Below are 532,368 nucleotides of genomic sequence, written 5' to 3'. Positions count from 1 at the left end.
GCACCCTTCTGCTTTATCCTCACTCTTTAAGAAAGTAAACTGCGTGTGCTCTGTTTTGTTTAAGGTCCAGCTGAACATGGTGCATCTTCAGAAGTTCATGGCCAAGTATTTTATCCCTCATTCTGCCAGGGTTGCAGTAAGCCTGTTTGATAAACAATATAATTCCCAAATAAAATACCTTTCTCAAGATGTTCATCATGTGAAGAAGGAAAAAATATTAAGGAAGAGTAGCCAAAAAATTCCAGCAGTTCCAGTTTCAATATGGTATCAGAAATATTTTGAAATATTCAAAAGTGATTTGTTAAATTTGCCTTCCCATTTATGCCAATTGTTCTTCTGTTTACTCTTACTCACTTAATTACACTAAGCAGTTTTTCTAATTGCATGCCTTTTTGCATTGTTGAGCATTAGTTTGCTTCAGCCAGTGAGGGTAGAACTTACCACATACTCTATAACTGTAGGGGTTTACTATTTCTTCTGAAGTTGTCTAGGTGAACTCACTTTGCAATTGTGCTGTCTTGCCCATACAGGAGCTCAAACCAGTGCAGTGTTATGCAGCCTCATGTCTCCTACAAGTTCTACTTGTCTTGCCAAGATAAAATTGTTCATTCACAGATTGCACAGGACAGGTTCGTTAAATTTATATCTCCTTATTACAGCTTTAAATTTTAAATCTACAGGCTGCTGTAAGTGGAATGCCTCTTGCTGGCATGGGATGCATGCTAACACTGTTTAGCATTGACCATTCCCAGTATCACACACCAATGGACAAAGGTTAAAGACACAAGAGCAGTTTAATTGTTTTGTCTCAGTGTCTGTGGCACTACTCAGACACAAAGGATGTTAGTACTGACAGCAGAGTTTTCTCATGCCTGAGTTGTTCTTACTAGGATTATGTAATCACTTACTGGCTGCTGGAAAAGAAAACCTTGGATTGAAGTTTGTATTTTAAGTGCCAGGATACTTGTTTGTACTCTTCAATGTAATTTTTGACTGTTTGCAAATCTTGCTTTTGCAATCTCACTTCTAATTAAAGTTGGACTGTCTTCTATCTTGATCTATCCACTTTTTGTAGCAAAAGCAAAACCTAACATTGTTAACATAACAGATTTTCATAAAATTTTAAATAATTAAAAACTTTCTAAAATGGTTAATCAAAAGTAAAATTTTGGAGAAACAAAAGAGAAGTATCTTAGAAGTTGCACATTTGGAAAGAATATTTATAGTTAGTTTTTATGTGCTTTTGCACGTCCTTTGACATAGTAATTGAAGTGGAGAGGACTAAAAGTAACATTGTTTTTGTGACTCAGAAGTCCTTGGTCACGTAGTAATTACTATGCTCATTAGAAATTGCACTGTAATGGAATTTTAGACTACCTTAAGGTTTCAAATAATTTTTTTCTAATTTACTATGGATTATATCTTGCTGATAAACTATGGCTTTCTCAGAAGGATGGCAAAGGCCTAGCACTCTTTTAGCTTTGTAGTAGCAAGGAGAAATAATTTTGCTTCATACCCTTTCCTCGGGGGGAAGGGTGGATACAGCAGTTGTCTGCTGTCACAGCCCAGGAATACAGTTATGGGGTAAAGATGGAGCTTTCTGCCTGCTCAACTGTGCTGTTTGAGGTATGGTCATCTTTAAATGCCTGTCTTGTTCCTAGGTCCTGAGAGATCACACAGGACTGTTGGAAGATGTTCGTGTTCCTCACCTAGTCCTTGAAAAAGTAGATTCAAATGTATTGAATTTAAAGCTTTGGCATGACTTAGAGAATTCAAGGATTTATGAAGAACTTTGCCATTTAATTTTGCTCACTTATTTCCTGAGTATTTTGTTATATTGAATTAGGGATCTTTTTCCCTCAAAGTATTGTTGTCATAGACTGCATATATGCAGGGCTCATGTGTATACACCACAATACCATAATGCAATGTCCTGAGTTCTGACTTTTGTCCCAGTCAGCAGAAAGGTTCACAAAAACACAGGTGGTGTTTCTAGGTGACATACACAAGGAACCCAAAAAGGGTCCCGGAAGTTAAGCCCCAGCATCTTTCCCAGCAGGAATAACTTTCAGTTTATACAAAGTCTAAGGTTAAGTCCTTCTACAAAACCTGTATTACAGTTCCAGGAGCTAACAATGGAAGGAATGAAAAGGAATGTGGGGAGAGAATATTTTCAAATATTACACGTGTTTCTTTCTACAAAGCTTATTTCTTCTTCACCACAACTGGCAAATACCCTCCTGACCTCTATAACCCTACCTAAATAAGGGGATTACAAATGTTTAGTTTTGCCTCGTTTCACATGACAAAGTTTGCTGTACGCAGAGTATGTGTGTCAAAACCACACTCTTGTCCAAAGAGTCACAGAAATCAACCTCTCTTCTCATCTGTTCTGTTGCTGAATTATGAATCAATAGTAATTTCAGATTTATCCTAAATGAATAAGTAAGTTCAAAGATCTGAGCTAAATTCTTACTCCAACATTAATCTAAAAAATAATGATTACTGATAATGCAAGAGCTGAAGGAGAATTTGACCATACACCTTTAAAAACCAAGTTATCAAAACAAGCTGTAGAATTAGGTTACCACTTGCTAATTCTCTCTGTTCTCTCATCATCCTTCCATCCTGTGTGGTAACTCAGCTTTAACCAGAGAGAACATGCTGAAGAAAGACTGAAACCTAGCTTTCCTCCTAATTGGCAAGGTTTGAGTTATGAGGCTGCCAGATGAGAGGTATGAAAAACCTGGCATAAAAATATGAAGTCCTCCTTTACCTTCAAGGCAAGAATCTGGTTTTAATCCTTGAAGTCTAGAGCAGAAAGGGCCTTAGTGTGTAGCTCTGAGGCAGGTGTCTGAGACACAGAGAGGGCAGGGTCACAGCTACACTGTGTGCACCACTTGGCAGCTGGCTGGCTCCTACCTGCGTCCTGTTCTGCTTGCCTGGGCACTCTCACTCTCTGTGGCAGTCCCTGTGCTGCCTGGACAGGCCACGAGGGATTCTTCAGTGGCACCCACCACTCTCATCTGTGCAGGCAAGGACACCACATGCCCAGCAGCTGAGAAGCTCTGACTCTCCAAATTCATTCTTCAACAGTGGGACTAAGTGGTGCATGTAGAGAAAGCAATCTGAACGTTGGCTTCAGTCAGAGAATCTAGGCAAACATTTTTGACACTGGGGTACTGAGAAGTGTAGTGTTAATTATTAAGTATGTTATAGCTCCCTGAATTTTTCTTATGGTCTTCTCTTGAAATATTCAGTGAGCAGCATAAATTTTTAATCAAGAAATTCTGATTTTATGTTCATCTCAAGCCAGAGTATTATAGTATTATATATTATATTTCAAGGAGTCAGAGAGAGGGAATTGAAGCACTCCTTCAAAAATCACCTATCTTCCAAAAGACAGAAGGTCTCCTTTATGTTCCTATGACATGACATTTCATGTGATGATCATGGGAGTAGATAAGATTTAGCAAAATATATTTTCAGGCTCATAATTTTACCCAGCTTGGCTATCTAGATGGAGAAGTGCTGCCATGATTCCCATCTATGATTAATCATCCTGTCCACATTACGTGCTCATTTGGTCTACCAAAGGAATAAATCATGCTGTTCTCTATGTGGCCCAGTAAGTTTCACCAAGACCATCTCAATGATCCTTAGGTTTGCTTTATTTTATTTAGATATAGTGGTCTCAAGTTCCATGGGGAAAATATCCATCCCTTTCCAAAAAGTACAAATTTTAATGAATCAGTGTATGTTTACTGAAACTAAAAAAATGGAAAGGCCATTCTTTATTAAGAAATATTCAGAAGTACTGACCAGAAGGTATTATTCAGAAAATTTAATTAAAACAAGACTATTTTATATCAGGTAATACCTTTGATTATTGCTAAAAAACCTCTTTCACACATTTTTATCATTTTCCACAGTATTGCTGGGACTCAGGCGCACACTGCTTTGTGAAACAAACATTACAAAGGATGGATGGTAATTAAACCCTGATTTCTGTATTTATGTATTTAATTATTTAGAAAAGTTCAAATACATAACCTAAAGAGGCCTACTGTAAGGTAACTACAGAATTTGTCTGCATAGACTGATATTCTGTAAGTGTCAAAGAGTATGAATATCCATTTTGAATTTGAAAATACTCTGAATTTGGTCTGATTATAATTTCCTAATTATATTTTGCGTGCTAAGAAGTGGTAATTGAAGTTTCTTATTTCTATATTGCAGCTACAGATTTTTATGATGGTCTAAGTTATTTCTGAATACTTGGAAAAGAGGGACAAGGAAACAGCCACACTTCCATTTACCATCAGTGCAGTAATTAAAGTTAAAAGCATCTAAGTAAAACTGAAGAAGAGAGAAGAGGAAGAGAATTTTACTCAGAAACAAGAATTCAAGAAAAATTTGAAGAAAGCACAGTCATCTTCTGGACCCATTTATTAGATATGCAACGTCTACTAAGCTCAAATTCTTCATCAAGAGGTCCTTAAATCTGTTGAAGGAGTGCCTAAAATATTGGATATGGCAATATGGAGAGTACAGAGAACCCAGGGAAAACAATCTTCTTCATCTGTATACACCAGTGGCTCTTCTAGGCATCTACTCTCAAAGAGGGAATGGATAACAATCAAATCTGTAGAAAAGTGGCAATAAGTAAAACTGATGGTAGTTATCTAAATGGAGGGAAGACTTCAGTTTTATTTATTTCATTGCATTCTTAGATAGTAGATGTTTCCCTCATTATTTCCTCGATACTAACTTGTCTGAGAAGGTTACTGAAATCAATACAGAAAGGAGTAATCTTTGTGTGATGTTAAACTAAGATCCTCAGGAAAGGTTATATTTTTTTAAAAGTTTCTAATTGCAGTTGTGTTTTGAAATAAAGTTATTCTGAGATAGCTTTTTTTTCTTGCATGAAGACAGTATGCCAATGTTTTTACGCATTTAGAGGTGCTGGGTGTGAAAAGCAGAGTACTCATGGCATGTGAATCTTCTACCCCCATTAAGCAAGTAGTACCTCTAAATTCTTATTGAAGGAATAAGATCATTCATTGTAACTGATTTCAGTGGTAGATATCCATGGAATAGGCCAGATTCTCTGTTCTAGGCAAAACAGGATTATTTAACCATGAATATAAATAGGATTTAAGCTGCGTTAAGCTTTTTAAAATTTTCAGAATACCACAGTTCACTGCAATGGTATGGCTGTTTTTTAAATACAGAGTAGCTCCTCATTTTCATCAAATCTCACACATAAACTTATTCTGGATTTGGAAACTGTGTATTGAAGCTAATTTTTTTTAAAACATTCATTGACATTCACGTAAAATTTGAAATAACTTCTAAAATTTTGCATCAGTTTTTAATTCACTGACCATGAACACTCACCTAAGTCACTCAAATATCTGAAGCAGAAAAGAAGGGGAGGAAGAGAAGAGGAAGACTTTCTTTTTTTTGACTTTGTGAAAAAGTCTGCTTGAAGGTTTCTTAAATTTGGTACACCAGCTTGAGAAAATAAACATTTTCTGGACTTCAAAATATCCAGTTCTCACTAAGCTCATATAGGAAAGTGTTTATGCCTCACATTTATTTTCTTAAAGCACAAGTGTATTGTTATACTTTCATTAATGGAAGTGGTTTTAAACTCTCCAAGAACAACACATTTGAGACTTATGAACTTTGTTACTGTGTGTCAGCATTTATGTATTAGCCAAGTTGCCAGCACACTAAGATAACTAACAAAAGTCCTCTTACAGCATTTTAAAGTTAATAGTCTCAGCACTGCTTCAGTTTCAACAGGGCAGCAAAACTTCCTTGATCAGCCCTCTCCAATTGAACCAGTAGTTTCTAAGATCATAGACATTTATTGGGGATCAGCCCATTGAATCTAGCAGATTTGAAAGCAAACTTCTCTGAAGAACAAAGGCACTCATACATCTGTTTCTACATCAGGGGCACCAGATTTATAAAATTAACTTCTTCCTTTTCTCTGAGGTATTGAAACTATACTAATTTTCTAAAAAGCTGCTGACATTTGCAATCCTGCTGGAGGCAGCTTTTAAAAAAATTATCTCTTGGTAGTCCATGTTCAAGATAGGATCTTGATATTGATCAAGAGGTCTACAGAAAGATCTATTTGAAATCAAAACTTGGGACTGATTCCTGTTTCAAGAGTCTGAGACATACTTACTGGAAAAGGACCCAACCTCTTTGTTTTCTGATTAGCACTATACCGAGAAAACATGAAGGTGCCTTGACCTGCCAACACAACATTTATTTTGAAGTTGATTTCATAAGTCTAAGTGACAAGGAAAGGCATGGGGGAATATATTAGGCTTTTTTTCCACTCATCAGGAACAAGAGAGAAAGTCTGAAAAACACATATTTCCTATCAGCTGAAGTCTGATTGGTAAATCATACACCTCCCTCAGTCCTAGATGCCAACGAAAAAGTTAATCTTATGGGAATCAATACACTTTCCTAGTGCCTTGTTTTAAGAAGCCTGTTATCCTCAGGGACACAGTACATTATCTTTGCAGACCCTGTTCTCCTGATTCCTCTTCCTATGTGATTGTCAAATCTGGACAATCACCAGATACCAGATAAAATAAAACTTAGGGTAAAATACATAACTGATTTGAAACAGTGAAATGTGCAGTCTATTTACACACTCTCAATCCTAGCTAGCATTAGGCATAGTTCCCAGAATAAATGAATTTTTTCACAAAAAAAGTCTTAAAACCTAATGTTTCCGATATCTGTCATCCCCTTATTTCCTTCACGTCAATAATACATGAGAGACTGGGATGTTAATGGCAATGACTCAAAACAATTGGCCATTTGCAAAAGCAGCAGAGTGCTCTGCTGACCTTGGGCAAAGCAACCACCCGCATGCAGAAGGGATGCACATCCCCCACGGAGGCTACAACCTGGGGTTTGAGCCAGTTAAAGGAAGAGGCCAATAACAAGCAGATCTTGCAAGCTGAGATAGTGCTTTTTATCATGCCAAGGTTCTCTCTTAGGTACTTGGCTCAGATGTGAAAACTCCCCTCTGGGGAAATACCGGGACATTCACACAGAGGCCATAATTCACTCAACTACGATGATGAGAGGCAGCTGTAATGTCTTAGAAGGGGTCATAAACCATCAAAGACCAACAAAGTGCCCCATGATCCACAGTGTTACATCATACAGTGTAAAACTCCTTGGCCCAAGAAGAGGTACCTGGGCACTTCCACCAAACCCAAGAGTATGTTAACCCATTGACCTTTGTGTTTTGTGGGCTTCCCCTATCCCCAATGGATCAGGACTGTCACCATCACTCATCAAAATTGCAACCAAGTCTTGCTGCTGGACCCACAGATGGTAGCTACATACCTTTTTACTCTTATCCTTTCTTTCTTTTCCTTTATAAATTTTCTTAAGTGCTATTTTTATGCTTTTATATTATTATAGATAGTAACCAAAATGGTTACATAGTGCTTTCCATTGCAACCAAATTGTTCTAAAATAAACCCTACAGATATATATTTATAAAAATTGGTCACGCAGTGTTGTTTCACTGTAATACACCCCAAGGGATCTATTATCAAATACCTGGTTTACTCTCCCTTTCTGGGGCAGGTTGTAACAAAGATTGTATATGCTTGTGCTCCCAAACAGAGCTACAGAATTCACTACTTCCAGAATAAGACTGTTGAACAGATACCAAGCAGACTTTAGCTTTTCTTCCAGGTCAGTACTTTAGGTCTTTTCCCTGGTTCTTCAGTTTATCATACTGACTTAAATCCCATCCCACCATCTCTGTGCAATGCTCTGAGGTTTCTGGCATTTCCTGTCCCATTTCCAAGCCTTCTTGACTAGACCTGCTAGAAGCCAAACATAAATGTTATCTCTATCCCAAACATTCCCCCTTCCTATATGACTTCTGAGGCTACATTTCTCAGATTCCTATTTCTAAAAATAAAATCCTGAACAGTCCCACAAAAGAATGGGCAATGCCCAGTCTTAGAGACCTACAATGTTGTGAAACTGTGATATCCTGTGTGATGCTAAGAAAAAAATAAACCAAAACAAACAAACCAACCAAACAAAACCCCCCTAAGCCCCATCACAGTAAAGTCAATAAATAAATTTATAAATTTTGTGCTCTTTTTTGTTCAATGACACAGCAACACAAAACTATGTGCATGGAGAGTGTGCAGATATGGAAGGCACTTAAGGCTTTGTCCTTCCTGGATTCAAGAGAAGTATTTTCTTCGCTGAATCCAAGGTAGCCAGCATGACGCACTTACCCAGCACCTGCATGTTAGGGTTCATGTATCACACGGGCCATGCCAGCCAGATTTTAAAGATGCAATCAGAGGGACGGGTTTATATCATAACATTCATTCCAGTACAGGCCATTATATCCCCTTTCCTTCCTTGCCTTTTTGACAAGGTCAGAAATTTCCTCTGTTGGGAACAGAAAAATCCCTTTGCTATCCTTTGACTTTCTCTGTTTTTAGTTACTTTTGCTCGTAACATTTTGTTATTTACTTTCAAAAGTACGTAGCCATCAACAAGAACAATTATCCTCACAGGAAAAACACACAGGAACACAGCTTTTTTTGTCTCTGAGTTTTGACATTCTGGTGGTTAGGTGATTGCTGTTTTCCTATCTGTTTCTTGAGATGAACATCAAAGATGTACCCTCACTACTTGGATACCATTTTCTTCAAATAAGCAAGTAAGAAGCAAGTGAAAATAAACTCTTTCTCTTTACAAAGTAACAAATGATAGGCAAAGAGTCAGTTAAGGAGCATGTTATTACACATAAGTTTATTTTCCAAAGCATAATTGTAGTACAACCTGCATGACAGACACTTCCTTGATTTACTTTTTGCATCTAAGAAAAGGCCTCTGTGGAGGAAAAGTAGCACTTTGATGTTATAAAGCTTGATGTTTTAAACAGTTATATAATAGAGTTTCTGTGTTTCACACACTGTCTGTTGGTTTGTAACTTGAGGAAATCCCGAGGTACTAAGACTAAACTGGCTCTTTATGAAAAGAACCCTCTACAGGCAGCCTGCAGCCACAGCTGCCTTTCCAGCTGTGCACATCCCACTGCCTCTTCCAAAGCTCTCTCCTCATGACTCCACAGCTCCCCCTTCTCCCCAGTCTCATCCCTGCTTGTTGTCCTTCACCATGGTGTGCACAAAATTCAGCCAGAACAGTCCCAGCACTTCCTGAGATTTATAGTGTTTGGTGTCAAAGGAAAAGAGGATATTAGTCTTACCTAAGTCAAAAGAGGCATCCCACAACATTTTTTATTTGGCTTCACTCCTTTATTTAGCCTTGCACAGGTTTCTATGTGTCTTTTGGGATGCAGTTAGTGCCTTTTTAAAGACAGTCCCTTATTTAAAACAAATTAATATTTTTTCTTCCTTGTATGAACTAAATAGTGCAGTGTTAGCTAACTGCAGTTGTGTTATTAAGGTAATAAAATTACCCCACTGCTATCAGCACAACATGATAAGGTATAATGCAATGCTCAAAGCAACATTCAATGGAGCTGAGAAATATCTAGCAGAAAATTATTCGTTCCATTTTTTCCAGTACATTAATTTTAATTATGGTCAATACAAGATTATTTTTATTGCAAACCAACCTGCTATCTTTACCATCTTTTGTAAATCAGTTCTCAGAAAAATTTTAATAAATAAGTCTTTAAATGTTAGATTTTTCATCTATTGTTTAGTTGATTACTTCGTGTCTTTTTGATTTTGTTCCACAGGAAAGGCATAAAATTTGGTATCTCAAAGGCTTAGAGTAACAAGGATATTAACACTTTCAACATGACCAGTATAATCCTAGAACCATTTAAAGTACTTACAATTTGATGACCACCTGAACATGCTGGGTGTGTGTTTCAAATATATGTTTTCAAATATAAGTTTTCAAATATATGCGTTTGAGATGGGGGAAGGATATAGAAAAGTGTCTTTTAGTTGAACTTGGGCATAAATTCATGGCAAAGAATGTAATCAAAGTTACAGAAGTACTGACAGATGAGAATTAAGAGTCACAGAATCACAGAATCACAGAATCACAGAATCACAGAATCAACTAGGCTGGAAAAGAACTTTGAGACCATCAAGTCCAGCCTATGACCTGACACCACCTTGTCAACTAGACCATGGCCCTAAGTGCCACATCCAGTCTTTTCTTAAAGTCCTGTGTGTAAACCAAACACTGATTTTAGTCTGCATGGTAATAATTCGTTAATTCCAGAAATCACAGAAGATGCAATCTAACCCAAAGTACAACAGTTCTAGAGATAATATTTAATTTGAAGTATATGGGGGATGGCAGAGGATGTCCTCAGAAGAGACCCTGACATCTGTTTTGTTATAAAGTTTGTTTTATAATAAAGATATATAGCGTAAGTTCTATACATATACAAAATACTAGTATTAATAACTTACAGAATCTACTCATTTGTCTTTATAGAGTCAGTATGTGTGGATGACAGGTCTGAACATACTTTTGTATAACACTTGCTCCTTCTGGTCATTTATGAAATCACAGTATTTACAGTTAGCCTGTAAACCTGCTTCTTCCTTTTAGGATTTCAGAAAGTACCCACATTCTCTCTGCATCTACATAAGCTGTAGATGTTTTCATAAAGGAATTTATAAAGGAACAAGCTCATAAGTGCTGCCTAAAACAGAAGAATTCACCTCCATTAAGCCTGTTTCAAAGCACACTGAAGGTAATGGAAAAATACCGACTGACTGGAGCAGATTTTATGTCAGTGACATTTTTGGTAATGGCTACTGTGCATTTCTCGTACACTAGGCTGAGGGGTGTTCACACTGAAGTTGACTGTGTGCCCAAAGGCTGACATAGCTGTCAGCAGGATTTACAGTGCACTTTCATCCCCACAATGAGCACGCAAAAGTAAAAAGGTTGAAAAGATTTTGCCTGTATCTCTAACTGCTGAGGCATGAGAACACCACTTCAGCCAACCCTTGATACAAAAACCACACTCTGCTTCCTCTGAAGTTTAAGACCTTTGCAAAGTGTGTCAGAGGAGATGGAGATCAGCCTGAATAGCAAACATCTCTGCAGGGCAGTCTTGGGCCCCTTTGGGCTCTGAAAGGATTTAAGTGTGTAACAGGGGGACAAGTTGATGCTAATCTGGGGCCAGCATGAAGAGTTGTCTCTGCTCAGGTGCTGTACTTCTTCCACATGTACCTATAAACTGCTGCAATGGGCAATGGTGCAGAGACACAGCAAAATGTCAGTGACACTGCACTCCTGCTGGGCTCTGCTGGATGCTGCCATGCACCAAGCCAACACTGCAGTGCAAGCAGAACTGCTCTCTGGAGAGCCTCTCAATCTCCATGTTGTAAAGCAGCATTACCAGCATCTTCCTATCAAGCCATTGCACTGTACTGGTAAGCCTGGGAGGGTAATGGGGGCTCCCACCTGCACAGCTGGCTAACAGCACTGCAGCTGCCTTCCACAACAGCTACAGCTGAGTGTCACACCCCTGTAGGAATTTGGAAGTAAGATATCTGTCCTGTCAGTAGCAGTAATGCTCTTAAAGCTGCTTTCTTGCATGGATGTGCCATTGGAAGAAAAGAAAACACTATACTTCTTCACAGTGTTCTTAACAGGAATAGTTGGGTTTTTCTTACTTATATATATCACATATGGTAAAGGTATTTAGCATAAGCAAGGCAGGTAAACAAAACAAGCCAGCATTTCCAAGAAACTCTCAGTTTATATTCTTAGGATATTTCTTATGGTATATTTGAGAGTAAAGAGGATTATCCATGCATAGATTTACTGTAGGCACTTTTGTTTCCTTAATAACCTTTGCACCCCTGGGTCTCCAGCAACATGCACTCTCCTCACTGCAGAGCAGCCCTGTGTTTTTTTCCTGACTCTTCTAAGTGAAAGAGTAAAGTTGCCTAAGCCAGGAAATGAGTGTCTGTAACGTGTCCATGCATCTCACGCTCCACTGCAGACTAGCACAAGGGACTACCTCCATCTTGTGGGTCATAACGAAGACACCCACATTTTTAAAGACACCCACATTCTTAAAGATGAGGTGTCATGCACAGAGGTTAAAGACAAGTTCATTCCTCTTTTTCTCAGGAGCACTAGAAGTGCCTTCACATGTGTTATAAGAGATCAAATTTACTTGCAAGAGTTTGTCTGAAATTGACTCTTCCCTCATGCTTTTGGGGTAATTAATTTACCTGCTGTCTGCCTCCTTTTCCCCATCTGTAAAAAGACCAAATCAATAATACTCCTTTGAAGGACTTCCAAGTGTGTCACTTGATTATACTGTCACTCCTATCCCTATGGGGAAGACCAGCTAAAACTTTATCATTATCCATGTTTATTATAGATACAAAGCTATTATGTCAACCAACAAGAGATCAAGATCCTAACAACCTCTGGATTTTAATTTGTCCCAAGCCTTTCATTTGCCATGCACAGAGAAAGCACATTTCGCTGGGCTGGGTTTGCCTGGCATTCAGGAAATGAGTAATTTACAGGCAGACTGGGGACTTTATCCTTTCCAAACTGAAATTTGGGGAACTTCAAATTTCAAACAATGTCTGGAGATACAATGCATTTGACAGGAAGCTCTCTTGAACAAAAAATATGCCCTTTTTTATTGTCAACATCTTACACCATTTTTATTTTCAAGTGCTGCATCTGGGAAATCCTGGAGAAATGCCAACCTCCACAACAGCGCACACAGAGCCAGAAGATCCTTACATGAGGGATTCTTACTAGTGTCCCTAGCTTTCCACAGTGGTGTATAGCTCACTGTCTTTGGAAAAGGCAAAATGATCCAATATGCAACTTTCTACGCTAAATCACTTCCTGGATGCATTTACCACACAGCTTACCCACAGTTTAAGTCTAGAGATTTGTATCCAAATATGGCTCTGGATACACCTCCAAAGCCCTCAGCAATGCAGACTATGACTAAAAAGTGCTTCCCCCCTGTTGCATTCAACACCCACACGCACTGCTTAGAAAAGGAATTGAAACTACCTGACTGCGTGGAGCTTTCAGCACTCCATTCCTAGTAATTAGAATCAAGAGCAAAGCAGATGTGTCTATTGAAGGAAGAGGGAATGTCTGAGGGTTTATTTTGGCACAGTCTGCTGATCACCAGCTCCTGGGTGCAGAGGACAGGCAGTTTCCAAAATAAGCTCATGTTGGCACTCATCTGTAGTTACCAGAAACTTCATGGGCTGTGCCATTTCTTTTATCTCCAGATAATTGAGGGGCTGGTTAGGGAAAAGAATTAGTGAATTGGAAGTGTTGGTAAGTAATTTTTAACAATAGAGAGGGAATTAGACATGAATTTAAGTAGAAATAGATAATAATATTGATTTCCATGCTATTTCAGAAACTGGGACCTAAGGGAAAGAGGTCAAATACTCACTAATATACCAGACGAAGTGCATTTAGAGTCTTTCTGCTCCATGCTGGTATTTACAATTATATATAAGTTATTTTCCCCTCAATGCTCTATTTGTTAATCCTCAATAATGTAATTGGGAGCTGTTTTATAAGCAGAGGTATTGTGGTTTGGAGATCTCTACATTTAAGAGTTTGGTGTATATATGTAAGCTGTAAAAACATCCATCCAGCACCTGCATATTCTGAAATAGTCTGTCTTTGAACAGTCTAATATGGACATTTTGACTCCTGAAAATGAATTACCACATGCAATGCTGTGTAATTTTCTGCTAAAGGATGAAATAAGAAAATGTTCTACAACAGACTATCTTTCCAACTCCACTGAAGCTCTCAACAAGAGCTGGAGAAAGAATTACACTCTTGAAAATCTAAAGGAAATTAATGGTCTGTGTCCCTAGATACAATGTAGTACAACAACATTTCGCTTAGGATATGCCAGCTGTCCTCTCAAGACTCAGTGGTTCAAAATATTCTGAAATAAATATAACTAGTAATATATTATTGTTGTTATTTCAAAATATTTTGATGCAGAGAAAAGCAAGAAGCTGTCTTTTAGTTCGACTAACTGTAAATGAAGCAGATTTAGGTGGCTGGGGACTCTTTGGTAGTGGCAGCTGTGGATCCCACTTGCTTTCATGAGGTTTGTATGTAAGAAATCTCCTATCAGAGTCCTTTTGCTTTCCTTTCAGTGGTTCAAGTCTAGGATCTGAAAATATTAAGCAAACAGTATTTATAAGCAATAGGAAAAACTGTCTGGATTCTAGGATTTGAAAAGCTATGCTTATTGTTAATCTGCTAGGATCCAGAAAAAGGAGCCCTCAGAAATATATAGTAAACATTTTAAGAAAAAATATTCTGTCCATGGCCTTGCTGTGGATGAAGCCTTGCCTTTGCCTTTGTGTGTACAAAGAAAGTAGTGTTTTAAGCTGTATGGTATGTATGTGTGTGTACTTTAATTTATGTGTAGTTAATTATTTTCAAAGAGGCTCTCCTTATAAGAGGGGAAGCTATAGCAACACTAGAGAGCAGGCACCCCATTATGGACCATCCACCACAGTAGGAATGAAGATATGGACTGTTGTATCCACAGTGGGTACAGCAGACATTGGACTTGAATCAGTTGCCTGGCAATAACCCCCCGATTACAAGGCTGAAATTGCAGTCTTATCAGAAAAATCAACATTAACAAGCAGTTTTCAGCTAGTAATCCTGCTTGTATCAGGTGTCCTTAAATCTAAGTTTCTTTGCATGAGTAAACTAGTGTATTTCCTGTGATCTGAGTCTGTTATTTAGAGCCTGGAAGTGGACTTTCTCTGATATTGAAACTCAGGTGAAAAACTACTGTTTACTCTTCAAGTTTCACCTAAAGCCACTTAAGACAGGTTTGAGGGTTCTGCGCTCTTATTCCCACTCCCTACTGTTGAAGTAATGTTACCAAATTCTCTAACACAATAAATGTGCCTGTTGTGAAGGACTCACCTCTGTTTAAATGCTGTGGCTTTAACTTCAGATTGAAAAGATCTCTGGGGTAACTTGTCACAAAATTTGGTAAATTAGCTTCATAGTGCAGTTGTAAAGGAAAATATATTTTAACATCAGAAAAGTCACCATGCCTAGAACAAAGAACATTGAAGTTAGCTGTAGAGTAAACTTTACAGGCTGTTTTTAGGTAAGGTAAAAATACACCTGTAAAATTTCTGTTTAGAAAAATGCAAGATTTAGGAGATTTAATTAATTGTTAATTAATGGCTGTTGAGCTGACAAGAGTTACAGTTTTTCATTACCCTAAAGTTCTTTATTTACACAACTCCTATCACCAGAACTGCAATCTCAAATGAGTGCAGTGGTCTCCTGTTACAATACAGGAAAGGAATAATAACAGAAACAGAACACCCTTCTAGAAAAAGGAGCTGTGATACTAAAATCACATGGGATGCAGTTCCTTGGAATATGTATTGCAGAATCATAGAATCTGCTGAGATGGCTATTTGCATTATTTTTCAAGTCTTTCCAGTGAATTTAATTAATTATTAACATACCTTGCAGTCATCTGCATTACAACGATCTTAAGATCTCTCTGTTGCTGAAGAACTCTTGAGAGGCCTAACAGGAAAGCTGAAAGATGATGGTAATTTAACATCAATGACATATCATCTCTTTGATATGTATTCTCCTTGTCTGGAAGCAAAAGTGATTTTGAATTCAAAGTGGATAGGATTTGAAATAGCTGGTAATATTTTCTGCAAGTTGCAAAAGGAATTTGTCAGTTTGGCTGTGGGTAGTTCTGCTCTTCAGGAAACTACACTTTGCAGAGTCAGGTAAGTGTAGGACAGGATATGACACCAGCACATTGGTCTTGAAATCTTTCTGAGACAAGGCTGACTCTTAAAAGGATGACTACATTGCTAGTTATGCAGATTTGACTGACAATATCCCCTGATCTTTACAGGTTGAAATGGGTATCTTAATGGTTTCTTGTGAGATACAAGATGGAAAATCCACAACGGTCATGTTCTGAAGGTATCAGTATCATCTGCATGAATAGGAAGATATGTTTCTTTGATTAATTGAACAAGATAAAATGAAAATGTAGGGTTTAGACAACATAATGAATGCCCTGTGAAATCAGGGAGGGAAAAGAAATGGTATGTGAAGACACATGTTGAAAACTTGATTGTATTGAATATTTATCTGTGAATTAATGGGTGTGATGCACATCAGAACTGCACAGGAGAGAATCACACACGCAGGAGAAAACACAGTAAACTGGTAATTTACATACTTTATGTTGCCTTTCTCTTCTTATTAGCCTTTCCAATTCTTTTCTGATTGAGTTCTGGTTTCCATTTAATGAAGCATGTCCCATTGGCCTGAATGGTGAGAAAGTCTAAGTGAACATAGACATTGCCCTTTTTTGTTTGTTTAGGATCAAGTCTATACTTAAGAATTTTGGACCAATGCTGCAAGTCCTTAGGCATATTTTTGATGTAGAGAACTTCCACTGAGATTGATCATTTCCTTTTAAACTCCAGACAATAAGTCATTAAGGATTCCCCCCAGGGAACATTTTTGTGGAGGGGAAAACAAAGTGTAAAATTCCTTGTAGAGGCAGTTCTTAGTTCTTGTGAATTTGGATTATTGTTCAGTCTACAGCCTGCTAGAGTTAAGTAGCCTGAAGTTTCAGTGAGCTGAAAAGTTAATGGTATGTCAAAGCAATTAAACAATATGGGCTGTTTACCTCCAGACCTCATAGTGGAGTTCACCACTACTTCTGGAGTCCCAAAAAGAACCTCAAATGTTTTATTGTTACCAGGAACTTATATTGGAAACTTTTGGTTGCAACTTGCTTTTTTTGCTTTTTTCTTGTTTCTTTCCAGAAATGCTGACTTACAGATACTTGTTTCACTCAGGTAGAATTTTACCAAAGAAAACCTTTAGTCCTGAGATTAGAGCACTGACTGGTGACATTAAAATTCTCAAAATCTCCTGGTTTGTAACAAAAGCCTGAAATGTGATTTCAGACTCTCAGCTAAATAACTTGGTCATGTAGTTATCAGACTTTCTGGAACTAGTTTCTGGATCCAGTCAAGTTATTAAAGCATTCCTGATATGGAACTTGGGGAAAGTTCTGAAACCTTGAGAACATTTCCTGACATATGGAAGCTATAAATTATCCTGCTAGAGTCAGGACATTTGAAGTGGTGATGTTAGAAAGCATAACATTGGGGTTGTGGGAAAAACATTATGTTTTTTTCCCTTCTGCTGGTTTTGCAAATTTACATTACTGGTCAAGACTTGAGGAGAAAAAAAAAAAAGACATGATTACTCAAAAAGAAAAGTTTTGTTGGGTTTTAAGAGAAATTAGCATTTATTTACTATTACAAAATCTTGATCATCTTTTTTTTCAATTGCATTTGATTTTATCATATCTCCTTTCCAGAGTGTTTGTTACACTTTGTTCTTTGATTGCGAGATTTCAATGAGTTAGCAATTCGACAAGGTTTGGTCCATTTCCCTGCACTTCTTGTCATCCCATTCCATTTCGTTGTTTTCACTTAGTTTCAAATTTTTTTTTTAAAGACATTTAATTTCTTCAATTTCTTCTCTTATCTCTTCACTTCATTTGATTTCAAGATTTCAATGAGTATAATTTTGGTAATTTTTGGTCCTTTTCACTGCACCTCATTTCATCCCAAGACATTTGGTTGCAGCCACTGCTTTTCCAAATTTTCTTTTTTTTTTTTCCAGTTGCATTTGATTTTATCATATCTCCTTTCCAGAGTGTTTGTTCGACTTCCTGCTCTTATTTCAAGATTTTATTTCCTTTCATAAATGGAAATTCTCCACAGACACAACCCTAACCCCTAACCTTAACCCTAAAATGGCATTGTTAGGGGTGGTGCTGAGGGTGGGGTTAGGAGTGGCACTGGAGGCACTGTGAGGGGGGGTCTGTGCTGTGGAGGGTGGTGTGAGTGGAGGGGAGAGTCTGAGAATGAGGGGTGGCAGTGGGAGGAGGTTGGTACCCATGACCACTGACCCTTGAGCCTTGATCCTTGACCCTTCACCCCAATCTTTGACCTCTTGACCTTTGACCTCCCAATCTTTGATGCCATAATCTTAGACCTCCCGACCCTTCTGACCCATGACCCCATGACCTTTGACCCCTAGGCCCTTGGCCTTTGCCCTCATGACCTTTGACCACATGACCTTTGGCCCCTTGGCCCCCCCAGCCTTCGACCCTTGGTTCCTGACTCTTGAAACCTGACCCCAGGTCTGGATTCCAGGCTCAGGACCTCGGACCATTTGATTTTATCATATCTCCTTTCCAGAGTGCTTTTTACACTTTGTTCTCTGATTTCAAGATTTCATTTCCTTTCATGAAATGAAGAATTGGGAAAAAAATTGAAAAAATTGAAAAAAAAGAAGAACATTTGGAAAAGGAGTGACTATAACCAAATGGTGTGGGATGAAATGACATGCAGTGAAAAGGACTGAAACTTGCCAAAATTATACTCATTGAAATCTTGAAATCAGGAAGCGAGGTGAAGGGACAGAAGAAATTGATGAAATGAAATGCCATGAAAAAAAAGAAAATTTCAAATTGAAGTGAAAACAATGAAATGGGATGACATGAGATGGAATGACATTTATTGATAAAGAAAGATATATGTTCCTACTGAATGGGTATAGAACAGTGTACAGAGAAGGAAAACGAGAGATGGAGAGAGAAGCAGAAGACAAGGACAACTTTGCTGCTGCACCTCGGGGTGCCCCATAGGTGTCTGTCCGGCACATGGACCGTGTGTGCTGCGAGCAGCTGTGAGCCTGTGCGGCTCTTGCGACCAGCTGGGCGCTATTTCCAAGTGGTGGCGAGCCAGGATATGGTGTTGGCCAGAATGGGCTGGCTGCTGAGGGCATGGCAGGAGACACGGCGGTGGGGGTGGGCTGGGTGCAGGCGGCGTCTGTCCCGTTGGGGAAATAGCGGAGCACTGGGTTGTCACGGGGACGAGCTACCTCTGGGAAGCACTGAAGCAGGGCAGGACAGGTGCAGACAGGACAGACAACTAGGGAAGAAGCAGCACCACAGCGAGAAAAAGGCAGGAAGGAGGCAGAGCTAACCCTCCAAGCGAACCCCTGCTTCCTCCAAGAAAACCGGGAAATGGCAGCCCTAGGAGTGTGGTGCAGGTAACAGCTTTTATGTGCTAAGGCTCCTCCCAAAGCCCAATTTACTTGGCATTTTTTCTGGGGAAACAGGTGATCTACCCCACCTGCAAGGGGAAGTCACTTAAAGCTCAGTCATGGAAGCTTTCTCTCCCTTTTGGCTTCTAGACAAAGTCCCCCCAGGACTGGGCTCCTTTCCATCTCAAGTACAGTGCCTAAAGTAAGTTTTCACCTCATATATAACATAAGTTGAGGCATAAATAAAAATCAGGTTAGTCCCTTCGTACATGGGTGGTGCCAAGGAGCAAGATGTGGAAGGAGCAATGTTTGGCCAGTGCCATGCTCCCCTTGGCATGCCTTTTGTAGTTGCACTGTCCATGGAGCTCTGGGCTTTGTGGTTTTCTCAACCCCAACCCTAAGCTCAACCCTAAACCTAAGCAGAGCAGTAAAATCAGCATTTTCCTAGGCTGAGGTGCCCAGCGCGTGGATGGTGCCAAGGAGCAAGGTGTGCAGGAGCAATACTGGGCCAGTGCTGTGCCCCCCCGGCATGCCTTTTGTAGTTGCACAGTCCCTGGAGATCTGGGCTTTGTGGTTCCATACTGAGGCAAGTCCGTTTTCTTTTCTAGAAGAGGAGAGAGCAGCCTGGACCTAAGCCTGGAAAGCTCTTACATGCCTGTGGCCTCAGAGCTCCTTTTTGGCTTCAGTTCCCCTTTTCCCTTTCCTTGTGGCTTCTGAGGAAGGTTGGATGACTTATAGAGCCAGTAGCTAAGATCAGGAAGTTGCTTCAGCCATAAATCGATATTGGCTTTGGATTGCTGCACTGCAGTTTGTTGTGAGAAAGGCCCGTCAAGGCTTGCAGAAAATTTTCTTTGAGTTTCAAATAAAAATTTTCTCTCTTCTTGGTGGAGGATGAGCATAATGGCCTGATGATTAATTTTTTCTTCTCAAATATTGCAATCCCTGGCAAAAAGAAAAAGAAAAAACTCAACACACACACACACATACAACAGAACATTTATTACTGATTGCTACTTTCAGTCTGGCTATGCCGGTCTGCACAACCCAGCACGTTCACTGAAGATAAAGGTGTGGTTGTAGTTTAATATTATGTTGTACCTGTGCTTAGATGAAGAAGTACTGCTTCTTGGTTCTGTCTTTCACTTCTGCAAAATTACCTGCCGAAGCAAACTCCTGACCCTAGGGAAAGCCCATCTGAATCCAAAAGCTTGGATGTTAAGAATTTACACATTCATACCAGCCTGTAGGAACAGGAGCTCTGAATTTATTTTGCCTGAAATACTCATCACTATGTAACAACACAAATACACTCTTTTTTCATCTTTTAATTCTTGTCTCATTAAACAATACATCCCTGACAGGAGACTAAACCTGTGCACGTGCAGGGGAGCACAGCACAGCAGGGGTTTGGGGTTATAGTGGGGCACAACTGGGTGCACACTAGTCTCACTTTGCACAAGTAGAAGTGACAAAATGAACCTCAAAAGAGGGAAGTGTTGAAGCTCTGCTCTCCATCCTTCCTGATGCATTTTCATCTTTTTCTACATTCCTGGGCACACCCAGGACATAACATTAATTAGAGCTACCCCCTTACTATCCTAATATGTGCCCAGGTGTTCCATCCTGCCATGGGCTATCTCATCAGCCAGTGCCACGAGCTTCCTCTCTTTGCCCAGAGGTAGAGGAAGGCCCTTTCCTACACCCAAGAATGCCCCTGGGCAGGATGAAAGACAACTGGAGCAGCATTAACACTCTAAATAGGCAGTAAAGAATTTAGCTCTGTGCACGAACTAGACACAGATACTACCTTATCCATGTTTTCTGTTTTATCTCCGTGATCTAAAAGCCACTCCCAGACTGTTACCTTTCTTACACAAGAGCCCCTTTTATGCCCTGAAAATCTGGAAGAAAGACATGGATCAGAGGGGTATTGCAGCAGGCCAAAACATAATACAAACCATATTTTCTTACTCTAATACTCAATGCTCAGGAAACCTGAAGGAAAGCTCTAACATTACAACTTTCTCTTCTTTTTACTTGTTCATTCTGAGAATAGAATGGGTTTTTTTTCTAAAAGAAGGTCATGGTCCATTGAAGGTTAAGGGCATGTGGAAATATGTCCTTACCAATAAAGCTGTGTTTCTGAACAAGGATTTGAGAGGGCAGCTTACTGGAGATAAATCAAGTACCCACAAATTACTTCTGGAAGGTCACATTTCTGTGCTCTTTTTTTAAGGTGATTTTGGTTCCCAGGCCATGCTCAGATGTGCCGTGCTGCCAAGACAGGTTCCTTCCAGCTTGGGACCACATGGCTGGAACACTTCCAGCTGCAGCAGATCCCTGCTGCAGGACAGCCTTTGGGAAGGGGCCAAAACTCAGTTTCTACATCACAGATTATACTCAGGCTATCCAAACACTGAAGCAACCTGGCCTGGTTCCTGCTTAGGAGGAGGTGAGTAGGCTTAGGTAGGCACTTTGCTTCTGTGTTCTAAGGTGGCCCAGGCTTCCCATCGAGTGTGTATGTGGGCAGTCTACAGGAAAACCAGCTGTCCCACCATAGCCAGCTGCTGTGTTTACCTCATGACTTAATAAACTGTGGAGAAAAAATGACAGTTTATAATTTATACATGCAAGGCAGCCTTTTCTTGTTTTTCAACTAAACTGGGATACTGGCAGACTGACCAGGCCAGCTTTAGGTCCAGGTAAAACAGTTACATGCCAAGGTCAGCAGGACGAATAGCACAAGTGCTTCTGTTCTTCTAGTCTGTGCCAAAATTACAGCATCTGAGACTTTGCATTGTTGCTGTTGCCATCATGAGAAGACGATGTATGCACCTGCCCCTCCACAGGTGTCAGGAGCAGAAATGTTCAGCTCTGCAGAGCTGTGTGTCCTTCTCTGCCCCTTTTCCTCTCCCTTGTACTCCTCCGTCTCCATGGCAATGTTAGTACCACAGTCTGGAGGCAGCAAAATTCAGAATTTGCCTGTGTTGCCAAAAAGACTCAAAACTGCCTAACACTTTGCAGGGACTATGTTAAAAGGATAACTTTTTTCCATTTTGTACACAGGGTAACACACCACTAACTTGTTAGTTGCATGAATTCCCATTTCCTCCTTACCTCTCAATCCTCTACCTATTTTCTCCAGCCTTAGTTTCCTTCCTAAAATCAAGGTATTGCACCCAGAGGTTCTAAAGCCATGCAATTCTTTGACTGTCCATTAATTTCACCAGAGAAAAAATTCTGCGTACTTTCACACACTCCACCTCTGCCAGCTTTGTTACCATTGATTTTGATGCTTATGTTTGTATCTTAGAAACTGAAACTCACTGATCCAAAGTACCTACAGATCCATATGCACAGTGGTGAATACAGACCCCAGAGAGATGCAGAGAACAGAAAAGATAGACTCACCACTCTTCAAAGACAGGGACTTCCAGACAAATTTCATCTGCTGAATTTCATCAACCACAGAAGGCTTCCCTTTCCTCTCTTCTAGGGGAAGGTAAGTGAAGCAATGAACTTGCAGCATGCCCTTACTCAGGGAATTTTTTATTCTTCCATTGTACAAAGGAGCTGGAATATACAGTCTACCCATCTGTGTTGCTAAGAAACAGGGCACTGTTGCCCTGGGACTTGATTCAGAATTCAAAAACGAGAAGAATGTCTCAGTAGACTGCATAAATGCAGCTTGAAACCTAGCAACAAGGCCACAAGTTCAATATGCTTTTCTTATATGCTAGAAAACAAGGGTATTAGAAGGAAAATATATGGCTGAGGGAAAGAAAACAGTAATTTGAAAACAAAACAGTGGTGTTGTATCGCCAGTTATCCTAAGGGATGGAACTATGTTTTACTAAACATACTTTTATGACCTCTAAGAGCTGATGACGTCCTGTGTTTTGAGCAGATTCATATTTACTAAAACAACTGAATACAAAGCAGCATCAGTATTAACCCCAGTATTTCCTAAAGATTCATCTTGTTCAGTGTAAGTCACAGCACAAGAGTCAGGATAGCAGAATTAATTTCCATTTGTATTTCAGTTTTCAAGCATTCTGCCAACAGAACAGTTTAACAGTTGCTACACATGCCTTGAAATAGTCACTTGAAATGGCCTGGATTGTATAATTGGGTGTGATTACTTAGCCACATACACACAGACTGCTTTCTCTATTTGCTTATGTGCAAGTGAAGTATAAATTATAAATCAAAAACACATTATACACACTTTCACCTTAACAAATGGTCATTATGTGCTGTTGGACATTACATTGGTTCAACCAGCTATTTCATTGTAAAACCTGTTCTCTCTGGTTGCAGAATGCCACTGCATCACTGAAACTCTGGCCAGCACTCCAGCAGGGAAGGCCAAATTTGAACTGAGTTATGGTTCTCAGCTGATTAAACAGAGCCCACTTGGGGTTTTTTCCTTTTTGATGTCCCATCATGAAATTATAAAGAGATATTCTTCAGATGATATGACAGTGTACATAATGGATTTAATTGGAGATGAAGAAGGAATCAAAATTCAGCAGTACAAATCACCTACAGCCTATCACATTTCTTCCGTTGTTTTTCTTCTTAAAAAATATACTACTTCAAAACCAAAGAAAAGAACAAAAGTTTTCATCCTTAAATGTTTTGAAGTATACAGCACTTCCATGCAGGTCCTTCTACATTTATATTTTTACAGTTTTTCAGAGTCAGGACCAAAAGAGTATCTGAGAAAATACATTTTTGTTTGGTTGGTTTTGAATAACATTCAAAATCCTTTGAGAGGGTGCACATTTTTCGGTGTCTTTAAGGAAATTCATATTTTTCAGGCTTTTAGCTGATAAGGAATTTTCAGGTCATAGTTGAGCTTTGTGATAGGACTTGGTATCAGCTCAAGTGAGAAGGATTTCACAGGGATCTTGAAGTAAATAGTAAGATACAACTGAATGGTCTTTTGCAAGTTTATGCTGCTCAGATACCTACAGTTTAATTGAAGAAAAAATAACATCAAACAAAATTCCTTAAGAATTTGAAGATTTGTATTCCTTAAATCACTTAAGAAATAAAGTAATTTCTCATTGCCAACAGATGGCAGCATGTTACTTACTTTGCAAAATAAAAGCGTTTTAAAACCCAGGATAGCCAAAGAGTAAGCCTTTTTGCTCTACCAAGCAAGAGGGCTTGACATTTTCCTACACAAAACCACCTCATCTTTTCAGCTAAATATAAGCTGTTTGTAGACTTAGAAAAGATTAAGGAGACCTTAAGACTTCAAGCTGGAAAAAGCAGTAAAGCTAGTCAGGATCCTAGTCTGAACTGCAGAATCGTCTTAGGGACAAACAAGCACAGATGGAGTATCATACCAGATTTAACCTTGAAAACTGGAGCTGTAGCCAACAGTACCTATACTTTTTTACCTTGAGAGAAGGTATTTCAGGGGGAAAAAAAAGAGATAAAAAATCCAGAAAGAAAGAGAGAAAAGAAAGTAAAATCTTCCCATTCATTATTTCTAAACGGTGAAAGAAAAAGGGATTAAATATATTTTGTCCAATAACATTATCAGTCAAACCAACACTCTAAGAAAAAACACATCCCTTGACATGACCATTAGCATGACCTTTGGAGCATGTTGTGTTCTTTGATTTTTTAGGGCTTTTTCACTTTAGTTGTTCTATGCTGTGTTGATTCCAAAGAATCAACAACAACAAACAGAGAAAGAAATAAAGAAAAAAGGAAATTTACTTTTGATTTTGAAAACAGCTAATTCTTATCACCACTTTCCAGCCTGTGTTAGAAATAGAATCTTTCTTCAGGCTTTCAGCTTTTTGGGGTAGTGACCTACTTTTTTCCTGTATTTCTGTGTCAGCTAAGACAAAAAGATTCAGGGTCCTTGTTTGGGATATATCCTAGCAATGCTCAAAAAATCAGAAAAAAAGGTGTTTGTAGTTCTGATTAAGTCCCTGCACTCATGCAGAATCGGAGTATGTCCACTGAAGTCATTGTAAAGGCAATGTGAATCAGAATTAATTATTGAAAACCACTGCTAGAGCAACAGGAAGAAAGATTACATTATAGCAGTTTGCATTCTGTGTAAAATGCTGATCAGTATGTGATAACAGGGTAATATTTCATTGTTCCTTAAGTAGGATATACAGTGTTGTTTGAAAGTAAATGAGGGCTTAGTGTTTCCTTGCTATAACTCATTTAAGTAAGGGACAAGCCTACAGATTTCATAAATCCACTTCTTAATTCTCAAATCTTATTAGAGACTGAGTAGAATGAATCCTGGTTTACACTAAAATAATTGTTTCATTTCCCTCACTCTGAGTAGTTGTTCATCAAACCAGGCAATGAAACTCTGAAATATCCCAGCTAACTCCAGGATCAATGCCTACAGGCCCAGGCCAAGGTGACACATCCATTGTGTCTAATTAGTCTTCATATTCAGTGTCATGCAAACACAGCTCTTTTGCATTTCAGTGATGGAGTTGAGAAATGCAAGCCATCTCAGAGCTATTTTAGGCTTTTCTGTGCTGCTCCTTATCATCATTCCTTTCACAAAGATGAAGGAAAAACAGAACAGTCTCAAAGTCTTGGCAGGGCAAATTCCTATTTCTTGAAAGTGTAATAAACATGAAAAACAGCCAGGATATCTAGAATAACAAACCAACAATAACAAAACCCAAAACCTTAAACACTTGTCAGTGTAGTAGCAACACTTGTCAAATTTGAGTCCTTATAAATTTCTCCTTTTATCTGGGTATGCCTTCAAACATCTTCATTATAGTTTATCTTAAGATATTGTATGACACAAAGATAAAAAGTCTCATCAGGTCTGACTGTAACAATTACCACAAAGTTATTTTTAATGGAAAATTTAGAAAGAGACTCATTAAAAATAAAATCATAAGAAAAATTATTTTGTTTTTCTAATCCATTCTGATAGCAGTCTTTCATTCTGCTGTTTCCAAATGACACGGAACTGAGAAAATAAACACACAATAAGTCAGCAGTAGAAATAATAGCAAAATATTCTCTTATGATTTGTAATGTCCTTCTACAGCTCAATTTAAACTATACAGCAATTTCCTCCCCCTCACACTTCTCCTCTCCAGTAAGAACCACAAATTTAAATGTGTGTATATGTGTATAAAATCAGCTTGTATATATTTGGTATTTCTACACCTTAAAATAATTATCACCTGTACATATTTAGTGTTCCTACACCTTAAAACAATTATCACCCCATAACCTCAGTCTAAGCCAAGTTACAGCCTTAGCCTTTTCACCAAGTTCTAAATCCTTCACGAACAGGATTTAATTTAAAATTGCTGACAAAACCAAAACAGGGAATCTACATTGCTATGGATTTGAGTCATTGCACTAGTTGCTGCTGAAATGTTCTCTTTTCTGAGTTGGAGTCAGTGGGATTGGATTCTCTCAATTTTGAATTAGTAAAAAGCTAGACCCTATAACAGATAGGCACAATGATTCAGAATATATAGATTATATTTATTTGATTAAATAATTTGACAGATGAGAATGGTGCATCCACAGCTACTCTGGGCTGCCTGCTCAAGTGCCTCACATTCATGCACGACAAATAGTTTAATGAGCTTAAGCACAACATATGAACTACATATAAAATATAATAGATGTTCTGAAAACCTGCTAGTCTATGAGGGTTTTATTTCAGTCAAAATTACAGAGTCATTCCCACCCACTGAAATAAGTAGGGGAGGGTTGGGAAATATCTGTAAACACCCAGGAAAACAAGGGTTTAACATCTCTTTACAGACTTTGTCTTCTTTAAACCTCGCAGAAGTGTATATCTGTATCAGATATTTATGACTCAGACCAACTTCCACAAATTAGGAGCAATTTGTAACAAAATAATAATCTCAACGAAATATATCCAAGAATGATATTTCTTTTTAAAATAAGAAAGAGAACACTAGAAAAAAAATGGTTAATCCCATTTCTTGATTTAGGTGCCCCTACAGCCCACTGGATTGTTGCAAATTGAAACCTGGGAATCCAACTGTCCCTGCTCCGTATGCTCTGTCTTAGTCTTGTGAATCACTTCTACAGCCAGGCACCTAACCTGAGGGTGTTAGAGCAGTATGCAATATAGTTCCTAGAATATTCTGTTGGATACATCCTGGTGATTCTTCACACACCACTATCTTTAACAGGCAGTACACTGGGCAGAGGAGAGAGTGGGTTGCAAGAAAAGCAAGAGGGAGTGGCCGAGTCCCAGAGAGCATCATAGGCATAGACGTGTGGTATGGGAGGAGGAACTGAGAACAGCCTTTGTTAGCACTACCTCCAGACTTGCAGACAGTAAGCAAGAGAACACCTGCTGGTTCTGTCCACTGTGAATGAGTAGGGACCTAATAAATGTTCTATGCAAATTGTCTTTGAAAGACAGTTTCGATCATTAATTTGTTGTCATTTGCTAAATACAAATGAAAATAATTTTCTGCAAGATGGTTTTACTGGTAGGAAACTAATTTCTTAAACAGCAGTCAAAATTTTCTTTTACTAGAATTCAATAATTTCTTAATAAAGATAATTAATTATATAAGTCCTTTCCTCTTACAAATTAATTTTCCAGTAATCCCCATATTTCTCTAACAGATGAAAATAATTATATTGGCTCTGCTGAATAACTTTAAGCCATTAAAGTCCTTTAGCTAGGCAGAGTTTTATGACACAGCCAAATGAACACTGTCTTTGTAATGAAGATCTGCAATCCTGAATGCTCTCTAGTATAAACATGAAATTCTACCATTAGAGGTAAGATATTATTTCAAACAGCCAGGACTCTTTCAGGTAAATAGACTAATCATTTTTCAACACACTAAATTGTAAACCACACAGTAAGGATTTAAAAGTTCTGGATTCACAAGAGTCTTTGTTCAGTGTTTCAGAAGCCAAATCAAGTATAATTTGCATTACTAAAAAAGTGTTAAAAATATACACTGCTTCCAAAGGCTGAATATAAACTCAGATTGTGTATATGCACAGCTCTAAATCAGATTCATTTATAAACAGAAATCATTAATTCAACCTATTACGATAATATGTCACATTGCAGGACCTGCTATGTATTCACATCAAGGTGGATGGAGTTTGTTTTCATTTTTCAATAGGTTTAGCCTCCAAATATAAATGGAAAACAATAATGAGCCAGACTGATGTGAGCAGATCATTGCATAAAAAAGCCAGGCTTTTATTTATTTAGCAATAAAATAAATTTCAAAAGAAAATACTCATCTAACAACACCCAGATGTTACTTTTGTTCTCTTAAAATAGCTCTCTGCCAGGCTTTTCTTGTTGTGAAAAGTGTTGAAAGCACCATCTCACTTATGAACTCTGTATTAGAGTTCCCTTGTGACAGAACCATGAAAACACATAGTCTTTACCACCCTTTGCTGAAATGCCAACTTTAACATATTTTTCTATTGATTATTTAAAGTTTTATTTCTCCTTCTGTCTCTGTTTTAGTCCCTTGGTTTTTGTCTTCTTTTACTTTATTCTCTCCCCCCACAGGGGTGGTAGGACCGTGTAGCATCTGTTGGTGGCTCTGCAGAGGTTGGGCACCTTTTTTCTTGACTAAGCTGAATGTTGAGATATTAGATGTACAGCATTTTTTAGTGAACCACTCCAGAATTCATGTCTTTATGGGCCTTTATACAGGGACTGGTGCAGATGCAGGAAGGGAAAGCAAGAAGCTGTTCTTCATAACACATTTGTACTTTGTCCTATCAAATGCAGGTTTTTTCAGAGAAAACACCAGATTCTACGAATCTCCCAAGTGAACGTTTTCCTTGTCTGAAACTGTTCAATTTCAATATTTCCTTGTATCATCTCAAAGATGTTGATGTCACGTGGAACTCATACACACTTCTTTGTACACAAAACTGCATCTGCTACAGCTTCACCTTGTATCCTCCTGACTTTCCTCTATCAAATGTCTCACTCATTAGCTGCATGGTTCTCACTGAAAGGAGTGACCACTTGTTAGAGTGATTTGCAATTCGATTATAACAGCAACACAGTCAAAAAATTTTGTTATTATCTACTATTTTATCTTACTGGTCATTCAGCAATTAGCCACTAATTTGAGAATGTCAACCCCATTGCTTGGTGAAATGCAACCATGTACTTAAGAGATTCTCTGAATAAATATGAGTTTAATTACACAGATAAGGGCCTTAATGAGTTGAGATGCTTGTCCTAAAACATGAACCTGTGTGATACATGATTAAAACCTGCCAGTGCCCAGTACTGGCACTGCTGTGCCAAATCTGATAACAGCGTTCTATGCCTGGTATCTCTGTGTGTGCTCTGGTTCCAAATGCAACTCCTGTAATGCAAGTGCAACAACATACACTAGAGTTTGACTTTAGTTGTCTTGGCAAAAAGGTAGTGAAAAATTTGGAAGGAAGAGCTATCCATTGAGCATCTTTATTTCTATGACTTTATGAACCCTATCTATATAAAAATAAAACAGGGCAGCATCTTTGGCACTCACAATACTGCATATTTATAGTCAAAAAATAAAGTTAAAATTTTCCCTTCAAACCAAATGATGATACACGCTCAGGCTAATAGAGATCAAATAAAAATCAAGAGTCTATTGTAACAAGAAACTTTAGATCTTGTATGGTTGGCTGACAAACTCCCTTTAGTAAGGACTGATGCAGAGGATTAGGCAGTAAAAGCCAAGGCAGTGAAGCAAAATTCAGTGGAAGCTTACAAGTGAAACCACAGGAGAGTAACCCCTAAATCCAGATTGGGAAGCATCATCTGGCAGGCAAGGCTTATCTGGGTGTGTATCCCTCACTAGACACAATTTGAGCTGCTGTTCTTTAAGCAAGAGATCAACTGCAAAGATCCCTCACTTTAAAAGGCAAGCAATTCATGTTCTGGGAGCTTCAAATTATGTCCCCCAGCTAGAGATGTTCTGGAATATTTCCCCAGTGCTGCATCTTGAAAAAATAGGTTGTACTAATGAATGCTAGCAATGAATGTTAGTAATGAATGAAACTACTAGCAATGAGGGAAGTTACTACATATCAGTAAACATCTGAAAATTCATAATAGGCTTTATGCAGAGCTTCTGTAACAGCAATTGGTATGGCAGAAAACCAAAAGCTTCTCTGAGTTCAAATTGCTTTGAATCAGGACAGGTGAATGTACAGATGAATAAGATATTAACAGAGCTTTGAAAACAGCAGGACACTTCCATCTTGAAATGGAATGGAAACAAAATCACTTTCATAAAGTAAAAGAGAAAATAGAAGTTAGCAAAGGTGGAAGTGCTCTTTTATGTGCGTCTGTGCTGACGTCTCTTCACCTGGATGAACTACTCTTCATCTGCACAGTATGCCTGCAGAGAGACCTGGCTAAAAAGAGCTGTGAGTATAGCCATGTAGCTAAGTGTTGTTGCTGGAATGAATATTAATACCTGAAAACCTCATTTTTATTGTTAGTTCACTTTCCCAAGAATAATGGTGTTTAGCTTCTGGGAGGAAAAATGCATTGCATAATCAAGTGGAATTGACACAGAAGTAGAGATACCAGAAAGCTCGAAATCAGCAGTATGTATTGAAGACAGTGCACAGGCAGGTCATGTATCACAGGTCTGATGGATGCAGAAAGGCCCAGATTTCTTCTGGATTATAAATCTGGAGAGCATAGATATAATATAAACATTCATAAGAAGTATTCTGCCTAAATTGTCTGCTATGATGAGGTCATGGTGGAAAAATTCCAACACCACAGAAAAGCCAGGATAAAGTTAAAGGAAAACCTTTTTTGTCTCCTAATCCCACTCATAATGACAATCATAACTTATAATGACAATAAATTAATTTTCTGACATGACTGATGTTGACTTAATTTAAGGATGTTGAGATAGATAAATTATATTTCCACCTCAGAAAATTCCTTTTACTGTTTGTTCAGTGTAGTATTCCGAGAATCTATTTCAGACTGACAGAGACTTTGATCTGAATGGTATCACTCTGCCTCCAGCTGCCACCGAGGGTTACTGCTGGCCTTACAGGGAACAACAGAGATGTTTTTCCTGATCTGTAAATACTGAAAAACGAACTAGAGATGGACTGAGTTTCTAAATCAGCTGTTACCATTACAAAAGAGACACAAGAAAAGCCTTGTAGTGACTTCTTATTTCAGTATGTTTTTTGACAGTAAAACACCTGCTTTCTGCCCAGTTTCCAGGTTTAGTGTCTAGGAGTCAGAACATAATTCTGACCTCTAACAAAACTGAAAAAAGTCAACAGATTCAAATAAGTTATACTTCCATTTGGGGTAGGGGTATTCTCTCACTTCTCCACCCCATGTATGTTGCAGGATGCCCAGGTCTGGAGACATATTTTATTGATATGATGTGATATGCGAAGAGGATTGTAACACTGTGGTTAAGCCTCTGGAAAGGTCAGAACCTTTAGCTTGCTTAATTAATCTCATTCACACCTGGCTCTGTGCCAGCTTCAGCTCAAGACAAGTGCAGTTGCAGATAGGATGCTGCCTTACACGTACAAAGCAGAAGCAGCATCCACCAAAGAACTTGTTGTGCATCCTCGCCATGTGGAAGGGAGGAAAGAAGGGCAGAGCTGAAGCCATAGTTCCTAATTTTTAGAGAAGTGCTGCAAAGGAAGGCAGCAGAAGAGCCCTTTGTTACTTCTCCTAGTGAAGCACAACCACCAAGAAATCATCCTTCCTGGAAGAACCAGGAATAAGAGATTAAAAAACTAATGGGCTGCCTCCATCACTCAGCAAAGGTCATTGTCCTGGAAGATGGAATTGTGGGTCCTCCTATGGAGGCCATATATGTGTCTCCATATCACTCATTGTAGTAATGTTTCCTGTGCCTATTACTCAGCCTCACTAGAGGCACAACTTCCCTTGTGCTCCTCCTGTCATATCTGCCCCAACCAGGCATGAAAGTGCAGTAAAAAGAACATGGGCTGGGTCTGAAGACTGAAAGGTCTTTATAGATTTGTGCTCAAGCAAAATCAGTTTATTCCCAGTCCAAGGCTTCAGAATTTGTTTAACATCTAAGTAAAATATGCTTCCCACATGATTACTCAGTGATAGGAATCAAACAGGATAGTCTTCCAGATCCCACAAACAGCTGTCTCGACACAGCTGGATAGACAACAGCTTCTCAAGCCAACCTATTATGAAATTATGGTTTACTATGTCAGGAATTAATAGGCTTACTCAAAAAAAAGAGCACAACTTGTTTCCTATCACACAGGTCTTGCAGCTTCCTTTCTATTGGCTAATAAATCCAGAATTTCACACAATGTATTTCAGTTGAATACTCTTAAGGACAAGTTGCAGGCATAGAGATGGTAGGGTTATGTTTTTCAGTTCTGCAGCAAAACACAAGTCCTGAAAGATATATCTGGAAATCACAATACAATCTTTATATTCCTTTAAAACACACTGCAGGCTTTACATTATGTATATTGTGTAATTTTGAAATAAATCGACTATCCATTCCTTTCCTTTCAAAGTTAGAAAGTTTTCTTGTATCATGATCACTGGAATAGTCAAATCTTCCCTATGTCAAAGACCTTAAAATCAATTAATTTTGTTAAAAGATTTATGACAGGTCACTGGTTCATGACTGAATTCAGTTCACAGCTGAGTAATTCCTGTTCTTGCCTATCTGTGTATACAGCTGAAATCCACATAACTAAGCCCTGTGAACATCAGAAAAAGCTTTTTACTGCTCCATGGCAAAGGGCACTTCAAAAATTAGTCCTCAGTAACCAACAGCAATGCCTGGTCTGACGTCAAACACCTGTTAAATGTGAACTTAATTTGTGACAAGGATGATGTATCTGAGATTTGCTTTTTCAACTTCCTGAGGCCACTTTTTGACTTGTTAGCAAAGTTACAGACATATAGTATGCCAGGAAAGATACAGTTCAGTACATAAACCAGCAATATTTAGTTTTGAAGAAAAGCATTTGTGATTTACTGATAGTCTTTGATATATCCCTAATTCTAGTCTAATTATGGAGTGTAACAATATAGTTTGCTTTTTCTAATGACTGTTTTTCCAACTTCATTTACAAAATTTAACCATCCATGTATTTTAATGCAAGGAAAAGCCATTCTGATTTGACATCTTACATAAATAGGTTTCAAGAACCTTATTTTTTTCTTGCTACCTATTCAAGCTAAAGGTTAATAAAATTATTTTATATTGCTTGTAATTTTCTGTTAGAGAATTTTTGGGTTTGCTATATGGTGAGCTGTCTTAAGAAGTATCCTCCTTTACAAATGGAGTAAATAAAATACGTATCTGTTTAAAACAACATCTTATCACAAGTCTGAGACAAGAATGGGAATGCTAAATTTCACTTCCAAATTGAAAGCAGCTGTTTGCTTTCATGAGGAAACATTGTAGTGGGAGCACAGGTTGACTTAATAGCACAAATAATTTAGATTGAGCAGAACATCACACTAATGCCACTAAAGGGTTTCCAGAACCTGACTCATTGATTTTCAGTTGTCTCTCATATTTCAACACATGGACATTTCCAATGTCTCAGTAAGACATCTACTACCAAATGTCATTGAGATTAAAACCTGCACTTTTTCACCAAAGCTCATCTTAAGCAAAGTCTGGATCCCTGTTAGCATAAAACTGCAACAGCAGCCCTGTGGGGTTGCTCATTCACTTTGGTGTTTCCACCTGTAGCGTCTGACTGTCTTACATCTTATTGTAATCAGGCACCCCAAAGTCAGGGTGTAGCTGCCTACATTTTATTTAAAGGCATTTGAGACACAGAATGTCTTGGTCAGGTAATGTAAGAGGAAGCATACATTTAGGTGAGGTCCAAAGTTTCCAGGAAAATTACAGATATATGCAGAAAATCTTGTTTCTAGCAGGACTAATAAATTGCATAAGAAAAAAATGGGATGAGTTTAAACTGACACTGTCCTTGGTATATCCTCCTAGTTTTGTCAGTCTTAACATTGGGTGCAGATGTCTTTCAAATCTCTCACTGATGGTGCTCAGATGGGTTTCTTTGACAAATTTCTAGAATTCATTTTTTGAACTATTTAAAAGTCTGGTAGGCCAAATATTGTTTTAATTATGCAGCTTGGAAAAAATACTTTTTTCTTTTTTTCTTTTAACTGGAAACTTGGTTATTTGACCAAAGGCCCTCTAGTCCTTGTTTTCTGAGAATTTTTTTGCTATTTGTTTTCTTCATCCCACACAAGTTTGATAAATCCTTACCATGTTCCTCACCTGAGTCACTTCATCTCCAAGCAGTAGAGTCCCAGCTTCACAGGGGCTGTTCCCTGATAGGAAGCTACTCCTTACCCTTCACTGTATATGAATGCACACAGACTTCATCACCCTTCACTGTACATGAATGCACACCGACTCTGAAACATGTGGGCACCCATGGGCTTGTGCACACTCATAGCAAGGTCTTCTCCTCCTTTCCCAATAAAGCCAATATCCTGTTTGCTGCTTTTTGACTGCAAGTGAGCTTTAAAACTGTGTTTTCCGAGAACCATCTACAGTAACGTGTTCTCTTTTCTGAGTTGCAATAACTAAGAACTTTTTGGGTACAGTTAAGATTGTTGCCTTGTCCCATGTTCATTCCTTGCATGTATCAAAGCAAAATTTCATCTGCCAGTTTACCACCCCACCCAAACATTCCCTATACTTCCTGATGGCCCATTGTTGGAGTGAAAGCTTCTCTGGACCCAGGCCCAGAGGAAAGCCAAAGCACATGGGTTGAATTAAAACCTTTGAACAAGTTGAGATATATGAAGCCACACCAAAGTGAAATAGAAATACAGATTTTTAACTTTTTGTAGAAGTATATGCTAAGTGCCTTAAACATTAAAAAGCTGCAGCAGAGACCTTAAAACACAGTTCTTACTGCAGCAGTTACCTTTTCACAGAATTTCTTTACTTTAGACAAAACATAGATAGAACTCTACTGTTCAAGTTTTTTAGATAGAGTGTTCACATAAACAGTAAGAGCTGATAGAAACTGCATACACAAATCTGTGTAATACCTATGTAACTTGTATAAGACTTATGACTGTTAGAATTACACCAGGATAGGTTAATAAAAGGAAAACTAGAATCATGTGTTAATCTTACTGGTCAATTAACAAATATAATCCACACTTCTGGAAGAAAAAAATATTAGAAGAAACTAGAATTAGAAGAAGCAGCTGTCTTCTGCCTGCTGTTTGCCTGCTGCTGCTGTTGCTGTTTGCCTTTATCATGTAACCCCCTTTGAACTCTGCCTTCAAGAAAGCTATGAGACTATGAAATAAAGAACTTAGCAGAGAACAGCAGCCTCCTCTGCTCTTTTACCCTGGTCTGAGAAGGAAGGGTATCCCATCAAAAGCTCAACAGTCCATTTCATTTTGACTACCCTGAATTATCTGGATCATCAGCAAATTTTCATGTTCCTATTCTCCTTTTTTTTCCTAGCTCATGCTTATATTGAAAGTTGTGCAGACTTCTGTGTTTCTTACTGATAACCTCTGCCTCTTAAAACTACTAATTCCTGCCCAGTGTTTTTTCAGCCATTTAAAACAATTTTTATCGTACAGAAACTCAGTTCCTTCAGAACATCTGGAGCTATGACCAGAGCACCAATCACAAGAACCCTGTGCTCAGCTTCAATTGCCACATACTCCTAGGTGCTCAAGCATCTTCAAACAGCAATAACGCCACAAATTTAGGTCAGCATTTTTCCAGCCCTTTTGGAAATGATCAGTTGGAGATCCAAATCAAGGTCCACAACACAGAACCAATTTGCCCAGGATATTAGTAGGCTTTAGCTGCCAGGTGTTCTTGCATGTGTCTAATAATATTTTATGACATGGTTCCCTTTGAAATTCAGTAGCACCTTTCACTTTCCTTTGAATGAAGGTATTCTTGCACTTTTTATTTGATGAATATGTAGATTATATGTATGCCATGGGACAAAAAAGTAGTGCAAAGCCCAGGGCAAGGGCCAGGTGCTTTCAAGTGAGTGCTCCCATAAGTATCAGCTGTAAACACAGGCTTGCACCTAATCCCTAGAACAGTAAGGTTTTTCAAGCAAAGTCTTGTTTTCAGTGTTTCTCAGTGTCTCTAAGCTCAGTGCATGTCTCCTATGCAGAAGACTCTACATGTGTTTTTTGCTTTTAGCTGTCAGGCACAGTGCCACAGCCAGCACTGGAACAGCATTCAGCAGCACTCCAGGGTTACCTCCCTGTTACTCTGTTGATTTCCAGCAGTTTAGCCTATACCTTCTACCTGTATTCCATTAAGAAGGGGAAACTTTTTTGATGGAAGCAGAAATATTTCTGCTCTCCCGCTGGCATCACAGTAAATGAAACATGAAACCAACACTGAAGTGATGAGGAATAGAGATTGTCAGTGCTTCAAGGGGCTGTTTTATATTAAATGTTACAAAAAATATTTTAAGAAATCCAATTTCCATTTCAAATGTTTACATTTTGCATTGGATGAGCCTGATTCAGTAGAACAAACACTGTTTGTCTAACAGGATGTAGACTCTTGCAAAGTGTTCTGGTAAAAAAAGCCCATTATTTGAGAACCATGGGGTCCATCTACTTTGTTAATCCCTCATTCTTTCATCTTCAACCAAAGACAATGACTCTGTCCCAGGAAACACTACTCGTTCAATGAGTCTTTTCTTTGGGAAAGAGGTTATACAAAAGGAAAAAAAACACCTTAATCCAAACCAAACATTCTTTCTCTATCAAGTTCCTTCCTGCCATCAGCGTCAATGTCTGTTTTCACTAAATAAAGATTAGATATTACTTATATAGGGTAAATGCAGAACTGCAGAAACGTTTTCAATAAAGCCAGTGTATTTGGCATCTCAGAAAAGAAACTTATTCTGCATCCTATTTCAGAATTACAACTGAATATTACAACTCTTCCAACTAAATGGGTGGAGTTGGGGAGCCAAGATGTGCTATATACCTGAGGCACCATCAAAACTTTTCAACTTGTAGATAATATACACATTTAATGGATCAGCTTTTCTTACATATGAGAAAAATGACAAATATGGCAGAAGCTCTAGAGAATTCAGTGATCACTACCAAAACAAAAAAGAATGAAAGATTAGGTGCTGTGAGTCCAGGAGGAAACCAGTATGTCTCTTTTACCTTCTGTCTTGGTTTCAGGACACCTACCAAGGTTTTGGATCCCAGTGAGAGGAAATGAGCTCCATGAGGTAGCTCACTGCTCTTAAAGATAGTGCATAAATGCTATTATAGCTTCTCTGTGATTACAGTTTGTGATGTCATGATGCATTTCAGAAACTGCATATTAGCATATATCAGGTAAATATATTGCATATTAATTAAATATAGGTAAATACTTTCTTTTGGAAAAGAAAGGTGGACAATTACAGTTACAGAAATCCAACCATAAAGGAATTTATTCTAGCTTAAAGTGTTCCTGACTCAGACATATAATTATTGTGTGACAAGCCAGAATCAGCTGCTATTCTGGAGTCAGAAAATTGCACAGATCAGCATTACTCTGATGCACTGCCTTGCTGGGGTTTCTTTGCCATGTCTCTAGCCACCATCCTTACTGCAGTATGCACAGGCCCCTCGTCCCTTACCTTTTTTTTCAGCAAAATACAACAGCCCCTCCCTTCCCTGCAGTGACAGCCTGGCTGCCCATTTCCTCTTCATCTACAGAGGTCAGTTGGCTCTGAAGCCTGGCTGTCCTGCAGCATGCAGGGACAGAGCTGTGGCTGCCTCTCAGCTGCTCTGCCATCAGCTGTGGCCGATGGCAGCACGTTCCCTTGCCAGCCATTCCTGCCTACGTTATCTGCTGAGAGTGGTAAGGGAGAGAAAATGCTCAGCAGCACATATGAGGCCCATCTGCCATGTACCCTATAGATATATTCTAAAGGTATGTGTAAAATCTGCAAACTATGCATACAAACAAGAAGACTTCCTGCTAGGCAGTTCTCCATAGCTCCACAATCCCTGTGTTTTTTGGGTTTTGATTGTATTTTTTTTCCTGTCTCTTTGCATTACAAAACCTGTAAAAGTGTGAGGACTTCAGAAACAGACTAAAGTGCCAAGAAAACTTTGAAAGCAATTTCTCAGTGGTTACTGCAAAGTTGAAGAGTCTTCCTCATTATATTTCTTGTTTATACAGTAAATGAAATATGGTATCTTAGGTTTTATTTTCCATACACGAACAGAAGTGTTACCATAGTCTAAACTCTAGAATAGGACCTTTGAATTAACATCACTTGGAAAAATGGAAAGCTTATCAATAAGTTTCTTTTTATAAGGAGTGCCAATATAATGTTAATATGTATTTCTTTGTTTTCACATACCGTCCCATACCTGTTTTGAATTAATGTTATATTTTCTGATTCTTTGTAGAGAGGAAGAAAATGTGGAAAGCATTGCACATATCCAGCAATACAGAACCATGCTCCAACACTTTTACTTAGATTTGTTAAGATCTTATTTTGGAAGAACGTACATTAAAATTTAGTAGCAATTGGTTTTCATGTCTGGCCAATCACACACAAGCATCATCTACAATTACTGTTATAAAGAAGCATGTGCAAAAGCATGGAAGAAAATGGACAATAAAAAATACCCTGGGAAAAATTATAAAGTAAGAAATGAAATTTCTCTGTTTATTAAAGAATGAAGCATAGGCCTTTCACAACATTACTGTCCTTAAGAATGACAGAATTATAGAATCATGGAATGGTTTGGGTTGGAAGGGACTGTGAAGATTCCAATCCCCCTGCCATGGGCACGGGCACTTTCCATTAGACCAGGTTGTTCAAGGTTTTCAAACCATGTGAGACAGAATCCAACTGGATTGCATGTGCCATACACATGATAAATACCCCTTCCCCACCAGCTACATACTGTGCACACCTGCTATAAGACCAACAAAAGAAACAACAACCTCCAAGTTCACCAGGCAGGCACCAACCACTCTTATGGCACAGAGCTATTCTTCATTCCCAACCCAAATGATGTTTTACTGTTTTTCAATCCTTCAATACCACAAAGACAGTCACCATCGTGCATAATCCAGTGCACCCCACTAATTGTAGGTCTGTGCCAATGCCAGACCTACCATCCATCCAGAACTTTTCTGGTTTTTTACCTATGAAATGTTCACCTCAGCTAATTAAGGACTTCATCTGTCTTTTAGTGGGGATCCATAAAGAAAATTTTGCAGAACACAAAAACCTAGGAATTTTTAAAAGCAATCAGTCCTGGCACTCACTCTGGTCCCTACTGCAGTCTGTAATAAAACTTACTTGAATGTTAATGTGCCCAAATTTCTTTTGTCACAATTTGAGAGACATAAAAGAAGACAGCAGGAGGGTCTGAAGTGATCCAGTGTTTCAGAAAACTGAAAAGTCACACAGAGTGGAAGAGACAAGAGGTACTGGAACTGATGTTCTCCTTAAATATGACCCTGTCACTGCATGCAACTAAGAATAACTACAAATAGCAACTTCTCCCATTAATTTTAGAAAAGCCTTGCCTTGTTTTTACTTCTGCAAGAAACTGCCTAGTCAACAAAAGAGATTGTGACAGAAATCTCATGCTTAAAGAGATAATAGATGAGATATTTAACATGCACAGCACTTGGGATCCAGTTAAATGAGGAATGTAGGCTGCAAATGCTCAAGGGGATCTATTAGCAGCAATGTCCTGCAGTGAGAGTACCCAGCAAGGTAACAAAATCATTTGTAATAAGGGTATTCCTCAGAAAAAATAAATCATTAATGTGTTCCTGCTGTGCTAGGAGTATTCATGACTTATGGAGAGACAGCAGTGGTAACTGGGCTAGAGGAGTAAAACAAGGCATCCTTTTTACAAGATTGATGGTGTTATTTTATACCAACCAGGTATAGGGGGGAGTAAAACCAATATGTCTAATGACAGCTCACTAGAGGGGTTATTTATGCTGTGCCAAAAGATTTCAGGTGCTGAATTTAAACAGCCACCCACCAAGGAAGCGTGGAGAAAGAGCAATAAGACTTGAGACTTAGTTCAGTTTCCAGAGTAAAAAGGTGTTCATTGATTTTATATAAACAGTGAGATTTGATGGGTGTTTGATCTTTGAGTTTCTCTTAATCAGTGTCCGATCCTACTGTAAAGATTAGAGTTCATCAGAGGCTTGGCACATGACCCAGAAAACTCAAAATTTTGGAATTCTTCTACCTCAGTCACTACTCCACTGTACATGGCCAAGGGTAGGAATTCGGTTCTAGATTCAAAAAATGACACAATTTCAGATGCTTTTTCATAATTTTCAGAAATCTTTCTGGGTATGGGAGTCAAGTCCCTTGAAAATGAATGAGAGAATTCTTCTCAACATTAGTGAACATTTAATCAGAACATAAAAGGAAAGAAACTAACTGCATACGTCAGCTTTTTCTCAAGTTATACTCTTTTGACAGTAAGAGTCTGTGTAATCTGTGACTGATTTTCTTCTAACATACTCAATTTTTCATAGGCATACTGTGGGATGATGCCCTTTGATAACAGAGAGTTAATGGATTTCCTGGCACTTACAGACTTTTGAACATTCTGACTATCTCCTTTGCAGAGAATTACTTCAACTTGTTAAAGTTTATTGAGTGTTTTTTGTGTCCTCTGCAGGAAAGTTTTAGATAAGGCATTGTTGTTTTTTGTTTCTGATAGCTTAACTTGGGATTTGCCTTGATGCTGAACAGAGCATTCAGGGGAAAGCTAGAAATCTTCTGGACTTTGGAAGATTCAATCTTACTTCTTAAGCAAGAGAAGGAAAAAACCTTGGTACTCATAATTTTTACTTCCTTAATGATATATGCAGCTACAAAGAGCTTCATTTTTAAATTCGGGGAAAACAAACAAAAAATTGACAGCATCTCTCACTAGTGTCCTTTGAAAATGGTCCTGGAAGGTAAGAAAAAATATTTTTGATTTATTCCAGAAGCTCAGAATGTACATGAAAAGGAAATATATCCCATGATGGTCTATTACAAGCAACTACCAAACCCCAGGAAATTGAATGTACTACTTTATGCTTTTCAACATGGGCTTTAGGAATTTAGAAAGAGTGACTCTTTCATGAAAACATGAAAATTTCTCTTTTCCAGTTCCTCTTGAGATTTGGGTTTCCTTTTTGCCAATGCATTAGTGTTGTGTTTTTCCTATTCCATTCATTCATTCATTCATTCATTCAGTCATTCATTCTGTCATTCTGCCATTCAATATCAAACTATAATATCAAACTAAATTAGCATCTTTTTAAAAAGTTATAAACAGAATGAAAAGACAGACATTTTCAGCATACTCATTAACTAATTCAGAAAGTCCATTTTATTCCTCTCTCTGGTTTTGCTTCCTGGAGTACAGTAGGTTACCTATTGTCTTTACCCCTCAACCACTACATATGGAAAAGGGAAAATACTGAGTAAAAAGATTGATTAATTTTTTTTCTTTTTTGCAGCACCACAACAGTATAATATTATTTCTAAATCTTCCTGTTGCAAAGATGATCCAAAATATCCAATGTAGATTTCTGGTCTCCATTGATTTCTCCTAAGAACACCCCCAGTTATTTCACATTTCTAAGAGTTACTTGTGTGTAAGTTTTTCAGCCCTTGAAACCACAGCTCTGGTATATTGATTTTGATGGTCATGTGATCATTTTGAAAAGTTGCTTTGGAGCTTCTGTTCTATTTTCCTTCATATCTACCTTCTAATTATTAGTGGTATAACAACCCAGGGTCCAGCTATGAGGTCCTCCATACAGGAGAGACATGGGCACACTGGAGCAAGTCCAGTGAAGGGCTATGGAGATGATTAAGGGGCTGGAGCATCCATTGAGGAGAGGCTGAGAGCTGGGACTGTTTAGCCTGGAGAAGGAGCTCAGGCAGACCTTACCAGTGTGTAGAAGATTTGTTCTTCATGCAGCTTCAGTGTTTCTTGCATCAGGGCTCCAGGGCTGCTTGTGGCAGTTAAAAAGTTTAGTGGAGTTCTGCAGTTTCTAAAACAGTATCCCATCAACACTTTCTTCTATTTTTTGACTGCTCTGTTCAGTCACTCTTCCAATCTGAGAAGTCCAAGACTCTGTGGCAGGATAGTCACATTGAAATGTTTAATATACTTATTTAGTCACAAACAAAGCAAACTCTCTCTCCATGAGACAGTACGCTAAGGAATGCCTGTGCCTCTAATGTTCTGCAAATCCCACAATAAGAGATAGAGATAAATGTAATTGGACCTTATAGACTGGGGAAAAAAAGGAAAAGCAAGCAAGCAAGTAAGCTATATGATTCTTATTGTATTACAGGAACCTGTGATCAGATGAAAGCCCATAGGCTAAGTGCATTCTTTTGTATGACTCTTTTCGCAAACCATTGTTTATAGCTGTATTTGGCATCATGTTTCAATCATATTTTTAATCATATTTCAGTTTTTCTGTAATATGAATGCATGTTCAGGGACTTAAATGGGAGTTCTGTTCAGAAGCAATTGCAGAACTAAGTCCTTAATAATAAAGTTGGAATTATATACAGAGATGAGACTGAATTCTGCACTGTGTACTGTGCAAGGCATAAACCAGACAGCAAAATAATTGGTATTTCAGAACCTATCCAAGTTATCTGCTATTCATTTTTCATCTGCTTTTGGTTTAATTTCTTAATACTTCTGATAGGAAAGCTGTCTGATAATATGCTGAAGAAGTAACTAATGACCTATATTGGAACAGTTGTAAAGGAAATTACAGTTCTACATGAAAGATTCTGCAACAAACATTGTTTATGAAAGTTTTTAAATGGCATCATGGGTACTACTGCAGAAACAAGAACAAGAAGAAAAGTGCAGAATGCTATGAACTAGAAAAGAGGACTGAAAACATCTGTGGAAACAAGTACCATCTCTACAAATAATATTTTTAATGTCATTTTCCAATTCTTTTAGCGTACAGCACTATATCCTCGAGGCAGTGCAGAAGAGTGAGAATGAATATATCCTCAGCACGCCAGCTGTTGCTCTGAAGATAGATAGGCTATTTCATGTCAGGCAATATTTAGGTTTATAAGAAACCTCCGCACATGATTTTGGAATAGGTGACTCAATGGGATTCCACTGCCAGGAGCAGCAAAGTCAAATGTACTATCTCAGATTACAATTACCAACTCATTGCACAAGCAGAAATTAAATTTACAATCGAGAACATCAGGATGCAGAGGCAATAATCCCACCCCATGAAGCCACCCTGCTGGTTTTTCTTAAGCAAACATAAATGGGTAGATATTCATTAAACTGTTTGGAAAGTGGTAACCTGGCAGCTCCACTGCCCACACTGATTTGGGTGGGCAGGCACCTCGGTGAGAAATCTGATTAGTAGGAGATAGCACGAAACCCTCAATGAAATGTTTTGTGTAAAGAGACAGCCCTGCTGTGCAATATTGTTTTATCTCAGCCAGGCCCTGCTGGGATAACAGATAAAGCAGGAGTAGTTATAGCTATAAAAATCTACCATATGACTGCAATGCAGCAAAAGGATTAAACTTCTTTTAGTGACAGCACTCAACGTTAATTGTATCAACATCACCAGAAGGGGAAATTCTGCTGAACAGAGAAAGGAGCCATAATTTTTACAGTTTTCAGTGCTGCTACCAAATATACAACCCAACTCTGCCATAACCCAAGTTCTTGCCCATTTTCACCTTTTGTATCTGAGAAAATATTTGTTGCACATCCAAATGGTTATCTGATTGGTATAAGTATGACAAAATTCAGACTGTGAAGGAGTATAAACTTTTGAATACACACACTAGCATGCTGATGTAAAATTACGTCTTGTGTAGTTTCCTCTGCATTGCACTTTTTTCTTAAGATAGTGTATATTATGGTGCAAATTTTAACAATTTTAACTCATTTTGTCAAGTACTTTGGCTCAGTCTCTTTGAACAAAGTCACTTGTTCTCCTGCATTGTCAAATCTTTGGGCTTTTGACACTCATTAAAAAAATTTTTTGAAGAAAACAATACAGAAATGCCTTTGTGAAAAGCTATTTTAAAAGCTCTGAGTGTCCCTTCTGCTACTGCTCACGTGTCACTAACAAAGACAAAGGAATAACCAAGAAAGACAGTGCGTTAAGCTCCTATGACAAATTTTGCCAGTTGACACTCAGCATCTGGGAATATGAGTAACTTGGTGGGCTCTGCCTGAGTTTCCTTCCTCCTTTAATTGACAATGTAGTCTGACATTTACTCTCAAATTAGATCCAGACTAGACAGGGGCAATTTTATAGTCATTGCTTTTTTAGGTGAACTCGGAGTGAACCTAAGCTTGAGTGAACACTATTATTGAAATCCAAACTTCTGCATCAAGGCAAAAACTACAGCAGTCAGAAAATACTCTTAGACATGTCCATACTTCAGTAGAGACAAGAGGAAATTTGTCCTTCATTGAAATGCTGGGACTTCGGTTGCCTCAGGTTGCTCGAGAAAAACTGCTGAGAAAATCCTTGCTGCCTATGTTCTTGTTCTTGTTCTTACTGGTTTTGGAAATGGTTACAGGGATGATTAGCTTCACCACCTTCCCAAGAGTCAAGATGAGGCTGATCAGCCTACAGTGTCTGGATCCTCCTTTTTGTACTTCCTGGAGACAGGGAAGACATTTGATTTCCTCCCAACCTCAGGAACCTCCCCTGAGGGCCATTACATTTCAAAGACAATTGACACATTGGCCAGCTCCCTCAGCACATCTGGCTGCTCTCCACACAGTCCCAAAAAATTATGTCCAGTTTGTTTAGATGTTCCCTAACCTAATCTTCCTTTTACCAAAGAGAGTTCATTTTGAATGATTCAACTGGCTTTACTTGTTAGATTTTGAAAATTCAGCACCTTCAGTACTTTCTTCATTTCTTTCTGGACCTTACAGTAGCTTAAGTAAGCATTATCAGTTGTTGCAAAGCAATCTCACTAATGTTCTACAAAAATTTTCAGGTTTCTACAAAAATATTCAAAATTCCAAACACTACAGTTGCATTGCTACTGGAATAAAAGCATTAAACTTGTTCATCCAGAGTCCTTTTCTTTCAGCTGTGATTTCACATTGGATGTATTCTCTGTACAGTAAATACTGTGACCACTTTTCCAGTCTGTGGAAATTTATCTAAGTAAAAATAAAATGTATTTAACAAGATATTTCCAGTCTAATAGAGCACAATAGTGACTTAAAATTGTGAAAAACGTTGCTACCTGTAAATGCAATAATCAAGCATCATGCATGAGACCTCGTGTCTCGTTCCATGGAAAAATTCACATCTTTCAATGAACACAAGGAATTGTTTATGGTTTACGGTGAGCTTAATGTAAAAGTGTAAGTTCATTTTAGTTTTAACAATGTGTATAAATTCGATTTTTTTTAAATCTTGAAGAATAGCTATGACTGTCTAGGCAGACCTTGATGAAAGAAAATGAGGTACTAGAATATATCTGCAAAGTGCTTGTATTTAAATAAGCCGATTATAAATCTGTAGGTAAGTTTTACAGGTTTTCACTAATATATGTGCATAGAATATATTATTCTACCTTCTCATGAAGTTTTTGTAACTGTAGTCCACGGGCTCTAGAGGGGTCAAGGGATTGATTAACAGATATCATTGAAACTGTGTAGAAAAACATTTCTCAGCTGCTTGGGAGCAGCACGTTTTGTCAGCAGTTCAACACAAAGACGTGCTTTCTGACCTTGGCTGTGTGTCCACCTTGCACTCTGCAGCACAAGCATTTGGCACTGTGGCTGTGAGTGGAGATGTCCCACACTGCAGCTCTGCAGGACTGGGGGAGCTGCATGCGTGTGTGCATGCTCGTTGTTATTCCAGCGCTAGCTGAAGGCAGTTTTCAGTAAAAACTGTTCCATAAAAGCTTACTGAATAAACATTCAAGAAATCTTAGATGAGATGGCTGTAAGCCGCTGAGACTCATTTGTACTAGAAAATAAAAACATCTGTTTATTTCTTTAAAAGCTCTGCTATCACAGGTTTCTCAAGCACACACTCCAGAAAAACATAACAAAATAATAGAAACCAAACAAACCTGGATATCTTCCATTTCTCATAGCAGTACTTTAATGAAATAAAAGCTACATTTTTGTTATTGGTAAGATAGCATTCTCCTTTTAAAATGTTTTCCTCTTGTGTATATTTTTCTGTAAAAAACGTAAGAGATAAGAGAACCTTTCAGTCAGAAAGCTAAGTTGTCTCTAGAAGTATTTGCAAACAAAATATCATGAGGACAATTGTGTCATGTTTTCTCAAGTACACAGAGTGCTTTAGGGCAGAATTCTACAAAAATATAAGAAAAACCATTTTGATTACGAACATTCCAATTCATGTAAAGCATGGCATGAAATATTTCTTTCTCCCTTCTATACACTGTCTCCTGGAGAATCCCCAGGCTCTTTAAGAGCTACCACAAACCTGGAAGAGTATCAACAGTTTTCACACACACCTCCCCCAGTTTTTAGATTATTTCACTGTAAACAGTTATGGAGTAAATATTACCATCATGTGAAAAATGGGATATTTTAAAGAATCTTGCGGACTAAAAATCACATTAAATAAAAATTTCTTGCATGAAATATGTGAGAAATTGTTTTTAAATCTTGTGACTCAGCTTAAAGACAAGTTTTTCAGGCAAGACTTCTTTTATTATATGTATAGGAATCACTAATTTTGTGTGACTTTCTAAACTAGATCTAAATGACAGCAATGTCTGAACATGGAGGTTACCCCATACAGTGATTTCCTTTTCCTAGAAAGAAAAATAATAATTACTCTAATTGGAAGTGACTTTAATAAAATTCTGAATACTTGATAGATGTGAAAATTATTCCTTAGACATTATAGTATTTTTTTACTTAGATGTCAGTATTTAACTAGTTGAAAACCTTATTCTCAAAAAAATAAAATCACATTCTTTGACAGCTTTTCACATATCTCAAAAGTTCCTTCTAAATAGGACTAAGTAGAAATGAAGGAAGCATGAAGAATGCTGTGAAGATTTGGAGCACAAGTAACTTCTTGTGAAGGATGCAATTTATAAAACAAATTTAATGATGATCTTTAGACAGTAATGATGGCTTTGAAACTGGCTTGTTTTCTTAACCAACTCAAATGTAGAATGTTGCTTCAGGGTACGTGTTTTCCCTACCATCTCTTTTTTTGGCCATGAGAGTACAAACTAAAGGGCAGTGTACTTCCAGGGCTGATGAAAAACAGTGTGCTGATGGAGGATTGCAATACAGGGCTCAAAAAATGGGCAAACTGCTTACTGAATGAAGCAATGTGTTACTTCACAGCTTATCTTGCCATTCAGCTCTTATTACTCAAAAGCAAGTGCATCTCATAGTCACTGCTTGCTATTATTACAGTGTCAGCAGCAACTGAATTGACTGGGGAGAAAATTTTGTTCAGCCTCTTGTGCCCTTGTAAACAGGTTATATATATTGTAGTGATCTTTGCCTCTTCATTTTATGGGGTCCTTTAAAAAGAAAACTGTTCTTCTGCTGTGCCATTCAATGACATGATAGGCTTAATTTGAATTTTGCAGCAAATATAACCTTAGAAATATCTGTGGGCAAGTCAAGTCCTTCATCTGTTTTATGAGTCTAAGAATATCTTTTACCTATATATATATATAAGGCAAAAACACACAAACGCATAGATGTAAGAAAAGGCAAAATTGTACAAAATACATCTTCACCTATCTTATACATGCCAAAAAAAAAAAAAAAGGCTTAGGAGTGAAACTGGAAATAGCTGAAGGGCTAGAAACAACTAGAAAGTTTTCTGTAGCCTCTACTCAGCCAAACCTCTCTGGTTTTGAATTCTGTGGTAAAATAAAATATCTTTATGGAAACCTGATTTGTACCTTTGTTTGTAGATAGCTGTATACTTCTCTGTCTATGAAATCTTGTGGTTTTATTCCCGATCTCAGCTTTGAATATACATATTTCAATTCCACTCGGTCATCTTAAACATGCATCTGTAGTCACATTCATTAGTAATGAATGCTTACACTCATGCATATTTCAGTTTGAAAATGAGCTCTATTAATTGTTGCTGCATGTGATTCATGAGGAGATGCATAATACGCCGTGTCTCCTTTGTTAGAACTGTTATTGCCTTTCATATCCAGAAATGTGTGGAAGGGGAAAAGTCAGACCACAGGACATCACTGCATGCTCCTTATCTGGCGTGGGTGGGATGGCAGTAGGCTTAGAAATTTATTGGTCATAAATCCAGATAACATATTCTGAGGGAATGATATAAAAGTCCAGTGACATAAAATTCCAGTGAGGTAGAGATAACTATGCTGTACTCATTCTGAGGCTTTCCAAAATATCAGCATGGACAGGTCTGTAATTATGCTGTAATTAGGTCCCCAACTGTGCCTGTTTTCAACTCCTTCCATTTCCTAACAGGAAGTCTGTGGATGCATGGAACAAGAAAAATCAGGTCCAAATTAGAGCAGGTTGGCAAACCTATCTAACAAAACAATTTTCCCTGATGAAAAATACCTTAATTCCTGTGAAATTTCAGTGAAGCAATAATCTGGGTTTTTGTCAGGTAGGATGCTTAGGAGACCAGGTCTCCTAAGTCTGTCATTGCCAACAGCTTCATCATAACTTATTCTGAGGCTAAGAATCCCAAACAATGAAACAGTGAAGCTAGAAGTACACACTCTTTTAGCTAAGTGTAGGGGGTTGACTCCAGATGGCAGATAAGCCCTTCCCTAGTAGGATGGGGGAGAGAATCAGAAGAACAGAAGTAAGAAAATTTGAGACTAAAGATAGATGAATAGGAGAAGGGGGAAGAGAGGGGAAAAAAGCAAGTGATGCAAAAGCTACTTTGGAAAAACTCCCACCAAGTTTTCTTGCTGAACATGACATAATACGGACCCTCTGGCCAGCTGGGGAGAGCTGTCCCAGCTGTGTTCCCCCACAATCTTTTGCCCATCCTCAGCCTACTGGCCTTTGGTGGCATAGCTGGAGAGAGAGCCTTGACGCTGTGCAAGTGCTGTTCAGCAACAGCCAAAACACTGATGTGCCAACAACGTTGTTTTGGCCATGAATCTAAAACACAGCTCCGTATGGGCTGCTATGAGGAAAATTAACTCCACCCCAATGAGCCCCTGTACAATAAGATTTTTAGTAAGTGTTTGGCCTTGAATTCCACAAAACCAATGCCATTTCAATTATAACTGTTTTCTAAGGAAGACAGAGTGTTCTTGCTAACATCCTAAATCCCTAAGAAATTACTAGGATGTTACATAAAAACAGTTTTGCTAATCTGCCCAGTTTTCACAAGGAAGTGGTGATTGCTTGAAAACAGTGATGGCTTCATATTTGCAAACGACTTTTCCCTTAGTCATAACTTCTCCTTCTTGTGCATGTTTGCCAAAGAAGCGAGAAGTTAGGAAAACATTCCTATATTCACAGCTTTTAGATCGAGATGTTGTATGCTATTTGCTATTTTCTGCCTGCCTGTATTTCCATATCCCTTTTTTCCATATTGTCGTGGTTTGACACTGGCCCAATGCCAGGCACCCATGAAAGCCACTGACTCACCCTCCCCTGCTACAGATGGGCAGAGGAGAGCAAAATTTAAACAAAGGGTCAATGAGTTGAGATAAAGATCAGGAGAAAAACACTCCAAGGGCAAAACAGGTTCAACTTAGAAGTACAAAATGAGCTTATTACTAACAAAAATCAGAGGAGGATAATAAGAAGTAAAATAAGCCCTTAAATACACCTTTTCTTTCCCCAGCCCCTCCCTCCTTACCACTGACAGTGCAGGGGACAGGGTGTGGAGGTTTTTGTCAGTTCATCACTGGACATCTTCCGCTGCTCCAGGAGAGGAGTGTTCCCCTGTGAGGCCGTGGGTCCCTCCCACAGGAGACAGTTCTCCCTGAACTTTCCCGGCGTGGGCCCACTCTCAGGAGCAGCAGCCGCACCGCCCCTGCTGCAGCGTGAGCCCCTCCCACGGGCACACGGCCCTCCCGAACTGCTGCGCCGGGGCTCTCTCTGCTGCGGGGTGCAGCCCTCCAAGGACAGGCTGCTCCAGCCTGGAAGCGGGGCCCTCTCTCTCCACCGGGTCTCCCCGTGGAACACGGCCTCCTCCAGGCATCCACCCACCCCAGCATGGGCACGTCCCCCACAGGCTGTGGGTGGATCTCTGCATCCCCCTGGACCCATGGGCTGCAGGGGGACAGCTGCTTCACCATGGTCTGCACCACGGCCTGCAGAGGAATCTCGGCTCCAGCACTGGAGCACCTCCTGCCCCTCCTTCTCCCCTGACCTGGGTGTCACCATGTTGTTGTCCCTCATATGTTCTCACCTCCTCCTCTTCTCTGGCTAGAAAAAAACTGCACCCCATTTTGTTTTGATCTTCTTCTTAAATATGTCATCACAGAAACATTACCACCATCTCTAACTGGCCCAACTTTGGTCAGGGGCACATCCATCCTCAGAGCCATCAGAGATCAACTCTGCTGGACGTGGTGGAAGCTTCTAGCAGCTTCTTACAGAAGCCCCCCTGCTACCAAAAACCAGGCCGTGCAAACCAACACACATATTCAATGTGTACCTGCATAACTTGGTAGTGTAGAAAGGGAAGGAATGCAGCATAAGTCATTTCTGCAAAAGTTAGCACGAGGCTTTTGTATCATTAGATACGGATGGTTTAATAAGACTTAAATGATGCACTGCTTTTTACTGGCTTTCACACGGTAGCAACTGTGGGACAGACTCTTACAATTATGAGTTTCTAGCTAAATGTAAATACCTAGCTCTTCATTGGAAGTCAAACAGCTTCTGGGGACTTTAGCATCTTATTTTTGCACATCTTAAACATCTGGTACCAGGTGGCTTTCAGATTTGGGATGTTAAGATTACTGTTTTCTTATTTTAAAGCAAAATTAATCCCACTTGAAATCTGATGAAAGCAGTGGTGGCTATCTAATTTGTAGTTAATTCTGCTGTAGGGTCAGTCCTTAAAGGTTCTTTTACTTTCCTGAATTAAGGGCTATTGCACTATGTATCTACTATGTACTAGTAACATCTTCTATAAGAAAAAAAATTGATGGTTTGTGTTATTAAAGACTATTTTTTTAGAGAAATGAAGTTCACAAATGTGTCACAAATGTGTCACAAATACAGCCTTCAGATAAAAAGTTCTGTGTCAGCAACAGACGCATTGCCAGGTGAGCAGCCAGTGACATGGGAAGAACTGGTGGGTGGTAAAGTTAGTTTGCTGCCTCACACACCAGCTTGGCTTTTAATTCTCTTTATAATTATATATGAGAACACATTAAACAAGCAATCAGGCTCAGGGGAACTCCTCTTATTTATTATCCAAATATAGTACATTGACATTAAATAACTATCATGAAGAAGTAAGTCATTGTCTCCCACAGGAGAGCTGTTCTTTTATCTTGTCTCAGAGATTGATCATTTCAGAGCCCACAGACAGATCTCATCTTCTTTTCCGTGTTTTTTCATTTACATATGCTAATGGCTACTCTGTAGATGGTACCACTTTCCTAAAGCCATTCTTACAGAAAATTAAATTTCTCAGAATTGATTGATGACACAGAAAAAAATGTAACTTTATTAGAAAGTATAATTACTAGTATGTGACAGAAAAATATAGAACAAGAAGTAGACTTAAACAAGTGTTATCACAAAAATAAGCAATATAATACCTTAATTTTGATCCCTCAGATCCCGTACCTGATGAACAAAACAGCTATTCTACTACTATAAAGATTATCAGAGTTGTCCTCAAGGAAATAAAATTACTCCTTAATTCTTGTAAGTGGAAACAAAACTATCTACTTCAAGTTTTATAAGAATATTTTAAGCTTTCTAGTGTACTAGTCATAGACACCAATACAGTTTATGTTGTTGAATGAGAAGGAAAGAAACATATTATGCAGAAATGCCTCTTTACTACAGTGTAATTTAATGTCATGTTTATTTTCTGTGGAAAATGCTGGGCATTAGGGTTTAAATTTCTCATATACACATCAAAGAGGAAAGAAAGAAGAAAATAGTGTCTGTGTGTACAGCTGAATCTTTTACTGAAACTTGTATGGCACATACTTGAATTTCCAGAATCCAAAGAACATGTTGGCATGGAGAAGATGAAGTGGCACTACACTTCTTCCATCTGTGATGATTTGCTGTCTACAGTTCTTATGTTCAAAGCTCTCAAGTTGCCCAGCTCTACAGTTGAGTAGAGGTCAATAACAGATTCAGCAATGTTTCCCTCTTGACTTTGCCAAGTGCCAGCTCAGTGACAAACCACAATCATATTTTATTTATGTTCAAAAGCTGAGGTTGCATTTAGAAGCAAGATATCACATTACAAGAGTACAAAAGATGGGGAAAAGAATGTTCTTAGGAACAACTGGATAGCATAGTTTAGGAAGTCTGCAGTGGCTAGAAGGAAAAGAGGACAGATTTTAACTTGTCTGGGGCTTCTACCAATCTAATATTACACCTATAAGTAAATGGCATAAACATATTTGAGTTAATCAGTCCTGAAACAGAATTTCCCAGACAAAGTACTTAACCAGGCTGGTTTTCATGTTCCAAAGGAACATGTCAGTAGGTTTTCGTCTTAGAATAATAGAATCGTAGAATGACCTGGGTTGGAAGTGAACTTACAGATCATCTAGTTCTACCCCCCATGGCATGTACAAGGAGATGAAGATCACACTGTTTCTATGGTACTTCAGCTGTTCTAAGACTGGACAACACTTTCCAGAGCTATCCATGTAACCTTTTTTGTGATTCTTAAAGGTTAGACAAAGAAAAAAAAAACCCAGCAGTTTTCTTATTGAAGATTTTAAAAATCTTTTGAGAGAATTCGTAATATCAGGTCATGAATGCAAAAAATGACCCCATATATATTAAAATTTATTGTCTGTAGTGTGACTTACATGGAACACAAAACTGTATGATATCATGCAGTAAAAATTATGCATAGTTGCTTTAGGCAGGTTTACAGTTAAACCATAGGACAAAACAATGAACCTATTATATCCACCAATATCATTAGGTATGTTTTATATGTGAAAGGTGCATGTGTATGCATTTACACAGACACACACAAGTATATTCCGTATATGAATTTATAAATATATACACACATGTGTTAAGTTATGATGAACTGCTTCACACCAGAATTGAATGGAGGCACAGGGAAGTAGAGATGGAATTTAAGATGAGAAAAAAAAAGGAAAAGGAATTTTTGGTGGGTTTGTTTTCTAATTTGTAAACTAAATCCTAGTTAATGGTTTGCAATATTAAAAATTGCTCAGAGCTTTACTAGGCAGAACGGAATACACAGAACCAGTGGGTAGTTTATAGAGCTGGACAGAAAACAAAATGTTTTAAAATTTCCACAGAATGGAGGGAAATGTTATAAGGAATATTTGGCAATTCCTTTCCCTGCTTGCTTTTTTCCCCCCCAGCAAGCTTATCCTTGTCATTACCATGTCTACATATGTAAGTGCACGAGTACACACATACACACTAAGGAGATTAGATCACTCAAACAAGATGATAAATCCCAGATGCAACCCATGGACGTTCTCCATTTATACATAAAAGACAACCCCTTGGGGAATCTAGCCACTCTTCAATTGCAAAACATTTAATGGTGCAGAGAGGATGTGGATCTTGATCCTGCAAACACTTAAACATGTGCTGCAGTGTAAGCTGTTAAATAGTTTGAAGAAGTCAAGTGCGTAAAGCTAAGTACATAATTTAGTTGCAAATTGAAGGTTTTAAAACACAGCAGAATATATTGCTTTTAAAACGTCTAATATTTTTTTCTTAGCAATACCACACAAAGCAGGAAGAGGTAATCATATCTTGAAAGCCTTTTAGTAGAATTCTTGTAAAACCAAAGATTACAGTCAGAAGGGGCAACTGTCATAACCTTTATGTTCACAGATGCCGAAAAGATGCTGGTGGTCTAGGGATTATCTTCAAATACACAATGCTAAGACTCCAGTTGAACAGCAGGATGTCTGTTCTTAGCATTGCAGCAAGTCTGGAAACAAGGAGGTCAGAACATCATAAAGAGTCACAGATCTGTAGAAGGGGAATTCCTAGTTTTGCAAATCAGCAAATGTAAAAGCTCTAGATTGTCTGTGTCATCAAAGAGGAAATATGTGAGTAAGGTCTGACTGATTAGATTGCCTGTGCAGAGACAGCTTAAAGACTGAATGTTTTAACTTCATTAAACATACTGTTAATGGATTCTGAAGTTTAAAATGACCCTCCATCCTCAAACTACAGATGAGCTGGCTTCTACATATGCAGCAGTATTCTGAAAAGAGAAGCCAAGGAGGTTATTAAGGACTGCATGGGAAAAATATGCTACAGAGGATGTTTGCTTAAAAATATGTTCTTAGTTCTAAGACCGTCACTCTATACAAGGTAAATAGCAATCTTTTAGCCTCCCCTACATTATATTTCTTCTTGACTGACAGTCCCTTTTTCTGTGAACAAGTAGAGAAAAATGAACGCATTTTAAACCCTGTTCCTTTGTAATATATGTAAGCATAGACCAGTCTAAATACAGTTGAATGAAAGGAAATAGTTCATTGCATTAGTTGCTTTTACTTCTAAACATCTTCATTTCTGAGAGATAATCACGTTAGCCTAGTAACTAAACAAATCACATTTGCTTTATGACAGTTAAAGAACAGCACTGACCAGGATAATTGTTCTTTTCATTGGAATGCAGAGGGCATCAGCTTGGAATAGTCCTGGTGGGACACGGTAGATGTGTTTGAGATACATTTGATCTATCAAACTGTACGTGAAGCTTTAAACTGTGATATTTTACATTTTCACAAGGGACTTGTAAGCATTAATTTCCATTACATTTCAGGGCAGGTTCCAAAACAAATTTTTAACAGGTGTTTGAGGGCTGTTGAAGATATGGGAACTTTTATTATCCAGTGCTTTCAATTACCTTGTTTTTCATCTTTACATTTGCAGACTGTATTTTAAATTCATGATTGTGGATTCTGTGAAAGTATTATATGCAATGGAAAGCTAAGAACATACAAGCAGGACTGAAAGAACACCCACTTAATGCAAATTCTTTTCCTAATTACTGGAACTGCATAAAAATCAGATAAATCCTGCAGCCAAATTTTATCAGCACAAAGTCATGTAATTCCGTGAGGCCCACCAGTGTAACAGAGACTATTACAACAACCAGCATTTTCTATTATTTTCAGCCTTTCTCCCCCAGCTTGCAATCAGACATTGATGTAGTTTAACAGTATCATTTGGCTTTGATTTTTACAGGTTTTTTTCTGATATCTTTTATGTTGATTTCATGTGACAGTTTCAGCAATGATGTGCTGAAAGTACTCTCCAAGCCCCTGGGTGGTCTCTGAGCCATACAAAGAAGGAGTTGAAAATTGAACAGTATTATAGAACAATAGGCCTAACAGGAGATTATTATTAATAAGGCGCATTTATTTAATATTAGGTTTTTATACCTCAGGCCTACAAAGATGAAGACTTAGAATACCAATAGCAGTAGGATGCTACAGTGACACTAATTCTGTCACTCCTTAAAGCACTGCAGCTCCAAGCTCTTCCAGATGATTAATTTCACTTAACTTTAAATTGAGGTATGGCAGGAAATAGGTCTGTTTTTCAGCAGCACTAGCCTTTCCACTGCTGACAGAAAAGACATAGGAGTTTATGGTTTTGTTCTAGTCACCTATCAAAACCTTCAGGTATTTGTCAAAGTCACATTTCCTCAATCAGAAAGAGCACAAGCTGCTGACGTCTTCTGAGTACTATCAAGTTTGAAGACATGTTGTATGATACTATGTATATGACACCTTGACATTAGTAATTATGCAACACCTATGAACTCAGGTTAAAAATATTATCTTTTTTACAGCAAGGGAGATAAGTTGCTCCAACAGGTGGGAGCGAATCTTTGCTTAAGGAACGCAAAGAAGGAGTTCATTTTTAACTCACCTTTGTTGGGACCATAGATGTAACCGTAGCAGCTGTGAAGCCAGACAGGTATGATACAGAAAGGGTGCGCTTTTGACTGGAAAAAAACTCCAAGAAGTTATGTTATAATTGTAGGGTTTAGGAAAGGACTAAGGCAAAGACAAATGTCTACACATAGTCTTTGTAGGAGAGACAGTTTGGGGGAAGCAGATTCACTACAGCCTTGTGCTAACTGGAGAAATGAAGTAGCTGGTTTGTTGGGTTTTTTAAGTAGTAGTAATCGCTCAGTCTAGATTTTATTGATGAAGTTGTTTTATTCATTCTTGCCCTGTGTAGTCATTGGAACAAAACTTGTATCATAAAAAAAGAAGCCATAAGGATTTATTTGTTCCCCCACTGACCATCTGGCTTTCATTCTCAATCTACTTATGATCTATTGCTAAAATGACAAAACTGAGGTGATTAACAGTATCAAATGTCAGAATACAGAAGTTTTTTTTTTATCCTTACTCAAAGCTCTGTCTCCATAAGCCATTTAATTGTCTCATACAGTTCATATCAAAATTCCTAACCATAGAGGAAGAAAGGTAGTGAAATAGAATCTTCATGTTACAGTAACATTGAGAGAGTTACCAGAGAGATATTAAATTAAAAAAATTACATAGCATTTACCATAATTATTTATACTTCCAATACAATGAGTATTAATATTTTAAGCTAATATGATTTTTTTTTTTGCTGTATCTCTCACCATAGCTTTCCTTTCACAACATTTCTGTTCCTTCCTATTGGTGGCTTAAAAACCTGAGGTATAGATTCACAAGCCAGCTATGGTTCCCCATGTAAATCTGGCAATAGTTAGGTAGCTGTTTACCTTCTAATTTTATGCAACCCTTTTTTTGCATTTCTACCCTTTACTAAAGATTATGAACATAACAAAAATCAAACCATGTATTGGTCAGTACCGGTGCCTGAGAGGGACCAATATCATTCTGCTTAGAGAAAACAGAACTCACAAGTGAAATAATTCCTTGTCCTGTTATTACTTTTGTCCAATCTGGTGCTTTGGTTTTCCTGAGCCAGACACTGTAGCTGAGTTTAACACTTCTTCATGTTTAACACTTCTTCATTTCTTCATTTCTTCAGATTAATAGCCCTCAAAACAGTTCATTGTAATTAATTTAACACAAGGCTTTTAAATCTGGTATACTACTGAATTAATATTTTAGTGGATTTTCAGATTTTTTGATTTTTTAGAAATCAAATTAGCAACACTACTTCACATGAATTTGTAAAACAGTTTTTGAACAGTTTGTTCACTTCTTCAAAACAAGGTCTATGCTTTGTTCCCGTCTGAATAGTCTTCTGTCAGATCAAGTCATGCTCTGTTTTTTTAAGCATAATAAAAACCAATGGTGTTAACCTAAAAATTGAGATGACCAAACCACCAGAGAGGGAAGTTAACAGGGCACCGGACAGAGATTGTCCTTCCAGTTTCTTCAAACTACAGATGATAAAAATCATTTTCATAATTTGCTGTGCCAAGAAGATTCTATCTGCAGTGAGATATCTTACTCCTATCCAAGAAAAAGATTTCATTTTATCTGGGGAACAGACAGGAAACATATTTTCCATTAGAATGAGGCAGGGGAATATGTTTTCCTCAAAATACTTGTTTAAAGCCTCAGCAAAGCCTAATGGGAGGGGGAAAAAATCACATCTGCTTCTTTCTGTGAGGACACTTCTGTTTTTTCTTACTGTACAAAGATACACATGAAAATAGGCATGCTGAGTGAAACCCTCAGCAAAAACCAGTGGAACCTCATGCAATAAAGCTAACTGATAATCTGTGCTTCTGCTCCTTTAGAGGGCATCTGTTCTTGCCATCCTATATTAAGTCAATAAATATACTGTTATTCTCTACAATGCAGGGAAAGGCTTACAGAAAGTCCCATCCTAACTCAGTGCAATGGTAAAAGCTGAGGAACCCTCTGCATGTGCTTGCTTCTTTTTATGATCCTCAGTTGTGAACTCCCTCCCTGAGAGACCACAGAGGCCTTTTCACAAAACAAAGGCAAAGAATGTGCTTTTCCTGGTTTCGGGATTGCATCTTTTTCCTACCAGGCCAGCCACAGGTTATTTATTTATATATTCACCATTATCAAATAGCCATGGAATGTGGGTAGGATGTGCCCCTTATCAGGGGTGCCATGTCTGTATTTGGACACAGACAGAGGTGGCTGCTCAGTGACCTTACTGACTCATTACTTGGTAAGCTGTTCCCACATGCAATGTAAAAGCTAGGAGGAGAAATTATAGGCCAAGAAAGAAAGAACACAGCTTTTAGCACTAGGATATGGGGTTTGGGAGATTTTTAATCCCCCTTCTTCTTGTGGGATTTTACTAGAACACATTTTAGTGTCTACATGATCAGAGCCTTTGATACCTGTCACAGTGCAGATACTTCAACACGATGTATCAGACAATGAGGCCCGTGGAAAAGAAATATGTATGGACAGATTCTTGATAGATGTTTCAGAGATGTTTATTTCTCCAGCCGCATGGCCAGGACTCTGCCAAGGAACTGAGGCAATCACGGGACCCGAGGGTCCTTGCCCACGCAGGGGAACACAAAACAACCAATGGCTGACCAGGGCCAGGGAAACCCCGTGCCTCCCCCCAGGGCCCCTCTCCCAGGATCCCATGGCAGGGGGGAGGGCCCCAACATTTCACCCATTTATTTTTAACAAAAGAGATTTAAAGTTAACATTGAAAACAACTGGATAAACATAACAAGAACAGTTTCAAAATAAAACAAGCCACCCTCTTGAGTCTTTAAATGTCCAAACAGATTCTCTGGAACATCTTAAGGCTGACAGAAGGGAGACAGGACTCTCTGGGCATGCTTTGTGGGGAAACTGAGGCAGGAGAGGGTTTAATTTCTTCCCTCCCCCTTTTCATCCCCCCCTCGGCATCAGAGAGGAGTTGTAGGGAAAGGGAATTGTATAGGGAAGCCATGGGGTGAAAAACAGATTTGGAATACACTGGGGGTAATAGGATATAGGGTAAAAGGGAAAGGTAGGATTAGGAAAGGGAGACTATAGGGGGGGCTTATAATGGAGATATTGTCTAACATGACTACAATTTTTAGCATATATACTGCCTTTTACAGGAACACCATCAGGCCCAGTGACCTCTGCTGCTTGTAACCCTTTTCTACCTTGCACAATTTTGAATTCCACCACCTCTCCATCTCCCAAGCTTGGGATGCATTTTTCAGGGTTATTCTTTTTAATAGCAGTTCTATGAACAAATATGTCTTGCTGGTTGTCCCATCTTGTTATAAAACCATAATTTTGTTTAACATTATACCATTTTACTATTCCTAAAATGTTAGCTACGGTGATTTTTTCCTTTTTCCGAGTGGCTGCTGTTTTCTGTCTCGCTGCGTTCTTGCTTTCTCTTTCGCTTTTGCTCAGTCCCGTGTTGGAATTGTCAGGGCTGCTCGTGCCTGCATGCTCTTCCCAGGGTCACATTTGGGGCCGCATGGGCCGGGCCGCGCTGCTCAGCTCTCTGTGCTCCGCCGCCTCTGCTCTCAGCTGCGCTGCCGCTGCCTGGGGCCGTGCCCACGTCTCGGCTGGGCCCCCAAGTGACGACCCCCCCGTGCCCTGCTCCAGCGCGCGTTTCGGCTGGGTATGGCTCCACTCTGCCGCTACTGCCGCCAGCCGCCGCCCGCGCGCCGCCCCTCTCGGTTGGGCGTTCACAGGGCTCGCTCCACCACGTGCTGCGCGGGGCCGGGCGGGCACTGCCGGGTCCCGCCGCTCCCGCCGCGCCTTGCTCCGCCACCGACACTGCGGCTCGCTTGGCTCCGCCTGCGTGCAGGAACTGCCTCGCTGCTGCTCGCAGAGCGCTCGGTGCACGTGGCCTGGGTCAGTCCACGGATTCTGAGGCACACTTCCCTTCACCAAGACATAGCTGACATTGTTCAACAGTCTCGGTAATTAAATAATATTCACGAAAATATTCTTCCATCGGCATATATTTTGACTCAAAAATTAACTGTGTCCAAACGGTCTTCCAAAAGTCTTTGGTAAGAATTAAATCCCAAGAAACATAGAAAAAGTTCTTAAACAACCATGAAAGGAAATGTTTCAGTTCCTTTTGAGCTTGAATTAAGCTAAAATTTACGAATCGTTGTTCAAGAATCTTTTCAAGTTCAAGATAAATGTCCATATGCGGCTCTGAGAGCCAAGAGTCTTCCCACAGTTCCTCCATAGTTTAGACATGGAACAGCAAAACAAAAACAAGAAGAGAAATCCAGTTTCCAGAGTTTACTCACAAATCAGTCACTGTCCTTAGGGATCGGGGATTGTTCCGCTCGCATTACCACCATTTGTTACAGTGCAGATACTTCCACACGATGTATCAGACAACGAGGCCCGTGAAAAAGAAATATGTATGGACAGATTCTTGATAGATGTTTCAGAGATGTTTATTTCTCCAGCCGCATGGCCGGAGCTCTGCCCAGGAACAGCTCAATCACGGGACCGGAGGGTCCTTGCCCGCGCAGGGGAACACAAAACAACCAATGGGGAATGAGGCTGAGCAGGGGCAGGGAAATCCCGTGTCTCCCCCCAGGGCCCCTCTCCCAGAACTACATGGCAGGGGGAGGGCCCCAACAGATACCAACAAAGGTAATCTGAGAATTTGAGAAAAATATTCTATTATTTGTTTATCATCTGCATAAGATATATATTTTAAGGATACTTTTTCTCATCTGCATGTTAGAAGAGCATATAACTTAGTCAAGATTTTACCCAGTAATGTTAATTTTTATTTCACAAATATCAAAAATAGTAGTGCAAATACAAATAGGTGAAAGCCAGTAAGACTGAATATGAAGTACACCATTTCGTATAAGATCAATGTTTTGCACCTTACTCAAGCAGCATTTACTCTATATAGGGTAAAGAATGAATTCTATGGTGTCCTACTTTTTAAAAATTGCTACTAAAGTGAGCTGTACACTCACTTTATCTTGCATGGAAAACAGAAAGAGAAGAAATAGTAATTGAGAATTGTATCATACTTAGCTTATCAATGTAATTACATGTCAGTGCTACATTTCATTATGCGTAAAATAAAGATAATTCCATTAATATTCCACTAGCCAAGGGACTTCCCAGACTTCAAAATATTCTGGCACATTCTGAGTAAATACAGCTGATAGACCATGAATTAAGAGTATAAAAATACTTGAGGAAAAAAAAAAAAGAGTAAGTGGTTGATCCAAAGACGATTGAAGTTAATGGAAAGCCTAACACTGATTTTATTTGACTCTTAATAACTCCTGGAGACAGATTTCCTATGATTTACATTAACTCTTATACTGCTTATCAAAGCCAAATTACATTAGATTTTTAAACTGAAGTCCTTTACTGCATAAGTCAAATACAGTGTACAAAAGAGGTCAAATATAAAAGAGAATTAGGGCTAAAACCTACTAAAGATGTCATTACTTCTGAAAGTTAAACAGACTGTCAATGCTGAGTACATTTACATGGCAGTTTAAAAAATACCCTCTACAAATTTTAAAAGCATTTTGGAAAACAACTGTCACTCAAAAGCCCCTCAGTTTTCTGAAAAAGCCGCCAGCAGAATAAACATGAGTAAAGTTAACCTCTTGTGATGCTGTAGTTTTAGTCACAGAATGACTGAAATGAATAAATGCACATGACCATTACTGCTTATCTGTTTCTACTTATATGGTGTCAAAGATAGGGAAGGGGGATATCCCAAATATCTCATTCTGAACTGGGACTGGCAATGTGTCTTAGTGTGTCTTCCTATGTTTTAGTGATGTTTCAGGACATTAGTTTCAGAGCTGTTAAACCATGTTTTTAAATCAAATGAACCTTAGCTAAGTTAAAAGTCACACAACCTACAATTTGAAGGGAAGATTGGAATTTGACTTTAAGGGCAAAATTGATTAGACAAAGAATGTTAACAATTTATTGCTTTGGAAAGGACGAGTTCACTTACCATCCACCTATATGAACTGGCACAAACAAAAAGAAATTATTTTTACACACAGAAAGAACTAAAAACATTAAGGGGCAAAAAGCAAGAGAACTCATCCCTCTCTTATACTTTTGGATCTGCCTAGGGCTGCAGGCTATCTCTCAGCCATCTGCTCCTTACAGGAGGGGTGTTATCTGCTGAAGGAAACTCTTTTGAAACATTCAGCACTTGGCAATACTGCAATAACCCTTTGAAGCTTTACAGGGAAATTTCTCCCAGCTTCCAAGTTCTGCTCACAGCTTTATTTGGAGTTATCATCCATGCTCTATCTCTGCACAGATAACAAATACAGCAACATAGATTTAAAGGGTTTATTCAGATTTACCTCGCCTTACAGTACAGACAGGCTTAATGGTACAGCATAAAGGATTCATTTAAGAAAGACTTCCATTTGTACTCTTAGCTACACAGTTGGAAAGAAAAGGCTTATAATTAATCAGATATAGTGGGCGATTTTAGCTTAAGCTTAATCAGAGTCTTCTCTGTTTACCTGAGTTTACAAAACATGGCTAAGAACTTGTAAGTGTCAGAGCTGGGGATTCATTGTTCAGGACAGCATCCACCTACCCAGCTGCCTTCAGCGCTCAAACTCTGCTTCCCCTCTCTTGTGCCCTACCATTCACACTAATTACTTGTTATTCCAAGGAGCCTACCACAAGTACTGCCTTTCTTGTAGGTGATACCTTTATTTACCTTCGAGTTGAGGGTTTGGATACAACTAGCAAAAACATTTGTGGCATTGTCTAGAGGCAGCTACTTTTAAAATTCAGGGGTGATTTTTCATTTCCAGTTTACACCCAAGCAGCTACACACATATTTGGTGTACATTTGGTACACATTTTGGCAAACGCTGCTGATTGTTCTTCTTAACTTAGTTACCTAAAATAGTCTTTAATCAACCTGCTATACACTTGCCTGATGCTCACTCTGGGCTGTTCCCCCAAATGCAATGTGAGACAATGATAATGCTAAATAATGTATAAGACATATATTTTGTATACATTAAGTGGATGATCAAGGTGCACTGCTGAAAACATCCCACTGGCATGTTAGCAATAGAAGTGTCAAATGACAAAGTTGCTATGTTGGCTGTGTTTATAAAAAAATTCCCTTTTTTCCCCTTTGACCATTTTTTCTGGGATTTGTGTTACCCATGCACACATACCAGAGCTGCACAGTCATGAACTTATGCAGATAACTATTAAACCAGAACAATCTAGTTGCAAATCCAAGAACTTAGCATCAGCAGAGTTACCTTCTTTGTTATCTGAATTTTTAAACTCTATTTTCAGCATTGCCCAAGTTGTGTTCCTTGTCATCCAACACGTCTTTTTTCTTCAACTAATCACTATGCTCTTCCCTCCCTTATGAGACAGTCCTGACTCAGCAAAAGTACTTCTGCTCAGGCTTGTTCAAAAATTGAATTTAATTTATTCATAGACAGAACTTTGGAATCCACCTTAAAATAAATACATATTTAAAAGCTTTACTGAACAGGCTGATATTACTAAACTCTTAAATTAGCTTTGGAATAATTTTCAAAACCAACCTTAAATCTCTCTTTATTTGTTGTTAATCATAAAATCCACTACGGGAAATGCTGCCTTGTGCTGCAGTGTCTAAATGCTCCCTAGCATTGATATCATCCCTCCCTGTGCCATGTTTTCAGTTGAATATTAAGTAATGACTTGGACTACATAACCATGATAGTATCTTAAATTCTTCATTCTGTGGTCTTGGTTTTCCTCCCAAGCATCCTGCTATTTAGTAATATACGCATACAAAATTGCAGCCTGACTTCACATTCCTTTGTAAATGAAAGAGATTCTCAGTAGTGCAACACAATTTTACATAGCCTGTGATTTATTTAATTAAACCTATGGAAATTACTGACACAAACTATCTGAAATTTAACCTGTTGGAAAGTCCTATTCTCCTATTATAAGCGTGAGACTGCCCTAGAATTACTTTCGTTTTCCATAAATTCGCTGTCACTGACACAACTCTGTCACCATGAGTGCCGAGTAGTACTTTTGGCAAGTTGTCAGCTCTTTTAAGCACAATATGCTCTTTCTCTGTTGTCACTGTGAGAGGCCACAAGGCTGATAGTAGCAGAGGGAGCTGGCAGAGGAAAACCAGTCTAGAAAAGATGAAAGATTCCTGTACTCCCGCAGCCATTACTGCCACCTCTTTCAATCCCCTGAATGATCCATGACAAAAGGTGTTAATCCTCCTGTAAATACACTCCATCATGACTAGCAGGGGTCAAAGAAGTAGCTCAGTGTTTAAATTTTGTCAAAGCTTCTCACATCTCTCTTTCTAGGTCTTGACTTCGTAACTTGTTTTGTAAAATACCTCTTTCTTTCCTCTTGTCTTCTGTATAAATATGTGGCATGGGAAAAATGAAAAATAAAACCCAAACTAATTTCAGACATATGCAGCTTTTCAGGATAAAAGTTTGTCTTATCTGCTGACAAATAAACCAGAGAGATGAGTAAACAATTAAGAAAACTCATTATTAAAATTTCCTCAAATCCTTGAGACAAAATTATCAGCCTTGGAGAACTGAGAGGAATCCAAGACACCAGATTCAACTTCAGGCTGTGACAGTGATTCTCTTTAAAAACTCACTATCATCATAGAGCTGAACTGCTCCTTGCCATGAAGAAGCTCAGGGTATGTGAGCAAAAGAGGACTGAGGTTACGCCCACAATGCTGCTGTGCCTCTTCCTTAAGTCCCTGATAGCTCCTCCTGCAGGGAAAGCTGCTCTGCAAAGAGCCACCCAGGTCAGCACCCCATGGAAGCAGTCCTCGCTGACCATTGCAGCCTGGCAGATGTTCAGTGGATGACAGTAAACTGTGTTTTAGTGTCGTCAACTTTTATGTTTTAGATTTAGGCCTACATATGCTACAGAGCATGTGAAACATTTCTGTGTACTGCTGTACTGCTCGGTGTGTGCCAAGTGGTTCAATGACTGAACAACCTCAGGCCTACAATGGGAAATACCACCAAATCTTAAATGCTGAGATTTGTACTGCTTTTTGTTCTCTGACAGACATCTGTGAAGAGGAACATCTCTCAGCAAGTCTTAAAACATGGGCTCTTGGAACTGTCAAATATTTGCTAAACTCAGTCTGCATTAATGGTAGTGAAGGTTACATATAGTAAAGGTTAAAGACATGTAAAATACTCTTGGTGATCTATTGAAGGGCCAATTTGAAACTGGCTCTTCTTCAGCGTTTATTGTGCATCAGAAAATAAATACAATTCTGGGTTGGAGGGCAATAGGACACTGCTCACGATGCCAACCTGCTCTGGGTCTCTTTGGACCTGTTTGGGATATGGAAAAGCATCCTCACGGATCCCCCGACAAGAACCAACGACTGTTTCTTTCCTTTCCTTGCAGAGAACCCCCACGAGGGAGCCCCGGGCGGGGGATGCCACAGCGGCCCGGGCACAAGCCCCCGGCCGTGGCGGCCCCAGAGCCGGGACGGGGCACGGACACCCCCTCGGCGACCCTGGCGGGGCCGGGCCGGGTGGGGCAGGGGGGCGGGCCGAGGCCCCCGGGGGAGGGGCTGCGCGGGGGAGCGGGGTGGGCGCACGGAGCGGCCGCAGGCGCCGGGAGCCGCGGCCGGGCCGGGAGCGAGTGCGGCGGGGAGCGCGGGGAGCGGAGCGGAGCGGCGGGGCCATGCCGGGGGCCGTCCCCCCAGCCCCGCGCCTCTGGCTCTGCGCCGCCGTGCTGGGCTGGCTGGCGGCGGCCGGGGCCCGCCGGCGAGGTAAGGGACACCGGGCACACACACCGGGCACGGGACACCGGGCACACACACCGGGCACGGGACACCGGGCACAGGCACCGGGCACAGGCAGGTGAACGAGCGGGACGGGCGAGGGCGGATGGGCGGCTGCTGCGGGGCAGGGTGGCAGCGCCGGCGCTCCCCGTGCCCGCGCATCGCCTGTCGCCGAGGGCAGGGGCTGCGTGTCCCAGGTTTCCCTGGAAGAGGCTGAACTTCGTAAGTTCAGTCAACGTAGGAACTGTCCTTGTCACAGTGCACTTGCGGGGAAAACCTGCCGAGGGGAACTCCAAGACCGGGGGTGCTGGGTCTCCCACCCTTTCTTCCTGGCGCTTTTCGCCTGTTGTTGGAGCACAGGCAGTGCCTTGGCGCATCCTTACTTGGGACCTCTGTAAAACCTGTGTCTGTATAGTTCAAATTTCGGATAGAAAAACCACATCAAGAGTAGATACGATAACATACTGCAATGAGACTATTAGAAAACATTCTGTAAACACATATTTTACTCTTTCATAAAGTCTATGTGATTATTTACTACCTTTGCAAAGCACCCCATAGGGTGTGAACAGGAGTGGTTGAAAAGGCTGAAAGTGGTTTTAACGCCCAGTCTAATGAGGTTATTGTATAAAGATGTATTAATTTGTGGTTCGATTTTCTTCATTGGTCCATGAGTAGAAGTCACCATTTTCCTGCTCCATGGGATTGCAATACTGTCATTGCTACAACATTTTTGCTCATGTTCTTTTATAGGTCTCATCAGAAAATACGGTATTTTTTAGGTAGCTACACTAATTTTTATATTCTTCTTTTACTCTAAAAAGTTGTTCCAGGATAGCTTCTTCCAAAAAGTGAACTTTTTTCTATTTTATTATTTTGGAAGAGTTTAGATCCACAAATACTTTTGTTAAATCCAGTCACAGTTCTAGTTTCTACCTTGGCATGTTGGTATGCTGCATCCTTTGCAGTCAGTAGATGCAAGAAAAAGCACATTCACAGAGTGGGCGCTTACTAAAGACTCTGTTAGTTTATCAATGGTCATTTGCCAGATCCCAGCCTTTGGGCAGCAGGAGATACAAGCTTTTTGTGCCTGAGGAACTGGATTGCCACTTCTGCCACTCTGCCCTTGCTTGTCTGTAGTCTGCTGTGATTCCTTTTCCTGTTTCTACTCCAGATTGTACCCAGCAGTCCTCAGTTCCTGACTGCTCCATCCTGTTGGAAACATTCTGGACAGGTGAAAAATCACTGACCCCTCTTTGCACATGGATGGAATAGAGATGTGAACAGGAAGTTGAAAAGCCCTTCCTTTGTGGAACTCATTTTCCACCCGACTGCCTCAGAGATAGTCATCAGGAGCCGCTTAATATCTCCTTGGGGTAAATGAGCTCCTGTGTTGATTTCAGAAACTTCTGACTTTTGGTTAAGGTGTTCAGAGGACCTATTATGTGACCCAGTTTACAGCAACCATGGTAGAAACCTCGAAGTGTGTGCAGAGATTTTGTCTGTATCTCCAAAAACGCTCATCCTCTAGCACAAAGCTATCCATGTGTTTAAGATGTTGCAGCTTAGAGTCACATTTCTCAGTATCCATCAGGACCAAGGAAGTCTGGGATGGATCAAAGCAAAGCTCACTGCACTGGTCCTGAAAACAGTCAAGAAAAAGCAAATATGGAATCAAATTCTTCCTGGTATGCAGAGACACAAGTCAAAGAACCATGTGCAGTATATATAGGGTGTTTGTGGAAAGAAGCACAGAGTATGATAAGTAAATTCACATTCTAGGGAAACAGCTGCATATTTTCCCACAATTGACTGCTTTTTTCAGCAGGCAGTGTGTTGTATCTGTACCTCCAAAAAGAATGGGAGAGTTACAACTTTCTAGAAACAAGTCTCTCCTAATAACCTATTGATAACCTATTGCATGTATCTCTTCTAGCTTAAGTGAAAATACAGGTACACAATCTACAGAGGAGATTGAATATTTCTCTTATTTCTCAAGTATTCATTTGTGTATTTTATAATTAGAATTTCATTATTCTATCACAAATATTTGAAATGAAAGTTACTAAATCACTAATACATTTAAACGTCCATAAAAAAATTTAAAATAATAATCCCATATATATGGAAAGGTTTCCATTAGGAATAATCATAAGTAAATGCTAAATTTTGTTAAAACATACATGAGTGTTCTGTTTTGTGTCAGAACGTGTTAGAATATTTTGTGATTGTGGATGAAGTCAAGTCACCAGTAGCGCACATATCTTCCCCTAATTTAATGTTGCTCACATCCTGGACAGAGCTGGTAGGTAAGCCTGCCCTGTAGGTAACCTTCCTTAGCATTTTCAAGCTATCAGAACCTGTTTTCAGCTCCTTATAATTTTGTCAGACTTGAATCATTGGGAAGCCTGCAAGAAAGATGGAGAAACACTATTTACAAGGGCATGTAGTGACAGGGCAAGAGGTGGTAATTTCAAACTGAAAGAGAGTAGGTTCAGATTAGATGTTAGAAGAATATTCTTTACTGTGAGGGTGGTGAGGCACTGGAACTGGTTGCCCAGAGAAGCCATAGCTGCCCCATCCATGGAAATGTTCAAGGTCAGCTTAAATGGAGCTCTGAGCAACCGAGTCTATGAAAGGTGTCCCTGTTTGTGTCAGAGAAGTTGGAGCTATATGATCTTTAAAGTCCCTTCCAGCCCAAACTGGTCCATGATTCTATAAAATTGCTGGGTGTTAGACACAGGCAAAGCTTTTTTGGAGCATTTCAGCAAAGTCAGTATTCATCATCCTGAGAATAATATTTGAAAGAATGCTTATATCAAAATCTATTTTTATTTAAGGCATCTTGAATAAGGAAATCATTATTTCAGTGGAAAATGTAGCCAACTCCCTCTTAAATGCTTCTGGTTGGAGCAGATCTGTTCTGCAGGGGTAATGTTTTTGCAGAGAACATGACATTAATTTTTTGCGTGTCTGTCCATAAATATGATAATTTTATTTGTTTCTGCTGTTGCTGAAGTTAGACAGCACTTCAGTTACAGTCTGGTGTGTAAAAACGTTGTTTTTATATGGAAGAGGGCTTGGCCACCACAACATTTTTATTTGTGTTATTGATGATGACAGTTATTTTCAGTTGTTTTGCAGAACAAAAAAGAAAAAAAAATCAACCAGTGTTACACAACAAAAGATTTCTAAACAATAACTATAGAAATATTAGCATACTTCTAGAAAGGAGAAAAGAATACACTGGATTCATAAAGAGCTCGATGGCATTTTAAAGTGATATGCATAATAATAAGAAACTTATAATTTGATCTTTAGTAGGATTTATAACCCTATTACAAGTGACTACAGTCAGCTGTTTTAAAGATCTATCAAACGATGATCTAATTAAATTGTGGAAGAAAAGAAAATAAAGACTTGTCATGTCTAGCTTGATTTATTAATGGAGAAGGTAACAGATATTAATTGTTTCAGGAGTGATTCAGTTACAGGAAAGAAAACTAATGAGGGTGCTGTATGAAAGGGATAATTCCAGTAAAAAACAGAGGACAGGAAGAAACTTTCATCATGGTTCGTAAACTGCTTGTGCTGTAGATTGCTTGGAAAACATTTCAATAACACACATGACTGACTTGTGATTCTTCAAGAGCTTTTCTCTAAATTCCAGTGAAGGGTAAGTTCCCTGTAAGGTCAAATTGTATGGACATGAATAGCCTACAGGCTACTACAAGAAACTCAGAAACACAGTGGTGGCACAGTCAATCACACTGACTTCCAGCTGCCCTTAGAGGATAGAAGATAAAGCTATTGTTACCTGCCTGGGTAGCCTAAAGCCATATCAGATTAAATCTTCAGTCTTTGAAAGACTGTAGGATTCTCATACTGTGCTGAAAGAGATAAAGTCTATTCTTTCACTAGGACATATTCTCCATTTAAAGGTGGGGAATTACCTGATTTTGAAACTGTTTTATAACTGTGGTTATCTAGAATGACATGAAAAATGTGGAAGATAGTAAATTATTGCATGACTTGAGCCAAGATGTTTCTAATCAGTGACACAATTATACCATGCCAAATATGTGACAAATACAGACAAACCTGGGACCGAAAACTGGAGATCAGAGCTTTCATATTCAAAATGTAGCATTAGACAGCTTTGCTTACAGCTGCATCTTTAAAGTCAATAGTAGCATAATGAAGGCAAGAATTAAGATTCACTGTATCATTCAGTATAACCCAAAATTTTATTCACCGTGAGCATCAGTTGCTGTCCATTTTTAGAAGCAAGGTAAATAGATAGGTATACTTTTAATGTCACTTATTTATAAACATTCCTTTACTGTATTTTTCCCTACTTTCACTTCTCAAGCACATTCCTGAACAACAATGGCTATTCAGTATTCTGCATGTAAATATGCCATTAGCCAGAACTTTTGTTGTCACTGTCTTTGACAGAAGTCAACTCAGCTGCCTGATCAGACTCAGAAATTCTGTCATTCTGCTTTATTTCTGAATGAGTTTGCATTAAAAAAAAAAAATTGTGATAAAGACTTCTTCATATTCTGATCCTTCATTTTACCTATCAATTTTGAGAGAATTTTCGATGCCACAAGGTCACTTAAATGTCAAAAAATATGTTTGGCAGTTGTATTTAGTACGTATTTAGTATGTCATTCATGCAAATTGACTTAAAATCTTTAACCAAGCATCTACCCATTTTCATACACACTTTTGCTATGTTCTGCATGTATACATGCAAACTGCATGCAGCTATCCAACTCTCATCCATATGAGGGAATTAATTTCATGCAGAGGAGTTCTGTAAAGTAATAGTCTATTCTATCCAAAGACCTTTGGATAATCCTTACTCCTCTTAAGGTAAGATTTTTATATTCTTATATATCTGACACCTCATTTGTGTTCAGGTTTCGAAAACCCAAGTCCAGGTAGAAAGAATAAACATATTCCTTCCCACTGGTTTTGCATCCAGGGTAAGTGCCTATGTGGTTAGTATTGCATTTACTGTCCACTAAAAGAAGGAAAGTTATGACATAATGAATTCTATTTAATTTCTGAGTGCTAACATCCACAGTTGTTGTTATTAAGACTTCAATATATTCTTTCATAAAATTAGTTTCACATGATATTGCATATCCTTATTTTCACTTAAAAATGCTTAACATCTTTTCTAAAATACTTGTTAGGCATTTCATCTTGATACTCGAAATGCTCTTGCTCCACAGTTCTTGAGTGCTCTCCTGGTGGACATCAGATCCTGCAGAGCCCTTACCGAAGTGTGGATTTTGATTCATCCCACCTCCAGCAATCATCTATTCAGGATTTAATCTGTGACCATTCCCTAACACCAGGATGGTATCGCTTCATGGTTTTTGATAAGCCTGCTGAGATGCCAACCAAGTGCGTGGAGGTAATGTTACAAATCATTTGATTCTGAGAAACAGATATTTTGGTGAAGAATTTTTCAGTAGGGTAGGTATAAAAAAAGAGTATGGTTAAGGGGACTGATGTGGAACAATACAAAGTACCTATCTTCTCTAAAAACTTGATTATATTAAAATGTGTTAGCTGGAAAATTAAGTCTTAAGCATTGAAAATTTTACACTGAATGGGCAGTAGCAGAGGATGATAAATCCCTTTCAGAGGACTCAAAAACTGTAATTTCTACTCAGTGCTAAAGAAATTTTCTCAGTGGCAGCATAGCAGGGCTATCATGCTGTAAAGCTGGAACTGTGTGATGGCCAGTGTTTTAGGAAGGCCATGTGAGAGCAGTGTAAAGACTTGCAGCCACATGAATCCAGTAACTGTGGAGCTTTTAAAGTCATCATGTCACAGAAGAGATTACTCCTAAAATAGCTTGAACTAACAGAGCTGACTGAAGATTAGTTTCCTTGCCATCTGAAAGCCTCCAAAGACTCAATAATTGCTTGAAATATTTAATGCTTCAGATGTGTAATTCTTTACTTTGGAGCTTATTTGGAGCTTTATTTTGGAGCTCTGTTATATTCTAAGGAGATTCATCTTTTTAGTTTCCCCTTTTTAAAACACTTCCTTCCTTAAAAAGCCTGAAAATGTCGTTAGAATATTTTACTCTTGATTTTTCTAATGAATTGAAATTTCCTTGTCACAGTCTCTTAAAAAATAAACTAGAATCCCATCAATTAACTGCTTTTAAATTAATACAAACCAGTTTAAACATACAAATGCATCAGCTGCCCATGTCTCTAAGAAGAAATCCAGGTTAGCTGAGCCTTCAGTTGATGGCAAAGGGCAGATAAAAGGTGTCAGCTTTAACACCTTTAGTTGATACTCAGGGTGCTTATGCTCTACACTGTGTTTGCTGTGCTCTGATAGCATCCACACAGTCACTTACTGTAGGTTAATGGTGCAAAGTAGCTCACTAAGCCATAACACAACTGTGAGCTTTTTTGAGCAAAACGCTCAGGTGTGGCTTCCAGTTAAGTTCTTCAGGCATTAAATTGTAGCCTGTCTTTAGAAACAAACACAAATTCACTAGGCTCAAAAAAGGTCTTAGGTCTCTTTTGTGTGCATTTGTATTCAACCTTGAGGAGGAAAGTCAGCAATCCCTCTGTTATACTGTCTGAACTTTGCTAAAAGCTAATGGGAGAAATTAATTACCTATGTACCTCTCATTAAAGCACAGCAACAGTTTGATGTAGCATTAACCATTTCCTGATGTTTTTCTCTGGTGCTGAAGATGAATCACTGTGGGACTCAAGCCCCTGTCTGGTTGTCTCTGAGGGACTCAGAATCCATGCCTCAGCCTGGTGAGATCAAACAGTTAACAGCTTGTGCTACATGGCAGTTTTTCTCCAGCACTTCAAAAGACTGCTGTCTTTTCCGAATCCCTGTCAGGGTGAGGAACTGTGGAGATTTCTTTGTTTACTTACTGCAGCCCACCCAAGGATGCATGGGGTACTGTGCAGAAGGTAAGAAAATGCATGCTCTAACTCAGCTAAGTGGTGTGTTTCTGATCTATATCTGTCTGATATTTGGTGGAGTGGAAATGTCAGGAAATAGTTTTGCTAAAATTTCTTGCAATCCTGAATTTCAATATGGATACTATAGAAGAAATGATCTGAAATGATGAGGTGGGTTCACTTCACCCCTCTTTAACTTACATGTAACATCTCACTAATTTTCAAAGCCCAGAAACTCAAGAATTGAAATTTTCCATATAATGAGGTGGGGTTATATGACACATCTGGAAGTCAAAATTCAGTGTAGTTCATTGCACTCAAACTCTCGAAATATTCATTACTTAAGATGCATAGAATTATGTATCAGAGTAAATTTTGTCTCAAGAACTTGAGCAAGCTGTGTTTATATCAGTTATTATTTAGCATTGTTAGGAATATTTTTGTTGTAACTCTTATCATCTTTCTGGAGAGTATACATGTTGTTGCTAGAAGAAAATTCAACACACAAATGCTCTACTGATACACATTTTATTAGTACTATGAGAAAGAACAGGAGACCTTTTGCAACGTCTCCCACTGTCTTGGGTGCTTGTGCTGCAGAAGTGTGTGGGTGTTCACAGCTCAAAACTTCAGTATTTCATTATTCATGACAGATTTTTCAGATAAGGAACCCATGGTTAAATCCTTACAGTTATAAATACAGTGAAACTGTGACAAATTAGTGTAGTAGGAAATTCTTGTTAGCTCGTATAACACACCATTGTGAAAATACTAGCAATATTTTCATGCATCATATGCTGTATTGCTTGGAGTCATATTCTCTATTACTGACTGCTTTCAAAAGCTTAACAGCAAATCTGTCAGTGGGCTTTCTGGTGCCGTGTTGGCACCTTTAGATCCAATTGTTAAGACATTCTCCAAGGGTTCAGGAAGCATGTGCCTGAAACAATGAAGAACTCCTGCAAAATAGGACTTGCAATTTACTTTGGATCCTGGTACATGATGAGGAAAGAAGATATGAAACCACAGCTAGACAGCGAACTAGCAAATTTTTACTGCCTCAAAGCAAAGCAGGCAAAAAGCATAACTTGTTTGCCTCTGCTGAATGCTGTAAATCTGAAACACATTTTGAGTTTAAATCCATGCATTTAAGATGTTGTTGTCATGTAAAGTACATTGTACTGTTGTACTGCTTTTTGTATCTAGGTTACCATGTGTACTGTGTTTTCTCTTTAACATTTGATAGCTGTAAACAACTGAGGCAAATTTTCAGTCTGTCCTCTACATGCTATGGAATTCAAACGTTACACCACTGAAGTGTGGAACAGAAAAATCTGTTCTTCATTCTTTTTGGTGAATGGGATTTCCAGTGTTGCTGCTGCCCTTTCGATGTTGTTTGAGTAAAGTGGCTAACTGGCATTCTCATGTTAAAGCCAAGTTCCACTTATTTTTCTATAGCATTCAAAATACAAAACAATAGCAGTGCACAAGCACTTTTCCTTAGGTCTCTGTAGGAAAGGTGATTCTTTTCAAAGCAGGTCTGCACTGAACTTCACTGTCCAGGGTTACAGTTGAAGTGTTCAGATGTGAGTAAGGGGAGGCAAAATATATATTTAAGAGAATAGTATCATTCCTTTTTATTCACTAACAATATGTATAAGTATTGGCTGAGCACATCAGCAGTAAAAGTTGTAGAGGTGTTAGAATGTTCTGTGCCCTTCACCCTGGATGATTTCCAGCACAAGGCTTTGTGCTCACTGCTGTCATAGCTGTACATGGTTCAGATTACAAGACTGCTTCTATTTTGCAAGTTTGCACTTCAATTAGTGTTTTGTGACATTTGGTCTATAATCTAAGAGCACTGGTGTATGTACTTGGTATGTGTGTGAATATACAATGTCAAAACAATCTGTAGTTGTTTCAGATGCAAGGCCACAGACCTGTGATCCTGAGGGAATGGGAATTGAAGGCATCTGCAGCAGTGAGTATTTTGTTTTGATTTTCAAGGTTTTCTGTGCATCTGTGACCCAATCATGTCACTATTTAGTCATATTCTGTCTTGAATAAAAATACGTTCATGTTATCAAGGGTATTGCTTGGTTTGCTGCAAAGTGAGCAGTTGGGAGGTAATTTCAGACAAACTTGGATTACAAAAGTTCTTTCTCAGAATATTTTGAATATCAAAATATCAAGAAGTACTTGTAATTATGCTGAATGACAGATTACTTCGATTCTTCAGGAGTAAAATATAAGAGGAATCTACAAATCATATTGCTGCTTGTTCTGCTCCTTTCTAAATAGCCTTTTTCTTTTTAATTTTTCTTTTTCTTTTCCCCACTGTCTTCATAAATAGTGAAATTATTCTTCTGTAAGACACATTGCTTTGCTTGTTGTTCTCTCCTGCCTGGTAAAATAATGAAGTATATTTTATTATCTTGAGTTTTTTTGGATTGACTTTTTTTCCCCTCTTTAGCACCTTCCTACTGGCTAGAATATAATCAAAAGCTCATAAAGAGTTTTTCTCCATGTAATAATTAATAGAAGAAAGATACACATTTTTCTTTGATTCTCTTAAGAAATTATGTAGTATTTCCACAAATGTAAAAGGTAATATTATTAGTGTATTATTTGGCAAAAGATATGTCAATGTCATTGTATCCAATACTGATTTTGTGCAGAATAAAAAGCACAGACCACACTTCTGTTTGACTAGGTAACCTGGCTCCTACATCATCTCCATCTGTGTCACCACCACTTCCATCTGTTCCTGAAGTTGTAGCAGAGATGATCAAAGGCAGCATCTACTTAAGGTGTACCTTTGACATTCCTATTGCAAACGGCTCTATTGGATTCATTGTAACTTGGTCAAGACTTTCTCCTGAAGGTATCAAGGAAGAACTTACACATGAAACAGCAGTTCATACCTTCTCACTTCTAGAACTAGATGGGATAAACATCAGACTTGGAGACAGAGTAGGTTAAAACATTAATGTGATTTCTTTGTGTATTTGCAAATATGGCTCAGTAGACACTGACAGTTTTTAGAGAGAGGTCCAGCACCTTGCTGCATAATTTTTCTTGGCAGAAGCCTACTGCCTCTACTTTACACCAACTGCCCATATGAATGTGTAAATACCACAGAACTATAACTACCACTGCCTTTAAGGTTTTGATACTGTTTGTCTCAATACAGTGCAGCGTGCCTCCAGGAGGTAAATTTTTATTAGAACACTGTAAATTAAGAGGATTTTTGGATGCAACTGCATCTCAGTGAGAGGCTATAAGAGCCAGAGGTTATGAAAAGCTGTGTTGTTGATTCATTAGATAGATATTTTTTCTCTGAATGAGCTGCTGCTTACTGGTTTTGTGTCTAGGATTTATATGTTTTAATCTCTGCCATCAAAAGCAGTGTGATGCCCTACCTTCCATTGTACCAGAATGAGGGCTTAGGCTCTCATGGTAACTTTGAGAAGCCTAAGCACTGGAAAATCTCTAAACCTTTTACTTATATATACCAAAATACAGGTTAATTTTTCCTGGAGAAAATAAAACAAAAAAACCCGTGATTGGTGTGCATATGTATGTTCATGCCAAAGCCAGGCTGCTTTGATGGTTTATGGACAGCAATAGCAATTGTTAATCCTCAAAAATCCTTTGGGGACTTCGCAAAGACTTGCCTGACAGTGTTGGCTTGGTGACAGTCAAAAGGAAAGGCACAATCATAAGCTACCTCCTGCTGCTATGAATCTCTTCTTTTTTTCAGGATCAGAAATACTGCATGTGTGGTCAACACATCTCAAAATGGATACAGCAAAATAAAAACAAACCCCAAAATGAACACAAAACCAAAGCAAAACCATAGTGTCCAGTAGCATGGAACTGGTTCAATGGAGGGAAACCACACTGAATTCCTCATCTTGAAAAAAATTATCCAGGTCCATAAAAGCAGGAAAAACATAATCTAAGATCTAATGGTCACTAAACAAAATTAAAGGGCAAAAACTGAAATGGAAAAGAATGTAGTAAATAACATATAAGCAAGTGTAAAATACATTTTCACAGATATCATTGGTTGCAGAAATGCTCCAGAAAAGATTTTTTAGGTATCTATTAAATATGATTTCTATGCAGCCATTAGTTGAACAAGTCTCTGCACCGCTGTTAGAATATGCCAGGAGAAGGTCCTAGCATGCTCAGTCTGTGTCTGTTCTTTTCTTTAGCTGTACTTACCACTGGCAACTGGTACCTTCTGGTGCAACCAGAAGATAGGCCAATGAATTCATCGAACCAGCCCATGGTGGTAGGGTTTTGTCTTCATGTGACCACTTCATACCAAAAATGTATTCTGTTATTCTGGTTTTACCCTACAGGTCTACTGTAGCAGTTCTGCTTTTTTCATGGAGAAGCCAGATATACAAAGCTCTTCAGTTGAGAGCAAGGAATTTTTTGCTGGGATTAAGGTAACTTTGTAAAAACATAACATAGTAGTAATCTTTGAGTGTTGCTACAGCAATCAGTCATCTGACTAGAAGGCACTTAAAATGTATTAACTGTGAATTAATAGAGCGTGTTGTCCGCTGAGGTGGACTTAAATTTGTCCAAAAGCAAGAGAGTCGCAGTGGTTTGTGTGCTCCCCATGTACTCAAGGTGCAGGAAGGCTGAATTGGCACCTTGCACACACAGTGTGGGCCTTGGTTTCCAGCAGCTGGAGCCGACTGGCACTGTGCTCATAAAGTTTGAGGTCACAGCCCTGAGCCAGCCTGGTCTGGGCTTAAATACGGGTAGCTGGGAGGTGGGCTGTGCTGTGCTGCTTGGTCAGAGGCCGAGTGATAGTTCCTACTGTGGATAGAGCTATAGAGAGCCATTTGCTGGCCAAGAATGGCCCAGTCTCAGAAAGATGTACTGCATGTCATTACATATTGGGTATAGTCCTGAAGACTTAGCCTGAGCTTGTTTCTATGGGATTGGGGCTCAGATTTCTCTCACGGAAGTGCAGTTCTGCAGTGTACCCTGCAAAGAGGCAATGGGTTATCTTTGTTTTCCTGTGAGTCTGCATTCAGGATTCCACCCAGCCTACCAAGCTCAGCTGTAGGTCCCTATTACTGATCTCTAACTGAGTTTTTGGTTATATGTTTTTGGTGATCTGTATTGTAAGCTTGCAGAGAGGAATCCCAGGAGAAATATGGTGCTTCCAAATTCTTTTGGAATTGCTGCCTGCAGGTAGCTTCCCACTTCCTTTCCCCCCCCCCCCACCCAGACAGTACACAAAACTGTTTGTGTCTTGGCTTCCAGGAGTTACTAACTTTTGTGGTGTTAATGTGGTTTGCTAACTCCTTACCTTTCCAGCTAACTTTTACTCTTGCTTTTTCCTTATCCTTTCCCCTTTACCCATCTCTTCAAGACTCTGGTTGCTGTGTCTGCCTCTTCTCAATGTACTGCTGCTCCTCAGCCTGTGTTAATAAGCACTCCTAACTGATTAGGAAGCAGTGCTGCAGTTTACTCACAGAGATTGCGTTTTAAGTACATTTTCTTCTGTGCTAGATACATGCAGAAACATATGACATATCAGAAGATGGGAAGGAATACAGACTGACAATAGAAAGTAGCATTCCTATTCCTTGTCCTGAATTTAGCCAGCTAGAAAGTGACTGCAAAATCTCACTGACATTAAATAGTGTTGATGAAGGTGAGTATTACCCTGATTTTGTTATATTTTGCATATTTAATGGAGTTTTATAAATACTATGCTGGTTTCCTTCTTCAAAGAAGCTGTGACACTGTAAAATACTTCCTAAAATATTACAAAAAGGATTCACAGTCTGTATGGTGCTGCTGAAAATATGAAAGAATTACTTGCTGAAGTTTGTAGGTGTTGTTTTGGTAGGCATTGATATTGGAGCCACATTCTTTAACTTGAATAGACAGAATACTGTAATACTTGTAAAGTTTATAATTCAGTTAATTTTGTTTACCTGTTGCACTGCAAGTATGATCTATGCAGTCACAAAGTCTTCATATTTTACTGTTATAGCCATTTTCTGTAATATTTTTTCAAGCACAAATCCTGTGAACCAGGAGGAGCCTTGCCTATGTAGACAACCATTTTTTTTCACATTAGCAAGCCTATCATGATTCCTATTTGTCTATCAAACTGGGAAATGCAAAAAAATTTTATTGGGTGTGTATATGAAGAGGTAGAGAGGAGGTTTTTTACATGACCAAACCAAACCCAAGAAAAATGAGTAATTATTTTAATTTATGAAAGTGTATGTAAAGAAGTTAGTATCTATATTAACAGTAATGTGCAGCATGTGACTTATTTAGAAGAAGAACTCACTAATGATGTATTTTCTTTAAAACAGGTAAAGAGCAGTTAGGTCTAAACTTGGCTCTTTCTTCTTGTCATGTGGATCTTCTCCAGAAATCTTGCAATAATGGAATCTGTAGTCAAGCTGTAATTTATTTCACTGCTGTGACAGACTTCATGCAGGATGGAGACAGGATTACCAGAATTGCAGTTGAACCTATATCCAGTGAGAATTTCCTGTGGAATGGCTATGTTCCAGAAAGCATGCAGGTTAAAAATCTTCACGTTAAGCTCTGTAAACTGGCCAGAAGTGTGGCTGGTGTTAATGAAGCTTTTATTTCAGTTGTGACTTGCTGATTCACACCAAGAGTTCTAAATGGTTGATTTTAGTTGCTTTATTTTTTCTTGAAATTCTGTCTTTTAATTTGAATTTTTTTTTTTACATTTTAATATTGAAGTAATTACTCAGATTGATTATAAGTATAATATATTTAGTATAAAGTAAACTACTATAATAAGATAAATAATGTGCCTAAGTCCATTTATTTCCTGATCTGACATGTTTTACAATTTGTTTCTTTGTTTTGAAGATTACAGTTAGGGACCTACCCACTGCCTACTGCTACTCATTTACTGACCCTCATATAATTACATTTGATGGAAGGTAATTACTGGCTTACTGCTCTTAAGTGTGTTGGGATTTTTTGTGGGTGGGTTTTGGGGTGTGTGTTTTATTTCTTTAATTATTTCTATATTTATTCTACATCTGTGCTGGTGATACAAAGCTGTAGTTTTCTGCAATTATACTGAGTTTTACTTTTTTTTTTTGTGACAATAAGGATAAATGTGCTTTAGTTGGTAAAAGCTTGCCAGACATGATGAGGTTTGTAATATTTGCATTTCTAAAGGCAAGTTTTGCGGTTGTGGCAAGAGAATGAAGCAAATGGACAAGAGGAGTGGTAGTCTGTTGTGCAGTCTGTTGACTATGAAAGATAAAAATGTTTGTATATTAAATATGAACCATGATAAAATGATTGATTAGACAAAACTTTTCATGCGGAGGTGTTTCCAAACAAAAGCATAGTTTCCTTATTTCTGTGTGTCAGTATCTGAATCCTTGTAAGGATGAATTGTTGGAAGCTGTCTGCTGTCTGTGTAGTATTTTGCTGTGTTTATTAGTGGCATTGAAAGTCACTTACATACTGCTGTCACTTGCATGTCACTGGCCAAAAAGGATTTTGAAGTGAAAACAGCTTTCTTGGCCACAGCTGTTTTTGGTGTGCTTCTTTCTTTCAAGATGTTTCCAGTTCACAAAAGACGTCTGAACAAACACAAGCTCCACACCTGAGAGTTTTACATTCTTTGTTCAGCAGGAGCACATTTCTTCAAGTGGCTGGGTGAGAAGAGGAGGATATGTTGCCTCCAAATAAGGATGTTCAGCCCACACATGATAACAGAAGGGGAAATAAAAGTTGTGATGGGTTCTGTGATAGAAGTTTGACTACTGCTACTAATAAAGTCAGTGGGGTTATCCTGATCTTGCAGTTTCTCCTTCAGTGGAAATTTTAGGGATGTCTTCACTGGGCATAGTAACCATGAATGCATTGTGATCAAGCTTTCTCATGAAACAGTGTTTCACTGAAGTGATCTGTCTGGAAGCATGATGCTGCAGGGAAAGAACTTTCTTTTTAAGGATAAATTATTTCATTTTACAAACAGAGGAAACAAATTATGTACTGAATTATGGACAGTCCAATGCAGTCCCAGTAGTGCAGCCATCTGCAATTTGCCTGCTGGCCCATTATATACAAAGCAAATTGCCAGTCTACAATCAACTGTCAAATGCCATTTGTAGCCAAGAGGCTATTAAACTTACAGCAAAAGTTTGGGGGTTTTCTTTCTCTTTTTTCTTTTTTTTTTTTTTTTTTTTCTTGCTGCTGAATCATTAAATTGGCTATTTTAACCTTGCTTCAGGGGACAGATGGCTAACCCTAAGGAAAAAAAGCAAGTTGCTATTTATGGTTTTCATCTTAAATGATCATTGGGAATAAGCACTCCCCATCTCCATCTTAATAAAGCAGACCTTTTTAAAAGGATGTGACTTTCTAAATCATTTTGTCAAGGGTACTTGTGCAGTTTTCAGCAGCTGCCCCCACATGCACACTGCTATGCATCTTATTGCTCTTGCTGCAGCAGTGTACTGTTGTAGAAGCACAAAGGTTGAGAAGTACCCTCCATATGCACTGTTAAAAAAAATCGAGGAATGGCAGTATCTTCATGCTTTTATTTCTATTCACTGCCATTGTCTACATATATTCTACTCATGATCCTTCTTTTCTGCTGTAAAAATAAGGTGGGGGTTTTTTTTGGTGGTTTTGTTTTGTTTTGTTTTTTGATTTAACGCTGCTCAGAGGAAGATATGATGGTGTTTACTCAGGATAAAGCTGTGTTTTGCTCTGTGGGCTGTACTGCTTCTTCTGACTTGGCAGAATGAGTTTCCCTATCAATGTTTTCACCAAATGTTAGAAATCTGTTTGAAAATAAAGTTGTTGAGCTGTAGTGGTACAGTTATTTCATAACCAAAGTGATATCATGTGCTATTCTTTTGATTCCAGCGTCTATGACAATTTTAAAACAGGAACATTTGTTCTCTACAAGAGTACATCTCGAGATTTTGAAGTTCATGTTCGCCAGTGGGACTGTGGAAGTCTCCACTACCCAGCATCCTGCAACTGTGGCTTTGTTGCTAAGGAAGGAAGTGATATAATTGCATTTGACATGTGCAGTGGTCAGCTCCATGAATCACAGCCACACTTATCTGTAATAAATAGAGACACAACAGGAAGCAATGTCAGAATCACTGAGTCCTATCAAGGAAGAAAAGTAACAGTAAGTGGTAAATAATTGCTTACAGAACAGGTGAAATAAAAAACTCACGTTTCTCATGAGGCTATCTTCAATCTCTTTTTAGGTTTTGTTTTCTTCTGGAGCTTTCGTTCGTGCTGACGTGAGTGAATGGGGAATGAGCATAACGCTTAGGGCACCCAGTTCAGATTACAAACATACAGTGGGACTATGTGGCACCTTTGATGGAAATGCAGAGAATGACTATCACACTGCCAGTGGCATGGAAATCCCAAACCATGCTAATGTTCCTTTTTCTTTTATTAAGGAATGGAGGTAACAAAATGCTTCTGTTGATCAATCAAATGTCATCATTTTTGCTTCTACCTTTCCTTCACAGTCTTAAAAACTTGTCAAAATAATAAAAAAAATCTCCTTAAGTTTTTAAGTTGATGTTATAATGTCATCATTGCATTCCATAATTAATTTAAGAGAAAATTGAAACTGAATTGCCAAATAAGTGTTCAAGTACTATGATGTAAGATTGTTTTGATTAGGTTTGGAACAAAGTATCGGGGTGTACAGAAAACATCCACTCATCTCAATTCTTTCATTAGTTACTCTTGAGGTTTTGTGTTATAGCTGTGTGCTGCAGATTTATGCTGTCTTTACAGCATACATAATGTTATATATATAACGTTATATATAGTTATATATATATATAACATGTTATATATATAACATTATGTTATGTATGTATGAAACAACAAAGAACAAAAAACGTTAATACTTTAGTAACATAAAGAAAATAGTTCAGATGATACAGTTTCATCTTTTTCTTTCCTCGCTAGAATTTTACCAGGAGAGAGCTTGTTTGACAAGACACCTGCTTCTTTAACATCCTCTAGAAAAATTGTCTTCTGTGACTGTGCACTTGAAGATGCCAGATTATATCAACCAGTGAACAAACTGGAGGTGGTTACTCAGTCAGAACTTCCTCTGCCTTGTAAAGAAAGTGAAAATGGTAGATTTCTTTCTTTGATACCAGGACTGGATGTCACTGATGAATATCTTGGTCCTGCTGATCTTGTCAGAGGCTTAAAGAAACGTTCATCTACACATGAAATGGATTCATCTACACTTCTGCAGAGGCAGAATAATCAAACCAAACTTCACAAAACATCACTAATAAACTCGCGTCTCTCTGCCATCTCAGTGGGAAATACTGGTACAGAAAGAGAAGGAAGTTCAAGCTTAGACATTAGGAGAAATTCACACCATTACAGCAGTCATATTCACAAAAGTCAATCTGCTACAAGTAGAGGGAAGCGCCAAAATTATTATGAATACCATCCGGTATTCCTCTTCCAAAGTCTCAGCCAAACAGATTTAGAGGGATATAGTTATTTTTTCCCAGAGGACCATGCTACTGACACAGACCAAAAATTCCTTCCTTCTTGGCCCACACCTTCAGGCCTCACTGAATCTAGTGCTTTGTTCCTGTGCCAGCAGGCAGTAGCTAATTCTAGCATAGGAAGATCTTGTGGTGCCCTCCTTGGCCGGCGAACAGGAGATGCCATCGATATGTGTGTTAAAGATTTGCTGCTGAAAGATGACCTCGGTTGGGCAGAAGCTTCCTTAGCTCTGTTGGAGAATGAATGTGAGAAAAGAATTTTAGAAGAAATAAATTACAACCCACAGGAACTTGAAGAGTCGGTTGAGAGCCTACTTACTGCTTTAAAGTGTCCCAGTCTCTGCAGTGGTAATGGGGAATGTACAGAATGGGGCTGTGCATGTTTTCAAGGCTACAGCTCATATGACTGCAGAATACTGTCTGGTAAGTGGAGGGAAAATGAGATTTGCTTCAATAATGCTCTTGGTGTTTGTGCCAAGTGCATTTGTTTTGCTGCCTTTCTCTCCTGCTTTTATACATGGACAAGGATTCTCAGTTATTTAGTTCCAGTTTACTACAGCTATAATTATTTTCCATTCAACCTTCTTGTTTTCAAGGACAAGACATGATCTTGGTTTCTAATATGCCAGATTTTAAAAGTCAGTTTGCAATGCAGAGTATAGCCCCAAGAGACTAGCAATGTTTCCACTTGCTGTCTTCTTCAGGGAAAATATTCCACATCCATCCCTCCCCTGGATTTTTACAGTTTATGTGATCCTGTCTGTTAACTCTAAGTGGGATGTTTTTGTCTTTGGTCATGTTAAATCTCTGTAAGCTAACTGTTAGATGGGATGGGAGCAGAAATGATGGTGAAGAAAAAAGAGGTATAGCAAATAGTGCTGGGCAGTTTTTTTTCATTTTCAGTAGGTAAGATATTCACTAAAAATTCAGTTAAACAATAATGCTGGAAAAATATGAACAGTACTACAAAAGTCAAAACTCTTCCAAAATAAAACCTGTTCTATTTTGGTTTGCAATGGTGGTCTTGTTTTAGTGACTTATTTAAAAGCAAATAGAGAAAGAGGGAATAGAATAATAAGAAATATTTGACTTCAAGAGGAATAAAATAAGCTGGTTTTACTTCATAAAAACTGGTTTTGAGTGTTCTGATCTGTCACTTTATTTCCTGAAATAACTTCCATCTGAGATTTTTAGTTTGTAATAAAAAAAATCCCTGTATAAATTATTGCATAACTGTTTCCTTTCCAGTTCTATTTATAAGGCCTTAGTTTAATTTCAATTTTAATCTGGAAATGTGATGTAAAGAACCATAGTTGAGAAAGCAAAACATGCATTCACAAGTGTTTGCTATCAGCTGAATTTCCTCTGCTTCATAATACTGAGGTTGTAAGAGAAGACAGAAGCTTAGCTTTAAATTTAAGATTCAGTTTAACAATGTAAAATCTTTCTGTTTATGCTTCCCTTCAGCTGGGTCCAGATTTTGTTGTTTACATAGTTTTCATGGTTGGATAGAAAAATAAACATATTGCATAATGTGAATGCATATGAATGAGTTCTCATGGTAGCATTTATTGTCTAATCTCTGCTTCCAAGACCAGGCTCCAGAAATTACAGAGCTGGAGAATGCTGGGCTGTGCGATATTCAGCAGTATGACTGCACATCAGTGAGAGCTTTTGGACATGGCTTCAGGGACTCATTGAACCTGAAATGTGAAATCATCAAATTGCAAGTAGGTCTCCCTGAATAGTGACAATTACATTTTAAACTTCCTAGAGAACAAGGGACAAAGTGTCAAACATATTATTCATTGATGTGCCTACAACCCAATGCTTTAGTGGAAGCTAAAAGCAAAGGCACTCAGCACTTTGCAGCAAACACTCAAAACTTTGCAAGATTGCCATTTCCTCCATGATAAGAGAAATACAAAACATAATGGGAATGTTCAGCAGCTGGGAGGGAGATAACAGAATACAGCAGTTATCCCTCAGAAAAGGGCAAGGGCAGCCTTATTAGTAACAACCAGTACATCACCATATTTTTAAGTGTTTATGGAGAGGAATTGAAGTACCACTTCTTTGAAAAAGGACAGCAAGGTTAAAGCCATTACTAGATTTCTATCTCAAATCTAATGGTTGAAATAGCCTTTTATAAACATAATAAATCTATTAGGAAAAGATAAAGGTGTTTTTGATATGTTGTCCATTCCCCTGAGGTAGAATGCCATGGATATTTAATGATATGGGTCAGGTTTGAACAGGAAATTAAAAAATGTCTCACTGTAAACTTAAGGGGAATTTGTGTACAGAGACTGTTGTTGTTCGTTCTTAAAAAAATTTTTCAAGGCAAATATATAAGCAATTTACAAGATGTTTGAATAGGAAATGGCCAGGAACCTATGATTATAGGGATACAGAATTTAAATGTAAAGGATGAGAGTATGTTTAATCTCTGCAAAACAAAACTACAGTTTTACTTCCTTCTGTTTTACATTGAACTTCAATTTCTGTGAACCTTATGAGCTGGAATGCTTACAGATCTGAAGGCCTTTTAATTGATTTTTGCAAGGGTAAACTGTTTCTGTAAAAATTATCTGCATTTGCCTCCAGCTAGTAACAAAACCTTTCTGAAGAATTAGACTGTATCACATTTCAACAGTTACAGTACTAAATGCACTCAAAATTACATATTTAGAAACATTTACCTTTTATACTTACCCTTGCTGTGAATTCCTTAACTGAGTATAGGGTGAAAGAAAAAAATGTTTGATAGGAACAGAAGTAGCACATGCATCTATTTAGAAAAGTGTTTATTTTTTTGTCTGAAAAAAAAACAGGCAAGGCCTATACAGCAGATGACTCTCCATGCGAGGGTTGGGATTGAATAAATGTCTTGATTGACTCCAGTAACTAAAAAAATATGCCAGCTCAGTAAAAACTAGTCAAGCTCAAAATTCTTTTTACTTGCTCTTCTCTTGGTTCTTAGTCTGCCTGAATTCTTACTTCCATCTCATTTTATTTTTTTTCCATATGCTTATCCCTACTTCCACATCAATGCTTCAGTCAAATGGTATTATCACCCTTATTCTGTTACCTTGAACTCTCAAGATGGACCCTTGGATGCCTTGTCCTCACTGCAGTTTAGAAGAAAAGTCTGCAGGTCGATGGCATCTTGTACTATTGAACAAGCTGTTGGCTTGTACAGGGGCTAAATGGCTAACTGCCAGCATTGCCCCAGCACCCAGAATGATTCCTGAGCCCTGCCAAAACCCTCATCTGTTCCTTTGACTAAAGCCTGTCCTTGTGTGGGAGCAGAGATAGAGGGGAATGGAGGCACTTTCACGTCAGATCAGTGGTGTTTGAGGACTACCCACTGCTTCACCCGCCTATTACTTTCCAGCTGGAAGGACTGTTTGTCCTTGGCAATGCAGTGCCAAAGGGCTGTGCAGGAAAGACTTCTCTGCCTGTTCTTCCACAGTAGCTGGCTTAGGTAAAAATCTGCATGTGCAAATACTGTCATTTAATATTTGCCACTGAATTCTAATCCAGACACATTAGACTTGTTCAAATGCTGTGCAATACACATGGAGTTCTTCTCTGATAAAAATGTTTTCGTGACGTATTTCAATGAAAAAACAATCTTCTGTCTTAACATTCAGTATAGTGATAGACAATGGATTCCTGGAGAACCTCTAACTATGCCAGCTGCCTTCCAAAATGCCAGGACTGTCGACTGCCAGTTACCAAATGATGGCCAGCAGTCTGATGTCATGGATGTGGTTGATGATAAACCCATTGCCAGATGGCAAATAAAGGTACTCTCAGAAATTTCAAATATTCACTTACAAATATTCCTATTAAGGTGAAGACACATCATGTAGATATTATCCTTTATTTAATGGTACTAAAGGGAGAAGTCACCTTGCTTAACTTGGGAGTCTCAGTTTTGTCACCTAAGCTTAAGCATTGAGTGTCATTTGGCTGTGTTCTCCTGCAAGGAGACTGGTAGATACAGCCTTGGTCCTGCAGAGACACACATTCTTCAAGAGTAGAAGGTAAAGGCCAGGTAGTTACCTTAGAGTATTTCAAATGACCTTGGATCCATCTTTGGTAGAATTGAGCTCAGCCACATGTACATCCCTGTGTGAGCAGATACCTGAGCTCTCCTACAGATGGAGTCAATAAGGTCAATAGAGCCCACAAACAACTCAATTTACCTTAAAGCAGACACTTACATGTGGTTGGTCAAAATCTGCCTAGAGTCATTGGCAGGTTTGGTTAGATTTCTGATGACTGTTGTGAGATTTTAAACCTGCATGTGGGTGTCTATTAATGAGTGGAAGCTCATGCTGGCAGAACATGCAAGTGATATACTGATACCTGTATCAGTTAATCCATTTTTACTGTTCACCTTGCAGATTTCTAATGATGGATTTGTTTATAGTAACTCTAAAACAATGGTATTATATGATGGAGCCTGTCAGACATGTGATCCACAAGAATCTGGGTTATGTACATTAAAGGTATGTGTTTCACTACTCTCTATTATGAAAATATGCATTTTTTCAGGCAGAAAAAGAATCTAGAAAAATTAGCAGACCATACTCTGTTCTTGTTTCCAAGAGAGATTTTCAATGCACAGAAAGAGGAGCTGGGATGAAGCAATTTTAAATGTAAAAAATCAAACCAAAAGCACTTCATATAATTATCAGATAAAACCAAACTTGCTGTCAGTTGTTTAGATTGAAAAACAAGCTTAGCTGTTTAATAGAAGTGCTGAATGATTAGATTTTATTTGATACTTACAAATTCATAACCAGTTTGATAACCAAAAACATTAATGAATCACATTTTCATTTCTCTAAAAGGAGAAAACATGCAACATAGATGGACTCTGTTATGGTGAAGGAGACACAAATCCAACCAGCCCTTGCTTACTGTGCAGACCTGACTTATCAAAGCTAACATGGTCAGTTGTTGAAAGTAAGTTCTAAATAGTTCTTTTTTAATACCAAGAAGTTGAAAGTCTGCAAAGTTTTTAAGCTTATGGCAGTAGTGATGTTTTAAGTTTAACTAGGCCAGTGTTTCACTTTGAGCTTGTCATTTGATCTCGGTTTTCATCTGACATTTCTTAGTTTCTGAAAATTATATTTTTGTTTCCAGACCATTATGTAAAAGTCAGGCTTTTAAAAATTTTCTTTCCTTGACTCTCCTGCAGTAGCCATTACAAATAACTAATGAAAATTAACAACTTTCAGTCTAATTAGCACTTTGCAATCTTGATATTTAGTACAGCTACACCCACGTATATTTGTCTTCAACAGAAAGGTATAACAGGTATTTTTCAACAAATTACTCTGATAACACACAAGTGGAGATCACAAAGTGAATTAAAGGACATGTCATATTTATTAGTCATTTAATATCTGTGCATCATTTACATTGATGGCATAGATATGTGGCCTAATTACTTGAAAGTATATCCGAGGTTGTTGTACTGCAGTTCGGTTAGAAACTGCATTATGAAGGGAAAACCTAAGTCTAAATTTTTCATTTTCCTTCTCTGTAGTACTGAGTTCTAACTTAGATGTTGTAGCTCTTTTGGTTCAGATTTTAGTCTTTGGATATACATATCACATTGGCCCCTTCATCAAATGGAATGTTTCTTGGAGCTTTCATATTGGCCATCCAGCCTGTCCTGCCAGCTCAGGTCTATAACATCGCAAGTACAATCATTCCATCCACATCTTCTTGAATGAAAGACTCATGAAATAGACTCTGCCTTGATTAGGAAAGGTCCTGCCTGAATGGGACTTCTGGTGCCTGTCTTGGTGAATCTTGTCCCAGTTGAACTTGTACTGAAAGCCAAGATATATATATCTATTCTAAAAGGATGAGACACGAATGGAAGGAATGAAACGCAACTCATCCAGCAGACAGGGAGTCAAGGGATTTCCATGTTACAGCCATGTTGGGACTGGAACTCAATACTGACAAAGTCAGAAGTGAGAGAAAAATGCAAACCAGAGGCAATGCTCTGAAACTAAGGAGCACAACCTCTTCTGCAAGGAGGATGATAGAAATAGGATAGAGTTTAGCAGCTGAGACACTGGTTATGCCTTCTCTCTTCATGGTTTTTGCCGCAGTGACTGGATTCCTGATTGGAGCAGGCACTCGCTAGTATTGAAAATATCAAGTGTTTTTCCTGTGCCATTTGAATGACATTAGAATTTAAGAGAAATAAGTACATGGGATTTCTTTAGTAGAAAGATATGTTCCTTTTAATTTCTATAAGTATATTGGGACTTTTGCTTAGAAGAGGAAAATATCTCTTTTGTTACAGGTAACCAGCCTCCAGTGCTTGAAACTTCTCAGGGTATGCTACAGACATTTTATGGAGAAGATTTTGTATATCAGTTTTTGGCTTCAGATCCAGAGGGCTCTGCTATTCATTTCACATTGGATTCTGGTCCAGAAGGTGCCAGTCTTTCTGCATCAGGTCTCCTTTTGTGGAAAGCTGTGACAATGAATGTCCATAAATTAACATTTTCTTTGACAGATGACTGCAATGCAACAACTAAGGTAGAAATAGAGGTAATGAATATTACAGTAAAATGACACCTACTAATAAGATATTTAAAATATCTATTTATAGAACTCATTGCTAGTTCATTTAAAAAAAGAAAACTGTCTTATTGGGCGTGTCTTGTAGGTCAGTGTAAAATCATGTGATTGCCTAAATAATGGCTCATGTGTGACAAACATTAATTTCCCACCTGGAAGTGGAAGATATCTTTGTGTGTGTGTGGCTGGATTTGAAGGTGATCTCTGTCAAGTGAATACTGATGACTGTAAACTTAACCAGTGTGGTATTGGCAGATGTGTGGATGGAGTAAACAGCTATTACTGTGAATGTCCACATGAACTTCAAGGTAAATTGCTACTTTTTTTACATGTGTTTATCATGTTTAGTGATAAATAGGAGTTTTTAATTTCATGTCTACAATTTTCTTTTTCAATTTTTCATTATAAATAGCTTATTGTTATATTATGAAGAACTTTTATGGTCTTGTGCTACAGATATATGATATACTTCAAGGTATTTCTTGCATGACTGTAATGGTTGTTTATTTTAGTTCATTATGAAAGCTAATTTCCATTGTTTTCCTCTGCAAAGGTAAATTCAGCAACATGGAAAAACACAGGAGATTCCTCCTGCAGATAATCATGTAGTTCCCACAGCCCATCTTCTCCATATTCTACAATAAGCAAAATACTTGATATAAGATAAAAAATGTGAATAGCAAACCTAATCAGCTGTTCTTATTAGATGGACTGAAATGCCTGGTTGCACTTTTTTTTAATTTCAGCACTTGCCTACATTGTACTTTTATAAACAGAGTCTAGTGCCACAATATTATAAAAAAAATTAAATCTGTATTTCAATACAGGTAAAAATTGTCAAGAGGATGTAGATGAATGTGCATCCAGTCCTTGCTTCCCTGGAGTATTCTGCTTCAATACTTTTGGTTCTTACTATTGTGGTCCATGCCCAAATAATCTGCAAGGAGATGGGAAGTCATGTCATGGTAAAATTATTTGATTTTCAGAAGAATGGTATTGTCTTATTGTCATTCAGATAAAGTATCTTTGATTGTGCTTCATGTTTCTAACAGTAACTTGGAACTCTTCTCAGTAGTCAGCAAAGCAGGGCTGTGTCTCTCCTGATGGCTGGGTCAACACAGCTGTGAAACACTTTTTCCAGTGTAGAAAAAAACATATAAAAAGCACACCCTCGTTCTTTTACCAAAGTAGAATACAGTGGAATATTTTTGGCATTTTTTTCTTCATTATTTTCATAATATGATAAATTATTAATAAAATATTGAAAAAATATATTAGATTGATTAATATAGAACTATTTACCCAAGTCAAGGCAGTTGCCAAAATTGTATTTACATGCAATTACTGAATAACTTGTATCTTTAAAATACTCTGTTAAAAAACTTCTAAGAAACATTTTTAAACTTTATCTGCCTTCTGAATTTTGAGTTGTTTTTATGTCGTAAAACTTTAACTCTGTTTGTAATTTATTTAAATTTAAACAAATGTAGCTACTTCTGTGCACTACTAATGTGCCTTCACATCTTTTCAGAAAGCTTTGATGACACTGATGTTGGAAGGAAGGATTCCACAGGAGAAATTGGAGGGAATAAAGGTGATTCTTTTCATGAAGAAAATGGAATTTCTGATTCACATACTGATAAGAATATAACTGGCAAATAAAGGTTCTAGTCAGTTTTATGCTATTCACTTTATTTTTCAGTTTGGCACAATTTATTAATTACTGGGGCTGTATTCTGATCTGAAAAATGAGACTGAAATGTCAATATCAACAAATCCCTTGGGTCAGTCAAGTCATTTTATTAACAGTGTGATGTATGACACTCTTACAGTTGCCTTTTGTTTTAGTGACTAACCACTGACAAAAAATAGGTAACATGGGGATAGGGACATCTGTTATATGAGATAAGGAAAAGTTTATGGCATTATGCTGAATGCCATTTTCCTACTTTAACTCAAAGCAAAGGTGAAGGATATGGCAAGTGAATGTCTTTATTCCAAAACTCTGTAAATGCTGTTACTGGCATTTCCTGGTCTGTGCCTGCTGGGGGTTTCTTTGTGTTTTTTCCCTTCATCTCTGAATTGTTGTTGGGGTAGAAGGAAGACTCTCTCACTACACTACCGGTGCTGGCTAATTCTTCATCAGCTGCAAAATGGTTTGCTTTTCAGCAGTGGGAGACCACACTTTACTGCAATTCAGTAAAGTTTAACCTTTTGTAAACCATTTTCTAGTTATAAATGGATTAAGGTTTCATTCCTCCACTGCCCCATAATGCTAAAACCACATATACAGTATTCTACCAGTCTGGGATTACAGTGCTGTACTTCTTTCCACAAACCACACACTTTCCCTGGGCAGAATACGAAGAACTTATCATTCATCTTGCACTCTTTTGAATGAGGAGACTGAGTCAGTCTCTGATCTTTATTAAACAGTTGAAACATCCCACTACTAAAACCCAAGTAAAAACTTTGAGAAAGTTGATTACAAATTTTGAAGAATAAAACATGGTAATACTTTTGCTACAAGTCTGTGGCTCATTCACCTAGAATGCCTGTGGTGCATCAGTGTGTCTAAGCATCTAAATACATGTGATTTTATCTCTGCTTCTAGTGCTGAGACACACTGATGAACTATATGCAATATTTTTGCTTCAAATTCTTTCAGTTACCTAGTTGAAAGCAATATATGGAGCTGATAATCTGCTGACAGTAAATCTGTTTATTGACCTAATATGGGAAAATCTCTGCTGTCTGCCTCATACAAATTGTGCTTTCTCCTTATCTTCCAGCCAAGAAAAGGCCATGGTGAGGGCAGGAATGGTTATAATCAGAATACCTTGATCTTCTCTAATTCTCTCAGTTAGGTTCTACTGCATGCTTACATTCTGATGTAGCACAAAGAGAGACTTCCTGAAGCACAGAATGAATGGGCTGTATGTTTATCTGTTCAGAAAACATTCCCCACCCTCAAAAGGAAAAAAAGTCTGATGGTATTCACATACTTCTTCCCCATTTCTTTCTAACATGTTGTAGGTTTTCAACCATCATCCTTTGAGAAGGTTTTAAGAATGTCAAGTTATATTCCCAGTTCTACAGATGTCCCAAAGAGATTTATTTCTACAGAAATGGTCAGTAGCAGCATGCCACCAGCCTCCAGAGTAAAAACAATCACTGGCTGGAAGACACCTGATTCTCAGAGAACTGCTTCTGTACAACCTGTGGTTACTGGAAACATTGCTCATGCTCTGAGCACCATCAGTGGTCACCTTTCTGACACGGAAAACAGTTCTTCGGTACATGCTGTGAAGGCTGCCTCTTCAAGGAGCCATGCTGCATCACCTGAGAAGGAAACAAGAACACAAATAAAGGCCTTCAGCTATTTTGAGACCAACAGGAAGACTTCCCCTAGCAGCAGAGCAAGTATAAGCAAAGGATATTCTTTGCCAAACAAAGCCTTCAAAGGTGGAAATGCTCAGAGAGTTCTGCACCTATTAGCTAAACATAAAGCTAGTCATTTACCTTTTGCCCTTGTTGAAGTCACTGTTCCACCAAAAATGTTTCCTGAAGAATCGAGTGAAGCAGTGATTCCTAAAGCAGTGACCTGTTCTGATTTACCCTGTTTTCCTGGTGTGCCCTGTGAGCCAAGTCAAGATGGAAGTGTCAAGTGTGGTCGTTGTCCTTATGGTTATTATGGAGATGGCTTCACTTGCAGAGGTATTACAAATAATTGTGCTTAAATGCTTTGAAGAAAAGAATCTCGAGATGTCTTTATCACTTGAAAGTATATTGTTACTGTATAATCAGTGGAAAGTGTGGTATATTGAATTTTCTCATTTGCATTCTTAATATTGGCATAGCCTACAGGCTTTTAGTTGTATTGATGCACTTAAAAATACTTTTCTGATGTATCTTAGACTCCTCATTTATGGGCAGGGACACAATGGATTCTCTGTAATTGGTTCACTATGTTAGGCAAGACACATTGTGCTGAAATGCTACTTTCATTTTCCTTATTCCTTTCTTTGTCTTCTTCATTGCCTTTCAGCAAGATGTAGACAACCTTGTGGCAAAAATATGGAGTGTGTGGCACCCAATATTTGTAAATGCAAGCCTGGTTATGCTGGTTATAACTGTCAGGCTGGTGAGTATGGCATGTTAATTTTGCCTTTGGTAACTCATATGCACAAATTAATAACTTGCAGAGTGCTGTTGATTTTTTTGCCAGCTCTATGCAGACCTGATTGCAAAAACCATGGGAAGTGCATTAAGCCCAACGTCTGTGAGTGTTTACCAGGATACAGTGGCTCCACTTGTGAGGAAGGTAAATAAAGTAGTTTTTGCTTTTAAATCCATAACTACCCAAAGGATGCTGCGAACAACTCCCATGACTGTTCTTTCTGCCAGCAAAAAGGTGTGTTCATTTTACTGTCACTGCAACAGGACTCTTGAGTTACATGTTGGTATATGTCCTGCTTTTCTTGATATACACTGTAAATGTTGCTTATGATTGGATATTCCTAAATTTAGCCTTCACAGTAAGTAGAGCAGTTCACCAGTGAATGTAGTTGCCTCTAAGCTAAACACTCCTGAAGAATGGGAAGCACTGTCTGGAAATTGTGTCAGCTTTCTTTTCTTCAGGGTGACCACCACAGTTGGGACTCCGTACTATTGACAAAAGGCATACTTACTTACTCTTGTCAAAAGGCATTGCATGTATCTCCTTACTTTATTTCCATTTTTTTGCTCACTGTCAGATATTAACATTTGCTTTTTTATAAAGCATAACCAGCCCATGCGTCTTTCTAGAGGTGATTTCTTGAACAACATAATTCTATATCTGCAGCACATTGTAAACCACCGTGTCAAAATGGAGGGACATGCTTGGCCAGAAATCTCTGCACCTGCCCATATGGTTTTGTGGGACCAAGATGTGATACAAGTAAGCAAAAGAGCATAAGAGAAAAATAAATGGCATTTTTCCTGTTCTTCGGGAGCAAGAAAGCAGATTTTTTTATCCCCTTGGTCTTGTGCTAGCAAATGACATAATACCTGTGCCTCTTTGAAGGTTCCCATACTTGAGCTTTTTGAACATCATGTAACTGCACATCACTTTGAAAACATCATGCATTATAAAAGGTGCAAATAATTTAATTTTATGATTCATGGGCATGGAAAATTGAGTAAATTTTGTATGTAATAATATCTTTAGAAAAACACACAGATATTTCATATGTCCTGATGGCTTTTTAACTTTTATTAGCTCAGATTGATTAGATGCTTGGGTACATTCAGAAGTGTTGTCAGTGAATGGTGTGTCAGAAAGACTGGATACAGGAAAATTGAATTCAGAACACACATTACGGTGTCTTTTTCCTTTTACCTGGCCTGAAAATTGAAAAATTTGCTGTGATCATAGCTGAAAGATTGGAATTTCTTTGTCTCACATAAATTCTTTTACATATCAAATCATACATTCTGCAATTTGGCAACTCCAGATTTTGGGTAGATTTTATACAGATAATTTTTATGCTTCAGAGAATCCAAATTTATACATGCTGTTTATGTATTGTTCACCTGAAGGTACCATTGCGTTATTAACCCTGAATTCAGAAAGTCCTTTGTTTGTCTCCTCCTCAAATCCCAGGACTTTTTTTTCAGGTTTTCTTGTTCTAGTTTCAATTTTGACAGAAAAAAAGCTGCTCTTTGTGAAGCAGTACTAAAGAGAATGAGATGTCTTCCTGAAGAAGTGATTCATGGTTTTCCCCAGCTGTGATATTTTAATGTCTTTGCTTGTCAGTCTCGTGTTACTGTGTGCGTGCAGCTGCTCTTGCATCATGTAACACAGTCCATTTGTCTCTTAGTATTGCATTTCCCATTTGGTTTAGAGGGGTTTTTTTCTAAATTTCTATATTTTTAACATTATATATAACCAGACCATGGATAATTGCATGGGAAAACATTTTACTTACCTTTGTCGTCTGGTGCTAGCTATTACGGGTTTGAGACTAGATTACTCTGTTTAGCAATTCCTCTTCTACTAGTGGAATTGTATGTTACTTCCAGTGTTAATTTTTGGGAAGGAACTGGAAAACAAATCAAGAATACTTTGTAATCTCTTTCTTGTCCTCCCACCCCCTGTCTCCTCCCCTGCCTTCTCCGATGGTTTTCCCCAACTTCTCGGATGGTAGTGGTTTGCAGCAGGCACTGTGAAAATGGTGGTGAATGTCTCACCCCAGACGTCTGCCAGTGTAAACCTGGGTGGTACGGACCCACCTGCAGTACAGGTAACACCCCTGCAACTTCCATGTTCCTGGAAAAGCATCCATAGGACCTCCCATAGCTTGAAATTTGGAACTGCATGGCTCAGGTGGCAGCAATGGGCAGCTGCTCTCTGCTGCAGGGCCCCCACACTCCCTTGTGTCTCTGCATGTTACTTCTGCTGCCAGCAGCACCTCTGGGAAGTCTTATACTGATGCCTTAATTTGGTGTAAAGATTCTATGGGAATGATGTTACCTGCAGTTATCTTAGGTGTTTAATTCCTGTTCTTGAAACAGACATATATATTTTATGGACTTTATTTGGATGTTGTGCTTCCCACTCTTCCTGACCCTATTTCTGCAGCAATGTGTAATCCTGTGTGTCTCAATGGTGGTTCCTGTACTAAGCCAGATGTTTGCCTGTGTCCACATGGATTCTTTGGTGCCCACTGTCAGAATGGTAATATTTTCTTTTTTTCTTCTCCCCACTCCTTAATTGCTATTATGAGGAAATCTGTGAGAAAAAAATTATGACACAAAATTAACAATCAAGTCATGTACCTGAGAAGTGGTGCAAAACAAAAATTACATGGATGGCTAATTCAACAACTGTCCAAGGAGAATGAAGACTCAAAATTAGTCTTGTATTCCACTCAGCATTTATGCAGCTTTCAACCAGTTTCATTGTATGTAATGTGTAGTCTGGTTGCTTGTGTACACATACAGTTGCCAACCTTGACTCCTTTTTATCTGATTTTGTCTTTACTATTGATGTTTGCACCAAAACACAGTAATATGATTTTTACAAGGCAGGCCTGATAGTGCTGAATTGTCCATACAAACTGTCAGAATCTTAGTGTTGCACTCTTGTTTCCCAAAAGTATATCACTAAGTCAAAGTCCAAACTACAGCCTTTTCCTCCTGTTTGTGTCTTTTAGCTGTGTGCAGCCCTCCGTGTAAGAATGGTGGTCACTGCATGAGAAATAATGTCTGTACTTGTCCTGATGGGTACACAGGCAGAAGATGTGAAAAAAGTAAGCCAGCGTTAAAATCTTCTGTGACCCAAAAATACCCAATAAATTATTCTGTAATCAGTTAAATGTATTAAACAGCAGATGTTTTTGATTTTAAGGTGTGTGTGAGCCAATGTGTATGAACGGAGGAAGATGTGTAGGCCCAAACATTTGCTCTTGTCCTTCAGGATGGAGAGGAAAAAGATGTAACTCTCGTAAGTACCTCGTAGTTACCAGGAGAACCATACCTTAAAAGTAGTATGTGACTCAGGACAACTCTGTCCATGCAAGTTATACAAAGTTAGTGCCAAAGAACTTAAGAATATATACACATCTATACACATTGAAAAAATAGTGATCTATAACTTGGCAGCAAAATTTAGAATGGAGAACTAATACCATGCAGTTCTTAGGCTAAATCATGAGACCTAAATTAAATTCTGTTAATTTCTTGTTAATTCTGTTAAATTCTTGTATAGCAAATGTTATTTGTTTCTTTCTGGATTCTTGTGTAAATAAAAGCATCTGCATTTCTGCAAAGAGATGAGTCAAAAAAGTGAAAGAAATTCAATTTGTGCTGTAGGACATAAAACCAGATATAATAGAAAAAGAAGTTCGTGAAATATTGGAAAACTGTGGAAACAGTTGGAGGTGATGGGAATAAAATACGCAATGGGTACAAGCTCTTTGGGACAGGTAGAAATAGTACTGTGATGGTTGCACATCTGTGGGTCACATTGTATCTTAATAAAGATATTGATGGTGCATAAATAAATTGTGTCAGCATGGATAAAAGCACAGTCTGCATGAAAATCAGCATGATGGTGGAAATCCCATAGCTAAAGTGTTAGTGTCTGTCATAGTACCCACCCGAGGCTTGAGAATTGATGTGGGCAATGAGCTCTCTAATGGCATGGAGGAAAAATAAATTCTCCTGTATTACTTTCTGTAATTATTGGAAAGGGTTTTTTTTTAAAAAAAAAAATATTACCAGTATTTACAGGGGTGAGATATTCTTGGACACTGTGGAAGAGAGATTTGATTATCAAATAGTCAGCTATGAATGAATGAAAATAATTGTGGGTTAGATCATGGCTTAATAAGCAGGGACAAATGTGCAGGCAAATGGGTCATAGAAAATAACTTTGGATCAAATATTCTTGTGTTGATTCATCGGGTATTCAGTTGCATGACAGACAAAAGATCTCTCACCAAGGTGTATGCTTTAGAAAGGTAAATTTGGAAAAGATAAAGCTCATTAATGCTGCTGTCTTAATTCAGTATTTCAGGCTTTTGTAGCAATCTGTGATGCAGCAGAACCTCTGACTGTGGGTTTTGGTTGTAGAGATTTTTTTTTTCTAGTTGCCTTTCTTCTTTAATATCCTGTTGGCCCTAGATATTTGAGTGAATATGATGTGGCTCTTGAGTATGAACAGCACAATCTCTCGTGGGCATCCTGAAATCTGAATAAAAACTCAATGTAACTACTTGGGATATAACCATATTTTGTGATGATGTTTGTGCAGCAATCTGTCTTCAGGAATGTGAGAACGGTGGGGAGTGTATTGGGCCGAGTACCTGTCATTGTCCTCCACAGTGGGAAGGAATTCAGTGTCAAACACGTAAGAATGATGTGACCTGTAACCTCTTGCTTCAGCACAGTTCAGAATGCTTCAGCCACGTGCAGTGCAGAGAAGTCCTATACCTTGGATGTAGTTTAGCCACATCTGTGTCAAAGGCAGGATAAAGAGTAAAGATAGCTCTGCCCCTTCTGAAGCCCTCCAGGATCTGATGGCACTCTGGACCCTGGCAGTATGTGTTGGCTTGCTCCGGTGTTGTATGCTGCTGAGAGGCCGTTGCAATAGCTTGAAATAGCAAGGTGTGCTAAAAAACACCTTACTCGTGTTCTTTGCTCAGTCTCATTCATGCCCTCAGTGTGTTCTCATGTTAAATCTGCATCAAAGCAAAAGGGGGATGGGATAGACATAAGAACACTGTTGGCTTCACATGGCCTTTAAGTGTCCTTATGCTGGGGGGTGTTACCCTGTGAAAATGCCTTCCAAGGTCTTGGTTCCTACAAGCAAACAGAATAAGTATATAGTGATGGCACCCACTTTTCCTTCACCAAGGAGTTATTAATTTGTTCATTAATAAAGCCTCATATGTACCTCTCTTGTTTTAGCTGTGTGCACCCAGAAGTGTCTGTTTGGAGGCAAGTGTGTATTGCCCAACGTGTGCTCATGTCGTCCAGGTTATACTGGAGTCCTCTGTGGGAAGAAAATTCAGGTACGTGTAGAGTTAAGACACCAGAGATCTGGGAGCTAATTAACTAGTCCACCCTTGTCCAGTGAAGCAGCATGATATACATCAAATGTGTATTTTGTCTGATTTCTTCCTTTCATTCTGCAGCAAGGGAAAATTAATGGAATTCCTAAGAGCTATTCCAGTAATTTTTAGGTTCTAATACTTACAGAATTTTTCTCAGCACTAATGTAAACTTCCTTTGTTTCAAATTCAGCTGATTATCTCTTGCCATGCAGTAGGAATTGATAACTATCCTCTTGACAATAACCACTATTTTCTTTTCCAGCATGCGGCCCCATTTTAGGGAAGAGTGTCCTACTGCTGACTTTTGCAGCTTGCACCAAGTCAAGCCCTGATCTTTTCCCAATTAACTACACTACCAGTCAGTTCATCCCTGTTTTATACAAGTATGACTTATCCCTAAGTGTAACTTGAGAATAAGTTTACTTTTCTGTTTCAGAGGAAATGATGGCCATTTCTCTGTTTTGTCATGCAATTTTCTGTTGGATTCCCTTGCTTGAGTGCTGATGCTCACTCACTGTTAATTAAACATTTTGTTGCAACTAACTTTTTTGTGATGTCTGAAGTAAAAGCATTTTGCTCTTCTTAAATCATCTGTGGTGTTTCTATTCTTTTAATTTCAGTGTATTTAGACACATTTCTGGTGCCAGCAGAATTGAGAGGTGTGGTAGATATGTTTCAGAAATTGAAACAAGGAAGTGCTCATACAGATTTTGAAAATATGAAACTACAAATCCTATATCAATGACTGTAATGTTTGCTATATTGATTTCCAAAATGTTACCCAAAGGGAGAAATAATTTTGATGTAAATGTTTTCATAAATATGTCCTGCATAGAGTTAGTGTATTTTTAGTCTAGAAAATATATATTGTTGGTCAGTCTGACAGTGTCCTGTCATACATTGATCACAATGGCACATTTTCTTAATGAAACAGAAAAACAATATACACAAGTTTAACTTAATGTTGTGATTCTGCATATCAGGCCAGCAGAGATTCATTAAAATTGTTTCATAAACTTTATCATAAAAATGGGTTGCATCATTAAAGTCTGGTTTTAATACTTTTTTCTCTCTCCAAGGTACAAAGACGTCATGGTTGAAGAAGTGTGGCAACTCAGTTGCAGTGCTGCATGGATGTATGAGACTTCAAAATAGCAAAAGGGTTGAAGGCAATTACAGAGTTCATTTAAATGAAAGGAATATTCAGAAGCCTTATTTTAAAAGATTCATATTAGTCACAAATGTTGTCAAGCTTCAAAACAACAATCTTGTAGTCATTAAAACATATGTGTATTTCTATAGTTTTTTGCTACCTCATGTACAAACCCCACAGCTTCTGATGTCTTCGTTGAATTCCCAGATCTGATGACTGAGCCCAAAATTCTGCAGTTTGTTGATGTAGTCAACTGGACTATGAAATTTCTTTTGAGGGAACAAGACTGTAGCAGCTGCTGAGTGACTCAAGCAAGTAGGTAGCACAAGGAAGGTAGCACTTCAGCGCTTGTGAATGGTACCTTCTGTTTATAAACACTGTTTACATACATGCTATTTGGCTGCAGACAGAAGAAAAAGCAGAACTGGTTTTTCTTCTTTGTTTTGTATTTACATCAGTCTTGTTCTAATGACAAGCCAATAGCAAGGAAGGAGGGGAAACTTGAACTGAGGCTGGGCTACTAACAATGAAGGCAAGGCCTCCTTCTTGTTAACAGTCAGCCAGATGCAGAATGACTGATTTATCTATGACAAGCCTTTGCAGCCAGAAGCCAGATTCCAACTTTTCTGTCTTGACTTCATTACTTACAGTCACAAATTTGAATAGCCAGCCTCTGAATTATTCCTGCGTCTATAAGACTTTTATGCCCCTGAGATGGCAGTCAGTAATACGAGGAAATTTTGTTCCCAAGCCTCTTAGGGAAATTTAACAATGCATTCAGTAATGCTGAATCTTAAAATAGGAACTAATAAGAGGAGAAATTTGTTGTACATCATGCCATCCATACTCATCACATCAGAAAGTATTTGTAAAGACTTAACAGACGACTTTTTTCCATTACCTATTGCTCCAATGAACTGTTAGCACCTACCAGCTGCCAGATAGTTTTTTACAAAATAAAATTCCAGTTTTTCTGAAGTTTCCTACAGAGGACTGCTATATTGTCCTAGAGCTGTGAAAAACATTTCAGTTCCTGCCATAACAAAGTGAGCTCTGGTAACAGACACAAACATCCCTTTAGCTAAGACACTGAAGTTTACTGCTTTGGTTTTTTCAACCAAAAATAAACATCATGACTTTCTGTTCTCCTGAGCAACATTCCATTTATATACCCTAATTCTGAACAGGAAGAAAATAGAGGTAATTTTGCCATTTACTGCAGTTCTGGGATGCTGATTACCAAATCATAGCTGTTAGCAGCTCTGTGCCTAGATTTCTCCTCACCTTTTGATAGTCTTCTTAAGTCATCTTGCAAAGTAAGCTGGCATTTTGAGAGCTTGGCATCATTCCAGAATGATACCTGATGGATTTCCAAGTGCCTGACTGGTGTATTTTAAAAATGTCCAATTTCCCACTTGCATTTTAAATTTTAGTGTTTTCATAGTTTCTTGCAATCAAGCATCCACATGGCTGATAGCCTGATGATCTGGGAACTGTTATATTATTTAAAACCTACTCCTCTTGAGCCATTTCCTTTCTCACATCTCACAAAGATGTCGATGAACAAAACCCGACTAGCTCTTGGAACTGCTGCCTCAGGATGATGCTTTGGACCCACAAGTGTCTGAAAAAGTTTTTAAAGTACAAACACACCCGTATCACATAATCTCATAGTGTAATCACTGCTGTTCCATGTGTCAGTTATAGGGGTGCTGTGTGAAAAAGAAAGACAACATCTGCCTGGAGCACTGCTAATAGTACTTTGGTTAATGAGTTTGTGCAATCCTTCATTCACAAAACTTAATCAATACATACATGTGCATTTCTAGGATTTCAGGCACAATAAAGTTTTTAATCATAACTGTTAGTATTTGCCATTTATTTTCAATTGTTTTAAAGGGAGAAATTATTTCTTTTATATTTTCCAAATGCAAGCTGTGTGAACAAAAGCACGTCCAGAGTTTTGCTACAGTAGCTAAAAATGCTCAGTGCTAAGCTGTGCTATTTCTGCTGTTTTCCGGCAAGCACATAGTGCAGAAAAATTATTAGTACATGCAAAATGCCAGACAGCTACTTCAAAACAGCCCAGTAATTATGTGATTAGTTGAAACTACTTTGTTACTACATTGTTCATCATACACAGGAAACAAGATTCACTGTAATTAGAAAGCACATGCCAACAATACAGTAAAATTGCTCAGTGTAACAAGATGCAGAATCATATAGAGGGCTTGTGTACAGAGGTTAACAGAACTGCTTGAATTGCAACCTGAAACTAGGCTCAAAAGAGTTAGGGGATTTGAGAGTGGGGAGAAGGGTTTAAGTTGACACAGTTCCACTCTGAAGGAATGAAGGGCAACTTGTATCAAATAGAAGATTTTGCAGTGATTACCACATTATGCAGTACACTGGCATCTTCACTGAATTTTCTTGCAAGATTTCTTTACACACTAAAGAGTGCTGGAAGGTACCTGATGCCTTGGGTTTTAACTTTTATATTTTTCAAATCCTGTACTGCCTAGTGTGTAACTCTGAAGTTCCATGTAGCCTGTTAACTACTGTTCTCTCATGCTGGTTAGACATAACAAACCCTCTCTAGGTTTGTACTTCAAGGACACCTTGATTGTCCCAGGCCCCAGAATGTGTAAACTAAAAGCCTTTGAGAGGACGGGCAAACTTGGGGTAATGACATCATTGCCTGAAATTATAATTGGAGAATTAACCCTGACATGCAAATGGACCAAACTTATAAAAGTGTGAAGAACCTGTGACCTGGCATCCATCTTGGGTGGAGCTCCTCGTGGGCTTTGCACTCCCAAGGTGTACCTTTGAAGGCCCTTCAAATAAATACCTACTTTTATTCTGTTATTTTGTCTAGCCTCTGTTTTCAGGTAGCCACTTCAAGGCATCATACCTATGTACATCATCCATTTATTACCTGGTTGTACTGCAGTTGCTCTGCAAGCCAGCAGAAATTCTCCCAAGTGCATGTTGATTTTTGCCCCTGATCTTGAAAAGGTCTTTAAAATGCACTACAATTAATGTTTTCTGAAGGAAGGGCTTGTATCACAGAAGATACCACAGATAGTCATGTTGACTATGATTTTAAAATAAAACCACAAGTGGGCCCTATGTGAAAGGCTCTTTCTTTTTACAAAAGTTAATTATATATTTTCATAGCTAAGAAGAGAAAGCAAGTTGACATTTACCAAAAAAGCAAACTCATGAAGAAGAATCAGCACAAACCCTAAAGTAAATAAGTGTAAAAACAGAAGCTACTTGACAAATTGTCTACCCCCACTCCATTATTTGTCCAAATGGAAAAACCCAAAGTTTAAATTCTCAAAACATAACATCAAGGTGCATATATATAAATCCAAATGTAGAGGTTAGAAAGTTTTACTAATAACTAAAGATGTTTATGCAGTTTCTGTCATATAAAGGTGTCACATGCTGGTATCTGGTCATTTTCCCCAACTTCTGCCCACAGCTCAGTTTAGCCAGCAAATGATATTTTACAGCTAAACCAAGTAAATCCATTCTTGCCAGAAGCACTTAGCGCAGAAGAAAAAACATAAACAAAAATGTGCATGTAAGTAAACTAAAAAGAAGAAACACCTCACCTTTCCGTGCACACTCTAAAAGACAGAGTATCAGAAATGCAATCACTACAATACTGCTAAATTTTTTTCAGTTGTTAAGTGAAAACCAGAGTATCTGCGTAAGGTGTTGCAGTTAGCTCTAATGAATAAGGGAGCTAGTGTGTTCTGTATTGCTTCTCTTGACCTTTGAGCTGTATGTATGACATCTCCCCACAGGAAGACCTATCTCCAGAAATTACATGCTGTAGCTAGTATGTTCGATCGTCCAGCGAGCAGGAAACAAACAAAAGGCAAGAATTACTGGCAGCTCTTTTAGTAAATGCATGTTGAACTGTAAAAATAATAATCTGGGGACACAGACTGTCATTAATAATAAATTCTAAGATTTCTCTAACTAACTAGAAAAATCACTTTTAAACTCACTTAAAGTTTAATTGAATCATAAGAAGAAATATTTCTTAAAAGCAAAACCAAAAAAAAATCCCACAGAAAACCCTCTAGCCAGTAGATGGTGCTATGTTCAAATAGTATTTCTAAAATATACCATTGCATTCTGTGTGGCATCAAATTACTGCTTACTTCAATCATTTCTAAACAGAAAACTAAATTAGCATTTGTTTTGGCCTGTTCAGAAACACCAGTTACAGCCTCTCAATGATTGCTCCTGGTCTCTTGCTCCTGACAATGCCAGTATCTCTTCCACTTTCTAGTCACTATTACTGCCACTTTTGTCTTTATTAGGAGAAGTCAGTCTTTTTGGGAATAATACTGAGATATTATGCCTCTTTGTATTTACATAGTACTGATTATTTATTCTAAATTTTGGGTCTGGTGCAAGTAATTTTTGTCCCATTCATTCCCCTACAAGCAGTATGTCACCTAATGTATTCAGCCTAGCTCCTGAATTTCTAAATTATGGCATGATGTAGTGGACTGTGACACAGAATTTCATCATCATCATCATCATTATAAAATTATTCAGAACCATTGATGAAATCGTCTTGGTCCACACATGAGAATCATATTTTTCACCAGCAAGTGTGAAATAGCCAGTGTATCACAGCAAAAGCAGCACAAAAAACGTGCATTCCTCTTGTGTTGTGCCCTGTCCCTGCAAGAAATTCTTCACAACATCTCTGCAGCAGGTTTCCTCTGAACAAAAGGCAACAGCCTCCAAAGAAAGCACAGGAGAAAGCTCAACTGCACCACACAGCAATTGCTTGTAACAGGAAACAGGAGTCTCAGGAACTAAACCACTGCCTTTCAATTGCTCTCTGCATGCTTGGGTTCTCTCTTGTAGAAAAAATTGGTAACTAAGAAGACCCCATTACCTTTGCCTCTTTGCTCAGTGGCTTGTAATCCTGGGAGAAACAGGTCCATATAAATTACTGCCCATGAGAGCTACATTTTCTGGTAGTTAAACACAGTTAAAATGTTGTTCCGACAAATGGACTAAAGTAATGCATAGTAAAATTCTCCCACCAAAAAAAAAAATTATTCCAGTTTCATCTAGAAGACAATGAAAATCAATGTCTCAAGAAAATAAATATTGATCTGAGCATCATTCAGAAAGTTGACTGATTCGACTAGCATGTTTTGGCAAAACCTTCCTCAACAGTAGCATTCAGGAAACAGCAGAAATGAGACAAGGAACAGTGAACATAGGAGACTCAGTCCAATCTGCAGCCCATTCAAAAGGCTGCAAAACCTAAATGAAGCCAAATGGGAACATTTCCAGAAGGCAAGCACAAACATCCCCCACACATGTGATTTGTGACAGGCACAGCTTTTCCTCCCTGCTAGTCTGTAGCCTGCCATTATACTGCTGCTGTAACAACACAGTCTTGAATAGCATAGAATTATCAATGTCTCCAGAAGAAAAGTATATTTTCCTGCCTCACTGGGATAAGGAAAAGAAATAATTGGAAGTTGAGAGATGATCAGATAATATGACTGTAGAAGTAGTCAAGATAAGGACTCTTAGAGTATCAGCATGGATTAAGCTTTTAGAAAGTAACAGCAGAATTGTCTGAACAAGTATGGGGGCGGGGGGAGGGTCGGTTGTTGGGGTTTTTATTTAAATACTGTTTAGCTGATTGAGATCCAGATCAGACTGGGGGGAGGGACAGGAAGCAGACATAAAGTGATAACCACGATTTAAATAAGAAGCTTTGCAGTTTGGTAATGTTCCAGAGACTTGCAAACTCTGCAAGTTTCCTCTTGCAACTGTTTAATCTCATTGAAAGCAAATTATACTTGAACTAACATTCACTTCTGATGATCTGAATTGAGGGATTTTTGTTTCATGTGCTTTTAAAAAATGTAATTATAACACAATAAGTCTAGTCAAAGGGGAGAAAAATCAAAAAGAAGAGCAGAGATCTGTTCTGAAGTACTCGATTAGAAGAAAAATTTTATTTCAAGGTCAGCTGTACTGACCAAGGCATAATACTTCTGCTTATGAAGAAAAAATGAGGAAAAAACTTGTCATACACTGCACACAGTTGGATATTTATAATAACTTCCCTACAATCAGCAATACTTTCATATAGAAAAGCATTTACTTAATATAGTGAGGACAAAAAGCTGTCTGAAATCAAGTTATCGTGTTTATTTTAAGGTCCCCCCACTGCGGCAGACTTCCTCTCTGTATGGTTACATGAAAAAAAATGCAGCTTATCTTGGCTGAAGTTGCTTCATTCCTTCCTTTTCTTTGTACACTGTGGCCCAGAGTACGGCACTCGACATCTACACACGTTTGGAGCGATGCATTTCCCTCCATGTTGGCAGGGCAGTTTACACACAGCTGAAATGAGACACCAGATACACAGTATGTCTTGAGCACAACACAGGATCATTTTTCTCTTTGTCTCACTGTGGTAGCAGAATTGCTCCCTGGTGACTGCACTGGGACATTATAAATAAAAGCATAATGGAAGAACTGAAAAGCAATGCCTCTCAATTTATGGCATCGTGGCCTTCACTGGAATACAGGCACAGTACATCTAGTCTTATTCATGCTCAATTTCCCTTTTAAAATACTATAATTTCTGTTCTTTAAGGCATCGGCATTTTTTGAGACAGTTGCCCCCATAAAAGTGAGAGAACAATAAAAATTCCTGCTGAAACTTATTCAAGCCAGTTCTTGGATCCACACCCATGAGGAAACAGTCACTACATCCTATCAGTGTCTCACACACTGCCCTCCTCTTCCCCCACAAGAACAGAGGAAGGCTGAGTGGGCACAGCTTCAGCTGTCCCCTGCTACACACCAGTTCAGCTGACAAGCCAGGGGCTGCAATTTGTTTATGAGCATGTACACCAAAAGAAGTTGAACTTGATGCAGATCTAGTTAGTTTGGGAACAGTAATTATTTTGACATTAAGAACCTGAACACTTCCACCATTACTGCAGCTGCAGGGAATGGAGCTAGCATTCTGTAAGTTCTCTGCAACTCCCACACTTGGCTTTTAATATCACCTTGTATCTCAATACTCTGATGAATACAAAGAGAAGCATTCTGATGGTCAATGGGAACATCAAAAGGTTACTTGCTAATGTTTGCTTGACCATATATATTGTAGAACTAGCACTAGCTGATTAAATTCCCACGGCCATGCCAAAATATCAGATGCAGAGGACTTAATCCAGAGACCGTGCCCCCTACAATATCCAGTTCAAAACCAATGTTTGCACGAGGTTTTTTTCAGTCTCCCAGAGAGCAAACAAAAAACCTTTTCCTTTTGTAGTGTCAGGACTATTGCCTTTAGCATCAGGGCAGTGCTGTTACAAGCGTACAAGGCCTGAGAAGTGTAGATTAAAGACTTTATAATCGCCTGCCTTTGTGAATCAAAGTTTGTGAAAACAGAAGCAGTTGTTCAGCAAGAGTGTCAGTACTAATCCTGATTACAGGCAGCTTTCAGAATTCTAAGAACACCTGGAGTTGATTCTTCAACTTATCCTCAAAGTGAGAAGTGAGTTTCAATTTTACATGTCTGTAAAATTTAATGAAGCTTCTAACTCACACCAGTAGCAATAGTATTTCTGTCATTTTCAGTTCTTTGTACTGGGGTCTCAGTTTACAGACAATATTTCAGAAATACCAATAAGACATACCTAGTAATTAATTTGGTGACAACCAAAATCTGAAGCTCTTTCAAAGTGGAAAAGTTCTGTGTTTCTGACCAAACTGAACAGCCATCTACTCCTTATGCATGCTTGTAAGAGCCCCAGTACATGGAAGCAGCTCTCAGTTACTATTCAAAGATACTTTCCCTGGAAGCTTTGTTAGGCACTGAAGATTTGAACACTTTGATTGGTAAATCAAACAAGCAGAGGAAAGGATAAATGAAAAATGTCAGAAGTCATTTACCTAAGTGACATGCTCTACCGACCCATCCAGCTGGACAGCTACAAATCCCAGGAGCCACACAAGCTCCATTATTCCGACAACCTTGAGGACAAATTGCTACAAGAAAAAGAATGGGTAAGTCAGCAGGATTTATAAAACTGATGTAAAAGAATCCTGACAGAATGAAAGATTCAGGATGATACAAGTCAAAATGGCAAAACACACTTTCCTCTAGGCCAGATATTCAACTTCTTTAACTCCAAAAGCATTTCCAGGACCATGGAAATGGAAAAAAAAAAATATAGGTACTGTATTATGAACCTTGGTTTAAATGTGAACATTGTACACCTTAATGCAAAATAATTTCACATTATTTTATCTGTGTATGTACCCATAATGTAGGTCACTCATTTCTGTAGTAATGCAATTTCCATTCTTATTAGTCCCTTAATACTTTTAAAATGTTTTTGTTGCTGCAGTTTTAGTATTAATATAAATATTTGCATGAATGTTGACACACACCTTCCTGACATCTTGATCCTGTCCAGCCAGAAGCACAAAGGCACTTCACCACTCCATTGACAGAGATGCATTCCCCACCATTCTGACAGCCTCCTTCACAGCTTACTGTGGAAGACAGCATACAGCATACATTTCAGAAGCAGCATAGGACCTCAAATAATTGTCTTTAAACAGCTCATCTGGCATCAACTACTTGTTTTATCATATCTGCAAAGACTAAAATTTCAACAGTTCAGAGCAAGGCACTGTTCTACTTCTCACCAGTAACACCACTGTTCATCAGCTACACTGCAGGAACTACTAACATGCATATTTGTATCAAGCTTTCCAAATCACAGCTGGTAAGCCAGTATCACGTGGTTAAGGATTCATGTATTTTCTTACCTGACAGGACCTTCATGTAACAAGAGGAAGAAGAGATGGGGATATTCCTTTGACAAATGAAACTATCACTACAGTCAAGTTAAGCAGTGCCTTCCCAAAGGCCAAATACTTAAGTTAGCCTCCTCATTTCAGAATTGTTCTACACAACAAAGCCCGGAAGGCCTCATTAATGAAGCATTATTTATGCCAGACATACGATTGGTATCAACTGTGGAGAGAACGATCTTCGAAAGCGGCACAATTACTGTTCCGTACAACCAAATGCTTCCTTCCACAAGTATGAAAGTATATTATACACCACCTTCACTGTACTGAAGAGAAACAGCCATCCTTCATTATAAAAATGGACAGTTTGGATGTCTGCTTGATAATTTGCAGAAAAAATGTCGAAATATCTTGTTCAACCACAAGTATTGAGCACAACTTCAGCTAACAGATTTTTTGCACAAATACTGAACATGCAAGGACATGAAAGACAAATCCACCACAGCTGGAAAAGCTCTTCAAAGCTTGTTTGCATATTACTTTGTCACACAATGTAGGTTAATGTATTTAATATTGATTGTATTTGATCAATCACGGTGACAGAGAGAAGTGCATGAAGACTGGATGAAAGCAAATATTACTCCAGTCTTCTAGAAGGGCAAGGAGGACCCAGGGAACTACAGGCTGGTCTGCCTCACCTCAATCCCTGGTGAGGCAGTACAAGAACTGATCCTGGAAACCATTTCCAGCCACATTAAGGATGAGAAAATCACCATCAGGTCTTCACAGTGAGAGTGACCAAATGGTGGTACAGATTGCCCTGGAAATTGTGGAATCTCTGTCTTTGGAGATATTCAAAAGCCATAAAGACATGGCACTCAGCAGCTGGCTCTAGGTAGCCCTGCTTGAGCAGGGAGCTTGGAAATTATGACCTCCAGAGGTCCCTTCCAACCTCGCCCAGTCTGTGATTCTGTGAGATTCTATAATAGCACATTGCCTCACAACACAAGTTTGTACATGCACAACATAACTGTTTTCTTGGATTGCCTTTTCCAATCCATGCCTATATTCAATAGGCTTCACAAAACCATAAAAATGGTCTTTGCTACTCCTTTTCTGTCATCTCCCATTATGTCTGAACAATATGTTGCTGTTTGAACAATATGTTGCCACACGTATCTTCAGTGACTTGCCCTCAATGTTACCATCTTGCAGATGCTACATAAAAGTTTCAACCACCTAATGAAGAAATATGTATCTATACAACCATCCCAAGAAATTATTTAGACAGAATCTGTTATAGAGCTAAATAGAATAGAATATTTACGTAGCACATGAACAGGGTATTTTCCAAGGGAAAAAACTCTCACAACACATTTCAGTACATGTACTCCATCCCATCCTCCTGCAAGCATGCACATCCTCTAGGCCATGCATGTCTTGACAGTAAGGTCAGAGATTTACAGAATTAAGGTCATTATTTCAAAATGCATCAGATCCAGGACTTTAAGGAGTCCCAAATTAATTTAGTCTGTTTTCAAACTCCTTGTCTTTCCAAGCTACTGCTCGCTTGGGTCTTACCTTTATGACAGTATCTACCCCCATAGCCAGGTGGACATCTGCATTTTCCAGGTCGGAGGCACTCTCCACCATTTTTGCATTTTGGATAACATGTAGCTGTAAGACAGACAACAAAGAAAGGTTGGATAAATATTGGTGAATCTTACTAAACTTACTATTCAAATATATAAGAAATTTGCACATTATTATATTTTCATCAGTCTGTCTTCTTATTTTCTAAGATATACCTGCCACATCATCTTACGTTGCTGATAAGGTGAAATGATTTCCCTGCACAGGGAGTACTCCACCATACTAAGCTTTTAAGCACTCCAAACTAAGGAATGTTTTGAGCCTGGACAGAACAGGCAGAAGAAAGAGCCATATTAAAAAGGAGCACAGCTGGACTGCCAAAAAAGCTTTTTGATAACCAAAATGGAGAAATGACAGGTAAGAAAATAGGTGATAAATAGAAATGATTTAATAAAAAGATGTTACAACTTGAGAGGCATCTTGTGATTCTTGAGATGACACATCAGACTTTTTACTCTTTACTGGATTCCTATGTTCCTCTTCAGAAAAACTACATGCTCTATTCCTTATATCTCTTCTCTAAAACGTCTCCAGAAATAACTCAGGGTTTCTTTCTCCCCCACGCTCTTTTTTTTTTTCCTTTATTTGCTTCAGCTGGCTTTTCAGAGACCTTTCTGAAATGTACAGTGTTTGTTTAGCAAGCATCCAAGATAAATGTAACTTTTCTCATAACTGTAATTATCTGTTGGGAGCAAAGCATCTATGATCATCACAAATCCTGCAACTTTTTCATTGCTGACAGCTTGGACAGGCTCGATAAGGTACAAATAAAAATCTCAATTTTGCAAAATTCTGGATAAATCCAGTCAGATTGCAAATAAATTGCCTATAACATAGACTGAATCAGCCCTGCTGTCTGAGAAAGCATTTGTTTATTCACACACAGATTTTAGAACCCATCTCTTTCTGGGAGCCTCATCTGAGTTAGCTGCTGGTGTGAGATGGGTTCTCTACTAATCCTTTGACTGGATGGGTGAAAACTATGAAACAGAGGGAAGAAAAGGGAAAATATGAACGATGGGTAACACCACCCTGATTTTGTCCCCATATACTTATAGCACTCTCAAGCAACCCAGCTGAAGAATAGAGGACTTTTCACATTAGTACATGCAGAATGAGTATTAGCAGGCAAATAAAGGATGGAGACATGTATGAAAAAACCAGCCAGTGCTCAGCTCTCCCTAACTTTTACCAGGTGCTCTCAGTTCTTTGGAAGTGCCATACAAGAGCTCCTGATTTAAGAAAAATTCTGTTTCTGTGTCATTTCATAGAGTTTTCAGTTCGGTTTTCTTGACAGAACAAGGGATGAAGCTTCATTTACCCAATGTTTTTTCTACGTTGATGGCCTTATGAGCACAAGGATTCAGTGGTTTCCCCTAACAATTCCAGACAGTTCACCTCTCTAGCTCAAGAACCGATCTGCCTCTCCAGCAATATTTTACCTCTCCCTTAAACCCCAAAATGTCTAGGAACCAACAGTTGTTTGGAACAGTTCATATAGCATAGTTTTTAATCTTCACTGCACAGCACATTAGCTATACATCATTTGTTACCACCCGCTAGCCTCAGCCTTTAAATGAAACAACACTCCATGAATAACTACACTGCTGAATGAAATTTTCAGCAACTCATCTCAGAGTTAAAAAAAATAAATTGCAATTTAAATGAAAGACATTGAAAATTAGAACAAATATTGCACAATTATATCACCTCTTCACATAGGACAACGTGCAAAGCAAAGGAACTCCTGACACTGAGTGATTTTTTAGCAATTAATAGCCACAAGCTCTACAGTTAAACTTTTAAAAAAGGGATTTAGAAATTTAACGTGTTACATTGAACAGGGTTTAAACTAAAACTCTTCTTCCCAATGTTCGCTTTTGCATATTAGGTGGCATTTTCAAAAATACTTTTGTCTCTCTGTGGACACTAACAGGAACAGACTCCATCCTAGCTTTATGCCTCCTACCGTGGAAAGGGGATGTACAAATGACTCCGTGCGTCAGGTAACATCCAGGAAGTAAACTACAGTACTTTTACAAGCACAACATATTCTAAATAAAAAGAAACCCAGAAAATAATCTACTTTCTACACACTTTTTGGAGATTTTTGTTAGTGACTAGTCCTGACTAATTGCACCTAGAAATACTAGTCAAATGCTACTGAGGCTTAGAATGCTATAAAGACTCTAAAAGCATTCAAGAACCATCTGGATGCAATCCTGTGCATTGCGTTCTAGGATGACCCTGCTTGGGCAGGGATGTTGGACGAGATGACCCACTGTGGTCCCTTCCAACCTGACTGATTCTGTGATTCCTTACATACTTCCAGGGGAGTATTTAAGCATGCACAGTTAAAGCAATAGGAGGAATAGAACACCGAAGCCTGTCTAGTGAGTAGCTTCTAACTCAACATCCAAGGGGGAAAAAGCTCTCTACGGACCCACAGCCGTTTCTGACAGCGGGGTCTGCTTACCAACGTGAGGTCTTCACGCCGGCTCTTGGCTGGGCTCCATTAGTTTGCTATCCCTGCCTCACCTTACCAAAGGATGCGTTAACTCTCTTTTTCCACCTCTCCGTCTTTAGGTCCTCCCCGGCACCTCACTACCCTCCTCTCACACCAGATCCAAGCCCCAGCTCCTCAGACCTTCCCGGAGGGATTAGTCGCCGGAGGGCTGGCCCGATAGCGAGCGAAGGCAGCGCTTGTGCCCATGCCTGCCGCCCCCGGAGGCGCCCCGGAGCCGGCGCACCCCGCCCGCTGTTACCGTGCTGGCAGCGCTCGCCCTCGTAGCCCTTGGAGCAGAGGCAGGAGCCGTCGCCGAGGCAGAGCCCGCCGTGCCGGCAGCGCGGGCTGCAGGCGGCGGCCGGGCCGGGGCCCAGCGCGCACAGCCACAGCCACAGCAGCAGCCACAGCAGCAGCCCCGTCCCGCCGCCGTCCCGCCGCGACATGGCCCGGCAGGGCAGCCCCGGGCAGCTCGTCCCGCGGCGCTCCTGCCTCCTCTCCGCTTCCTCCCCTCTCAGCCCCGCTCCTTCACCTCCCCTCGCTTTTACCCTCTCAGTCCGTGCCCACTCCTCCTCCTCCTCCTCCTCCTCCACCTCCTCAGCGCCGGCCCCCCCGCCCCGCCGCCCCCCGTGCCGTGTCACGGCGCTGGGAGCTCCCCCGAGCGCCCGTGAGCCCAGCGGGTCACCGTGAGCGGGCAGGGCCGGGGTGCGGAGAACGGGAGGCTCAGGTGACCTTATCGCCCTCTACAACTGCCTGAAAAGAGGTTGGAGCGGGGTGGGGGGTCGACCTCTTCTCCCAGGCAACCAGCGACAGGACAGGGCAAGAGGACATACTCTCAAGCTGCATCAGGGGAGGTTTAGGTTGGACATTAGGAGGAATTTCTTCACAGAAAGGGTTTCTAGACGTTGGAATGGGCTGCCCAGGGTGATGGTGGAGTCATCATCCCTGGGAGTGTTTAAGGAAAGACTAGACATGTGACTTAGTGGTGGTTCAGTCATAGATTGGACTCAATCTTCTCAGAGGTCTTTTCCAACCTGACTCATCCTGTGATTTTATCTGCAGGTGCAGAGGCCTCTGCTGGCAGCGGACCATCCATCCACCAGGCAGTCACACGACATGTCGGATAAGGAGCCCACCTTAGCACCTGCCTGCTGGCATGCCCGACGGCTGCTGGCCCTGCCACTAGTTCCAGGACAGCACAGCTCTGAACTCCTGCCCCCTTTGAGACCTTACAGACTCTGATTTCTATACACTTCCATCTTCAAGGGTGCCATACGTGAATATGGTGACACAATATTCAAAGGATGATTTCAGAGAGGACTGACGTACTGAACTCACTGCCACCTTACAGAGGAGAGGAGTATGGGTCTCATAGAATGATAGACTGGCTTCATTTGTAAGGGATCTCAAAAATCATCTAGTTCCAACACCCCTGCCATGAACAGGGACACTTTCCACTTCAAAGTCTCATCCAGCCTGGCCTTGAACACTTCGAGGGATGTGACATCCACAGCTTCTCTGGACAATTTGTTCTAGTGCCTCATCACCCTCACAATAAACAATTTATTCTTTATATATGATCCAAATTTATTCTTTTTCTGTTTGAGGACATTCCCCCATATCCTGTCCATGCCCTTGTCAAAATTTCCTCCCCAGCTCTCCTGTGGGCCCTTTAGGTACTGGAAGGTGCTCTAAGTTCTTCCCAGAATATTCTCTTTTCCAGGATGAGCGGCTCTAGCTCTCAGCCTGGCTTCATAGAAGAGGTATCCCAGCCCTCTGAGCATGTTGATTGACCTCCTCTGGACTTGCTACTTGCCATGCTGTCTCTGGGAATGGCTTGAGTATAATTCTGTGACAAAATAGCAATATATTTTAATTTGATCGTGAAAATGTATTCCTTTGCAAAGAACACAAACGATCAGAAAATATTTTTCTCTCATTATTTTCAATATTTCACAAGCATTTCCTATCATTTCAAAAGTTTCCCAGAAAAAGCACACACTTTCAACACCAAGACTCAGCTCAACAAAGCATTTTTGGATGAGTTGGAATGATCAGCAATGAAAAAGAGAGATTTTAACCACCTACACAGTGTCTACAGAAAAGCAAAATAAATCTCATGCCTTTTAAAAAATTAAGGGAAAACCAAGTCTTGTCTTCAACTGTGAGAGCTGACTTAGAATTACTTTTGCAAGTAGCATAAAAGAGTTTAATTTGTTTTCTAGGTGAAGCAGGAGTATGATTTGGTAACTGCTTTCACTTTGTCTGGAAATTAAAATTTGTGTGATTGCCTCACAATTGACAGATTAAAAGTCAGAGGAATGTCTTTTGTAAAACCAGTTTTAATCCCTTTTCACACCTACAGAGCGTGGAACATACAGTTCATAGCAGTAGAATACAAGGCAAATCTGTTGCTAACAGCATGAGGTACTGTCTGGCTTCTTACAAAGGTTAAGGCCCATATAAAATTATCTTTGCAAGACTGCATTTAGACTTTCAAGTAGCAAACTACCATTAAATGAGTAACCTAGAAGTTCCACGCTGAGTAATTGCCCAAAACATGCACAATTCCCTCTTGCTTGTGCCTAGGCAACCAAAGCAACTTTTAGAGGATACATACATACAACTACATTTGTCCTGCACAAACCTACATAGCAAATATTATTTCATGGAGTAATGATGAAGCAAAACCCCCCAGTGATCTAATTACTTATGCACAAGTTGCTATAGTGTGCTAATTGGCTATCGAGAATAAGAACATCCAAACCCCATTCCTATTGCAGTTCCAGTTGTGGTGGGGAGAACAGGGCCTCCTGTTTGCACATACAGTATTCCTTCTTGCAAGGACAGGAGTAATAGGATTGTGCAGTGATACCACTTTTAGTAAAACTACTTGCCAGAAATATATTGTGGAATAAATCCTTCCCAAAAGGAATAGCTTTCTTTATGCCATCCCCACAGGAGCAAAATGAGAAAAGAACTAAAGAAGCTGATTCTGGGCTGTGTTGTTCTCTGGGTATATCATAATTTTGCACTTCTTTGACTTCCGCCAGTAATTTTGTTCATATTGATTTCTTCACAGAAATATTTTTTTCCATTACTGTCTTTCCTCCATAAGACAGTTTAATGTGGAAGTGTGCCTTTCTGATATTAATGCCTAGCAACAACACCTTCCTACAGAATTCTTTTCAGGTTTTAAGAGCTGTTCTTCATTATTCATGATTTTTAAAGCACTATTTATTTTCAGTTCCATCTCCCATCTTCCCTATTCCAAAAGATGACTTTTTGTGTCTCAGGTTAATTAAGACCCCCTTTTTCTATTTCTCTCCCAGTTTCCTTTGAGGATCTTAAAATAATTAATACCAAAGAAAATAATCATATTTTGAAATATGGCAAGTGCCCCTTCAGAGGAGATAATTAAATGCAAAGACTATATTAAATAAGCTTGCCCAGGTGTTTCATTGAATGAAGTAAATTTGTTTAAACATTATCTTCTGTAGGAAGGATTAGGCTGCTCCACCATTTTTGTGCTTCTAAATTCATCTCAGGGCTTATAAAATTTGCTGAGTGCATGTCTGCATTTACAAGGGATTGAGTCATGTTAACAGAGGTTCTCACTGAAAACAGAAATGCTTCCAGGCATCCAACATGCTTTAGCCTTAGAAGCACAATCTGATTTAAAAAAAAAAGACAGCAGATAATGAAGTTTTTAAGCAGAGAGTTAGACAAAGAGAATTTAGATTCATTCATTCTTGTCTTAATGGTCATATTTGATACTTCTTTTCAAAATCAAACCAAAACAAGGCAGTTTTATCCATAGGACATTCACAGGCTCATTTTTGTGTCAACATCCTCCTGAAATACTGCATCATAGCAATATGTAATGGCCTCTTGAGGGACACTGCTGTCCAGCCCAAAGAAGAAGACAGGGAAGAAATGAAGTCTCCATTACAATCAGAGTTAAGGTACTCTGTGGAGTGGTGTATTATGGGAATAAGGATGCTCACCTGGAGTCTGAGATTCTGCTCCATGTAAGGCAAAGCAGGTACAAAACAAGGGTCCCCAACAACCCTATGGGAAGACACCACCTCTGGCCAGCTTAGAGCATGCCCATGTGTTTCTCACCTATTTCAGAGGCTTTTATTTCATTACAGTGTGACAAATATTCAGGATGTACAAGCTCAGATCTTCAGAAGCTGTGGCAGTTTATGAGTCAGCCAGCTGTAATACAGCACAACATATTCTCAGTAGTAGTTGCAAGGAAACAATAAGCCTAGAAATTGGGATACAAAATCTTATAGGGTGCTTGTGGTGATACACAACCAACTAGTAAAATGTCAGTATCTCAATAATCAACTAGATTTGCTGGGATGAGAGGTAATGTTAGGAGGTGTATTCCACAGCTGACCTCTTTACTAGTCCTGTGCAGTATGTGCAGTTCAGGCTCTGGCACAATCATCCCTGCACTGTTACAGCTGCACTGGGTGTGGTACCCAAGTACATCTAAAAAATGCATCATCCAGAGCTGATGCTTTGTTTATCAGTGTAGCATCACAGGTAGCAACCACATTTATAAGTTCTTTTCAGCATAATTTGGTCTCTGTTCTACCACGTGTAGATGAGCCATCAGGTAATGGTACAGTTAAGTAGCATTGATCACAGCTGTATCTCAACTCAAGCCCACATCAGATAATAGGGACTTATGACCAACATCAGTCTTCTTTGTTGACAGCTTGAATAGTGATCTGTCTTCCAGTGCAATTGGGCTTCAGTGGGATTTGAATGAAACTCACTCTTGTTCTGCTAAAATGTTGCTGTTGTACTGGGGACAGCGAGAATAATGACATAAATCAGGTCCAGGAAGAATGGAATTATTTAATAAATTACAAACTCATTTATATAACTTGGTTCACTTGAATGGCATAAGGTTATTGGTCCTCTGACCATCCACCTCCCAGGATGATTGGTTAAGACCCTACAACATCCATTTCAAAATAGTTCTCTAATGTACCATAACAGTACTGCATAACAAGCTTGCAGGTGCAGATAAAGTCTTGGTTTACAAAAACCTCTTCACTGTTTTCATCTAGCCTGCGTGAGAAAGCAAAATTTTCACATGATGCTGGCAGAAAGCTGGAAAATTTCACTGCTTCTAGCTTTTCAGCATCCACACTTAAAGAAGGAAGATGATATATGGGTTTATTTTCAAACATGTCCATGTGTGAATTAGGTGAACAGAAATATTATACATGTACAGGCTATGTACAAACATTCATCCACTACTTCCAGGTACATCTCTTCTTGGTGTCCAAAATTAAGGGCATCTGTGGATTGCACGTACATATTGTCTCCATTACTGCACCTAGCCCTGGTTCCATAATACGAAACCCTATTTTAATTTATATGAAATGAATACATTAATCCAAAGGATGCCAGCCTTGTATGCAACTTCAAAACCATTATTCTAATAAGTAATTTTCTTCACATAATAGCAAACTCTCAATACATGATCTTTAGTCAACAAGACTGATGTGCACTGAAGTTCCTGTTCACAGATTTATCTTGCTTACTAGATAGAAACATGAAAATGGTATATATGAGATATTTCAGAATTAACACTTTAATCATTGCAATTAGTTATAAATCTCTCAGATTGCCACCTTATGTGGGTATTTGCAATTAGAGTGCAGAATAAATCTCTGCCTAGGGACTCTAGGTAACCAAAAGTAATGCAAGATTACTGTCAAAAGACCAGCCAGGCTCACTAGGAACAGTTTAACTCTGTTTGAAGCTTTGTTCTATGCAAGTCAAGGTCACCGAGTCACTACTCCCTCTTTTGAATTTTGGATTTAAATTTCCTGATGGGAAAATAAACAGTGTTTCTTTTGTCCATTAAAAGACTACTGCGAAAAAAGGTCAAGGCTTGTCTTGCTGCTTGGTAAACAGCTCAGTTTTCAGCAGTAACCTTAATTTGTTGTTGGATCTTGTTCTATCTTTTAGGATAGTTTGGTGATGTCTAAGCTAAGAAACCTTCAATTTCTACAGAGCCAGTAGACCAGTGACCCTTTATCTGATTTCACAAGCATAAAGCATTACTTCAAAACTGTAATTTTATAAATCAAGGCCCTAACATTCCACTGCAGATATTTGCTTAGTCGCTGCAACCAGGAGAGATCAAATTTCTGCACAAATATAACAGAATATAACAATTTAACTTGAAAGCTGAGGCCAGTCTCAACTAAGGGAATTTCTGCTCATGCTATAGGTGTTGAGACCAGCCCCATTCTATAGATGCCCCATCTGAAAGATGCTGCACAGATACCCGTCAGTGGAACCCAAACGTATGATTAATATACAAAAATGACTCTTAAGAACCAAAGTCCAGATAAAGCAAGACTGCAAACACTTAACTATCACATCCAGCTTCTTTTAGAGCCAACCAGAAAACACTTTGTTTTTGTCAGCACTATAGTATCAGACCCTATATTCTGGCAAATAATGGGCATAATACTGCATGGTTATCTTGAATTTGTGTTTGGCCTGGAGTTTAGAGGACTCAGTAGCTCACAATACCATCAAAGTCAAACTGAAATAGTCCTCTCTCATCTGGTTTTATTTCTGCTCTGCATGAAGTTGGCTTGCAAGAAAATGAAAATAATTTGATTTTCTCATCACTCCTGGGCTCTCAGCCATGTCCCTCAGAAATAAATATGGGGGTTTTTTTTGGTCACAGAATCTTATATTTTTCCCTCAGAGAAATTTGGCATAATATTCAATGAAAAGAATAATTGAATAGCACTTAGTGTAGCTATTGAGTAGTTACAGTAGTATCAGATACCACACTGCTGCACACAGTACAAATACCAGGAGCCTAATGTTCTGTAAATTGGTTGAAGTGGAAAGTCCATATTCACAATTCATCCTGATTAACTTGAGGAAAAAAACCAAGAGGCTAAATACTAAGATAGGGGTTTTTTAATATTTAGTAGTGAATTTTACAGGATTCAGCTTTCTATCAATCAACTTCCTGCATTATCAAGCACTATCTATGATTTGGTATTTATTTAGTTGCCATTGTATCATAATCCCCATACACACTTATGCTGCTGTAAGCCAAAGCAACACTACTGAAGCTGTCCCAGAGTAAAATTAGTGTGAGTGGAAGCATTCAGAGAATCATCCTTAAGACATAGAGATATCACTTTGTCTGCCACAGAAACATTGCCAGCTTTAGGGTGAATGTGGCTACTGTTCAGCAGTGCACAGCAACATTATCCAGCAATGTGAAACAGGAAATGAATAAAAAAAGGACCACATATAATTGATATTTAAATATGGTAGGATGTAATTACTCATGCTGGAATTCATTCAAAGCATCAGCACTCTGAATGCTCCCTTATTTAAAAAAAAAAAAAGGAAAAACTACAATTAGTTCTTTACTGTCCACCAACAGAGAAGACTTAGGTCTGGCAGCTGATTGTTAAAAAATTGGTTCAATACATATTTCTATGTTTTTCCTGTCTTATGTTTGTTAAGATATATTGCTTCAAATCTACATCTGAAAAAAGAAAGTGGTATCTCAATTAAACAATACTTAGAAGTTTAGAAGCCCTTTACAAGTTTAAAATTCATTGTAAATGTTTCAAGCTTGTATACATTTTCACAGCACTTCTGAGGGAAAATTAAACAGCATAACCACTTTACACAAGCCAAGATAACAAAAAGTTTTTTGGCAACTCATATTTAGAGGTAATAGCAAAGCTGAAGTATACATGGTATTGTTTGGTCCACATTTGAAACAAGACAGCATGACTAATGTAAATGTGTCTTCATGTGATCTGGGCTTGTCTGGCCAGGAAATGAATATGTGAAAAGAAGGAGGTCAGATAGTAGGTTATTTCTAAAGAGCTCTGTCACTCATCTAAAGAACACTGGGGAGCATCATCTTTCCTTGCTGCCTGTCAAGGGAGCACACCTCTAACTTGAACAGAGCTGGAATCTGAGCCCCAGAAACTTTAAAAGTGAGATTTCCTAAACATAAATACTTAATGACTAGAGAGCAAACAGGTTGATATTGAATTAAAATTCATGTTACCCAACAAACAAAAAAGGGAAAATGAACATTAATATCAATAAAAATGTATCAGATCTACTCTGACTCATGTATGTGTGGCTAACAGGTGGAGGAAATTAATATATCCAGAAAATTTTAACATTTGTAGAAAAAACCCTGATCTTTGTCATTGTCTCTCTTTAAATACCCCATTACATAGGTGATCTCCAGTCACTCAGCTCAGCTCTCTCTGCCATTTATACACCACTCTGCTCCATTTAAACTCAACCCCTTGATGGACACTAACTCTGATGGACACTTTTGTCTGCACTGATTGAATTTTAAAACTTGTGACAAAGATTTAAGAGTGTAATCCTAGAAAACTCAAGCAGATTAAAAAAAAATAGAAATAGTAATATAAAAAAATGTTAGGTTTAAGAAGTTTATTTTTGTGTGTGTGTATCTTTTGAGCTCCTGAAAGGGTGCATAACGATGTTCTTAATTTCACTTTTTATAAATGCAAAATAGCAACTTTTTACATACATACACACCTGGGAATACATGTTAATGAAAACAGAGCCTAAGGTGGCCTGCCATTCTAGCACAGTCCAAGTCCAAAAATCCTGTAATTCATACTTCTAAGACATAAGATTCTCCATTCACTAGTTTAGACATCCCATCTACAAGCACTAGCAGTGCCATCCCTTGCATTACCTAAGGTGATTTTGTCGTTTTACATTTTTTTAAACCAATTTCTTAGGCTGTATCTCTTCTGGGAAGCTTCCTTCTCCTTGTTACAAAATTACAATTGCAACTTATATGTGAATCGCCAGTGTGGAGAGAGGACAATTCTCCTTTTATCACCTGATCATTTCACAATTCTTATTTTATTCATGATTATTCTTAAGTGGTTTAAATCCAGCATCAACATAGCTGGCAGATACCAGCTAAAATCTGGGGTTCTGGTCCCCACAACTGGTAATTCAATGTAAATAAAAGAGATATCTTTCTGCACCTAATTGCCAGCCACTGGGAGACTTAAAATTCAGAGGTCCTTGGATGAAATGCACCCCATGGACACAAAATGATCACATACCTCTGTGCTGATCCCCTCCAGAGCTGTATAATGGATGTTGTACCACATATATAAAACTTAGATGATGAACAGAAGAGTGCAGAGCTGTAGCAAACACAGCTCTGGCTTGAAACACAGTAGAAGAAAGCTCAGCAAAAATGTTTCTGACAACCCAAAACCCTGACTGTACAAATTTTGCTGAGTACACTTGATGAAGATGAGACTAATAAAAGCCCAGCTGCTTAGCACTTTTGACTTTCAGCACTCATGCTTATATGCAAGATGATTTTGGTTCCAAATTGCATGTTGCTGGCTGGAGATTAATAGGTAAACTGAACATATGCTCTCTGTCTTGTTTTAGGAGGAAAGAATAACCAAAGCTTAAAAAGTGATGAAAAAGTCCAGTCCTGCATTAGTTAGCCTCTTCTGTGCCTTAAACAAGACAACCAGACAATACTAAACAGAGCTTCCCCTTTTTCAATTTTTTTTTTACATACTGTCATGAAGGGTCTTAGCAATTTTTCTAAGTCAAAACAGAATAAAACAGCATAAATACAATTTAGTTAATACTGTTAGATTATGATATCTCCATCCTCTCTCTAAAATGATGCCCAGTGGCAGCAGTTTTCATTTCTAAAAATAATTTCGTACCCATATTTTTATTTTGCCACAATGAAAACTAGTGACAAACATGTCACCAATAGTATTTGCCAGCAAAGTCAGTCAAAAGGACATATCTGCATAAAAAATTGTGCTAACAGTCTCATACATATTTGCCAATTTTTGGAGACATTCTGTTCTGTCTTAAGACCCTGGATTGGTGACTACAGAGGCTGACAAAAATACTACAATAAAGGATGTCAAATGCTGCTCTGTGAATTTATTTTAAGGGCTTGTTAAGGTGGATTGCAGAATTAACATAGGTTACAGGACCCTGTTTTAAGACAAATCATTGTTAGAGGGTGCTTGACTTAATTTTTACAGGACTGATATTTTCATGCTTTATGCTGTATGAGCTTATGGGCTAAAATAAACCACATGGCTGATGAAGGAAAGCCAAAACTTGTTTTTTGCTGTCGAGTAGAATTTCTAAAGTTGGTCACTTGCTTTGAGAAATGTGGTGTCCTGCTGCCCTGGCACCTTAGATTAAGATGGCCCTGCATGTGCAAGTCAATATATATTTGCAAGGAAGAAAAGGACAAAACAGCCATGCTCTTTTCTATAAATCATAAATCCTCAATTTCCCTTTCTTTTTAATGGCACTCAGAGGAGCATGTGGGCTGCAGATCACAAATGAGGGGCCATCACTTCCCTCCCCAGCCAGCTCAACAGTGGCATTCAAGTGTTCCAGATGCAATTCAAACTGCCCTTCACACTTAGTAATCAATATCACTAATGCTTGACTCACCGTTAGAAGTGGTTTTTACACTGCCAAAAGAAGATAAGGCTAATGGGAATCTGCACCATCCCAATGGCTCCAAAGACACCGGGTCCCTGCACCCCTTCTTAGCCCTCTGAGTCATCCAGTACCAGCACCCTACACAAACAAAAACTCTCAGTACATAAAATCAACCTGTTGAGAAAATTGTGTTGTTCCTCAGAAAGAAATCAAAGTATATGAAAGACATTGCAAAAGCTCCATTTACTTAAACCTGCCTGGAATTACCTTAGTGAAAATTTAGAGAAGCCAAATAACCCTAAAAAGGAAATGTTTCTCATCATAAAGAAATACCCCACCAGTGGCTCCCTGCCAGCCCAGTCTGTGAGAAGGAAAGGACACCAGCTCCTCTAAAGCAGCACAATCAAAACCAGGTAGCAGTCATTCTGCCTACTCAAAAACCACTCAATTGGAGTCTCCCTGGTGCAAAACCAGTGTTGTGGCCCAGGTTCTGGCCAACAGCAGGCCAATGCTACTATTCCTAGGTGTACTTGTGGATACTGTTTTTGTGAGTTACTGCCATTGTTGCAATGAGGCTAATCACAGAAATAAAATAAGCAGTATAAAGCCAAAGCCAAGCATGACTGATTTTAAAGTGGTACGAAACAAGGGAAGTTGCAAAAATTAAAATTGTAAAAGCATGTGTTATATTTCTGTTTCATAATAAGAATAAAAATAATAGTCTGGAAAAAGAAAGTTTTATTTCCTATTTTCAGTGCTAAGAACACCTACATGGAATAATTCCATATTCATAGCTGTTTCTCCTCTAAGCTATTATCCATAAGCAGACATGGAAGTCAACACACAATACAGTCTAGTGCCGTGAACGGAGTTATTATGAGACTGTAAGAATTTTTGTCTTCTTTGTAATCCTCACATTAGCTACTGGCCATTATGGATTTGTAATAGAAGGAGATGACCCAGCAATCTGCACAGCCCATATAGTGCATCCCATTGTCTCACTGGGACTTGGTGAGCTGCTCACAGTTTATGGATACAGCAGAGCTAAAGTGGAGTGTAAATACCTTAATGTCTTCTTTGCTTATGTCATTCCTGAGCATTAGCTCTCCATCTGTAGAATATTGTCTGAGCTGCTACAGATATGTCTATTCAAATGTGTCTTAATATTCAGCTGACTGTGCCTTTTTGACATGTCCCATCAAATAGCCAATAATGATGTATTTTTTGGCAGTCCTAAAACTGCTTCCTATGTCTCTCAATTACTTGCCCCCAGCAAAATGGCTGCAGTTATTAGCTTGTGCTTCACTGTGTCATTTGTGTTATTCTAGTTCGATGTGAAGTATGACTTCCTGCCACTTATTTGCTGATGGCAACTAGCTGCCTTTCCTTCCCCCTCGAGGTTTTGTTTCCCCTCCAAAACATACTAGATATTTTGCTGGCCAGAAGCATAATTATTCTTCCTTGTCAGTAACTTCCTCAGTTTCTGTTCTATTTAAGTTATGTTCACATCCAGCATATAGGTACTATACCTACTTAGTAACAAATAAACTTAATTATACTGGAGTGAAATTAAGAAGTATTTTTAAGCTACCAAATCCAAACAGGATACTGTCTGATATGGTCAAAAAAAGACAGCCATAGAAAAATTACTTGGAACTTATGATTATGATTTTTTTTGTTGTTGTTGATCACCTTAGATTGTAGTCTTTGATTCCAAAATACAATTCCATATGCACAGTAATGATACAAACTGCCTTGTCAGAGGTTTTTAGTTTGGTTTTGTGAAGAAGAATGAGTGTTTAATTTATTCTGCTTAGAATCAGCCAAAAATAAAGCCCACTGAAAATCAATCCTGTCTGTATTATTTCCATTTTCCAGAAGAAAATAACAATTTTGTAGATTTTTTAAATTCAATCTCCATTAAACAGTGATTACAGAAAAAGTCTTTTGTCTATTTGTGGGTATCACACATAGCTGTCCTGGAGTTTCTGATGAAACTGGTGGGGGGTGGAAACTGGTGGGGTAAACTCTTAACAAGGAACTGAAAACAAATAAAATCCAAACTGTGAAAAAACCCCCCAAGAAACAAACAGCTGAAGTCAGGATAAAAGGCAGTAAAAGCATGGAGGCAACAGAAGCATGTCTATCCCACATAATCCCATGTTCTGGCCTACTTAATTACTCCTTTTACTGTTTTCTGTACATTGTATTTCCAGACTGTGCAATTTGATGATTGTTTGTTGACTGTACATATCACAAGTGGTACTTCAGCATTCTAATATTTCCTGATCTGTTTAAAGGACAAAGTGTGCCCAGGCCTCTCAGTGTTCAGCTTTGACTCGCCTCCTGAGTAGTCATCCTTCCCCTCCATACTCTACTTGGCAAAGCAGCAGCTCTAATCCTTCAAACCACAAATGGGTCTGACATGATGAATTTGGGATGTGAACCAAGTCTGTAGCTGAACAGCAAGAACAGATGTGAAACCAGCACAAAGATCATGCTAAACCTGTAGGTTTGCATTAAACAGTGCCAGGGACCATGACTGGGAAAATGGCAAATTCTGTGTTGCAGGACACGGTTCCCACCCTCAGGCTGGTCCCTGGCCATATGAGCCAGTGTTCTCACAGGCCACTCCCGAGGACATTTACAGGGATGAACTCCTTGAGGACCATTCCCAGCAGTGTGTGTGCCCCACCATGTTGTTTTATAGCCTAAGACTGTTTACATGGGCAGGGTACATCTTGCCTGTTGGTCTCTTCATCAGTAAACAAACCTTCATACTTTTAATACACTAATCCAGGTGTAGCTTTACAGCCCTATCATCCCCCAGTGTGCCATAGGGGTATCTACCCCAGATTCACTATTATCCAATATGTCACCATGTTAAGACTTGGACACAGGAAAACACACAATTGTGATTGATCTCTGACCAAAAAAACCTTTTAGTTCAGTGGAACAGCAGCCAGCAGTTTAATTTTGCGCCATATGCTATTATATTTTTATATACTGGGTTAGATATGTAAAGTGCTCACTCCATTTTATGTTCTTGCAAGGAAGAATTGCTCAGCATTCATTTGATATTTCATACAATGTCAAATTTAAAATATTTAGGATGAGAAATGTGAGAGAAAGTGATATAAACAGATTAATAGAGGACTGTTTAGACCAATTTGTATTGTGCATCATCTAAATGGAGATTTGTTTATTTATTATTTATACAATTGTTTATTTTTTTATTTTACAATATTCTTCTCACGCCTATTTTTTTTGTAGCAATAATTCAGCCTCTGTCTGAGCTACATTTCAGACTCGATAGTAGTAAAAATGTTCAGAGTAGGTTTTCTTTATTACTAGGACTACTTTTAGAGAGACGCCACAGCTTGGCATGATCTGGGAAGAAGACATTCACAAGAAAGCTTGTTGAAGAATGAGAGACCTGTCATTTAGAGAGGTAATAGAGGCAGGAGGAAAGCACCATTGGATGGTCTATCACAGCTTTTTATACTCACAGTAACGTATTCATTCCACTTATGATTTGCTCCTAAAATCAGGCTTACAGTCTGCAGCCTAACATAAAAGCAACACAGAAACAATTGCAAGCTTTACAAAACAACACAAATTACTTTTCACAACATTAATCAATTGGCCTACATTTTACTGGGGAAAAGTCATCAGCGTAGATAATAATCATTAAAAAAAGAAAACAAATCTGTTTCTCCATCAGGTTCAATATTGCTAAACAGCAAAGAAATGAGAAAACAAAACCAAACATTGTGAAAACTGTTTATAACCAAGATAGCTGGATAAAACAAGCAATTTGAATACATTCTGGAAGCAGCAAATGTCCCTCTAAATTGTCTGCATCTGATGGTTCACATGTATATGTGATTCACATAAAAATCAATATAAAGCTCTAACTATACTTTCTATTGCTCAGCAACTCAAAGAACCTCAGCATGTCTCACAGAAGAAAAAGAGAGGCTGATACTTTTACCTTGACACCTGCAATTTAACATAAACTGTAAAAAAAATTGGACATATTTTAAAATGTTTTTTACTTGTTCCAACAACATCTGAAAAGAAATTGTTGTAGGCTTTGGTTTGAGTTCAGTCCTGCAAAGTGCTAAGAAAGAAATCCTGGTGTCACCTCTGACACAGCTTAAAAAAATCATCATGAAAAAGAATCCTCACAACCACCACACTTACCTTACTTGTTCTAGCATAAGACTATATAGCTCCTCTGAAGTAAATGCAGCAAAAATTTGCTTCATTTTTAGCACAAGTGACAAGCACACACTGTAGAAATAAATTCACCCTCCTTATCTGGGGGGAGAGGGGGGTTGGCCCTACTTACCCCCAGACCTTCAAGCATTTCCCTGTAATGGTGCCAAAGGAGTGGTTTTTGGTAAGTGCTTTTGAACAAGCTCCTCTGAATGAAGCCTGCAGAAGCTAATTGCAGGCCATATTAAATTAAAAGAATCAGATGGTAAAATGGGGAGAGGTTAAATAACTTTAAAGCTACAATGGCAAATTTGCCTATTTCATAACAAAGTTTCTATCTATAATGGTCCAAGGGATAGAAAAATCTGGTTTTCTCTTGGCAAATTATTTCAGCTGTCCTAGGCAAATCCCACGCTTAATTAAACAGGTGATATAAATGTAGCCTTTAAAGTCAGGGTATCTGCCTGCAAGGATCATCCTGTTTCTAAAAGATATACTGTTAATTAAACAAAACTCTTAGGGCTCATCATTAAATAAAGCAAGAAGTAGAAGCTCCCTGAGATAGCTCTGTTGCAAATATCTTTCAAAACAGTGAGGTTTCAGACAAAAAATGTACCATTTTAGTACACAGTACCAATGGCAAGAGGGACAGGTAATAGGAAGGGAGCTGAGCACTGCCCCTGACTGATGAGTAAAGCACTTCCCTGCTGTCTAGGAGGCCAGCAGAAATTGAGATGGTAACTTTGGGAATCAGCAACGCTGGTGAAATGGCTACAGCTTCTCACCTGTGGAGCTGAGGGCTCTTGTATCCCAGCACATAACAGCACTAAGGCAATTGGCAAAGTGCAGTCCACAACATGCATCTTGTCCTTATCAATGCTCTTGAGCACAAAACAATGGAAGGGCCACGCAAACATGAAAGTGAGGTTAGGAAATGAGTTTCCCAGTTTTAACTGCAAAAGAACAGGATTTATATTGCCCACACTAGCGCTTTACTGCCCCTGCAGCTTTGATGAGGCTTTCACTTGTTTAAGTGTGAAGGTCTCACTGTGAGGTGAGGGAAACCTGCTGGGGGAGCTGGAGTTGCTGTGGGGAGAAGGCAGAATTGGTGAGAAACACCTTAAGCTCCTTCCAAGAGCTCTTTGGCAGAGTGGGAGGATGTTTTTCAGAGGGCTTATCAGCATCACAGCCCAGAGGTCTGCACCTTAACCTAACCCACATAAGCAGCTGTCTTAGTCTGAGGTGACTCAGCTATCTTGGAAGATGTGCAAGAAAATCCTACATATGCAAGGTGGTGAAACAGTGGGATTTTTTGTGTCTGGTTGAACTTAAATAAATGAATAATGTTTTTGTTTGTGTTGCATGGTTTGTCTGATGTAGTTTATGGCTATCAGCAGCTCGTGACATTGCAGAAACAGTAACTCTGTAGCAGGGTCCAAGTGACAGAGGTGGCAGTTAGCAGTGCATTTCAGAAACCTAGTTATGCTCTACTCAGGGCTGCTCACTGCTTCAGCCCCTAGCACAGCACTGACTGGAAAAGCAAGGCTATGCCCTAAGCCCACCTTAGCCCACATTGCCTTCAATCTCACACACACATTCCAAGGAATCTAGTTAGTGCTTCTCCTCTTAGTACAGAAATTACGAGGGGATCTAATTAACCTGCTCCTGGTGGATTCCAAACAGGCCCAGCAGCCGTGACTTGCACAGTCAAGAAGAAGACAGGAGGTATCTTACATGTTTGAGGGAAACTTTATCTGAAGAAGCTGGTACTTCTGAATTCAAACATAAAACATGATGCCATGAAAAATGTCCATGTCCTACATTACTTGTTAGATTTTCCATCACTCTGTGAATGCAGGAAACACTGTCAGCCCATTAAAACCTTTGTGGCTCAGTAATGAAAGTCTTTTGTGAAGGAAAAAGAAAGAAAAGCCTAGAAGAGCTAAGCCTAGGAGCTAGTCCTTACTCTTCTTGTCAGTCACTGTATCTCAGTGAACTTTATAATTCATGATAGTCCTTTTTGGTTTTCTTACTCCACAGCATAGGGGGACTATCCATTGAGACTGTGATTCCTTCTTGGGCTTTACAAAGAGTCAATGGTTGGCCAAGAAGAGACAAAGGATGTTTGTGAATCTGTTGAACTGAGGGGCTATTACATTTTTAGCTAAACTTGAGAGGAGGAAAACGTCATCTAGAGACAAAAGGAGCATACTCAATCCATATGTCAAAGCCTAATAAATCCTGTCTTTAATTTTGGGATAGTGAATGGATCAATTAAATAGAAGTTCCATTCCTGAATGAACCCTTGTAGTTTTTATCCATTTGTAGCATAAAAGCATTTTACTGAGTGGTAACCAGGGGCTCAGAAACAAAGGACTCTTGAGCCCACTTTCATTTCCTTTTCCCAAAGAGCTCAAGTCTGAAATAGTCTTCAGATTAAACCAGAAATTAGGACTCCACACTTAAGCAAAGATAAATGAAGCCTCTCCACAACAGTGGCACTTCTGGCTAAATGATAAAATTTGTAGTCAAAAGCTTTTCATTTGGAGCATTTCATGAGAGTATATCTAAGAGGTAAGAGCACTTCAGAAGGTGAGGAACATTTTTTCCTCCCTTTCACAAGAAATAATTCTTCTATAGAACATAGAAAGTAGCAAGGGACATAATTTTCCTTCTCACTCTGGGGAAGGTGATAGGCTCTCCTCAGAGCCAGGAAAACAGGTGAAGCCAAACGCTGACATCGTGCCTGCAGCGCCGATTCACCTGTACAGAGTTACAGCAGAAACTGAGCAGTCACAAAGGTGCAGATGAGCATGCCAGGACCAGCATGGCTTCACCTTTGCATGGCCAGGATGGAAGAGCCAGCTTCATCCAGTGTGACACTGCCCAGAGGTGGTATCTGTTTAATGGCAACAGCAGAGGAGAAGAAAGGAAAAGCAGAGGGCATCACGACAAGGGTCTTTTGAGACACCTGGTGCCATGAGCCATGAGCCAGGTGTGCTCTGCCCCAGCTGCTGCCCTGACTCAGTGGGTGTGCACAGCAGGTCAGGGAGCCACACTTTTCTGAAATGAACCAGGAATGCAGCAATCTCCAAAGAAATATGTCATTAAGGACAGCAACCATGCTCCTGGCACCATTGCAGTTACTTCCTGCTCTCCACAATTGATAACACATATCAAAGGCAGAGATGTCAATTCCTGCCAGTGTTTGACCCTCCAACTTCCACCCTCCTTGCACAGATTCATACCAGCTACCTCCTCCTCATCTCAGAGTTACAGTTGGTTCAGCATGTGAATATTTCCTCACTGCAGTGACAAACCGGAAAAGTTAGATTTTATTTTGTTTGTGTGACTATCTGCTTGCCTGTGTGATGTCATTAACAACACCTAGGATCTGTAGCTCCAAATAAATCACCAAGAGAATAAAAAGTTTCAGCACATCCCTTAAGAGATAGGCTGATCAGGACATTGGAGAAGAAAAATTAGTTGTAACTTGCATTTACACAGGGATCTTCCTAAGTGTCCAGGCTCCAGAAAAGGCGAGTTCATTTTTGCCCCACCTTTTTCAGATGTGGGAAGACTACAACATCAAGAGAGCAAATAACTACACTGAGTTCAGTCTTCAGTCAGCTGTGGAGCAGGACACAGGTGCTGGGACTTATTTATACCATCCTCTGCCACCAACACACAGTGACTCAGCAGTTAAGCCAGTTCAAGAAACCAGCTCCAAATCCAGTTCATCAAAGTCACACTGGCTGATGGAAGATGCCTGTGTGTCTCATGAATAAGCTTGTTCATTCATACTCCCTTCATGACCATGTCCCTCACCTGCAGGGCATGGTGCAGAGAGATTGTCAGGTTTCTCACATTCACCTGGCACTCAGTTATTTGACTCCTGCATCACACAGAATCCCGTTTATGTAAGGAGCTTTTCAAGGCATCTCCAAATCAAAATCACGTGAATCAAATCCATGGATGAAGTAGCTAACAAGTGCAATCATAATGGAACAGGGACTATAAGCTTTCAGCTTGGTTTTAGAGAAAAAAAAACCGCATACACACAGTCCATCTGCCTGACTGCAGCTTTGAACCCACTAAACACCACCAACCAAACACAGAAGTGAAGACAACAGAGATATCAGGCCTTTGCAATTGCTGCAAAAACAGATACTCATGTAAAAAAGAGATGTCAAAAGTAGGAATTGTAGGAAAATTCCCCTTTTTTGGACCACTGAAGACTCCACATACAAATGGTCCAATTGCAAAATATCTAATCTAAAGGATTTACTGATTTATCTGACAGAGTAATTACTGTTAAAAAAATGGAAAAGAGAAAGTTCCTGACAGTGTAATAAAAGTTTTAAGGGAAGGCAAATTAGGGGTGCCTAGATTTCCAGACACAGAATCCCTCTAAGAAATGAATCCCAAATTGGTCAGTGCCATAAATAATCCCCTAAGAGCCTATGCTTCTGAGATTGTGGGCTCGATTATTTTTGCCATGAGAGTTAGAAGAGATTAAGCAGATAGGAGCAGAGCATGCAGATTAAGGAAAAAGTGGTTTGCTCAGCAGATGTCTTGTCAAAACCACATCCTTTAATCTGAAGTACAAACACACTAAGGCCAGCATTGCAATGATCTGTTTTATCCATTAGAGCATGGAGTATTCTGGGGCACAGCAGCAGGGACTATGAAGGAAGTACAGTCATTAGGGTGCAGAGGAACTATATGGTAAATGTCTTTCTGTGAAAAAATAAATGTTCTTGTCTAGGTAGTTTGCCATCAGGAGAAACTGGGGAGCTGGGCACAGCCCTCCCCTGTTGTTAACACTCAAGCAGGGTTGTGGTGCCCTGAAGATGCACCAGGGATGGACTCATCTCTCTGCTAGACTTTTTTCAGGGAAAGAATGCTCTGTGCAGAGCCCGTGAGCCAAGCAGCAGGCTGGGAACAGGACCAGTGGTGCAGCTCCAACAGAAACCATGCCAGTGCCTGGGAAGGTGGAGACAGAACAAACTCATCTCTCTCCAGAGAGCACTGACAAATGCAGAAGATTAACTTGGGCATTGAGCTCAACTCCATGGTTGAAACTTGGGAGTCCGAAGAAATCTGTAGCCCGAGAGACTGAAGATGAGGCTAAGAAAGCGGAAATCTTAAGTTCTGTCAATGTGGTCACTCACATGACATGTAAACTTGTCTACATGAGAAAATCTCCTTTCATTTTTGTCAACTGTAATACACTGCTTTAAAGTGTTTGTTCACACAAAATTAAAAATGGCAATTTTTTTTTGGTCTAAGTGTTGGATAGATTCAACCAGCCCTTCCACAGTTCAGAGGAGACTTTGTGCAAGCAGAAGCTGTACAGTCAGGAACCAGAGACTATAGACAGTGTTTTGCAATGTTAGTTCACAGTTCAGTCACGGAGTTGAAAGCATATCTGCAAGAAAAGTGACTTTTTTAGCAAGAGACCTGGGATAAAAAGCCCATTGACAACTCTAGGATTTGGTTCAGGCTGGCTGCAGTCCCTACATTGCATCAAGACAGCCCAAGGAGGGATGGAACTTACATTTCTCTGCAAACTCTTAGCCTAAGAAATACCTTTGTTTCTTCCTCCTAATGTAATTAAATTCTGTTTAGGATTTGTCAGAATTTGCTTGAATTTATGATGGGACACTAACTAACCCAAGCACATGCTGTTTAACAATACAGAAGACTGTGGGAACCGTATCTGCAGTATGAGCCCCCACAGAGCTTTCATTTTTCATTTCTGAAAATGAAGATACATGGCAAAGATTATCTTATTTACAGTATTTTATCCATCACATATTACATTATATAAACCTAGTTCACCTGTGACTTTAAAAAATAACCCCATTTATGATGGTTGCCCTTTATTTTTAAATCTGTTCAGTTTTCTGAACATTAGTTTGGTGGAAATCTTAATAGAGTTTGATTAAATATTAACAGTGTATTACCCTTACATGTGTTTTTTCCAGCTAAATGTACAATGACCCAAAGGTGCAAGAGTGTGAGTGTGCATATATGAGGGAGTAAACATGTGCACAAAGTCATTGCCTTGAATGCAGGCATGGAATTAATATTAAATAAACAAATAACTTCTGTCTATGGACATGAAATCCCCACAGTGATGGGGTCTGTCAAGCAGGGTTTGTCACACTGGGTATGGAGGTCTCCTGAGGAAGGCTCAAGGGACTTTGCTGCAGGACACACACAAAGATGTGTAAGAGAGCACATCTCTCCTGCCACCCCATGTCCATGGAGCACCTGCAGCCACATACAGAGCACCTGCTGGGAAAAGGCAGAAGAGTGTGGAAAGCTGCAGGGGCTCAGGCAGAAGCCATGAAGTGGTGTAAGATGTATCAGAGCATTCTCCTCACGGGTACTGTGTCTGCACCTGAAACTGAAAGGACACTGTGAAACCTCAGCACTGCCACCCTGTCCTTCTGTCCCTGCATTTCCAACGGGAAATGTGACTGACAGGTTCACCAGATGAGCAGCTTGAAGGTATATTGAACAACCACAAAGCTAAGGGCTATTTTCCAGTTGTCCAACAGGACTGTCACATCCAGTGCACAAGCAAATGGAATGGGTCAGAGTGTCCAGACAGTACTTCACATTACATTACAACCTCTGGATATTACTTGGATCCAGCAGCCTCTCCTGTTTAACTCCTCCCCAGATCCAGCTCTCTGCTGCTTCTGAGCAGGAAGCAAATGTTACCATAGCTCTAGAGGTGCCAGCCTTTCCAGGTCAAATTAAAATCCTTGGCAGAGTGATGACTGCCCAAATCAAAAATTTAAATAACCATATTATCTAATCTACAGCATTCATTTTGGCTTTGAAAGAAGAAAGTAGCTTCTTGTCGTATTTAAATTATATTAAAAGTTTCAGTAACATTTTAACATAATGTTTGACCAAAGATCTCAACAAAATTTCATAAACTTCACAAAACTCTTAACAAAAGTTTTTAAAACTTAGATACCTAATAAAAGTTATCTTTAAATATGTAACCAAGTACATGAACAAAATTTTAACGAAAAATAATTTCCTTGTTTCAGGTAAATTGTGCTCCAAAATCTCAGTTCAGTGAGTATTATCCTGACTATACTGGAGCTTACACCTAGTTCATAGCTAGTTTCTAGTGGAACAATGAACAATTTATTCTGCATTGACTGTTTACCTTGGTATTTGCAGAATGTGACACAAAAGGATGTTTCTGACTGAATGCTGTAGGTTTAGCCAGAAGTGGAGAAATAAGTTTTGCTAATAATTTTTTAATGAATATTATTGGCCTCATACTGTTCATGTTTCTTGCTGCAGATTCCACTACAATCTGATGTATAAGTCATGTATTCTGGATATGTGCACAGGCATATGTATTCATGAGAATAAATAGAAACAGACAATATGGTAAAAAATGTGTTAAGTAATCTCCTGCCAGCAAAAAAGTGCAACTATTTTTGCTGGGAATGGAAAAAATTCAATGTAAGGAAATTAATCTTGAGATGGCTTTGTTGGAAAACACCCCAGCACAGAGGGGAAAGGGGAGGTTAGAAACCCGTAAGGAGGAACATCTCTCTTGCGTTCTAATTTTCTTCCTTCAAGTCTGGGAATGTGTTTTGTGGATATCAAGTATTTCATCCACAGAATATATGAAGCTTTTAATGTTTGGTCCTTCCTCCCTCACAGCCCCACTCCAGCTGCCCGCCTGGGCAGCCATTGGAGATCTGCTATCACCTGAGTCACCTTTGTGAACTAGGCACAAAATGTGTACCTAGATAGGACAGTGTAAGGACTGTGAGGCTGTAAGACTCATTTCATACATGGACAGATGGACAGTTTTGTCCTGGATTTCCCAGGAAAACACATGGGTTACTTATATAAATAGTAACTTCACTTTCAATGTATCTCAAATAACAGTTAAACTAGAAACTGTTTTTCCAGCATCATCCACCTGACATGTCCAGGCTTATGGCTTACAGGCACTACTGTGTTTTTGCTTAATATGCTTTCAGATACAGCCTACAAGCCAGAGACTTCCATCATACACGTTATGAATGGATGCTGCACCACTTGAAGGCAGAAATTAGGTCAGAGGAAAGCAGGAAACACTGTTGAATAAACTGTGTCAGGAAAGTATTTGGATAACAACACACTGAGGAGGGGTGATGTATACCAATATACAGAATCTGCCTTTAGCGTGAAATACTGTCATATGAAACCTTCAGTCTGTACATCAATTCAGTTTGAGCCATTAGCCATTTTTCCCCAGTCACCCTGTTCTGGAGGGAACATCTCTCTAGAGACAGCACTGGATGATACAGTCATTATTTATCATCATGACACCCCTCCTGGGACTGTTAACAAATGGCTCCTGAAAATCTGTCAAGACCATCAGTATATTACAAAGATGGCAGAGATAGTCATTATATAATAATTCTTCCACAGAAATGTAGTTTAAACAATGTGATATTAAAGCCTAATAGCCTATTCATCAGCAAAAAAACAGAATAATCCTTAGATTCAATGACCCCATCCATGTTTATGTCTTCTACCATGGGCCTTCAGAGCTTAGTAACTAAAATGTGTGTTTATGTATGTGTATACATACACATAAACACACCTCTTCATGTGCTGGAGGTCAAAATTATAATGCACTTTTATGCACTGAAGAGAAACAAACCTGTGGGTGAAGGCTGTCAGAACAGCAATGGTACTGGTACTACCAATGTCTAGTTCATTGTTTTTAATTTTTTTTCTAGTAGGCGAACCAATCACAGTGATTGGTCTCATATTGAAGTCTTTACCAAATTCAAATGTCTCTATTCCTGATTTAAACAATTTTAGGTCTCCAAAATCCTGGGTTTAGCTATACCTATGAGATTCCATAGAAGCTCCAGTGTTTCTTTGTAACCCAGATCCCCCACCCACAAACCACAACAGGGACTGAAGCTGCCTTTAGGACACTGCTCCTACAGCAAAGTAAAATACATTACCTGCTAACATCCTTATAGTTTGAATTTCCATAGTATATTGTAATCAGCATAATGCTACCTGGAGAACTCCTGATTTTTCTTCTGATTCAAAACAAAATGTATTTTTTTCCATGGATATCAAATTTCAGTCAGCAGTGGCAGTTTAATGCTAAGACTTAGGCATTTGAGTGGTAATTTGCAAACATCTACAGATTATACAGTCTATAAAAAGAAAGATCAAGATATTAAAATTACAAAAGCCACATATGTCTCTGGAAAATTGCTTCAGACTTTGAGTGTTGTACTACATTAATAAAACAGCTCTTCCTCCCTGATTATTTTATTTTTTTACTTTTTAATAGAATTAGCTGTGCAAGGGATAAATCATACTTTAACCCTACCAGGAAAGAGCAGTGTATCTTTCTATCCATTTACTTGGAATTCTACTAACATTATCTTAATTACACTTGACTTCCTGCTGCATTTGAATGACTGCTTTTCTTATATATGGCACATTTAATATTTCATTAGAAGGACACTTAATTTTTCAAAATTACTTAAAATTATTTGTTTTATATCTTTAATTTAATGATCAAGTTGACAAAGGAAATCACCCAGTATATTTGTATCAGGCAATGACAAAAAAAAACCTACTACATAATACTTATTTCTATTAAAAAAAGGAAAAAAATTGGAAATATTCTTTTCCATCTGGGAAAACAACAGCTAAACAATGCTGTAAAGTTGATTTTTGTATTGACTTTAGCATTCCTCCCTCTGATACCTACATACAGATAGTTTTGTTATGCAGGAGCTCATTTTCCTTTTGAGGCTATTTTTTAGTTAGTTCATTGGCAGTGATTCTTTGAACAATTTAATTTCTCCAGGTTCTGCTGCTTCCTGTCACTATCTGCCAAATGGAGAAATACAGAATCTAAATCTATTATATAAGAAGTAATATTCTTGCCCAAGAGCAAAGCACAGAAGCCAGGAGTCCACTGAGATGCATATTCATCTATCTTTGAAATGAATTCATTTTGGAATGTACAACACCCATGCAAATCTCATTAGCTGTCCAGGGGATATTTAAAAACCTATCCACTTTATCAATATATCAAATATAGATTCAGCATTTTAGTGTAAAGTCCCAGCAGAAGTAACACATTTGTTCTTCTTGCCTGGTAATTTCTATTGGGATACACACACACACACACACACACACATATATATATACACACACACATACTGAGGCTTTTGGTGAGTGTGTATATATTACATGTATTACTTAAAATACATATTATACACAGTATAGGAACATTATTTATATATTATATATTACACATTGTATGGTATATTTAATATATATATAATTTATTTTTTAACATTTTGTTTTCCAGTAGGGTTCACCAACGCACTTATTACACGATGTATCGCATCAACCCCAAAGAAGTTAGTTTGCCTTTTAAGAGGATTTTGTTAATAAAGACTTAATGTTTCCATAACTTTGCACATACTTATATATCCAGATCTTTCCTAATTATGACTGTGCTTTGCTACTTACACAAGGGTTCAATATTCCTCATTTTTTATGCTTTTTTTTTCCCAGGGACACTTGATGTTATTCAGTGAAAGTCCTCACAATTCTCAAGCTAAAGTGGAAGCACTACATGACTAGTGGTGATGAGCAGAAATAAAGATCTTCTGTGATTTTTACACCATCATCAATTGTAAAATCAGCTCTAAACTACCCTGATGACATCACCATTTAGCATTTGTGGAATATGAATGCATGTTTTTCAGAGCAGAATTTGTTTACTTGATCTAAAGGATAATCACAGTGGAAAACACAAAGTATTGTTTAACCTTCAAATTGCAGACCTGAAACCATCCTTTTGTGAACAGTCTTATGCTAATGATAAAATTTATTACCATGAGTTTTCAGCATAGAATTCACAAGCATGAGGGGAAAGCTGCAACTGCAATGGATCAGAAGCCCTCATGGGAAAGTGTACACGTGGCACAGGCACATAGGCACGCAGGCTGAATCACCCATCATCTCGTATACCTCTGTAATAAAGTAATTGCTCTTCTTGACACTTGAGATGAGACTTGGGTCAGATTCTGTGTGGCCCCAGCATGTCTCCTGACAGTTCCTTGCAGACTTCTGTGTTTTGCACATCCACCTCTATCCATCAGCTGCTGGAATGGAGCGACCACTCCTGCTGCAAAGCAGCGAAGCTGTTTGCAGGATGCTCTCCCACAGGAACTCAGATCCCAGAAACCTGGGTACATTCCTTTGTAAATCTCTTCAGTAATTAGTTCAAATGGTCAGGCTTGGGAAACAAAACCAACCAAAAACCCCCGCAGTGCTGCACTACAGCAATTCACCAGAGGTCACGGCCACAGTGTCTGGCAACGTGACCACATCTGCTGGAGTCTCACAATAGAAGCTGCCAACCTAGATCCAAACTTTCCTGAAGGTATAAGGGTGAAGAATTGGAGTCTGGATTGCTGGATATAGTTAATCATATGAACATGGACTTTTGGTGTTGAACAATTAGCCAGAAGTAGTAATACATGAGATTCCACCCACTTATATTTCAGTTTCAGTATCACATCATCAGTAGCAGGAAAAGGCTGTCCAGAAGACTTTCCCAAAACAAAACAGGAATGCCAGGAATGTATTTAGTGAAGCTAATTTTAAGTGCATTACATTGTCAGATCAAGGCTCTACTGATTACCCTGAAAGGTAATACTGCTAATACTCATTGAAATAGCTCATGAGACTAAGAAAATAAATAAAATTTAAAAAAAATCTATCCTCATCAACCTAAAATCCAAGACCAGTTTGTCTGTTGCATGGTCACTGCAAATATATTTTGCAACAGCAGAGATGTTTTGCAGTGCCTTAGAGATGTAAAAACTATGGAGGAACATGTGACACACTAACAAACATGATCACTGCATTTATTGTTACACTAAACTTTTACACCCTTCCAGTGAATTGTCCCTCCCTCAAATACGAAGAGATAACTCATTCACCCCAGGCTATTTTTTGGACCAGATATCCATTTTTTACAAAATTAAGTGTCTAAAGAAAATAGATGGTACTCCAGATACACTGGTACATGTAACTGTCAAATATGGTCTTGTTCATACAATAGGAAAATTGTTTTTCATAGTCTGATTTGCATTAATAATAATGATTAAAATCAGATCCTGAAAATATTACATCCTGATCAGTCTCTCTGTAAAGAACAAGTAAGAATATCCACATTTTCACAATAAGGCAGTTTGCTTTTTAAAGGTGACAATTCAAGAGCCTGGGAATGAATTCAGGAATTTCTTAGTTGTGAAGTCTGGGTCCAAGCCATTAAGCAATACGATGTGACTGACTTTAAATAAATTACTAGATACAAAATTCAAGTCTACTATGCGAGTGTGCTAAAAATGAGACAGAGAAATAAGATTTTCTCAGGCATATGTTAGAGACTGAATTTGGGATAGGTTTCTCAATGTACTGTTAACTCACTATCTAACGATGGTCATGTGGTAAAACTCTGAAAGTCTGAGCAGGTACAATTGTATTTTCTTCCCTAGGTAGCAGCAAAAAGTACATTTTGATGTTAAATATTAATTTTATATACTTTAAATAACTGATGAAGACATCTCGCGAAGAACAGGATCAGACATTTATACCAAGAAAGCACATTTGCACAACGAAAAAGAGATTATTTACATATTAGTACTCTCAAACACAGTATGTATTTAAAGCCATCTCTCTGACACGTTAAGGGAAACATGCAGAGTGGTAAGGTCATGGAGTTGTCTCAGGAACAGCATATGTCCCCCTGGGACAGAATCCACAGCTATAGCTTTTAAACACGATCTTCTCTTAACGGTGTTTTCCTAGTCCCGAGGCTGAACAGAGTATCTCACAGAGTACCTCTATGTCTAACATGCATTTATCCAAATCTACTACGTTCATTTTAGTATAATGGTATCAACTGCTGTGCCAGTACTATCCCCTCCCATAGACTTATAGTGACCATGCAGAGGTCTAGATTTAGGAACAGTTCAAACCGGCTGAATTCAGAGGCAGCCAAGGGTCACGGTTTCAGTAGGATATAACGTGTGTTGATTTACAGGGAGTTACAATATTACTCTCTTTTAGAGTAATCTTGAAATTCATAACTGTATAACTAAAACATTTTTCTTGCTAGTAGAAAAGTGTCTACAAAACCTTTTTTTCTGCCTGGGGTCTTTAATTTACTACTTCATTCTCCATGTGCTTGGCCCCTCACCCCCATTCCAGAGCTATGGACTCACCCGCCGCAATTCTGCATCGAGGGGTACTGGGAGAAGCAGCTGATGTCCTTGCAAGGCCACTCTGCCATTTTTGAAAGTCTGTGGAAATCCAGCTACACAGACACAAACAAGGGTTGCTCAAGATCTTTAGATCTTGATTAAATGATCTAGACTAGATTAAATGTCTCAGCATCAACACTATTCTCTCCACTATTCACTTAACACATATTCAGACCTCTTACATTTTAAAATCCGAAATAGACCTCTAAGTGGGAGCATTTCACACATTCAGAATGAAAGTCATATACTGGATTTATTAGATTGAATGTCCATTTCATCTGAACAGTTCAACCAGGACAGCCCTGCTCTTTTCTGGGAGGTTATTTTTGCTTCTGGCTGCACTTAAATACTGGGGTGGGGTGGGCAGTGAAGGGCTGGGAAGCAAAAACACTTTTAACTCTCTTTCCTTCCTCAGAGAACACTTTTCAGTTCCTCAAGCACCCATCTCACTAAGGAGGCTGCTGCCACTGGCACATGCTGCCATCACTAATGGAGGGAAGGCAGCAGCACTCGATCACCTTGGCACATTAGTTCTCTCTATTAAAAAAACTCACAACACATCCCCCCCACAATAAAAAATAGGATGCCTCAGACTGCACTATAAAATATATATCTATATATAGAGAGAGTTATATATATATAGCTATATAACTATATATATAGTTATATATACAAATAAATTGTTATTTAATAGTGGTGAGGGGTTGGTTGGTTGTTAGGGCTTTTAAGGGGGTGTCTTAGAAGCCAGGGGGCTTTCTGATTTTTTAAATCAAGGACCCTACACACACCTTCCCCTGGGTTTAGCTGGTCTCATCAAGGTTACTAAGTAACCTTGAGCCGTATTCAGCTTTTCTACTGTTCTTTTGAGAAGAAAATTGAATCCCTCCCATGTTTGAGAAGCCCAGCTTTCAGTTTAAACAGGATTTTTCAAGTATTAGCATATCAAACAGTGTAGTTGACAGCATGCAACATAAGATTAGCACATTTTATTTTTTCTAAGTCTTAGCTTCCTTCTGTCCTACTATTTAGCATTTTTAGTGAGAGAAAACCAAAAGCAGGCTTGGTAGCCATCTGCAGGAGCAAGACACTGGGTATATTTACACAACAGCCTAATTTGTTTTCAGGACTCAAAGGCTGGCTTTAATCTCCTGCGTCCTCCATGAACACTGCTGGCCCTCTGGAAGGCTACAAGGCAAAAACACTTCAGCCCCGACCCCTGAAAATATTTACCAGTATTGAAGAGCTGGATCCCGGAATGCCACAGAGGATGTTAAAGATGTTAAATAAGCCAGGATCCTCTCCTGATCATAAACTGTTCAGGGGACAGTCAGTCATACAAGGTCCCATAGTATGTTAAAAGGGACGTGGAAATAGCATCTCTGCCCCGTCTCTGAATTGGCAGCAAGCAAAAGTGGTTATAGAAGGTATGAGTTTTAGAATCTACATTCTGCAGCAATATTTTGGGCTTTTAAGCCTTGTTTTCACATTTTGTTGCACATTTGATGAAAAGCTCACAAATTTAGTGTCGGTGTGGAAAGTGAAATAGCTGCATTGATTGTCTCAATGTGTTTAAACACACTGAATGTAAAACTCGGTCACGAGTTTATTGTGGGTATGGATCTCAATGAAGACAGCAACTAACATTCCACGAACATAAATGATCTGAGACAGACTTCATAATTAAGAAATAATACATATTAGTAATATATAAGCCTCCAAAACGCATGAAAAACATAGTAGCTCTTTACCTGATTTTTTAGATATTACCATCTATATAGGTAACCCTTATATCACTCCTCTGATGAGTACCAGAACAAGAGTCTAGTGGCATAATTCTCATGAGAAAAGACAGACTGAGGCAAATTACATTCATTTTTCAAACTCAACTATATTGCTAGGGCTGCTAGAAGCATTACTTCCTAAAAACCTCTCAAGTATGACATACATCATTACTTTCCAGGTATCCATAACTGCAGTCAGTGAAATGTTACATTACGGTGATGCCAAAGCTCCTTAATCAAGTTCTACTTTTCCTGCATTAGGTGATTCACTGGTTCATGAAAAAGCAGCTCCATTATGGAGCAAGGTCAGCTCCACAGTGCCCATGACAGCTCATTAAACTGTGTGGCACCTGCTACCCATCCACAGGAAACACACCTCAGCTCTGAGGCTTAAGAAGGAAGGATTCCTGAAGGAAAACAAAAAGAAAAAAAAAATCACAACAGAAATGTAGCAGGATCTTTACCTCATCTGACATCAAGAGATTTCTAGCAAAATTAAACATGTGATTTGGTATTCCTTAAGTCGCTAGATAGACATCATCTTCACATTGGAAGGCAATTAGTGTCATTCATAATCAGTGTACCCACAGTACTCTCAGGTGAACATATCCCAAAGCCACATCCCAAGTATGCACTCAGTTACACAGTTATACTGAAATCTGTACAAAATTTTGAGAAGTAAAAGGAAAGCAATGTACAGACAGCCAGGGAAACTTCAAAATCTTTCAGAAGTTTCTGTCAATTAGGTCTTTGAAACTAGTCTATTTTAAGATGTCAGACCTTCCAGCAGTTAGATCTCAAAATCGTCTGCTTTGGGTGTTCCATAATAACTTCTGGGTCTTTAAATTTGTCCAAATTCATATTTGATTATCTATTCCCATCTGTCAGTGCATTTATTCATTTTTAATGTTCTTTATACTCTCCAGACAGGCAAAGTGGTGTTTGAAATTTACCTGGTAGAATTTCATCTTTGTAGTCCCCTATCTGCTTTGAATGGGGAAAAAAACAACACAGGAGAGGAATCCAAATCATGTAGTTTGAAGTTTTTGGATCAAATAAAACTGTTCATGACTAAAGATACATTTTTGGCTATCCACCTCCAGATCAGTAGAACAAGACAGAAGCAGATCCTCCCATCTCTTCAAGCTTATATCTAAACAAAGGAAACTAGTGCCTAAAGGTTGCTGTTCTCCCATTTACAGTGTTCCATACAGGGCTTGGACAGCTGTAACAAAGGTTATGACAACTCTGGGATGAAAAAATTACTGTATGAAAAAGAAAATAGCAAGCATGACTGTAATTATTTTCCCACCTAAACTTAGTTAAAAAAAATCAGCCTTTCTAAAGAGATTCACAAGCTGAAACAAAAACCCCACTACACACAAAGACCATATTCATTATCCAAACCAGACAACTGGTGTAGCAGTCATGAACATACAATAGGTTTCTCCAGGACAAACATTAAAAATATCCCACTAAGTTGTTCCAAAACAGCTGTGTAAGTCTACTTGTAACATTTGAATATTATGAATGTTCTTAATATTCCAAAGCTATGTTCTTTGTTGTCCAGTTTTAAAGATTAAGGTTTTTCAGCAATAATGGTTCCTTAAAGTAACTTTGCAGGTAGGTATAACTGGGTCTGTCTGGGATGGAGTTAATTTTCCTCATAGCATCCCACTCATACAGCTCTGTGCTTTGGGTTTGGGGATTAAACAGTGCTGATAACAGACCAGTGTTTTGGCTGTACAGTGCTCTCCCAGCACCAGAGGTTTCCTTTTACATTGCCTCCTCCCCCTTTGTGTCTGCTCAGATCTGCAGGGCCTAGGCTGTGAGTAGTCAAAAAGCTGGGAGGGGACACAGCCAGGACAGATACTCCCAGATGACTAAAGGGCTATTCCATACGGGATCATGCCCAGCAATAAAAGCCCAGGAAAAGAGAAAGGAAGGCTAATCAGGTCTTCCTGTTGTAAACACCTGCCTGATGCTAGGAAATAAATTCCTTATTATGTTTTGCTTGTGTACACAGTTTTCCTTCTTGTATTAAAACGTCTTCATCCTGACAAGAGTTTTCTTGCTTTTGTCCCAATTCTGTCCACCATCCTACTGGGAGGGAAGAGTGTATGAGCAATGGCATGGGGGCTGACCTGGTGGCAGGGGCCAACCCACCACAGCAGCCCGGGTTTGAACTCAGCTACTTCAGTAGCTCAGTCAGACAACACTAATTCATTCACATAGAGTGTTTAGCTTTCAGATACTCAAGTTTATTACAGACTTAACACAATAAAACATAGTATAAAAAAAAGTAGATTGCAAAGTCTTCACATCATGGAATGCCAATAGTTACAAAAATTGAAGTAATATCCTTGAAAATACATGAAAGCTAGTGGGAAGATATGGTGGGATAGAGGGAAAACTTGCAGGAGACAGGGAAGAAGGGGAGAAAAATATTAAGTCAGTTTAAAAAAAAGATATACATGATCCAAGCTTTTTAAATAGAAAATTTAATATCATTCTTTGTGTCAAACAATCCTGTCTAGAAACATATATTCATAATGGAGTTAAGCCCAGATTTTGAATCTCTGAATAACAAAATTCCTTGCGCCCCAGTTAGCTTACATTAACATAGCCCCCGTGTCCTACAAGTCATTCCAAAATACTCTTTGACTCCTCGAGTGTTTATCATGCTTTACTGGATAGATTGTTTGCTACACAGTTACAGGAACATCTTAAGTTACAAAAATAGTTATCACTCATTAGTATTTCTATACATATCTCAAGCTATTATATGCACACTCTGTACAGTAAATTTGCTTCCTTAAAACAAACAAAAGAACTAAATCATAGTCAGTCAGATCCAAAATACTCAGGCACCATAATACACTTACATGTGTGGTACTAAACATCCTGGCCCATGCAAAGCAAAAGCAGTTTCAGTACCCAGGAAACATATGCATCCAAGTTGTAGGACCCTTGTGATGGCTGGTGGAAGAGTATGAGGATCAGGACCTTACTCCCACTGAACAGTCTCCCACCAAACTGCAGGGCTCTCCACACTTAGTGTGCAGATCCCGTGCAGACTGCTGTTCCTGGCCAACAGGCCTGACTACCTGTAGAAAAGCAGATTTACATAGCAAAAGCTGTAGGTAGCAGAACTACCCCAAAATACCCCTCTGGTAATGATCAGAATTCCCGAGCTAAACATAAAATAGGAAGGTGACTTCTAAAATGCAACAAACACTGGGTGTTTGCCATAGCCAAATAATTCTTCTCAACATCTTTTGGCTGGGATCTATTCCTCCTTCCCCAGGCCAAAAGAAAAAAAATTAGACTTTTTGGCATGACCAGGGCCATCACTAACAAATATTTTGCTGGTTGCAAGCAGTCCACTGCTGAAGTATGTTGGTTGTACTTGCATTATTTATCCTTCCCTTTGAGTAGTGGAAAGCCTGGAAGCATTACAAGGGTTGTGGCATTTTGTTAGACCGGCAAGTACAAAATTTAGTTCTTAGAGGTACCATTGCTAGTCTTTCTCATCTCTTAACTCTGCAAGTCCAGTTCAGCTGATGTGAAGCTTCCTGCAGCTGCCCAACTCTGAAACAAGTCACCCATTTCACAAGGTGCTGTCTGGGAACAGACAGATGTCTCACTATAGATTTGGGGGGTGGGAAGGAAAACAAAACCACAACTACCACCCCTCAAAAAAAGGAGGAAATAAAAAAAGGAAACTTTAATTGCTGAATAAAAAATAATGCTATTTCTCTTTGAATATTGTCTAAATAGAGAAATTTCTCTCATACCACTCCAAGCACCATCCTTTCCATCATGAGGACACAACACTTCAGTTAGGTTAAAGACCCTCATGGTTCAATCCAAGCACTTAAGAGTTCAGTGTTTAAATGGTTCCTTTATATAACACATGCTGAAAAGCCCAGGCTGTTTGCAATGTACTACTATGAAAAAATATATTCACTTGCAGAACTTCAAGGACAATTTGAAGCAAAGTCAACTAAAGCATGTACTCAAATCTGCCAGCATCAGGCTGCAAAATATAACTACAAGTTAGTATCAAGGTCATGCACACATCAGAAGTGCATTAAGAACTTCAGAGTTATACCACAGAGGAAAAAGATACTTATGGTTTGTCTTCACAAAAGATTAAGAATTAAGCAACCATCCCCTAAACATTGAGATGAGTAAAGAAATTACGAATGAGCTTTAACAGGGTTTTTCCCACACCAGGAATTCAAGAATGTCAGTCTTTCATCTTTTAGTAAGAGTGCCTCCCTTTAAATCTCTCCAAACAGGTATTTGATGGTTAGATCTTTGATGGTTTGGATCTTGGATGGTTATTCATTCATTCTTTTATTTTTAAAGCAGTGTATTTGAAATGTACAATAATTTTGTTCTCCAATGGCCAAATAGTTAACCTTCTTGTGCATTTAAGTGTTCCATACTTACTTAAAATTTTGAAATTTTACAGTTATTCTAAACAGAATACGTTAAGCTGATTTTTAATAGTGCCATTACAGTGCAGCATCTGGACTATATTTCTTACCATTTTAAGAAATAACAGAGGTTCCATTTTAAAGTGCAACAGGTTTTGGTAAAGGAATTGCTAGAAAGCATTCAAGTGAAAAGAATTCTACCAGAAATAAACACACTACAATACCAGTATAAAGGTATTTGATAGCATTTGAAGACTAGGGGAAGTTACACATGAACTATGGATCACTTCAGAAGACACACAGAAGATAAACCAGGAAAAAGATTGTAATTTTTCAAGCTGACTTTCTAGAGAGAATTGTACTTACTGATTTACAACTGAATTGAAAGGCTTGCCTTTTCTTTTTTAAAATCAGGATAAAATGAATGTGAAAAATGAAAGGTCTCTCACTTGGATCTACACTGATACCTTGTTTACAAAGTTATACAAGTTAATGCTGAGTTCCCTTGCTCCCTTAGCATGTTTCCAAGCTCAGTCACATAAAGCAAGTTAAATATTCACACAGATGTTTACCTTCTTACGTGATATTATATTAAAATTAGTAGATAAATTTAAATACTTGCCTTATTTGGTTAGTAATATGCTGACATTTGTGCAAGGGCATACGAGCACTTGGAACGTAAAGCCTTTTATTCTCCCATTACTGACTTAATTTGAGAATTCAGTAGGATCTTTAACTCACAATTTGTTTCCTAAGATGAGAACACTTCATCATTCAGTAAGTCTATCACAATTTGATGATGTTATAGATATCCTAGATGACAAAAATTGAGTTTTATCTTCCCCCTTCTGACACGTACATGGAAAAAATAATTCCACTCAATTCTTTAATTTAAATCAGCGAATTCCAAGCACTTCATGCAAGGTTAAGAACCACAGATTTAAGTATTAATCTTGCTCAGCATGTCCACCAAAATTTCAGAAGTTAGTTTGCATCTCAACATTGCATAAAGTGTAACTTCCCCCCTGCCATGCTTGTTCAAAAGCAGCATTCACTACTGTCACCAAATAATTCAATCATTCCAGTTATTTTAGATTACCTTTCATCCTTGGAAGAAAAATTTGTTTTAAATCAATGTAACTATCTGCCTACAGCTGTTTTCTTCTTCTTCTATTTCAAAAAAACAAACAACAACCCCCAAACAAAAACAACACTCTAGTGTGTAAATATTTAAGCCTAGAAGAAAAGAGCCTGTGTCACTTGCTGGCAGACTTCAGTTCTGATATGATTTAAACCAGAATTCTCTCCCTACTCTCCATTATCAGCGTATCTTTCTACAACAGGCAACATGAGTTTACCTCTCTGCTTCTAGCCAGCTCCCCACTCTCCTGGTCTTTAGTTATCACCTGTATCTTTTCAGGCTATCAGATGAGATCACACACACATTTCAGCAGCCACAGGACTGAACCTTATCTAAACTCTAGAAAGGTGAGTCAACTATGAACTAGTTTCCCTCAGGACTGCGAGCTGTAATAAAGAATGTTTACTTTTAAGGGCCCAAAATCAAGAACAATATTCAGAATATAACTACAATAAGTCATTTGAATTGACTACTCCAGTTACAGAAGTTCTCTAAAGGCAAAAGATGAAGTCTTCGTCTTATCAACAACTATATGAAACTGACAGATGAGGTTCCAAAAGTTTTCATAGACTGTCAGAGTAAATGCTCATAGCAATTCAAATAGAGAAGGGTGGGGGGTTTATTATGGTTACTTAATGCCTTTTAAATCAGTCTTACATCACCCACATTCTTTTCCCCACCCATCCCCTTAGGTCCAATCTAAGAGAGGCTAGTAAAGAAAAGAGTAATGCAGACATGTATCTTCACTGAAGTACTGGAGCATCAGAGATTGTTAGTGGCAAGTTACTCAGAAGCCTTTTTCCATAGTGTTTATTGCAAAGTCATTTCGTGTAGCTTATTTCCAGGAGATAGGCAGCATAAAACCAGTAATATCTATTTTAAAAAATACATCATTCATTACAATGCAACAGTCTCAATAGTATGTTCTTACAGCTGCATCTTACCTAATTCAGAAACAAAACAATCCTGATCTAGCCAATTAAAAAGTTAACCCTTAGAACAGTCAGCCTTGAGGAGTCAGACAACTTTGGACCCAAAGTTTATACTCATCATGATTCACAGTTACCCCAGAAATTCGCATGTGCAAACTGTGCTACAGGAACTATTTAATGCTATCAGTCAGTAATCTCATAATTACATCAGCACGTACTCCAACAGAAAGAATTGCTTCATCTTCCCTTACGTAACTTTGATGTGACCTTTGAGTGTTCTAGAAGTACAGATAACTACTGCATTTGCTTAATGAGCCTGCCCAAGAAATAAACACAACCCAACATATTAACACTTAAAAGTCGCTTAAATGCATAATATATTAAAACAGTAAAAATCACAAAAATTTACACCAAGCTCTCCAAACCCATGCTCAAAGTTTCCCACCTAGTTCCAACTACACAATCTTGATTTTAATACCTGTTCTAAAAAGTTTACTAAAAAACCGACTGGTAAAGTCTTGTTCATTTTCTAGACTCTTGGTTTTTTTCCTTTGTCAGTAATTGTTGTGGGGGTTGTTTTTTTGTTTAGTTTTAAATCCAGCTTTAAATCTAACAATATATATTCTCCTTATAACATCCCAGAGGTAGCAAGAGGGAATATGAATGAAAAGAGACCAGATTCTAGAAACCGCAAATTCAACTATTGTGTCATCCAAGAGAGCTTTCCTGGCTTTCATAGACTGCATGTCACCTCTAATCATGGATAGCAAATAAAGTGTAGAATCCCAAAATAAAGAACAATTGCCACCGGGTTACTAATAGAAGTTTCACTAATAGACACCTCAAAGTAATCTTGTTATTTAAGTAGTAATACTGCATTTTCAACAGTCAAATATCAAGAACTGAAGGATAAACTTAAAATTTATGAGTATTTTTTTTTTTTAAATTCTCATTAGTGACACATTTCACCTAAACATAGACATACACACAGTTACTCTAAGTTGATGTACCACACTGTAAGGAAAAGTCCCAGTTCTGTTCAAGAATCTGATATTCCCCCTCTCCCTCCCACCACACAACTTGACAGAAGTGCTCACAGTAACAGAAAGCAAACAGAAGGGGAAAACACAACATTTAACAAGTGCACCTATTTACAATTTGCACCTTTCCCTCCTTGCATCTAAAGTGAACAGATCTCCATGTTTGCTATGCTGTACATTACATGTACTCTCCACTCCATGTAGTACCAGTTCTATCCAAAGGATCTCTGCAAGCACCAACAGCAGTCATTCCACATCAAACAACAGGTGCTTTTACTGTGGAGGCTGAAGGACATTTAAATATTCTGACTGGCCCAGTTGGTAGGTCGTGTTTCCTCCACAGTCCACATACTGGTATCTCTCCTGGGATATTTGCTCAGGGTGGCCTAAGTACGAGGTTGTCACTGTCACTCTTAAAAAGACAGAAGAGAAGAGATTTTGAGTTTCCTATTCTAAAAAACACTGGATTTATATTACTAGGGTTATTAAGGAAAAGGTTTTGGAACAAAATATGTTTTAAATAAATTTAAGAACATTACTGATTTACCACTATAGATTTTCTCCATAAAAGACATCTGGTTCCTTTTTCTAAAGATGCTAAAGCTGAGTTTTACTTGTAATATCTACCAATACAAATAATATTCTTGTTTGTGTCAAGAAAGCAAATGACTAAACAAGCTACAAGCCATGCTATATCTAGTCTAAAGACTCCCCCTGATCCCTCACCAACAAAAGACCCCACCATGCTGAAATTTATGCGCTGTCATAAAAAGCAGTCTCTGACTGAGTACTAAAGCCGGTAATTCCTTCAAGATCAAAGATCTCAGCAAGTTTTGAACAGTGGCCAACACACAAAGTCATTTTAAAGTTTTTGAGACATCAGTAGCTCCATGGCTATAGCCCACCCAACTGCAGAGCAGATACAGTAACAATGATTCTGTTTAATCTGTCTTTACACCACCAGAACCGGTCAAAAGACACAGTTCACTTTCTATAACTATAAAGCTACTACACTAGAAAGCAAGTTGACTTCATTTTATCTGTGATGCAAAGACTACAGGTTTAAGTATTTGAGTATTATTTCAATGAGAATTATATGGCTTCTTAAGTTGTTTCCCACACACAGGAAGACTACCATACTTACTGCATCATCACTACTATGTTGTGTACTTTGATAGATGGTAAAGTACAGAAGTCACTGCAAAAAAGAACAATTGTTAGATTTACATCAAACTTTTCCAAGGTAATTATCTAAAAAGCAAGTCTTGTGGCTTCAAATAGAAATTCTGCTGCTCTGTCCACAGAGCTGCTAGCAATGGCAACAATCATTTGCCAGTGACTGAATGCTGGACCTACTTTTATATACATAGTCTTGCTTTCACAGGTTCTGTCTTCACATGGGCTTGCTTTCATGTAATGCTTGCCAACAGAAGTGTCCTGAGAAAGCGATCATTCCGTCTTCCAGAAGCTAACCAAGGTTAACCTGAGCCCCTACATTTAAAGCCTGCCAGTATCACTTTGTCACCTTTTGTTTTGCACTCATCCACTTCTGTATTATGCAAAGTAACCTTTAACTAACATACAGAGATTCAGAAGTCAAGGTTATTGTTCTCTTACAAGATAGATAACCTTTTCAGACTTATATTTTCTGACATACACCTAAATACCATAAAGAGCACCATGTAAGTGCATATTTTTAAACCCTGCTTCCTAAATCAATGATCTTGGTCACAAATTTATCAGCTCTAGAATGAACAGCATGTGATCAGTGCAATAAGATTGCTTGGCAGCTACCTACAATATTTTCATACCCCCTCCCTGCACCAACAAAAATAAGATATAAACAGTGAGTGAACACAGCTCATCCATATTGTAAGAAAATACAGTATTATCATGAGTTCTATGAAGGCTATTTATGAAATTTATTTATTCCTCATGCATCCAAAGAGATTCACAAGATTCAGTGTTTACATAAAGCTAACTTACATACTTTTAAAAGGTGACAGAGATTCAGCATTTTCTGTTGATTTTAAGTTTGTGCCTCTCTTTCCATTTCATACCTATTTCATTTTATTTCAACACTTCAAAGCAATAAGGTTTCAATAATTTCTCCCACTCCAAAGGGGCTGGCATCCATGAGAACTGCACACAGACCTGAAGTCTCAATAGTTAACTCTTTCTGTTCAGTCTGCATTTCAGTGTTAAGAGAACTAAAATTGGGGTTTTTGACCAAGATATAATGAGCTAACAGTCTGTTGGACAAATGAACTTTCAGAAGCTATGAATAAAACCACTCAAAGGGCAGTCTGTAAACACTGCTTACCATCGTATACACAAAGTGTGAAGAAAAGTCTCTAATTTGCATACCACTAAATACAAATTTCCTTCTACTGCAGAGAAACTTGTGCAAAAGTTACTAGAGAACTTGTTAGGGGAACACACCTGCACTTTCACCCCCTAAAGCAGCAGTCCTAAATAGTGCCAAGGCCTAAAATACTGGAATAGAGATTCCATTTAAAGGGTTTATAGCCAGGTACAGCAAGCCACTATATAAAACTAACCAAACAATTGTGGCTTACCATCTTTCAGTACTATTAAACTCGAAGAAAATGCCCCAATGTCTTTTCAAAGAGATTTCTGCTAACTTTCAAAAAAGTTGGTTTTAATGCCATCACAACTTTTAATAAGATCCATGTGATATTTACAGGTGAGTACACTTACTACATGTAGCTCATTTCATCTTGTATGACTGTAGGCACCATATAATCAATCTAAAAAAAAAACAAACCACAATAAAAAAGCAAGGAAAACACAAATAAGTAGATTTACATATGAAGATTAACACATGTTTAACTCTGAAAGTCTAAGCTACTTACCTGTTTCATATCCAGCGGACCAATGTTGGTGATGTTGTTTAACCGTGCCTTGCCAATAACTGTTTTTGAAAACTGAACTTGGGCTGTGATGTTTGCCACCTCAACAGAGTAATAGTTGTTATTCGTTATATTCAGTGTGTTCTGAAAAAACAAACACAAAACAGTAACAGCTATCCATTCTGTGTATCTTGATGAGCAAGCATTTTGAAACCTGTGCATGAGATAGTAATACCTGAAGTTATGCAAGTAAATTTTCCTGTCTGGTAGGATTGCAGAGAGGAGTGGGGTCATGGACCATCACTTTCTAAGTTTGTTTAGTGAATATATTGAGTAACACAAACTTCTGCACAACTTTCCTGGTAACAACCCTCCACTGCAAATACTGCATTTCTTCCAATCCTCAGTTATTCCTTCTAGAAAACTGAGCTATCAAAGGACCTCTTTCACCCATGGCAGCTTTGCTTTATTTAAAATGAAGAACTGTACCAAAAGTCTTTAGGCAATCCCATATCAAGATCATTACGAAGAAATCAAGAACTATGTGGGAACAGCTCCTTTAAGTTTTAAGGTGGATAAGAAGTATTTTTCCTCAACCCCAGTTTTGACACATGCATAATACCAGGGCAGCAGCAAACAGCATTCCTATATACACATACTACATTTCAGACACATTTCAAAAGTAACACTAAGAAGTCCAAAGTTACTGTTCCCTTGAAAACAGAAGGCCCAGTGTCAGCCTGCAATTACACCTCTATTAGCTATAGCTACAAGAACCAGACACAGCAGGTCCAGTTACATTTTTCAAACTGGTCACCAATTCTATTTAAGGTATCAACTAAGCTTTTCAGCCATTCCACAGTTTGTATGTACATTAAACTCTCAAAGCAGTATCTCCTGTTGCATTTATGCATTGCAAACACCCAGTCAGACTTACTGTAATATTTAGGTAGATTATCCGTCTATCCTGTTCATAAGTGACATATACTGACTTCACACCAATGTACTCAACGTCAATCGAGCGAGGAAACAAGAAAAATACAGCCAGCCCCGAAAGTAGTAAACACACAGTTACAGAAGCAGTCACATAGAGCTTTCTGGAGGAAAAAAAAGAGCACATTTCAGAGTCAAAAGCACATTAAACAACAGTGACATACTATTTTCTTTTAAGTGATAAGGAGCAGAACTAGTCAATACAACTTATTCAGTCTATTTCTAGCTTCCATTAGCTTCTAAAACGGGAAAAAAACTATGCTGCACTTCACAGCTATGTCTTAAACAGCTGTTACTCTTGTATATACATCAGAAATCATATTTCAAATCATGTGGTTATCTCAACATTTGTAACTTGCAGAGGAAAATGGAAGAGGTAAATACTTATGTGCTTTGAAACAAACTCACTTCCTCTTAACGTTTATTTATAGCACAACTTCTGCCATTTTGTGGAAGTCTCACAAAACACACCCAGAACACAAAATAAAGCTCTCATGACAGAAAATCCCGACTTCCAGGGAAAGTGTCAGGACTTAGCTAAAGAGCAGGAAATTCACAATTAAGCTAACACAAAAGGGTGTGTTTGTGCGGGTGTGGCTGTGTGTGTGCACAGGAGGGTGGGGCGGGGGTAGGGGTGTGAGAGATAATAAAAAAAACCTCCAAAAATAAAAGGATCTACTTCAGCTCCAGTTTAGTCAAAATTAGAACACTACAGTAATATGTTTCAAATTTGTACGACCATTACATCAGATATATTATCCAGAATAGTATTACGTGAAGCTATTGTATTTCTTTTTCCTGGCACTCATTTCTGTTTATTACAAAAACATCAAAACATTAAGAAAAAAACAAAGTAAAAACCAAAACAAGTCAGAACAAGAAGCCCTGAGCATTGTAGTGAAACCCCCAAGTAGATCCTAGAAAAAAAATTAAATATGCTGCATCAGAAATTATTGATTTTTCTAGCTGCAAATATCAGAATGTTTACAAACCAATTTCAGGTGACTTGCTTTTTGTAGTGGCTCAAAGACATTACCGATTAACTTAAACAGTGAAGATATATCTGCTTAGATCAATTAGGATGCTACAGAGATTGAGAAATACATCATTACTGTAAACATGTACATGAATAGGTCATACAGTATTACTTAGCTTTGTACTTAGCTAAGATGTACTGTGATGGAAGTATGCACACCTGTTAATAAGTAACTCTCCAAGAGTTAGAGGTTAAGGCTGGTATTACCCACACGCCCTGTTTTTCCAGTACTGAAAGCATTCCAGTGATCATCTTATTGCTATCTCCTTTGAATTGCTGAATTTTGACTTGAAGAGAATAATTAACTGTAGATTCAGGTATCACAAATAGCTATTGACTTACGTTCTTCTTGGCCTCAGTCTCTGATCACTGTATGGAATTAGTGCTACCAGCTGATTTTCCTGCCCTGGAAACAAAAACATCCTTTCAGAATTTAAACAAAGAATAAGTGTTGTTGAAGCTCTTTTACACAAAGAGTACCTGTTATAACTTAGTGGCACCAAAGAATAAACACTAAAGATAAACATTTAAATTCCAGATAAGGACCCAGGCTGAATGCTACTGTAGCTGATGTCACCTTCTGAAATAGAGCACAGCTTACGCAACATCCAGATGAGAAAACACCAAGTCCGCAAAGACCAAAACAGCAATAAATTCTGCCTCTGTGCTGCACACGACTGAAGGCAGCATTGCCTCTGGCACCTCTTCCTGGAGAAAAAGAGACATAGAACAGCTCTAAGCTCTCTATGCCAGACCACAAGAACTCATGGGACAAAACATTCAGAAGCTTGGGCAGTAAGAACTGATCCAGAAGGCATTCCGCATGTACTCTCCTGAAAAGCAGACGTCAGTCTGGTTAAAAAAACCCCGACAAACAACAAGCCCAAATTGAAACAACCAAAGCTACTATGTATCAATATAGGTGGTATTGGCAACACAAGTTATACACTGCAGTCTGGAAATCAGAAGTATATAAAAACATATTTATCACAGTGCTGCTGAGCTGCAGCACCCTGGAAGTCAAAATTAGTATCTACTGGAATTTCCCCATACAAGTTACATCACTAGGCAGTATTTTTAAAGGCAGATATCTTAACAGCAGAAATAAAGAACACATGCACAGATGAGTTGTTGAAAATACATGTACTACATCTGCCTGTAGAGCTTTTGCTATTGGTTGTAAAACTGTATGAGAACAAAGGCCTCAAGGCCAAGTCAGATCTGCAATTTTTAAGCCAAATGCAGAATTTGATCAAATCATCACTTAGCTAATCAAGCACTTGGCAATGATTCCATGCTGAATCACTAAGCTAAGCAAAACATGCTAACCAAGCATATAGTAGCATGTAAAACATTAACCTTCTAAAAAGCCTCTACCAATTTAAAACACATTTTCATCTCTACTTCAATGAAGCACCTTCAACCTTTGAAGAAAAAAGCATAGTCCTGCTTTCATACTACATCATGCTAAAAAACTAAAGCTGTCCAAGTAACTAAACATAATTTCAGGGATTTATTATAGTTTAGCCATCATATCACATATTAATTATAGTCTTACTAGTCATGCAGTCATTCTTGATTTTTCCCCTCTCCCCTCAAATGACCTCCAAATGTGACTTTTTTCTTCTCTAAAATACTAAGGAATAATTAGAAAGACAATCCTCTGAGTTCTAATAACTCATTTAAAGTTCTAACTTTAACCATATCATTTCATTAGAATGTATTGACAATGTGCATGTTTTAATAGTTACTGCAAACTATTTTAGTTAATAAAATAATTAACTTACATTTATTTAAGTATTACATTTAAGGATTCTACAGTGAAAAAAAGAAGCTTTTGAACATAGAAATCCTGCTATATCTCCATTTGAGTAAAACATGCTATTGATATTAACAAGTGTTCCAAGTTAACAGAAGAAACTTCTTTACCCTTTTTGGCTAAGGTAATTTTTAGTTTCATTGCTTTTCCAGATGCCAAATTTGCTGAATTTAGAGCTATCCAAGAATACATTGTAGCAGAAAGTTTAACAGCCAAACCACGAATCTCCTGTGGTATTTGCAACCACTGAAATATTCTGTGCTCCCTGATCTTTCTACAAAGATGAGACACAAGGGTTTGTGAACTGTATCATAACCTAATCTCACTGAAGCACATGCAGAAAGACAATACGGCACAGAGATCACTCAAGTTTCCTGAGCTGCTGGTCAAAATCAGTTCCGAGAGCTTTCACACCCAATAATCTATTTTGGATAAGAGGTCTGGCAAAAGCGGACCTGAACATGAAATCATCTCATCAGTCCTTCCCCGGTCAAAGGGAAAATCTCACAGCTGAAGCAAAAGGCTGTGGCTTGGCCCACTGCATTTGTCACTCTCTTCTTCTGCCCAGTTTCAGATATCCTGCAGTCTCCTTTCACAGGTCTCTTCATAAATATTCAGATAGCCTATCATTTAGGACAGAAGTGTAACAAAGCAGCATGTTTTACCAAAAGGTAAAGCAAAGGATGAGGGCAAAGCAAACAAAACCGCTAGGTATGAAGACTAATGCTGTGCAGCCTACTCCTTCCCAAGGCAGCCAAAGAACCTATGTATTTTCAACCCCAAGCTGGAATTATCCACCTAGCAAGCACCAGTGGGACAAAGGGAGGATAAAGGAAGACAAGGGGCATTGACAGCAGAAAGGGCAAGAAAGTTCACTATAAATGACCAGGGAACAAGTGTCGCAAGCCAGGTCTACTTTTCTGTCTCTGTATTTGCAGCCATTTTTGCAGTAATATACTGATTAAAATAGCTTAAAACAGGTAACTTTTAAAAAATGCAATAAAACGTCATGAAACAAAAGGTTTTCTCATTCAACTTGCAAGAGCTATGGTTATGTGTGGATTCAAAGCTGAGAAGCAAGAAACAGTTGCTTTACACAGACAAGAGGAGATCCAACCTGTAACAGCCAAGGTGTAACAGCCAACCCAATTCGTTACACTTATCTAGAGTAACAAAATGCTTAGTGCTAACAAAAAAAAGGTCAAAGAGATGAAAAAACTTCATCTTGACTTGAAAAGCTGTTTGTCATGAATTATTACAACTTCACGTGGTCACGATGTAAATTAATTGGTTAAAAAATGAAACAAAAGGAATAAAAAAGAAAATTTACCTCGTGGAATTCTTCCTGTTCCCTGGCAGGTTGGGCAGGTCACACTGTCTCTTCCTGTAAATTCCACATAAGGAAACTGGGATACATCTCCACATCTGCTGTCTTCATTGTGCACTTCTGAGTGAACTAAACCGTTCCTCACGTTATCAGACACTGAGCTTCCATCATAGCCATCTTCCTTGCAGGTATGCATTGGCAGGTGAGAAAGTGATTTTCCCATGTCTAAAAACAAGGTCAGAAGGAAGTTTTCAGGGACAATGGGTCAAACATGACTTGCATTTATTCCTCTGCAACAGGTAACTGTTAGTCTATGGCCATAGCCTGACAAGACTCAGTTCTCCTTTGTTCAGATCCCTTAAGACCTGCAAAGCACTAAGGCTCTGTCAAGCTGGAGTCAATCCCAAAATGCAAAGAACCTGAATTAACTGGGAGCTTTGTTCAAATTCTCCAATATGCACAGGTTGAAAGGGGATCAATGAGAGGCTTTAAAATTAGAACAGTACAACTGCTGGCAAAAGTTGCAACAGCTTTTCAAAGGATTGTTACTGTACAGGCTTTAACACAACACACTAATCTTTGTATTTAAAAAAAATCAAGACTGGGCCATAGAAAGCAATTTTGCAATTTGGAGTAAATTCTACACAGATGACAGACCCAATTTTAGTAAATTGTTTAGCTCAGACTTGTTTTGAGAACATAGGATTGGTTATTAGTTTCCAAGCTAGAAATATAGATCGCCAGGTGTTTAAACTGATGATTCCCTTTAATTCAAAAGAGGACGAATTCACACGGAAGTAAAAAATGGGAATTACTTAAACATAGTAGCTGCCAATATATAGCATTTATAAAGACTTGTTTAAAAAAAAAAGGATTACTCACAAAAGCATTTTAGTTACCTATGCGTATTTTAATTTTTTCTCATTATTGAAGCTTTTCAGCCACAACACTAAAAATACCTTGAAACACAGAACGCTTGAAACTAAAGTCTGTAAAAAGTACTACAAGCAGAAATCTCCCCAGTTTGCAACATGTGGAAAACAAACTCCAAGTTAAAAAAATAAACCTCTACAGCAATGCCAATTAGTTGTCCATCTTATCCACATAATCCATTTTAGTTACTTAACACACAGAGACAGCAGTCACTCAATTCATCAGTGTTTTGAGGAACTGCATGATTTAAAAAGAATATGATAAACTCCATTGGGGCTTTGTTTCCATTAAGAGTCATTTTTAAAGTGGTAGCTAGCAATTATCATGCTGGTTCACTAAGAGGAAGATTAAAAGAGGAAAATGAGTCAGAATATTTTAAACCAACTACTCAAGACAGAAAAGAAATATCTCAAATACGGTGATGGCAACGCAAACACAACATTAACTCATTATCTTACTAGAAAGGCTAGGTGAATGTGAGAGAAGGAAAGTAAGTCAACAAATGCCAACTAGTCCCAGTTACTGCTCCAGAAAATATGCAGGATTTTTTTTTTCATTTATGTCATTAAACCCTTACAAGCAGGAAAACTATTTACCCTTCTGCTGCTACAGCACTTTTTAAACATTCTAAGTTTGGGAGCTATTCAATAATGGAAACTGTTAAACTGAAAATTAAAACTACTGAGCTATTGAAAAGTAAAAATCCTGAAAAAGCTGCTGACAATGTCGACAATTATTTCACATGGAGTTTTTGTTTACTTTTCTCCTTGCAGCTGACCTACAGCCTTCAAGCTATGGAACTTGAGTATTGCAGCTTAGGCAATAGCTGTCACAATTATAGATCTGGAAGCTTAGGGATCATGCTGTTCTCCTACCACTACACCCAACTTAGCTGCTCTACTGACAGTAGGCTCAGCCTACATCTACATTAACAACTGCATACAGACCAGGCAGCAACTCTGAAAAAGAAACAGTTACTGAGGACCCAAACCCCACACTGTACGTGTTTTTGCATGTTTATTCCATAATAGCTCTTATGTAGACTTATAGCACCCACTGACAACTGAAGTGCACATTCCAGTTTTAACTTTTTCCAAAAGAAAAAGTTCACACAACTCCCTCATCACACTGTGACATGAACCAAAGTGCAGCAGGCAAGGATGACTGGGAAGTCCTTCCAAGAGCACATCCTTTACTTGAATTAAAGTACTAATGCAGGTGCATCCTTGAATGCCAGCTGTACCTGAGCTTCAATAATTAGAATGTAATGGTGCCAGAGACCTGAGAGAAACGTCTCAGTTCATAAAGAAGAAAACAGAGAACCACCTTCAAGCAAAATTTGATCCACCAACATTCCCCCCAGCCATGCCCAAACCTTACTACAGCTGACCACAAATCAAGAACACATTGTGCTTTTATCCAGCACTTATAGGCCGAACAGCAGTAACTCTGAGACTATGACGGCTCCATATGTCACAGTTTCTATACGGTCACCAAAGTCAGAAATCCTACTTGCTGAACAGCTGTGCTTTCATCTAGTCTCCCTTATAACTGATGTTACACTCCATTCCCCTTGGACTTATCTGGAGTTTCTGTGAATTCAGAGTCTGTTAAAACGAGTTTGGTAAATTAAAAATGTGACAGTGGCATCTGTTTAAAACCGCGCCCTTCAGCTTGCTACACACTGCAGCACAATGGTACACAGACAAAACCCAAACAGTGTCACAAGACACACTGAACCACCACATCCTGAGCTACATGCAAGACTAGGGGAAAAAACTTTCTGTTTATAGACTCAGTGAAACTTCATAGAGTCAAACTAAATTGTTATACTTCTCCAGGAAGTTAGGCTGGTGTTCTTGCCCTTTATATGCAAACATATAAACTTGAGATTACTTGAGATTACCTACTTCTTTTTCAATATAGCTAAAGATTCCGAATCGCAACCACCGTCTGCCCCATCAGCTATGCCTTAACCGCGAACATCACAATCTCCAAAGCAGAGGAGGCGGCAGGGTAAGGCAGTGACTGAGCAGCCACAGGCTTGTCCAGCTCGGGTGGGCACGACCAGTGCTGCCTTTCACGACCCCTTTACAGACCCACGTCTCGGACACTGCCTGAGCGGTAAAGCGGGCGCTGCTAAAATAAAGGAGTCAAAAATCCTGGGATTTAGGGATTTTCTCGTCCATCAGTGCCAGCTGCTCTCACAAACATGGCGAAGTTTACAGCCGGCAGGCTTGGACCAAGGCCCGGTGAGCTCGGCTGCTGCTGGGCTGCCCGGGTGGCCCCCGGCCCCCGCTCGGCCTGAGGTGGACTCGGCGCGGGAGCCGTGCCCGGGCAGGGCAGGGCAGGGCAAAGCAAGGCAAGGCAAGGCAAGGCAAGGCAAGGCAAGGCAAGGCAAGGCAAGGCAAGGCAAGGCAAGGCAAGGCAAGGCAAGGCCCCCCCGCCCCGCCGCGGGCCTGCTCAGGCCGAGGCCCAGGGGCGGCCGCGGCGACCCCCGCCCGGCGCGCAGCTCCGCCAGCGCCCACAGCCCCCGCCCGCCGCGGCAGCGCGCTTCCGTCCCCACCTGCGGCGCGGGCTCGGCGGGCCGGGCCGGGCCGGGCACGGCACAGGGGCAGAACCGCAGGCTCCGAGAGCGACGCAGCAGCCGGCGCTGAACACGGATCGGGCGTGTGCGCAGCCGCGGCGCGGAGCCGGGCCCAGCCCACCCGGCCGGCGGCGGGGGCGGAGCCGGCTCCACGCTGTTGTCCTGCCTGCCCGGGCCGTGCCAGCCCCCAGCTGGCCCAAGGCTCGGCAGTGGCACGAAAGCTGCCGTCCGAAGGGATGCGGCGCGATCCCGTATCCGGGAGTGGAATCAAGGATAGGAGAGAGGGGAATAGGAAGGTCGCGCAACCCCGCTTTGCGGCAGAGGGACTAAAGGGGACAGAGCAGGATTCCATCCGGGGTTTCAGCCGTGGTTCAGAATCCAAGTAACAGAGTCATGTAGGTTGGAAAAGACCTTTGAGATCATCGAGTCCAACCTGTGACTGAACCACCATGTCAACTAGACCACTGCACCAAGGGCCACGTCCAGACTTTCCTTAAACACCTCCAGGGACAGTGACCACCACCTCCCAGGGCAGTCTATTCCAATGTCTAATCACCCTTTCCGTGAAGAAATTCGTCCTAATATCCAACCTACTCCCATTCCCCCCACCCGGTGCAGCTTAAGCCCATGTCCCCTTGTCCTATTGCTAGTTCGCCGGGCTGTTCACAGCTATGAGTGCCCTCTCCTTCTGTCCTCAGCTTCGTAGTACCTTGTGAGGCACCATTGCTATTTTCTGTGCCCTTTTTGGTAGTCTGGTGGAAGTTCCTCACCCTATTGTGCTTTGGGAGAAAGGAGATCCTTGTGAGAGCAAAGCGGTGGCAGAGGTGCCAGAGACGAGGTGCAGTGCGTTTTCATAACTCACGTCACATTGTACAATGTCTCTTGTACTGCAGGTGTTTGTCCAGGGCACGGGCGTGAGATATTCTCCCAAGGATTTGCCAGAGCAAGAGGAAGTGCGTTGGAAGTGAATTACTTGTGATGGCTTCTCTTTATGGGTCTGCCTCTTGTTCACAAAAAGCACTACCCACTGTCTTTGTAAATGCAGGAGACGACTCTGTGGGGATGTGGGAGCACCAAAGGGATGAGAACTGTGCAGGGGGAACACAGCTCAGAAGGAAAGCTGGGAGCATGTGTTGATCTGTTGGATGGTAGGAGGGCTCTGCAAAGGGACCTGGACAGGCTGGATAGATGGGCTGAGTCCCGCAAGATGAAGTTTAACAAGTCCAAGTTCTGAGTCCTGCACTTTGGCCACAACAACCCCCTTCAGTGCTACAGGCTGGGGTCAGAGTGGCTGAACAGTGGCCAGGCAGAAAGGGACCTGGGGGTGCTGGCTGACAGCTGACTGAACATGAGCCAGCAGTGTGCCCAGGTGGCCAAGAAGGCAAATGGCATCCTGGCCTGTATCAGGAATAGTGTGGCCAGCAGGACCAGGGAAGACATCCTTCCCCTGTACTTGGCACTGGTGAGGCTGCACCTTGAGTACTCTGTCCAGTTCTGGGCCCCTCAGTTTAGAAAGGACTTTGAGATGCTCAAACACATCCAGAGGATGGCAACAAGGCTGGTGAAGGGCTTGGAACACAAGCCCTGTGAAGAATGGCTGAGGGAGCTGGGGTTGTTTAGCCTGGAAAAAAGGAGGCTCAGGGGAGACTTTATCACTGTACAACTGCCGGAAAGGAGGGTGTAGTGAGGTGGGGGTCGGTCTCTTTTCCCAGGCAACCACTGACAGAAGGAGAGGGGACGGTCTTAAGATGCAGCAGGGGAAGTTTAGGTTAGATGTCCGAAAGAAATTCTTCCCTGAGAGAGTGGTTGGGCAATGGAATCATCTGCCCAGGGAGGGGGTGGAGTCACTGTCCCCGGACGTGTTTAAAAAAAAAAGACTGGACCTGGCACTTACTGCCATGCTTTAGTTGATGAGGAAATGTTACATTAGGTCATAGGTTGGACTTGGTGATCTCAAAGGTCTTTTCCAACCTAGTTCATTCTGTGATTATTTTATTCTGTGAAGAAGCTCTGCCTGGTTTGGGAACCTCGACCTAGCTGCAGGAATGAATCAGGCTGGCTGTAGTTCATGATTCACACCATGTATGGCAGTGCAAGGACAAGCATAGGGTCAGGGTTTGAGGGAAAAAATGAGGAAGAGAGGTCCTTACGACTACTCGGGGTCATCACGAGGCTGGGGCAGGGTGCTCCAGAGGCTGGGAGGAGACAGGCTGCCTCCAGCAGCCACCCAGAGCAGGTGCAGCTCTGAGGCCATCTGCAGTACAGTTGTGCCTGCAGTGTGCACAGCACCTGGTAGTGGGACCAGGATATGATCAACACAGAAAATACCTTTCTCCCAGCCAAGCATGTGCTTAGAGAAAAAAATCTTTCATTTATCTTTAAACTGGCCAATGCCAGCCCACTGATTCTCTTTATCCTTGGAACTTCTTGGTATTTTCTGGGAATTTAAGAAGCCTTGCCTTGCAGTAGTCTCTAGCTTTCATTATCTAGTTCAAGTAATGGTGAGTCCTGCATCGCAGGTGGCTTGACTCTTCTTATCTAGCCAGGCACAGTACTGGAAAAAGCTGTCATGTCCCATGTCCCTCTGCTAGATCTCCACCCGAACTTGTGGCCCATCACTGTTCAAGGTTCCTGACGTATCCATATAAAGCTCTCTGTACAGCCAGATTGACCATGGTATTTTGTGAGATCTTAACTATGAAACTGTATGTGTCAGATACCTTGAACAGGTGTCTGGCATGCTCAGGACCAATATGGAGTTTGTATCTCACTTTAAAGCATCAGCTAATCCCAAATTTGGAAGGCTCAGGTCTAACTAGTAATTTCACTGGCTATTAGCTTTTGGATCTGGCTCAACTTTACACTGATCTAGGGAGCACAAAGCACAGTGTGAAAAATACTCATAGCTTCCAGCTGTACAAACAGAAAGTAAGAACACCAAGTCTTTGCCTTTCACATTGTTTTAAATAATAGTGGCAGCCAGTCACATTGACCTGAACCGTCACACAACAGGGGATGTGCCAGAAAAGGTTGAGCAAAAAGGTTTTTGGAGTAGGTTTGGGAGATCCCACTGAATTCTGGCAACTGAATTCTCTCAATACGAGTTTATTCAAGAGAAATATGACTCGTAAATTACAATTAGCATGGAGATTTTTATCAAATCAGAATTTCGCACCTTAAACTGCACCAGTTTTTATCCAATACTTCCAGTCCTCAAACTAACGTATAAGGCCCCACACAGGCAAGAATTTTACAAGACTGCTGGAGAGAGATTTTTCCCCTGCCGTGATAGAAGCAACAGTTGAAATCAGTAAGGGCTTTAGAGATAGTTCTCCATTTCTGTAGTGAATCTCTAGAGATGTTTCCAGTTAAAGACTTCTCACTACTTGGCAGAGCATTTCCTCCATAGCTTTGGCACAAACAGAATGCTTTGGGGTTTTTATCTCTTTACAGCTGTCATGATGAAAGGGAACATATCTCTGACTATCTGTTTGCCTTGTGCTATTTTCACTTTGAAAGTACATGTTAAAGATAACATTGTAGTAAGAGAAATAGAAACACTGTAAAATCAAGCTCAGCCATAAATCCTCAAGGTCACCTTAAATATAATTTATTTGGTATAAGCTAAAATAACTCAAGGAAAACAGATTAACCAATAATATAAAGGTAAAGACTATACACCAACTGTATAGTCTTGAAAAAAAAAGAAAAATATGTGGTAAGAAGATGTAGAACTTAGAAGCAGTGCTTAAATATGTGATGAGGTACTTAAAATGTTGCTGAAATGAGACACTGAGATTGGGATAATCAAGACACGGTTCCTGTGATTATGAAAGAGTATTTTGCAGTAAAGAGGTACAGAATGCACAACATCCAATATTGCAGGTTCATGAATTGAATGGATTATGTCTATATGAGGATTGCATGCTTAAACAGAGATACAAAAATTAATCAGTTCAGAAATATATGGTAGAGGGGTAGTATGCAATACTAGTGCTAGTAGGAGGGGTATGAAATAGAAAGACTCAGATGGCAGAAGGAGAGAAGCTGAAATCATCACCTTTGGACTGAGTTATGGGACAGCTGCAAGTAATATGAGCTCTTAGTTCTCATAGATCACTAAAGGAGTGCAGTTTGTACTTCCGATAGTACATCAGTAAAGAAATCCAAGCAATGAATCTGCTTTCAAGTTGAGTTTTGTGGCTGGGATATGATAAGTGAGTCAAGGCCTTGAAAGGTCTGGAGTTAGCCATCCATAAAGCAGCTGATTGCACCAGTGTGCAGCCTCCCAGGTCTTGCAAGCAAGAGACTTAGACCCTGGAAGTACCAGTGAAGAATTATATTTACTTCTAATTTTCTCCCAAGATGAATAGCAATCCACTAGCATTGGTTGTCTGAAAAATCTTCAGGCTGCCCACATTTATTTCATCCTTTAGGAATATAAGATGCTAATTCTGTGAATATTGAAGGTAATGAAACCTGGTTTTCTATGGATTTTTCTCTTGGTTGGCTATTATTTACCTGAATTATATTTTCTATTGTGACTGCATGTACCTAACGTCTTCTACTGCAGAGCATTTTGACAGCAACATGCAGGCTGCCATGCTCAGAAGTGGAAATTTTTAGAAATTTGCTGACTGGATAGGAAGTTACTATATGTTGGCTCCTAAATGTTCAGTTCCTTGTGTCTCCTGCCTGGTTATCTATTTCTATGAAATTTCTGTAAACGATATTATCTCTCAAACTCCACTGAAGCTGGGTAATGCTTTCAAGGTTATTGGAACTTGGGACAGACAGAGACAGAGATTGCATAAACCTTGTTTTCATATAGCCTACCAGGCTAAGATTGGATGGCATCCTATCTGAATGCTGAGCTGGGAACAGAACCCATTTTTATCTACAAGCAATCTCCAAGTCCAGAAAAACGAATGAACAAACAAACAACAACAAAACAAACAAAAAAAATAATGTGAAAACTGTAATCCCCATCTCATCTAGAGTATAAAGAATGGGGGATTGTGTCCATTTGTCTATTGCTGGTGATAGAGAAGATACTTATGATTTCCTGTAATTACTTTAGGTTCGTCATTACATCACTGGGAGTTTTGTATAATAAGGAAAGGAGGCTTTGCAGAACTATTACAGTTGTTTGTGTAGATTGGGTTCCTTCTCCAACTTAAGTAGTCCAGGAAATAGTTATGCTGCCATAATGTAAAGATAATGTTTTTTTCAAAATTTCTCACTAGTTCATGAGGACACCCAAAAGAAAATGTTCATTCCCTATACTACAGTTTTCTTATTAAGAAACTTTGGAAAAGAGATACAAGTTAACCAGACAAAAATAAGAAACATAATTTTTAGTGATCTTACCCTTTATTCCTGTTTTCCTGCAAGTCACCCTAGTCCCAGGATGCACTAGACTGATTTATAAGAATTTGCAACAGTGACTTCACTGCAGTATAGCAAAATATGTTAAGTTTCATAATTGAAGTGCAGGTAAAGTCACACTCAAGCCAAAACAAAAAAAAACCCCTCATATTAATGTATATTAAAACTTATATTAATGTATGTTAAAAACAAATTCCACTATCTTATTTTGGGCTTTTGAAAGTTCAGTTTTGAAGCATCTTTTTTTGCCCTCCTAAAGTACTATCTGTACTTGAGAATTGCTGCTGTTAGTGGTATTCTATGGTAAATATTTTAGACACAATGCTTGAATGTAATTTGTCACACTTTCAATGCTCTGTATTTTCTGATGGTGGGGCCTGGGCAATGAGTTATTTTGCGTGAATAAAACATAAGCAGTATTTTATAAGTGATGTGTTTCTGATACACTGCACAGCTAGAGGTAGCTGTTGTTGCAACACTCCATGGTCTTCTGCTATATATACTTTATAGTTGCTCTTTGTTCATCGCATGTGCACAAACCTTAAATTCTGCATTAGTTGACAAATCAATGAGATGATTACATTCTGTAAGAACATGGGTTTTGCCCATTCCTCCACAACTCTGATGCTGTATAGGAACTGTGTTGCACTTGCTGCAATACATGCTTCCTATACCTTCTGAGGAAAATGGTCCTTATTTCTCCTGTTTACTTATTCTCACTCTTCTTTTTGAAAAAAACATTAGCTGAATATTGATGAGGAAAAACTAAAGCTGACAACTATCCACAGATCTAGACAAAGAATAAATCTTTGGATCGACTGGGTGAATGTCCTCATGATTCCACTTTTAATGCTTTTGAATATCTTCTTTCAGAACAAGGTTTTTACAAATTATATGCAGAACCATTTGTCTTTACCTTAGAGGAGTGGCTTTGGGTGGCAGATATGGCCACCTTCAGCCATGCATATGGGCATAGAATAATACTATTGTGAGCAACCCCATTGATCTTAGGCTCATCTAATTTACATGTGATCTATGCTGCAGTTTCTGATGGAGGAAAGTACAAACAAAAATAGTCTCTATTATTTCTAATGCATGGTTTGTCTAGCTATTGAAATTGGCTTTGTGAAGAGTTAAAACTATTACTGTGAAGTTTTTTTAAATTATGTAGCTCCTCAGTGTTGGGGTCTCCTCCCCCCGCCCCGGGAGCCCTGAGGGAGGCACGGGGTTTCCCTGCCCCTGCTCAGCCTCGTTCCCCATGGGTTGGTTTGTGTTCCCCTGCGCGGGCAAAGCAGCTCGGGTCCTGTGACTGGGGCAGAGTCTCTCGGCAGAGCCCGGCCATGCGGCTGGGGAAATAAACATCTCTGAAACATCTAGCAAGAATCCGTCCGTATATATTTGTTTTCCACGGGACTCCTGGTTGGATATAGGCGTGTTGCAGTATCCCCACTGCAACACCTCAGGGGAAGATTTCAACTACCAATGGAATATTTGGCCTTTACGCACTCAAAGTTATTTAACTTTTAAAAAGAATATGTTTTTAACACATATTTGGGGAAAAAATGGTATGTGTATGAGTTACATAAACCTCTGAGATCTAGTTTCATGTGTTTGGAAGGTTGTGTGAGTGATGATGACTGTCTCTCACTTCATTAACACAACGAAATCAGTATGTCATGATGCAACAAATAAAAATGGGTTTGCTATTTTAAAATTTTTTATTTAATTTGATCAGCACCAAGAAAATCCACTTTTACTTAAAAAGCTCCCATACTGTTCTTCTAAAACACCTTGGGAGAAATCTGCTATTGAGTTCTTCATCTTGCATTTAGGGCTCTCCCACCTGGTGTAAGACTCAAGAGTCAATCTGTGCAACCTTCTGCACAGTTTATTTCATTATTTATTTAAAGAGATTGATTATGGCATCAGTCTTACAGGTACATGAAGTACTTTTCTGAGCCACAAAACACAAGAAATGGTACCCGTAACAGATAAGTAAGAGACAACAGAAGGTGCAGCCTTAGGAGCAACAATGTGAACAGATAACATTGAGGAAAATATTTCACATACAGCCTAAAGCCTGTTCCTGGTATTTTAGCTTAAGTGTTCTTTATTGTACGTACTGCAGCAGTAAATATCATATTTATCAGTTGCATATGTCAAGACATCTTTGATAGCTTATTGTAGCAAAATAAAAGACCGTTTGGTCAACGTTTAAAATCACATTGTGTTAGCCTGCCAGCTAACCAACCTGCAAACGCATGTGTATTTTGGGAGTGCTGTTCAAAACATTAAGCAGTGTAAGGGTTTTGTTATTGTGGTCATGTCCAGCCACACTCAGCCTCTTCTGAAAGTTTGCCAGGGGAAGGTGCCAGAAGATGTGAGTTTTTATATTTTGGAAAATAGAGGCCACCAGTTCGCAGAGGTTACTTACATTTCTAGAGGTTTAGCTTTCCATCAATTACAATTTTTACTTATTACTGACTAGACCAGAGTCAGAAACTATGTAAGGGATTTAAAAATTTGTGTCTTAGAAATAGAACACCCTGAATTCCCTTACTTCTTAACAGGGTCTTCCACATAATGGCAATGGTAGTTTTTCATTCTTGCCCACTCAGGTGGTCTTTAGCTTTAATAGTTCATTTAATAAACAAAAGCTCTTTTTTCTCCTATGTCCATCTCTTATAGGTTTGATATTAGAAAACATTTTTATTATAAAAAACTGTGTCATAGTTTGTGAAAGCAAATGAAAATAAATAAATCTGTTTTAAGCAACTGTTCAGCTAAAGGTTACACTTTAAAGTTAATTTTATTTCTTTAGAAAAATATTTTAATAATTTTTAGTTGGGATATTTGCTGTTCAAAAGTGCTTTCAGAGACTGTTCATGTTTCTGTTGTAATATGCTCTGCAGTATTTTAGTGGAATACATATAGAAGAGATGGAACTAGAAATTAATATTTTAACTTATCATTATCATCAACATAATTTGTCATGGAAAAGATGATCATATAATTGCATTGTGATTATCTTAAGAAGTATAATTTGTTATGTCTGATTTTTTGTCTACTTTTGCACTTCTTCAAAATAGGATCCTATTAAAATGTTTTTCATTACTGTCATGAGAACTGCATTGAAATATTTTATTGATAATTTAATCAAGCTATTATTGCATGGTCCCTTATTGCAAAAGTAGTTCAGCCTGTGTGGTGGGTTGACTCTGGCTGGATGCCAGGTACCCTGCACCAAAGCCATTCTATCAGTTCCCTGCACAACTGGACAGGGGAGTGAAAATACAGTGAAAGGTTTGTGAGTTGAGATAAGGCCAGAGAGTTCTCTCACCAGCTATTGTCACAGGCAAAACAGACTGAACTTGGGAATGTTAATTGAATTTATTACTAACAAAATGAGAGCAGGATAGTGAGAAATTAAATTTTAAAAACACCTTCCCCCTACTTCTCCCTCCTTCCCAGTTCTACCTCCTCACAAGCTTTACCTCCTACCCCCCAGCAGTGAAAGGAGACAGAGAACAAGGGTTATGGTCAGTGCTTCACATGTTTTTCCTGCTGTTGCTCAGGGAGAGGGGTCCTTCCCCTGCTCCACCATGGGGTCTCTCCCACAAGAGACAGTCCTCTATGAACTTCTCCAGCATGAATCCATCCCATGTAGGTCACTCTTCCATGGGGTGCAGTCCTCCAGGCACAGCCTGCTCCAGGATGGGTTCCTCACAGGGTCACAAGCCCTACCAGGAGACCTTTTCCAGCATGGGCTCCTCTCTCCACAGGTTGGCAGGCCCCTGCCAGGACCCTGTTCCAGCATGGGTCTCCCATGGGTTCACAGCTGCCTCTCAGGCATCCACCTGCTCTGGCGTGGGGCTCCTCCACAGGCTGTGGGTGGATCTCTGCATCCCTCTGATCCTCCATGGGCTGCAGGGCCACAGCTGCTTCACCGTGGGATGCACCCTGGGCTGCAGGGGAATCCTTCTCTGGTGCCTGGAGCACTACCTGCCCCTCCTTCTCCACTGATCTTGGTGTCTGCAGAGTTGTTCCTCTCACATATTTTCACTCCTCTCTTCCCTGGTGACAACAGATCTGCACAATAACTTTTTTTTCTTCTTATCACAGAAGCATTACTATCACTCATGACAGGCTCGGCCTTGTCCAACAACAGGTTGTCCTGGGGCTGTCTGGCACTGGCTCTGCCAGACATGGAGAAAACTTTTGACAGCTTCTCACAGAAGCCACCCCTGTATCCTCCTCCACTACCAAAACCCTGCCACACTAACCCAATACAGCCTAGATGGACTTTTTACAAAGAGTATGTTCCTACAGTAGTGTCTTTAGTCAGTACACAAGGACAACGTATTCATTCTTGTAATACGCAATATACTTTAATTATTTTTAAAGGAAGCAAGAATTTCATTCCAACAAAGAGCAATGCCATTTCTAAACATAATAATACCATATAAAATTATATGTGTATTTTTTGTTCTGTAATACAGGAGAGAGCTTTATTTGTTGAATGGCATTGTGGAGATTTGAAGAATACAGACTTAAGTTTCTTAAAGATTAAACTAACTTTTTTTCTTTTCTTTTTCAATGAATCATGCTTATTTCAATCTGCACATAGTGCCCACAGATCTCTGATTCTAGATAGATTCATTCATAATTGATTGCTTCTCTGTTGCTATGGCTTTAGATTTCAAAAATTAACCTTTTCATTTTCCTTCCTTTTTTGAGTGGTGGATACTACAAATAATATGCCTTTGTTGCTAAATAGATCAGAGAATTTCCATTTTATCTTGCAGCTGTGAGCCTCACAGAGCTTTGGTTGACCTTATGTTTTGTCTTAGCAAAGGGTCCAGTAACAGGATTATAAACTTGCAGTTAAAGGATTGGTGTCTTGGATAAAGCAACAATCATTAAGAATAAGTAGATCTAACTGTGCACTTCATTTCTAGATGTTTAGTATGTTGTGTGTCCAATAATCTTTTAACAACCAGTTTCCCACAAGTATACGTATCTTAAAGTGTCACCATAACTGGGAAATAATCTAAAATAACCAGAAATCATTTTATGCCAGTTGTGAATGGAAAAACAGCTGTATAACATTTGTATAAGGTCTGAAGAAGTTTTTAGCAGTGGTAAAAATACACCTTTGACTAATTATGAGATAAGTTATTCAATTGATAACTAACTTGTTTTAAATTAAAACCAGAGTTGTAATACAGGTAGCCTGAACATTCAAAGGAAAATATACAACATTTATGGTTGTGCATAAGGCAAACAGCAAAATGGATTACATGAATTAGCCTAAATTAGACCATGAGAAAATAAAACCTACAGATGAACACATTTAAAACCATATAAAATTACTGCTTAGGTTGTTTGGAAAATGGAGGAAAAAATAAATGCTTGAAGGACAGATTTTATGAATTGAGGAGTTCACAGCTTATTTTGGAAGTGTGAAGATTTCACTGATGTAACACAGTCATGAAATCTGTGTTTCTGAGGATGTTTATGTGCAAAGTAGAGTGTTTGGACATTTCTGTGAGCAAGTGTGAAGAGCAAGAAGATTTTATCTCTCAATTTAAATTAAACATGTGGAAAAAGTTGGCTGACGTTTTTCCAGTCTGCTGATTTGATTTTCTTTCATGTAATTTCATGCTCTGTGAGAAGAATAACGTTCTTGAGGGAGGACATGCCACTATGAGGATTGGTGGAATATAAGAATATCAGGTGTGCGAGGATATCTAGATAACAACTAGTCACCTTAAAAACCAAGGACAAGAAGCAAGAGAAGCATTAAACACTGTACAGCAACACTGAGGAAGAGGAGATAGCAAGACAGTGAGAAATACAGGGGTCCTTTGGACACTGACTGATGGCCGCTGAAGGAACCTCAGAAGAATGGCCTTGAAGAAGTTCAACCAGAACTTTGTTGCTGAAAGAACAAAGAAAGCAAGAAACAAGATTTTCGTAGACCTCATGGGGAGGTGCAAGCTTCCAAAGGAACATTTGAAGGGACTTCAAAGGTTCTGTAAAACTTACTAAGGCTTTTTCGGGGAGGTTGTGGGAATGAACAAAATTTAGTATATCACACATGGCCAAAAGCAGGGAAAGGAAGACAGGATGAAGGTCCAGAGAGGAATGAGTGGAAAAAAGGAGAGGAGAATAAAATGGATCGGTCATGAGTGAAACAAGCTGCTGGCCAGTACAGTTCCCTTGCTATGCCTTTGGGCTTGATTACCTCAGTGTAGCTTATCATGCAGTTAAACTATTGTTCCCACGTGGATGTGTCTGATCAACAGTGAGCTTCACAACAGACTATCTGGTGGCTGGGATGAAAGTTCAGGGTGCTTACACATGTATGCTGATGCCACAGGATGAAGGGGACCATCGTTCCAGGGGACAGTGATGGGAGAGATGGGTCAGCTGCCAGAGCGGCCCATTTGTGTGTGTGTGTCTGTGAACAGCACAGCTGCAGTAGCTGGTGAGTTGAGTAAGAAGAGTGAGCTTGGCACTGGAGGGGCTGGCATCTGATAGTTGGTGACTGAAGGGACTGTAGACCTGGAGTGGCTGGCAAAAAGCCTCGTCTGTGCATGCTAGCAAGCATTGAGCCTAGTTAGCTGGCAAGTAAGGCATGATCAGGCCACCAGTTTTGTTCATGTTCACGTTAGTGCTTTTGGTGTAAACCTGTGGGTGTGCAGGGGCCAGTGAAGGCACTGCTCTCTCCTTGGGTTGCTCTGTGCTGCCAGATGTATGTCTGCATATTTGGGCTACCTGGCTAGCCAAAATTCTGGACCTGGGAAAAGCCACAGCAGCATACTCTGCAACAGGGAAAAGCCATGGGGTCTTACAGCCCACCAGATTAGCTTATCTTAACAGCCAGCTCCATGTCCTTATGTCTGCATATCTGCACCATGCCCTTGCTGTGTACAAACATAAGAGCTGCATGTTGGCAGATGCACTTGTCTATATGGAGAAGTCAGTATGTCATTAATTTGAGGCCTTGCTTTTTAGCTCATTCTCAGAGGTGGTGATAATGATTTTATAAACATACATATGTCCCAGAATTTGAAAACTTTTTGGGGATAACTGAAGTTAACATGCAAGTTCAGAAGAGAAGTCTGAAATGTCTGTCTAAAACGTAGGTGTGTTTATAGGAGCCCTATTCATATATCATTGTAGCACATTGATTTAATGTCTTATTTCAAGTCCACCTAGTGGATCTCTGGGAATGACAGAGCTTTTGCCATCAATATGATCAGACTGAAAAGTTGTTTTTCTGTCTTCATTTTTATCCTCAAATGTACACTTTTGACACTTGATTTGTGATGGCTGACACCTCAAAGCTTATATATGGCTGAAGAGTTAAGCAGCACAGGGCCAGACAGAATGAGATAGCTATAATCTCTCAAACATACAATACTCTCTGACATAGAGTGTGAAAATCATCAGGCTGTGAATAGTGTCATATAGAAAAAATACTAAAATTAATAGAAAATTACTTGAGTTTTGACTTAGAGAACTTTACACTTTTAAACTACCTGGTATATATTTTTCATCCCCTTCTCTTTCTTTTCAAGGATATAGTAATAAAAATTTTAGTATTTCAAATCCACTCACATGTCCCGATTGATAGGGAAGGGAAGGGAAGGGAAGGGAAGGGAAGGGAAGGGAAGGGAAGGGAAGGGAAGGGAAGGGAAGGGAAGGGAAGGGAAGGGAAGGGAAGGGAAGGGAAGGGAAGGGAAGGGAAGGGAAGGGAAGGGAAGGGAAGGGAAGGGAAGGGAAGGGAAGGGAAGGGAAGGGAAGGGGAAGGAAGGGAAGGGGAAGGAAGGGAAGGGAACAAGGAAGAAAGAGCCAAAGTCTTTCCCAGCAGGTTTCTGGATTTTTCAGTGCTGTGCTAGAAGAAGGGACAACTAAACTACAAAGATAGACTTTGTTCTCTGTATTTGCTTGGAAAAGGATCATTGAAATGAAGGTAGAATTTACCAGGCTTTTTTACCAGGAAAGGAAAACTGAAGTTGCTACACCTGGAGTTACTATACCAAACTTTTACGTCTGTTTAAAATCAGTTTGCTGTAAAGCTGTATTTTTCCTGATGGGAAGAAACCTATTTTGTATCTCAAAAAATCCGGAAGATGATTTTGAAGATTTGGAAGAGTTTAATCCCACTACTACATGTGATCATATATAGATGATGTTTTTAATTCCTTAGTGTTGGTCAGATTGGAGTTTGGGTGAGAATGGCCTGCCTGCCTCCAAGAAAACAGATGATGGAACAGATTTTGTAGGTAAAATGGCCACTAAAAATGTACTGATGGGTAAGAGGCTTAGAAGAAAAGACAAATACATGATTTCAGGCCTCCATATATGATCAGCTAAGTATGTTTTGAGAATAGTTACACTCACAATTTGGAGAGTGAAACCTGAGTGCATGGGAAACGCTATTTCAATCTCCTTGAACTGGGAAAGTTGCAATAATGCATGATAGCAATTCCCAAACACTGAAAGGATTTTTTGTATCAGAAAGTCAGAAGGCTTTTCAAAGAAGCCAAATTTCATAGAACTGTAGACTCACAATCATAGAATCATAGAATAGTTTATGTTGGAATGGGTTGGAAAGGTCATGTAGTCCAACCGCCCAGCAGTGAGCAGGGACATCTTCAACTCCAACAGGTTGCTCAGAGCCCAGTCCAGCCTGACTTTGAATATTTCCAAGGATGGGGCATCCACCAACTCTCAAGGCAACCTGTGTCAGTTTCTCACCACCCTCATAATAACAAATTTCTTCCTTATATCTAGCCTCAATTTACTCTCATTTAGTTTAAAATCATTACCCCCTGTCCTATTGCAACAGGCCCTACTAAAAATTTGTCCCCATCTTTCTTATAGGCCCGTTTACATATTGAAAGGTCTCCACTGGTGTCTTCTCCAGGCAGAACGACTCCAACTGTCTCAGCCTGTCTTCAGGGGAGAGGTGCTCCATCCCTCTGATCAACTTAGTTGGCCCTCCTCTGAACTTGCTCCACAGGTCCATGTCCCTCCTGTGCTGGGACCCCAGAGCTGGATGCAGCACTGCAGGTGGGGCCTCAGCAGAGCAGAGCAGAGGGGCAGAATCCCCCCCCCTCACCCCACTGGCCATGGTGCTCTGGATGCAGCCCAGGACACGTTTGGCTCTCTGGGCTGTGAGTGCCCATGGCTGGGTCATGTAAACTTTTTATCCACCAGTATCCACAAGTCTTTCTCTGCAGTGCTACTCCCAGTCTCTTCATCCCCAATACTGATACCAGGGGCTGCCCTGACCCATGTGCAGAACTCATTAGGTTCACACAGACCCACTTCTCAGTCTTGTCCAGGTTCCTCTGGATAGCATCCCATCCCATCCCATCCCATCCCATCCCATCCCATCCCGTCCCGTCCCGTCCCGTCCCGTCCCATCCCATCCCATCCCTCAGGCGTGTCAGTCTCACCACTCTGCTGTGTTGTCTGCCACCTTGCTGAGGGTGCTCTCAATCCCTCTGTCTATGCCACTGATGAAGACATTTAACAGTACTAGTCCCAGTACAGGCTCCTGAGGGACACCACTTGTCACCAGTCTCTGTCGGGGCATTAGCCTCACTGCTGGTAATTAGCTGCCTCATGCATCAGGGAAGATGTGCCATTTCTCCCCAAAACAGATCACTAAACAAGTTTCAGTAGAAAGAGACATAAATATACACTGGATGTTTCATTTAAGAATGTTTAAATGGGGAACAAAACCAACCACAGTGTCAGGAAAAGGCTTGTTTCCATTCAGTAGGACAACTATTTTCCATTTCGACCTACCAAAGAGAAGCACTATTGTTTGGCTCACTAGAGTCTAGGTCAGGAAACTGAGGTGTTTTATGATCCCATTGGGATGGTATCAATCTCATTGAAGTTTATAACCCAGCAGTGAAGAATACTAATTTACAATCATGTTTTTAAAACAAAGCACCTACTAAAGTATTTTGCGGAATGTTCACTACTGCAGCTGAGTGCCAGCTGTGCTGACCTGTTCTTAAGTTTAAGTTATTTTGTTGCATTTCTAGGTCTCACTAAGGATTACAAATAAGGGTAAATTCTGAACTCCCGAGTAGTTCAGAGTTGGCTCCAAACACGTGATGTTTGGTGAGCACCAGGCATCACTCAGATCTGCAGCAGATGATGCTCAGGGGGTCTTCATGGCTCTGGACATAAAGTGCGTTATGAAACCTAAGTCTTCTTTTGGATATGGATGATATTCTAAGCACTTTTTTAATTCAGAGTTTAAGTTTGCTTTGAAGATCTCAGGAGAAGCTAAGCAAGCAGAGGGAAGTTGAAATCACAGTCTGAAATTTGTTCTTTAAACTTGGAGATATTCATGCAGAATGCAAATCTGCTTTTCTTTTTGCAATTTTTTTTTGTCTTGTGTAACTTTTAATAATAAAGAGTCTACAGATTTATATCTTTATAACAATCCCTCCTCTTTGCATTCACTAACTCTGCTGTCTGCCTGTACAAGTGCAGGCTGAGCAATAGCAGAATACTTCTGCTGCCTAGGGTTAGGGTGACTTAAACAGAGGGATGTCTGAATATCCCATCAGTGCCATCAGTGATACCAATTAGCACTTGTGAATCCTCTTCCAGCTCAGCATTTTGGTGGCTTATAGTTACTGATACCTCAGATTAAACTTACTGAGTGAATTTATCTTTCTTTTGTTTGTTTCTTCAGGCTTTTAAGGCTAAATAAACAACGTGTTCTTTAACTTTCTAGCCACAAATTATTTAAACTTGATTATGTTTGCTTTTGGTAACAAAAAGCTTCCTTAAAATAAGCTGTGTAACACGTGTAAAGATAAGACTTTTCTTTGCAGTCTGATTATGGCTTTGGACAACACTTTAAAGCCTACTCACAATTGTAAATCAATATATGTCTATTAAATGTACATGTGGCTGTCAGATCAAATTTGTTCTATATTTATTTACTCAGTTCACTTGCTACCAGTTATTTCACCTTTTATCAAGTACAAGCAGCATGAAGCTAACAATGAAGAATGATGCAAATGTAATGATCCTATTGACTGAGTCAAAGATTCGTTGCTTGAGAGAGATTGACTGCACCTACTGAAACAGAAGATACTCAGGTAATGGACTTAGATGAACTAAATAGCAACTGAAGCTCTTACAGAATGGACATCATGGTATTCTCCTCCTGAAAATATCTAGATAATAGTCAATTCTTGTCAGCAGCTGAACAGCAGTTCTGCTTCTGGGAACATTAAGGTTAACCATAATGGCCTCCACAGCTCAGAAAGTTCAGAAATACCACAGAATGAAAACACAAGGTAGTTTCACTTCAAAATACTAAAAATAATTCATAACTATGGTTTTCCTTAGCCTTACAGGAGATACAGCCCCTTCTTTCTTTCCCTTTATCAGTTGCATGGCCAGGCTTCCTGTGGCTTGATTTCAGCCCTACCTGTGATCCTACACTGCAAGTGAACAGTAAATATAGAGAGCTGTCAAGTACAGAACTATTTTCCCTTAGGAACAAATGGGGAATCAATACTGCCTGAACTCATTATCTGCTGGTGCATCTACATTGCTTTTATAAATTGTTATTCCTAATAAGTGACTAACTCAGCATCCATTTGTCTACATTAATGTGATTATTTCAAGATTTTTCTCTATTTCAAACAACCCTCTAGACAATTGCATTGTTACAGGAAGGTACCATCTCTGTGATATTATCTGGCCAAGTTAAATGTGTGATGGGAACTTTGATTCATACACTAAAAATATTCTTTCCACTTATGCTTTTAAGATGTGTGAAGATTTTCCTTGTTCGTTCAATGGCCAGTCCATATGAAATCTCATCTTCCTGATGGAAAAAGAAGTCTAGTCATTTATTTGCATAAAAACTGAATCACTCAACCATCCTCAATGCTCTATTTAAAAAATACATTCAGAATGTAGACTTGTCAGTTTTCCAAGTTTAGGAGGCAACTGCCAGTTCTGGTGCCCCAGACTGACATCCAGCTCACAGCATCGAATTGCTTATGGGCCTCATCCTTCACCTGCCTCTGTGCTAGGACTCCATTTTTGTTTGGTGCACTGTTGTAATTTGAGTAAGAGATGTCTCTATGCAGAGGGAAAGAACAAAATACAAGATCTGGTAGTAATGCTCTTTCTTTAGCACAACCATCACTGATTTGCTAATAGACTGCAATATATGTAATCTAGTTAACTTTCTATAATAACTTTCTATAAAATACAAAAGCAGAGCAGCTGCAGTAGAATATGATGTAGTCTCCTGAGGATCACTTACATGGACTTATATCTGTCCATCTACCTAAAGACATAGTGACAAAATGGTCTTTTTGTTCCTGTGGTTTGCACAGAGCAATGCAATCTGTTCATTGCTATAATGGACATTAATCATTATTCATACATATATGTGGAGTTTTCATTTATTGGTCAATCTGACTTTGATAAGAGGCATCATTATTACAGTCTCCATGAGTTAATGAAGTGGTAAATGCTTCTGTCACATGTCTTGGAAAGGAAAGCCAAAGAATGTGGTGAGATGAAGCATTGAAACTTGAATTGAGCAATTCACTGTTTTGTTTTTTTTAATGTAGCCTTTCTAATAATAAAATTTTTTATATTTTTATACATTTCATTTGGTTGGTTTTTTCTGGTTTTTTGGGGGTTTCTTTTGTAAAAATAAGAATTTACATCATCTGATTTCAAAGCAAAAATATATCCTCCACACTTTAACCACTGAACAGGGACAGTGCACTGGCAGCCTGCTGACATGCAGCCAGATTCAGACTCATCAGAGCTACTCCATTAAGAGTTAGAAGTCCCACACAAATAGGAGAATGTATAATTTAATTTTCTTCTTTTCATTTCGGATGGTTCTGCCAAAGCTCTCAGCCTGTATTCTGACACTGAAATGCTTACACTTGTACTGATCTGCATGAATGTGAGATGTTATTCTGAATACAACAAGGCCAAAACCAGAAAGCCTTTGAGTCAGCGATGCTGTTCATGTGCACAAAACTGTGCCAACATCTGCAAGATCAAGGCTCAGGGGAGCAATTATCACAGATGGTTTTGTGTGGTACATATCTGTCTGTTAGGACCTGGCCTGAGACCAACAACTCATTTTACATTGGTCAGTGAGTAGTGTTTCATATCAGCTGTAGTTTACTCCTGGTCTGAACTGAACTGGAAATGATGAAATGGGATTTGACCTCTTAATGGGCCCATTTCTCTTTCCAAGAATTTGAAATGCTAATACATGATTTTTTTATAGACTTACTTGAAATTCATTTGAAAGTTATGCTCTAGCTACTATTCCTTTTATTATACATTCTCATGAAACATATCGTAAGGATAATTGAGCTAAATTAATATTTGAATATTTTCATGGTTCTACTCTGGCCTGAGTTAGCATGGTTTGGGTTTTAGTTTTTTGGGTTTGGTTGGTTTTTTTTTTTGGTGTGTTTTTTTGTTGGTTTGGGTTTGTTTGTTTGTTTTTTGGTTGGTTGGTTTTTTTATTTATTTGTTTTTTCTTTGATTGGTTTTTTGGTTTTTTTGTGTTTGAGGGTTTTTTGCTTGGTTTTATTCATTCTCACTTTTCTGAAAGAGGTTTTCAGGTTCTCTTATGTCACACAAAACTTCCTCCTTCCTCAGAGGTGGAGTATAACTTATGTTAGGACTACTAGGCCATTTTTTGCATGTGTGTGGCCTTTCCTTCGTGAAGGCCCAGTAAATGACTTTTGGTCTCCAGTTTATTCCTTTGAGAACACGTAATACTTTCAATGTATAATTCAGCTAAATTAGCAAATCTTGTTTTGTTAGAACCCCCTCACTAAATGAGCAGGGAGCCTAATTAGATGTCAGCCCCCTGGGGTACACCAGCACCAGCAGAAGCAGGCTTAGATCTCAGGTGTAAGCCTGGGGGTGATTTATCTCTCCCCTCCCACCCCTTCCCTTACCAGACTTGTTATTTTACCTTTAAATGCTGATGGATTGCCAGCTCCTGAGCTGTGATGGATTCTGTGTGGCAGGGTGGGTGACAGTGAAGCAGCTGTGTGAGAACAAAGGCTGGTTTGTTGGTGCTTGTGTGATTCTATCTGTTGGGGTTCTTTCTTTTAATGGCAGCAATTTAGACATGCAATAATTTGGCAGTTTTCGAGTTATATTAGACTTCTGCACCCAATTTGTGAGAATAGCAAAATGTTGGCATCTCTTTAAAATAAGAGTGTTTATAGCACAACTATCTTAGTTGGTTAAGAGCACATTTCCACTATTCTTCATTGATCCACTAATCTTTTCCCTCTTAGTGCAGGGGAAATAGAGTAACACAATATAGATGACGAGGCAAGTGTGGTGGGGAGAAAAGCATAGTGAAAGCAAGTAGGAAATACATCATAAAATTATCTATTTAAAATACTTTCAGAATGCTTTGTTGTTCAGAAGATTTTCTACAATACTTTCTTGCAAAATGCTGTTTTCTGCATATAATAAGGAATATTTCTCCTGTCTGTAACTTTAAGTACCCACTGCAGTTGGATGGATGAGATACTTCAATGTTGGTATTCTTATTTAAACTAAAATGCAAAACTCCAACAATTCCAAAGACAAAGGAGCCCAAGGGCAAAGTAGTAATTAGCACGTGAAAAAGGTTGCTGGGTGAAAAAAACCCTTTATATATTTGCATGCTAATGTAAATTAGAAATGAATAAATTTCTGGAATAGTTTAAATGATTAAATATTTACAGCTTTGTTCAATATTTGAAATCACACTGCCAAATTTTTAAAAACTACTTGTGCTATCAGCAAGATGACACCGTGAGAATTACTTTTAGTATTTGTTCTTTAGTCTTCTTTATAATTCTTTTCATTTTACTTTATAACTGATCACAGTAAAGATGTGATCATCCTCCTACTCCCTATAAAGGTAAACTACCCTGAGAACAATTTGCATGAATCTATGCCCTGTTGGCATATGGCTTTGCTAACAATATATATACACAGACAATATGAAAGGAACTTCTGGGGGAATTTTTTTTTTTTGTATAATTGAAAAAAATGTCTGAACTTGTAACCATACTATCAGGAAAAAAATTCATTGGTGTAACTACTATTATAGGGGGAAAAGAAGAAAATACAGAGAAAGCAATAGGGAGGTAATAGAAAAATTTGTGAAATAATGGGTTCTTCTGACACTCAACCGTTTTATATAAAAAAAACCAAGTTCCTGTTTTATGGTGGTAAACAAGAAGGAACCACAGAAATTGCCAAGTTACTTTCTAATTCTCAAATATTATACAGGTAAAAGAAAAAAAACCCAAAACACTGAGAGACTTCTTAGGTTCTTCAGCCTTGGATACGTCACAGCTCGATCTCAGAGTCTTATCACAGATTGTCTGTGCAAGGTTGTATAAATAAGCAAAGCTTCATCAGTGAAGTGCATTTTCCTTCCTATTTCTCCCTCATCTGTAACATATGTACTCTTTTTGTGTGTGTGTGTTAGTCTGGGTTGAAATTGGATTTTTGATTCCATATTAAATTTAAAGGCTAAGAGTTTTTGAACAGAATGGAAATCTAGCTTAAAAAGACGAAGAGGAAATGGAAGGGAGGCTGTAAAGGGAAGTTTGACTTTGCCTAGTGTTGGTAAAAGCCCAATCAAACTTCATGTTAGCAGGTGCTTTTATGGTTTGAGGCTTTTTCCACATAAGTGATTTTTATGTATGAAGAAAAAGAAATATTATGAACTTTTAAGACCTAAACTCTGGTCTGAAAGAAAGGTAATCTTAGATCAGATACAGATATAAAAGAAATTAGGAAAAAACATTGTGTCCAACTCAAGCTGGAGAGGGAGTTTTGCTTATTGTTTTTTCAAATCTGTAACCTACCTGAGAAACCAGCTGATGTCTTTTTAAATCTCCACGGAGTGTGAATTTTCTGGGGAATGCCTTCTACAGAGTTGTACCTATCTGTCATTCTGTAGTCCACATGCATGCACAGATGAAGACCGTGAAGTAAATTTAAAAAAATATTTCTGAATGTTTTATAGATATGGAGATGAATTCTTGCATTTCATGTTCAAAGTTTTGTGAACTGAAATCTTCAACAAGTACTTCCTTTCCTCTTGCTCATCTCCACTGTGAAAAACTGGAAACATACTTAACATCTGTGTTTATCCAATACATCAACAGATGCTTTACTAGGAATTACACCTTCTTCAAGAATTGCACCTTCTCCTTAAGCAATTAATCTTGCTGTAGCAGGATCTTTATGTGGTGTTCTGACCAGCAGAAGGCATGGGTTATTTATTATAATTATAATTAGTTATCTAAAGGGCACTGATACTCAGTATGCTTTATGTTCATATTCACCCAGGCATGCATAGAAGAGGAAAAAGTTTCAGGAATAACTGTGATTGTCTAAACCAGTAAGGCTACATGGCTGGAAGGGAAATGACAGATTGCATCTCTTACAACTCAGAGACATAAAGAAGGTTTTGTTATATTATTTATTTTAGGAATTTTTAAACAGGACTGAAGATAATCTCCATTATTAATTACCCTTTAGATTCACTAATCTTACAGGGAAAAAAAGGTTTCTTCTGGTTTTAAGATCTTTTTAGTACTCAAAGCATGGCTATGTAGTAGAACTAAAGCACCATAATGAACCAAAAATACTGTTTAGCCAAATGTTTACTGGCGGGATTTAAGTAAAATAAATTAGTTGAAGTTGATTAATACTCTAGGACATGTTTTGGGATACAATATCTGTGGCAGATTATATACAAGGATGATGTGACTGTCAAACAAATTAAATGAATCATCTCCAGTGTGTGAAGTGACAGAATAATGAAATTTAAATCCAAATAATGACTTCATTTATCTTAATTTAGGGGCTGCACCCTAAATCAGGTGCAGATATGAGATAAAACAGTCTGAAAAATGACACTTGTTCTGTAAACTCTGGAAAATTGTCTGTTGGCCTTTTTTTTGTCTGAAGGATACTTATTTAAATACCAATTATATGTTTGATCAGAACAGAGCTAAACAGTTCTACTAAACCTAGATCTGCATAGTCAGTACATGCTTTTCAGTACATTTTTTTTTTAAAAAGCTTTATGTCAAGTCTAATAGAAGCTATTTAACTTTTTGTCAAAAATGTGATTCCTGTGAGCTACTCTGCAATATTCTTTTTATCAGAGCCAAGCACTTACAAAGAAAGTTTGTAGGGCAAAACCTTCTCAAAACTGATTCAGAGTTAAACTGAAAAGTGTAAGCATTTCTGAGTTTAAAATTTGAGCTAAGAACCTGGGTGGGATTATGACAATTCTTAATAGTTGTTTATGGATGCTTTTATAATTGCAGTCCTGCTGCTTAAATTAACTACAAGAAATTCAGTTAACAAGGTAAATCTGACAAGTGGGTCATACAGAGCCACCTTCTTGATTTTTCTCTCTTTCATTCTTTCATAAATAAATGAAGAAAAGTTCAAGCTGTTTTTGCTCAGATCTGTAAGATCATTTGCAGTACAAGCAATTGCATTTCAAATAGGGTTGGGGGCATTTTTTTTTGCCCTGGGTTTTGAGGCCAGTATTAACATTTCATAGTTTCCTTAATAATGAAAGGCACAACAGGGAAAACTAGTAACTATCTAATGAAAAAGAATATCTAGTGATTGCTATGAATAAACCAACAGATCTTCTAAAGTGTGTAATGGCAAGCTGCAGAGTTAAATGAAAGCGAGTGATGCTCATTAGAGTCTGCTATGACACCTAGTTAGATTCATTAGTGCACAAACAAAGGTTTCAACTGCAGAAGACAGGGATATAGTTTCATCTGCAATGGGTTGTAAGTGAACAAAAGGAAAAGGGAACAGTTGAGAAAGAAAATGGTATTGCAAAAGTGCCACGTGGGAAACTAATTCATTACTGGTTGCTTACCTTAAAAAAAAAAAATTCTCTTTGGGCCACTTATATTATAAATAAGCATCTAAAAATCACAAAATCCAAAACGAAATAATCAAAGCCTCTGAACTGCCCTTCTGATCCCTAACAAGCTCTTTACTTTAAGGTTACCTGTCTCAAACCCATAAACCAACTCTCCATCAAGGGATATTTCTGCTGCTCTGTTTTCCAGCAGGACATCCAGGGTGATTATATTCTGTTTTAAAGGATGATGCCATTTTTTTTTTTTAAATATTCTACCCTCATGTGTGTTAACATTTTAGGTTATTAATAAAAAAGAATATTAATCTGCTAAGTTCTTGGCACTATTTTTACAAGTCAAATACAATGGCCTAGATGATTTCATCACATTTTTGAGCTGCTAGCACAACAGCATTGAATTTAATAATATAGCTGCAATCTCAGCTCCTTACAACAGGAAGGGAGTTCCTGGGAACTCCTTTCAAAGGGACTTCCTACACTGGCACCCACGGAGAGGAGCAGGCTGGGGCACACTCCTTTCCCTGAGCTGGGAGAGGAAGCCAAGAGGCAGTCGCTGCCTCAGGACTTCTCAGTTGGAAGGAGGTAGGAAGCCAGGACCAGGGGAAGTGGACACAAGAGGTGCTGTCCTGGCTTGTGGTTCTGCTGGTGGAGAAATGGTGAAGGGTAGAGGAGCAGAAGCAGTTCAGCACTCTCAGGATTCACTTCCTCAATCCTGTGTTTGTGGCATCCCTCAGCTTCTCCAGAGGGGAGCCTCTACCACAGGGAATAAGAATTGGAGAGAATCCTCTTCCTCAATGGTCTGCTATATGACCACTAGAAACCAACAGTAGTCACTAGGCAGAGATACATGAATTTTTTTCTCAAAAATATGTGTAGGTTAGTAAAAAAGTTAAACTGGTCTCAGTGATAAAAATATCAACAATACAATTTTTTTTTGTGGGGAACTTTGCCCTTCTTATTTCTGGCTAATGTATTTCTTTGCTTTTCCCTGTGCTTATATACAAGAAGATAATGGAATTATATTTCTAGATTTAAGTCCAACTACAGGCCTGTTTTGCAAATGAGCTGCTGTAAATACTGCAGACAAGCATGCAGAGTTATATCACTCCTGTAAATTTGCAGGGCAGTTGTCTGTTCTGGGTTTTGTCAAATGGCAGGAGGCTGCTGTTTGGATCTAGCTGCTGGAGTAAGAACCTGTTTTTCAGGAGAGTGTTTTGGAAAGGGTAATTATGTGGGAAGAGTCATTAAAGTGCACTACTTCATCCTAATTAATAATAACTGAATGAATGTGTCTAATGAGATTGAATTACTGAGCCAAATTTCAGTGTTACAATGTGCAGCAAATCTCAGGCCTTTCTGCTAGAAAGCTTAAAGATTTTCATAGATGTTAACTAAACAAAACTCCAGTGTAGATTTGGCAATGGTGCTAATTTATAGCATAATAAAAACTTGTGTTCTTTCAGTTATTGCTACATCTCTTTACAATTCCTTGTCATCAGTCACAGCAGTTTAAAAATGTTTAGGCTACTTCTGGGGCATCAGGTTTGAAGCGAGGCAAATGATGGGTTCACACTTCCAGGCATCATGTTTTATGACAGTCCATTGAAAAGGAAAGGTCACCAATTGCCCCAAAACAAAGAAGGAATTTTAATTATTGGTCTTAGCAGGCTAAATAATTAAAGTGATCCAAATTATCTGAGTAGTGTCAGGTTAAATCCTGACACCACAAATCAAATCCATGGATGAGCTGTGTAACTTTATGAACTAATCAAGACCTTCATGGATCTTAAATGGGCATTGTCCAGCTTATAGGTTCTGAAAACAAGGCAGTTTGGGCGGGGTTGCCTCTCCAGACAGCTCTCAAACAAGAGAAATCCTATGTTACGAAAGCTGAAGAGTAGAAATTTTCTGGGCTTCAAGACTCTCCTCAATGAACTGTTTGCATAGTTCTGGAAAACTCTCATTCCTTTTCCAATCAACCCAGTACTGCTTTGGCAGCAGGCCCTTGTCTCTACCTCTACATCTTTTCTAGAGTCAGAATTGGCACAAAGGAGCTACAGTGTCTGACTAGGAATCCGAACAGCTAGGAAACAGAAGAAATTAAAAATAATGTTTTATTAACCCAAGTCAACATGCTGATATGCTGACACAAGTGTGGAAAGACAAAAGTATCTTGACAGATGCTTTAGTGTAATCCAAACATGAATATGTCTCAAGCAATGCTGTACTTCCTGGTGGCAGTGAGGAGCTGCTCTGCATATGGATAAAACGGAGGAATTAGAAAGTACCGTGTTAGTGTGGTCAAGAGGTTATGAAAGGGAAGTAGTCACAAGATTTCTTGACTTTGGGGTGACCACGATTCTGAGAGCAATAGGACTGGATTTATTCTTTCCAGCCTCTAGCTCTGTGTTCACTTAGTTCATTTAAATGAGAACTCAAATTCATTTGGAAGAGATGTGGAGTGTGAACTCATCCTTGTGTGCTGCTAACATGGCCTGAGCATAAACAGAATGTCCTTTTGGTTTTGTTCATTACAGTTCATACCGGTTCATGTGTATGTGGTGCCAGAGTAGAGACAAAGTGAATTTATTTTGTTTTGCCTAGCATTTCTCTTTTCATACAGTGGCAAACAGAATCTGTTTCCTTTTAATTTTTGTTTTTTTTTTTTTTTTTTTTTTTTGCTAGCCTTCAGTTCCTCCAGGAGTCATCCCAAAAGCATGTTCTAATGGGACATTATGCTGCATCTCAAGTGTTTAAATGCCTGCTAAATGATGTATTTTGTCACCTGCTGTGGCTAATGTCAGATGAGGTGTAGAGAGAAGAATGTACCTACATCACTGTGTGATGCTGGCCAAAGCAATGGGTGGGACTTCCCATGGCAATTCCTTCACAACCTGCAGCATGGGATTTACTTATCCCATCACTTAACAGAGAGAAATGTTACAACCATAAAATGATCCAACTAAAGAGAAATATGGAGATAACTTAATGCAACACTGTTGCAGAGTGGGTAATGTGAATGAATATATAATTTAATATAGGTAAGTGCAGGAATGAGCTGTTGATTAAATGAAACACCATTACTTCTTGTTACTGGGGATACAAAAAGATGGAAGTTTACTTCTGTGCGACTCAATTATTCTTTTTTCCTTGACTGCACAGTAAACAGCAGTCTAACTAATGGTCCTGACTCATGTAAGGATAAACGAGTGCCACCTTCCTGTCTAGACATGCATGGTATGTAATGACCTACCTTCCAATTAAATGCCTTTGAAAGCTATAGTTAAAGTTAGTTTTCAGTTTATAAAGACCATTCAAGAAAACTAAAACTAGTCTTGAACAGACTATATGCATCCAAGACATCTTTTAGTGTAGCTCAAAAAGAAAAACAAGAAAAAAAATAATTGCTGAATATCTTGACTAAAATTTAATGATGCATCTTTTAGAGATATTAAAGGTATGTGGTAACAAGGATGACATTTTCCATCTTGAAGATTTAAAAATAGACTGTTAGGCATAAATCAAAAAGACTTATTATTTTGCAAAATAGTATGCTGTCTGACTTCAGACCTCAATGATACAAATTGTTATACTTTATGCATTTGAATGGCATCATTTAGTCAGTCACCCTTGGAAAAACACGTTTTTAAGCAATACTGTTAACAGGATTTGACTTGTTTTCATCTTAACTCATTTTAGATGTTGTAACTTATTGATAGGTAGCCCATCTCTCAGAATTGGAAAAAGGTTCAGGGGTCTGGAATGGTTTGGAGATGCAGTTAGATAGAATAGCCCACAGATGGAGATGGTGCTTTCTTTTGATATTATTTGGTAATTATGTATACCTATATAGATGGAAATTTAAACAAGGAGACAGTCTTAACAGTTATCACTAGGTGAGTTTCTTTTAAAAAAGAGTAAAATCTATTGTAATGTGTTTTCCTTTTGAGCTTTATTAAAGCTGTTAATGTGTTATGAAAAGATGAATAGAAAGATGAAGTAGATTGTGCAGATAATACATTCAGGAGATGGGAAATTACATTTAATTTTAATATTCAAAAGAAATAGAAATATCAGGCTTTTTATTTTTTTCAGTCATCTTAGATGTTTGCAATATTTAAGATAAAAATCTTTATTTTTGAAATAAATGATAGGTGAGTCAGTTATTTGGAGGTTAATATTTGTATATCTATTCTTTATAAACATTGCTGAGTTTATTCTTTTTTTATTGAACTTTATATCCTTCATGCCTTATAGCTCTGTCTCATAAAGTCCTCTGTCATCTATTCCCAGATAAATATTACCCTGTGTACCATTACACACTTTTATGATTTTTTTCTGCATGAAACAGTGATTCTTGATGTATTTCTGCTTTCATTTCATGCTATCCAATCCTCTATAATTCAATTACATACTTTAATCACAGTGTTACCGTAGGAGGATAAATTTTCTGTGGTTTATTTAAACCACATTTTAATTTTGCTGTTGTTACTCTCAGGGGTCTAGAAGGCTACAGCTGACACTGGAAGGAAAGGTGATCTAGCATAGGCAAAGTTTCATAGTAATTTTTTTTTTTTTTTTTCTGGTTTACCACGACTGTCTCAGAATAATCTACATTGGCCATTGTAGGAATACCAATGAAAGCAGCACATGGCTACAATGTTTTTAACACAAATTTGACTTGAAAAGGAGGAACCGGCTGTAGGGGAACTGAAGGCACAGTCATAAATGATTTAAATGTTGCCTCACAGCAGGGGGAGGATTCCAAGGAAACCACATAGTACTGACTTTTCCTGACTTCCAGGGATTAAAGTTTCTAAATAGACTGTCTTTTGAGCAGTATATTGCATGATGTAATGCCCATAACATTGCAGATAAGGACAAATTCTCCCCATGTTGTGAGAAACAACTGGGGAGGACTGTTCAGAAAACTGCTATTTTTTTTATTTTCCTGTAGAAAAAGAGAATGTGAATACTTCGAAAAATAATTTAAGGCACATAGTAGCTATGTCCCAACAACTTCATACTTTGACTGGACCACTGTCCTTTGCACTGTAACTAATGTATAGATTTCAATGTTTTAACAAGGGGGTTTTGGACTGGTTCTAGAAAAGAGCCTATCTTCAGGATCTTTTTTCATTTTTTCATTCATTTCACAAGTAAACCTTATTTCTGCTTAAGGCAGCAGAGTGGGATGGAATTATCAGAACCCCAACATGGAAATAACACACAACTGTCTTATGGGAAATTAGAGAAAATTACTACAAACTTTGGGGCACTCAGTGAGATTCTCAAGACTGGTGAATTAGATTTTCATACTTATTAGCTTGGTCATTGAAATGTTATCAAAATGTTTTCTGTTTTTTTCCCTGTAAATTAATGGGTTTTCAAAGTTTTACACCAGCAACAATTTTCCACTTGCAGTTTGTCAGGTAAACTATAGTTTTATGTAACTACAAAATGGTTGAGCTGAATAGCAGCTGGAGGTGAAGTTTAGAAGGCCAGATGGAAGCTGGTGCACTGGCATACCGTCCATTATGTGGTCACCATCAAGATTCCAGGACTTGAGAGAACACTCTTAAAATTCTTTGCAAAAATTAAGTGGTCAAGCCTGGCAATGAAAACAGAGGATGAAGTGACTGAAACTGGTTGCTAGGCTTTTGCTAACAGATGTACATAAATGGAGGGCATAAATAACAGCATCTTTGATACACTAAAGCTACTAATTTCATTATCAGTTCTTAGCAGATGCAGTGCAGGTTACCTTAATGAAAAAGATATTTTATATAAAAAATATCTTTTCTTGTGGCTAAATGGTGACTTTCTAGTGAAAATGACTGCTTGGCACTTTCAACTGTTTATATCCCCCCTAAAGCCTGTTTCTTAAGTACAATAGAATCCCTTTGGTTTTTGTTTTATGCTAGAAACCTAATAGTGCTTTGTTTGCAGATGTTATTTTATTTTTTTTTAAGCAAAAACACACCATTTAGAACTAAATGAAAGTATGTTTTCAAATTATATATTTTAAAAGCAGTTATTTTGAGCAGCATTGTTGAAGGATAGCTATTTGGGGAATTGCTTCAGGCAACTTGCAGTTCTGCAAATTAGAAAATAAAGGCAGAATTAAGCTTCACAATGAAAAGGTAGTTCTAGAAACTCAAAAGATTCCTCAACATGTAATATTATCAGCTAAATTATTTTTTTTAGTCTTTCACAGGTGAATCAAATGTAATCAGAAAATTCATCTCTGTAGAAAACAGAATTAGAATTGATCAGGTTTGTATTATTAAAATGTACTGCTTAAAATTATGGGAAACTCCCATAATTCTGTTTCATGCTAATTAACAGAGCATCTGTCCTCTCACCTGTCTTCACAAACAAAATTTACTTTAAACAACATTTGTTCCAGAGACATACATACTGTGTTTATTATACTTTTAAAATGATGACACGAAATAGATGCTTCCCACTTCTTCGGGGGGGGAAAGTAATAAAATTATTATAATGATAAAGGAATCCAGTCATTACAAAGGCTTAAGAGAACCTAAAGTAGAAAGATTTTTTGAGAGCTCTAGAGTCTCATAGAAGTTCTTCAAGTAGGCTATTTGCAATTAAACCTCTCGATTAGAAAGGCAAAACAGCTGTCTCATACCAGGTTCCATTTTTCTCTCTCTTTTTGTTTGTTTGTTTTGTTTTGGAGAGTTTGTTTGGTTGGTTGGTTTTGGTTTGGTTTGTTTTTTTTGGGGGGGTTGTTATTTTGTTTTTGTTCTTTTTTAAGAGGAGGATTTTGCTGATGTCCATCTCCATCCCACATAATGGTTTCCTTGGCAAGACAAATGCCATCACTAAGATCATCCCTCACTTCCTTCTTCTTCCCCCAGATTGTAAGATGAGCATGATACCATATGGTGAGGAATACCCAAGACAATCCCTTGGGTCAGTTGGGGTCAGCTGTCCCAGCTGTGTCCCCTCCTAGCTTCTTGTACTCTCCCAGACTCCTTGCTGGTGGGGTGAGGAGTAGAAAAGGCTTTGGCTCTGTGTAAGCACTGCTCAGCAACAACTAAAAGACCTCTGAATTACCAACACTTTGCAATACAAGTCCAAAATACAGCCCCATACTAGATATTGTGAAGAAAATTATCTTTACCCCAACCAAAACCAGCATAATTACCTTCCTACTTCTTCTCTGGAAAAGGAGAGAAATTTGAAACCTTAGAGATCAAAGGGAGTCACCTATGAAAAGGACTTCCATTTTGCAAACTGGTTAATCTGGCAAACTGGTTAATTGTATGTGCAAGCAGGTATTCACTAATTAGATGCTCAATTATCCATTTTCCTCAAACAATGGACAACTGTGTGCATAAAATTAAAGGTTTTATGGAGAGCTAACTCTTGGCCTGGTAATGAGATTAAGCAGAGACCATCTTAAAAGACATCATCAACATTTCAAGGCTTCAGAGAAGTCAACGGGGATGAAATTCTCTTATGAATAAGCACCGCGTAGTGTTGCCTAACAATTAAAGTATATATGTGGTAATATTAATATCAGAAAGCAGCAGAACCCAATATAAATGATAATTAGCAGAAATGACAGCTCTGCAAAAAGGAGCGATAGCATCATTAGTGCCACTAGGGGCTTTGTGAAGCACACTCTTGGCTGTGCAGCTATAGAATAGGGAAGGGGGTGGGGAACAACAGCTTTTGGTCAGGCCAGATAGTTCTCTGGAAACTCAAACCATTGCCTAGACAGATTGCAATAATTTTCTAATTTTCAGAAGGGTCTACATATGGCTTTTCAAAGTGTTTTCAGTCAGCCATTTTAAGTGCTTTTTGAAAATTGGACTTAAAGTTGATTCCTGAGCTTTTCTTTTTCCTTCTCTCCATATTGTGTTAGGACCCTAGAGCAACCAACTGATAGCCCTGGAGGCTTTTAAAAATACATTCAACCTAAAATATAATGAACTATACCTTGTGGAATAGAAGATAGGATTACAGAGATCTCATGTAATGTTTCTTTCTTCCTGTCCCTTGAGGATTTTGTCTGCTCTGTGGGGTTGATGTGAGTTTTATCTACTTTCATAAACAACTTCCTAAGTGCTGAGATAAATCTAAGAAGGGAAAAATAAGAAAAAACAACATGTAAAGCTGAATATTGTTGTTACTTTCTAGCCAATGCCATGCTCATAACTTTTAAACCACATCAAAGGTGAATAAAATTGTTATGTTATTTTATTTAGAACATATAATAGCCAATAGTGCTTTCATTAGAAGAAATAATTATGTAATTTTCTGTATACCTCAGAGCCTGTGTACCTTCAGGTGCTGCTGAATGTGTTTATCTGTCCTGTCAGTAGGTGGTGTGCATCCAGTGGAAGAAAAATAAAAGCCCATGTCCTAAGTCCTAGAAGCTCTCAGGTACTGAAACAATTTTCTGCTTTGATTCTGCTTCCTCTCCCTCATCCTTCCTTCTCCTTCCCTCCACTTCCCTCTGTTTTTCCTGTGTGGGGGATTACTACCCAGTTTTGGGAAGATTAGAAGCTGTGGAGAAAGCAAGGCTTGTCCCAAATCCCATCCAGCCTAGAGTCTTGCCACCTTTTGAGTCCACGTTTTAGCTTTATTTTTTTATTGTCTAGAAAACACCAAAACTACAAAAAATCCCAAATTGTAGTTCTAAAGTTTAGAGCCTTACGCTGTGCAACAATTAAGTTTCTCAATGCAGAGTTTATAGCTCAGAAATTAAATTTGTATTACTAGGTTATAAATATCTGTGTGGCTTATTAGCCAATATTTCTGGCTTTCAAATATGGAAAATATATTTACATGAGCTGACTGAAGTGACTAGAACCAAGCCTGGGATGACAGGTGAGAGTATAGCCTGATTTTGGTCTAGAATTGGTGAAGCAAACAAAAGGATCACAGAACATTCTGAGTCAGAAAGGACCTACAAGGATCATTGAGTCCAGCTTTTAAGTGAATGACCCATTTGGGGATTGACCCCACAACCTTGGTGTCATTAACACCATGCTCTGACCAACTGAGCCAATCTCAGGGCATATCAGACATGGCAGCAAAGAAATAATACCCTCATCAAATCAACAGGAAACTAGGCTTTGAACCTCAAGGATGAGACGCTATTATTTACTCATGTTTTATAAATCCCCTTTTTGACACTTTTACTCCATTTTAGATAATGAGACTGATTTCTATTGTAGTGCTTGTGAGCAGAATTTTGTGTAGGATAAGGCAGATGAGTTATTCCTGCCTTTTCTCTTAGCTACACCTATCCTTCCATTACATGCTGTGACCTTATTGCCTCATTTAAAAACAAACCCAACTCTGATCTGAATAAAATCTGAAAATAAAAACAACCCAAAATCAAAAAAAACCACTACCAACCCCCAAATATTTTTATAGTCAGGAAAGAAAAATTCCCTTAGAATTTCTTTTTCTTTCAGAAGACCCAGTAGTATGAATAGACATGCACAGTTATTATTTCCCTCAAGGGATTTTAGAAGACACAAACATAGCTCTGCAACCATTTCTCCTGGGCAGTTTTTATTATGATTTATCTTCTTCTGGTAATGCCTCTGTGATACTAGTTTAAAGCATGACAGCACTCTGCATGACAGTAAAATGTCTTTAAAGACTACTGTACAAAATGTTTTTATATTCTACATAGTCTAAAAAGTGTGCTAAATACTCCATATCCACATTTTCAAAATAATCCTTTATGGATCATTCTGTACCATGACAGTTTATGCTGTATCACTGATCAAGTCAGCTTAGACAATGTGACATATTTTCTGAGGTGTTGAAAAATTTCAAAATTAGTACTTGTGTATGGTATGCAATATTGTAGCCTACTAGAAAATTGTCATCTTTTGTAAAAAAAAAGTAGCATCACAGTAAAATTGATAATAAAGTGCAAGTGGAAAACTCACTGTGGAAAATAATTCCTATTTGACAGATACACCATCTCTTGATTGTGTCCCTTGGAATAATGAGCCATTTTTATGAGCCAAATTCACAGCGAGGTGTGGCCTGCATTTGGCCATTCTTGAAAACCCAACACAGAAGAGGACACATGAAGTTTAAAATTGAAAATTCTGTTTTTTATATTGTAGTGCATTAAAAAATGACCCCTTCTATCAGTCCTGATCAGTTCATATGGCTTAGTGATAGGATGACTTGGTACCTGCTTTTAGTGAATGAAAAGACCCCATAAACGTTTGTTGTCAGACCAGATACAATAAATTTTTTATGTAAAGCATGCTACTTATAAAGCATCTGCATAGGCATCAGGTATTTGCTCCACTTGAAAAAAATCTGTTCAACTTTATGGCTAAAAGTTGAAAGAAATGAAAGCCTACATGATCTTTTCCCACCACATCTACTCCCAGAGGATGATCTTACTTCATATAGCTGTAGTAAGTGGATTCCCTTGAAAGAAAAGTAGTTTATTGGAAGGACTCTATGAGTGATATTATGTTTCTTCTTATTGATAAACTAGTGATTTTTTTCCAGGACACTTAAGGATGCTGTTGGGGATACATTTTTAGCTCTCTACAGGCAAATCTGGGAAAATTTTACCCAGTCTACTGCAATGAGATTGGATTTTTACAGTCCCCAATTTAGCTATGAATTGTGTCCTTTCTGCCTTTGATATGTAGCCCTTTGTAGTAGATTAAAGCATTGTTCATTCTGTCAAAATTTCAGTTATGCTATATGTCTTGAAATAGGATTAGCCACATCTTTCCTACGGGATGATGAGAGTAATGAGCAATTAGTTCACAGTGGGCCAGCTTTTCATGTAAATTTCTTCCTTCTATGTATATTCTGCTTTCGTTAACAGAAACTGACCTTTATTTTTCAAATTGCCAGCTCCCTGGAGTTTCTCTAGTCTCCAAACTATACTGAAAAAAAAAATGAGCAGGGAAAAAAGAATGGTTCAGTAATTTATCCTTTGTCAGTTCAATGCCAGTGTAAACATGAAACTGGCAAAAAAAATCTCTATTTAGTAGTTAACTAATATTAAAAAGGTTCATTATTATTAAATAAAGGTGATATACAGCTGGCATTTTATATGGGCATTAAAAGTGTAATAAAGTTGTGTGATAAAGGTTCTTGTCAGGTTTTATAATGCTAAAGTTGACATGCTTTTGTTTGGTATATATAGAATGTACAGTGAATGATAGAGCTTCAACTCTCCATGTAATAGTTGTGAAATAGAGCAGGAAGTCCAGTGCAGAGTGTGTTCCAGGAGCATGAATCCAGGAGCTGAATGTTCTCCTCACACTTCTTGTACCTTCAGCATAAAGCAAGGGAGAGGTAAGTTAAAATACTGATATTAACTTGGGACAAAACAATCTATTTTCTTCCCCTTGTGGAATATAGATGATCAGAGATATATATCTCTTTGAAAAAATACATTGAAATCTTCAGGAAATTAATAACATTTCTCTAATTGTAGGAGTAGGGTAGACTTTGAGCAGCCCCATCTCATGGCTGACAATTCACATTTCTACGAGTCTCCTGCAGCAGCTTTATGGCAACCTGTCCTGTTCAGAGGAATGTACTCAAAATACATTGCTAGGAGAGACAAGATAATAATAAGATTTCCTTCAAGAGACTAAATGTGCTCATTGGCACAGCAAGCACAGAGGATCACAGATACAAATTGAAGTGGATGCTCCTAACTTTATTTCCTCTTTCAATTTCTTTAAGTGTGAGTGTTGCAATGGTTCTATTAACCTCATTGAAATGAATAAATTCTTCACTGCTTGTTGCATAAAGCTTTTAGCAGCTAGGCTTGCAGGCCTTAGGCAAAATAAATTTACCTTAGAAGGTAAATTCCCATGGGGATTAAAAAAATTAAATATTATCTAGTTCTGTTCTGAAACATTTTCTTCCTAGAGTTACATAAATGTCATTCGCAGCTCCCAGCAGCCCCTTTGTGCCCTCCATTGCTGTTCTGCCCTTTCTCTGGGCAATATGATTTCAGGACCTTCTTTTCCCCCTTTCCTACCAGGTGTCTCCAGTCTTTCCTCCTGTCCCTACACAGCTTTCCATATTTCTTACTCTTGACATCTGGAAATATTTATTGCTCTGATCATCATTGCTGGAGCTAGTGGTAGATATAAAGCATCATGATATCTTTCTTAATGACTCATTCAAACATCAGTTCTCCCAAGGCAAGCCTTTATGGCATGCCAGGACTTTCCTCAATGACCAATTTATATTCCAGTACTTTCAAGTATTCTGTTTTTAGGGAATACACGGAGAAATGGATTTGAACAGAAATGTCCAACATCTGTTTTCATTCAAGTATATTTCTTATAATTTCCTCTAGTGGATCAAATGCACTGCTAGTTAGCAGTCCTAGGAAAAAAAATTCTCCAGCAGAACATATTTTCAAAGATATTAATTTGTTAGGAAAACTAAGAGATGGAAGGTCTCCCAATTTGTGCATTTCAAATATGACAAAAAGATATTTTTCTTTCTGAGGCAAAACCAGAGGCATCCATAAATAGATGGAAAAATAATCATTCTTTCATGTTTCTTCTGTTTTAAGATATGTGGCCAAAATACCAAGGGAATGCCTTTAAACTGCCCTATTGCTTATGCTTGTAAGGAATAGTCTGTGAATAAAAGAAGAAATTGCCAGACATTTGACTTTATGTTGGGGATAATGTTTCACATAGAGGAAGGAAAAATACATTTATTCAGTAATAACTTGTTTTGCTTTTAAAATAAAACTAGAAGACAATGGTTTGGAGAAGAGCAGGCAAGTGCTGAGCTGCGTGTTAGGCATGGACCATGTAAACCTGTCCATGCTTCACCATTGTTTTGCCTTAAATGCTTCCCTGTCACCAGGGGTGAAGTTGCGTGTGTTGTCTGTGTCCACATGGTGCTAGAAAATTAAAGCTTTCTAGACTGAACAGGAATGCCAGTTAGGGTCTGCTGCACTGCTGATTTCTTGGGTAGACTTCTGCCCATTGGAATAACTAATTAATGTCACATAAGGCATAGGATATGTAAAATAGTAACAACTCAGTCACTTTATCACAGCTTTGCTGAACAGAGACAAGAGCTTCCTTATTCCACTCCAATTTGTTGGGTGGTTTCCTCCTTGACTATGAACATGTATTTTCTTTTGTCAAGTCTCTTAGGGATTATTTTTTCCCATTTATTTTTTGCATGATTACAAAACCTTTGAAAGGTTTCAGAAGTTCTTAACAGATTTAAGAAGATATTTCCTTAAAATCTCACAGAACACTTCAGTCAATTTCTTTTCAGTTCTCATCCTTGATTTGCTCTCAAGGGTCTGAAGAAAACAGACAAAACAAATTACAAGCACATCTTGCAAGGCTGATATACTTGTTTGGAGTGTGATGGTGATTCTAACAGAATATTACATTTCAGGTATAGCTGAGTGCTTGTTCCTAGTATGAAATGAGGATCCTTTCAAACAATAATGTCTGTATCCATGAGACACTTAAGATTATTTACCTTATATGTATTCTTTATATGTATATATCTATATGTGCATATGTAGAGAAAGAGAACATAATTTATGTAATGAAAAAATAGAGAATAATTTAAAATACAAATAGCATTAAGGAGCATACTGGTAAACATGTCAAAATGTTTAAGATGAATACAATGGGTAGAAATCCTAGTTTTCTGTTTTGCTGAGATGGAAGACAAACCAGAGCTTGTGTGAACAAAAGGGAGACTTTCAACCTAGGCTACCCTTTTTGCTAGTTGTTTCCTTTCTCAGCCTTTCTCTGTGCTACTGCCCCTGACAGCTTCAATTCGTGGCCTATCTCAGAATAAGCCCCTGTGGCTGTGCACAGGCCACATGCATGAAAATGTTATTGGTTTTCAAATATAGCTAAGAAACTGCATCTCAGGCAAAAGTCATTATGGTCAGAGCAAAAAGCTAATATTCGGTATTAAACATTTCTTTAGGTAAGGCTTGGGAAACTCAGTTTGCTCTGTAGGTGCTGCTGATAAAGTTACCATATGACCAACTTGTGTGGGATAGAAATATTTTGACGTACATCTTTGCCCTTTTAAATACAAATGGAAACTTAAGATGAAGTTTTATTTTGACCATGCTGATTTTTGTAGGATTCGTCATGAGTACCCCATTTAGAAGAGGGATGAGTCATTTGGCTATCCATTTTTAATACTCTGAGAGATAAGGGAAAAAAGAATCGCAAAAATAAGAGTTTTTCTTTATAATATTAAATTTGGTGTGATTTATTAAAAAAGGAATAAGGAAAGAGTAGTGAATTTGTGAACAGTTAGTAATATTTCTGAGAGGTCTGAAGAAAAGAAGGGCTAAAGATGGAGGATGCAATTGCCATCTTCAGCTACTGAGGAAGTGCTTACGGGGAACACAGAACCACACTGTTCTCAAGTGCCCAGAGAAAGGATGAGAGGCAAAAGATCCCAGCTTCAGCAAGGGATCTTATTAGGAAAATCTTAATTTTATTAGTTAAATAATTAATAAACTCTTATTAGGAAAAACGAAAGCTTTCTCTGCAATAAGCAATAGTCAAAACTGAGCAATTTCCCCATAAAAGTTGGAATCTCCATTCTTGGGGATTTTTGAAACTAGGCTGGACAAGGTGCTAAGGAAGCCAATCTAGCTTTGAAGTTGCACTACCTTGAGGAAGGAGTTGAACTAGATAATCTGTCATCAACCTAAATTATATTGTTTAATTATATTGCTGATTGCAGATAGTGATATTTCTAAGTCATAACAATGATGTGGTTCTCTGCTTGAAGTGTTAGCTCTGTCCTTGTGATTTAAAAATCAAACAATTCAAACCTGATTTTCCCCTAGAGTTTGAAGCAAAGTTAGGAAAGACAATACTTGTGTGCAAGACTGTTTCTACATCACATGCTGAAGCATTTTAAAGATGATTCAGGGTAGAGTGCTCAAAAAATCCAAATGCTGATTTTTAAAAAAGGCACTTTTGATATTTTGTACATTGATTTTCCTAGATCTAATAAAAATCACAGTAATTTTTCCTAAAATAAGGGTTTATTAATGGAAATTAAACTGCTAAGCCTGGTGACTATTTCGTTTATATAATATTTATATAATGAGCTAACATTTAAATAATTTATATTTATATAACGAGTTAACATTTGAATATTTTTTAAGTAACTACTATAAACTCAGTGTTTTGAACACTGATCCTACTAATGTGATAGAACAGATGCTATTATTGGATTTATAAAGCAGTTTTCTGTAAAATTCTGAATGTTGCTGTAGATTGATCACATCATTGCAGGACGTGCAATCAAGCTTACAATTACTCAGTCATAGGTATTGGGGCTAAGCTTATATTTAGACAAGCATTTGACATATCAATCAATATGATACCATGAAAGATTTACTGAAGATGATCATACCATAACTCATTTTTGCTATGTGAAAAAAAAATTAAGGGAGATAAATTTAAAAAGTTCTCCTCTCCACTCAGACTATTTAGATTCCACAGAATGTCTGATGTTCTTTTAGGAGCTATGAATAAAAGTTGCATTGATTCACTCCTTTCCTCAAAGTGCATGAAGAGAAATAAAACTTAAATAAAAAATGTTTTGCTGCAGTAGTTACTGCAAATAAAGATAAATCTACTGGAGGTATCAGGATAAGCCTATTAACTTACAACTTTTTCTGCCTATTTCAGGAAAGGCATTAAAGCAGTGATTTGGGTACTTGTTTGCCTGGCTTTGCTTGTTAACCGTGTCCGTAAGGATGAGAAGTGTGAAAAGTCTACTTTCTTTTCCTGGCTTGAAGTTTCTGACATCCAGGAAGGAAAACCAAATACTTCCATTATCTAGAAAGAGAAATGTAGCTGCGATTGAAAAAGTTTTCCATGATATGAAGTGAATATTCATCTTTCTAAGATACACTTCTCTTCAGGAGAATGTATGAGGTTCTGTCATTGGCTGTTTAATAATTCCAGACGTTGATGATTTACGCCAGATCTGGAGAGCTCAGTGTTTGCCTGCCATCTGTCCCAGCTAATCTCCGAATTCCATCTACAAACGTGGATGACTTACAACTTCCCTGATTAATGTCATCTATCATTTTCTTCATAACACAGAGCAATTAATCTCGGCTGGTCCCAGGGGTCCGCCGTAGTAATAGGTTTGTGGGGGATAGAAACAACCCGCAAAAGTCTGTTTGGGAATAACACCCTTTAACACCCTTTCCATCCTTTCCTTCCCCTTCACCCCCGTTTATTCTTCTTTCCTTTATTATTCCTTTTCTGTGTGTGTTTGTGTCTTGTTTCCCCCTTTTCTTGTCTTTTTCTCTTGTTTCGCCCCCTCCTGTCTCTCTTCCCTGTCTCACGCCCGTGACGGGGCACTAGCGCCAGGAGCTCCCTGGCCGTGGGAGCGAGCGCGGTGCCGCCGCCCGCGGGGCTGGGCCCGGGTGCGCAGCTCCTAATCCCGGACCCAAGGGGCGGCGGGCAGGTGCCCGCACGGGCCGGGCGGAGGAGGAGAGAGAGGAGAAGGAGGAGAGGGCGGCCGCAGCTGCATTGCGGATGGAGCCGCTGGTTCCCGGGGAGGGGCGGCCGCGTGATGCCGGGGGGGCGGGTGAAGGCCCGCGGAAGGCGGCGTGGGCGGTGCGGGGCACCGGGAGTGCGGAGCCTCCGCCCCACCGCAGGAGGGAGGGAGGTGCCGCCGCGTCCCGGCGCGGACAGCGGAGCGGCGAGGGGCGGTGAGTGCGGCGGGCGGGCGCTCACGGCAGCCGGGGGTGCGGCGTCCTCCCGCTTCGGGGGAGCGCCTGCCCTCCCCGGGCTCGCCCTCCGCGGGCGGCGGCGGGGCGCGGAGCCGCCGCAGGGAGGTGCGGGGATCGGGCGGGGGGTTGCAGGCGGCCGCGGAGTCGGGCTCTCACCTGCGCCCTCCGCTTCGCCCTCTCCCCGCCGCTGGGCTCAGTCACACCGGGACCTTGCCCGCGCTGCCGCCTCCCCGGCTGCCCCGGCGCGGCTGTGGCCGGCTGGGAGTTGCCGTGTTCTGGCAGCCGGTGCGGGCTGTTCCCGACGTGGAGTTGCGAGGGGGCCGGGCGGGCGGCTGGGAAAATTGTTTGCCGGGGGTTCTTGTAGGTGTCACGCAGAGTTTAGTGCTCTTAGAGCCGCTACTTGGCTGTGGATACACTCTTCGGGGGGAGGCAAAGCAAAAGGGCATGACGTGAAACCGTGGCTATAAAAAGCAAAAAAGCTATCAGAGAGGGTTTGCCGGGCGAGCCTTTGGCCTGGGACTGAAGCTGTCAGAGTGCTTTGTGAAAGCAAATAATTTCAGTTTTAAGGAAAAAAAAATCTCGTTTGTCAGGTTAATTTGTGCGTGTTGCAGGAGCAGGGCTGTAGTTGCGCCCTTTACACACACGCAGAAGTACCGCTCCGTGCCTGGAAGCGCTCGGTGCTGCTACCGACGTGCTTATGCTGCGTTTTGTAACGGGACCAAACACCAAACACCAGCCAAGCTGATGTTGCAAGAGTAGCGAAGAGGCGTCTGAACAGAGACTTGAGGGCATAGGGATAGTCTTATATCTCATACGGTGAGAGGACTTCTGGTGCTCTCTTAAACAACCAAAATGAATGTAAAGAACAAAGTATAATTAAAAAAGAAAATAACTCTTGTAGTAAAGGCTGTTGGCATAAAGTTAAATTCAAGCCATGGGTGTTTTCCTTTTACTAACTCAGCCTAAGTGAAATGTAAATCTGTGTTATTAGGAAACTGAAAAAAAGTAGTTCTGGGTTATGGATGTGGCTTTCTATGTTGTATGAACTATTTCATGTCTAACACTGAGATTGGGAGGCTTATATTCTAAGTGAAATTTCTAATGTGGCTACATTTAACAATTTATAAATCAGCACTAAGTTCAAAGAAGCTGCACTGAAGAAAGTTGGTTTAGCAGAGTCGTGCTTCATTAAAATGTTCACTTTCTAAAAATTGATTAGGTCATCCTTTAGTTTTAATGTGCGTAAGATAACATATTAAAATAATTTGCTGTTTATATATAGGTCACGGGACCTATCCTGTCCTTTTTGGACTCTAGTTCTCTTTTCCAAAGACTCTATTGAAAAAGCCATTTTTTCTAGGAGGTCTCTTTGAGAGCATCTGGAAGACTCTTGGGGACAAATGTTATGAAAGTCACTTGAGAACATCATGCTGTGCTTTGGGAGCAGGTGATTTTCTTAGGTACAAGTTGTCCATGACGTGTTCCTCTTTTGGCTGTACTATTGGCTTTATTTTAGAATGACTCGGTTTCTCTTAAGGCCATTGGTATAATAATAGACAATAATTTAAGATTTCCTTAAAAGAATCCAGATTTATGTAACTGGTTAATTTTGAGACCTGTTCTGACTTGAGATTGGGAAGGACTGTAGAGATGCTTCTTTCTTAATTATCAGTTGTTTCATTGGTTTTATGGCACTTCTCTGGAGTAATGCAAGTTTTCTGCTGCGATGGTACAGGCTGTAATTCATCACTACTTTGCCTCCTTGGAACAGATTAAGTCTTAATATTGTCAGGGGCTTGTCTTTGTAAACTAAGGAATTTAGAGCATCTTTAGCAACTACCACATTATTTCTGATGTTTTATAATTCATTTTCCTGGGTAATACAACATACCAGAAATTCCATCTGTGGTTAGACACTTGGACTCCACATTTGTATTCCCACATTGTGCATTTTATGACAAGGGGGAGTAGTGGGAGGCTGACAAAGTGATAATATTCTGACATAGTACTTCTATAGGCTATATATCACATCAGCGTACCATATATTACAGCAATCATATACAGTGTATCTGTCACAGCTGGCCGTAAGAGTTGGGGGAAGGGAACTAGGATTGCTGCAGTTAGGCCCTCCATCCAAACCCACAAGAGAACAGCAAAGTTTGTGTTTGGATGCTATTGAAACATTAATGTGGACAGTAGAGAAAGGGATAGCTTTAATTACTAGATTGTACTTGATACTAAAATTTTTATTGAATTAATGAATTCAGTTGAAGTAGTAAGATCCCATGCTTTCCATCCTTTGTAATTCCTTAGGTCAATGTGTGTGGGGTGAAATACCTTTTCACTTATGTCTTCCTGACTGCTTTAAATTTTAAAGATGTAAGTCATTGCTTTATCACACTTAATTGATAGTTCATCAATATCCCAAATGTATTCAGAATTTAATCAGGAAAAGAAAGCATTTTAATTTTTGTTTCAACAGCTGTAAAACTATATTAAATTCTTACCCAGAATGGTCTACCTTCTCTGGCTCTGTTTCATTAGACTGACAAGAAAATGTGTAGATAATATAAAAGATATCCTCGATTTTTTTTCTTTAATAATTTGAAAAAAATTCTTGCTTCTTCATTTACTTTCTTCAGTGCTTGAGGCTTTTACCTGACAGAGGTTGAAACCAGGATTAAATGTCTTGTGAAGGAGATGCAGGAAAAGATGAGCTAAAATGCTAATATTCACATGGATCACAGGTTTCAGTCTGCTATGATGGATTGTACTAATGTAAAAGTTACTCTTTCTTTCAGAAGCAAAACTGTTCATGAGCTAAGTATATTCAATATCTTCTTTGAGCTGTTACTTTATCATAAGCATAGACTGCCTGTCAGAACTGTGCTCTCAACTCAAATTACCACATACAACAAAAGTACCCAAATAATACCAGTGGTTCTCACATTTATTTCAATTCACAGACCATGAATAATTTTCCAGTGGAGTCAATTTGCCATTTAAATTTTGGTTTCAGCAGGCCAGTTTTTCTTAATTGTGTGTATTAGACCACTTGGAAATAATTTGCATATTACAAATAGAAAATTATTTTTGTAATATATGAGTATACACTTTAACTTTCATATGGTTGACTAGTGGTGTGTGGATATATAGCAGCTTTCTTGAAATTTATGTATGAAAACCAAGTCTCTCTTTCCACAGTTGTCCTTATCTCCTCTGTTGTATGTTTGGCAAAGATGTTCATATCCAAGTTGTTGAAGTTGAGGTCTTCAAATGATGTTGTAATTAATTCATTTGTCCTCATATTCATATTTGAATATATAACCTACATAAGATTTGTTCTGTAATAGAAACTTTGGGGTGAAATAAAGGAAATATTCACCTGGATGGTCAATGTAAAGTAGTAGCAGTGGAAAAAGCAAAATCTAACCGTATGATGCCTGTGTAGAGAGGGTTCTGAAAGATCTGATAAAAATAATAGTATAAACTCACAGCAATTTATGATAAAATGATATGTTCTGATCACTCATCTTCAAAAAGAAATAACTGAAATTGGGTCAGGTGCTATAAAGGGCTAACGTGATGGTCTGGTCATAAGGAGATAAAGGAGATCCTGATTTGTTTGACCAAGTGAAATGAAAGCTACGTAGGATATGGACTCCATCTGCAAACCCAGGTGAGCATCAACAGAAGGGAAGCAGAGGCTTTTGGTAAAGGACATTGCTGTCATGAGAACAACTGAGTACTACCCTTGAAAAAATTTTCTTGCAGAAGTTTTGAGAACATCCTCCTGTTGGAACACATAGGCTGTGAAACATCCAGTGGCAGTTGAGAGTGGTTGGGAAGTACTGCAGAAGTTTTGAGATGGAGTTTATCTATTTTTCAGAAGGGATTATATGTGCCCAGGAAGTGTTTGCATTTAGTTTCTGTCAAAGCTTTAAATGTCATGCCATGTAACATGCCAGTCCAGCTCCCTTTCAGGCTGTTTATAATGAAGCTTCAGAAACTCTTCATTCTTTTTTGGTACTTGCCAGTGTCCAGCCCCTCTTGAGTGACTTTTCTTCTATGTCAGCTTTAAGCTGCTTGCTGCTCCTTAGCAGGCTAAAGCCGCATTTTGTGCAGCCTGTCTTTCTATTCTTGTTTCTTTTGCCTTTGCTTCAGCAGCCTTCTGGGCTGTCTGAAATAAGACATAAATCTCTACTGCTCTCTCACTCCTCAGCCTGTGCTTAGGTCTAGCTCTTCCTCTGAATGGCCTGACACACTCTTAAAAATTCCTTCTGAAAACTCATTCAAAATATTTTAAAATTAGAGCTGTTTTGTAAAGGAATATGAAAAAAATAGGCAATGTAGGCATTTTTAGACATTATTCTGTCACCCTCACTTACCAAGGGCAGTGAGGAAAGTGTATTAGCTTGTGGAGCTGAAATTCTGCTAAAAATGACAGAATTTTAAAAGAAAAGACAAGTGTAGAAGAGCTTTAGTTTGGAGAATCTTGTTGGCTTTTTCTTCTCTCTTTTTTTGTTGTGCGTAACAGAGCGTGATTTTGCTTTTGTGTGGCATGCCAGCATCGCTGGTGGAACTACTCACATTTCAGATAATAGCACGGGCTTCTATTTAGCTCTCCGTTGCTCCTTAGAGATGTCTTTTGGATGAATCCATTAGCAACCATAGCAGAGTATGTGCTGTACTCTTCCTGCTCCAAGTCAGGATGTCAAAGTTTGGCAAACGCTAATCTGTCTCTTGGAGAGTACTTAGGTAACCTGTATACTTTGGGACTACTTGTTTGTCTGTTTGGGTAGCAAAGGCTTTACTTCTAACATAATTTTATTTAGTGGAAAGATACTTGTCATGGGTTAGTAAGCATAGTCCCGGAAGGGATGTCCTTGCTAAGGGGTGCTTACAGCTTCCTCTGGGACCTGACAGAACCTATCAGATGGCCAGTTTGAATATGGACAATTCTTTGAGCCACTTAAAATTGTGACCGCCTCTGTGATACACACTTAGGAATAGACAAACCCCCTCCCCCCCGCCCCCCAGCTCTCTCTTGTTTCCAGTGCTGGGACAGGTGGCTGCGGGCCCCATGTGGGGGCCAGTGGGCCCGGCCCAGGCCCTGCTTGGGCCAGGCTGGGCCAGGCCACGGCCATCCTGGAGCTGATGGGCCCTGTTCCACCCACGGAACCCCCCCGCCCCCCACAGCCCTGCTGTGGGCAAACAGCCGGCTCCCCCCCTCTCCAGTGCTGCCAAGATTCAGCTAAAGCGGCACTGCTGGCCAACAGAGGTCATGGTGACCAACAGTGATAAGCTTCATTCCAGCTGCAAGGCCGAGGTGAGAATAACCCTTTTAGTGCTGTGAAGAGCTGAAAACCTGAGGGGAGAGAAAGAGGAGATGCTTAAAGCTGAAATTCTGTTGTGAAGCTATGATATATCAGAGTATCCCATTGTAATTTCATGAAGATATGGGGGGTGGAGCATTCAACTTGTCAGCAAAAGCACCTGTGCTGAGATAGGCAGATGCTGACGCAGTTGTAATTTCATGAGAAGTTTGAACAGGGAGAGATGGAAGAGATGAGGACTTTTGCTCCAAATGGGAAAGAAGAAAACCTCAGTTCCTAGAGATGCTCCCAGAGATAGTCCTAAAGATGAAGATGAGGAGGACCCTTTGCTCCCAGGGAAGGAGAAGGGCCTCTGTTCTTAGAGATGAAATGCTCCCAGAGATGAGTGAAGAGAACTTTTGTTTCTGAACGGCTCAACCTTAAAATTCTACCCCAGTAATTTCAAGAGTGGACCCTCGAAAGCAGTTGTGGGAAAAGGTGTAAGTTGGGGGGAAGGGACTCACATGCAAGCAGAGAACCAACCTGGGTGGCTGTCTCGTTGTGATAATGTTTTCATGGCATGGGCAATAGAGACTTCTCTTCCTAAATGGACTGAACAAGGTTATTTTCCTCTTTTAGGTCTGTTAAAAAACTTCTTTATATTCTTTCAAGTTTGGTGCCTGCTTTGCATTTTTCCTAATTCTCATCTCACAGAAGGTAAATAGTAATGAGTATTTTGGACCAAACCACTACAATACTTTACATAAGTAATTTTGAGTAGATTCCAACTGAAGAAAGGTAAGTCTTTCTCTCTTCCATGGCCCAAAACAGACAATAGTGGTGGTAGTAATGTGGAATTGGAAATCCAAAAGTCATCAAACAGTTGAGTTTGAAACAGGGGCATGTTCATCCTGGCCAGAGTGAAAACAGCTGTGCGAGCCGTGTTTAAACCACGGTTAGGAAACTTGGAATGATTTTTTCATTATGTTTATGAAATTATTTGCCTCCTCTCTGGCTTTTTGCATCCTTAGTCTTGATTACTGTCCACTCTTTTGGTTTTATTTTCTATTTAAGTAACTTCTCCCATTTGCTTACTATTCACTTTATTCTGCCTACTCTTATATCCTTCAGTGTCTGCAACCCCAGAGGCAGTGGAAAGTTTAAAGTTGAGTTTGTAAGCAAATGCTGCTGCTGGATGAAAATTCCAAGTGTATAAGGTCTAATAGAATTATATTGAAGTGTCCGTGGGTAAATGACAAATAGTTGGTTTTTAATAAGGCTGTTGGACAGAAATTTCATGGAGTGTTTAGTATTACTTTAGCTTAAACTTTCAGCTAGGTTGTAAAATTATTTAATTTAGTGTAAATTGTCTGAAGGAGAAAATAAACATGTGGCTCTTGCCTCAAATAATTTACTGTATGAGGTCCTTACTATGCAAAGATTAAACTGTGTTATCTATCAGAAATGCAGATAGTTCTATTGAAATTTGTAATGTCCTTGGGAGGCAAAATTACACTTTGTAATAAGAACAAAAAGACATTACATGAATTTACTAATTTTAATTTTAAAAACTATTAATTATATCCTATATTTATTGATCTTTCTTCTTTGTGTTTTTCTAAGCTTGATGGTTTTTTTCGTTTGTTTGTTTGAGGAAAGAGAATAAAAGTGAGGAGAAGCCTACCCCAGATCAGTCAGTAACAATTTTGTTATTATGTTATCCACTGCCTTAAAGTATGTATAGTTTTTATAGTCCTACTTTGAAATTAGCCAATATAATAAAAACGCTAATCAGAAATCTATATTTTAAAAAAAATAGCTTTATAGAAGTATGCTTCTGAGTGCTGTGAATTTTCTTTTAAAAATGTACTGGTCAAAACACTTTGTTTGAAAAGGCTTCTCCTGCTTTGCTTTCAGGGGGACCTAAAGTATAAATGCGTATTTTATATTACCCCCAAGTCATTAAGGGTTCAGTTTTGTCACTGAAGGGAGATGTATTCTCCCACTGACTTTAATATGTGTAAGATTGGATTCCAGTAGCCCAGTAACTATATAATATGGTGATGTTCCTCTGAATAAATAAATACAAAAAAGATTAATCTTAAAATAATTGAGGACAGATCAAGACATTTTGAGAAATCCACTACAGTGACAATGTGATTATGTGAATTATCAGTTGCATGTAAATCCTACTAAGGATGATGGATAGAAATCCCAGATAAAAACAGTTGTAACAATATACCTTTTGTGGTCTCTGAAATTAATTTAATAAATGTTTTGGAGATTGACTAATATACAGATAGTGACCTTTTTGTTTAGGTCAGTGGGAAGTCAAATATATCTTGAAGATTAGTATTGATCAGAGTAAAGCCAAAATCAATCTTGGATTTTGAGGGTCATTACACTTGGAAATAGGATGCAATACTGCAAATGTTGGGTTGTGGAAGGCTTTTACAGTAATCATGGGAAAATAATCTGTTACTTAGGTGCAGTGTCTAAAAAAATGGATACCTGCTGAAAGATTAGTTATTTAAATAAGTAATAAATTCAGCTCCTTGCAGCTTTCCTTAGTTTGAAGGATGATATCCAACAGTCTTGAAGTTGGTATTAAAGTTCTCTTTTGCTTCAGTGCTGGAGGGATTTTGCCCTCCCTGTCTGGAAGTCATAAGCTGGTGTTGAGAAAAAGGTTAACCTATGTTTGTTTAGAAAGTTTGTGGGGGCTTTTTTAAAAGTGGTAATTGTTTTCTGTCTTGACTCGTTTCCTTAGATGTTTTGGTGAAATTTAATTTGTGCAGTTGTAGAAGTGGAAGAGGTAAACTACAATACATTGTATCTTTGGAATATTGCATAGCAAGCATAATCAATTTTACTGAAGGTGAGCTAGTGCTGCTTGCTAAATCAGAAATCTTTGAACGGGACTTTTTATTTTTGTCTTTAATAGATTTGTTTGTTTGTTTTGTCTAGTATAAGGTCTCTCACCTGTGTATCTCATTTAAAAATAACCTGGTAGAAATTTTTAAGATCTTACCCAAGAGTTTTGAAGAGAAGTAAGTCTGTGAAGATCTGACTTGACTGAAATGTCTATCTTGTATTAAGTGAAATGGTGTAAATAGTATTTTGTCCAAGATTCCTCTGTAAAAGATATCTTGATTTCCCCCCTTATTTTCAGAACCTGTTAAAAAAAATGAAGGTTGTTTCGTTTATTTTCTGCACAGAAGCCATCTTCTGATATGGCACTTTCTGCAGAGAGCACTGGATGATGTTCTCCAAAATTAATTGATACAACTGCATTGATATCTGTGATTATACTTTGGGCTGTCACCTAGCCTTATATATTGAAGTCTCAAAACCTGTATTTAAACTGATAAATTATGCATTTATATTTATTAATGGATGTGTATTTCTAATCTTTATGATGTGTTTGAATGCAGATAGAAGTCTATATGTACATGGGCATGCATATCAGATTCAGGGACTGTGTACCATTGTCCTTGAAAATGAAAGCCCGATATAAATGCAAGCTATTGATATTGGAAGTCATCTTCAAAGCTGCTCCATTAAAAGATATTTAACTATTAGTAATGAGCTACATTCCAGATACATTAGTTCATATTCTGAGAGATCAAAGTGCCAAGATTATAGATAGCTGTTCTCAGGCTATAAAAGTCCTTTTACTGGAGCAACTCTTCTTATCAGTGGACTTCTCTGGAATGTCTCATAATAGTTATCCTCAGAGAAAATCTGTAGTGGGTATATTAAGAAACTCAGCTTATTTATACCTGAAATAACACTTTGAAAAGTATTAGCAGTAATTTCTAGAGAGGACTAATATATATCACCTTTTGCTGCAATGACAGTTGCTTTGGATTTAAGGGAGGCTCAGACAGAAAAAGACAAAAAATCACCAAAAATTCCTGATAAGTGTTTTTTAGATTAAAATTGTTTGATAGTCAGAATGAAGCTATTCTTGAAAATGCCTCAGAAAATGGGACTGTTAGTGTATAAATGTTTTGGATGAAATTTGCAAGTTTATTTTCCAATGGGCCTTCCCACGTGGGATAGTATACAGGTCAGTTTTTCTAAGTTGAAAATTTTTGTCCACAACTGCTCCCCATTCCTCTGTTTCAAGTGCTAATTAAAGGCTACAATTGGGTTAAAGAATTATCATTGTTTAGCTTCTCAAAAGAAGGAATAAGTATAGTAATTATATTAGTAAATTTATATATTCTGATTTTTGATATTTCTGTTTTTCTTCAATGAAACTAATGGATAGTGATCAGAAAAAGTAATGATTTTTCTGTTGTGCTCAACCGTTATATTAATACTTGTTTACTCTAGGAATAATTAAATAAAACACAGAAAGTAAAAATCTACCTTGAGCTAACTAGTGAGCCCCAAATGCATGTGAGCTCTTCATATCAATCTTGTCAGAGTATATATAATATATTTTAGATGTGAGACCTTTATGCAGAAAAAAAATACATATTGAAAAGTGATGCAGCCACCTGATTTCATTTACTTAGTTTTGAACAGCCCACTCAAAATGGGTCAGGCTTGCACTATTTGAGCTGACTTTGAGAGAGTTTGGAGGCAGTAGGAAACTTGACCTATATTTTCGAACTGGGACTTTAGAAACTGGGCTGAAGGAAAAGTCTTGTAAACTTCTTTCTATGCATGCAAGTGTTGATGTTTGGACACTGACAATCTCATTCTAAGAATACATATATTAAATGTGTGCCTGAGTTAGAGGCTGCTTTATTTCTTCTTCTGAGAGTTTTAATCACTAAGTGAAGTTCATTATAATTTTATCTGTGTAAGAGCAGAGGAGGCTCAAGTTGCATTTAACCAGTCATGTGTCCATAAAAAAGGTATTATATGTCTGAAAAGTGGTTTCTTCTGATTTTTAATGGTTTGTTGCTTTATTCAATAATGGAATTGAGTACTTCAGAAGTCAAGCATTATTTTTCTTTTAAGAAGATTAAGAATGTTACAGGACTGATAGTGTGCTGCAAAGTGCTACTGCTTTGCTCGGTATCACAAGTCTCCGATAGTGCTTTGCTTGAACTCTGCCTCCAGCTATGTTAATGTGCTACAATCTCTCAGAAAACAGATCACAGTCCAGGTCCTTTGCCTATTATGCTATTACCTATTCATCACAGAAGACACATATTGCCTGACTTTTGAATCTGAAAGATTTATGGAAATTTCAGTCTATTCTTAATTTTAAAAAAAGTGTTAATAGCATTAGCAAAAGCATCACATTGGGGATACTTGCTAGTGATGTAGCTTGGTGTATTGCTTTTTTAACTACTGTCATAACGCCACTTTTCCCAAGTGGAAAGATGGCCACCAGAATACAAAAAAGTTTTAGAAAGGAGGTATTTCCCTTAATTACTGCAGTTTTTCTTTTGCTGATCTAGATTGTTCTCTTAATTTTCCCAGGCCTTTCATAATCCTCTACTAAGTCCCAACAGCTCTTATTTTGCTAAGCTTTCTGCATAAAAGAATGGCCTATAATCCATTTTTCTCATATATAAAACACCTGTAGTGTTCAAAAAGGAGATTGATAACTTGGGATTTTTGATGCTGACTACCCCTAGCATTCTGTTGTAATTCAGTATTTTACATGCTGACTTAGTGAGGCTTTACAAGTTTCCCGTGAGCATGTACAAGGTCCAATTGAAAACTGAGAAAGGTGGGTGTAGAAATCCTCCAGCACGCAGAAAATGATGGCATGATCTGATCATGCCCAAGACATTGCAAAGCTTTCCTTTAGATGCAGTCCTCTTGGACCACTTTTATATTCTCTTTACACCATTTGCAATACGTTAAATCGCAGTATTTCAAGGCAAACCTCTTCTGAGTAACAGATTGTAACAGATGAGTTTTGTGGTTTTGTGTTAGACAAATGTAGTGATTTTCAGACACAGTTTTGCCTGCCCCATGAAAGTTTTTACAGACACTTGGGATTATCACTTTTTTCTTCAGATTTCCAAAAGAAGCTTGTCAAGACATGAAGAAAGTATCCTAACTCTGTCATGATGGCAGCAGATTTGGTGACCTAGCTGCTTAGTGAACTTGCAGATTCATTTGAAGCAAACTTGTTTGGGGAAAAGAGCAAGGATTTTACACAGTTTTGCTACAATCAGCTTTCCAGTTTCAATGTTTTGTATCAGAGTAGAAGTTTTACTTATGGGTAGCAGTGGCATTACATGCCTCCTATCTGAATGCTGCAGGGTCTTTGAGTGTGCCTGAGGCATAACTTGTCATAAAAGTGCTACTGATGAAACAAAAGCTCTTTCCTATTTATTTTTGTCCTAATTGCCAAATGAGAAGTACAGACAATGAAGACTAACAATACTTACTGTAGCAATGTAAAAGTAAAATCAAGCTATTCAACTAAAGTAATTAGAAACTTTTTCTTGCTTAACTTCTGTGATTTTCCTTTTTTTTAAAAGTTTTTTTCTGTGTAATACTGTGGTTAGCCCTACAAGCAGTTTCCTATTGTAATGTCTTTATATGGGCTGAACCACAGCTCAAGCATGGCAGGCAATTGCCATTCAGTGAATGTGGTGTGGGAAGAGTGACTTTGGGTAAAATCACTTTCTGAGGCATTTTAAAAATTAACTTTTGTCATTTTTGTTTGCTTCTTCCTCATGTACAAAGGAGACTTTCTTTTGGAAATAGAAATGGAAATGTATGCTAATAAGTAGAAAATTCCTTCACATACTCCAAAAGAAGGTTACAGTACCAAGAAGAACCGAGATTATGGTTTCAGGCTTCATCAGCCGAAGGATACTGTTTGGAAAAAATTCTGCCTCAGGTCACAGCTAAAACATTTATTTAACTAGTCTCATTATAAAGCTTTATAGACTTCCAAGCAAGATTAATAATTCAAAAGGACATCTGTTAGTAAATAATTTAAATAACCATTTTAAGCTAATAGTCATTAGTTACCTGTGTAATATTTCTGAAGAACAGTTCTCCAAAAGAAAACGATGTGTGCCAAGACTATAAGAAGAGAATAATTTGACAGTCCTCAATATATGAAACATTAATAGTATTTAATGATTTATGCATTACTACCTTCTGTAATTGTCATTTTTAACATTTGACCTCCAGAGTATGTTGTGACAGTGAATTACACAAAATTGTAAAGCTTCTGTAAAATAGCTGTAACTTGCATTTGAAAGTTGTCAATAATTTTATTAAATAGCCTCTAGTTTGTGAGCCTTAATTTGTCTTTCATACCTTTTGATTTTATGGACCTCTGCTCTAGCCACTCAGTGTGCATTTCTCTTTCATGAGGAAAAATACTTTTTTTTAAAACAAAAGTCAGTACAATCTTTGAGCATCCACGTTGTTATGCCCTATGTCTTTTCTAGTTCTTCTGTATCCTTGTAATGGTGTAAAATGATCAGCAACCAGAATTCAAGCTATTTTCATAAAGTCACATTTTGATGATTCATGGTTTGCTGCCTAAATCTTTCCCAATTAAATCTTTTCCCACTCTGTCCCATTGCCAAAACTAATAGATTTTTCTCTGTTTCTGGACATCAAGGAGGCATTTTCAGGTAGCTATCCTTGATGACTCTAAAATGTCAGTCTTATAAGCTGGTATAGAGCCCATATCTGTTTATATATGATTGGGTTTGTGTGTGTGTGTGTATTTTTGTAAGGCATCACGTTATGTTTACAGGCAGTGGATTTCACCTGTTTTCAACTTTCCACACTTGTGGGTGTGAGAGCCTTCTGCAACTTTGATCATTACGAATTATTAGCAGGTATGTTTTTCCTTTATTATCACTTTTTGAACAGCTATCTTTTTTTCACTTACGTGTGGAAGTGTAAATATATCTATTTACAGATAGATTATATATATTATATTTTAGATTTCATATATCCATATTATATATTTATACTTATATGATATGTTGTAAAGGGTGAATATATTTCCTTTATAGATGCAATATATCCGCTCATTCTTGTATAATTTCTATCTTCTATTATGTTATTTCTGCTACTGTTAAACACATATGCAATATATATTCATAATTAGTCTATTTATATTGAATAAAATACCATTTTACACAGAAGTGTGTGGATATGCACATACATGAATTCATATACTCCCATATTTGGTTTTAGCATCAATATAAAAGCACAATCATGTTTAATCTTAGCCTTACTGGTAATTTTCATATGTGCTGCTTAATGCTTACACTGCTAGTTTTCTAAAATTGTCAGAGGCTTCCTAATTTTGTAGCCATTTTTTCTGCTGTTAAAGTTATGTCAGTGTTGCATGAGAGGTCATCGTGGGGCCACCAAAACTGAAACTTACACAGACATGCTTGAAAAAAGCAGCTGGCATCAAAACTAATTTTTAATAATCCCACATCTGCAATCTGGATTTACCTGGAGACAGGAATTTTTTGGGGGGGGCCTGGAATTTAAAAATAATTTATTTTAATGAAATTTAAACTTTGCAAAGCTCTGACTCCGTGGTTATAACTTTTGCTGCAGTGGGATGTAGAAATTGTGGTTTACAAACTATTCACTGTAACTTTGCAAGTTTTTTGAAACATCTGTCTGGTAGAGAAGTTCCACAACTGGAAAATATCAGTGAAGCCCAGTCTGCATAGATCAGTGACATTTCATTGCACCTGTCTCTTGTTGCTCTCTCTCTACAATTGCTATTGTATCTCGTGAAGATTTAGTCAAAGAAATACCAGAAGTGTTCATACGTTCTTGAAGCAGTACCCTGTAGTACAGGAACTGCGTAAGGACAAGCAACATCTGTATGTGTACATTCATCACAGGTGCCAACACTGCTGTGAAAGCTGTGTTCATAAGCAGGGGGGCTTCCTGAAGACACAGGGATGCTCTGTGGGATTTGTGAATCCTCCCCTGGGGGAAAGCTTCTCTGTCTGGCATGCCCTGCCCTTACACAGCAGAGCAACAGGGACTTGCTGGCAACTGTGTGCTGACCATGGGCCTGTGGTGAAGGGGAAGGTTAGACCCAGGTCAGAACTGTTTGTGTGCTACGAAGGGTTATGATTTGAAGTATTTTGTTTGCAAGCTGGCTTGCTGTCTGTATGTAATAGTAATACTGCTTTATGTCATACCTAGAGCCTGTCAGATACTCAGAGGGCTCTATCAATGTTTATATAGTTACTTCTTGGGGCTAGCATGTTTGGATGTGCTTCCACACTGGGAATTTATAAGCGCACTTAAAATATGGCTCTTAGGCTGTGATGGGTAAAGACAATCCTTGTTTGTTGTTTTCCTTGTAGTTGAGTGCAACAAAGAGCCTCTGTTTGTTGAGTAAACTCAGTAAAGAGTTCAGCTGTATCTGAACAACAGTTATAAGGAATATCAGGCTCTCCAAACAACCCAGAAAGGATTATAGTAATTTTTTTCCAGCTGAGAGGCTGTGCTAACAAAATAAATAAAATTGAAGGAAAACAATGATCTCCTTGCCTAAATCGGCCTGGAGAGTTTTTTAAAATGTGTTTTAAATCTGGATGTCACTTTTAAAATCTAATTAGACCTGGAAAGATGTGCGTGAGATTGAGCCAATGTCACTCAGTCAGCCTTGCACTGCAGTGCTTCCAGCAGAATGTTGTTGCAATGAGAAGCAGAATTTGGATGAGTTTCTCTTGCAGTTTTGTTTTTAATTTTATTTATTTTGGGATTTGTTTTGTTTGTTTTTTCTTTTCTTCAGAGAAGTGCTTCTTAAATACTATTTATTTGCTGTGACCTCCTGTGTGACATTGGTTATAATTAATGTTGAATTAGGGTGCATCTGCATTTAATTTTAAAAAGAATGAGCTGGAAAGCATTGCTTTGACTTGTAATTATGCTTTGTTTTCATGCTAAGAAAAGTTGCTTCTTGTTAGGAGAAGAACCAAATATGTGTCTTGAAACGGTCCCATTTAATGGATATGAGTGCTTTTATCTGAATTCCAGTTTAAACAGTGATGGCAAGACTTAGTCTGAAGATTTTTGATAACAGTAGGAATACATACAGGAATTAACTTTTCCTGATTTAATCTTGCCTGTCAGCTATGAAGAGTTGTGCCTCATGGTTTGCTGTCTATTAATTAGCTTTTGTCTGGTAAGCACAGGATGGAAAATTACTGTTGTAGGCAAAATCAAAAGCCTCAGAGGGCTGAGGCTAGTTTCATTACCACTGGCCTCAGAAGGAGCCATGATAAGCCAGAAATGTTGCCGGTCTTCTTCTGCGATGCTATTTTCTCTGTAACGCTTCGTCTGAAGGCAAAATTGCTGGGAAAAGTAGATAAATTCATATGAACTTTAATTTCTCTTGTCCAAGAGTCTGATTTATGTGAGAATACTTTTTGTTTGTTGGTGCTAGAAATAATCAAAATAATTAAGGTGGAGGAAGACTGAGTGTTTATCTGTGAGAGATAGCTAAAAACTAAACCCATGATTAAAATTTAATATTTGTTAAATTATTTTGAGTTGGGTCAGTAAGAAGAGGAAGGATCTAGCATTTATTGCTTTTTTCTTTTTAAGTTGGAAATTGTTTTCCTGTATGGATGGGCATTTTTCTGCAAGGGGTGGTTGTTTTCCTGCATTATATACCACATCTGCTGAAACAGACTTGCTTTTCTGTGTGCTTCTGCTTCTTTTAACCTTACAAGCATGAATACATTACATTGAAGGTATGATGTGACACATCCTTGTGGTCCTTTCTGAATAAGATTAACATCTTTAAGTCAACCAGAAGTTGTACAGAAAGTGCTGTGCACTTGTTAAACTCTGGATGAGACCTGAACTGCTTTCCATTAGAAAAATTGTTCTTGTTACAGGTTTTTCTCTGGCTTTAATACAAAATAGGATTAAAACCTGCTAAACTTTAATCCTCTTGTAAAATTTTGTTACCTCATATGGTTAGCTGACTCCAAGTTAGGTATTCTGTGACAAGTTTGCCAAATTTGTCCATGCCTGGTATCTCACAGAGGCACCACTGGTCCCTCTTTAGCCCCTTGCTGTGAAAAAAGTTTCACTTTCTTGGTTTCTCTAAATCATAATGTCTTAATTTTAGCATTTTTGTTGTCCTGTTGCTTGTGGCACTATGTGAAGTTTCTGGGGCAGCACACGACTTGTGAGCCCTGTGTTGGAAAGCCCTGATCCATTCCAGGTTCATTTCCCTGTTGCAGCAGGACAGAGCTGGGACAAGGACCTTTGCTTCTGCTTCAAGGTGCCAAGCAGTGGCCAGAGCTGCACTTCTATTAAAGCTCAGTCACCTGAGCAGTGCAGGACATCTGTGGCAGCTTTTGCACCAGCTGCTGTTCACAGGCACTTGAGGAGACTCATGACAGCGAGCTGTGTGCTGTGTACCCAAAGGTGCAAAGCAGTGGCCCATGGTCTGGCCATGCTGTCCTCCCTGCAGCTGCCTGAGGTGGGGGGCCAGGGCCCTTCAGGGCTGCCTGTGCCTCTCTGGCTGGCAGAGATCTCGCTGCCATTAATTGGCATCCTGTTTTCCCTCCAGGGCTGTGACTGGCTCCCCCATCTCCTCCATGCCTGCAATCCACAGCACGTCCCTCTGCAGTACCACACTGCCTGTGACTTGTCATGCTGGCCTGCTGGCATGGACCGTGTCCCTCTGGGGGTCCTATCAGCAGTGCTGTCCTCGGGATTGTTTTTCAAGATATGGTTATCAGTTTAATTTGCTTAAAATTTGCCATAAGGAGAAATAGGCTATGAGGTCTTTCTTCCTGGGAGGAATTTCCACCAGGCAAAACCTGTCACAGAGCATTAGCTGCACACTATCACACTGTGCTGCTAAAGAAGAGCAAGTGAAACTAAAATACTTTCTCTCTCTGTTAAAATTCCATTCCATTATTCTGTGTATTACATATGCTATTAGGAAGACCAGGTTCTTTAGGAACCAGGCTGATCTGGTTGGTACTTTAAATCCTGAAATCTCAGGTCTCTGACACCTCTGTCTCTGCTGTAGACAGTTTTGTTGTTGCATAAAATCATGAATTTCAATGGGGAGTAAGAAAAAAATGAACTCTCAGCATATGAAGAACCTTTCCCACAGAGTGGGAAGCCACAGAGTAGATGGATTTAATACACCAGGGTGAACTCACTGACACTGATAAAGACTTCTTCTGAGCCCTTGAAGTCACCTTTAATGATGTGATCAGTTTTAATACTTGGTGGTTATGCAAATTTAGAGACTAAAATAATGCATGTTATAAGCTCTGGAGCCACTGTATCTAATACTTTTGACTAGATTTGGCATAAGATAATGTTTGCCTAGTCAGACTTTCTAGAAGCACTGTTTGTCTTCTAAGTGCTGACAAGAGCTAAGCAGTCCTAGTTTTCTCCTGGAATCTCTTAAATAACTTGTTCTTGAATCAGTTCTGGGGAAAGAACACTACTTCAAAACAGAGAATATGTATTAGTTCTAAAGGGTAAATGTGTGGTTTTGAAACTGTCTCTTCTTGAAGAATTTTCATCTAATATTTAATACTCAATGCAAATTTTATAACTAAAATTTATTTTGCTTGAAAAGGTATCACACCAAAAGAGTAACATAGATATGCAGTTATTGGTATTTTACAGGAGGATCATGAGAGAGTGGATCTGTATGACTTGGAATTTTTTATTGTTTTCTTCTTTTCAAATCCATGATAAAACTGATGTTCTGCACCTTAGGCAGAGCATGTTAAGCTGCTTTCTGATCAAACCCTATCACTGTTTACAGTGAAGCAACTTCATCATTTGCAAATATTATAAATTATTGATAGCAATTACTTTGTGTTCACTTCTGGATTCTGTAAGGATTCACCACCAAAAAATCAAAACCCTGTACAGCAGTACTGTTTAGCAATTCCATGTCTGAAGTTCTGTTTTATATATGTTAATCTCTTTTTCATTAAAAAAATCATATATTATTGAACAAATTGGACAGTCTTAACAGCATTTAAATTATTGGCTGTTGAGATGCTGCCTTTTTTTTATATAATTGCCTGGATTGTTGACCTTTCTGTGACATTTGCATAATCAGTGTCACACTAAGTACAAATCTGTGGGTCATCCTTTTTTGGTTGGCTGGTTTTGTTTCAAAAGTACCATTAGCTTTGTCATTTTACATTGTTTTACTTTGCAACTGTTTGGACATTTCCTTTGTTAAGGCAACACTCAAAGCTTGGGGAGTTCTGTTGGCATTTTTAATACTTCGGGATGCATGCTTTCTGCTTCTGAAGATTTAAAAACATTTTACAAATAATCGTTATTTAATAATTTATTTTTTAATAAATAGAACATAATCACTGTAAAACACTGATACATCATTCTCCTTCCTTTATATGCAGGAGAAATAGCTTTTGAACACTTCTTCCTTTTGTTTCCTAAAAAAACTTTATCAAAAGATAGAAGTTTTTAACTGTGAACTCATGGCTTGGTAACTTAGATGTGCCTTTTATTTAACCGTGAGAGCATCAGCAGACTGTGTGAACTTGTGAAAGGTGGAGCTTTCATGACCAGACTAGCCAGGAGAGTTTAAACCATAGCTTTGAGAATTCCTTTTTGGTTGGGGTTTGTTTGTTTGTTTTTTTTTTTTTTTTTGTCTAATGAAGCTTAATCCAGATAGGTCTGTATGTTTGTTTTGAGCCACAATTCAATTTATCTTTTTTTCAAGTCTAGATATGTTGGTAAATTGGGTTGTGTTCAAAACTGGAATATAGAAAGAGTAATATTGAAGTGTTCTAGGATCTGCTCTGTGAATTCTCATTGAGGTGATTAGAGCAGACACCTCCTGGCCCTGAAATCAACATGACTCCAGAAGGGATTTTGGTTACTAAGAAATGTCACAGCTATACAAATGTTTATTTTGGAAAATAGATTGGTTCCTCTTAGTTACGAGGAGCATTTCTTTGAAACATATAGTTTATTTTAAAAGGTATATTCCAGTCAAGACCCTGTGGATATTTTCATTATATTATCTAAACATTTGGGAACATTTAGGATTATTGGAAATATTTTGGATTATTTTACTACATTATTTTTTATAATGTTTATAAATAAGCATTATAATATTTTACCTTCTTAATTAAATACGTTCCATGATTTCAAGGGCTCTATCATGAACTTCTAAGGAAATTGTTTTATTGCTGGTGTTTCACTACTGTATTAGATATACCTAATCTCTGTCTATCATTCTCGGGTAGTATTTTTTTACCCAGGAAATTTAGCTTTGGTACTACAACTGGGTATTGATACAATTAGTGCAAGCCCAGTCAAATTTTAGGGAAAACTTATTTTTTAATGGTTTTCTTTCCTGAGCTGAATCATAGTAAAGAAGAACTACTGTGAAATAAATCAAATAACTTGATGAAAAATATCACATGTCCCAAAGGATTAGCTCAGTTGGTCAGAGCAGGGTGCTAAAAATGCCATATCATCGTCAAGAGTATTTACTCATCACAAGTAAATCTTATGAAATCTCTTATTTTGGGCAAGTTATATAAACATCTTTGAAAAATGTAATATAAGAAATTGCTAAATATTTAAATATTTAGGCATCACCATCATTTTGAGAAGTATTGTCATTACCTGTAGGATTTTGGGTTGGCATGAAGACATTTATTCCTGTAAATAAAACAGATTTGAGTTGATCATATTGGTCCGTAATGGGTTTTAATTTATGAGGATGCCAGAGTGTATTATATTCTTTTGTCTCTGATCTCACCAGATGATGCTTTCCTCTTCTGGATGTCAGTCTCTTGTCCTCTGGTTTTTGACACACTTTTGTCACTTATCTGTTGTAAATAGTACTCTGCTTATTCTTGCCTGTTGGTAAAAGAGCTGTTTGGACCTGGGTAGCTTGGCTACCTAGCCTAAATTGTACAGCTCCTCATTGGTTTGTGCTGCCAGGACCTCAGAGAACCTAGGGTCTCATCTGTGTGTTGATGTCCCAGGGTCAAGATGCCAGCTGCCACAGATGGAGTGGCCCTTGATGACTAGTTCACCTCTAGGACCACCCAGAAGACAAGCAGCTGGCAAGGATTTAATCATGCAACTGTGGGAGCTTTTACCCTCCTTGTATCTCTGGATTGATATGAAACTGCAGTGTAGGCTTTGCCAGGAATCATTAATGTTCATAACTTTGTCCCACACAACTACCGGACAATTTACATTTTATAAAGTAGTTGCATGTACCAGAGTAAAATTGGACAATCTGTTGCTTCCTTTCCCGGCAGAGCTGGGAAGATAAGCAAAAGGTCACAAATGTTGTCTTGTTCACTACAAAGCCATTAATGGTAGCAAGGGGTAAAGAAGTAAGCAGCTTTGTAAAAAAAGGAAACCTGATGAAACAAAATAAACGCTAAGTTCCAGCAGCCAGAACTTGGTTAAGGAGTATCCAGCACTGTTCATATTCAAGCTTTTTGAGTGGGTATTGGGAGCAGAGATGTTAAAATGTCTGTGGACTATTTTGCTCCAATTTGTGGACAAGCTCCTAACTGCACACTGGAAAATCTTATGTATTTGTAGTAGCTAACCTGTAGTTAACGTGAGCTCAGGAATAAATATATTGCTGCCTTGCATCCCTGCTGAGACTAATTTCTGTGTATTTTTATTGCAAGAGTGCTACTGGGTGAGTAGCTGGAGAGAAAATGTGTTTTCTCACAAAATCATGGGAACACAGTGAGCTGTTCATGCAGCAGTACCTATCAAAATGTTTCACCCCAAACCTGCCAAGTCTGAGATGTGGCACTGTGTATCTTATGGGAAGCTCTTTCAGAGCAGAGAGAGGGGACCCTGGGAGGGTGACCAAGAGAAGGTATTGGGGTCAGTGTGGGTTGGGCTGTGTGGTCCTTGCTGCCTGTGTGGTGCCACTGACAAGACACATGCAGGAGGCAGTTGCTGCAGAAATGACATCTCTCACAGAAGTTGCTTTCAGGTAATTTACTGTTGAGATGCCTCTGGATCCCTGGTGGAACTGCTTGGCAGGGCTTTGTACTTTGAAAACAAAAGCCCTTTTTCTCCAAGGTATAAGTGACAAGTTAGTATTGAGGCAGAGCCTTCAAAATTGTGTTTTGTTCATCAGCTGTCAGAATGTGTGAGGCTTCTTCCCTTAGCAAATGGTAACAAAACAGATGAAAGCCCTTACATGGTGTTTGATAACATCTTTGAAAGTCTCATGGAGCCCTGCTAACAGTTGGTTGTATGTGGGATTGTTTTCCATATAGTCCTTCAACAAAGAAGTTACAAAAATAAATTCTATCAGTTTAGCAGGAAGGAACATGAAAATGAAGGTTGCTAAGAACCTGTGAGCAGTCTGTTATAACAAATGAGTGCCAGGAGATGTGGGCTTGCTTCAGGGTCTTTGCTACCACAGAACATTTTAAGACAAGTATTATTATTTGATCATAAAAGGAGTAAGTTGAAAATTGTATCAGAAATCACAGAGAAGTTGTGGATATTATTTGTGTTTGACTGACTATATGCAAGGGAGAGAAAGTAATGATACATCCTTGTCATTCAAAGGCTTTCTTTTCAGTCTCACTTTCACAGTTGTTTTCATCTCTACCACTGTAAATCATTCATACACTATAAACAATTTAAGCTGTGCATGTTCGTTCCTGAAGTATGAATTGGAGTATAAAATTCACTTTAAATTGATACCAGTAAGATGTTAATGCATACTGGTATCAATTTGTCCTTAGGCCCAAATTCTCAAGTAGTGTCCTAAGTAATTAGCAGTATGAAATGCTACCTTTCTAGTGACTGAAAGACTTCCAATTTTATTTTAACTTAGATTTTACAATTTGATCCTTTAATATGTTAAATCTTTTTCCTTTTGTTGCTTTGAAACAAAGGTGCAACAATCTGGATTGATATGAGGTCTTACATGAATTTTCATAGTTAATGTTGCTGAGTCTTAAGGTTTCCCATGATTGCCAAAAAGTTGAAAGACTGTTGTAACTGAAAGCTTTTTAATAAAACCTAAGGCAAAGCAAAACTGATTTTCTAGTACTTAAAACTCAACAAAATGTCCCATCATCAATTTTGAATTCCCAGGTTGTGACAAGGATATTGAGCCCATTGTTTTCAGACTCACAACTGTAAAATGCACATCACTAACAAGCACACTGCTGTTACTTAAGAAATGACACTGTAGCCTGTTTCTGTACCTTAGCTCTTTTAACTCTTTCCATAAGGGATGCGGAATTTTAATCTTTAGATTTTAAATTTTTCTTAGTAAGTGTCCTCTTACAGGCTGTTTTTTTCCCAAGGGCTTCCAAAGAGGGATTTTCCTAAATCCTTTTCTATCCCTGTCAACAAGTAAACCATGCTATGGTTTCCCTGATGTTCAGAAAGAGGAAAAAAAAATTGTTTAAGTTTTTCTGTATTATGATATTCTGCAACACTTAGTTTCCTACAATATTTGCTCACTCCTGACTGTGACTGGAATTCAGTTAGGGAAGTTTTTAGAGGAAGGGTCTTGTTCTATGAGTTCTCATGTGAAACTGAGGCGTTTTTCTCTGTTGTCACTCAGGAACAAGGTGATTTCACACACCTCATTTATAGCTAAAAATGGGAAGTATAAGTTGCATTTTAGTGTTTGTCAACACTATTTTACAGAAGTTCCAGTTATTGTCTATGCAGAGCTCTTCTTGCTTAATAAATGAATTTAGAAGCTGTCATTCAGCTACCAAAAAAATGGTTAATTTGAATCTTTAAAAATGGACTGCCACAAATAAATTTAATTAGGACATGCTGTCCCAGAAAAAACTCCTGCTTGACTTTGAAGATCTGGAATAAAAGTAGTTATTAGACAACAACCAGCTACAGGAGAGAAGTGGCAGCAGGTTTTTTGGTTGTGAGTTTTGTTCTTTCAAAATTTAAATCACAATGTTTACTATTTTTTTCTCTTGCATGTTGGAATATCAGTTCAAAGTATATCACAGTTCAGCATGAATAAAACTATTTTAAAGTGATGGAAAACGGAGCAGTTGTTGAACGTAGTACTAGCAGCACTGAACTAAAAAGCAGTAATAATATTACATGTTAAGTTTTAAATACTTTGCCCTCTTCCTCATCCTGTTTTAATATTTAATAATATGTAATTGAAGGAAAATTATCATATGGCACAAAAGTTGTCCTGAATAGTGTTTAATCAGAACGTGCTGTCTTCTCTTCTGCCCTACATGTTAGTGTAGGCATAAACTTTTTGACACAATTGAACTATAAATACTGATTTTTATTCATTTTTGTTTCAGAAGACAGATGGATGACACTGTGACTTCTGCTGGGTGTAGCTCACTAGAGTTATTGAAATCCACCACTGTCCATACTGTAGCAGTGAAGTTCTTTTTTACAAAACAAGAATAATTACTGCATTCTCTCTTTTAATGTGTAGTGTCACTGCAAGTACCTGCAGAGATTCTAAGGTTGATGAATGACTTTTAGGAGAAACTCAGTTTGTCACATTTCTGTTGTTGCAACATCTCTGAGTTGCGTGTCTGATTCAAGTCAACATGAATTGGCAAATAACAGCATGAGTTTTGTTCTGTGGTTTTTGGGTTCTGTCTGCTTGTGATTTTTTTTGAATGGACCTCTTGTGTTCTTACATCTTCTCTGAAATTTCAAGTGGAGAAAATCCAGTAGCTAAATAACCTTTTTCTAACTCATCCCATAGACTGAAGACATGGTTTGTATTTGTGATTGTATGTTCAGAAGAAATAGTTGGAAGTGAGCTATAATGGAAAAAAATCAGGAGATGAGTAAATGCAAAAGTGAAGGGAGAATAGAAACAGAAGTACCCTGTCTAGATGCAGCTTATTCAGACTCTCAAATACTTACCAGGAAACCCCAAATGTCAGTTTTGATCTGAAAGTTCAGAGGAGTAGGACTTGTGGGTAAAATCTGTGGAGTGATCCCACTTCCAGTATCTGCAGAGGAGGTGGCAGGCAGATGGGTGGTGGGGCATTGAAGGAGAAATGACATGGTGGCAAGATTTGAAAGGTGTGGAGGACATAATAATCACCTTTGGGGTTTGTGGAGGATGTGTTATTTTCCCAGTGAGTTTCTGACAGTGTAGCACAGTGAAGAGATTTAGGATGTGGCACAGGTTGAACCGAAACTCACATAGCTGTGTCTGGGCCTGAGCTTACATGTTTATTCTATAGGTCTTAACATTTAACACTGGCATAGCAGGTCCAAAATAGATCACCAATAGGAAAAATACATCTTGTTTTTTTCTGCCCTTATGCTGATCACTGTGGTGTTTTCAAAACTCTGAATTTTTAATGGGGAAAAGAGATATAAGTGATAAAATAGGTGTCCCTGAGCCAAGGTTTCACACTCTACATTTTACATCCCAAACTTTTAAGGTAAAGTCTTGCTGTGGTGGGGTAAATCTAAGTTTGGTCCCTTTAGAAGAGAGATAGCATCCTGTCTCTTCCTGTGAGCTGGAGTCAAAGGAAGGCTGGAGATGCTGAGCAGGGCAGGGTGATAAATCTGGAGAGTGGGAATTGCTGCTTCTCCTGCCCGGACAGGGCCATTGTAAGGGACTCTCACTCTCTGAGGAGATGGTCCTGTATTAAAAGCTACATGAGCTGAAGAGAAACTAAATCTTTAGTGGCTTCCTCTTTGCAATGTCTCTTGACTAGGTAAGGCAACAAAGCTTTGATGGGTATTGCTGGTGGTGGAAAAATACCAGAACTCTTCTATGACTTGATAATCTGCTTGTTCCTAAATATAGTTTTCTGCCTTCATGGACTATGTTCAGAGAAGTACTGTAAAACTGAGCTAGTTTTAATCTCCTTCAGCACCCTGTCAAAGATGATTCAAGAGATTGTGTGTCATATACTGGATAGCTTTCCTCAAAAGTGATGCTTCTTTCCAGTGCTAGTGGTCAGTTACTTTATGAATTGAGCTTCTGAAATCAATCACAAAAATCAGAGTAAGCTTCAACGGGCTCTCTCAAACAGCTCTTTTAAGGCATATGTTCCAGGTGTCCATAGGGATAGATTATTTTAACCTCTTAGCACAATAAAACACTTATATTCAGTTAAAACCATCTAATTAGATTCCTACTCATAGTCTCTTTTTCTCCATAAAAAGGTAATAGTATGTCTTGATATTTATTTTATTACAGTCTGGCCTGCTTCATAGAATTGAACTCTAACTTCATTAGAGAGTGCTTAACTTGGGTAGAAGCAAAGCTTAGTTTCTTACTTGTATTAATATGGTAGTAATAATTCACTGAATGTGCCTAATCCTGTGAGGATGAGAGCAAGGTGCAACATGAACTACCTTGTTTCAGCTTAAGATTAAATGTATGTAGCTTTTACACAAAGGTTGTTCCTGTGAATATGTGTAATAGGAAGGCCTGGAGGAAGTTTGAAAAGATAAATTTGCATGTAGTGGAATATTCAAAGACCTCTCCACAGGGTATATAGGCAAGGGCAGATGGTACAGATCAGCTCGTGCTGCCCTTGGTTTCAGTTTTCATAGGTGTGTATTTGTTGTAGCCTGAAAGTCAGTGGAAAGTGAGGGAGCTGTGTAGCACCCTGCCTGAGCCGGGCAGCCAGCAGTGCTCCCTGGGACCACTGCTATCTTTTGTCTCATTCAAAGCTGCCTTTTGTCTCATTCATGTTCCTCATGACTTTAAAATTACTAAGAGCACATTCCACCAACTTGCAACTAGTGTGTCACTCAGTAGAATTTGATTATATTTGGGCTGTACTCGTGAGGTAGCTCTTGGGAAAAATCTTAGATGCCAAGACTTCCTTGGATTTCTTCCATGTGGAATCATAACTGTGACTTAAATCAGTGTTGTATAAGATTTGTTCTGTGATAGATTGATTTCTTAATTGTTACAGTTGCATAAAACAGCTTTTTTTTTTCCCCTCAGTCTGTCCAACTTCCTCATGGCAGACAGGAATTCTGAGCATTTGAAAATCCTGATATAATATCCTTTTTAAAAGGATTGAAGTGTCACATTGAAACTACTATGTAGTTTCTTTACCAGGCTATCAAGCATAAGACTGATGTGTTGCATTGTTTCCTTCCCTAGAAGTGCATCAGGTAACATGGTTATATGCAAGATACATCGAGCCCTAAGTAACAAAAAGGAACTGAATTAGGTAGCTAGCTTTGGTATTTATTCCTTGCTTGATCAAGATGTTGGGAGGATGGTGAAATTGGGTTAAATGCAAGGTATGTATCGAGCCATGTGCAGTACATTAACATAAAACATTTTGTTTTCGTTATCATTAGATGCCTGTTGGATGGCCAGAAGGCTGACTTGGATTCTCGTGGTTAGTAGTCAATAAACTTGTCAATAATCTCACTGAATAGATTAAAATAATGCAGCATTTTGTGGAAAAGGACTGTGTACCTTTGTAATGGTAGGCAATATCTAAAAGAAAAAGTAAATAATTTGAGATTTTAAATGGAAATTATGGCATTGTGTAATTTTTTTGTTACTATTTTAAAAATTATTTTAAATGTGTATGAAGTCTGTCTTCACTAATGATTCCTCATAAAAGAAAAGTAAAATAAAGATACAGCCTGCTCTAGGGTATTTGAAAATTGCCTCAAGTTTTCTAAGTAGCTCAAGGCATTTTGGCATGATAGGTTTAGGGCTGTTACAGTTTCTGTTACAAATTCATGTCACATTTTGTATTACATTTGCTAAAATAGAATTTATTTTTCCTCCTTTTATATATTCTGTGTGAATAGGAGATACCCATCATTTAAGAGATAATAAATGATAATCTGTGAGTAAAATTTATCTTCTGTTACGTCTTAGCTATTTGTGATAATGTTACTTGTGTCATGCTTTGGGGATTCTAGATTACTAGGATGACAAAAGCAAATAGAAATTATAATAATTCATGGGAAATAAAATTTAAAAATATATAAAATCCAAGAAATCTGTCCTGCCATTGAAGCAGATTATTTCATTTGGTGTTCAATTTCATCACAAATCTATTGAAGTCATTTTACAGGCATATCTAAATGAAAGTTGGTTAATAAATTTTGTTGTTGTCTTTGACTAAACCAACTTCAAATAATAGGGTGGGGATTTTCCCGCAGTGATTTTGGGAGCTATTCACATCACTTGCATTTTGTATTTAGTTTAGCTACTATGTTCGAAGCCAAGACCTAACTTGTAATGGAGACACTTTTGGCTTGCACTCTAAAGGAGATTTACTTATGTTATATATGTTAGCTAGGCAGTGTGAATAGCCTTCACAAGCCACACTGTATATCCGATGTTGGGGTGGCTCAGCCTACTCTTGGGCTGAGATCATCAAATGCCAGTAAAACCAGGGCCATCCACTGAGTGGATTTCCCCGCCCAGGACAGTGGGTCGGAAGTCGGACCAGAGGAGATCACGGAGGTCTAGGTCACCTCCCCCTGGGTGGCTCCCAATCCCAAGTTACCGCCCCCTGTTCCAGAACGTTCTCCCTTTCCTCAGTTGTTCATTGGTTCCCTGTTGTGACTCCCGCCTCCCTGTTTTCCCCAGTGGTTCTGGAAAATTGTATCCTCCCCTATCCTTGTACACCATTGGTTGCTTCCCTTTTCCCCGCCTTGCTCCACACGCCCATAAAAGGCTGTGTACGGGCCTCCTCGGGGCCCTTTCTGGTTCCTGGACCCTCTGGCAGATAAACCTGTTGGAACCCACACCAGAGGCCTCTCTCGCCTTCTTTGCCTCCGGGCTGACGCCAGCCTAATCCATCGGCCGCCCGACGTGCTTCCTCTGAGGAGGAGCCAGCGCACGCACCCATCCCACGCCGATTCCACTGAGCCGTCCAGCGAGGACGCTGTGGAGGCCAACGCTGCGTCCCCTCTGCCCGAGGGCACGCCGGGGCTTGTGGTTACAAGCCCACCATTGCGTTGGGGTGGCTCAGCCTACTCTTGGGCTGAGACCATCAATCCATGGTTGTTCAGTCAGCTCCAGAGCACTCAGCAGGGTTACAGGGGTACAGTAGAGATCAGAATTTGTTTAGTATGCTCTATTAGCATTCTGTTAGGATTCTTTCATTGAGAATAGTAGTCTATTATGTTATCCACTCCTTTCATGAAATCACAAGGATGTGTGTAATGAAAATGATAATTATGGCATTTTTTTAATGCGTGGTGAATTGTTTATAAAGTCCTTTGTGTACCCAACAAAAAACTCTCTCACTGGGAGAATTGGTTTGGGTGAGTATGTTAATTCTGAGGCCAGAGTAAGACTGCATGCTCATACTAATCAGTTAATTTTTAAAAGGAATTCCAGTAAAGTAATCTAGGCTGAAGATGTGAGCAATACCAGATACCCACTATAATTGGAGAAAATTGCTAAGGATGAAATTATGTAGGGTAAAATGGGGCAATAAGCTTTCCTAAGCCTTCCCTAGGGAGAGGAAAAGAAGACCTTTGGCCTAAATTTACATTCTGAGAAAGAGAAAATCCATTTAAATTTCTTCCCATTAAATCTAACGTTACGTTTCCAACACCTGGTTGAAGCTCTTCTCTTGGAATTAGCAATTTGTTAAGGACCTGTAAACACTGCGGAGGCACTGGATACGGTAGCATTCTCTCACCCAAAATTAAAGGTACTCATCTGAGTCTTTCAGGCTTCTTTTTACTAATACTTGAACTAAGTGGGTTTAGATGGAAACATCTGGTTTTTATGCTTTACTAGTGTTCCACATGCCTTTTCCTTTATATAGAATTTCTTGTAGAAGATCTTAACATAAGAATGTTAAAAAAAATGTGACTGTTCTGTACATAAGAAAAATATGAAAATGAAAGGTGGGTGTTAAAACTATGCATGCAGAAGCCTGATTCGAATGCATATTGTGTGAGAGATTTGTGCAGTGGCTTCCCTGCTTTCTGAGAGGTAATTACCCTGGCAGTTTATTGTTAGAACACTTAGAATGCATATATGAAGTCATCATTGAGGAACTTTAAAAAAAAGTTTTGTTGAAGGAGAAATTCTTCAGGAATAATTCCTGTGTCAACAAGTCCTGTTTGGTACTAGATTTTTCTCTGCGCACAATGGTTGTGGAATGAAAGCCTCCGTGGGTTTCAGGGATCTTGGCCAACAGTTCCATACAAGAGAACGGAACTGTGTTGCAAGTGGTTTCACAGTGTGTCTTTGTTGTAGATAACAGTAAAACAAGGCCATATTATTGCCTGAAATGGCTGATAGATGTTGAAAGATTCATCAAACTCAGGTCTTAATTCAGATGTGGTTTTGAAGAAATGGAATTTATAGTTCCTGTTTAAGCTCATTAAGTTCTTTTTATGGCTAATAGTGTGTTTTGTTCCAGGTGATGTTTTGTGACAGCCAAAACCATTTTCAAGTTAAGTTTGTTTTGTGGATTTATTCAAAGTATAAAGGGCATCCTCTTTCAGCTTGGTACACTTGTAGATGTTAGGAAACTGAAGAGTTAGAGCTAGAGGAACATTCATCCTTGCTTTCAAATTTACCAATGATTCAAACGTTTTCTTTAGTGATAAGCCTTCTGCCTTTGTCCAGAGGACTTGTATCCATAGTTCTGATTGCAAAGACTAGGGGAAAAATATTTTCTGCCTTTGTGGAAGCATTCTGCACCATGAGATACTACAGTTTAAGAGGTTAGCTAATTGCAGCTGGGATAGTCATTCTTGCTCTTTTCTCTAGTGAATATTCAGTATTGTCTTACAAAACTGGCCAGATCTTCTTGAGCAAGGTCTTATGTGAATGACTCTGGACTTTGATCTCCACTGCTCCAGGGGAATACAACTCTTACCGTAGCTCATAAACACAACCTGGTGTTTTGTGCAGTTGATTCTGAATGTTAATGCCAAGATCTTAATGGATTAGAAGCTTCCAGGGAGCCATTAATGTTTTGTGACAGTAATTTCTTTTGCAGAAGACATTGCCCCTACATTAGGAGATGTTAGGTAGGTGCTTCAGCACATCTAGAGCTTCCATGTTGCCCTTTATTTTACTGTGCATTGTCTTTGCAGTAATTAGTAAAAAGCTATATGGACTTCTGTGAGATGGCTTTCCTCAAAAGGAAACAGCAGAGAGTGAAATAATATGTTGTCCATAGGATGCTCAAAATTGTGTTTCCGTTCCAGGATAGTGATAGTCTTCGAATGGAAGATGAGTTTGGCATGTTCTACATGATACAGAAGGAAATGCTCGTGCAAGTGCCATGAAGCAGTATCAATTATTAAAACTAAGGTATAGCATGAACTGTTCATGCATAAAACTTACTTCAGGGTTTATTAATTTGAAGCAGGTAAATGTTTTCATTATTTCCAGCAGTGTTGTACATAATTAATTGATCTTTTTTTTAACTCTTGCATTTAATCAAGCAGTTCTTTACTGAGACAGTGGTCAAACACTGGCACAGCCTTTGTAGAGAGACCTGGCAGTGTTTATGAGGCATGTGAACAATGCCCTTAATAACATACTTTAACTTGATCAGCCTTGAAGTGGTCTGGCAGTTGGACCAGATTATCGTTGCAGGTCCCTTCCAGCTGAAGTAGTGTATTCTATTCAAACATGAGCTGAGTTGGTTCTGCACTGAAAGTGTAAATTATACCTTCATACTGATATATCTGCCAGACTCCAGAGGGTCTGGAAGTATGCATTCCTTCTGAGGTGTAGCTGAATGCTGTCTGCCTGATAGCACTGGGAAAAGGTGGCCCCTTGGAATGGTGTAACTTTCCTTAGAAAGTGGGCAAACAAAAGATTTTGATTTCAAATAAAACAGAGAGCAAAGATGTTTGAAGAGGATAAAAACAGGGCCCTGAAAAACAAGATACCCTTTGGAGACACTTGGGTCAGTCTTATGTAGCATTGTGAGATGCTTATTTCCAGATAGAGGCTGAACACTTGGCCTATTTAAATAAGCAAAGAAAAGGTAAAAAATTGCATATGAGCGATACATTCAGTTGTTTCTTTGTGTGTACACATCTATATTTACCAGCATTAGTTCCTCTGAGTCTGTAATGACATTTTTGTCTGAAATTCCTGACATTTAGGACATTAGATGGACAAGTAGTTTAGAAGTCCAGGTCCTTCTGCTTTTTCAAAGTTCCTGTGCTCAGTGTTTTCGGCCTGTCCAGAACAATTGCCAATGTGTGGCTAGATTTCTCTTCAGCAAAACAGAAATGACTGTTTATCTCTAGGAATGCTGCAATGAGATGAATGTGTCAGGCATATGACTTGTTGCACTCTGTGGTGGGTGTATGTTGTGTGTCCTAATCGTGCCTCAGAAGGACTTTTCTTATGAGCCCTGGATAACACACAATCTAATTCTACTGAAGAGTTGTTTTGGTTTTTCTTTTTCTTGGTAGTAGTCTATCGTAGTGACATAAAGCAGGATTTTGTCATCATCGACACTTCTAGCTTCATTCAGCTCCAGAAATGAGAAAAGGCCATTTTAGACCTTAAAAAAAAGAAATGTCCTTGCAATGTCTTTCTAATTTTGCTTTTGTCAGTGAAAACATGCACTGCTCTGTTATAATATTGCCTGAGCATTTGAACAGATTATAGGGTGCTGTCACATTTTCCAGTAACTTCAACATTTTTTTCTTCTTTTAATAGAAGAATAGAACCAAATGACCCTTGACCCACAATTTTTGTCACTGTTTTATTTTGCACATCCCACACTAATCAGCTTCCAGGTCTACACCAAATTCTTGTGGTCTTTTGCTGAGCCACACTTTCATATTTTACTTACTTTTGTATAAGAGAATATAACACAATATGAAGTTTTGTGTAAAAAGAGAACTTCTGCAAGCTCAGCTATCATCTGGACTTACATTCAGTTAGATACAAAAATATACACCAAAAACATGGAGAATAATGTGATCATTTGGTAGAATTAAAAATCTTTAGATTCAAATGCTTGTCTATCAATGGGATAATAGATTGATTTTTTTTTCCTAGTATTTTAAATTTAATTCTATTTTTTTAATTGAAGAAATAGTGGATTTATTTTGTATGCCGTTTCCCTTGGGTCTGGCCGAATGAGAGTCTTTAAACAGTTTAAAATGTTTTTGTTATAGTGGTCTCTGCTACTGTCTCCAGTGTTGCTAAGGATTAAGTGCAGCTGCACTTGGAAAAAAAAGTAATATGTTTCCAGCATAATGAAGCACAAACAAAGAATGTTTAAGTGGAGATTAATTTAAAGTTCTTTGATGCCAATAGTTTTTTTTTTCAGCAATAATCAATAAATAAATAGTCAAAAACAAGGCATAGCCATATGCAGATCTTGAAATGAAAAAAAAAATCACAACATGTAGAAAAAAGGATGAAAGGATATGGGAAAAACATAATCAGTTTGTGGTAAAGCAATGTATATGGCTTTGACCACTTAAAAGTTGGGATTATTTTAGAAATTATTTTTGCATAGTAAAGGCTTTGGGTTTTTTTATTATTTTGTTCATGGGAAGGAGGTGAGTTGGGGAAAAAGAATAGGGAATTGTTTCTATTTTTAGAGTATACGTCCATCAGTTAAAAGCATGAAAAATTCTGCAGTGTCTGTAATTTCAAAGTAACATGTGCATTTTCTTTCCTTCAAGAAAATGTAGGAATTTGATGTATATTAAGAGAACTTTTCTGCCCAGCACCACTGTGGACTGGATTTTTGTACTTGATATTTTAGACAAAAATGCACTTAATTGGAACTGTTCATGAGAATACTTACAGATCATAAATTTCTCTCTCTTTGAGTTGTTTGGTTCTTTTTTTATCTCTTCCGTGCTATATCCCTGCCTACTATCTACTGCTGCAGACCAGAGTGTTCCTCCAGCTCCTGCCAGATTTCTGGACATTTAGAGCTCTTGGCCATTCCTATGTTGCTTAAATGTCTTTGTATAACTTGTGTATCTTTACCATTTCCAGTCATAGCCCTTGGTCTTTTGCAGATTTTTTTTTCTTCTTAATGTGGAATTTACATGGGAAGGAGGTTTAAATGAACTTAGTTAACATTGACATTTCTGTGCCTGTTGAGGTCTGCCCATTTTTCCTTCTATCTTCATCTCTATTTATACCTTCTCTCACATATTTTTTTTTAGCCTTGTGTTATTCCCTTTTCTTGTATATTTACTTTGTTATTTCAATTTTAACATTTAAAAATTTTTCCTCTGGATACAAGTATTGTGTACCACTTCTGTAGAAAAGAATAAACCATATAATGATCTTGCATATCTGAAATCAGTCTTTGTCAGCAACAGCAGACAGCTTAAAAATGGGATTTAAACATTTTTTATTCATCAGTGGTTTTAGGCTTAAATTTCCTTTGTATCTGAATGTTCAGATTCATTTGTATTCGTGGTTATCAAGTTTAGCTAGCTAGTTTAAGAACGTTTTTGTCAGTTTACAAGGATATATGTGACTTATCTTTACCAATCTTAAGTCCCATTTCTCTTCAAGTCTCTAGACATCATGATCTTTATCATAAATTCTTTCATTCTTATTTTAGCAGAGTTAGCATGTAAAAAAAAGTTGCTGCAGGCTCATCCTGAAACAGCAATGACATTGGTTTCCCAGAACCTCTGTGCGAAGCCATAGGGATCTGCCCGTAGGGAACCATGTATCTCTCTGCCTTAATCCTTTATTAAGATCAAATGGGGCAAGGATTTCACTCAGTATTAATACTCTTACTTTTTGAACACGAAACACTCCATTGTATCACTATAATAATTTTACAGAGGGTTCCTGACTGATTGCAACCCAGAGGCCATCTCATGCTATGCAATGATTATATGCTTTCTTTAAATCTGCTGTGTACTCTGATCTTATTTCTTTCATCTCTTTCATTTTCAACCATGTGATTTGAAATACTTGAAACACCTGGGCCTGTCTTCACTTATTTTCTCCCTTATTTAAAAATAATTAGGTGAGAAAGACATTAATGTTGTTAATAGCCTGGGAGTTTAAAAAGAATGCTGCACTGGAATGGAAGTTGTTCTTTCCCTTAGCTTTTTACATCAAAAACATTGTTTAGGTAAGTCAGATATTGCTTAGACAGTAATGTTTACAAATTACCAAAAAAAAAACCTTTTCAGTTTTCAACTTTGTAGTTTAGAGTTTGGAAAAGAGAAAGAACTGTAACAGCAAAACATATCAGCTTGAAGACAATAAAAAAGAAACCTTGAGCGAGTGAAAAAAGGACTGATGTAGGCTCTCTTCCTTGTGTTTTGCTTTTTGCCCAAATGTTGTAGGCTTACACTTACCAAGTTAGTCCCAGCACAGTAAGTCTTGTTTGCCTTTCTACAGTAGAGCATATTCCAGAGAGGCACCTCTAGGTGGAACCTCCACACCAGCTCTTTATTGGTGAGCACTGGTGTTGCTTCCTTGAGTCTTGCTTTGTCTGATAGAACGACATGTGGGGACCATCACTAGTATAGATCCTTGGGTACAAGAATGCTTATTTACAAACCTATATAATATATATAATAATGTGATAAAAATAATAGAACTACAAGTTCTTTAACATTAACAGTAGACATTAGCTTTTGAGTTTGGTCAGTGTGAGCTGAAATTTCCTGAGAGCCATGCTTTCTCTGTTCCTGTATATAAAGAAAATAGCTAGAAGAGGCTGTTTGGGAACTTTGTTTTGTCTAACCAATGATAGCATGGTTTGATTGTAGCTTTCTTTTTGGATTATTCTTATTTCCAGAGATTATACCACTAGTATCACATGGTAATAGTCTTCATCTTCCCCAAGTTTCTTAAAAATATTTTTAATGGCTTTCTTGGTTAGATTCCATTTTTGGATTTAGGTTTAAATTCCTGTCCCCATAACTGCAGCCTTCTTAAGTCAGAATGCCTTTGCAAATTCTGTGTGTAAATATTGTTAATTCTTGCAAAATTGATAATGTATTTTAGTATCCTTCGTAAGGAGGGATCTGTTTTTGTTGCCTGCAGTGTTGGTGAGCATCACTGAGTTAGCATAAGCACCAGTTAGAGCTGGAGGAGACAGAGAGGCACTTCAAGGTGTCTTTCATTTATTCTAGATGTCTGCTTCCAGGGTGACTGACCTCATCCATAAGCTGCATTGCCTAGGAGGCAGTCTTAAATATTTACCTTATGTCTATTTTTAAATAGATTTTTTGTATGATAAAAGGTTGATCTGAAGACAGGAGTGTTCAGAGAGTGCAGCCTTCACTTGACAGTTTTAAAATTTAGGGCAGCCCATTGCATGAGTGCTTGGTTTAGATTAGGTTCAAAATTATCCCAGGAAATAGGGAGATATATAGCAAAGAATACAAAGTACTTTCTAAGATGGTGGAATATAAATGTCCTGACAAGAATGTGCAGGTGAGAAAGATTAATGCTGGGGGGGGGGAGGGGGAGAGGGGTGAGTCTTTTCACAGAAGCTTAACATTTAAACCTGATCTGCCAGAGAGCCAGTCATGGATATGAAATCCAAATATCATTTCTGTGCTTGTGTGGATTTGTTTCTTTCTATTGTGGATATCCAAAGCTGTAAAATCTGTAATCAAATTTACTATAGCAGTAAAGTTTGGGTTTTATTCTTTCTTTTTTTTCTTTTTTTTTTTGGTGTCAGAGTAAGGAAGTCATTGTAGTGACTACTGAATTGTGAGTATCAAAATCAGAAATCAAATTAATGCAGGTGGAATGTACTTTCTGGAATCAGTCCTGGACCTTTTCACTGGTCTTATTTGGATTTGCATGGTTAAGGCAAAATATATATCAATTGGTCTGGTTCATGAACTTATACAAGCCTGGGTGTCTGGCATTTTTTGGATATTTTGGTTTTCTTTTTGATCACAATATACCAATATAGACCAATGTTTTCTTTACTATCAGTGTGATTGTAGAAAGCAGTGAGTACTACTCATTTCTTCTGGGTGATTTACAGTACTTACTTTGTCAAGAATGGCATAAATTGAAAACCTTTAGGCAACTCAGTGAGAATTCTCTAATTCTTTATCTCCCTGGAACTGCAGTACAACTTTCTAGAGTCAAGACATCCCCAGCCACCACTGACACCTAATACAATGCAAAAGCTAAAGCTGAGGCCAACAGGTTCACCAAATTATAATGCTACCCACAGTGTCTTGCTTGTTAGTAATTCCCAAATCTGAATATCTATGCATAGTTTGTTTTAGGTAATAAGAATATTAATCTATAAATGAACCTCTGAGTTGCAAATATAACGTGCTGAATAAATATCAATTATTATTCATTAAAATGCAAATGAAGATAGGCACTTCAGAGACAGTTTAGGTAGTCAGATGAAATGAAATAAAAGTCAGGACATCAGTAAGTAGACACTTATCAGAGGTGTATAATATTTTACCATGATTACTGAACCCAGACAATATAATATTTTCCTTCAGCTTCATGTTGCAGCCAACATTGTGTACCAATATTGTACATTGTTGCCAACATCTGCAACCACTTTTGTCTCCAATGACTATTTAAAGTATTCAGGTATTGTAGCTCATACTTAAATTTTATTAGATATATTCTAAAGATAACTCTTTCTGTGGCAGTAAATTTTAGCTGTATGACTTTCACTCACTTTAATGAATTCTGCAGTTAATTCCCTGTGTGCCATGTAAAAAACCCTAATCTCAGTTTACAGAACAGAGAATGGGAATATTTATTTTAGCACTTAATGAGCATATGTTTTCTAGGTTTACATAGGTTTTATACTTTCATGTCAGTACTCAAGAAAACCATTAAGCCCTCTATGCACAGATGTCAATCAAATAAGTTAAGAAAAATGACAGTGAAATTTTATGAATTTCTCTTCTGAATTATATGAAAGGCTCATTACAGTAAGCACTCGTAAGGGTGTTGCTCAATTAAAGATGATTTGCAGATACTGTTTTGTATTTAAAGTGCTATCACAAATTGTGAACAACAAAGTTTGGGACTTTTGTGACATGGACACAACTGTAATGTGTTGTTATTAACTTTTAAACACCCTTTGAGGTTATAAATTTGCAGCAGTCTACCAATGGCTGTATGATAACAGAGATTGCACTTGGTCTGATAACAGCGCTGTTATGGCTTCATTAACCCATATCTGTGTGTATGTATACTCCTGCATAATTAATGCTAAGTATAGCCACATGCCAGCATTTAACCCTTCATTGTCTCATGAGTTAGATCAAGTAACATGAAAATAATTGTATGGAATGCTAATTAGTGATCTGTTGAATCCCTTGAATCTAGACGGAAATAGAATCCAAATATAAATTGAATATTAGTACCCTTTCTACTAATAATCATATCCTAGAGCAAATTTTTTTAGAAACCATTGAGAACATGACCTTTTATATTTCAAAGGTAATCTATTAATTTTTTTAGTGATTTCAAGTGACTGATTTTCGTGGTTTATTGAAGAGCTTGTTGTGGTCTTTTTATGGAATAGTATTGTTAAATTTGATCATATAAGATCCTCTTTTAGGTATTATAAAATAAAGTCTAACAAGAATTAATTGGCTTTTAGTAATTTCTGTTTGCAATATGATAGCACCAAAATGGCAGATTATTTTAATGTCATTAGAATTAATTAACATATATTTGGCAAGTATAAATTATGATCCAAGCCCTTAGTGAATTCCAAATTAGATTCAAATAGCAGTGCTCTGAGTGTATTTTGCAGAGGGCAGTATCCAAGATTTTTTCAGTTTGTGTCAATCCCTGAAGCATAATGTGAAAGAATCATTAGGTAAAATCCCATGGGAATTTTTTTGCTGTTTCCTGAAGCCAGGCATTCAGTGGCATCAAAACCAGATACAAAGTAGACAAGATAGGGATCTGGAATCGTAATGATGCGAGGAAATAAAAATATATGAGAATTAAGTATTTCATAGCATTATTCTGATTAAGTACAGGAAAGGAAGAGGAAAAGGAGAGTTGCAATAAAATGCTCTGTGTAAACACAGCAGGAGTTGGATGATTGCCCTTTTCCTTTATGTATGTTGACCCTTAAAGTAACTGGGATGGTGGTGTTTGTAAATTTTCATACTGGTGTGGCTCACTGTTTGCATCTCTGCCTGCTATAAATGCCTTGAAATAATAAAAAAGATGGCAGATCTCCTTTTCACATGGGGAAATATTTTGCTCATTTTCTTTAAATGAGGCAGAGGGTGTGTTACAGTGTATTGTAAATGATAGAAATTAAATTCTCTGCCTAGTGGGAGGAGTGAAATAATACAACTCTGAAGGCTAGAAATAAAAATCCCCTCCCCATGTGAACAATACAGATCATGGACAAAACCTCATTTCTTCCATTGAGTTTACTTCCAGTAGTTGCTTCAGGACCTTGAAATACTTGTAACATATCTTTCACCTTATATTACCTTTTTACTCATTCATCTAACACCTTCATCCATCTGCCATGCTGTTATTATCTCTCTCTGCTCAGATGAGCTGGTCTCTCTACAAAATAGAATATTTTATAATGGATTTTTTTAAAATTGTGTTATTTTTCATTTTTGATGTCATTTAAAGATGCTTAGGTATGGCAACCAGTAATGTCCCTATTAGGCCTGCTTGGGCCTAAGGAGTCACAGACTATGTTAATAAATCTAAAGAAAATCTTCCAGTGCCAAAGTGTTTATAGCTGTGGTGGGAATTCTGTGATTTAAATCTATTTATTTAATGTAAGTCTCACTGTAAAATTGCTGTTTCTGAGCTTATTATTATTCTGTTCTATGTGTGTCTGTGTTATGATATAAAGTACATTTGCAGATGGGAATATTAAATACAGATATTATATACACACAGTAAATGTCAGAAAAGACACAAAAGAAAGAGAAAAGAGCCAAAGGGGATTTGGACTGCTTACGTGTCTGAGACACAATTTCAAGACAGATCTACATGTGCGAAATTAAGACATGAAGATTTGCTTTTGTCCTTCAGTTTGGGTTTAGTTACATAAATTATTCTTCTGATGAGCCAGTTGGGTCTACTGCATATAACTTAGAGATGAGGTTCCCAAAGGCTTGGAAACTTCTCACATAAGTACTCCCAAGTGGAATGATAAAATCGCCAACTCTGTTACACCCAGAAGAGTAAAAGGAGAAAAGGAGCTGTTGAAAAATTCTCTGTGTGTGGGCAGGCCCACTCTGGACATATTTTACCTTAGAAAATTAGGATTTCTGTTAAGAGGGGTTAGTTAAAATGAATTGCATGAGCTATATGTATTTATACAGTTCAACTCTATGGAAGGTGAAAACACTAGATATAATCTAAGACTATTTAATGGATCTACATAAGAGTTACAGAATGCAACAGTGTGCCATTGATAATATTGCTGGTATAGCAGTTGTTACTGAACAAGGTGCTTTGAAAATAAATATTTTCATAACTGCAGTGTACATGAGTGGAAGAAAAATTGTATGGAAAAGAACTACCTAGCAGTGACCATTTCTTTTGGGAATCAGCAGATATGAATCAAAGAAACATTGAAAAACTATGTTCTGATTGAAAATGAGGTTTATCAAATGATTGAAAAAAAAAGAAAAAGCAAACCAGAATGAGTAAAAGTAGTGGTGAAAATAATTTCACGCTTTATCAGGTGTCAGCAAAATAGTGTAAGGAATTATTTTGTAGTTTACAGGTAATTTCACATAAAATGATCACAAAGTTAGCGAGCACAACTAAAACAAAACTTCTGCTTATAAAAAGCTGTACCTTTTGCCAAGGAATGTGAAAAAATGTATCCTCTTGTGAACAGGAGGTCATCACATCAAGACTACTTTTAAAAAGTTTGTGGAAGGTCCTTGTTTCCTGAGTTTATATACTTTAGTAATTGGAACTATCACAGTATTCAGAAAATTGTCTCTTTTTAAGGTCTTAAAACATTCATATTAACTGATAAACTTCCATGCATTAGAATAGTAAACTGGGATATTCTGGCACTTTAATTTTAATAGTCATATATCTGCTTGCAAGTCAAGAGGATTCTTATTCCTATTTATAAGTTTTGGAGGCTGTTTTAGTGTCATGGTGTTTCATTGTGCGATCTCTTGCAGATTCTTATCATAAATGAAGGGCAAATGATGGCCCTTCACTGGATATGCATTTCTTCTAAAGGCTGTTAGTGGCACCACTCTTTATTAGTGGAAGGCTCAGAACTAGTTTTGTTTTTTTAAAAAGTTAAACTCAATTATGTGGCCACAGGAGGGAGAAATCTACATCAACTGTCTGTTGCATTAAGTCATTGGAGCTGCATTTAAGTCACAGGGAACAAGGAATTGAGCCACAGGAACATGTGTCCTTCTGCTTTTGCAAATGATATATCTCATTTTAAATACTGCTGTCATGTGAGACTTAATAGACCTAATTGGCCTTAGGGATGAACTCTGAAGAATTTCAACTTTGAACTTAGGAAGGGAAAAGAATCTGAACTTTGTCTTGTTGAATTATTTCCCATGTATCAAATAGAAAAAAACATAAAGAGTTACAGCTACTGAATGTGAATTGTATCTTATTTCTCAAATGTAAATCCATTTATTTTGAAATGTCAAGAATAGACAAACCACCCTCTAGCAGAAACTATTTTGTGTGGTATGGGCTTGTCAGCATTTTATTATAATTCCATTCTTTGGGCTATAAAAATTTGCTTTAAGCCAAAAGCTGTATGTCAAATGTTAGCCTCATGATAAACTAGATTTATGAAATTTGGCTGAATTTGGCTTCATTTTGAACAGTTCAGAGGTTCAAGCAAAAAGAAATTTGTTTCTTTTGACCATTCTGCTGTATGCATTACTCGAATTACTGCTTGTGTGTAATTGGCTGTTCTGTGCAGCTTTTGTGAAATTCTTGGGGTGTTTATATGGCTGCCATTTTTATGGATGAAAAATAAACACTAACATATGGGTGAGATACCTCCCAAACTAACTCAGCTCAGTTAGACTTCCTAATTGCTCCAATTGAGCTTGGTCTAAAATTCCCTGAATTAAAGTAAATGTGTGTTATGGTTTAAATCTGGTGGGCCTCTCTGCCCCAGTTGACCACTCACTTACTCACTCCTTCTTCAGTGGGATGGGAGAGAGAATCAGAAGGGTAAAAATGAGAAAACTCATGGGTTGACATAGAGACAGTTTAATAGATAAAGCAAAAGTGTTGTGCAGAAGCAAAGCAAAACAAGGAATGCATTCACCCCTTCCCCTGGGCAGGCAGGTGTTCTGCCATCTCCAGGAGAGCAGGGCTCCATCCCTCTTAACTGTTACCTGGGAAGAAAAACGCCATCTCTCCAAGGCCCCTTCCTCCCTTCATCCTTTTTCTTCCCAGTTTTATATATATGCTGAGCATGACACCATATGGCATGGAACATCCTTTTGTTCGGTTGGGGTCATCTGTCCCAAGTGAGTCCCCTCCCAATTTCTTGTGCTTCTTCCTGCTGCATGAGCAGGAGAAAAGGCCTTGACTCTGAGCAAGCACTGCTCAGCAATAACTGAAACCTTCATGTGTTATGAACACTGTTTTCAGCAGAAATCCAAAACTCAGCCCCATATGAGCTACTGTGAAGAAAATTAACTCTATCCCAGCTCAAACCAGTACATTGTGTTAATTCAAAGAAGACTAAAAGCCCAGGATTGAATTTTTGCATTGATTACTGAGAGAGATTTGCTGCCAAATGAAGGCAACTTAACTCATACTGCCAATGATGTAAAATAAACCACAAAGGATATTTCACTCTTTTTTACAATGGGCTTCTTGCTTCAAGTCCTCAACTAGGCGGTGGCATACTGATATACAGACCAGCATTGCTTTCTGATATTACCAGATAGATCCTTATTTTAAAATTTCCTCGTGAAGAAAAAGTGAAACAGTTTTTGAAATGTGGGATTTCAAATAAAGTGTTCTTATTCACAGTCATGGTGGCCCAAAGGACACAGTTGTCTCCTTTTGCTGCAGTTCTTCTATAGTAATCAATATACAACCATAATATTACAACTTAAATGTGAAGGGAAGCACTTTGTACAATAAGATCTACCTTATGTTAAAACTTCTTTGCCTCAAGTTTTGACTACATATATGTTTCTTGAGCCTGAGTTATCTTTATTGTTTTTTAATAGGACAAGCTAAAATAGGATTGGAAGCTCTCAAATGAGATTAGGTATAAACATAGAATTTTCTCAATGTAAGCAAATATGTGCAGCTAGGAAAAAAGTCATTATTGTGGTCCATCTTCTTATATTCAACTTTGTCTACTCTTCTATGTCCTTAAGATAAAATAGGGAGGTTACATTAGGAATAAGGCTGAGGATTTCACTGAACTCCAAAAAAAAGAGGAATTGGGACATAGAGCGAATGGCTAGCAGTTACTATTTTTTTCTGTTTAGCTGGCATGTTTTTCATAGTTAAGGAAATTTGGAGGTGTGATTGTATAAATGCAGAATTATTCTGCCTGTTGTTGTCAGTATTCTGTTCTTAGTTTACTGGATTACATTTGTATCGCTTGGTTGCTGGGCCAATTAATTTGTAAAAAAGTTGGACTTTTTGATTTTAGTAAGCCTCTGTAAAAATGTAATCTACATTATTTGGGGCTGTAAGGCCTGACAGGTAAAAGATGTTGTATATTTTTTACTTTTAAAAAATAGATTCATACTGAAAATAAAAATGTCTTTCAGTATACTTGGAAAGGAATGGGCAAGACTAAGCCATGATTCAGAGGAATGTCCTTTTAAATTAGAACTTTGAGATGGATGTAAGTAATGTGCTCAGATGGCATAAACAGAAAAAAGAATGGGAGTAGAAAAGGTCCCAAACAAATGCCTGGCAGTATTTTTTCACAGAAACAAAAAATGTGTGGAATGACCTAGACATGATTATGCAATTGACAGTTAAACATTGGGCTACTTAGGGAAATTAGAAAGTATCCAGGGGCATGTGGGCCACAGTAAACTTTGAAATGTAGGGAGCCATTAAAATATGCTTATTTTCAAATGTTCTTGGCTATACAGATATTGATGCTGAATTTACTATTGCTTTTACATGGTTTAGATCATCATGACCTCTCCTTTAGTGAATCCTTAGGGGAACCCATGTGGGTAATTTGTTCAAATTTTGCCTTCTTTTATCTGTTTATTTATAGGTTTCTTCTGAATTCATTGCATGGACGGTTCCCATCCTTATGGTATTGATTTAACATGCTCTGGAATCACGATGGTTGTGAAGTCCCTGGCTGGCAGTGGAGAATTAATATTTGGTGTGGCAGAAAGGTGCGTTTAATTTGTGCTACTCACTACTTTCCATGTGAAGTATTAGCTTGTCTCTTTCCTAAAAACCCTTTGATTCTTCTTACAGAAAATTTGGAATATTTTTTGAATCAATAGCAATTATCTTTGCCTAACTGAGACGTAATTTACAGATAGAGCTGCAATCTGCATGAAGCAGTTCTACAAGCAGAATACTAAAGTGGACATGATTCTTATGTGGATCACAGAGAACTGCAGTTTCTCTAAATAAAATGTAGAGAGTTTAAGGTTTATATTTTTGTTTCAGTTGTAAATATGTCTGAGTAAAGAAAGCTAGGAATGTCTATAGGAAATAATTTGCTATTATATAGGCTAATTTGCTATTGTGCACTTACGTTGTCTTGCAAGTCAAAAATTGATTGTGAAATTGTACAATCCATCATAAGAGAATCTATCTTTGGGTAACATATCTTTGACTTAAAACGTAATTGTAGGTAAAAAAATAATGTTGTTCTTTTCTTTTGCAACTTATTTGTCTGTACAGTTTGACCATAAATCCCACAATGATCAAAGTTGCAAGGATTCATTTCTGACCAAGATGTGAAAGAATCTTTCCTCTTGAATAGCCTAATTTTTAGTCAACTTATGATCATTAGGAACAAAGCCAGGAGTTTTTTGTGGAGTCACTATTTTAACAGTCAATAGGCTGACTAGGATAACAGTTTTGTGTTAATTACATTTCAGTCTGTCCAAACCTATTTAAGTCATTTTTACATAGTGGCTTCTGATTTACTTGCTTTTCTGCTGTGACAGATCTGATCTCACAATAAAGTAAAATCATAAAAAACAAAATGTCTACACATTACTTTCATAATCTGGAAACCACTATATTTTTTCCAAATTATTTTGTTAAGTTCAACAAATTTTGGACAAAATACTATGAAACGTGGAAATCATGGGGCAAAAAATCCCATGGTAGGCAGATATGGCTGGATTGTCTAAAAGTACTAAAAAAGCTTAAATCCTCTCAAACATCATCAACAATCTTTTTATATTAACTATATAAAATATGCAGAGCATATGGTGTAGCTGATGCATTATTGACAGTTAGTTGTTCTAACAGACAGATGTGCTGTCATTCAAAATTTACGCCAGTAAAACCGGTAAAATACTTCAAACATTAAAATATTTTTTTTTTGTCCTACATAAATCATATATCTAGCATGCTATGAGTGCTAGAACATTATGAATATTCTAAAACTTCGCTGGTTGGTTTTGCTTAGTTTTGGGCTTTTTTCTTGTTAGAAATGAGAAATAAAAACTAAACAAAATGTCAGTGATTGCATGCTAGCAATTGAAGATGAAATAAAGCCAGAATGTTCAGGTATTATCATGAGAAAGGGAGGAAGTACTAGTCTTTTTGATTGCTATATTGTAGAAAATAATTGGCTCATTATCATAATTACATTTGTGTTCATGATATCAAGGTCGAACAAAATAATAGTAACAGTAGAGGGATGTCATTTTACTGATTCTGGCAGATATTAATTGAGGTAATAAGAATGTGGTGGTGCTGAAAAGAGACAGGTGAATACCAAACCCAGAGGACCTTTACTGTATTGCATATTCGTTACCATCTGTGTTGGGAATTCCATATTCAGCCACAGACTGGGAAAGGATGAAAAGTTACATTTCCTTGTTTTCCATTTCACTTCTTTAAAACTGCTATTTTCAAGGTAATATTATGATGGAATGTGTATATTTTTAATTTGAACCTAAAAGTTTGGATTTTTATAACAGAGAAACGTTTTCTGTTAGGTGTTTATATTTTGAAGCACTGAACATAATTATTCTGGTTCAAATAATATTTACTTGGTAATTAATGAAAATCATTAATAGTTTCAGCAGTGAGTGTTGGCTGTTTCTCTCTCTTGTCTCTGAGATCTTTTATAATAACAGGAACCATTTACTTTGCCCTTTTAGTGGTAAAAGAAAAAGAAGTAATTTAAAAGATTTATGCCAGTAGAACATGGAGAGTGTTAAATGAGCTTCACATTGGTTCTAAACCCAGTAGATGTTTAACTTAACAGTATTAATGGGTGTTCAAAGGCATTTTGATTAGTTCATGCAGCCAGCTCAGCTTCCTAATAGAGAAGGCATGGTGACAAATGTGTTAAAAGAACTGTATTGATTAAGCAGTGTTGCTCTTTTACACAGTCCCTGGCAATGTAACAGCATATGAAGTATAAAGTCAAAACTTTACCAGCTGAATCAACACAAGAATGTTTTCTTTGGGTTTTATGCAAAACTGTTGTTGTGATAGATACTGCTTCCTAAGTTCTCCAGTATCTCATTTTTCTTTAATTAAATTTGGTGCATGTTAAGTAAACATTCTTGGATGTAAGTTTGAATTGACAGTAAAGTTAGAAAATCAGAGTGTGTCTGAAATTACAAAATCAATGATTGTTTTCTGAGTCCAACTGGCTGATCTGATTTAGCTAAAGCTTTGCAAAACTATAATCTTGATGGACATATGGAGCTGGAAAACATAATCTGATAATTTGTTAAGTGTACATGTGTATTTAATAAAATCTCAGAACGGGAAGAGTTTTTGCTTAATGAGAGAAAGTTCTGGCTCATTACATGATACATCTATCCTCAGCTGATCTCTCACAAAAAAGGGAGCACCACAAGAGAGGTCTCCAGGGTGCACCCAGCTCCCTTGGTTGTCCCACACGGTCCCCAGCAGCCATGTAGGGATGGGCACTGGGCATTTTGGGCTGTTGAAACTAAGGACATAACACTGTGACTAAATGCTCTAGTCTTAGCCCTTAAAAGATGAAGCAGTGTTTGCTGAAGGTCACTTTTTTCCTGAAAATAAATTGCATGTGTTACAGTGATTGTAAAACATGCAGTTTTCCTATGTTATGAAAGTTTTCATTTTTTTTCTTTGTGCTACAGAGCACAATGTCTTCAACACAGAATGATCAGTGGAAGATTTATGAAACTCTTTGAATATGGCTATGCTAAATATTTGGTCTTTGATACTGAGAGGTTTTTGTAATATGTTTTAATCCTGTGGGTGATTTGTAAATGAAAGGAAAATAAATGTTTTTTCACATCACCCAAGAAAAGTGGGAAAGTAACTGAAATAGCTGGATGTTTCTGTTAAAATGTGTGTGTGTCAGTGCTTGGTTAAAATTATGGTACTTAAACAGATTTACATTTTGAACTGTCAAAATGAAAGCATTTGTGTTCCAGCTGGTAATTAACCCCTACCACCTTTTCCCTGGCCTCAGCTCCTCTGGCAGGGTATGTATTCTGGAGGGAGGACCTAATCTGTCTTTTATCCTCTCTAATTGCTCCTGTAATTGGATGTGTATGTCTATACCCACTGCAGTGGTTGTGGCTCCATCTTTCATCTCAGGAAGATGGCATTACTGAATCACATCTGCCACATCTGGCACAAGGATCTCAAGTTTAGAGTGAAAATGGAATTTCACTTAAACTTAGTACGATGTATGGGAAAGGAGAAGAAAGGACATCTAAGGATTTTATTGTTGTATTGGTTTATTTTGGTTTTGCCTTCAGTTTTGTTTTTCTTTATTTTTGTATTTTTTCCCAGTTTCTCTTATTTATTCCCTGGGAGACTGTGGCACTTGGTGTTGCATTTGCACAGATCTGAGTGACATGACTTTTGGCCATAGGCTGCATCAATTCTCACTGCAAATATCTGATTGCCTCTTGACCAGCAGCTAACCCTGCTCTCCAGCTGCTCAGTGAAGAAGGGTATCTCGTATCCACCCATTAATCAGTGTAATCTCTTACTGGCCTTCTCAGTCCTGTGCCTTCACCACCCTCACCCTGCTTTTATTCCTGCTTTCCCCCTGCCTGTCAGGTACTCTGAGACCTGGGAGTCGTCCCAGCTTCCTATGAATCACATTACTTTTCAGTAGCTAGAAGGAAGAAATATATAGTAATCTGCAGATGAGATGCATTTAATGGATGGCCAGGCTGTCAAATGTTTGAAAGTGATGTAGGAGGAATGTTTCTTGCCAGTTTGAGTAAGTATCTGAAAGCTAGGATTTGCAGTAAGTGTACAGGTTCTCAGCTTGTCTGGGCAGCAGCTGTCTGCCTGCAAGAGCTCTGGAAAGAGAAATTAAACCATGGCATGGTTGTGCTTGTAAGAAATGTCAATATTTGCCTGCTGTGTTGCTGACAATTTTTAGTTCTTGTAAAATGTTCCCTAATTAACCACTGGCATGAGACTCTCCATGGGAATTAGATGTTTAATTTTTCAGAAAGAAAGGAAGAAATATTTCTCATCCAGCTGGGAGGAATCGGCAGCTGTGCCCAGAGTCTTGATATTGCTAAATCAGTTCTTTAACTGAAATGGAGAGTCAGATTAAGGCTTGTAAAAGTTGCATGATAATTTATTTTCTTTCTTATTGGTGTGACATGTCTGATACACAGCTCTGCTGATTCTTTGTGCTCTACTTTTATGTGGGTGTGCATAAATATGCTGCTTGAACTGAATCACATTTCCTTTGGCCTTACAATTCTTCATGAGCAATGCAATTAAACACCTCATGAAAAATGGTATACTAGTTGGATTTGTTTTAGGACCGTATTTATAGCTCTTAAACCAGTGTATCTTAGGCCTATCCTGTGTTAACAGAAAAAGCTCACAGAGAAAATGACATTATTAAAGGTATACAGCTGCTGTAATGTGTGTGCTAGTCATATGCTACTCTTACACCCTTTAAGAACTTTTTCCCTGTATACACACCTGCTTTGTGTGAGAGGAAAACGTCTAGGATATTAGGTATGCTCAAATTGTGTCAATATCTGAATTTTGGCATCAGAAGTGGTACAGACCATTAGTCCATGCTGCAATATGCTTCTGGTGCTTCTAATACAGTGTTTTTTCTGCTCATTAATAATAGGTGCCTCAGGTTTGCTCTGAAGTGAAAAATAGAGATGGTTGAAAAAGATCTCAGGTGGAGTAATTTTCACTAAGAGGGAAGTCTGGGGACAGCAGAAAGCCTGATATAGGGTCATTCCTGCAAGATACAAGAAGGTATTGTAGTGAGATTCTCATGGATAACACTTTTATAGAAATAGGATATTTTATAGCAGCTACAAAATTAGGACTTCAAAAATGAAGGACAGGGACAAAATCAAAACTGCTACTTTGCTTCCTTCATCTGTATATACAGGATGTCAGTCTTCTAATGCATGGTAGAAGCATGATCCCCTATTTTCTGGAGAAAAGGGCTTCCATGTGCCTGGAACTAAAGCAGAAACCAGCACTCTGGAATTGGCTTTTCAGGATCAATGGCTCTTAATGAATAAATTGATAATTCTCATTGCTCTATTTATAATATGCATAATGTTTAGAGAACATGTGGATGTAATGAGTAACATAGTTATTAATAGTTATTATATATATTAATTATTACAATGTTATGCAATAATTACTATTGCAATATTTAATGAATTATTGTAAACGATATAGGCTAGCTGAAAAATAAATGGTCTTGAAACTTGGAAGCTGTTTCTAAGAATGTGTGATGACTTGCAGATTTTTTAGTTAATTAAGTAAAGCCTTCATCTTTGTTTACTCAAAAATGTGTCCAGATTAGTAAAGATGTGCAACACATTAGAATAAATTTCTAAAGTATTTTCTATGTAAAAGGTTTAGAACAAGAGGGATTTCTCTTGCATTACATTTGCACACTTTTTATGTTTTGAATAACATTTTCAGATACAAAGTGACTCCTGAGAAATACCATAAAATGAGAAAAGCTTAAGGGCAAGTTGTGCCTCTAGTGAGTGATGATACTTCTATCTGGCAGTTTGGTTGGCTTGAATAATACAGGGTTTATGTGATTTATTATCTTACAGTGCTGAAGTAGTCTACTAATACAAATGTTTCCATTAAAAAAGAAAGTGAACTTGCTAAATGGAAAAGATAATGTTTTATTAATTTTTCTTCTTGGTTTTATATTCTTGTGCCCTGCAGCTCTAGCGCAGCTGCTGTAAGTGGAAATGCAAATACCAACTTGCTTAATGGGGTAATTAAAGGCAGTGGAGGAAAGTTATGTAATGGATACTCACTAAGTGTAAAATATATTCAAGCCATACCATATGATATTTTAAACTGTGGAATTGTCTCCTGAGGTTGGAAAGGCATTGCATATAATTTCTGGAATAGTTCTTTTTCCTGAAATTGGGTGTAAAAAAAGTAAAAGTCCCTTCCTTATTTCAGCAGAATCGAAATTATTTTTGTTCATTTTACTTGAGTAGGGTAATTTGACATTTTTTCCTGTTATTAGCTCAGCTTCCTGATATAGTTAAAAAACAATGTATTGAAATCCTGGCTAGCAGCTGCGTTATTAGGAAGACCACTATGGATAAACAGTTTTCAGGAAAAATTCTTTGTCTTCAGATTATGTTCATCATTGCTCTGTACAGCTTTGTATAACTGAATGTAACTGAGGACAGACTCCAAGGACACAGAGCATTGTGTAGTTTAGCAGGGGAAATAAAAGCTGTTTAACATGTTCAGAAATCTGTGATTAGATAATTGAAGACTTTTGTTCTCAAAACTACCAGGTTTTGAAACAGGGCTTTGTCTTTTTGAAACTACTGTGCAATATTTTGAGACAGCTTCCAGTACACTGAACTTCACAAATCTTTCCAAAGATGTAGTATTTGGGTTACTCGCTAGAATTGTTTCCTTTGGTAGCAAAGGGTAAAAGTCAAGTGTAATTCACAGTGTAACCATAGTGATAAAGATATAAATATATAGAATTCAGTCTACATTTGAAAGGAGATTTTCTACATTTTAAAGAACAAATCATAAACTGTCTCTGCTATTAAAATGAGTGTATATGGAACCACAACATGTTTTGAATGAATTGAATAAAAGTTTGGACAAAATGTATAGTATGGCCTTAAATTGAGCCAAGGGAGGTTTAGATTGGATATTAGGAAAAACATTTTTCATGGAAAGGGTTGTCAAGCATTGGAACAGGCTGACCATGGTAATGGATGAGTCACCATCCCTGAAGGTGTTCAAAAGATGTGCAGTTGGGGCACTTAGGGACATGGTTTAGTGGTGGGCTTGGCAGTGCCAGGTTAACAGTTGGACTCCATGGTCATAAAGATTTCTTCTGCCTAAAGGATTCCCTGATTCTATTATGAAGTGTTAGACTATGGTACTGGAAGCCTTGGAACAGGTGCTCCCACGGCCCAGGAAACTTGGTCTGTTTGCTTTAGGTAGGACCAGTTTGTTTCAGTCCTAAACTAACAATATCAGTATCACCCAGTTTTTCCCCTCCTTCCTGTCCGCAAACCACATTCCTGCCAAAGTTTGTCTTTTCTAATTCCTTACCCAATATTCTAGTCTGAAAATTTGTTTCTACTGCCTACCATCATGTGTGTTTGTGGAGACAGTGTGGGAACATAGGGAAGCTGCTCCAGGTCTGCTGTGCAGTGACCAAAGTGCCAGAAAGGTCCATGCTTGGCTGCTGCAGCGATGCTTCTCGTGCTGGCAGGATTGCACCTGTGCAATGAGTCTCATACAGAAGGTGGAGTGCAACTGGTGTAATGAAATCTTTGACTGGTGCTCTGCAATTACTGCCTCTGCTAGGATTTGCTTGACTTGTGATTCTTAAACCTTAATTAGAATTCTAATTGTTCTTTTTTTGTTTTGAGTAGATCAAGAGGTATATCTCTGGTGCCAGACATTCTCTGCTTGCTAAACTTCAAACTCTTCTATCTTGAAAAATATTACTATAGTAATTTTTAGGGAATTCATTGCCAGACGTTTATTTGTTAAATTGTGGGTGTTGTGGCTTTTTGTTTGTTTGTTTGAACTAGCTTCTTATTCCCCACATCATAAATAGAACCCAGGAAAAACAAACCCAAAATCCTGACTACAAGAATCACCCTAAGGAATATGTTTTATTATAGAATAGCTAGATTAAATTAGTAATAACCAACTAAAATATGGTTTGTCAAAGGAAATTGTTAATATCAAGTACAGGGATTACTCTCATTAACTATATCTTTAGGGCTAGCATTTTAATTGCAAAGCTTTTTATATAAATTACAGAGACATTCCAAAAGAAATAATTTTGGTTTTAGGGAATCTCTAATAATTTTATTTTTTTACTGTAGGAAAAGTAGGATTAGGGTTTTCTCTTGCTCTTGGAGGATGTGGTTGGTGGCAGGGTGTAATCAGTTGTTAGATTTTAGTGCTGATGCATTTCTCACTCTTCTGTTTCATGTGCTTTTCTCACCTATCGGGGGAAATTTAATGTTGCTTTTGTCTGTTCTCTTTCATGAATGCAGAAGATAAGTCTTTATTTAATTTAAAAAAAAAAATCTTTCCACATATTTTTTATTTTGGAAGTATTTTCTACTTACCTAAGCTTATTTATTGATCTGATTCCTCCACGCCAATGGAGTTAGTAGTTGTTACATTGATATTGAAAACTGTGGTTCACATCTCCACTTGATAATTTTGCTAGGTTTGCTTGTTTGCTTATTTTTTTCAGCATTTCTCATCTGGAGTTTGGCTGAGGGCTTCTTCTCGAGTTGAAATAAAGTTGTTTTGAAAATCTGTTATAAAAATATTATTGATGATGTCTGAATTCTCATCTCTTACAAGACTGCAAGGTACAGTCTTTTAGAGTCTGTTAGAGAAGAGTCTAACAGTAGTGATTCACAAAGACACATGTGCTGTTGTTAACCCAGAGTGATGGGCTGCATATACATCTTGTCTGGTACTATTTCAGCTGGACACTCTTAAAATTATGTCACACTGTGATTATATCAAAATTATGTGAGTTTGCATGATTGTCAAAAATCTCATTGGTAGAGATACTTTTGTTTAATGTATAGATATTTAATATGTATTTGTGACCATTTTTCGTCATGCATAGTGTTAGATATTGTAATTGAAATGTTCCAGCAGTGGAGTTTTGTTTTTCTTGTCCTTTTTTATTGTTAATTTTTTACCTTTAGGCCTTTACAGAGCTGAGTTCCTCTTTGACAGTGTGGAGGTAGGGGTTACTGTGTACCTGGAGCTGGCAGTTTCCCTGGCTGCAGCAAGGGACATGGTTCCATTGTGGTCAGTGGACGCTGCTGTTGCCACCACTGTCTACTGAGTACTGGGGACTCTTAGCAACACCTGCTTCTATTCTGGCTGGCTCTTTGTAGCACACTTTTTCTAAGACCCTTATGAATCCTACTGGACAAAAAATTACACGAGATTATTGTCAGTTTGCGTCTATCACATTGAGGGTTTGAGTTTTTAAATTATTTTTGTTTTTGTACTTCATCTCTGAAATCTGCATGCTTCTCCACAGGATTGATTGCTAACAATTTAAACTCTATTGGCCTTCAAATTAACTCAGAATAGTTAAAGGATGCCAGAGCTGAAATATCTCCAATGTTTTTAATGTGTTTCCTCACCATCACAGCTGAACAAAAGAGCCAAGAGGTGTACAGGATAAGAGTTTAATGCTTATAATAGTAATAATAATTTTTAAAAAGTGCTTGATAGGACATATTTTTCCCTTGAAATATATTGACTGACACTTCTTTGTACCTTGTCTTTAATTCTGTATTTTCATAGAATCATAGAATTGCTTGGGTTGGAAGGGACCTTAAAGATCATCCAGTTCCAAACCCTGCCATGGGCAGGGACACCTTTCACTAGACCAAGTTTTTCAGAGCCCCATCCAACCTGGCCTTGAACACGTCCAGGGATGGGGCATCCACAACTTCTCTGGGCAATCTGTTCCAGTGTCATCACCCTCAGAGTAAAAAATCCTTTTCCTAATATCTCATCTAAACCTACTCTCAGTTTTAAACAATTCTCCCTTGTCCTGTCACTTTTTACTCATGTAAATAGTCTTCAATTTCCCTGTAGGCTCTCTTCAGGTACTGGAAGTCTGCAATTAGGTCACCCCAAAGCTTTCTCTTTTCCAGGCTGAACAAACCCAATTCTCTCAGCCATTCCACATAGCAGAGGTGCTCCATCCCTCTAATCAACTTGGTAGCCTCCCCTGGACTTGCTCCAACAGGTCCATGTCCTTCCTGTGCTGGGACCCCAGAGCTGGATGCAGCACTGCAGGTGGGGTCTCAGCAGAGCAGAGCAGAGGGGCAGAATCCCCTCCCTCGCCCTGCTGGACATGGTGCTCTGGATGCAGCCCAGGGCACGTTTGGCTCTCTGGGCTGTGAGTGCACATGGCTGGGTCATGTCCAGCCTCTCATCCACCAGCACAACCAAGTCCTTCTTGGCAGGGCTGCTCTCAACCTGCTCATTTTCCAACCTCTATTGATACTGGGGGTTGCCTCCACCCAGATGCAGCACCTTACATTTGATCTAGTCAAACCTCAATTTTATGTATTTTATACCATATTTTGTATATACCCTCTAAGGTATTTTAAGGTTATCTGATAAAGATGAGTGTAGTAATCAGCCAGGCTTTGATAAGACATGTGAAGAAGTGCCTGGTGGAATTCTAAATAGTATCTATCTATCTATCTATCTATCTATCTATCTATCTATCTATCTATCTATCTATCTATTCTAAATTTAGTATCTATCTAGAAGTGAGAAATAAAAAATCTATAAAGGAATATGCATCAACTGGATTGAAAAATCTGTTATTGGTCACACTGCAAAAAAACCCACAAACCTGGGATCATTGTTGAATTGTGTTGTTTCTGTTGAACAGCCCTGTTTTAGGAAACAATGATATTTTATATTTTACACAATAGCCTGACTTTAATTTTCAGAATCAGTGCCCATTAAACTTGCAGTTGATAACTTGTTTTTTAGAGTGGCAGAATAATCTGGACTGTCTGGTAGTATGGATTTATGCAGCTAAAGCATGGTTTGGTCTAACAAAGTCAAAATGATGCCTCTAGAAACAAGAAGTGCAGGTCTAATTTTCAGAGAGCTCCTGAATTCTTGACTGGGGAAAACAGTTAACTCTAGAGAGGGCTTAGTGAGTCAGAGAAGAAAAAGTAACTCCTCAGGAGCAACCAGTGTGACAAATATTAGCTCAGTCTCCTGCTGTAAAATAGTGCAGGAAAGACTAAAAGTCAGCATTTAGTAGAAAGACTAAAAGACTTGTTTTAATCTGTGAAATCAATACTGTAAGTGTTCTCAGTGATTGATGTTGATAGTTTAAAAGCATGCAGAAGAGCAGGAGAAGATGTAGAAAAATATCACATAAATATTGGTTGAGGAAACTGCAAAAACCCCAGTTTATTTTGTTGATAACAATCTTAAGTATTGCTTGGTATAAGATGCATAAATTCCTTCAGATGGGGAATAAATATTGGGTGCTAAATATATTCTGTTAAAATAAATGCGTTTTTGAAGACTGGAATGGATCACATGTAGTGATATGGAAATGTTTGGGGGAGTTTAAGGTTCAGTAATAACCCAGCAAAGTCTGGTCCAGTAAATCCTAGGAACAGGTGAAACTCTGGGGCAACATACTTTGCAGGTAGTCAGAGATGTGGTGTGAGGAGTAAAAGTACCCCGTTATAGTCCATCTGTGTTGTAGTGGACACAGATAAGCTAGGTTGGGATTCGATAGTTCCAAGGCTGTGTTGAGATTCTGTAATTCCATAATTTTAATTTCATAAATCTCTTCTTTTGGTGAAGAGTTTGATTTTTTGATTATTTAAATAATAATTTAAATTTCAGTTCTTTCAAACTGTTTCGTTTTTAAATAGTCAGTGGGGTTTGTTTTAGGAGGGGAGTGTTGTATAAAAGTTATAGGCCAGTTTTTGGCAGTAAGGAAAGGTCCGTGATTGGCAAAAGTCTTGTGTTATGCACTTTGGTTTTGATCAAATGGGGGAACTTTAGGTATGATAATAATAACTTCAGTTAATATAATGAAAATCATTGCTTTGCTGGGTGCTAATATACACATATGTAGCCCAACCCTAAGCTCTCAAACCTACATTCCAGCCTGGCTTCGGGGCATTTTTGTTTGGCTGTAGCGGTGTTTTTCTGCATTTTATTACTGTCGGCAAGTTGCGGAGGCTGTTCTCTGCCTAGCCAGGTCTCTACAGTTGTGTGTCATACTGGAAGCCTAAGAAAGGTTCGAGATGACCTGAAAACTATTACAGGTTTATTGTCCAAATTTTGTAAGTGTTTCTTAGTCCAAAAGAGTGATTGACTGGAAGGGAAGCTTATGAAAAGCCTGAGAATAGGAAATAGAGTGCCTTATGAATGGAAGTGCTGAAGAACTGTAATTACCATATAAATAGGATTTTTTTATTGCTACAGAAGGAAGGAACATACTCCAAATCTGGGAGCCAGATAACATGGGCCTAATCTAATTTAGGTGTCTGTAGCTGAGTTAGTAACATGGCACCTCTTCTGTATTCAGAGTGTATTTTGATATTTTAGGGTAGGATTCTTCTGACTGGTTTTAGAAATATGCTTCCAGGCAAGATAAATTGTATCTTATTGACTAGGTCTTTATTGACTGTAATGAAATATAGCTGAAATGTAGATAATCACAATAGGCACTGATGAATCCTATTCAAGATATGTATTCAGAACTCCACAGGCAGTGCAATATTGCACATTTCCATCAAAAATGCATGTATTTTCTGAAATAGTTACAAGAAGATTATACCCATTCTTTCCAGCATAGCAGTATGAAAGTTCATGCACTTGATTAATAGAAAAAAAAGAAATCAAATGCATTGTATGGTTGACTGATTTATGCTGAACAACGCACTTTGTCTTTGAACTCTCAGATTGCAGGTCAGACTGGATTGTGTAACTTTTGTTTCAGAACATTCTGTGCAGTAGTGATTGAATAGATATGTGGTAAAAGAGTACTTTCAAACAAAAGCTGAGCAGATATCTCTAGCCATTGTCTATCCTGGATACAATTAATTTAGGCTTGAGAAGTGACCCCAGTCCTAATAAATTGCACTAAGCTTTTAACTGGTATTTTGGAGTGAGGGGAGATAAGTTCTGATGGGTTCTGACCCATCTTCCTCAACTTTCTCCCCTTCAGAAGCAGAGTATTTTACCAAAGCTTCCTTTCTGTATTTGTTCATGTACCTCTCCACACAGATGTTGAGGCTTATTTATATTCTTCAAAGAAATAATTTTACAGGAAGCTCAAGTATTTTTAAGTGACTGCCAGCATACCCAGATTAAACTAGACATTGTTCTTTTCACTTTTGTTAAAGTTGTTTGATAAAATAATTAACTTCTAAAAGCCTTTTGTTGTTTTTCGCTTTTAATATAACTTGGGTATTGAAATTTCATGAGTTTATACTTTTTTATGAGAATATTGAGATCTTTTGTATGAGTTGAAATGTTAATACCATGAATAAGCAATATATGAAAATAATAGAACTTTGGTGACTTAGTGAAAATAAGCAATGGATGTTGGTAGCTGCCAGGAGCACTGGTTTGGCATCAGCTGGCAAGTAGTCTTGTATATCACCTCAAGCTTTTTGTCAACACATTTCAAATTTAAGAGAAATTGTTAAAATGCATTGAGGGAAGACCTACAATGTCCTTTTTGGTTAGTCATGAAACAAGGAAAAGAATATTTCTTCTTTATAATGATATTGAAGTATTGACGGATCTGCGTCTTTTCCAATTTTGTGGAGAATGTAACTGTCAACAAAGTTCAAAATGCAGGACATAAGCAGTTGAAAGAATATTTTTTCATTAAAAGTACAAGACATAACATCAACGGACAGGCTGTGGTAGCTTTAAAATGTCCGTGGTAGGAGGTGAAACAGAAATATTTAGAATTCAAGAATAATAATTTCTGTTGATTTCTACTCTTTTGTTCAACAGAATAAAAGGATGTGAGCCCCAAGTGATCAGGCATGTATTGACCACTTGGATTTCTTCTGTGGTTTTGAACTATTCATTATAATACCTTGAGCTACTTTGATGTGTGAGATGTAATAATTGATTTGACAATTTAGATATGTTTAGTGTTATGTCAGAGTAAAGGAAACCTCTTAAGTGCTGTGTTGTGGTGTGTATCCTCCTCATCTATGGAAACTATTTTGAAAGATAAAGAGCATTGATAGCACTTCTTGTTAAAGAATCAGCTCACGTTTGTACTCAGAACAGTAATGGGGGGTGGGGGTATGTATCCTTCTTGGTAATAAAAAGTGCTCAGATGGTGTAGTTTGATGTGATTTCTTAGTTATTCTGTTCCTGCTTATATACAGTTTCTGTTGGAATTTGCAAGGCCAAGTACTTATTCCAGATTCTACAGGAGTGCTGAGTCCTGAAACTCTGCCATACGTGCTGGTAACATGGATTTGCACAGAATGGGATTTGGCACTATATTCACATGCTGAAATGTTGTGCCATTATCTCCCTCGATATCTCTTGACTGTTTAAGCTCCCTTTACAAATGAAGAGATGTTCAGCCATTAAAAGGAAGGTGTCGTGTTGTGTTCTTTGGCACAAATTTCCATCCTGTCTGTGTAAGGAAGTTTGAAAGAGGTGAAGAGTTTGGCACACAACCAGAGCTGCCAAGGGCTTTGTGCTTCCTAGGACACGACTGCACCTGGCAGCCTTGAGGCATGTGGCTGAGATGGCCAATGTTCAGCCTGCAGGTGTGTTCTTTCCCTGCTGGGGATATTCTGGTTTGCTGGTGCAGTGCTGACCTCAGGTGTTAACCAAGGCATGCTGTCTGGTGGTGTCATATGCCCCATCACCCTCAGATGCTGATGCCCTAAAAGGCATCTCAAGTGCCTTCCTCCCCAGCATCTCCCTCAGTGGCCAGGCAGCCACAGTTTCCACCATGCCACCACCCTTCCTCACAAACCATCAGAAAATTGTGCTTTCAAGCACTGGATTTAGAAACACATGTTCTAAGTTGTTAAATATACATAAGTAAGTTTTTGGTAAATAACTGGAATTGGTAATTAATTGAGTAAAGTAGAATGAAGGCCTAATAGAGGTGGAGCATAAGTTTTTGCAAGGATTAAACTCAAAACTTCTAACTGAAAGATGCAAGGAAGTGTAAACAAACAAAGGAAGATACCTTTCTTGAAATTTTATTGTAAAATCCAAATTAGCATCTTCATGTAAGATCCATAGCATGCTCGAATTTATTCTTGCAAGGTTTTTTTTTTTTTTCCTTTTGGTTTTGTTTTGCTGGTTTTAGAAATAAGGCAGGTACACACTGAAGGACAAGCAAGAGGTGATTTTCAGCTTTTATCGACCTTCATACAGTGGCTGAGAATGCTACTTCCAAGCACACTTTCTAGAAGGACCCCATTTTAGTTAATAGTTATTTCTATTGGTTGTTCAGTGATTACTCTTGGCTTCCACATTTTCAGCTAGCCTCTCTGAGGAGCTTGCCTATAGGAAACATGCATTTATATATAATTTTCAGGGAAATAATCTGGAAAATTAAATAATAAATAAATCTTCTTGCAATACAAGGTGAATTTAAAAATAGCTTTAGAGGTATTTGTTAAACATATTCAGTCTGCAATTAATCTCAGATCTCTCTTGTACAGCTAAATATTTTTTGTTGTAAGGTCTACTATATGAATAGAAATATATGTATTTAATTTAAACATTGAGTTCTCTTATTTTTGCTTCCTTTGGGAATATTTTGTGGCTTCTCTTTGTAGTTCATGATAGCTTCATTCTTTTTCTGTTTTCCTGCCTGAAACAAGATCACGCACACAGTATGATAACTGAATCTCAAGGAGAAGCATGTCCCTGGGTGCTAGTAATGAAATTAAATCTTTTTCATTTTCAGTATATAGTTTGTTTGGACAATAAATTAATTAACAGACTGTGTAATTCTGTAGGACTTCTGTTTTTTGGATAATAAATCCATCTCTGTATTTTTTTATTTGTCTTCTCTGTTACAGTTATTCCTTGACGTGGTGTTCATATATTTATCTTTTTTTCAGTGACAGAATCCTAGAAGTCAGGACCACAAATAGACATTCCATCACTAGCAAGAAATATCTGTATGGAGTTTGATTTCTTTTTAGTGTTTTGTTTGGTTTTTTTTTTCAGTAGCTCTTATAATAAATTTTCAGTTAATATGTTCCTCTTCTGCTTTTTATCTGTAATTTGAAGTGTCAGTCTGTCTTTCAGGATTAGGACATGTGTTCCATTAAATTTCATGCCTCCCTAGCAGTCTTGATAATGAAATGATAGATATTGAAATAACAATGAGAGATAAGTATGAGAACTCTCCAGAAACACGTTGTGCTAACATAATGCCATACTTGAACAGTCTGATATTTTTCTTACACAGTAAACTGAAAAAAAAAAAAAAAAAAGTCTTGGTAGAATGATGGAGTTATATGATTCCATTTTATATGTGCTCTCACATATTAATGAAACTGTTTATAAGTTTTATAGGTAAGACATTATTTAAGTCATAATATTACAACTTAGGAGTTAGTAAGAGTTTCAAACACTCAATAGAGCCATAATTTTGTAGTAATTTAGAGCTTAGAACTCTCACATTTTGCATAACAAACAAAAATTATCTAAAATACCCTAGATACCTTGATTGGGAGATTTAACAACAGTGAATTTGGATTTATTCCAAATTCTATTACTATTCTGAAAACAGGAGAAGCTACTCTTATATGAATTTCTTAAACAGTAACCTATAGTTTCAAATGACTGAAGACCGAAACATTACTAATATCATTTCTCTCTGTGTGGTCAGCATTCTTGAGATGCTTTGTTAGAATAATTAGAAACCGTGGATTTACAAACAGTGTGTCTTTATACAGCTATCCTCAGTAAATGTAAACTGCATAGTAGTGCAAAATCATGGATTCTGAGCAGCAACACTCAGCAACAACTGACTGGTGCAAGACATTTGTCTTTTCTGTGAAGTCCCATTTCTGAGCAACTACCAGCGCTGCTTAGTGTCTTTGTTGATGATCAGCAAGTTTGCTGATGACACTGATCTGTGTGGTTCTGTCAACAGACTGGAGGGAAGGGATGCCATCCAGAAGAACCTTGGCAGGTTTGAGAGGTGGGCCCATGTGAATGTCTTGAATTTCAACATGGTTGGGACAATTTCAAGCACAAATACAGGCTGGGTGTAAAATGGATTGAGAGCAGCCCTGAGGAGAAGGACTTGGACATGTTTGTGGATGAGAAGCTTGACGTGACCACAAAGTATGTGCTAGCAGCTTAGAAAGGCAATCACATCCTGAACTGCATCAAAAGCAGCATGACCAACAGGTTGAGGGAAGTGATTCTGCATCTCTGCTCTGATGAAGCCCCCAAATGGAGCTCAGCTGTATCCATTCATGGAGGCCCCAACATAAGGATGTGGATGTGTTGGAGTGAGTCCAGAGGAGAAACATGAAAATGGTCAGAGGTCTGGAGCGCTTTTCTTATGTGAAGAGGCTGATATTGTTGGGGTTTTTCAGCCTGGAGAAGAGAAGGCTCTGAGGAGACCTTATAGCACCTTTTGGTACCTACTGGAGTAATGCTGTTCCGGTGCTTGTCGCAAGAGCTCTGGCGTGCCCTCGACCAGAGAGAGTCCAGCTGCGTTCTTCTGTGCGTCGCAGAAGCGACTTCGGCGTCAAGAAGGCTGCTGCTGGCTGGGCTAGCTAGCTGGCTTCTTTGCAGAGGGAACACGGCAGGAGCCGATGATATAGGTTCATGTTAGTTCAGAGGTAAAGGAAGAGAGAGGCTGTTCTGGTCTGGCTCCTAACAGGTTTATTGTCAGAAGTCTCGCAACCAGAACATGGCAATGATCTTAGGCTGGGCTCTTGCAGAGCGGCTTTCCCTCGGATTTATAGGGGGTTTGAAGGCCGTGGGGAAAGGGGAAAGCAGCCAGTGAGTTACAAGCCGGGGGAGGGTACAATGTAACAAGAACCACTGCTGGCTCCGGGGGGAAACCGAGAGGCAGGAGTTATAACAGAGAACCAGTGAACAACCGAGGAACCGGGAATTTTCCCGAACCGGGGGAGGCGGCTTGGACCCAGGCACCGCCCAGGGGGTGTGGCATAGGCTTCTGAGCCGCCCCTCGACCCACCCTCTGAGTCTGCCTCTTCGGGAAACTCGATCCAGGGGATGGACTGGGATTGATTGGCATCTTGCTGCCCCAGCCCCGCAGTGGGCTGGGTCATAGCAACACTGGAGGCCTGCAAAAAAGCCAGAGAGGGACCTTTTACAAGGGCAGGTAGTGATAGAACGAGGGGGAACAGTTTTAAATTGAAAAAAATGTAGATTTAGATTAGATATTAGGAAGAAATTGTTTATTGTGATGATGCTGAGGCATTTGAATCAGTTGTCCAGAGAAGTGGTGGATATCCTATCCCTGGAAGTGTTTAAGGCCAGGTTGCATGGGACTTTGAGCACCCTGGTCTAGTGGAAGGTGTCCCTGCCCATAGCAGGGGGATTGGAGCTAGATGATATCCAAGATGACTTCCAATCCAAACCATTCTGTTATTCTATGAACAAGATACAGACAAAAAATAATAAAAGAAAAGATAAGGCTTAAGTCTTTTGAGAATTGTTATTCCTGTAAATATCTGAAGGTAAGTTTACTGTTGGTGCACAAATCTGTGCAATCTCGTCCCACAGCTGTAAACACTACTGGTCTGTAGAATGCAGCAAGGGAGGCTGTCTGGTCTTCAAAGTATTAGCTGAAAATATATGGAAGTCCTTCTCTAGTGTAAGAGTTGTCATTTACTCTGTACTGAGAGTACAACTGATGAATGAGTTCAGCCTTATCAAAGAGATCTCAAAAGAAAGTTTTTGATGTTGGAAATAACCTGTGGGAGTCATTTATGGGTATTGTAAAGATGCAAATCTCTGTTCAACAAGAGGTCACTGAAGAACTTGAGCTAAAAGATAGAACAATGAGTGTTATAGTAGGAAATCTCTGCAGACAGAAAGCACAGCATTTGCACGACGAGGCCAGTGCTTTTTTCTAAAATTAAATAAATGCATAAAAAAAGCAAGCTTTGGACAACCTTTTTTTTTTTTTTTTTTTTTTTTTTTTTTTTTTTTTTTTTTTTTTTTTGCTACAGAAGATGTTAGAAACCTGAACTTCCACAAGACAGTTTGGATAAGCTAGGTGTTGATTTTGCATAGTTTATAGCTGCTGAACATCAATGAGCTACAGGTCCAAAAGTAAATCTTTTGAGAATTATATTTCCAAAAGAAAATATCTGATGTGTGCTTGGACTAATCTTGCCAGTAATTGCCAGAAATATTCTTTTTTGTCCTCCGAGTATATAGTAAAACTCAGCAAATTTTAAAATGCTGTGATGACAAGTAGGAAGTGGTCAACTAAGAGTATCAGCCTCTTTAGTCAAAATATCTAAAAATCAGTAGTATGACATACTTATGAGGTGTTTCACAAAAATAAGTTTATTTCAACCATTGTTTTGGTTATTTTTTCCTCACTGCCTTTTTCTTTTCAGATGATCTATTCTTTTTTGGTAAAAATAAATTCTAGAGTCTTAGCAAACTGAAAACATTGAGATATGATGGTAGATCAGTTCACTGTACTATAACACAGCTTTTCTGTTGCGGATTTATTTGTGCATATTTACTTGAGCTTGCTGGATATTAGAGGCAATATCTAAGCAGTCTACTTAAACGTACCATGTTTGCCTCAATTTGGAGAAAATAGGTCAAATTCTGACCTCTGCTGTGACTTCATTATATTAGAATTCTGTCTTTCTGCTGCTGACAAACTGATGGCAAACTTAGCTTGAAAATATTTAGGGTCCATCATTTTTGCTAATGTTGGGAGAGCAGCTTCAGCTTCAAGCTTATTGTGAAAGGTAAAAACTGTGTTTTGTGCATTTCTCTAGTTGTGTTACATTAAATGAAAAAAGGGGTTTTGCTCTGCTTTACTTTGGAAAACGTATTGTGCATATTAAGTTCTGGTGTTTATCACTCGAGGAGTTGAGTTTTGTCCATTGGGGTCAGATTGCTGCCAGGGTAGTATAACCCTTCATCAATGGTGTAGGTAAGGTAAAAAGACATCCTTAGCTGGAGAATATATGTAAGGTATATATGTAAGTGTTGTGAAGTCCTGCTTTGTAAAGCCAGGAGCAACTTCTCATATATTGAACTCTGTATTAGTGTAATAATGAACGGAAAACAGAAGGTAGAAGCTAGAGCAGTGCAAGAATAGCCCACCCTGCACATCGGTCTGAGTGATCTCGGAGGTCTTGGTTTGGCCAGAGCCAGTCTGCTTATTTGCAAGGGGGCAAACCTTTGTGGCTTCACTATGAAGAAATGTGCTGTCAACTCTAATGAAAACTATTGGTCTCAGAAATTACACGGAATGACTAAATGTTGTTATAAAAACACTGCATGCCAAAGTATGAAAATATTGCTTATTTGTGCTGAAAATAATCATATTCCAGAGGTTTTATACACATCATTATACTTACAAACATTATACTTACTTTTGTGTACTGAAAATAACTGCTTGACAACATATTTTGTAGATAAGTACATAGTAAACCTTGCTTCTCTTTCCCCCATGGTGTATCACAGATGGAGTAAATGGGGCTGTAACTCCCCTGGGTTCTTAAAAATGCACTGCCTTAGTTCAGATGCTGTAGCTGCATCATTGCCTTGCTACTAAAACGGTCGGACTCAGTCTGGCATACTGGATGCAAAGCCCTGCTAGATTAAACTGACAGCTTTGCTTAAAATCTCTTTATGGATTGTTAATCACCAAAACAGAGGCTATTCTGCAAATATTTACTGGACTGCAAGTGTTCTTATGCCTGGATAATCTGGTAGATTTGAAAGGCAATGGTGAGCAGCTATTGTGATTTGGTGAACAGCTATTCTGAATAAAGAACCACATAAAATACCGAAGTAGTAGTTATAACAAGAGTTTTGACTTATCTAATTACATTTTTTGTCTTTCAACGTGGCATGAGTCCCTCCCTGGAGTTCAAGGAAAGATTTCAGGATTTATTCTTAGAATGATCACAGGAGAGGTGATTGAAATGGATAAAAGCTTTGTCCAGAAACACTTTGGATATGTTAAATTTCCTTTTTTATTTATGATGTATGTTGAAACACAGAATACAGTTGGAATTCGTGAAAATCTGTCTGCTTCTATGTCCACCTCCCTTCCTTATTTTTGCCACAAACTAATATGTATGTGGATCTGTGAAATCTGTTTTAAAGATGATTTTTTTCCTCACTTTTCTTTCACAGAGTGTTTTTTCCTTCGCCCCAATTGTGGTTTGATGTTTTGCTACTTACATAAGTTGATGTAATAAAATTTAAGTAACTTTTTAATTCAGTTGAGGAGTTTGTTTCCTGTGATTTGTTTTTAAATATTGGGTCTTACTCTTTCCTTGCCTTATGACAAATATATAGAGGAAATTAATGTTCCAATCTTCTTGGAAAACACATTTAACAGGAAAGGGAGGGCTATATTTAAAGTAGGAAAGTGTTAATTGCAATAGGATTTTGAGGAACATTATTACCATACAGAATTAACCTACTGTATAAACTAAATTATATCAAGAAGGTGTTTAAATAGAAGAAATGAAAATTGTGACATGTAGTAAGATACATGTTTTGTTAATACAGCTCATAGGTTGTATAAATATGTTGTGTTATTTTGGTAGTTTCTGAATCCAAGTGCCGACTGAAATGTCTGGAAACTTTCATCTTCTTTTATAAAGTTTAACATGCACAAAAAAACCCAAAACCAAAACCACTTCTGCTTTTTTATTTTTGAAATTATTAATTCAGCTAAAGCATTTTCTGTGTTCAAAATCCTGCATCACAGCCACATAAGTCCCAGCTGAAAGTAATCTAATGGGCAGAGGTGAGGAAGACAGCAGTCGAGGGATGCTAGAGAGATGAAGGTAGTTCTTGCTTCAACCATGTGGCTAAGTGTTTTTGACACAAAGGGATGTCAAGTGAATTCTTTAACCCATACAAATGGAGTGCCCAACTTAGCTCCTCTGTGCCCTTTTAAACTGTGAAAATTTCTGAATGATTCAATAAATGTTGAAGTATTTTAATTTCCTTAGTTTTCCTTACATATTTATCAGACTTTCACAATGGTTAAGGTAGCAATTTGGAATCAGGCACAAAATAGAAACATATTTTATGAAGGTACTATTAATATAAAACTTTGTGATAGAGCAGTATCTCCTCCTAAGACAAGGTCCAGACTCGCTAACACACTGCATGTTCAGCTGTCATCTGATGGAGAGTGGAAAGCTTCCTGATGCACCATCCATTTCCAGGCCCCCTCCCACAGAGGGGTCTTTTACCACAACCCACAGTCTTGACTGCTGCTGAGACTCTTCAGCTCATTCATTGTCCAACAATTCATGGCAGCACAGCACCCTCAGAACCCTCATTCTTTTGCACTATTTAATGGGCTGGCTAAAACTTACTAAGTTATTTTTGTGGCTCTTCTGTTTTGGATAGCACAAGCGTAGGTCTTGCACTTTTCCTGTGCTGATTTCCTGATTCACAGTCTGTGCCAGCTCCCACTAGTATCAGGACTGGGGCCATTCCAGTAATTGTTTTGGATGGAGAGCATAGGAGGAGTCCTCAATTAAGCTCATTTTCAGCCGATTAACCTTTTATTTGCAGGTCTGTCTTCTAATTGCATTTTGTTTACATGACCTGTAGTTATGGCATCATTGCAATATAACCATGAAATTTACATATTAAAAAATTACTTTGATCTTTACTAAACTCAGAGACAGTGTAATGGAGGCAGACATACTCCTGGAAATTTAAGCTTCTGGATTTCTGTTGCTACCAATCTCTCCTATTTGGGATTTGTAGTTGGAGAGCTATGTTTTTAATAAACTGCCAGTCTGACCAGCTACATGTACTGAATATCTGGAAGCAATTTCTTTCTTTTTTCTTTTTGAACCTTTGTTAATGGACTGTCAGATATAGTTGGGTCAATAGCTAAAGGACTTGTAAATGTTATTTTTGGTATCCTTTAGTGTTGGTTGTTTTATTACCACTGTGAACAGAGTGGAAGAAAGTGAGAAACAGATAAGTCTTGTACCTGTTTTATCTGGGAGGGGTTACACTAAGATGTTTAGTTTACTTCAAAATATGCTTCTTAATGTAGTGAAACTGCATCCTTCCCCTTTTAAATTAAAGGCACATCTGAAATGTGAATTTCACAAAACTCAAGGGGTTTTTTTCAGTGATTTCAAAATTTTAATTTTACAATTTAATTTTTATGAATTGAGTGATTTAAATATATGTTTCTTTTTGGGGTAAAAATTATAGAATTGTATGATAATGATAAGTATTACTTAGGTAGACGTTACACTTCTGGTACTGAAGTTCACATATTTTAATTTGCTCCAGGATGAATTTCTGTTTCTGTTAATATCGTGATTTAGAAATGGTGTTTCCACTGAAACTTCCCAAACCATTTGCAGCTTTTACAGAACTTTACCACTAAGCTGATATCACTATTTGGAAAAACAAAGACAAAAACAAGGTAGCAATGCACTGTGTCAAACGTGATCTTAGACTGCAGTTGTTTCATTTAGCATTTCATCCCTAGAGTGGAAATTTTTTTACATTAGCCCTGTTACTATTATAAGTTGTATCATTCATTAGTCAGCCACTTGTAACATTCTTTTTTCAAGTGACTACAAAAATTAATACCTCTCTATTTTCCTTTTTTTTCTTTTCTGTATGGTGGGTTTGGGTTTTTGTTGCTGTTTTACTATGGTTTAGTGTTAATTGTTTCAAATATAGAACAAAAATTTTCATGGGCAGTTTCAAATGGGTACAAGAGCAGTAGATTGCCCAAACCTGGAGAGTGGGAAAATGAGCAATGGAGGCATGTTTTCATTAGATTAGAAATATTATTCTTTGGAACTCAAGGTGCAAATTATCCTGTGCCATAATGTTCTTTTCAAACACACAAGATAAAATTTGCATATCTAAATTGGATCAGCTTGAATGGGTTTCCCTGCTGTCTCATCCCCTCAGCTACAGTCTTTCTGAAATGGCTGCAGGTGGATCCAAATAGTAATTTTTAAGTCTATTTTTAAGATCATCTCTGAAATAAATATTTTTTCTTTTAGTTTTTTATTGATTTCTTGCAGTGAACATCAGCAAAATTTCTCCTATGACTCATCTGAGTTTAATCTGCATGATGATTAAAGGTTTAAATTTAACTGTGCTTACACTGGCTTTAAGAGTAACAATTTAAACTGGCTCAATAAAATCACAACTGTTTCATATTGTTAAAATAGTAACCTTCCCTTCCCTTCCCTTCCCTTCCCTTCCCTTCCCTTCCCTTCCCTTCCCTTCCCTTCCCTTCCCTTCCCTTCCCTTCCCTTCCCTTCCCTTCCCTTCCCTTCCCTTCCCTTCCCTTCCCTTCCCTTCCCTTCCCTTCCCTTCCCTTCCCTTCCCTTCCCTTCCCTTCCCTTCCCTTCCCTTCCCTTCCCTTCCCTTCCCTTCCCTTCCCTTCCCTTCCCTTCCCTTCCCTTCCCTTCCCTTCCCTTCCCTTCCCTTCCCTTCCCTTCCCTTCCCTTCCCTTCCCTCTTAGAAGTAATGTTTTATGATAAATGTGACAAATGTTGCCATGCAAGGGAGTTCAAGGGAAGACCCTGCAAACAATCTTGTTCTACAACGCTAGGTTTTTCTTCTGTTTTTCAAAGGTAGACTCACTGATACTGTACTGATTCAGATTTTTGTTCTCCCCTTCCATAAACTTCTTTCTCATAACTTTGATAATATTTTATTACATTAATCAGGATGGAAGTGTATAGACTATTTTCATCCCTACCAAAACAATTATATTCTTAATAGATTTTTATCAAGTATGAGGGCAGATCTCATAATGATCTGCAGCATCCTCATGAGGGAAAGTGGAGGGGCAGGCACTGACCTCTTCTCTCCAGTGACAAGTGGCAGGGCCCAAGGGAATAGCAGCATCCTGTGTAAGTGGATGCTTAAGCTGGGTATTAGAAAAAGGTTCTTATCTGAGAGGGTGGGCACTGTAACAGGCTCCCCAGGGAAGTGGTCATAGCACAAAGCCTGGCAGAGCTCAAGAAGCTTTTGGGCGATGCTCTTATGCACGTGGTATAATTTTTGAGCCAGGAGTTGGACTAGATGATTCTTGTTGATCCCTTCCAACTCAGAATATTCTATGATTCTATTATTCTAATTAATTTCATCCAGCTGCTCAATTTATTTTGTGTTTATTTGGTAGTATGACTACTGACATATCAAGGAGAAACAGCAAGATAAATAATTTAACTTCTGTGGAAAACAGGGCTAAAGTTCAAAGACAATATTTTATTTTCTGTAAAATAGTTAGAAAGTTTTAAGGGTAATATTTTTACAGTGTCTCTCTGATGTATGTAAAAAGAAGTGTAGCACAGTATTATTAGGCTATAATGGTTTCTGTACCAAGGAATGGATGACCTAAACCTTATGCCAGTTTGTCTGTGTTTTACTAGTTGCACATGTATTTTAACTGCAAAAGTTGATGTAAGAATAAGGAGTATGCTGTCAAGATGGTCCTTGGGCTCCATTAAATGAACAAATAGAAGCAGAAAATGGTTTGACGTCAACAGTTTCTCAAAAGCCTCTGTCCAAGGTGCTGAGTGTTAGTGTTCATCAGCATTGTGGGATGGTACCCCATGTGCTGAGGGACTGGCTCAGGTGGGTGAGCTGTGCTCTCCTGCCACCATTGTGCTTAATCTTAAGGTTGTATTCTGGGTGGGCTTGGTGTTTAGTGGCTTTTGGTTTAGGTTTGGGTTGGGTTTTGAAGTTTGTGTCTATCTTTGTTGTTGCCGTCTTTACTAAAAACCCAAACTATACTAAACCATGACACTTTTGTTTTCTGTTTTGGTTTTGTTTCTAAATTTCCTATTTTGTCTATGTAGAATGTTAGTGTTATAGAAAAGTCCGATTGGTTTTGGTAGTTTTATGTACAGGTGGCTAAATCTCAACATTATCAACTCTTAGTTTATGTACAGGCCTAGTTCAGGTTGGTGTTTCTGTTTCTTTATGTAGGAGGTGTGATACTCAGTTCTATAAATAGTTCTGATTTATGTATTGTTGAAGTTTGTTTCTCTTGTTCTTGCCAAACGAATTTGAAACTTTATGTGATTAGGCTAGGATTACTGCTGTATCCCATGATGATGATACTCATATATTCGTCAGAGAAAAAACCCACACTAGTGTTTCTGGATGCAACATTAGCATTGCATGGGTTTTTTTTGAAGATCGCAGTAACTGTCTTCTTCCATCTGAGTGATATTCAAGGAGGTGTGATTGGCCTAAAGTCCAATGTCTATGTCTACCTCATGGAGCCTACACTGTTATACTACAGTAAGAGGTTATAATACTACTACTGCAAAAACACCTTGGATACCATTGGTGAGGGGAATAAGGAATAAGAGAGATTCCAGTGGTTGTTCTTTGACTGAAGGATTAGTTCTGTTGCTTTAGGCTTTTAGGAAATACAATAAGGTCAAATCTTATTTCTGTTAAGGGGAACATAACCTTTTGGGGAGAAGATTCTGACTGTGTTTTGATGGGGAGAGGGGCAGCTGAACTCTAGACAAAAGACTGCTGTTATGCACGATTTGTTAGTGGACCAAACAAGGAAGGATGGGCTCTGTGCAGGAAATCTCACTTGTGCAAACACAAACATGCGCATCTGGAAAGTTACCTGACACAGGCCACACTTAGCACTGTGGCAACTTGGCACTGAGCTGAGGAGAGAAGGCAGCGTTCTCTCTAACTGGTCCCAGAGGCAGGCTTTGGGCAGTGGGTTAGTGACATCCTGCACTTCTCCAAGTCTGGGCATTTTGCATCTGCAAGGTAAGTAGTACTTCCCTGCAAACTCTGTGTGTGTGTGTTTGTGTGTGTTAGCCAGTGTCATGGGTTAGCAAGCATAGTCCCAGAAGGGATGTCCTTGCTAAGGGGTGCTTACAGCTTCCTCTGGGACCTGACAGAACCTATCAGATGGCCAGTTTGAATATGGACAATTCTTTAAGCCACTTAAAGTTGTGACTGCCTCTGTGATACACACTTAAGAATAGATGCCCCCCCCCCCAGCTCTCTCTCATTTCCAGTGCTGGGACAGGTGGCTGCAGGCCCCGTGTGGGGGCCAGCGGGCCCGGCCAGGCCCTGCTCGGGCCAGGCTGGGCTGGGGCACGGCCATCCTGGAGCCGATAGACCTGTTCCACCCGCAGAACCCCCCCACAGCCCTGCTATGTGCAGACGGGCGGCTCCCCCTCTCCAGTGCTGCCAAGATTCAGCTGAAACTGCATCACAGAGATCATGTGACCAACAGTGATAAGCTTCATTCCAGCTGAAAGGCCCAGGTGAGATTAACCCTTTTAGTGCTGTGAAGAGCTGAAAACCTGAGGGAAGAGAAAGAGGAGATGCTTAAAGCTGAAATTCTGTTGTAAAGCTATGGTGGTGATGGACTATGATATATCAGAGTATCCTATTGTAATTTCATGAAGGCATGGGGGGTGGAGCATTCAACTTGTCAGCAAAAGCACCTGTGCTGAGATAGGCAGATGCTGACGCAGCTGTAATTTCATGAGAAGTTTGAACAGGGAGAGATGGAAGTGATGAGGACTTTTGCTCCAAATGGAAAAGGAGAAAACCTCAGTTCCTAGAGATGCTCCCAGAGATAGTCCTAAAGATGTAGATGAGGAAGAGCCTTTGCTCCTAGGGAAGGAGAAGGGCCTCTGTTCTTAGAGATGAAGTGCTCCCAGAGATGGGTGAAGAGAACTTTTGTTTCTGAACGGCTCAACCTTAAAATTTTACCCCAAAAATCTTCAAGAGTGGACCCTCAAAAGCAGTTGTGGGAAAAGCTGCAAGTTGGGGAAGGGACTCGCATGCGAGCAGAGAACCAACCTGGGCGGCTGTCTCGTTGTGATAATGTTTTCATAGCATGGACAAGAGAGACTCCTCTTCCTAAATGCAGTGAACAAGGTTATTATGGAAGTGGTAAACAGACTGAACATCTCAAGGGTTGTCTTTTACATTGTCAGTGGGAGACGGGAGAAAGGTGGGGGGAGGAGAAGTGCTCTGAAGATGTGGTATGATTTTTTTTCTTCTTTTAGGTCTGCTAATAAACTTCTTTATATTCTTTCAAGTTTGGTGCCTGCTTTGCATTTCTCCTAATTCTTATCTCACAGAAGGTAAATAGTAATGAGTATTTTGGACCAAACCACTACACTAAATTGGTGTTTCTGCCCGGTTACAAACCCAACCCGCTACAGCCAGACAGCCACGCACCACCCATTAAATCAGCCCACAGTGACATTGGGTTGCACCTTTACTGACTTTCAGGTGTTATTCTGTCACTTGCTGATTCATGGCCTGTACTGATGGTCATAACATTTTAACATAAGGCACATTTCCAGATGTCCCATCATGGATGCCATGTTGTAGTTCTGAGAATAGAGTGAGAAGAACAATATTTTTGAATATTGTAACTGTTCAACTTCATTCATATACCTGCATATGTTAACATAATATGTTCACCAAATTATTGGTGTGGTGTTTGGCTTTCTATGGGAAGTCTTAGGCAATATCCCATCATAATTTAATAGTCTGTATTGAAATTGTAATGAATCCGTAAGTTGTAACGAATTTCCTTGCTGTTGCCTCTCTGGTTAATCCCATGTCTTTTAAATTGCATTTACTGTTTATAATCCAATGTGTTTCAGTAGAGCAAACATAACACTTGTGCTGTGTCATTTCTCATCTCTTAGTTCTTAGTGTTTACCAGCAGATAGAACATGGGTTATTAGTTCATTAGGGAAAATCAGGGTACAGAAAAGTTAATTAATAGTGAAAGAGTTGCTTCTGTGTAAGACAAGAAATACCTTCAAAATTTTCCAATAATCTTTGTTAAAAAGTGGTATGTGTGCTTTGCAAAGAAATAGTTTGTTCTGCCATAGTGAAGCTAATGATTCTCAGCACACACTAGCTATGTCAAATTGCAAAATGAACATCAGAGTTTGTATGTTGTAGGAATTAAAACACCATCAGTTGAGTTAATGAGGAGCGTACAATGAATATGATCTCATTTTTGCAATGCAGTTTAAGTGAAAACCTTTTAAGGAACTGTTGCAAAAATCATAATTTAGGGGGAAAACAGACAATAAAGCAAATGTTTGCTATCTATTTTAATTACTTTCTGCTTAGAGGTATGCATTAGGTTTATTTATTGTTTGATTTCAAATTATGTCTCTTAAATGGTTTAGGAATACAGTGGCTAATGATCCATTCTGAAATCAAATGACTAGAGTCTTCTCTATTCCATTATACAAAGCCAAAGAAACTAATTTTTGATTGTTTCATTGTGATATCATGTGAAGATCACTACTTGAAATTATAGATTAGCATAAGCATGGGAATGTGAAACAGAATGTGACACACAAAAGAGAAAGGGAATTGGTGCAATTTTAATTTTTTTTCAAATGGGAAAAAAAATGAGAGTGGGTTTTTGAATTATGGACTAAACATGTGAATGTAATGAAAATGTCATCCCCTATTAATATTTCAATTATTTCTCTTTCTGTAGAATTTCTTACAAAGACAGCACTATGAAAATCTCTCTGTAATAGATGATCTCTTTGAAACTTTTTAAATGTTTGGTGGAAAGAAGAGGTTCTGTCCTGGCCAAAGATAATAGCAGTTTTCTTCTTGCATACGTGTAAGAGAGATAGGAAGATTTATTTTCCTCCTTTCTGCCAAAGATTCAAGATGTGTGGTTCTTCCCTGTGTCAAAATTATGTATGCACCTAGAGGACTTAGGAGATGAAGTCAGAAGACTCAACTCTTAACAGAAGCAGGGAAAACTTAATGTACTTCACCAGTCCCTTCAGATATGAAAATTAAGTCTTGGGAGCTTAGAGGAAGCCCTGCCAAACTGCCTATCTGCAAATCAAGAATAATTTTTCTCGGAGACCATTGCAGTCAAGTCAATATAGTTAAGTTTTATATTAAAAAAAAAATCTTGGTTCACAAGGTTGGAAATCAAGCATTTTGTTGACTGCCAGTCAACCAGTTACTGATAGAGAGAGGGGATTTGGTGTAGGCATATGCATGTTTAAAGTGTTTGACATAATGGAGTTCTTTCCTGAATCCTGTCAGTATATTACTTTGCTATGGCAACCCTGTAGTTTTACAGGGGATGAATTTATTGAATTCCACCCTCCTTTAGCCTAAGTGAGGTACAATGTGTCCAGCTATTCAGTCAGTTTCAGTATTTAAGATGCATTCAAAGACCATAAGATATTTAACATCCTTTAGATATAAGAATATGTACAATAATCAGATTTGGGCAAACTTCTACATGTGTTATGGTCTTGCTTGTATATCTGTAGGAAGGAGAAAGGACTAAAATGATCTGAGGATTTACGGTTCAGTTATCCTCCAAGGTTTCCAAAGCAGGTTGCTTATAATGGTTTTCTATTAACTTTTGGAGGAAGCAGAATGTATTTTTTGTTTTCTTCATAGTTCTTCATGTGAAAGTCTGAATTATTCAATTTTGTCCTTGATAAAGAAAAATACTAAATAGTAATATAATAAAAATAGCTTTTGTACATATTTAAGGATTGAAAATACCTCTGAGTCAATCTGTCTGATGGAGACATTAATATTTGAGCACATGAAGAAGTGTCTGTAGGCAGTGTATGGAGGTGGACGTGGTGGTGAGAGTATTTTAGCAACATATTGAGAAGATTGCTATTTTCCGTTCACTGTGTGGGATGTCTCAGAAAAGTAACTTTATACTTAGGCACCAATATATCAGCCAGACAACTGAAGTTGTGTGTTGTGTCTGTATTTATATATGGGGGCTAAGAGAATTTAAGCTGACATAAACTGTGTTAGCATCTAGTTAGCATATTAATTTTAATATGTGTATTTAAGTCACTAATATGAAATAATCATTACTTATTTTTTATCATATTGATACATCTAGGAAACAGGTTTTTATGTGAAGATCGACTTTTGCTTTATACATGATATATCTTTTTTTTTTGCACTGGTAAATGATGTCTATCTATTTACCTGAACTTAGTTTGTTGTTTTACCTGAACTCAGCATCATTCAAACATTGCCATTGTGATTTCAAAGTCACGCTTCAAATTTTTAGTGCTCTCCACCCCACTTCATCTCTGTAAATTAAATTTCCTTGTCCCAGGGAAATTATGCTCTACTTATCTAACTGGATGGTAACAACTGAACTGCATGCTGATCCAGAGACAACTGTTTTGCCAGTTTCTGTAATATTTCAGTAATAGTTCAGTCACTGAGAATCTCCTCCACACCATTTCTTCCTTCAGTGGGCAGTATATCAAATGAAGCTGTCTCGTATACTGCAGAGAGTGTAAAGATGCAAATGTCAGTTATTTAGACCAAGGTTAGTTTTGAGTCTCATGGGAAAAACCTGTGGAAGCACCAGAGCTCCCACTAACAGTTAATGAGAAAGCTTTTATCCCATTTTCAGATGTGCAAAGGTAATAGTGATTGGAGAAAACTGGCTATATTGTCTTTTTTGATCATAGGGAAGAACAATGGTGCCATTTTATGAATGTTTTTCCCATCCTGAAAAGTGTCACATCACCTTAAGCTTGGTTTGATCCGCTTTAATGAGGCTCTAGTTTTAATGCTAATGCCGATAATTTAGCAAACGTTTTTCATCAGCACACAGAATGAATTAAATGCATTGTGATGTGTATGTAGAAAATTCAATTATATGTGGTTGTGATATCAGCAATCTTGGTGCACAGGTTTGGCTACTTGCTTTCTTTTTGCCATAGAAATATTGGTGCAATGAAATGGAAGCAAGGATGATGCTCAGCAGAAGAGGAGGAAGAAAAGGCAGAACTTCAGAGAATGGGAGATTTTGTTAACACAGCTCAGCATTTTGCAACTAGTCTGTGTGGTTTGAAATTGTAACTTTTTTTCATTAGTATGCACTTAGAGTTTGTTAACTTTGTGGTCTTCCTTATTCAGATTTGCTTCTTGCATTGTAGTTTGCTCCAGAGTTGACTTCAGTGAGTGACGTATAATTTTTAATAGTAAGATTGATCAGTAGGAACAGATTTGCCTTCCACCTTCCAGTTAAAGCAACTACCATATAATGGAAGTATGACAAATAAAACATACTTGTGAAGTTTTAGATAATATTAGAGAGGGAAGGATTTATTTTGAGATATTATCTTTAGTGCTGTAACTTTAATTATAACCTAAGATTCTGCAAAATATTATTATTAATGATATAATGGGGTTCTATCTTAGGGCTTAGTTAGTTAGCAAATCCCCACTGAACCTTGATTATTAATTCAGAATGCTTTAAATCTCACCTCATCTTACCCTGTGTCTGAATGGTGTGAGATACACTAAGCAGTTTACTGAAGTAATACTTCTCTTGTTTATTGATCTGTTGAAGCCAGCACAAAACACATAGCTGCACTTTTGGCCTGCTAAATTAGGACTCTTAAGAAGTTAACAAATTATTAAAAGCTATTTCCACCTATCTTGTGTTTGTCGCTACTACTGAGTCTGTGCATTTCTGGAAACCACTAAATGTATTAATTAAGTTAAAAAAAGCTGCACCAATGAAACAACAACTCACTAAAGAAATCAACCTTGTTTAATTTTCTTATTAATCTTTATTACTTAACTAATTTGAGAATTGATAACAGAATGTTTGAGTGATTTATGGCCTGAAAAAGAAGACCAGAATTTCCCTCCTTGAAAATCGAAATTGGCTTGTCAGACGTGTAGATGAAGGATGATCAATCAATAGGATTTTAATAAGAAAAACGTTTGAAATTGACTGAAGGTGGCTTTTGTTTATGGTGATTTGGTATGTGCATATTACTAAGCTCTCCCTGGAGAGGATTTTCAAAGACAATGGGCACTGATTTTCTTTGTTTATTTCATTCTCTTTCTGTTCCCCTTGCCAGGGATTTCAGTACTTACCTCTCCATTGTGTCTTTGAAATCTCCCTGCCTGCTTTTCAGGTCCTGTCAATAATTTTACTTATTTGCATTTCCAACTATGAGTTTTAACCACTATTTTTTTCCAATAAGCTTGTTGTCTAGATAAACATTTAGATTCAGCCTAAGTTCATGCTAGACATGGGGGCTAGCTGTTCCCATTGATTTAAGGAACTCAAATTTCAAAAGTACACACATACATTGGAGGAACAGAGTTGAATTGGAAAGACCCATTAAATGCTGTATTTTGGTTACCTCTTGGAAAATCTAGTATAATGGGCTTGGAGTTAAAAACTGGTTCTAAATGGCAGTTATGGTCAACTGGGTTGGTTTGTTTACTCCGCTAGTGAAGTCCCTATTAGGCTTTCTGAAATTGATATAACGAAAGTTAGATTAAAATAGGTCCATTCTGTGTGCAGTCTTATTCACATACCTATACAAACGGTAGAGCCACATCAAATGCATTAAAAGAGTAAACAGTGTATAGCACATCCACACAATCTCTGGTTGTCACTTCTTCCTTGCAGTTTTTTTCTCCAGTTAGGTTTCTTATCCTGATTTCAGCCTGTTTTCTTGGCTCTTCCTATCACTGTTTTCCGAGCATTCTATCCTAGTGACTTAGAAGCCACTTATGTTCCACTTTTGCACACAAATTTTATTTGCCCGCAGCACTCTGTAAGCAAGTGCATACTCGTACCACAGTTACAGAGGAGGTTCTAGTTTGTGCAGACTTCTCTTTGGAGTTTATGATGAGAAGAGCACACTGATCATTCCCAGCACAAGTTCAAGTTTCTTTCCCAAAACAGGGGTTACCAAAAGCTTTTAAGTGAAAAATTCACCATTTTCCTCATGCGTTTTTTTTTTCCATTTTATTAACACAGAAAGGGTCATGGAGTCAGTTTTGATCTTCTCAGTCAGTTCTCATCTTTGGATAGGATCTTCTTCATGTGGTTTGCATTGAAGCCAGTGTAATCTGGACAGAAAGAACAATGTTTATTCACACAGTTTAAAGCCATAAAGTAAAATTAGGCAATTTAATCTGATCTTTTTCAGTTCTTGGACCATTATATTTCACAATGATATTGATCTATTTAGCCCAGTAGCCTTTGGCTACATTATCAAGTCAAAACTAACACTTTTCTTGAAAACAAAAATTGTAAATACACTTTTTTATCATGTATCTTTATCCAAAACTGGGTGCCCTCCTGGATTAATTCATTGATTTCTTACTTGAATTCCTCTAGCTTGATGTCCCAGCAAGCAGTTCTAGATATACTTCCTGGCTATATCTCAGTGTGCTCTCCTTATGAAGAATACTTGTTCACTGTGAGTGTTTCATGCCAAGGATGTTGATTTTGTTACCTACAATTGAAAAACCACCCCATACCAATGAAAGAATGGCTAGGAAAATGTCTAGATATGAAATAGATTAAAAACCAAACACCACCCTTCCTCCCCCAATATAATCAAACAATAAAAAGAAAACCTTAAAAAAAGATAAATCAGTCCAGGAGATGCTATCTTACCTAAATAAAAGCAAAGAATTTATAAAATCATAACTAGATGAAAAGATATTTCTAATCATTCATGTCAGTAGAATCTTCATTAATTTTTCAAAAATAACTTTTTCTTGTAGCAATTTTTTTGTAGTAACCAGGAAACAATGAAGAGTTTAAGTACACATTATTAATATACTCAGTTGCTTTGTACATGTGATGCTTTTCTTCTGTGCAGCTCAAACACATAACTTTGAAAGTTCCTAATTTGTTCTTCAAATCCATGACCTAAAAGAATGAAACAAATTTAAGAGACAGGCATCGTGAAACCTCTAATGTTTGCAAAAACAGTTATTCTGGGGAAACTATGAATAATTGTACAACTTGTGTAAAAGAGGCTGGGGTGGTTTGTTTGTTTGTTTTAAAAATTGCAAGCTTACAAAGCGGATGTGACATAAAAACCCTGTAAGGATAAAATCAAGGCCTCTTACCTGCTATGAAAGAAAAAGAGAAATCCATAATAGCTTATTATGACATGGTCGAGTGGGACACCTAGAGGCCATATATTTAGGATCCCTAATAATAACTTTAGCTGGAAGTTTTGCACAGCACGTCTAATTTTGAAAAACTGACTTTTTTTTTCAGATTTTTCATGTTTAGCATATTTTTGTGGCTTCCCTGACTGGGGTCCCTAGCATAGATATGAAGAAAAAGAAGAGATTGTTTTTGAGTCTGGTAAAGAGTTCTTAGGATTAAGAGAGCCCCGTGCAGCTTATTCCATCCTGAAGTACTCAATATCTAGTAAAGTTCCTGCAGGTCCCATATGAAGAGAATTATTACAATATACTTGTGACTGTAATAAAATATCCTTATGAAAGTCAGGCTCTCACAAAATGCAGAACTAGAATTTTTGGCCCGTGAGTTTGTAAGGGAATGAAGAGAACAAAAGCTTCTTTTAACTGTTATGAGAATTATTTAGGTCATGGATCTTACAAGGAAACAGACATGTAAGGGAACATATTTCACCTTCCTAACTTCTCTAAAAGTTAGGGGTGCAACCGCATCCCTGCATCCCATGAAATGGATATTTCCAAGGGCATCCTACCTCATACGGCAACAGAATAAGATCAGCAGGTTACAAATTTACAAAGCTTCTCAGAAATATTTGGTACTCTATTATCCAGTGGGCATTGGCTGTAATAAACTCATTGTAACCGTAGAGCTAAATGAATAGGAGATAGGTGACTTATTTGTCCTGGCAATATTTGTCATTTTCATACCTAAGAGAAGGGGAAAAGTCTTGGAGATCAATCAAAACTAGCATGGTTCAGATGAAGAGGACTTTGACTTTTCTACACAATAAATAAAACATTTTTCACTCTAGAATTTGGGCTATTCTACTACTCATTCTGTATTTTTTGTGCTAGTCTAGTACTCATGCAGCACACATGGTTTAGTGGGGTACAGTTACAGAGTTTGTAAAACATCTTCTATAGATCTACAAAAATGAACTGAAACTTCCCTAAAGGTTTGGCATAACCAGTCTGAATTGAAGGCAGATGAAAGTGATTCTGAACACAGTTCTTTGTTGTGTATTGCTTACTCTAGCAACAAATGTGCCATATATATATAGTAGTCTCTGCATGCTCTTAGGTCTTACTATATGTAGAAATACAACATCATCAGGGTATGAGATAATATGATCCTGAACCTTTTATTCATGGCATTTCATAAAGAGAAGGGTGCTAGCATGGGACTGCCTGGTAGCAGAGGAATACCTCCAGGTTGATTGTATATATATCTTATTATTTCTCTTTCCGTAAAATAAAAGGTATTTCATGCTTATTTTGTCATCCTCTAACTTTTTAATGCTAGGAAATGTGAGTAATGTCATTACAATGTTTCATGGTTAACTCTATGTCATTTCATAAAGGTCTTTGAGGTTAGTCATACTTTTTGCAGAAAAATGAAAAGGTGCTAAGTTGTCAGTGTTTTGTGTGAGTAGTTTATAGACTTCTTGTAGCTATTGTGCCTCAAATAAAATAATTATGATTATTTAGTTTGGAAAAGATCTTTAGGATCATGGAATTCAGCCACTGACCTGACTCTACCAAGTGCACCACTAAATCATATCCCCAAGTGCCAACTCTACATCTAAATAAATAACTGTATCTGCTGAGGCTCCCATGTTGGTGCTCTAAGGGACAACAATGACATATTAAGTTTGTGATATGGATACTAATGTCAATCATAGTTTATTTCTATGCTTTGTATAGAGGCTTCTTCTCAGAAATACTTAACCATTGCTTTGGGAATGTCTAAGCCATGAACAACTGATAAATTAAGATTGTTAAGTATATTAGAAGTTGGGCTGGAAATAGTGGTTGCATTGTTAACTGGAGGGAAGTCCTGTGTTCACCGCGGCAAATAGGAGAGGGTAATAGGGCTTCAGACACACCACAGTGGAAATGGCTAACAACAGCTTTCCCAGAAAGGCATGCTGATGGCAACTGAAACTTCCAATCAGGATATATTCCCTCTTTTGTTACAGAGGTCTAATTCCTGCAGTTAGGTTGATGAGGTTGGTGTTGGTGTCTGTGTCTTCAGGCACCAGCCTACTTTTTGGCCTGGGGTATCACTGTCCTTTCCCTGTCTTGAGTAAAAGATGAGTGCATGTACTGCATAAGTGACTTAGTGTGTCCCAAAACCAGCTCTTCAGAGATCCTTTTTTTTTTTCCCAGACACAAAAATACTTTTGCATAATAAATATTCCTTCCATTTTGTCTCTGTGACCTATTTCTGAACAGTTTTAATTCATTATATCTTCTGACAAAAAAAAAAAAAAAGTGGAATTATGCTTTTGTAGTTCATTGATTTTGTGGCTGAAAAAATGGTAAAACCATGAAAAGTAGTGTGAAGATATTTTACTTTAATAATCTATATTTTACTGGTTTTGAAGTATGTGGTCCTATAGCTGCATAAATACAAGAAAATATTTGAATGTTTGTGTACGTGTGCTTACCCTCTGTCATGATGCTGCTTTGTTCTGCTGTCAAAAGCCACTTTGATTCATTGTGCCAACTACATGGATGATCTGTTCCCTGATGATGTTTCCAGATGATCTGAGTCACGTACAAAATATTCTCAGAGGCTTTCTTTATACATTCATAAAAAATTCTAGGTAGAATCCATTGTATTTAATAACTCTGAAAAGGGGGCCTTTTCCCCTAGTCTCTCTATAGACTTGACTCTTCCTCTGGTGCATACCTCTGGCTAAAAAGTCAACATTTTTACTCTTAATTTTTCAAAGGAATATATAAGCTACATATGTTTTAAGTATGCAAGTCAATTCAGCTATTGTCATACATTTCCTGAGGTTCTTAAAACTTCTTTAAGCCCTCAGATTCTTAATCCTGTTTTTCATAAATTATGAAGCTGGCATTGTTTTTATTATGTTGAATATTCTTAAGTCCCTCTACACAGCCTGTTAAATGCTATGTGTGTGATTAACTTAACTGCAGATGTAGCTGTAAAATTGATGTAAATCAATGAACTCAGAAAAAATTTTGTTTTAAAAGTGTTCTCTCTAGTTCAAAGCAAAGGCTGAAGGGGAAACTATGCTTTCTAAAGTGAATACAGTATGATGTAGCAGAAGTGAATAAAATGTACCTCCTGAAGTGCTTTTAGCTGAGGGTACAAGTTCTGGATCAGGATGCTATAAATTTGTTAAGATCATGGCTTTCTATGTATCCCTTATCAACCTATAATCTCCTGATTGTTGCCTGTTTTTCAACAGCTGAGGAACAGTAATCCACACTTGCTTATCTCTCTTAATCACAGCCTCATGGTACTATAGCTCCCTGAGCCTTTAATTCCCTCTTAGAGGCGTAACAGAGTGGAAAGTAAACAAAGACGAATTTGCAACCTTCAACATTGCTAATTTGCTCTGATGTCAGAATATTTAAACAGGCAAGGACTTGGGAATTATTTGATCACAACTGATTTTAATCTAATGCATGTGAAAAGGCTGAGTCTGGGAAGGTTGTGCAAAATGACAGGCGTCCCAAGAGAGGTTGACTGAAGGTTTCTTCTTTAAACAACAATAGCTCCATCATTTTTCAACTCTGGGTCCTGTGCTCTTACTGTGTATTTTTTTTTTTTTTTTTCATTTTTAATGTAACTTTCTGAATATGATATTGGTTTCCTTGAAAATTCCTCATTTGCTTCCCAGTTTATAGGTGTCAGAAATCCAATCTTTAGGCTTGTTATAGTGTCTGTTCACTGCATAGTGGGTGGGAGAGATAAAGATCCCTATTTGAAAGGCTTTGTCTCTCTCCACATTTTTGTACCATCTTGACAGCCTAATGTATCCTGCATACTTTCATATGTAAAATGATTGATAACTTGATCTTCAAATTATTTCAAATTACACAGTTGACATTTATGCATGTATATATGTGTACATACTTTCTGGATAAGAAAGGATGTTATCTTGTGTTATATATTACGTGCACACTTCATCTACCACAGAAGTGGTGTGCTTACACATACATACACATTATCATACACACATATTCATCTGTCCTCATAGCAGATAGCTATATGCCATTACCTGAAGCAGATTTGATAAATATATGCAAGACAAGGTAGTGCTGTTTTTTTTTTTTTCCTACATTTTCTTCTATTTCCCTTCATAAGGTCTTAATTGTCTGTTTAATGCATGTGTAATCACTTATTTTTTTGTTGTTTACAAAATGGTTAATGCAGCATACATAGGATTATCGGGACAAATGTCTGATGCTCTCTTAATTGTTATATATTGTTCTGTTTATATCTGTTCTGGTTGAATGACTTGTGTTTCTGAAGCATGTCTGATGATGATTTCTTCTTTTCGTATTAGCATGTATCATTTGGGATATTCCAGGGAGAGATGTGTCTGGGAAGCCAGCCTTTTGCAGTCACTCTCTGCACTGAGATTACAGCACTGGGCTATTTGTGTTTCTCCTCATCCCTGTTTCTCTCTGTCTCTCACTCTCTCCAGCTGGTGTAAATGACTGCTGCTGCCTCCCAGAGCAAGATAACCTGCTCAGTCAGCTGGAGCCCCCTGCGGACAGCTGTCTCGCTTTTAGCTGATGGAAAACTGCTATAAGCGCTGAATGGAAGAGCGTGGAGCAGCGACCATACCAGCACGAGGAGCTGCTGCAGTAGCAGCAGCAAGAGCGAGCGAGGACTCTATTGTTCCCTGGTGTTAAACAGTTTTTTCTTTTCAACTGCCATGCACAGCAGCGGGAGAGAGGTTTCCAGTCCCTTTCTCCCCGTGAGGAAATTCTGAAGAGGGGAGGATCGTTTGAAGAAGGTTTCGTGGTGGTGCTGCGGGTTTTGGACGCAGCAGCAGGCTGCTGGAGGCATGGGGTTGAGCGAGGGGAGCGCTTCTCTCTGCCATGGTCCAGGGGTGCCCGCTCGGTGCGTGGGAGTTCTCGTGCTTCTGCTGCTGGGAACCTGGGACGCTCATGCACAAAGTGAATTTCAAACTTCATCAGTGTATTTGTGGAAGACCGGTAAGTAAGGATGCTGTGATAACACAACAGCAGTGTGTTGAGTTTTTGTTGTAAGTAATAACCTTTTTGTGTGCTTTGTGTATGTGGAGGGAGAAAGTTAATCTAAATAACTAATGTTTACTGGTAGGATTGCAGGGGAAAAATAGGTCATCTTACAGGATTCTACCATCCAAGCAAATATTGCAATTAAAAAACTCCACATTTGTGACTCTGTGCCACTGTTACTGGGATCTCTTATATATTTTCTGTGTCTTCTGAGGTTTTTCATTTTGTTCAGCAGCTCTGTGCTATACATAAAGATCAGAGTATTAGTGCCTGTCCACAATGAGAAGGAGCAATGATTACAATTGGAGCCAGTATCATTAAAAGTGCTCTAAACATATTGAATTTTCACAAAGAAAGATGTGGTTCAGCATGTCTAATCTTTGTGTCCTGTGCTGACGTGTAATATATTCAGTGTGGTAATTGATGGGAAGTTGGGTTTGTTAAATTTAGGTTTGTTCCACAGAATATAGGACACATGAAAGCTAATGATGGATTAGGTGAAATTATCTAAGTGATGCCAGATCTCATAACCAAAGAGCCAAAGGCAAATAGGGTATGTGGATTCAGCACTAAAGTAGATGGATAATTTCCCCTACTTTGATCCTAATGAGTTACGTGTCTGTTTTAAAGATTGCATAGTCATAACAGTGCTTCAACCTCAACTCCGCATCAAAAATCAGTGGGGAATTTTCCTGTGTCTATTAATATATTGCATTAATTCAGGATTTAAGAGGTGATGAATATGTGCATTTTAGTTGTCTTGATACAGTTTTAGTTCCTATGTAAGTAGAGTCAAACTCTCATTTAGGAAATATAAAAATTTCAGACTGGGAAATATTTCACATTAGCTTTGGCAGGTAGCTTCGTTTCCTGTATGTTGCCAGGAATAAAACAATCCAAAAAGTAGTAGTTTTGTTTAAAAACTGATTTTCCATTAAAGGATAATACAATAATAAGAGAGATAAATCATTTGTCTGAAAAACAACTTTGAGAAGACAGTCTCTTTCCTGGATGGAGGGACCCAGCCTTCTGCCACAGAAACAGATCAATTTACAATTACAGTGATATCCTGAATTTTTTAAGAGGCTTCATCTATCCAGCAGCTCAGAGAGGAGATTAAAAGGAAATTCATTTAAACAAGAAGACAAGCTTTCCAATAACACTAGAAAGAGAAATCTGAAGAACGGAAAATCCTTTGCAACTTTCACTTCTGACTGAAAGATGAGTTACACAATGACAGTGACCCTTTTTTTCCTTTTAAACCATTGACAAACTAAAAACAGTTTCCAGTTCCATTACAGATTTATAAATGTTCAACACACGCTTAAAAAGAGATAATATACGTGCACAGGTTTATACAAAGGCACAGTAATAATATCACATTTTCATAAAGCATTTCACATTTACTCTAAGTTGCTAGGCATCAGCAATATAAACCCTCCAGCATCTTATTATGTCTCCATTTAACAGTGTAATAGATTGTATTTAAAAATGTTAAAATAGTAACATAATTTGAGGATGATAATAATAATTCTAGTGAGCCACTACTTAAGAACACGTGCAGTCAGTTTGGTATGGACTTAGCTCCACTTACTTTGCACATAGTACACGTGCTCTGAAGTCATGTCAGTTAATCCAGCAAGAAGGGAACTGTGTTAGCTTTTGTCTTCTCCCCCTTTTCTCCCTTCCTGGCAAAGACTGCTCTTAAGGAACTTTTGTGTAGAACAGGTATGATCCAATTACATTGCCTGATGAAGAGCTAATTCTTCTCTTCAGCTTTCCTTCTGTGACCACTCTTGTCTGCTTTGCCTACAGTAAGAAATATTGCAGCCATAACATCAGTGATTACATGAAAACATGATGAAAAACAAGTAATGAAAAACAAGAGTGGCTCTTTTCAAATGATGAGTGACAAGATGCAGTGAATAAGACACTGCATCTGTGTTTGGCTCCAAATTAAATTTTTTGCAGTCTTTTTCTTAGCTATGTATTGAATTATTTTCTTTTCCCCCTTCCACTTGTGGGAGGATCTAGAAAGTGAACTGGGAAAATTGCTGGTCAGTGGTCTGAAGATGTATAGTGTCCAGCAAAAGCGTCAGATGGAAAAACAAAACTAAACAGTAGTGAGCTCATGCAATTCAGATGACATTTTTCTTCTTCTGTGAAGGAGAGAGGTCAGGGGAATGTGTGTCTGAGACTTTGTCTAGGCAATCAGCTTGATTATATGCCTTTTGGGACTTCTTATGTCCAGTTTTTAAGAACCGTGCTGTTTTTGTATTGAATTTAGTCTGTCATCAGCTTTTGTAAGTGCTGTTCATGACTTGCATCTGTCTTGTTTTTATTTCTAAAGGTTTTTGAAATAATGTCTTGGTGTATGCTACTCTGTGTCTTCTATACTGGTTTACTGCATTATGTTTTCTTAAGGATGCCCTTGACAATAATCTAAAATGGTTATGAGGGTTGAGCTGAGGCATGCTTTCTTCTATAGAATAATAGTTCCTTTTTTTTTTTTTTTTTTTTTTAATGGGGTTTGAAGGGTTTTTTTGTTATGTTTCATTGGAAGGAGAGGAGTGTTATAATTCAAATTTCAAGTGTTTGTTTCCAGTACATGAAAAGCTCTCAGGGGACATGATTTCCTGTTTACTACCATAAAAATCTGAGGTTATTGCAATACTCAGTTTAACCATTTGGGGGTTTAATTATCTTTGATTCAGCATGGGCAATGTTGTGAATAATCTGCTTTGAGCAGGGAGGTTGAGCTAAAAGTTATCTCCAGAGGTCCTTTCTAATCTTCACTCATCCTGTGATATGGGTGCCATCAGCAAGTAATTTTTACTTCTCCAACTGAAAGTGCTTTGAAGTTTGGCTTTTGTTACTTTTTTTGATCTCTTGAGAGAATGGGTATTTGGTGTTCTGCTGTGTTTAATGGACCTTCAGAGTTTTGAATGGCATTTAAATGAACATAGTTGATTATAGTTGCAAGTGATTAAACTAGGTTTCTCACCAAAACTTCTTATTCCATCCTGTGCAGACCTGGTGTATGCATTTTATTCAGCCAGAAATACACAGCTGGTTCATTTTGTGTTGTCACTGGAAAAGCCATTTTGGTTTTTTAACATAAAATAAAGCAAAGTGATGAAACAGCAAGATTCCTAGAGTCGAGTCATGCTGTGTATCTGCTTGATGATCTGAGCTAGAAAACAACAGCTTTTAGCAACTCATGGAAGAGAAGTTGTGGTACTGAGGATTGGTGATTATATTGATGTGAGGTTGACACACACTGTGAAGTGTTGAACTTTTTATGCTGAAAAGAGTTTTTAATGACGTTTTGTTCATGAGTATTTTCCTTTGCAATGAGCATTTGTTTTCTTCAGGTTCTACACTTCTACATTGAACTTCTTTGAGTTCCTTAAATGCTATTTTTATTCTTCCTGAACTTTTATGATTAGCTTTAGAATTTTACTGGATATTACTGAATTGTATCTGAAGGGAAGTTGTCATGAATGGAGCCAGGCTCTTCTCAGTGTTGCCAAGAAATAAAACAAGAGGCAACGGGCAGAAACTGATGCACAGGAAGTTCCACCTGAATACGAGGAAGAATTTCTTTACCGTGCAGGTGACCAATCACTGGAACAGATTTTCCAGAGAGGTTGTGGAGTCCCTCTCACTGGAGATATTCCAGGACTGTTGAGATGCAATCTTGTACCAGTGCTCTGGGAATACCCTGTTTGGGCAGGGAGGTTGGACCAGATGACTCAGTGAGGTCCCGTCCAACCTGACCCGTTCTGTGATTTTCATGTTCAAAGATGCCTTATAATTGTGTGATACTGCCCACCATGGGCTAAGATATTGATGTACCTGTAAGTTTTGCAGAGAACAATGTGATGACTGCTGATTCCTAAATGAAGGCACCCATAAAGTTTTCATTTTTTTCACTTTACGTGAAGATGCATGTTTTTCTTCACCTGTCATTTCATCGTGCAGGACATATATTTACCATTTCTTTGCACAACTGACTAAGCATAGGTATTTCTTGCCCCATCAGAAGTTTCTTTTACTGCTTTCTACCCTCTCCTTCTTTTGTTTTTTGTTAAATTAACTGACATGCTGATTTGTGATGTGCTGCCAGTGTTGGATGTAATGCTGGCCTACAATTACTAAGATATATATAGAGAGAGATTATATATATAATATGCTGGTTAATTACTGAAGAATGCACAAAATCAACAAGGTTCTATCACATTAAAGTTGCATCTTCCAACAGCTTGAAGTTGTGCACATTACACCTTTGAAGTGGTAGAGGCAGCATTGGATTAATGTCTGGAATAAAAAAAGTCATAAGAAAAAAATCCAGGATGCAGTGCCTTTTCTATCATTATCTGTTTTAAAGACTGGTGATCAGATCTCAGATAGTAGAGATAGATGTAGCTCTACAGAATTGAGATATCTGCAAATGTTGGTACCAAGACTTGGTCTTTGTTATAACAATTGCAGCTGGACATTTTCCCTTCCTTTTAACAAGGGTAGAGCTTGAAATAGGATTTCTGTGGGTAACAGTGCTGTTTTAACATTAAAATGGAAAGAGAAAAAAGTCATTGTTTCCTGAAGAGAATGATTAAGTATCTATATTTTTCCTGCTTATGTTGTGTCTCCTAGATGAGAATTGGGCCTTAGATGATAACTTGTTCAACCTTTGATGCAGTCAAGAATCAGAGGAAAGGCAATAATATCTGTGTAGGCAACATAAAGAAGATCACAGGCACTTTTGGGGTAGTGGAGGCCTGGAGTGAAACCAGCAGGCCAGGTGGTTTCCACTGGAGCCAGAGAGTGTTGCAAATTCTGCAGTCCAAGAGCTCTCTGTAATCACTTTCTGATCTTTTTCAGGTAACACCATCTGTATGTGATTTATCCTTGTTCCATTGCCTTGGGAAGAGGGCTACACAAGGGCCTCCTGCTTCCAAAGCCTATAAACAAATGTTTTCTCTTTCAAGGTGTTACTCTAGGATTTTGTAACCAAATCACACTTCACTACTTGATATGAAATTGGGTCTCAACATTTCTCTGATTTTCAGCCTCTTGGTTTCCTCCTTATGCAGAGAGAGGAACAAACACAACATCAGTACCATTGCATCCTTGTCAGGTTTTACATTCTAAGGGCCAAATCTATTTTGAAAATAGTTTGGGTCCACAAATGGAATTTTCAACAGTTATGAAATTCCTCTTCTAACATCTTTGGTGCCTAAAACCCATAAAATCACTGAATAAAAAGTCTTTAATTTATTTTCCCTATGTATGACCCTAGGACTGTCCTATTTTCAGTGCACTGAATGTTCCTATCTCATATTAATGCCTGAGGAGAACAGAAGTCCTTCCTAGGACTGGCAGTCCAGCAGGCATTTCAAAATGTACCTAAATACACACTGACAGGAATTATCAGAAGGGAAAAAGGGAGAGAGAAGAATTACCTAACCAGACCTTTGATTAAAGCACTTACATTTTCAAGAGCTGTGTCATCTTGTTTGTTGGAGCTGTTCCATTACATTGGCAAAATTTACCCATTTGGTTTACTATTTTTTTTCCCTTTCTTTCTTTTTTTCTTTTTTCTCTCCAAACGGGAGTAAAGACTTTTTGCAGTAATTGCACCTTGAGACTGGAGACAGATAAGCCTGTGTCAGTAACTAGGAAACTCCTGATTTTAAAGAGATTATGAAGAAATGATCTGAAGAGGAGGATTAGATGTTAGGGAAAATCCTAAATGAGACGAAGATGTTTTATCTTGAGGCCTAACTGTCAGGAAGGGAATTCACATATGGTGATGAAAGAGGGCAATGAGGACCTCTTCAAGGGAAAATAAAGCCCTAGTTATGGCATGGTGAACTTCAGCTGGTGCCTGCACATCCTTGAGGAGAGAGGTCTGTCAAGATTTTTAAACTGTCATTGATTGTAAAGGATGTTTTTGGGGATTCATCTTTTTGATTCTCTGGTCTTCAGTTACAGAATAAGATAAAAGGAATAGTAATAAAAATTGCATTTCATCACCTTTTCAAAGAATAAAAATTATTCAAGCAAAATGTGCTAAAGAAACATTACTGTTAAATATAAATGATCCTCTAGGATAGAATGTGATTAAGTGTTGGTTACACATACACTGCATATATTCATATTAATTAGAATTTATCACTTTTATTACATTCTGTTATGTGTATCTAAGCAATCTCACTCTTTGCTGTTGTCTCCCAGTTAAATCCGACTTTTATGTAGTCAAATGGGCCTTGTTTATCTGGGTCTTGAATAAGGAAATATTCATTTTCATTAGGCATGTTCATCACTGTTGCTCTTTGCCCTCATTTATAAAATATCCTTTCAGATTTTTTATTCAAAAGAAATTTTGCAAAACATGTATTAAGTCTTTGACTAATGCAAAAGGCTTGTAGTTCAGCCTGGCAACAAAATATTTGGCAGAGTTGCAGAAAATGGTTGCGTTAAGGAAATTATTTATAAATGTTGTTTAGTATTCTGTCCTTATTTAACAAAATCAAAGTAAATATTTAAATGTTTGGATAAAAATGTTGTGCTGTGAAATTCTTTTTCTTATGCAGTTATTTTGCCATATTTTAAGTAGGAAAATAGAAAAAAATGTGACTGGTATTATAAACCTCTAGTTAAGATAAACAAATACTATATGCTAGGGTAATGGTTGATTTCACTTGTAGGATGGCATTTTGAAGCTGTCAGAAAAGTGGAAAATGGTAGTTGGTAATGTTGTACTGGTAGCAGAGGAGGTCTCGATTGTTTCTAGCAAGTACCCTGAAGTGCTTTTGCTAACTGGATCAGCTGAATCCCTCAGCTCATAGGGATGCTGGAATAGGAGAATGCCTCAAAAGCTATGGGTTGTTTTATTCTGCAGGCTGGTATCCAGTCTTGAATTAATTCAGGTTTTTTAAGACCTTATAGACCAGGGTTTAACTTTACAGTTCCCTATTTCACTTTATGTTGCTCTCATTTTTTATCCTGCTTTCCCACTCTGTTATTCAGATAACAGAATATCTTTTAACACAATAACTCCAGATTTAGCAGAAAGCCCAATTCCCATAATATAAAGCATAGTATTATCAAAGGCAAGTAGGAATCAATATTTTGAGTTAAAACTTGCTATAGTATAAATTAAATTGTGCATTAAACTTTGTATAGTGAGAAAGTAATTTGTGGGGTGAAGGACAATGCATACATGTATCCTGTTTATTGAAGTTTGCATCCTGGATTCACGTGTCTTTTTTTTGTTCTCTTCTCTTCTGTGTTCTGTTCACAAGCAAGTCCCCTCTTTGTAACAGGGTGGAGAGACCCTTTTTCTAGATGCATGTCCAGTCAAAATCTGTTTCTCTTTCTTAGCCTAGTGAAACTGAAAAAAGTGGTGGGTTCCTTAGGTAAGATATGTTGAAATTCTCGGTAACAGAAGTTTAAGATCTGGTGGGTTTGCGTAGCACCTCAGAAAAAGCAATGGGCTGACAGAGCCTACAATGGGAGGCAGCAGTAGCACTGACTTGGGTTCTATTTATGGATTCTTCTTTCTTTTTATGTCTGTTTCTGTCTAGGAGGGCAGAAAAAATACATGGAGTTACTAAAGTAATGGAAGAATTAGAAGAGAGAACCATATACAGAAATCCTAAAAAATTCTTATTATTGGGTAAAAGTTTTCCTAAATAATCACAATTAAAATAACTGTATTATGTGGCTGTCAAAACTTAGTCAAATGAAAGTTAATGTAAGCAGTTTTGTTACCACCAGCACAAATTATTGTCCCCTAGGAAATCCCATTGTTTTCCATTTTCATATGAATGCTGTACAGTGTTAAACTTATCAGTGTCTGGGATTTCACACAAAATCCAGGAGCCATTTATTGGAGCAATCAGAATGTTCCCAGCATTAAGTAGGACTGTGATTTTTTTTGTGCTGCTGACATTGCTCAAAGTCATCAGTTGACCACAATAGCTGGAGGTTTTTTTAAATTGCTTCTGTACTTTGTGACCATTGCCAAGATTGTTTTGGTGATTTTATGTCTGTGGAATAGAGAAGGAAAATCTGGTGTGTTTGCATGCATTGACGGGAGAAGTGCCATTAGATGCAGCCTTTATTGACTGTCTCAAATGGAGGTTTTCTTGTGTGATCCCTTGTGAATGATGTTGCTGGAAAGCAAGCTTTCAAATGTCCAAATACCAGTAAGAGTTTTCCATAGATATTTTAAGGGGGAAAGAGATTATGTGACCTTTCCTCGCAGTCTGTTTGTATTATATAAAGTGAGTTTGAGGGTATTAATTGGAAAGTGTTTCTGATGTGATGAGACAAACATTTTTAAGATTGATGGCATCTGCTAATCCAATGAGAAATTTCTTAATGAGAGACATTTACTTTCTACCTCCTGTATTATGCAAAATGAAATGTTTTTATTCATGAACAATAGTATAACTCTCCTTATGTGTGCTGGGGAATAGCTATTTTACCACTGAGCCATTAGAGAAATAAAGAATAGAACAGAGAGAGATTGTTTTATAATGAGTTGTGTTTGTACAGTGCCCAGCACAATTGAATTATCTTCATTTGCTGGTGCTCCTATGTACCACAGCTTTATACAAAACAACATAATTAAGACTTGTTAAAGATGCTGTTTACAAAGATACAAAGATAAATTATTAACATTCGAAAGGAGCATCCAAATAACATCAAGTGCCAAAAGTAGTTCAAATAGCTGATCTCAAGATGCCATACTAGAGGATACTGGAGGAGAGAATTATTTTCATAGGAAAAGAGTGTTATAAAAACCTTGGAAAGTAAATTCTCTGTGTGATAGTTCCAAAATGCATTGTTGGGAGACGATACTGGGAGAAGAGGAATGTTTTAAAAAGTTAGCATTTCCACATTCACAGATATAGCAGTCATCCCTTCTTCTTGCAAGTAGCAAAACTCTTGTTTTGAATTTTATGTAGATGTGTTTCATTATCCTAAAAGAACACTTGTGTTATGTAAAATTTTGCTCATTTTGCAGTGTTCTGCTGGTGGTTTAATCAAGTCTACAGTGTGAGGAATTTTGTTCCGTTTTATTCTGCTTGACTTAATTTTCTTGTGGTTTTCGGTCAAAATAATTCCTGGATTAGAGGAATAGGGTGGAGAAAGAAGGGAAAAAGCTGTTAAGGTAGTAATAAAACTGCTGCAGCTTGCAACAGGGAACATAAACCTTATTTGCAAAAGTTGTGTTACAAGCTAGGAAAGAGGCTGGATCTTGAATCCAGTCTCAGCTCTGCACATGGTTTGCAGTGGTGGCACTGGGAATCTGCTATCTATGAAGTGCCATTTACCTGAATACAGTTTTCTGTAGGTCTGTGCAGAGACAAAACAGAAGAAACTTTGAGTCTTAGGATTTTTTATATAGTTATTAGACAGTACCCAAGGAACCAATGCTTTAACACAGTTGTAGTACTTGGCATATACAAACAAAAATGGATGCAGTGGAGAAGACCAGGACGCTTGAGAGAAAGGAAGAAAGAAGTTAACATGAGTGGAAAATACAAACATGAAGAGCATGGGGCAAGAAACCAGCAGGGTTTTTTTTCTGTTGAAATCAAATATTTAAAATAGATTGTGAGATTGAAAAAACTCAGGGGGCTGAGAGAAGGGGAAAATTCCTGTATGAACAGATATGGAAATTTTCAAACTAACATGAATTTTCTAATGAATCAGTCTGGAAGCTATTTTCATGCAATGTTTCCAACAATACACATAGCTCTGTGTGCATGTTTGCATGTGTGATGTGTATGTTCAGCATACTGTCGAATACTGCTGTATGGTTCCAATGGAACTACTTTAAAATACATAAAATAATACGTTATCTAAGTTGTCTTCTTCTTCCTGACTAGAACAGTGCCACAGCTTGAATTTGTGGTCATATCTAATGAAATGTTGGGATTTTTTTTTCTATACCACTAACTCTTTTTTAGAAATTCCACCTTCGTGGCTGCTGAGCTTGCTATTTTTAAGAGGCATACTTTGAAGGCTGTCATTGAAACGACTTTTTTTTTTTTGCCTGTTTATTTGTTTGTTTTCATAATCCTAAATGAAGTTCACAGTCAACATTGCTTTTTAGATGGTAGCATTGGAAAGACTGACTTGTTACTGTAAGATGTGCTTGGTGCCATGCAGGAGATAATGAAAGGAAGAGGAGGAAGAGTGATAAAGTGACAGAACATGCAAGGAAGATTTGTAGTCCTTAACTTGACGTGGATGAATGACTTATGGCTCTCCATATTTCAACTTGATATATGAATGCCAACACCCTGGGAGTAGTTTGGGTACCTGAACCATAAAGCCAGGAAATTCAGGTTATTTTCTGAATATTTTTCTGAATATTTACTTCACATCTTTGTAGCTGCAGGAGAATGTTACGGTCTGTGCTGTAAAAACGTGAGTTCTCTGAAACTCCACAAAGTGCATATCACAACAGATTTGTATAGGTGATTTATATATTCACCAGAGATAAGTGCTTTTTTTTCTTACCCTCTGTGTTAAATATATTTTAAAAGCTTTATGGAGGAAATCCAGATGATGAGTATATGTACTGATTATGACTGAGTCTTGATTCTTTTGTCACAGTCCAGATTTGAGCTATTCTACCGGATATACTGCCAATTACATGTGATAGAAGTAACTCTAAAATTTTGAGTTGGTTGTATAACTATAGTACAACTTGTTTTTTGAGGTAGTATCACTTTTGTATTTTTCTTATCTTAACTCTGCAAGATGTTCATTTACTGCTCTGAGGATGTGATACAGTGAATGCCCTCTCTTGAAATCACTGAATTTTCTAGATTACATGCTTCATAGTTTCTTCTGAACAGTATATTGCTTAGTTTTTCTCTAACAGGAAAGTAAGAGTCTTTAAGGGTCAGGGTCTGCAGAAGCCAAAATTGGGTAGTAAAGATTTTACTTTTTGGATGCAGAAGTAGGTATTTAAAATAGGTGTGTTTTGCTGAAGCCTTGCATATAAAAGGAAATTGATTATTAGAAATAGAGTGGCAATTCAGTGAACTAAAAATTACTGCCATGCATGCAGAACAGTCTCTCAAAATAACAATCTGTTGCTTGCATAATGTCTTCATCACTCTCATTTAAGAAATAGGTTTCCTCCTATTCATAAGAGTGTTATTATGAGACTACAAAGAGACAAACCAATGAACACGTGTCTCAGAGGAAATGACATGCTGTTACTGTTCACCTATCAATGCTATTATTTGGTGTAAGCATTTTAAGAAAGATGGTAGATAATTTGCTCACAAAGTAGCTTATGTATCTTTTAGAAAGGTTGTATATGTGCCTTCTGAACTTGCTGTTTTAGTAAATTAAAGGAACTCTTCAGTATATAAGCCCATAAATTTCTAAGTATGTTGTTCCTCAGACAGTAACACACTGTTATCCAGAAAGTTGTTTATTAGTAGTAGTAGTATTAATTATTCTATGTATGGAATACAGTCTGCATATAATCCTGTGAGAGTGATGAGTAGCACTGCTAAAGGGAGGCGTTTATTAACAAAGCATGGGTTTAAGGAGACGTTGAGATGAAGAAAAGGTGCAACTTAATTAAAGAGAAAATATTATAAGGAAGAGCAAAGAATTAGTTTTCAGTCTTGTCATGCCTATATTAGTTGGTAATGCAATTCAGTGTTGCAATTTCTCTTCCTTTTAGGACATTCATCACATTTTATGCAAATGTTACCAGAGAGAGTTATTTTGGAAAGAAAAGACAAAATATATTAGGAAACCATAAAAAAAGATGCCCTGCTTTCTGTATAATGAATCAGGTTATACAATGCCTTTTTGTTAGCTGGTTTTTTTCATTGAGACTGTGTAAAAAACAAACAAGCTATCATTAGCTAAGGCTTATTAAATCTTCAGAATGTTATTACAGTAGTTTAATCTAGTCAGACATATCTGGAAAAAACAACCTCAAATATAAAAATTGGAGTGTAGACCATAAAAGATACCATGTCAAATAAAAAAATATATGAATCTTTTGTGTTCTATCACTTCACCTGTGTCGGGGGCTAAGAGGCACAGAGTTCACAGATTTTGCTGCAATTGGTTATAAAGGAGGAGTCCACTTGAAGTAGAAGTGCTGCTTTTGGCTTTGAATTTTTAAAGTAAAGATGAAGAAGACTCCCTGAAGATAGAAATTCATTAAGAAAGGCAAAGACTTTTTGGAGAGTATGTTCTGTTCAGGGTGGTTTACTGTTCCACACTTTGTATGTCTCAGAGCACACGGGAGCTTCTAATGAAAAAATAATACAGTTCATTAATGTGGAAAAACTTCTGAAAGTAGCTACAGTCTCACAGCATTCTGGGAATTAGTTTGAACATAATTGGTTGGATGTCAATATTAAAAAGCACTCTAATGAAAAAGAAAATGCTCAAGCTAAGATAGTTTGCTGCTTCTGATGAAAAATTTAATGAGGCTGAATAATTAACCCCTTCTCTCTTCTTTCCTCTCATACTGCCATGTCTTTCCCAATTTCTGCTTTACATTTATTGTAAATATTTTAAGCAGTAGAGTTTCTGTCACTGTAATAGAAAGACTACACTATTGTCTGTATGTCACACTATAGCTAGTTTCCTTTTTTCTTTTGTAATCCTTTTTACCTTCATGGCTAGAGTACTCAAGTAGACTATTTGTCAGTTGTCATGCCCCTCAGCTATGGCTTAGCTGAACTGTACTTCGTGAAGTCTAATCTTTCCTGATAAATCCACTGACTAGTGTTGCACCAAGCAGCACAGGCTCTGCCATTTACATAATGGTTACTCTAATTGGGTTAATGTGACTTCTAACCTCAGGTTGAGAATTACTTCCTTCTGAAATGTGATCATTGCCCAAATACATACACTTTCCAGTCACTGAGTTGACTCCTAATCACTTATTAAATAAAATTATGAAGCACATAGGAGTTTTTTCATGAAGAACTTATTTATTAAAAAAAAGCAACATAACAACCAAGAAGAACAAAACAATACACACAAACAGAAAAGACACAAAACCACATTGTGGACATTTTCTTCTGATATCTGAGATGTCATCAGTTTGATATGATATGCATTGTTTTCTTAAATATATGGAATTCGATGAGAAGTAAAAATAGATGAGAAATGAAACATATAGACTAGTTATTTAAAACACAGTAAGTTTTTGTACAATACAGAGGTTTTACTGACTTTTCAAATAGATCATCTACGATTACTGTTTTTCCTCTTTTCTTGGGTACATATGGTAGTTTTTAGGTCTTCATCCCAGTTCCTCACATGGCTTGTATTAACACTTCCATGTCATACCCCTCTTTTGTTTCTGTGGGCTAATGGATGCTGTGTGAGATGTTTGTCCTTGTGACCTGGATCTGTTTTACCTGCCTGTTCAATAACTGCTCAATATCCTGGAGAGGAAACATGTTTTTACTGCCATAGGCCTCTACCTCCATCAAGAAATAGTAGTTCATCCCTTTAGTCATGTTGTGTTAATGCACTTCCAAAGAGAAGGATGATCTACGAAGATGGTCTTATTTTTCTCATGCTGTCAATATCTAAAACTTTTTATCAAAGATGAATTGAAGTTAGAAGACAAAGCCTGAACCAGCTGGGTGATTTTGTTAATGATATTCTAGATCTGTATAAGTTATAAGCCCTGAATAGCAGGCACATCATGATGGCAATGCATAACTGGATTTTAATATTCAGCTACACTCCGTAGAGACATTTGGTGCTTCAGAAGGCTGCTGTTCTTTAGAGCCTGCGGCCTCAAAGATAACCTGGAATGCCAGATAAGGAAATTGATAAAGCTGTCAGTGGTGTGCTGTGCTCTACTTCTCCGGCTATGAGCCACCTTGTCACATGGAATACTCATGATATCATCCAGCAGATGACATTGAGAGATCACAACTTTTTCCTCATTTCCTAAGAAAGTGAGAAACTTTTATTTTAAGCTTAATAAACAAAATATGACACATATCTATACGATATCTCAACAGGAATTTTTGCTTTTTACCTAATTCCATTTCATTCAACAACTCTATGATTTTTTTTTTTCTTTTCATCATGGTAAAGAGAGAGGTAAATTTGAATCTTTCTAGCAGAAAGTTTAGTTCAGCTAATTAACTGTTGCAATAACAGTGTACATCTGTTTGATTTTTGCTTTGGGAAGATAAAATTTTGGGGTCCAACCTTATATGCATTTAGATCCTGTGAATTTAATGTATCTTCAAGGTGCCACTGCAAGTGCTCATCATTTTTACTGGATACTATAGGAGGAAATAGTCTCCATGAGATGTTCCTAGATTTTTTTTTTTTTCATTTTAATTTATATTTTTTTAATAAAAATTTATCTTTCTTCTTTAATATGTACTTTGTAGTATCACTTTCTTTGCACAGCTCAGTACACTGAAACTTCCTTTGTTAAATCCTTTAAATTTTAATATAGATCACAATGATGGGGCATTCCCCATCATGGAGGTGTCCTTAAACTTTCTTTTGTCCTGTCCTGTTGGAATTACACCTAACTTTTCAGAAGCTCATGCACTTTCATTTTCTTTTCAATTTAATTTAAAGGAATATGTCTTAGTTGCTGTTGCTGACACAATATCCATTCAAACAAAATGCCCGGTGCCAATTTTCTTGTGTTTAAACAACTATGTTAAAATCCACTTAAAAAAAAAAAAAAAAAAAAAAAAGCAAGCTATAAGGTGTGTTTTGATCTTATTTCATTTTCAGAAGATTCTTGGCTATTAGGTAGATTAGCCTATATGCTTTAGTTAAGGAATAATACCTAATCCTTGAATCAGAAGGAGTGGGAAGCAGAAGATGAAATTGTTATGTAACACTTTGTTTCCTCTTGGTTTGGAAGAATTTTTAGAAGAGGCTACTCCCTTATCCTTCAGAAATATGGGTGCCTGTTAGAATTTATTCTGAGCATAATGCCAATGTAGCTTTATCAAGCAGACCTGGTAAGAAAACAAATATCTGAGTTTTAGATTAACATAAGATATTCTAGCATCCTTTAAGTTTTCAGTTGTAACGAAGTAATTTTGGGGGTGATGGGGAGGTTTTAATGTAGATTTTTGATAATTCTAATAGTTACTGTACTGGTTCTTATTTAGTTCTTCTATTTTATGTGCACAGCCCATTTCTGTCTCCTTTTTGCTTCTACCAAGAAAAATGTTCTTCGGAGTTGAAGTAATGGAAAATGCTACTTGCTCATGTGATTCTTACCCCCTCTGAGGTGCTTTGGTTTTGTGGGGAAAATAAAAATAAAATAATAATAATAATAAAAAAAATCAAATTTCAGTGCAGTGTGGGTAAGAAGGCATTTACTCCTTGCAATAAGAAGTCCCTGTGAATTAAATTTTTCAAGTATAATACCCATCATTTTGAAATCTGGTAAATGAGTACCCTTGGCTTGGCTGTTGGCAATGATTTGTATCTAAATAAGCTTTTCATAGCTATTACATTTTCAAAGCAGAGAATGTTATGTGTGTTTAAAAATAACTGGTTTCAAGAAGAGTTTCAAAATGAGAACATACTGTTTAAAAACATGTGTAAAGGAAAAGCTTTCAAACTGAAATTTACTTCATGGTAGCCATTTATGAGATAGGCAGTTCAGTATGATTCCAAGCTTCTGCTTTTTTCTGCCTTGATAATAATGCATCAATCTGCAGTGCTGGTAAAGATACAGAAATTGATCCCTGCAGCACAGAAGCAACGCCCATTTTAATTTTAAAGGTCATGCTTGTGCAATGCCTTTTGATGAATTAGTAATTAAGTCATTATTTTTTGATAATTTTGGTTAGCCTTTGTTTTTGTGAAGTATTAAGATGATTTTATTTTTCCAATTTAGTATCCTTATGTAGCTTTTCAGTACAATTTGGGAAGGTAAACAGTCTTTCTACTTCAGGGATTTAATGAATGTAAAAGCATTCTTCCAGCTCTAAGACTGCCTGTAGTTTCAATGCCATCCAACTATTCACAGTAGCTAACAAGATAATTTTGTAGTTTGTTTACAAACAGGAAATTGGGTAAGGCGTTTTGAAATGTAATATTTATTCTCTGCCTAGTGCAATTAAGAGTTTCTTTGCATATTATTAGTCTATTTTATTGTTACTTATGTGCTTGTAAGAACATATTTCACAAGCACAATCTGATGCTTCTGTGTTTTAGAATATTCCTGAATACTTTGTGGTGATTCTAAGTAGATTCTTGGAAATGACTTTATCATTGTAGTGATGCTACAGAATTACTTAATGTAGTTTTCATTGCAGAAAGGTCTTTGCTGTCTGTTTCTCAGTATCAGGATTTCTGACATCCTGACAGATTATTGTAACTCAGCAGATGGTCTTAGTTTACTGATTAAAGATCAAGTGTCAGACTAAAATTTGGCGTTTATCTGCTTCATTCTTAGCCATGGACTAGTAGTGGGGCAGATGGATTGACCCTGTTTAGTGAAGGTGCCATAAAGAGTGCTCTTTGGAACAGGAAAAGTTGCTGTGAAATACAGCTAGTTCTGCTGACACTTTGGATTGTTGTACTTGAGTTCTGAGTTTAAAATCCTCATTTATGAAAAAGGCAATTTTATTCCACTTTTTACAAAACGCTTTACAATTTTCAAAGGGAGGTCAACTAACTAACCTCGAGTAAGGAAAAATGAGCACCTGAGCACAAATAAGGAAACATATATCTGAATTTTGCAATAAATATATTAAATAAGGAAATTCTTTCATGTGGGTTTTCAACTTAATTACATATTATGTAACATTTTTATTGCTTGTATTAAACTTTTTCTGAACATTTAAAACAAACAGTCTAAAACATATATTTTTGAAGAGTTTACACTGTCACAAAAGTATATCTCAAAAAATATTTGTTTATATATGCCAAGTTCTTAGCCGCAAAAGAGATTTGCGGGGCTTTGCTTTTATTTATTTTTTTTTGAGAAGCACATATGGTAAAGCTGTCAATACAATGGTAAGTTAGAAGTAAAACTCACAGCACTATTAATACTACTTTATCACCATGTTGTTTTCATGCAATGTGTTCTCTTTGTGTCAAAGTATTCTGCCATTAGTTCAGTGGATTTGGTGACAGGTTGTTATAACTGCATTTCAGAATATAGAGATAAAATCATGATCTCTATAAATACATATCTCTGTCAACCAGAACTAGCTTCTTCTCTCAAAGTGTAGAGAAAATTTTCTTCCTGAAAGTTTTTTAGAAGTTTGGATTTTATTCTTTGTTAGAAACAGAAAGAAAAGGTTTGTTAGGTAACAGGAAGAAAACTAACATTTTTCTCATTAAACCTGTATTTTTATGTGTGTTTCCCTGTTAATATCTTGATGCCTTCAAGTATGAGCCTTAATTTTATCATCATAGATTTTGATTTCTCAAGTATCTTTCTTCAAAACTCTTGATGCTATTCCTGCTTGAAAGTGCAACTTGAAATGATACTTTCTAGATTTATTCCTGGTGTTTAGAGATAACACTCTTTTACATAATGAAAAGTACTTAAGTGATTCTTAAATGAAAAATATAAAGCTTACATGAGTCTTTCTTTTTGTGGTTTTGGGCAACATTTCCTAACTAAGGATTTATTAATGGTAAATCATTTTGGTAATTATTTGTGATGGATTGGACTAATTATTAGTGATGGTTGCATTTCGACTCCCTCCTTCTTCCCCCTAAGTATAGTATCTTGGATGTTCAGTGTTTAGAACTGCTTTAGAAAAACACACCATATGGTATTGCTTGTCTTCCCTGATTGAATGTAACAGCTGTAGCACCAGCTGTTACTTTGCAGATTCCTGAGTAGGCTGTATAAATTTCATCTGTAAGTGCTCAGACATTCATATTTTTTTTCAGGATGGATTGTCTGAAAATTACATTATGATTTATTTGAAAATATGAAAGACATCCAAGTATAGATATTGTGTAAAACTAAGCGTATTTTCAGTTAGCAGTTTGAAACTTTATGTGCAAAATAAAAGCACAGCATTGTCTGGAATTTTTATAATGGATAGACTTTGCTGTTTTTTCTGCAAAGTTGCAGAAATAGAAGTAATCAATTGTATTTCTTTAAAAAAAGTAAACCAAAAATCTAACCTCTGTATGGAGTCAGGCTACGTGTATTGCATTTCCTTGTAATATGAATGCATATAGTGCATAAATGCTACATTGCATAAAATTCACATGCTTGAATGCTTCACATTTATTGGGATTTTAGAGTTACTGAATTATTTTAATTTCATTAAAATAATGAAATAATGCTTTTCTTATCAGCGTAACAATAAAAGCTAAGAGGCTTTTATTGACATTTAGAAGTTTGTTAGTAACTGGATCAAAATAACAAAACAGTTTTCTGTGTCAGAGGTTGGATAGTATTTGTATTTATTTATTTAAAGTTTCCAGTAAGTATTTCTTCTATTGCATTTTTCTGGTGAAAGCAGAACTAAGCAGGGACTTTGGAATGCTGGATAGAGCAGGGTATTCCCAGAGTGACTGTTAGAACACTGAAAAATCTTGAGAGGCAAAGATTCATGGAAAGAATTTGTACTCTTAAGTAGTAGCAGATAGGATGGTATCCATAGTCCTGTGGGAAAGACTATACTGTATATCATTAGCTTATTAGTGTCTATTCCATCTTCTTTTGCCCCAAACTGGTGGATGAGAGCCTTTGTTCTCTTCAGGTGTTTATTTTGTGGCATTTGGTATCATGGCCTTACAGATACATGTGAACTTTCTGACTGCTCTCTGTTCCCCATAGAGGGGGTGGATGGATTCAAACATTCACAGTCATTCTAGCTGGATGGGTTATTGATGAAATTGCTGTTCAGATGTGATGACAATTTAATACAGTACATGATAACTGAACTGAGTGACCTTTGCTGCAATTGATGTTGGCCTTTCTCCCTGTTAAGTGACCGCCTAATTTATCTAACTTAGGGGAAGTACTGTGATTGCTGCATAAACTGTCTTGGACAAAGATGTCTCCCATTCATCCTGAAAAGGTTGAGTGGACACTAGTGATCAGAAAAGGTCAAAGAGCCTGATTTAAGATTGTTTAATTTTAGTGCTCTTTTTCGGAGATAAAAGTACATGATGTAGCCAAGTGTCTAAGTCCTGTGTAGGTGAGTCTGGTGGAGGCAAACCAGTAGCATAGAAGACTTTAAAGAGTGTCAGTTTATAAGTGTTAGACAGAACAAAAGGTAAGTTTTAGACTTGTCTTCAATTTTAACAGAAGATGTCTAATTTTTTAGTTATATTGTAAATTTTGTATACATGTAGTTAATATTTCATAGAACCGGACACAATTATTTATCTTTAGTGAAAACTCATAGATATTGATCAATTAAAATGTGATATTTAGGTTAATTTATACAGGTTATTTTCTGAAGAGTTTCTGCTGTTTCAGATGTGGCTCATTCAAATGGCATTAACTACCCCTTTTATGATAAAGCTCAAAATCATGAAAGAGAAATTAAGAATAATCAATCTGCATGCTTTTCTTCAATATGTATTAATCTAATCCAAAAAATATTATTTTCTATTTGATTATTGTGAATTTTGGAGTGTTTTACCAGGAGGAGATCAACACAGTGATTTTGTTACCTTCTGCTTTCTCTGCTAATCTGGTCACATTGGTCCATTACTTGTGATGTGTGCATAGAGACTGCACAGGAATTTCCCGCCCACTTAGAATATTATATAGTATGTCAGGATTTTTTGCCATGCATGGTAATCCCCCCCCTTGTTTTTTTCTTAAATTTTATTTTTGTATTTGAACCTGAAGCATTTGGAGATAATTTTTAGTTTGTTAGATTTAGTTCTGTTATAAGTCTTAACCATGGCTGTTGTGAATCCTGGGGATTAGCACAGTGACACCAATATTTTAATAGATGCAAACATTGTTCCAGAATCATCTAAATGACCAAGTCTGTTCTGATATGAGTGTATGTGCAACTCTTCACTCTAGGCACCCAATTTTCTAATGTCTTAAGAAGTTAGTCTGTTTGAACAGTAACTAGGGATATCAAATTACTTCAAATCATTGAAGTCGTGTAATAAACTTTTTTTTTGTGCTTCCTTAGGTAAAGTTCAGTGTGCATTTCTCATAGCACTGGTGCAGTAATGCAGAGAAGGGCTATACTTATGTAGTTGTGTGTATCCAAGTCTCCTTGGGATTGTCCTAAATTGACCTGTATGAAGTCCCCTAGAGGTAGAAATGCAGCTACTTTCATTTCACATCCTTATCTTGGTCAATAATGAGACTTATGTAAACACAGGGCACTTCAGTCTGTGTTTTATCATGTTTTCATTTTACCTTCACTCATTCCATAGGAATGTAGCCATCGTCCTAGAGTCTAGACACATGTGCATGCATGTGTACAAGCTTATTTACCCGGGGCACAGTGTTACTTGATTGAAGTTTCATTACAAGCTTGTTAACAGCTAGGTTAAAGAGAGTGTGTAGACTGTCTGGTAGTTAATTAGTTCCCATCAGCAAAATTATTAGCACAGTAGGTCAGAGTTACTCCTGCCAAGTGAAAGCTTCAATAATCAGTACAGTATCTGGGTCAGAGACCAATCCGATCATAAAAACGGCGATCGCTTGGGCCTGGAGGGTGCAGGATCAGGGCCAGTGGTACTGCCAAGCTCGTGATTAGAGTTGCTCCTCTATCACTGATAGCATCACGTGCTGAACACTAGCAGTAGCTTTTTTTTAAAAAGTTTTTGCTGACACTGGAATATTGGCCACTGTCAATAATAATGTTCAAGTATGAGGCAGCAGCTTGCATGATCAATCACCACCATAGGAGATGTGTGAATTGGGATGTTTTTTCTTTGTAAATATAGCTCTAATAAGGATCCCGTCACAGGTGGTAGGAGTTAACAGCCAAAATATTAGAAGTTGCTCTCCAGTTAGCTAATCTGTCTGAATTTACTCATAAATTTTTGTTTATATTTAATTCAAATGGAAATAATCTATTATTTAACACATGTATATACCTCTCTGTTCTGAACCTGTACAGGGCATCTTTAGTGCTGAAGTGTGTTTGGGAAAGAAAGTTGACAGGACTGAGAAACAATACTACTGATGTGTCTTTAAAATGTCTGTTTATGCAGTTCACCTAAGAGTAATAGGACAGAAGGGAAATGAGACTGGAGACCGTTGGTATCTTAGAAGTGGATCAAAAGCTTTCCCATCTTGTAAAGGACAGCTGTAGTATTGCTTCATCTGGGAAGAACTATTTCTGCCAATAATTCCCCCAGAACTGTGGGAATATCTAGCTCAGGTCCAAAGCAGAACCACTGTAATAAATAATACATAGTTTCCATTGAGGTTGTTTTCTTTCTGAGAATTACATGTATACTCACAGGAGAACATTTGGGCATCTTCTGTAATAAACTGAAACAGAAACGTATGGTTTTGTTTCCAGGAGGGAAAGAAAATGTGAGCCAACCTGCATGCCAGAAAATATTGTTGATAATAATTTTGTGGAAAGCAAAAGTGTATGGTAGGTGCAAATGGGTAATTCAAGGAAATACTTCCCTGTTGAAAATATGCTATTTTTTTTAAACTTTGATTCTACCTATTCATTATAAAAGAAATTATCAGTATTTTTTCCAATGTTTAAAATAATGCTGTGAAAAGATTTATGAAAATATGCTTCTTATGAACCTGTCTGCCTATCTTCTGTTTATTACTGTAGACTAGAAATTTTAAGGTGTTCCAACATCCAAAGTTTTACTGCTGCCAGTTGAGATGTCCCAATGCCCGTATATCAGTGCAACGTCACTGGTTTTGTCTGAAAACTGAGAATTTTTATTACATTTACTATTACTCACTTCAGAAGAATATTTATGTATATTTTGGTTTATCCCTCTATTCTTTCTTTTATGTCACTTTGAATACAATTACATACAATTCAGATTTCATTTAGTTTGTTTTTTATCATTTTCTTAAAAAGTTGGTGAATAAGATAAATCAATTGGTACTGTTTTCCAGGTAAGTGTCAATAAAGGTTTCTTTTTGATCTTTTAATAGCAGAGCAATGTGGCATTTGAAACTATTTTTGGCATATTAGGAGTTTGTAAAAGATAAAGTAGAACATCTTTTGAAAAATCATATGCCCTGTTTAAATTAACCATGGATCCACAAACATTTGAGGTTGGTTTATAATGAGTTAAACTTCATAGGTGATGAACCCACATATAACAATGTTTAAACAGAAAACTATGCTGTTACCTGTTCAATTTCATTTTTTTCCTTTGTTATAAATAAATGTTCTTCAGAAAAAAACTTTTCTTTGTCCTTTTCTCTGCATCAGCCAGCAGTCTTTGCTGTGCTTTGTGTTTTCAGTTTGCATTCATAAGTGGTATTTTTTTAATAAGACTTAAAAAGTCACATTAAAAATAATGGAAAAATAATGATTGTTTTGGTGCTCTTTGAATTGCTTTTGTAATCTGAAGCCAAATGTTCCAATGATAGTGGTATATTCTCATGTTTTCCTCTCAAAACGTTTATGGCTTTTAAAAAAAAGGAGAAAGAAACTAATATCTTTAGATATTCACACATTATTATTTTACCCAGTTATCTAAATCTCTTATATTTTATATTTTCTGATGATTTTCTAGTCCCAGTGTATAATTGTAACACTGTAGGGATTTTTTACTTCCCCATTTATCACAAATTTGCCAGTCTTGCAGCAGTATTAGCAGCATTTAGTGCAACATTAACATCATCCAAATTAGAAAGGTTTTATTTCAGACTGTGTTTCCTTAGCTCCTGTACAGATGTTTTCCTTGACTGGTCTGTAGTATATGAATGTGTTATTTAGGAGACTTTGCCTTCTAGTCCTAATGTCTTATGCTTATATGGTCCCATTCTCTTTGAGCTGGCATGATCTGCTCTCTCACACAGGCTTGTGTTCTTGACCTTGCTTTTCTTTGTCACCCTTATCACAGAGCTGAAGGTGCACTCTGCAGCTTTCACCTTCAAGGTCCTGTGCTGCTGGTGCTTCTTTCCACTCTTCATTGGTTTCATTAGAGCTTCATTAGTTTGTTAGTGAGCATCTTAGTGTTGAATGGAAAAATGGGTATCATTCCTTTGTTTTATGTTGGGTTTTTTCACCTGTTAGTGCTAGGAATGAAGCCAAGGTCTCTTGAAGGGCAAAGTTTTGTGCCACGTGCCAAAGGGCTTCTGGAATTATTTTTAGTAAGTGTATCTTCTTAGTTGTCTTCCTCACATTCATCTAATTGCTTATTTTGTGACTGAAATAATGTAGTAAATAAGAAAAGTCTGGGTATTGGTGATACAGAATAGAACTACAGGACTCCTAACATACCAGGCTGCATCCAGCCCTTGTAAAAACATGAATCTTTGGAATTGCTCTTTTTCTTACAGGCAGGCTTTACCACAAGTTTGGTAATGGATTACTCCAGTAATGAGTGGTAATTGAGGAAATAGCATATGCTGTAAAATGTAGTGCATAGGTATAGTAATAATATACAGAACTTATTATTTCTTACTAAAACTTATTTTAAATATTGATTGCATATGTTGCCATGATGTGGTTTTAAACTTGTCTATCCCTTACACTGCTCCTCAAGTAACAATATCTAGCAAGCTTTAATTTTTTTGGTCATGTTGGAGTTAAATATTCATGGCTAAAGAACTTAAAATGTATGTTAAGTGAATGCTTAGACAAAAATAAAAGCACAATGCCATTGTGGGCTATGTGTTTGCATGCTGGATCTCAAACCAGTATTTGGGCACATTTCTCTTTTCATGAGAAAGCACTAAGAAAGACAAGCCCTTGAATGGAACAGCCAAATGGGTCTGCCATGCTCTGTGGTTCTACTCTTATTTCCTTGACACTTCTCTTTCCTTCCTCAAACCAGTGCTTCTTGTAGCATGTCTTTCTTCTGTTGTCATCCATTTCCCCAATTTTGGACCTGATTGCGTTAAATAATCAAATGCAAAATTTAAATCTGGAAGACACTTCAGAGACTAAAATATTCCTGAAAAATGTGTAAATGGGAATATCCAGGAGGGAAACCCACAAACTACTGTCCCCACTGAGGGTAATCAGATAAATGGCTCTTTCATATACTGACCACACTTCAGCATTCTCTTTCAGTTGTACATCACTTCTTCTGCATTTTTCACTCAAAACCAATTACACTTCTGTATCGGTCTCTAAATTCCATCCTACAGCTGGAAAAAAGGATTTACCCTAAATTCACAGTTGATATCTAATACTTTTTTGTGTTTCTTTTCAGTGTATGACCTGGTTCAAAATTAACCAAGTGTTTTGGGTCCATTCTGACCCTCAATCTGTGATGCTGCAAAACAGCAATTCAGAGTGGAGTCTTGCTGTCCTTGCCCTGTGTCCACACTGATGAATGGTGCCGGATGTTGAGTGAGCATGGCACCATGAACTCCAGTTCATCAGTGTCATTTGGGCTAAGAAATTACTCAAAAGAAATTCTGTCAGTAGCTGTGGGACTTGTTCTGGCTGCATTGGGCAGAGCATCCCTCTTCCTCCCTCCCTGAGCCATTATATAATTGCTAGATTTTTCAGGCTCTGTTAAGAATCTGGTGTAAGCCAAGCTTTTAAATAGCTATAGTGGGCACTCAACAATCTGTGAACAGAGTGGGAGAGTCCTGTCAGGGCATACTGTGTGCTTTGGTGTGACTGGTAAATTGCTGCTACTCTGGAAGAAAAGCTTCCTCCGTGCTTGAGTTGTTGCCCCCAAGTCCAAAACCAGCTTACAGAAATCACAGGTTTTGTTAAGACCTGGCAAGCAACTGCTCTGAGACTTCTGACAGCAGTGGCATGACATCTTCTTCTACTCCACCTTCCCAAAATCCAAACGCTACTTAGGGGACCACAGATAATGAAGGGGACCAATGATGGTAGTGGCAAGTGATCTGCTTTGTTAGACATTTGGGATGTTTGAACAAGTTGTGTCTTCCTTTCTGATTTTAAGATGCAATTCATTGACTATAAACAGCAGGTTTTGGCATCCTACGTTTCTACAAATACACAGCAATGTACAGAATGTGAGAAAAATGCTGTCAAAAAAGGGTCCCACTAATGAAACATGTAGAAGGGAGAAAGAGAAATGAGAAGACATTTTACTTTAAATCCTGAGTAACATATAAAATACTTAATACTGAATGTATTATTTAATGCAATGGTTTTGACTTCAAAATTTTTTATCCTACCGACTTTTATTCACAGGATGACCCAAATCAGATATCCAAATATTTGAATGTAACATGAAGTCAGTAAGATGTTTAATATATGGAGATCTAAGAGACAGGGGAAATATGGGAGTGCAGTGAGAGAGAATCAGAAGTGGGACAAAAGAAAGGATTTGAATGCTGAAAGATAAAATCTAGATACAAAGGAAAACAGGAATTTGGAGATACAAAAAGAAGAGAAAACAGAGAATGAGGAAGGGTTAAAAAAATCTAATGAAAAATTTACTGTTCAGTCTATTGACCCCTCAGGCTGCTAGAGTTGCTTTGCACTGATAGGTACAGAAAAAGGGAAGAATTCTCATTCCCAATGTGTTTGGATTTTTGATGTGGATACCGTGATGAAGCAAATTATTTTGGCTCTCTTCATGTTGATGCTGACTCAAATTAGGTGACTCTTGGTTAGAAATTATACCCATATGATGTGCTGTATTCTACTGTATGTACTAGTATGGATAAATTAATTTTCTTTGTGTTGTCATGTAATACAGGAATAGCTCTGTTGGCACGTTGTGACATCTATAGCATTCTGTGGGGCAACTGCAAAGATAATGCAAAAGAGGATCCTGAAACTCCTATCCTCTTTACGACTTGTGGCCTGTAACTGGAGGCCAGTAACTAGCAGCATACCACAGGGATAATGCTGGGTCCAGTCTTGCCCATTAATGATCTGAGTGATGGGTCAGAGTGCACACTCACCAAGTTTTTTGAATACACCTAGTTTGGAAGAGTGACTGGTATGCCAGAGGGTCACACTCTCATCCAGAGGACCTTGACAAGCTGGAGAAGCATGCTGTCAGGAACCTCCCAAAGTTCAGCAAGGACAAGGGCTAAGTCCTGCATCTGGGGAGGAACAACCCTAGGCACCAATACATGCTGAGGCTACACAGCTGCAAAGCAGCTTATCAGAAAAGGAGCTGGGTGTCCTGGTGGCACCAAGCTGAACACAAGCCAGCACTGTGCCCCTGTGACAAAGGAGGTCAATAGTGCCCTGAGATGCATCAGGAAGGGTGCTGCCAGCATAGTGAAGAGCGGGATCCCCTTTACTCAGCACCAGTGAGGTCTCACCTGGAGTGCTGTGTCCAGTTCTGGTCACAAAGATGATTAAGTGTCTGGAGCATCTCCTCATGAGAACCTTCCTTAATGCATGCATCTCCTATTTTGCTACATACTGCATATCTGTGTTTCTTGCAAAAAATATGTCAGCAGGAAAATCCTCAAAAGAGTATTTGCTGTTTGCTGATTTATGCTTCAGTTTCTGATGCTTGTCAATGAAAAACTGAATGATTGTTGAAAGGGATTTTGTGCAGCTCAAAGGGATTGCCTTGGAAAAAAATGAATACACTAAATGTAATCCTTTTCCTGTTTTCAAGAAGTTTCTGTTTAATTTTTTCAGTGTTGAAATTCAGAGAATAACAAAGTAACTGTGTCTTTTGTAATTTAGAAAGATGCTTTTTCAAAGTAATGTAAGAAAAATCTGTTTACTATAGCTGAGAAACTATGAATAGGAAAACATTGTTATTGTCAACCACAAAGTCTTCCTTAAGTCCATAGTCTATTAACTGCTGATTTTAAACTGATTTTAAAGAAGACAAACATAGTTTATGTATCCTCTGTAAATGAGTGCTAAGTAGCTTTACATATGTGTATGTGTGCATTTATATATAAAAAGAGTATAACTGCAAGTTGCATTTTTACTCCAGTGCAGAGGTTAAGGTTTTGCTGTTAGGTTTTATTTCTAATTTGCTGTAACCAGCTTGCTTCCATATTTACTGGTCTCTTATCATCTTCAATAAGCCCAAGTGCTATTTTATCAGGTGCTCAAATTTGCATACAAGAAATGACATAAATCTCCCCAGCTGCAGACTAAAAGAAGGTAAGCACAATCCCCATTTATAGGTAGCACAGCAGGACTACTTTTATATCAGAGTCTTAGCAATACGTTAATAAAGTAAAAAAGTTACTTCACCATTAAAAGCAGACATAATAGCCTCAAATAAGGAGAATGAATATTTGAAGTATTGATGTCACCTCAGATGAGTAGAGTGCATTGGAGATATGGTAAATCTATGCTCAAGTCCCTGCCTTACCTGCTTTTCCTACTGTAGTCTTGTGAGTTGAAACCAAGGGATTGATTCTCAAAACAAGCTGTAGCTGATCTGAGTTTCATGTATCTAGTGAAATGTTTTCTTCTGGATCTGAGATCTTTCTGATGCACATTATAAAAATATGTGTGTGCAAATATATGTATGCATAGAAAGAACATGTTAAGAATGAGTTATATATCATCAATATAGCATACTATATAACCCATTACTATTTTCTATATTACCAATACAATAAATATATTTTATAAACAACAAACTAATGTAGTACTATATAAAATTTGTAATACAAAAAATACCTTGTATGTTAGAAACCTTATGTAAAGCACATATATACATACATGGCCACACATGGCAACACTTAATAGATTTTGGTTTCCTGACCAGTGCATTTGGTTTTCCTTGTAAGCCATCATTTGTCAGTGTTATAATTCTTCTGTATGGTTATAAATCTTTCTCATTTGTTTGCTTGAGATAGGACTAATTAATTGTAAGCTTTGCGGTTTGAAAGATCTGTTACATTTAGTAAAGTATTCAATCAAATTTTTCTTTCTAATGAAATGTGTGCAGGCATCAATTCTGTCTTCCTCTTTGTTGTTCCTTCAATATCCTCTGTACTGTGACAACACATCTTTTATCCGGGTTGTCTGAAGTTTGGCTTGTGTCAGCCATCACTCTTGTATTGTGCTGAACAGATAGGAATCCCTATTATTGTCAAACCCTTCTCTACAATACTTCTTAACGGGAGCTGTCTTATCAGACTACAGTGAAAGCTCAGCTGGTGTGACTTTTTTGCTTCACAAAGCTCAGTATACTAATTTCTAGCTCATTAAAAATATATTGTGATGGCAATTCTGACATTTGGAATGTATTCTTTTTTAATCTCTGAACATGCAGTTCTAGGGAGCAAAGTCAAAGCGCTGTAGAAAATTGAATTAGAAGGAACATTTAGTTCAGCCTTGGAAAGATTACTTTGTCTTAAACCTGTGTTGGTAGAGGTTTCACGATATTCATGGGCAATCTAATATTATGTCAACAGTCTTTCTTTTACATGAATTTTTAATTTTATAATGTTTTCACTTCCTAATGTCTAAGCTAAGTTTCTGGAAAGCAAATGAAATTAATTATTTGTGCTATTTCAGATGGACACGTTTTTTAATTTTCTCCATGAAGCAAACTTTTTCCTCTGTGAAGTGTGTTTTGCCATAATTATCTCTTTTTTTAAACTGAAGATACACTTTTTTTTTTTTTCAGTCCTTACAGTAGGTTTTGTTTGGTATTGCTCTTGTTATCCTTGTTCTCTTGATTCTGTACCATAACTCTGGTAGAAAGAAGCCCTAAATAATCTTTACTTGCATGATGTAATTTGATTTATATTTCTAATGGTAGCTGATGAAATAACTCTGTACAGAAATCAAAGCCATAATTCTGAGACATTTCAAAACAAAATAATTAATATGGTTTGATATTCTGAATACACATAAAAATGAACAAAACCTTTCTGTCAGAACTAAGAGTCTTGTGGGCAATGCTGTGTAACAGCCCCAAATGATCTTCTGTTACTGCAGACAACTGACCCCAACAAAGCACAACAGAGTGGAAAATAAAACTAGAGTTGAGAGGTAGACCAGTATATGCTCTGGATGATGTTGCTGGCAAGGGGAGTGGAGTGGCATAAGCAGGAAATAGAAACCATTCTCCTTGCTTGCTTCCAGAAGATGAGGCTTTTCTGTATCTTGTGTTTCACTTTGTCACCCGCCTTCTGTGGGAATGCCCCATAATCCTAACAGGAAAATAAGGTCTGTGGCTGGAAAAAATGAAGCAAATTGCAGTTAGATGACTATGAGGAGATTCCCCTTTGTTGGCCACCATTTGAAGAGAATAAAACTTGTCAGGGAGAGTTTTGCAAATTTGACTGGTATTGAGTGAAAAACTTGTGAGATTTATGAAAAATGTTTTGAAGAGGAATAGGATGACACATGTGCTATGCTTTGAAGGATTAATTATTTCCACTTCATTAGAAAAATAGGCAATGTACTACTTGTCAATTTAGCATTTTATTTAAATGCTATAAAATTTAATCTTTCAATTGCTTTATACAGTTGGCATTATGGTTGTTTACTGACTGTTGTATCCATCAGCACCATAAAGATATTGGTCAGCTTTCACAGCAATTATCAGACAAGAACTAGTAAATAAATACAGCTATCCTAGTGTTTCAAGTCACAGAACATGTGACTAGCAGTAATCAAACAGTAAAACATCTCTAGCAGTAATATGAATTATGAAATTCCATAATTCTGTAAAAATTATAAAATAAAAGACATGAAGTATTATTTACTAGTATGTGTTGGAGATTTGACTGAGGAAGAATGATCAGTCATATCAGAAAGTTGTATTCTATGAAGAATATGTTTTGGGCAGCATGTTTTATTGTGAACCTCAATGAACAGGATCATGCTGCCATTTTACCTAGTCATTAAGTAAGAAGAAATTGCTAATTTTTTTTCAGCAGCTGAAAATGGAAGGAGAAATGCCACCTTGAATGAATTGTTTTCCTTTCTGCAGCCTGACTTCCTCCTTCTTAGATGTGAAGGTGATAAATCACTGAGTAAAACAACTCCTTATTAATAATAAACTTCAGCACTCTTTGCAATCACTCTGAATGCAAATGACGCTGTAGAAATGTAGATTTTTTTAAAAAATCTGACATTTGCATTTCCTGCTAGCTAGGAAATTTGCCTAGATTGAAGGGAACTTTCAGGTATTAGATCTTTTGATTTGGCTTTGGGAATGGTTTTGGTTACAGGCATGTTGTGTACACTTCTGGATCGACATAGGAGGAAAAGGGAATGTGAGGCAGTAATTCTGTGATGAGAATTAATTGCGATTGAGCTTTGAGTTAATGATCTGGCCCTTGTATTTCTTAGACAAGCTAAAAGAAAATGTGGGTTTGGGTTTTGGTCTGTGCAAAGTTTGGTTTTTTCTTAAAAGCCCTATTTTTTGTTGGCACCGATTTTTATTTTTCTGAAAAATGCCCACATCTGCAATGAGAATTTCAAGCAAAGACTGTGAAATGGACAGAAGATACCTGAATAGGATAAATTTAGCTTTTCTGAGAAATATATAAGCAATTTTTATTTTACCTGTGTTTTCTTGTAAACCTTTCCTAACTTTTTAATTTTGAGGATGGTAGCTTGGGAGACCTCTGTTTCTTAAGCAGAATACCTGTAAGCCAGGCCTGGTACTACATGATGCCCAAGGCACATTTGCATTAGTGTTTTAATTTGGGACAGGAATGTGGTTTTTGCGTGGAGTTACACATTGATCTCCATTTGCCATGCTTCCCTTCATGATGGAAATCACTGGGTGCCTGTTGGATTCCTTAGGGTAAACCTAAGCTGAACTGTGCTGTTTGGGAGTGCAGTTGATTTGTCTCCTACTCATAACTAGAATTTGGTCCGTGGAACCAAACCAGAGCTAGTCCTTGAAAACATGGATTTCTGTGCTACATTGACACTGCTTGCTTGGGAACCTCAGTTCCATCCTGACAATATAACTGTAGCATATACAGGACTGGAATGAGGAATTCTGTGATCACAGTAGATTTCTCCAGTTTCTGAGATGTTTCTTGTCACTTTTTGCAAGTTTTTGGGTGCCTATTATGTAGAATACATAAAATATCTAGTTGTGCTTACTGAGGAACATGTTACTTCCTTCTCCAGTTGGTCAGGGTTGGTTTCTTGTCTTCATTGTGTGACTCTTCATCTGTGATTGCAAAGGGATGTCACCACAGTTTATAGACTTATGATCATTTTCTTCCTTTCCAGTGTGGAACTCAAATGTGGTTAACAACCACAAATGAAGGCTATTTATTACAAATTTGATTTTAGCTGCCTCTTTGGAATGGGAAAGGACCAGTTGTTCTAATAATTCACTCACTTGAAACATGTCCTTTTAGTTGACTTAAAATCATGTATAAATCAGGGACAGCTCTGGGAAACAGGTTTTATTGGTTGAAAACTTTAGTAGAAATTACTAAATTCTGAGTTGCTGGTTTGAGGTAGGGAATCTAATCTTGTCATTTATGTAGTATAAGATAATGATGTAAACACTAGCACAGCTATTCTCCGTGCATGAGCACAAACAGTATTTAGTTTGTATTAAATTCCTTTTAGAAAAAAAAGGAACTTGCAGCTACAGAATGTTGTTACTCACCTGAGTACACTTAGGTAAATTAGAAAGGATAGGCAACACACTGAAAGGTTCTCAAGTTTCTAAAGGTGCCTGTGAGTTGAAACTGTAGTGTATCAAGCAGTCTTCTTCATTTAATATCATGGCAAATACAGTGCAGTATGAACAATATGAGCCCCAGCATCAGTCCCTGGCGTGCTGTGCTTCATAGTGAGCACCAGCTACAACTTGAGCTACTCTTTGCCAGACTTTGAACACAGCAGTCCAGACAGTTTTCAAACTGCCCTAGAAGTCTGTTCAGTTCTCATCTTGCTAATGAGGATACTGCAGGAGTCAACATAAAAAGTCTTCTTGGAATGAGCATAAGTCTTCTTGAAATCAATTATATTGCACTGTTTTCTCCTCGTGTACAGGAATGATCTTCCCTTGGTAAATCTCATTTGAACATTCATGATACTGCCTTATTACCCTTCCTGTCACTGTGAGTAATTTCTCAGATGATGTGCTTCATGACCCTAACCGTGATTGTGCTGGGGCTGGCCAGGCCTCTGGATCCCTGGATCTGCCCAGATGCTACCATTTCTCCCTTCATCCTCTTCCAGTTTTTTTAATCGTAGACAGTGGTGTTGAAGGCACAGCAGCCTGTGTTCAGCACCCACACCTAAATAATCTCTACTTCTATGGGTTTTCATATTTCCAGTTTCTTTAAGTAGTTTCTAGCTTGTTACTCTCGAGTTTGGGCTGTCACACTTCCCAAACCTTGCTGTTATGGTCTATGAAGAATAAGACAATGAAGTTGTTGAACCGTGTCAGTCGTTGCCATATCATCCTTCACTAACCAGCCCACATCCATCCCACCCAGTTCTTTGATCTTGCTATTGCTGCAGACAATGTATTTAAATGAGCACATCTCAAAGATGTGACATACACAGCCTACTCATGTGGGGCTGCACTTTGTGTAGAGCACGTCTTGTTTTGGAAATTTGTGAATGTTTTTCAGTATATTCAGCCAATTCTACAATATATAGCATCTATATCCAGCACTCAGCACTAAACTGAACTTGAATATTAGGGCAATATTTCTCTTGTAGACCTCCTTTGAAAGGTATATTAATATTTTTATAATATATTCCTTCTCTTATCATTCCAATAATATTTTGAATGTCATGCAGGTCTCATATTGTCTCTTTACAAAATGAAAAGCTTCCTAGGTAAACACCTGCTTTTCTTGTAGACAGTAATATATTAATTTCATTTAATTTGAGTGACAGTTGCATAATTCTGTTTTCTTGACAAGTCCATGAAAATGGATGAGCAGGGTTTATATTCAAGAAATGAATGAAGTTCCTCAGATTTTGAGTAATGATAATAAAACTCCTTTATTGTTACAATCTATATAACAATGAATTCAAAGGTTTTCTATTCATTTGTAAATCAGAATAATAAGCCCATTTATAAAAGTTCCATTTCATTTTATCATTGTAATTATTTCAGCGTATGAAACTGGAACAGTAAAACTCAAGCTTTCAGGAGGTTATTAGTGATTTAGAAATGGCTGCACTTGACTTATATTGCTCCTACCCAAAAAGCTTGCAACAGAATCCAAACAGAATGATTTGTATTAACCTTTCTCCTAATAAATATGTAAATATGCCTGAGCTGATTGAATCTGGAAATGAGAATGCCTAAATATGTTTTGATACATATAGAGAGACTAAGATTGTGCCCTTCAATATAAAATGAGAAAAGATAGGTGATTAAATCTGAAGGGGAACCCAAGATTTAAATCACAACTGTTTAAGTAATTCTGTTCAATTTGTTTGCTATTTCACTTACAGTACAGGAGAATTGGCTTCTGGAAAAAATTGCAGGAGTTGGCTGTTTGAGAAGCTTTATGTTCAGATGGGTAATTTCCTATCAGATCTGCCTTCCTGTGTCTCAAAAATCTCCAAGCACAGACCAGGTTGCTGTAACATGAAGGAATTGCCTGCTGGTGTTGTAAGAGGAACACACGTTTTGCTGCTTATTCATCCAGACAGTCAGGTAGTCCATTTTTTTTATTTCAAATGCTGCAAAAGCAATATTGAAAAGAGGCACAGCTCTCTGGCCACCAGCAGCCAGGCACCTGTACTACTTGTGGTGAAGTGCAGCAGTTCTGTGCTTGAGAGGAGGCTTCACACAGGGATTGTAGTTTGGTTCATGTAGATTTATGGTATCTGGGCATGGATCACATGCTTCTGTTGGTATTATGCTGCAGTTCTGTAGAGTAAACTCTTCATAACTGTTGGAAAGAGTACACTTTATTCTGGCCAACTCTGTATATGCACTCCCTTACAGACTTTCTGTCACACTAATTGCTAGAGACCTGTCATTTCTGTAGTGGTGATTTTTTCAGTTAACATTGCAAGAGGAAAAAACACTTTCAGAAGTTAAGGAATCATTTAAGCAACTTCTGTGCTGCATGAGTAAACGTTCTGACTGTATGATACTGCCTGATCCTAAGAGAGAAAGGGGCCAGCCTTTTCAGGCTCAAATTTCCTAGGCTGGTGTCTTTTAGAGTGAAATGTGTTTGGTTTTGCAAGGGAAGTAGAATCCAGTATTTATAGAAAAATCTGGATTTGCTAGAACAGTAAATTTCTCTATGCTTACAAAAGGGGAATGCAGTGAATGAAAGGTGATGAACCCAGTTAAACTATGCATATTTAAATAGTATTAGGATCAATTTCAGTAATCCCTTGGAGTATTAAGAACTCTTTTCTTTTGAACCTTAAATTTTATTTATAACCAACACTGGGAGAATTCTATGAAGTCTGTTTTCTGAATATCATCATAGTCAATGCCAATTTAGGACAATTTGGAGCCAAAGGATGGAAAGGGGAATCATTCACACACATACACAGAAATCAATCTATGGTATCTGTTTGCCAGCTGACCTCAGGCCAAAATAGATTGAAGATCAAAAGTAGACAAAAGAGAAATTCTGTGTCATTATGAAATGCTTCAACTTGTCTTCTGTTATGTGAGTAATGAACCTTTAATTTGGAATTAATGTGTTTACAGTTGCAGCTTGATGTCTGAATCACAATTATACATGGTTTTGATAATCAGAGATGGTTTAGACTGAGAAGCAACTGTGAAATGTTCACTGCGAGTGTAAATATTATTTTAGTTCCAAGTACAGAGAAACAGAAACAAGTTTTCAAAACTGGATGGTTAATCTTGATCCAAAGCCAGCAGTAAAATAAGAATAGCTCCATCTTTCAGCCATCTGGTAGAAATTATTCTCTGGAATATTTGGGCTTGAAATGTAAATTCTCATTTTGTCCAGTTCATCTAACTATGAAAGAATTTCAAAAATAGGTAGAAGGATGTAATTTACTAACAAATTATCAGTGAAGCTGACAATGAATGATTTTTCATCAGACATTTACAGGAGCTGTAGCTCAAGCTTTGTAGTTAACCGTCGACTTTACATTATTGAAAATGATAAAATTAATGTATGTTAAGTACTGTTTTTCCCATGGTAACTGTTTCTAGTAGTGACAATTATTCATCTGTCTTGCTTCAGTGTCGTTTCATTTTGCTTAATGTCCCAGCATTTTAAAATGTGGTAAAATGCTAGGTGAAATGGTGAAATGAAGGTGAAATGAAAAGCAAGTTCTTATCTAGTCTTATGACCTAATAGTGCCCAAATATTTCAGTTTTATTGTATTGTTTTCTGTAGCTATATTGCCCAATTTTAATAATAGAATATATTGATGAGAGGTTTTTTCAACTTCTTCTGTAAGAAGAAAGCATATCTTTTGAACATTTTATTTAATCCTTTAGAAGATGGATATTTCTATAGTACCATTCTGCTCCACTACTTTCCATTCCAAAGGTTAAAAAAAAAAAAAAAAAAAAAAGAAACTTTCAATTATTTCCAAACAATGAAATAATTGTTTGTTCCTCATATACAACACCTTCCTGCCCCCAGTTTCAAGCCCCAAAATACCAACCTACCATACCATTAACTTTTTTTTTTGTTGTTCTCCTTATCCAATCAAAAATAGACAGACAAACAGCAATTTAAGATTTAAAATCATCAAATATGCAGGTGAGGTGCTGACGGTGTGCATCACCTTAACTTCATGAAAATCAGTCCTAACAGGCTGAGTTTAAGTAGCAGAGTACCTGGCCCATTACCTTGCCCTATAGAAAATGGTCATCAGGGGTCAGAATTAGATATCCTAATATGGCTGCACAACTTTGAAAAACATGTTTTTAACGTGTTTTTAACATGTTAAGTGAGCATCTAATAGGAACTCCAGCTGTAAGTAATATGTTGTCGCATTGTGGCATGTGTTGCCTCAGAGAGAATTTGTGCTTTCTGGTTATGTGGACATAATGTAGAACAGTGTTAATAATCAAATTTCCTTTTGAAAAATCATTAATATTGTGGAGACAATTCTTAACTCCCTCCTTTTTTCTTTTTTTTTAATATACATATATAGTTAATTCTATCCACATTTAACACAGTTTGGTCCATTTAGAATTTCTTTTAAAAAATACACACTTGATGTATAGTTTTCTCTGTTGTGCTGACCATTTTGTTTGAAAAACACCCAAACTACTGTTGTTATGTCCATCATTAAAAAAAAATCTCAAAAGAGGTATCTGAGTCAGAAGAGCAAAAACACTTTATCTGCAGATCTTGGATATATTTTAACATACTGACATGAGAGTTCTTTGCTGCTCTTTAAACAAGTACATTGCACTAAAAAGAGTGAAAGTGTAAAAATGTGGTTTGCTATCTAGTCTGGGGCAGAAAAAATAAAAGTAAAAGATGAAGACAATATCTTCTTTGCAAGGTTGTACTGTCACAGAGAAAATAATCACATATTGACTGGAATAATGCAATATAAATATAAAATAATGCAATACGTTTCTTCAGAGCAGAAATGTAAAGTCATTGTCTTCTGACAGAGATGCTGAGAAGTCTCTCCACAGGCTTCAAGTAAATTGGTGAAATAAGAAGCAAAATACTTTGCAAGAGAGAAAGAAAATTAAGCATTTTGCTCCAAATTTGAAATTCATCTTGCTATAATACCAGCATCTTGTTTTGACATACAGCTGCTTATAACTCCTGGTGATTTGTGACACCTCTGTCATAAAAGGATGCAATGAAACTTGGGGGTTTTATTGCAATTCATACAATATAGAAGTCTATGCCTGCTCAGGATTCCTGTAGCATCACTTCAGAGTACTGTAGCCAGATTCTGGCATTGCAGGATATTTTTGTGTAACAGGATGGTACATTCCATACTGATATGTATGTACATTAAACGAAAAAATAGCAAATTAATTTGGCAATATTCTCATATAAGAGTGTGGGTGTTTTAGTAACTGTCCAACATCATGTTCAGCAGTAGTCATACTAGAGGTACTGTACAAAAACAAAAGATATATCACTAACAAAATAAATACTTTGGTGACTTTATCAAACAGGCAGGAAGATACCTTTGTTTTCTTTAAGCTTTTCTAGTTTGAGTTGCACAAACTTCTAGATCCAGTAATACTGATACTAACTTGGGCATTTTTCTGAATTTTGTAAACTTTTGGATGCAAATGCATTTGTACAGAGATTTTGTTTGATCCCACTTCTACTGAAGTGGATTACATTACCCTCAATGGCTTAGAAGTGGGTGCAGGATTTACTGATATCAAAAGTTCAGGCTACCATTTGCCTATTTCCTTCATGGACACACCCCATTTTTGTTTGTTTAGTTGTCTCTGCATGGCTGTTTGGAAAGACAAGTCTGTATCTCAATATCATGTGCATAGGGAGGCAAATATGGGATGAGATTAGGGTCAGGCTGAAGGTAAAATGTGTTAGGAAGAGTAAGGGAGTCTGCAGTTTGGGTCTGGATGTTGCACCAAGATTTGGGAAAACAGAGCTGGAAAAGCCCCTGAGAAGGAAGAGGATGGCACAAATGGATCTGCAAGAGAGGTGAGGAAGGAGAGGCTGTGTCATGTGCCAGGCCAGGGTCTGCATGTATGCAGGTAATCAAGGTGCTGGATAGGGCAGGAACATATGTATAGTTAATAAATGAATTAACACATTTCATTGATTTTCTTTTTTACTCCCTCACGTTGAATTAAGGCCCAGGTGCACAGATTTCATTATGTGTTATCTGTACTTAATAATTATTAGTTGATATCTATTGAAAACCAAAAATTACTGCTTCTAAGTGGTTGTTACTGAAGTTACTGCACATATTTTCCATATTTTTAAATCTCTTTCTGTAAACAAAATTTTGTTCACAAGATTTTTAAATCATTGGAGCAGTATGGATGTGTATCCTTTACCCCTGAAGAAAAAAGACTTGTGAATTGTCTTATTAGTCTCTCATTGGATGATTACAGCAGTTGCTTGACCTTGAGAGAAACAGGACACTGCTGGTGTTCTCCAGAGGCCGGTGTTATTAGTGCTGGCTGACCTCGGGGAACTGGATGACCTCCATCTCACCTTCCAATCTCCCAACACCAAAACAAAGCTGTATTTTGAAACACAGTGTGAATAAAAGACAAAGGATGGTTGTTTTTATATATGGGGGGAAGGTGACAGAGTCTGCTGTAGCTTTGATTAAAAAATGCAATGCAATATAAATCTGTCTTGTAAAAAATTAAAAGACTAGACTGCTCTACACACTTTGACACCGATTTTAAACTTAAGGTTTTCACTTGGAGGACAGTGGGCATAAACTTCACTGTATATGTTACAGTTAGTGCTGTTTTTAAGGAAGAGGGCGATCCTGTGTCCTGTCTCAATTAGAGAATCATCTTTCCCATTCCATTCATGGTTCTGCATTCTGTGCAGCCACCACATGCATGCTGTTAAGTATTCACTTTTTAAATTTGTGTCGGGTTTTTTGACAAAGGGGCTGCTGTTGACTTGAAATGTTAGGCCACTGTTAAAAAATCCACTAATATTCCACTAATGCTTCAGGAAAAATTATGTCTCTGTGACTGTTGCTATTTTCAGCTAACTGAAGAAAAAAAATTGATGAATTCTCTTCCTAGTTGCTATTGATAATGTTTAGGATAGAAGCTTAAAGTCTTTCAAGTTTAAAAGAAAGAGCAAACTCAAGCATGTTCTTTTTCTGGTCAGTGACTTAAAAGTCATACTTGGCTTGCAGCTGGGCTGATTCTGCGTCTATCCCAAATAAAGAAAATAAAAAGTAATCATGGTGCTATTTAACATATCAGTCTTGGCCTCCTTTAACTGTAGCTGTCAGTCTGGCAGGACTCCAAAAGTTATTCAAATATGCATGGATCAGATTCTTGAGAATTGCTGTAGGCTGAAAAATGCTTACTAGTTCTTTTAGTGTATATCTTGCAAGTGTTGTGAGATTCCATGTATCTGAGAGAGTGCCTCAACATTGTATTTTCTCAAAGAAAAGAAATTCAGCCTTTCTCCCTCATTATTTTGTTTAAAGACCAAAATAGTTGAAAACTGAACTACAGTGCTAGATTAGTTTTATGTGAGATGCTTTGAAACAGGCATCTGACTTTCAGAAAAACTATGGATTAACTCATGCCAAATCTGCTGCTATTTGATTTCAGTCCGATTACCATTGCTATTTATCAGTGTACTAAACAAACTTGATTTGATCCTACTGGTGGAAAAGCTGAGTTATGTGGCTATTGTTTAGATACAACTGTCACATTAGGTAAATGAGCCTTCCTTTGCAATCCCAGAGATGGGAAGGCCACAAAAGGTAAGCAAATAGGCTTGGAAGGCAAGGGTATGGTGGTGGTTAACCTACTTCTGAAGGTAGCTACCCTTGTGTCCTCTGCTGTACCTTACAGTGAAAGCTGAAGCCTGAACACCTCCTTTCTGGTATGCCCTGGGAGTGGTTCTAAACCTGAATTTGAACAGAGCTGTATACATGAAATTGACTGAAACAGATTCCTTGCTGTGAAATAAATGATGTGTTGCAACATAATGTATCACAAATACATTCCTGCTAAGAGACTTATACTTCTGATACCTACAGTCTGAAAGCTTTGGTATTTGTTTACATGCATGCAAAAATAGTCTGGTAATTTTAATTGTATGTATATGTTACCTGCCTGGTTTTGTTCTCCCTTAAATCATACACACAACTTAAACTGCCTTTTCTTTCAGGGGTCATTGCTTGTATTGTTTAGAGTTCAGTGAGATGACAATGTTGTCAGAATATTGAAGCCGGAGGCATTTTCAGATTGGAATGGATTCGGCTAATCAAATGACAGTTCTGACTTTTTTGACACTGAAAAATTATGATATATTGTACTATAAATTGGACTTTGGCTCAGGACTGACTATCACCCATCATTGACCTTGGGTCATCTAATTTTTGTAGGAGTGTGAGAGGAGGAAAAACTCCATATTTGAGAGCAGCTCTTTATCAGAGGTTTGGAAGATTTACTAGAAGGTGGGGTATAAGATGGATAGAGTTATCTAATATTTGTTGGCCATAAAGTGTCTATATTATATGTTTTTTCCATTAATAACCACTGTTTTCTGTTGTTTATAATAATTAATCCTTTAGCTTTTATAATTTTAACCTCTGTCATGCAACTTTAACTTGGAACTAATCCAACTGGCATCATGGTTAAGTCATGAATAATCTATTTCATAGCTCAAGCTGTGATAGGAAAGTAATAATTAAAAAATAATTATAGAGGCATGCTTTGCATATTCATCTCTGGTCTCAGAGCTATATGTATATGCAGGTATAAAAAGTTCTTTTTCATCAAACATTTGGTGACTTTGTGGGTGGCAATATTGTCTGATCATGTAGTCTAGAAGTGCTACACATATATGGGATATAAATAAAGATATAAGTGAATGTGTTTCTCTGGCTATCTGTCTCAGTTTTTGAGACAAAACTTCAGGAGGGAATACTCCAGAGTGTCTCCCCTGAAGGGAAAAAGGGCCACCCCTTTTCCTCCGTCAATGAGACAAATGGGTCACAAGAAGTGAAAGTGGGAAAAAAGAAACCAGACTGTTTATTAACACACAAACAAAACAGTGTAGAACAGGATAAAAAAAAAAAAAAAAATACAACAAATTCCCAGAGAGGGAACAGACACCCGGGCTCGGACCAGCTGGAGCCACCCACAGGCTCCCTGGACCAGCGAGGAGGGAAGGGAGGCAGTGAGGCAAGGGGAAGGAAAGGGAAAAAAAGAACAAGACAACAACCAACAGAACCTTTTCCCGGCTAGCTGTAACACAAAGGAGGCCCAGGAAGACAGCGCAGTGCTGCCGGTGCACTCCGTGCTGAGCGCCCCGAGCCGCTGGGCTGAGCCGTTCAACTGCCCCGCACTCGGTGCCGCGGCCCCGCCCCCGGGTCCATCTTAAAGGCACAGCGTCCTTGGGCATGGAGCAGACAGTTAAGGAATAAAGCAGCTTCATAACGTCACCCCAGGACACTATCATTTGTCCTTCCTTAGCAAAATGGTTTGGTTTTTTTTTTTCCTTAGCTACAATTTTTTTTGTTTTTCCATCTCAGCAATCTAAAAGTGATCATTTAGGTTAGAAAATTTCATAGAAACAACTGATATCCTTTGAGGACCAAGGAAACACTTTGGTGATTTTCAGGCAAGAATTTTGTTGACTGTCAACTGGTTCATCTTAGACTAAGAAGAATGCTTACCTCAACATTTTAGTGAATTGCAGAGTGTAACAATGGGGCTGTGTAACGTTTTCCTTAAGAACTACGTACACATAGAATGTGATCCCTAACTATAAGTCACAGGCATCTGAAAACTGTCAGTGTCAAGGCTGGAGTTCTCCACGATGATAATGAGTATTAAAGTAGCAGTTGAACACTGATATATCAGTTTATGTGTGCATCTACATGATTGCCATGAACTTTCAATCTAAGAATCTTCTTAATATTAAGAACTTTGAGCAACAGTGAACAATAATTTTGGCTCTACACAAAGTAAATGAGAATGTCTGTTCAGTAGAGAGCTGAAAGATGTGTTTCATACCTTGAAGGATGGAGATACCCCAATAATAGGAAGAGATAATTGGTTGCCGGGTGATTTTAGGACCTAAGAGTCCTTAGGATGATTCCAGTGAAAAAGGTGGTCCTCAGCCTTCTTTGCTACAGCCTGTTCCTTGTCATTGACAGTTCCAGAAGCCAGCTCTAGACCTCATATATTTATATGTCAGTTGGATGATGTACTGGCTTGTTGTCTGCTGTGTAAGGCCACTGTGGAATTTGAGATTTTTGGATCTTCCTGAGCATTCAACCTGAACCATGGGTATGAGGTCTGGTTTGTTTATTTTGTGATGGGTTTTGTTTGGTTTTCTAAATTTCATTTCTGGTCTTATTTAATGTCCTACACCAAGCTGCTTTTCTGAGGGCTTGGACCTTTTCCTTGCATTGGATTTACTGATTGTTCTCTCTATTAAAGATTTGAAGTAAATGATTTGTAATGTGTATTATGTCTTGCTTTTGGACTAAAATTTTTAATGTGTAGAAAGCTTGGCATGACTTACTAAAAGTGTTGTTGTGTATCTGTCAGATACTAGCAGTTTATCCATTCAGGTGTCATTTGTGACACAACTCCATTCCAAAGCCTGCTTATCCTGACTTTTCTGCAGTGAACTGCAATTGTATAATCTGTAAAATAGTATTAAAGTTATATTTTAAGAAGGAATTGTGAGAGGAACAAACACACAGGTCAGCGAAGGGGTACAGTAGGCTCTGAGAAGGATCAGGCAAATCCTTTAATACAGCAAAGGAATAGTGGTTTTGACACGGGTAGCTCGTGGCTCCAATAGCTAACCAAAGAGAGTGTCTGGGGTTCCTGAGCTCATTGTGGAAAGTGCTTTAGAGAAACAAAGGCAAGTGTTAAGTGTTGATGTTTCTTTGAATTTCTGTAGCTCCTATGGTAAGTATTAATTATAGCTGCATGTGGGCATATGTGTGTACTTCAGCTGTTACCCAAACTGGAGATCTGAATCATGAGACAAGAACACTCCTGGCAGAAACGTAGCTGTGTCTGAACTACTTGTCAGGGTGAAGGGCTTGACACTGGTCTGTACAGTCCTTTTTCTGAGATGGCATAATGTCCATTTTTTCCACATGCTAAATGGCTATCCAAACACAGCCTAACTTAGGTGTCCCAGATGTAATGGCAATACAAAGAAAATGCAGAGTTTATGTGGTACACTTCACCAGCCCTGTAAGTCTATGACTTATACATTTAGAGATTGGGACACAGATCCTTAATGAAAGCTGAAGATATGAATGGGTGGAAAGCATTTAAGGGTTCATAACCTTAGCACTCTAAAACATGGTACAAAGCCATAACATGGACTCCAAACCCACCATCCATATCAATTAGCCTCAATTAGATTCAGTTAGACTAGTTGATAGAGTCTAGAAAAAAGATAGAAATTGATACCTTTCTATCTACTGACTCTTATTGTCCTGTAACAGTCGAAGTCAACGGGCATGGCATGAGTGAGGTCCTGAGGCTCTTACCAGTGAAAATATTAAAGGATATTTATTTTACAAGACTGGGGGAGGTGGAAGTCAGTAACAATATCTGCCCTAGAAGAAATCATAAATAGATTTTGGTTGCCTACGGAGTAAGCATACAGACTGTACAAAAGAAAAGGGCAAAGTCAAAGCCAGCTTTGTGCCAGGTGCCAAAAAAGGCGTGTAAAAGAAAAGGTTTCTCTGATAAACAATCTCTCTGGAGAAAAATGACAGTGTTGTAAAGAATTAAATAAATGAAAGTTTACCATACACACTAGAGGGTGAAAGAAGACCTCCAAGGAATATAAGGCAACTGTAAAATACAGTAAGAGAGAGAAGGATATTCTCTTACTTCATGGTTTCAAGGTGATTAATCAAGAACTGTACCTTTCTGATTTTCATCGTAAAGGCAGGAAAAAGCTCTGATAGCATGATGTAAATCAAAGGGCATGGTTAGCAATGGGTGCATAATGCGAGTGGTGGAAACAAAGTTTTTGTGGCAGATGGCCTCATGTTTCAAGGAGTTCACAGGATAAGAGATTTAGGCACTGAATCACTGCCTACTTCATTTGGAAAATCCTCATTGTTTCTCTTGAACAAAATGACAGTGGAAATCTTCAGGGAAACCTTGCAATATTCACCCCCTTAATTTGCCCTGCAAGTTCTGCTCATTCCAGAATAGCCAAGTTTGGTATCAAGTTATTAGTAATGTAACAGCTTTTTCTTCCTAACCCAGTGCTGAAATACATAATTTCATAATGCTGCAGCCTTTGAAAGTATGATAACAATATGTATTTGAATCCTTACTATGAATGTTCACTCACACAATCCATTTTCCTTTTGATTGTTAAAGTTGGTAGAACAAAATGATTTCTGGAATTTGGTTTACTTTTCTCATAGATGCACTTAATTTCAACAAAGTCATTTGTAAGTAAAACCAAGAGAGCTACCATCAGTCATGCCTAATATATCAGCAGACATAAAAAGCCTGCAGCTGGAATCAGACTAGATCTCGTTGTTGATGTATCTACTGTATTTGGGTCACAGTATGGCCATGATGAAGTCAAATAACTGAATGATAGTGATAAGAGGAAGACTAATCACTTACCTAAATACAGTTGAAATGATGGCTTATGTACAAGCTATTGTTTTTCTGCCCTTTGATAAATGCATGTAACTTTTTTTTTCTTTTTTATCCGGGGCTTAATCTGCTAATGGTCTTCACAGAAGGTGATTACTTTTTAGCTTGGTACAGATTTGATTGGACTTGTGTTGCAAGTGCAGTGAGCATAGCCTTTGGGATAGAGTCAGATTGTCAAATCAAAATGTGACTGTTATATTATGGATTGTATTATCTGGTAATAGAAGTCTCTCTTAGATTACACACATTCAACATAGCCTCTTGTGCAGATTCAGTACTGTCCTAGAGATCTGAAGCATTATTTAATATAAAAAAAATCATGAACACTGTTGTTGAGTTTAGATTTTTCTTTGGTTAGAAAAAATGCATATATGCTTTCTGAACATAAGGCTGACACATGCACAGCTCAAGAGTGATCACAGCACTACTGTTTATGTGAAAGCTGCACAAACACTGTTATCTGATATATGACTCACTCCCTTGTTTACCCTTCTTTGCTCCCAAGTTCAGCATTTTTAACTATGATATGAGCATAGTTTTCCACATTTTTGGCAGTGCTTGTAAACCATCGAAGATCTGCATTTTGATTGCCACATGAATCACAGAATATTTTTCTCAAAGATGTAATTTGGGATCCCAAAAAGCTAGCAGTAAATGGAAGCAACAATATTTAATGAGTAAAGAAATGCCAGAGAAGAATGTTATGTGTAAAGAAGCATTTTTGCTTTTCCTTTATTTAGCCTTCTGGATGTGATGATATTGTGATATGACTGATACTGTGTCTGATTTTGAATTGAGCAGGTCACCATAAGATTTGAAAAATGATGGCATGTCTAGTGATTTAAATTTTTTTGCCAATACAAAATGAGTAACTTGTGAAGCTCTTAAAATAAAAACTTAAATAGCACAGCTGTGGTATTTTAACATCTAATTAGATATCACATCTGATATTTAGATTGATTTCACCATCAATATTCTGATGTTTGGGAAAAAAAAAAGAAAAAAATTAATAGAATTAAATGTTGCAACTGCAAAAGAATAGTGCTTGAGGTTTTGGCTATTTAAGGAGGGAAAAATTTAAAGTGTAGTAAAAAATTCTTATTAAAAAAAGTTCCTATACATTGAATAGTTTCTGAATATATTACGTAGCTGGATTTTTGTCTTATTGCTGCCAAATTCAGGATCATGGCTGGAAGAAAAAATGTTAAGAATCTGACTTGAAGGTTCCATGTAGCCACTGAAAATGTGACATTAAAATGGTGGTTAAAATGTTTCTATTTTGTGTGGCAATGTAGTTGTATTAATCAGGCTCGCTCCTCCTAAAGGAAACTAAGAGAAACCATTCAATATCTAAGACTGGTGTATAAAACTTGTGCTTGTGAGCATCAAGATGTTCAGCCTGCCTTGCAGGAAGGGCTTAAATGAGGCTATTTTGCACAATCAGAAAGTGAAACTTTAAAGCAAATGTGTTTCATGTTATCCTTGAACACATTTAAAAAGATCAGAACAATTTGTGCGAAGAGGAACAGTTAATAGTGCACGAACAGATAGATTGAAGATGGAAGAATACATATATATGTGTGTGCGTGTGTGTATATATGTATGTATGTATGGTAACAAACAGCAATGGAGAGGAAGACTTGGAAACAAGTTTCCAGTTTTCATACCAGTAGAAGCAGTTAGGGTAAAAAGCCTAATTCTTTTAAGAAAAAATCGTGATTTTCAGAAGTCTTTTAGAACAAATGAAAGACATTTGTTTAGGAGAATACATGAAGTATTTACCTAAAGCAGCAGAGGTTTGTATTTGCCGGAATTGCAGCATTCCTATTTTAGAAGGTCATTGTCAAAGAAGACCAAAGGCAGAAAATTGTATCTATATTGCAGTGCTGTCCAAACTGCTCTGTAAAAAAACATAAATTTGATTATCTCTCTGGCTTGGCTGTACATACCTATAGAAGATGTGACTGTAATTGCAAATTATCTAGGAGAGACATGTTCTGTCCTTTGGGCCAGTCTTGTTTGTCTGCCTTTTTTTGGTACACTTCACATTGCCCATGCAGTCTGCTGATCCCTAACAGCATCCGAGCTGTGAGGCTGTTGCAGCCGTGTGTGCGGAATGTGTGCATTGCAGAAATAACCATATCGATGGCAAAATGGAAGAAGCAAAAGAGAGTTAAAATGATGACACAAATAAGATTGTTTTCAGCTCTCTTACCCGCTTGTTATGGATTGAAAAAAGAATTATTTTGCACGTCAAGGAAATCTGTGCCTACCTTAACTAGAAGCAAGAAATTGTCATTTAAATGTTGTATAAATACATCAGATTTCATATTTTGAGGGAACTGTCAAGTTAGGCTCTCAGCTTCTGTAACTGCTTTGAAGCACAAACTGTGCTCCCCACTACATCTTTTGTCTCTGCTTTGCTGAGTGCTACCCTACCCACTCAGACAAGAATCCCAGTATGACTATCAGCAGCACTTTTTCCAAGTAACTCAATTTGCCTCTGCTTACATCTTCCGTATAGGCTAAGCCATAGCACCACAAAGAAATCCTTTGACAAATATACCTGCACTTAACTCTCTGCTCTGTTGTGTGCCTGTCTCTTTCCCCTTGTGCAAAGACCTGGAGAGTCTCTGGACATCAGAATATCACTTCCCAGCTTATCAAATGAGAGAGCCCTTTTTGAAAGGAAGATGACATTAGGAATTGGACAGTATTGAAGAGGCTGATTCAGTGCAGTGCATTTGTCACAAGGCAGTTCTCTGACATGTTCTCTCTTCTCTGTTCCTCTCTGTGTTTTCATCTGCTCAACAGCTTCAGCATCATCCATCACAGCTGTGCTGAACAACACCTCTCACTTCTGGCCCTTCTCATTCTGGCACTTTCCCAGTGCCTTTTGCATTTCCTCATTTATTTCTCAGAATGATTTAAGCTCCATTCCCTGCTAAACTAACTCATCCAACTAACTGCTATTTCAACTGCATGTTTCTGATCCCTTCCTTGATCCCCTTGATACACTTGTATCAGTATTGCCTTATCTACCTGCCTTCCCAGTATCGCTCCCTTGATGAGTTTTATTTAAACTCATTGAATCACATGATGACAGGAATTACATTTTACACAGAAATTTTACACTTCATAGACACAGAATTATGATGTTGAGAGTAAGTTTGTGCTCTAATCTGACCAGAGGCATCCTGAAGGTTGTTTGTCTTCCCTTGTTTTTAAGGAATTCCAGAGTTAGGAATGTTGTGACATCACGGGATGAAGGATTTCAGTACTTCTTTACCTTTTTTGCAAGATTTTTTTCCCCTAAAGTCTAAGCTGGTTGATGCTGCCATTTAACCACAATCCTCTGCTACTGCTCATAGTGCAGATGTGAGGAGGAGTAGTAGCTCATCCTCCTTACCTTCAAAGCAGCCTGTAAAGGTTCTTTTTCCTTTCTGTGCCTTCTGAACAAACCCTCTAAAATCTGTAGCAGCATAAGCATTACCCCATTACATGAAGTTCCCAAATCTTTCATAAATGTCAAGAAATAGATAATTCCATTGAAAAGGATTATTTTTGATCCATGGTATTTTCATTGTAAAAAATGTTATCATGACTGTTTTCTGTCATGGTTTTCCTTTATGTATCTCATGATACATTTTGCTTCAGCTGATGAGTTTTTAAAATCTTGGATTTATATTTTGTCTTCAAGGCTGTATAATGGGCATGAAATGTCACTTAAACACACCTGGGTTGTTTTATGGTTTCCTCACTACAGTTGTACAAAGTTATTTTGTAAATGGGCTTAAGTAATGCTGTAAACAAATCAGCAGATTCACTTAGACTTATCCTTTAAATTCTTCTTGTGTAGATTAAGTATCAACATTTTTTATGGTTCATAGAAGCCACTAATTAAGTAATATACTAATAACTTCAGAAATCTATTCTGTTGTTCCAAGTCTTTGGCTGTTGATAATTACAATCTCATTAGTCCCTATTTTACTGTCAAAACGTGTTTATGAAGTGTTTCTTCTTAATATGGCTAATATTTTTTCTATAGTAGAAATCTCACTTGGGTTGAGTTTCTTTTTCTTTCAGAAGCCAAATACATCAGAACTGTTAATAATTTCCTCCTTTTTCCCCACATATGATTCTTTGACATTGCAACTTAATGAAAAAATACAGATTTATAGACAAAAATCCTCTTTAATCCAAAGAAGAAACTCTTCTTCAGATGTAACAATCTGCTAATTCATTGTCTATTCATTCTTTTTGGAGACCAATTTAGTAACTGTTTTCTTCTCACTTTTTTTTCAACTTTTATGTTTCCAAGTTCACTCAGAAAAAAAGAAATATTCCATGAAAGAAATAGCCTTTTTAAATATGAAAAGAAAATGGCTGATCTGGGATTTACAAATATATTTATTAATGCTTTTAAATACAAGCTATATGCAAAAATCCATATAAATTTTATGACATCATGAAAGATCAAATGTTGCTACAGGCTTGCAGTCAAGTCTAGCAAATAATCATTATTCTGAGAAAGGGAATGTGCATTGATGTAATCACTTAGAATAATCTCCAAAATAACTCTAATCTTGAAAATAACTTTTTTGAATTTGTAGAAGGATAATGAAAAAAGGAGGCGGTATTAGGTGAAATGCTTATAAGACAAAATCAGAGTAGATAAAATACCCTTGATGCCGTTTTGATGTTTGTGGTTTTTATTTTGTATATTTTCTGTAGTCTTTGTACATATATTTGTAGCCCTGTAGCTTATTATTGTATTCTAGCTAGTTTTCCCAGTACTTTCCAATGCCCTTTCCCTAGACAGAAAGGATAGGGGCCCTTGGAATATGTTTTGTCTTTCTTGGTTCTCCCTCGGTTCTTGGCTACCAAGGTTGAAAATCAGCTCTTCAGACACATTTTCATCAACAAAGTACAGTCCCATCCAAGGGGGGGAAGACTTAGAAGGGGCCAGGAGCTCAGGGAAGACACCGGGCCTCGGGAAGGCGATTCCTTTCGGGACCATCTCTCTGGACCGGTCACCTCTTCCTGGGTCAGAGCCGCTGACCCCTCACCAGCTGTAATAGGGCTTGACCCGGGGGAAAATTGCACCCCCACTTGTGCTCCTGATAGGTGCTTTTTGTCAATTATGCTAATTTACAAAACTTATAAAACTGTGTGCACCCCCATGGGGGCTGGGCTTTGGTTGACTTTCTCCATAATTGTCCCTGGAGGCCTCCAAATAAACATCTACTTTTATATTATCTCCTTACTAAAATTATCTTGAGTTTCATTTCCAGGTTGAAAAAATCATTTTCACTCATGAAAGTGATAAAATTTTGATTGTTAAAAAAAGTTTCTTTAAAAAAAATGGAGAAATGAAGTAGCACAATAAAAGCTATACATGGTGTTAAGCCATAAAGATATTTTGCACAAATATAAGGACATAGGCACTCTGAAATGGGATTTTAAATGCAGGGTTTTTTTCTGAAAAAAAAAAAAAAAAGAGTTCTACTTTTTATGAAAAAGTAGTGAACCCTGAATTCAGAAGGACAATTTGGAGAACATTATCAGAAACGTCATTATGGCTTAGGAAGTAGAAGCTCTGAGTTGTTGTGAAGTGAACCAAGATCTAAGGGATGGTAGTGCCTGACATATCCACTGAACTGAGAATGTGTTCAGCTGCCTCATTTTCCTCTTGCTCCCTGTAACTGTGACCGATAGATATATATTTATTTACATTCCTCTCTCTGTCTTAATCCAATAAAGTATCTGAAGTTTTAAAAACCCCTCCTTATGGAATGAAATAATAGTTTGAAAAATAAAAATCTAAAATATTTCTATGGCTACATATATTTCTGATGTCAATGCTCTGATTGATATCTGGGGTTTTTCATAAATGCAACCCATGCAGTGGCATTGTGCACGTGTTGGACAAGGTGTTCATTAGAGGCAGCCACATTTTCACCCACAGTGGGTACTAAGCAATTCTTAATAAATCAGAAGATGTCATAAAAGATTTTATCAATGGTAATTTTTTCCATTATTTTAACTATGTGATTTTACTTCATATGATTCATAGCAAAAGTTTATTTCTGTGCCAGATTTCAACATTTTGGAATTTCAGAAGCTTGTGGAAGAGGGGACAATGAGTGTGCATTTAGTTTGGCTTCTAAAATTGATTATGTAGATTGGGGTTTTTTTCAGTGTCCTGAACTGAGAAGAAGCAACAGAAATATTTGGGGCTTATAATACGATAGCAGAACTGACTAAGAGAGAATGCGAGATGCAAATTCACATTTTAGGGGTTTGGTTTCTTTCTATGTGTATAGCTTTTATACTATTTGGTAGATTGCCTAGCTATTAAAAATATTACTTTGCCCTGACTATCTTTGTTTGATGAAATGGGAATATGTGTGCACGTGTCAGACTATGTAGCTAAAGAAAGAAAGAATGCTTCAGTATTTGATAAAAAAAAAATCTATTAGATGTTTTTCAGAAAGGTTGTATATAATTAATTCATGTGTTTGTGATTTCTGATATAGTATTGTGAATCAAGAAATCAGACATCCCATTGCACCAGCTGGGTGGTTCAGTGCATGTAGAACTCAGGCTGTTCAGCTTATGCTCAGGCTTCACACACGGAGTTGGCTGGCATTTCATATGTTGAGGGAGTAGGGACAGCGGTTTTTCATTCTTTTAGGGGTTTTTGGATGTGTATGAATGATTTAGTTCTTTCTAATTTAGCAGTTACAGTGAAGAATCTCAAGGTTTATTATTGTTTACTCTAGTCATTCTACAATAGTTTGTAGATGGACAACAAAATTGTGGCCTTCCTGATTTTCTCCAACCATCTTTTTTCGCATCTTTCAAAATGACAGCTTGTGCAGCCTCTGTCAGCACAGGAATACCTTTCAAATGCACTCCATGTTATTCACTGCACTTAAACGTGGGAAGCGATAAGATAGAGCTGAGCTGTAGGCTAGGAGATGTGCCTGCAGAGGCACATGGCAGCACAAAGGAGCACATGGTGGCACAGAGAGGTTTGTCTCCACTGGACCCTGGGGGGAGGAGGTGTCACACGGCAGAGCCCTATGGAGAGGAGCCTGCCAGGAGCTGCCAGACGAGCGAGCAGCGAGTGACCACCCCATAGAAGGACACTTAGGAAGTGTGTTGCTGATGTGGCAACACGGGATAGGTCATGTAGTGAGAATTGCCACATAAGGAAATACTGTGCTTTGGAAATGTGTATAAAACCAGCTCATTTCTTTGAATAAACGATTCAGATTCCCTGCCGGTCTGGGTCCGTGCTGCAATCGCTACATTTAAATATTCAGGCTGTGTGAAAATTATGATCTGTTGCAGGGCTTTTTGCCTTCCTAAAGCTGATAAAGAAAATTCTAATACAAACAGATGATAACTTGTTTTGTGCTAAGAGTCACCTTTTAACAAGAAAGAAGTAACAACAGGCATTCATAAAGTGACAGCAGCATCCGAACAGGAAAGTTTTGATGATACTTGTATAAGTAAGGTGGACAAAGACACATTACATGCACTCAGTGGCATATGACAGGAACCTTGTGCTGACACTGAAGTCAGAGTGAATCTCGGTCATTTTGCACTTACGTTCTAGTTTCACACATGGTGTTTCACAACAGGGACTGACTAATGTGATAACCTCCCATTAAGGTGCAGTGTCAGCCTTGAAATAAAAGGTGGAGTGTGCTGAGCTCCCAAAGGGTGCAGTCAATTAGCACATTCTGTAATGGGGTCTTGCTGTCATAGGATGAGAGGTTTTTTTTCTTCAAACAGAAAAATACTCAGGCTCCTTAAAGATTTTCTTCTTGAGAGCTGCTTTATATTTTCTGAGTAGGGAGCAATTAGGCAAAATGTTGTCAGGTTATAAAGCCTTAAGATTCTGATTCTAGATAGATCTATATGTGGTTTATTTTCATATTTCTTCATTAGAGTGGTAAATAATAGTAAACTATTCCAATATTTAGGTCTGAGCGAATTTTTGCCTTCCTCCTACGTAATTTTCATTCTTTTGCCTCCCCCTCCCTTAATTAATAGGCTGTATAAAAGCAGTGGTTTGTGTATACAATACTAAAAGTAAACAAATTTTTATCAAAACTTGATAGCATATACATGTTTTCCCAGTTGATCACATAATTACTTGATAGGTGCATATACACACGTGTAAATGTATTAAAAAAAAAAGGAAGCAGCAACCCTGGAAATGTCACCTGTTTCTACATCATAGAAAGACCTTTAATCAAATTCTGCATAATAATGAGGAAATCTGTTCTACAAGTATTTGTCTTTCTTATGATTTACTGAAATATCCAGAACGACAGGAGAAGAAAGCCTAGAGTAGCTCTGGCTGTTTTCCCTTTGAACTAGTATCTTTTAGGAAGTTTCCCTTTTTCTTTTAGGCTTTTTCTAGAGTTTCTATATGCATCTGTTTTTCCTCTAAAACCATACTTTCTTAAGTATGTATAAGTGTATAAGTATATAAGATGTATCTCTTACACCTCACAGTTTGGTAAGAATATGTTTTTTGTGGAGTTCCCAGTGTTGTGGTGATCTTTGGGACACACAGGACTGTGGGATATGCCCTGGCTGCCCCTTCAGGGAGTCCTGCTGGGAGATTGCGAAATCTCTTGTCTCAGCAGAGATCCCTCCAGGGCAAGGGCTGGGCATATCCCACACAGGACAGCATGGACTTTTCTGGATTTGATGAAAGTATACACGATAATTTGGGGATAGGAGGAAGAATTCTATCAGCGTGGATGTTTATACATGTTGATTAAGAAAGAGAGCATTCATATCAAATCAAAACACAGGTGAATTTAACAGATTATATTTTCTGTGACCCTGCCTGTTTCTGAGGTCAGAGTATGAAACGAGGACAATTATGTACAGATACCACCTTTTAATACTATCCTTGCCTCCAGCAAATTGTGTCTTTCTAAACCAATGGTGATCCCTTTCTGTGTAATAACTACTGTGAATTTTTTCCTGTGTAGCTGTGTCCTGCTGCTCTTTGCACATAACCACCTACAACAAGAAGTTTCCAAGATGTTTTACATGTTTTGTGAAAAACATCCTGTTTTGTTTTAATTTTAATTGAAATTTTGTTCTACTTATGTTTGAAAACCCTCCTTCATTTATTAGAAAATGTTGTAAATAGTTCATGAAAAACAAGGCTGGTCCAAATCTTAGCATCACAGACCCCCACCACCTTATTGGTATGCAGAAGTGGAAATGATAATCCCAGTGTGGCTATCCAACAGCTCAGATATATGCAGTTTTCCACAGGAATGTTGTTCAATTATGAAACCTGTAAAATAAATAAATGCTTTCAAAGTTCCTTTCTTTAGGCATTTTTAACTCTTCTGAAATAGCAGATAGTTAGAGAATGATAAAATTGTTGAGGTGAAAAGCTTAGTAGATTTCACAGAAATAGGTGTTTATATATAAATATATACACCTATATAAATAGGTATTAAGGAGATCAATCATGGGTAAAATATGGTCATATAGAATAGAATAGAAGCATTCTGTTGTAAAGGACTTACAAAGATCATCTATTCTAACTGCCTGACCACTTCAGGGCTGACAAAAAGTTAAAGCCTAGATGGTGATAACCCAGCTAGTAATCCTGCCTTTCACTGCAAATAGACCTCAGGAACATCACAGCACCCTGACAGGGACAGTTTGAGCATGCACATCATCTCTTGTCCCCATGGTTTTTTTGGTTTTTTACTCTTGTTTTCTTTTATGTTTGGTTTAGTTTGGTATGGTTTTGGTCTTGTGGTTTTTTGTTTGCTTTTTTTTTCCCACAGTTTTAGTGTATTTATTTAGCTCGCAGCTTCCAGGATATTGATACAATTTACAGTTGTGAAACAGATTGATTTACTAGCTGTGCTCCTACTGTGCTTGTTGGACTGATATTGGGGAAATATTTCCCTAGGTCAAAATTCTGACCTTGGCATGATCATCAGAGCATTTCTAAAATAACAAGGGTAGAGGAGCATGCAGCCCTTCTAGTGTTATGAAGGAGGACATCAGCAGAATATACAGGGAAGCGTCTACCAGGAGCTGCTGCTTAGCCGTGGTTTGTCTCTGTCCAGCCACCTGCTACTGTCTTTTGGGGCTCAGCCTGTCTGGATTGCAAATTTGGACTTCATCTGGGACATTTTCTGCTAGCAGTTCAAAAGATGGTATCACCACGAGTGTGATAAGGCAAGTTTGGGTGATGAGCTTCCCAAGTGCTAACTTCCTTAGTCAATGGGTGCTGGAGATCTGCCTGTTTTGAGCCAAACTTTTAAATGGTGATGTAACAGTGACCCCTAAGGGATCAGAAGAGTGAAGGGAAAGCCTGGGATGTGTACATTCAGCTCACCTACTTCCTTTGCTCTTTACTGGGGGTTGAAGGAAGCTTTTTCATTCAATCCAAGATCTGCAATGAAATGCTGACTACTGAAAAGGGGTTTGTTTGGGATGTTAAAGAATGAAGGAAAATAAAATTGTCGTGGTTCCATATGCATGAGAACAGCATGGGCTGTTTTCTTTGAGATGTATGTTTAGAAGCATGTTTTCTGGGTAGGGATTTGAGGGAGGGTGTGCATCTTTGAGATGTGGCTCAGTGCCCTTAACAACCTGTTGTAAATCAAGGGCCCAGAGCTTGTACAGGTATGAAATTTTCAGTCACCAGAGAGTAGCTCACACTGACTTGTGTTTGCTGCCTCTAGCATAATGTCTCTAAAGCTAAACTCATTGAATGGCATCACCTCCCCCTGCAAAGCCTCCAGTTCCTCTCTTGCCATGTATTTTATGAATGTTAGTCTGTCATAAGATGCCTCAGTAGGAAAACTATGTGAACACTGAAGCCCCTGGTCTTTTGATAGCGTGAGGTGGTATAGAAATGTGTATAGAGGAGGCAAAGGCTTGTTGGATCATTTTTCATCTTGGACAATCTCAAAAGATTCCATTTTGGTCACACTGTGGATGCAGTTGTGTATTTAAGATAAGGGTGTACTTATTGGCTTGGGATTAACTTCTGGGAACATGATTGACCTATCTATTTTGTCCACCTCTTCCATGAACTACTGGAAAATAAAATGTATTTTGTAGCTGGTTGCCATCACTCTGCAGCCATGTGATTTCAGATCAAGAAAACATTCCCTGTGTGGGTATTAATCATGCAGCATCTTGGACCTCTTGAAATATACAGACAAAAGAAAACTAGACTGTAAAATTGTTATATATATACACGTATATATATATACATACAAACACACCTATATATATGTGTGCTCCTGTGAGGCTTTGATGCTTGCAACCAAAGGTTTGTAGCTGTGGTCTTGTGCCTCTTCCGAAATATATTAACAGAATTCTCTTTGATTGATAAAATTATCTTTTTAACCAATTGAAAATTCCATTAATGAAAATGAAACATGCTTTTGAAATGTTTATTCTCAATATGTATGTATCATGGAAACTTTTATTGTATTATCTCCATTTTGAAAGTAGTTCTGACACATATTCAGTGTCAAACAAGTGCATTATGTATTTCCCATGAACCAAAAATGCTCTGAACTGTAATGTGAAAGCCCTTGGTTTTTGTCACTGATTTTTTGAATTCTCTGTTTTGAAGAAAATTTTCAGTATCCAGATCTGTGCTGTGCTGTTAGAAGTAATAAATTCTTAATTTACAGTATTGTTGCAGAATATAGATTTTTTAATGTACAATTGTACCTTTTTACTTTGCTTCTAGTTGATGTTAGTGAGAGTAAGGAAAAAATACTTTTGTGTTCTTCAGGACTACACAGTTGTCTCTGGGCAAGTCATTTTCTTTGCTCCCCACCAAGATTGCCAAGCTGCAGTCTTAGTGTTTTCAAACACTGTAGTCCCAAAACACTTTAATTCCCATTTTTTAAATAATTCCCTATAGTGTTTGCCATGTTTTCAGTTAAACCTTAGGAGGTCCATATGTATTAAAAACCTCATTAAAGGCTAGAGTAATACCAGGAATAAGTATCATTGGATAGAAGTAGACTGCATGTATTGAACAGATGGGTACCACAAAGTAACAGAAATAGCCTTCCTCCCTTGCTACTGTTATATATATGATAGAAATCAACCCTTTAATGTCCAAAAGAGGGGATATATATGTTATTTATGTTGAAATGTTGATGTAAGGCCTCAGGACTGAGTTATTCTTTGTAGATTTCTTTTAAATCATGCAGTACATTTTTTGGGAATGCTTTGTGCCATCTGATAAAAGACATATACCTGAATAACGGGGTGGGAAGGGAAATGTCCTTAATTTGGTTCTTGAAACTTCTAGGGTTTTATGTGATGACAATGAGTCCATCTTTCTATGCTTTGCAAGTGTTGTATGCTTTGCAAATATTTCTTGCAAACCAGAATCAAGACATGAGCCTGATGGTTTTTGCAGCACAACAGAAATATGGACATTCGCTTTTAGAGAAACAGCTTTAATTATTCTTCTGTTTTCAGACCCTTATGTTTGGAAAGTTTCAGAGAAACAAAAAAATAAGCTGAAGAATAACTAGAAGACATCATTTTATTACAAGTCATTCCAGATAATTTGTATTATCTAAAGAAAACGTAGGGTAATTTTATAGAAAACTCTTGCATTTCCTTTGAGATTTCTTCTTATTTCTGGTCTGAGGTTGTGTAATACAGTTGACCTGTTTAGATGTTGATAGTGAAAATCCTGTTGGCTGTAAAGTGTTTGAAGTGAAACATGCAATTAATACTACATTTGCTTGGATAAGTGTTCCATTTCTTACAGAGAAATTATGAAAGCTGATATCGCTCCTAATAATAGAGAAAGGTCTGTTAGTATCTTGATTAGTGACTGAAACCAAGGTCTTAAAGGCCTCCAAGGGAGTAGTAGAATCACTGTCTGAACATCTATTGTTGAATTTTAGCTATTAGTGTTTGAATTATTGAAAGAGCAAAGCACTAAAATAGCTGGGTTTTTTTCAAATCTCACTGTAATGTGTATCTCCTTATTTAAAAACCAAAACATACATTCAATAAAAGCTACTGCTTTAAATAAATTCAATTCAAATTTATAAATCAGTATAACTATATTCAGTTACATCATAAAATGGTGCTCTCTGCAGCTTTAAATTGATAATGATTTGTAGACAGCATATGTTGTATTTTACCTACCCTTAAAAGGCAAGAAAGCAAATTTACCCACTAGTGTGTTTCAAACAGATTTCTATGTCATATTTTACTCTGTTAACATAGAACCATAACAGACTGTTTGGGTAATATTAGTAGAGTGCTTCAAATGAATTTATGCTGGAAAAATGCTCCCTGGTCCATTAATGGTATTTTTACTTTGAGTTAATACCTAACTTAAATTTAGTTCTGGATTTGCAACAGGTGTCAATTTTAATGCGTGGTCAGGTGCTGTGGTCCAAACAGTAATGGGATCTGACAAGACCTTATAAATCACAGCTTTAAAGAGACAGTAGGAAAGATGAGCAGCATGGCACCCATATGGCCACTCAATCACTGATAGCTAACACAGGGTCATACATGATTCCATGGCCGCGGCAAACTGCCAGGGATGCTTGGAGTATGGGTCATCTGGCAGCAACAGCCACTTCTGCAAATGCCTTTTGCTTGTGGGTCAGGGTCGGGATGCTCCTTGGCTCCAGCAATGCCAGTGTGATTGGGGGAAATCCGATCTCACGTCAGTAGTGTGAGCAGCATTCCACCCACGCTGCTGCTGCCAGGCAGGGTGTGGGCAGTCTGCCTGCTCTGCCAGCACTGTCGGGGTGGGGTGTCTGCAAGCAGGGTGTCAGGTGTAAGTGAGCAATTACTTGTGTAAATGTCTTTACGTGTTCTGAAACAAAACGTTGCACTAATTTGTGTGGATTGCACAATTACTATCTGTTTTGGAAATGATTAAAAATTCCTGCCTAACTGGAGCAAGTAGGTTTTGAGACAGTTGAAGACCTGCTACCAGCAGTAGCAGCTTCAGAAACAGCTAAATTAGGGGTTTTTTTGTTTGTGAAATCCACTGGTTTTAGCTCTTCTCCTCTTCTGGTTGACTGTTGAGACCTTTCTTCTTGCCTTCCTCATTGTTGCAGTACCTAAGTTCTGCTCATACTTATTGGCTCTTCTCTACAGTTTTCCCTTTTTCTATTTGACATAAACATTCCCAGGAAAACCCAGAAAACCAAGCAATCAAAGGAAAACATTAGTCCAACTAAAATGCTTACAGTCATCAAGTTGTTTATTCTGTGTGTGCATTGTACATACCTCCCTTGAGTCCAACCCAGTTGTGAGCTCTGTGGAGCAGTACCTGGACACTCAATCTCTCTGAAGTCACAGTGTCTGGCACAGTAAGGTCAGTTGTGTTTGGATCTTAGGACAATAAAATGAATATAAGTAATTGAGTGCATCTTCCAGAAAAGCATCTAGTTTCAATCTCAAGATTTCTAGGGAAAGAATTCTGTCTTCCTGGTAATTTTTTTGAATGGTTTGATGCCTTGATGGGGCTACCTAAAAACAGAGGCTAGACAAAATTAAGAGAATAAAAATGGTTATATTTATTTAAGGGCCTTCAAGGTACATTAGGGCAGTCAAAGCCCCCAGGGGCTACACCCAAAATGGACAGCAGAGTCACGGGTTTTCATACTTTTATAAGTCTGGTCCATTTGCATATTGGGCATTAATCCTCCAGTTACAGCTTCAGGTAATGAAGTCACTTACCCCAAGTTTACTCCCCTCTAACCCACTTCTGTTTACATTTCTTGGGGCCTGAGACAGTAAGGTGTCCTTGAATTTTACGCCTAGAGAGGAATTGTTTTGTCTGACCAGAATGGGAGAACAGTAACTAACAGTCTATATGGAGTTCAGATTTATACACTAAAGAATTACAGGATATGAAAAATATAAAAGCTAAAATCCTAAGGCATCAGGTTGAAAGAAAGAAGTCTCTTTTCTGATTTGAGTTCCTTTTCTATTTTACAATACCCTGCCTGATAAGATAGATATACACAGTCCCATGCTGTACCTGAAACCTGAAGTCAAGTTTCTTATTGCTATAAACTCCTACTCTGGAATATCTTTATTGCCTTTAAAAGTCTAAACTAGAAGGAAATACAGAGCTTACTAATTAAACAGAGTGCTGTGATTTGCATATAATAAGGAGATGCATGTTGTTGGGAGTGTATTTTATTTTCTTTGCTGCCCAGCTGACTTTTGTTTCTTTCAGTAGTGCCATACTGGGTTGAGCTTTCCTTTGCTTACATTAACCTGCTGTTGAACAAATAAATGTGCCCTTCTTAAAGTATGACCATTCTCTAGATGATTATTTTTCACTGCAAGGAAAATAAGCATTCTAAATAGTACTATTATAAGGTAAGAAGAAGGACAAAAAGGCATTGGGATTGACAATTCAGTAACGAGGTCAAGGTAGACAAATTTAGGCTCCTGCATTTGATTTATAATTATTATACTTCCCCATGAGGCAACTGTTGTTATCCAATCATAAATTTTATATTTTAAAAGGAAGCAAGAGCTTCTTCAATTCTGCAGTAAAATTGGAATTGAGTCAAAGTTTATATTATGATGGAGATTTAGGTAGTCCCTGCTTGGACACATTGCTTCTCCCATAGTGCATGTAAAGAAGGTGAGAGAGATTTTATGGCTGCTAATGTAGCCTGGATGGATAATTACCTATTGTGCATCCTCCAGAAAAATAAACAGTGACCATATGATTACTGTCAATGTTCTTTGTGATATTGAAATTCCCATAACAGGTTTTTTTCTTTGTTTCTTAGCCTGGTGAGCATTTTGATGTTGATGAGTTTTAAAAAATTATTAGGAAAGACTCAGTCACTCTTACTCCTTTGTAGAGAGTCTCCTTGAGACAAAATGACCTTTCTGTTTTTCAGTCTTTTGAAGATTTTTCAGCATAATTCAGACTGATAAGTATCTTTGCATCACATACTTGGCAAGGGGGCCAGTGTTTCTTTGTCCAACACTAACCTTCCTTCTCTACTCATTATCTCTGGTGAGGGCTGTTTTAATTGAAGTTATCCCTTTGGAAAGATATCTCCTGTGCAGTTCATTATTGATTTTGAAAGATCTGACCTGTTAAAATTTCCTTGCCAATGAGTTAACCTTCTTTCCTGAAGGTGAATTAAAATAGAGAATGACATTTCTAATTTCCTAAGTGATGTAGCCAAAGCAGCTGTGCTAAAGTGGTATAATGTTATCTCAGTATTTTAAAAGGATAAGATTTGTTATTTAGCTTAGTGAGACTTCTTGGGGTGTGCAACAATAGCTTCCCACTAAAGTACTGTTGCCTTCTGGAATGGCCTTTAATTGAATATTATTATATCATAAAAAGACACTGACTTTCTTTCTTGAAGTTCTGTTTTAAGTTACACAAGGAATTCAGGTATAATCAGTCATTAGCAAAATTGAAGAATGTGAAGTAAACTATTAGCTACCTAGAAATTTGATCAGCCTCATAGGATAGCATCATTTCAGCAGTTTTGATGACCTGGATTCCGTGGAAAATTATTATCTCAATAATTTTCTCCCTTAAATCAAAACTTGCAAAAGGACTGTTACTTCACCATTTAGAAAATGAATTTATATTTGTCTAATACTTTGAAGTACTGGGAGGAAGAGATTTAAGAATGAATATAAATATACATTGTTCAATGAAGCTTAAACAATGAGATTTAGCACTTGTGGTAATCCATAAAAAGTGCATTATAAAATTTCTCAAAGTATAATTTTAAGTCTTTTTTGCCATTTTATATCTGTCACATTTCTTTCTCTACTGAACTGGATGTAATAATTATAAAAATATTTAGGAATTCATTTCTAATGTAGTTAAAATTTAATGAAGTGTGAATTCATGTTACACATTTAAGTTTATGGTAATCATCTATTAGTTAAATTTTTAAATTCTATAGATGGTTTTCATAATAAATTGTTCTTCCTGTCAGTTTTCTGTTACAGAATCTGTGGCATGGAATTAAATAGCCATTTCTAGAAAGGTACAGACTTTATAAGAAGTTCTATGATTCATGGATTCCAAACCTTAACAGAGAGCATTTTCTTGCTGTCTACTTTCTGGATGTATCTACTCATAAATGCATAATGTCTATAAGTCTTCATATTGTGCTTGAAACTTTAGCATAGTGAAGTTAGAAAATTTAGGAGATTCTGGAAAATACATGACCAAATACTGACTTTGTGACTTTTGAGTTTCAAATTGATGTATGTATTTCACAGAATCACAGAACATACAAAGTTGTAAGGGAGCAGTGGAGGTCACCTTGTCCAAATATCCTGCTCAAGCAGGGCTACCTAGAGTCAGTTGCCCAGGACAGCTTTTGAATATCTCTAAGGATGGAGACTCTCTGTCATCTCTGGACAACCTGTTCTAATGCTCAGGCACCCCCACAAAAAAGAGTTTCTTGAGTGTCATGCTTTAACCCCAGCTGGCAGCTAAGCCCCACACAGCAGTTCACTCACTTTCCCTGTTGAGATGAGGAGAGAGTTGGAAGGAGACAAGTGAGAAGACTTATGGGTTGAGGTAAAGACAGATTAATAAGTAAAGCAAAAGTCTCATGCACAAGCAGAGCAAAACAAGGAGTTCATTCATTCACCTCTTCCCATGGGTGGGAAGTTGTTCAGCCATCTCCAGGAAAGCAGGGATACATGAGGGTTACATACATTCTCCAGGAATACATGAGGGTTACTTGGGAAGACAAATGCTGTAATTCTGAACATTCCGCCCCTCCTTCTTCCCCAGCTATATATCACAGAATCATAGAATATGTTGAGAATGATCCACTGGGATCATCAAAGTCCAACTCCTAATGCTGAGCATGATGCCATATGGTGTGATCTGTTGGGTTCAGATGTCCCAGCTGTCTTCCCACCCAACAACTTGTGTGTTTCCAGTCTTTTTGCTGGTAGGGTGGTGTAATGAGCAGAAAAGGCTTTGACTCTGTGTAAACAATGTTCAGTAGTAATGAAAACATCTCTGGATTATCAACACTATTTTCAGCACAAATCCAAAACATAACCCCATGGGAACTACTATGAACAATGAAGGAAATTAACTCTATTCCAGCCAAAACCTGCCTTCTACTGTCCAGGGGGAACCTCCCGTGTTTCAGGTGGTCCCTGTTGCCTCTGGTCCCGTCACTGGGCACACTGAAAAGAGCCTGGCTCCATCCTCTTTAACACTTTCCTTCAGGTCTTCATATTTTGTGGAGCATTAAATATTGCCAAGTGTTATCTCAGCAGCTGATGAAATGGTCCCTAAGTTACTGCTGACCACGAGAATTAGGCAACAGTCAAGATCAGATTTAAAACATTCTTTTTTAAGTATAATGGGTACCTTTAAAAATCCTGCAGTAATGTGAATTTTACTTGCTTTACATTTGCATGCCTTTCACAGAGGTATACTTGATAGAGGAAATACCATGTGGTTTATCATCTTTACTGGATGAGCTTTTAGAATTGTGGCTGGCTTTCTGGAAGAGCAGAAGCCAAAGGATTATTTCCTTCCTCCCTCTCTCTACTTATTTTAATAGCAGTTATAACTGCCACTTGCCTACGATGTTTTACTTTATGCTAAATTCTCTGGAAGAATTTCTCTTTCCTGTAGATGTTGTTATTTTTTTAATCTCCACAAGAATTCTGCCAGACCTACATGTTGTCAGAATTTTTAAATAAAATTTCTTTTTTTTTTTTTCTTTCAAAAATTAAACCTGAAAGAATTGCCTTCGTAAATATCTGATTACTGCCACATGGTATGTATTCTGTCAGATTTTACTTTCTAGAGACTTTAACAGTGTCTGATGAAAATCTAAGGTTTGCAGCTTTCTTGAAGGCTGAATGAGAATCTTGATAACAGGAGAATAGTAGTGACAAAAAGTGGTACTGGAGAATTTATCTGTGAAATTACTCACTGCTAAACTTTCATGCTTTAGCACATTGGAAGCAGCAGATTATTAGAATTCATAATTCTAATACAGAATTCATTTCTTGGTTTTGCCTTTCTGGCGACAAAGATGCAGTTTGCCCTGATACCGTGTAGCTTCGCATGTGTGAAGTCTCCTAATACATTCTTTGCCTCTCACCTTCTCTTAACTTGGATTATTAAATTGGTAAATTTAATAATTTCTAAATTGGAGGTTTCCCAATATAGTAATCAAATAAATCCTTCCAAGTCTACAGAAGGTTTAAGGTGATGCTAAAGAAAAAAAGTTATCTGTCAAGAGAAAGAGCAAAATATCTTCTAGCATCTGCTAAAAGATTCTGCTTTTACTTATAAAATAACCTCTGTGAATAACAATCAAAGATAGTACAAGCAGTGGAAAGGTAAGTGGGTTTTGTGCTAGGAGAGAAGACTAAAGCAAAGGTTGGTGACTGTGTTTCTGTCTCTGTTTCTTTGACGGGTGAGAGGAATTTTAAGATATCTTCTAGATATTTCTGAGAGTATTCTTCTGATGCAGTCCTTAAAATACTTGGGCACATTTAATTTTTCTGTAATAGTGATTCATTGCATTTTAAATAGGACATCTTGGGTTCTTGTGATAGGTCAGTGTGATAATATCAGCTCAAGTTCATGTATTTTTAAGCAGCAGTCCCTGCCGTGATTAGTGGGAAGTTCTGTTTAAAAGCCAGTGTTATGATATAGTCTAAGGTACTGAAATGACTGCCTATGCTAATATTTCATAGTACTTTTTTTTAAAAGAAACTTGAGAAAAGTACTTACACAAAAGGGTTTTTTAGATGTATTTCCAACATCACAAAAATAGGCAAAACCTCTTATTTAATACAATTTTGCAACACGTTTGCCAGATGGAAGTAAGTGACTAAGTAACAAGTCACTTTCTTGAACTAATTATTTCTCCCACTTGTGTCTGAATGAAAATGATTGATTACAGGGCACTCAGATGAAGACATTGCTTATTTTGCATACATTGAAGTGACAGATATCACATGGTCCTGATAAGATTTCTTCAAAACTAATACATATCTATTCTTGCCGGATGCACAGTGGCACCTGTATTTTGAGCATATCCACAAGACTTAGTTGCCTTGCCTTCACAGACTTTTAAGTACGATGTCTCTATAATGAATGCACCACAGTTTTAGGGGAAAGTTGCCATTTAAAATGGGACATGGGTTTCAAAGGAATTTGGCAAAATGCAGATGATAATGAATAATAAATGAACAGAGGATATGCTTGGGAGAATGTATCTCAGCAAGACATAAAGTCTTAATGCACTTCAAAAGAGTTATGACTGGATTGTTATTTCAGCTCAACACTGAGGCAATTTAAATAATGAAATATTTAAAGGTAAATAAAGATAATTATATACATTTGACCCTTTGCATAATGTTCTGTAGATGCAATTTCATTAAACTTTCTTTGCTCCAATGAATTAGAAGAAAGCCAAAAGGATGACAGATCCATTACATTATTTAAGTGATATTCATTCTGTTCAGATCTGCTATTTTATTTCATTCCATTAGCAGCAAAGAATGCTATAAAGAATCCAGAGATACGAGAAACCTTCTTATTTGATCTATGAAAATCTGTATTAGCTCTCTTGTGGCCAAGGAGTCAGAGGGAAGACACAGATGAGAAGTGTGCATGCTGTGCTCTATGAATAAAATTTCTGTCAAGAGTAAGAAAAAGTGTCAGTTTATTACCTGAGCTTCTTGCTTTTTTATTAAAACACACCATTCAACACAACTGGGATTTAGAGCAAAACTCAGGGGAAAGATATTGAGTAAACTGTGTGCTTCCAGAGAGAAAATGACATAACATGTATTCTTATTGCTTTTTACTTATTGCACACTGTTATTTGTTAATACCTCTAATGGGCTTTAAAAATTAATTTTGTTATCCTTGCCTTACACTGAAGAAGCTGAAGTGCAAGGTGACAGAAGTGGTGTACATAGATCATCCTGCAGGCTAGCAGTGCAGCTGAGTACAACCCAAATCTCTTTCTGACTTCATGCAACTGAACTGTAGTGTTTTCTTATTACCAGCTTCCAGCTACCTTGTCTGACATCATACCTTGAAGGAATCTTACCTTTTAAACAAGTCAGTGTGGAAAGATGCTACATTTCGTTTCTGATTTCTGGTTCTAGTAGCCTAGTTTAAAAGCTGTAGCCAGTTTCTGAAAAGCTGTAGAAGTGGATTTCTTCATTTCTCAGGGAAGGAGGTTTTTGACTTGTTTGCCCTTGGCTAATGTAAGCAGAGCCTGGGATTACAAACCACTGGGCTGGCACAAGTGTGATGGCCTGTGCTGATGGACGTACCCTGTGGTTGCAGCAGCCTCATAACTAGCACTTCTGGCCATCAGCACCACAGCAGGAGGCTATGATGAACAAGGGAAAGAAATCAAAGGGCAGAAAATGAAACAGAGGCAGAAAATTAAAATCATTCACTTGGTCTTGATGAAAACTGAACAGAAACATTCTTTTTTTTTCAGGCATCAGTCTGTGTGTACTAAAGAAAACCACATTTAACAAACTGAATTGCAAAATTATTTGTGATAGAAATTAAATCTGATTTAATGTCTCTGTTACCTGTTCAATATGACTAATTACCATTAGATTACATGAGACTGCACAGAAATAAACTCTCCTAACATTACCAAGAAATTGGTGCTGCAACATGTGTTGATGCCCAAGTGTCATGACAAAGAGTGGTAGTGTGTTTTCAATAGATCTTGTTGGGATTCACTGTGATTAAAAGTGGAGGCAAGCTGCTGTTAGTTAAATTAGTGTAAAAATCTGCATTTCCATGTATGGTCTGTGAGAACACTTACTGTGAGTGAGATTTTCAGGTTATGTGAGATGTTATCTCGGCAGTGTTTCAGTTAAAATTTGCTTTGATATTTGTGGGTAAATTGAATATAAAATGCCAATAGGAAGAAAACAGTGAATCTTTGTTCAAAATCAAGGAGAAAACTTCATCTTAATCTATACAAATCAAATCCTCTCCTTTAATAGGCATTGGATTCTGAACTGATTTATGTCTTAAAATCAGATTCTGACAAAGCTGTAAAAGGCTACAGGGACACAGATAAGAATAATTCATGGTGATTTTTTTGTAACACATATTATTATAGAGCTTTCATTGTAAAACTATAGTATTTATGCATGATTACAGTCTGAATAATAATTGGGAGTAACTGCTGATTTCACAGATTTACTTGTAATTGGCTCTGCTGTTCATGGGATTGGTTTTTGTTTTGTTTTTCTTTTCCCACTGTATAAGAAAAAATAGGTTCATGCCATGTGTTTTCTATCGTGACATTTCTGGTATTTCTATACATTTCTATCATTACATTCTGGTAGCATGGAAAAAAGAACTGAAAATTTAGGAGTTTCTCATAAGAGTTCTAAAACTCATCTTACTCAGAAGGTGGTTGAAGAACACGTGGAATTTATCTGATGTCCATGTATAAGTATCATTTATATGAGAAAGTTTGTACCAAGATGTCTGCTGTGGTGTGGGAACTGGAACTTGTGGGAAGCTGAGGGAGTACCAGGAGGACATCATATATGCTCACCATATTTCTATACCTTCTTCAAGCTCCTGCTCTTTGTTGCTGGGGTAGGTATGTCTTTGGCCTGACTCAGTGTAGCTGTCTCAAAGGGGAGAGGCAGAGCAGCTTTCAGCTGTGGGTAATCAGAAGAAAACCAAAACAGGCATGTGGCAGAGATACAAGCAAATGTTAATAAAACCTTTCATCCAACTTACAAAGCCTGCAAGAGTGTTTGCTATGTATGAGAATCATCATTTTGTCAGAAGAGCGTTATCTGGCTTTTCAGCCAGCAGTGTGACTAGAGAGGCAACATAAGGAGAGCAATGTGAGGAATATGTTAGGATGGTTTAACACCACCTCTAATAAAACTAAGAAACATTCATGAACTAGCTTTATATGTAAACAGACTGTTGGCTAGAAGAAACTGTATGCAATATCAGAAGTATTTATTCCAACATGACTAGAAGCTCAAAGCAATGTAATTGCTTTGTAGAACATAGAAGCTCTATTTCTCTTTAAAGCATGCTGCTTCAATTAAATATTCCTTCTGCGATTCATTTAATATTCATTTTGTCTGTTACAGCTATACTATGTAAAGGGAAAATGAACAGTGAGAGGAATTTATGCTAAAAAAAATTTTGGAGGAAGAACTGTTTTAAAACTGAATAATGTTTTGGGAATTAGCTTAAGTTTATAATAAGCCTAAAGGAAAGGATTTCTTTCTAGGTGATAACAACAACACAAAGCCAGATAGTTCTGCACTGTGAGATGTCAGCCTTTCATGTTTGTGTATGTGCCAGCATATACTTCAGATAAACATGTTGCACTACTAAGTGCAAGCTGAAGGCTCTTGATAGCTTTGGTGCAGATAGCAATTTTCGGGGTGTTACGCCGCTGTACAGTCAAATTACTATGGGCAGAAATGTGTTATGAAAAGTGTGGATCCTGATGCAGTTTATTTAAAAAATTGAATGCGTACAGCCAGAGCAACAAAATAAATATTAAACAGTGACAAACATAAAAAGGTGGCTGAGGGTTTTTTAATATAAGTATTGAATTCAGTTCTCAGACCTGGCTGTCTAGGGCAGATGAAGAACTAGCATTATATTAAAAAGAGGAGAAAAATCTTGAGACCATTTAATTTCCTTTTTTTTTTTCCTTTCCTTTTTTTTTTTTTTTTAATTGTAGAAATATATACTTTTTACCCTGCCTATGTTTATAAAAAAGGGAAAAAAGTCAATATCTGTTACAATTGTCACAATGTTAAGGCACAGAAAAAAGCACAGAGCAGCCAAATAACCTCTCTACCAAGTGAAATGTGGTGTTAAAACTGCCGTGTATTACAGCACAAGAAACCACATCAACACTGGGAAAGGATGTCACATTCAGCACTTTTGTTATGGAATACACAACCTTGCCTTGGACTCACCAGTTTTCTAATATGTAAAATTTACTTTCCTCTTTGCTGGAGGAAAAGAAATATTTGGTTCTAGTAATTGTGAGGTTGTAATATGACAATGTGGTTAGGGGAACACTGAATAAATTTTCTGCTTTTTTGATATTGATGTCAGAATTTGGAATGATATGGTTACTCCTAGGTTTGTACTATGTGTGTTACATTCATGATTTTTAGAGAAATTTGAAAACAGATGGATGATGTTAATTACAATACCATGAATAGTATTAGGTATATGTGTGAATGTATTTCCCAATGGATATTTATAGAGGAAAAGAATTCAAGGGCCAAAATTTTATTAAGTGCCTTAATAATTAGGTGCACACCTAAAAAGATAACTGAGAGGCTGATTTTTATATACTTTGATTTTCTTTATTCCGCTGTTTGAAGTGCTCTGGAAAGCTGGGGAAACAATGTGCCATTTATAAATTAGTTTAATTTACATTACTTTTAATTTTTTTTTATATATTTCATTGTTAATTTGAGAAATTTCAACAACTTTTTCTTCAGATTCTGTAATTCTTTGAATTGCACTGTGACTTATACTCTCCCTTTTGCTATTAGAAAATAAAAATTTGATCTAACAGTCAAATAATTTGTAGACATACTTGATACTTCATTATATTCCTCTGAATCACAGGTACTGTGTTTTATTATGTTGAGAATCCTTTCCATTTTTATCTCTCTTCTATATCCTGAATCCATTTTCTTTGATACAGGCACTGCCTTGCATGTTCTTTTCAACCTCTGAAAGAGGAGCCAAGAAAGACAAAAGCATTAAATAGAAACGACAGTCAAGGTGATCCATAGCACTCCTGGAGGGGAGAATTTGCTGGCAAGCAGAGCAGGCAGCAAGTCATACAGCACCCAGGGAGTCCTGCCATGTGTGGGAAAGATGGGAAAATAAAATAAAGGTTTTGTCTATCAGTGCTCTTCTACTGTCTTGGCACTCCCAATAGTATAAATTATAGAATTTGTCTGTCCAAATGTGGCCAGCATGTGGTGTTGGCAGCATATCAGACTCTGTATCTAAAAAAAAAAAAAAAAAAAAAAAGACGTTATCAGTAATTTATCTAGAATTACAGCATTTTGCTGTATTAATTTTTGCCAGTGTAAAAGGCAGTGTGTCTGTATCAGTGAGACTCTCTTCCCTGTTTAGACTTCTACAATTAGCTACTGCCTGTGATAAAAATACTTTGTTGCAGCAGTGGTTGTTTTTCCTTTGTCACTCTAATTGTGTAAAGCAAATATAGATAATACAGGTATACTGTACAGACAAGTTACAGACATGCTTATAATATTTTAATTTAGCCAAGAGGATCTGCAAGTGATTTTGCCAAAGCTCTGAGACTGCTGTATTCTTAGTGACCTGCTGTTCACCCAGCTCCTTGACCAGCTCCACTATCAGGAGCTGCAGTTTGCACTCAATGTCATTTTCTGAGTCCTTCAAATACTTCTTGATCTGTGTCTTTTTGACCTCTCTTGAGATTTACTGCTTAGGCTTGAACTCTATCTTGTAATACTTATGTCCTTCTGACTCAGTCCTGTATCACCCAGTTAACCTTTGCCCTCTTTACAACCTTTTCATGGTACAAAGAAATTTGAGGTCTCCAATATTAGGTAAGGTTAGATTGTTTCTGAACTTAGAAAAAGTAGATTTTTGCTAATCAGTCTCTCAATAGTCCCATTAAATACAATCCTCTCAAAATACTGAAAACTAAGCTGCTCATTTTCTCATGCAGTCTGAGTCTCTCTCCCTGGAATTAAACTGTTAATGCTACTTACAGACACCAAACAAGTAACACAAAATGGGTCAAAACCAATTCTCACAGAAAGTATGGCAAAATTCAGTTGAAATCAGTGGTGCATTTGTTAAAAATGTGAGTAATGTCTGTTCAATGCTTTACGTGTTTGGAGTTTTATGTTTGAGGATAGTTGGGGGATTATTTTGTCTTTCTTTGTATGTGAGGAGAAAAGCTCAAGGGATTTTCACATAGCCTGATTTGTCCTGGATCAAAGTTCAAAGTAAGTTCTTTTTCAAAGAGAGATAATTTTAATACCTGAAACAATATTAAAATATAGTATATTAAATATACTATATTAAATACAATTATAGCTTATCTTGTTCTCAGCTGCAAAACTGTAAAAGTGCTTTAGTGGGGATTTAGTTTTCAGTTTTTGATTCCATTGTGATCAGTCCCTCAAATTTCAGAATAAACTTGCAGGAATGGTTAATTCACGTTCGTGCTCTGTAAAAAAATAAATTTAATCCTTCAGAAGCTTAGAGGGAATCTTAATATTGTATTTTAAAGTAATCTCTTTAGAAAACAAAGAATTACAAATGACATTTTATACTCGCTAAGACTTCAGTGACAACTCCCAGGACAAAAAGAAGCAAACTTCCTATTTATTTCTGTAGCTGCCATTTGTAAAACACCGATTAAATAAAGAGTGGATAAACGATAGTATTTTCATGGAACAAGTTCAGCACTCTACAGGCAAACTATGATTTGTTCATCTAAGTATGTTTAGAACAAATCCAAAGAAAAGCTATTTTGCATTCACAGCAGTAGCCTTTTTTCCCCAGTGTGAAATGGTTTGAGTGCACATACATCCCATTGGCAAGGCATGTCTGGATCAGCACACAGCAGGGACTGCAGAATGTCTGTGTGAAACCTGCTTCAGTGGGAAAGAGAGAACCTAAAGAATATTCATAAAGACCAAATTAAAATATTGTATAAAGCCTTGATTAAGCTTGACAGGTTTCCTAAAGACATTCTTGTTGTTACTAGTGCTTATCAGCTGAAGATTTCTGAAAGGGCAGCCACCTCCCACCTCCTGCAGCCTTTAAGTGATGATGGGTGAGACCCTACACTGTGTTCTGCTGCTCTTTCATTCTGAGTTGCATATGTATGCTGCATTAGTTTCTGTGAAGTTAATTTTATCTCAAAATGTCATATTTACAAATACAGTGGTAAATGTAGTACCCCTAATAATGATATAACATAAAAAACATGTTGCAGGTAACCTGTATGTGATTTTCTCATACTTCTGAGGATCATTCAAAACTTTGCAGTGGATTAGCAATACTTTAGGATTCATTTCTTTGCTTTTTTGGAAAAAGCCACAAAGCCCTTTTACTCAGTTCAGAGACATTTATTTTCCTGTTTTCCTGTGATTAATTTCAAAAGACAACCATGTCTCACCTTGAAGCTTGCAACGTGATTGGGGCCACTTAAGTTACAAGTGAGTTATTGTGGGCTCTTGATAACTGGGAGAGAGCAACAGGTGGTTGTAAGGAAAATCAGAGAGAACATCTCTCTCTCTTTTGTGACATACACATACAAACGTTTAGCAACAACCTTCCTCAGCTTGAGGCTAACTACAGTGACTTGGGGGTACAGGGAAATGTGGGTAACATAAGTGAAGACTTCAAAGTGTGCAACTGAAAAATAACAGGAATATTGGTTAATGTGGATGGCAGAAATTGTTTTCAAAATTTAAAAAAATTGGTATTTCTTGGAATAATCTTGGTCAAAGCAAGTTTCCGTTAATACAGCTAGAAATACATAAAATTATATATTATTTTATTCTTTAAAAACTAAAGAAAGGAACAAAATGTCAATTCGTCTTCTTCACCTTAAATAAGATTAATTAATTAAGCTCTTGAAATTGCTCAGATATTCATAGGTGTTTTGAAGTTAATTCATTGGGAATTTGCTTGATACTCTTGTTTTAATGAACACCAAGTATGAAAGTGTTAGGGTTGGGGTCTTTTCCCTTTATGTTTTTATTTTTCTGTATATTCCATAACCCCAAAGGGAAATGTAGCTAGTTGTGAAGAATGGTATCAGTTGGTTTTTCATTCCTGTACGTATTAAAGCATGCATTAAAAAACAAACATTCATCCCTGATTCTATCACATACACATGAAAAAAAGTTCTTTTGGTTTGTGATTAAAGCTTTCCAGGTTAAAAGCAACACAAACAAGCAAACATGCTTGGTTAGAGCATGGTGCTGATAACAGCAAGGTTGGAGTCTTGATCCCCAGACAGACCATTCACTGAAGAGTTGGACTTGACAATCCTTGTGGGTCCCTTCCAACTAAGAATATCCTGTGATCCTGAGCATAGAAAAGAGAAAACATTTGAGTTAGAGGAGGGAGGGTCAGGGAGTAAGTGGCCAGGACTGCAGGGCCAGAGGGATTTCTGGAGGCTGGAAAGCACAGGACAATTTTCTGCCATTTAAAGTCACTGTATTACAGGGATGCACAGAGGCTTAGAGGGCAGGGAAGAATTATGCAAATTATTATTTGCTTTGTTTTCTGCTTTTGCTTTCACCTTTTTTTTCTTTAACACCTGCCCCCTTCCACAAATTTTAACTTTCTGTGAGAGGCAGATTTGGTTTAGTCGAATGCGGAAGCACTTTAGTTTTTTGAAGAAGCTCACTTAGTACAAAGCCTAAACAGATCCTTGCCCCAAAGCTGTGGTTCCCTTTTAGACCCTGTTATAGTCATATAAAAAAGTGTACAGTGGAATGAAAATTTAAGCTTTTAGTGTACTTGCTCTCTAAGTGGGTTATTTTGTCTCTAAACTTAAAAATCAGCCTAATGTAGCTAAGAGGGAGGGTCAGATACATCACTAAGAACTCTATGTCAACATGCACATGAGCATAGAATTATGGAGCAGTAGTCTGCTCAAAGGGTCGTGTAAGCATGGTTTGTTGGCACTCACCTGTAATGATTTTATAAAATGTCTTAGTATTTCACAGGACAAGCAAAATAATGCAATTTACTACATGAGTCTATCTGTGCATCTCATCACTGTTTTGTATTCAGTTCTAAAAATGACATATTTATAATGTAATGAAAAAGCTAATTTTTGCCCAGCTACCACAGTCACATAACAGAGTTTTTGTTCATATTTACATTTTCAAAGGCAGTATTTATTGTGTCAAGGCTGAGATTTTTAGCATTTTCAATACTGTAAAACTGCCTTAGAATTGGATTGAAGATCCTTTGGTGACAAGCACGATTTTTAGGTATAATGTAATTTTTTGATTATTGATGAATGGAGATGTGATACAATCCCAAGTGGACAAAATTTTTATCTGGGGTATAGAAAAGACCTGATCTTTAAAAAGAGGGATTTCTTCACTGAACACATAAATGAAGGTGTAGTGACATGGTAAGGTATAAATTTGTAGTTTGCAAGATGAAAAATTTAGCTTTATTTCAATCATGATTGTTTTTGTATCTCTGCTCTAGTCAGAGATTTTCTGTAGTCTTTATTTTTAAAAAATGGTAGGTGTTCAAAGTGGTGTTATGAGCAAATGGTATCTCTCAACTCAGTGTAAATACACCCAAATTAAATACAACCATGATTATGTCACTTATGGAAGGCTGGTTAGAGATAAAGTAGTACAGTCTTGCTGAAATGGAAATTGAAATGTATTTATATTATATAATATACATTCATTTTTCTAGTTAGCTAGATAGATATGGGAAACTATAATTCAAAATTTATTTGCAAAAAAATATGAGGGAGTTTCCATGGGCTGAATCTGCCAGATGGTATTCCTATTTAGTATTCATTCTCAGGGTTTTAGAGCTACAACTGAACTGTTCAGCCACAGTGTTCACTTAAAAAAAGAGAAAATGAGGAGCAGAGGCTGAATGTATAGCCTATCAGCAGCTCATTCCCAAACTGGTACTGAAGTTAATGTTGGATGAACAGATGAAAATTGTGTTGAAGCCAGTGAAAGTTTTAAAGCTCGTGAGAATCAGTAATAAGATGTGGCCACGTATTCCTTCCAATCATTCAATAAGAAGATGTTGTAAATAATTTGTAGCTGCCATACTTCATTTCACTTATTCCTGTGCAGTACCAAAATTATGCTGTTAACTGGCTTTGAAAATAGCAAAGGCTCAACCTGGCTTCTTCAACAGCTTTACTCACACAAATAGTCTTGTACGGGGGTCATTCAGGTGAATGAGGATTACGTGGCCCCAATTTCTTCATAGGACAGAGCACTCCTTAGTCGGAGAAAATCTCTTCTGTGTTATCAAGTGTCTGCAAATAGACAGATTTTCCTTGATAAATAGTTGCAGGGTTTTCAGGGTTTTCTTCTGAATTGCCTGTTCTTTTGCTCTTATGTAGTAAGTCAATTCACAGTGTGTATGAGGGGAGAGCTTAAAAAACCTGACAAATATAGGATTTTTTAACCTCTGATTTGTGGATTTCATAAGTTGAATTGGGTGAATGTTACAGTTTTTGATAATGGAAAAAGCAACTACATCATCTTTCAAAGATATAGACTTTTATTTATTTTTGTTGACATTTATTATAACAACATGTTGCATGTCAAATATTTACCATAGACCTTGGCTATTTAAGACAATGATAGGAGCAAGTTACTCTTAGGTGTTAGTTACTCCTGGGGACATTCTGATTGGACACAAGAGGAAACTTTTACAAAGAGAATAATCAGAAATCGGAATAATTTCCCCAGGGAAGTAGTAGATTCTTCAACATTGGACACTGTTAAGATCCAGTTGGACAGGCTGCTGAGCCATCTTGTCTAGACTGTGCTTTTGCCAGGAAAGTTTGGATCAGATGATCCTTGAGGTCCCTTCCAACCCAGTATTCTATGATTCTCTGATTCAATAGCTTCTGTTCTTTGGAGAGTTAGCAGCTGGTATGTCTCTGTCTTCAAGAGCTTTAATATCACATATTGTGTGGAACAACCATTTTTAAACTGGATTTTAATTTTTATTTTAGTTATAATAAAGGAAAGACTAGAATTGGCCTACTTGAAATCACCACTATTTTTCAAAATGTATTGTTTATTTGTTCTCATTTTTGTATGCAATACGGAAGTAAGAGAACATAATATTAATTGGTATCAAGGTACAAACTGTAGGGCAGTAGAAATGTGAAGAAAAAAATTAAACAGTCCAGGAGAGGTTATTCAAGTGGATGAGAGAGATCAAATTCATGCCTTCAAGGGAAGAGCTTTGGCTCCTACATTGGCAGCAAAAAATAAGTTCTGAATGTGATAGCTTAGTTCATAGTTCTCTAATGTGATTAATTCATGTGTATGTTCGGGAGTTATTCAATATTAATAATTAATCAATATTAAATTTTCAGTTTGTCTGGGAAAAAAAGTGAAGTGTATCTGTAATCATAAAAAAAGTAGATGAAGAGTAATCCCATGCTTGTGTTTTCTAAGTTTAACTTTCTCCTAGGATGAAATTCTTAGACATACAGGAAATGCTGTGAGCTTGCTTTTGCAATATGGCAGAGAAATAAATTAAGTGTGCAATATTAGCATCTTCTCTTGTTTTCCAGGTCCATGGGGGAGATGCATGGGAGATGAATGCGGTCCAGGAGGCATCCAGACGCGAGCGGTGTGGTGTGCCCACGTGGAGGGTTGGACCACGCTGCCCACGAACTGCAGGCAGCCAGAGCGGCCGGACAACCAGCAGAGCTGTTTCCGGGTCTGCGACTGGCACAAGGAGCTGTACGACTGGCAGATCGGCAGCTGGAACCAGTGCCGGCCTGTCCTCTCCCGCAGCCACGAGAAGCCCCTGGAGTGCCTCAGAGGGGAGGAAGGGATCCAGACAAGGGACATCATCTGTATACAGAAGTCCAATGGGGTTCCAGCTGAGGATGTCATCTGTGAGTACTTTGAGCCAAAGCCACGGCAGGAGCAGGCATGCCTCATCCCATGCCGGCAGGACTGCATCGTGGCCGAATTCTCGCCCTGGTCCGAGTGCTCAAAGACCTGCGGCAATGGGCTTCAGCATCGAACTCGGCACGTGGTGGCTCCGCCGCAGTTCGGTGGGTCAGCTTGCCCCAACCTCACTGAGTTCCAGATCTGCCAGTCCAGCCCATGCACTGTTGAAGAAAGCCTGTACAGCCTAAACGTGGGACCGTGGAGTGCATGCTCGGTGCCCCATTCAAGACAAATAAGGCAAGCAAGGAAACGAGGGAAGAACAAAGACAAGGAAAAGGACAGAGAAAAGGCAGTTCGAGATCCTGAGGCTCGCGAGTTAATTAAGAAGAAGAGGAACCGCAACAGACAGAATAGACAGGAGAACAAATATTGGGACATACAAATCGGCTATCAAACAAGGCAGGTCACATGTACTCACAGAAATGGGAAAACTGCTGCTCTGAGGTAATCACTATTTATGAATTTGCATATTTTAATTTTTGTCTGCTTAAAGTAAAACATGCATAAATGGATTCTTTTACACAAGCCCAAATCTCAAAATGGGGCTCATGCTATTTCCACTTGAACATCCATCATCAAGATCAAGCGTTTTCCGTGACATGAAATATGCAAACTGGGCTGGTGATCATACATAAAGGTGCACTGTTAAACTGTGTTAATCCTTAGCCTCTGTTTGTTTAAATAGATTTCCCCCAAAAGCTTGAAGATATTTGTCAAATGCCTGCTCTTTTTATGTGGGTTCAAGCAGGCGTTTCCTCTCTAGCAGGTTATGCATTTTTGAAAGATGTGATGACTGCTTTTAAGGCTCTGGACACAAAGCCTAACAGGAAACTGGACTGGGTCAGACTTATAGTAAAAGTATAAAACAAGAGAGAAAGATGCTGCATGGGAAGGCAGCATCTACTCATTCCAGGATATTTCTTTGAAATAGATGAGCATGAAATAGAGTTTGTCCTTCTTGATTACTGTGGCAAAATTTCTGACGGGGAAAATGTAAAGCCTCTTTGTTTATTCCATGTACCGTCTCTGTTTCTTTCTCATCTGCACCTTTATGCTGTCTGCCCAGGGGTTTTTTTCTGATATTTATTTTTATTTCTTTATTTATTATTTTACTTTTTAAAAGTTCTGTCAGTCACGGATGTTATGATAATTCTTTCTACAGGCTTCTGGATGCATTTCTAAAACCATGTTATCTTTGGTTTGTTTTATCTGGCATTCTCTTGCTAGTTCATGTATTTCTTTCCTACCCCCCAGAATGTTTTTATTCAACTCAAAAATCTTTCGGTCTAGTCTTCCTGTCTTTGATGTGATTCTATTTCCTTCCCTCTTGTTCAATGCCTGATTAATCAATTTTACTTCAACTGTGAAATGACTAAGATATCTTGCTGAATGAGGCTGACAACCATGCTGCTATGTTAGTGTATAGGAACTTTTCTCAAGGTATTTTACTTTAGAGTTTTTGTTATGCCAGTTAAGCATTCCATCCCAGAACATGTAATCGCTTCCACCTTTTCCATCAGAAACCAAATAATGTAGTTTTTTTCAAGTGTAGAAAATATTTTTTGAGTATAATTCCTTTAAAGAGGTGATCCAGCAGTAAAACAGGAAAATGGTAAGTTCCCTGGCTTAAGGGAAGAACTGAAAGGTTTGGGTTGTTTGGTTGAAGGAGGTACATATGGGTGAATATGTGAAGTGCATATGAATATGTAACAACCCATCCACAAGGAAGACTGGAACAATCTATTCTCTCTCTAAATTATGGATGTATTGGAAAAGCAGTAATGGGCAAATCACAACAGTGCTGAATGAGGCTAGGCTTCTCAGTACTAGGCTTCTCAATACTGGGAATAGTGAGACTCTGGAAAAAACTGTCTGGGCTATGTGTGGCACCTCTATCTTTGAATGTTAATAAGAAAAGTCTAGAAAAATGCATGTGTCAGTGATGCACCTGAGCAGCTCTTGGTTAGGGAAGAAGGGCTGACTGCATAGTCTTTTTGCAGTCTCTTCTAGGTCTGTTTTTCTTCAGTTCTTTAAGATTTTGATCCACACTTGGATGAATGTCTGCATGAGAAATCTCGAAATCAGCATGCTCGGGAAGTCCCAGGTGTTGGCTGCAGCACAGTCTCATTTTTGGTACAGAACAAATTGCCTTTACTCCTTCCTTTTCCAGCCTCACATCACACAGCACACACTGTGCCTAGCCCAGGAACATCATTACACTTTAAATACAAGGAATAATTTATTATACATCAGTTGCTATCAGATAGCAGCCAGCCACTCTTTTCAAAAGTCCCTAAGTTTTTGAAAGGTTAAGAAAATTATTGAGAAAAAAAAAAGGGAGGAGTGACACAGTTGTGCCAAAGCTCTGATAAATGGTAAAAGAAAGTAAAAGTGTATTTGGAAGTCAGTGGCATACTTTACTCATCATCTTTACACTCACTCTCGAATTCACTTAGATCACCTACGCTGTCTTAAGTCCAGATACCTCAGTGTATTGTGCACATTTCAGGCTGGTGCAGGGAAATGAATGAAACCCTCTTGCCTGAGGCAGTGAAACAATAGATAATACGATGGAGGATCAATTCTTCAGAGAGGAGAAAGTTATACAAATGATTCAGTGGGCATTTTTATGTCTAATGGATACGACTTTATGGTTTAATTGCACAAAGGATTCCTAGTAGTCTTCACAACAATTTTAATATAGAATTTTTTTTTCCGGTTGCATAGTATAAACAATAAAATTTGGTGAAATGACTCATATGAGACATCCTGGTGCTGATAACTTAGCTTTCAGAGACCTATGTATGTCACCTGTATATCCATTTGCATCATTAATGCTGCACCCTTCACTAAGCAATCAAATGCTTTATTCTATGACTGCCATTCCAGAATCTGAAACAATAGAATTATTTTTCTGCCCAGGGTGTCAATGCAGCCAGCTCAAATGATTTTATAATCTCTATCACATAGTAACTGTGTTGCTAAATAATATAGACAAGTAAGGTGACTGGAAAACCTGCCATTCTCATGTGAAATGCTCTTCAGCTTAAATAGTCCATTTTCAGTGAATTTTGACTTTAGCAATCAGAAACAATCAGCCCCCTGGCAGCATGACTGAAAGAAGAATAAAAACCCTCAGGCGAGTAATATTTTTTGCAGAGATAGCAAAATTGATATATTATAAAAAGGGTTTTAAAAAAGAACTACTTTCAGAAGGGTGCTCCAGAGAAAATGGTTCTGTAACGCTGTCAGCAAAACTTCAAAAAGGCAAAATTCTCTTGACACATCAACACACCGGGCATGGTAAAGAGAAGTGAAACAAGAAAATCAAAGTTTAATTTATACACTTTATTGCTGAGTGAACAATAGATAGTCTCCCGTGAAGGATGAAATATTGGATTTTGTATTGCTCGTTCTGCAATAATGTATGTGTTACATGGCCTGTGTTTGCTTTATGTTCCCCTTAGTCTGAAATTCTGGTGCACTGAAAATATTTGAAAAATAAGAATGTTGAAGAAAAAACCAAATTCAGTAATTAAAAATGGCTTATAAAATTACTTCTCTGGATAGCTAACAAAATCTGGACAGTGCTGCTGTTAGTGGAGAGAACAATATTGATCCTCTGAAATATTTCCTCTTGGTGAGACTGGGGTTTGCCAAAGAGAGCTGTTAGACAACAAACTGGCAATGCAGAGAAACATAAAATGTATGTAAAAGTTCATTTTGAGTTGCAAATATGTTTTCCCTACTACAAGTCATGATGATTATACCTTATGTTAAGTCTATAATTTTCTGTTGTAATATAGACTCGGTGACTGTTGTGTCGCAAACATTTTGTCATAATTTTCTTCCTGAGCAGACTTTTGTGGGAAAGTTTAGCAAAAATGTTTGGCTGGTTTGTACAAGTCTAAGAAAGGCTTTTTTAAAATTATTTTTATTATTTTTTTTAACTGTTTTTAATTCATACAACCTTTTCACTGTAATGCTTTCTTGGGAACCCACTAGACTGGGAAATTTGGAAGGACTTGAGTACAGACATTTATAACTGTAAGAACATGGAACAGAACTAGAGTATCTTCTTGACCTGTATATTTCTGCACTTCAACAAAGATTTTGAAATCCAGTGACAAAGAAAATCATGTTCCCCTGAAGCTGCTGGTCCATAAGTGTGGGGACAGCCTGTCACTGCTAAGAATCACTTAGCTCAAATGGCTGGAAAGGGGGCTGTAGTTAAAGCAGTTCTTCAAGGATATAACTGCCTCTTAAAAAGAAATCCCAGGAATTTCTTCACTATTTCCTTTCTTTTTCTGCATCATTTGGATATGGCTTGTTATCTTGCTTAGTCTGGGACCAAAACACTTCTGAATGGGGGGAAAAATGGAGGGGACCACTAGGAAAGAATCCCCACCAGCTCTGTTGCAGTCCCCATAACTGGTTATTATTCTCTTGGCAGCACCACTGTGGAAGAGACCTGTATGTGAAGCTGAACATGATTGGTGACCTAAATGACCTGAAGTGGGAATTTAAAAAAAAATAGTTATCGGGGGAAATATTGAGGCAGTTCTCCTGTATGAATAACGAATATTCATAAGCCTATTATTGATAGTATATAAGAAACTTTAGTATGATTAATAAGGGGAATCCTGCTGATCCACTCATATTGAGCGTCCGGGCTTTCCCTCCGTCGCGACAAATAGTAAAATTTCATAAATGTTTAGAGCTTTTATTTCTTTATTGAAATATAACTATATGTAATTACAATCGTGGAACAAAATGATGGGGCAGAAAATAATCCAAAATTTAAGACATGCCAAACAATTATTTAGCAGATTCTCTTAGCCTCAATGCATTTGATCATGTGGTCATCTTTGATTTGTTTCACCTCTGTTCATCTGAGAAAGTAATTATTTTTTAATTATTTTAATCTTCCTCACTGATTCTGCTCATTCATGAAATATCTAGAAAACTATATCCACATCTTGTAACAAATGTAACTCGTTTGGAAGTTTTCATAATGATCTCATTGAAAATTTCAAGTTTTGGAGAATCTGAGCTTTTATTTATTCCAATACTATAACTGAGACACGAGGGATAACAGTAAGACCAAAATTACTGAATTGTCTTGCTGATGTTGGGCATATGTAATGCTTCATTTTTCATCTTTCTTTACAAAGACCTGTATCTGCTTAAAGCAGAGTCACAATATTCACTACTGGCCACAGGTGTTAAGCTGAATAGCCAGAAACTAAGGAAATTGGGAATGGCCAATTGAGTATTTAGACTGATGAGTGAGTAATACTCAAGATATTGGCAGGAAAAACAAGGAGAGATAATCTCCTTCTCTAGAATGGCATTTTAGCTTTGTTTTCCTTTCCAGGTCCTGAAACCTCTTAACCCAATGCTCCCCTTCCAAATCATAAAACAAATGTCTGCATTCACTTTATGGATTTTCACTCTTATAAATTATAAACTGTGTGAAGGAGGAAAAATAAAAAAAAAAAAAAAAACAAGCCAAACCAGCATAAGCCTCTTGCTTTATTTATGCCACTGATTTGGAAAGCAGACAAGTCACCCAGAGGTATATGCTGTCAGACAGCAAACAGAAAAAAGATTCAGACATACAATACAGCAGTCCAATTTGTTGGCCCCTGTAATGTATCTCCTGCTTAGAAAAAATCTTAAGAGATTGTCTGTACTTCTCTGAGCCCCTCCATGAGGCAACAGGAAGAAAGGGGGGTGTGCGTGAAGGTGGCAGTGATTAAGGTGCAGTAGCTTCAAGGAGATGGGCTGCAGAAAGGTGAGGGAATAGCAATGCAGAGAGGATGGGTTGTAGAGATGAAGGAGCATAAGCAACCTTTTGTTTGTTCACTGAGGACCAAATGAAAGCATTTATGTCTGCACCGGCTTTCTATGTTACTGCAAAGGCAGCTCTACTGCTGTGTTTTAGGGGAAGCCTCCAAGCTCACCATACTATGAGGATTTAGAAGCCATAAGTGGTTCACTTACAGAGCACCTGTAAATATCATAAATTTGGATAATGAGCTATATGCAGTCATCTTGATTCATTAATTTGGAATTATTTAGAGCACATTCTGTTAACAAATGGAGAACAGAGAAGAAGAAAGTAATCTTGGATGAAAAACCTCTTGATAACTAAAAACTACAGGGTTAATTTTCAGGTGCATTGGGATAATAAAAATGTAAGCTATTACTAGAGAAACAGGATGCAAACATATTGCTTTCCTATAATTTTCCACTGCGCCTTTAGAATTTCCACGAATTTGAAAGTAGAAGCACCCTGTAGTTTTTTAATGTGATTTTGGTGGAGACAATAATTTCTGTGGATATGCATAATATTATTCAATGGGTGTTCCTTTCTATTCTAAGTACCTGCTCCATCATCTTACCGAGGCTGCTGTTTTGACAGTGTCTTGTCAGTATTGCTACACATTTGACACACCATGCCCAAATCCAGATTTAAGATGGAGACATACTCACCATGCTGAATAATTGAAATAGCAATGAACAATTTCTTTTTTCACACCATATTTTAACTCCTTTCATACAGTGAACAGCTGTTCTGTCATCTAGATGTATGACATTCATATATTTCTGTGCAAAGCATCAAGATTGGATGCCTTTCTAGTGTATAGTTTTTATTCATATACATGTATTGTCCTCCTTAGCAAAATATAATAGGCTATAATGTAATGAGGATTCTACTCCATATTCTGATAATCTCTTGTGGCCATAAATCCTATGAATGAATAAATGAATTCTATGAATGAATGCAGTGTTGAATTTTTAGCTTCAGTCTAGTAAGAGATTATGTGGCACAGTGGTAAATTGAATTAGCCACTGAGATCTTTAATGAAGATTCTCCTACACTGTACTTTTATGCATCTTTTCTGCCTCATTGTCAGATAATGTTAATTGACCTCAATATGACAAAATAAATAAATAATAATCAAGCAGTATTTTTCTAAATTTTGGATATCCTATATTGTATTATATCATAATCTGTAAAGAATCCCATAGGGAACAAACTAGAATGTATTACTTTTTTAGATTTATTTTGTGGTTTGGTTTTGTTTGGTTTTTTTATAAAACTGCTAAGCATATATTGGGGATTTAGAGTATGCCCTTGTTTTCTCAATCAGCTTTATAAAGCTATGGTCTGGGATCATGTGAAGTGAGCATCCTCCTGGGACATCTTGTCCCTCAGGGTGGAGATGCACAGGATGGGAAGTCACAACTCCCCAGAACAGTGGGGTTGGCTACTTCAGAGCTAACTTTCAGCAGTCTCACTGAAACTGTGGCTCACCTCCTAATACTGACCACTTTGTTCCAAATGCTGGAGACTGCGATGAAGCCAGTGATACTGCCAAATCTAAGCATCAGTACAGGGAACAGATCTAAACTAATGCCTGAAACACAAATAATAGTAGCAATATAATTTTCAGTAATATATTTCTTTATATCTTAACATTAATATTGCATGTTTTTGTTCACAAAGTTTGGCATTTTATTTTTTCATTGCTGATAACCCTGTGAATCTAGCTGTTATTTCAGTCAAAGTAAATGCTGACTAATGCTATGTAATGAAAATTCCCACTGACAAAGGGAAATTCCTCCCTAAAGCTTTGATAAGTCATCCCTGTAGATTCTTGCCAAATAATCTGCTCTGCCAATTTTAAAATTATCTGTAGCATGAGATGTGCGCGCATGTCATTGTATCACTGGACTGTGAAAGATAGCACTCTCACTGAAGGTTCATGCTTTCTTGTCTCCTCAGGCACTCAGACACTCATGGTATCTGGAACAGCCCCACAGCAGCTGTTGTTGTTGACATTTGTTTGGGTACAGTAGCATGTCTTGTTGCTTTGCCTGTACTAGCTGATGTATTTTCTCTTGACATGGTAGTTTAGGTAATCTCTTTCTTCTCCTGTGGTGTAGAAAGCCTGAGTGGTTTTGTTTATTTCAAAATTGTTTGGCAGAATCAATTAAACTTGTGAAAGGATCATGGGAAAGTAGTCTTGTGAAAAACAGGTGACAGTATTTAAATTGTAATTGAATAGAAGTGGCCTCATTGTTTGTGTGATTATAATGGCCCATTATACCAGGAGGTACTAACAGTTCCTCAGAACAATGTACAAGATGACCAATACTAAACAGTGCAGCTGTATAGAAAATGAATAAGGACTATGTCATTTTCTACTAGGAAAAAGTACAGGCACTGTATTTTCACTGACTTTCTTAAAGAAACAAGTGTGTACCAACCATAAACTGGATCTCTCAAGGATTACTAGACTTTACAAATGGCATTTTATGTCTTCAGAGTAGATTGTGGGGGTTATATAAGCTCTGGATTTAAATCATTTAACTGCTATTCCTGCTGTCTATTTAATGTACCTGCACATTAAATATTTTTTTAAAAAATTTGATTTTATTTATGAGAAAACCCCCCTTTTTTATTTAGGCCAAATACTTTATCACAGTCTCTCTCAAAATCCAGCTATATCTGTGGTCCAAGAATGGCATAGAGTTAATTTGATTATTTTGCTTCAGAGGTTAACACATCCAACAAGCTGTATGAACGCTGAGGAGAATACTACATGGAAAATAAATAGCTTGCTGCAACACATCACAGCATTGTGCTTGGTTCTTGTACCTATAACTCCAAAATCCCTCTTTCATACTGAGTATCTTTTAAGGTTCCATGGTGGTCAAATATAGAGCAAGGAGAAGACCCTCCTCATGCAATATTAAGATCTGGATTTAACTCCAGATAGCACAAAGGATTAGTATTCAGCATGAATACTGCTGTGTTTCCTCAGGCTTCCTGCCCACGATCATTCAAAGTTGCCATAGAAAACTGCACACATGGGTCCTTATATTTCAAAGGTTGATTTGACCTTCTGACCGAACTAGATTATTTCTGTGAGGTAGTTCTGTTAAGGGTGTGAGCATCTAGGCTGTGGGTCTGCCCATGGGTCATCAGATTCCCCAGCAGTTTAAGCCTGATCTTTTCTAGGATGTGATGCTAATGAGTGGTGTGGTACAGGTTTTACCCCTTCCTTTACTGTAAGGCTACAGTTATGAGAAGCAGATGTGGTCTTTGGAAACTGTTCCTTACAGTCTCTAGCCTTGTAACAATTTAGGGAGACTTAAGAAAATTCTAAGCCAAATGCTGATACTCTTTCTACTGGGAAAAGTAAAATATGCTTGTATTAAACTCCTTCTTTAAATTATTTTTCTTTGTCTTATAAGGATTCTTTGGGAGTTGGGCCAATGTTCATGCATGCCTGTAGGTTGTCTTGCAAGGATGCTGCCCAGCCATGTGGCTTGTTTTAGTGGGATTTACAATCACTGTTTTCAAACACAAATTTACTTTCTGATTCTTTTCCAAAAGCTTCCTCTAGTTTTAGTTTGTCCTTCAGTCAAAAATGGCAGTCTTTACAAGCCTGCTTCCATGTATTTGCGTATGTGCGTAATTTTGGTTTTCGAGTGCTAAACTAACATATAGTTTTGGTGTTCTGCAAGTAATTTGTTATTGTTCCAAGTCTTCCTGCGGATGAGTTTGTTTGGTCAAATGAGCTTGTGTGTCAATAGTCTCATGTTGTGGCTGGTGGTAAAGGTTGGCGACCATTTTTCTAATGGTATTCAATGAAGTAATGTCTCATGTGATCAGCAAGAATTCAAGAGAAAATCTCATGGTTTGTGATGATGTAGCTTATTGTGGGAGATGCCTGATAGTGTGCAGGAATTTGAGGTTAGGAAATGGTTAAATTATTCTGCTCTGAGGGAGCCCACTGTGGGCTTTTCTTTTTTTTTATCTGCCAGGTAGTCCTTCCACTTCTTCCTTAGTGTTTAGATGAAGCTTTTTCCAAACCTGTTAAAGGACTTTGGATTTCCTTAGCATGCTGATTGTCCTTTGATCTGAAACCTTCAGAAGCAGCTCCCTTTTTCTGCTGAATTACTGAACCTCCTCTTACAATATTCAGTATGTGTTTTTTCCAGGCAGATAGCCTAGTTTTTGGTTGCATCTTCTTCACTCCTCTAAAGATTTTAATTCATTCATTCATTCAGTCAGTCTTGTTTGTTCAAAACATACTTGGATTATGTTGTTGGGGTTTTTCTTTGGAGAATGCAAGCAGAACTGCAAAAAGAATAATGAAGTTCCTTCCCAAAAGGTGCTGGGGTTGAAATCCCCTGCACATAGAACAGATTCTGACTCCACAGCTCTTCCTGATCTTAAGGGGCATGTGGCTTCTAATCACTGTGACACTATTTAGTATGAGAGAGTCAAGAGGAGGAAGAAAGCCATTTTCCCCTAGATTTTGTGTGTGGTGTCTGACAATATAGATGTCTGTTGAGTGTCTGTTCATAACTCTGGCCATGCTGAGCTCTCTGATATGGGGATGTCAGTGGCGAGGGTAGGTCAGTTGTGCCAGGACTGGAGCAGCTGGCCAGATCTATAGGTATACCTACAAAGAGGTCTAGAGGGACAGGAGCCAAGACCCTGTGGACATAATCCACTACCACATCAAACAGTCATCCAGGATTAAAAAATCACAGTTTTCAATTTAAAAAAATTGAAAAATTTAATTTAAGTCCTTTTGAGTCAAAGCCCTGTCTTTTGTTCCTCCTGAGTGCCAAGCGTTTATGTTGGCATCAATCTCCTGAACCGTAGCCATGTTATTCATTTCAGAATAATGGAAATCTCTGTATGTAATCAAATGGAAAAGCAGCTAGAGAAAAAATAAATATATCAGAATTCTGTGAGAATGAGTATAGTGAATGAAAGTAAGGAATAGTAACTGTGAAAATTTCATTAATGAAAATCAAAGCTGAACATGGATAATGGGAAAACCAAAGATGAATGTTGATAACTGTGAAGGAATAGAGGCAAAATAATGCAGACAAAAGTTATTGAAGAGATTATTTAGCTTGCATTAACCTTGTCAGCTGGGCTCAATTACTTTATGTTATGGTCAAAAACAGTAAGTAGCAGTTCTCATTAAATATCAGTACTGAGTGAATTAATTGAATTTATTGTAAAGGACATGTTCTTCACCATTCAATTTTAGATTTAAATTACAAATCTCACGTTGTTGCTCCACTACATTTGAGCATGAAAAGAAGTGTACCAGGAAAAGCACAAACTTCAAAATGGTGTCACCTTAATACCTTGTATTTCTGACTTCTATTTCCATTAACTTATAGATTGTTGAGACATAGTAATGTACAGGTATTTAAGAGTGTCCTCAGCATGGATCTTGAACAGCCCTCAAATCCAGACCAGTTTTCATCTTAAAGTTGCACATAAAGTAGAAAGGATCTGTAGTTCTAGGATATAACTGTGTTCAAATAAAACAAGACTAAGTGAAAGAGGACTCTTGGAGCAAACAAATAGACAGTCAAGGAAAGAGCTGCTAGAAGTCTCTAAGCTCAAAAATGCCCCAGAGAAAGTGAATACTGTTATGGAAAGTCTGAAGCCAGAAAATGAAATTAACTGAGCACTTTTAATGCAAAAATAGCTATCTGCAGTTATTGGTCAGTAAAAAGCTGTGTAATGCATTGTTTCTGAGATTATATATGTACCAAAATCTTATCTGGTTTTAGGACGCATTTATATTAATTCATGGAGGTAAACACTATAAATTCTTCAGTGCAAAGATTCAGCTTGTGTTCCAAAAGTCTGTAAGCCATAGTTTGCTGGAAAACCAGAGCATATCTTGGGATAGTGTGGCTGAGTACTTGCTGTCTTTCCATTTTTGCCCTCTATTTGCAACTGCCAAGGCAGGTTTCTGACTGCATGGATTAATAGTTAGAACCTCTCATCCTTTCTGATGCTGCTCTTCATCTTTTCGCATTAACTCTTCTTTCTAATTACCAGTCCAATCCGATATGGAGGAAACACCAGCAAAAGCAGAAAATCTTAGTTGTACAAGTTATGTATGGAGTATGTTCATGCAGCAGAGAGTCCTACTGCCTAGTTTGAAACCTATTTATTTTTTTCTATTCATCTTGCAGGAATTTAGAGAGCAGTCCTACTGTCATGCATTGCCATGGATTTGGCTTCATGCCTGCAGTATGCACAGCTTTATCTATTGCAAAAATTTATCAGAAAAACCCATTTCTTTTCTAGTTGTATTTGTAGAGGAGGAAATTCCAATGGTCTCTTCCATGACTTTTCTACACAGCTTAAAAGACAACTTTTGAGACTGAGATTATAAATACTCATACAGGTCACTGGCATATAAAATCAAGTTTTCCTGATTTTTTAAAATTGTAAACGTATTTTTTATTCTCTAATAAATCTTTAGGATACCTCAGAAAGAATTTTTTATTTCTTGACTAATCTAATTTTTTCACACCTTTTAAAGCTTATTTTTGATGGAAGATATTTCTTTCAACTGCACAACTTGCTCATTTGTACACAGGTACTGTAGCATAATTTGCTCCAGGCTGATGTGTCAACCTTTGTTCTCCCCATGTCTTTAGCCTTAATTATCCCATAAATTGCTTGGAAATCCCTGGGCATAACCTTCCTATCTTTAATTCTTAAGTGATATTTAGTTTTTATTTATTGCTGTAGAAGCAAAAAAACAAGGCTGCAGAACGTGAGTAGACACAAATTCTTGACCACATATCTTCAGAAGAGGTTGAGCAGTAATTATGTTCTGTAGTTTGTCCTTTGAACCCGCATTGCCTTTTTCTTTACTTTTGTCTAATCTATGTCTTTGAGGTCAGGAATAGGTTTAGTGTTGACTTAGTAGCAATAAGGACCATTCATCCCGTGTGATGTTTTGTTTTGTTTGGGATTGATTTATCTTTCCACCGTGTCATTTAAATGCTTCTTTACCTTAAGCTTCATTTCCCCACTATAGCTAACTGTTTTCTGAAACGGTACTTTCTCAAACCAGAGCCTTACTTCAATTTGTATAATTCCTTCTTCTCTGCTAGAAAAGAGACACTTAGGGCATTGTCCTCTGAATATATTTACTGGATTGAGAGCCAGTAGCTGCAGACTTTACATGTTACCCCTATGCTGCCGCTTCTTGTATCCAGTCTGCTCTGTTGACTTTTAGCAGCATTTTTGTACAACTCATGCTTTTCTTTGAACTTTCCAAGCAGTTATCTGGACACAACTATATGGGTTGATAGTGAGGACTTATTTGTGCCATCCCTGTGCTTCTTGAATGGTTAACTTTGCATTCAATGTGTACTTAGACATTACTCAAATTTCACAGGGCACGGAGATGTTTGATGCAGAACTTCTAGTGAGTTGGGTGGCATCATGAAATGAATATTGTCTAATTTTCTGTTGTGTTACTTGCCCATTTGCCTTTTGTCCTGTGAGAAGATTCCCCTGAACTTTGCATGACTAAACACGACAAATCCATCAAAAATTGCAGAGAGCTTTACATGAAAGTAAGCTTTGCTTTCAGTTATTTTTGGAGAACAAATCTGTAGCATTAGGTACCAAACACAGAAGGAACTATTTTGTTTAACAAACACGTTCCCAGGTTTTGATTTAGAACCAAATTCTTGGATAAGACATTTAAAGGAAATGTGACTAACCTTCTCAGCTAAAATATCGCATATACTGAGGCAGGCCTAGGTTTCAGAGTTAGCATTTTTATACCATAGAGTATTACTAAGTTTAATTATTAGTCTTTCTATATGTAGCCACTTGCACTGAAAACTATGAGAAATATTTGCTTCTTCTGGTAAAATAAAGTTTGAAATATGTGATTTTTCCCTTCCTTACTTGCATAGAGTACAACACGTATTCTTCTGCTGTCTGCAATATGAAGGAAAACTCTTGGTAGCGGCCATTTCCAGTTAGCTCTCACTGTTTCTCTAACTTGCTCAAAGAAAACCAAGTGTTAAAAGAAGAAACAGCAGCTAATTTTCTTGTGCAACTCTTCTTTTGCTAATTGTAATTATCTCTGTCCTCTCACAAAATAATATGACAGTATGCATAACAGTAAAGAGGTTGTGTAGTGGTGACTTACAGTATCAGTTACTTGGTGGTGTTTATTTGGTACTGCAAGTGGTGCATGATTTTAATAAGCAAGTAAGGAAATAAATAGATAACTCACTTTGCCTCTTGTTTTTCTCCCTAGTAATATTTACATTCTGGATATAAGAATGTCCTTGTTTTATATTTAATTTTAAGTTGATTTATTTTATAAGTATTTGAAGTGAGGTATTCTTTATTGGTCTTCTTCTGTTAAGGATCATAATAAACAATGGAGTTAGTAATGTGGTACAATTCTGTTTGGGTCCTCTTTATTCCCACATATGGAAATAGTTAGCTTTTCTCATGTAACACTTCTCCCAAATAAGCTTCGAAACAGATGCAAAGCCCACGGAATGTTACACATCATTAGATGATCTCCTCCCTCATCACCAAAACTACTTTGTGGTGGCAATTTCATGCATGTTCCCTGCCAGTATGTGTCTACAATTATACTCAACCCCAGCCACAGTGCATGTGAAGAGGTTGGTTTACTCTGCCCTCAGAGGTGTCGCCTTGGATGGGAACTTGGATGGGAAGGATACTTCATCTGTTCTACAGAACAATTTGCAAATACTGCCCATGTGTAGCGGGTTGGGTTTGTAACCGGGTGGAAACACCAATTTAGTATAGTGGTTTGGTCTAAAATACTCATTACTGTTTACCTTCTGTGAGATAAGAATTAGGAGAAATGCAAAGCAGGCACCAAACTTGAAAGAATATAAAGAAGTTTATTAACAGACCTAAAAGAAGGAAAAAAATTATACAACCTTCAGAACTCTCCTCCTCCCCCCACCTTCCTCCCTTCTCCCACTGACAATGTAAAAAGACAACCCTTAAGATGTTCAGTCTGTTTACCACTTCCACAATAACCTTGTTCAGTCCATTTAGAAAGAGAAGTCTCTTCTTGCTCGTGCTATGAAAACATTATCACAACGAGACAGCCACCCACTTCCAAATATTGTTCAGTCCATTTAGGAAGAGGAGTCTCTCTGCTCACATGTGAGTCCCTTCCCCCGACTTGCAGCTTTTCCCGCAACTGCTTTCGAGGGTCCACTCTTGAAGGTTTTGGGATACAATTTTAAGATTGAGCTGTTCAGAAACAAAAACCAGAGGCCCTTCTCCTTCCCTGGGAGCAAAGGGTCTTCCTCATCTTCATCGTTAGGACTGTCTCTGGGAGCATCTCTAGGAACTGAGGTTTTCTCCTTTCCCATTTGGAGCAAAAGTCCTCATCTGGTCCATCTCTCCCTGTCCAAACTTCTCATGAAATTACAGCTGCATCAGCATCTGCCTATCTCAGCGCAGGTGCTTTTGCTTACGAGTTGAACACTCCACCCCCCATATCTTCATGAAATTACAACGGGTACTCTGATATATCATAGCTTCACAACAGAGTTTCAGCTTTAAGCATCTCCTCTCTCTCTTCCCTCAGGTTTTCAGCTCTTCATGACAATAAAAGGGTTATTCTCACCTCAGCCTTGCAGCTGGAATTTTTCTTATCACAGTGGAGAGGGGGGAGAGCCGAGCCGCTCCGGCTGCCTCCAGCAAGGCAGTGGGGGGGGTTCCACGGATGGAACAGGGAGGCCATCAGCTTCAGGATGGCCGTGGCCTGGCCCAAGCAGGGCCTGGCTGGGCCCGCTGGCTCCCGCACGGGGCCTGCAGCCACCTGTCCCAACACCGGAAACGAGAGAGAGGTGGGGGGGGAGTTTGTCTATTCTTAAGTGTGGATCACAGAGGTGGTCACAACTTTAAGTGGCTTAAAGAATTGTCCATATTCAAACTGGTCAGCTGATAGGTTCTGTCAGGTCATGGGGCAAACTGTAAGCCCTCCTTTGCAAGGACATCACGTCCGGGACTATGCTTGCTAACCCATGACACCATGTTAGAAACTATAAGGAATGTATCTTTTCTTCAGTCATTAAAACCTGTCTTTGGGGGATAAATGGGTCTATACGTTTTGTCAGAGGTACAGAAACTGATCTATGGATTTTGACAGTACCATAGTCCTATGCCAAATGGGGCATCCATGTAGGTGAAAAAGTCCATTATTAAAGAACAATTTTCTCAAAAACTCTGTGTACCTTTCACCACAAATAGGATTTAGTTTCTGTCCTAAAGCAAAATAAAAGTTGACTATCATGAGTCATGGTTTTCCAATCACCACTACTTTTGACATAATAAGAACATTAGAAAACTCCTGCTGAGTAATCCCCTATGAGTTTGTCAAGACCAGCAGTGTCTCCACCTTATTGTCTTCAGCAATGGTAGAGGGAGATGCAATTTAAAGATCAAAAATATGACACCTGACTGTCTCTTGCAGTCCATTCATCTTGTATTTCTCCAATATCCAAGGTAAATCTTTTAGGGATGATGGCTATTCTATCATTGCTTAGTCATTTTAGTATCCGTATATAGCTCACAGGTTAGGAAACCTCTTTTTGGACATGCTGACACTGTCTTCACAGCCAGGATCTTCTACTAGCAAGATGCAGAATGTCTGTTTCTTGTGCATAGAATGCTTTCATTTACTGTGTTTTTAAATCTCTCCGTTTCATCAAGTACCCCTAGTTCTATTACAAAATTTTGTAAATAAAGCTTCAAAATTATGTTGGATACGTGGGTAGGGCCAAATTTTTGTATAGCAATGAAATACTTGTAAATATTCATTTTTCTGTACTATTCTGTGTTCTTCTAAAGGGAAAAAAAGAAGCCTTTGCTGTATAGTTTATGGGACTGGTATTGAATAGAGCATTTCATTGTGCTACTTGCAGTGCCAGTAAATATTTTTCCTGTCTATTTAACTGCTTCAGAAGACAGATCTTTATTCCAAACCAGACATGATAAAAAAAAGAAATCTATGTTGTAATTAAAATCAAAGAGATAAAGTTATGTTCAAATTAACTGTAGTTTGCCTTCTCTGTTTCTCATTTTTCTATTGTGAATCAAACTTTAAAATAGAAATGTTAGTTTTTACTTAGAATAGAACATTATAATGAAGAGTGATTTAGAGGGAGAAAATCTTGCTGACAACCTATGTAATATGTGAATGAAGCAATCATATGGAAAATGGAAATTAAATGATGGCCTTCATAAGGAACAGGAAATTAAGACTATGGGTGTCAGGGAAGACCTCACTTTAGGGCAGAGATCATTCCCTGTTTAGACCATGAGGCATCACTGTGGCAATATACCTACCACCTATTAACAAAGTAAGTAATTAGTGACCAAGCATTCAATATGTTTGCCATTGTGTTTTTAAACCATTTGTGGTCTGGAAATTAGAAGATGACACTGAGTACTTTGTTCTCTGCAGAAACACCTTTAGTTATCTTGGCTTTTGATCCTCCCTCACTTGGAACATAGTTCCAAGAGAGAAAAAAGAGTATACCTTAAAATAAAAGATAAGTGAAAAATGTATGTATTTCCTCTGTTGTACTTCTATATATGTATGAAGATTTATATTTTAATTTTATTCACAGATATGGCAATATTTTGATCACAGATATGGCAATACTGGTAATTTTTTACTACAGAAAATCTTATTTGTCTGGTTTGAGTCATTTTCGCCAAAAGCCCTCTTGGCTGACTTTTTGGGATCAAATACATGTGGACTGAAAATTACCAGCTTTAAAAATATGTACTGACTTTCACATTACAATTGACATTGCTTTTGCTGTAGGAGTTTGTGGCTGTCTGTGGAGATGTGTGCTAAAAACTGTAATGCTCTCTTATTACAGCTTCTGCAAACAGGAAAAGCTGCCCATCACATTTCAGTCCTGTGTGATCACAAAGGAGTGCCAGGTGTCAGAGTGGTCAGAATGGACCCCCTGCTCCAAAACCTGCTTTGACATGACAACCCCTAAAGGGAATCGTACAAGATCACGCACCATTAAGCAGCTCCCTGTCGGCAGTGAAAGCGAATGCCCACAATTAGAAGAAGCAGAGCAATGTGTTTCTCAAGGAGATGGCGTAGCACCCTGCATTACGTAAGCTGGTTCATTTCAGTTCTTCATTACTAAAATGAACAATTTCAAGTAAGCATACAGGGCTGATAATAGAATAGCAACCAAACTATTACTAAAGAATAATAGGTGGGACTTTACCTTTTTTCTTTATCCTTGTTTTATTTGGTGTTCTTGAAAGCCCAAAGTCTGAAAATAGCTCCCATTGTAGTGTAACCAGTTCCTTCTCTAAATACAGGATTAATAATAAGTATAATTTCTTTTAATTCATTTCAGTTTTTAAAAGACAATATTTGCACATATGCAGGTTCAGGCAAGATGAAAATAAATTAATTGTATTGATTTGTCATCAATCTTTTCCCTACTAGAATCATTGCTTTCTGAAGTTCTTGTCTGTTTGCAGACCAAATGTTGAACACAGGAAAGGGGTGATAAACATCTGGTTAGCTAACAGACTATTTTAGTGAGACTTGTGTTCAGCACAACAAAGGCAGTACTGGGCCCCAAATGGGAAGTGGGAGAGGCTGACAGTGACAGCAAATAAAGTTTAGGAGAAATGACAGCGAGCACTTTACAATTAAAGAGATTTCTTTAATCCTTATCTAATCAAGATTTAATATTAAAGTCCCAACTGTGCTTTTTCTTTATCAAACTGAGAAGAGGGTCTGGAGAAATGTCACTTGATGCTAAGCATCTTTGACTGTGGTATATATTTTCATTTAAGAGTTGAATGTCATCTTTTCCTATCTCTGGCTACATTAGGAAGCACTTTGCATGATTTAGCCTTAAAGTACTTGTTAGGTAGGGAATTCTGTGGCATTTCTTGCAGTTCATAATCCCACCTGAGGTTTTAACTGAGTCAAAGGTATTCTTTGCTGTATTCACTGATTAGGAAGCTTCCAGATTCTCATCATTCATCAGTACCCAGCAGGGACGCTTCAGTACTGCAGAACGATCTTCCTCTTAACTGTGAAAGAAAGAACTTACTCAAAAATTTTTCTGTAGCCATAATAAAAAATACAATTAAAGTTTCACCTTGATAGCCAGAAGAAACTTTTATGTCTCCTACCAAAGATAACAATAGGCTTTTGGGTTATTTGGGGGGGATGGAGGATTTGTGAGGTTTTTCCCTCATTTTTTGGCTCTTATATTTCTCAGCATCCAAATTTCTTTGGTATTTTGGCTTTTTTTTATATAAATTGTCTAGCTCTAAACAAATGCTGAGAGTCACATTCTTGAAAGTTAACTTATCTGAACGTGGACTATATGTCTCTGTGTATCGTTTTTCTTCTCTCAAATAAAATATTCATGTATGTGGTGTGTTTCAGAAATTGAGCAGAAAAGGTCTTCCTAAAGAGTAATGATTTAAAAAATTAAACAATACAATGAAGGTTTCCACACACATAAAATATGAAATTTAATGCACCCCTCTCTGCAAGAAATTGTGGTGCTCAGGCCTTTAAGGAAATTAATGAGGTTACTGAGGTGTTTCAGCCTGTATAATTTAATACTGTGTAAAATGACTTCATGATTTCTAAAGACCCAATTAACCAAATTTGATCCAGGTATGGCTGGCGGACCACCGAGTGGACGGAATGCCGTGTCGATCCTCTCCTTAGCCAACAGGACAAGAGGCGAGGAAATCAGACAGCGCTGTGTGGAGGTGGCATTCAAACCAGGGAGGTGTACTGTGTGCAAGCTAATGAAAATCTCCTCTCCTACTTAAATACCCTCAAGGATAAAGAAGGTAAATTTGATTCAATTGCAATTAAATTAGTGTAGAATCAGAGCATGTCAGCATTCCAGAGCTCTTTCACAGCCATTGTCTTCTGTCATGAGTGCCTCCTTACCTTGTGAATTACTACTAACTTGTAATTCAGATGAAAATGCTCAGTTGCTGTAGCAGAGATCTCATTCTCTATGCTGCAAATATAGGTTCCTAGCTACAAATCCCTATTTCTTAGTGTCTGCTGAAAAACACTGCGCAGGATATCTTCCCATAAGAAAGAACATGAAAAGGTGGGTCAGAAGTCCTAGATTTGTTTTTTTCATCTACTGTAAAATTTCTTGTGTGTCCTTCATCTGGATGATAAACTTGTGCTGTTTACCATGCAGATGGAATATGTCAATTCTGGCATGTAAGCTCAATATAGAAAAATGTAAAAATATTATTAGATTTCATTCTGAGGGAATTGATTTTTTTTTTTTTTCCTTGATTTGGTCAAGTTTTTAAGTAGCTTTCAGGAATTCAAGCCAATATAATTTCATGTGTTTATTTACCTAACTGAAAGAGAGATTATTCTTTGTCACTGTTGAAGCCTGTACAGCTTCTTAAGAAAAGAGAGAATAACTTAGAAGACAAAAACCTTTAATTCATTTGGCAATCTACATGCTTTAGAATAACACTTGAGTAGTTTACATTACATTTATTTCTGAATAGTAATGCAACACTGTAGATTAAGAAATCAGTGAATTAAGCTAAATGCATTTAGCTTTTTAATTAAATTTTATCCTCTTCTCTACCTATTTCATACAAACACACATCATTATTAAGAAACAAATAAATACAGCTGTATACTTCAGGAAAAACAGCAGCCATATACTTCAGGAAAAACAACATCAATATGCAAATCCTAGGTAATACCACATTTTGTCCAGGGCTGCCCAAATAGCGGACTAGTGAGGTTCCTGCTGTGGTTTAAAGGTACTCTCAAACTTGCCGTAGAGGTAGAGTTTGTGGGGAATGTTAATGCCAACATCCATTTCAGCATGACTGCTCAGATCAGTAGGGTGTGACTTGTGAGCTCTGCAGCCCCACGTCTGTATTTATTAAAGAAGAAGCTTTCAAGCCTCTTTGTCTAATGCAAATCAGCTCCGCCCAAGGGCTTTTAGTAAATCGCCTCTGCTGAACAAAGTTTAGATGCCTCTGCCATAGTGTGAACAGTGAAAACCTCCTAGCTAAGGAGAGGCAACAATAAAACCAGTGGAAGCTTACTGTTCAGAATGATGATTAGGATTTTGGTAGGCTGTGAAGTCTTGCCAGATTAGGCGGGTGTGAAATTTACCCTTATCAGACTGTGACAGGAATACATGGAGCCCATCAGGAGGTAATCTCTGCAGGCTCCTGAAAGCTGATTAAAATGTAACTAGTCTTTGGATGCATAAACATGAGAACAGTTTTTCAAGAGCTCGAACTGGGGGTGAAGTGGTTCTTAGTTTAAAAAAGGAGCTCTGGGCTGTTTCCACATTAGGGGCCAGATTTTCAGAAGAGCTGCTGCTCTACTCATCCTCGCTCTTTCTCCCCTCCTAGAATAGAAAACTATGAGTAATTTGAGGATTGGAAAAAGCCAGGGCATACACCAACCAGATTATGCTGTGGGGAAACATCTTCAACTCAGTGTAGCTTGCTGTTGGTTGTAGTGAATGCTGTCTTGGTAAGGCTGCTTTAAAGACCTCCATTCTCATATACTCATGGTGGCATTTCCCTGTTATTTCAGAAAGTCAGTCACAGAGCAAGTCGAAGGCTAGTGTTGCACCTCTGCTATCAATCACTTTTGAAATAACAGGTAGGTAAATTAAGGGCTGCAACCTGGCCTTTTGATTAAGAGCATGCAAAGGAGGCAATGTCCCTATTGGGGGACCTTGTTTGCTATATGTGTGTAATTAACATGTTTATGTAGCTCTGAAATAGTTAAATGGATTTGAGTATTCTCAGGAAATTTCAGATCAGTTTGAAAGTGAGAGGCCAGAATTCCAACTAATGAAGTTCATGAGCCAGCTGGGGCACTGGAACAGTTGCCTGCTCCACTCCTGAACAGTTTTAGCTAGTGACTGCTTTTTCCTCTCACTTCTGAGCAATGGGAATTATTTTGCGGCTTTCATCATAGCTGCTATTTCCTGTGCCTTCTGTAGTTTTAAAACACCAAATTAGGTCTCCAGTAAGAATTTGAACTTCTAATATTTAGCTGAACTGGAATCCCTCACACCATTCAGATCAGTAGGAAGAAGAAAGAGGTTTGGTTGTAGCAGTTAAGCAGTGGCTATCAAGTTTCCTGGAGGCCACTGTCATTCTGCCATTTACTTGCTGCTGACTTGAATTGTTTCATCTCTGTATTCACGTACTCAGCTGGTTAGTCATGAAGTTTCTCTCACTGTAAGTGTATGAGGTGGACTGTGTCATCTTATTCCGAGTACCTTTAAAACCCTCAATGCAGACTAAAGATAGGAGAAAAGTTCCTTTATGGGCATAAATTTATTCTACATCTGTAAATACACACTTGTTGCCCTATTAAACACAGGGGAACTGCTTACATGCATGGAATTGTGCCATTTCTTAGAGCATAAGATTCTGAATTATCTAATGTTTTTTGATGGGAGAATTCAGCATTATATAAAATGAGAAGAACATATGTTGTTTCATTGTTGGTCATAATGTGTTTTGGGCTTGGGTTTTTCTTGCTTTTTTTGAGTAAGAGTACTTGGAGAAATTTCTTTGTGTTGTTTGCTATGAAACCAGTGTGACAAATGACCAGAAAGAGAAATATGAATTTGTGTCTGCTTATACTGATGCAGCCACATACAAATTCACTCTCTTTGCCAGCCTGGTCATTCATTACTGGGCACTACTCTCTTGAGGGTTTTTAGAGAAGGATGGAGAGTTTGATGTCTTGATAAATGCAGCAAATGCTACATAAAACCAGAACTGTTATTTTTCTTTTCAGTTGTTTTTAAAATGCAGTAATGTGAGGAGTGTTTTCCAAGGATATAAAATATATTCAGCTAAAATTTTCTAATATAGAAGATGATTTGAGGAATGGATAATTAAATTTTTAGTTTTTAGGTCACTACCCTCAAACCTGAAATTCCTTGAAAACTGAATCTAATTTATTAGTTAGATTGAAGGAGAAAGAGAGATTATCAAAATGCATTAACTTTTCTTTCTATATTTGGCCGAAAATTTGGTCAAATTTCACATCTATCTTGTAGTATTACACACAGTCTAATCAACATTCAACATCACATCCAAGGAATAAAGAATTATCTTTATTGCTTACACAAGAGAATATGAAAGGACAGAGATAAAACAAGGTTTTAAACTGTAAATATCTGCATCCAGCATCATCTTCTCTCAGTGTCTTCGCTAAACAGTAAGCATCAAAACCTAAGCTCAATTATAATTTTTGATGCTGAAAGAAATTCATTTAAATTCATGGGAACAAGATGGTCATAAGATACACAGGGAAGGCTGTTTTCTTATTTTACTGTCATCTCAAAGAAAGAATTCTGAGTAATCCTGCATGAAATTCATCCTAAGTGCTCCGTGATGAAAACATTTTTAATAACCTGAAATATAAATTTTCTGTCCTACGGTTGAATTCTTTTGTTGTAAAAGCAATATATAACAGACAGCATTTATACATCACTTAGGGTCTAAAAGCAGCATTTCAAAAACATTTTGACATATTTAGAAATTTACTGATACCTGAGATATGAAAAGCTGCTATTTAAAGCTTCCTGATTAAAGATCTTTGTTATTTTTCTGAGTAAAATTCCATGAAGTAGTGTGATGTTAAGTTCTTTATCATGAAGGCTAGAGATGAAGCATGGAGTTCCTCAGAACACTTTCTCTATTCCCTGAAGCAAGATTGTGTCTCAGGGGTGTAATTGACCCTTAATTTCAGCTGTCTGACTTGGGCAATTCCCCAATTAAATCAAGGTTAAAAATGTATGGATAGCAATTACTTACTGTTTTTCTTCTTCTATTAGAAACTATTCAGTGCAAATTCAACAGGCAAATTATGTTTACTTATATCCATTTTCTACACCAAATATGCATATTATGTTGATTATCATGCATGTTAGGTGTGCATGTCAAACGTATTGTAAAATTCGATGTTCTGTCATAGCATTATGCAAATGTTGGAATATTATGTTTTGTAATATTTTGTTTCAAGAGATTGGTGAGCTAGAGGCAGTAATATTAAATTACTATTTGCCATCTTCATGCCTTCATTACATGGAGCAACACAGTGTAAAACTGTGCCAAAGGAGACCACCTTGAAAACCAGAATAGGGTGAGGATTTTTCACTCCATTTTCCCCTTAAAAAGTGAGAATTGGAGCTTTTTCTGTAGCTGTAAAAGTCATCTGCTTAGAAAATCTGAATGCAAAGATATACATACATGTCTACAAGCTTGACCATACTTTAACAACCTGGTGTTTACTTTCACATTCTATAAGTGGCTATTGATCTCATCTTTCAGAAGGATATTTTGTCATATACTGTATTTATTTCATCCAAGAATCTTTCCATCAAAAGTCATGGCAAAAATTAATGAGGTAACTTTCCTGTGGAAAAAATGCTGAGTAGAATGAGAGTGTTTAAAGTTACGGAATTGCATGTTTCCTCAATCAACCAAAATGAAATAATCTGGCAGACTTCACTTTGCCTTCTTGAAGGTGTTCTCTGCTTAGTGTAATATTTTGTCCTGTATTATGAAAGAGAATTAAAATCTTGCTGTCAATGAAATGGTACAATTTCAGTTAGAGTTCTGTGCCTTACTCTGACACCTTATAGAATTGCCCTGTTACTTTTATTACCTGGAAAGTCAAAAGAATAAAGTATGGAAGGAGAAGGGTGATTTTATCCCAGCTTATTGATCCTTAAAGAACAGAAGAATCACATGTGTTTGCATCGATTAACAAAACTTTAAAGAAAAAAATGTCTTGTGCAGTTTTTACAACTACATATATACATTATGTATCATATTTTTATACATATATATATATATATAGTAAGTGCAAACCATATATATATCTGAAACAAACCCTTTTTGAACTAAAGTTGCTGCTGGACAAATCTTACCGCTGAGTGTGCAGTTGATGGTCTTTAGAGTAAAAGGAAAAGGTTTTTTGTCATAATTTTAGCTGTGTTTCAGGTTATAGCTTTAAAATAATCTTTTAAATATTAATTAACCAGGTCTTTGAAGTTATAGTATCATATAGCTTACATATACAAGTGCAAAGGGATTTATGCAGCTTTTTGTTCAGTTTGTTAAGAGAAGAAGTAATGAGATAGCAGGACATCAGTTTCTGCAGAGTGAAAAGTGAACAATTGTTTTAGTAGTATAATTTACCCCTCAAATGAAAGGACTGAGTCCGAGGGCGTGCTGCAATATCTACAGCATTCCTGTCTCCAGATAATGGGATTTGTGTCCGTTCATGCAGAGAGTAAACTGACTTCTGTGTAATTTTTTTCAAGGCAAGCATTTTTCTATCACGTCATCAGATTAAAAAGATGAGATAACAGCCTTTCTAACTGAAGGATAGTTCTGTCTACTTAGAGCTGAGGAACATGACCAGTGACATATGAGAAATATTTTCACTTTGTTTTGACAGCTTCAAGGCCAGTAGACCGTAAACTTTGTACAGGACCTCTTCCCAGCACCTCCCAGCTGTGCCATATTCCCTGTCCTACAGAGTGTGAGACCTCAGCATGGTCAGCCTGGGGACCATGCACCTATGAGAGCTGTGATGACCCTCAGGCCAAGAAGGGTATGTAAAAATCCAGCAGAGCCTTCTAATGGTGATTATTTACCATTCCTAATTCACTAGGCACCTCTGGTTTTGCAAGCACACTAAATTTTTTACCAAGAAGTGTATATCTAGTGCCTCTGAGCATCGAAATAAAGTCATTGAATTAGGATTACATTTAACATTGCTTTTACACCAACGGTAGCAAAAATGTAGCCTGTATTCTAGCCTCTAGATAGAGGATAGACCCACTTTGGATTTTTACAGGTCAATTCCTATTTCAAACCTTCCTCTCAGATTGAAAGGGATACAGTTTGTGTGTTCAAATCACAATTTTGGCACTGTCTCAAAAGGAGGACAGAAGCCTCCTTTGAGGTGTGTTGTGTACAAGGCACCCAAAGATTTACAGTTCATTAATATCTTAAGAATTCACCATTAGACCATAAAGCATGATCTGGCAAGGAGATGGGAGCATTCACTGTTGGTATGTGACGCTGTTTTACTGATGACATATGTGCTGGTTTCAATTTCAGCGTGTTTAAAACTTCTTGCTATGCAGAACAGATTGTAGTAACCTGACATCAAAATAGGAAAGCACGAATACAGTGACAGGGACCTCATGTTAGAAGTCTGTGGGTTTCTGGCTGTAAATGAGAAAAACTGGCCTAGTCATTGCTGCAAAGTGATTATCTGATAGAAGTTGGGAATACAGACTTGGTTTCTTGATTAAAAACAGTCGTAAGAAAGGGCAGCCGCATATGTCCCCTGGGAGGAACAACTGTGATTACTATGTTTGGTTAGCTGGATCTTTCTGGCATACTGCTAGTTACACTTCTGTCTAAGTGTAATAATACAAGTTTTACAAAGCTGTTTTGTGGAACTCTGACTCAACCTTGATCAATTCAAGAAGGAAAAAGTAGTTCAGTGTGCAAATCTATCGGATTAAGTCTCCTCTGAGTACAGCTGTCACGTAGTCTGTTATTTTGGTTGCTGTTCCATCAGTGAAAGATTTGCAATGTTTTCAGGGGTACAATTTAGTTCTGTGAGACTGATTTGGGCATCCTTCTAATAGAAATATATTAGGATATACTTTATGCAAGCCTTTATTCCTGCACGTATGAGCAGGGATCTTTTCTCAGCTGCCAAAGGTTTCCTCTTATCTGGAAATTCTTACATTTTATTTTATAATTGCATTGACAGTTCTTCTGAGAGAATGATGTAAAAATTGTAAAGGCACTCCCACTTTTAGCAACATGTCTGTCTACATATTTCCAGATCACTTGCATCCTTTGTTGCTGTAGAAATTGGAGGTCTTTATTTTTGAAAGTATATGAGCCTTTTGTGTCAGGCTTACTAAACCTTTTGCACATAATTTGGCTGAACTCTTCAATTTAGGAAAAAGGAAAACAGCAACTGAAGATGAAAACTTATTTTTAAAGCAATGCTTATTGTAATTAAATTAAGAGCATGTCTTCAAGGAATCAGTTCCTGCATAGATGTGTTTGAAAATTCTCCTGTTCAGTTTGTGTCCTGGTAGAAATGAGAGTTATGTGTAGTATTCTATAAAAAATATCTGTATATTACTAACCTGCCCGAAATAAAAGAGATTGTGAAAAGATGTGAGAAGAAACAAACCCTTGACAAAGTTAAAATATTCCAATCAGATATATCAGAAAATATAGAAAGTTATTACACAAGACACTATTTCTTGAATCCATTCACTTTGATTTGGTTTTTCTGAATGTATTTAGTCTGGCTTTTTCAATAGGCCATCTGGAAGGGAGAGTGGGGGTTGCTTTTGGTCACTGACATTGACCTGGCAGATGACAGTGTATAAGGCCCATGAGTTTCTCCACTCCAAGTTGAGTTTACGTAGTCTTAAGGAAATTTTTAAAAGCTTGCAAGGGAATATTGTGATATTTATTACTGAAAATGTATTAACGGGACTTGAGTTTATTTTCATGCTTTTCTTTTTCTCTCAAGGTAATCTTTTTATTCTTCCATTTTATTTTGGAGCATTGGAGGGGGGAGGGAGTGTTTATAAGCTGATTTCACTTCATAATCCATCCATGTTGGAAAATACCTGAGAAGAAAACAAACAACATATTTGAGAAATGGTAACTCAGCAACATAGTCAGGATTTATAAAATGAGATGGATATGGCAAGAGTGTTGCTCAGGAGATTATCCTGTCTCCTTCCTGGAGTATGTATGACTATTATAAACAAGTGTTTAAGGCAAAGCCTCCTGAGGAGGCTCAAAACATTGGAACTCTTGTAAAATTTGATCTCCAGTCCTTCTTCAATGAGTTCTTCTACCCAATTATCTAAAATGCAGTGTTCTGCTGAGTGTCTGTGGTGTGTTTTACAGAGAAGAGAAACAGAACTGTTCACTCAGGTATAGAGAGATAAAAAGTGCTTCACTTCACATTTTAGAGTTGAATTTTTATTTTCATGGACATTTCAGGCTTTAAACTAAGGAAACGTCGCATCACCAATGAGCCTACAGGAGGAACAGGAAACTGCCCTCACCTGTTGGAAGCCATCCCGTGTGAAGAGCCCTCTTGCTATGACTGGAGAATCACGGGGCTGGAGGAATGCATTCCTGACAATGAAAAGCCATGTGGCCCTGGTACACAGGTTCCTGTTGTCGTCTGCGTCAACAGCGATGGTAAGATGGGCGCTTTTTCCTACAGTCCACACCAGCTAGAGGGAAGATACTAAAATGCAGTCCAAAAGGGTATCAGTTTTTGTTCTCAGCTTTCTTGATCCTTAGAATGGAGCTGTCTGGAATAGATTTAAATGTCCTTTAGTACTGGTTAGGAAGGGTAAGACCTCTAGTTGCTCTAGGACCAAGTTCCTTCACCTACACTGGGTAGGTTTTCAAAGCTTCACTAAGTGACTGAGAGAAAATTAAATAGAAAACAGCTATTGTTCGTCAGTAGGTCAGATTCATGCCTGCAGTGGCTTGACTGAATTCCCTGATGTAATCCCAGTAACAAAGCTGATCCTCTGAGCCCAGAAACAAATACATTGTGAGCAAAGTAAGATGCATTGCAGTAAGTATAGCTGGAAGAAAAATAATAATGTGTTTATTAAAAAGGATGGTTTGATGTGTGTTACGGAGTTGGGTTGACAGTCCAAGCTGTCTTGCTTCTTCAAAAGGTCAAAAAAAATATCACTATTATTCAATTATCCTCTGTGAGACAAAACAGATCTTGCATGACATAGTCATAAAAGCCAATTTTGAAAGCTGCTTACAGAATACTTTAATCTACAGAAGATTCATGAATTACTGTTGTGAGAATAGTCCTTATTCATTAGTAATATTATAGTCTAGAGCAGCATATAAATTAAAATAATTGTACTGACTGCAGTGTAGTATGGTAAGAGACTTCTAAGTTCCAACAGAGGATTAAGTAAGAGGACACCTCTGATGAGTGTTAACAGCTGCACAAAATACTTTGAAATTAAATCAGTCAGAAGTAATAAGAACTGATTATAGAGATATTTAAATCTTGAGCTTTCATGCTGAAGAATTTCGGTCATAATTGAGTTTTGGGGCTTAAATTGATTATCTTAGAGTTAGAATGTAAGCTTTATTTTTCTGCATATACCTAAGAGATCATTTTTACAGCTCAGAAAGATATTAGCCTAAAATTAAAATACTGAATCTACCATATTTATGTCCTTAGCTCAAAAAAATTCCCTTTGCAATGTAATAATTTCTTGGCAGCAACTCTGAAACTCTTTGCAGGTTTTTTCGTATACATTTTCAAATCAAAATTGGCCTTTTCCTCATAAATCAAGGTGTTTCCTAAATAATTGTGAATACTCTTAAAAAAAAATCTTTAAAGCAAAAAGACTATTTTTTTTGCTTTACTAGATTATGGTTAGTTTGTCTTACCTTTATTTTGAAGAACTGTGTTTTCTCACACATCTAACCCAATTTCTTACTAAACTGTAATATAGTAATTTATGTTGACTAACTTACTGTGTATTTGGAGCATGCAACTGAGCCAGTAAACTTTGAGATGCTTTTTATGTATATAATATTTTCTATTGAAAACTCATAGGATTTGCTCTTGGCACTTCATGGGCTTTGGTTTCAAAATGTGTCTTTGAAGGCTTGTGTTTAACTTTTTTACTCCCAGTATTATTCTTTGTCTCTCTGTCTTTCTGAATTATATGACATTGTACATTGCCTGTATCAGTCATCTGCCTCAGAAAGAGTGAGAAGTCAGGGTTTGACCTGTCAGTCTTTAAAGAGTTGAGGGCATAGCTTCAAAGAAAGGAGAAAACAAATGGCAATTATGGCTTGCTTTGCAAAGATCTGATCACCCAATCATCCAGTCACAAAAATACGTGTTCAGTAACATTTAAAAGAGTGCAAAAACAATGGTGAGTAATGTAGCGAATTGCACCAGCTCTTCAAAATTCCTTCTCTTAGTAAACAATCTTTGCACTGCACCAGTAATACCAAGTGTCTTCTGCTTAGCTCTCTCCTGAGAAGGATTAATGTGATGCAGTAGAAACAAACAAAATGAAGACCCACCAGCATCAGCAATCTCCACCTCCAAGCTGACTCAGCTCAAGCATCTTATTACTTTGCCTCCCATAGCACCAACCCACTAGAAAGCCTGTAAAACTCTTAAATATGTTCTAAACACACACCACCACCTCTTCCCAGGTAGTTCCAATTTAGTAGTTTGGCCTCCTACCCTGGCAGTCAACAGAATACCCATGGTGTCCTCTACCAAGCACTTGTTGCAGGCATCTAGATTCTGCTCTGCAAAATACAAGAGAGCAACACTTTGCAGTCAGGCAAGTTTTGCTTCAAGCCCCACAGCTTCAGGGCAGTTTCCAGTAAAAATTTTTGGAGAATGCTGCTCTTCCATTGTCTAAATATCATGGTTTAAATTATTCATCATAAGAAATTTGTGGTATTCAATGTTCTTTGAGCACTTCTTGGAGAAGAATGTATTGGCTCTAAGTTAAAGACTGTGCCTCAATTAACTGTATACATAATTTGTATAATAATCATTTGTTGCTATATTTTTGATCTTAGTATTACACAGGGAATTACACTCAGTTTTACAGGTGAAAATGACCCTGAAGGGAAAAAATATGGAAAGCATTAAGATTGCTATGTTACTCAAACTGAACTAATCTTTGCTTAACAATATTATTTTCGGTCTCTTCAAGAGTTGTTGTTGTTGTTGTTGTTGTTATTGTTATTATTATTATTATTATTATTATTTATTAAGCCAGTCTTAAATCTTAAAGTGCCTGGATAGGAAAGGTTGAAATGAAAGGACTTAAATGTATCAAAACAAAAGCATATTATGCCCATGGCTTCTGCTTTATAAAATGAAAAAGGCTGGCGGTGTATATTTCAGACTAAGCACTGTACTCTAAATGGATAAAGCTCTGTAGCTTTAACATAAAATAAACCCAACACTGATTAGTATATTCTCTTCCTGTGCATAGTTGCATTGTTCTATATATCTTTAGCATGATTAGTTGGGATAATATGTCTTGACCTGGGTGTTTGGCTTCACAATTAGAATCAAACAGCAGTGTTTGTGAAGTTGTTTCGTATAATTGGAATTAGCTCCTCTCTTCATTTTGGTGTTTAGATAAGAGTCATTACAGCCCTTGAGACAACAGCAAACAATAGGTTATCCTCCTGCCTCATTGCTGAAGGCCAGTGATCGTCATTGTCTTTCCACAGTGGATGGCAGTAATCAGAATTTTCATTTAGGCTGAAAAAAATATGACAGTCAGTACCCTGGGTTGCCATTGCAGAGGCTATAATGAACTTTGATGTATTTTACTATATAAATGGAAATTCAGTCTTTTACTGTGAAAAGAACCTTTTCAGAATAAATATTCTTAGTAAATCTTCCAGGAAATTTTACAAAGGAGTTTTTTAGGTGAAAAGAACACCTTTTGGTTGTGGAAGCTACCAGAGTGGACAGAGAGTGATCAGAATTCCTTCATTGTATACATAATTTTAATAATTAGACATCTTTTGCTGGTGTTTCATTCTACAGATTAACTTTTGTTAATGATAGAATGACTTTTTAAAAATAAATTTATATTCATCTTTTTGTTATATATGTAATATGTGCAAGGCATACACATACACATGCACATACACACCTGTGTAAATACTATCATCAAATGTGTTAACACAGTTCACACTCAGAAGAGTGATTTTAGAACAGATGAATTTGCACTATTTCTCTGTAGCTATGACAGTCTATGAAGAATACTGTTTCAAAAATATCTCTGTATTTAACAAGAAGTCTGTAGTGGGAAAAGCTGGCTCTTCTCCACTTTGTTAATAGACATATTAGTGTTACTCCTATGTTAATAGGGAAAAAAAATTCTGACATAAAAATCTGCAATATTAACTACTGATGAAAATACCTTCAAAGTGCTCATTCACTCATTTTGTATTTTATCTTAGCTGAAGGCTGAAGCTCAGGTACTGGCATTGGCTAAAGTGTTGGTAGTGTACTTCTGATTCTCACATATTCATCTGAAATGACTTGCTCATTCTCTAAGAATTTGTAAATAATAAATTGGTTCACAGTCTTTATAAAATACTGGGCTTTGTACTGCTGCGTGTGTTACTCCAGATAAAACAGATCTCACTGCTGAAGTGCAGATTTCTTCTGGATCTTTTTGAAGCTCACTAATTGTTGGGTTACAGTAGCTCAACAGGGGACAGACAGGAGTGGACTCGTTGCAGTCTTCTGCCTCACAGCTGAGTCACTTGGAAGAGGGAGCCATGGCAACAGCAAGGTTCTTCATGTATATGCAAATTCCTACAACTCTTTGAAGTAGCAAAATTGCTGCTGAAGTTGTCTGAGCAGAGGTGCCTGCTGATGTAGCTGAGTGCCACAAGTTCTGTTCTGGCACCTGGATGAAGGTGGGTGACACAGGTCTGGTCTTTCTGAGACTGAAGTGCAAATTCAAACCACTGCTGACATCAGTATTTTCTGATATAAATGGGAAGATTTTACCTGTTTTGCAATACTGGGGGCAAAGCAATGGTGTTGGTATTAATTAAAAGATATAGAAGGTAGACTAGTCTGTTTCGTTCAGACACATTCAAACTGGTTAGTTTAGCTGCTTTGTCTGGAGCTGAAGCACTATACTGACCAAAAGGGAGCAGAGGACATTTCCAGGATACCTGTCCTTAATCTGTGTTTATTCTCTGCCAGTGAGACCGACTGAAGACACCATACACCAGCAATATAACATCCTATGTTTTATTTACTTTATTGTTTTTCTCAAGACTTAGAACTATTTATCTCTGAAATATTTATTCTCTTACTTTGTTGAATTTTACTTTAAAGTAAATCCTATAAAATGTATTCATCTAGTTTAAATTTTCTTCTATAGTTTCCTGATCAATATCTCAATTTCCTTCCTTAATTTTTTGGTAGTGGCTTTTTAACATCTTACAATAAGCAGCTAATGAAATATATAGAAGAAATTTTAGGAAAAACTGAAGATTGGCTGGTGCAATTATTTTTATTTAAAATATTTTGACTGGCTTCAGAATCGGCTCTTTCTGTATATTTATGGTTTGAATCAAATGCTAACTCAGTAACTTCTGGTCTTCATGTATTTTCATGATGGGAAAAAATAAGAGATTCAATGGACCTGAGCATAGGTATTTTATAGGTGTGCCCACAGGTAAAGAAGCTACTTTTTCTGACATTTCTATTGTGCAGCTGTAAGCATTGAATGAAGAAACCGTCAGACTGGTTGGATTTTACAGTGGTTATTTAGAAAAGAAAATACTACTTTGTGTCACTTTATGACTTAGTTCTTTATAAAGAATGAAGAGCCAGATTCAAATTCAAATTACTTTGAATTATTCAGTTATTCCTCTAAGAAAACCCAGATCAAAATCTGGTCAATGCTCAGCAGTCAATTAGCAGAAAAATACAGTAGCTAATGACAGTTCCTTTGAGCTCATAGTGCCTTATGCTTACAGGAACTTGGTTATGTGGGCATTAGTCATCATTTCCCAATATTTATTTCCTAGCTAATATCATAATAGAATTGTTTTAAACTGTTCTTTGCCACTGACAGCTTTTTGGATGACCATCTGAGGCATTTGTATGATGCATACTTTGTTCCTCACTGTAAACACATAGGCTCTGAAACTTATAACCAAGTCCTTCCTTTCTTTCCTTTAATTTTCCTGATAACATAAGAAACTACTGAATATGTTTCTTGGATGCTTGGTATATTTAAGAGTTTCTTTCTGAGGATAAAATACAGTGAAAGAAAAGGACCTTAAAACTGACACTCTAAGGCCATTATGTTTCAGACCATTGGATTTTTAAGGTATTTATTTTTAACAAGATTTTTAAATTTAATATAAAGGAATATAAGGAGAAATAAGAGTGAAGTACTGCTTAGACTATCTCATTCAAGTCTCAGAATAGTATGATAATTGATAATTCTTCTTTCAATAAAAGGTCACGTTTAATTGATGACACCAATTCCTTTTTGTCTCTCATCTTGATATTAGGAAAAGTGGCATGTCACTATTAAGTTTCATAAAAGAATGGATGCTTTTAGTGTTTATGTAACATGTAGTGATTTAATTATATGGAATGAATTAAATACATAACTTTTTTTGTCCTTGTCTTCAATAGTTTGCCTGTAATTTGATATGATGATTTCAATTAAAGAGATAAGTAAAACAAAACCAGAGTTCCATCTGCATAGTCCAGTAAACAATTAGCAGTTATAACAGTGCAACAGGCCCTTGTTTCCAATTTATGATATGTTTTTGAAGACAGAATTTCACTTGGTATGGACAATGCCTAATGAGACATTAATGCCCATAAATAATATAATTAAGATAAAAACAGGTGGGCCAATCTTGTTATCAAAATTTTTTTCTGGGGTCATAGATCATAACGTGACTGGCTGTTCAGATGAGTTTGGTGTATTTTGACCTGTTTACTTCTAAAATGTAACACCTCACTTGTGTAAAAATTATTGGACTTTTAGGAGTAGCTGGAGTGGGAAGTGCAAATATTTTGAAAATGTATCCAAGAGAGCAATTACAGGTTTTATATGATCTGTATTCTTAGTAACTTTCTCTTGTTTTTGATTGCACAACCAGTAGATATTGCAAGAACTGCTTGTGATGAAATTAGAAGGGAGGGATTTTGATTTATGTAACATTCAGCAATGCAGGAACCCAATTCTGATTGGACTCCCAGCTTCATTATGGTAAGAATGCAGAGAGGGGTAATTGTACATACACTTCATAACAATTGGGATTTTTTAGGAAGGTCAATTTAATGCTGTACAGTTTTTCCATTTATCACTTCAAATTATGCTGTTATGAAACAAGAAAGAAAAAGGGAGTTAGGGAGTTATGTATGGGTTATAAAACAGGATTTCTAGGCCTGTATTGAACTCCTTCGGTTTTGGATTTGTGTGACAACTTTTTAACTCCCTAAAACATACTCAGAAAATATTTGAAATATTTTTACAAAACATATTTAGAAAACATAATTTTATATCTAATTCTGTTATATATAAAAATAATGCTACATAGCTGTACATTAAGTACCACTTTCTCAGAAGATTATGTGACACAGCACTAGTTGTCAATCTTTATGATAAAATGCTCTAAGACAGTATATTCTCACTAGGTTTGAGGGGAGTCAGTTTTCCCATCTGAGAAAATGTTGCACAGGCCTATTTATATTTTACAACAACCTGCATGCTTATGGTCCATTTTCTAAATAAATGTTATCAAATTTCAAAGCTGTGAAACCACTGTGTTGATAAACGGTGAGGATAAAAACATCATCATGAGTTAGTCATGTTGAGACAGAATAAATAGGAATTTTACTCTCAGTACTTCCAGCCTAGAGCAGCTCATTGTCTGACCTTTCTTACAGATCATAATTTGTGTTGAGCACTGGTTAATGAAAAACCACTCTTATCTGCCAAAAAGTACTTGATTTCACAAGATAACTGTTCCAGTGGCCACTTAGAGTCTTAAGATAATCTGTGTCATTTTGCAATTCTTGCAATTCTTGTGTACTACACAAGCAACATCTTCACTGAATACTTAAGAAACTTCAAAATAAAACATGCTCAGACACAATGATTACTCAAAATCAGGGTAAACAACTGATACCAGTCTCTCCAGTGTTCCCAGTGATCTCTTTCAGATTTTGGAGTGCAGATTGTCCGTGACTCTACGTAGCCACAACCCCAGCAGAGGGAAATAGAGATTTGTACCTGGGACTTGGTGAAAAAGGGCATGGAAGACAAGGGGAAGAAACTGGTTCTGGCCAAACAATGAGGTTGAAAACTGGGGAAAGGTAGGATTTGACCCTGGTTTCCTCCAGGGCAGTTTCCTGAGACTAAGTAAGGAACTCGAAGTTATGAAATGTTTCTATATGACAAGCATTAGGAATGAATTTGGTGAGGGATTTAATCTGTTAAGGGTCAGCCCATGGGAGGATTTGAGAAGCAGCTGGAAAGAATTTGGCAGGGCCAGGTGAAAAGGACAATGAGGTGACAGACTGGGATTAGTGTCTGGAGAAAGTAAGGCTGGATAAGAATCCAGAGAATGGGGAAGTAAAGAAAATTCATAACTTCTAGGGCTGGAATACAATGAATTTTAATCCGCTTCTGCTTTTGTCTCATGAGATCACCAGACAGAGGAGCAGTTTCCAGCATCAGTGTAACACCCATGGCAGAAATACTATTTATCATTTGACTCCTGCTTTAAACTAGAAAACTGGGAAGAAATAGTACATCAAAATCTAGTATTTTAGTTTGCAAAGGCAAGTCCTCAAACATTAGGAAATTAAGTTTGTCTGGTCCTTATGTTAATGCATCAGAAGGAAGTATTTAATTATTTAATTGTGCTAACATGACATTTTCTCCACAGAACCTACCACTTATTTGTGAGACAGATATATCTCCTTTGGTGATTAAGTGGGCATTTTGTAGTAATGAATGCAATGTCTGTGAAACAACTAACCTTAGTTGTCCTATTCTTCAGGGTTTAATTTTGCTCTGCTTTTGTTCAGCATCAGCAAAATATAAATAATGCTGACCCGTCACATCTTCAGTGTTCTGAAGATAACGCTGTACTAGTGGGCATCTGATAGTCATGACAGAAGGATCTTATGAAAAATGCCAATTCTGTTTTAATAACACTTCTAATTAGTATGTGGTAAATAAAACATAGGCTCATGACTTGAACAAAGAGAATAAAACTAAAAATACTGAATAGCTCCTCATTAAGGAGTTTCCAATCTGTGAACTGAAGGAGGAAGGGACCCAGTGGAAAAATAATAAGCATGCGATTATGCAGTTAAAAAAACTGCACTATACAAAGGCAGCTTTAATTTTGGCATTTACTGTTTGGTTTCTTGGCACAGTTTTGGGGGTAATGTGGATTAAGTACGTAAATCTAGGAATTATCAGATGTTTGGGTTTAATTTTATTTAGACATCCTTTATCGGTACTGATATTATTTTATAAATAGAAAATTGATGCAGGAGTGTTTTCCAGAGAAAAGATATTAAGCAGAAACTACATGAAATCTCTTATTCTGAATGTCTCAGAATTGAGGGGGTTTTTTTTATTTAAAGAGGGGAAAAAGAAGAATTACATTAGCTAGAAGCATCTTATATATTGTGGCAGTCTTCCATAAAACCAGTAGTGAAAGGGTACAAATTATTTCTGTGAGTGGGTGTAAATCTACAGTGAAGTCTCTCAGATTTCTGTGACTTTAGGACATTAACTTGCAGAATTTATTAACAGAGTAAAAAAGTTGTAATGTCTCTATGGGTGTTCCTGTTTGTTTTTTTTTGTTGTTGTTGTGACAATGTTATTATATTTCCTTAATTTAGTATAAGTTTATAAAATGTGGTGATGTTTACGTCTAGTTGAATTCCTGACAGCTCCTTCTCTGAATCCATACACTTTAAGGCCAGGTGAAAGAAAAAGTCAAAAGGATGGGTTAGTTTTAGTCTTCTGGGGAGGAATCAGCAATGAAAATTTTTCCAAAAGAAAAGATTAATTCACAGTTTGAACTCCCCAAAGGCATGCTGTGCCTTCCACTTGTAATGATGAGAAGATATTCACTGCAAGATGGATAAAAAGATGCTCTCCAAAGACTGCATTTTATCTGCCAGTAGTAGGACACAGACAAAAGCATCCATGAAATTAATTTAAAAACCATTTCTCAGAAATGTGTAAACATGACAGTGGCAGTGATCTCTCTTGCACCTCTTGGGTCCTATGTTTTAACTGTGATTGAATTGAGCTGTCAGATTACATAGAGAGTGACAACTCTTTACTAACTGCAGCTGGATGAATAATGCAAAGAAAATATTTGCAATCATCTTTTGCTGTATAAAATAATTTTTCTTACTCTTTTAAACCCCCCTTTGAGTTACATGTGTATTTCTGTGGCAAGAGGTACGACAAACATATACAAATGCACACTTGCAAACTTGCTGAAAATTCACAATATAGTAGTGAAATACTAGGTAATTGACCAACTGAAAAATTCACTTAATGTTCTGTCAGGTGCCAGCCATTAATCATTCTCTTCATCTTTGGGTTAAGCTTTTGCATTACAGAGAAGAATAGCATTAAAATATTGTTGGCCAAATTCTAGGAAAGTACTGCAATGCTGAAGTATTTATGAACCCATTTACGATGCAACTTTTTGAACTTTTTTTGCTTAAATGTATAAACTTGTTAACCAAAGATAATGTTTATGCTGAAAATGAGACGCCTGAAGTTTGTGAAAGTTTTTGGTGTTTCTTGAAAAATCAGGCCATTTAAGGTAGCTGCTGAAAATATGCAGATTAGTAACTCAGTGTAGGGAATTATTGAAAAGATTGTGGTGAGCGCTGTCATTCTACTGACATTAGTGAAACTGTCACATTGTTTTCATGCTACTGTTTTCCATGCCTATTATTTCCTTTTTATGCTTCTCTTCCTAACACATATCCCTGAATGTTAATCTAGTTCAGAGCAGAACATCAGAATTATCTTTTCTAATCAAGCTGGTTTGAAGTCACTGACATTCCATTGCCCTTCCCGAACTTGTTCTCCAGGTTATTTTGACCTTATTGGATGGGAAAGGAGGGGGAAATGCATAAAATAACACAATAAAATACCTGTGAAACCTTCTAAAAGACTTCAACTGTCGATCTGCCCATATCTGATGAGGTTAAAAATTTCCTGAGAATACTCAGCAGTGAAAAAATAATACAGTAATTTCCAGTGATTAATGAAAGATGGTATTTTTTAAATAAACAAAAAGACACATTGTAATAAAATAAATACATGTTGCATTTTCAAATCCATGTATTTTAAATCCTCGGCTACCAATATTCAAATAACACCATCACTATTTCTAAAGTCTGTGAAAGAATTTTTCTTCACTTTTAAACACAGTAGATCTTTTGTAACATTTTACATACAAATAGAGAAATCTATTTGTAATCTATTTATAAATTTTTAATCTTTTTCCTGGAAGTCATACTTTTATATCATTTTGTCACTGTATTAATTGTGGCTTGATTGGGAAAAATTTATGAGAATGCTCTGTTGATCTTGGAACAATATCTTTTTAAGCTGACTTGGTTCTTTTCACAAGCGTTTTCGTAAATACAGTGTGAATTTTCAAGTGATCTCACCCTCGAGGTTCTCACTGTCTTCCTTTTTCCTTATAGCTCTGTCAGCACTTTTCTCCTCCTTTCCCCATTCTGCTAAAATGGCCTATTGGTTTGACATATTGATCCCACTTGGTCCCATGACTAATATTGATTTTATTCTCAATGGGACCGTAGCCTGTCATCAAAGTTATTTTTATTTTCATATCAAGATGACATTTGATTGGCTTATTTGACACTAGAAGGCAGCTCTGCTTGGTTATGATCAATACACTTGTATTCTCTGTTCCTTATCATTTTCAGTAAGACTACATTAGCAAATGAACCATGAAAATGCTTCAACTACCTGTCAAGCAGTAGAAAAATTTTACTCCTGTTGTTAGGCAGTGTGTGGGTACTCTGCTGGAGTCTTTATTACAATTATTGAACTTCTATCCCTGTGGTACAAGTCTACTATGGCATCAAGTTAAAAGTATAGGAAATTTTCAGCTACAGGCATATCAGTTTCAGTTTTTGTTTACTTATATGCATGAAGACACTTTGCAAAGTTGATCCAAATTAACTGCAAAAATAATTACTTAAACTATATAAATGTGTCCCTGAATCCTCTTATTCAAAGTTAAAGTGGCCTTAATTCTATTTGTCAATAATTTTCTCTTTCATTCTGAATAAGGATAGCCATACAAAATGTTAATACAGTTTAACTAATCTCCTTCAAAGTCCCAGTTTAATTAATTTAGATTAATTCTTCAGCATCCATGTTTAGATCAGGCTTTTTCAGAGATACTGACTTTAATATTTCAGATACAGCCTATTTCATGCTGTTGAATATTCAGTGTTACCAGAAGTAGTGAAGAATCAAAGAAGTATCACCTGTAAGAAGAGTTCCCCATTAGTCTTTGATGCATAATACAAAATATGCACTCAGTAACTTACTGGGTTGTGTCAGAGATAAAAAGGCTGTGTTACTTTTTAAGCCATAGTTAGTACTACAAGACACCCTCAGTGTGCCTTTGTGTGTGTGTAGTGAAGGAACTCGCCTCATCTATGTTTTTTTTTTTCTTTTTTTCTTTTTTCCTTTTTTTCTTTTTTTCTTTTTTTCTTTTTTTCTTTTTTCTTTTTTTCTTTTTTTCTTTTTTTCTTTTTTTCTTTTTTTCTTTTTTTCTTTTTTTCTTTTTTTCTTTTTTTCTTTTTTTCTTTTTTTCTTTTTTTTTATTAACTGAGACACAGGTAGCCAAGTGATTGCTGTATGCTTGGGGGAACTGACACTGTGGCTGCCATCATCACTGCCATTTAGAAATACAGGGAGAATTGGAAAAATCTTTTTCTATACTTTCTGAGTGAATTCAGGTTTTCAACCTGAATAAATCTAGCAAAGTATAGTGAAAATTTAGAAAGAGGATAAAGGAATAAGAGGTAAAATTTCAAACTGGTTACCACAAAATTTTAAGATGGCCAAAAGAGAACAGTTATTTTTCATTTTTCTCAATCTCATTAAGTAAAAAAGTCGAGCCCAAATAAGAAGTTTTCACTTTCATGGAAAAAAAAAAGCATGGTGTTTTGTTGGTTTTGGTTTTGTGTTTTGTTTTTTTTTGTTTGTTTTTTTTCCCAGCCAAATGCCTCAGTTTTCTGTACATTTCTGTGTTAACATAGTTATGAGATATTATTTTTTCATACTGTTGTTTAATCTGGCCAAATGACACTGCATTTTAAATAAAAAAATATTATTTGGGTAAAGAAATACTGTTTCATACCCTGGTTTTATTTGTGTCTGGCAAATTTAGACTCTATCTACATGACTTTAATCCTGATAGATGACTCTAATATAAATGGAGATACATTTGTTCTGCTATTACCAGACATAAAAATGGGATTACTGGAAGCATTAATATTGTATCTGAAAGTGTTAGTTCATTATGTTTAACCATTATTTTTAATTTACAGCCAAAGAATATGAAAAGATGTTTTCCATCTGAAGCAATTATAGCAAGAAATATCCATCTTTAAAATATGTTCTTACTTTTTGTGTCAGAGTTGTCCCTTTATTGTTATCATTATTTCAACGTATGGAGTGCTATTTCAGTTTTGGTTCTTCCTGTAACTGTTTTGTATATGGTGCAAACATATCTGTTGTATTAAGGGATATTGACCTGGATATTTTAGCAGGGACTCACTTTCCCTGAAATTTGCGTGATTGAAATTTTGGATGAATTTAAGGTCGGGGAAGAAACCTTGTAACCAGAACTGTCTTACCTCTGGAGCAGAATGACTTTCACATCTTTCAGCTTTCCTATAAACCACTTGCAGGGGGTTACCTGCATCTGCATTTTTTCTACACAGTTGGTAATATGCTGTGTTTTGGGAAACGTTAGCAAACACATACTACCCTGTAAGCTGTAACTGAGCTCATTTGCTGGTTTGGTTACAGAGAAGGAGCTGAAGTGTTCAGGTACTATTTTTGAAATTATATTTCTGCATGAATGTGGGAGTTCTTGAAGCCAGTGTCATCCCACTCATCAGAATCATTTTTCCCATAAGGTGAATAAAGTAGAAATTTGCACATAGCCATTAACAAGAAGTTATTGCTTGTAAAATACAATGTTTCATCTCATTAAGGAATAGAAAATTATAAAAACATCATTTTTTTTCTTATGTGTGTTAACATGCTGTTATCTTTGGTTGGAAAAGCACTAGATATGGCGGGTTTCTAAACTCCAGGTATTTTACTTTTGTATACTATTACTTCCTGTCATTACTAGTCATTTTTCATTGCAAATGTTTGCTTTAAAGAAAAAAAACAAAATCACATTTTAAAATTTAGTATTTTATTTTTAAAGGTATATGTATCCTCCACTATTTGCATAGGGAAAGGACAGCAGTCAGTGGCCTTTTCTATATGTCACTGGTTTGTGTGTGCAGGTAGAGTGAAGATGTAAATAAGATGAACGTACCTGTGCTTAGGCTCTCAAGTTTCTCATTTAACAAAAAAAAAATAGACACATGTTTATGAGATTTGCAGTGGGTTTTGTGAGTAAGTGGCTGAAGTATCATGTTTACCATTTTTCTTTCAGTAAGGAATAGACTGTATGATACTACACTGAAACCAAAACCACAGTAAATTTGCACATGTAAATCACCAAATCAAACAGTTTACAATCCTGCAATGTTTTCATATCATTAAACTATTAGACCAACTTTCTGTCATTTTTGCATAATGAACAGATGTGAGTAACCAGTGTATTTGTCTTCATTGAAATCAGTGCCATTTCTACTTAGGCTTCTTAGAAGAAAATTACTTCAAGAATATTAACCATCAACTAATTAAGATGTACTTAATTAAATGCAAATGCTACTTAGCAAAAGCGATTGAGAGAAAGGCATGTGATTAGGGAATTAGTAACTGCTTTTACACTTGGAGCTACCAGCTAGGCACCTAAGCATTAGAAATGAATGTAGAAGCTTCACTTGATCAGAATAATACAAGGGGAAAAGACACCATCTTTTCTCATTGTGTTTTGAAAAACTTAGGAGCCAATGAAGTAGGATATATTGAGGTCATAAATTGTAGTTAATGTTGCTTTATGTTTGATAATTAGAGAGGTTAATAATTGTTCCAAATGTTGAAAATGTACAAGTTGCTGCTATTTTGTGTAAGTTGCTGCTATTTTGAAAGACATTGCCATTTTACTAACGTTAAAGCGTTTTTTTGGAGCAGACATGAATAAATACCATCAACGTGATATGAAGGATAGTGGGATTAATAAAACATTTAAAGTTTCCTATTGTCTATCAAAGTATGTGTTATTTGCTAGTGTTGAACTGATTCAAGAGCAAAAATTGTTCTGTCAGTCAGATACTGCTGCACGTGCTGCTTTTTTGCCTCCAAAGACTCTTAACTTTGTTGAGCTAAACAAGACGGTGAATTTCATGTAAATATTATTGTTTCCCCTTTCTGTGGCTTGTTTCATTAGGTTTTCAGAGATTAACTTCTAAATTCTCCCTACCGAAAAATCTGGGTCAGCTTTTTGAAGTTGTGTATACATTTCAACTAGAGACACGTGCTCTAAGAAAGACAGTGTTCCACAGAGAATTCCTCCTCTATAAAGAAAAACAAACAACAAAACAATTGCCAAAAATCAGTCCTGGGAATGAATTTCCAATCAGTAGTCCTGATAAAGTTGAAGTACAATAAGTAAGTTTGAGGAAGACACATTGCAAGTGTCTGATTATGAAAAAGGACAGAATTTGAATGAAAGTATTATGGGTATGCATTGTTCACGATGTAGCTCTCTACCTCTTCTGATCATTTTAAAAAGAAAAAGTCACACTACTGCTGGAGCACCAAGGTTTGGAAGAAAAACACAATTTGCTGTGACTGTTCATGCTAGGCAGGCATGATTTTTCCTGTTGTGTTGAACTTTGGTAATCAATTAGTGATTTGCAAGAAATGCAGAAGTATTAGAAATTAAATCAATACTTTCAGTTTATCCTAGTGATTGATTATTGTCTGCTCATTTGCAGATATAAGGTGTCCTAGCATGTGAAGATGTATGGGGTTTTGATAAGTTTGATAGCTTTTCTGTAATGTGAATAATTTCTATTTTGCATTAGACTAATCATCCAGTGTGTTGACCAGGTTATTACTAAAGAAAATCTAGTATGGAACTTCACATTTGCATACATTTATACATTTTCTTATTTAGTGATTTTCTTGATTTTTTTTTTTTAATTTTCTTTAGAATAATTACAGTTAAAGTCATTAATAGTTCTTCTATACTCTTACAGTCTAGTCATGACATTCCTGTAACTTTGAGGCAAGTAGATTATAGACTGATGACCTTTTAGTGGAGAAGGATATGTTTTACTAACTGTGACTATGATTAAAGTGAAAAACAGGACTGAGCACATAGCACAGATCTGGTTTTAGTGAGTTTGGAATATAGATAGGCGTACTTTTCTCTTGATGGGCAGAGTCCACACAAAATTTTTAGCTCAGCCAGTCTGACAGATTCTGAGATTGACAAGGCAGTCAGTGTAAGGACAGGTATAGGTCCTCATGTGAAAAGAATGCATATGGGAAACTGTATGGTAATTCAAGATAAAGAACATTCTCAGCCATTTCAGCCTTTAAAACCCATACCAGAGGCAGTTCAGTAAATTCCTGTTGATTATTTTTCTACACAGGAAAGGAGGGAAAGTTAGTGGCAACCAGGACATCTCACGGATTTTGCTATCGTGTGAAGCAAACGCATTTTTCTCCTGCAGCCTCCGTGCTTAGAGGCATTACTGAAGGCAGTTAAGTAATGAAAAGGCCTTCTTCACCCACAAACACTTTAAAAGCTGAGGTCTGGAGTGCTTTTCCAAATATTTCAGTTGCCCAGCAGCTGTAGACATCATGTACAAGATACTGACACAAGAGACTTTTTTTTCCCTTGAAGCTGAAGATATAGTACATTTGAACACAGTGAAATAAGCAATAAATAATCTGAAGTCTGCAGTTTTAGCATTTTGGCTTAGTTGGTGTCATTGCTTGTTTTATGAACTTTAAAATACAACTGTAAAATTTGTTTTACCACTGTGTTATATTCCTATCCTTTACTGATTACACAAGCATATTAAAAATACTATTAGATATTAATGTTCAAAGCACTCTCTTGATTTAATTCTATTTGTTCTTATTTTATTGTCAAAATTTACTTAGTTTATATCAGGTTTTAAGTCAGTCTTTCAGAAACTATAGCTGGTTTCCTCGTACAGAACTGAGACCAGGCTGATTGACATTACATAAGGCTCCAGCAGAAATTTTATTTTATGCTGATTTTTTTAAAGTTGTTCTCTATGCCTCATTGAATCTTGCAGTGATTTTACTGTTCATTTTAAGGCTTAAAAAACCATTTTTCTCTCTGTAAGCACTTGCCTTTCCATTTACTGCAGGTCAGAATTTGACAGCAATTTTTTACTGGGCACCGAAGCATGCACCATGTTAAAAGATGCACAATAAGCAAGAGGTTTTCTTTACCATGTCTCTCTAGTGATTCCAGCTCTAGGAATGCTTCTCATTGGAACTTTGTTAAAGCATTTTACGAGAAACTTTAATATCAGTCACATTTTACAGATGAGTAGACAAGAACACAAAGGACTGACATGACTCAACTACATTAACCAGAGAAGATGGTCTAGCCCAACTTTTAGCATCTAGACTAAATTTTCACAGATACAATACCTGCTTTGTGAATGTAATAAAACAAGAATGGTGATATGAACACAGTCTGATACTTATTAGTCAGTTCCTCCTGAAAGCTACCTCTCTGATCTGTAAAAATTTGTCTATTCAGTAGGAGGTTTGGGGTTTTTTGTTTGGTTGGCTTGGTGTTTTGTGGTTGTTTTTGATTGTTTGTTTTAAAGCAACTTAATAGTTGCGTAGTTCAATAGTGGCTCTCGAGCGTGCATATATACCAGGAAGTCTTCAAGCCAAGAAGTTGTCCAAAAGGAGGTTTTAATTTAGTAACTTGCTTTGCTGATTGTCCAGCTGGATCCAGCATAATTATTTGAGGAAGAGATTCAAAAGGCTATCCCTTCGGTACTCCTCACTGATGTAAATCTGTAAAAAAAAAAATCCCAGGAAAGGTTTAAACGACCTTTGACATTTTAAATTCTTGAAAAAATAAACCTCTTTTCCCTCCTGCCATTTTTACATGACATCATTTCCTTAAGCAATTTGGAGTTTTTAGTCCAAAATGTGTGTCTCTTTCCTGAGAGGAATAGAATTCAACAACATAGGCATTGTTTGTATATATGGACTATTGCTAGATTCCAGGTTTTAATGAACAAATCAGCTGATAAGCGGTGAAGAGTTCTCTTGACAGAAATGTCATATTCTGTTTTCATTTCTCTGCTTTTTACTTTTTGTCATTCTACATATGAGTATAAGTAACCCAGGGCAGAGGCCTTTCAGTCATGTTTTTTTGGAGTTCTGTCTTCAATTTTTGTGAAAAATGAATTTATACCCATAACATGTAAATAAAATCATAGAATCATAGGGTGTTTAGGGTTGCAAGGGACCTTAAAGATCATCTAGTTCCAACCTCTCTGCCATGGGCAGGGACACCTTCCACAAAAACAGATTGCTCAGAGCTCCATCCAACCTGGCCTAGAACACTTCCAGGGATGGGGCATCCACCACTTCTACACAACCTGATACAGTGCCCTTCTCAGTAAAGAATGTCTTTAATCTTCTCTCTTTTGGTTTACAGCCATTCCCCTGTGTCCTACCACTACATGCTTTTTTAAAAAGCCCCTTTTCATCTTCTTTCAGCCTTTTTTAGGTACTAGAAGGCTGCTATAATGTCTCATTGGATTCTCTTCTCCAGCCTGAACAACTCCAATTTTCTCAGCCATTTCTCATGGGAGACATATTCCAACCCTCTGCTCACCTTCATGGCCCTCCTCTGGACTTGCTTCAACACCCAACAGCAAATATTTTCAAATGGGACATTTTCTAAGTAGTCATTACACTGGCATTGTTCCCAGCTTATGGTTGAGTGGTTTCTGGTAGTTGACTACGCTATGCACTTTAAAGAGGAAGGCAAAAAAGGTCAAGTTTTTCATAAAATCATTAGTGAAATGTCAGAAACAATTTAGTCTAAATAAAATATTTCCCCAAAGATAAGAAGTACCCATTATAAGACATTCCTTCCAACTACATTTCTATGCTATTGAATTCATCAGATAAGAATTGGACAGTTGACAAAAACAAAATGCTAATATTTAAGACAAATATCTCTAGAATATTTTCTCTGTAAAAGCAAAGAAAAAAGATAGGCTTTGATTTTGGGAGAGAGTGAAGGCTTGGTTTCATTTGAGATATAAACTCAGACTGAAACTAATTAAAAGAATTTCTCATTGTGGTACCAAATTTAGCTTGAATTTAAAGTTAAAAGCCAGTAGGTGATAAATAAGTTCAGTATAGTGTTGTTTGTTTATACTGTGACGCACTTTATTGTAATAATACCATTTCTTGCAAAGTGTGCAGTTTACCTCATTGAGTCTTATCTAGCAATGGAACAGTTTGAGATTAGGGTTCACCCCTTTTCTAGCTTTTTTCTCTATCTGGAATAGAAGTTTACAGTCCTCTTCTCTGTCTCTTGTCCTTGAACCCAAACACATGTCCATTCTGATGAAGCAGAAAGGAATCCCTCCTGCATTGGTGTCAGGGTGTGATGACCTGCAATATAACAGAAGGAGCAATTGATGCAAAGACTGAGTCCAGTGAGGGAAGCAGAACTTGGTGTGGGAGAGCTATGAAGCCTTTGGCAGGACTCAAGTTTTTATTTTAATATGAGAAAATATAGCTGCTGAGACTGACTTGATCTCAAAGGTCTTTATAATTCAGATGACTATGACTACTTTGGGCTATTTTAAAAACATGAGCTTCAGGATTTTTGCTGGTTTTCAGAACCAAGGAAGATTGATGTTTGTAGTTCTGTTCTGCTTAAATATTCTGTATGAATAAAATAGTTAGCACTGGTTAAAAGGATCCAATATTGAATGGATGGCCCTCATCTTTTACTCTTTCACAAAGAATTTGGTTAATACTTCTGGGACTCATGATATGTCTTTAGTAAAAAAAGAACCTCCTAGTTTCAGGAACTCAGTTTAACAGAGATTCTTATTTTAAAGATTCTAAGACTGTAAACCTTGAATGACAAAAAATGTAGTTTAGGTAGTTTCTGTTTTGATTAGTATTTGAATCATTTTATTATTATTATTTTATTGAGCAATAAAGCCTAATTTGAGACTCAGCAAAGCAGTGTTTTTAGATCTTCGGCTTAATTTATAGCGTGTTCTGTTCTCGCTGAATTAGCTTTCAGATTCCATGTGGTAGTTACTAAGAGTAACTGATGACTCAATTACAGGGTATTTAATCAATCTATCTAACAAATATTTTGTCATATTGAAGACTTAAGTTTATTTGCAAACATTGTTAAGACATTATTTTGTTGATATTGGCTTTTAAAACAAAGGGGTTGACATGATGGATTTTAGAAAGTGCGTAAGGTAGACAACTCCTTTTGGTCCTGTCAAGATCATGTAAGATTCGAGAGTGTTTCAGTAGATGAATCATAGCAAAAGTTTTCATGCCCTAGTACAACAAAGATCATACAGCACAAAAGGCATTGAGATGCTTTGAAATGTTATCCTTTTTAGAAAATTAAAAAAAAAAAAGAAATGTTGTGTTTACAACTGAACTGCCTCTTTCATGCCTTAATTGTATGTGGTTACCAGGGCCTCAAAAGTCCAATGTACTCTTAGATGCAACATTTTCACAGTTCCTCATAACAGCCATTATGTTATAACAAGGCTAGGATTCTAAGAAGTGGACCCAAATCTCTTGCTCCTTCATTTTTTCCATCATTTGCTCCAACATGAAGATTTATCATGAGACTTAGAGATATCAGAATATGGGGTCATTTGTTCATTCCTCCCTTAGTAAATATTAACTTATTTGATCAAGAAATCATGTCACCTCACAAAATTCTCCATGTTGTGATTAAGGTACTGTTCAGACACATCTCAGACACAGTGCTCCCACAATTATCTGATCGAAAACAAAAGAAACCCTGCTATTTAAACACTAGTTAATATTTCATTAAGGAATGCATACCAGCCTGGATCTTTTTATTATAATGAAATGTGTACCTACAGAATATAAATGCATAGATCTTGTTAAACTTCCATGACACAAAGACTGATGTGTTGCTGGTTTGCTAACAAATAAAGATCTTTCTAACCAAACAAAACTCTGACTGTAATTTACTGCAGCTTTTCATATTTTGATGGATAGCTACAATTCAAAGGATGAATTGTGGGTTATAAAGCTGGTTAAGTTAGGATGTTTTTCCCTTTCTCCCTCAAATGTGGATGAAAACTGCATCATTACTATACATGTATCTCCATGTACACAGTTTTCCATAGGTGTGTTATATACTCTGTTACTCACATTTAGATTTTGTGTGGGATCAAGTATATATTACAAAACGAAAGCCTAAAGACCACCCAGGCTGGCATTCACTTCATGAGAATATTGAATCAAACTAGGTTTAAGTATGCTCTTCTAGAATCGAGGCAAAGGAGAAAAGTGATTTTAATAAAAAATCTATTTACCTTGTTTATACAGAAGAACAGAATCTAATTCATTTGTGTGCCCATCTGGACTAGATTGTTCATTTTAAGTTAATTTAGCAAATGGTAGACTGCGACTGCCTTTTTTTTTCCCCAGGAGAAGAGGTTGACAGACAGCTGTGTAGAGATGCCATCTACCCAATCCCGGTGGTGTGCGAAGCGCCGTGCCCAAAGGACTGTGTGCTCAGCATGTGGTCTGCCTGGTCCTCCTGCTCACACACCTGCTCCGGCAAAACCACAGAAGGGAAGCAGCTGCGCGCCCGCTCCATCCTGGCGTATGCAGGTGAAGGTAAGGGCTCACACTCTCGCAGGCTCCTGTCTGATTGTGAATGCTCAGCTGTCTTTGTAATGTCAAAGTAATTTCTTGATTGAAAGGAACAAATTATTAGGAGGAGTTGGGGGGTTTTAAATATAGCAAAATTGTTTAAATGGTTATCCTATTTACTCCTGGTACCTAAAGCTGTTTTAAAGAGGTTTTATTTTGCTCATTTCAGTTAATGTGACTATGTTTTTGTTAATATGCTTAATGTTACTGTTTCTATTTCAGATATATGGTTTTCCTGTTTTCCATTAAAATTAGATAAAGCAAACAGTTTATCTAATACAGACTAGGAACTCTAATTTAGGTCCAATTTGGAAGGATCTAAGTATCCTGAATGCTGAAAAGATGAGAATTTTAATGGCTCAAATGCTAGCAAATGGGTTTTGTAGTTTCTTATCTCAAATCGGTAATTTATGTTACCCCACTAACATTTTTATTCGTAGCAAGGCTTTGGTTTTTGCTCTGCAAGTCCTCACTCGTGAATGGTTTCCATTTATTCAAATGGTCCTTGTGCAGAGTCAGCAGCAAATGCAAAGAGAAGACATAGCTGGAATATAAAGGAGAAGAAGAAATAGGTTTTAGATATAGGTTCATGGCTATTCTTTGATGATTTTTCCTGGTTCCTATAGCTCTTGGTTTTAAGTATTTGGAGAGGAAGAAATATATTCTGTATATAACATGATTCAAAAATGGCCATGTCAGGTATGCCAGGATCCAGCTGATAAAATGCCTTGTGCAACACCAGGAGCCAGGATACATAGGCACCAAAAGTTCTTGGCAGGTTACTGAGAGAAAAGTTAAATGCCTTCAATATAAAAGGATTGCATGTATGTGTTAGTTCTTCTTTTAAACTGTTAAGAATTTTATTACTTTACATTAAGATGAAATTTAGCTGAAAAGTGAAAGCTGCAAGGTATAGAAGCAGTGAACTTTTCTGTTTGCAGACATGGCTAACATTGCTGAAAGTGTACTTTGTATTTGACAGAATTTGGATGACTGTAAAAAAAATTGGTATAGCATATCACTTTCAACCTTTTCTCTGAAGGGAGCCTTTGCTAGAAATGTAAGTGGCAATAAGAACTATATTTTGGTAGCTGATTCAAATCATAGTTATTGAGATGGATCTATGTAACAAAGTAGAAACACTTAAAATTATTGACAAAATTGGGTTTCTGTTGCCCCTTTCTTTACAATGTACCAAACAGACTCATTTTGGGGGACACACAGAGCCAGATAATTCAAATAAACATATATTCAGGTGCTTCTTGCTTGTCCATGTAGGTCAAGACAATAGATTTTTGGTATACTTTTGTAATTTTACTGGACACAGAAATTTAAACTCCTGAGATGCATGCCACAGAAGTGAAAACCTTAATTACTGAAAAAATTATTCCACTTTCTTATGCTTAATCTTAAAAGGTACTCCTTATTCTGACTTTGATAATTAATACAACCTAGGTTAATTTACAAAGTTGCAGATGCAGCAAAGCTGTTCAGCATAGCCTGGATTTTAGGTATGTGAATTTTATTCCTGTTCGTTGTGCAATGATCAGAATCAGCACAGAGTGATCACAGACAGATCTCAAACCACAGAGGTTCTAGTGAAGAAATCCCTAAAGTAAGGCTGAGAAAGCTAACTCATTACTTGGGTGTTGTAGTGCTTCAGCTTTGCTCGAACCCTGGCTTCTTTCCCGCTATTTCAGATGAAGTTATTCTGTGCTTTTTTTTAAGGATACAAGCTGGTAGGTCTACCCAGCTTACAGGAGTGTACTCACATCTTGGTCAGATTTCTTCAACATTGTGCCCCTTTGCACTCTGTACAAACTCCAGAGAATTAAAATATATAAATAAATGAAAGAACCTTCCAAGGCTTAGGGTATTTTTACAACCCTAGCTGGAAGGTACTTTTCACCTTTTCTTGTATTATATTCAAAATGTATCAGTTTGACTTTTATTTTTTATCCTTCAGTGGAATTAGAATTACTGTCATTTTTGTCCTCTTACTCCTGTTATGCCTTTTAGTCATTTGTTACATGACAAATAACTGAATGACTTTTCAGCTCCAGAATTCCATGACCGAGATCAGCTGTGCTCCCAAAACATAAAATACTGAGTGCTGGGAGGTCATTTCATGTTCTAGGAGCACAGAATATATTCATGTATCTGAACATCTGTATTCCATTGATATAAAAGAAAGCTTCACATGAACATCTTTTGGAAAACATACAGTTCTCAGTTCTATTCAGAACTTAGGAAAAATGCACAGAACTGTAGATGGAAGCTCTGTAAGCATCATGTATAACTAAAAATTCCAAGCTGCATAAATGTATAACAAATAATTCCATTTACACGTTAAAACTGAGTTCTGACAACAGCTATCAGTTCTGTTCAGGTGAACAGTCACACAGTGTTTTCTTTTGGATTTCTGAACCTTTTCTTGAACTGTTGGTATGAGAGACAGACCAGGCTAGGTACGCTATTCCATAGGAATTTCTGTATAATGTTGCCATGAGTTTTTACTCAAAACACAATAGGGCAAATATATTGTACATAAATATATTCTATTCCCATTATATATCAGGATTGGCTATTAATTAAAGAAAAAATATGCAAGACTGTTGCAAATAATTTGTATTGTAAGATGACATAAGGAGTCCAGGTGTGGGACCTTGATCACACACATCCTGCTGCTGGTCATTCAGTCCACAAGCCTAGGAAGATCAAAGCATTTCAGGCATTACATACACAGTGAATACTGCAATCCCTCAAAGTATCTGAAGCATTTAATTGTTGTTCATTTGGGTACTTAAACATGAACACCCCATTGAAATTTTTGAGAATCTATAGATACATGTGAAATAGGTTTTTTATCTGGCTCTCAGATGTTTTTTTATCAAGTATTGTCTGTGATTGTTCAGTTTCTCTCCACTTGGCAATGAAAAATATTATATTCTGCCATTTTTATTGGCAGATAACTGTCTGTAATAGAGCTATGTCATTTCACACCTAAGAAATTATTTTTCCTTTTATTTCCGAGCTATCTCTGCTGCTGAATTGTTTTGAAGAAACCATCAAGTTAACATAACTGGCCACCAGGAAACAACCACAGCCTAATAACTTTTTTTTTTTATGACTTAGAATAGGAGTAATTCAGCAGTATTATAAAAGTTCCTCAGTGTCGAGAATAGGTTCACAGGAAAAATATAAGCCCTATGTAAATTACAACAGTGACAAAGTTTGCTAATGAGCTCTAGGACACCGACTGCCTCTCCAGCACCACACTGTTTTCTGCTTGAGCCAGGAGCTGACCTCAGTTGTACACCCTCTCATCATCATTTCCTCATACTGAACAAGACCCTTTTCTTGTGGTCAAACTACAGAGCCTCAAGCACGGTGTGGTCATGCACATCTGGGATGGGTTTATTTACTTGCATTCAGTGGAGAGAAAGGAGTCTCTTCACAAGATAAATACTTACTGTGCTTTGTGAGATGACTCCATGTGGAAATGAGTGTCACAATAACCATTTTTGATATTTTTTCTGAGATCATTGTCCTCAGCTTGAAGGTGTAAAAGGCAAAGTGATTTATAAATTTGCCTGTCTGTGAGACTGCTTATTGTGTTAGCTCATTTGTGTCACTGTCAAATATATCTTGATGGTACCATAAGAAACTCAGAAAAGTCCCTGTATCAAAATACAAAATGACAGCAAAGGACATAGTGATGTTACCTGATATATCATTATATCATATAGTTGTTCTGCATAAATCTAGTAAGGTATCATATACAGCTCAGCCTCACTCTTGAATGTAGGGTTTGTCTATTTTTGTTTTATATTCCGTTTAATATTTCTGCTCTTTTTTAATTCCCTTTTACAATAAATCTTATATAATTAGTAGTGTGCACTGAGACAGCTTCACATTGCTACTATATCTGAGACTAAGAAGTACTAAATGAATCCTAGTTTTTCAGTAAGTAATATATATGTAGACTAATTCTGAATTGGTCATACACTGCCATAGAGTGACACTGGAAAATCGGTGCAACACAGCACAACACTAATGTTGTGGATACATCCTAAGTTTTATTAGTAATATTGATTTTGGAAAATTAAAGATTTAACACCCCACTCCCCCCAAAAAAATCGAAAACGAAACTAAAACCAAAAAACCAAAAGTCAAATGGAAAGAGGAAACTAAGATGACTTAAAAGCTTAATTTAATAAAATGAGAGTGAAGGGAAATTTTTTTTACATATTCTCTTAGGGCAGGGATGCATATGCATGTCAATGTTTTAATATGGGTCTTATTACTTGCTCATAGATTAGCAAAGTGTAGTGCCAGAAGGACTATTTGGTATGACCTCATATATCACAGACCACTAAACATCACAGTTAGATAGTATAGAATATCAGTTGTCTGTCAGATATTCTGTTTGGCAGGGACCAGCATCTCTTCTCATCTATCTGCAAGACTAATTTATTGAATATATAAGAAATAGCTGGATCAAAGGAGTTTCTTCTCAACACTTAGCAAATTATTGTTGATATGCTTTAAAATTTTATTCCTGATAAAATTCCAGTGCAGTTTGAATTTGTAGTTTCAAACAAGAAGTCATGCTTAGGGTTTTTTAATGTATTTACTCTTCCTACACTTCTTGAGGTTGTTTTTAATTTTCGTATTTTCCTGGCTTGAAATAACAGTGCTTGGTAATTAAATCTGAAAGCATAAAATTGAGTAATTGTTTTACCAGCAAATTGCTAATTCACAAAAGAATAAGTTTTGGAGAACATGAGGTTTTTCATGAAACAGGAATAAAAAAACCCACTTAGTTTTGGGACCATGCAAACTGAATTTTCAGGCAAGATTTACTAAGTGACCTGACACCTGTGTGAGAAAGGTGAGCCAGGGCAAGGTATGTTACTGTGTTCTTTTGCTCAGGAGCTCATCAGTTCAGATTGCTGACTGTAGTGAGGGGTCAGGGGCTCAAATCCTATCCTGTAAAAGACTTGAGGACAGGTCTCTCATTTCCCATGGGTCCACTCTGCATCCTGACCTGTTGTATGTGTAGGACAGGTCTGCTTGGTTTGTATAATGGATATACACCAGGTGAGGAAGCATCAGTGTTTGCAGAACAGGAATAGTCTTGGTTCTGACTGTGTCTGTTTTCAGGAAGTGCAGCTGCCTTGAGAAGTGCCTACCTCATTCCTACAGCAAAGAAATGAGTAACACCTCACTCACTAGAATACAAGAGACACTTCAGTCACATCTGTTTTCTCAAACTCTAAGACTATTCCAGCTGTTTTGAAATGCATTTGTAAAACTATATGCATTTGCAAAAATGAGTTATATCAAGATGATTAATTAAAATTATCCTAAATGCTTAAAAAAATATTCATTTGAAATTTAAAAGTTATCAAGTCAATGTCACAAAAAATGATTAATAAAATCCAATCACTGAATATCCTCGAGCAAGGTGTCTTACCCGTTAGCAGTTCCAAACCAGGCAGAAAAGAAGTCTAAGTGTATGACAACTTTGTTAAAGCTTTCAAGGAAACAATATCATAGCTATTTTATGAGCAGTATGCAAGTCCCTCTGCAAACCTAGTCTTTCATTTCCAAGACCACTTTGCTTAAGAATCCAAACCCAAAACGAAATGCTTCAACTGTTTTTTGTATCCTTGAAATTATTATTTTTAGTACTGCCAAGTAGTTATTTACTGTCATCTGATCATCTGTTATTAAAGGATATGTTTATTATTGTATGTCCCTTTTTGACATATTCTGATGAATTCAAATGTCTGTTTCATTTTTTTCCTGTGATACTCATTTACTTTTATATTCCTGTCAAACCTGTTCTCAACTGGGGAAATGCTCATAAAGTTGTTACCCCTACACAGATGTTGTAAAGGGCATCTCTAATTGCCAGTTTTCCAACCCCTTCTGCATTTTGTGTACCTAGTTAAATTTGAGGAAGCACGAGAGAATGCTGTTTTCCTGTAGAGAATGGCACACTGATTTTTATTTTAGTAGTATTATTTCCACATTTTGTTCAGTCTTTGCATGTTTTTTTAACTCCTGGTTTAATCTGAACAGAGCTGTATTCCCACTGAGCTGCAGACATTCATGCCCCAATGTTTTTCATTTACAAGTAATGTCAATCTCATTTTATTCCCTGGATATACATTCTTGCATAGCTGTCGAAACCGAACCTCTGTTGTCAGTTTATTCTCAAATGTCTTAGGAACTGGTGACTGTGGCATTCAATTCTGGGAAAATATTTTTTCCCCCATGCACCCCCTTTAATTTTTAAATTTCATTAAATATTTCCCTTGTGTTTTTTCTTGAGCTAACATCAGATGGAAATACTTAATTTATTAACCTTCCCTACATCTTTTAAATTTTCCTTATTTAACCCTACTAATGGAGGACCATCTAGACTCCTCACATGGTTCAATTTTCCCTTCCATGACAAATAATCTTTGACTTTACTATTTTTTTTCTCTTCAAAATACACTCACTTTCCTAATTTACTTGCTTATATTCCTGTCTGCTTGGTTTAGCTGATTTTTTTTCTTGAGGGATGATGATTAGATAACATTATGAAATTTATCACATAACCAAAATTCTATTTTATCATTTATATTTTTAATTTATTTTTTAGGAAAATATGTCTGGCATTTTTTTATGCTCTGCACACTGACATATATTTTAACCAATTCTAATAGACTTGCATCCATTCTGAACCAAAAAAAAATTCAAGTTATTATTTAATTCGCATTTTTGTAGGTTTTTCTAATCCTCTTTTGCAAAATTTAAGATTAGCTAGTCTGTGGCATGACATCTCAACTAATACAATGTTTACTGTTGCTTGGTTACATCAGTATTTTTAGAAAAAAGCCAGAAATTAAAAATATTCCTAGAGAAATAAATTGAGAATTATGATTTTATCTTGCATTTTCATTAGAATGGACCTTTTCTCATGTGTGCTGCAGATCTAGACCGTGAAGAACAACTTGGGGTATAAAGTATTTTATACTGGTGACTTGACTTTCTTGTTTTGGAGTATTTGAAGTGTCCATTGTTTCTTTGATTACATTTACTTTTTTGTTTAATATCAACAATGAGTGCTTGAAACTCCTTCCCTCCTGTATATCTGTAGAGCAGACAGTCAACTTGAGGTTCAGTGCCGGGATCTAAAGACAATATACTCTACAGCATGCATTTGGTGTGAGCATACATTTTTCTTTTTAGAGAAAAGTCATATGGATCATCAGCATTAACTAACAAAAAGCTCCTCTTTCAGTCGTCTTTCTTACTTTTCTTGTGTTTAGGAGAGGCTAAAATGTTGTTTAGATTTTTCGCTGCCTTTTCATCAGTTGGAGATAGGAGCCTCATTGTTCCTTGTAGGCCAGAATCTTAAACCTAGATTCTGAGTATCTAATAACACCAGATATTTAGCGGGCATGATGTCTGCTCTCAGGGCTGGACATCTAATAGCCTGCGATCAACTGTGGTAGGAAAGACCTCTTCATTTCTCCTGGAGGATTGGGAGGCCAAAGTAGTTTTGAAGTGCTTGAATATAATAAACTGAACAGACTATCTGAAACCAAACACAACAAAGGCAACATTATCTGAGATTTCTTCACAATCATTGACACTTGATTGCATTTTAATCTTAACCTGCTTTGTTATCTTAATCTGGACCTGAAATTGCCAGCTGTGCCATCCTCTTTGGTTTACATAACATGGATAAATATCCACTGGGACCTAGGACAAGAGCTCCAAAAATCTTTTCAATTGATCTGTGCATTAGACATAAACAGTGGTCTTTAGCCATGCATAACTAGAATAATTAACACTTTTTTCTGCCTAGAGCCTTCATACGTCCTTACGTGATCTCTTGCAGTTCCTTTTAGAGAACCCCAAAATAGTAAGGCTGTAGATTACTCCAAGCACGTTAGTGTGTTATAGAAGTTATGATTATTTTGTCATCCTTTTGGTACAGACTTACACACTGTCCATGAACAGTCTGTTCTGTGTGGCTTGTTGACTGAAATTTGTCAATATTGGGCATATGAAGAGGAGGAAAAAGGAACAGCATTTCTTTCATGTAATCAAACTGATAATACATGTAATCAAACTGCTAAAATATAACTAAGAAAATTTCAAAGGGGGTTTGTGGTATGGGTTTTTTAAATAAAAAAAAAAATTGTCTCCTTCCACTGAATGATCTTTTGCCCTCTTTTATTGTTCCAGGAGGAATACAGTGCCCAAATAGTAGTGCCCTCCAGGAAACACGCAGCTGTAACGAGCACTCTTGCACTGTGTACCATTGGCAGACCGGTCCATGGGGACAGTGCATAGAGGACACGTCTGTCTCCGCTTTCAACTCCTCTGCCAGCTGGAATGGGGAGGCCACCTGTTCTGTGGGGATGCAGACAAGAAAGGTCATCTGTGTGAGAGTCAACGTGGGACAAGTAGGCCCAAAAAAGTAAAGATCTTTAAAAATGTCTTCATGCTGTAATTAATGTTTGGATTTTACTGCTTTATATTTTTATCACTGATGACTGCTTTCAAAGGCAAAAAGACCCTCTTTTTTGTGTTCTCATGAGGGAACGTTTAATCTTCTAAAAATATAAAACTGGCACAACAGGAAGACTAGATAATACCTTTCTCACTGTGGATTTTTATGGGTGGTATTTACAGTGGTGATTCTGCTGACAGCTGAATAAATCCAGTTGGGTCCTTGCCACCATCAGGTTGAGTCACGATAAAATTCTTGGAGTATGTGTGTGACATGCAGACCATCACCAAGATCCTTGTTGCCTCCAAACAAGCAGTGCACTGTATGGATTAGTGCAGTTCCACTCAAAAGTAGTGCTGTGAATCTCAATACAGTAGAGCATTTCTTCGTCTCAGAACCAGACCAAGGAGGTGTAGCATAATGGAACCTGACATGTCATTAATTTGAAACATTAGTTTGAACATTAGCTTGACAAACTTTGTGAATTTTTTTTCCCATTTATGTGTTTTTTTAAGTTATGCCTTTGGCCCAATGATTTGGTTTTACAGTTTAATGTGTGACCAGGGTTAAATACGGATTAGCTGCTAGTAAAATGCATTTGATAATATCTTTGTAGGGATTGGCACTCTGTAAATACATACCACTCAGAACAGATTCAAAACTGGAAGAACTGATAGCAGAGGTGGTTTAGAAAGTTCATGAGGCAGCTATTTTCACACTAAATATTTGCTTGCTGCCTGCCATTTGTTGCTTTATTCTGCAGTAGATTTAAGCCTAATTTACTTTAAATGGAAATGTGGGGAGTAATGTCTGCACATTCAGTAATCTAAATTGTTGTGTATCTGCATTAAGTGGCTGTTCTATTTAGTCACGATACCATTATATCTCTTGTTTGGTACATTTACATTAAAAAGCCCACAAACCTTTAATGATTTATCATCCTTTTTAAATCTACTCTAAATGCCTGTACCTTTGATTTGACCTTAAATTCTGGGAGGAGGACTGTTTTATTCTTTCATAAATGAATCATATGAAATGAAAAAAAGTCTTCGTTGATCCTTGAAATCATCACATCAAAATCACTGAATCGTTTTTAAAGACCTAGACATTTAACATGAAAATGTAAATAGGAACCTTGTTTTAAACTCCCCTTAATAAAAAGGATTACTTTGGTATGATACAATCAATATTATTGGCCTTATCTGCCTCACAAGTTACAGACTCCAGCATGTATCTTTTCTGTTTAATTTGACCTTGAGTAAGGACTGCAAAAAAATCAATACTTTGCTTTAAGCCACATATAGTAAATACAAACAATATAAAGCATAGAAATGGTGTTCTAATTGAACTAATTGCCTTGCCTAAGTATCTGAAGAGGAATTGTAGTGTTTAGTGCTCCTGAAAGATGAAGTTCTCAGTGAAATGGTGAATGTGTATATTTCAGACTGTTTTGTATGCTTATAATTTCTCCTGTTTTTTAAGAGAAAAGCCAATGCAAGAAAAGCCATTAGTAAGCCAATGTTCAATGCTTTCCAGAAACACTTTTTATTTTAACCTTCAAGAAAATTTCTGACAACTTCGTCAATATATGTGATTGGTAACAGAGGTTTTTTTTAAAGTGTATCTGATCATGTCTAAATACACCCTTGCATATAGAATCTGATTTTATGAATCACATGGAACCAAGGCACAAGTTGACTTAAAAATGTAAACAGATCTTACAGAGAAGTGATCGAGATTTATGTTGCTATAGCTATATTATTTCTTTTTGTTCACATTGGTGGAAGGAGAGAAAAGGGTGGAGATACCATTCTAAGAGGGCACCGAGGAATGGGTGCTGGTTCATGATAATTGTTCATATACTGAGGAGTGAATGTGAATTGGCAGGAAAATGCAAAGCCAACTGGTAGAAAGCCTGCACGAGCAAGTATTATTATTGAAGAGTATGTTCCTGTAAAGCTGCAAATCAGCTTTCCTTCTCCTCACATTGTACAGGCATAGTTCTCTGCTGACCATGAAGAGTAGATTTTCTTGATAGTTTACCATTAGACTTGCCTCTCTCACCTCTCTGGTCCCAGTTGCCCAGCACTGAAAAGAGGAAAAGCTAGTCATAATAATGTTTTTTTGTAATTATCCAAAAGCTCCCAAATATGGATGTGATGTTTTTCTTACATCTTTACATATTCTTCAGACAGTCCACAGTCTGTATGTGTTTAGAGCAATAGCAATTTTGAAATGATTTTAAATATTTTCAGTACTTCTGTGAGAGTTATTGTTCCATTTTGAAATAAGTATTGCAGCATAGAGAGTTGTTTTTCCTTGATGGAAAAGGACAGAATCCCCACAGAATGGGGAAAATGACCTGCGTAATGAGTCCCATATGTGGCAGTCCAATAATCCTTTTTATATGCTGATCAAGACTCTTCCTAAAACAAGTAAGGTTTTCTCCCTTTTCTGACAGTCTTTCTCAATCTCATTGATCTGGCAGTTTTAAATCCTTTTCTGGTTTCTCTCATAATCACAGCCAGCTTATACCTATTTGTTCCTGGGTTAGCAGTGTTATTTATTTTGAATATGTCTCCTTCCAGAGTTTGTATTTAGATAAAGTGATGAGACCTGAAAATGTATTTTACTAAGCTAAATCAGATGGCTTTTCTTCATAATTATGTGAAAGCTTGAAAATAACCCTTAAAATACAGTCTAGCATGGTGAGTGAGGGATGATGGTTATTTAAATCCTGAGGTGCAGAATACACCAGGTTTGGCTTGCTTTCACCACATGTATTTAATTGCTACTAGTTTTTATATTAGTGCTCCATCCTGGTGAATTCTGGGCAGCAAGCACTGTCCTCATGTGTCTGCAAGCATTCAGTACCTCACATGTTTCACTACTTCATTGCAAAGTGATTGTTTATTTGATAATGCTTCTTTGTAATTTTTGGGTTGTTTTTTTTTTTTTTTTAGATGCCCTGAAAGCCTTCGACCTGAAACTGTGAGACCTTGTCTGCTTCCTTGCAGGAAGGACTGTATTGTGACTCCATTCAGTGACTGGACAGTGTGTCCTTCATCTTGTCAAGAAGGTAATTTTATCCATTTTGTCCTAATAGATTTTAGGAGTAAAAAAATGGGCAGTCAGACTAGCAGTCACTTTTGGCAGAATGCTTATACACATCTCTTTCTGACAGAGGACATGTAATACCTGGTACAGCTGCTGCAGGGAGGACATAGAGTTTTTGCTGAAAAGGACAGTTATTTCAATACATTTTCTATATGCATCTGTTTGGATTTTTTTTCCACAATTTTCCTAATATTACAAACTTCCATTTGAATCTTACACTGATAAAGAGATAACTAGTTACAGGGTAGACACATATCTCTTAACATCATCAGCTTATCATCTTAACATCAATACTTGTACAATGTTAGCATTTTAATTGTCAGATTTTGGTTTTGGAAATACCTGGGTTCATGCTGTTTTCTCATCAGAAAAACCTGAGTCTTTATATACAAGGAGATAAGTATGTATATAAGCACACGTGCAGTTGTATATAATTTTCGCTGGCTGCTTCTACTCCAAGAAAAATTGAAGGAGAGTTAATAAAAACCAACAGACTTTACATTGATGTGAATGGTCCAATTTAAACATATAATCCAACACCATTTTAATACATTTGACAAAATTCTTTAAAACAGTGTGGGTCTCCCCTGAATTTTTATTACTCTGGAATCTCACATGAAGTTAGCGTGATGACAGGCTTAATATTAGCCACATTTTTATGCTTTATTTCTCTTTTTAAGCTTAACAGGAGGCATTTTTCTAATATGTACTCTTACAGACAGACTCTGTAATACCCTCTGTTTCACAGGGTGCTAATCCCTATGTGGGACATGGTGATTACTCACAGCTACCACTTTGTCAGAATGCAAAAGATATAGTTACATCAAACATACACACTTGGGTTGTCATGACCAATTCTTTAGGCTTTATAAAGGACACAAGAATAAAGGCATTTTTGCAGTAATTCCTATCAGTGTTTAGTGCATTCTAACAAATGAAAAAAGGGGTTAGGAAGACTAAATTCATAACCTTTGAAAGAGAGCAGAGAATTGAATCCATTAAATCTGAATCTATGAAATAGTTATTCATTATTAAATACGTGTAATTTTACAGCAGTATTAATTTTCTTTCTGAAATACTTTTGTTGGAGGAGATCATACTGGGCAAAAATTCCATCCTTTTCTGTTCCCATTTCTATGGGTTTTAAGAAAGTTCTTGATGCAATGAGCATATCTTCATAAATATTTACCACAAACTAGTGTGCAGGCTTCTATAAAACAGTATATTTGTGAGCTACAGGAGTTTTGTCTATTTGGCGAGTCGAACTCTCTTTATACTACACAAACAATTTTTATTTCATGGGGTTTACCCATTTGTGCCAGTAAGCAGGTCAGTAGCTTTCCAGGGCTGCACGTCTGTCTTGCCCCTTGTGCCAGCTCCTGGCATCTCCTGGAGCTGTTTGACTCGGGAGTGAAGGGTTTCCTCCGTGCTGAAGAGTGGCCAGGTGGTGGAGAGTCACCGCCGGGATTCTCCTACTGCTCTCTCCTAATTACAATTGCTTGGCTGTGGTCCAGCACACTTCTGTGATCAGACAAGCTGCAGCTGGTGTAATAACCCACCCAAAGCTGATATCAGCGCAGTCAGCCAAATGTCTGCTCTACTGCTCTCTGTGAAAAAAAAAAAACAAACCTCCAAGATTTTTACCTAACATAGGCATGGCTGTGGAACTAATACAGATATGTGGCTTTTCTCTTAATTTTCTGCCTGAAGAACCAATACCTGAAGATGACTGAAATTAAAATTCCTAAAGGAACTATTCACTTTTGTAGTTTTTCATTAATAATGGATGACCATAATAATTAAAAAATGCAAACTGTAAAGGAATTCTAGAGTGGAATTTCTGTTTCTGGTTTTACATGCAAATGATTAGGGTAAGGTTATAGCTTCAAACTGTAAAGTGTAGCAGCAAACTGAGCTGGTTTAATTTTTTTTGTATTGAACTGTTTATTCATTTCAGCTGTCTGTTCATTTGTTCAGTATTGCTGGTATTGCTTTCTGTTTAGTTCTGCTTTCTGGCCTTGAGCTGAAATTGAAGTGCTTTTTCTATTAGGCTTAATTTTTCTGCTTATGGGCAAAATAGCATGTCAATATTATGGCATTTGGTTCAAATACCTTGTTTTCATCCTAATTAGTTTCATCCCTAAGTAGCACCAGTAAAAACAAGCTATTCTGTTCTTTGCAGGGGGTGTCACAGTAAGGAAGCAGTCCCGTCACCGAGTCATCATCCAGCTCCCTGCCAATGGTGGTCGGGAGTGCCCAGACTCTTTGTTTGAGGAAAGGGAATGTGAAGCTTCTCCTGTCTGTCATAACTACAGGTATGTGAGACAATCAACCAGAAAGAGCTCAGACATGATTGTTAAACTTTTACTACCTCTAAAGCTTGCTGAATTCCATTTCTTAGCAGTTGTTGTTTTTCGAACATGTACTATTTAGAAAATAGGATACACATCTGAATCAAGGTTTCACGATAGATATGTAGACTCCATAGGGAATCACCAGTTCATTTTGTTCCAGTTCCTTCACAAGAACAGTGCAGCAACTAAGAATGACTTTCCAGAATAAATTTTTCCTAGAAACTGTTTTGACATTCTATGCATGAAAAAAGTCTTTCTACACTATCCAAAGTGCTGAACTGCAAGCTTATATGTTTAGGAGAGCTGAGTTCTGATGCCACACTGTTCAACCTACCATATCCTTCATTCTTCTATCCCTGTAAGCCCTGAGACAGTCCAGAGCTGAAGATATTCCCCATATGCCCTTTGTCCTCTGCACTGTCCTGATCTTCACCACAGAATGTTGAGGACTGTTCCAGAAGGTGGAACCATCATTGCTTAAGAAAATGTTTGGATAGTTCTGTAATATCCATCTGAGTGTGTGGGAAGGTCTAGACATACAACAAGATCTGGTTGTTGATAGAGACAAAGTTTAGAAGATTTTGATGGTGTTAGTTAGATTTACTTGACAAAATAATAAAAAGATTTTTTTTCTGTTTTATGAATAATAATACACATGAAGCTATTCTCTGTTGCAGAGGTAAAAATAGAATTTAAGCTTAGTTTAATGAAAATAAATTGAGATTAAAGAAATGTGATTCTTTCATCATCTGATAAGAATTATCATTTCAAATTCATTAGGAGCTCACACTCTATGCAACTAAAAGATATTAAAAGATCGAAAAGAACATTGGGAAGCAAACACCAGAGAAATAGAGCTCAAGAACTTTTTATAGTCAAAATTAGAGCCAGAGTTTTATCTTTTAAAATGCTGGCTGCTCCTCATCTCTTCAGTATCTGAGCTGCATGATAATGTGCTGAGCATAAGAAAGAAGAGTTGCTAGTGGTAGATGAGGTCATTTATATTTCATGACATGAACTAATACTAAACACATGTTCCATATATTTCCTTTAGCATCTTTCTGACCTGCACACATGCTGCAACAGATGGACTCACGTGCAGCTGGCTCATGCCTAAGTTAGTTGCTGTCCCATAGAGGCAGGTTGCAAGGAAACTCGAGGTGTAAAACCATTGAGATAGTTTAAAACATGCAAACTGCTGATGGCTGGAGCTGTGGACAACTGTGGATTATTTTAGAGTTGTGACAACAAACATTCTTGCCTGGATTTGTTATATTTAAGGACTGGGGTATTCTGCAGCACTAGCAGGGAACTTTTACAAAGTTTCATAGAGGTTTATATTAATGATAGAATAATTTAAGCAATGCAATATTTCATTTGTTATCAATGTTCTTTTTGTTTGTGTTTTACTTTTGATATGGTGAGCCGATACTTACATTGTGTTGGTTTTCTTGGCTGGCTCCACATTTGTAAGGTGTTGCCACTTAGCAATCCAAGATCCCAGGAATTTCCTGAGATGCCCTTGCAAGCACTCAAGCCCACTGCCCCAATACTTTCCTGCAGCTACCCTTCCTTTTTGTTTCTTATTTCTCCTTTTGGAATAGTATTTTTCAAATGAAGCTTAACAAAGGTATTTGTTTGCTGTGACAACCTTACCTTTGTAATCATATCCTTTAAGGTTTGTGAAAACAAAATAAAAATCCTAAACTTTTGCTCATCCTACCTTATCTTAGTAGGTCCAAGACTTGTCCCTGTTTCAAGAAAGGCAGAATTCTCCATTTATTTTTGTGTTGGAAGGCATGCCTAAGGGAGGGGGTGAAAAAAGACCTGGGGAAGAGGAAAGATCAAGCACCTATAGTGACAGTATTTACTGCCCAAAGACAATCTCAATATTGCCTGAATCAGAAATCAACCCTGCAGTCTTAACTCTGGAATGTATTTGGGAAACTTCAATACACCTTTGCTTCACTGACTTAAGTGGAAGAAAGAAAGGAAGGAAAACAACATGGGAAAGAGGGGAGGTTTATTAGGGTGTAGTACTATTTAAAATTTGTCTTTACTTAATTGGTCCATGCTGATTTTTGAGATGCTAGTGTCCTTTCATTAAATCCACTTTTCAAATTTCAGTATGTCATTTTGTTGAATCATATAATACTCTAAGCATGCTCAGATATAAATTCATAGCAAAGGAATTCTCTTGTTAAATGGGTATTCAATACACGTAATTTTATTGTTCTGTATAGTTTTCTTTTTTGAATTTTCTTTCTCATATTTTGTATAACTGTGTTAGTGCTTTGTCTTAATATATCCACTGTGTATTTTTTTGGCACTGTTAATATAACTTTGTGCTTCAAAATCCTTGAAAATGTATATGGTTTGCTTTCTCTTTCCACCTTTGCTTCCTCCTTTCTTCCATATGTTTTTAGTGGCCTCATCCTAAAAGAACAAAAAAAAGTTAATGGAATAGCGATAAGTTTATAGTACTGTTACTGGTTCTTTTGTGAAGTGCCTGTGACCAGTTAGTAAAAATAAGCAACAGCTCATGGTGATTTATAACACCATCTAGCACTCGTGCTGCCTTGGGTTTGATGGCTACAAGGTTCAGATGGATTGTTTCCCCTCTCATTTCAGGTGGAAGACCCATAAATGGCGCAGGTGCCAGCTGGTACCATGGTACGTGCGCCAAGACAGCCCGGGAGCACATGAGTCTTGTGGACCTGGGCTACAAGCAAGAGGTTAGACCCTTTGTTTCTGTCATTTATTCCTCAGAAATCTATAGATGTACTGGTGTGGGAAGTGCCTTACATTTTAGGACTTGTAACCTAACATTAATTTTATCTATCTTTATGGGCATCAGCGAAGGAAAATACTGAAAGTGTTTAGGGCCATGTCTCAGTATGTTTGGAGTCTCTGGCAGCACAGAGATCCTACAGCCTCTCTGCCACTTGCTCCCTGATGCAATTTGCCTGTGTGACCCCTTACCCTTTCACTGTATATCTCTGAGAACAGTCTGGCTACTTCTTCTCTATACTCTCAAATTAAGGTAGTTACAGAGACCAATGGGAGCATGAGAGATGCAAGACTTTGCATTTACACTGTTAAAGTTTAGTGCCAGCCCATTTCTCCAGGTTGTCAAGGTCCTTTGAATGGCTGTGCTTCCAGGTAGGTACTGACTGCTCAAACTGCCATTGTCCTCAAACTTGCTGAGCATGCTTTCTGTACAGGTTGTTAAGGAGACTAAACAGAATTGTGCCTGGAATTAACCACTGAGGTGAAACAATCTTAAACAGCTGCTGGTTAGACTTCTAAACCACCGACCCTTTGAGCCGAATGATCCAGACATTTTTGCACCATTTTCATTTAACAGCAAATAATTTTTACATCCAAATCCAGCTTTGCTGTCACCTGTTGTCCTGGGATGATGTTATGAAGCCACTTTATTCCTTAACCATCCGCTTCATGCCCAAAGATGCTGTTTCTTTAAGATGGACCTGGGGGGCTTGGCAGGGCTCGGGAGGGAGTGCCCTAGGAGCGCTGTGCTGGTTTTTTGGGTTTCTTTTGTGTTCTAGCTAGCTGGGAAAATGTTCTGTTGTTTTTTCTTGTTCTTTTTGCCCTTCCCTTCCCTCACCTCACTGCCTCCCTTCCCTCCTTGCTGGTCTGGGGAGCCTGAGGGGTGCTCCTGGCTGGTCCGAGCCTGTGCGTCTGTTCCCTCTCTGGGAATTTGTTGTATTTTGAGGTTTGGTGTTTTTTTTTTTTTATCCTGTTCTACACTGTTTTGTTTGTGTGTTAATAAACAGTTTGTTTTTTCCACTTTCACTTCTTGTGACCTACTTTTATTAGTGGAGGAAAAGGGGAGGCCCTTTTCCCTTTGGAGGAGACACTCATTCCGGAGTTTTGTTTCCAAAACCAAGGCACCTGTCTTTATATAGAGATTTTGTGGCTTTAGCAGTTGTGTATGTGTGGCTCTGTTAAGTATAGCCAGGATAAGGGCTTTGTAGGTGCATTAAATACATTCAATAAGAAAATAAATGCAGTTCCTATTTACTGTGTTACAGTAATTGAATTGCTTTGAACTACTGGCCAACCTTGAATTCCAGGAAGGCTTTTCTCCTTTGTTGTTTCTGAGTGCAAACTTCTATTTTTTAAAGCACTGTTAAGTTATTGGCTCAGCAGATTGTGCCATTCCTGAGGAAGGACATTGCTAACTGCAGAAATGAAATGTTCAGGTCATTAACTTCCTTGCAATATTAAAGGAGGTCATGGTATGCTTAAAAAGTTATGGAGTAAATCTTAGGCTAGTAACTCCTGCCGCTTACTCAGAAAGTGTTACAAGAGATCAATTTAGAGCTTACCACAAAATGAAACCTTAAGGCATTGCCTGTTAATACAAAAGACTTCTGGCTCTGGTAATAATTTCAAAGGTTTATCACAATGGAATCTATTTCTAGCAGCTCTGGAGGATACATTCAGATTACACACTGAGAAAATAATATTTCTGTCTTTGATGGCAGGAATTCAGATTGTACAAAGTGTTGTCTTCTGTGCTTGTATGGTAGTACCTAAATCTCTTGACTTTGCCTCAAAGTCTGTTAATAAAGAAAGGTAGCTAATAATAGTGCATGCAGATTGGATTTTATTATTCTTTTGTGTCACCAGAGTTTCTTTTTATTTTTTTAAACATAATTCCAATCATGTACAGGCCACACATATACAGAATAATAAATTATCTTGAAATTAATGGCCTTGTAGTTTTCAAATCTGATAAAACAGACGGGCAGAATTTCCCTTTGGTACTACACAGAGTTCAATATTGTGAAAGATGATGTATTCAAGCAGTAATCTTGTTCCCACAAGCAGATATAATGGAAGTAGCTCTCTAGTGTAATGTGGTCAAGTGGTAGGATGAGTAATCCTTAATTAGGAACCCCTGGAGCAGCTAGGCCTGAAGAAAGCTGGTGTTTTTGATACAATTCTGTGAATGTTTCTGAGATAAATTGTTAGAAAGGAAGATTTTTGTTTACTCCTGTCTTTTTTCAGGTCTATCCCATGTGTAAATTCCATTGTAGAATTCACAGAGGAAGTAATTCAAGTTGGACAACAAAAGTTTATTTGTGCCTCAGTCCAGATATCTAAATATGAATCTAAATATTGTTTAGGCTGTTGCAGTGGTAAAAGTTACAAGCATTAAGGACAGAGAGGGTTTTGTCCAGTATTTGTTCCCATTTATATAAGTGATATAAATCAACATAAAATGCAAGTTTCAAACTCAGGTATATTATGTATCAAGTCTCAGTGTTGTAATACCTCACAATGTGTTGATCGTATCTTTTACTTCTGTACTCAGTAATATAAACTGATAATCTGTAGGAGCTAAACAAAGTAGTACAGCTTTTCCTTAGATTGAGACAAGTAAAATATTTTTCCTTTAAAATGAATATGACTTGGAAATACAAGTTGAATTTTTGCACAAAAGTAAATTTCCCTTTGGGAAACACAATTCTCTAATTCTAGAGATTATCAGATAAAGTTTTATTTACTTCACACCTCAGAAAATTGCATTTTGAACATGAATAGTGTTTTATTTAATAATATAATTTATCTCCTACACAGGGCATCAACATATTCCTTATCCCCTCTTAATTTTCAAATTCAAAATAGGCATGTGTGAATTTTCAGTGATACAAATTATTTTGTTTGCTCCCCTGAACAAGAGTTGATTTCATGCAAGGTGCTCGCTGAAGGGAGGCTGACCTGAGAGCAAACAGACTGAGCTCTGCCCTGGACAGTATTAGAAAGGTTTTACCAGTTCCTGAAGGAAGACGCTGGAAGAGGTTTTATCTCCTCTCCCTGTTAATTATTGGCTCCCTCCTGCATACTTGGCTACTTGTAAATAGAATTTTTACAGGCTGTGGAAAACTTTGCATGTTAATATGTCATTAAAAATTCTGTACTATAAATAGTTTCTTTAATGGCCATTTTGTGATGTAGAAACAGAAAAGGCTGAGCTACTACTGTACAAGTCCTTTGAACCACCCCAAAATCAGGAAATGCTAAACGCTAAAATAAGAAATCCATTTGGTATAACATTCTGATACAGCATTTATGATTGCTGCTGTAATACAGATATTTTGAACAGTACATTTAAACTGTTTGTGATTTCTATACAAATATTGACTGTGAAAATTGATGACATACCACCATTTCTTTTTCAATTGAGAAAGAGTTCTCTTTCAAGTTTCTGGTGCTCATGATTGCAGAAATCACACATTCATCCATTTGTGCTAGTTTGCTTTTGATGACAAAGCGAAATAATAATTTTGTAGAAGTAATCTCTGCCCTTTGGTTTCCCGTGCATTGTCCTTTCATTTTGTGTTGATACTCAGTAGAGCAAGTAATTCCATTCGTCTGTGTGGAAAGAGTTCTGAATTCCTCTTTTTCAGTGCAAGGGGATATTGCCATTGCTATCAGCTTGTCCTATTTCTGACCTGATTGCCCACGCACAACCACTGTAACACATAGATTATCAGCAAATGTGTTAAATGAGAAAGAATAGGAATGTACACCAAGGAAAAGGTACATCTGACCATGCATTCATTAGCAGTTTATTTTGAACAAAATAGTCTGTTACTGTTAATATTTTAGTTAGAAAGACAATTAAATCTGAAGGAAAGATTAGAAGTTAGAAATCATTAAAAATGACTGCTTATGTGTCTGATCTTAAGAGCCTGTGAGTAACTAGAGCATATGCATCCCTTGCTTTCTGTCACAACTTTACTATTTGCACTTCCATCCTTCAGCTTTTTTATCACATTTAGTCTTTCTTGGCAGAAGAGATACTTGGGTGAATCATAAAGTTAGAATTGTGATTCATTGTTAAAGACAACTTTGTTTCTATCTGTCTTGTATAATGAAGGTTTTTTTACAAATCATGTCAGTTTAAATGAATGTCATAAAACTGTAACTTGGGTCAATGCAGAGGAAAGAGAATAAAAGGATTTGGTGGTTTCTGGGTTTTTTTTTAAAAAAAAGATTTTCTTTAGAAATGCTTTTAAAAAATTGTTAGCTATTCATGCAAATAATGGGCAAGTATTTATATCTAATCCTAAGCACAGTAAAATAGCACTTAATACTGAGCAGAAAATTCATTGCTGTAGTCATGAACTGTATGAAGAAGGCTGGTGATCATAGCAATCATGTTGAATTCCTATGATGAATGAAAATCTGAATTTGTTATCACTGAAAAAATGCCCTTTAACAGTGGATAAGCAGGGCAGGAATGTATTACAGAGCTGAAGCAACTTAAGACATCAGTCTTTTGTTCAAAACCCTCAAGAGGAGATGATGTGTGTGCATCAGCAAGGAATTTGAAACCTCCTTTTAACCTACCCAACAAGAAAACAAAATACAGAGAAAAGCTATATTTTACTGCAACAACATTTATGTTGTGTTTATTTTCATCAGCTGTTTCTCAACTAACAAGACCTAATTTGATCAGATGTATTGATGAGCCACCTGAAATTCATGAGAGAGGCACAGTGGTGGCAAATACAAAATACTACCCTCCCCCCCAAAGAAAATAAAAATTAAAAAAACAACTACCAGCCAAAAACTAGAACAAGAGAATAAATGCTTAATAAACCCAAGCTACTGATATTTGATGGGGATTTGGACTGTCATGGTGAGAAGAATCTGCTTCAGCTGGGGTGTGCTAAGAGATACCACTCTGTATTTTTAAGGCCAACATTTATTAGTACATAAATCTAACTTCAGAATAGTAGTCTGCTCAATGAGATAGAAAAATGAAGTTTGAAATTGTGAACAACTTAGGCAGGTATATGTTATGTTATACTCATACCTTAATCTGTGATAGTAGATCTCAGCTTCAGTGACGTGTGAAGGGACTTAGAAATACAGCTCAAATCCCTTTAGAATTGTAAAGGAAAACCTAAGAAAGACTAAAACTTGTTTTGCGAGTAGCTCCCGCAAATTGAAGTAGGGCTTCTTGGGCTGCATCCCAATGGTAGTGAAGAGGACATGTAGCAGATGAGAAGCTTGAGTGCCCAAACTGCGGTAGCCTGATCACGTCATGATGTATATGGATGGATGCACATGGTATGGGCCATCCCAGTGACCAAAAAGAGATTTGCAGAAGGATGCACAGCCTGCAGTCCTTGCCACCATGAATCTTCCTCAGAGTTTTGCAGGAGACATGGGATGAAAATTGCAAAATCTGTCAGGATATTCCATAATAGCAAGAGGAAGGTTAATTGTAAATTTAAATAGAAGTTAAAGTAACCTGACAGAGAGAATACCTGAATAGCTGTGCTTGATGTCACTGGGAATTGGCCTTTATTAAAGACCTGGTCTCGAGCTCTCACTATTCTTTATTCACAGGGTGTATGTAGTTATTTGAAAGACAAAGGAATGTGAGAAAGCTTCCCAGGATGGCCATGAGCACACAGAGAAGCCTTGCAGGCTTGTTTGAGCCATGGGGAGGCTCAAAGGCAGAACAAGTGGTCAAAAGCACTTTTCTTGCTCCATAGCTAAACAGGGACAGCAGCCTCCCTCTCCAGGCATCGCTTAGGGAGGCAGGGGACTTTGCTGTTGTGGGTGTTTCATGCCCTTACTGAAAGCACAAGATCGTGGAGCTATAAACTACTATTTTAATATTATTGAGACTTAACAGATGAGAGTGCTCTATTGCCTAGTTTGTATTTTAGCAAAGTACAGTGATCATCTTCAGTAGTCATAAGTAAGAATTTGGACAACTGCTCAAAAGCAGTGTTTACATAAGAAGTTAATTTTTTATTTGCAAAAAAAAAAAAGAGCCACAATCTCCAGACAACTTTATTTAGCAGAAATACATTGTTATTGTCTTTGGAACATAAAGAACACTCAGGCTTGTATTTTCACAATATTATGGACACGTGCTCCTTCCTAAAGTACTTCATGGTAGGAACATTTTGTCACACTGTGTCTAGTCTGCTGTGTCCCACAAAGAAAGAAATAAACAGATGAAATCATAGCTGAGACAACATATATAGAAAGCATAAGAAAAGGTAGTGTGCTGAAATAATTCTTGTTTTCTAGAATTGAAAAAGAATATTTTTGTTGTTAAAAACACTTAACAATTGAAAAAATGGTATCACAAGTGTGTTGTTAAAGAAAGGACAATAGAGCACCTTTATTTATAAAGAAATTTTTAGGTACAAGATTCACTGAATTTCATATCTCAGTGAAATGTCAGTGAAGGATGCTAATGATGGTAGCACTGGAAAGGTTTTTATATAAACTCACACATGACATGACTTGCTGAAATACAGTCTCAGTGTTTCATTATGCCAACAAGAAATATATTAGCCTGTAGTCTCCTGTGGGGACTTGGTGGAAACAATGCTATCCGATAAAGTTTTAATTACATCAAAGTCCCTTGTCTATTAAATTTAGACTGCTATTTATTTCGCACCTTTCTTCTGGGAGCTAATAGTTGTTAAATACCAGAACATGGTTTCCATGTTAAATTTGATTTTTCTGTTAGCTGTACTCTTGGTTTATGTTTTCACTTAATAACTCAGTGTTTAATTCAGTAATGGAGGAACCATGCTCTTTCCACTTACTGCTAATGTCTGTAATAAATATAATGTGGTTGTATAAGCAAAATAATTAGCCTGGTATGGTATAGCTTTATGTAGTTGAAGACACTTCTCTCTATAGTGAGTTAATCAACTTCTACAGAATGTAATTAAAAAACCATAGGTTTGATCAAAGAGGCAGGGGATGAGTTTGCCCAGATTAGCTTGTGAGTGGAAAAAGTAACTCCTCTAACAGTGAGAGCATTTCAGGTGTCAAGATAGCTGGCCAAAAGAGTGTATTAATGGACTGTATAGGGTTGTCAAAATCCCTGCTTCTAATAATGGAAAATACCCACTTTTCAGCAGTTACAAGGAGTATAAACCTTTCACAATGATACCTGAATCTGGAAAATAACAATAGGAAAACAGAACACAGAATGAATCATCCAGGTCTTGTCAACTAGAAGTAGCATGAATAGTTATGGACAGGCACTGTGAAAATTAAGGTTTGGGAATTGATTTAGTATGCCAAGCTGTCCTCTAATTTGTGTTGTTATTAAGGTGAAATATTTAGGTCTTGAGAATGAAGAGTTTTCCTGCTTTGATTGCTACGGTACAACTGACAGTTAATCTGGAAAAAAACCAAAGTGTTAATCCTCAGGGGAGCTTTTCACCTGAGTCTGCCTGATGTAAATTAGATGCATTAATATGAGTCTGAAAAAAATCATGGCAGAGTGGATATATGCTCATGGAGTAATATTTAATAACTAGGAAAGATGAGGGAATGAATACTAGCTTTATAGAAACCAAATTTAGCTAGAAAGAAAGAATGTTGTTTGGTGGACAATGTTTACTGTCCTATCAAAGGACTAGATGGAGAGGCAGCATGTAAAATGAGTATTAAACTTTCAAAGAAATTTATTAAAGGATATTGGCTAATTAGTCGACTGTCTTTTAGCCCTTGGCCAAGTATAGTTTTCATTGCTGAAAATGGTGGCCTGTATCTAACTGAGAATGCAGTGAAGATAATGCAATTAGTTTTGCTGATGTGTGCACATAGCAAGGTCAAACTCAAGACAGAGGATTTAGGTTTGACCTCTGTGAATTTCCACATGGCGAAACTAGTCTGAACTATGTTTTTACCTTAAGGAAATTGATGTGTGCTATTAGCAGAGAATTGTATCTCACAAGAATCCAAAGCTATAGCCTCGGCTTTTATTGGAAGATAGGGGTTTGACTTGTGTTTTTCTAAAATATTTGTGTAATCTTAGAAATCCCATAGTATGGATTTTCAATTTTTAGATATTCGATTTTTCTCACTGAATCACTAGACCTATGTCTGAAAAAAATATTTCCTCATATAAACTACACTAAAAATAATAGGATTTGACAGAATAATTGTATTAGACAGTGTGCAGCTGGTCACAATAAGCACAACTTAATGCAGTGCTGAGCCTATTACAAACAGTGCTGGCAGCCCTGCTCCAAAGGGCAGTCAAGGATCAGGGAAGTTGTTTGCTTAGTATCTCAGGAAAAACACGCCCCCCTCCTTTTCAGTGTTTTACCACAAACGTGTGGCAAAAACAGTTCCCTTGGGACCTTTGGACATATTTTAGTAGGCACAAGGACTTGAAATGGAACATACGGGTCAAGTTCAGCTTCCTACAGTCTTCATGAGGCAGAAATTTAGTTTAGAACTGTCAAACTAAAAAGCTTTTTTAAGAAATCACAGGTCACTAGACCATTACAATTACCTCAAAGCAATCTAAAAAAAAAAGTTTCCTGAACTGTTGTAGAGGGTTCAGTTCGTAAACCGGGCAGAAACACCAATTAAATGTAGCGGTTTGGTTCAAAATATCTATTACTTACTTATTTTCCTTCTGTGAGATAAGATTTAGGAGAAAGCAAAGCAGACACAAAACTTAAAAGAATATAAAGAAGTTTATTAACAGACCTAAAAGAAAGAAAAAAAGTCAGACTAAGCCTTCAGAACACTTCTCTTCCCCCTACCTTTCTCCCCTCTCCCACTGACAACATAAAAAGACAACCCTTAAGATTCTCAGTCAGTTTACCACCTCTATAATAACCTTTTTCAGTTCACTTAGGGAGAGGAGTCTCTCTTGCTCATGCTATGGAGACATCTCCATAAGAAACAGTTCTCTTGTGGCTTCAATGTCACAGCAAGACAGCTGCCCAGGTTGGTTCTCTGCTTGCATGTGAAAGTCCCTTCCCTCGACTTACAGCTTTCCCACAACTGTTTTCGAGGGTCCAATCTTTAGCTAATGGGGTTCCATTTTAAGGATGAGCTGTTCAGAAACAAAGGTTCTCTTCACCTATCTCTGGGAGCATCTTCATCCCCAGGAACAGAGGTCTTCTCCTTGCCTGGGAGCAAGGGTAATCATCACTTTCATCTATCTCTGTTCAAGCTTCTCATCAAATTACAGCTACTTCAACATTTGCTTATTTCAGCACATTGTGCTTTTGCTCGCAATTGCAGTTTGAACGCTTCACCCCCCCATGCTTTCATGAAATTACGACGGGTACTCTGATGTATCATAGTCCATCACCATAGCTTTACAACAGAATTATAGCTCCTAGGTTTGAAGCATCTTCTCTTTCTCTTCTCTCAGGGTTTCAGCCCTTCTTCACTGACTTAAGTGTCTTTATGATATTTTCTTCACATGCCTTCACCTTTCCTCTGACTCAGGAGAGGATTGATGTCTGCAGGCTTCATCCGTTCTAGAGGAAACTTACAACACCAAAAGGGTTCATCTCACCCGGGCCTTGCAGCTGGAATTCGCCTCTCGCTGTTGGCCACATCATCTTTTCTGGGCAGTGGCCTCAGATGAATTTCGGCCGCACTGGCTGAGGGCCGGCCTGCACAGAGCAGGGCTGTGGCGGGGGCCGGCCCGCATGGAGCAGAGGGCTGCCTGCACAGAGCAGGGCTGTGGCGGGGGCCGGCCCGCATGGAGCAGAGGGCTGCCTGCACAGAGCAGGGCTGTGGCGGGGGCCGCCTGCACAGAGCAGGGCTGTGGCGGGGGCCGGCCCGTATGGAGCAGAGGGCTGCCTGCACAGAGCAGGGCTGTGGCGGGGGCCGGCCCGCATGGAGCAGGGGGCTGCCTGCACAGAACAGGGCTGTGGCGGGGGCCGGCCCGCATGGAGCAGGGGGCTGCCTGCACAGAACAGGGCTGTGGCGGGGGCCGGCCCGCATGGAGCAGGGGGCTGCCTGCACAGAACAGGGCTGTGGCGGGGGCCGGCCCGCATGGAGCAGGGCCGCGGGAGGGCCCGGCCCGGCCCCGCTGGGCTGCCTGCAGCCCCCCAGTTACCTGTCTGAAAGCTGGAAGCAAGAGAGCTTTCCCGGGGTCTGTTCATTCTTAAATGTGGATCACAGAGGCGTGTCAAGCTTCTTAAGTGGCTTTAAAAAGTTGCCGATATTCAAACTAGCCAGTTGATTGGTTCTGTCAGGTCATAGAGGAAGCTGTAAGCACCACTTTGCAAGAGAATCACTTCCGTGGCTGAAGCCCTCTTTACTAAAAACCCAAACTATACTAAACCATGACAACTATGCTTCCTTTTTTCCTCCTGGAGGAAATAGTTATAGAATCATAGAATATCCTGAGTTGGAAGGGACCCACAAGGATCATCGAAGTCCAATATCTGGCCCTGCACAGGACAGCCCCAAGAGCCACACCATGTACCTGAGAGTGTTGTCCAAATGCTTCTTGAACTCTGTCAGGCTTGGTGCTGTGACCACTTCCCTGGGAAGCCTCTTCCAGTTCCCAACTGTGTGAAGAACCCTTTCCTTATGTCTAAACTAACACCCCTGACACAGCTTCAGACCATTCCCTTGTGTCCTGTCAATGGTCACCAGAGAGCAGAGTTGGGCACCTGTCCCTCTTCTTGCCCACTCATGGGCGGTTTTCTCTTTTATTTATTATCAAACTCTGCTTTTCTCCAACAGTTGAACTTGATTTTTTTTTTCAGTACATGCTAACAAAGAAATTATTGTCAGAACAATTAAAGAGCTATGCTTAAATTATGGAGTATAATATAAAAAGCTATATTCCTTCATATGTATACAGAATATTTGGATGCAATGCTACTGCAACAATAGGTGACCCAAATTATTTTACAGTCTTGAGCTACCGCATCTACTGAGTGCTGTCAGATGCCAAGAAGCATAAATATAATTCCATTGTGTGAACAAACAACTAGAAGTTTCCTATCTTGTTGCTGTATAATAAGTCTTATGTTGTTTTGGGGAAGGACCTAAAGTTAGGTTTATTGAGCTTAGGATAGAATAGATAAGTAACCATGCGTAAAAAAAATATACTTCAGAAAAAATTATAGAGCATTGTTGACTTTGATGGAGGGGTAGAGAGCCTCCTCAGCAAGTTTGCTGGTGATACAAAACTGGGATGAGTGTTTGATACCCCAGAGGTCTGTGTAGCCTTTCAGAAGGATCCAGAGAGTTTGGAGAGATGGGCAGAGAAGAACCATCTGATATAAAACAAGGGCAAGTGCAGGGTCCTGGACCTGGAGAGGAATAACCCCATGCACCAGCATAGGCTAGGACTGACCTGCTGGAGAGCAGCTCTGGGGAGAAGGACCTGGGGGTCCTAGTGGACAATGAGTTTTCCATGAGCCAGCGATGCCCTTTATGGCCAAGGAGGCCAGTGGTATCCTGGGATGCATTAGCAAGAGCATTGCCAGCAGGTTGAGGGAGATGATCCTGCCCCTCTGCTCAGTCCTGGTGAGTCTGCACCTGGAGTCCAGTTCTGGGCTCCTCAATACAAGAGAGACATGGAACTTCTGGAGCAGATCCAGCTGAGGGTAACAAAGACGATTAAGGGACTGGAGCATTTCTCTTTTGAGGAAAGGCTGAGGGAGCTGGGCCTGTTCAGCCTTGAGGAGATTGAGAGGGGATCATATCAATTTGTATAAGTATTTGAAGGGAGGATGTGAAAATGACAGAGCCAGGTTCTTCTTGGTGGCGCCAAGGAGTAGCATGGACAAGAGACAACAGGCAGAAACTGAAGCACAGAACGTTTCACCTGAACATGAAGAAGAAATTTTTTACTGTGAGGATGACTGAGCACTGGAACAGATTGCACAGAGAAGTTGTGGAGCCTCCTTCCCTGGAGGTATTCAAAAGCTTTCTGGGTGCAATTCTGTGCCATGTGCGCTAGGGGACCCTGCTTGAGCAGGGACCTCCAGTAATCCCTTAACATTAACCATTCTGTGGTTGTTAAAGACTATATTAATGAAACAGCCCTCCCTATTCTTTGTAAATCCTTATGTTCCAACTCCTACTCCTTACTTAAGGAATTTGTTTTTCTTCTTAAGTAAGAAGCTTTTATTCAGGACATGGCTATCCTGTTCTATAAAGTTGTACCCCTATTGGCTGATGATCCTTCCCTAGGAAAGAATGCTGTATTCTTTAAACCTTTTCCAAGACTAAAAATTGCTGAAGAACATCAGGCAGCAATACTTCTGTAAAGGCTTAAGTGGTATCCAGAACTCAAATATGCTTCTAAATTTTATGTCTATCCATCTTTCTAAAATTCAATCTGCTGGTAAAACTTTATAACATACAATTAAGTTACTTAAGACGGTGTTGCAAGTTTTTTAATGTCTGAGATGTAGGCTATGTCAGTAGGAAAAAGGATAATGTGTAAAGTGGTATAGCAGGTGTGGATAACATGGTACAACCTTTATAATATTTACAGTTTTCTGCAATTTTTTTTCCTGGTAAGTCCTGATAAATTATTTTATACAGAATCTGTAAAAAGTGAGAAATGTCAAATGTATTCATTCAAGGTAAAACTGGTGGCAAGTATTAAGTTGTTGTATAGGTATTCTGGGCTTTCAGTGTGATTTTCCAGTAGAATATTGTAATCTTTACTTAACTGAATAGAGACATTCATTAAAAAAATGCTGAATTAGACGCCACCTCTTTTTGCTTCCAGCAATTACTTGTCGCAGACAAGATGGAGGACCAGCTGACATCAGTGAGTGCCTTAAATACTCTGGCCCATTACCACCCTTAACACAGATGTGCCAGATTCCCTGCCAAGATGACTGTCAGTTTACGAACTGGTCAAAATTTTCTCCCTGTAATGGGGACTGTGGAGGAGTCAGGACAAGAAAACGCACTCTTGTTGGTAAGAGTAACAAGCAAAATAATGTCTCTTTTATTAATTATTGATACTGTTTTGTTTAAAACCTGAGGACTTCTGAGGTTCCCTTATGACAAATGTCATAGTGGCAGAAACCAGATGCAGTGTCATGCTCTATATGCTGTTGGTGGAGCAATACCCAGGAGTAAAAACTCGTGCCATATGTCAGAGACTCTTGATATGGGTAAGTGGCTAGAAAGAAGATAGGAGAACATAGAAAAATGCCATTTTTTTCCTAAATATAGTGCACATAGTAGGATTTTTTTGTTGTTGTTCTGTTGGGGTTGTTTATTTGTTTGTTTGTGTGGGTTTTTTTGACAGACAAGTCAGCAATCATCTCACCTTAACATGATCAGATGTTAGCCCACTTGTCTTCCTCTTCCCACATTTGGTCTCGGCTAAAGTGGACTTCCCTCTCTGATGGTGTTTTTTAGTGCATTTAGAATTACTATGGCAGCTGAGTGCTTTCAGCATTTTGCTATAGATTACCATTTTCAGCCTTAAGCTTTTGTTTACCTCTTTTGAACTTAGCTGCAGTCTTGAATGTCAGATTTGTGATTAAGCCAGTCCTTTCTCTGGCTGAATGTTGGCTCTCCGAGTTCTTTCTTTTGCCATTCTTCCATTGTCTACATTCAGCACCACAGACCACATGAGGCAATATGCTTAATTTTCTGCCTTATTTCTTGAGACAATTTTGTGTCCTTATTTGTGCTCTTATTTTGTGTCTTTTAGGTTTTACTTAGCAGAATAAAAAGATTTACCAGTGATGCCCTCACCGCAGACTTGTCCTAGTTCTACATAATGGACACTGTTTCACTTTGAAACATTTTTCTCTTCAACTTCTTTTTAATCTGTTGTTTTGTTGGGGGAGTTTTTTGAAATTGTTTTTTCTTCTGCATAAAGTGAAGAGAAAAAAAAAAAACATGCTTTGCTTCTAAATTATAATTGAAAGCTCAAGAGTGAGGCTTAGGCTCTGTCACAGCGCTCTTTGCCAATTAGTCCGTATTGTCTGTGGTGAAGGAAAGCAGCTAAGGGGGGTGCCCATTAGCAGCTTCTGAAAGAATGTGATAGGATCCAAACCCTATCCCCATCTCTATCCCCCTGCAAATCAGAAAACCAGTGGACAATGAATAATTCATGATCTTAAGGAAGCCTCACTGTGACTAATAATTCCAGTAAACTTTATGTCAGGTTTGCTTCCACAATGAAAAAAATGAACAGAACTGACTAACAGCATTTTTCCGTATTTTAAAAACAGACCAAGAAAGGACATATTCTCCTACCACATCATTAACACTTTGTGATACTTCCTGTCCTCATTTAAGTTACCCATTTGAACTTGCTAACTCTGTGATGTGTGCTGTGGTGTGTTCTCTGTGGCAATGTGTTAAGCAGACTAACTTGTAATGCTTGACTTGGAGCAAATTCATAATTATTCCCAGTAAATACTTCCAGAGGAGAAGCATACATTTAGTAAGGAGTTGTGTTGTCAAAAGGATGATAAACTTTTTTCCAGGTACCCACTTTCTATTCTAAATGAAAGCAGTAGTAAATACAAGAACTAAGGATGCTGCAAAGTTGTGTCCAGTGCCTTGTTTTGAATAGCAAGGAAAATGCTACATGTATTGGTTTTGCACCAAAAATACAGAATATTAATTTACAGTATTATCTAAGTAACAACTTCTTAGATACTACTTAGTAACAACAACTACTTTTGCAAGGACTACTACATTAATTTATAGGAACTGTCTGGCATGGAAAGAAAACTAAGCAAACTTTACCAAAGAGAAGATTTAAATAGATTTAATGGGAAGGGGAAATTGAGCGGATGGCTATGCTCCAGTTTAGGAAAGAAAACAAGAACAGAATTGAATGGAAACAAATCCAGAGAAGGAGCTTATTCTGTTAGAGGGGAAGAATGGTAATTATGAACAAATGTACGATAACAGATGATTAAATTAAATAATTTTGACATTTTAAAAGAAGGTGCTATTGTAGCAAAGATGCATGTTTCTTCCTTCTGCAATTTCATTCAACTTGAAAAAGCTTGATCCAGATAGAAATCTTGTTATTGAACTGCACACTGCTGATGAAATAGGAGGAAAAGGGTGTGTTTGTTTAATTGCTAACTTTTTCAAACTTTACTCCCCAAACATTTTTATCCAAGATAAATATAAATTACATCTTCTTTTTAAAAAAGACATTGCCTTTGTGCAAATTGTAGGTATCCACTACTTTAGAAATTCAAGTCAATAACCTAACTTAATAAAGATTAATGTAACTAGTATTAGGCATGTGTATGTGGTTGCAAGCACTTTTTACAGAAGTCTAAATGAAATATTTGGGAGATAAGCTGTAAACTGATACAAACTTGCTAAAATAACTATTTTTTCTTTCTAGGAAAAAGTAAGAAAAAGGACAAATGCAGAAATTCTCAGTTGTATCCTCTGATTGAGAATCAGTTTTGTCCATGTGACAAGTATAGTGCTCAGTCTGTGGGAAATTGGTCAGACTGTATTTTACCAGAGGGTAAGACAGAAGTATTGCTGGGAATGAAGGTACAAGGAGACGTTAAGGAATGTGGACAAGGCTATCGTTACCAGGCCATGGCATGCTACGACCAAAACAATCGACTTGTGGAAACCTCACGATGCAACAGTCATGGTATTTACAAGCCTATTTTCTTTCATCTGTTTACTTATGTGCTTTATTTAAATTTAACATTACATGTATACAAGTAGAATTAGGAGATTAATATTTATTGGTTAGGCTGCTTTTATCACAAGATACCTTCAAACCCAGCACATATTTTTGCTGACTTTTAAAATTGTAGCATTAAGTAAAATCATGGTAAGCTACTAATTAGGTATTTTAATTGAAAAAATTAAAATATTGTTCTTTTTCCTGATAACTGTACCTAGAAAATTGAGAATAAAGCCATTTAGAAGGGGCAAATTCTCAAAAATTTAACAAGCACAGGACTATTTTGGAAAGGCTGAAATTCCACAGATTCTTTAAACTCCTTATATAGCCTTATCTCTACCATTTGCTCTTCAGCGCTTTAGCAAACAGGCATGCATTGACCTGAGTTCAACAGCACACAGCACTTTTTCTGTGTGTAAATCTGTCATGTGTAAAACTAGCATGGTTAAAAACTTTATATTCTTTGTATTTTCATTGCTCCAGGAAAGAAGAGTGTTCCTTCCTAAAGGGGATGCATCTGTAGCATTAGGGTCAAAACTGGCAGTTTCTGGTTTTCAGTGAGCCAGAAATGTGCTAATTGACATCACTGGAGTTTTTGTGTTCATTTTTTTCCTGCTTGTGGTGCAAACCTGTATCTGAACAATTGGTATGAAAAAACTGTGTGTTAGTGCCATTAAAAGGTCAATGTGAGTTTAATTCACATATGTTCTACTCTCTAATGTTAAATTAAGATAACAGAAATTTCATTTATTTAGTTGGCTATATTTGAAATAGCTAATCAAAGAAATTAAATTAAATGAGGAGATTTTAATTCATGCTATTAATTCCAGTTTAGAGATTTGATAAACTAGAAATTCAATCTATCAAATCAAGTCAAGGCGTTAGCACATCTTTGTTATTTGTTGGAAAAGTGAGCATTCAGCTACATTCCTCAAAGCAAAGCTGGAAGATAATTTCATGGAGAATTTTGTCCCTTTTTTTTTATTCAAAATCATCTTTTGCTGTAGATAACTCATACTTGAAAGGTAAGTTTATTTAAACACATCTGAATGACAAAGTCTAAATCCTAAGTTCTCATGGGACAGCAAATCGTTTTACTCTGAGAACGTTCTTTAATTCTGCTCTCAGCTATTTGCTCAGTGATGAGGTCTGCAAAGAGCTAGTTTTGTTCTGGGTAGTATAAAGAGGATATGCTATACTTGGTCAGCCTGACCATGACCACTTGCTATCTTTGTAGTACCAAAAGAAGCGTCTGCTTTTAACGACCAGCAGTTGTGTGAGCACAGATATGCCTGGACTGGGCAGTTGTCCTGGGAGAATTAGGAATCTCCTCCGAAACTGCTCAAAAAAAAAGTTGTGGAATAATCTGATTTGTTCTGAAGGCACCATTAGAAAATACAGAACAGAAACTTTTTCCTATTTCTTTGCTGATGGTTTTTAAAATTTAACAGTATTTGACACTATTTTAGAAATTCATGTTTTTTCAGCATTAAGTTCAGAGTGACCTTTGAAAAGTGAAAAATTGTAAAAGCACTTCAATATGTAGGAAAATAGGGGAACTGATGTCCCATGGCCAATCATTTTTCAATGACTTGAAGAATGGGGACTGCCAGCTCTTGTATCAAAAAAAAGGAAACTGCTTGTCCAAGAGCAAATTGTAGGTGTTGTATGTGGTAGGTAGCATGCTGCTGCTAGGAACGATTTTCTTGTGTAGAACAAGTCGGGATGTAGCTGCGTTCAAGCCCTAGCAGTGCATTTTGAGGTGCAATTCCATTGTAAGAAACAAAGAGGAATGAAAAATTATAAAAAAAGAATATTCTCAACCATCATTGTTTACCCTGTCATAACTCTCTCTTCATGATAGTAATTTCTGATCCAATATATTTCATCAGTGAATGTGGCCTACATTCACAGTGACCACAATGGATAATAATCCAGTGGAAAAGCTGCTAACAATGTATTACTGTTATTCCTACTATACCAGGGCAATTGTTTACATGCTACTAGCACTCACAGGCATCCTTCCAAAAACACAATACAGCATTGCTTTGTTGTACGCTTTTTTTCTCCAGTTCCATCCCATTTTTCTCATGGGAGATTTGAAGTCTCATTAAACTTTGTAAAATGGAAATGTTTTCCTGTCATTACTAAACTTGTTGTAGATTGGGAAGCCTGAACCCATTGTTTTTATGTGGTGTTTTCTTTTGAATTCTTTCTTTCTAGACCAGTTCATTAAGGTGTCTGGTTCCTCAATATTCCACCACACCACCCCCCACCACACCACCCCCCGCCTCACCCCCCTCCCCGTTTCTGTCTTCTCATCAGTTCAATTTGAGGGGGACAGTACATCTTAATTTAGTCCATGGTGTAATGTGTGAGCAGATGAAGCTTGGAATTAATACTGAGCTAATCCTGTATTCCTCTACTTTCCTAAAATTGTTTGACAGGAATTTCATGTACACAGGGAATGAAGTATCTAACATGACTTTGATGATAAAGGTTTAAACTGATGCTAATGAATACGTCACTAAATTTCTGCTTTCCTTTCCAGAAGATCCTGTTATTGACAGGTGTTGTACATACACATAGTATAGGCTTATGTAAAGCTTACCTAATTTATTGTCTGCCTTCAGCATTTTTCCAGGTTTAGCATACTTTTGCAGATGCAAGGGAGCTAGAACAAATAATATAGACTTTTCAATCTAATTTTAGTTTATGTTTACTGCCTTTTCTGAGTAACTGCTTTGTATTCATGGATTACATTCTGATGATTTTTAAAATTTTTTTCGATGTATACAAACTGCTGTTTTGCTAGTTAAATCTTATTTTTATATCTTCCCAGTATTTATTTAAGATGCTTTTGTTGTTATTCTCATGTCCTTGTTGTGTGACAGTTCTTCAGTTTGGCTTCTTCTCTAGGTTTCTGTGTGCTCTTTGTTTTGTTTTGGTTTGGTTTTTTCTCTTTAAGAACAAACATAAAAGCTGTATTATGCCAAATCAACAAGGGACTTCTGTGGTATCACAATAGTACCCCACCTGCTGGAAAATAAAAGTGCCTTGTAGCTTCCCATCAATCTGCATTTTACTTTTCAAGCAGAACTTGACACATAATTCAATCTTGCTTGGATTATTTTTGTAAATTTTAACATAGATGCTTATTTTCCTACAGCTATACTTTTTCACTCAGTTTGTGACTGATTTTTCACTGGATTTTTCACTACTTGTATAACTGATCCAAAGTGTCATCAGGTTTTTCTGCTATGTTTTCTGTTTTACTCAGAAATGTGTTTTACTCTTAGTTCCTGTGGGTCTGTTACTTCTTTTCCAAGTAAAATATTATGTAATTGCAGTTTTTATAGGATATGATTTGGTGAATTAGCTTGCACTAGGAGAGAAAACAAGACCAACATTTAAGGGAAGATGTTTCCTGTCTGGTATCCAACTTTTACTTGAACTTTTGTTGTCTTCTGACACTATGAAATCCTGAGGTGGGAAATGGAGATAACTGAACTTCTTCAGCTGTGCAAACAACCCCTAAATCTGACAAGAGGGATAAACTGCACCCACACTGATGTTATTAAAACATCACAAGATATGTTATGTGATATATTCAAATGACACAAGAAACTCAAATTGTGAGACTTTCAAAAGTTATAAGTAAATATTGCAATGTAAATTTATGAAACCATGAAGAGGTTGGTGTTGCAAGTCTTGTTGTTTTGAGTGGACAGAATGAGAAGACAGACCTGCTCTGCTGTACCCAAAAATTCATAAGCTGTTTGTTTTGCAAAATGTTGTGTGCTTATCATCACAATTCAGTTAATTTATTCAGAAAAGGAAAGGTAAACAGGAGCAGAAGAATAAATACTTCAGGGCTGTTTTTCCTGCTTGACAAATCTCATGTTCAAAATATTTGAGAAGAGTTAACTAACAGACTGTTTCAGAGACACCAAGGAGATAAGGACAGATGTGACACAAGGAACACCCTAAATTAGTATAGCCATCAGAGGATTCCTGTGTTAGTTTTTGAAATTTTGGGTGCAGTTAGAATGCCCCAAGTACAAACAAGTTTCTCAAAAAGACAGGAGTGGCTGTAAAAGAAAAGTAACGACAAAATATAATTAACTAAATCTGTTTTTACTGCTAGGTGAGAATGCTGGGAAGCAGAGGGCAGAAGTCCTTCTGCAGAGGGTCTTTAGCTTTCTGTAGCTTAAGAGGTGCTTCAAAAAACCCCCAAACAAACAGCTGAAAGTAGACCTAAGTTTCATCTGCAGAGAGACAAGGTGCTTTGTTTTTTCCTTTCTTTCTTTTTTCATCTGTGATATATATGCCAAACATTTTGACTTTTATTTTCAAAATATTTTGTTTCAAATTTGAGTTAAATTTATTGATAAGAGTTTACACTATTCAGCAGCCATTTGAAATATTCTGCCACTGGTATTTTTTGGCCATTCCAGTTCTGCAGAGTGTGGGCAAGAACTAATAGCTTCCAGTTGTCAGCAGATGTGCTGACATCAGCTAAGAGTGGTAACTGAGCTGTTGTTTACCTGTTTCCCTTAATGGAAGACACATAAATTGCCCTTTCTCTGCTTCCTGCTTTTCTTCAATACTACATAGGTAATTTTATTGGAGAAATATTAAAACATATACTTAATTTGTTAGTCAAGTGTGAAAGGTTTTCTTCAATTAGAAAAGCAGCAGTTATTTTTCATAGCTTTATCGCTGTCATCACTAGTGTACTAGAGTTCTGTGGATAATGACGTGTCTGCCAACAATCTGTTTCCATGCATTTATGAAAAAAATTGAGAGAGATTCTCTTCATTTTACCTTTAAACTGTACCTTGGAATTTTCATGACAAAAAATTAAAAGCAAGCCGCTGTCATGCTTATGAACTACACTATTTACTCTTCAGTATTTAGTTTTTCTCCATCATATATCAGTTATGAATCATGACCCACATAAGCTGAGCAGTGGTTGTGTGTGTGTGTGCCTACTGAAGGCAAGCAGAGCCGCATGGCAGACAGATGCAGCATTTTTATATAGGTCGTATTACCCTTCTTAATTCAAGTCCGTTTACTGTTAAGACCTTAGGCACAGTCAAGCAGTCAGGATAGTTTGTCTGCTGCCTTATTAGTGTGAGATTATTTCCCCCTTTAGCATTAATTAAATGAGATGCATTGATTTGTGCTGACTCTACAAAGCCCTCTGTGGCTACAAGGCTTATGTGGAGGATTAGAGAGAAATATCTGCGTATCAGTGAATACTTTTGCAACAGCTGCTAAGAGTATCAATGTGAATTGAGGAATTTTGTATTTAATTGCTTATATGTGCAATAAAATAAAATTTTGTATGATATAACAGTCTGTACAGTCCAAGATCTGTTACAGCTTGCTTTATCCACTTCTATTAGGATTTTAAAAATCTGTTTCTTTCACTCTCAGTATTCTAACCTGAAGCAATGCAAATTTATCAAGAAAAAAAAAATTGGTGCTAAAATTTAATTAAGGCTTTCTGTTGAATGTTTATTCAAAAGTAAATATATTTCCCATAGGAAGTTCTAATCTAGTGTGGTACTAAGCCTAGGTTCTCAAATAGTTATTAAGATACTTTGCTGCTTCATAGCTTATATATTTTCTCGTATTTTTTAAAATATGTGCATTTATGTTGTGTGTTCTCTAGGAATATGCTACCTATTGATCTGCTCCAGAAGGCCTACCTTAGGCCTTTGAATGCTGATGCCACCACATCTGCTTTGCCAACAGGATATCAGTCTTAAAGCAGTCCTCCATCAATTCAAAGACCTGTAGTTAGTTCACCAGAGAAAGAATTACTGATGCAGGAGATAGTTAAGCATGAACAATTGCTCTCAGATTTTGAGGCTGTGAAGGGTAATCCTGAAAAAAAATCTTATGGTGTTCAATCTATCCATGGCTCAGCAGAAATATGAATAGTCTCTAGAAATATATATCTTCTGTTACAAATGAAATGCAAATACTTGTATATTTCTTTGTCCTGGAAGATGAGATCCATGAACTTTGTATTTCCTGGGAAAAAAAAAAAATCTATGAGAAGAACATAAACCATTTTGACATTGCAGGTTTTTTTCTTTGAAACATAGCATGGCATTTAATCATGAAAGCAGGAGCATAACTTTGTCAGTCCTAGGGACAAAAGTTCATGTAAACATTTTGTAAGATGTTTATGTTTGCACCCTTCAACTGGAGTAGTCAGTCTGTTCCTACACATTGCACATGCAGTTTGTGGGGAAAAGTCTTATATCCACCTACTTATCCTGCTTTGTCATTAGAGAAAACGTGAAGTCCATTAAAGTCCTCCCTTATAAATTATCCATCACATCTGTTAATGAGTTTGCTCTAGGAGTCCAGATTTTATAGCCAATTAGCAATGGGACAGTAAACTTTTCCCTTTTACTAATGAGTTCAGTTCATGCTCCTAGTGGCTCAAAGCCATTTGTTAAATTGTGGTTCAATAATCTTTAATGATAGAATAGCCATGTTCTCAGTCATAACAGACAACTGCCCATTTCACAGTCTTATAGGAGCTGAAATAATTGAGAAACTACTGCCCTGGGACCAGACATAGGCCCCTAGATACAGGCAACTCTTTCCAACACCTCTCTGGACCATGGAGGGCCTGTACCCTGTACTGCAGTACACCAAGGTCTCATCTCTCCAACATCCCTCAGATGTTACAAGAAGGAAGAGATGCAGGAAGCATTCAGTGAAAGACTTCAGTCAGGATGATAAACAGCAGGCAAACAGTGAACTGCTAATGTCCAGAGAACACATTTCCAGCCTTTACAGTGTTAGTCTTCTCTTTCACTGTCCCTCCCTCACCTTCTCAGCTCTTCTTCATAGACATTTCACTGCTCCCATTCTTTCCTTCTCTCTACATGTTGTATTTTACCGTGGTGATTTCTTGCTTGTTCTTTAAACCTCAGAGCTCTGGTATGACTTTTGGTGCAATTATATCAACCAACCAGTCTGTGTGATATAATTGGATGATATTCCACCATACAGATGCTTACCCACACACTAGAGGCTTGTTTCTGTAATAAGGTTCTATACTAACACACACACAAGGTTTGTCCAACACAAGTGGTACCTTTTCAAGGATGATTTCATCAGACTGAAAACAATACTGAAAATTAAAACATGGCTCATTCATATCCTTTTCATGTCAGCCACTATGTATCTCCATCACCAGTGCCATTTGCATGTAGTATTTCTGGTTTCTGCATTTCAGTATTTTTTTAACATATTTTTTCTGTACTACACCATACTGTCTTCTCACTTGCTAAAATTTTTGCAGTGTGAACAAGGTTGACAAATACAAACATCTGAAATTTAAAACAAACAAACAAACAAACAAAAATTTAAAAAAAAGTATAAACTTTTCAAAGTTCCTGAACATCTGCTTTCTTGGATTTGAGGGAGGATTGCTATGAAGTTATGGAGATAATCACCCTAAAAGATATGCTGACTTCATACACAAAGAAAGGCATCTGAGGTGATGACAAGTTCAGAGAAGCTTTTCCTGGAAAGTACCATTTGATAGGTAGTAAGTGGAGTGGAACAAGTAATTTGCAGCAAGTAATTTATTTTTTTAATTCACTCTTCTTTCTTGACAAAAGTGATATCTGTAAGCAATTTGAAGTCTGCTTCTGCCTCTGTTCTAAGGGAATCCAGTAGCATAGCTAAATGCTAAATAGTCTGTTGGGCAAAATATTGAGGCCACTGAGAAGAAATGTGCCAAGGGATGAATATGCCAAAAACTTTTTGATGTCAGATAAAGCAAGGTCATTTTCATTCTGCATACTAATTACATATGGAATTCAAATCAGAGGGCACAGTGTTTGTATTTCTTCCCTTTGTCTTCTATTTTGAATTGTGAGAACATTCTTCGTTACATTTCACTGTCTGGACAGAGGATACCAGAGTAAGCTCTTGAGAGCATTTTGTTCTGTTTGTGCTTCACCAAGATATTACTCTTGGCAGGATGTTTATTTCTTTTCTCCTCTTTCTTTATTTTCTATCCCTATGCAGTATCTCCTTACAATTCTCTTGACTTTATGTTCTGAGCCATTTATTTCCTCTTCTCTCTCCATGTCTTTTCTTACCCTTTCCTCTATTCTTCCTTAGTCTGTCTTTTGTTTTGCATCTCCTCTGTTGTTTTGAATTCTGACTCTTTGCCATGAAAAACAACTTCATAAAATCATAGAATATCCTGAGTTAGAAGGGACCCACAAGGATCACCGAAATCGAACTCCTGGCCCTGCACAGGACACCCCAAGAGTCACACCATGTGACTGAGAGCATTGTCCAAACACTTCTTGAACTCTCTCAGACTTGGTGCTGTGACCACTTCCCTGTCCTTCACTTACTTATTTTCTTTTCCTTCTGTTTGGAGAAGCTGTGACATTCCTTTGTGGACACCTTAACAGTGTTCTCAGTATACCAGTGGTTAGGAGTTTTTTAATGCTTGTCTTGCATCTTATAAAATAGTAAGTGTTTTTCTCTCTGCTCTCCAAAAATGTTCCGTGCTTCCAGGATCACCAAACCTTCCTACCTTGTTAGAGCCCCGTTTTGATGCTTTCGTTGATTGACTCCATTCTTGTTCTCTTCTAAACATGTCTTTCCCATTCTTCTTGTTCAACTATTTAACTTTCATATGTGGAGTTTAAGTCTTGAAGCTTTTCTGAGAAAATAGGAAAGAGGGAGAGGAGACCATCATAGGCCAGATATCATGGAGATGGCATAGGAAAGAGCTGTATGGTGAGCCGAAGCTATTTCATTAAGCTTGCCGGATTAAGGACCCAGAATAAGATTGCAGTTCAGTATCTTTTGATTATACAGTGTGTGGGTAGTGTCATCTGGACCACTGCATCCTCTACAAAATGCATTAACATACCAGCAAGGTTGCAGTTTTCCATTCTATAACTCTGAGACTCCATATCTGTAATATGGTGCTATTCTGGCCTTTTTGCATTCTATGGTAAGGCAGATTTGGTGGCTGACTTCAATGTAAATATTTTGTAGATAGTATAAAGGTTGCTCTAGTGATATGGTTTCATTTGATATTTTATGGAATCACTTGGAATACAGCTCAATGTAATTAATTGCATATATTGTAATGTATTTGATACAACTTCTATCTGCAAGATTCTAAACATATTGTTAAACTTTTTGCCGTTGTCTGGATGAACTGAAGGGGAAAAGAAAAAAGAGTTTCTAATTTGTCAATTATTTTAGTTTAGTGTGTTCCACACAGGCTCCTTTTGGTATGCTATGAAGTATTATCAAAGTCCCAAAATACCATGGTATCCTGGAGAAGATCTTGGCAAAGATTAGGAAGATCACTTTGATAGTTAAGACAAACTCAGAGGTCTATGGAATTCCTGAAAACAAAGTCTTCCTGAAGCAGCCTGTACCAATTTAAAGTTACCTACTTAAGGATGTACAATATATTTAAAACAGCTTGAATTTGGGTTTTTCAGACCTTAATTACCAGAGACAGAAATTGAACAAATGGTAAATGTATAATTGTGCTATAGTAGAAAGGTTCCTCCAGAAAAAAAACCTATTTAGAAGTTATGTTGAAGGTAAAAGCAGCACTTCAGAATCACAAGAAATTTCATAGAGCAATAAAATCTTCACTTAGTTCTATCAGACATTAAATATCACTAAACATTTATTGTTTGAAGGGAGTTATTTTTCTTAACTTGCTTTGGGTATTTTTTTCCATTTTCCCTCAGTAGCTTCCTGATTGAATGAGTCCATGGTTTTGTATAGCACCTGAGAGGGCCAGTTGAAAGTTCATTTTTGGTGAAGATACAGACTTTGGTATTTATGCAATCAAAGTTCAGTGTAGGATAGAGCTCTGAGATAGGGTGCATCAGATTTGTAGGACTCACAGATGTCAGGGAAGGTGAGATGTAGTCAATTTTGCATCTACTACTGCGGGGCAATCTATGTCAGCACCTCTGATATGCAGGGATGCGATCTTCAAAAATGTATTTTGTCTAACAGTGTCCCTTTTATATAATATCACTGAACTGGTTGATCAAATGGCAACAGATATTTAATAAATATGCTTGTAATTCAAGCTAATAACATTCCATATATATAATAAGTATTTTAAGGAAGATACATTTGGTGAGCAGTAGTTTCAAGGCGCTCAAGTCTAGAATGTGCTCTGGACTTCTAAACAGAGTAAAACCATACATGTAAAAACCATCACCAGAATATGACCATAAAATACTCTGAATGCTACTGTAGGTCTTTAAAAAACTTTCTTTTCTTTATATCTAAAATAAATTAACTAGATTAGCTATTAAAACAAATTAACTCTATCTAAAACAACAAATTAACTAGAAATAGGTATACAGAATTAAAATCTTAAGTGTTTTGATTATTTACAAACCTTGAGATTGGTTGCTATTGGTTGCTTTTAGAAGAGAAAGAGCAAGTTTACTCAGAAGCATAGGTTAAAACCAGTTCAGCTCTGATGAAAAGACTGCTTTTGAATTTAAAAATGTAAATATATCTGACAAACAATTGGAACATTTGAAGCCTAACAAACTGTGCCAATCTTTTGAGAATTATCTTAGCCAAGTACATGCCAATTTTCCAACTTCCAATATTTCATTAAATATTTTAATTAAATATTTTAATACAATTTTAAATGCACCAAGTTTTTTAATCTGTAAAGTGAATATTTGCTAATGGTACTTTGCAGATCTGATAGAGGAAAGGGGATAAGAGAGTTCAGGATATAGTTATAGTAAAAATGCAATAAAGGCCAGCCTTTTATTTGATGTATTATAGCTTCTCCCTTAAATATTGGAATAAATTACACATATTGTATAGCTATGGCATATGTTGCTTTTGAGAGAGACATTTTCACTTATTCAGTGAATTGAGGCCTCATGTTACTCCCTGCAGACCATGTCATACCCCCTTCCAACCTCTCTGGACCGATGACTTATCCAAACCAAACATCTGCTTTTCCATTCAGTGTAATTATTCAGTATGCTACTGGGGGCAGATGGTTGTTAATCGGCAGATCATTAACGTGGCAGGCTACTCTCTCTTTCTAGCCTTAGAAAGGTCACAAGGTGTTAAGTTCCCTTGCTCCAGGCTGGCAAGATGCATTTCTTCTCAGTTGGATTTTTGGTGTATAACTACAGTTGAATTACTTGATACAGTTGTGGAGTATCTTTAATTAAACATTTTTTTCCTTTAAAAAATTACATATCATTTATACAGAGTAAGAACAATGCCGCCAAGAGATGGTTAGTGTCAATTACACCATAGCTGTCAGAAAGTTTGAATGCTGAAATCTGGAGAGTGTGAATCCTAATCAGATGGGATGATGAGCAGTGAGGATGCTCAGCTGCTGTTCTAAAACAGTCTCCAGCTATATGTGTCAATTTTCTGCAGAATTTAATTTAGCCCTAATGATGAAGAAATCTCTCTATTCACACAGTCCTGTCAAGCCAAACTTTGGAGAATCTAAATGAAGTAGACGAGGGCTTCAGGGAGAAATGGCAAACTGACATGCTGAAGAGATTTCCCTTCCTTTTCCATTCATACAGGGTATATTGAGGAAGCCTGTATTATTCCATGTCCCTCAGACTGCAAGCTCAGTGAGTGGTCCAACTGGTCTCGCTGCAGTAAATCCTGTGGGAGTGGGGTAAAGGTTCGGTCTAAATGGCTCCGTGAAAAACCCTACAATGGTGGAAGACCATGTCCAAAGCTAGATCACGTCAATCAGGTAATTTGATTTATATTTACATTATTGATATACCTTTTTCCATATCTCAGATAACCCTTTTGTCTGTATTTTTTGTTGATGAAGAAAAAGGGTATAGCATACGAGGCAGATAGAGGTAGAAGGAATATGTGTTGTTTTAGAGTTCCACAGCAAAGGAATTACCTTCATTACTTCCTCATCTGCAAGAATTTTGCTTATTTTCTGAACTGCAGATTGGAGACAATAAAACATGCAGATTTGGAAGAGTGTGTTTCTGAAGATCTCTTACCTGAAGAGATTCTCCAAGAAAGATGGAGAGAAACTTTGCACAGGGGTGTGTAGTGACAGGACAAGGGGGAATGACTTCAAACCGAGAGTAGATTTGGATTAGATATTAGGAAGAAATTCTTCACTCAGAGGTTGGTAAGGCACTGGAATGGGTTGTGCATAGAAGTTGTGAATACCCCATCCCTGGAAATGTTCAAGGCCAGGTTGGATGGGGGTCTGAGCAAACTGGTCCAGTGGAAGGTCCCTGCCCATGGCAGGGGGCTTGGAATTAGATGATCTTTTAGGTCCCTTCTAACCTAATTCTGTGATTCGGTGACAGGGGGTAAAAATGTCTCATTTCAGTTGCTCAAACTGGCAAGATTTTTTGTGTCACTTCCTGACTATCTTGCATCAGAAAACAAAACTCTCAAACAATATCATCCCAGTGTCCCTTAGTGGGTTCTCATCAAGCTGGACCTTGACCTTCTTGGGTATGCTTGCCCTGGCAGTGCATTTCCAGTCACAAATGCACTTCTGAAGTCAGTCTCCCAGTTGTCCCACAAACTGTACTTGATATTGCAATAAGGAGAAGTCTGACCACACAGTCCGGATTCTCTTCAAGTGAAACTAAGCCATAAAATGTGATCCAAGAGCACCCTGGGAGTGCTTGGATGCTTGGACCACTAATAAGCATTTAGTCTTTGGGACCAAGTCTAGCACTAGCCAAAGTTAAACTCCTGAAGCTTCTTTCCTTGGAGAGTTTTAGAAAGGAAAAACATTCCTTGTCAATTAACTTATGCTCTTCAAAGTTGATTTATATTCATATTACTGTTGAATTTAATTTAGTCTGCAGAGGCATATTAAACAACCACATGGTCTTTTCTGTAAATATTCAAAGATTTTTTAAAAATGTGCTCTCAATTTACATTTGAATAAAAATGCATGTACTTAATATTATCCTATTGACATTTTGCTAACACAAAATGAAATGGCTTGTTGATCTAATTTTCTACTTTAGGGGATGTAATTATTTCTAATTTAGAAAATCATAAGTGTTAAACTGCAGCTAATAAACTAAGTTTGTGATCTACTTTAACGAAATACAAACTATAATGCGGGTTGCTGGATTTGGGTCAGCATGTAAATATGCTTTAAATTAGGAGGAACGTGTTTCAATAGGAGCAAATTATAGTCTATACAAAAGTCTGTTTCCTTCTTTAATATTCATGTAGTACATAATAGGCTTGTATTTTTCTGCATCAAAGGTGATTTTGCTGGAGGTCTGTTCATCACGTTTATGCAACACTATTGCCCTCTGCCGGTACTTTGACTCATTTGATTTGTGGTTACATGATACTTGCCAAATAATAGTAGATGATTCAAAGTATAATTATTGTATAAATAAAATGGAAATATAGTATTTTCATGAGAAGGACATTCCACAGATAATATAAGGATGTTGAAGAATACAGAGTCTGTATTTTTCATTTTTGAATATATTTCCTGTCATTTCAGAAACATGCAAAGAAATACACAGTCATTCCAATTCTGAATTAATTATTTAAACTAAATATGATCCACCATTCAGCTGGAAAAGTACTGACTTTTCAGAGTGTCCATTTCAATCATTAAATATGTGGTTTAGTTACATATTTATTACATATATATGTAACATGTTTATTTGCACACAAATGGCCCATAGAGGTAAGATTGCATCTTTGGTGCCCACAACTACGTGGACTATGATTTACAGAGGGACTATGCTGTAAGATGCCATCTAGGAATTATGACCCTGGGGAAAGACTACAACATGTCTAGCCCAGGGAACAGGAGATGTGAGGGGAATGCTGGCAGTCTGCTAGTAAATACATAAAGGGCTGCTGCAAAGAAAGAGGAAATAATCCATTTTCCATGGACATCATGGATAGGATAAAAAGCAGAGAGCTTACACTGCTGCCAGCAGATTTGGGTTAAGCCTTGGGAAAACTTTCTAAAAGTAAGGCTAGGGAAACACTGAAATAAAATGCTTAAGACCTTCTTAAGAAGCCATTCAATGTCTCTGAGGGCTGACATGTGTGCCTGTAATTTGAGGAAGGACTGAGCACAGTGAAAGCTGGATGTGTCACTCAGTGTCTTTCCTCCTGGGCCGTGCATGCCAGGGTGGCTCCCAAGCCACACTCCAACTGGATAAAGCTTGCTCAGTACTGCCTTCATTAGGCTGAAAGACATCATAATTGCAGTAATACCAGAGTCAGGTTTGATATAAAATCATGTCAATGGCCATCAGATGATTTCAAATTAAGAGACTAATCTGAGACTGTTAGAGAAATTAAGGACATCAGTCTTTTCATTGATTCCAGGCATTATTTTTCCCCTTATCAGGAGCAGGATAGGTTTGCAAGTCTTATACCACCCAAATTCTGTGGCCTGCAGTCATAGCTACAAAAATGCCAGTAGGATCAGGAGAACACCACTAATATGTGCAATGCAATATAGAGTTCTCTTCTAGCTTTCTTTCAAGATATCCAAATTTTATGTTACTGCAAAAGCTGTTGAGTGTGTGGGGTTTATGTATTTCTTCTTATGCTAACCAGGGTCAGACATATAGACATTTCCCTGAATTAAGGCTTCCCTATTCTCATTTTGGAAATTCTGGAGAAAAATTCTAAAGAACAAATTTTCAGCCGAGTCCAGTACCTTCCTTAACATGCATTTTCACCACCCAATTTTATGTCTTTTATTGTTTATGTAGTTCACAGAAGGCCCAAGTATGCTGGCTATGCTGGTGGTCTTGTGCATGGGCTGATGAGCTGCATAGTGATAGGATATCAGACCCTACACATTTAGCATTCAAGGAATTATATTTTCTGGGATTGGTGGTATTTTGTTGCAGGTTAACTATCAAAACATCAGCCCTGTTTTTATATGCAAGCAGTGTTGCTGAAAGGAAATCAAGGACTTGTTTAAGACAAGTCTTAGATTGTCCAGCAGTTTTAGTTGTGCTGACTTGATACGTAGAATGATATGTCAAATTAGCTGGTATAATTTCAAGGCAATGGGCTTTAAGTAATTTTTGCATAATTAAGAATTCCATGAAGGATTTAGGAACTTTGGAAGGATGAGAACTTCCAGTTCCATTTATTCCTTTGAATTTATTCCACTTAATGCTGTTAGAAGAATTTCAATTAATAGAGAAGACCAGTGTCATCCAAAAACACTGAGGATTTTCTCATATCTAAGGGAAACTGGATTCCCTACTGTGTGAAGGTGTGGTGCTCATTACAGGCAAAAAAGGAAAACAGTTCTACTATCTAACATGGAAAGAGACTAGGTAATACACAGTTTCTTCCCACCAGTTGTGATTTATCAAAGTTGTTTTCTTCCAAGGGCAAATTTTTGCAAATTACCTTTTGACAGCAAAGGAGATCCAAGAGAAAAAATTGATGCCTTTTGCTTTGCAGAGGAACAGAATATTGTCTATAATAAAAGCAAAATTGATGCCATTTAAATACCTATGCTTCACTCTCATAATTCTAACTTTTTCTCTTTATTTTTTTTTTCTTTGGGTTCATGAAAATACTTTCTTCAGGCACAGGTAAGAGTTTCTAAAATGGAGATATAAGCTTGACATGTTCTTCCTGATTGTGTCTATTTTGTCTGTCTCTTTTTTTGTAGTGTGTTTGAGTCAGTACATGGAACACTGTAGAAATTGCTATATGACAGGCCATTTAAAAATTTTTATTCAAATCTAAACATAATACTAATGCTGGTACACAAATTTATTAGAGAGATTTTAAGCGTACACAATGAATAAATAAAGTGAATCAATATATATTGGTATAATTTCTCTTGAGGTCACCTCTCCTTAGAAATACAAAAATTCCACAACTAATAACTGGGATAATAATATAATAATAGTGGGATGGAATCATGGAGAAGAGATGTGAAGGATAGAGGTAAAGTGCTAGAAGAGTTTTAACAACATTTTTTAAAAAGTTATACTCATGAGCTACCCTAGTTACAGGCTTTATGTTTGTCATGTTGATGTTTTCAGTGGAAATGGCACAGCATGGGCTTAGTGGCAGAGAAAACCAGAGAATCCATTATTCAATAGCTTCTGTCTTTTTGCTATATCAATAGTTTTCTGTCAAGTATTTTATCTGTTTTATTACTATGGTGTCTAAATCAGCAAGTTCTTATTTGTTATTGTTACCAAAAAGAGCATTAAGTCTTTTTTTGTATGATCACTTTTGCATGTTTATCTTACTTGTGTGCACCAAAACTGACACTAAATGTGTATTCCAGGTGTATGAGGTGGTTCCCTGCCACAGTGACTGCAGCCAGTACATATGGGTTACTGAGCCCTGGAGTGTCTGCAAGGTGACCAATGTGGACTTAAAAGAGAATTGTGGAGAAGGTGTGCAAACAAGGAAAGTCAGGTAAAACAATATTGCTCTTCCTTCACTTTTAAGAACCTTCACTTTCAGTTTTGGCTGTACTTAATTTGACATAATTCTATGTTATGCCTGGTGTTGAGTTCAGACCTGGACCCTGGCTGATAGAATAGATTCAGAGAGTGCAATACAACTCTGTCTACTGGTTATAGATATAGACCTTGATTCCTAATTTAATCCATTGGTAATTAAAAGGCATCTATTTAAATTAAGGATTAATACTAAGAATATAAAATTTTTGAAATTTCAGTAGTGCTGGATTTAAAGTTATCAGCTGAAGTATGCATAAAATAAATCTAAACTATAGATGATTTGCTTTATTCTGGCTTAGAGGTAAGCTAATGTCAAGCAAATCACCTGCCCAGGGGCTCTCAGCAAATCACTGGTAGGGGCTGTCTAAATTACGTGCATGCCTTTATGTGGCTGTTGTCTGTAAAAACAAGGATTATTTTTGGCTTTTCAGCTTTTCTTGGATATTCATAGATCAGTACTTATTTCTATGTGCTGATAAAATGTTAAACTGCCTCAGATTACTGTAGAACACATACCATACAAAATCCAAGGCAAATGCAGTTTATGTGCAGTTCTCTTTTTCCAGGTGCATGCTAAACACTGTGGATGGTCCTTCTGACACAGTAGAAGACTATCTGTGTGATCCTGAAGAGATGCCACTTGGTGCTAGAAAATGCACGTTGCCATGTCCAGAGGACTGTGTTATGTCTGAGTGGGGATCATGGTCTCAGTGTTCTTTGGTAAGAAGTATACTGAAGTGTCACATTTATAGTTTTGGGAGGATACTTTAGAAGTGTATGTATTATGTGTTTTCCAAAGATGTTGAACTGATTACACATGTAAGTATCTATATGTAGTGTCATCTTTAGGGCTGTTTTCCATTGGCTGAAATTAAAGTGTGACAGTATTTTCCATTAAGCTATATTGCTCCAGAACACAGACTAAAATGTTCCCAATCGCCACCCTTCCCAGTGTGGGGGGCCTTCCGTGTGGTGGAATAGCTTTGGCAGTGGCTTTTGAATCTGTCTTTGAGCCTAGCTCTGAGCCTCTCCTTAGTGATACCGTCACTGAACTAAAAATGTCACTATCCTGGTACAAGTAAAGTTTGTAGATCAAGACTGAGCATAGAAAGGTAATTTTGGGTCTCCTCTTCCCTTCCTTCCTGACAGCAATTTTAAAAAGAAATGTCAAAAAAACTTAAAAAATAGAATTGTCTCAGTATTGAGGCTTTGGTGCACTACATTATAGCATTTGGAAAGTGAGCATCCTCTTTATGAGTGGAATAGTTCCAAAGCACTAGCACTGAAATATGCACTAGTTGGGAAAATAGAGAGGTGTTACCAGGTTAAAGATATTTCCCTTTGGGTGGTACCAAGGTGAAAGAGCAGACTAAATTGTCTCTGAAATAACAAGGAAAGGGTTTCTCTTATACAGTAGCATGAACCTGTTATTTTTAATTTGTGTTTTGTGAAGGGATTGCTTGAAAGGTTGTTGTAATGCTGCATAAAAAGGTATCAGGGTGCCAAAATGTCTAAGCTTTTTCCAACCTTACTTTCAAGCCATGCAATGGAAGTTGTGTCCGTGAAAGGTCAGCTGAATCCCTAAGACAACCAGATGATGGAAAGCCTTGTCCTGCTGCCTCCGAGACAGAAGCCTGCACTTTGAACAAGAACTGCTACCACTATGACTACAACGTGACAGGTATTTGTGTTATTATGCTCTAGTGACAGCCTGGTATTGCATCTTACAGTTCACTTCCATTGACCTTACAGTATGGATTTTTCTGCTTTCTGTTCTTACCCAGAGGCAGCTGTGGAACTGGTACTGAAAACTGACTCAGGCCATTTGATCCAGATAATATATTACATAGAGAATTTGCAGGTGAAATGGGCATGCTGTAACTCCAGGAAAAGTATTTCTCATATCATTTTGTGATTTACTCAAAGTCCATACAGACAAAACCAAATAGGAACTTTTCAGGAAGGTACCGTGGCATTGACTATTTGCAGTAAAGGTCACTGTTTCACGAAAAGGTGTAGCAGCTGGGCTCTGTGAGCCTTTGCATGTGTAAAATTTGCTTGTAAGGATTATTTTAGGCCTTTAGAATTAGGTGGGAGACTGGATCATTATGAATTTTATCTGAAAGTCTGCAAGGCTAATGAATTCCTCCTTTGCAGACTGGAGCACGTGTCAGCTCAGTGAGAAGGCTGTCTGTGGCAGTGGTATCAAAACACGGATGCTCGACTGTGTTCGCAGTGATGGCAAATCGGTTGACCTGAAATACTGTGAAGAGGTGAGTGGGTACCTCTGAGTAAGCTCCCTTCTAATGGTGCTAATTAATAATGAGCCAACTGAGCTGTATGGCATCTTTACCAGATGTTTTGCAACACTATTCATGGATTGTTAAGTACCTCTGAAATGAACTGAGCCATCAACTGATTTTTATACTATTTCTTTTGGTTACCTTTAAGTGCCTCTGTGAACATATGCTAATTTTTATGTCCTGAAGGAAATTACTTAGAAACAATAATTAATAAAGTAGAATAAAGGGAATAAATCTCAATCAGAATACTAATCATAATTCTAATTTGATGCAACTTCTGCATGGAGTCTTGGACACCTGCCAGTATCAATCATTTACTCAATGTGTTGGAAAATATTTCTCAAGTATCATTCTGCAGCTGGGCTGAATGTTAACTTCTTTTATCCAGCTGTGTGATGCAAAAGATACCCAAGCTAGTGTGAAAAAATGTGCAATATGAATGTAATATTAAGTAGGAGCATATATGGAGAACTAGCTAGCAGACAGGAGCCCTTAAGTTTTGAAAGAGCCGTTTTGCAAATATTCAAACTAACCTCCAATTTGACAGCACTGGTTTCCTGAAATTTTGTGTCAGTCTTAAAGCTTTCAGTAGCATGGACATTGTAGTAAGAACAAAAACATGAAGACAACACCAGTACTACATTAAGGGCAATCCTACATGCATTTCTGATGGAAAGTAACTGCACTTGTTTCTACTGCCATTCCCCCACCACCATGACATTAGAAATAAAATTACTTGCAATGGGGGACAAAGGTGGAAAGGCCTCCACAGCAGTTTTGGCACCAACAGCTTTTCTGCAGGACCCTTCTCACAACTAGCTGCTCTTCAGGATGTGCCCATAGAAAAGAGCCTCATCAGAAGTGGAGAGTCAGGAAACTCATCCTTTACTTTGGACTATAGTTTTGTAATTGTGTATCTGAGCTACTTAAACTTCTCCAGTCTCCTCCGACATCCTGGATTGCTGAATCAATAAGTTCTTATCAAAGGCTTTGAGAATTTCAGATGAGACTTACTTCTGTCCCATGTCCTACATAGTTCTTGGGTTTATAATCAAATCTAATAATTTCATAGAATCATAAAATGGTTTGGGTTGGAAGGGATCTTAAAGATCATCACCTTAAATATCAAACCCCCTTCTGTGGGCAGGGTCACCCTTCAGTATAGCAGGATGCTGAAAGCCCCCTCCAACCTTACCTTGAACACTTCCAGGGATGGGGCATCCACAAAAATTATGTCTCAAGAAAAAACTCAGGATATAACTACCTACCATCAAGTTTCTGTGAAGTTAATAAAGCAATGCATTAATACATTATTATTATAATGTTTTAATGTGTCAAGAAAAAGAAAAAAAAGGCCTGCCATTTCTGTCATTTTTGAGAGGCTGATGTAAAATATCCATCCATATAAATATTTCAACAGAAAAAAAAAATTATTTGATTTTACAGGAAAATAGATTTCTTCTACTATAAATCCAAGAAATCATTTCTGTTAAGCAAAGATTTAAAACAACATTTAGAACTGATTACATTTTACACTGGAATCTCATTTCAGAAAACCTCTGGAGTTTTCCTGCATTTAAGAAATGAAAGTTTATTACTCAGAAAATAATTAGAGCAAGAATATAATATCTCAAAAGCTACTTGCTGTAAATGACTGGCCAACAGGCATCTCTGCAGTGGGGTCCTGGATTTATCAACAGCCACCGTGCTACATTCCTATTTGCCCTTTTGATTTGCTAGACCATATAGAGATACATCTTCTTATAGAAAGCTCTGATCCGCTCCCTAGTCACACTGTTAAGACTATTTGTTGAATTATGGATGTGTAAGCAGAAGTCCAATGAGGTCAAAGGCTGATCCAATAACTGAGGAGTAAAACCTGTTAACCTGATTAACAGGGAAGGCAAGCTGTTCAGATCTTAACAGACCCTTCTGTTAAGACTCTAAAGATGTGAAAGCCAGCTCTGTGACCTTCCAGGTCATGAGAGAGTATTCAAGAAATTATCAAAATATGAATACATACTATACACTTCTTACTAATGATCCTTCAGGGAGGGGGTTTCTGCTGTGTTTTTGCATTACAAGGGCAGTGCAGAAACATTAAGTGAAATTCAAAATAAGGTACATGTGGTTGGAAAAGTTAATGAATAGGAGTAATATGAAATAATTTTGTAATGACCTAGCTAATGAATTTTCACTAGGCTATCATAAAACTTTGTACTAGATGTATGAATAAAGATTTGCTTAATTTATGTGTAGGTACATTTACTGGCTTCTGTTTCTTATTATTACATGCAAAGAAGAGAGATCATAGTAGAAAAACCTACACTAATCCCTAAGAAATTGAGACACATAATTGCAAATTCTGAGTTTCTGTATAATATGTGGTTCAAGAAAATAATAAATCCATATATAAAAAAACCCTTCATGCTGAATTTTGTCTATCACCATCTCCAGGTATGAGCATCAGCATAGTTAAATACTAACATTCCATCTGAGTACCAGTGTTCTGATTTCTGCATGCATCCATATGATTTTGTGTTTATTTGAGTCAATCAGCTAAAGAAGGTAGCCAGTCATCCTGATTACTTCCAAGATAAATCAATTTATAGAGCTTATTTCTGAGTCCTGGTTATGTTAATGTAGTTCTCTTCAAACTCTCAAGGCACAGTAATACTGGATTACTTGTTTTCTACTTATCACAGGAACTTGACTTCTCTTTTTTTCTTTAAATTTTTGAAAATCAAAGCACCTAAAGCAAGTTGATCCTGGTCATACTCCTATTTATAGAATTATTTTCATTCATTTGCCTTTAATTAAAGATGAGAAAAGCCTAGAAACCAGCAGTCGTGTCTGCATTAAAAAGTGGATTTTGCTGGTTTATTGGTGAATAGTCTGCTTGTCAGATTACATGATTAACCTCCAGCAGCAGGGTTTAATCTTTGGTGCCAAACATTCCTATAAACAAATACAGATACTTCTTGTGGATCACAGGATTTAAAGAGCATGCTGGTCTGGCAGCCTGCTGCCCCTGACATGTGTGCCCAGGAGCACAGCGCGCACAGGGGTAGCTTTCAGTACTTGCCATTGTTGAGTCAGAAACCACAGCTCATCCAGAACAAAGGCTTTAGGGTAAGGGAGCTACTGAACACCTTTTCAAATATTTTCTAAGCTCTTCAAGTTGAATTGTGGTTCATCAGTTCAAGGAAGGAGAGGGATGAGAAAGGAATACTTGAATACTGTCAAATTGCAGCCTGTCAGTTGTTCCCCAGATCTATTTAAGCAGCACTTCAGTGTCTAAGATATGCAAACAGGAGATCACTGTGGGTAATGGCCTTCAGCTTTCTCCTCTTCACTGTTAATATCTTTTTTGGGCTTTTCCCTCTTGAGCTGCTGAAGTCCAGCTGAGAAATCCAGTCTTGTAAGAGGGAAGTCATATTTCTGTAATTGGCAGGAATCAATTCAGCAGGCTTTAAATCCTTTGCTCAGGAGGTTTGACCCAAATATGGACTTCAAAGAGGGCTCTCTAGCTTCCTAATAATCCAAATTCCAGATTATCCAAAGGTTTCAGGTGTTGTCTGTGTGTGATAGCTGTATATTCAAGGCTACGGTGAACCACTGAGAAAAGCCAAGAACTCACTCTTTGATGTATAAAAGAGAACAGAGGTCTAAATCCTCATTTGTCTCAATAAATGGTACTGCAAATGCAAATTTAAAACTTGGTGAGTCTATCAGAAGGAGACGTTTTCAGTACTTATGGTAGTTTATGGAGCACGTGTTAACGTTGTGCCTAATTATTGCTCTATGCTTGTGTTAGTAGGAAATAGTGGGTTTATCTCCTTTTTAAAGTCTTAACTGCTGGCTTTATATCATTACCCTTTCCAGTCATTAAAATTAATAGGTTTTGAAATGTCTAGTTTGCTTTTTAAAAAACAAAACAAAACAAAACAACTATGTGGGGATTTTTTCTAGTTAAAGGTATTCACAACTGCCTAGGATTCTGAAAGGCCTTAATGATGATCAAGGTCTGCTGGTGAGGTCCAGTGAGGAGGACAGTCCTTTGTGCTGGAAAGCTGTAGATCTGTTCATATTGGCAGGGTTGGTTTTCCATCACATTTTATATCATACACCCTGTAACTGACCTACCCTTTTAACTCAGCTGTGCAGGATGCAGGTGTTATTATTGTTACACTAATCTTTTTGCCATCAGTTGTGTTTCATCTTGCATCATATATTCTCATGTGTTTTTGTGAGAGTATCTCTTTCCTTCCATGAATGGAGAAAATCTGGAGTGTGGTAGTTTATAAGAACATAGAAATGGCTGTCCAAGATCAGACCAAAGGATCATGTAGTCATTGTGCCATGTGCTGAGTTTGATTATAAAACTCCTGCTTCCCTGGGGCATGGCGTTAGGCTGAATCATACCTGGGGAAGAACTGAGTACAGAATTAATTTTCAGGAAAACTTGAGTCTGATTTGCTGGAGAGGATGAAAGTTTGGTAAGAAAGTTTCACAGGTATGTAGGCTTGGCAGAAAGATCTCTGAATGTAGAAACTGAGGATGAGGTAGAAATGGAAGCAAGTTTTGATATAGAGTAAAAGATGTTTTGCTGAAACACTGATCACTGAATAACTGAGAAGGCAAAGGTTAGAGATGAGTTGGAAGGAGATTTTTATGATTAGGACAAAGGTATGGGACTACAAACAAAGACATGTTTTTCACCAAGTAAATAAGTCTCAAGAAGAACATAAGTAAATAGAAAACATGTCTTTACCAAAAAGAGAGATATGGCAGGCAAACAAGAAATGTTGATGTAGGAAGAAGAGAGGTCTGAGAATTTTCCATTGTAAGCTTAAATTGTAACTTACTTACTCTTGTGATTGGATAATAATGACTATAATATGGTGATGGTAGTAGTTATGATAGGCTATAGGCAAATGTAAAGGTATTGTGTATAGTGCTTATTGGTTGTTATGTATTAAGATACTCTGCAAAGTATAAAATGCTTTGTAAATTGAACAGAAAGCGGCTTCAGGTATGCCTACAGCTGGAGCTGGCAGCTGTAGGGCTGGCTCTGGATACCCACTCCCTGAAATGCTGTAACTTCACCTATGCAATAAACAGCTTTCAAGAGAACCCCCTGAAGTCCAGACATCCTTTGTGAAACTTTCTCCTATACTGATTATTTTCTCTGTCCCTTTCTCACATACTCCTCCAGCAACTGGAGCTTTTACTTTATGGATTTTAGAGGATTCTGGTTTTTGCAATTTTTTTCAGAAAAAAATGCAAAGGTATATTTTTTTTTTGGACAAGACATTGTCAATGTCATGTCAATATCTTTGCATGGAGCTTAATATATAGAATAGAATAGAATAGAATAGAATAGAATAGAATAGAATAGAATAGAATAGAATAGAATAATCATGTACTTATACAGCACATTAGGAAGAAAGCAAGAGAGGCATAAGCAGATGCCTAAGGAAGAGTAAGAAGCACAGGTATAGAAGAGTTTCCATCTACTCCTTTCACAGCCTCCACCTGTTTTCAGCTCTTGGGCTGCATTTGCCTGGTGGGGTTTCTGTGTGTTTAAACCTTCAGACTTCTTTTCCATCAACTTGTTCATTCTCTCTTAAGCTCCTGTAAACTTTTAGCATCTGCTACATCTTCTGACTATCCAATACATGTTCATCTTTCTCCTTTTGCTAGTTTGGAACGTGGCTTCTAGTACCACTTAAATTCACTTATTAACAGCTGTTCAGTATTTTTGCACTCTTCTTTCAAAATACTTCTTAAATTATTTTGGCCTTCACCTATTGTAAAAAGTAATACTGTAGAGTTGAAGCCCTCCATTTATAGGTTCTAGTTTAGAAAATGATTGATGAAAATAGTATTTATGCATGTATATAAAGATCAGTATATGCATTTATGAGAATTTTAAATGTCCTAATTACTTTTTTACCTGTACTTTTTTGTACACTGATGGTACAGGCCTGGAGTTGTGGGCTGACCATTTAACATTTTCTTTCAGCTTGGTTTGGAAAAGACATGGCAAATGAATATGTCCTGCGTGGTGGAATGTCCTGTGAACTGTCAGCTCTCTGACTGGTCCACCTGGTCTGAGTGCTCTCAAACTTGTGGCCTTACAGGTCAGTACATACCTTTGGCATATTTTAAAGACTGAGTTCTCTTTTTTTTTTCTTTAATAAAAGTGATGATACCTCTCTTTGCAGAACTAAAAAATGTAGCTAGATAGGGAGAGTTGCAGATATGTAAATCAGCTTTATTTATGGAAATAAAAAGATTGAGTGAGACTGTGCTCACTGAAAATAATGGGAATTTGGTCCAAATATTTTCTGATTCCAGGAAAAAAGTGAAATACGATGAATAATATATTGAGACAGAAGTAAACATGGATTTGAACATTTATTTTTCATCTGGTGGGGAGAGGAAGAGTAGGGAGGGATTTTCTCCTAGGTTTCATTATTAGTGGTGAGTTTAGAAAACTAAAATTGTTCCAAAAACAAGTTGGAAGTAACTTGTCTTTTTAGACAAGTTATAGCCATATAATAAATCCAATGACCACAAATCTTAACAGGTTTTGTGAACCCATGCAAATAGCCATCTAGCTGAGGAAGAATTTTGTGTGTAAGCGTGCTCTTTGCTGTTGTTTGGAGTTTTTCCTCCAGTACTTTTCAAGAAAATCTTTTTTCCTCCTGTAACATATCAGTTGGAGCAGCTGTGAATTCAAGAATGATGAGGCTCCATTTGGCAAATATCTTTCTAGCTGTCTGCAGTGAGCACAGCTGTCTGAGAGACTGATATTGTTCTGCTTATACATGGTAGCTTGTGTAGCTTGCTCTCAGCAAAAGATTAGTGTCATTATCATTAGAGTACTCAACTGAAAATGCATGAGATTGAAACGTGGAATTAAAATTAATTCTTTTGGCTGGCTAACATCAGGTGTTATATAGGTAAATCTGTGTAATGCCTTAGTTTATTATAAGCTTCACTATACAAATTTAAATAAATACATCTTTTTTCAGACTTGGCTCTTATATTTATCTATAAATATATGAAAATACCACAGCTGTGTTGATTTTGTGGAAACCTTTGTGAGGTGACAACTCTAGAGCAGCCATTTGACCAATCTTTCTGACACAGAAGGAAATTATCAGTTATATCACATGAACTCTCTGTAATGAAGCACAGTGGTCTAATGTCCACTGCAAGATGAAAGGAGAGAGAATTGCTAAAAGGCTAAAAATGTCTTCCTCTTCCAGGCTATATCAGTATTTGAAATAGAACCTGTATCTCAGTGGGTAGCATACCACTCATTGTTGAGGAGGAGATAATTGTTAGATAAGCCTATTGTATTTTAATTTTTTTGGGGCCTAAGTGAAGAATCCTCCATTTCCTGCAAAATCTGCATATAATGTTTTCCAACAGACAGTGACAGAAAATTGCAAGTCCTTGTTTGACAGAATCAGACAATTATGGGACATGTTTCTGTGTTAACTTAGGGATGAACAGAACATGTTGGCCTCTTCTAGCAGCAAACTCCAGATAAAGAGCAGGAATCTCCACTGAAATGCCACAAACATGTTGTCACATTAATAAAGAATATTTTTCTTCAGGCTCTGAACTAGGAAATTACTGCTTTCGTTTGCTGTTAAAGGAACAATCCTAATCAGACATTCTCCTGCTCTTCTTACACTACAAACAAATGACAGAATATAAAGTTTCTGACTTGGAAATTATGAACCCACAGACAATAATAATAACAGACAAGAGCCAACAGATCTGCTTTACGATCCAGTTTGTCAAATCTGGAAAAAATTACTTTATTCAAATACAACACTTTTCAGCAAAATAGAACCATCTTGAGGAATAAATCAATTTGTTGTTACTTTTATTGCTGGGTTTTGTTACAGGAAAAATGATCAGAAGAAGGACCATAAATCAGCCATTTCAGGGTGATGGGAGGCCTTGTCCTTCTCAGATGGAGCAATTCAAACCCTGTCCAGTAAAACCTTGTTATCGATGGCAGTATGGTCAATGGTCTGCGTGCAAAGTTGAGGTAAAAACCATATGGGACTTTGAAGTTATGGGACATGTGGATCCAGGCATATTTGTGATATGCCCAGATACCTCCTTCACAACACTGTAAACAATTTGCTTCCACCTCTCTTATACAAAAACTAAAGAGTAGGGTTTTTCTTAGATTTTATATTTGTCAATGGATACAACAGTGTCCTACAGATATTCAAAGTATAAATGTAAACTTTGGTACCTGAGCAGCACCTTTGCTAATAATTTAAATCCTTCTATTGTAAAAGAATATCAGCAGAAATATTCACATTATTAGAAGATATCTTCACTTGATATACTGCTGTGCTTCCAATTCAAAGGCATAATTAGTTCCATAATTTAAGAAACAAGTGACAGTGACCAGAAATTTTGGGTTGGGGTTTTTTTGTTTGTTTCAGAAGAAATGAACCCTCTCTTCTCTCTTTTGTCTTCTTTTTCTCCTTATTGGAATGAATAAGTACTTAAGCAAAAATAATAGGAGATAGAGTAACACGTAACTCAGATCAAGCCTTTTGGCACTTTCTTCTGTCCAGTATCAATCAATGTATGTTCTCCTTCTGTAGGATGCTCAATGTGGAGAGGGAACACGAGTGAGGAACATTTCCTGTGTGGTTTATGATGGATCCACTGAAGATGTTGGCAAAGTAGTAGATGAGGAATTCTGTGGAGAAATAGAGCCTATTATAGATGGTGATAAGAAGATAATACTTGAGGAAACCTGTACTCTCCCTTGTCCAGGTAACAAAGCTGTTCAAATAAATGTTATGTTTCAAGATTCGTTGGGTGTCATTACAGCTGTTAGTGCCAGCATTAGCCACAGGCAATTAAATCTTTTTCATCTGCTTTACTGATTGGATTCATCCATCAAATGACCAACAGAGTTACTTCGTAGGAGTGGCTTCATGACAATAAATCAATTAGAAAAAATATTAGACTTTAAATTTATGAAAGACATGGTCTCTGTCACAGATAGTACCTAAGATGTATACATTTTTTCACAAAATCTATTGTAATAAAACCTGTGTTTAACTCTATGAGAAAAGGTGTTGGTTTACAGCTAAATATTCATGTTAAGTGCATAGATTACCTAACAACTTTATTAGCACTTTTACAAGTGGCTAAAAACTTGATGCCTTTTATGGGTGTCTAAGGCAGATAAGCTAAGGCATCTTATTTTTTTCCTTTAAAGGTTCTACTCTAAATGAAACTAAAGTTTTGATCTCTGAGAAAACATGGGTGCCTCTAGCTGTTTAACTCTCTGGATGTGACATACACGATTATTGCCTTGGTGAACTGAATCTAAAGGAGCTGTTATGAATGATCAGGTTCATGATGGTCATACAGAGAAGGATTAAGAGCATATAAGAGCTGTTAAATTTCCAGTAAAACCCCTCCACTTCATTCCAAACACTTGTAAAATTTGAAGTATATTGCTCTTGTTCAGTAGTCATTAATGATGTACCTTTAAAAGTGATAAACTCCTTCAGTTCTAATGTAGCTATCATTTCACACTGGTACTCTATTTTCGTTCTCTTGAAACACTTCTCTTTCCCAGAATTTTGTTCCCAGTTCATTTCAGATTGGACTGAAGGTAAAGTTGTCTCAATAAATAGCAATCAATAAACAATAGAGAGATTTCCACCACTGCTTTGTACTTAGCATTCCAATTGCATGATTTTCACATATTTTATTTCTTAAATAGAAATTGGAAGAATACAAAGGCTGTAGTTATGTTTTCATATTAGTGAATTTTATTTAAAAATTATAGCTGCTTACTGATTGCTTTAAAAATTTTGCTGAGCAGGGACCTGTTCTTCAACAATCTCACATTTAACCAGCAAGAATAACTGCCCTGTGGGGATGTGCTAATGATACGCTCCAACTAATATTTCCAAAAATCACTACGTGTTTTCCTATTATGTATACATCAGTTTGTCAATTATTCATTTCTTTGCATGCTTTCCTAAGGTTGGCAAATAAAATTCCTTCATTAATCAGGCGTCTGGTCAACACAGTACTGATTATATCTCTCATCAGTATAATGCAAGGTAGCATGAATTTTTAATGGCTTTCTCACTGAAATAATGAGAACTAAGGGGTTTATTTATGGGTCTGTGCACAGTCTAGTCCCATTTTCAACTGCATTTTAACAAAATTATTTCTTTGGGTTGTGCCTCAGATCTTCCTTAAATGTTCCTTAGCTGATCATGCTAATTAGTGTCATTAGTATAGTTTTGTTTTTTGGTTTTACACTATAGAACTCTACAGATCTGTTACCCTAACTGAAATAGCTAGAGCAGATATTTTAATCATGTTTCCATTTCCCTTTCTTGCAAAGAATGTTCCATCAGTTGCTTCTACATCTGTTTAGAGAAAATCTGCATGGGGATAAGCAGTAATTAGTCTTTTTAATACTAGACAATGTTTTCTAAGATCAAAGATGAATTGAAAAAAAGATATGTAAATTTAGCATAAGGCGTACAGTGCACAATATCTTAAAATGTACAAAAATCCAGACACTGGGTGGAGCATTGCAAAGAGATTCATAATGACAGTGGTCTTATGGGAATGCTACAAGAAATTACACTACTTTAGAACAAATAGGTGCTTATATAATCTTTTTTAATATTTTCTATGACACAGACATTCAGATAGTATCAAAATGTTATCTTCTCTTAACTATTAGGCAAGTTTAAAAAGAGGAATGAAAGGAACTAAAAAGACGGAAAATAAGGAAACTGTATTTGGACTTTTTTTTAAGACATATTCATTGCAAAAACCTCTTCACATACAATGATCATTCATCTTATAAAATTGCTCTTTGACAGGGGACTGTTACTTGAGAGAGTGGTCAGAATGGAGCCTTTGCCAGCTAACCTGTGTTAATGGTGAGGATCTTGGTTTTGGAGGAATACAAGTCCGATCTCGAGCAGTGATCATTCAGGACTTAGAGAATCAACATCTCTGTCCAGAACAGGCTTTGGAAACAAGACCATGCAATGGTAAGCACCAAAATATATGCAAGGCTGGTTCCAGTAAGAAAAAAATACAGAACAACCATAATTTTGTTATCTTTCTGTTTATGGTATCAATTTTAGGCAAATGTGAAGTTGATAGACAGAAATGCGCTTAAATTGTTGTTTTCCATATATCAACTGTAAACAGAAAAACTTTCAAGTGGTAACTATAATATGTTACCCCTTTAGAATTAACCTTTTTTAATAATGACATTTCTTTTTATATGGGACAGTTTCCTTATCTGCTTAGTAACAGTACTAAAAAGAAATCTTTGAATTTTGATTCATAACCAGATTTATGAATTGTTAATTGTGTGACGATGTCATTAAAATGTCTCTGCCATGTTTACTAATGGTAGTAGACAAAGTATCTAAGAAAAGTAGTTTCCTGTACAGACATTTCTTGTCCCTTCAGGGGCCAGATCAGACAATAAGGAATTTTATATTTATAATAGAGAGCTAAGGTGCAGAAGGACTTCATGATTCATCCCATACAAGATGCGCACAGAAGAGCTGAGATGTAAAGCCAGATGCAGCCCTCATCACTGGAGCACTGGCTGAAGCTCAGTGTCACCAGGAAAGGAACCTGACTCCTAAATGAGTTTTGCACAACAGATGGGCTGCAACCATTATGAGGTTATTGGAAACATTTCTTTTGCCCATCAACTACATTAGGCTTGCCTAATAAGCCTAGTTAGTGTCTAGGACATATCTGGTCTACTCTCTATGTGTCCAGTAAGTGCAGGGGACTCTGGATCTCCACATGTGCAGTGCACCCTTCTAGGTTGCTGGATGAAGGAGAAGGGGGCCTAATTAACTGTACAAGCCACTATTCATAATGAGTATGGTCTGCTGAGGAGTGTGGCTGCTGCCAGTGGTAGTCTAAAACCTTGTCATCAAATTTCTTGAAATGCAAATGTTCTCTGTGCAGATGGCCAGTGCTATGAGTACAAGTGGATGGCTAGCCCATGGAAGGGATCTTCTCGGACTGTGTGGTGCCAAAGGTCAGATGGTTTAAACGTCACAGGTAATGACTCTTTTTATACACACAAAAAAGCCTGGAAAACAGGTGGATAATGTGTTTTCCCAAAAAAAATGAAAAAAAAAAGGATCTGCTAAAAACACTTCCTGATGTATGAATCAAAATCATCATCTTTTTGCATATTAAGGATGTGGTTTCTTTTCTAGAATTATGCAGCATGTCGTGCTAAAAGTAAATATAAATAGTATCCTCTGTAGTGGACCTGAAATGTTACATTGTATATGTTTGGGGGTTTTTTACCATAGGCATCTTTGCACTTCTAAATGTAGGGTTTCAAATTTCAAGCCCTACAACAAATAAAAATGTTATGCGTTACAGGTCATTTCAGTGCCTATACAAAGACAAAGAAAGTTGCAGAGTTTGATAATATCATCCATATATGATACATCTCCTTAAAGCTGCAAAATATAAAATTTTAATAAATGTGCTAATGTAAGTTTATTTATTTCAATGCGATAAATCTGTATCAGGATATGTCAGTAGACTGCTGTGGGATGCAGTGACTTTTTGTGCACACCAAAGCACAAAAACCATGAATTAAGAATGACTGAGATCTCAGAAGAAAATCGTCATATGAATCTATTTATACAGATTTATATATTGGAAATAGGGATTCATTTCAGCTAAGAGTTATGCATTTATTTAAATAATTTTTATATCAGACCAAATGATAGTAAAAGAATCCCAGAGACTGTAAACACATCCTCAATGCCAGTCACTGTCAGGTCAGTAACAGGAGGAGAGCTGTTTTTCATGTATTGCCACCACAATACTTCATGATGATGGAGTCCACCACTACTGTCTGTTGCAACAGTAGAAGTAAAATATTTATATTATTTCTACAAGGTGTTGAAATAATGGCTCAAAGTCTCTTGCAAATCTTACCTTCTGGTGTAGGAATATCAAAACACATCTTGTTCACAAGAAATGCAACAGGGCATTATTTATGCACCTTGATTGCTTCCTGCTTAACTAAGATGTTTCTGTGGTAAGTAAAACTCTAAGAATTCATACTGAGATTAATATAGGATATTACCTATGAAAGGTCCTATAGGATTTGAAAGAAACATCATCTTGGAGATTATAGCTCTGAGAAGTTAAAATCAAAATGTATTCATAAATCACAGTCAGTTACATGAAAATAATAATTTCTTCTGATGTGACTGAATACAGTTGTGTGATAAATTCTAGGAAAGACAAATATATGACTATGTGTTGTTGGCAGATTTTTCATATTGGGACCTCCAAGGCAGACAAACCTCAGACCTATATTGTATCTTTTATTTTGCAAAGTTTGTTTTTATGTGGCTTTAAAGCTGTGGTAACTTTCTGATTTGAAATGAAGACTAATGGGATATTCCAGAACATGCAATCACCGGTCTCCATGCAATGTAAAACTATATTTTTCATATGTTTCTGATAAATGGAAAACTATAGTCTTCATGGATTTTACGATAGTTTTCAAACACAACACTTAAATAAAATATTCTTTGGGACCTTCTCACATTAAATATACCAGATTTTAATTTACATTTGTACATTTTTTGAAAGTGTTTTGTATAAACTACAGTATTTAAGAGCTCATAGATGTGATAGATTCATATACATGATTGATTTAAATTGAGATTAGCTATTTTGATTCAGAAGCAACCCATTTCTCTGATTACTGGGTCTTGACTGCCTTATTCCTACACATTTGGCTCTAACATAGTGTATTTTAATTCAGACATTATTAAATAATTATTGTGAGTCATGTTGGTATTTTAAGGTCTTTATTTCCTTACTTGCATAATATTATTGTGCTGAATAGTTCTTTTTTACTTGAAGGTGTTATTTCCCATGGGCGATGAGGCAACTCTTTCCTTCTGCTTCCTTGGATGACTGATATTTTATTACATAGATTCCCACAGGCATGTGATTTGTATGCTAGGATGTATGATTTTCTTTTCTGGGGGTGGGGAAAACTTATGGCAACCAGCAGGGTTTTTCTTTGTTCTTCACCAGCCATCCCGTTAACACTTGGATCTATGTAACCACATCTAACTGCATCTGCTATGGTTGTGACCAACCTCAGCTATCAGGATTTCATCATCATATCACACCAGTATAAAAATGGTATTAATTTGGGAGATGCAAGATGAGTTGTCCTGTAGCAGTATAAATTTTAAACAGTATATGCATATCCCTCTTCTATAAGCTAAAAGGAAACACAGGTAAATTCAAACTGATCTAAATGTATTTTGAAGATATTCTGGCTGAAATGATAGTGAAAGCCTGATTGTGTGTATTGGTCCATAACAATAACTGCACTATATATAAAGCTGTAGAAATGAAAACTAGGTCTGTATAAAAAGAGAAAAGACTGAAACCCACACTATCATCAGTATTGTAACATTCAGTACATGCTTTACTGATAAATCTGCTTTCCCTTCATAAAATCTTAGACTAACATGAAGCCTCAATTCATAAAGCCAAAGCTATAGCACGTGTAAAAGTGACCCAGTAGCAGCAGGAAATAGGTGTCCTTTCATAAACAGGATGAGTAACTTGTTTTCAGTTTAACAGGAAAAGAAATAAATAAAAAAGATGTTTTTCTTTCTATTGTGGCTGCAGTTTTAATATGTAAGTCATAAGGAGGGCCCCAGAGAACCAAATCTCTTCCCTTGAGTACAATAAAGCATTTAAATTGGTTTTTTGGGCAATCCACCAAGGGAACAAAGGGGAAAACAAAAAGCTTCATTGCCAAATATTAGTTCTCTAAAATACACATGAAATTATATAAATTTGCTGTAACCTTACTCTACAGATAAGAAAACACTTGATTCCAATTATCCTTCACCTTGGAATAAAAGAAGGATTCTTACATTCAAATTAGCAACAAGACTGTCACCCATGAGATACTGCAGCAAGTAATGACATCAGTAGTTTCATCAGTGGTGAGGTATTACCATGTGAAAATATGATTTTCTGTCCTACAGGGGGCTGTTTAGTGATGCGCCAACCAGATGCTGACAGGTCATGTAACCCACCGTGCAGCCAACCCCACGCTTACTGCAGTGAGGTATGTGCTACTGCATTGGAGCATAGAACGCCCCCATGAGGGCTTCCCACACATCTCTTGATTACAAAGATTATGCCAACAAAAAGTATTTTCAGAGATTTTACTAGTCACTAATTTGTTAAAATCCACCTCTCATGATTTTCCACCTTTCAATTAAATGTTAAATAATCTCTCTTGATATGGCATGAACTTGCATAAAAATATATGAAGAGGTACTCTCCAGGCTAGCACTCATCAAAAAAGTCTTCTCTTCCAGTCATCCGTGATGTTATGCTTTATAGCTCACACAAAACCTTGTTTTTCTGCTACACGGTGTAAAACACTTGTTCCCTACAGACTAGAACGTGCAGTTGTGAAGACGGATACACTGAAGTTATGTCCTCTGATGGCACACTCGAACAGTGCACTCTCATCCCAGTGGTGGTGATCCCCACCATGGAGGACAAAAAGGGAGATGTGAAAACCAGTCGAGCTGTGAACCCTACCCAGCCCTCCAGTAACCAGTCAGGACGAGGAAGGACCTGGTTTCTACAGCCTTTTGGGCCAGGTGAAGTCATGCAATGAGTTCTTAGTGTTAAGAACTGCTGAAGGGTCTGGCATTTACATTTTTGTGATGCCAGAAAGACAAGAAAAACCCTTACGATTTCATTTAAGAAGGCAAGCATCTACTATCACTGAAAACAAAGGAGGAGACAGAAGTAAACCCGTAGCATTCTCACTACTCCATCAATATATTTAGTGAAATCTTATATTGCAGATTTCCTTTTAGCCATTCTACCTGATAAAATTCACAGAAGCTATTTGAAATGTGACTTTAGAAGGGAGTTTGCTGCAAAGGTGCAAGCCAGTATATTAAATTATGGTTTCTCAACCAATAATTCCATTGACAGAGGAATGAAAAGGTAGAACTGAAGACAGCAAAGAGTAGAGACTTCTTAAAATTTATGCCATAGCATAAATTGTAGGAAAATACTTGGTATAGGTATGCTAATGCTTTTCTGACATATCCATATTTAAACTAATTCATGTTTTTCAAACGCTAACCATATTATCAATAATTAGCATAGGCGTGCTCTAAGTCTTTACCAGCAGTATTTGCTTTCATGATGGACCATGTTCTTTAGAGCTGAGCAAAGACTTATGTGCAAGAGTGTCGTAAAATATGAGAGTTATTTCATAAAAAATACTTCATAGAGTCCATCATGTAATCAGATGTCAGTAAATATTTCCTAGTGCTATTAAATATTTAGATAAATAAAACTTTAATTAACAAAATACTTTCACATAAAGAGATATGCTGCTTGCCCAAAATATTATTAGTATGGAAGAGAGCAATTGGTTATCATCTTAAGTTTGTCTTAAATCACACAGGGCTAAATATACTAATACACGTGTGTATTAGGGTGGTCATTTATTTCTAAAGGGTTTTTGGATGTTTTTAATTGCAGAATTGAAAGCACTGTCTTTACATGCATAATCCATAAGATGTTTCAAGTTGAGATTTATAACTATATTTCTAATAAGCAGATTAAATAATGTTTGGGTTAGAAATTAGAAATACTTATGTTAGATCCTGTTAGTCCTACTAGTATTTAGTATTACTGGTACTTTGATTTTTTTTTTTTTTGGCAATAAAATGGTCTTTACTCAAGGTACTTTAATCAACAATAAAGAATAGAAAATTAAACTTTTCTGGTCCTCTTTTAAAAAACAGCATTTTACCATATGTGTTACCATTTACTCATTTTAGCTAACTCCTCCTGAAAATGCCAGAGGGTGTGTTGTAGCAGCCAGAGTGACAACAATAAGCAAGTATCAGTCACCTTCAACAGTTTAGGAATGTGGATGCTCATGTGAATTCAGGCATGGTTTTGGAGCAAGACTACAGTTGAAAAACTTCATGAAAATTCACCAATTTTATGTAATTCGAGTTAGGAAGGAGACATACCTCAGTTCAGATAATCCCAAACATACTCAATAAAACTAATACTTTATGCAGTGAAGTTATGAGCAATGTGAGAGAAAGTGAACATTTTCCAATTCACATGAGATTTAGGCTTGATTGTTTTATTTCAGGATTGGATATCCATTGTAAAAGTTTGGGTTTACTCTGGCATGATTATTCCTTTCCCACAGTTTCTAAGTCTAGATTTAAAGTAGTTCTTTTTTTTTTTCATCCACAAATTACATTGCAGTTCCAGAAAGGAAGGTATTAAAACTATCCTCTTCAGTTGTCTGGGCTGAAGTATTACCACAAACAGATGAGTCTGAGATGCCAGTTGCCTTGTATACTTAGCAATAATCTGTCCAGAGGGAATTCAGAAAGCCTGAGTTAGATGTCAGTAGTTGCATAATAGAAATGACCTCATTAACAGAGTTCCTTGCTTTGACAAAAACAAATAAATATGTACACAAGATATTGCCAGTCTTTTTTTCAAGGAGATGTTACTATTTTAAAAGAAGCCAACCTGAAAAAAAACCCCAAAATCTCTTACCAATGGAAATAAGCCAAGGTGAGAGGAAACTAACCTATTTAGCAGTACTAATGTCTGAATTCCTCCCATTGATATTATCATATCACAGGACATGTGTCAGGTCAAATCTACTGTTCCATTAATCTTTAATGGATCAGTTATTTCAGTTATGTAAGTTATTATCAGTTATAATGATTCATTAGGTTGATTAAGGTAACGAAGGTAACTTAAGGTAATGTTTTGATGTTGATTAGTCTTGAACAACTTGTCCATATGACAGCAAGACTTTGCACTGCTACAGACCAGAAAGCCTGAACTTAACTGCACAGCAAAGAACACTACTGTGTAACCAAACAACCTTAGTCTACCTTCTGTTATTATTATTGTGGAAATATAAACTGCATTGATAATGTATTTTGGTTCCACAGAACTAACAAGAAGCACTAAGTGTTTGGTCCGAAAAATTTAAGCTGTATTTGTTTACATTGAATACATACACAACTTCATGAAATAAAACTTGTACCACTTGTAAATGAAATAATTCAGTTTTTTAATGTTTGGTTTGTTTTTTTGTTTTTTTGTTTTTTTTTTTTATTGCCAAGGAGATGGAACAAGGCTAGCTAACCTCCTGGAAAAAAATGTTTGCAAAAAGCCATTTAGAAATTTGGAAAATTAGTTGGATAGAAGCAGTGAGTCAAAAACTATGCACTCACCTTTGGTTGTGACATGCTCATTTGGGGCAGAGCAAAACCCCACAGACAAAGCCACATCATTTTTCCTGGTAGACATGGGTGCATCTGAGGCAAGAAGGAGAGTGGTATGTATGCCTGAGCCTGCAGGGACATCATGTCCGAAACAAAAACTGCACAGGCTACACATAAATACAGTTCTTATTAACAACAGACAGGTTTTTTATGAGCATGGGTTGTCCTTTTTTGTGTATTTTTGTTCTGTTAGGAGAAGTTACTTATAACAACAAAACTTGCATTTGGTCAGGAAAGAAATTTTAAAAATATTACTTTATGCAGTAGTAAAAGTTGTGTATGTACAGTTAAGGTATGGATGAGGTATAGCATGCTAAGGGTATTTAAAAACATAAAAGTAAATAGGAAGAAGAATAAAAATAACAGGCAGATTGATTTACCAGAGCTAGAATAGAAAGTGATGCTAAATGAGTCCCAGACTGCCCTGTGATCACACTGAGGGATTGCTCGCTAGCAGGGGGCCCCAAAGCTGAGTTTCTGGGTATCTCACCTGCTGCCTCTGCCCCAGATCTCAACTCCATTTGAATTATCCTGACTTCAACTGAAAAGCAGAGCACAGAGAAGTCATTGCTCAGTTATTTAACAATATTTACTCTGATTAAACTGTAATTGCTAGTGAAGACATTTATTTCGGATTATTAAAGTATTTCTATGCTATATCAGAACTAATAATTCAACAAGACTAACTCAAATACTACTAACATTCATTCCTTTTAGATGGGAGGCTGAAGACCTGGGTTTATGGTGTAGCTGCTGGTGCATTTGTTTTACTCATCTTTATTGTTTCTATGATCTATCTAGCCTGGTGAGTTCCTTAATTATTTATTAAAAAACAGTCCCCTCACAGACTGTAATGCAAATATTTACACCTCCTGCTGTAGAAACTGCAGGCACTTCTGTGAACTGTAGTGTTTAATTTCCCATGTCCTTTTGTCCAAACTCAGGTTAGCAGATTCTGGTTGTACTCTAGATGATGGATAACCACATGCTCTTCTGAGGGTAGAAGAACTTACAAATATGGGGTAGCTCAGTGTACAGTTTATTTTTGCTCAGTGTATCTCATTTGCTATATACAGTGTCCAGAATAATTTTATTGTGTCTGTATTGCAAAATGCTGAGAGAAACAGCAAGAAAGAAATTTAGTAACCAGGCAAGTCATATTTTATATTTAACAAGTGTTCCAGACAACAAGATACAGAGATACACAGCCAGAAAAATTCTGAAAACTTTATCATCTTTTTAATATATGAAATAATATTTTTTTGAAAAGTCACCTTTGAGAATGTGCTCCCTGAAGTTTTCTAGGTCCTGTTCAGAATTTCTGATCCAAATGACTGTACAGGTGAAAGGTGAGGAAAGTGTGGTCATGTGCATCAGTCTCCTGGCTGTACTGCATTAGTAGGCATTTGTGGGGCTTCTGGGTGTGTTGGACATTCAGTAAACTTTGCCCAAAACTTCAGTTTTGTCTAGGTAATACAAAAATTCATTTGGGTTTTCGGGATTTTTTTTGGTTGGTTGGTTGATTTTGGGGGGGTGTTTGGGGGTTTTTTTGAGGAAAAAGAAATCCACTAGCATTCAAATGCACTGCAGATTATTTGGACTGGAATCTGTGGCTACTACAAATCATTGTAACAAATGGTTTGGTATAAAAGATTCAGATTTGAGCAGCCTAAGTGACATAGCTGAGATAAGATTTTGGATAAGACTGAGGATGCAGAGGCCTGATTTAAAGAAATGTTTATATTACACTCTAAAAGGAGACAAGTACTAAAGCATGGATAAACATTTTTCCTTTGGCCTGGTAATTTTTTAAAACTATATCAAATGGATTGGAAGTACTGCTGGATTAAAATCTAATTCAAGGCTAGACAAGGAATGTTATGGCTAACAACCATACCTCTGCTATTAATGGCTAGTTTGATTATAACATCTAGAATTAATTGTAGTAATTCGAGCAAGTATAATGAGATAAAGCCAGTCAAAAGATGGATCTTTCCTGTGGAAACCCTTGATGTATCAAGAGCAGTTTAAGACTTGAGTCACATAATTTAAAAGAACCTGATTGCAGCTTTGATACATGACCAAATATTGCATGACAGGCTCTGAGTTCTTCTGAAAACTGAGTGATGTTGCAAGAGTACCTGCCAAGGATTTCATCAAGTCACATCAGCACCATAACAGCTTGTTTCTGAACAACTGAGCTTTGAATTAGATATCGCTTTGGGTTGATAAAGAGAAAATTAGTGATCCCAGTGAAGGTTTTAGGCTTATAGCTTTTATAAACAAACAACTGAATGCATTATCAACATGTTCATCTTTCATTTAAGAATGAAGTACATTTTTGTATGTTATTAGTTGCTTGTTCTATTTACAAATTATCTTATTGTTTCAGCAAAAAGCCAAAGAAGCCCCAGAGAAGGCAGAACAACCGACTGAAACCTTTAACCTTGGCTTATGATGGAGATGCAGACATGTAAAATACAACTTCTCATGGTAACAAATGGAGTCTAAACTATAGGAATGAAATCGGAAGGTATCCGAAGCCACAGGGATTTTTTTATGGAGTGGATTAAGTGTTTTGAATTTTTCTTTTTTGTAACTGCACCATAGACAAAGAAGGATGGATTTCATAATGCCTACCAACATTCAAGGTATTGCTTTACTTTAGACCATCAGCACTGAGAAATCGGGCAGAATCACGTTAATAGACACTGCAGCTGGAGATCTGTGGTGTTTCCTCAGCCTTAGAACTGAGCACCACTTCTGTCTCCAGAATACTGTAGCTGACATATTATTAACACTTGGAAGCCCCTGCATCATTAACCAAGTATAATCAGTACGCATGTCAAGTTTGTACCAAGCTGTCTATGACTCTTTATATTCAAACATATATACTCAGTTGAACCATATGTATTATTCTATCAGATTATATACATGATGAAGAGCATTTTAGTGCTTAGTACAATATTAACTTTTAACTGGGATTAAAAGCAAGTTCAAAAGTTTGCGAGTTGATGATAACTTGTGTTAACCTGCGTTTCAGAGGGCAATGACTCACTTGCAAAATTCTGTCCTGTTACCACTCCAAAGTATAAAGGCCTCATGTGTACATCCAGAAAGGAGGCATTCTCAGATTCCCTATTTTCTAGTGGTTGGTGTCTGGAAAAAAATACCTGCTGTAAATGTTACAATACGTTTCTACTTTCTCTAACTCAAACTGTTGCCTGCATCTTTTTTGCTACATGTAAGGCAAATTTTTGCACTATATTAGTGCAGCATGATATGCACTTAACTAGTATTGCCATAGAAACTGCCTCTTTTCAGAAAGGATAATGATGTATCTTGTGCAAGGAGTGTCAAGTAGACAGGTCTTGAATCCTGAAGAGAGTAGCGTTCAGTTTGGACTGTGACGGGATGGAATCGGCTACGACGTGTGCTGTACACACCGTTCCTCATCACAGCAGCCATTTGTACTCTACACCATGGCAGTAATACAAGTGTCTAGTTTCTTGCCCCATCTACCTATACTGGTATAGATTGTCCTGCTGGTTTCTAATTGTACTTTGAAGGCTGTTTATGACTAGATTTTTTATATTTGTTAACTTTGTTAGAAAAAAAAGAAAAGAAAAAGTGGTTGCCCTGTCATCCTAAGTGACATACTTCTTGTCTAAAAAGGTGTTCCAATTGTTCAACTAAAATAAAATGGTTTTGCTTTTCTTTCCTTCTGTTAATGAGAGCTTTTTCACTGTTACTGGCAGTGCAGTACTCAGAGACAATTTGTCTTTTCTAATTAGGATAATTCGATAGAATCTTTTAATTATTCAGTTAAACTCCTGAGTGTGCTGGCAAGTAAACAATAAGATCAATAGTTCTGCCATTTTAATTCTCATGACATTTTAAAAATCTCTGGCAGTATGAAAACTCATTGTTAACCTCTTCCATGCTTATGGCTTTTCAGTGTTATGCTTCCAACATGAAGCTCATTGACTTGCCACTCATGACTTGCCTGTTTCGGATGTGATCCATGACCTGAGAAAGGTTATTCTCCTCAAATGGCTTCTATGTGCAGCCTGAACATACAAGTGACTGTGCCACTACTAAGCAATACAAAACTTTATCAGGCAACCTCTCAAAAATAATTGTTATATAAAGTTCAACATTAGCTTCTCAGGTCTTTTTTATAACCTAAACCACTTCTGCCTACTCATCACTCTATTTACTCAAGAAGCACCAGTTTTTGCACACTGAATGAAACTAGCTTTGCAAACTTTGGCCCAGATCCACTGAAATCAATGACAAGGCTCTCATGGACATCAACGGGTGATATCAGTACTTAAAAATACACACCTTTGTTCTGTGTAGAATAATTCTTGAAACCAATGAGCATTTTGTGGATGTTCAAGAGAGATTATGGTCCTACTTTAACTTAGCTGACATATTACCAGTGTGGTGTTACTGCATCAAGAAAATTACGTTCCTCCCACTGTGTAAGTATTCCCCAGGTGGGAACGATGAGCAGAGGAACAATGGTAACAATCTTTGGTGCGGGTTTAATTTCTCATTTTATACCTTGATCCAGCTGCAGCTGATGGAGTTCCATGGCCCCCTGCCACAGCAGTGGTTCATTCATGTATGTGTTTCAGGACTGGAGTCTTCAGTCTTATATCACTTTGTAAAGATCCATTGCAAAAATACAAATCTTGATAATTTTAATTTTCAGCATTCTTGAGTAGAAAACAAGAAAAAATGGTTGGTTCCTCTTTTGTCAGACATACAAAAAAAACCCCACCAATATTTATATAATATTAAAGAACGATAACTACATGTGGAGACAAATTTTAATAACGATTTCTGTTCTTTTAAAAGTCTGATTCTGTGTTGTCAAATAGTTTTGGACCAAGAGGGCATTGAGGGAACAGGGTTTATTTCATTGGCAATGAGTCACCTTTATTTATGACACTGGCTGGTCTTAGCAGGAGCTATTGCCTAGTTCTTGCCTTGAAGAATTTTATGTCCTGAATCTAAGCATTTAATAACTTGAAGTTAAAGGTATGACATCTCCTTTTTCTTACCATATTAAAGGGACAAACAAAGAGATAGGAGGGTTTTTAAAGTATGTTTGGCCTTTGCAATCCATGCAAGTATTTTAGTATGTGTTGCATTTTATATCTGATCAGTGAATATCTGGTGCACATCTGCATCATCCTAGTGCTGCTTTTAAAATCTAGAGTGCATTTTTATTATTATTTTTTCTATGAACAAAGTGCATGGAAATTTGAAGCCAGAATGGCTTCCCTCATTATCAAGAAAAAAAAACTAGGCTGTAAAGAGGGCTGAAATTTTATGTAAATCTAAAATTTGCAAAGACGATTAAGCCCTCTAGCATTGAAACAGAAATAAATAATATGTGAATTATCAGTATAGAATGAAAAGCAATTTGCTTTAAAAATCAGAGTGCTTCTACAAATCCAGTGCCTAAAGCAGCCACTACTATAGATTATTAGTTTGTGAAAGTAATGTTTCCAGTGGTCGAATAAACCATTCAGAAAATAGAAAAGTAGATATTTTCCTGTTGATGTGGTGGTTTATATTTTCCTTTTTAAAACTGTAGTTTCTAGCTTACTGTGTCTGCTTTGAGACCTGGAGCAGTTCCTTTTTGAAGCTTTGATGCAACTGCACAAGCTTGTTTATATTTGGTATAAAGCATCAATTTTGAAACCCCCTTCCTCCTGTCAAAATGTAATAAAGTTTTTTCCAATCTTACAATTTGAAGAGACCAATTAAAAAACTCTATGTGTAAATCACTGTAAAATATACCTTGAATTAAATGGAAATCTGTCTTTTTACCTTTATGTAAATTGTTAAGATTTAAGACTTTATTTTGCCTAACTTAATTTACTTGAATATTTATTTTGTAGAATGAGAAGGCAGCTGTCTGAGGAATGTTTACCTTTTGTTTTTTGGTTAATGTTAATTTGTAAATTGTGTAATGCATTTTTATTTTTTAAATTATGTATATTTCTTTTTTTAATGCACAAAATGTTTACGTACAACTACTACTGCAAATTTGTGTATATTGTCACTAAGCTTTATTCAGTTAATACAGATGATGTGAAAATGTAACAAGTCTTACATTTTCATCTGGGTTATTTTTACATAACTGATGTATTGCTGACAATAAATATAAACACAAAATCATTTAATGTCTTTTTTTAATACATGTAGTATACTATGCTGGGATAGAGTAACAATAAAAGCCAGATCCGTAAAATATGACCACCTTTTAAACAGTCTCTTTTTTTTTTCTGAAAGGTGTTAGCAAACATATTCTTGTTAAAAATTAGTCTTTCTTTTTAAAAAGAAAAGTACTTTCTGATGCTATGGTAGCAATCAAGTCTGTTGCTACAGTCCTAGGTGACTTGGAAGTTTACAAAACATATTTAGTTGATTGGTAAATATCCAAAAAATGAAATACATCAATGGTATTTAAAATTTTCTTCCTTGCCATTTTTATGTCAGAAAAAACAACCCTTCTGTGGAAAATAAGGCATCAATCAAGATCTCACTAGGAGACATCTATTCACTTCAAGTGAAGCTGCATCTGTCACTGTCCCTACACAAGAAGAAAGAGAAAAGAAGAAGTCACTTGGCATTTTTTCATAATTGCTCATACTATACCTCTGTGCTGTCCAAAACTCAATTTTTTTCATGTGCAATTCTGCTGTGTAATTTACAGATCATGGGGTGTTTGTCCTGTTTCCATAGTTATTACCTCCCCAGTAACTCTTCCAGGCTAACCCGTAAAAGATTTAAACACAATTTTGAGAGCACACAACTCTGATTTTTGAGGCACTTCAGGATTTTCACAAGTAACTCCTACCTACATTTTCTCCTGCTGGAATCCACAGTAAAATCACAGAAGCATTGGTCTTGAATTCCCACCTACAACTTAATAGAGGAATTTTTAAATCATTTAAATGTATTTAATTGAATATAGGCAGAATTTTATAACCAGTTAAAAAACATCTGAGGGAAGAAAATTTAAATTCTCATTTAAGCTCTGCAGAAGATAATTAGCTGGGGTATACTAACAAAGATTATAGGGTCTTCACATTCAGTAAAGAAAATGTGGTAGGACTTTGGCAACTGTTTGCAAGACTTCTAGATTAATGGGAAAGGTAGTCTTTATTTTAAAAAAGACCCAAAACATTACAGGAGAATGTGATTTTCTAGTACAAGTGCAATGAAAGTGAGAGGTATGTAACGAAAGGACATAAAGAGATTTAGATATGCCTTGTAAATATTTTAGCCTTCTAATCTAGGTCTTCACATTAGACCTACAGTAGACCTAGAAAATTATCCTGCTGAAACAGTAGTGAGCTTGAGCAGCCATTCCAGATCTGCTCGGCATTGCTACCAGTTTAGCTACAGAAGAGGTTATCTCTGAATCTTCTGATTGTTTTCTTAGATTCAGGAAAGCTGTCTGCCTATCCAAAAGCAGGTAATGACCAGGCAGATGAACAAACATTTGCATTTTCTGGGGGTGGGGTAGGGATGGGGTGGGCATATGTGTGTATCTTAGTCTCTGCTTGCCCATTCAGGCACATTTTTAAGTCCTGCTTGAACAGAAAAGTTGGAAGGCTTACTTTGAGGCACACCTTAAGTGACATTGGGCAGATGCCATTCCTCTTTCTGCTGTCAGGCAGCTCTGGTCTGGGACAGGACTGAGCCTCATGAGAGCACAGTAGTGTCAGGGTGGCAGGCTGTTAACACCAACCTGTGGCTATATCAACATGGGGAGGTGCTAGAAGTTGACCCTTCCAGCCAGTCCTGGTATTGATTTTCTGACCTGTCTTGGCAAACTGATGCTGTTGGATACTGCCTAATCCTGATTGTCCTAGTTTGGTTAGGTAGAAGCTCTGCTGAAAAGCAGGTGGGTGGGCAGCATGCTGACTACAGCTCAGCCGCAGACTCTTACAGTGAGGGAGGCAGCTACGCACAGGTTGCATGGACAAGAGCTCAAAGGAGGTCATTAGTCTCCACCAGCCTTCTTCATGCTCTGCTAGGAGCCACAGGACTGATTTGGACCCCCTTTAGGCAAGGGAAAAGTCCTTTGATTTGTCAATATGGTGAAGGTAAAACTTAGCCACATGATCATAATCTATGATCATACCTCTTGTTTTCCATTTTCAGAGAAATCACATTTCAAACAGTTCAATGTTGAACATATTTAATTATCATTATGGGTTTATGTACCTAAAAATCTTTGTCTTTTCAGAGAAAATAAGATTTGGTTCTTGTCCATTTATAGATGAGGGGTTAGAGGCTCCCAAATACATCTTAATATTTTGTGGGTTTTATTCAGAACCGAGACCCTTAAATTTATTAGAATTATATTCTGAAATTGAAATAATAAAATAAAGAGGGTTTTATTTTCAAAAACACCCTTCAGTGTGTCACATAATTCTTTAAAATGGCAGAAAATTGTTTCTCAATCAGTTTTGTTATCTTACAAATAAAAAATCACCATGCAAACATTATTTTTTCCTTCTCTGAATAATTATAAAAACAAACCCTCTTTCTTACCTATACATGTCAAAATGTAACTTAATTCTCAGCTTCTTAACTCTTCCCAGTGCTGCTCACTAAGATACCTATATGGAAATAGCAATTTTATTTGAGCCCATTGCCAGAATTTAGTTAGAAGTTCTGCAACTGGACATTCAGTTTGTTGGTGGTCCAGTACTGACAGATTATTTTTAATGCACTGCCTTATGAAGTCCTACAAAAACCTCTCCCCAGCTGAGCCCAAACTAATTTACACAACTTGTGTCATGTAAAAATGATGAAACTGTCATATAAGACAAAGGGTGACATATTGGTTCTTGCTTTCATACTCTAACCCAATTCCCTTAACAGCTTTCTTACTGTGCCCCCGTTGTGTCTTGGTGCTTGACACGAATGCCAGATTCCAGCCTTATGTGGAACTTTCCTGATTTGCACTGATTACTATCATAGCCTTAACTCTCTTTTGATCTGTCTTCTCACTCTTAAGATCGCAGTGAGACAATAGTTGCCAGTGGACAACTTACTGACATTTGAAGACATGCTGTCAAAAGCAAAAATATACATATTGAAAATGTGACTATTGAGGCTGAAGTAATTTTTCCTCTCTTCCTACAACTAAAAATGCAGCTATGTATTTAGAAACCTTGAAGATACCTAATTCTACATATTTTAATCATGCCATTCTATTGCTGTTACTTTACATTTTTCTCTGCTGTTCCCTTTTTTATATTCATTTTGTGTAAATTCTAATTGTAAAATCATAGTAAGGGCTCTGTCCTCTTTGTGTACAATCATAGCAGAAGGGAGAAGTCTCTCTTTGAAATCCTGACAGTGATATGACTATAAACAGTGATTAACATAAGCTCAAATCCTCAGTATCTATTATTTTTCCAAGAATTCTGGGATGAAAGCTTGGTATACTAGCTTGGAAATATTCTCAGGCTGTAAAGTTCCTGAAGAGTAGAACACCCCAGGAGTCAATCAAAATCCCTACTCCATGAGCAGCTCTATGGCAGGAGCTTATTCACTTTGCCCGTTTTGGAATGTTATTTTAAACACACATGGATGTACAGATTTTAGTTACTTTATCAATAAGCTATACCAATCACTTACAGTCATGGGTAAAACAGATGGTCTCGAGGTGTGTTTACAACAGTTTCTAAGAGGTGTGTGGCATCATCCATGTGTTAACAGAGCTGTGTTCAGGTAGATATTCTGTATGCAAGATCAGGAGGGACATCTCCATACATGTATCTTTCAATTTTGGATCCCATTTTTAGTTTTGATATTCCACAAAAATGAAAGAAATTGTCATAATGTAATTTGATTTGTAATGAGATAATAGAGGATAAAACACCCCAGGTACTCAATAGTGAGGAAAATTACTTCTCAGCCACAGGTCTGCTCCTTTTCAACCAGAGGGTCGAACCCACGTAACCTGAATCTCCAATCTGGTTATTAGTCCCCAAAACATAAACTAACAATTATTAATAAAGGCCCTGTGACCTGTTACCAAATAACCAATGTTCCATACAGAGTCTGACTTCCAAGATAGTCTGACAAACTGGTTGGAAATAAAGTTTCACTAATTCAGTCTTACCTGTTTTTGTAAGAATTGTGTTGGTATCATCCTCACTGCTTTGTTCCTTCAATCTTCAGAATGAAGAATTCTGTAGCTCCATTTTGTGAGTGCAAATTGGTGACACTAGGATTCAGTCAGCCAAGGAAAGAAAAAATAATTAGCTGGCAGTTTTGTGACTGCCTGAAGTTGAATTTAATGAACTGCAGCAAAAGCTTTCTGCAACATTAGAACAGCAGCTGGAGCTAAATCCTACATTTCTGTCTTAAATGGCCTCCACTTACTAGTTGATGAGCAAAACATTAGGAACAGTCATTTGTTCAGTTTTACAGAAATATTAAAGGAAGTTTTGCAGCACAAGTGAGAAGTTAATCATCAATCTCAAACTGACTCTCCAATCCTGTTGCAGAATTGCACTGCTGAAGAAGCCAGGACAGAAGTCTAATGGCCTCAAGACTGTAAATTGGCTCTTTCAGAAAGGCAAAACATTATTTACATTAAAAATTGCCATACTCCATCTCTGTAACTGCATTCACTTTGAAATGAGGTGGTACTGCAGATGATAAGACTTTCCTCTGTCACCTTAGATTGATGAAATGGCAGTACAGCATGTTTTTCCAGAATATTCCATGAGTCTCATCAAGATGCCATGCCATGCCATATTAAAAATTGCCTTTATGTTTAACAAATTCTTATAAGCTGTGAATTTGTCTGCTATTATTTAAGGATTTATATACCATTAAAAACACTACAGAGATTATAAGAAAATAAGTGATAATAATATTTATTATTACTTGATTTACATTGTTTAAAGCTTCTTACGTTCTACTTAAGCAGTTGTCAGTTAGCATGCAAAACATCCTGGGCAGTCTCTGCTTAACTGTATTGAATTATGTGTATAACAAGAAACCACACAAACAACAGGATTGTGAGGGTTTTTGATTTGCTGTTCTCTCTCTTTTTTTTTCAGCAAGGTCACAGGACAATTAAATAAAAGTAAAGTATATTAAATTGCTTGTAAAGAGGGAAAAATATTATTTTAAAGAATTCTCTAAATCAGTGTATTCAAATTGCTTTTCAAAAAAGCCTCCCAGATCTACCATTTACCATACACTTCCTAAGGACAAGGAAGTTCATTGTGCTCTTGGTTTCTCTGTGGAGAGTGGGCACGGTCAATTGCCTGTGCATGTGTTACAGTGGGGATACTGCAACACGTGGATCAGACAAGGAGGCCCGTGGAAAAGAAATACATATGGACGGATTCTTGATAGAGGTTTCAGAGATGTTTATTTCTCCAGCCGCATGGCCGGGATCTGCCAAGGAACTGCGGCAATCATGGGATCAAGGGTCCTTGCCTGTGCAGGGGAACACAAAACAACCAATGGGGAATGAGGCTGACCAGGGCCAGGGAAACCCCGTGTCTCCCCCCAGGGCCCCTCTCCCAGCACCACATGGCAGGGGGAGGGACCCCAACATATGTGTCTTCAAATTCTTACAGCCTTTTTCTTTTTGGAGTTTTGGGATATTTTTGTTTAATATTTTGGTTTGGTTTTAGATTCTTTTAGCTGCTTTCTGTGTAGTTTTTTTGTTTTGGTTTTTTTTTGGGGGATGGAGGAGAACCTTTCCCTTTGTTCTTTTTGTCTACATTGTACATACTCGACTGTCAGACACATGTATCTACATCCATATGTTTTTATTCTCTCATGTTCTAGAAGTCTTTTAAGGCAGGTGAACTAGTTGCTAAGAGCATCAACAGAGGAGAACAAGTTGGAATAGCAGGAAGGGTACCATGTCTACATTTAATTTGTTTTGACTTTGTACAGTAGAACCACTATAAAGAACCACTATTAAGAACCACTATAAGAAGCAGCTGTTCTGTGGAGAGCAGTGTTTAAGACTCTAACATGAGGATTGCAGACCTGGAGTTGGACACAACCGGTTTTAGAGATAACAAAGAAATAGTGTCTAACATACACAAAAGTCACCATATATAGTTAATTGGGTGTAATATGGAATTATAGCCCAGTGAAGACAGAGCAAAGGTGTAAGAGGGTTTTGGCAGACACATAAAAATGGCCCCTAAAAATTTGATCTTAACGAGAGAATTACCACAATCATCATATTCCTCACACTGAAGGACTCCAGAGGCTAGCAATTCACTATCACGCCACCACTGCCACCAGTATGAAACCCCACCAATCTCAGCACCCAGAGGAGCAGTGGAGACATCAGCCTAACAGTGGGAGGTAGGCACTAGAAGGTATATGTATAAACATTTTAACTGCATTAACCTTCTTTTTTAAACAATTAGATCTGGACTACTAATGGTTAGAAGCGCTTCGCTTTCAATTACACTAATAATTTTTAAGATTTACTTATATAAAAGGTGTGCTTCTCCTATGCCCATGAGCAAGATTTTGAGTGCAACAACTATGTAGCAGCAGAGGGAATCCTGGGGCAGATGGATGAGAAAAAATGATAGATGACTTTTTGAGTTATATGAATATAGATACACTAATCTTGTCTTCGTACATCAAGTTTTAAAAAAGAAAGAGAAAACCTTGAAAGCTAGATACAGTCTGACTTCAAATCATTAGACAAATGTGTAGAAATGAAAGAAAATTTTGTCATTACCTTAGAAGCATGCGTTGCTATTTTTAATGAAGAAAGTCGAGCTAGTTTAGTAGGATACTTTAATTTAGAACTGAAGAAAAATCATAAATTTACTAAAACTGCACTATGTGCAAAGCAATGTGATTAAAGAAAAAATCAACAATGGTAATTTTTGTAAGAAATATATAAGTATTTGTGAGCATGAATAAGGCTTTTATCTGAATCATGATGGCAGATGTTGTGTCACAAGGGTAAGCAGTTGCACTAATTTTGTCCACCTAATATACCAATGAACTAGAAAACTGTTCAATAAGGACAGAGAACTTGCTAAAAAAAATACTGACTGAGCAGACACAGTAAAGAAGCCTGCAGGCTAGTTATGGAAATTACTAAAATTATGAGCAACTGGAACAAAAAAGTGCCTGAACTAAAGAGTAGCTAGAATTAACTGCAAAACACTGCAAGATAGCAGTGGGGGAAAAAAGAAAAGCAAGGGAAAATATGTCATAAAGAAATGAGCCACAGCAAAATCTGATATGATCAAAGACATGACAAAGCATGTGCTGCGAGGCTTCCCTCCCTCAAAAGCAGAGTAGAATTATTTCAAAATAACTTACATTTGTGATAGTTAATAGACAAATAGTGCCTTTATCTACAGCTCAGCAAATGACCGTTGAAGACATGGACAGAATAAGCAAAGAATTGCTTAGCAGTAGTACAACATCTTATAAAGCAACTTACTAGCAAAAGATATTAATGAGTGGAAAATTTGAAATTAATCTTTAAAGAAAAATAAAAAATGCCAAGTTTTCACAGCACCCTGGGGGGATTTTTCTTGCATTTACACTCACAAGCCAAGTACTGTTTGTGTCAAGACTCCCTAGGCCAGCAGTTGTCCACCAGCCACTGTACCTGGCAGACTTAGGTGGCTTGAACTTTTGTGATGGGGACCAATTTTTTTTTTAACTTGTGCCATCTCTTACAATCTACTGCCCTTCTAGTTCCAGGGTGATAGTTTAGAAGCAGATCTGGGGTATGGTCTACAGCAGGTACCATTGCCATAAATTCATAAAAGAAAAGAAATAGGAGAGTTGGTCAGTCTTCATTTTCCTCAGACTGTGATTGTTCCCTGAGCAGCAAGGATCACAGCACACAGGGAAGCACCTGAAACGTGTCTGCTAACCCCATAGCATGGTGGAAATAGTCTTGAGCTGAAGAGAGAGTAACAAGATTCTTTTGAAAGGAGAATTTGAAGGAATGCAAATGTCATAATGAGGAGAAATAAGAATAATCTAAAATTCCAGCACATTCAGATATTCAGTGCTCCTTCAGAATATGGCAAGGAAAACACGTAACTCAAATTCATGTAGACAAAAACATACTTTGATATATGGTCTGATATATGGCCTTGAAGAACATCAGGGCAAATTTCAGCTCCAATATTCATGATTTATACAATTAAAGAATACTCTCTCCAGGCAGTGGAGAAAAGAGAGCAGTAGAAGTCCCATCTGGCAAAGTGTTCAAAATAAACTGCCTACAGCAGTGGAAAACAATCCTGCTGGCGAGGGCAGGTACCCAGCTCCCTTCCCTTAGGGAGTGCTGTGCTGCTGATAGGCCAGGTGGTCTAGGGTGACACATTTGCAAAGTTTACCATGATGAGAGGTTGTTTTGCTTACTTATATTTTCATCGATCTTTTTGCAATTTAATGCTGTTTTAAAGCTTCAGCTAAAGTTGGATACCACATATTGACTTCCTAATTAAAAAAAATCCTGACAGTTCTTTGGGAAAAACCTTACTTTTTCAGTTGTAGGCCCTTATCTTTATCTGTAAGCGTGATGCAAGTTTTCTGTAGACTTTGGTGATGTAGCTGCACCTGGATGTCTTCTTTGTCAAAACAAATATCTATTTAATAATCTTGCAACAGGGAACAATCAAGAGACGTTTCTGTTTCTTCTCCACAGAAAATCACTATAGTGCTGCAAGATTAATATCTCAACCACCAGGTTTAGTTTCATCCCCATACCACCTATAACCAGGGCCTGCATGGCTTCCCAAACCCCTCTTTAAAACACTTAGGATTCTCATACTCTGGACTCCCAGGCAAAGTACCTTGAGGTAAAATAATGTCTGTAGCCATAAAACAGATCCAATCAGTTCTGATTCCCAAAGGTTCCCCTATGGTCTAGTGAGAACAGGGCCAAGGTACAAGGCTTGAGCTGTACGTGTGTACAGTGATATGAAGGACAGCTCTGTGAACCTATGGAAAATAAACCACAGCCACAACAGTGGAAGAATTTATAAGCAATCATGTCATTAGGAAAGGGTAAAAAAATCAAGGGGAAGATGCAATGCTTATTTGCACAGCAGAAGGACAGAGCAGCAGTACAGCTCTTCTGGAAGCATGTAATAGCAAATGATTCAAAGGATAAAAAAATGTCAGCTTCAGTGAATTGGGTGTAAAAAGAGCTCACAGATCAGCCTGATTCACCAAACTAGGAGATGAAATATTTAGATAAACATATAAACTTTACAAAACTTCCTAGCACTAAACTCCTTAATTATTGCAGATTTCTTCTGTTTCATAAATAAAAGCTGAAAAAAAAAAAAAAAGTCTTGTTACACGGCAAAACAACAGAAATTACCAAAGCAGTGACAGGTTGTGAGGACCTTAAATGACTCAGGAGATCAATTAATAGATGATAAGTGAAATGAAACAACACAAAATAAACTCGTTCACAGCATTTGCTTTGATCTTTCAGCTTGCACTAGAAACAGCAGTTCCAGTGAGTACTGTGCTGTGAAGAGCAGAGAGCTGCAACAGCATTAAGAGATTATACAGCAGTAGCGAGGACAGGCAGGCATGGAGAACTCTCACAGTTGCATCTTCTTCTTGGCCAACACTAACAACTGTTCAAGAATCAACACAGAACAGGGGCAAACTGGTGTGAAAACCCACAACCATCTCCTTCCAGAGGCAATACCAGAGAATTTCAGATTCATTAGTTGTCATTACAACACAGAGTTCACAAAGAATACTATGGTATCTTGACAAAAGTTTAATTTAGGGCAATAAATGAAGTATTTCTTTCAACTACAAGGGGAGAAATAGAAAAATATTAAGGTCATAGAGGACCAGATATGTCTGATTTAATTTCATTGATTGTAATTCCTAAAAGATTTAAAATTTTAAAAATAAGTAAAGCATGCCTCCTTGGAGTATACATACAGTACCATACACTGTGAATATCTTTGTTCCTGCTCACTTTTACAGAAAAGTTACCCTGGCTATGTATAACACACATTCACACACCACCTTGTAAGTGAAGTGGCCATGGCCTGAATGCCAAGGATGGCTCACCCTGGAACAGTTGGGAATTTCCCAGGCAATGCATAGATGGAGCCATCACAAGGCCTCTCTGGGCACTGAGGACGTTTTGGTGCTGGTTAAAGGAGAAACAAAGGAGGAATGTAGCTGTTTATGCCAGATGTGTCATGTTGGTTGTTCTCAGTTCTGAAGAAGACACTAGTCCATGGGCCATCATTGCCACAGAAGTATCCACAAGGGCTCCAGAGGATGTTGTTAATGACTTAATTACTCAGGGAATTGCACCTATGCTCCAGGTGTCACTGTGGTACTTGGGATCCTGCAAAATAGAGAGAGTCTGTTAATTCTTTCTTAGACTTCATATGTATGTTCTGTAGGACTGTTTGACTTTTTGAAAATAACATTTTTATATTTCTATGTGCTTTTTCAAGTACATATTGTATGGAATTGCTCAGTTTCCTTTTAACCAGTCCAGTAAAAGCAGGTGGCCCCACCTTTTTTACTGCTGTGAAGGTAATAACACCAGTTATTAAAATCCCACTGTGTGGACTCCCAATGTTCTTGCCTTAGAAAAAGAACAAAGACCCAACAGTTTCAAACATTTTCCCCTTTTCCATCAAAGCCCCCTGTAGTCTGAGGTAAAAGCAATTTAATAAAGCCTCCTCCTGATGTTTACAGCTTTTAAAAAGAATAAAGGAGAAACTTCAGAAAAGTTTAACAGAACACTAAAACAAATTGGGGGCATGCTTTTTCTGTCACTTTTGTGATGTCTTCTAAACACTTTCACATGTCATCAGACCAATTAGCCAAATGGAGACCTATCAGTGAAAAAACTGAGCCAGGATGACTTCATTATTTAGCAGGAATAGCACCTTTTCAAACAATACCATCCAACTTTCATTTCCTTGAATCAAAGAGGGACTTCAAACATGTTAGATTATCAGCAAAGAACCATAACTGATGAAAAAAAAAGTGATGGACCAAGACAAAAAAGATTAATCAAACAGAGGTGTAAATGAAAGCAATGAATCTTTAGCAGATCTTTTTATTATAAACATTAGTCTTTGCATGTCAAAACACGAATGACGAAAAGCTTCACAACATTTTTCAAGTGCTAATTATCACAAACTTTAGACTCCTGAAAAATTTACTGATAGTTTAAAACTGATCTGCACGTAGATATATAAATATATGTGTGTATATATATGTGTGTGTGCTAAGATGTGTGTGTGTTAACTGGAACTACCAATGTGTTACAATGTCTTGGTACATGCCTGGGGAGGAAGAACAAAGTGTTGCATCAGAAACCTTTCTACAAATATAAGCTGGTTTTAGTTTCTGCATGTCCAACATCCATCACCAGGGGACTAGCTCTGGAAACCACACTAATAATGCCATTAATAAATGACAGATGGATATAGGAGCCACTGCACAAAGGGTACCAGCTATCCAAGCAAGGTACCAGTGAGCCAAGACATACTTCTAAGCCCAAAATATAAGACAGTTTTTGAATACATAAGGCCTGAACTTGGATACGTGGATGACAATACATCCCTTCCCCTTTGGAGTCCTAACTGTAACAGCCACATTTTCACTCTTGCAGAAAGACAGAAATCATAAACACCTAGAAGTCCCCAGGAGGTACCCAGGTGTCCAGCGCTCTGCCTTGCATTTTTGAAGGGCTGAAAAAAGTAGCTACACCTTCTGGATAAGTATTTGTAGAAGTGAGAGAAAGATAATTATTAATTTTTAAGTTTGATATTATCCATTAAGAGTTCTGCTTGTGTTTATAATAATTTCCCTCTTATCTTACAGATCAAATAACATCTCTCTCAGTAATGAAAACTCAATCACTGCCAAAAAAAGTAACATCTCTTTTTACTATCAGTGCTAAGCTACTATCACTCTGAGTGAAACTTCCCAACAAGTAAGGTGGACCCCTTCAAACGCATGTACCAAGTTAAAGTGAAGAAAAAGGAGACACCTCGCTTGGAACAAGTGGTCCCTGTGGTGTCCTGGGAAATGAATTTTCTAAGTCTAGGCCAGTTAAATCTGCCCTTTACCAGAGGTTAGACCCAGGAAAGTTAGCGGTGGGCCTGCAACAGAGAACCATATACAGAAAAATAACTTTGATACCTTGTTTATAAAACCAAGTACTGACCTCTTTTTACATTTGGAGTCTATAATTATTAACACTGTTACCAGAGGTTTTGTTACTCTATCTTCATGCCAATGCTCCTACAACAACACGACAGCTACTTCCAATTCATTCCTCAGTAACAGAGGGGTATGAGAACTCCTGCACTGAACACATGAATAATTAACAAGGCACACTTTCTGGATGAGAACTATACAACTGAGGAGTCTCTCCTGTCCTCTGCTTCTTTCTGTATTGATGTTATTCCTACTTTTTTATTGTCCTTTCAAAGATTTTCTTTGGAGAGAACACTGGATTTAAATTACTTCTCTGCTTTAGACTGCCTGCAAAGCTGCTGTCAAGCAAACAGTGTCACCAGTCTCCCTCACAGACTCCAGGAAATAGCTTCTAAGATAAACTTTGCCAAGCTGGTTATGTCTAGCAGAGCTGATGCTGGAATGTGCTCTGGACTTAAATAGGAGGAGAGAAGAGTATTTGGCAATAGGTAATAAAATGAAGAGACAAAGCTCATGAAATTCCAGCGATTGTGAGCTTATATGTTTTGAGAATGAAAACAAGATAGAAATTGAGAATGGCAATGAACACATGGGTAATGTCAATATTTCATATTTGGTTATTACAGGGCTTCATTAACTGAAAAAAATATTGAGTCTTTTATTGTGAAAACACCTTGGCTGCCTCTGAAAAATCTTCTCTGTATCCATCACAATCTCTAGGTGTGACAAAATGATATATTAATTGTTTTCCTGGCAAAGGACCCATCTAGTCTAATCTACTCTTCCCACCTAGCCATAATACTCGAGGTCTTAACAACGCTTCAATATTCGTCTGCTTCAGCATCAGTGGCAAACTGTGGGTCTGGCAAGGGCGGGGCGGGGCTTTGCTGGAGCAAGGGGAACTCATCAAGGGGAAGGGAAGGGAAGGGAAGGGAAGGGAAGGGAAGGGAAGGGAAGGGAAGGGAAGGGAAGGGAAGGGAAGGGAAGGGAAGGGAAGGGAAGGGAAGGGAAGGGAAGGGAAGGGAAGGGAAGGGAAGGGAAGGGAAGGGAAGGGAAGGGAAGGGAAGGGAAGGGAAGGGAAGGGAAGGGAAGGGAAGGGAAGGGAAGGGAAGGGAAGGGAAGGGAAGGGAAGGGAAGGGAAGGGCGTTCGTTGAGGAGCAAGGAGACAGGAGATATCAGCTAGCTCTTTTACCGTGAGAACACTGCCTTTTGGAAAATCAAACAGCATGCGACATTCGGCAAATCCTGTAAGTTTCAAAATATTGTTAGGTTTTTTTCGGCTGTGCCGGTGCCTCCGGAAAACCACCGGCGCTGTCCCCTGTGTCCCTGCACCGGGCGGGCGCGGCCACGCGGCGGCGCTGCGGGCGGGCGGCTCCTGCCAGCGGCGCTGCGGCTCCTGCAGCCCCACCCTGAGAAACGCGCGGATCGACATCCCTGCCGAAAATCCAGGTGCTGTCGCTGTCACGCTTTGGAGATGCACGTCCTGAGACTTCTCTCAAGATGCTCTCTGTGTAGCAGATGCAGAAATAAAATCAGGCAATGTGGAGATTTAGAGACACGGATTACCGCACTGGGAAGGTCCCTTCAGAGACCAAAATTTCCTTTTTCTATTCCTGCTCTCATTTGCATCTCTTTGTATACAGCATTGCGCTATCCACATCTGGCACATCCCTGCTCTGCCAAGGTTTTCTCTGGCTTTTGCTCTCACCTCTGCTACTGCCCCAGCCCTTTGTGCTGCTTTTTGCTGATTTAGCACCCCTAGAAACATGGACATGGAAATCTGCAGGACATAGATCTCCCATCTGATGTCAGATAGAGATGTAAATTCAGGGCTGAACAGAGGGGGCTAATGACCTCCTTCAAGCTCTTATTCATGCAGCCCTGTGTGCAGTTTTCTCTCTCACTGCCAGCATCTGCAGCTGAATCATGACACATGGTAAAAGTCTAACGAACACACAACAATTTTGCAGAAAGGCTTCAGTGCTATGAATAAGCTTTAAAAAGATGAAAACAAAGTGATAAGATAGAAGGAAACAATGCAATGCCATTTTCTGGTGAGATGATTCAAAGCACAGTTCATGCTGCTGATGAAGAGCAGGTACAATCACATGCACCAATGAGCAGTTTCTGTAAATTAATGGAAGAAAGGAATAAGGACCAGAAGTTTAATAAGTTTTTCAAACATTTTGGGGAAATGGAGTCTTAAAGGCAATAAGTGAATCCTGGGTAAAAAGGCCAGTCCTATGAAGGGAGTAGCATTCTTGCAGAAATTAAAATCTGCAGAGTGATTTTGTCTCTTATTCCCTGCAGAAGCTCAGCAAAGTGGACAAACTGCACAGGAAAGAAGCTTACACACAACCATTTGCTACACGTATAACAGTGAAGCCTTTCAAAACAAGCATCTTAGTTTCCATTAAATATCACATCCATCTTTTGGGTGTTCGGTGTGATACAAGTGAAATATAATCCACCATTATGCACTGGTTTGGATACTTTGCCTCCTTTGGATGAATTTTCAATGTAGTTTTATCAGAAGCTCAGGGTGCCAGTGCCATTCTCCACTTTATCCCAATGGTCCTCAGACTTCAGCTGAGTCAATACAGTTCTGATGGATTAGATGGATTAGAAGTCTCTAGCCCAATTTGTACAACATGAGGCAATTCTCTTCTCTATTTCTTGCCTAAAAAGCTAATGGTGTAACTACTGTGTATAGAAGTCAGCATTTTTTCCATCCCCAAGTAGGCAACAGAGAATATATGCAGTAGTTTTTCTTTATTCCTCTCCCTTTCTGGGCAAAATTAAGGGTCACCACTGGCTAAACTAGTTATATACTTTGCTTGATTATTTTAAAGGTGAAAATAAATTAAAAATAATTAGAAAAAGATACAAAACAAAAAAGAAATATTTCCTTAAAAATATTGCAGAGAGATTAAAGATTAAGATGGCTCACAGACCTGGAAATGGGCCCTGGTGGACAACACACTGACCATGACTCAGCTGCAGGCCCTGGCAGAGAAACAACCTGCACACAGGGCTGCATTAGGAACAGCCTGAAGAAGGTTATTAGTCCACTCTTCTCATCCCTAAATTTATATCTATCTCTGCAAGCTGCTCAGAATCAGAACCTAAAGTAGTAAACAAGAATGACCCCTGATTCTTTATTAGTAATAAATCAACATATTCTTCTATTCTGTTGCAATCTGCATGGACTAAAACCAGATTATAATCATGACTGCCAGTGTTATTTGCTGTCTATATTAGGTAATTATCATATTATCTTTACCTGTCATAAAGGGCTTAGTTTTCATATATTTCATTAAAACCAATAAACAAATATTGTAATTTTAAAAATCCTGGAAAGCTCTTGAGAATAATTTTAATACTGCTCTTTACATCCCTAAATATACTTTCAGAAAATTCAGGGGATGTAATAGAGTCATGTCAATCTTGTTGCTAGTAAAGCTGATTATAGCCATGATTAAGCTGTGATATTTATGTAGCATGAATACTGATACTTTTATGTCTGAGCCTTCTCTGGATGAAAGTATTTCTAGAAAAGGCAAGAGAGATCCTTTCCACATCATGTGTACACCCAGTACTTACCCTCACCTCCCCACCACCCTCCTAATATACACTGTTTAATTTTTTTTTCTTTTAAAAGTCCTTGAAAATAAGCTGGGCAGGGCTGAAAAGTCAAAGGAATGAACAGTCATTTTGGTAAAAACTCGTAGCTTCTCTGCACTGTTAAACCACCTGGAGCTCCAAGGACAAAGAAGCTGTTCTGATGGTCAGCTTGTCAGCCCCTATCCATCCTGTGAACAAATATCACATTGGAAAACTATTCCTTTGGCACTGGCTTAGACACTCTAAAGAGGAGACATAATAGAATATCATAAAAACACCCTCTCCCATCTCTCCCGAAATATTGTACTCTCAAAATCTACTTGCTTTTCCCTCATAGCTTTCACTCTATTTCACAGGACTCACAAAAGCATACTGATTATGACTTGATTCTTTGTACTCCCTCTTTTCACCAGATAATACCCTGTCTACAAGCAAGAGAATACAAGGCTTGGGTACACAGAGGAACTGGTATGGAGGGAGCCAGAGGCTGCATTTGTAGTGCATTAGCCATTGCCTCATGGAAGCCCAGTTTGCACTAAAGACACCTCTAGGACCTTACTTACTCCCCTTTGAAAACAGGCTGTGCTCCTCCAAGGGTCAGAGCAGACCAAAGGCCTAAATCCTTCCTCAACTTACTGGACAAGACTTACTCAGAAAGAGAAAATTGAATATTCTTGAAATTGCCTGTGTGGTTTTAATGATGGGGGTGCTATAACATAGCTTATCTTCAAAGATTTTGCTTACAAGGATAAGTAACTGCACTAAGGAGTTTTTTTTTCTCAGAGGTGGCAGCAAGTATTTATATGAGGGAATGAAGTGCTTCTTTGTAGTCGAGCATTTTGCTGTGCGTGTCTTCTATTGGTGAACTCAACCAGACTTTCCAGAAACAAATCAAATATCAGGTTTGCAGCAGAAATTCTCAGGGGGAGCTCTTAGCCTGTATATTGCTTAAGGATTCTACTGGATAAAATATGCTGCAGAATATGTAAGAATGTAAGGCATGTTCAGGCACAAATAGAGCTTATTGCTATTATTATTAATAAATGTTTTAGAAGTAAAAAAAGGTAATAAAATTGCTCTGCCTCTCTATCTCGCAATAATAAATAAAATTTTTGACCACATCTGACAGAAGGGCTACAGCCTCAAGTACTTCTGTCTTGTAATGAAAACAGATGTCAAGGTAGAGAGGTATTCTTGATGACAGAGCAACAGTCATATAAACTCAGATACATATATATTCACACATATCCATTAGAAAGCAAAGAATCTCACCCTGAAGACATCCTCAGGAAACCAGGCACCAGAAATCCTGCTTGTGGAGTTCTTTTTTTCCCAGGGCCTCAGTGAGGATGGTTCTGTGACTGTACTGCCTCCACTCTTTGACTGGACAGTGATACACCTTGAAACACTATTCTAAAAATTCCACTCATCACTCAGTTTCATAATACATGAGAAAAGATTTGAGAATCCATAATTTAGACAACACACTCCACATACACAAACATCATGCAGACAGATATCCAAGTTTTCAGTTCCTTTTGTAAAGCAATTATTTTCTTACTGAAATTGAAATTTCTTACTCTTAATTGAAAGAGTGAACCAGAGAAAACTACAGGTGCATTTCAGCATCACCTTAAGAGCAGAAGAGACAATTTTCCAGTATTAACAAATGTATGCTTATTTACAAAACAGCACAAATCTAGTTCCAAATGCAGCACACAAAGCTATGTCAACAATGGATGCTGACTATCAAAACAGAAAAAGAACATAGTACATTAATAGACAAAATTGCTATTTGTATTCAGAAAAACATCTACATCATGTGGACTAGATCTGTCTTAGCATCATTCAATGGACCAAAATAAAAGTCAGAAAGCAAAAGCCAGAAACCTTTCTCTAATGCGTGTAACTACCATAGAAGTTCCACAAGAGAGCAGCATATACCTGAATTTGAGAAAGAAATGATATAGAACTGCTCTTTTCCCATCCTTTCCCCTCTTCCATTATTATTATTCCTCTGCAAAAAAATAATGAATGCAAACACTCCCAGGCTGTTGGTATGACAGCAGCCCCTGAATTTCGGGGAAATGCCATCTCACTCCAAGCTGATGAAGTAGGTGGCCACACGAAGCACAATAACTATTAAGAAATTACATATTAAAAATTATAAAATATGTTTCACCATGAAGGTTCTTAAGGACATATTCAGTTATAGTAAAAGGATATATTTTTGTTAATGTATCACAGATATATCGTGGAACACTTAAATCCATCTTTAGGGATATGAATCTGAAAATATTTTGAGGTGGTAAAATTCAATATTGTCTCAAGAGCATTGGAAAAACTAAGCATGAGTAGGAAAAATATTTTTTTATGATCAATTCATTGAAAAAAATGTTTTTTACATTTTACTATGCTGGGAGTTTTACCCTGGTAGCAGAAAAAAGTATGGGTATATCTATAGGCTTGTATTCCTAAAGAAAGAAGGATTTTTAACCTCTTGGACATCAGAATTTTTTTCCTGAAAATTCCAGAACAAATTCACAGTTTTATAGATGTCTTTAGCTGCATGTTGTCCAAACTTCCATAAATCCTGCAATTCAGTTAAGAACATTAATGGTCTGTGCATAAACAATCATAACAATCATCCAGCACCCAAGCAGATCTGCAGAAATTCAGCTGTCACTCTGGAAAAAGAGGTAACAGAATTGTCCATGTTAAAGCAGAAACACTTGCAGTAGCACTGAGGAAGAAATGTTTTGGAGGACATGTCTCTGTTTAGGTTAAAATACTCAATTAAAACTCCTCACTTAAAGGAGGAGTTTGTGTGGAACACAGAGCCTTTAGCTGGTCCTGTTAAAGGAGCCATGGCCAGCATTAGGCTGAAATTCTTTTGATTTATACAAAGGAAGCCAAAATGTCTGAGCGCCCCCATTAGCATCCCCTGCTAGTGAACTGTTGTGCTGAATGTGGTTTCCCCCAGTATCATATTCTGTGAAAAACACACCCCATTCAACAGAGATTTAGAAAATATCAGGAGGCCAAAGGAACAGAAAAAACACCAGGCACATACTTAAATTCAAGCAGTGCTTGGGGAAGAAGGATATTTGTATAATTTTGAAAGCGATTTTTAAAACAGCTATCACTGATGTCAATTAACATGAAATCAGCTGCAAAACATCTACAGATATCACACAGGCTCCTCCTTCACTTCAGTGCATTTGGAAATCACAGTATTTATCATTATTTGGTCATGATGCTTGCTCTCTCCTTCCTCCTGGCCCTGCATCTGGGGAGACAAGCCTTCTGCTATATATGTCTTTCAGATTCTCTCTTTGATATTAACTTACAGAGTGATGAAAAGAACTACTAAGGGACAAACATACAGGAAACAAAACAAGGATTTCTGATCTTTTTCTCCCCAAAAGCAGCAAAAATACTGTGCAACAAGAGGTGGGTCATCAATAAAGAAGAAGCCATCTGGACAGCCCTAGATGTTTGACTAGCTTTTTGCCTTTCTGAGGCTAAGTCTCAGAGCCTCAGAGACAGCCCCATCAAAGAAATTTGTGGCAAGATTGATACTGGAGCAGAAAGCCTGTCACATACAATCTTTTTAAAGAAACCAACCATGCAAACAACTGCAGTTTGCATCTTCCTGTCTAAAGATGGCATTTAACTCTGTGCCAGAGCAGCCTTACAAATGAACAAATAAATAGTCTTATGTATGATATTGTTTTCTTGTATATCTTAAATATTTTGGACTTCAGACTTCAATAAATGCCCACTCTCCATCAGTCCAGGTTCACTGATGTGACCCAGAGGACTCATGCTATTCCTCAGCTCTGTGGGCGATTAGGCTGTGTCAGTTTACCAAAGATAAAGAGCAGGAAAAAAACCCATTTACCAATAATGCCTTTGGATACAACTCCATCAGAAACTGAGATTTTTCTTTTCCTTATAATTGCACACTATTTAAAACAACAATGACAGGGATGTAGCAATGATTTATGCAATCTGTCTTCCTAGTCCTTAAATCAATTCAAAGATGCAAAATTCAGCTGTTTTTCATGTGCAAAACAATAGGGTCCCAGATATTTTTTTCCTTTTCCATTAATCTTTATAAATGTAGTTTTATTACTATCTGATAAAGAAGCTCCATTTTTTATTAGCATCATTTAGATGTCCCTTTGTGCTATGATTTATCTGCAAATGTAATCTACTGCTCTTAGAGATCTTGTGGTTGGTGATGGTCTCTGCTCCTCATAATCCTTCTTTTTGCTGAAAAGAGCTCCATCACAAATTCTAAGGAACTTTATATGAAGGGTTATCATGGTTTTGCAGTCATTAGTAGTTTATCTCACTGTGCTATTGTTCATAACAGACCGCAGGCATTTGCAAAAGACATGAGTGCAAGAGAACTTCGTTACTTGGGAGATATATTAGGCTGGTAGGTCGAGACTCATTTCGGGACAATCTATGAACTAGACAGACTATTGTAGGACAGCACTGTGTGTTTGACACTTATGAAATTGCATTTTAGGTAATGATACACTTCCCACCTGCCTAATATCTATTTTCCAATCAATTCCAATCTGCTTCCCAGAACAGTAAAAAGGTTTGTTTCTTCCTAACACATACCTTTCTGGTTAATGACTTCTTACTTTTGTTGCACATAATAGGCTGAAGACACATTAGTAGCCATAATTTAACCATACCGGTGACCAAGTTTCTTTTTTCTTTAAAAAAATTCTCCACTACTCACAGATTGCCAGCTCTATTGTATTGCCAAAGAAAAAGTTATTATATATAAGGAAAAAAATAAGCACCAGGGTTAATTTTATTAATTATCTAAAAGGGAAGCTTGTGTGAGGAGTGGCTGAGGTCACTTGGTCAGTTCAGCCTGGAGAAGAGGAGACTGAGGGGAGACCTCATTGCAGTTACAACTTCCTCATGAGGGGAAGAGGAGGGGCAGGCACTGATCTCTTCTCTGTGGTGACCACTGACAGGATCCAAGGGAATGGTCTCAAGGGAGGTTTAGGTTGGATATCAGGAAAAGGTTCTTCACCCAGAGGGTGTTTGGGCACTGGAAAAGGCTCCCCAGGGAAGTGGTCACAGTACCAGCCTGGCAGAGTTCAAGAAGTGTTTGGACAATGCTCTCAGGCACATGGTGTGATTCCCAGGGTATCCTGTGCAGGGCCAGGAGATGGACTTTGGTGATTGTGGGTCCCCTCCAACTCAGAATATCCTGTGATGATTCTATGATTCACAAATTATATCAAGTTTTTATGACTGCATATTATATAGTTTCAACTTAGCATAGGAATCAAAACCCATAAATATTACTACTTAATATAACACAAAGATACTCCATTAAAATTTTTTCCAATGGAGTCTCAGCTGAGTCATTTATTCTTGTGGTACTTTTGAAAGAGAAGGATTTAAGAACACTAATTTTGCTCCTATATTTTACATATTTTGGCCATTTTTTTCAGGGGAGATGTAAAAAATGTGCCACATTATGTAAAAAAGCATGGTACATTCCCAGGTATGGGCAGGTTTGGACAGAAATGACAAGGCATATTTTATATATTGTTCATGCATCATTTACATTATTTTGAGAAACTTGGTCCTTTCCTTGGTACAGCACAGCTACATTATATGAACCATAAAAGGAAACTTTCGTTATCGTTCAAATACACTTGATGTCCCACTCAGTGGGGACCTTATATCTGTCAGATATTTCGGCCTCTCAAGGTTAAGATCCTGGGGATTCTGCCAGAAGGCAGATGCTGGGCTGGCAGACGGTGTGTCCTTTCAGTCATGAGGGTGTTGTCCTTCACTTATTTGAAAGAAAAATCTTTTGAATAGCTACACAACAAACTCTTTTAACTTGCCCTTTTCTACTGAACAAGGTGGTAATCCTGTAAAAGGCCAGCAGTTCCTTTGGGATCCATTCCCACTCCACCCTCCCCAAGGCTGCTTACGATCTTATGACCATCATGACCTTAACTTTTGTTCTTATTTATGAGGAATAGCAACAGAATTATGCTAGATTCTTACTTCATCCCTTTTACAGAGCAAAGTATTCTCCCATTTGATCTAATACACTATTAGTTTATGTGTTTCCTTACCTCCCATGCCACATCCCTGATCCATATATAAAACTGCTAATCCTAGCCAAGGGCAAACAATGGTAACTCAGAAAGTGGATTAGCAACAGAGCTCTGAGTTCACTTTGTAAGGAGATGCTGCCTAACTGATCTTCACAGTTTCCCTGCCCTATTTTGTTTTTCATGTGTGGGACATGAGAACAAGAATAGATGTGTGACCTGCAATGGAAGAATTGGAAAGGATGACATGACACAAAAATCATGGTGTTACCTAAAAAGATAAATTATGTGAAGTGATGGAATTTAAAGTATTTTGAAGTATCAGCAAATCACTTCTTTTCCTCTGCTGATCAAAATGTTATATCTTTTATTCAATCTTACATTGTTAGGGGATAGTCCCCACTGCAAGGCACAGTGGGGACTACTGCAAGACAGGGAAACACAGGACTCCCTTTGAAGTTTCAACTAGTTCATTTATAAGGGATTTTCTTTACCATCACAGTGTTACATTTAAGGCAAGGAAAAGAATTTCATGCCAAATGATTTGCAGATGGAATTATTTCTACTTGCAGAAATGTGCATTTTTAAAGCGGATCTCTCTGATTTTCCCATTTCATCTGCCATTTGAGTTCAATTCCTGTCCTCTGCAACTAGACCTCTTAGTACGGCAAGTAGCCTGAGAGCAATTTCCATCTTTTTCCCACTATCTGCTCTCACCTCACTGATTTATGCTTAAGGCAACAGAACTACCTCAGCTGTTAAATACAGATGCTTGAATAATCAAATATCCAACCAGTTATACAAACTAATTTCATAAGCAATCATAATTTCCACCTCCTTTTTCAGAAACAAGAGGAAAAACTTATTTTCAAAATGAAAATGAAATTACCTGGCCATGTGCGTTTTAACTTTCCAAAAGTAATTATTAAACTGCTTAACTCTGGCAATTTCAAACCTCCTGCTGTGAGAAGCAGGTATAGAAAAAGGAAGAAAATTCTATTATGAATTTCTAAAAGGACAGGCTTGAAGCAAGATTTGACTGCAAAAGCCTACATTCCCAGCTAATTCTCAAGCCATGGTAGCTGTGAGGCTGCACCTCCCTGATGTTGATTTGCCTATCACTGGTACAAAATATACATCCAGAAGTGCTAATGGTATATAAAGGAGTGTTTTCTGAAATTTTGCAACAAAATAAGTCCAAACTTACTTTTTTTTTTTTTTTTTTTTAAATAAGCACATTGTGAAAACAAATTCTCATAAATAACACAAATGAAAACATAGTAAATAGGCCATCGGTCTCTCTTACATGGTATAATTATCATGTGTCAATGGCAAAAGAGAACATTGTTCAGTTAAAACATGCTACAAGAGTTTGTAGGCACTTACTTCACAAGCCCCCAGATAGAACAGCATATTAGCTCTTCTTGTGGGTAGAAGATTGGTGTAAGAAAGGCTAAATGTCTTACCTATGGAGACAGAAGATTGTCCATAAAGACTAAGACTCCATCTTTCCTACTGGCTGAGATTTTTTTAATAAGGCCCCCTCTTCATGTTGCACTCTTTTTTAGCAAGTCTAATTACCATCCTTTGGCTAACATTATACTGAGCCAAATTAAAATGAAATTAGACCGGATCTAAATATTTTTCTTACTTCTTTTTCAAGGCTAAAAATTAAATTAGCAAAATACAAATACTGAAAATACAGGACAGAATGAGCATCCTGAATTTCTTTATACCTCACAAGACAAAGAACATAAAATATCAAAGAAACCCTTCATTTTCTTTTACAATGTATGTTTTGGTAAGTACATCTTGTCGAATTTAACTTTCAAAAATGAAGTTCAACATGCTTGCAATATTCCCCACTGATTTAGACAGTGAAAACTACAGCCAAATGGCCTCTCTAAAGTCAGGATTTTGGCTCATACATTGGCCAGTTTCTGTTCAAATGTTCTTTATGAATAATAAATCATGTGAATAGCATAATAAAAATGAGCCTTCCTCTGGAAGCACTTGTATACATAATTTCTTCCAGAAAAAAATTAGTTTTCCCTTTGTGAACCTGGTAAAATAAAGAAAAATAGTTAATATTTCTCCCTAGCCACACATATTTTAAGTCTACTTGTTTTAATTTTCATAATTGATCACTGGAAATATTGTAATGTGAAACATCTTCTTATTTTATAATAACCATTCAGAAGATAAGCAAATCAGAACATTCTGCTGTAATCAGAGTGGCAATGGCTATACAGAACTGGCTCTAAAATTGTTGTTAAAATGGAAGTCAGTGAATAGCAGTGACCTTCCAGATATTTTCTAGAGAAAACACTACTGTATATTGTCAAAACTGTATAAATCGACCCAATATACACAGGGTAGCAGGAAGAAAGTAAAAAGAAATACCAATGTTACAATCAAGGTTGAAAGGAGAAACTAAAATTACTAGAGACATGGAAAAGCTCACCAAAATGCATAAAAAGTTTGATTGCTTGTAATAGAAAATTAAAAGAAAGCATATTATCATACTGGACACCAGGAATACCAAGGGCATTAGCTCCTTTTATGTTGCCATGGAAAAACTGTTTGTGGCTAAAATTGCCATCTCTATTAGTGAAGCATCACATGCCATTTCTATAGAAAGCTATCAAAAAAAGAAAAAAAAGAAAAAGAAAGCAGCACTATAAAAAGGGTAAATATCCAAACTGTGGCAAAACCAGTTAGCTGCCAGCATGACTACTGCATGACAGAGCTGGGAAGACACCTGTAAATACCCAGTGGGTCTGGCTGAACCACCAAGCACATTCATTTCTTGGAAACATTGTGTAGATGTGAAATGGAATTCATCATTGCTGCCTGTTTCTTGGGAGAAGAAAAAGGAATCCAGGCTGGTAGGAAGTAGGGAAAGTCTACAGAGGCACAAGCACTAGAGACCCTCCTGAGAAGTTAAACAACCGGACAGCTGGAATTGTGTTTTCTGTTTCTCTTTTTGTAACCTTCTCTTTCCTAACTTGTACTTTCCAAACTTAGACCTGTAGACCTAAAAAAATAATTTTTGATTTGCAGTTAAGCCTGCCTGGTGTTGGAGGCAGTGGAGATAAGTCTGAAACCTACAAACTTTCACTGTTTCATACAGATGAAGCCAGAAGGAAGAAATGTGGACTCTGCAGCCTTTGCTTCCTAATTGCAAAGAAAGAGTTTAGGGACCTGGCATGATGATTAGGAACAAGTGCACTCCAGCAAGTGTAAACCAACCCTTCCCTCTGCCATGATCAGAGAGCTGAGACAAATCCTACTGCTCTCAGGAAATTCTGAGGCATCACAGCAACAGGGGCAGACAAGACAATAATGAGTGGTGTAGAGAAGAGAGTGTGGCAGTTCCTTGTTAACAGAAAAGGGGAGAGATAGTAAACAAAATAAAACATGACAAAATTAAAATCTGAAAATTATTTTTTTTCTTTACACTGTGTTTTTAGGCAGACCTGTCGTTCAGGAAAACTTGTGTCAGAGATTTTTGACATTAAAGGTGAAAAGGAGAGATTTAAGTAATCATGGTAGATCATTTCATAGCTGCAGCAATAAGTTAATGGTAGGAAACAAAAAATGGAAAAGTTATTTTATTCGGATTATGTATGTATGAATGAATCCTTCTGTCATTGAATTGCTTTATTTAGGGTTTTTTGCTGTTTAATCACACAGTTCAACATATATGAGCATGTGGCTACATGTAAAATTTTGCTGACTGTTATTAAATAGGCTGCTTTTAGTCTTCCATGTATATTCAAACTACACAGTCTTCCAAAGACAAATGCCTTAAAAATATAAGTTTGTCACTTACCAATACAACTACTTTACTAACAGACAAAAATAAAAGGGTAGGCATTCACATATCAGCCATAATATCTACAAATAACAGACCTAGGAACAGAATAAGGAAATAACATAGAATAATATTAATGGCGTTAAAAAATTAAATAAAACTTTATTATGACTTTTCAATAGTAGAGCTTTAAAAGAGGAGAATTCTGATGTGGAAGATGGGTTTCTTAATAATGCAATATAAAAGTTAATACAAAGCCAAAATTGTCAGGCTTCATCAATATTTAAATTCCTCTTAAGAAGCATTGCTGACTTTAGTAGTCAGTAGTAGCCACACTTGAATAATTTGACCAAATTAGCTTTGATTATGTAAATAATCTCAGAATTTGATATTATTCCTATTTTTAAAAAATGGAAATAAGAGACTCTAAATTAATGAAGAGCTGTCATAATTCAGGAATAAGAGGCTGAAAAAGGCAATAAAGGACTGTGTCTCACAATTTTCACCAGTGTTCCCAACATTACTTGCATTTACTGGGAACAATGCTCTTAAAGAACACACCTTTGAAGTCTTTACAAGATAAATTTACCTGTAAAGCAATGTCTGACAACTCCTGAAGGATTCTTATAAACAAAGCAATCACTTTTTGAAGGCAGAACAGTGGATATTTTGTAACGAAGATGCTTAAGATACAGAGAGAGGTTTCTCAATCAGGGGCCTTAACCAGTCCTCGGTCATTATGTGATGAAAATAGGAATGGAAGCCACAAGAGTGTAATGAGCCCAGAGACCACTGACACAGATGCTTTGAAAAATATATAGGAAAAGACCTTAAAAAATAACAATAAAACTGGGAAGCATATTTTGTTTACCTTCATTTATGGCTCTTAGGTTCTTGAAAACAGGTGGTGTGATAGACATTGAGTTCCATTTGATGTGAAGGCTGACAAATTTTTTGGTCTTTACACCTGTTTTAACATTTTGTTCTAAAAGCAAAGAAATTAATTAAACACCATGTACATGCAATAGGAACCTGTATTAATAATGGTATTTTATTTAACTCCTACTGATTACTTGAACTTAGAAAACCGAATTCTGAAAAGAAGAAAGTATTAATTTAGTATGTGTGAAGACCTGTATTTGTGGCTCTTCAGAGGAAAAATACATATAAAGGATGAATGCAGTGATTCTATGAAGATACTAAGAAACAGAAAGATTTGCTGATAATGTTCCATCACATAGGAAAGAAAAAAATATTCCCTTCATGACACATACCCAGTGAATTAAATTACTTCCAGTAAAGGAGTCATATACAATGTACAGTCCTGGACAATGCTGAACACAAAGACTCATGAAATAAATGAAGAAAAGATACTTGGTGAACAAGAGCATCCTAAAGATTAAAAGAAAGACAGAAAGACACCTCTAGACAGACACTTCTAAAAGAGTGCTAGGAAAGATGGTGAAAGTCTGGAATTCAAATAAAATTATACGAAAACTTGTCTCAAAGGGAGAAAAGTTTTTTTGCTCAGGAGTTAGCAGGACTCATTGAAAGCACTTTAAACTATATTTGAAGGGACAAAGGGATAAAACAAGACTCACTAGATGTAAGCCTGGGGGCTGCACACCAACTTTTGAGGGACAATGTGCTAGCAAGGTCCTTTTTTCCCTGTTCTTAAAACAGGACCTCACAGATTTGTGACAAGAAAAATGCTATTACTGGTTAAAAAGCATTCATTTTCTAATTAAGTAAAAACATACAGATAGGCTTAGCTGGGACAAGTTCATGGAAAAATTTGTACCCTCTTCATTACTTACCATGATGATGCAAAACTTCAGCTGTCACATAAAAGTGTGAAATCTAAAATAAGTTTATTCATTGACATTAAGGATTTATATGTAAGGGTAGGAGATTAAAGTTGCAATTATATCCCAAGCTTGTACATGAAATATCTTGTATTACTTTCCTCAAGTCAAAAGAGCTATTATTAGGAGTGCAGCTCTTTGTGGGTAAGAGTGGCAGATGGTGCATAGGAGTAAGTGGTGAGCAATTTACAGTAAACAAATTCTTTATCTCTGACGGGTCATGGGGAGAACTAACATGGTCCCCAACTCAATCAAGGAATTGTCTGGAGAATGGTGGTGTTCAAATGTACTAATCATGGTGGAACAAGCTTAAAAAGAAAAATAAAGACAACACAAAACCTTTAGATTACCAAACCAAGAAACATTTTTCTACAGAACTTTGTCATTCTTCTGGGACTGAAAGCATGATGTAATTTGTAAAGGTGCTCCAGTGTGCTCAGCATCTACTATTGAGAGCACTGTCACAGGCTTAGCACCACTGAAGTAGTCAAATTTAATCCAGGCGTTTACTGACACATCACAGCTATTGTTAGTAGCCTTGCTAGATGGGCCATTATGTGCAAATAAGAATTTAAAACCACTTCAACCATGTGTCTTACAAGGTGGCACTCAGCACAGGTCTGGGTTTTCCTTATATTTTGAGAAGATGAGGAAACTTGTGTCAGAAACAAATTCATCTCTTTGAGTAAAGCAACCCTAACTAAGGGCGTGTGAGTAAAGCACTCATGGGATATTTCATTTGCTGTTCAGACACAACGTATTCATGAGGTCCATATTACCTGTGCCTATCTGCATTAGAACTCTGAATGAATTGTGGCAGAACTATAGTTACCAAATACATTTTCTCTGTGTTTTCAATTTGGACTCAAACAGCAGTCTGTGCCTGGGTAACTAGCGCCAGTATCTATGAGCGGATTATGTACACGTTTTCTGACATAGATGATGGGCTTGCCAGGTTGCAATTGTTCCAAACTGTTGTCTTGCTTTTTAAATTAGAATTAAATAATTTGCATGGAAAAAGAATCTATTTCTTTTTAAAATTAGGTGTAATCATTCTGGAGATGGTTTTAGCTTGAAAGAGAACTTGGTAATTCCTTCAGTTATCTTCTCCGTAATTCCATTTATTTTTATGAAAGAACAATTCTAACATTCCTTGAATAGACACTAACAAGCTACCAAATACTGTTTTTCTTTTCAGAACACCAAAATCCTGCCAGATCTTGGCGACCATCTGAAACTTCTGTCGCCTTCTGCTTCTTCAGGAGTTCCTTTGTCTCTTTTCCACACATATGTAACTCCAAGATGTCATGGCCATGTGGGATGTACTTTGACACAGATGTTGCTTCCCAAAATACTTATCAAAAGCACATTTGTCCCTGAATCTCCATATTTTCCATGCTGCTACTTATTTTCTATGCTCAACTGACCAATTTTCCTTAACTTATAGATCATAAATCCTCCAGCTTCTGCATATATCCCTTTTTCATTCTTTCTTCTCTGAATAGATTTTTTTTCTGAACCTTTCCTATTCCTTGTTGCTTAGGCTTTCTGAAACCTTCCCTTTGTATCACAGTTGTGAACTACAGCAAAAGCCTCTGCAGACGTACCTGTGAGTGCTACTTATACCTGGCATTTGCATATGGAGACAGAGAAGGTTGAGAGGTTGGAGATGATTTCCTGAGAACAACTATTGGCAAAAACACACAGTAATAAATCAGTTAAAAAAAAAAAAGTCTGAACACATTACTTCTCCGTTTATCTCATACCCTTTTAAAATAGAACTTTTTAAAAGTCTCAGATCTTCCTTTGCCTGGTACTAAAACAACCGTAACAACCATCAAAGCTTTTGCAGAATGTAGTTAGTCATTTCCCCAGAGAAATTACAGGGCCTATGACTGGCATCAAGACCAATAAAATCTTGCCTCCCCACCACCTTGAGCAATGAAGAGATATGGTGGGTTTTAAGCAAATAAATATTCCATCTAGTACTTTAATTCCAGGCATTGAAACAAATGTCATCATCACTGATTTTCTCCATGTACAACAGTAACAGAAAGGAAAAGTCAGCAGAAGGGTTGAAGAAATATCTTGGGTTTTAATCCTTTGGGTTTTTTTCAAATCAGATGCAAGAAAAATCATTGATAAAACAATTCTCATTTGCACTGGTCAATTTTGAATTCAAGCTTTCCTGTACCACTTCAGCCTGAGCTGTCATTTATCTGTCTTGTTTTGTTCTTTGACTTTAAAAAATGTAGATTTTACATTTTTAACGTTTCTTAACCATTTTGGATAATCCCATTTAAGGCATTTTTAGCAAATTAAATTAAACCTATCCATCTGCATCTGTGCTTAAAATGAAGGCAGTCATCAGAGAGATTCATGTTTCAGACAGTAGGCTGACATACTGAGCTATTACTCTATGAACTTCAACATCTCCAGTGGTTGTGGAATAACACTGAGAGAAGTACTACTGTGAAAGAGAATCTAAAAGCTGTGGCGTTGTACTCATTTAACTCAGCAGATCTTGAGTGCTCTTTCCTCTTGTATGTGCAGTGCAATGAAAATATTGTCTTCAGAGTGATCTGGAAGTCCTATCTTCATGGAAGTTTGATGTTTGCTTTCCAATGTCTGAATAACACAGCAATACCTAAGAAAAAAAAAAAAACCAAACAGTACAAGACTTATTTTTCTTTTAATTAATACCTGCTCAAGAAAGGTTTGAAATGTTTAAGATGTTGCAAAATATCATTTGTGTTTCAAGTTAACAGAAATAAATCCAGGGCATCAGGCAGAATTTAGATAAATTACTGCACTTTCTAATCACCTGCATATAACACAATTCTATATACCTTTGAGGGTGTTGTTCAATAGTTCTTTATGAAAATTGACTTACACTGTTTCAAGTTTTCTTGGTCTTTTGTCAGGTACCTGATTTGGTACTTCCTGATATTACAAATTACAAAATAAATTATGCAAAACACAAAGTGAAAAATAAAGCTAATTTTTACTAGAATAATATATTAACTGCTAATTGGAAATAATTATCCAGTTGCATCCCATTCTTGGCTAGAAAGTACTAAATAACTTTGTGTAATTAACTAGAAAACATATGAAATCATTGTTTATTGAGGTCAAAGATGAGAAAAAAACATAGGAAACAACAGTGAAGGTCATTTAGATGAACAACCATTACTGATGTATCAGATTCAGTCAGTCAGCCACTGAGTTCATGAAAAATATAGGAAAGAGATGAAATCTCTTCATATCACTTTTACATCCAATAAGATAAAATAACATTTATTTTTTTGACAGAACATTGTCCCTACCAATCTAAACAGTAATATTTATATATATTTCTATAAGGAAATGCTTATGTATACGCAGCTTCAAGAGGATATGTGGGCAAACATTTCATTATCAGCAATTTTTTTACATGCTATACATCAATCTCCACTAGTGGTAGCGCTGCTTGTGAAGTACAAATTCCATTTGTTCTACATAAATATATTTATTCTGTGAGCTGTAATTATTGAAACATTATTCCAAAAGAGATTTCTGTGTATTTTAAGTTCTGTAATTCCAGAAAAACACTGAATCACGTTGCAAGAATGAAAGCAGGTTAGCTCTACTTCAGGTTAGAGCTCTTGAATGCACAGCTGTTTGTACTCTCTACAAATTCTCTCATGCCCATCTACACCTTTTCTTTTTTCCTACCAACAAACATGACACATTTTCAGGTTAAAGAACATGAATTTCAAGCTTTCTTCCTCTGGATCCTTCTTCTTTTTTTTTTCTTTTTATTTCATTGTTGGGTACAGCAGCCAGGAACCTGTGACTGCCCCACTTAAAGAATGATCAAGGCCTTGCAAAATTCTCCAGACTGGCTGCCATAAAAATGGAAGTATTCAAATTACTTCTTAAAACCCTTGATTATGGCACACTTCCATTTTATACCATAGTAAGTCAATTAAATTTTTCATATGGGTTGTTTACTGAATAACAATTTTCATTAGGTTTAGGTTTTTGCTTTTATTCTGTTTTGGAGAGGATGGTCATAACACCCCTACAAGTAAATCTCTAAAAATGAATTCCTGCTGCTCTTTTTCCAGTTATGTATTGTAGCTCAGTATGCAAATCAGTTCTGCTTCTTTCTCTCACACATGCATACTCACATGAATATTTCTGCCTCTTTCTCAACAACCAGTGCCCTATGCTATAAGAGGAAAAGAGGGATTCTAAAATGGCTTGTTATCAGAAGCAATCAGATGAACTTATTAATATTATTTATAATTGCTGCATTGTTGCCTAAGGAGCTGGTTGCCAAGGGAATTATTAAACCCACTGGTTTCCACTTTTGTAGAGGATTTGAGAAAATTGCTTTTAAAGGAAACATCTTTCATTTTATCCCCAAAGTAGAAAAAAAGCTAAAGTAGGCAGAACAAATAGAACTTGTTTAAGATGTCTGAGAAAAAATTCCCCCATGTGCAAGCTTCAAATGGATACAATAAACCTTAATTTTTAGTGGGTTTTTTGGTACCACATACTTCAAGGGAAGAAGGATGAGGAGTTTGAGTCCCTACCTTGCTAAAAATATGTCTACAATAGAGTGCTAACAATCATCAGAGATATTGTAACTGGCTGTTGACGAGGAATAACAAAAAAAATCAATGTAAATGTGTTAATTCATTACTGATGTACATCTCTTTAGAAATATAAAAGATAAAGCACACCATACCACCATCCTTTAACATCCTCATTAAACTCTTGCCCATCACCTTCCATGCTGTCCTCTACAGGCTCCCTGTGTGCTACACATTTGATTCAGTTTCCTTCTGAAGCTGCTCCTAAGGCACACAAATACTGGCCCACATCAAGACTAAATTTCTCTCAGTGTACTAAGAGCCAAGTAGCACAGAGTAGCTTCCAAAAGCACCCTTCAGTTAGAACAGCAGTCCCATCTGGCACTGTTTGCAGTCACCATTTTGTCTTTATTCTCCTTTGTGCTAAACATTACCGTTCCTCACTTCCAGTCTAAATCCCACCACTGACCCTGAGAAGACACTATGGAATTGGGATTAGGTACCAAACTCTCTAGAACTGACCAATGCCAGTTCCATTCATTTAGTGAAGACACTCAAGTTTGAAATGCTCCATTAGCTCTAGACCACACATCACAAGAAGCAAACAGCTTCCCTGTAGTGCAACATTCAGCCTTGTGTGCACCTAAATCCTATCAGCTACTGACTCCAAAGGACCAGCTGTTTTGGAAAGAGCAAAGGATGAAGCAGAAAACAAAAACACTGCAGACATGATTAGCAGTTTGAACACTGCTGAGAAGGTTGAATCCAAGAATCAATGCATTCAACAACAGAAGCAAGAAGAGAAAGGTAACTTTTTTTTTCCCCTTGTAGCATTTCTTCTATTTTCAGCATTCCTGCTTATCTTTCCACACCATTTTCCAGTCTGTGGTTGTCTCACACTTCAGATCACCTTTTCTGCTTCAAAATTGGAGGTTCTAACATAAAGAGCTTTTGTTTGCTCTGGAAGGGGATTTGTTTATAAGCAGCTTCACATTTTGTTCTAATCTTAAATTCTAATTCTTCAAATTCTGACCATGTTGTGACCAGCAATTGCCCTTCCTGAGAAGATATTTCACCCTGCATCACCCAGATTTCCAGATTCTAAAATGTAAGCAAGCTCTGCATCTCTACATTGAAACATTTGAATTTTTGCCAGAAAGTGATACCCTTTTCCTTTGTCTCATGGCTAGATGTAATGACTTGAGGCATAGTTCCAATACAAGGTGTACCGGTGAATCATTTCCATAAAAGAAAGCAGTATAATTTCTGTCTGGAAATACTCAGTCTTAGCAGAAAACATGCAAAATCAGCCACCAGTATTTTTTCTTTAAATTGTGTACACTACTGAGTGATAACAGTTATTAGCAACAACTGTGCGGAATTCATTAAATAGTATTATAAGAGTGGATTTACCAATATGTAAATACATATTTTCATCATACCATACAATTATTATTATATTTTATCATTGAAACACACAAAACCAGTTCAGGCAGGTTTGCAAATGTAACCTCTCTTCATCAAGTTATTAATTTTTTAAATGTAAAAAACTGAAATATCAATAATTTAATTTTGTTAAAACTGTTGCAATAAGCAGTGGGACTATGTTAAAACGTATTACTCAAGCCATCTCCAATGAATGCCAAGTTAATCAACAAATATCCCATTCTATAATCACAGAATGGTTGCAAGATAACAAGGATTAAGGTTTAGAAAATTACTGCAAAAGCGTTTGAAATTATGGTAAATTATAAAATATTTTGAAATTATGATAAAATAATGAATTTTTACCTAAAAAATTATTATAACACAGAATATGCAGTATCAAAATTGGAGAAAAGATGAGAGTATGCTTGACAGAAAATTTTAAATCTTTTCAGATTTTTTAGTTTGTGAATGTCAGTGAAACAAACATTTATATTTTTTGTCCTTTTCTAAATTAACATAGTATTAAAGATGCACTTATTTGTCTTCTTATCCTCTTCCTTATATCAGCATCTCTGAAATGTAATGTAGACTCTTTGTTCCATATTATGAAGCATTAAGCAATAAAAAGATATAAAAATCTCTGCTCTTCATTCCATAAATTACATAAAGAACGTTTGCACCAAAAGGTAAGTTTGTATTAGTCCTAAGATGGATCATAACAGAGGAACTGTGCTGAAGCATGGATAAAAAATGTCTATAAAGACCACAGGCAAAGTGTTAGTAGAAAATGATTTCTGAAACCTTGAAGTACGTACAGACTTCCAGAGATCAATTTCACTATGTCCGAGCTTGGCTCTGCATGTTGCAAAATCTGTGTTATTGCTCTGAGACAGCCTCTGCAGTTTACGACATTTAGAATCTTCTTAGTCTTAGCTGTAAAAATTTTCTTTTTGCTCATGGCTTAATGGCAAATATGGTCCTTGGTATCTGAAGACTTTCAAAGAATACCCTTCTATGTGTGTGCTGAACTTTCTTGCCTCTTATGTATTTGACCTTTCTCCTTTTTTCAAATTTTTGAAGCTGAAACATCATTAAGAAAAGAAAATTTAAGTACTTCAAAAAGGCAAATGCTAAATAATTCTCACTGCTCTCAGAATCTTCTATTAGCACAGTTATGATCTCTGATAGCTCAAAGCCAGATGTTTTCCACTTGGATGAGGGTGAGCACAAAGCAGAGTTTGATGTGACTAATTAATCTGAAAGAGACAATTTCTAGATCTTCCAAGATGCTGAGAGAACTATTTTAACAATTTAAATAGTTTCAACAATTCAATCTATTAAACAACTTCTCTTTTGCATCTGCTTCCCCTATAATATTTGACTTTGTTTTATACTAGTTCTCCACTTCCCATTACATACCACTACAGGGCAAAACACATACCCCATCAGAGCACCATATGAGTTATTTAAGTATGATTTGTGCCACCCCGTTTCTTTTTTTCCCTCTATGTTGGACTAGTGATATTTCCTGGAGATTAACATAATTTTCTTGTAAGTTTTTGACTTGGAATTTCTTCATCTGATAGGAAATGGTGAAATCACCTAGACAAAACTTTCAATAAAAATACACAGGTTTTGCCAAAGACTGTGTAGGGAATGCTCTCAAAGTGAGAAAAGATAGTAAGCAGGTCTGGGTTACTGATAGATTTCTCTCTTTTTTCACTGGATTAGCAGAGAATGGATGTAAATTTTTTCACAATTCAGAGTTTTATTGAGGTTATTCAGATTATTCACTTTTGCCATTAACTGTCCTGGACAGTGGGTGACTTTCTTCTACCATCACCTGAAAAGACAAGCAAAGCTTTATGCTATTGCGGGGCAGAATCAAACAATTAAGCCCACAGCAGGAACCACTGAACTCCTGTTTTCAGGTTGTTCCAGCCAAAAATTACTAATATCAACTACTGGTAATTTCCTTTTGGTCACTGGAGCAGTATGTTCAATGCTTGGGTTTTCTGTCCTTTTCTCCAGCAACACGGACCTGAACTTTGTCATATTTCTAGAAAACAGCCCAGTGACTCTCATTCTGAGGTACATTTTGTGTAGCTAAGGCAAGTTTTTGTTTTCTACTTCCATCTGTCTAGAAAGTTCCATGAAATATTCATGCAATAGGAATTTGTATCAAAGGAAGGCTACATGCCTTATTTCTGAGTCACTAATTTTAGCAGAAGCTGGAGTGCCATAAATGAAGCCCTGTGTGTGTAAAAGCTCTGCCTCAAGATTATGCTATTTAAGAGTGCCATCTTTGTTGCTAGGAAAGGAAAAAAGGTGACACTCCTTCCAGTTATTACTTATAAAATGGAATTTCCCTTATTGTCTCCAATTTCCTTTTTTGTTTCTAGCCCACAAAACAGAAAATCAGTATTATATGTTATCTGAAACAGCTCTTTGTTAAGAAAAGGCATAATCTGGAATAAACAAGAACACCCTCTCTCTTTTTTGTGTTGAGCCTTTCATTGTATGCCAGCATGAAACCCAGAGGACAAGTGATGACTTCCCTGTGCTTACTGTGTACACAAACTTACACACTTTCCTCTGTTACAGACCTTTTATAAAAGTTTAATTCCACTGAATTTCCTATGTTTATTTCCCATAGAGTGTAATCCAGGTTTGGAAAGAGTACAGATGTTACCTCTTCTATCAGTTAATCTCAGTGGGTAAAATGCCAAAGACCAGAAAAGGAAACAGATGGGTGGAAAGCCTTTCAAATCTCAGACTGAACAGGCCTGTTTGTTGGAACCAGCTAAGAGAAAACTGTCTTGACCCTTTTTAATTTCGTTTCAGATATTTTAGAGAATGAGTAAGGAGAAAATTGAAACACTTCTAAAAATTTAAAATTATTGATTTAATAAAACTTAAGCAAATAATTACTGTATCTATAGTAAAGGCAATATACAGGCCCTTATATCTTCCAACGTTTTGCAGAAAAACACATGTTTTATTCTGTCAACATTTATGGGATTTTTCCATGCTCTGAAGAACAGGTTTTATCCTGAAAAGAAGGTAGAGAAACATCCATCCCACTAAGTGAACTTTTTAGAGGGTCTTGTATCTAAGACCTCTTGACCACAATAAAAACCAACATGAAAATACTTGTTTCAGAAAATATTTAAAATAATCTATCTCTTAAAATGCATTGCTTACCATTTGCATCAAAGCAGCCCCTGAACACACTGTGCAGTAGAGGTTTTAGCTCATTAGTTGTGGCTGCTTGTGTGAGGCAGTCCATAAACACAGAAAAAATACCTTCAAAAAAACCCTGACACTTTCTGATGGTACATGCCACACTGTAATGTTTGATTTGAATAACACAATGAATAATTTAAAAATACATGCTCAGGCTCAGCAGCGTATGTTTTGCACAGGCCCAGTTCAAGAGGAGGAGATTTTAACAGACCAAGAAAATACTGTGCAAGCAGCTCCATCTAAAATGTCTCGTACAGTGTGAGCTCACCAAGACACAAGCGGTGACTTTGTGTGCATCTCCTGTCTTGCACAGCAGGCTCTGAAGTTGCTTGGACCCATTTAATGGCTTCTGACACATGATGATCTCCCAGGCAAACATGTTCCTGTGCTGCTTATCTTGCCAGCAGCCCTAAAGGGGAGAAAGGTTTTCTGTTGCTTCCGTCACCTTCCAGTTAGTTTGCTGAAAAGTGAGGACTGCATCTGCTGACTGGTACACACAATAGGGCTTGGCAGCACATGGGCTGTGGCAGGAAGAGCCGGTGGCATGGCTGTGGCTGGTAGCATCACGTTTTATGGGCTTGAGGGGAAGTCGCTGGTGACTTACTGAGTAGGAGAATGAGCCTATAAGTCAGTGAAATCCTTTACAAATCTCTTTAAAAACTGAAAAACTTTAATTCCCTAACAAAAAAATTAGTGTCACAGATGTTAGAAGACTGCCTGTGGGGATAACAGGGTCTTTTTCTGCTGGGCATCATGTAAACTTGCAACATCTCTTCAGCCTGGGCACTGCAGATTTTTCTAATGTGATTGCTCTTGTCTCCCACACATATCAGCAGCAAACTTTTTAAAATGTATATATATAAAACTGGTCTTATACAGCGCTTTTTTTGAATGTCTGACACTTTTCTTGGAGGGCCGATGCACTGAAACAAAACGTACATGCCCAAATTCCTGTGGCTCCAGTTTGACAATGTTGTGCTCCTTCTGTGACTGTTGATTCTTTGTGATGTCTGTGAAACAGCACACATGGCATAGTTCATCAAACCATAGCAGGCACTAAAAAAACAAACATGAAGGAAAACAAAACCCAGACCCACTCTACAGCTCTATTATGCTGACCTAGAAAGCCTCCTACTATGTAGTTCTTGCATTAAGATGTAACTGTGCAAAAATAATTCCTGCTGGGTTATAATGCCCTTATTTTTTATTATTATTTTTTTAAATCTCCCACTTGTCAGGAAAAAGCCATGATGTGGATGTTGGAACATTATGAAAATGGATTCATAAGCCAAGTCTATCTGCCAGACTATTCTTGCTAAATGCTGCAATGAGTGAGAGACTCAGCATGTAGCCAACCAAAACTGCTTCAAAAAAGAAAATTAAAAGAAAGAAAGCCAGGGATTAAGGGAGAGAAAACATTTCTGACATCTATTTAATGACTGTGGAATTAAATAAATGTAAAATCCTTAGGGCCTAGAAATGGTCCTGATTCAAATGAGTAACCAGTCTGGTACAGCCAAGACACAGGAATTAATATCAGTCTCATGGTCTCCTCACCCCAAACATCAGATGAGATCAGGCCTGTGAACCGTGATCCCAGAATGATGTTTCATCTTGCATGCTCACAGCCAGCATCCATGACTGCTGGAGCCTGGGCAAGGGTAGGAAAGGTAAGATACAGCCACAGCTGTGCTCACAGTGTCAGCAAGGATCCATATGACCTTAGACTGACTATAAAATCAGAGCCAGAAAGCCTTAACTAGCTGCACCACTCTCGCGGGTGGCGCGGGCCCCGCGTGGTGGGACGCCTCCGGAGCTGCAGCAGCTGCTTTTGCAAGCTGAGCAGTTCCGATAGCTGCCATGATATATTTGGCAGCTCTGTCAACAAAGGCAGATGCCGTATTAGAAGGTCGATTGCTTGGTTCTGCTTTTCCACAGCACCGTCCAGCGCCATGCCAGCCAAAGGCATCCATCCGGGCACCCTCGGCGTGGTGGCGCCTGCGCAGACAGGATAGGAGCCGCCATGGGAGTCCACCAAACCGTGGCTCTGAAAACGTGGTGGCCACCGCTGAGCCAAAAGGTAGGGCGGGCTGTGCGCCATCCCGCTGCCCCAACACCCCTGCCAGTTGCTCTGCCGGCGTGGCGTCCTTGGGGGGTGAGGGGTTTCGCGGCAGCACAGGGCGACCTGGTGCAGGCTCCATGGCATTCCCCCCCATGGAGCGGGGGGATATCTCTCCATCACATGCCTCCGAAACGGACAAGCCAGCCTTACTGCTACAGTCAAGGTCTATCAGCAGATTAAACAAAGACCGCCAAGTGCATAATAATTCTAGCACTGATGGATCCCCAGATGGGAGCTCGCTCAGGATAGCACAGCCTAGTTTCTGCCACAGCCCAAAATCCAGGGCGGTGTCTGTGTTTGGGGAGACGCCGTGCAAATCACCCCAGTCTAACAATTCACAGAGCGAGGCCTCAGAGATGGAGGCGTTCATTGAACTGATAACACCTTTCCAGACTGATAGCACAGTGTTGGTTTTTAAGCCGCTGCTCACCATTCTTTCAGTCCCTTCAGACATCCCGGTCCGGGGGGGCGGGGCAGGGAACAGAGTACCCCTAAAGAAATTTGGCTTGGCTTGCAGCGTGCAGGACACGTCGCAGTGTGCAGCACGTCGGGGTCACCAAATATTACAGCGCCCAGCAGTGGTAAGGAGGAGAGGAGAGATCCAACAGGCAGGAATTGTGCACCAAGATTGATTTATTTAATTATTTTACAAACTCTTTTATAGACTTTTCCTTCATAGTCTAATTGGTCCAAGGATCAGCCACCCTTGAGGTGATTGTCTACTGTACCATAGACAAAGCCCTGCAAGGTTGCAGGTGTTCATAGTTTATAGAACTCTGCTAATGTCTTCTGTGAGAGAGAAAAATATCTCACAGGACAGGAAAGAAGCAAGAAAAATTCTTGCTAGCAGCAATATTGTACCCACACACCACTTTTATGTTTCATTTATAGCTTTTCTGATGAGGCTGGTGAGCTTCATCTCTGAATGCTCCTCTCTTGCACAAGGTACCTGCTGCCTGGTGGCAGAGCACTCTGCAGCTCTCCGTCTCTCACAGCTGGTTTTCTACTTCTCTTGTAGCATACTTTGGCAATCTATTCACTCTCCAAAACTGTGTATCAAAGCAATTAGTCCCTTCCTTTACCCCTTCTTGCAGTACAGGCTTTGGCATTACTGCAGTATCTCATTTCAGGCAAAATCCTGGTCTTACCTAGAGTGACCACAAAGAGCTTTCTTCATTCTGAAAGTTGCCCTTGAAGTGTTATTAATTTGTCATCCACTTACTCTCAAGCAGTTAAATTTTTCTATCAAACACAACAGTACTATGATAAGTAGACTTTCAGATCAATCTTATACAAGGAACAATAAATCCAGGGGTAGGACTGAGACTAGATTAAAAAACACTCTGGAAATTGAAACTGGACCAATGAGTTGGCAAAAGATCAACAAAAATGCCTATAATTTAGATCAATTTAGAGGACACTAGCATGTGTACAGTAAGATTTATAATGCCTGCAGTGTACTTTGGCATAATTAATAAAGTATGCCTGGAGTAAAAAGCAAAATATCTAGTTAAAGAAGGGCCACTCCCTCCCAATTAGTTTGGAAATAAGCTGTGTAATATGCTGGAAACTGCAGAGTACATCTCCAAGCACAAATATGACAAAGATAAGGTGAGGAGAAACTTTGCGCTGTATTTGATCTCTAAACCTCAGTGAAATTCTAATTAGACAAAACCTGTTCTAAATGTTTTCATTCTGTGTCTTAAGGGCTGTTTAGCATTTTAACACAGCTTTTTTGCCTCTAGTGCATATTATTCCCCATTCATAACCCTCCATCCTACATGAAAAGGAAACCAATTACTGATGATTTGCCAGCAATGTCACAGAGCTGCCAACTAGCCATTTTCCTCAATGGTAAAACAATTTCACAAACGTAGAATGTTATACCGTATTGAATGCCACCGAGGTGTGAGTCAGTCCTGTAACTAATGATAGTCCCACTTCCATTTCCTGAAGACTCTTAAGACCAGGAGCTGGAAGAGAAACACCACAATGTCAGTAGCTGATTTTTTTTTTCCACCGAAGTAATGAACGCAAACCCACAAGCATGAGTGAGCGTGCCATTCCCAGGAGTGTTCTAGATAAAGCAAGAAAATTGGGGTCACTACTCATAGAGAGTAGTAGTGGTGATCAGTGCTTTAAACCTAACACTAAGCTTTCCTTGTGGCCCATAAATTCTTCATTCTTTGTGCCCATTATCAGTGATACATTCTTCTCCCCCAGCTTTGTTAACCTCCCCCTAGGTCTGAGATAACACCCAGACAATAGTACTACCTTTATCTTATCTCAAGTTCTCACTGTGGGGGCTTATCTTACAGTCCAAGTTCCAGATATCCATGGAAGCGTATTCACAGGGGACTGTGGTGGTCTTTGGTGATCGCCAGTGACATCTGTCCCATAACTTCAGGTGATCTTTCTTTGACTGGTGATATGTGTGTGAGCAGTTGCTTCTTTACACTGTCTGTTATTGTGGGAATTTTTGTCTGGCTATGCTAACCAGAGCTCACTTCCACCAAGTCTGGAGTTAGTGGCATCTTGTTGCTCTATTCTATGCTTATCTCATGGCAAAGTCCTTCCAGGACCTTAAGAGTGTTTGAGACAGGCCACTGTGATCTTTAAGTCCTTACATCGTGTACAAGTTGTATGCACCACTGTCATCTGCCATCCATCAACTGTGTTAGGCAGGAACACTGGGAAAGAGACTTCTCTGACAACAGACCTTAGAGACATCATGTTAAAAGACACTTAAATACAGACTGACACATACTTCTTCCCATCATATTATTCTACCAGACCTCACCACATGAACCCTCCATGCAGTCCTTCAGAATATGTGACACTGTACCTCCACTAAGTTTTACAACTCCTTTATGCTATGTTTACTCTGATAAAAAAACCTACAAATTCTTATCAATGTGTCATTGCCCCACTTGCCCCACTCTTCTGCCAGCAATCTTCAGAGCAAGAAGACACAGGCTGGTGATCTGCCAGAGAAGAGGCACGTTGGAGGAGCACCTACGTCTCTTCATTGCCCAAGGTCAGACTCCTCTCCCAGCACCACCATCAAGAGGTAAAGGGTTATCCCAGTTTGTTCAATTCAGAGTCACACTCCACCACACCACTGTAATTATTTCTCACACCCATCAGTTCAGTGACATGTCAGAGAGTAAAAGTATCTCCATACTCCAGATAACCGTCACTAGCTTCTACCACCTCTGTGCTGGGACTCCACCAAAATTATCCGGGATTGTTCCTGAACTGCCTGTCTTGTGTCTCATGAATTTGGTTTGTGCAACTTGGTAAATGCACCAGAATGACCTCAAACCATTTTAATTCTACATTAATAAAGTTAAAGGTCATCTAGGAGTAGGCTTTCAGGGTTCTTTTCATATTTGTCTGTTCAATATAACATGCATTTTATTGACAGTAGAGAATTTTTGTCATCATAATAATCATCATAACGATTTTTTATATCAAGTAATTACTTTCTAAGAAGTAAGTTGCCCACTTTTATTTTTTTTAATGTCCACTGACATCAAATTTTAGTATCATATTACTTATGATCAAGTGTTCAGAGTTCTTTCATGTAGTCTCAAGCTAAAAGCCCTGAGCAGAGCTACTTATTCAGAGCATTTTGCACTGAGGGCAGAGATGAGGGTGTTCAAGTAGCATAAACTAATCCAAGAACTCAGAAGTGAGATGAAAATGCTTGTGATGACCTTTCACTTTGTACAATAATTTATCTAAAACAAACGTTCCTTTAATTTGCATTATAATGGCAATCGCAGGAAATGACTGGCCAGCTCTCAGAAGTTTATCTGCAGTAATTAAGCATTTTATACCCCAGATTTTCTCTTTTCACTCATGAAGCTAAAAGTGCAATTCACTTCATCTGGAAATGCACTTCCAGAAGGTCAAAAAAAAACTTGTGCCATTTTCTTCACCTTCTATTAAACATGTATCAAACTACCCATGAGCATTCATACTGTATATCAATGAACATGAATGGGCTCAATGACCTGTGCAGAACAAGGGTACCGAGCAACCTATTAGACATGCTGACAAAAACACAATATTTGGGTCATATTATACAACATAAAAACAATTACTCCAAAGTTACACTCAAAGATACAGCTTACTAAAAACTGCAGACAACTTTTATTCTTCAGAAGTCATTTTTCTGATACAGAAGGATGAACGAATTTTTGGGGGTTACCATTGCATTTAAATGTAGTCAGGAAGTCTGTTTTATAGCATTGAATAGCCTCAAGCTGTATTTAGAATTTAAAAATAAGAGTGCACACAACAATTATTGTTGTGTCTTCTTTTTTTTATTTTGCCTTTTTTTTTCTACTCAAGAACATTCTGTGTATTTAAACCTTCTAATAAAACATTCTTTTTTTTTTTTCTGTTGTATTGAATTTGCAGATTTAAGTAGCAATCTGATATTAGGAAATATCTAGTTTTCTCGTCATTTATGACAGAAACTTCATCATGGAAAAAATGACAAAAAACCCCCCAAAAATGTTCTCCATTCTAATCAGGCTCAGATAAGGTTTGGCACATGAACAGACCCCACTGTCCAAGAATTCTGCATTTAAGAAACTCTTTCATGCCAAAATATCTCAACCTTTACCAATCTAAGACCTAAAGGACATACTTGAATGAATGAAAGCAAAACAAGAAATCTCATTAAATGTTCCCAGCAGCTCCAAATCATTATGAATTTTCCAATAGAGCATCTGATAATTATATTAGTTTTCCAATAATGTAGTCAAATGTCTCTCATTACAACTAATTGAGAAAGTACAACAGATTACCCAATCTCACTGTTTTATGAAAAGAAAATCGTGTTTGGTCAGCTCTGCATACTGTTGAATGTAAAGACATACACAAAAAGTCACAAACATGTCAGG

The 532,368-nt window shown here is 37.6% G+C and overlaps 4 protein-coding genes and 2 long non-coding RNA genes across 14 annotated transcripts; 2 read left to right on the top strand and 4 right to left on the bottom strand.

The window, feature by feature from the left end:
* Positions 1-17,348: 17,348 nt before the first annotated feature.
* Positions 17,349-50,141, bottom strand: LOC138105680 (uncharacterized). The gene is made up of 2 exons (XR_011148611.1): positions 50,091-50,141; positions 17,349-20,130 (listed from the first exon to the last, which is right to left on the bottom strand). It is a non-coding gene; the product is annotated as an uncharacterized lncRNA (long non-coding RNA).
* Positions 50,142-66,081: 15,940 nt separating this feature from the next.
* Positions 66,082-102,988, top strand: LOC138106439 (von Willebrand factor D and EGF domain-containing protein-like). 3 transcript variants are annotated; one of them, XM_069007035.1, is made up of 31 exons: positions 66,082-66,169; positions 71,428-71,612; positions 72,921-73,152; positions 75,059-75,124; positions 75,857-76,116; positions 77,514-77,603; positions 78,685-78,829; positions 79,506-79,720; positions 80,041-80,114; positions 82,066-82,339; positions 82,422-82,630; positions 83,146-84,131; positions 85,302-85,438; positions 87,365-87,520; positions 88,124-88,228; positions 88,574-88,688; positions 90,049-90,299; positions 90,418-90,637; positions 91,157-91,294; positions 91,861-91,923; positions 93,366-94,046; positions 94,378-94,473; positions 94,558-94,653; positions 95,176-95,271; positions 96,521-96,616; positions 96,955-97,050; positions 97,529-97,624; positions 97,723-97,818; positions 99,130-99,225; positions 99,786-99,889; positions 101,011-102,988. In XM_069007035.1, exons 1-31 carry the CDS (start codon positions 66,082-66,084, stop codon positions 101,029-101,031), a joined length of 5,583 nt encoding a protein of 1,860 aa, XP_068863136.1. In that variant the 3' UTR covers positions 101,032-102,988. The 3 variants fall into 3 exon arrangements, with proteins under 3 accessions (XP_068863136.1, XP_068863137.1, XP_068863138.1); XM_069007036.1 differs by lacking the exon at positions 66,082-66,169 and having other exon boundaries at positions 71,480-71,612; positions 75,068-75,124; positions 94,378-94,653; XM_069007037.1 differs by lacking the exons at positions 66,082-66,169; positions 96,521-96,616 and having other exon boundaries at positions 71,480-71,612; positions 94,378-94,653.
* Positions 93,583-96,997, bottom strand: LOC138106440 (uncharacterized). Its single transcript, XR_011148987.1, has 3 exons — positions 96,847-96,997; positions 96,302-96,415; positions 93,583-93,671 (listed from the first exon to the last, which is right to left on the bottom strand). It is a non-coding gene; the product is annotated as an uncharacterized lncRNA (long non-coding RNA).
* A 4,091-nt stretch (positions 102,989-107,079) lies between the features above and the next one.
* Positions 107,080-114,584, bottom strand: LOC138105679 (wnt inhibitory factor 1-like). The gene is made up of 5 exons (XM_069005796.1): positions 114,347-114,584; positions 111,510-111,605; positions 109,560-109,664; positions 109,059-109,154; positions 107,080-107,492 (listed from the first exon to the last, which is right to left on the bottom strand). Exons 1-5 carry the CDS (start codon positions 114,528-114,530, stop codon positions 107,383-107,385), a joined length of 591 nt encoding a protein of 196 aa, XP_068861897.1. The 5' UTR covers positions 114,531-114,584; the 3' UTR covers positions 107,080-107,382.
* Positions 114,585-146,210: 31,626 nt separating this feature from the next.
* LOC138106438 (transmembrane protein 106B) lies at positions 146,211-163,195 on the bottom strand. Its single transcript, XM_069007034.1, has 8 exons — positions 163,077-163,195; positions 159,581-159,802; positions 156,774-156,837; positions 155,340-155,499; positions 154,406-154,546; positions 154,251-154,300; positions 152,674-152,727; positions 146,211-151,941 (listed from the first exon to the last, which is right to left on the bottom strand). Exons 2-8 carry the CDS (start codon positions 159,798-159,800, stop codon positions 151,803-151,805), a joined length of 828 nt encoding a protein of 275 aa, XP_068863135.1. The 5' UTR covers positions 159,801-159,802; positions 163,077-163,195; the 3' UTR covers positions 146,211-151,802.
* Positions 163,196-203,133: 39,938 nt separating this feature from the next.
* On the top strand, positions 203,134-488,678 carry LOC138106437 (thrombospondin type-1 domain-containing protein 7A-like). Of its 7 annotated transcripts, XM_069007026.1 has the most exons (33): positions 203,134-203,218; positions 215,221-215,377; positions 216,254-216,338; positions 229,822-229,862; positions 246,636-246,762; positions 286,303-286,819; positions 362,572-363,403; positions 380,726-380,974; positions 382,516-382,697; positions 384,448-384,516; positions 388,348-388,503; positions 390,948-391,151; positions 412,466-412,657; positions 420,947-421,181; positions 424,178-424,293; positions 426,514-426,646; positions 429,317-429,420; positions 442,227-442,421; positions 444,837-445,100; positions 456,758-456,936; positions 461,488-461,621; positions 462,235-462,388; positions 463,208-463,349; positions 463,826-463,941; positions 470,000-470,117; positions 471,903-472,048; positions 472,623-472,797; positions 474,888-475,061; positions 476,008-476,103; positions 479,097-479,179; positions 479,516-479,726; positions 483,135-483,222; positions 484,810-488,678. In XM_069007026.1, exons 6-33 carry the CDS (start codon positions 286,669-286,671, stop codon positions 484,892-484,894), a joined length of 4,983 nt encoding a protein of 1,660 aa, XP_068863127.1. In that variant the 5' UTR covers positions 203,134-203,218; positions 215,221-215,377; positions 216,254-216,338; positions 229,822-229,862; positions 246,636-246,762; positions 286,303-286,668; the 3' UTR covers positions 484,895-488,678. The 7 variants fall into 7 exon arrangements, with proteins under 7 accessions (XP_068863127.1, XP_068863129.1, XP_068863128.1 ...); XM_069007028.1 differs by lacking the exon at positions 215,221-215,377; XM_069007027.1 differs by lacking the exon at positions 229,822-229,862.
* Positions 488,679-532,368: the final 43,690 nt, after the last annotated feature.

This window comes from Aphelocoma coerulescens, chromosome 2, assembly GCF_041296385.1.
Source record: "Aphelocoma coerulescens isolate FSJ_1873_10779 chromosome 2, UR_Acoe_1.0, whole genome shotgun sequence".
Taxonomy (NCBI): domain Eukaryota; kingdom Metazoa; phylum Chordata; class Aves; order Passeriformes; family Corvidae; genus Aphelocoma; species Aphelocoma coerulescens.
This window is presented reverse-complemented; position numbering and strand designations above follow the sequence as displayed.

Excerpts from the sequence above, each read along its gene's own strand:
- LOC138106439 (XM_069007035.1), top strand. The coding sequence starts at position 66,082 with ATGCCGGGGGCCGTCCCCCCAGCCCCGCGCCTCTGGCTCTGCGCCGCC. Across the intron at positions 73,153-75,058 it reads CATGGGGTACTGTGCAGAAG|TTGTTTCAGATGCAAGGCCA; the intron begins GTAAGAAAATGC and ends AACAATCTGTAG. Across the intron at positions 91,295-91,860 it reads AGATGGGAAGTCATGTCATG|AAAGCTTTGATGACACTGAT; the intron begins GTAAAATTATTT and ends ACATCTTTTCAG.
- LOC138105679 (XM_069005796.1), bottom strand. The coding sequence starts at position 114,530 with ATGTCGCGGCGGGACGGCGGCGGGACGGGGCTGCTGCTGTGGCTGCTG. Across the intron at positions 109,665-111,509 it reads GGGTAGATACTGTCATAAAG|TAAGCTGTGAAGGAGGCTGT; the intron begins GTAAGACCCAAG and ends TGTCTTCCACAG. Across the intron at positions 109,155-109,559 it reads AGGATCAAGATGTCAGGAAG|CAATTTGTCCTCAAGGTTGT; the intron begins GTGTGTGTCAAC and ends TTTTTCTTGTAG.
- LOC138106438 (XM_069007034.1), bottom strand. The coding sequence starts at position 159,800 with ATGGGAAAATCACTTTCTCACCTGCCAATGCATACCTGCAAGGAAGAT. Across the intron at positions 155,500-156,773 it reads AGACTGAGGCCAAGAAGAAC|AAAGCTCTATGTGACTGCTT; the intron begins GTAAGTCAATAG and ends TTTTTCCTCCAG. Across the intron at positions 152,728-154,250 it reads GATGAAATGAGCTACATGTA|TGACTTCTGTACTTTACCAT; the intron begins GTAAGTGTACTC and ends TCTTTTTTGCAG.
- LOC138106437 (XM_069007028.1), top strand. The coding sequence starts at position 286,669 with ATGGGGTTGAGCGAGGGGAGCGCTTCTCTCTGCCATGGTCCAGGGGTG. Across the intron at positions 388,504-390,947 it reads TGACCCTCAGGCCAAGAAGG|GCTTTAAACTAAGGAAACGT; the intron begins GTATGTAAAAAT and ends TGGACATTTCAG. Across the intron at positions 456,937-461,487 it reads AGCTAGATCACGTCAATCAG|GTGTATGAGGTGGTTCCCTG; the intron begins GTAATTTGATTT and ends TGTGTATTCCAG.